The sequence below is a fragment of the Panthera pardus genome, unplaced genomic scaffold (genome assembly GCF_024362965.1).
Source record: "Panthera pardus isolate Hobbes unplaced genomic scaffold, ASM2436296v1 HiC_scaffold_8, whole genome shotgun sequence".
NCBI lineage: Eukaryota > Metazoa > Chordata > Mammalia > Carnivora > Felidae > Panthera > Panthera pardus.
In genome coordinates this window covers 52,118,907-52,610,803 of record NW_026527013.1, presented here as the reverse complement: position 1 = coordinate 52,610,803, position 491,897 = coordinate 52,118,907, and the positions used below count along the sequence as shown (strand labels likewise).

Genomic DNA, 491,897 nt, shown 5'->3' with positions numbered 1-491,897 from the left:
CAAACACAAGTTGAATCTCACACTCCACCTGTCTGAGCTGTGTGAAGTCATCTGACCTCTGTGCCTGAATTTCCTGATCTGCAAAAGTTAATACCAACAATGCCTTTCTTAGGGTGTGTGTGTGTTTGTGTATGTGTGTGTGTACTTAATGAGAAAATGCTTATAAAGTACTTAGTACGTTGGAAGTGCTCAATGAACATTAGCATTTTTTAGCATTATCATACAATGTGTAGTTACACAATGTACATATGTGTGCATCTTCTTGTTTACTATCCATCTCACCACTCAAGTTTAAGAATGATATACACTGTATCATTCATTATAATAGCCACAGAGCTTAGCACAAGACCTAGCACATAGTAGGTGTTCAGTAAATACTTAGGGCAAAAGAGGGAGAAAGGGAGGAAGAAGAAAGGGGAAAGAAAATTAGTGGGCAAGGAGCCACAGAGATAGATCCACCTCTGTCATTTCACAGCCCTGGAGAAGCCCAACCACATGAGCTGTTACTAATGCCACCCACTGTGCTCTCCATCCATCCCTTGGAGCTCCTTCTGGGGCTCTCTCAGGAAGAACCTCCCCATCTGGTAGCCCTCAGCTTCTCCTTTCATTCTGGCTTACAACAGCTCCAGTCTCTCCCCACCTCCAACCCCCTAGAAAACCCTTCCTGCCTCCATCTTCCCACTTCAGGCCTCCTTCCTCCCCTCCCCCTCACTACCATGTTTCTTGAAAGAGTAAGTTTACATGCTGCTGGCCCTGTCTTCACCTCCCACTCATTGCTCAGCCCATAGCAATCTGGCGCCCACTCCCACCATTCCTCTGAAAGTGCTGTCTGTGAAGTCCCTCTTCTTTTGGCAGATCTTACAGTCCTTAGTCCGTCCCCATCCTGCCTGATCTCCAGGTAACTTTCTGCACCATTTCCCCCTCTTGCTGTCGTAAAATTCACACTTGCATGCTTTTCTTAACACTGCCTGCCTCAGCTGCTGTTTCTCTCCCTGCTTCTGTCCTCTTAAATCTCATCTCTCTCATGGCTTTAGCCGCCCAGTGAAATACTGATGGTTCCCACACCTCTGTCCCCATGCACTGTGCAGGGTATGTTCTAAAGCAAAGATCTTGCAGTGTTTGGGGTGAGAGTAAACTGAATTCAGGTAGATGTGGGGTCACATCCAGGCTGTACCCCTTATGAACTGTGTTATCGCTGTCCTCAGGCTGTCTCCTCTGCTAAGTGGGGTTGATACTAGTTCTGACCTCATGGGATGGGTGTGAGGGTTTGCAGGGTGAAAGCATTGAAAGCAATAGGTCTCTGTGAACAGTAGCTGTTATTTTTATTGTGACGATGATGGCGATGTCATTCCCTTGCTGAAAAATCCGCATTGGCTTTCCTTTTCCTACAGGATGAAATCAAATTGCTTATCTTGGCATTCAAAATTACCCCACAGTCTGTCCCAGCCTTTCCTTCTAAATTGATGCCTTTTCTATCCCACACTAAGACTCTATATGAGTACAGTAAAACCTTGGCTTGTGAGTAACCTGTTTTGCGAGTATTCCACAAGGTGAGCAAATGTTTCTAACATCCTAATAAATGAGCGTTAGCTTGCCAAACATCACATGATCACAACTGAACAATGATTCTTCTCTCTTTCTCTCTCTCTCTTTCTCTCTCTCTCTCTCTCTCTCTCTCTCTCTCTCTCTCTCTCTCTCTCCCTCTCTCCCTGCGGGATTGTGGGTGGTCGTCTCCCATGCTCAGATGCTCAGTCTCAGGCCACAGCCTTTGGCAGAAATCAATGATTTTTCAGAATGTTGGAAGGTGCCCACAACTGGCACTCGTGTATTTTTTGTCACTTCCAAGCACTTATGGACAGTCCTTACTTTTCCATACAAGAGTAAGCTTAGGAATGCTTTGCTTCATTCTCCCAGACTACCTGCAGATATAGACCCTTTCCTCTGCTGCTTTATTGACAGTTACATTAAATACAGTAAATAACAAGAGATTATTAATACTGCATGGTAGTCAACATCTGTGTAAGTGCATACAATGGCCCCCATGGAGAAAAAGGTTGAAAAGAAAGGCAGTAAGAATAAGGAGATGATTACAGTGGAAGTTAAGAAAGAAATCATCGAGAAGTACAAACAAGGTATGGGAGTGGCCAAAACTACAAGATTTTGTAAGAAGTCTATATATGCATCTTACCCACAGAGGAGGAGGGGAAAAAGGGGGAGGAACCCCTCACTTCAAATGAGATTAGGGAGAAGTGTAAAATGTGGGAAACAGTGAAAAACAGTGAAAAAGCACCACCCAAATAAGGCTGTAGCAGTGAGAGCAATGAATCTGTTTAGAAACAATGCAATGTTGCAGTTTCACAAAATCCTCAAAAGGAGACAAAAGCAAGTGTCATTGGATTGGTTCCCTGTTAAAGTTGCATGAAAAGGAAAAGATTCCATTGAGCCAATAGATAGCAATGATTCAGTTAGTGATACTGAAAGTTGTCCTGCACAATAACCCTCCTCTCTCTTGTCTCCCTCACACCAGCCACAAAGGTTTTCAAAGGTAAGTACAGGTTAATTTGCTTATTTTTCTTTATATTTTGTATTTTAGTTATTATTTTGTATTGTATTACAGTATTGTAATCATTTTTGTATGAATATTTTTGGGTTGTGGAACGAATCATCTGAGTTTCCATTATTTCTTAGGAGGAAATTCACTTTGATTACAAGTGTGTTTCTGGAACGAATTATGCTCACAAGCCAATGTTTTACTGTAATTGCATTTGTGGGGAGGATAGGAGGGTGAGGGCATGATGCACAGTACTGCACATAGAATGGGCAATAAAGGAAGGAATTCATGTTTGACCTTGACAGTCCTTGTACACAGTAAGCACAGAGTGCCTCAGAGTCCCCCTGTTAAATGAACAACTATAGCAAAATTTTGAGACACAGTCCAACCCTTATTGCAACATTAGGCTGTCACCCCAAAATCTCTATAAACCTCCTTTGAATCTAATTGCATTTCACTTTATAATGTTCCTTAGCATAATTAGCTCCAGGAATTGACTTCCTCTGAGAAGCTATGATTTTCTGAGACCTGCCTGGGGAGCAACCACTGAACAGCATGAGAGGGTGGGGGGTGGCCAGCCTCTGGCACAGACCTGGGCTCAGTTTTGCTGATGGATGCTCATGTGGCCTTGGGTAAGACCTCTTACCTCTGAGCTTTGGTGTCCTTGGTTTATCAAAATGATCTTGATTATCCTCATCTCCCAGGGTGGTCTTAGAGGTAAATTGAGACTACATGGAGAGAAGAATATTTTACATTACACTAATGTCCCAAACTTACCTCTCAGGGTTTTTGTAAAAAAATTTTTTAACATTTATACGTTTTTTTTTTAAGAGACAGTGTGAGCGGGGGAGGGACAGAGAGAGGGAGACACAGAATCGGAAGCAGGCTCCACACTCTGAGCTGTCAGCCCAGAGCCCGACGCGGGGCTTGAACCCACGAACAGTGAGATCATGACCTGAACCAAAGTCAGACACTTAGCTAAGCCATCCAGGCACCCCTCACCTCTCAGGTTTTAATGTTTCCATATGAAAGTTGACCAAATCAGTATTTTCCTCCTAGAATTTAGTAAATAAATGTTTAAAGTCTATCCCCATGCTTACATCAGAGCTCTGGAAAAGACTTATTCGTTTTCCTCTTTCCTTATACGGAAGAACCCACATCTTCCCTATCATTTTGGAGCCTCATCTCTGGGCCTTTTCCATTTTGTTATTTCTTGAGTGGCAGTGACCTGAAGGGCATACACCCAGGCCCCTGGGATGGATGTACTTAGATTGGAGCAAGATGGGAATATGGGCCATGGATCATCCCCAGAGCTGGTCCTGATGCAGTACAGCATAGTGGTTAGGAACAGGGGCTCTACAGTCACACTTCCTGGGTTCAAAGCCCAGGTCTCCCTACTCGGCACATTATTCTGAGCTTCAGTTTCCTTATCTGCAAAATGAGAGTACTAGTAGTATTTGCCTTTAGTTGATATGAAGATTAAATGGGTTGGTATTTGTAAAGCACTTAGATTGTGCCTGAATTAGACATTCCTGTTCAATAAATATATGGTCTTCAAAGAATAGAATTGCCATGACTTCCTTATTCCTTTTTGGGGGCAAGAATTCAAAGTTTTTCATCTTCCAGAAATTGCCATCCTGAAGGCTTATTTAAACTTCAGCATGGCTCATTCATTCATTCTCCAAATACTTATGTTCTTCAATTATCTTCAGATACTTCAGATACTTGAGGTCGTGAGGGTGCAAAACTAGATAGAAAGCCTGCCCTGGCAGTATGCTGAAGCCAGCTCATACTAGCTCATGAAAGCCAATTATTAAGTTTTCAGGGATTTTGGGAGCTGAAATTGGGAGTTGGAAGTCTGCTATAGTGGTTGTACTTACACCACAGGAAACTACAAAGGCTATAAATCAGCCCCGCACCCACTTAGCAAGTGCACCAGCCCACCATTGTGGAATAGTGGAGGAGGCAGATCCTAGTTCAGGAATCGCAGAAATTAATAGAAGTTGGAAATTCTGGTTTACACCATAAAAGGGAGCCTTGCGGATCTCGAAGAGCTTGTCACTGAGAGACTGACCTTGTCAAGGAGATCAGGGAGGACTCCCTGAGCAAGTGACAGATGAGCTGAAGCCTGAAGGGACAGAAGCAATGAAGTGAATGAGGAGGGGTTGGGGGTCCTGAAAGACGATCACTGAGGCTGAGGCTGTAGCAGAGAGTGTGGATCAAGATGTGCCTGAAGGGGAAACTTTTTTGAGCAGTGAGTGACATTAGCATATTTGCATTGTAAAGAGATTACTGTGAAAAGTGGTTTATGGAGTAGGGTGAGTGCTATGAAGAGACTACTGTAATAGTCCAGGCAAGAGATGATGCAGCAGCTTACACGAGGGAGGTGGCAGTGGAGAGGAAGAGAGGAAGATAGAGTTGAGCGATATTTGTGGGGGGGTTGGGTGGTAAAACCCACAGAACTTGACCTGGGGCTGCATATGGAGGATGAAGAAAAGGAAGATAGGTCTGCCTGGTTAGTAGAACTCTGGCACTCCACCTTGGAGGGGATGGCCCTGCTCCAGTTTGTGTAGATACACCCACTCTGTCTTGCTCAGGGAGTGATAAGCCACAACCACTGAACCAGTGCACTGTCCTCAATTGTGTGAACAGCTGCAGGACCTAAACACCACATGGTTCCTCTCAAAGGAAGGAAGCTAAAAAGGCATTAGGCACCAGAAAGAACTTCCTACAAATCATCCAGTCTAAAGAATCTGTCCTAGAAGGTAGTAAACTCCTCGCATTAGAGACGCTGCCATGAAAGCTAGATTGGCACACAGAACTTATGGACAGGCTGTCCCAATCACAAGAGTCTCTGAGAACACAGTTTTCTGCAAAAACGTTGCCTCACTACCACCACTATAACAGGATTGCATTAACAATACCAATTTCTCACCCTTCCCTGTATCCATGCCATTTGCCATGTAACTCTGCAGGACCCTCCCAGCACTGGAGTTCAGTCATCTGACTTGCTCTGATCACTAGAATGAGGAAGAAGTGATGAGGTGCCAGTTCTAAGCCTTGAGTGACCGTAAATGTTTCTGTTTGGCTTCTGCCATTACCCTGTGAAGGATGTTCTGGGTCAGTCCATAGGTGAGGAGGAAAACAGGATATGGAGCAGAATTGCCCTGGCCTAAGTGCCTCAAGGCAAGCCCAGACTAAAGTAGAGACCTCAGGGACTACGGAGGTATGAGCAAACCCAGCCCAGCCCACCTCCCACCTCCTGACTTAGGAACTGTAATAATCAATGTCTGTTACATTTAGCCATGGAGTATCAGTGGGCTTTATACACTTTTGTTCATGTCCTTCCCCTTCTCCCTTTTGCTTATCAGGCACAACTCATTCTCTTAAGCCCATTGTAATGCTCATCTTCTTCATGAATTCTAAAATTATTTCTTCACCCTCTAAATTCTTAGGACTGCTTGATCACCGTACCTTCCAGGGTGAAGCATCATTTTGCAGCCTTTATACCACCAGACTGAGGAACTGCCCTCACCAGGTTGCTGTGGTAACATTCTTATTTTAATGCTTTCACTGCTGGTTCAGGGCAAGATCTTTACTCTTAGGGCCAGAATTAAGATGGACAGGTGACCCTGCCTGGGAACACCTCCCTCCCCTTGCCTCTTAGCTACCTCCCTGCCTGAGCCTTCACTCATCTGCTTATCTTCTGCCACAATCCCTAAAATGGACTTCTTTTTTTTTAACGTTTTTACATGTTTTATTTTATTTTTATTTTTTAATTTTTTTAATGTTTATTTATTTTTGAGACAGAGAGAGACAGAGCATGAACGGGGGAAGGTCAGAGAGAGGGAGACACGGAATCTGAAACAGGCTCCAGGCTCTGAGCTGTCAGCACAGAGCCCGACACGGGGCTCGAACTCACGGACTGTGAGATCATGACCTGAGCCGAAGTCGGCCGCTCAACCGACTCAGCCACCCAGGCGCCCCTATTTTATTTTATTTTTTTGAGAGACAGAGCACAAGCGGGGCGGGGGGGGGGGGGAGCAGACAGAGAGGCACAGAATCCGAAGGAGGCTCCAGGCTTTGAGCTGCCAGCACAGAGCCTGACATGGAGCTCACACCCACGAACCGTGAGATCATGGCCTGAGTCGAAGTTGGAAGCTTAACTGACTGAGCCACCTGGGTGCCCCTAGGACAGCCTTCTTTTGAAAGAAGGAAATACTGTTAAGACCTACCTGACTTCCCACTGAAATGTTTGGATGACCAAACTCAAGGAGACAATAATTGTATCTGTACACTACAGTAAATCGACGACTGGTCCTAAGTGTTCACTTGCCTGTAATTGTGTTCTATGTCCTCACTCTTGCTGTGGCCCCATGGTGGGCAGAGCGTGCTTCCCCATCTCTTGACTATGTGGTTCATGTTGGCCAAGCAGAGGTTTGAAATGTACTTGTGTAATTGCACTTTCCCTCTTACCTGCTGACATTACCATGAAAAAAAAAATGTATCTCTTGTAGCTGCTGCCCTTTTAGCCTGATCCCCAAAAGGGGACAGTGGAGCAGAGAAACTCCAGCCAGACCTCAGATCCACAGCCTAAAGCAGAGCTGCCCCAGCCCATCCACAGTCAAGAGGAGTGCAGAATAAATGCACTGAGATTCTGAGGTTGTTACACAGAAAAAGCTGACTGATAACACTTTCACAGGCTATGCGAGGGCCCTCATGCACCCCGTCTGTTACACTGCACAAAACTAGTGTGGGGTAGGGATGGTAAGTGCTTCATTCTGCACAGCATGAAGCTGAAGCTTAGAGATGTTGAGCAACTTGTCCAGAATCACATGGTCAAGTCAGAATTCAGTTCTTGGACGTATCCTCTGTGACCTACCAGGCCCGACTGTAGTCCTCTCCTGGCCGCTGGTTTTACCCACGTGAACTGTCTTTCCCTGTTTGATCTCAGTGGAAAAATGAGAGAACAAAGGAGGAAGTGTATATCTTTTCCTCATCTGAGCCCAAGAACATTTGTTTAAAACTTAATTATTCTATCCTGGATGCCAACCTGGGAAACAAATCCCCCATCTGGGCCCTGTTGCTATAAGAGAATGCTTTCCAAGTTCCACACACTGATTTTACATTTGGACTCTTAGCTGTTGTCCTTCTGGGATTGGGCAGCATCTGTGTGTGTGAACACACATCGTTCCTTGTGTTCTGATTTTCCTTGTGTTTATATCTAATGATCTCCTGGAAATCCTGGCTCAGATGTCTAAAGCCAGTGGCATGTCACAGATATTTACATTTGCCTACAGCTACAGCTCCTAGGACCACTGCATCTGGCCACACAGACTCTGAGTGCTCAACTCTGGGGACCCCATTTACATCGTTACTTTGGAATTGTGCGATATGGTGGCCCTGGTCCTCTTATGACAGATGTCAACACTGACCTCAAGTTACCCAACTGGTAAAATGCTGTGCTCTCCACTGGCCCCAGCTATACCGTGCCTTGTAACTATACAGCAAAGTGGTTCAACTATCTCCTAGAGAGAATCATAGACTACGAAGTGAATGACTATTAAAGATACATGCAACCCCAAGTCATAGCTCTCTGGTTCAGAGTTTCTCTGGTAACAATGACACCCCAAGCATTGTTTCTGCCACTTTCTTTATTGCAACTCACTATAAAAAAATTTAACATGGGGAACTTTTAAAGAAATTTTCCTGGTGCCCTAACATCCTCATCGCAGATAGAGCCCCACAATTATTCTTAAAACCAACAGCTGTGATTGGAGGTCTTCTTTGTGCCAAGCAATGTACTAAGTGCTGGTGATGACTCAGAAATGGTCTTGGCCTTTCAGTGAGATAACAAACAATAATCCAGTATGGCAGGCACTAGTATAGAGATCCATGCAAGATCTTAAGGAAGCACAGAGGAAAGGACACCTCTCCTCCTTCAGGGTTGCATAAACTTCAGGGAGGAGGTAAAATTTGCATTAATCCCTTAAGATATGACTGGGAGTGCAGGTGGGGAAAGGAGAGGAAGCTATGTCAGGCAGAGGCACCGTGGAAGCAAAGGCATGGAATTATGGAGATGCCTGGTGGGCTTGGGGGATGCCACCTACCTAGAACAGCCTTGCCTAACAGAGCAGCCACCAGCCGCATGTAGTTACCAAATGATTAAATATGGCTGGTCTTAACTGCAATGTGTTAAAACACATTCTGTATTTCAAAGACTTAGTATAAAAAAAGAAGAATGTAAAATAGTTAATATTTTCAATATTGACTACATGTTGAAATTATAATGTCTTGGTTTATACTGGGTACAATGTTGTGATTTATAAGAAATATATATTTAGTCATTAAGATAACCAAAATACATTTTTATACATATTTGGTCTTCCATGATTCCTAGTTCACAGATCCCCAAATGCTTAGAATTTCCTAAGTGGAAAAGATCAACGGAACCATCTTTTGTCCCAATATTTGATCTCTCATTCTCAGTTCCTGAAATCACTTGAGGGCCATTAAGTTGAAATGAGTATGTTGTTATTTATAATAACTTCCTTTCCACCACGGCTGGGTTTATGGTAATGAGGTGATTTATAGAGGCTGGTTACTAGTGGAACCAACCATGAATAGAGGATTGCAACTTTCAGTCCTGTCCCCTGGCCTCCAGGAAGGGAAGGAGAGATGGAGGTTGAGTCAGTCACCAGTGGCCAATGATTTAATCAGTTGTTTCTATGTAATGAAACCTCAGTAAAAACCCAGAAGGACAGGGTTCATATCACTTCTGGAGTAGTGAACACATGGAAATCTGGGGAGATTGGTGCACTAGGACAGAGCATGGAAATTCCACACCCCTTCCTCATGCCTTACCCCAGGCATCTATTCCATCTGGCTGTTCCTGAGTTATATCCTTTTATAATAAATTAGTAGTATAGTAAGTAAGCTGTTTTTCTGAGATCTGTGAGCCAGTATTGCGAAGCGATTCAACCCAAGGAGGGCATCATGGGAAACTTTGATTTATAGCTTGTCAGCCAAAACCACAGGTGACAGCCTGGACTTGTGATTATGCCAGAAGTCGAGGGGTGGGCAGTCTTGTGGGACTGAGCCCTTAACCCGGGGAATCTGATTTCTGACGCAATCTCTGGTAGATAGTGTCAGAACTGAGAACTGAGAACCCAACTGAGAATTGCTTGCTGGCAGTGGGGTGGGGGTGGGGGAATCCCACAAACATTGGATAGTGATCAGAATCATTTATTGGGTTAAATAAAATATACTCAAAATTAATTTCATCCTTTTTTCTTATACTTTTTAAACATGGCTACTAAAAAAATTAAATTGCTTATGTGACTTATATTTCTATCAGACAGCATTAGTCTAGAAAAGCTAGGGCAGTGAAGACAATAAATTAAGAACTGAGCCTTTAATTCATCTGTGGGCTTAAAATGAACCTCTAGACACACTCAACTTGCCACACAAATCATAGTACCAGCCACTCACTACTAGGTGGCACCCAGCCTCTTCACACTCTTATGTTCTCTGCCCAGCCTCTGAAGCATCTGTGCTTCTGATTCTGCTGTGTGGACCAATGTGATGGCCACACTTTTTAGAGTGGCAGCCAAAGCATTTAGTGTCTCAGCTTTTCAAGGCCATGGCTGTCCAGTTGAGATATAATGTTAGAAAAAGTTGATCCATGCTGCAAACCCAATCCAAGTCCCAACCAAGTAAGTTCTCAGGGGGCTATTTGAGGTCTCCAATCAAAGCTATTGCCAAATCCAAACCAGACAGTTTCCTGCCCGAGGCTGGGTATTCAGCCATGACTTAGCGATCAGGCACCCCCCAGTGGGCCATTTGCTTCTCATCAAGCCATGAGTTACAATATGCTCTGCCCATTTCTAACTGCCCATCTGTTTTCCTCTTTGGAGGATGGCGAGGGGACAGGTGTCTGTCACTGCCCCAAGCAGATCTTTCTCAACTGTGTTCTTGCAGATTTCCTTACTCAGCCCACACCACTAATAGTTTGTAGCTTATATTAGCATCATCTCCAAATTACATTTGAGCAAACCAGGTTGGAAGAGATTGAATGGCCCACACAGCTTGTAAGTGGAGTTGCCAGGGCTTGGATTTGGGTCTCCTGCCTCCAAAGTCATCTTTCATTGTCCAGCCTAGCCTCAGCCTTAATGTGTTATTCAACCTCCCATGTTCTAGTCATAAAGCTCTGTGTTACTTAAGAGAGTGGTGGCTGCTGTAACAGATAAACTCTCAAAGCTCAGTGCTTGCCCACGTTTGAAGTTTATTCTCAGTAATGCAAAGCCCTACACAAGTGTTTGGCAGGCAGCCTTCCATGCAGGGATGTAGGGATGTAGGTTCTACACACATTGTAGCTGTTTTATGGTCAACATGGGGTTCCCAAGGTCTTTGCTAGGCACCTTCATGGCTGCCATGGAAAGATGGAATGCAGTTGATGTCATATTGGAGGATGCAAGGGGCAGACACTACATCAGGCAGCAATTACATTCTCCTCATACAGACACCCCAGATGGCAGTGTCTTAAAGAGAGGAGGCATGCCCCTTCTTCCCTCCTTTTTTCACCTTGCGTCTTAGGACATAGATGTGGTGGCAAACCCTCTTGAATCATGGGGAGAAACACCCTAGGGATGGCAGAGTGCAAGAAAGGAGACTGGATCTCTGAGGGACTGAATGGAGCAGAGTCACATTGCCAGTCCTGCACTGTCCACGTCCAGACTGTATGTGGGAGAATTGAATTTCCATCTTGTTTAAGCCACTGTTGTTTGCGCACCTGTTTTATGCAACTGAACCTGTGTCCCAAATACAGGATCCTACTCTTTTTGTCCACAACAGTACTCTGGCAAATGGCGGCCGGAAGAAGAATGAGTCAGCCCAAAGCTCCAACCCTCAGCACAGAAGCTTAGTTGGGTGGGCAGCAGAGGGAGTAACTACCTTTGAGCACATGACAACAGCTTAAAATTGTGAAATATGCATAATATAAAATTTACTATTTCAGATGTAATTAACTATACAGTTCATTGGCATTATGTACATTCACATCATTGTACAATCTTCACCGCCATCCAGAAGTTTTCCATCTTCCAAAACTGAAATTATGTATCCATTCAACACTAATTCCCCTTTTCCCCTGCCCCAGACCCTGGCAACCACCAATCTATTTTCTGTCTAACTTTACTACTCTGGGTACCTCATATAAGTGGAATTGTATGATATTTGTCTGTTTGTGACTGGCTTATTTCAGGTAGCATGATATTTGTAAGGTTCATCTGTTGTAGTGTGTCAGAAGTTTTTTCCTTTTTGAGGCTAAATAAGATTCCACTGTATGTATAGACCACATTTTGTTGATCCATTCATCCTTCAGTGGACACTTGGGTTGCTTCTCCCTCTTAGCTACCATGAATAGTACTGCTATGAACAGATGGTGTGCAAATATCTGTTTGGGAAAAAAATAAAAATATCTCTGTGGAAAGAGGAAGAGAAAGTAGAGAGGGTATGCTCATATCTTAACCTCATGAGCCTGGAGTGGCATGTAATTTTTCAGCTCACACTTCATTGGCAAGAACTGGTCACAGGGTGTAATAGTTATCTATTACTGAATAAGAAATTACCCTAAAACTTAGTGCCTTACAATGATGAGCATTTACTATCTATGGTTTCTGTGGTTCAGGAAATAAGGAGAGACACCACTGAGTAGTTGTGTCAGGGCTTCTCAGGAGACAGCAGTCAAGAAATGGGCTGTGGCTGCAGTCATCAGAAGGCTTGAGTGGCATGGAAGGACCTGCTTCCAAGATGGTGCACCCACATGGCTATTGGCAAGAGGCCTCAGTTCTTTGCCAAGTAGATCTCTTCATAGAGCTGCTTGAATGACCTCAGAACATGACAGATCACTTTCCCCGGAGTAAGTGATCCAAGAAAGCCAAGGTAGAAGCTGTAGTATCTTTTATGACCGAGGCTCAGAAACTATACACCATCATTTCTTTGATATCCTATTGGTTATACAGGTCAATCCTATTCAGTGCGAGAGGAGACTACCCAGGGATGTGATCAGCAGGAGGAGAGGTCATTAGAGACTGTCTTAAAGTCAGGCCACCACTGATACTCTTGCATCTGGGAAATGTGGTTCCTGTCCAGGCAGCCATTTTCTAGCAATAACTTTGTATGCAGAAGGGGTAATATTTGGTGGACAGCTGGTCATCTTGGCCATAGACCTCTCTCCAGGAGTTTCAGAGGTGCCTCTGACTACCTCTGTGACCTGGTGCACAGTCTCCCCTTCTGTACAATGAGCTTGTTCTTTCCTGTTAGCTAGAAACTAGCTCTGATACCCCTGTCTTGGCTTCCAGCCCAAGTAAAGTCTATGGATGCTCATTGGTGCAGGACAGACCCAAGTCTCAGAGAGACACATGAGGGGAGAGGCATCATCAGAAAAGTAGGGGTGGGGGCTTAATTCAAAGCCTGGGAGCCCAGGAACATGACAGATAAGAGTACTAGTTTTAAAGTCAGCAGTCTGTGTTCAAAATCTTCCAAAAACTTTTTGTCCTTGGTTGAGCAGTTTCACCTCTTGAAGTCCAGTTTTCTGTACAACAGGAAAAAAATCACCATTGACTTTATAGGGCTATTAGGATTACTGATCTAATCCAGTGTTTCCCAAACTTGTATTCACTACATCTGTTTTCTTGATGCTTTTTTTCATATTTGTATGCTGTCTGTAGTATGTAAAATTTTCTTTATATATACTTACAACTTTATTGATCTATAATTCACATAATATAATTTTCCCATTTAAGGCATACAGCTCGATGATTTTGTCATATTCACATAGTTGTGCAAACATCACCATAGTTTTTGAACACCCCAATTTTCACCAACCCAAAAAGAAACCCTGTACCTTTTAACAGTCACTACCCATTTTTCCCATAACCCACCCCTTCCCCAGCCTAAGAAGCCTCCAATCTACCTGCTGTCTCTATGGATTTTACCCACTAAGGACATTTTGTGTAAATGGAATTATAAAATATGTGGCCTTTTGTGTTAGCCTCTTTCACTTTCACTTAGAGTAATGTTTTCAAAATTCATCCACACTATAGCATGCATCAGTACTTTATTTTTCTGGCTGAATAATGTTCCACTGCATGGATATACTACACCATATTTGTCCATTCATCAGTTTGATAGGCATTTGGGTTGTTTTGAACTTTTGGTTGTTATGACTAATGCCATGAACATTCATGTACAAGATTTACATGGACATATGTTTTCAATTCTCTTGGGTCTATATTTAAGAGTAGAATTCCTGCATCATATGGCAAGTCTATGGTTAGCCTTTTGAGGAACTGCTTGCGTATTCTATCAAGAGATAGCACCATTTGTCATTCCCACCAACACTGTATCAGGGTCCCAGTTTCTCCACATTCTCACCAGCACTTGCTGTTGTTATTATTATTATAGCCATTCTAATTGGCGTGAAGTGGTATCTCAGTGTGGTTTTTTTTTTCTCATTGTGGTTTTTATTTGCTTTTCCTTTCTATTGATTCATTTTGTTTGTATTTAAAGGAGACTTTGTATTGCTATCCTAAGTGGAAAGACAGTATTGTTTACCACCAGTAGAAGGTAACCCATTAATGATATAACTGTTAAAGTGACACTTGTCTGCGTGTCACATGCTGTAATTGATGTTTGCCACATTTGGGGAAACACCGAGAGTATCTAGATAAGGGTCTTATTCATGCTTTATAAATGATAAGCTGTCATTTTTGTCATTTCTCATTATTACTGTTGTTTGTGAGGCATAACCAAGGGATTAGAAGGAGTTTGCTATGTTTGTTTATTTGTTTGCTTTTCAGAAAGAGGGTAGAGCAGGATTCAGAGAGCACAAAAAAAAAGGTCCTTATTAAAGAATCTAGCTAGTGGGAGGGAGCAGCCTTAGAAACTGAAAACAACCAGTAGTTCAATGGTAAGAATTTGTAAAGTAGGGTTAAGTATAACACTTGAGATCCACATGCTATGCTTTCCCTTTTGTCTTCTTCCAGATCCTTCGGAAAACTCCTTCCCCAACTCTTTTTTAGTTTTATCTAAAAATATTTATCAAGCATCAATATATGTCAAGTTCTGTTTCTAGATACCAGGGGTACAGCGGCCAAGAAATTAGACAAAGTCCCTCTTTTCAAGGAGCTTTTTTTTTTCTTGAAAACTTTGTTTTTGTTTCAGTTTCAAAGGTTTTTTTTAACTTATTTTGAGAGGGAGAGAGAGAGAGAAAGCTAGAGGGAGAGAGACTCTGCCAGTGAGGAGTCTGATGCAGGGCTCAAACTCATGATCATGATCTGAGATCATGAATGTGAGATGATGACCTGAGCTGAAGTCCAACGCTCAACTGACTGAGCCACCCACGTGCCCCATAAAGGAGCTTTTTTGTATTCTTTGTTCTACAGAGAAAAATGAAAAGGGTAACAGGGTCAGGGAAGGGGTCTCCTTTTGGTAGAGTGGTTGAAGAAAGCTGGTCTGAAATGGTAGCATTCTAGCCCAAGACTTGAGAAGGAGCCAGTCCTGTGGCATCTCAAGAAAAGTGTTTGGGTGGCTTTGGTGGGGGCTGTCATTCATGTTGCTAGGTCTGCCTCTGGACTCATTGGCTGGTGCAAGAATGAGCATGTGATCCAAAAGAGTTAATCAGAGTCTTCCCTGGGATTGATGTATAAGTATGTGGAGAAACTAGTTGCATAGTGATTTCTTTGTGACCTTGAGCAAGTCCCTTCCCTTCTTTGAGCCTCATTTTACTCATCTGTGAAACAGAGAGCTTAAAACACATGTCACCTTAGACTCAGCCACCTCTAATTGACAGCTTTTCAAAACAAAGCATCACAGCACTGGCTTCTTTGGGGGGGGGGTCTGTCCTCCCTCCCCCCTTCTCAGACACCCTGAATAACAGTCTTACTGACTGAAGCTGGCTCCTATTTGAAAAGTCTGCCTAACAAGAATTTTATCTTGTAGAGGTTTGATTGATAAGATCCATCTACAGCCTTTGTATTTGTTTCACAACTAGAGTGTGGGAAGAAGGACCTGGGCTCAAAACCTAGTTCTGTCTCTTACTAGTTGGGTGAACCTGAATCAGAATTGTAACCTTTCTGAATCTCAGTTTCTTCATCTAAAAAGTGAGTATAAGAATAGTATTTACCTCATAGGGTCCATTTGAGAAGAAAGTGAGCTGTCACATGCACCTCTTACTCCCAGAGCTTGTGGTTTGTGGATGAATATCCACCTTCCCCCCGGACTGTAAGCATCATGGGAGCATGAACTGAAACTGCTTTTACATGCAAGTTAGCTGTTGTTATTATTATTATTGTTAAGGTCATTATTGAATTTTGTCTTTTTAAATAGCTACACCAATCTCTTACTAAGATTGTAAAAAGGCCTGGGCTATGATAGGACTTTTTTAGTCTCCAGTGAATGTGTTAGCTTAGGATACATGGAAATAGCAAAAAGAAAAGAGGTCAGATATCTACGTAGCACCTCCAGTATGCCAATCAGTGTCCAAGGAGCCTTCACATCAAGTGCCCATTGACCCCTCACCATAATCCCATGAAGTGGGTGTGACTGTTATTCCCATGGTGAAAATAAGAAATTGGAAGCCCAGAAAGGTTAAGAGACTCATCCAAGGTCACGCAGCTAACAAGTGACTCAGATGAAATTCAGACCAGCCTGGGTCCAGAGGCCAACTTCTTCCTACGTCTTCAAGATGTAATTTTTCACAGGTTATAGGAAGAATCTGTACTTAGGAGTAAAGGAGGTGGGTGTTCTCTGGCAATTTAGAAAGAAAAGAGAGATGCTGCATGTAAACTGAGACAGAGCTTTTGTGCAGAGAGGATGATCTTGGGCTAAAAACAGGAGGTATCTACTTGTGTGACCCATAGTGACCAGAACCCAAGTACTGCTTGTTGAATGTCACTGTGTGCTATGCCCAATGCTTAGCCATACAAGCATTCCCTCACAACAGTACCAGGTGATGGGGATGTTAAAAGCCAGACCTTACAGATGGGTAAACTGAGGCTCTCAGAGGGAAAGGTATTTAGTACAGGTCACACAGCTAGTAAGGAGCAGAATGTGTTTGAATGCCCATCTGCCTAGTTCCAAAGCCCATGCTGTTTGACAAAACCAAACAAAATGAAGTAAATGCTGCCTTTTCTAGTGCAGGATCTTCAAGGGTAAATCAACAGACAAAAAACAGTGGACAGCAAAAGAGTTCCCCAAATCAGTGGGGTGTTTTCTTGCACCCCTCCTCACACTCAGACACACTCCAGCCTACCTTTCCCAGGCCTTTTGTTACCTTTCCCATTCTGTGTCCCTGGGGCCCTGGGGATCTTTGAAGACGATGATGGGATTCCTTCAGATTTTTATCATTTCAATGATAAAGTTAAAATAGCTTAAAATTATAGTTTCCTATACTAGGAATATAGAAAAAAACTGATGCAGCATTTGCTTCTATTGAAGGTAGACTGACTATTTTCAAAGACGCTTTTTTTTTTAAAGTTTATTTATTTGGAAGAGAGAGAGAGAGCGAGCGCACAGGGTAGAGGCAGAGAAGGGGAGACAGAGAATCCCAAGCAGGCTCTGTGCCATCAGCACAAACAGAGCCCGATGTGGGGCTCGAACTCATAAACTGTGAGATCATGACCTGAGCTGAAATTAAGGGTCGGACACTCAACCAACTGAGCCACCCAAGTGCCCCTCAAAGAAGCTTTTTTTATTTTTTTCCTAGCAGGAGAGAGAAGAAAGCTGAAGACCAAAGTCAGGACCTCTGGATGTGATAGCTAATTTAAAGACAGTTAAATGACCAACACAGGTCTGTTATGCTAATATCATCACCCTGCAGCCTGTGGTTTTCTGGGAAGTGGGTGGGAAGTCCTGATTTATTTCATTTGCTGATTTCCCATGTCATTTTCCCCTTCCTCCAAGGAGCCCTCTATGACTGACGACTCCAACCAAATTCTCTTTCCAGCACCCTGTAAGGCTCCATCACAGCACTTTCCACATAGTAAATCAACCTTTTTTTTTTTTAAAGTATGACGTACAAAACAAATGCATATAAGCCGTAATTATACAGCTGGGTGAATTTTCACAGGGTGAGCCACCATAACTAACACCCAGATCGAGTAATGGAACAAGGCCAGCACCAGAAGTCCCTCATGCTCCCTCGCAATCACTATTGCTCCTAAGAAGAGCTACTGCCCTAACTTTCAACACTATAGATTAATCTTTGCTGCTTATGAACGTTATAGAAATGGAATCCTACTGTAGGTACTCTTGGGTCTGGCTGCCTCTTCTACTCAGCATTACTGAGGGGATGGGAAGAGCTTCATCCATGTGGTTATAGTTTGTTTGTTCCTGTGGTGTTAATATACTGCAATTTATTCCACATTTGATGGACATTCTAGTTGTTTCCACTTTGGGCTATTAGGAATGGTGCTGCTGTGAACATTTTTGTATATGTCTTTTGATGAACTTATGCACACATTCTTGTTGGTTATATTTCTAAGAAGTAGAAATGCTGGATCTTAGGGTGTGTGTACTTCAATTTAGTAGATCCTGTCAAAGAGTTTTCAAAATGGTTACACAATTAACCCTTTTACCAGCAAAGTATGAGAGTCATTTTTGTTCCACAATCTTGCAAACACTTATTATTCTCTACCTTTATAATTTTAACCATCCTAATGGCTATGCAATGATGGGTTTTTAATTAGCATTTTTTCATTTCTTTGATGAGTAATTATATTTAGCACTTTCCACATGTCTTTTGACCATTCAGATGTCTTCCTTTGTGAAATGCCTGTTCAGGTTGTTTGCCCATTTTTCCATTGGATTTTCTGCTCCCCCTTTTTTGAGAGAGAGAGACAGACAGACAGACAGACACAGACAGAGACAGAGACAGTACACATGGGAGAGAGGCAGAGAGAAAGGGAGACAGAGAATCCCAAGCAGACCCCACACTGTCAGCACAGAGCCTGAGGTCAAGCTCAAACTCAACGAAACTGTGAGATCATGAGTTAGATGCTTAACTGATTGAGCCATCGAGGTGCCCCGGATTTTCTGCCTATTTTATTTACTTGTAGGAGTTCCTATTAAATTATGATACACTGGGCCTCCTGGGTGGCTCAGTTGCTTAAACATCCAACTTGGGCTCAGGTCATGATCTCACCATTTGTGGGTTTGACCCCCTCATCAGGCCCTGTGCTGACAGCCTGGAGCCTGGTGCCTACTTCGGATTCTGTGTCTCCCTCTCTCTCTGCCCTTCCCCTGCTCACACTCTGTCTCTATCTCTGTCTCTCTCTCTCTCTCAAAAATAAATAAACATTTAGAAAAATTCTGATAGAAGTATTGTCAGATATATATATTAAATGCATTCTCCCACCTGTGGCTTTTGTTTTTAATAACTTTGATGTTGTATGCTTTTGCTTTCAGATTAAGAAATTTTTGCATGCTTAGTGGAATATAGATATTTTCTTAGGTTTCCTTCTAAAAGTTGTATGGCTTTACTTTTCACATTGAAATCTGTAATCCATCTGGAATTTGTTTTTGTATATGACAGGAGCTAGGAGGCAAGATTTTTTCTCTTATGGTTATCTAACTGCTCTGGCAGCATTTATTGAAAAGATATCTTTTTCTCCACTGAATTTCAGTTGACACTGTTATTTTAACATATATGTGTGGATCTTTTCTGGACCCTCTATTTTGTTCTATGGGTCTATTTGTCCTTGTGCCAGTACCACACTGTCCTAATTATTATAGTTTTTCCTAAGGCTTGAAATCTTCAACTTTGTCTGATTATCTAAGATTGCCCTAGCTATCCTAGATCCTTACATTTCCATATACTGTACATCTTAAAAATAAGCTCTCAATTTCCAGTAAAAAACCAATTGGGGGTTTTGATTGGGATTGTATTGAATCTATAGATCACATGGAGGAGAATTAACATCTTGACAGTAATGAGTCTTCCTATCATGAACATGGAATCTCTCTCCATTTATTTAGATCTCCTTTCATTACTTTCAATCACGTTTTGTAATTTTCAACGTAGAGGTCTTACACATCTTTTGTTAGATGCATGCTTAGATATTTTACATTTTTGATGATCTTGTACATGGTATTTTTAAAACTCCATTTTCCCATTTCTTGTGCTATTATATGAAAATACAATAGAGTACAATTGATTTTTCTAGTTTTATTGCAGTATAATTGAAGTACAGTAAGCTGTACCTGTTTAAAGTGTACAATTAATATGTTTTAACATACATATACACTATGAAACTATCACCACAATCAAGATAATGAAGACATCCGTCACTCCCCAAACTTTCCTCATAACAACTTTATACAACATTTTTTTCTACCCCCGTCTGTCACTATACAACCAATCTGCTTTCTGTCAGTGTATATCAGTTTTCATATTCTAGATTTTTTTTATACAAATGGAAATTCATTCAATATTTACTTTGGAAAGGGTATGAGTTCTTTTCACTAAGATAATTATCTTGAGATTCAGTCAAGTTGCTACATGTATCAATAGTTGGTTCCTTTTTTGTTGCTGAATATTCATTATATGGATATAACACAGTTTATCCGTTCACCAGTTGATGGATAGTTGAGCTATTACTAGTTTTGTGCTATTATAAATAAGGCAGCTGTGAACATTTGTGTATAAGTCTTTCTATGGACATTTACTTTCAGTTCTCATGTCTTGAGTAAAACCCAAGCACAAAATGGCTGAGTCAGATAGTAGGGGTATATTTAATTTTTAAGCAACTATAGTCTCATTTACAGAGTGACTATACCATTTTATGTTCGCAACAGCAGACAATGAAAATTCCAAATGCTTCACTAACACTTGGAGTGATCAGTCTTTTCAATTTTAGCCACTCAGAGTGGTTGCAAAGTGGTATATCATTGTGGTTTTGGTTTACATTTCCCTAATGACTAATATTGCTGAGCATGTTTTCATGCACTTGTTTACTATTTTCTTTGGTGAAATGACAGTTAAAATCTCTTAACATTTTTTTTATTGTACTCTTTGTCTTACTATTGAGTTGTAAAATTTTTAAAATATATTTCACACACAGATCCTTTGTTGAATATTTGTTTTGATATTATTTTCTCCCAATTTGTGGCATGCCTTTTTATTTTTCTAACAGTATCTGTTAAAAATGAAAGTTTAATTATGGGAAACCAATTAACTAATTTTTTTTGTTATAGCTTATGCTTTTTGTGTCCTATTTAATAATTTTTTAGTCAAAGCTAAGATCACTAGAGTTTCCTCTCGGAAGTATATAGCAATTCAGGTCTTCCTAAAGAAGGAAGAAATGTCTCCTTCTTACATCTAAGGAGCTGGAAAAAGAACAACAAATAAAGCCCGAAACCAGCAAAGGGGAAATAATAAGGATTAGATCAGAAATCAATGTGATCAAAATTAAAAAAAACAACAGTAGAACAGATCAATGAAACGAGGAGCTGATTTTTTTAAAGAATTCACAAAATTGACAAACACCTACTTAGATTTATCAAAAAGAAAATGGAAAGAACCCAAATAAATAAAATCATGAATGAAAGAGGAGAGATCACAACCAACACTGCAGAAATGCAAACAGTAATAAGAGAATATTATGAGCAATTATATGCCAACAAATTGGGCAATGTGGAAGACATGGACAAATTCCTAGAAACATATAAACTACCAAAACTGAAATAGGAAGAAATAGAAAATTTGAACAGACCCATAACCAGTAAAGAAATTAAATCAGTAATCAGAAACACACCAACAAACAGAAGTCCAGGGCCAGAAGGCTTCCTGGGGGAATTCTACCAAACATTTAAAGAAGAGTTAATACCTATTCTTTTGAAACTGTCCCAAAAAATAGAAATGGAAGGAAAACTTCCAAACTCATTTTATGAGGCCAGATTTACCTTGATTCCAAAACCAAAGACCGTACTAAAAAGGAGAATTACAGACTAATTTCTCTGATGAGAATGGATGCAGAAATTCTCAATGAGATGCTAACAAACTGAATCCAACAATACATTAAAAGAATTATTCACCACAATCAAATGGGATTTATTCCTGGGCTACAGGGCTGGTTCAGTATCCACAAATCAACGTGATATACCACATTTATAAAAGAAAGAATGAGAGCCACAAGACCCTCTCAGTAGATGCAGAAAAAGCATTTGACAAAATACAGCATCCTCTCTTGATTAAAAAAAACCCTCAAGAAAGTAGGGATAGAAAGAACATACCTCAACATCATGAAGACCATGTATTGCTAATATCATCCTCAATGGGGAAAAACTGAGAGCTTTCCCCCTAAGGTCAGGAACATGATAGGGATGGTATTGGAAATCCTAGCCTCAGCAATCAGACAACAAAAAGAAATAAAAGGCATACAGATTGACGAGGAAGAAACTTCCTTCCTTAAACTTCCACTCTTCACCAACAATGTGGTGAATACTTTCACCACCAGTACTTTACATGGAAAACCTGAAAGACTCCACCAAAACTTATAGAACTGATACATGAATTCAGCAAAGTTGCAGAATGTAAAATCAATGTACAGAAATCTGTTGCATTTCTATATACCAATAATGAAGCAGCAGAAAGAGAAATCAAGGAATCAATCCCATTTACAATTGCACCAAAAACCACAAGATACCTAGGAATAAACCTAACCAAAGAGGTAAACGATCTGTATAGTGAAAACTATAGAACACTTATGAAAGACATTGAAGAAGATACAAAGAAATAGAAAAACAGGGGCGCCTGGGTGGCGCAGTCGGTTAAGCGTCCGACTTCAGCCAGGTCACGATCTCGCGGTCCGTGAGTTCAAGCCCCGCGTCGGGCTCTGGGCTGATGGCTCGGAGCCTGGAGCCTGTTTCCGATTCTGTGTCTCCCTCTCTCTCTGCCCCTCCCCCGTTCATGCTCTGTCTCTCTCTGTCCCAAAAATAAATAAAAAACGTTGAAAAAAAAAAATTAAAAAAAAAAAAAAAAAAAAAGAAATAGAAAAACATTCTATTCCATGCTCATGCATTAGAAGAGCAACTATTGTTAAAATGTCTATACTACCCAAAGCAATTTACACATTCAGTGCAATACCTATCAAAACAATGCTAGCTTTCTTCACAGAGCTAGAACTATTCAAAAATTTGTATGGAACCAGAAAAGACCCCACATAGCCAAAGTAATGTTGAAAAAGAAAACCAAAGCTGGAGACATCATAATTATGGACTTCAACCCATATTACAAAGCTATAATCATCAAGACAGTATAGTACTGGCACAAAAACAGACACATAGATCAATAGAACAGGATAGAAAACCCGGAAGTGGACCCACAAATATATGGCCAACTAATCTTTGACAAAGAAGGAAAGAATATCTAATTGGAAAAAAAGTCTCTTCACCAAATGGTGCTGGGAAAAGAGTGACATGCAGAATGAACCTGGACAACTTTCTTACACCATACTCAAAAATAAATTCAAAATGGATGAAAGACCTAAATGTAAGACAAGAAACCATCAAAATCCTAGAGGAGAACACAGGTAGCAACCTCTTTGACCTTGGCCGTAGCAACTTCTTAGTAGACATGTCTCTGGCAGCAAGGGAAACAAAAGCAAACATGAACTATTGGGACCTCATCAAGATAAAAACCTTCTGCACAGCAAAGGAAACAATCAACAAAACTCAAAGGCGACCGATGGAATGGGAAAAGATATTTGCAAATGACATATCAGATAAAGGGTTAGTATCCAAAATCTATAAAGAACTTATCAAATTCAACACCCAAAAATCAAATAATCCAGTGAAGAAATGGGAAGAAGGCAGGAATAGACACTGTTCCAAAGAAGATATCCAAATGGCTAACAGACACATGAAAAGATGCTCAACATCACTCATCATCAGGGAAATACAAATTAAAACCACAATGAGATACCACCTCACACCTGTCAGAATGGCTAAAACCAACAACTCAGGCAACAACAGATATTGGTGACGATGTGGGGAAAGGGGAACCCTTTTGCACTGTTGGTGGGAATGCAAACTGGTGCAGCCACTCTGAAAAACAGCACGGAGGTTCCTCAAAAAAATTAAAAATAGAAGTACCCTATGACCCAGCAGTTGCACTTCTTGGTATTTATCCAAAGGATACAAAAATGTTGATTCGAAGGGGCATATGCATCTCAATGTTCATAGCAACCCTATCAACAATAGCCAAAGTATGGAATGAGCCCAAATGTCCATTAACGGATGAATGGATAAAGAAGATGTGGTATATATGTACAATGGAATACTACTTGGCAACCAAAAAGAATGAAATCTTGCCATTTGCAACAATGTGGATGGAATTAGTGTGTATTATGCCAAGTATCAGATGATTTCACTCTATGTGGAATTAAGAAACATAGATGAACATAGGGGAAGGGAAGGGAAAGTAAGATAAGAACAGAGTGAGGCAAACCATTAGAAATTCTTATTTTTTTTTAATTTTTTAATTTTTTTTTTATTTTTGAGAGAGACAGAGTGTGAGCAGAGGAGGGGCGAAGAGAGAGGGAGACACAGAATCTGAAGCAGGCTCCAGGCTCTGAGCTGTCAGCACACAGCCTGACACAGGGCTCAAACTCACAAACTGTGAGATCATGACCTGAGCCAAAGTTGGACACTTAACCGACTGAACCACCCAGGGACCCAAGGAGACTCTTAAATACAGAGAACTGAGGTTTGCTAGAGGGGAGGGGAGGTGGGGGATGGGCTAAATGGGTGATGGGCATTAAGGAGGTCACTTGTTGGAATGAGCACTTGGTGTTATATCTAAGTGATGAATCACTAAATTCTAAAAACCTAAAATTCTCCTAAAACCAGTAATACACTATATGCTAACTAACCTGAATTTAAATAAATTTTTGAAAAGATCACTAAGGTTTCCTCTCATTATTTCTGCTGGAAATTTTATAGTTTAAGCTTTACATTTAGATCCATGATTCAGGGGTGCCTGGGTGGCTCAGTGGGTTAAGTGTCTAACTTCAGCTCAGGTCATGATCTCACAGCTCGTGGGCCCAAGCCCCATGTTGGGCTCTGTGCTGACAGCTCAGAGCCTGGAGCCTGCTTTGGATTCTGTGTTTCTCTCTCTCTCTCTGCCTCTCCCCCACTTATGCTCTGTCTACCCTTTGGCTAAGAAATAAATAAACATTAAAAAAATTTTAGATGCATGATTCATTTTGAGTTATGGTGTGATTTGATAATGATCTAGTTCATTTTTTACTTTCAAATATTCAACAGTTTCAGAACCATTTGTTGAGAAGATTATCCTTTCCCCATTGGACTCTCTTGGCACCTTTGTTGAAAATCAATTGACAATGTATATGTGGGTCTATTTGTGGACTTTTCATTCTCTTTCACTGACATTGTATCTTTGTACTGATACCACACAGCCTTGATTATAAAATTGCTTTATAATAAATCTTGAATCCAAGATTTTTTAAGTCCTTTAAATTTATTCTTGTTTTTCAAAATCGTTTTGGGTATTCTAGGTCCTTTGCATGTCTATACAAATTTTAAAATCAGTTTTTCAATTTCTACTAAAGAAAACAAAACAAAACAAAAAAACCTGCTGGGATTTTGATTCAGATTGATTGAATCTAAAGATCATTGGCATCTTAATACTGATTTTGCTAATTGACAAATGTGGTATATTTATTTCTCCATCTATTTAAGCTTTCTTTCATTTCTATTAGCAGTGTTTATTATTTTTGATATATAAGTCTTGTGTATCCTTTATTCAAAGCTGTATTTCATATTTTTGATGCTGTTATTAATAGTCTTTTTAAAAATATCAATTCTCAATTGTTTCTTGCTGGTATATAGAAATACAAGTAATTTTTATATGCTAACTTCATATGCAAGCTTACTTATTACAGTATTCTTTAGGATTTTCTATAAAGACTATAATGTTACCTGTAAGTATAGTTTTATTTTTTTTCTTTCCAAACTGCATGCCTCTTGTTTCTTTTTCTTGCCTAGTGCAAGAAACCTGGATGGAACCTTCAGTAGAATATAACATAGAAATGGTAAGAATGAACATCTCAGCCTCTCTCCTGATCTTTGTGGGGAATGTATTCAGTCTTTCATCACTAGGTTTGATGATGTTAGCTACAGGTTTCTATAGATCACCTTTGCCAGGTTGAGGACATTCCCCTTCATTCCTAGTTTCTGTCATAAATAGTTGTTGGATTCCGTCATGTGCTTCTTTCTCTTCCTTCTCTCCTCCTCCTCCTCCTCCTCCTCCTCCTCCTCCTCCTCCTCCTCCTCCTCCTTTTTTGGCATGTATTGAGAAGATCACATGTGGGGTTTTTTTTCTCTTCTTTTTTGGTCCATGGTCCATAAGAATGGTGAATTATATTGATATTAAATGTAAAATTAACCTTATGTTCTTGGGGTGAACTTTACATGGTCCTGATCCTTTTTATATTATAATTATGATTTACTAAAGTTTTATATTTTGTATCTATGTTCATGAAAGAGATTGGTGTGTAGTTTTGTTTTTGTTTTTGTTTTTTTCTTCTAATGTCGTCTGGTTTTGCTATCAGGTTAATGCTGGCCTTGTAGAATTTGTTGAGAAATGATCTCTCCTCTTCACTTTTCCAGAAGACTTTGCATAGAATTGATTTTTTCTTTCTTCAGTGTTTCATTGAATTTACCAATGAAGCTCTGTGCCTAGAATTTGCTTTGTGAGAAGCACAAAAATAAGTTCCTTAGTAGATATATTTAGGATATATACTTATTCTTGAGTGAGCTCTGGAAATTTGTGTCTTTCAGGAAATTTGTCCATTTCATTTAAATTTGTTGGCATAGATTTATACATAATATTCCCTATTAATCTTTATGTCCCTCCTCTCATTTCTGAAGTTGGCAATTTATGTCATCTCATTTTTTTCTGACAAATCTGCCTAGTATTCATTTTAATGATTCTATTAAATAAGTAGATTTTTATTTTATGTTTCTATTTCATTGGTTTAATTTTTTTCTTCCTAATTTTTTCTGTTTATTTGAGGTTTAAACTGCTGTTTTTATTCTAGTTTCTTAGAATAAATTTGAGTAAAAAGTTAGAAACTTAAGTCATTGATTTGAAATTCTTCTTTTCTAATGTAAGCATATATTACTATAAAATTCCATGTAAATACAATTATAGCTGCGTCTCACAAATTGTGATATATTGTGTTTTTATTTTTATTCAGTTTGAAGATTTTTTAAATTCCCTGGTAATTTCTTCTTTGGTCCACAAGTTAATTAGTAGTGTGCTATTTAGTTTCCTATATTTGGGGATTTTCCAGATCTTTCTATTACTGACTTCTAATTTAACCCTATTGTAGTTCAAGAACATAATTTATGTTATTTAAATCCTTTTAAATTTATTGATATTTTTAATTGATCCTGTATCTTGACAACTTCATTTATTAGTTTCAATTTTTTGAATTGAGCAAGGTTGTGAGCAAGATAATTGACATTCTTATCTTGTTACCAACCATAGGGAGAAAGAATGCAGTTTTTCATCATTAAAATCTGTGCATATATTGTACGTACTCATTTTTTGTTTAAAGAAGTTCATTTTTATTCCCAATGCCGAGAGATTTTTATCATGAATAGGTGTTGATTTTATCAACTGTTTCTTAAAAATCTTTTGAGACAGGATTTTTCCATTAGTGTGGTGAAATGTATTGATTGATATTTTAATATTAAGCCACGCTAGCATTTTTCAAATAAACTTGACTCAGTCATTATATATTATCCTTTTTTTTTTTTCAACGTTTTTTATTTATTTTTGGGACAGAGAGAGACAGAGCATGAACGGGGGAGGGGCAGAGAGAGAGGGAGACACAGAATCGGAAACAGGCTCCAGGCTCCGAGCCATCAGCCCAGAGCCCGACGCGGGGCTCGAACTCACGGACCGCGAGATCGTGACCTGGCTGAAGTCGGACGCTTAACCGACTGCGCCACCCAGGCGCCCCTATCCTTTTTTTTAAAAAACATATCACTGTATTCAATTTTCTAATACTTTAAATAGGATTTTCACATCTCTATTTTGACTAATATTGGACTATAATGTTCTTTTCTTGTAATAACCTTATTTAGTTTTGGTATCAGGGCTGTATTGGTCTCAAAAAGTTAGGGAAAGTTTCCTCTTTATTTTGAGGATAAGATGATGTAATATTGGTCTTTACAATGTGTAGAAAGAGTTGTATTTTTTTTCTTTAAGAATATAGGATTGGGGTGCATGGGTGGCTCAGTCGGTTAAGCTTTCAGTTTTGGCTCAGCTCAGAGTCTCGTAGTTCATGGGTTCGAGCCCTGCGTCTGGCTCTGTGCAGACAGCTGAGAGCCTGGAACCTGCTTCAGAATCTGTATCTCCCTCTCTGTCTACACCTCCCCCACTTGTGCTCTGTCTTTCTCTATCAAAGATAAATAAACATTTTTTAAAAAGAATATAAGACCATTCAGATTTACTCTCTCTTGTCGTTTTAATGTTGGTAAATTGTGTTTTTCTTATCACAGGCCTATTAATTTGCACATGTAGAGCATGTGGTACTCATGTGCCCACATCAGTGGCACCATGAGACAAACAATAGATGAGAAATTGTAAGGCCAAACTAGTTGCCCTTGCCCAGGTGGCATACAGGGACACAGGCCTGCAGTTATCGAGATGGCCACTAGGGGAGGTAGTGATTAGTGCAGATTCTGGGCAAAGCACCCAGTGTGTGTAACTGAGATCTTGTGGGCATGTGTACACACAGAGAAGGCTTAGGTCTTTATCGGAAAAATAACAGATATTATTCAACTACTGTAAAATAGAAGATCTTGATATCAGATTTAGAATAAGGTAGGGAGAAGTACAAATATCTAGATCCAAGTTGCACATTTTCTTATACTAAACTTCAATTGGTTTCTAATGTTCCATATGTTGAGGTTGGTCCTTGGTGTGACATTGGGAAGACACAGGGGCTTTCCGGGCCATCTGGGTCCCCAGCGCAACTTGGTTTTCTGTGTGGGGACGTCAGATTGATTATCTTAAAAGCCTAAACTATTCACTTGCTGTTAACAGATAGAATGAGGGAATTGCGTTTTAGAAACTATTTCATCCTGAGAACTTCCTATGCTAACTACCTTTCCTGCTTCATTTCCTCTCACATTCAAATACAAGGGCTCATCTTTCCACTTGAGGAAAAAGCTGAATTCTTGTATGACATAATCCAAGGAAGGTTTCTTAAAACCTGGAATCATATCTCCAAATTCCTCACACCACGTCCTTCGTGACCCTTTTCCTTTTTGTTCGGGAGAGAGAGATCCCAAGCATCTAAATCCCCACCTTCTCCCTTCCTCCCACTTTTCAAGTTCAGACTCACTATCGTGGAAAATGCAAAAACAAATTACTTGTTAAGACTCTATTAGCAAGCCACTGCCCCCTCAGGCCTAGCATTTTGCGTTTTTTGTCCTCTGAATATTTAAAAACCCATTTTAAAAACATTTGGATAAATGAGTTTTTAACCCAAGTTTGAACAATGAGTCTTCTTACATGATTACAGATTCTTGGGAACAGAATTGCTCTGAAGCCAGTGGGCAGTGCAAAACAGGCTCCTCTTCTGAGCCAGCTCATTTATTTGCTTGGGACAGCGAATGCTCTAATCACAACATATTTGGTTTCCTTTGTAATACTGGAATTCCTTAAGTGTCCTTGGATACTTTCCAACCCCCCAAATATTAGTCATGCCGCTTGATGCTCAAACAAATCCTAAAGTCGACACTCTCGAACACATCCCTTCCTATTTGCATGGAAATTAGATTTTAAAAACATCAAAATGAAAACAAGTTTCATAGACCGTGTCCACAAAATGCCTCTCTATCGGTAAGTAGACTGTAAACTTTACTTCCAAATGGTGGCTTTCAATGCCATTAGTTTAGGATGCTTGAGAAGCTGAACGGGAATTGCAATCTGGAGCACTTCATTGTCAATGGGGAACTTTTCCCTTAGTGGCAGCTTCACTGTTTTTGGCTTTGCTTAGGTCTGAATTAAAGCACCTTCAGATTTTTCACTTGGTGCTTTTGTTATACAGTAAACAGATTAAATCATTTTATGGTCTCCTGTCTGTACGATATCACATTGATTTTCAAAAATCAAAAGATAAAAAAAAAACCACTAACCATTTTTGACAATGGATAGAAAAATCCATTGCTTCCAGTGTGGGCATTAGGAATGACCATATCTCATAATTCCATCCTGTCATTTTTATTAACTATTTAACATTTTATTGAGCATCTCACATTTATCACATGCTAGCGATCTAAATATGATAGTGCTCGTGCTGGTAGGGAGAGACATATATTTGAATAGAGAGGAATGTGTGATATAATGAAAGCAAAGAATGACTGTTAGATCTATGGGAAAGTGGATAACTTTCTGGAGAAGTAAGGGAAGGCTTCACAGCAGAGGTGGCATTTGAGAAGTGCTTTGGACGTGGAGCAGTGTCCTAGCTGGAAGTCAATATAGGGCATGTGGAAAGACAGTTTGGGTCAGATTTATGAAGATCTCCACATGCCTGACCAAGACTAGTCCCTATCTTCCTCGTGTGTATATGGAAACATTTATCAATTCTTTGGTTTATTCAACTATCTGAGCACTTGGTTCCTGGATGCTGATGGTGCCAGTGGTGTGCTGGGATCTCCTGTGGGCTTCTTCAGGTCCACCAGGCACCTTTCTGTGCACTGCTCTGTCCACCAGGAAGCTGACCCACGCTGATCACATCAGCAGGCACATCTGACCTCTGGGTACTGGTTAGAGGTAGCAAATCAGAGGCATTAGCAAGAGACCAGAGGGTGAAAGGAGAGAGAGAGAACAGGGTACTGATTGCCCCAGCTCCCTCTCTGTGGGACTAGCCATGGCCAAATCTCCCAGGACACAGCTGCCATCCGCCTACCCTCTCCAGATAGCTCTGTTGGGGTCAAGGAAATTGCTCCCTCTTCTTGACCCTCAGGCCTCAGCTGGCAAGAGCTCCCCACTGTTACTTGTCTTGGGCACTGCACTATCTTTGTTGTTCTACTTAAACTCTGCCAATACCTTTCTAAGCAGTTCCTTTATTAAGCTGTCCTCAGTCACCCAGCTGGGTGTGTGGGCCATCTGTCTCCTCCCAGGACCATGACTCAAAAATGGCAAAAGAAGTCCCAGCTCATTTGAAGTTTATCATCGAGTCCTCTTGAACTTATGTAAGCAGGAGAATGGCCAGATAGGATGTTTACATTTTGAAAAATTACCTGGATGTCAGTGAAGAGAAAGATTTCAATGGCAGAAATGGCCATGGGGCACCTGGGTGTCTCAGCTGGTTAAGATCCAACTTCAGTTCAGGTCGTGATCTCACAGTTCGTGAGTTCGAGCCCCACGCCTGGAGCTTGCTTCAGGTTCTGTGTCTCCCTCTCTCTCTGCCCCTCCCCCGCTCATGCTTTGTCTCTGTCTCAAAAATAAATAAAATGTTTTTAAAAAAAAGTATAAAAACAACAAAAAAAGAAATGGCCATGAGGGAAGGAACTGTTGCTGCTGTCCTGACAACAGTTGCAGGTGGCCCGTATCTGGGAAGGACAGGGAGGTAGAAGGGTTGGGCAATGAAAGAGCCACCTGGAAAACCTTATAGGTTTGGCAGTTCCTGGTGAGTGACAAGGAATGGTCAAAGGTAGTGCTTATATCCTGGATGGGATAACTGGGAGGATGTTCTGTTCCTGAGCTGGGGAATCCAGGAGAAAACGGTTGATTGGAAGGGGAGAATAATTCGATGACTTTGGTGTTGACCATGTTAGCTGTGTATTGCTGGTGCAATATCCAGGTGGATGTGCCCAGTGGCTCTTGATATGTGGGTTTGAGTTTGTGGGAGAGGTCAGTGTGGGAAGTACGGTTGTGAACACCATCAGAGTCTAGGTGGGCGTGAAGTCAAGGAAGCAGGTAAGACCACCAAGAGTGAACATGTTGAGTGAACACCGCAGAGGACCTTCAAGAGACCCTGTGGAGTTACGATATGCAAACAGCAGCTCAGCACTGATGCAAGGGCCTGACACTCCCTACACTCAGTAGTGGGTCCTCTCAGCCCCCGGGCAGCAGTTGGGGCCTCACAGCACCCATGTGTCTAGGGAAAACTACTGAATCGATCTTTGGTGACTCAGGTTTGCCAAGTATCCCAGGCCCTTTGTCCTGCTGCCCATGGAGATCCATAAGGAAGAGCCAAGACCTTTAATCTGGGTCTGAATACCCCCAGATGTATTCTGAAAATGTGGCTAAGAATCATGAAATCCCTCAGTGACCAAAAAGAATGAAATCTTGCCATTTGCCACAACATGGATGGAACTAGAGTGTATCATGCTAAGCAAAATAAGTCAGGGAAAGACAAATATATGATTTCACTCATGTGGAATTTAAGAAACACAACAGATGAACATAGAGGAAGGGAAGGAAAATAAGATAAAAACAGAGATGGAGACAAACCATAAGAGGAACTTAAATACAGAGAACAAACTGAGGGTTGCTGGAGGAGAAGTGGGGGTGACAGGCCAAATGGGTGATGGGTATTAAGGAGGGCACTTGTTGGTATGAGCACTGGGTGTTATATGTAAGTGATGAATCAATGGGTTCTACTCTGAAACCAATATTATGCTGTATGTTAACTAACTTGAATTTAAATAAATTTTAAAAATAAAAATTTTTTTTAAATGTTTCAAATGAAATCCCTGGTATGTTTTGGTAATGTGGCCAGGGTCACCCATCTGATACATGGACACCTTTCCACACCCTCTGACACAGGTGCCTGTGTGCCGCCACAGCTGGCTCACTCACGCCTGCATCTGATTCCAGCTGGTGATGAGGCAGAAGTCACTGTGGGCAGGTAATGATCAAGTATAAGAGGAAGAAGCATCCACAGGAAACAGAAAGCCAGAGGCTTTGAACACGAGCCTTTTAGACATAAAGTGAAAAGAGACTTGAACTTTGAATGATCTAAGTAATGGCTTTGGCATTTTGATGTGCACAATCGCCTCCTCCTCTCTGTAAATCCCTGTACGTGTTCATTCTCACTCACTGACTGGTCTGTAGGGAAGGATCAACATACACGAAAAAGAGCAGAGGAATTTAAGTTATAGTTGTACAACGCTGAGCTTAGAAAGCTTAGAAGAATGGAAACAAATACAAAAGACACGTGGGGAAAAGAGGTGAGGGAGAAGAGGAGGGGAGGGCAGTGGCCTGGACACAGCAGAACAGAAAACAGAGAGAATGTCAGTCATTTCAGGGCAGAAGTTTCTAGTTCTCTCTACATTATGCAAAAGGTGGCATGGAGGGGTTGGCACCTACCCTACTGGCTGGTTAACTGAGTGATGGAGTCAGGAAAGCGTAAAATGAACAATTCACATTTGGAGGCAACAGGAGTACATGGGCAGCCCTGAGAAATGCCATGATATGTCTGATGGAGCATGGCTTCTGTCTTGACTCTGCACCCCTGATTCCTCCCAGGAGAAGAAGCTCCTTGAGACCATACTCATTTGTGCTCCTTGATGCAAATATCATCTCTGGAGACAACCCTATAGCAGGGTTGGCTGGCTTGGTTTTAGGAGAGTGGAGGTTACTGGGGAGTTTACCCCATCTGCTACGTTTTCCAGATGGGGAAACTGAGGCACTGATTGGGACAGAAGCTGTCAGAAGGCACCTCTGCCACCTCCAGCCTTTGCTCACCTGCTGTCTTGGTACTCTTGAATTTGCAGACTCAGCCCCCGCTGCTTTCCTGAGCCAATCCTGGCCCATAGAGGTGTATATGTGATAGGGGAAGAAGGCACTAACTAGGAGTTCTCTCCCCACTGGCACTTGGAAGTTGCACTTTATCTAGGTCTGGAGTCTGAGAGCAGCACCCCCAATTGTGAAGGACTCCCATTTCTCACACCCACCCTTCTCCATGGATTCATCTATGAGTAGAAAGGCAGAAAGTTGATCTAACTTCATTTGGCAACTCTCAGTGAGAAGGACTTAGAGACTTCCAGGGGACCATTCTGTAATAGATTAGTTATGTCTGCCAGAGACACAGCCTGTAGAGCAGTGGGATGCATGCCACTTCTTAAGCCACATCTATTGCCTGCTAGACTTCAAGTATCATTGCAACCTGGTTTCTCCTGCTCCGCTTACAAAGTTGGGCTCCCTCTGACATAAATGCCTATGGCAACCAACCCCAAGTGAGATATGCCCACTGTCCCCTGCTGCCCATCCACCTTGGACTGGGTTCGTTTGTCCAGTCTCCACTTCTACCTGATCCCAGCACCCTGCTTGAGAGAGTTAAGTGGACAATGCATATTGAGTATTTGGCAGTGTCCACACATGGTAGGTATTCCATAAGTTACTAATAATTTTCTTAAATTCCAACTGTCTTCCTTAATAAATAATAGTTGAGTGCTACTATGTATCAGGTGTTTTCTCCCATTTAATCCTCCTGACTTCCCTGGAAAAACAGGTATTACTATCACAGTTCCCATTTCACATGTAAGGAAATGGAGGCTAAACAGGTGAAATCACCTGGTCAAGGTCAGATAACTTGCAAGTGATGAGCCAGGGATTCAGCCCCAGTCTTGTCCAGCCTCCAATACACAGGCTAAGGATTTTCTATGCTAACACTGATAGGTGTCAGCCTGCATTTCTTGCTCACAGAACATTGAGGCACCTTCCGGGAATCCTTGTGCAGTTCTAGTAGGGCAAAGTCATGGGCTCATGACCAGCATCCCTTCCCACTCCGTGAAACTCTCTGAACCTCTGGCCACAAATCTGGGACCTGAAGAGCTGGCTGTAAGTGCTGTTGGTGCACCAGCCCCCAGCTGCTTTTTCATATCCAGCAGGGAAATTACACTTAATTGCCTTTTAATGCATTTCGGTGAGCATTCATTCTGGTGAATGTCAGTCTTCTATGGAACTTCTTGAAGTAGGGGAGAAAAGACCTTAGTGGTGTGCTTTCAAGGGCTAACTCCCTGGGACTGGGATCTTCACATGGAGGGCACTTCTCGCCTCAGAGGGTGCTTCCATGGCCACCTGGCACCTGGGCCATATGGGTGCTGGCTTGGCTGCCCTGCTCTGCCTTAAGGTGAATTGCTGTGTGCTCTTGGCTTCCTCCTCCACTTCCTGCTGAGTTGATGGATGCAAGTGAAGCAGTCGGGACTTGGAGAGGGCAGAAGAGCAGAGGGACAGTGGCTGGGGTACCCCAGGCATCCTTCATCCCTTTGTCCTCCATCTTGGAGGATATGGTTACTTCCCTCCCCTCCCACATCATAGAGTCATCCCTGGCCCTCCACTTCCTGCACACACAGCCACAGAATCACCCCAATTTCTAAGCTAATCCTGGCCAAGGCAGGAAATACACCAGCAGTCCTGGCACCAACATCCAGTCTCTCCCCACAATTTCAGGCCCCAGGGTAATACCCAGGGAACAAATACTTTTGATTCCCTACCCATACCCTGTCTGCATGTTAGCAGTACCTACTGTGGGGGAATCAGTGAATAAAAACCCCTGTTGGAATAGCTTTGGGGCATGTTCTACTCTGTGTCCCAGGGTCCCCAGCAAGACCAGACTGAGTTACCCACAGGGGTCATGCACTTGATAAGCCATTCCTCCCCTACTGGTATTTCCTCAGATCACCTTCCAAATAAGCAATGTTTGCTTGAACACTTGCCTTGAGTCTGCTTCTGGGAGAGCCAAGCCAAAACACCCTCATACACATTCCCAGAATCCCCTGGTTGCCCCTCAGCTCAGAGATGAGCTCCCCAGAAGATATGTGCTAACACAGCCCAGCAAGGTTGACCTTCCTCTCTCCCTATCCTCTCTTTCTAACTTGTTGTACCCCCATCACCTTCAGGACTAGGGTCTGGCTCCAAGATGGGGCTATAAATATTGACCATCACCTGGGTTCCCTCCATTCTGTTCCATATGTCCCAGGGACAGCAATTTTCAGCATATACTAGGACTCTTGAATCTGCTTTGACCATGTGGCTGGTGCACCTGCAGTGTCTGAGTCAGGTCTTTACTCTTTCCTTCCCAGGGGTTGGAAGACCTGGCTTAGACAGGAGGAGAAACAATGCCGCAGACAGAGGCAGGACTCCTCAGCGGAAAGACGTGAAGGTTAGGATTCAGACATGTGCTCAGATCTCAGCACTGCCATAGACAAACTGCTCTGCCTTGAGTGAGTTCATCTCTCTGAGATTCAGCATCTTTATCCTTGAATGAGAGGTGACAGTGATGTCTAACTGTCCTCCATAGCTTGTGATGCTCTTCCATCATAGTAGAGTTGAGTAGCGGCTGCCAGACAGGGATGGCATTTCTCAGCACTCCTTGCACTTAGGTGACTAGTTCTCACCACTGGAATGTCAGTGGAAGGTTTGTGTGTCACTTCCAAGCCAGTGGGGTTAAGAAGGAGGTGTATCTCCTCCACCATCTCTTTCAACTTCCTCCTAGATACAGAAGACTCCAGAGTTCTAATCCTGGATCCCTGAGTCACCACATGGAGTAAAGCTGCCTTCCAAGCAGACACACCAGCACTGGAGCATGTGAGCAAAAAAGTATTTGTTAAGTTACTGAATTGTAAGGGTTTATTTGTTACAGCAGCTGGCAGTCCCCAAACCAATACTTTCTTTCTGCATGTTGTCAAGATAACACAGATAACGGGTACTATAATGAGCTCTTACTATGTGCCAAGCACTGCTCTTCGCATGCATTGTCTTATCACATCCTCAAAGCAGCCACATGATCCACATCTTGTATCTGAGGAAGCTATGGCATGGAGAGATGAAATTACATGACCAAGGTTACACAGCTAGGAAATGCTATGTCTGACTATCAATTTAGTTTTTTTTCACTAGGCTAAACTGCCTTCTGTATATGGACAGTATTAACACAGTGCCTGCCACAGAGTGAGTGTTACCTAAATAGGTACTGTCTGTGTTAATCATGCCAAGCAAAAGGCCAGGGCCTCCTGACATTTATATGGAGCCTCTGTCTAAATGAAGCAAGGCCCCACCTCTCTGGGCAGATGAACTAGACAAGGGCACCCCCTCTGGTGAGGAACACAGACTACGCTTTCAGCCTCACTTGAGCCCTCCACCAAACATACTTGCTGAGGACATAGCCTGCATACCTAAACATTGACTCCCTAGAATCACTGCTCCCCAGAGATGCCCCTGAGTGATTCCTCAACTGGACCCCTTGCTGGTGGATGGCCTGAAATTAAACCTGATGTCCCAGATTTCCTGAGGCTAAGCATGCCCTCACAGCCCTTCCCTGCAGCCAGCAGCCCCTCAGTGGACCCCTGGTCCCCTCGAAGAGGCCTCCCTGAGGCCCCCTGGGACAGCTTCTTGGCCCTTGGCTTTGGCCCAGCCTCCAGCGGGGCTTTTTCTGGCCAGGAGGGTAATAGATTTCTGTCTCTTTTTTGAGGGCCTTTTGTGTGCCCTCAAACCCAGAGCCAAATGCTCCCCTCCAAAAAAAATAAAGCCGTGTTTCTAGCCCCTGCGTGAGGAGACTTTTATTGCTGGAAGACCCTGGGGGAGCGCTGGCCCAAGGTTTTATTTATGTTAATTGCCCACCCCTCTTCCCGGCCCCTCTGTTCACAAAGCTCCCTTGTGGGACACCAGTGAAGCATCTAATGTGTAGTATATATCGAGGCAAGGGCAACTGCCCTGCATTTCCTGGCCCGTGATTTATGAGGTGAGGCCGGGCTTGCCTCCCTCCTTCCTGCCCTGACCCTGCCTTGTCCAGGAGATACAGCCTAGAATTCTCTCTGATGGGGTTCAGGATTGGGTACCCTGCCACACCACTCCAGGAACCTACTGTGTTTCTTCCATTTGCCCATCAGAGGCTCAAGGAAACCATTATTCCAACTTTATAGGGAAACTGAGGCATGGTTAGGTAGGTACACATGGGTCCCAATTTGGGCAGTTTGGGCCAGCAGAAATTACCTCAACTAGCTTCTCATACCTCTACTAATGAGAATCTTCAGGGAGGTGTTTAAAAACATTGTTTCAGGGGCTCCTGGGCGGCTCATTTGGTTGAGCACCCGACATCAGCTCAGGTCATGATCTCATGGCTCATGGGTTCAAGCCCCATGTCAGGCTCTGTGCTGACAGCTCAGAGCCTAGAGTCTTCTTCGGATTCTGTGTCCCTCTGTCACTGTGCCCCTCCCTCACTCATGCTCTGTCTCTCTTTCTCTCAAGAATACATAAAAAACATTAAATTTTTTTTTTAATTTAATGAAAAACATTGATTCATGGGGCACCTGTGTGGCTCAGTCAGTTAAATATCCAACTCTTGATTTCAGTTCAGGTCATGATCCCAGGGTCATGGCATTGAGCCCCACATTGGGCTCCACACTGAGCATGAAGCCTGCTTGAGATTCTGTCTCTCTGCTTGTCCTTCTGCCCCTCTCCTCCACTCACATTCTCTCTCTCTCTAAAAAATAAATAAATAATGTAAAAAGTACTGATTCAATAGAGGACCAACTTTAGTTAGTTAGTTAGTTAGTTAGTTAGTTAGTTAGTTAGTAGGTTCTATGTCCAACATGGGACTTGAACTCACAATCCTGGGACAGAGACAGATGCTCTAATGAACTGAACCAGCCAGCCACCCTAAGGGCCAACTTTGATAAGCATTGGAGAATTGTTCAGGGATGATGTGGGAGCATACAGAAGCCCCAGCCCCAACCTGAACATGAATTCCATCTTGAAATTTCAAGGATGGTGCCTGGGTGTTTTGCTTTCAATGAGGTCTGAGAAACTCCCAAATATTAAAGGTGAAAGGAATGATGAAATCAGCATAGCCCAGATTTCCCATTTTTCACATGAGTATATTGAGGCTCTGAGGGAAGTGGGGTCTTGACCAAGGTATCACTTCAGGGAGGCTGGGGCTTTCTCTGAGGATGGGAGGAGGGAAGGGGTGTGAGGATCCTAGGTGCCTGCAAGAGGTGAGAGAAAGCAGAGGAAGCATATCACCAGCATGGTTGGGGATGGACTTGAATTCTCAGACCTCTGGGAAGCTGGAACTGGTGCCTGAGTCCAGGTACTTTGTCCCTTACCACTCAGTCTTGGAAGACCCTCCCCACTTTCTCCAGATGGGGAAGAGGCCTGCTTCCAGCCTCATCAGGACGTGGCATTTGTAGGCTTGTTTTGAAGCTCGTCAGGCCCCTAGGTAGGTGTCTAGGCTGTCCTAGAGGAGCAAGCTGCAACTTCCCTTAGGCTGTGTGGACAGAGCCCAGTCTGCCTGTCCCCTGACCCTGCAGGCCTACATGGGGACTGCTTTCACGGGTGCCTGCATGGATGTTTGTGTGAATTAAACAGACATAGATGAATGGAAGGGGAACGATGTGCAATTAACGAAAGATGGTGCTTGATTTAGAATTTCCTTTCCTTTCAAGTTTCAGAACTTTTGGTCCAGTGTGAACAGGCAGCTGTGACCCGACAGAGAAATGCTGGACTTGGAGCCAGCCTAAGGGCTCACATCTCAGTTCTGGCACATGGCCATGAGGCCTTGTGCATGCCATCTGCCTTCTCTCCACCTTGACTTTCCTCATCTGTAAAGTCAGGGTCATCCTCTCGTTCACAGCCCGTTGGGAGCGGGACACGAGCTTCTGGACTGTTACACATTTTAGGTGCTGGGTAAATACTTGTTAAATACGAACATAAAAGGCGACACGGAAAATTTGCAGAGCAGACCCTCTCAAGAAGCCTGTCCATACAGAGATTCTGCACAGCAAGCTTTTTTTTTTTTTTTTTTTTTTTAGACATCTGTGTTAACAGATATGGCTATTTCTTTCAGTGTTTCCAAAAGGGGTGGGAATGTAGTCGGGTAAATGTTTTCCAGGAAAGAATATGGATTTGTGAATATGGGGAAGTACCTTCCCCAAGGGTTTTCCCTTAATGTTTACTTAAGTATAACAGGTATACAGAAAAATGCACAAATCGTATGTCATTAGCTCCATGGGTTTCACGGACTGACAACATCCACGAAACTAGCATCCAGATTAAGAAGCTTCTAGTATCAGCATCTCAGGAGCCCCTTTTGTACCCTTCTTAGTCACTTCCCATGCATAACCACTACCCTGACTCCTACCAGGATGCTTTGGAACGTTATAGGAACAGAGTCCTACAGTATGTAGTGTTTTGTGTTTGGCTTCTTTCCTTCAGTGTTTTATCGGTGAGATCCGTCCATATGCTTCCAACATATGTGAGCTTCGGGTGCTCTTGATCCTTGCTGACACCTGTGTTGTCAGTCTTGTGTTTTCGCCACCCTGGTGGGTGTGTAGAGGCATTTCATTGAAGTGTTCATTTGCTTTTCCCTGTGGTGTTAACTTGCCTTTCCCTGATCAGTGATAAGGTTGCGCCTCCTTACATATATACATACTGACCCTTTGGACATTCTCTTTGTAAAGTGACTGTTCAAGTCTTTTACTCACCTGTCTACTGGGCAAGCTGGCATCTTATTGATTTATAGGAGCCCTTTATGTATTCTGGGTACTCTTCAGTTTTTAGGGATTTTCAGAGGGCTTCCCACCTCTCGGCCAGACATTTCACCCTGAGTACTTTGGTTGCTCTAGTCTTCATGGAAGCCCACAGAATGTGAGCATTTGAGAGACTTACCCCTGACAGCTCTCAGGAACAGCTTAATGCTACTGTGTTCCTCTTCAGAGTGCAGGGTGGCTTGTCTGTACAGAGTGAAGCTGGAGAACTTTATCTCTGTCTCCCTCCCACCTCCACCTTCCTCTGTGCCTCTCCTTCACTTTTTGGTAGCCCACCACCTAGCTGAGAAAAGATAAATTACTTCTCTGGTGACTGTTGACCTGGGGGCCACATTCCTTTTGGTTTTTGGATAGAGAGGAGGGCTGGAGGTGGGGAACTTGGCCTTACAGAGTGGCTAGGGCTTTCTGACCACCTCTCATTGTGCCTGAGATTCCACCATTCATGCTTTAATCCAACATGACAGCAACTAGTTACAACATAAGGGTCTATTTCAGTGTTTTAACAACAGGTTTAGGTGCCTCCGTACATGCCCATCAAGTACCAGCCATGCTCATTGCTGAATCCTGACTAGGTCTGTGGTGCCAGGCTGATTCTCATCTCAGCCTCACCCTTGCCTGGTTCCAGAAGGAATAGCCCCCAGTGACTCCTCTGACCTACTTCCATCCCATAACAGTACCCTTTAGATCTCAAACCTGATGCCAATCACACATTCCTATTCACAAGTCAGTAGGCTCAGATTCCACTTTGCTAAGCTCCATCGTAGAGCACTGTGGGAGGCTAGAAAGAATAAAGTTTTAATGGTGTGATTACAGGTACTATGTTAGGTGTTTGGGGGAAATGTTTTCACAGGGGGGCCAAACCTAGAGAAACCAACTGGCTTAAGTGAACCAGTAAAAGGATGAGTGCCATTCTGTTCTTGGACATCTTTTCAGAGAGTGGATATACATTGCTCTCTGCTGTCTAATTGTCCCCAGAGCAGGAAACCAAAAGGTCTTGTGGAAATTATTGCCTTGACATTTTGACTGAGCCATCTCCCCTCCAGGTGGGTGACCCAGAGCCTATTTGTTTGGGGCAGAGACAAAAATAGCATTCACTGGTTTTAAAGTCATGTCCCCCAAAGCATTTCCTTCTGCACATCCAAGTTTTGAAAGGATATTTTTAAAAGGTTAGGCATCTCCTCCAGGAAAGGCATTTTGTTGTCTTGCTTTAACTAAGAATGTGCTTAAAGCTTCCAATTGACCCTGCCAGCCTGAGCAGAAGGAAGATTTCCTCTGCAAGGGTCAATATGAGGGTAACACCTGAAACACTTTTAAACAAGATTTTTTTTTTCTTAACGAGATACATTCTCAAGAGGAAAAATTTAAATAATATAGAATATCTGAATACTCATCCGAAATTTTCAGCACTTTATGGCAAGAACAAGTATGTTACTAGAACCATTTTTATGGGTGCATCAGTCAGCATAAGCTAAGTTATGCCATAATAACAAGTAACCTCAAGACCTCAGTGACTTATAACCACAAAGATTTATTTCTTGCTCAAGCTCCTTGTCCACTAGGGATTGTCTGTGTTTCCATTTCATGTCTCTTTCACTGTAGGACCCAGGCTGACAGAGCAACCCCTATCTGAGACGCTGCCGTCTCACAGTAAAAGTTAAACAGAGCACTCAGTGTCATCAGGCAATGGCTCTTACAGCTTCTGCCCAGAAGGGACACGTGTCACTTCCTCTCACATTTCATTGACCAGAGCAAGTCACCTGGTCAAGCCAGAGGTCAGTGTAAAGACAACAAATATTTTGATCAGTTACACAACCTTTCATGATGGATAAAGGTCAGAATGTTCTTCCGCCTCCACAGACCCTTTATTCCCATGACTCCGTGGACCACTTCACCCTACAGAATGTTCTGTCCCCAGCATGTCCTAGAGTGTGCCCCACAGAATGCTATTCCCCTGATGTCAATAAGTGTCAAGAGACAAAGGAATTCTATGATTAAATAGGTTTGGGACACTTTGGGTTGAACAGGAGTCTTCACTGCAGAGGCTTGCAGAACCTTTAAGAGAACATGCATTGTCAGTTTTGAAGGAGATAGTCAATTGGGCCTACTGCCTGGTCCTTCTAGGTTAGCATTCCTAAGTTTGGCAGCACATCAGAATCACCTGGGGGAGCTCTGAAGAAATCTTAATGCCCAGGCTCTAGCTGCCCTAGACCAATTGCTAAAGCATCTGTTGGCTGGGATACTCAGGGTGGGGTATTTCGTAAAGCTCCCCTGGTGATTCCAGTGGCAGCCAAGTTTGGGAACCCCTTCTAGGGGGATGATAAATCTTAGAAACTGGCCCTCCACAGTCTCAATCCAGCAGCAACACTCAGAAGGTACTAGGGTTGATTTGTAGCAATTTCTTGCACCTACTGAGTAGACTATCTTTAGCTAGAATGTTTAGGACAGTCCAGATGGACCAGAGGTATGTAATGACCTCAAAGAACCTGATGATTCAAGGTTCAGATACTAGCAGAAGCCTCCTCCCAGGCAAGTGATAACAGGGAGACTTGATATTTATGTGGGAGTCTTAGCAGTGCTGAGGCCTGAGCACCCTCCCCCCACGGGGGCACATGGTGGAACATCATCAGATTTGTCTCTGAACTGCACACCAAACAGGTCCATTTCTATGACCTTTGCCTTTAAGGAAACAGACTCTTTAACAATGTCAATGGTGTCTCTCTGTTAATCTTCCTCCATCCTCTGGGACCCACACAATAATGTGCATGTTCCCAGACTTATCTGGGCACTGGTGTTCCATGGACCCCCACACCCTACAGAATAAGCTTGTCCTAAGGTGTGTAAGGAGAACTTAAGATCCCAGTTACAGAGACGTTCTTCTGTCCCTTGAATTATGTGTCCTTGGTGTTCTCCCCTGCAGGGATGAGATGTCCACTTCCAAGAGGCTCCTGTTAACTAATGCCTCCTTGGTTTGGATGACTTTTTTGCTGAGCCCTGCTATTGCCGGGGACTTCTTGTTGAACAGAAGAGCATTTGATACTAAAAACACCTTATCTACCATCTGGGGTGCTCTCCCCAGTGCATGAAGAAATCCTGAAAGATCAGTTGAAAAACAAAAGGTGAGTCTCTGAATAATTTGTGCTCAGATTCCTCTCATCACTGGTCTTTCAGATGGAGTCAGGAAAAGAGTAGGGAAGGGGCTTGTGGAGAAACCACTGCAACTGTATTCTGCATCAGATTTCAACCCCGTTCATCCTGGGTGGGGCAGTTAAATGTGTAACCACTGAATCCCTTGGTAACTCATGGTGCCAGAGCCATACCCTTGCACCTTGGACATCCCCCTTCCCCACATAGGTTATTGCCCAAACTGTAGGGTAAAGAAGTAATCTACTCCCATCTGTTTCCCCAGCCACCCTGTGGTTCCCCAAGCCTGGGCTGGTGTTCACCCACCTATTTTTCCTCATGATCCAGCACAATGCCCTGGCATAGTACATGCTCAATAAATGTTGTACAAGAGAGTGCAAAAATGGCTCTCATCTTAAAGGACCCCTAATGATCTCAAGGCTTAAGCCACTCATGTCTGTTCCACGGTTAAATTCAGATAAACCTCAAGGAAGCAGAACTAGCTTTTAGATTCCTTTGACATCCTTGATGGGGACTGTCAGTGCAGGTTCAAAGCTTAGCGGCTTTACTGTAGCTGCAGAGGAAATAGATAATTAAGGCCTATGTTTTGGGTTACAAAATGGAATTGGTTCCATTTACGCCTCTCGGTGGAAGAGAGAAATATTTCCATCATCTCAATTTATAAAAAGCAATCTTAAGGCCAAGAAGAGATAAGTGGAGTAATTTCAGAAACCCTCAATTTGGGCAGTTACTTAAATCCCACAAGTCTGAAATCGCTGCACACGAACTCTTCTGCAAGCACTGCAGTTCCCTGGGCTGGCTGGTCCTCAGAGAGATTAATGGGGCAGGTTGAGAGAGCTGTAGCCATGAGGACTGGCACAGGGACAAGGAAGGGATGGGTAAGAGCTGATGGTGGTGGCAACCTTGAATGGCAGGCTGAGTCTGGACTTCGTCTCCTGAGCCAAGATTTTCGTGTGTGTAAGGAATATGTGGAACCGTGTTGAAAACCCATCTGCCTGTGCCTTCCCCCCTCTTCACAAGATTCTTGTTCAGTAGCTGTGGAGTAGGGAGCTACTCAGGCAAGCAAATTTGAGCAGGCAAGTGACATCATAGTCACCCCAGCCACCTGGGTTTTCTAGTCACTGTAGCAGACACCGTCATGGATGTGCTGCTCTGGCCTCTTGCCCTGACCTCTGTGGTGCACACCTGCCTGACTTCCACCTCCCAGCCCTGTAGCCCTTTCCTAAGGGCTCTCACTCTGGCCACATAGCCACTCTTCCCTCACCAACAGCCGGCCAAAAAGAAAAAAATAACCAGGGGAATTAATGCCTCCTGGAGCAGCTCTGAACTGAATGCTGAAGGGAAGGGGGTATAAATATCCCAGCTCCCTCATCCCTCAGGCAGGATAGCTTGGAGATGTGTGTTCTACACTGTTTTCCAGAGAGCCCTAGCATGACTCTGCTCCAGCTGCCCACGGGAGTCACTTGCTTGATGACATATTCTCAATTGGCGTCCTTCCTCTCTGGTCTCACTTCTCCCTATCCAGCTGTGTTTCCAGGGATCACCTCCCCATACACTGGAACCCTGTCTCGGGCTCTGCTTCTGGAAGAACCCAAACCACAGCAGTCACTGAGAGCTGTAGGACCTTGGACAAGTGGCTTAAACCCCCAGAGTCCAGGTTTCCTTATCTGTGAAATGTGGAAAATGTTACCTAAGCGGGGGGCAGGTGTCACACACAGGAGGCCTGAGAACTAGATGTGACCTGCAAGTAGGTTTTATCTGGTCTCCTGGTGATTTTATTTATTTATTTTTTTTTTATTTTTTTATTTATTTTTTTTTTTAATTTTTTTTTTCAACGTGTTTTATTTATTTTTGGGACAGAGAGAGACAGAGCATGAACGGGGGAGGGGCAGAGAGAGAGGGAGACACAGAATCAGAAACAGGCTCCGAGCCATCAGCCCAGAGCCTGACGCGGGGCTCGAACTCACGGACCGTGAGATCGTGACCTGGCTGAAGTCGGACGCTTAACCGACTGCGCCACCCAGGCGCCCCTGGTCTCCTGGTGATTTTAAAATAAGTTATTATGGAGTCTATGTCACGCATTCCCAAGAAAATATATAATGTATATATAAGGCATGAAGAATCATGTAAAAACATCTGTGTATCCACCTCCCAGCTCAAGAAATAGCTGAGACTACTGAGCCTGCCCCGCCCCCGGGCTCCCCTCCCCAGCCTACTGCTGCCACCCCTGAGAGGTCACTGTTATGCTGAATTTTGTATTCATCATCTCCATGTTTTATATGCGGTTTTACTTTAGATGTAAATGATATATTGTTTAGTTTTGCATTTTTACAAATTCAGAAGATTTTCATCAAAATCCAGATTTCCAACTTCCTTTATTTTTTTTTTCAGTTTTTTTCTTTATTCTGAGAGAGAGCGTGGGAGGGGCAGACAGAAAGGGAGAGAGAGAGAGAGAGAGAGAGAGAGAGAGAGAGAATCCCAAGTAGGCTCCGCTCTGTCAGTGCAGAGCCCAAAGCAGGGCTCAAACTCACGCATCGCAAGATCATAACCTGAGCTGAAGCCAAGAGTCAGATGCTTAATGGACTGAGCCACCCAGGGACCCCCCAACTTCCTTTAGAAACAGAAGATCTGGCCAAGCTGGACCCACTTTCCCACATGGGAACGATTTCTGGCACTGACTCCTTGGGGACCATCATCTCTGTTATCCCACCTCTGGGCTATGGCATTCCTTCATGTTACCTGCCTATTGTTCTCTGTAGACATGTGAGCTGGCAAATTCTCATTGTGCGAACCTTTGCAGTGAAATAGCTCATAGGACACCCTTTGCAGAGAGCCTGGCACATAATGAGCGCCAGATGAAGTGACTCCTTATCGCCGTCAATATCAATGACAGCTGAGGAGGCAGCAGCTCAGCATTCTTATCTTGAGGCTGATGAAGTGACATGATGCGGCCAAGGCCACCTCTGCAGACAGAGGTAGGATCAGGACTGCAGCCAGCACCGGGACATTGGCAGGAGGATGTGCAAATCACTGGGCCTCCAGGGAATGGCTGGACCACGCTGACCCCCACCCCACCCAGGCCACATGTGCACACCAGCTGAGCCCCACCCAAGCCGCCCCCACCCAGGCCCACCTGCCTCTTACAGAAGTCCCACTTTGAAATCAAAGGCTGGGGCAGGTGGGGGAGGCCTTTGAACACCGGTTCGCATTTCAGCCTCTCAGAGGAGTGGCAAAGACACGCATCAGAGTTCTGTCTTCAGGAGCAGGCCCGTCCATCTGTCTGGGCATGGAGGTGGACATTGGGGCCTGTGAATTGTGGCCAACGGATGGAGCTTTGTTTGCCTCGCTGAGTCCCCAGACCAGGGGCCGGCCGGAGTGAGGGCTCTTTCCTGAGGGGCTGGACTTTCCCACAGGAACAAAGTAGGGCTTGTTAGCTGGGCATGAATCTTGGCGTGGGGCGGCCCGGGCCAGGCTCAGCGCTGCCAGGCGGCGGCTCAGCGATATCAGGCAAATTCCGCCTTCCCCACAGCTGGGGCTGACAGCAGGAAGCCCCAGGGAGGCTCCAAACAAAGGCAGAAAAATGGGCCACGTTTATTCATTCACTGACCAGCCTGGGCCTGGCTGGCCCACGAGCCCTGTCTCCATGGTGACGGGCGGCCTTCAGCGCTCCCAGTTGGCTCCTCCGTGACCACCGCCCCTCTGTTCCTGCACACCCCCATCACACAGGGACACAGCATCCTGTGGTTGCCTCGGTACGACTTTGCTCCATGGTGTCTGGAGGAACATGAGCTAGCCCAAACAAGAATCAAGGGCTTGTAAACAGGAGGAAGCCTTGTGTTGAGTTCTGAAAGCCAGACGCATGGCCAGTTTTAGGTGAGGGGGTGAAGGCAACGGGCGCAGGTCTACACACTGGCTAAGCACCTGCTGTGTGCTGGGTGAGGGGACACATACATCTAGCCAATTCAGCTTGTCCTCTCCAGTTTCATTTTAATACAGCTTGCAAAAGCAGAGGTCTGTTTGAGCCCACTGAGCGGGACACTACTTCTGCCCCAGGGGAGGGGGTGTCAGACAGGGAGGCTTCCCAGGGTAATGATCATGACATTGGGTCTTGAAGGATGCATAGGAGTTTGCCAAGCAGGGAGGTAAAGGGCATTCCAACCAGAAGAGTCAGCTTGAGCAAAGGTCCTGAGGCCTGAAAGCATGTGGTGTGATTGGAAAGTAATGGAGAGTCTTTTTTAAGTGAAGAAGGGACATAGCTGGAAACGAGGCAGAAATGGGGGTGGGATGACCACGTGATGTAACTCAGAGAAGCAAGGTCATCTGCTCCCCAGTAACTGCCCAGAATAGGCCTCCAGGACCTACTCTGAGTTTTGAATTTCTTGGGTGGGGGAGGGGACATGAGTTAGTGCATCTCCGACACTTCACAGTTCACAGAACCCTTTCACACACATGCATTGTCTTATCTAGTCCTACAGCCACTGGGCTGGAGGGAATCTGCACATGAAGAAACTGAGACCCAGAGAGGCACCATAGGTCTCTGAGCCATGAAGTGGCCTGGCTGAAAGTCAGGGGCCTGAGTCTGATGCCCACACTCCGCTCATTCTTCCTTGCCTCCCTCTACAGGGAGGTTGTGAAGGCACATGCTTCTGGAAAGGCATTTGTAGTCCAGTAATATCAGTGCCCCCTCAGTGGGCACTGAGATCATGGCGAAAGGCTGGGACACCAAAGGACAAGTAAATAATCATGGTTGCTCCCCGGTCAGTGCTCTTGACTTCTAGAACAATTGCAAAGGGGCACCTGGGTGGCTCAGTCGGTTAAGTGTCCAACATCAGCTTAGGTCATGATCTCACGGTCGTGAGTTCAAGCCCCGCGTTGGGCTCTGTGCTGACAGCTCAGAGCCTGGAGCCTGTTTTGCATTCTGTGTCTCCTTCTCTCTGCCCCTCCCTCACTTGCCCTCTGTCTCTGTCTCTCTGTCTCAAAAATAAATTTAAAAATTTTTACAAATTAGAACAATTGCAAAGAAAAAACCAACAAATTTCCTTCCCAGCACTATCTCAAGCTGGTCCAGGGAGGAGCTAGAAACCTCTGAGAATGGATGGATCTAAATCCCAGGAAAATTTAGAATCTGGAACATGGTGGACATTCCAGGGCCTGGCAATAGGGACAAGAGAGGATGTCCATGATCAATGACCCAGGAAACACTTTGTCTCTCACAGGCCTACTCCATGTCTTTGGCCCTGGGTATCCCAGATTGAACCAGTGGGCCAGGCCTGTGGGGTTAATCTGGGACCTGATGCAGGCAGGAGATGGGCTGGAGGACAGGAGGCAGGGGACATTAGGACACCGTCATGTTGCTATGGGCATGATGTCATATAGTCTTCACGATAGCCCCCCGAGTGGGGAGATAGTAGGATCGTGATGTCCATGTTATAGGTGAGGACCCTGAGGGTCAGAGAGGCAGGGACTCACCTGAGTCACGTAACTATGGAGCAGCAGAGTTCATACCAGCACCTTTGCTTTTTACACGGTCCCAGGCACCTGCTGGTGGTGAGCAGTTTGCTCACCATGACTGGTTTCCTGGTCCACTTTATCCCCGCCTGGCCAGGCCTCAGTGTCCCTGACCTTCACTTGGAGAAAGGGCCTCTTCTCCACCTCTGTGGGTCCTGGTGTTTATACCTACTTGCTGTTTCTGTGCAACTCTGTGTGTTGCCCTCCGTGCACCTGACTTTTGCCAACTTGACCTTCCTTTCCAGTTCTTTCTGCTCTTTGGAGTGTGATGTTGTTGATCCTGAAATCTGGCCTGAGTCCAATTCACCTGGTCATACTGCTCAGAGAGGGAGGAGAAGGAGGAGAAGGAAGGAAAAGGAGAAGGAGAAGGAGAAGAAGGAGAAGGAGAAGAAGGAAGAAGGGGAAGGAGAAGGAAGAAGGAAGAAGGAGAAGGAGAAGGAGAAGGAGAAGGAGAAGGAGAAGGAGAAGGAGAAGGAAAGGAAAAGGATGGAGGGAGGGAGGAAGGAAGGAAGAAAAGGCCATGTGGGATGAGCACCCAAAGCCTCCTGAATGGAGGCTGCATATTGGCCTCTCCCAGAGTGGTTTTGGCTTTGGGCTAAACAAGAAGAAATGATAGTGACGATACCTCTCAACCATTTAGGACACAAATGGCAAACACACAGCATAGGTGCCCTCGGAAGACATAGCTAAGTGACCACGCCACTCTTTCTGGCTTGGCCTCAGCTTCAGAATCCTTCTCAACACAGCAGCCAGGCAGCTACTACCAAGCAGAGCGACACCCGCATTTGTTTTCCCCAGTCTATCACTTTGTGATCTCTGAAGAGCTTGCCCACTTCTGAGCCTCCTTTTTGCCCCATGAATCAGAGCAGGTGTAGCTGTCTTCATTTTACAGATGAGGAGGCGGCCAGAGTGACCTCCTCTGCAGCACACGGCAACTTAATATCAGAACTATGGGTGACAACGGAGGGAATCTGGGCTTTCACTCTACTCAGGACCTGTTTACAAGTCCCAGTGTGATCAAGGTGGTGGTGTTTGAGTGGATTTCTCTTTCCTTCCTTTTTCTTTTCCCTGGAATCCCACCCAGTCCTATCTTTCACTGCTTTGGCCAGGGAATGAGTCTCCTGATGTCATCCAAAGATATTAGTCATCGCTAAATCTGGCCATTGCCCTGAAGCACCCAGCCTACTGGACTTCCTGAAGCACGCGTGACCACTGCTACTGCAAATTTGCTCTGACAGCCGCTGAGAAGGAGAGGCAGGCAATTTTTGTACAGCTCTCCTGGGCCAGAGGGAGCTGCTCAGGGAAGCTCCCTGGGCTGGGGGGCTGGGGCACCTTGAGAGCAATGAAAGCAGCCTAGGGGGTGGATGCACGGCCCCTCAGCTGACTGTCGATTCTGGGTCATGGGCATTGATGACTCAGGCTCCCTGACCTTGCACATTTGTCGGCTGCTGAACTGAATGAAGCCTCATTCTCAGAGCCTCTACTGGGTATCTCACTCTTGTTCTCTTTTGACCCTCCTTGGTATCTCCATGCTGAGTGACTGTCAACTATCTACCACCTACCTACCTAGATCCCTATCACCTGCTTGCAGGTAGCTGTGTTTTTCTATTCACCTGCTGGGACATCCACCAGGCACCTCCTCTTTGCTGCCCGCCTTGCACCTGGGTGGGAAGGTCTCACCTGTTTCCACCCCACTTACCAGGCTTGTCTTCTTCTCCATCACCTACAGATAGGTACCTCCCCAGACACACCTGCCTTGCTCTTGCTAGATGGCATGGGGAAACCTTCAGCCTCCCTTCTCTCCCAGGTACCATGAGCTCTTTAAACACAAACTCACCTACACCTTTGTTGACTTAGCTCTGTTCCAGAAATTGCCACCTTTGCAGTAACAAATACCTATATTAGCTACCAGGTGAAGTGACAAGTACTTGTCATGCATTCACCCATCTCAGTCACTGGAGGCTGTCTTTTTTATTCTGTATCAGGCTCCAGTGAGCACATGTGGCTTGTAATTTTATAGACGTGGCTCACATTCTCCTTCCTCCACCTCAGCAATTGTACTAATGACACAAGTCCTTGTTTACTGAGCACCTACTCTGTGCCAGGCACCGTGCTAGGAGCTTTACCTGCATGGGCTCACAGAATCTTTGCTATGTTCTTACAAGAGAGGTATGATGCTCCTCTGTTTCTCAGATGGGGAAACAGAGATTCAGGAATGGAGGTCACTTTGCCCTGGGTCACCCAGCCAGTAAGTGGCAGAGCTCTGTCTAGAAGACAGGATTGTCTTTCCTCCAGAGCCGATGCCTACCTTGGTACGCTGCCCTTCCAACCAATGAGGGACAGGTTAATGACATCTACCATCCAAAATGCTTGAAACTTTGTTGGATGGTCCTGTCATGGTCCTGTCCTCAAAGAATTGATACTCTATTTGGGGGAACAAAAGCACTCACATTGGCAGCCAATATTTATTGAAATATCATTATCAGGAAAAATGGCAGAGAGGTTTCACTTCACCTGTCAGAGCTGATCATTTGGTGATGTTGGCTTGAGTACTGCATGGGACAGACGTGGATTCAGCTGGGGAAAGTTCAGTGGTCAGTTATTAATGTCTGGGGCACAGCAGTGGGTAGTTAAGGTATGTGTGCCACAAATTTCATTTCTCCAGATTTGCACACAGTGGAAAACATGGGGGTTTCTAATGAGTTCCTTTAATTGTGTAAAGCAGATGGTAGAGGAAAGAGAAAGAAATGCATAATTGGAAAAGGCTGCCTGAAGGAGGTATGCTAGGAGCTATTTAGCGTCACGGCACCCCCTGGGGTCTGAGCTATCATCTGGGCCAGGTTGTATTTACTCAGAAGCGGTAAAAACACGGATTCTTCCCCATGCCTTGGTTCCCTTCTTTAAAAGAGTTAATTCTGTCAAATTAAGATGTAGAAGGTCCTGTCTGACTCCAGTGTTCCTAGTAATATATGTCCTAGGGTGGAACACTTTACAGCTCTCAGGCTTCTCTCTTATTCATCAGCTCATTTGTATTTCACAACAGGCTCATGATGCAGCCATTGTAAAGATGGAAAAATTGAGGCCAGAGAGCTTGGGTGTACTCCTTACCCAGGTCTGCAGAGAAATTACCTGAACCTAGTTTTCCTAACTCCAGTCATTCTCCATTCTGAAAACATATGTATATATTTCCAAATAATTAGGGAATGTTAATTATGTTTAAATGTTCCTCAGGTTATTACGTTTAAATGTTCCTCAGGTAATGTTAAGCCTAAGTGAGACCAGTGCTAATAAGTTTTTATGACTGATTCAGAGGAGGAAATAGAGGCTCAGAGAAGTTAAGCAACTTGCCCAAAGTCACACAGCCAGAAAATAGTGGAGAATTCCATGCCAGGAAGGCTGACTCTATAACCCATGTGTTTATCATGGTCCAGGTGCTCTCCTATACTACTTAATTTAATGCTTTCAGCAACTTTATTCTTTAAAACACTGAGGAAACCAGTCCAGAAAGGTTAATCAGCCCAAGATTGCAGAACTCGTCAAAAGCAGCTAATAATGTCTCTATCTTGATTAGATTTAGGTGCAAAAGTGTGTGCATTTGTCAAAACCCATGCAGTGGTTCACTTAAGATCTGTGCATTTCACTCTATATTGACTGTACCTTAAAAAAAGCTGAAGTCTAGTCATGATTTAGAGCATAGGTATAGGGGTGTTTACAACTGTCTAGGAAATGCATGAAAAGTAGGACTGGTGGCTAGAGGGATCATAAATAGATATGGGATAACGGTGGTTGGTCTATGGGTATTCACTGTAAAGTCCTTTCAACTTTCCTGCATGTTTGAAATTTTTCATAATAAATGTATGTAGGAAGGCAGTAACTCCCATTAGACTGTGAGCTCAGTAAGAACGGGGATCTTTGCCTGTTTTGTGACTACTGAGTGTCCAGCACCTAGAATCATGCCTGGCATGAAGCAGGTTTTCAATAAATATTGGCTACATGAGAAATGATAGTATAGTGTCTAGTCTCTCGCTTTAACTCTTAAACTAGGCACTTACCTAGAGAGGATTGGATGATGTCTGTGAACCAGGGCGGGAGGCGGGGGAGGCAGAATGTTGGGCAGTGTAGGGTGGATGGGCATGGTGGGGAGAGGTCTCCAGGTTTCCTGTATGTGAGCCCACCCTTCTGGGAGCAACAGTAGGAGCCCCATACCCAGGAATCATTGTTGCCAGAATGTTGTATGGGCTTGTGCTGCCCTCATGTGGCAAAGTCGAGTATTGCACTTGGGTTGGAAGGGCCTCTGCCCCTTGTGCCTACTGGGTGGTACTCAGGAGGGCTCAGATGGTGCTAGGGCAATGCCTGGTCCAAAGGGGCTGCGTCTCTGGACCTGGGGCCACTTCTTGGCATTTTCTGTAGCAGCTTATGGTTCTCCAAGTGGGGGTGTGGATCTCCCATGACCTCACTGCCATCCTGAAATTTGTATTAGTAATTGATCTGAATTAGGTACCCATCTGCTAAGACTCTTCCATGGTCTGCCTAATTTGATCATTGCATTGACCCTGCCAGGAAGATGGCATGATGGCTCAGAGAGATCGAGACCACACAATAAGTTGAGGACAGGGAAACTGCCGCAAATATGGCAAAGAAGACACTACCCTTGGTGGGACTTAGAGAACCCTAGCTCTGGAAGGCTGGCGATGAGTTGGGCAAGTTTGAAAAAACCCCAGTACTCACATGCACACCTTGAGCCCTGTTCCTGTCAGTGAGGCACCATGGGTGGCATTCTCCTGCCCCTTCCACACCCTGCTGGACCCCACTGTGTGATGCTGGTAATGCTGTGTGATGTCTCTCTGAGTCCTGCCTCAATTGTCAAATGGGGATAATAATGTCCTTACCTTGTAGGGCTGTCATACACATAACTGAATACAAATAAATCACAGTGTCAGGCAGACAGTACATGCTCAGAAATTACTCCCCCAAGACTATTACATCCACATGGGCAGGGATTGTGTCTGTTATGTTTATTCCTGGGACCCCAGCATGTTTGGAGGGGTCAGTCCTCAAAGATTAGCAAGATAAGAGTTAGGAGTATGGTCTTTGCAGTTGGAGACCTGAGTCCAAGTCCTGGCACTGCCTCTTCAGTCCAAGTGACCCTGACAAGATAACCTAAGATTCTGTTTCCTTATCTGTAAAATGGGGATGAACACCTACTCTACAGGATGGTACAGACAAATGGGCTAATGTGAATAAAGCACCTGGCATAGTTCGTGGTACCTAGCCAATGCCCAAATAAATGATAGCTTGTAGTCGTATGATTCTAAGATGGGTGTTCAATGTTAGCTGCCATTGTTCTGAGGAATAGCAACAATAATCCCTTGGTTGTACTAATTTTCCCTTCAAAACTGCACCATCTGCAGCTATAACCTGACCTCGTCTCAGTTCACGTGTTGGGTGGAAGAATAAGGTCAGTGATGGGGGTGCCCTCCTGCTCCCATGAACTCAAATGACCCTGAATCAACAGCACAAGGTCACCCAGTCATCGGGGTGATGATTAATTTTATGCATCAGCTTGACTGGATCACCAGGTTCCCAGATTAAACTTTTTTGGGGGGGATATACTGGGTATGCCATGAGGGTGCTTCTAGAAGAGCACCAGAGCACAGAGCGCCTTTTGAACCAGCAGACTCAGTAAAGCAGATTGCCTTCCCCAGTGTGGTGGGCTTTGTCCAATCTGTTGAGGGCTTGCACAGAACAAAGGAGGAATTTGTCCCTTTTTTTTTTCTTCACAGCATAAGCTGGGACATTTCATATCACCTGATGTTCCCTGGCCCTCAGACTGAGATGTATGTCATTGGCTCCCTGGGCTCTCAGGCCTTTGGACTCAGGCTGAATCGCGCCACTGGCTTTGCTGGGTCTTTAGCTTGCAGATAGCAGACTGTGGGACTTCTCAGCCTCCATAATCTCAAGAGCCAGTTTTGAAGTATCTACTGCATCCTGAATGAGGACACAAAGAGAAGGGTAGTATTCAACCCAAAAGGAACATTCATCTGCAAGGCTGGAATTTCTGACCCCACAGATGTGGGGATAGGAGACCACATTTTTATGCCTCTCATAACATATACTGGGGATAAAACCCAGTACCAGACACACAAAAGAATGTCCTACAAGCCCCAGGAGAGGAGTAATGATGACTTTACTTTAAGACATGGTTCTCTGTTTCAGAGTCTGAAGTGGTTCAGCCTCTCTGTCCTTGTCCACAGTTCTGGGTTACAGAAGCTGCGTATTTGCTGTTGACCCTGAGTGAGGTTTTTTCTTTCTCCAAGCTATATTGTGATTTTTGCTTCTGAGAGTTGGCATCAGGATCCAGCTATGTTATTGCTATGGTCACCAGAACCTCTCAACCTTTCCTGCATTTATAGCTGATTAGCTGCACAATGATGAGCCCCATAAGGGACTAAGCTTTAGCCAGACCATAACCACAGACAGTTTTGGACAGAGTGGGGGCCCATAAGTTGTCCAACCAGCAAGGAGCTGGGACAACCACAATGACTGTTACTCATAGAAAGTTAACCATTTGTTGGTTTTTAAGTAGCTCCTTGATTGTAGGCTTTCTGATGGGAAAAAAAGGAAAAGCAAGATAAAGAGCAAAGAACTTCAGAGCCTAGAGCCTTTGTGAACAACTGGTTGGGGACCATTAGATGGGGATACCTGCCGGAAGCCCAAAGGAGAGGAGGAGTTGTAGTCCGACAGTCCCCAAACTTGTCACACACCTGCTTCCCCTTCAGAATATGAGGCATCACCTCAGGGTGACGTTGGGTAGTTCATTTCATTTCTCTGGGGATCGGTTTTCTCACCTATAGTATGGGCACAGTAGGAGACCAATGGTCTCTAGAATCAGATCCACACAGGACCCAGAAGTCAGCAGCAAGGGAGGTGAGTGGGTGATGCAGTGGGATCTGGAATCTCAGAGGGCGATCAGTGATAGCCACTTTCAGCTCCAAGATTCCATTTTTCAGTGTCTGCATGTCCCAGGGAGTGCAAGGCTCCAGTCCCTTAATGCTCAGAAGGAGATTGGGGACAGGAGATGGCCAGGCCAGGTTTGCTGGGCATGCTGAGCAAGCTCGTCTCCAACCCGCAGACTCGGCGCTCTCCAGGGTCCTGACCTGGCCCTGGCTTTCCTTCTCTGTCCTGGATGCTGGCTCCAAAGTCCAGGTTCCTGGTAGCAGGATCCAGGGCTCAAGGGCAGCTTTGGCATGGCACCCTGCAACACATTCAAAACCTATCAGCTTTACAACTGATTTCTGAAAATGGGTTTTACATTCCCCCCTGCTAACAATGTTTTAAAATGGCTTATTGAACCACATAAGTCTAGAACTTTTTGCTTTTTATTCTTTGATCACATTTGTCTGTCAAGTCACATATTCTCTCTTATTTCTCTCACCTTTCTTTGTATTAAAGAAGATTTTACTTTTAAGTAATCACTGCACCCAACGTGGGGCTCAAACTTTCAACCCTGAGATTAAGAGTCACATGCTCTTCTGACTGAGCCAGCCAGGTGCCGTTTCACCTTTCTTTTTTCCTTATTTCTCCTCTCTCATTTTCTCTGTCTTTTCCTCTCTTCTCAGAATGAGTGTCCTCTTCCTCCAGGAGGGGAAGGATTCTACTCATCTTCTTAAGAAATGATACTCAATGACTTCATTTTATTCACAATCTGGATTTGAATTTAAGTAACTCTGAAGTTCTCCAGACTACAAAATCCTTATGTCTTCATAAGCTGCCATGTTGTAAGAGCATGTTCTTGCCCTTTGGGGCTGAAATCTATGATTGGGAATGGCTTGGCCCCATTTCCTAAACCATGCCCAAATCAGAGCACAAGAACTTGGTTGCAACATCCATTCATCCAGGGAATATGTATTGCATCCCTGGTGTGTGACCCACACTGCTGTAGGTGCAAGAAATGCATCCATGAAAGAGACAGACACAAGTCCCTGCTCTCAAGGAGCTGACATGCTCATGGGGGAGATGATATAACCACAGTGTAGGAGGGCACCTTTCCTGTTGCTAGACAAAGCTGAGAAATCATGTAGAAAAAACACACATCCTTCTTCGGAACCAAGAATAAGATATTCCCAAACATCCAAAGTGGTCTCAAAGGGTGTTGCTCTTGGGTGCGGTTTCAGGTATTTATCCTGGTGGGTGCAAGCATCAGGGGTGTGGGCCTCCTTATTAGAGGAAAGGGCAGTGACAGGTCCACAGGAGAGAAAGCAACAGGGAAGAGTTTATTTCCCTCAAGTCCCTTACTTGTTCCAGGTGTCAGAGAATTGGGAAGAAGGAGGGGCCAAGATTTGGGTAAGGAGGGAGGAGGTCTGAGGTTACTAGGGCTTTCAAGGGGTGAGCTCTGGGTCAAATTAAGCTCCATTTGAAGGTAGATCGGCTCTTTCCCCCAAATTCACATCTTCCTAAAGCCCTAGATAACAAGATGTCTGAAAAGGGTTCTGAATGTTCCTACTGCTAATGCTCATGGCCTCTTCCCAAAGCACACTCCCAGTCACTTTGTATGTAGTTGTGAAATTGTTCAAGCCTTTGGGAAGGCCACTGGCCTCTAAGGATTAGACCTGCATGTTTTGATCTAAGAATAGCAATTCTGGAAATTAATCCAATGAAATAATTCAAAACTAGGGAAAATGCTATTTTAAGGGGAAAAGCATATTTATAGCAATGGCAATTAATACTGTGAAAGACCAAAAACAATACAAATGTCCTATAGATGGGTTAATTGAATCATGGTATGTTAATTTGGTGGGATATTAAATTTATCACAAAAATGATAAGCCTAGGGCTCCCAACAGATACAAATGTCAGAAGTCCTCCAGATCAACTGTTTGAGCGGTGAGGAGTCTGACTTCCAGAGAGCAGAAGTGACTTCTCTGAGATTGCACACAAGTCCAGAAGCAAGCTAGGAGTAGCCTCAGGGCTGCCTTGCAGTCTGGCTGCCTTAACACCTTTCCAGAATCTTCCAAAGGAAGACTTATCCCTCACTTGGAAAATGAGTTTGAGTTTTTGGGGAACACAGTCAGGACATTAAGTGCCACGAAACCAGGGACATTCCATGCCTTTGAGTGACACTGAGAATGTCAGCGCATCTCCACAGCCTTCTGGTCCTGAGCACTCCATGCGAAGGCCTCAGTGGGGAGCTTTGGGCCGTTTTTTTTTTTTTTTTTTTTTAACCTCTCAGCTTTATTGAGGCTACTTGACAACTGAAATTGTATATTAAAAGTGTATACTGTGTTTTTTGTTAAAATGTATAATGCTTTGATTTAGTATCCATATATGTTGTGAAATGATCACAAGTTAACTAACCTATCCATGATCTCACGTCGATATGAGGGTGTGCGTGTGAATGTGTAAGATCTCTCTGAGCAAATGTCAAGTGTGCAGCACAGCATGATTAACTATAGTCACCATGCTGTAGAGCTCCCAGGTCTCTAACATCTCTCTGACACTTGCTGATGTCTCTTTTCACAAAGAGCAGAGATGGCTGGGGAGGTTCTGGCCCAGAACCCCCAGCAGGTGACAGTCTCTGTCTAGAATTAATCACTTTGTTTTTGTGTTCATTTTTACAGCTGCATTCTAATTATGGCTAGTCACACTGGTTTCCTATTTCTGGTAACATTATAAGATTTCTTTAAAAATAAAAAGGTGGTGCTTTTAAAGGACGATACTGAATGAAAGGGGATAAAGGGGGTGTACAGATGTGGCAAACAGTGGGCAGTGGGATCAGAGTGGAGGATTCCACCACCCTGAGGTGCTTTGCAGCAGAAACATTTATCAGCATGTGCAAGGAATGATTAGGGGAGAAAAAGGGATCCAAAACTGTATGTGCACATTGATAGCAGTTATGTTAAGGATGATGAGGAAAGAAAAAATAAAGTGATACACTAAATTTTAGGCAAGGAAAGGTTTTTGTTTTGTTTCATTTGTTTTAAAAATAGAGGTTTGGACATGTTTGTAGACTGCGGGGAAATATTTGATAAAGAGGTGTACATTTAATTCATACACTCATTTATTCTATAGTATGTATTAAGCACATACTTTTGCCAGGAAACATACTAGGTACAGTAGATACAGTGAACATAAACAGAAAAGGGTCCTGCATTCAGGGGTTTGTATCCTAATGGGAAAAGATGGCAACAAATAAAAAAATAAATATATTATGTGTCTGGCGATAGAAAATCATGAGAAAACATAAGGCAGGGAAATGGAGATAGAGAGTAATGGAGAGGGGTGGGATGTTATCTTTTAGTGCACGTTCAGAGGAAGCTTTACTGGTGAGGGATATTTGAATAAGTCCGACCTGAAGTGAGAGAGTAAACTGTGGGAGTAAACTCTTCTGGGATAAGAGTGGTCTCAGTGGAAGAAATAGTAAGTGCAAAGGCCCTGAGGTAGGTGCGCTTGAGGAACACCTAGGTGTGGTTGAGGTGGAGTTAGTCGGAGGAGAGAAGCAGGAGAAGACTCAGAGATCAAGTGGGGCTGGGTGGGACAATGTAAGCACTTAGGCTTTTATGCAGAGTGAAATAGGATCTACTAGAGGGCTTGGAGCAAAGACGTGTTGATATCCGACTTGCATTTTATGTGCGCAACCTTCCACACTGAATTGAGAAAAGACTGCAGGGGTAGGGCAAGAGAAATAGGGGAGGAGGCTATTGTAGCAGTCCAGGCTAGAGATCTCAGTGGCTCAGCTGGGGGGGGGGGGGTGGTTGTTGTATATAAGCACCAAATCAACAATAACATGAATGGTAATTACTGGGGTAATTAATGGTAAGGCAAGAGGCTACAAAAGGCAGAAGGGAGGAAGATCAGGAGGACTGGGGAGTGAGAAGTGGGGAGTGAGCCTGGAAAGGGTGGGAGGATAGTCCTTCCTCTGGGGAAGAAGGAGACGCAGATCATTGAGGAGCAGAGACATGTGGGGGAGGAGCTAAGAGAAGGTGAGGAAGGGCAGGAGCCTTTTCCCTGAAAACAGGACCCAGGGCTTATTGCAAAAAATGGCAGAGAAGGGGAGATGCTCAGGCAGAAGGAGAGCCGACCTTCCCTATTGTAAGCCTTGTGAGGTGCCCTGCTAGGTTCATCTCTGTCTACTGAAGCCCCAGTAATGGACCTGGCTCAACGTGGGCACCCACCCAATGTTTGAGGGAATAAATGGATGAAATGGATGGAAGGAAGGATTGGTAGATAGGAGGATGGGAGAATAATATGCTAGAACAGGAGCCAGAACTCCTAGTTCAAAGTTACTTTAAAATAAAAGTGTGGATGAAAGAGTAAAAAAGTTTTGAACAGTGAGTTGGGGAATAACAGATTTGAATCAGATTTGAGTTGATGAAGCCAATTTATAGGTCAAAGTTTCCTTGGAGGATCAGAATGAGAGCAGAAAGAGTTAGTATTCTGAAGGGATGTTTTAATCAAGCTGCCTAGCCTGATAGATATACTTCTTTATCCAGTGCGAGGCTGCGAAATTGCATCATTCCTGGAGTTAGGGAATCTGGGTTCAAGTGAAGCAGCTGTTCCCCTTAAGTAGGTACAGAGCTTGGTCTGACAGAACTTGGTCCCCTGGGGGAATATGAGCTGGAGAGACAGGTTGTCAGGTGCCCAGCCAAACAGAGCTGCACCCCAGTCTTGGGTAGAATCGGTTTTAAACATAAATTGAGTCCTATGACATACAACCTTTGTCTCCCCTATATTCAAGCTTATTTCTTCCATTTCTCACTTCTCTAAGGTGCTCCTAGGAAACCAAGCTAATTTGATAGGCTAATTCATACTAGAATGTTAATGGTTATTGAGAAAATTGGGCATTCCACTATCTTCCACCAATTAATAGGCATTGAAACTAGGATTCATAGAGGGAAAGTAACTTGATCAACCGAGAGTAGACAATAGGCTCGTGGGGAACTGTTTAGAGATAATGCCTGTACTGAGTCTGGAAGGTACAGTAGGTGTTAATAAATGAAAGAGAAGAGAATCCTAGGCAGTGGGAATAGCATGAATGAAGGCATGGAAATAGAGGGCTCTTCAAGCTGTTCTGGAGGCATGGGGCAGGATGAGGCTTGGAGAAAGATGAGGCTGGAGAGGTGAGATGTACCAAGTCACACAAGGAATTTGGATTTGATCTTGTAAGCAGTGGGAAGCTCCTGACAAATTTGGAGCCAATCATATTAGAAGCAGTAAAATATAGTGGTTAAGAGCTTGGACTCTGGAGCCAGACTGTGGGTTCAAATCTTGTCTGTGACACTCATCGGCTATGTGATCTTGGGCAAGTTACTTCACCTCCCAGGACCTCAGTTCCCCGTCTGTAAAATTGTACCTCCCTCGTAAAGCTTGCTGTGAAGACAGTAAGTGTTGTATAAATGCTAAGAACCATGCCTAGCACATACTGAGTACTGTGTGTTTCTATGCCGATAGCCTTTACTTCCTCCTCCGCCTCCTTCTCTTCCTCCTTCTTATCATCATCATCATCATCATCATCATCATCATCATCATCATCCTATTAGGTTTTAGAAAGACTCTTCTAATCTTTTGGGGCTAATGTTTCTAATGTTTTGGGGGGTAGATAGGAGCAGGGTCAGACTGCAAATAGGAAGACCAGGTGCTGTAATTGAAGTAGGGTGGAGCAGACTATAGCTTGAAGGACAAATCCAGCCTGCGCCTGTTTTTGTAAATAAAGTTTTATTGGAACACGGTGGTGCACACTTACTGACATACTGGCTGTTGTTGCTTTCACTCGATAGCAGTAGAATTGAGTAGTTGCAGCAAAGATGATCTGGTCCTCAAAGCTGAAAATATTCACTCTCTCGCCCTTTACAGAAAAAGTTGCAGACCCCTCAGGCCAGGAGGCAGTTCAACTTTGGAGCAGGGGACATGCTTTTGTTTTCCTTCAGCCATCTTTGGAAGGGACTGCCCACCCCTTCTAGGTTCAAAAGACACCTGGCTCTGTGTTTCCCAGCAGAGGCATCACGAACAGATGGGCAAGGTATTTCCATTCTTTCACAACTCAATTTCCTCTCCGGTTAGTTTGTACTGCTTTATTGTTATTTTGCAAATTAATTCTTGCATCTTCAAATCTGTAAAGGAAAAAAATATTGAGAGCAGCCCATGACCTTTCTGGCAGTTTTCAATTTCTTTCCTCTTCATTTTTAGCTTTCATTACCCCCAGGATAGCATCTAATTATTTCTTGAATAATCACGTCTCTTGGGCTCGGAGGAAATTTGAGAAGTTTGCTCCCTATTATGTCTTCCAAATTAGTTTCTCTTCAATTTTGGTGCACTTTCTTTTGTCTTTTCATCTTGGTTCAGCCAAAAATAGTTTCTCAAATTGAGTGCTAAATTCTTCGGGATTTCGTTCACTTCAATTAACTTTCCTCAGGACTCTCTTTGGTTTTATAAATGAGGTCTCTGCTCATCAGGATCTTGGTCCTAGGCCACTGGGCTGCCTTTTCATGCCAGCCTCGCCTCTTGTCTTCATCCTTTGTGAGCGATGGGGGCTGGGAGGGGTATGGGGAAGGATGAGGGCAAGTGTAGAAAGAGGCAGAGAGTCTAATGTGTCTCGACTTTGGTGTTTACAAGCTGAGGGATATTGGGCAAGTTGACCTTAGTTTTCCTCTCTGTAAAATGGGGGGAGATGCTGACTGCATTGAAGAGCATAGTGATGAGAGGTATCAGTATTTTAATGATGGATGTTGGAGAGCAGGCAGGCTGGTGGGGGATAACAATCCTTTCTTGCTATTTATGGGCCTTTAGGAGAGTTACCCACAGTAAAGACCACTCTGAGAGTCTCACAATCCAACAACCAAGCCCTTGGCATCAGCTTCACTTACAGGAGAAATTCAGAAAGCAAATGATGATACTTAAAATTGTAGTAATATTGTCTGTATAGTGAAATGATTTTCAGTGTACAGATTGCATGCACACCCACTATGTTATTTCTTGGCTCCTGGAACCCTGTGGAGTAAGCCTGAACCTAGGCATCAACCTGTTTTACACATGTGGAAACTGTAGCCCAGAGAAATGAAGTGAATTGCCCAAGGTCACACAGCTAACCAGGGGTAGAGTCCTTTACAACGCTGAATCTTATCTTTTTCTTGGCACAGGCTTTCTCCTTCCTTTGTTAGTTTTTTTTTAGGGTTTAAGTGTAGAGCATTGTCTCTTAAGGATCCTTTTGATGGGTGTATATTCCAATTTCCAGACAGTCCAAAAGCCTGGAGTGGCCCAACCTGAAGTATGGTTCTGCATGCATGAACCCCACTGGACCTGAGGTCCCAATCCAGCCTGAGCTGCTGGAGGCCAGGAGCTGCGTCATCTGGACACCCCCAGCTCCCAGTACATGCTGGCCCCTCTCCAGCGGCTCAGAGCACACACAGTGAGCTCCACACGTGACATCAGGGACACTGGGTATCAGTCTTAATTCTTCCACTTTCTAGCTGGGTGGTCTTGGACGAGTCCCCAAACCCCTGGGGGCATCAGTCTCCTCATCTTATAAATGGGGGTAATGCCCATTCCATAGGTTGGTGACAGGGTTCAAAGAAGAGAACATGGGAACATACCTGCAACTGTATTTGTCATTTCCCAGGTGCTCATAAAAATCGGGGGTCCTGTTGCCCTCTTGCCTTGCCCCTCCTCCTGCCTGAACTTCCACCATGAAAGCCTTACTGCCTATCATTCTTTTGGGATCCATTCATCATTTGGGACCCATCCACCTTTGGGTTTCATGAGATTAAGTTTTTACAAACTAAGAGGATGAGTGGCCGTGGATGGGAGCAGGACCCCATGAAGGGAGAGAAAGGAGAGAGTAGGAGATATGATTTCCTCCACAAATTCATGTTGGATGAGCCCTCTTCTCCCGCCTCTTTAAAATAGAGAAATATTGGGGCGCCTGGTGGCTCAGTTCATTAAGTGTTTGACTCTTGATTTTGGCTCAGGTCATGATCTCACAGTTCGTGGGATCGAGCTCCGTGTCGGGCTCTGGGCTGACAGCTTGGAGCCGGCTCGGGATCCTTCTCTCCTTCTCTGTCCCTCCCCTGCTCACTCACTCTCTCTCAGAATAAATAAATAAACTTTAAAAAAATTTTTTTAATTTAAAAAATGATTTTTCTCAAGGAAGTATCTGTAGGATTTAAACTGATGACCCAAAGGATCTTATAAGACCAGGAAGCCTCTATGGCATCAAGGCTCAGAAGCACAGGCTGGGTCAGGAGACCTGAGTTCAAATCCTGTCTCTGCTTCATCCTGGCTTTGTGGCTAGGGATTAATTACCTCTCCTCTCTGTGCCTCAGTTCTCTCCTCTATAAAGTGGGAATGATAGCTCCTAGGCCCGGGGGAATGTGAGGATTAATCAGTGCTGGGCACAGAGTAGTCAACACTACATAGAATAAAATAAGAATAAAAATAAAAACACAATAAAACACTTAAGATTTGATTATAATATGGAAATATAATAATAAAATATATGCTATATAAATGAGCAGTTGTATATAATCCTTCTGTTTAATCCAAATGTCTCTGAATGGACCCTGAGTGGTAAAGACAGACCAGGCAGGAAGTTGTTATACAGCTGTTTTCGCTGTCTGATAAAGCATCTACACTCTCCCTCTGCCACCCCGTCCTCACAATTATCACTTTCAGTGGGTGCCTGATATTCCCTTGACTCTCCTGCCCAACAGCCAATCTGGATGCTCATTTTGTTGTTATCAATGACTCCAGCTGTATTCAAACTTCTTGGCACCTGCAGGATGTCCTTCCTGGGGTCTCAAGTCCCTCTGTTGACCTGCAAGTTGATGATTGAAGAATCAGGTGGGAGGAAGAATTCTCAGGGGAGGGGAGAGAGTGGTGGCCTTGCATTATCACAGAATCCCAAAGGCCACTGAGGTTCCTAGGAGTCAGGCCCAGGCTAAGGGACCCTGGGGTGGAGCCAGGAGAGGCATCCGCTCTGCCTGGCCGCTGTGGTGGCACCTAGCAGCACTGGGTGGCAGGCTTGTCCTGCTTTTAAGGACACCAGTGTCCCCACAGTGCACAAGTGGAGGGGAGCGCTGTCCCTCCTCTGCTCATGCCCTTCTCTGACCCCCAAGTTCTCCCCCACCTCTGTGCTCACACCTTCTTCATTCCTAAAAATGTCTTGGAATTGTGACAGCCCTCATCATGCAGCAGGCACAGGGCTCAGTAAGCATTTCCTCTATTTAATCTCATGTTGTATTTGCCACTAGTCCCAGGTACACATAGTGTGCCCACTTCACAGGAGAGCAGACTGAGGCCCAGAAAAGTCAGGGCACTTGCCCACCCAGCATGGGGGGAACCCAGGTCTGGTTCCAGAGCTTGCTTCCATGTCTGTCAGAATTTCCCAACTGGGTCATTCACCTTGTTCACTAGCCTTGGCTCCAAGCCTCAAGGATTAAATCCACTGCCAAAGGGTCATGTTTTGCATTTCTTGAATATATTCAAAGGGACTGGAATTTGGTATCATCATTTATTTGCTTGAATGCCTCTTTCCACCAGTCTGTGTGAGGCAGGAGTCACATCCGATTCACCTTTGGGTCTCAAGCATCTGACTCACATCTGAGTCACCTCTTGGAGCCACACACAGATCTGGTGCTCCATAAATGCTCCTAGGAGTCAACACTTGAGTCCTGCTTCTGCCAGTGCTTTGAGGAAGGAAATTATGAAAAGGGAGTCACAGCACTTTCTGGAGGCAAGTGGACACTCTCCTCCTGGAGCTCAATTCTGAGAGATGGTGATGGGTCCACTCATATGTCCACGTTGCCTCATGCACACCATGCCATTCAAGGCTGGGATCACTGTCCCCCTCTCCCAGATGAGGAAACTGAGGCAGGTGCACACATGTATGGGAGGTGAGGAGAGAACCGGCAGCCATCCACTCTTGACCAGGCTGTTGATGTGGGTCTGGTTACCTCTGCCCATGGTTTCCTAGCTTTGTGTCTGGTACAAATCCCAAGCCCTGGTCAAGCCATTCCAACCCATTTCATCTTGGTCTTATCTTCTCTGCCTCCCAGGAAGATGCTCATGTCTGTCATTCTGGCAGGCCCTGCACTGTTTCTTCTTGGTTCTAATTTTTGTGTTTTCATTGGGATACCCTGGCACCTCCTTCCAGCCTCTAGCTGAATGCCGTTGCCCCACAAAGCTCCTGACCTCACACTTGGCTTGAAGTGCAGACATCCCAGCCACTCTCTCTTGCCTGCCTCGTAGGAGCAGTGGCTGGGCCCTGAGCGGCCGTAACAGTGAAGATGCCCATGATTTTCCTCTGCACACCTGTCGCTCCAGGATGCTTCTAACCAGTGAGCATCCTTCTCCCCCGAGACTTCTGCCAGCTATTCTGCCAGCCTGTGACCCCCAGCCCTGGCCTCTGCTGACACCCCATATCCATGTCTGGCATTTTCGCCATAGACATCTTTGCTGCAAGCATCTTCGCCTTAGAAACAATCGGCTGTGAGGCAATTTCGCAGTAAGGATAAAACAGTGAAAAGTAAAAGAGGAACATTAGAAAGGATAATGAATGAAGTGAAACATGAAAAAAAATTAATAAAATTATTTCTTTCTTCCTTTGTTAAGAGAGGTATCAGTTTTCCAAAAACTGGGATGCATATGTGTAACCGATACGCCATCATTTTCTAGTAGGGGAGCCTGGGTGGCTCAGTCGGTTGGGAGTCTGACTTCAGCTCAGGTCATGATCTCATGGTTCATGAGTTCGAGCCCCGCATTGGGCTCTGTACTGACAATTCAGAGCCTGGAGTCTGCTTCGGATTCTGTGTCTCCCTCTCTCTCTGCCCCTCCCCTGCTCACACAGTCTCTCTCTCTCTCAAAAAGAAATAAACATTAAAAAAAAATTTTAATAAAAAATGAAAATAAATAAATAACACAGTAAGCAATCTAGCTTTACACTGTCTTATTTCCCATTCCCCAGTAAGTTTGATCCCTATATTTTCCATATATACTTGTCATCCACTATCTTAAGGCCACCCCAGCTACTCGCCTCTGTATAGATGATTATGAGGGCTAGCTAAGATTTATACGATATCAAAATGGAAACTTTGTCAGTGGAGAAATGAATCCAAGCTGTCACCCAGATATTTTATTTTTTACGGCAAAGTTGTCTTATGGCCAATTAGTTTTGTGGCAAAAACGCTTATGGGAAAGATGTCTACAGCTAAGATATGTTGGACGAAACTATCTGGAACTCCCCCCAAACCCCATTTCTTGTGCCAGTCTTACCCAAGCTCATCCCTGCAGGGCAGCCCATAAATCACGTGTGTGGGGCTTGGAAAGGTGTGGGGGCAGCCCATCCTGACCAGCCTTTGTCCTCAGTCTCTAAGAGCTCCTTCCCCACTCTGGGGGACTAGGGTTTTACTCTAGGTCTACTCTGAGGTCTCCGTAGGGCCCAGCCTTGGCCCTCATTCTCCCTCTAGAGGCACCTCCAGGTCCCATGCAACAGTCACCCCATGCTGCGTGAGCTCTGAATTCTGACCCCCCCACCTGCACTCCATCAGCATGAGCCTGGGCCTTCCTGGGAGCCTTCTCACTGGCATCAAGCCCGACCTGAGCTGCCAGCAGGTAACCTCCCATCCACGGGCCTGGAGTCACACAGACGTCGTTCCTGGCCAGGTCCCCCTGCCACTCTGTGACCTTGAGTAAGAAATCTCTCTTAGCTGAGTCATTAGCACGTAAAAAGAGGTCCAGTCACAATATTCCTGTTATATCACTTTCCTATACTCTTTTCTCCCCCCCTAAAAAAATGACATAATTTATATTATATATAATTGGGGCACCTGGGTGTCTCAGTCAGTTGAGTGTCTGACTTCAGCTCAGGTCATGATCTCTCTGTTTCCGAGTTCAAGCTGCACATCAGGCTCTGTGCTGACAGCTCAAAACCTGGAGCCTATTTCAGATTCTGTCTCTCTTTCTCTCTCTCTGCCTCTCCCCTGCTCAGGCTCTGTCTCTCTCTCTCTCTCTCAAAACTAAATAAACACTATATATACATATGTATGTGTGTATATGTATATACACACATATATATGTATATATACATATGTATGTGTATATACATATATATGTGTGTATATACATATATATGTGTGTATATACATATATATGTGTATGTGTGTATATACATATATATATGTATATACATATATATGTATATGTATATATATATGTATATACATATATATGTATATATGTATATATATATGTATATACATATATATGTGTGTATACGTATATAAGGGGCTCCTGAATGACTCAGTCAGTTAAGCGTCCAACTTCAGCTCAGGTCATGATGTCACAGTTTGTGGGTTCACACCCTTCATTGGGCTCTGTACTGACAGCCGGCAGCCTAGAGCCTGCTTCCTGTGTCTCCCTCTCTCTCTGCCCCTCCCCCGTTCACACTCTGTCTCTCTCTCAAGAATAATAAAAACGTTTTAAAAAATTAAATAAAAATAAAAATAATAAAATATATAATTAAAATTATGTTTCTTTAAAAAAAATAAAGGAAAATTGACACATGCACATTAACACAAAACTTTTGCCTCTAATTTCAGGGAATTCATGATCTCCCTGAAGCCGAGAGACAGACGTAAGGTAGGAGCTGGGGGCTTTTCCCAAGGCAAAGATGTCCAGGATAAATTGTTAAACAGAGATGTGGATGGTGTGCATGATCTGCAACCACTGGTGTAAAAAAAGGGGGGCAAGAAATAAAAATATGTATTTGCATTTTTATATCTGCCTAAAGAAAACCCTGGAGGCATACATAAGAAAATAAGAGTTTACTTGGGGTGGGGTTAGGGAAGGGGAAGTGGAAGAGTAGGGACAGAAAGTTAGACATTTCACTGCATACCTTTTGTGCTGTTTAATTTGGAGCCATTTATATATATATATATATATATATATATATATATATATATATATATATATATATATCAGCCACTTAAAAGTTATCTTGAGGGTACCTGGGTGGCTCAGTCGGTTAAGGGGCCAACTTTGGTTCAGGTCATGATCTCGAAGTCCATGAGTTTGAACTCCGTATCAGGCTCTGTGCTGACAGCTCGGAGTCTGGAGCCTGCTTCAGATTCTGTGCCTCCCTCTCTCTCTGCCCCTCCCTCGCTCACACTCTGTGTGCATCTCTCTGTCTCTCAAAATAATAAATAAACATTAAAAAAATTTGTTTAAGTTATCTTACAACAAAAGCAGAGACGTGAATAAACAACTCCTGTCTTAAAATGAAAAAAAAAAAAGAGGGTCAGCAATCCTACTTTGCAGGATGGGTGAGAGGATAAAAGTGAAAGCATCCAGCTAATATGCATGGCTCCATCAGTGGTAGCATTCATGCATGCATTCATTCATTCATTCATTCAGTATTTATTGAGTGTCTCCTCTGAGCCCAGCATGGGGAATTCAAGGTGGGTAAAGACTGAACCATGCCCTTGCCTTTGTGATCCTTACATTCTAGTGGAAGAAACCTACAACAGCTAGACATACAGCAAGTATAGATTGTGAGGGTAATGGCTAGTGTTATGAAGAAATGTAGCAGGGTGTGGGAAGAGGGATGGGGGACTGTCTGGGAAGGTGATGTCTGCACAGAGACCTGAGTCATGTGAGGAGCCAGCCCTCTGGAGGAGGAAACTGCCTTTGAAAGCCCTGGGACAGGACCATGCCTGGGGGGGCAGCGCAGAGGCCGAGATGCCTCAGATAGAGCAAAGGGGACAGTCGGGGGATGGAGTCAGCAAGGTTGAGGGGGCTGGACTGAGAAGGAATGCTCATTCTCCAGGTACAGTGGGGGCCAGTGGGAGGTGGGGAGCAGGTTGTAACGTCATGTGATTCACACTTTCCAAGGCTGCCATTGAGGACCAAGAGCCTGTTACGGGCCTTGCTGGCGTCAGAGACGACTCCACCCAGACACAGACGTCCCCAGACACAGACGTCACCTGGGAAGACTTGCACCTCCTCTGCCAGGTATGCTCCTGGAAGGGGAAATTGCCAGGTGGTGAGGGGATACCACACAAGCTCCCAGGGCGTCCTGCACCCTGCTACTGTCCTGGGAGGCCTGGTCTGCCACTGGCCCCAAAGCTCCCCTGGTCCAGACCCCCTGCCAAGTCCCCGGGAAGCCAGCCAGGCCATGCAGGTCCCCCGGAGCAGGAGGAAGGCTAAAGTCCCAGTGCCCAGTCAATGGCAGACCTCCAGATGGAGATCCTAGCATAACTTGGTTTCAGAGAGGAGACTGGTGATGGGGGAGGAGGTGAGAAGGGGGAGGGGGAGGAGGAAGGTGAGCAAAGGTAGGAGGAGGGCAGGAGGGGCGGGGAGTGGAGGAGGAGAGTATCAGTGCAACTGATTTACTGGAACAAAATTTCAAATTCTATGCACCACTCACCCTTGGGGGAAACTATGTCAGAACGCTTCTGGACCCATCAGTATTAGACGCCCACAAGTTTTAGGAGTTGGAAACCAAGTCATTTTAGAAAAAAAAAAAAAAACAAAACCCTGTCCTAGTTCTGTAATTGGCTCCCAAGGCTCTGCTCAAGGATTATTAAAATACTGACACAAAATCTCTGAGAGAAATTGCTCCGGGCCCTATATTTACCATTTGCGTCGGTAAGACAAGCAGAGGCCTTTCCATGGAGTGTCAGCTATGGTACTTTTCAAGGTCGATAATTAACTTTATTAAGGAAGAGTCATATTCGCAAAGGGAGTAGGCACCGAGACTCAGGTATCCCTTGGATAACAAAAACTTGCTGAACAGAATTCCCAGGGCGAGGGATGTCATGGGTCTGACTTACACCCTTTCTGTGAACAGTGGTTCCTAAGGCGAGGTCTGTGGACCCTCCTCCCTTTCCAGAGCGCATGGAGAGGCTGTAGGAGATCCATGATCTGCCTGAAACTATAGATAACATTCTGGCTTTTGAGCTGCTGTGCATTTTTCTAGGTCAATGGTTCTCCTGGGGTGACACTACCCATTACTCACCAGGGGAGCAGCGTCTTCACCTGGAACATGTGAGCAATGCAGATTCTCAGGTCCACCCCAGGCCCACTGAATCACACCTCCGGGGACTAGAGCCCAGTCATTTGGGTTTTCATGAGCCCTCCAGAGGATTCTAATGCACACTCCAGTTTGACGCTGAAACTGTGCTCTGTGGTAGAACACAATGGCTGAGTCACGCCTTGAGAGTCATGCTGACCTGGGTTCAAATCCCATTTCTGCCGTTGAGTATCTGTGTCAGCCTGGGCAAGACACTTAGCCTCCCTAAGCTTCTATTCCCCCATCCATAAAATGGAGAAAATAACCTTGGGATAGGAATTTTAATGCATCCATGATGACAGGTTCATGGTCTTCATCAAATAAGAGTCATGACAATTATAATAATGTCGTTGAGGAGAGGAGTGGTGTGAACAGAAGTGTGAATTAGAAAGACAACTCTATAGGATGGTTTGAACACCTGAGGAGCTAGAGGGAATGTCACCAGTGATTATTGTCATAGCCACAGTGGCAGCAGTGAGAGGGGTGAGTGGATGGGTGAGAGGGTCATCAGGGGCCAAGTGGACAGGGCTTGCAAATGAATTGATTCACTCAGCAAAGATTTACTGAATACCTGCAATGTTCCAGGCCCTATTCTGGACCCCTGAGTCCCTGCTCTCATGGAGCTCATGTACTTGGAAATAAAGTCAGTGAGGAAGCAAATGAATGCATGAGGATTTCAGAGCATGGTCAATGCCACAAAGAAGCAGAACAGACAGAGTGATATACATAGGTAGGGTGGTCAGAGCTGGTGACACTGAGCAGAGACTTGGATGACGAGTGAGAGCTGGCCAGGAGAAGATTCCAGAGGATGATCATGTGGGCAGAGGGAAGAGCCAGCACAAAGGCCTGGAGACAGGGATGAGTGTGGTGTGTTGGAGGAACTGGAGAATGCATCTGAGGGTGCCAGGACCTGTGGTTCTCACCTCTCTGAGACTCCACTCCTTCACGAAGGGCCGATGTGAGGAGCTGATGATATCATGACTATAACCAAATCTGGCACATATAACAGGCCCTAGGAGAATGTTCACTAATTGCCCTGAAATGGGCAGCTCATTATCCCCCATGGTATCACATGAGGATTCTAGACATGTATCAAAATCAAAATCAGTTTGAGCATTGGAAATAAAAAGTTCTGATGGCTTTAGACCAATTATCAGGTGTCAAAACAGGAGTCAGTTTCCTTCAAGCAACAGATATGGATTGAATGTATGGATTGAAAGATGAGGAACTTGGTGGGTACAGAAGAGTATAGATGTCCCCACCCCTGGTACAGGTACAGGCCCTGCTGTTTACCAGCTTTGTGGTTTACTCCAGTCTCTTGTGTAGGGAGGTGAGATCCCCAACAGTAGCTGAGCATGATAGTACCAAGTCAAGCCCCTAGAACATGCCAGGTGATGGGATCCAGAGCCAACATGTGATAAAAGTGGGGAACAGCCAGGAGAGTGGGCAATATGGGTGCAGACTGCGGGAAGCTGTAGACTCAGTGACTGGAAGGAGATTGGTGAGATTCCCTCCATGACTTCTCTGGGCCTCATCTGTAAAATGGAAATAATTTCAGTACCTATGGGATAGTTGTGAAGACTACATGATGTAATGTTGTACAGTTCCGAGCACAGTTCCTGGAGCAAACTAAGGCTCAGTAAATGATAGCTGCTATTATTAATATTGATATCAATGTTAATATCAGCAGGGGAAGTTGTGCCTCAGGGCTTCCCAGAGGAACTCACTGAGCCCTGATGCCTCTGTGGCTAGGCGTAGGACCTTGGGAGTGCAGTCCACTGTCAGCCAGGCTTAGAAAGACTCAGAAGCCCCAGAGGAGAGGATAGCAAGTTTTGGAGAACTCTGGGCTGGTGGCAGCCGGGAGCAGAAAGGGCTCAACTGTAGTCACCTCCCCCTAGAAACCTTCCCATATTGTTTTAAGGGCTCCCAGAGCCTCCCTTGTGCTTGCATTTGGGGGGCACAGATCATGTTGTGGTATGGTAGTCTGTCCCTCCATCAGACAGAGATCTTTGATGTTAAGGCCCGGGGATGATCCATTTTTGTACTTCCTGCAGTTACCTGCAGTTACCTGCAGGGTAGTTGTTGCTTGCACGAAAAAAATGGAAAAACAAATAAAATAAAAAATGAATGCCTGAATGAATGGGAGTAAAGGGACTGGCTGACCCAAGGAGGAGTAAATGGTGATGGTGAGTATAGATACATCTCTGTCCCCTGGCAGGACCTTGCCTTGAAGTGGCTGCACTTCTTTCCTTGGACACAACGGGGTGCCATTACTACAAAACCTGGCTGGCGAGGCTGAAGGAATCCTGGTAAAAACTAAAGTGATGCTTAAGTCAGGAGGGATCTGGGCCTTCTAGGGTGCAGATCAGCCTCCCTCAGACCTGAGTCGTGGGTTGCTAACAGTGAAAGCTTACGCTAGAGGCGCTTAGTTCTGCATTGCTGCAAGCGTGCAAGCAGAGGCTGGCCTCCAGCCTAGTGTCTGTAATCACCAGCAGGTCTTTGCCCAAGATTTGGAGGGTTCATCAACACCTTAGTGAGAGGAGAAAAGAAAGCTTTTGACTCTTCTTAGAAAGCTCTGTCCCCTCCTCCTTTCCACAGGTGAACACCTTTTTTAGGTAACAACTGAGGTTTCCCAAAAAAAGACTCTATGTCTTTTCTTAAAAAAAAAATCATTTCAAATTTACAGAAAGTCTCAACAGTAGGATCAAGAGCTTTTCTTTCCTGAACCTTTTGAAATTAAGCTGCTAATGTGAACCCTATCACCTCCAAATATTTTGTGCATGTTTCTTACAAACATGTGGTGAGGATATTCTCTGCCTCACCACAAGCACCTGCGTTGGGAAATCTCATCAGTACATTATAAACATCTAATCCTCAGACTGCATTCAAGTTCCCCAGTTACCCCTATTGACGTCCTGGTAACAGAGGATCCAGTCCAGGATCGAGTCTCTTTCATTTTTAGTCTCTTTCTTTCTAGAACAGCTCCTTAGTCTTCCCGAGACCACATGACCTTAACACTTTCGAAGATTACAGGCCAGATATGTTAGAAAATATCTCTCAACTTCTCTTGGTTGCTATTTCTCATTATTGGTTCAGGTTGCCCATTTTAGGAGTATCACAGAAGGGAGGCATCCTTCTCATGGCATCCTGTTAGGTAGCACACAATTTCTATTCATCCCGTTTCTCAGGTTAACTTTGATACTTGATTAAGGCAGTGTCTGTTGGATTTCACCATGGTAAGGTTCCTTTGTTCCCCTTTGTCACCAAGAAGTGTTTTGTGAGGGATGTACCTTAGAATTAGGTGAATATTCCATTCCCCATCAAACTCTCAGCCACTGATTTTAGGACTTATTCATGATTCTTGCCCAAATCAATTATTACAGAGACAGTTGCCAAATGGTGACTTTCTGATTCCATCATTCCTTCTAAATTCATCAGTTGGCAATCCAACTGGAAAAGCTTTCTCCTCTTTTATTCGCTCATTTATGCACTGACTCAGTATAGACTCATAGATCTCCATTTTATTTAATGGGCTATAATGCATTACCGTGATTATTTTGGTCTTCAAATTGTCCCAGATTGGGCCAGTGGGAGCTCCTTCAAGCTGGCTCCTGTGTCTTTTTGGGATGCCCCAGCATTCTTTGAACACTTCCTTACTTTCTGGCACAAGATATTGTAGGCTCCTCTCGTATTATGAGTTTATTGTCCTGCAGAGAGGCATTTTGCAAACTCTGTTGCCCTAACTCCACAGCTGTGAGAAGACTCACCAGGCAGGAGTTAAGTAAGGAACTGGAATCTGCAGTCAAGCTGGTCCGGGTTTGGAGTCACTTACTAGCAGTGTTTTCTTGGGCAAGTCGGTCATGCAACCCTTGTAAGCCTTTCCTCCTTGGCTGCAACACGATCACAAGGGTTCTACTGTCTCACAGTGGAAGATATGAGGGAAATCTCTCCTAAAGGTGGGTGGCCACCTCCTGGAGCTCACTCGGCTGCTGCTGCCGTAGCACTCCCCCAGCACCACCATGTGGCCAGTAGCCTGGGAATTGCTGAGGGGATTCCTGGATCTGCCACAGAGAGTAGAGGGCCAAGGGAGAGACCCCAACTCTCAGGGAAGTTGAGCTTCCCTGTGGTATGAGTTTACCTGTCCAAGGTGCCCCTTCATTCCTTCCAACAGGACTTGAAATTTATTGCTTCTTCCAACCTTATCAGTGGGGAAAGATGGACGTCTGTAGGAGTGAGGCACACATGAAGTTGGGGTTTTGTGAGAGGGAGGCCTCACATCTTAGAGATGCACAGCAAAGGGAGTGTGTTCTCTGAAATCCCAGCTGTAGGTGAAGTGCCTGGCATGCAGGAAGTGCCCAATAATTGAGAAGTGCTACTCTGCTTCTGTTCTTCAGATGGGTAAGTGAGTTTGGGAAGTGCTGCATTCCAGAGTGCTCTCAGAGTCCTAATGCAGGTCAGAATAGTACAGATCCTGGTAATGCACGCTTGCATTTTGCTTCCAGAAGGAGGGAGCTGAGCTTTCCTTATCTCTGACCTCTCCACGGTGCCATCGGTCAACTCAGGGCTTGTCCCAAATGCCAAATGGATCAGCATTTGTCCTCCAACCCGGATCTCCTTACTCACTAACTGTTCCTCCTCCTTAGTTCCCCGTTTTTATGCTATGGATATGTCTCCCAGTCCCTCTGGCTCAGATTCCTCCTATCTGCCCCTATCTCCTCCACCTTCTGCCTTTCCACCCTGCCTCTGTGGTCCACCAAACACGTCATGTGTCTCTGCGTCTGCAGTGGCCTAGGCCTCCATCACCCCTTGCCTCCCTGGGTCTCTGTCTCCAGGCTGCAACGCCACCCCACACACATTCCACATGTTGCATTCCAAACCCTGCAGTGAATCTTTTGCCTTGCCCAGGTCCGTGCCAGCTCCCAGCTGGGCATTCAAGGCTTATAGCCTTCCAGCCTGGTGGGGCAGTCCCGTCCCCAGGTAGAACCAAGGAATTTACATTTTCTCCAGCACGCCCCAGGGCATCTTGCTTCACTGCAGGATATTTATACAGCCACCCCAGCTTTCTTTAGATTAGTATTTGGAGAGTAGATCCTTTTCTATTCTTTCCCTTTAACCCAATTCATATCTTGATATTTAGAGTGGTTTATTGCAGACAGCATGTAATCAGGTCTTGCCTTTTGATCCAATCTGACAACATCTGCCTTTTAACCAGGGTGTTTTTGCTATTTAAATATTGTGTGATTATTGATATGCTTGGGTTTAAATCTACCACATTGCTGTTTGCTTTCTACTTGTCCTATAGTCTTTATTCATTTTGCGCCTCCCGACCTGGAACCAATCAAGCATTTTTTTATGATTCTATTTTACCTTCCCTGTTCCCTTATTATATACCCAGTTTTGGAGCAGTTGTTTTAGGGTTTATGTACTACGTCTTTAATTTATCACTGTCTGTGTTCAAGTGCACCACTATGCGCCAAATGTAAGAACCTACAAGAAATACTTCCTTTTATCGCTCTTGGCTTTTGTCCAACTGATGTCATGCATTTGACTTTCACTTATGTTATGAACCCCACAATAAATTACTATGTTTGCTTTAAACAGTTAATTATCTCTTAACGAGGCTTTAAAAAGTATTCATTCATCCATTCAAGTCTCATTTCTAGCATTGCTCATTCCATTTTATAGATCCATATTTTCCATCTGATTATAATTTCCCTTCTGGCCTTTACTATTTCTGGAGGTGCTTGTGTTGGAGTCTTTCAGCTTTTGTTTATTTCACCTTTGCTTTGTTTTTTTAAATAACAGCTTCATTAAGATATCATTTACATATAAAGTTCACTCTTTTAAAATGTATACTAGAACCATCAACACTAATTTTCTCACCTCAAAAAGAAACCTTATACCTGTTTACACTCTGTCTTCATTTTCTTCCTCTCCTCACTTTATACAAATACTATTATATATCCTGTCTGCCTATCCTGGACATTTCATGTAATTAGAAACATGTGGCATTTTATGTCTGATTTCTTTTACTTACGGTGTTTTTGAGGAGCATCCATGTTGTAGCGTGTGTCAGTAGTTCATTCCTTTTTATGGCCAAATAACGTTCCATTATATGGATATTCCCCATTTTGTTCATCTGTTCATCAGTTGATGAAGACCTGGGTTGTTTTCACTCTTGGCTAGTACAAATAAATTCTTCTATGAACACTTATGCACAAGTTTTTGTGTAGAATTTTGTTTCCATCCTTTTGTGTATATCCTTAGGAGTGGAATCACTGGGTCATATGATAACTATATTTACCCTTTAAAGGAACTGCCCAATTATTTTCCACAGTAGCTGCATCATTTTACAAACTTACCAGAAATATATTAGGGCTTCAATTACCCCTTTGTTGTTTGTTTTCCTTCATATTTAAAAGATGTGTTTACTATGTACCTAGTAGAATCTAGGCTGACAAATTTTTGTCAGTACTTTAAAAGTATTGTCCCACTTCCTTCTAGCTTTCATTGTTTCTGGTGAAAGTCTGTAGTAAGAAAGCAAAAGTTATTCTTTCCTTTCCTGTGTTTCTCTATACTTGATGTGTGCTTTCTCTCTGGTTCCCTGTAAGCTTCTTTTTCACCAGTTTTGAAAAGTCTGCTTGTGGTGGTGGTGGTGTGTAATGCTTCCTGTGTTTGAGGTTGCTGGAGCATCCTGGATCTGTGGATTAGTAGATTTCATCAACATTTTTAAATATATGGCCATTACTTCTTAGGACATTGTTTTGTTTCCCCACCCAAACAAAACCTCTTTTTTCCCCTCTCCTTTGTGGTCTCCCATTACATGAATATTAGGCCTCTTGTTTCACAGTGCTCATGAATGCTCTTGTCCATTTTCTCTTCCTGTTTTCATTCTTAATCCCTGTGTTTAATTTTGGATAGTTTCTATTGCCCTTTATAAAGTTTATTAATATTTTCTTCTGCTAAAACTAACTTTATGTTAATATCATTCATATCTAGACATTCTACTTTTTTTTTAGTTTTTTTTTAAATGTTTATTTATTTTTGAGACAGAGAGAGACAGAGCATGAACGGGGGAGGGTCAGAGAGAGAGGGAGACACAGAATCTGAAGCAGACTCCAGGCTCTGAGCTGTCAGCACAGAGCCCGACGCGGGGCTCAAACTCATGGACCGTGAGGTCATGACCTGAGCCGAAGTCGGACGCTTAACCGACTGAGCCACCCAGGCGCCCCTAGACATTCTACTTTTAATCTCTGTTTGCTCTGGGACTTTTTATGTCTTCCATATCTCTCCTTTGCATATGCCTATGCATGCTTTCACTTTCTCATACATATATTTTTAAAAGAGCTGTTTTAATGTCATTCTACTAATTTTATTTCTGCATAACTTCTGGATATGTTTTAATTTAATGAGTTTTCTTTGCATGCCTAGTAATTTTTTTTTAAATTTATTGTGTATTGAATGTTGGGTGATGGATTTCTTCTGTTTTCTTTAAATACTTTTGAACTTTGTTCTGAGATTCAGTTAAGTTACTAGGAAACAGTTTCATACTTTTGAGGCTGGATTTTAAGCTTTTTTTATGCAGGAACAGAATACCCTTTAGTCTGGACCTATTTTGGCCCCACTACCAAGGAGATAGGCTTCTGGGAGTCATACCTGATGCCTGTGTGTTAGAAGGTCTTCCAACTCTGGTTGGTGTGAATATGAGCCATTATAGACCCTCTGTGCATTTGGGAATTGGGAATTATTCTTTCCACTCCTTCCCAAGCCTCAGGTGGTTTACTCACATGCATGTGCTGATCACTACTTGGCTTAAGATTTGAGTGGAACTTTCTAAAGCTCTCCAGGGCTCTCTCTCCTGTAGCATTATACTCTCTGTACTCTGCTTTGCAAACTCTAGCCTCCTTGAGCTCTATGAATTCTCAATTCTGCTTACTCTACTTAAATAGACCAGCAGTCTCTCTGTGGGTTCATTTTTCTCTGTTCTGTGGCTTGGAAACTCATCAGTAAGTAAGCTGAGGCATCATAGGGCTCCCGTCCTTTGTCTACATTTTCTCAGGAATTGTGAAACAGTGCTCCTGTTGTCCAGTAACTGAAAACCATTATTTCCTATGATTTTGTCTGCTTTTATTTTTAGTTGGTGAAGGTGGTCTTAGTGTAAGTATGAGTGTTTGTGTAAATGTATTCCCCATTACTCCATTGTGGCCAGAAGTAGAAGCCCCTATTATTTGTTATTAAGTCTTTGCCAATTTTCTCAGTTTAACTGATATCTCATTGTTTTAAATGTTTAACTTGTTTCCTTACTACCAAGGTTAAGATTTTTTTTTCAAGAATATACAAAGCCATTTGTAATGCCTCTTTTATTAGTTTTTTACATCCCCTTTGCTGGTTTTTCTAGTGGGGAAGTTTTAGTGTTTTTTTATTGATTTTTATTTACTCTTTATATGTAGAGCTATTACCCTTTCTCAATTTGTCACAGGTAGTTTTTCATTTTTCACTCTTTAAAATGAATAACTTTATTGTGACATTCATACAGAGAAGCACACAAGTCATGAGTACATTGCTTGATGATTGCCACAATGAACACACACCTCTGTGATCACCACTGAGGTCCATAATTAGAGCCTTCCCAGTATCCCAGAAACCTCCCCCTCTGCCCCTGCTATTCAAGATACCCGCCTTCTCTCCCAAAGACTATCAGTATTCTGACTTCAAATGATATCAGTTAAAGTTGCCTGTTTGAACTTTATATGAGTAGAATCATATGGGACATGTCCTTTTATGTCCAACTCCTTTCATTGAACATCATGATTGTAGAATTTGTCCATGTTGCTGCATTTAGTAGTAACATGTTCCTGTTCAACATTGCATTAATATACCACTATTTATTATCTATCCTACTATTGATGGGAATGTAGGGTGTTTGTTTGTTTGTTTGTTTTTGGCTATTTTAAATAATATTGCTTTATCTTTCATAGTTAGATTTAATATCTAACTGGAATTGATTTTTTGCATATAGAGTGAGGTAGGGATTGGACTCATACCACACCCCCCCAATATGATTATTGAGCTCTATCCCTTCCACTGGTCTATTTGCCTATTTGTGTTTTAATATGCTGTCTCAATTACTGCAAGTTTATAATATATCTTGACATCTAGTAGTGTACATGTTCTATTTTTCTTTCCACTTGTTACCGTTAGTTATTGCCTATCATGGATTGACTTGAGCCCTGCTTAAACTAAATTTTTGCTCCTTGGTCAGTCCACCATAGACACAAGGTCAGTTTCTCCTCTGGTAACATAAATCATGCCTAGAGTTCTCTGCTACAGAAGTCCCCCCAGTGCTGACACATGGAATCTAACTTACCCTCCCCACATTCATCTGTTTCTGGGACTGAGACTGTGGAGTCCGATAGTACTGAGTTCAAATCCTGCCCTGCTACTAACTGGGAGACCTGGGGCAAGTTGCTTCTCTTTCTGGGCCTTTGTTTCCTCATCTATAAAATGGGGGGTCATAACACCTAACTCATAGGGTTATTGTGAGGATTAAATGAGATTATGTAAATGCTTAACATATGCAATAATCAGTAGTTATCATCCTTACCATTATTGCCCCATAATTCCTCCTAGTTTGTTAACAAGAGGGCCAGACTCCAAATTGGCCATCTTGCTGCATTAACACTGATCATGTGGCCCCCTCTGAGAACTGGACTTCAGCCTTCTTCTTGGGCCAAGACCTTTCTATCCTACTCCCCAAACACCTCCTATTGCCCAGCCCTTGCCCCCAGAGACTCATTCCATCTCTTCTCCCATATACTGTTGTGGGGGTTAGCTCTGGACAAGCTTTCAAGAATGGAGGCAGGGGCGACTGGGGTAGCTCAGTTGATTAAGCATCTGTCTCTTGATTTTGGCTCAGGTTATGATCTCATGGTTCGTGAGATCCAGCTCCACATGAGGCTCTGCACTGACAGCATGGAGCCTGCTTTGGATTCTCTCTCTGCCCCTTCCCTGCTTGTGCCTTCTCTCTCTTTCTCTTTCTTTCTCTCAAAATAAAATACATACATACATACATACACACATACACACACGCATACATACATACATACATACATACATACATAGAATGGAAGCAAATACCACTTCACGGAGAGACTTTCCCTGCCCCTACCCATAACCCATGACTATTTTTCTCTCTTCTTGCTTTATTTTTCTTTGTAATGCTTGGTACCTCCTGTTAGATCACATACTTACTTGTTTTCTGTCTTTTCCACCTGAATGTAACCTCAGTGGGGGGTTAGAGACTTGTTTTGCCATAACAATGTCTCCAGCACCTAAAACAGTGGCTGTCACACAGTAGGTACTCGATAAATATTAGTGGGTTGGATGGATGAATCCTGTATCTGAATGCCCACTCTAATGCTGAGACCAAATCTCCCCTTTTGCCAACAGTATTCATCCATTGATTCAGTAGATATTTGCTGAAAATCTACAATGTGTCTGGCTCTTGGCATGTGTTACGGATTGAATTGTGTCCCTCCTAACCCCCAATATCTCAGAATATGAATAGGATTCCCTTATTTGGAAATACGGTCATTCCAGATGTAAGTAGTTAAGATGAGGTCATACTAAAGTAGGGTAGGACCTTAATCCAATATGACTAGTATCCTTGTAAGAAGAAAAGAGACACAGAAACATACACACAAGGGGGGAAATGTCATGTGACTGCGAAGGTAGACACTGAAATATTGTGGCTGCCAGCCATGGAATGCCAAGGATTGCTGGAAAATGATCAGAAGCTAGGAAAAGGCAAGGAAGGATTCTCCCCTGCAGGCTTCAGAGGAAGCATGGCCTTACCAACACCTTGATTTTTGGACTTCTGTCCTCCAGAACTGAGAGACAATAAATTTGTTTTAAGCCATCCAGTTTGTGGCACTTTATACTTAGTTTGGAAACTAACACAGCATTCCTCTGCCGATTTGCCTGATGGGACATGAAATCCTTATCCCAGCCTGGAGTTCCCCATCAGTATTCTTGATTTTCAGTGACAGACACCAGGAAAGCATTCAACAGAAGAGGTTAGCAGGCAGTGTATGGAATCTCCTGGAAGACTGGAGAGGGGGTTTTGGAGAGTGGGCTGGGATCCAGGAAGGAGGACATGAGAAATAACCCAAATCCAACCATAGGACCTACTGGATATGTGGTAGGCAGATTCTACAATGGTTCCCAGTGGTCCCCCCCCCCCCTCAGTATTCAAGTCCTTGTGTAATCCCTTTTTGAGTGTGTGCTGGGCTTAGTGACTCGCTTCTAATGAATACAATACTATAAAAAGTGATGGGGCATATTCATTCTTCTATTGGATTACAAAAAGGCTGTGACTTCTGTCTTGCTCACACTCTCTTGCTCTCTCACTTGCTTGTTCTGCGGGGAAGGGGCCAGGAGGTTGAGATCTGCCCTGTGGAGAGGCCCACATGGCAAAGGACTGAGGGAGGCCTCTGGCCAACAGCCAGTGAGGAACCAAATCCTTCCAGCAAGCACATGAGTGACCTTGGAAGCTGACATTTCCTTGGTTGGTACCTCAGCTGGAGCCTTATCAGAGACCCTGAGCCAGAGGACTCAGCTAAGCAGTGCCTGGATCCATGACCCACAGAAACTGTGAGATCAGAAATGTTCTTTTAAGCTACACAATTTTTGGTGTAATTTTTTACACAGCATTAGGTAATGACTAATACAGGGTGCAACCACTGGGGGATGCCCTGGTCACTAGATCTATGATTTATGCTTCCCTCTTACTCCTTCTAGATGAATCACCCATCATCCCTGCTTCTTTAGTCTCTCACTCCAGCTATAAAAAACTCCTAGGCATTTGATTGGTAACATTTAGGTCATTGCTGAAAAGAAAGGATACAGGTGCTGCATGGACAAAAAGAAAAAAATCAGTCTTATTAGGTTTCCTGCTTGTATCCTTATGGTGATCCTGACTTCTCAGCACTTACTAATTCATTATCTATGTCACTGAGTCATTAAAGTCTTATCCACCAGACTGCAGGCTCCTGGAAGGCAAAACCTGGCTTGTTACTCATTCATCTCTACCTAACACATGGCCTGACACATAGTACGTGCTCATTGAATGCTTAGTGAATGAATGAATGAATGAGTGAATGAATGAATGCCTGGTACAACTCGCTCAGTTTATGCACATTGTCTTCTTGGCATGGAGCACTATTTCTCAAATTTTTCTTATCATAAGGATCAGTTGGGATGCTTCTGAAAAATCCAGAATTACAGTCTCTATCACAGGTCTGAGATGAGGCCCAGGAAGTTGTACTTTAACAAACTATGCAGCTTATTTGGGGAACCTGGAGCTATAACATCATTTGTCTGTAAGACCGTGTCCCCCTCAGCCCAGCCTACCACAAGCTAAAACCCATCTGGATATTTCGCAGTCATCTTCTCTGACACAAATGACCCTGTTTCTTTCCTCTTTGGAAGACGTCCTGGTCTCCCTCTCTTGTCATCTGTAGAGCCCTTTTTGCTTGCTTTCTACTTTCTTCATGACCATTAAACATTGTTCCTGCCATGAATACTGAGGAACTATTATGTGAAATGGTATATGGCCATCTCAGAGACAATTCTGCTTCCCCCAGCAGACTTTTGTTAATGTTTAGAAACATTTTTTTAAAATTTATTTTGAGAGAAAGATAGAGAGTGAGCAGAAGAGGGGCAGAGAGAGAGAGAGAGAGAGAGACAGAATCTCAAGCAGGCTCTGCGATGTCAGCACAGAACCCAACACAGGGCTTGAACCCACAAAACTGTGAGATCATGACCTGAGCCAAAATCAAGAGTCAGATGCTTGAATGACTGAGACACTCAGGTGCTCCTAATGTCTGTAAATATTTTTATTTGCACAACCTGGGAGCATGCTACTGATATCTAGTGGATAGAGGCCAGGGATGCTGCTGAAATCGTGTAATGCACAGGCCAGTCTCCACAACAAAGAATTGGACATCTCCAACTGTCAAAAGCACCAGAGTTGAGAAATACTGTGCTATAGAAATGCATGGCAGGAGATCCTCAACTGGCGTTGGGGGTGACATCAGGGAAGGCTCCCTTAAAGAAGTAACATTGGAAGATTGGCTAAAATCAACAATTCAGGCAACACCAGATGTTGGTGAGAATGCAGAGAAAGAGCATCTCTTTTGCACTGCTGGTGGGAATGCAAACTGGTGCAGCCACTCTGGAAAACAGTATGGAGGTTCCTCAAAAAATTAAAAGTAGAACTGCCCTATGACCCAGCAAATGCACCACTAGATATTTATCCAAACGATACAAAAATGCTGATTCAAATGGGTACATGCACCCCAATGTTTACAGCAGTGCTATTGACAATAGCCAAAGTATGGAAAGAGCCCAAATGTCCATTGATGGATGAATGGATAAAGAAGATGTGGTATACACACACACACACACACACACACACACACACACACACACACACTGGAGTATTACTCAGCAATCAAAAGAATGAAATCTTGCCATTTGCAACTATGTGGATGGAACTGGAGGGTATTATGCTAAGTGAAATTAGTCAGAGAAAGACAAATATATGACTTCACTCATGAGGACTTTAAGATACAAAACAGATGAACATAAAGGAAGGGAAGTAAAAATAATATAAAAACAAGGAGGGAACAAAAACATAAGAGACTCTTTTTTAAATTTTTTAAAATATTCATTTTTGAGAGAGAAAGAGAGACAGAGCCCAAGACATTGAGGGGCAGAGAGAGGGAGACACAGAATCGGAAGCAGGCTCCAGGCTCTGAGCTGTCAGCACAGAGCCTGACGCGGGGCTTGAACCCACGAACCATGAGATCATGACCTGAGCCAAAGTTGGACACTTAACCAACTGAGCCACCCAGGTGCCCCAAGAGACTCTTCAATACAGAGAACAAACTGAGGGTTGCTGGAGGGGTTATGGGAAGAAGGATGGGCTAAATGCGTAAGGGGCATTAAGGAAGACACTTGTTGGGGTGAGCACTGGGTGTCATACATAGGGGATGAATCACTGGAATCTACTCCTGAGATCATTATTGCACTATATGCTAACTTGGATGTAAATAAATAAATAAATAAATAAATAAATAAATAAATAGAAGTGACATTGGAAACCTCAAGGACAAAGGATCCAGGTAGTGTGTATGTGTGTGCAAAGGGGGCTTTGGGTTGGAATGGGGTAGAAGGGTGTTTCTGGCAGAGAATAGCACTGCAGAAGAGAGAACACAGGGCCCCTGAGGTCCGGAGGAAAGCTCATTGTTCCTGGATAAAGAGAGTAGTGGGGGTTGGGGAGGACCCACAAGATTGCACGTGTGAATCACATGCTGCAAGGAGAAGTGACCACTCCTAAAGTTCAGTGGTCCAGGCCCCTAAGCTGAGCACTTCACATGCACTACCTCATTGAATCCTCACTGTAACCCTCTAAAATGTTTGTGGTTTCACCCTTTTACAGATGATTCAGGGGAGTGACAAGCCAAAGGTCACAATGCGTTTGTTGCCACAGAGCCTGGCACCAAACACATGTAGTTCAGGCACCAAGGAGATGACCAAGTTGTTTGTTTAGGGAGTGAATGAATGAGTGGGTGAGTAAACCAGGCACAACTCTGGGAGTCCTGGAGCAGAGCTGGGTTAAACACAAATGGTGCATGGGGCCTGCAGAAATGAAGCATGACCACCATGTCATTTAGTCAAGGCAGGAAAATGTCCTGGTACCCATGTATGATCCACCCTCTCGGCCCTGATCGTCTTGGTTTCTCTTGCTCCTTCTTCCCTGTCCTTGATGCAGACCCCATTCCAGAGGCCACCTTCATCATCAGCTCCCTCTCCCATCACCTCATCACAGAAGGACATGAAATTGGTCAGGCACAATCTGCTTTTCAAAGGTTACGTGTTGCTATGGATCACCTGTGGATTTATCTAGTGACCTACATTGTACCTTCTCACAGCATGCTTTTGGGATCCATGGCTATCCAGGAGGAGTTCACAGAAGTGTGGGTTCCCAGACCCCACTCCATACTCTGAAGGCTGCATACAGGAAAAATCTGGAGATTTTTGTTCTCTTTGAACAATCTGGAGTCTGTAGGTTGTCAGTCTCTTCAGATGACTTTTAGGCAGGCTGATGTGTGAGAGACAGCTCCAGGAACCACCCTCACAGTCCGAATTTCAGCGTGCAGCCTGCATCACCCTGGAGGACCTGCCTGTAGATGGCTACATTTGCTGAGGCCCAACTGTGTGCGAGACTCTGAGCTAAGCCCTTTTTCCATTCATGGCTGGCTCAGGGATCCACATGATGCACCAGTACTCTTCCCCTAATTTTACCGATGAGGAAACCGAGGCCAAATTCCCTAGCTAGAGCTGGCTTTCCTCCATCCAAGCAGCCTGATCTGTGGTTTAGAAAATATGACCTTATTAAATACAGGTGCTAAAATCTGTTTGTGGCTTGGAGGAAGTAATTTGCTTAAGCTCACCTTGCCAGGTTGTGAAATAGCTTTTTCTTTCTTCTCCTTCTCCTTCTCCTCCTCCTCCTCCTCCTCCTCCTCCTCCTCCTCCTCCTCCTCCTTCGTTTCTTTTGTTTTTTGCTGAGTCATTTACTTAAGAGAAAGGCCCCTAGAGTTTATTGGAATAAGCTGGGGAGATGCAATGTGAATCTCAGTTCCAAGGGAGGAATGAAAAGAAATCAGAGAGCAGGGAGGCCAGAAAAACCCGATGAGGAGCCAGGACAGGGACCCAGGATAGTGGTTGGCATCTTGGGCAAGGGGTACCAGTTCTCTGAGACCTCCAGGCAAAGCCAAGCAATGGCACTAAACTTATCTGTAGACACTGGATGTTTGCTTAGCTACAAAGAATGAGCCTGCTGGATGGGTCCAAGACCCAGGAATGCCTCCAGAGATCTGTGTCTGGGTCCCATCAGCCCATGTGTTGAGAAGGGAGCTTCAGGGTGATATTGAGGGCTTTGGGCTGAGGATCCAGAGATCTGAGTGTGACTTTGTTTTTGGTCTCTTTGCTATGTGACCTTGAGTCAATATCTGTCCCTCACTGAGCCTCAGTGTTACCTGGATGATGCTGGGTTTGAACCAATTGCCCTCTAACGGTCTTCTGCTTCTAGACTGTAAATTCTTTTTTTTTAATAAATTTTATTTTAAGTTTATTTATTATGAGAAAGAGAGAGTATGAGGAGGGGAGAGGGGCATAGGTGGGGGAAAGAGAGAGAGAGAGAGAGAGAGAGAGAGAGAGAGAGAGAGAGAATCCCAAGCAGGCTCCACACCCAGTGCATAGCCTGACATGAGGCTTGATCCCATGACCATAAAATCACAACCTGGGCTGATATCAAGAGTTGGATGCTCAACAAACTGAGCCACCCAGGCACCCCTAGACTGTAAATATTTAGCCTCAGAGCCTGACACAGAGTAGATGCTCAATAAATATGCCTAGAATAAATGAATTTGCTTTTATACAATATTTCTCTTCTTCCTCTGCTGGAATCAAGGTCAGCTCAGTGGTCAGCTCCTTCTGCCCACTCATTACCTACAGGTGTAGACATCAGCTCTGGTCAAGTGCTTTCTCTGGACCCTGTCTATAGCCGGTTTGACCCTCTATCCTCCAGCCCACACCCTCTGGTGGAGTGCCCCAGCTTCTCCCCTGCCCCTTCTTCCCTTCTACTACCTGCAGTCCTGTCCCTTCCAATCTAGTCACTGCAGTACAGCCAGGGGCTCTTCAACTGGAACCAGCACTTCCCTCCTCCCAAACCCCAGTTGCCCATTGCTTGCCTACAGACATGTCCCCCATGCACCCCAGACCAACTTCCAGCCCAGGCCCTACCATTCTCTCTAAAGCCAGGCCCTGAGGGATTTCACAGCTCACCTGGAGGAAGTTGGGAAGAACAGGGTAAGGCCCATGTTCTGTGGGCCTATGTCTCCTATAGCTCATGACACCACAGCATGGAGAAGAGTAGATGGACTGGTCCCTGAATACGTGTAATGTGCATCAGTGGCCCCACCATAGATGTAGGAAACATTACCCAGTGCTAAGCTGACCCATGGTGAGGGCAATGGGGGCAGGTGCAGGGAGGGCCTTTGTTGAGCCTTTTTGTAGCCAAACCAAAGACAATAACATAGATTTACAGGAAGAGTAGCCAATAGGGAGCTACCCCTCTGCTTGTTGTGCTGTTCTGTTGACAGGCTATGTGACTGTGTGTGTCACTCAGCCTCTGAACCTCGATGTCCTTCTCTGCAAACAGGGCTGGTGCAGCTCACCCCTCTCAGGGTTGCTGGGAGATTGCACAAGACAATGGGTGTGAAGGTGCATTGTGAACTCAGAGTGCTTTGCACATACTAGGTACTATTATTGACCATTACCAAGGAGGGCTGGCCCCCATCCAGAATTTGCAGTCTCCGAATCCTTCCACTTCTAGCTGTTCCCAATAATGGCCTGCCCAAAGAGGCTGGCTGCATTTCTGATTTTGGCTCCGAAGAAAACATTGATCTGGGGTGTGCTTTGCGAGGATGGATGAGTGGACACCCAACCACTCTCCAAACTGAATCTCAGCATCTAAATGATTAATGCATTCAGGCTGCAAATAGTACCTTACATCCCAGTGCCTCTGGGATGCTTGGGAAAAAATACGGCCTCCTCAGCACTTTGGAACCTGTGGCCACAGCCAAGATGTGGTCTTATTTGCTATATTTAGGGCTGGGAGCTCCTTTGTGTAAACAGGATACTGCAGCGTTTGGGGGCAAGGTTTGTCTTCTCCTCTATTCAGATGGGTTGGGGTTTAGTTTCCTTTTTGGGAAGGAAAGAAAAGTGGAAAGAAGCCTGGGTTAGAAATTAAGAGATGTAGGCATGGGTCTTGACATTCTCTCCAACTGTTTGCATGACTTCTGCAAGTTTTGACTTCCCACTTGTAAAATGGAGACATCAATCCTACCATGGAAAAGCTCTCTGGGAGCCAAGAAACAAGCACTAGGTAGGCTACCATCAGGTGGGTTTGTTGGTAGACTATACATCAGATAAAAACTGCCTGGGGCCATCTATAAGCTCTTAGGCTCAGAGATGGGGCATAAATAGGATGTCAGTTAGTTCTGAGCCCATCCTTGCCCCTCAGCCCATGGCAGCTGACTTTAGGCAACTGAGTCTCAGAGATGCTCTCTTTCCTCCCTTCATCCTTTAGTACTGGAGACCAGTCTGGCACATAGTAGTCTTCCAGAAAAATGGTCATTGGATGCATGAGAACACATTTGCACCAACAGAGACTGGATTCTCCACCCAACCCCACAAGGAAAATGTTCCAGATGGAAACATCCCAAATAAACTGCATCTTGCCTGTAGGTGACCACTGCCCTGTGACCCCCACAAGGGCAGGTACAACGGTGTGGAGTACATGTCATTTACTCAATGTAGACATCAGCTTCTAAGCTGCCTCCCCATGGCTGCGTTCACGGAGACGTTCATGGTAGTGGGCACTACGTGAAATAGAGTCAAGCATGCAGACAAGCATATGAGCCTTAGCCACATCAAGGGCTGCAGTTCTCACCTTGAAATCTTGGAACAACCCCACCCCTGCCTTCAGACTTCACTTTGGTTTCTCTCTCTAGTCTGGCTCACTGTTGATCTAGAAATGACATGCATCCCCTTGGCTTGCAATCTGCTGGCCAGAGCTAGCCATGCACCCCCAAGTCAGTGGTGGAGAAGGGGGGACACTGGCAATGCATGGGAGCATGTGAACTATTTGGAGCATCCTCACTGCCAAGCTTTGACCAGGAGATGGCCCTTTATGATCCAGCTCGGGCCTACCCAGCAGGTGTACGTACCAGGGACTATCAGAGGGGCTTTTCCAGCGTTTTCCATCATGCTCTCCTTCTAACACCACAGAGAGGTAGAAATTACTAACTCCAGTTAGCAGAGGAGGAAACTGAGCCTTAATGTGGTCAGCTGCTTGCCCAGGTTCACGAGGCCACCAAGTAGCAAAGCCAGGACTCAAACACAGGTTTATTTTTTTTAATTCCAACCCCAGTGCTTTCCCCCACTGTGATGCCTTATGAGCACGAATGGTCCAGGGACTTCAAGACAAAGAAGAGGCGATGAGAATGTGTAAGAACACGGGTGAGGATAGAAAGGCGTAGAGGGTCAGAAAGCCTGGCAGGGGCCAGAGGAATACATGCACTGCCTTCTTTGAATGGTATCACTGAGGAAGGAAGCCCTGGACTGGGAAAAAATTGCTACTTTTTTGATGACAGGTAAAGAAAAGAGATAACTTACAAATGCGGCTCGATTTATTGGCTGCCTCCCACAAAAGTCCCTGGGACATCCAAGAGAGTTGTGTAGATTTTACCTCATCTTTGAGAAATGAGGACTGTCTCTTCATGATCTCAGGTTATTTTTGAAGCGAACATTTCCCTCATCCCACAGAGGACTAATCATTATTCAGAGTCTGTTATGGGTTTTCTGTTTTGTTTTGTTTTGTTTTGGGTGTGTGGGTTTTTTTGTTGTTTGGTGTTTTTGTTTTTGCCATTAACTTCTTTTGGATCTAGTTGAATCCTAGAGGAGATAATAAATATATATAGGAGGAAGCAAAACAGAGAGAAGCAACCCCAATTTTCAACAAACTACCTTTCACACATGGATTCAGGTCTTCATCTGCTCTTAGCAAACCTGTGAGAGGCTCTGTTACGAATACAATCACCACAGTTTGAAGAGGCAGAGCGGTGGGGTTGGGGAAGGGACAGTTGGGTTTTGTTCAGGGGAGCCCTGTGGTCTTGATCAAACCCTCTCATACGGTGCTACCCTTGGCCGACAACTACTGGTCCCAGGCCTGTCTGAAAGCCTGGGGAGACAGCTTCATTCGGCAGCTCTGCTGAGTAACTGTGGAAGGCCATTCGATCGCTGGGTAGCATGGGGAACGTCCACCTGCCCACAGACTCCACATCCACCTTCCTAGCTTTACCACCTACACGCCCTCATTCTGCCCCATTTGTCTTCCCTGGGACAATCTGAAGGGGTGCGTGTTTTATTAGATTTCTCACTCAGGCATAAAAAGTAGGTCACTGATTTGTTTCACAGAACCCAAAGCCTTGAACGTCAAGACTTTTCAGGTTGTATTACATCAGGTCGTAGGTGGCAGCCACTGCCAGGGAGGTGCGAAAACCTGAAGGACAGGATTGTGTTCCTGGGGCCACAGATGTGGCCTCTGCATTCATGAGCGCTGGCTGCAGGGAGGGGCACGGAGCTGCAGAAGCTCCCCCAGAAATGAATCTCTGTCACTCTGATCGTGTCACGGCTGCTTAAGCTCACCTGCAGCTCCCTATCACCTTCAGGATGGAATCTGACCACCCTTAAGTGGCTTCTGAGGCCTGCAGTGTCCTGACCTCTCCTGAAGTGGAATGCCACTTCCTCTCCTATGAAACAAACTCCCCACCTCCCACCAGAATGCCGCATGGGTTCTAGGCATCTTTGTTCCTGCTGCCAGGCGGGCCTTTCCTCCCGGTCCCACTCATGGCAACACACAGACCCCTGGGTAACTCCCTCTTGTCACCTAAGACTGACTCTCAGAAGCCTCTCGAGCCATTCCTGGACTAAGATGAGGGTATTTGCTCAGTCCTAGCATGTTTCCCCTCAGCTGGGCCAGTGAGCTCTGGATGGAGAGGGGAGGGTCTCATTCATCTGTGTCTCTTTCCACCCAGCATGGAGCGTGGTCCCACAAGCAAAGAGATGAATGATCCAGGAGCCCTTCGTGTGTGTGGAAAAGCCTTCTAAAGTCCCCCATGTTAGCTAACATCTCAGATTCCATAACACAAGTTGGTAGAAATACAGGATTTGGTTCCCGGCAATGCTCACGCTGAGGAGACTCGGTTGAGTTCCGCAGCCAACAGAAAGACACCCATGTTGGGCACAAAGTACGACAAGAGGGCCAAGAGGAGAGGCCATCAGGATTCTTTCTCTTCTCATTTACTTCCCTTGAAAGGATACAGCGCCCCTAACGGGAAAATACTAGAACAAGACAAAACATGAAACTGTTTTCAGCCTCTGTCTTTTCTTCTCACTCTCCACATTTATACATGACTTTAGGCAGTCATAATCCAGATGTTGGCAGATTTTGCATTTCCCCTTCTGATGAGAAGACTTTTGTGGGGCCCAGCGTCAGGCTCAGTCCTGGATGGACAGACTGGGGGTATTTCAGTCTGCTAGCCCCTTTTCTGAGCCCCATGTTTTATCGGATGCTAGTGCAAGTGACCCCACTGCAAGTGCCACCCACTCCTTCTCCTCTCTCCACCCCACCCCTAGCCTTCTCAGCACCACCACCACACCTGCCTCTGTGCCTAAGCAGGAGGGACTTGGCATGTATGGAGCACACTGAGTACTTTACACACAAGAGCCTGTTTCGTGCTTGCAACAGCCCAGCAAGGAAGCACAATTTCCCCTCTCCTACTGATGTGGAAACTGAGGCTCAGAGTGAGGCAGCTTGTCCACCAGCCACACCTTCTGGCTCTGAGGCCTAGGATCTTGGCTAGTCCTGAATCAGTGGAGCCACGTTCTGGCTCCAGTCACCTGCCCGATACTCCAGTTCTTGCCCAACAAGCACAGTGCTGCCCAGTCAGGACCCAGGTCTCCAGCTCAGAGGTAGGGATGGGCCCTACATGCAACGTATGTATTTCCTGAGAGCACGCGGAGAATCTTGGCTGAGAGCAGGCAAGACAGCCGCCACTTACAGGCTGTGACCCCGGGCAAGTCTCCCCATCCCTCTGTGTCTCAGTTTCTGCCTCTGTAAAATGGGATCTAGCTCACAGGGCTGTTGTGAAGAATGAATGAGCTGATAAAAGCAAACCACTTAAAACGGCGCTCGGCAGGTGACGAATGCGATGTAACTGCCATTATTATTATTAAGCATTATAACCGTCTCTGACTGGCACAAGTTATTTCTAGGTAGAATGTGCTACCGCACTGGGCTCTCTACTACATCTTTTTATTAGGGAATTGAGGTCTCCCACGTCATGGGATTTCCTGATAACATTTATGGCAGCCCTATTTTGTGTCAAGCCTTTTAAATCCATTACCTCTACTAACAACTACCCTGTAAAATAGGTATTCTTACCACCAGTTTTCAGATGAGAAAAGTGAACTTCAGACTCCCGGCTGGCCAGAGGCAGAGCCAGGAATCAAACGCAGGTCAATCTGGCACCAGAAGCCCTGTTCTCTTTCACCTCTGTGTTTTCACTAGAAGATACGGGGCTCACCCTGGTCTCTCCTCCCTCAGAGTTCTTTCTGCTGGGAGTTTGATGCTCACTTTGATGGTGCACGACCCTCTTGACCAAGAAGCAGCGGCTTTGGGTGGATGGTGTGGCCTGGATTTTATAGCTCTTCACCGATGTTGACTGTGAGAGGCTGGGAAGACAGGGACACTGTCCCCTGGGTCTTTCCTGGCTGGAGCCTGTGTCCTTAGCAGAGGTGCTGGTCCTTAGCAGAGGATGGCCCCAGCATTCCTGCTCAGGTCTCTGGAGAGTTCTCTTGGGGAAGCTGGAGGTGAGAAGCTTTCTCCATCCTTCCCTCCTTCTACCTTCTTCATTCATCACCAAATATTCTTTGAGCCCTACTTGTTACAGAGCCAGGCCCTATAATAAGGGAGTAGCAAATGCAAAGGTCCTGAGGTAGGAGGGAGTTTGTTGTGCTGGGTAACAGAGGGGAGGTTAGCATAAGTGGAGATGGCTGAAGATGGAGAAGTAGGAGAAGATGAGTATGGAGAAGTGGGCAGTGGCCAGACTTTGGTGGTCTCCTCTGCTCCATGAGGAACTGAGGTTCTATTCTAAATGTAAATACGCTTGGTTGTCCTGAGGCTAAGAGGCTGTGTGTGAGCTTATTAGCGGCTCTGCCTGCACCGGCTCCGCACACCCCAGGATCCCTCCCTTCGTGTTCTCCCCACCCCCTTAGGTCCTCAGCTAGAACTGCAGGTCATCTTCAACTCTTCCCTCACCCTCACAGTCTCTCATCTTATCCACCTCCCCTTCTAGAAGTTTCTTTAACTCAATCCTTCTGATCCAAGCCCAAGGGGTCCAGGTCCCCCCCTCTGTATGACATGTAGCCAGGCCCCTCCAATGTCTGCAATCTCCACTGCTGCCTTGGAATCCATCCTTCACAAACTCCCTCAAATTCAAATCAGACTGTGTCCCTCCTCACCTGCAAAACATTTTATGGCTCCCCAGGACCTGTGCTATCCAATATGGTAGCCACTCACCACAGGTGGCTATTTAGATGTAAGATAATGAAAGTTAAATTAAACTTAAAATGCACTTCCTCAGTCACATGAGACACATCTCAAGTGTTCAGTAGCCCCGTGTGCCTCCCATGTTGGGCAACACAGGTATAGAATATTTCCCTCACCACTGAAAGTTCCATTGGATAGTGTTGGACTTCATGAGATAAAACCCAAACTCGTTAGCCTGGTATTTGAGGCCTTAAACAATCTGGCCCCAGCTGGCCTGTCCCAGTTCATTTCCCATCAGCGTTTCTCATGCACACTTAGCTCCAGCCAAATCATATAGCTCTATGATTCCCATTCATGCCTGTGTTCATGTCTTGTGTATTCTTCTAGGGATTATACAAACACATGCAAATACATGTGGTGTGTGTGTGTATGTGTGTGTGTGTGAGAGAGAGAGAGAGAGAGAGAGAGAGAGAGAGAGAGAGAGAGAGAGAATATGTGTATACATGGGGCATGTCTATTTTCTTATTTCTTTTCTTTCTTATACAAAAAGTAGAGTACTAAGGTTTCTTTTGGGGATGATGAAAATGTTACAAAGTTTAGATTATGGTGACGGTTGCACAACTCTGTAAATATACCAAAAGCCTTTGAACTGTCACAGATGAGCATTATGGTAGGTAAATTATAATCTCAAAAACTCCTTTTTTAAAAAGGTAGAGTGCTACATATACAGATACAGACTGCTTTGCGCCTTGGTTTTCTGTTTTTCATTTCATGACATAGCCTGGAGCTCTTTCTCAATCACTGTACCTAGAGCTTCCTCATTCCTTATACAATTGCAGAATATTCCACTGTGTAAATGTCCATCATTATTTACTGTGGCTCCAAGCTGATAGGCACTTGGGGTCATTCTGGCCCTTTGCTATCCTGGACAGTGCTAAAGGAATAATATGTTCCATGTGTGGGCTGGTATATCTGTAGAACAAACTTCTACACATGGCATTGCTGGGTCAGAGAATAGCTGCATTTGTAATTTTGACAGATATTGCAAATCTCTCCCCATAGAGCTGTATTGATTTACAACTCCCACTAGCAATGTATGAGAGAGAGGACCTGTTTTCCCCAGGCTTCACCAGCAGACTTTTGAATGGTTTGTCAGCGCAGTTTTAAATTACATTTCTCTTATGAGTGAGATTGAGCAGCTTTTTATATATTTAAGAGCCTTTTGGGTTTATTTTGTGGGGAACTGCCTGTTTGTGCCATTTTTATTATGCTGCTGGCCTTTTCCATCTTGATTTACAGAAACTCTTAATACACTGCAGCAATTAACTTTTGCCTGTGATAAAAGATATTCTTTTCTCCAATTTGTCATTGGCCTCTTGTGATTTTGCTTATTTTTTTTTCTCACATAGAAATGTAAATTATTTTTTTTTATCTTGTTAAGTTCAACAACCTTATCTTTCCTGGCTTTTGGATTTTGAGTGATAGAAAGACCTTACCTACTCCAAGGTTTTAAAGGAATTTGCCCAAGTTTTATTTTGATACTTCATGGTTTCGTGACTTTGCTATCATATTACAATTTTGATCCAATTGATCTGTTTGGTGTATGGTGTGGCGTAAGGACTCAGCCACATCTTTTTCCAAGTGACTACCCATTTATCTTAACGCCATTTATTAATACATTCATTCATAACCCCACTGATTTGAGATGTTGCCTTTATCATATACCAACTTCCTGTGTGCATTTGAGTCTATTTCTGGACTTTCTACTCTGTTCCATTGGTATGCCCATCTTTCCATGTGCCAGTACCACACTGGTTTAATGATTAAGGTTTTATGGTTTAAATCCAATTTAAATCCACCTGCTCCATGATGCTTTCCAAGATATCCTTAAACAAATAGGACCTCTCTTCCCCTCTGCTCTTAATGCACCCTATGCCTCTGACCCCCAACAGACCACAAGCTCCTTAAAAACAGGGCTTTGCCCGCTATGACTGTTGACCCAAAGTGCCTGGGTTGGGGCCTGGCATGGGGCAAACCACCAACACCTACATTCATCCCTCTCGTCACAGTGATAGCCTTCAAGGTCACAGGACTGTGGTTTCTTACGCATCACGTTTTGCCTTGTTTGAAAATCAAGACCCAACTTCCATGCCTCCAGCCTTTTGGCGTTTCTCCAGGAGTCCTCCTGATGTCTCAGGACCTGGGCTGGTGGCTCTGCAGTGAACTTGAGTGTCTTTTTAGGAATGGACGCTCCTCTTCAGACCCTGGACACTCAAGAGGCTTCAGGGGCTGGCCTCTCCTCTCCTCTTTTGTCTTCGAGTTCCATTGACTCAGCTCGTCCACGTCCAGTGGGAGGTTCCCTCTCTTTGTGGAGAGAAAGTGGAGTTGGAGAACCATTATTCCTTCTTCTGTCAACATAACAAGAAGGGCACTTTGCTCTGCTTTTGGTGTCTACTCTGCACTGAAAACCCTGCACTGGAAATAAAGCCTTTTCTGCTGACCCCTGAGATATTTTTGCAAGTCTGGGCCAGTTCGTGGCTATCAGCTCTTTTGAAACATCAGGCCACTTTAAGGACTGCCCAGTATTTGGCAAACATTTCTGGAACCTAGCCTTTATACTAGACCCTGTGCCAGGTGCCAGGGGCACAGAAATGGCTTCCATCTGTCCTTAGAGAACTAACTGCATTTCCAGTAGGGCATCTGGACAGACACAGGAAAAAATAACAGCATGGCACTTAATGTAGCAGGGTGTGCACTGGGTGGTCTTTCTGGGCCCCAGCTCTCTCTTCTGGTGCAGATGTCAGCATCGAGTGGCATTTTCTCAAAGCTGGCTTGGTTGGAATCTGTCTGGTCTACCTCATCCCCGCCTTGTACTCATGACAACAATGAATCTCAGAAGAGTGACAATACCACAGATCCCTGGGAAGCCAGACTCAGGGCTGAGAATTGGAGCCTGGAGCCTGGTTCTCCAGCTTTCCACCCACCTCACTGTCCTCTCTCTCTACCTCACTCCCAACCAAACTAGCTCCATGGCCAGTCACAATAAACCATCCCCCCCAACCCAATCTCTTAATTCCCTCTATTTCCCACCACCCTCACTGCTGCAAGCGGGCCCCAAGCGGGAATCATCTCTCATCCAACTCACTGTAGTGCCCCCTCACTGCCTTCCCCTGTGGAGCACAGAGAAACCAATGGGTCTTACCAAAATTCCATTCTGATCAGGCATTTTGCTTAATAACTCTGTAAATATACTAAGTAACTCTGTAAGTATACCTATGGCTTTTCTAATTGCTTACACTTTTTGTTTTAAAATAATGTAGGTTTGAGTGCAATTGCAAGAAATAGCAGAGAGGCCCTGTGTACCTTTTGAAACCCAGTTTCCCCCACTGGCAACATCTTGAATTATTGTACCCTGTTGCTTTTAAGATAAAGATAGAGATTGTTATGCCGGTTTGGCCCTGGAGTCAGTGAGATCTGGGTTCAAATTTCAGCTCCACCACTGACCGAGTAAATTTGGCAAGCTCTTTTGCCTCTCTGGAAAACTGTTTTGCCTCAGGTTCTTTGGGTGTAAAATTTATAATAAAGGCACTCACTTCCAAGAGCTGCTTGAGGCTTAATGAGATAAAACTTATGAAGGGCTTAAAACAGAGGCTGTATTGATTGGTACTCAATAAATGGTAGAATAGCATGGAATGTTCTGGCCTCGAACTACCTTTTCTTGCCCACAATACCCCTGTTCTCTCTATTCCAGCTACATTTACCTTCTTTCTGAGTCTCCCTTTTGTCCTGCTTCTTCCTCACCCCAGGACCTTTGCACATGCTTTTCCTACTTTCCTGAGTATTTCTCATCCCTGAATATTGTTAATTCTACTTTGGTCTTCAGCCCAAGCATTCCTTCATCAGAGAAGCCTTAGTGACCATACAGACCTTCTCATGTCCCTTCTCTCACAGTGCTGTGTGTGTTTGATTTTCCCTTATGGGTACTTATTTCAGGATGTAAATATACAACAGTTTGTGTTTTACTGATTATTATTCTCCTCTACTAAACTATGAGTCTATGAAAGTCAAGATAATGTTTGTTTTGCCCATCAAAATATCCCCTAGTAGAGGGTCAGGCACTGAGGAGGGACCAATAATTATTTCTCAAGCGAATCAATGAATAAACAGCAGGGGTGGGTAGGCACAGATGGTGATGAGGATGGTGGTGAAGATTTTATTAGCAAAGATTCATTGAATGTTTATTGTGTGCCATGCAATATGCTCAACACTTGTGTGAATCGTCTCATTTAATTCACTAACATTTAAGATAACTTCAATTGTCCTCTATCCAGCTTTTTCTCTTTAGCTTTTTGTCACTTCCTGATATTATATATTTATTTAGTATCCTAGCTCCCCACTAATGTAAACTTCACAAGGTCAGAAATTTAGTCTTACCCACTTCTGTGTCCATAGAACCTAGTTCAGTGCCTGGTACATAGTAAGTGTCCAGTAAGTGTTTGTGGAATGACTGAATGATCACAACAAATGTATGAGGTAGGTGTAGTTATTATTCCCACCTCATTTAAAAAAAAACTTTTTATGTTTATTCATTTTTGAGAGACAGAGCACAAGCAGGGAAGGGACAGAGAGTGGGGGAGACACAGAATCCAAAGCAGGCTCCAGGCTCTGAGCTGCCAGCACAGAGCCCGACGTGGGGCTTGAACCCACAAACCATGAGATCACGACCTGAGCTGAAGTCAGACGCCCAACCAGTTGAGCTACCCAGGCACCCTGATCCCACCTCATTTTAAACAAGGGGAAACAGAGGCTTGCAGAAATTAAGTGCCTCTCCCAGATAAAGGCCACACAGCCAAGCCATGAACCTGAGCCCTCTGACTGCAGAGACCATAAGTTTAACTGTGAGGCTCTCCGGGTTTGGGTTCCCCTCAAAACAGACCCTGCGACCAGGATTCAAGCCTAGGTAATTTATGTGGGAGGTGATTCCAGGAAGGGACAGTAGGGGAGATGGAAGCAAAGCGGAGAAGGGAAGGGAAGGAGGCCAACAATTGTGCATCATCAAACAGCTTACCACTGTGCCAACTGGAGCTGATTTGCACTGGGTCATCTGGGAGCAGGTATAGACCGGCAGGCTCAGCCTCATCCTGCCTGAGTGGTGAGGCGGCTGGAGGGCTCCCGCACCAACTCCCACCAGTCACTCACTGAGGGCTGCTCACAGTGGGTATTAGAGTCCAGCAGACCTGGCTTGCCCCACATGTGGGCTGAAGCTCCCCAAGTCAGACAGAAGTTCTCAGGCAAAGAGTCGCACATGGTTGACAAGAGAACACAGTGGGACATTACCAGCACCTTTTCTGGGCGCCATTTAGAGTCTCACCATCAAAAGGTTGCTGTATTTTCTCCAAAGATGACATTTAAAGACCACATATTTCGGGAGAAAAGCCTTTCCTCCTCCCTCCCCCAGGCTCAGCAGCTCTCCTCCCCCACACCCTCTTCTTCTCACTTCTTATGGGCCTAACAGCCTTTGGGGTCTAGTTTAGATCCCATCCCTCATCCGGACTGGGGGAGGCCAAGAATGCCTCCTTGGTGCACCTTCCCACCCAGCAGAGGGGCTCAGCATGGCTCTATGGGGAAGGTTGTCCATATGAGGACTGCAGGCTGATCTTCATGGTGACCCTCTTCTACCCTCCTGACTCCCATAGAACTCCAACTGCTTTATCATAGTCCACACCCGTGCCTGAAAACTCTCCTCCTCCCTCCCAGTGTGGTCTGCCTTCTGGACGAGACAGGGCTTCCTGCCTCCGATGGCATTAGCTTTTCCAGCAGCCTCTTCTGGCATATATTAAACCCATACTCACTTTCAATATCCAGGGGTCCCCTTCAAATCCATGACTTACAAGTCAGACAGAGATTCCCCTATCTGTATGGGAGGGGGTCACCTCTTCGGATCCCCAATGTCAGAGAAGGCTCTTGGTCTGTGTTCAATTTCATCTTGATAAACACAGTCCTGCGGAGGAATCAGTCTTGTCCCTCGTGGCCAGGCTGGTCTCATGTCGAGCCCAAGGGTCATTTGCTTTCATGGAGAAGTGGAGTTGAACACATTCCCTTATTTCTGTCTCTCCTCCCTCCATCTTAAAGAGGGACTCTGTGCCTACCTTCTCTTACTACAGAATTCAGCCAAAATCTTCCAGTTTTGCTTTCCTGAGCATTTGGGTTCAGTGCAAACCTGAGCTTGTGTGGGCCTGTCCCCTTACCTGATCCCCTTCCCATCCCACCAGCCCCTCTTGACGAAAAGGATTTGTACACATTCATCTTTGAATCCTGCACATCGTGCAAGGGCCTGGTTCATGTAGGTACACACATGACAAATAAAGGATGACTCCTGGGGCACCTGGGTGGCTCAGTCAGGCATCTGACCCTTGGTTTCAGCTTAGGCCATGATCTCACGGTTTCATGAGTTCTAGCCCCATGTAGAGCTCTGCACTGGAAGCACAGAGCCTGCTTGGAACTCTCTCTGTCTCCCCCTCTCTCTGCCCCTCCCCCACTCGTGCTGTCTCTGTCTCTTTCAAATAATAAATAAATAAACTTAAAAAAAACTTCATAAAAAAAATGAAAGGATGACTCCTCACCAGGGGACCCAAGACCTTCTAGGGCTGTGTGGTCATGTTCCTTCCTGCCTCTGTTGTCTCTTTCTCACACTCCTTTGCTCCTGCTCCCTCATTGTCTTAGAGAAATCCTTCTGGGCACGGAGAAGGGTCTGACTGCCTGACTGTTCCTCTCTCTAGGTCAGTGTCTTGTCTGATCTGTGCCTTCCCTCCCTCCACTACAAAATGGAGATAAGAGAATGAGCTGGTGTCTGCTTCCCCAGAAGCAGAGTCTGAGATGGGCATTCTTGTGCATGGAATTTATTAAGGGAGTAGTCTCAAGAGAAACCTGTAGGGGAAGGCAGGAGGCAGGACTCCAGAGAAGTCTACCCTCAGCCTGATCCCAGGGGGACCCCTGGAGGGTGAATTGCACCCTACAGGTTGTTGCCACCTAGTGATTCCCATCAGGCAAGGATGACGTCCTCCACAGAAGGGTGTAGGCGTGCAGAGCCAACACCCACAGAGCTAGGCACTGGGTGCACCTGCCAGGTAGAGGTCAGGGTGGAGCTTTAATAGCATCTGCTAACAAACACCTGTCTTATACAACTGTTGGGAGTATGAAATCAGTGTACCCGAAATGCTAAGAATAGTAACCGATACTTAATAGAGTTTGGCTACTCTTTCTGCCGTTTTTATTCTTGCTTCAGCCCCCAGCTCAAATCCCACTTTGCTTCCTGGAGAATTCATTGTCCGTCCCCCAGGCTGCCTTGGCACTTGGTGGCTTTTCCTTCTTATTTAAGTTTTAAAACAGCACAAGCAAAATGATGGGATCTTTGTTTCCGTAAAAGATTCTAACAGAGCCTGAAATATATAGGGTAGAATGTTCTCCTCTATGCCCCACGTCTCCCAGAGGGAATCCCTGTTAAATCTTCACTGGTAGCACTTTGTGCCTCAAGTGTGCCGCCCTGCCTTGTATTTGAGGGGTTGGGTTTTCGTGGCTGCATTTAGAGTCCTTTAACAGAAGGGACCTGCTGTGATATCTCTCCGCCCCCCCCCCCCCCTCCTTGGGGGCATTCTGACTCTGGAGACTTGAGTCAGCCCCAGGAATCTCTTTACAGATTCTGGTAACAAGTTCTCCAGGTACGTGAGGTCAGAATCTAGCTCCGAGGTTGTTTCAAAGGTGGTTTCCATCTGAGGACCATCTCTCTCGTTGGCTTATTTAGATGTCTCCTTCTTGCTTAGTAGGATTATCGTATGCATTTAATAACTTTGGGACTAAAATAGTACCACATGGTCACTGTGCGGAATTGGACAATGGAGTCAGCTTTAATCCCATCCACCAAAGCCCCTTTGAGGGATTTTCACGGGGCCCTGGGATCCCACAGTCATTCCCAGTTCTGCTCTTGGCCGTTTTTGGCCTCTGCCTCCCTAACAGGCCAACCAGGACTCGTGCTTCTTTCTGGTCTTGTTAGGAATTCAGAGATGACACATGCTCACTGCCTTGCCAAGTGCCAGTCACCTCATCTGTTCTTACTTGTCCGGCAGAGGGAAGCAGCCATTTCTCTCGTTATTTGCTGCCAGTTCCGTCTCTTGAGAAGTCTTCAAGTTTTCAGTCTGTCAGAGCCCTATTTTTAGTGGAGTGGGACTTCTCCCGGGTGTCCAGATTGCTGAAACTCTCTCACAAGCAGATGCTCCTCTGCGTTGTCGTTGGAACCTCCCGTGTCCTCACTTCTCACGTGCTCATCACCTCACACAAGCTCTACCACATCTGAGTAATTCCCCACCCTCTCCCGGCCCAAGGAGACTGAGGCTCAGCGAGGACAGATGGTCGGTCTGAGTTCCCACGTGCCGTAGGGGCAGACCAGGCCCTCCCCAATGGTTCCAATCCCAGTGACTCACTTGACCCCTCCCATCATGCCCACTGCAGTGAGGTGCTCCTTCCACTCCATTCCTAATGACCCTTTGTACCCTCTGAGGTGGACATGACCACATTCTGCCAGAGAGAGGAGAGGGGGGAGTGTATGTCTGTGTGTAAATAACATTGATCTACTTCCTGCTAACCCAGAGGTCATAAACTGCCAGCTTTGCAGCCAAAAACCTACCACAACTATATTGTGTTCAGTCCTCCCAAAGTTTTCAATTTTTTAAAAATTAGTTGATGATATTTAAAGATCAAGTGTGTCCACATAAAAATCCAGATGTCCAGCTTCTCTTGAAGACAAAAACAAAAACAAAAACAAAAAAACAGAAAACTGGCAGTCTGGGCTTATATCCCTGCTTGGCCACAGTCAGATGGAGCGGAGTAGTGGCTATGCCCAGGTAAATAGGTAGGTGCCACAGTCCCCACCACTCCTTATTGCATCCCCAAACGGCCATTGTTAGCTATTTGCCACTTCACATACATTGTTGCTCTTTCTTATTGGTAAATTCCAGGAGAGAGAGCCACAAGACAGAACCAGCCCACCTCAATCAGTATTGCCTGGTCCTTAGAGGCATTTGAGTTTACAATCTTTGCTGTCCCTCCAATCCCTACCAAATCACCCTTGTAAATCCCAGAGCCTTAGCATACAATAGGTGCTCAAGAGTAACTATAGCTACCATTTGTTGAGTGTTTATACTGGGGTAGGCTGTGGAATTCTTCACCCTTTTAGCAGATATACCAACAGGCTCAGAGAGGTTGAGGGCCTGCCCAAGGTCACACAACTGGTGAGTTTTGTCACTAGGACTTTTGTGATGTCACTCGCTTTTGCAGAGTTGCCTCATGTTTTGTGGCTTTTCACACCCTTTCCTTTTGACTTTTCAACTTGCCTCCTGGTTTCTGAAGGTTTCACACAAGAGATCTTGACTAATGCTAAGCTTTGACACCATGACTGGGCAGAAACTGACTGAGAGAAGCAAAAGGTATTTTCATGGAAGGAACTGAAGAGAGACATAGACATGATATAGTGCTAAGCATGTATCAAGGATAGACACTATGAACTAAGGTGGCAAAGGTTTGGAAGGGCACTTGGGAGCTATGGAAGGTTTTAGAGCAGGAGCAGACATGACGCATGTCTGGTTCCATGAAGGCTAGTGCAGCAGCAGGATGGAGGTAGAGAGGATGCCAGCTGTGAGAATCCAGAAGAGAGGTGCTGGGAGTCCTTCAACAGAGACCAGAGAGCAGATTCCAGGGAGACTGCAGAGGCCCCATGAGTGAAGATTTGGTGATGGGGACACATGGAGCTAGCCATCTGGGGGTGTGGCAGTGTCACCCACTGGGATGGGGAAGGTGGGAGGAGATATGTCTTGGGGGGGGCATCCGTGGGGAGATGCCCTCTGGGCAACCTAGAGACTGGACAGGGCTGTAGCAGGAGATACAGACGCTGCCTGCCAAGCCAAGTGAGAGCCGTGAGAATGGAGTGCTCTGAGCCAAGAGCCTGGAGATACCTCCTCTCACACCTGTCAGATTTCCTTCTGGTCACTGGCCTCCAAGACCCCCTCTCTTCTATCTCTGCCTAAGCCCCCAAGACTAAATATCCTTTGCCCCATCCTAGGGTTGCAGAGCACAGACCACGGTAAATTCTGGCTCTGTGAGTGGTGGCAACATCCCAGCCATTCCCTGAAAGCAGGTGCTGCAGACATCCAGAGCCCAGGGTCTCCCCAGCCCTGCCTCCACATTCACCAAGCCGAGGCCTGGGGAAGGGGGGGGGGGGTATCACCTTGGTCAGGCCCTCCCTGCCCCCCACCCCCATGGGAGCCCATCTTCTCTCTTCCTGTGAGCAGTGCATTTGGCTTTTTATAAAGCCAATAAATAAATAAGCAAGCGGGCATGATTAATTGATGGCATGGAGGAGACCAAGGCGCTGGAGTCAGGTGGCCAAGCTTCCTGGTGGAGCTAGGCTTTTCAGCGACCTGGGGCCCGAGCCAAGGAGGGGAAGCCTGCTTTGAGGAGGTGCTTTCTGTGTGTGCCTGGGGTTTTCGCCTTTCTCCTCAGGCAGGGCCTCTTTCTGCTCTCCTCCAGGCCCTAGGCCTGACAGACTGGAGGCTAGGGCCCAACAGGTGCCCCTGCCCTACCCCAGTCCTTTCTCGAGGTCTGAATACCCTCCAGCTAAACTCCCTAGGATTGGTCCAGCCAGCCCCCTCCCCCTAAGCTAGGTCTCCCCACAGCCCACACCATATCTCAATTCACCCCAAAATGTATGACCCCAACCACAGGGGAGGTCTGGGACATCCCGACCACGGGGGCTGGGGAGGGGGAGGGTAGGAGGGGGTCCCTCCCAGGGCCAAGTTAAAGGCGGGGATGGGGGTGGAGTAAGGGGCTGGTGGTGACAGAGGTACCTGTAGACCGCACCAGGGGAGACGCTGCAGACCCCCTCCCTCCCCCGGCCCACCGGCGTGTGTGCGTGCTGGAGGGCGCGGGCGGGACGGCGCGCTCCGGGTCCCGCGGGGCGCTTTCCGTGCGGAGTTTGGGGAGGGCCGAGGGGGAGCGCGCGGGGGAGGAGGGAGCGGGGAGGGGAGGGAGGAAGGGAGGGAGGCGGGCAGAGCGCAGTGCAGCGGTGGCAGAGGCGGCGGCGGAGGGAGGGAGGCAGGCGGGCGGCGGCGGCAGCGGGGCCGCGGGGCGAGGCAAGCGCGGGGCAGCAGCGGCAGAGGAGCCGCAGCCGCAGCGGGGCCGGGCCGGGCCGGGCGCGCACCAGTGGCGGCGGCAGCGGCAGCGGCAGCGGCGGCAGCAGCATCTCGCTCGCGGAGCCGGCGCAGGTGAGGCAGGGGCGGCCGGGCCCGGGGCTCTGGGCCTCCTCCCCTCTCCTTCGGTCTGTGTCTCGCTCCCAGCCGGCTTTCTTTCCATACGTGCTTGGCCCCGGGAACCCCTGGCGGGCCAGAGTCCGAGCTGAAGCCGAGCGCGTCCAGGGTCCCCTCGCTTCGCGGAGGCAGGCGCCTTGTCAGCAGTGACCTTGAGCGGGCACCGAGCGGCGGGCGGGGCGGGCCGGGGTGGGCGCCTGCGGACCCGGCGCCTGCGGGCGCTGGGAGGGGGCGCACCGTGCGCCTGCCGCGCGCAAACTTTCCGGGCTCGGAACAGCCCCGGAGCTGGGGGAGTCCAGAGCGCTAGAACCTCCCCCCCACCCCGTTCCTCCTACTCAGCTGGCTCTGACTTCTCCACCTGGCTTTCCCCCAGTATTGGGGGCCCCCTTTCTCCAGGCCCCATTTCCTGCAGGCTGGGGAAATGACCAGAGCTATGGACGTTGACCCTGGGCTGGGGGCTACTACCCTTCCCAAGGGCGGTTTCTATCCGAGCTTCTGAGAGCAGAAGTGCAAAAGGACCCTCCACCAGGCGCTGTCTGCAGCTCTCTCCTCGCGTTTTTCTGGCATCCCTCACCCTTCCCACAGCTCTTCTCCAAGCAGACGCGCGGCTGGTACCCCACCTGGTGACACGAGAGCTCCGAAGCCCCACACTCAGTTGGGCTCTCGGATCCGCCGCTTGATTTTTCAGCCCAGCTGCAAGGGCTCCTTCAGGAAATGGGTGGAGAAGGTATCCCCCAGCCAGGCTCCCATGGTGAATCAATATGTTCTTGGACACCTGGACTCAGCCAGGCTCCCTGGTCACCCCGAAACCCTGTGGTTTCAGAGGAGGAGATGTCCTGGAAATCGAGTATATCCTAGCCTCCTAGAACATTAGCCTTGGAAAAAGGAAGTGAGGCTCAGAGAGGGTGAGCCAGGCCCAAGGTCACACAGCCTGACTAGGGGGAACAGGAACTGGGCTTTCTTATATTGAGTTGAGGAGGGATGGAGAGGACTGCTTTCTGGTTTCTACCCTCACCTGCCAAGGGATCTGAGCTCTGGGACACTGTCTTACTAGCTGTGTGACCTCTGGCAAGTCATTTCCCCACTCTGACTCACTTCCATGTGTAAAATGGGAGTAGCTTCTTCACAGGGATGTTCTCATGGCTGAGTTAATGCTCTTGAAGTTCTTATCATGTCTAGTGCGTAGTCTGTATCCAAATGTTTTTGGCTGCCAACATGTGAAATTTCCTTTCTGAGCCTAGAAGGGCAGAAAGCATTCCCATTCTCTTCCTTCTGCTCCTTGCACCTGGAATTACGTGTCTTCTCCCCTGTGGCTAGGTCAGCAGCTGGTAGGCAGCACCTGCTGGAAGCTTGAGCACCTGTACTTTATATACAGTGTCTGATGGAGGCAAGGGTCTCAGCACCCTCAAGAGCCTACTGGACTTACTGGTCAGGCTAACCAAGGTTGTGGTCTCCTGCTGGTACATGGGGGAAACCAATCCCCAGTTTCTAGCTGGAAAATGAAAACAGGGCCCTGCTGCAGCCCCAGGAAGAGACACCCCCTCTCCGAAGTGTGATGGGAAGGCGTCATATCCACCTCGTCCTCCATCTGACCCAATCTTCGCCCCTACCCCTGTGAGATGTCATTTGTTTCCCCAGGATGTGCGATTGGCAACAGATTGGAGGGAGTGTGTTCGTTTGTTCATTCATTCATTCATTCACTCACTCACTCACTCACTCACTCACCAAGCCTTGATTCATGCCTTCTCTGGGTCAGGAGGTGCTTGGAAATGCAGAGAAATCAGCCATATTAGCTCTTATGAACCTCCTGCCAGGTGCCAGGCACTTGCTAGGCATGGGAGACACATTCATTCATTTGATAAATTTGTATTAAGTACTTAATATGTGCTAAGCACTGTTCATGTGGCAGGGACACACTGGTAAATAAAATAGACCTGGTCCTAACTGTCATAGGTGGCCATGTGATTTGTCATCCAAACGGAAACACTTTTGAAAAGGGGAGAGGGCATTAATAATAATAGCTCCAGGACCACAGGCATAAACCAGGACTGACCAGCCGCATGGCCATTCTGTGACCCCATGTTTATACACTAGTGTTCAGAGAAAACAGTTAATATTTTTTGAGCTTGCTTTTTGCCAGTCTCCGTGCTAAGCACTTTCAGGTTATCATCTGATTTAATCCTCACAGTGCTGTGAGGCTGGTGTTACTGTGTGCATGCAGCTGGTTAGCATTGGAGCTGGGACCTCTTCTGCTACTAAACTGCTGGAGTACGCCACCTCCTCGGAGGTGGGTGAGCCCCAGGGCACCCTTTCCCCCTCTGAAAGAAGTGAACAGACAACTGTTAGGCAGGAGCACAAATGCTGGAATAGATGTGCCGTGGGGGCAGACGGAGGCCGAGATTCTGCCTGGAAATGTCAGAGGCAGCTTCCCAGAGGAGAGGACCTTTGAGCTGGACCTTGAAACATGAGTTAGGATTTTGACAGACTGTGCAAGTTGGGGGGGGAGGGCAGTCCAAGCCCAGGTCGCTCAGGCTCGGAGGTGTGGGGTGTGTGCACCGTTTGAGGCTACCACCCCAAAATAGGTCTGGATCCAACTGTGGCAGGACACTGAGTTAGGTCTGAAATGTGGCAGCCAGCGAAGATGAAGTCCAGGAGTGTCGTGCTGTGGCACACGATGAGCTCTGCATTTTAGATGGTTGCTCTGAAGATGTGACTCTTCTGGACGTGGGGAGCAGAGAGAATTTGCCATACTGGATTTCCCTTTGACAGGAAATTCCCATAACCCGATCTATACTGTAGATTGCCTGCAAGGTCAGGAAACTCGTTTTGTTACATAGAATCATTGCTGAAGAAATTTACCAGCTTCTGTAGCATTAAAAAGTTCTCAGCGAGCAAAGTGATGGTGGACAAGAGAAATATTAACCTACTTAAAGGAGGCGGTTTTTAGTCACATCATTTGCCAAAAAAGGAATATGCTTATTACAAGCTATAAGTTCAATCTTTTCTATTTGTTTAATCAAATCCAAAAAACTTCAACTTCCTCCGCTCTCCCTCGTTCTCCATGTCATTTCTGTCACCATATAAATCGGAGGGTAATAAAACACTATTTCTTTAGTAATGTCTTATTTCTTAGACTTTTCATTAATTCATACTGGCCTCCTTTCCTCCCTTCACAATGAAGCAGAATTATTAAAGCTTTATGGTTTCTAAAAATTTGAATCCATTAGTGGAGTACAAAAAAGGGGGGGGCTCAGTATTGAGGCTTTGAAATTGGAAAATCAGGCTAGAGAGATTTGAGAAGCAGAAGGGAACCGGATGCCAGGTTGGGAAGGAGGAAAGAACAGGGCCAGCTCCATGGGCACATGACTTATGCTGTCGCGCAGGGTCCTATGTTGAGAAGGGCCCTGCACTTGATTTAATGCTTTGGGGTCACCATATTGCAATTCTTAATAATTTTTGAACAGGGGCCCCACATTTAAAAACATTTTTTTAGGTTTATTTATTTATTTGGGGCAGAGAGAGAGGAAGCAGAATCTGAAGCAGGTTCCAGGCTTCATGCTGTCAGCACAGAGCCCAACATGGAGCCCAAATCACAAAATCGTGACCCAAGCCGAAGTCAGACGCTCAACCGACTGAGCCACCCAGGCACCCCTGTCCTTGTTTTTAAATACAAGTTTTATTATAGTTCAGGTACGTCGAAGCCAATAGATCAGAAGACAACTGCCATTGAAAAACAGCTCATCCCAGCTCCCAAGAGGAGGGACTACACCATGCCACAGGGGAAACAGCAGGTTTGGTCAGCAGGCAGAGGGGGTCGGGAGGAAGACATGGACAGGAGACTTCATTGTGGTTTCCCTGGGAGGGAATAGGCCAGGCAGGATAAACAGGTTTAGGTTTGGCTCTGGGGCATGAGGGCTGTCCCTAGTTGTCTAGTACATGGCCCTGGGATGATGAGGGCAGAGGAACAGTGTCCTAGAATGCCAGGGCTCCACACAAGGGGTGTTGAGGAGAATGGGAGGCTGCACGTGCTTTTCCTGCCCCTTCCTGCCTGTCCTCATCCCAGCACGTCATAGAACTTTAAAGCCAGGATACCCCTTGAGGATTTTCTGGGCCGACTCCTTGATTTTACAGAAAAAGTGAAAAAATAGGCCCAGAGAGGGAAAGTGGCTTCTTCAAGGTCACACAGCATATTAAAGGGCTGAACTAGACCTAGAATTCATGTCTCCTGCTACTTAAACCACTACTTGGTGTGTGTGTGTGTATGTGTGTGTGTGTGTGTGTTTGTGTTTGTTCTTTTCTAGAGCAGAGTTATGTATAAGGCAGATGCACCAGGCTATGAATACTTTAAGGTCTGAGTTCCTGTCTCATTTAATGTCATATCCCCAGTGTGTCTAGAACATAGTAGGTGCTCAATACATGATTATTATATCCGTTTCCTAGGATTGCCCTGACAAATTACCATAAACTGGGATGCTTAAAACCAACAGACATTTAGTCTCTCTCAGGTCTGGAGCCTAGTAGTCCAAAAGGAAGGCATTGGCAGGGCCGCACTCCATCTGAAACCGTAGGGAAGAATCCCTCCTCACCTCTTCCTAGCTTCTGATGGTCACCAGCCATCTTTGCTATTCCTTAGCTTATAGCTACATCACTCCAATTTCTGCCTCTGTCTTTACATGGCTGTCTTCCCTCTGTCTATGTGTCTATTTCCAAATCTTTCCATCCTTATAGGGACAGTGGTCATGTTGCAATAGGGCCCACCGTCATCAAGTATGACCTCATCTAAAGTTGATTACATCTGAAAAGACCCTATTTCTAAATAAGGTCACATTCACAGGTACCAGGGGTCAGGACCCCAACATGTCTCTTGGGAGGACACAATTCAATGCACAACAACAATGAACCAAGGAGGGAATGAATGGTTATGATTTCCAGTAAGAATGAGCTCCCCTTTTCCCCAAAGTTAACACGGGTACTGAGGAATCAAAAAGAGAAAACAACAGCAGCTGTTCAGTCCACATTGAGAGAGAAAACGATCCAAGTGCACACAAGAGCAGCTACTATTTGAGCCAGCCTGCTGAGCTTACACTCCTGGCTCCATCACTTTCTGATCGCATCTATGTGATCTTGGGTGAGTGCCTTCAGCAACCTCCATTTCCTCATATGCAAAGCAGAATACTAAGAGCACCCACCTGATGGGTACTTCCGTGAAGAATGACAAGAATGAAGACAAGTAAAGTTCTTGCAACAGCGCCTGGCACACAGTAGGCACTTTCCTGATGGCTGGCGGTGATCGCTACCATCATCGTCATCTTGTAATGTACAGAGCACTTTTCACAGATCTGTGTATCTTTCCATCTTCATAGCAAACCTATAATAAGGCTCGATAAATATCAGCTTCCTTTCGCCATGAGGTAGTTACTCATTGATGAAGGCACCTCTCAAACCCAGCCCCCGTGTTTCTAGTTCAAGCTGGCCTCACCACGTGGCGCCTGCTGGTGTGGAGATGTTTCTAACAGAACCTTCCTGGTGTCATGGGGCCAGGATGTCAGAGAGCAGTGATGTGTTAGGCCCTGGTGAGGGGGGAGGTGAGGGACGGGCGCAGTACCCAGAGGCCTCTATCCCAGTGTCTGTCACCCAACTGTGACTACACTTTCCAGAAGGTGGGGCTAACTGGGTCTTTTTTATTTTTTACTTTACATCCTCAGGTCCTGGCACATAGTAGATGGTTAATAAATGTGTGTTGGATGAATGGCTTTGTTATATAACACAGATAGTCACTGCTCCCCCACACCCAGCTGACAACAACGACAAAGGCCTGGGATGAGGGCATCTTGCCCAAGCAGTGACTACTGTCCACAAAAACTCACAGGTGGGCCGTCAGTGTGTGAGCAACTTGAAAAATATGCTTCTGATGCTGTGCGAAGAAACGACCTGTTGAGGTGAACATCCAGGGGTCATAACATAGCCCTGGGTGCATCAGGGGAGGAGGTGTAAAGAGGGTCCAACATGTACACGGGATATAAGAGGCACGGTGTGCAATAAACTGGCATCGGGCAGAGATGCCACCTCGAATGGACTCTCCCAAACGTTGTCATCAAGAGTAGATACGAACATGAAGCCAGGAGAGTGCTCTCTCAGCAAATCCGTGCAAAGGGCAACTGGCTGAATTCTGAAATAACTGAATGTTTGTATTGGCATTGATTCACAGTTGACTGTTTGTTCAGTAGTGTAACGATGGTTAAGAGTGCCCAGGAACAAATTCTGGACAGACCTCTTACTAGCTGTGTGACGTTTGGGCAAGTGGCTTAACTTCTCTGTGTCTTAGTTCCCCCAGCCAGAGAAGAAGGAAAAGAAAAGTAGTGCATAGGATTGTTTTAAGAATTAAGATTTATAGGGGTGCCTGGGTGACTCAGTCGGTTAAGTGTCTGACTCTTGATCTCGGCTCAGGTCACGATCTCACCGGTTCGTGAGTCAGAGCCCTGCACTGGGCTGCACATGCGAGGTGCAGAGCCTGCTGGGGATTCTCTCTACCCACCTCTTTCTCTGTCCTTCTCCGACTGGTGTCCTCTCTCTCTCTCTCAGAATAAATAAACTTAAAAAATTTTTTCAAAAGAATTAAGATTTTTAGAGTGTTTAGCAAAGAGCCTAGATCATAAATATCTCCCTCCCTTGCCCTCTTCATTTTCCCCCTCTTTTTCTGCTCCCTCTTCTTTTTCATAATTTGGCTAGTTAACAGTGAAAAAGAAATATTTCCATGTCTTTACTCTCTAGGCACATAAATTAAACTTCCTTGCCTGTTTTGATATTAGTTATAATTGTGTGTCTTGGTTTGGCCAATGAATTTTGGGAAGTAATGTGTGTCATTTCTGGATGGAAGCTCTACTAAGCAGCACACTGTTGGCCACTTTCCCTTTTTCATCCGTTGGCAATTGAGGCAGCATGGAGATGTAGTCTGATTCCTGAGTGAGAATGCTGCAGAGCAGAGCCCCAAGCCAACCCATAACGGGCACATGGCATCAGTGAGATTTGCATTTAGCCCTGGCACTTTGGGCTTTTTTGTTACTGCAGCATAACCTGGCCCATCCTGACTGCTACAGGTAGGGAATGAGTTGAAATAATCACTATTTGTTTAGAGATATTTTTGAGTCTTTTAATCCCTTCAAGTGTGATGCTAAATTTTTAGGGTTTGAAGGTGTTGTTGAATGGCGTATGTGGGCCTCTCCGATTTCACCCTGGCCTTATCTGTCTCCACGTGTGCTCTATGCTCTTCCTGACAAGTTCCCAGGATCCTTGCAATGGGCTGTGTGCTTGTACATCTCCAGGTCCTTGCTCATGCTCTGCCTAAAACAGGGCATCCCCCAGAACATCATGTCACTTGATAAGTGGCCGGGTGGAGTGTGACAAGTGCACGGGAGGAGAGGGAGACATCGGGCTTATTCTGCAAGGCATAGAAGGCAGCATTAGGACTAAGAGGGAGCTTCTTGTTCAGCATGAGAGAACTCTCGAGCCACTTGAGCACGGCCTGGAATAATAGTGAGCTCACCGCACTAGAAGATGTCCAAGCAGGGGTGCCATGGCGAAGGTTCCAGGTTAGCAGAAAACTCTAATCCTGTCACACATGACTTTAGGGGAGATTGCCCAAAGAAGGTGGATCTTAGCTTCAGTTCTCTCTGTTTTTTCCCCTTTCAAAATAAAAATAGCTCTGACCCCTGGATTGTAGACATGTTACATAATGATTATAGAAAATGCAAATGATACTGAAAAGCATAAAGAAGAAAGTAAAACATAAATAAAATTCCATTAAAAAGAGCTAGCCTCCATTAACATTTTGTCAAATGTCTTCCCAGACATTTCTCTACGAGTGATGAGTAAATAGTAGGGTTTTTTTGGGTACCTCTCAGTCAATAATAGAATAGGGACATCTTTTATAAGTGGCTCTGTCATCATTTATTTAATGGATCCCTTCCTGATGGGCACTCAGGCTGTGTCCAGAATTTTGCTATTATAGGGAGCACCGTGATGAACATTCTGGTGGGTGGACCCCTGGGCATACGTCCGGGCGTCTCCTGAGGATGAATTCCTGAATGGAGTCACTGATTTAGGCAAAACTGTTTGGAACGAAACAAGAGAAGAGGACTGTGGTGTGGTCAGAGATATCCTTGCTAGCTTAAGGGCAGCCGGCAAGGGGCTAAAGAAGAGATGAAAGGGAGATTGTAGCGGGGCCGGAAATGTGGAGGGAATGGGCAGGTTGAGAGGAGCCATTCCCCAGGCAAAGACCAAACACAGATGGCAGCTGTGATTTATGTAGGGCCGGACAATTACAAGCACTTTCACGCGCACAGTCCCATTCGAGCCTCCCCACCGCTTTTCGAGGAACGTCTCTGTCCCCATTTTACAGAGGAGCAAAGTGAGGCCCTCAGAGGCTGTAGCAAAGGAGGTGTTGTCCTCTTTTATAGTGTGTGGGCCCCTTCACAGCTCCAGATCTTTCCTTTGCACACTTCCTGGGCTAGCTCATGCCTCCAGACTTTGCAGATGCCAACTCGTCTGACTGGCCAACTCTTTCTCACCCTTGAAAAGGAAGACTGGTCAAATGTGACTTCTTTGTGAAACTTTTCCTGAGGGCGCCCCACCCACCCCACCCCAGAGCATTAACTATTGTGTATTAACTGTTGAACCAGGGAGTCAGCTTTTGGTTTCAGTGATTTGGGTTCCCTGACTCAACTGACAAACAGTAAGGCCCTTTCTTATCTCACATATTCAAAAGCTGTGCAGCTGGGTGATTCGTGGGCTCATCCATGCCAAACAAGCCTATTGTCCGACTTTCTCCTCTGCCATCATCCAACCAGGATGCTTGTCTGAAGCATCCCCTGCAAATGTCACAGTGCCTAGGAGACCAAAGACAGGGGCATCTCTGTGATTCTTTTATCAGGTAGGAATTCTTTCTCAGAAGCCCCCAGCTGACCTCTCGTGTGTCTCATTGGCTGGAATTTGGTCACATGACCATGCCTAAGCCAAGGGAATGGGACCAAAAGCTTAAAAGGGCTAGGACTCAGCTCTGAGTCAGCTGGGAGCACAGTCAGGGCTCTGCCAGCCAGGGAGGAGGAGGGAATAGCCATTGGGGAGGTGGTCCCCAGAGTCTGCCCAACGGTGTGCTCACTCTCCAGACTCCCCTGCTAGGCTAGGAGCTGTGACAGGACAGGGGATTGGGGTTATTCCTTCCTGTGTCCTAATGAATGAATGACAGGAATCAGTAGATGTTTCTGGAGACTCCATCAAACTGTGAGGTTTTAGGATTGTCTGTGCACCAACAGTGCCAACGCTTGGTCGACTCGGGGCATGGGTTCGGTATTTCGAAAAGTATAGGAATAGCTTTGCCCTCCAAGATACTGTGGAGTGGTTGTGGAGAAGACACTAGAACCTAAAACAGATGTGGACTTAGGGCCTGTACTCTGACATGGACTGGACATGCCGTGGGAGGTAAATGCCTTCATAGGTGCCCTGAGAAATAGGATGAGTCCCATTAGGGACCAGATACCATGAAGGGCAGAGGTGGGTAGTGGAGAAAAACACCTGTGGACCCAGAGAGTGGATGTGAGTGTGATGGATGTAAGGCAATGAAGGCACCAAGTAGGCCTTAAGGGAACTTATTCTTGAAGACCTACTATGTGTGGGACATTGTACTGGACTTACTTTGCCTTATCTTTCCTGTGCCTCTATGAAGTGGCTCGTTCTCACCCCATCTTGTAGCTGGGGAAGCTAAGGCTCGGAGGGGAAGGGTGCTCACCCAACAAAACAGAGCCAGGAAGCGGTGAAGTTTGCCTGAGAAAACAAATCCGTTCTGAAAAGCTGGCTCCCTCCTGCAGAGGGGCTGTGAGAACCAAAGGGAGCCCACCAAAGACCAGTGGGCAGTAGAGGGAATGGGAAAAGGGAGCCTGGCAACTGACCGGAGGGCCTAGAAAAGGCTTGGTGCAGTGAAAATGCAGGCAACCACCCCAACAGGAGAGGTATTTATAACAGGATGCAGGGCAGGCTTGAGGAGCCACAGTCTTGGCATTAAACCTGATAACAAATCTTTGATATGCCAATTAATATCTGTGACCTTGGGCAGGTCACCTCACCTCTCTATACCTCAATTTATCCATCTATAAAATGATGTGTGCACCCAGTGCCTGGCATATAATAAGAATGTAATAAATGGAGCTATTCTAATGATCAGTATTGTTGCTGTTGTTTAGAACTTGGCAGGTAAGTAACCAGAGTTAGAGGTGACTCCCGGTGTGGGGTTCCTGGGTTTTAGTTCTGTGTCGGTCACTACGTCCACATTTGATTTTGGCTTAATCTGTCTGATCGTCCTGGCTCTCCAGAGTTTTTTTTTTTTTTTTTAATGTTCATTTATTTTTGAGAGAGCATGTGTCCGGGAGGGTCAGAGAGAGGGAGACACAGAATCTGAAGCGGGCTCCCGGCTCCGAGCTATTAGCACAGAGCCTGACGTGGGGCTCGAACCCATGAGCTGTGAGATCATGACCTGAGCCAAAGCTGGACACCCGACTGACTGAGCCACCCAGGCGCTCCATCCAGGGTTCATCTGTAAACTAAGGATGTTGTGCTGGTTGATTTCTAGCCTCCTCCCTTATTCTAAACGCTGTACTTGCGTGAGGTGGAAGGGGGAGGCCGCAGTGACACGCGGGATCAGAACGGAGTGAGGCGGTGTCCCGGACTGACTTTGGACTAGAGAAGCAAAGGAAGGGAGGGGCAGAGGTTAGAAGGAAGGGCAAGGAGGAACCAGAGGCCAGGCAGTCAGGAAAGACGAGGCAGGTGTGCAAACCCTGGGCTGGGTGATTTGGAGGTGGGTGCAGAGGTGAACGGCTAAAACCAAACGAGGCAGAAGTGCATTGAGAACAGCTGCACCCAACACCCGCCTTCCTCGTGGGACAATCAGAGGGACGCGAATCAATCACAGCTCTTCCTGCTGCTTAATACCTGGGGGCAGGGCTTTGAAGAGTGTGTGTTCAAAGAGTAAGATTGAATTTCTCCAAAGTTTGCAGGAACACTGCAATTATGCCTGAGAACACGTCTGTGAAATCCCCTTGAAATCTATTTTTAGGCACAAGGTTTTATAACCAGAGGCAGAAATTGAGTGGAAGTGTGTGGGAGGCTGACCCTGGACAGTTTCCATGTTTGAGAAGAGGGGAAAGAGTATTTTTATCCGCAAACACCCTGTCTCATAGGGTGAGGCTGGGGAGGATGCTTCTTTGCCACTTTGGGTTTCTCACCCACTACCATGTGAAGACGGGAGCTGTCTTTGACAGAAGTTGTTAACATTCCTTACTCGGAGTGGGTGGCCGAGGGCCGCGGATTGAGTGGGGGAACTTGTCTGGGACTTTTGTATATTGGAACAGAGATATATGAGACTTAATTTGCCAGAGACGCCTTACCCATCGGGTGCGGTCGTCACAGAGCCCTGGGGGCTTTGTGCGGTGGAGACTCCTCTCTTGCATGGCCGTTTCAATTAGCTGTTCCTACATAACAAACTGCCCCACACTTGGTGTCTTAAAGCAGTAGATTCATACTATTGCTGGAAAATCTGCAGGACACCGGATGGTTCTTCTGGTCCTGTCTGTGCTTCCTCACACGTGTATGATCTGCCACTGGTTAGATAGGTGACTCTGTTGATCGTGGTAGGCTCTCTCACAAGTTGGGCTGTTGGCTGACTCTGGGCTGGCGTAGGGATAGCTCATCCCTCCTCCACGCGGTGCCTCATCATCCAGGAACTCTCCTGGGTCTGTTCATGTGGCTCACATGTGTCAGGGCTACAAGAGACAGAGAGCAGAAGCACTCAAGGACTCTTGAGATCTAAGCCCAGAATTGGCCCAGTCTCCCCTCTATCGCATTTTGTTGGCCAAAGCAAGTCACAAGGTCACCCCAAATTCAAGGAGTGGGGAAATAAGATGGCATCTCTTGAAGGCAGAGGCATCTTTTGATACAGACAGGCTTTTTTTTAAATGTTTATTTATTTGAGAGAGAGAGAGAGAGAGAGAGAGAGAGAGAAGGGTGTGAATGGGGGAGGAGCAGAGAGAGAGGGGGAGACACAGAATTAGAAGCAGGCTCCAAGCTCCATGATGTCAGCACAGAGCCCGATGCAGGGCTCCAACTCACGAACTGTGAGATCATGACCTGAACCGAAGTCAGACACTCAACCGACTGAGCCTAGGCACCCCCATACAGGCAGGCTTTTAATTGGGGCCCTTGATGCCCTCAATTTGCACAACCATTGGCATCAGTGTTGGCCTCCAGAGCTGTCACAGTGGGTGACCCTCCCTCCTAAAGTCTTCCTGGCACCCAGGATTCCCTCACTGTGCAAAGAGTTTTCCACAAGAGTCTTATCTATGGAATCAGAAAAATGTATGCCCCCCCACCCCCGCCAAACAAGGAGAGATCAATTTTTCACTTGTGAGACTAGCAGGAATTAAAATGTTTGATGTTGTGCAGTATTGGTGAGTACGTGGGAGAAATAGATGCCGTCGACACTGCTGAGCAGAGTTTCCGTGCCGCAGTCCACGGAGGGGACAATTCTGCAGTACCTCTTAGAATTAAAACTACGTGTAAGGGTTACATATGCGATAGTATGACCATGTCGTGGAATACTACTCAGCAGGAAGAGGGAATGAACTGTCGATACGCCCAACCACCTGGATGAACGTGAAGGAGTGAAAAAGCTTACATACCACATGATTCCATTTAGGTGACATTAGTGAAATGGCATGGAGACAGGGCACCGGTTAGAGGTTGTCAGGAGTTAGGGATGAGGAGAGCCGCACGTGGCCATAAAGAAGGGGAAGGAGAGGGTCTTATGGTGATGGTGCAGTTGGGTATCCTGGTGGCGATGGTGTTTACATAGCAGTACACGTCATAAAATTGCATGGAGCTACACGTGCACATATGCGCACGCATGCACACGAGTGCCTTTACAACTGGTGTGACCTGAACAAGCTCTGTGGGTTGTACCAGTACCCGTTTCTTGCTTTTGATATTGTGTAGGATGCTGACTTTGGGGGAGGCTGGGGTGACTGTGTCCTCCCTGTACATTTCCTTGCAATCTCCCGTGAATCTGCAATCATTTCCAAATAAAAAGTTAAAAATAAATACCCAGACACCCTGGCCTGGCAAATGCATACAATTACTAGTGTCTGTCAGAGAGATGTGGTCTTGTGCCCTGGGCGGCTTATGCAGATGGCCACTGGCACTGTTTGATATTGAAGCATCGCAAACAACCCAAATGTATTCTTTCACCTGATAATCATTTGTTGAGTGCCTACGATGTCAAGCACTATGCCAGGCTCTGGGGCTAGAACCATGAACAAAATAGAATGTGGGGTTCACATTCTAGTGTTGGTCCCACAACAGGAAGCTGAGTAAATAAACCATAGACTAGCTGCACTGAGGAATTACATGCAACAGAAGCGAAGAACCAAGGTAGATCCATGTCTCTGCCTACTAATAGGGTTCTATTCCCAGATCATATCACTGGGAAGAAAGAGCAAGAAGCAGAATCAAGCATTTATTTAAAAAAGCATAAAGAGGGGCACCTGGGTGGCTCAGTCAGTGAAGCGTCTGACTCTTGATTTCGGCTCAGGTCATGATCTCGCAGCTTCGTGGGTTCAATCCCTGCATCAGGCAGTGTTTGAGCCTGCTCAGGATTCTCTCTCTCTCGGTCCCTCTCCCACTTGCACTGTGTCTGCCTCTCTCAAAATAAATAAATAAACTTAAAAAAAATGGGGTGCCTGGTGGCTCAGTCAGTTAAGTGTCCGACTTCTGCTCAGGTCATAATCTCCCGGTTTGTGAGTTTGAGCCCCGCATTGGGCTCTGTGCTGACAGCTCAGAGCCTGGAGCCTGCTTCGGATTCTCTTGTCTCCTCCTCTCTGCCCCTCCCATGCTCATGCTCTGTTTCTCTTTGTCTCTCAATAATAAATAAATGTTAAAAAAATTTTTTTTTTAAATGAAGAACCACAGTCAAATAAATGCCAAGCTTTCATTCACTCACTTACTCTTTGTTGGTGGTTAAGCCAGCCCAGCTTTCTAGAGTGTAAGACCCATGAGGGCAGGGAGTTGTGGCTGTTTTATTCCATGCAGTTTCCCCACCCCAGCGCAGGCCTGGCCCTTGGGGGCACTTAGATATTTGTGGAAGGAAAGAGTGAACTGCACCCATTTATGGGTTGGCCAATGACAGCATGAGGTCCATCACAATGATGTGTTAACTTTACCATCATCCCCCCCCCCCAAGAGAGCTGGGTGGTGTTGATTGAATGCCTTTGACCTTGAGGATGCCACATGCTTTCCTTTAAACTTTGTCATCAAGAGCACATCCCCCCCCCCCCCCACCCCTGAGAAGCCAGTCATCAGGTCTTAGGTCTTATCTACACTGGTTATTGGATACAGAGTGATTTCACTTTTTTGTGGTTTGTGATACAGCATGTCAGGAGTGCCTGCCTGCATTGTCTCATTTAATCCTTCTATCAGTCCTGTTTGGGAAAAAATGGGTGCTCATGCAATTTCCCTCTGATCTCAGGCCCTAGCCCTTCAGGTAGGTTTTTAGGCACATCGTGATGGATTGTATAGAAGTAGAAGAGCCTGTTGTGGGACATATAGAAATTGCCTGGAACCCGCTGAGTACCTTGGGGGGCTGGTATGTGTTCTCTTTTCTTCCCCCCCTCCCCCCACTCAGCCCCTTAGGGAATCCACCATGTGTTCTGGGGTCCACGGGGAAGCTGCCTCTTTCTCAGATGTTGGAGCTTCTACAGCCCGCTGTGTCTCTTCATCTCAGTAACTGCCGCGTGTGACTTAGAACAGAACACAGAACAGACCCTTGGGAACTGTTTGCTGAGTTGATATGAGTTGAGATTTTTTAAAGGCAAGTGCTGAATTTCCAATCACAAGCAACACTTGTACAACACTTAGCTTTTAATGTAAGATAAAAGACTGTGTTCATCTTTAAAGCACATGAGAATTTCTGTGATAGGATAATCTAACCAGCAAGGACCACTAAGACTCAAAGTAGTTCATTCATTCACTCACTCATTCATTCACTCACTAAGTATGTTTGGAGGGCCTGGTTTGAGCCTGTGATTGGTTTGAACCTGGACATGTGGCTTTGACCCATCACCACCATCAGAATAAAGAAGCAGGCACGCGGTTTAGTGTTGCCCAGGAACCTGCATCCTAGGGGTCCACAGCCCACAAATTGCCGTGATGCCTTGCTGTCCCCATCAGACGACCACACACCATCCTTCCAAGTGCTAACCAAGATGACATAATGTGAAGATGCTCTTAGGGTCACCGAGGGAATCTTTTCAGACTCAGGGATTCCCCCTGGAACCTGGGCATCCAGAAGCTGTGATCATGACCTCGACATCTCCCCTCATCCATTTCCTGCCAGATCCTTGCAAACATTTATTACGCTGCTACAGAAAAGCCTGCAAGGCCAGTTGACTTGTCTGTAGCCAGTGAGCCTCAGCGCCCACAAAGCAGAAATTAATGAATGACGGTTGAGAGAGAGGCAAGGAATAGGACAGCAGCTATTTTGGGCTCCCTCTGCCAAAGCAGATCCTAATGCCTGCATCTGTGTGTTCACTCTGCCCGCCCTTGGAGCAGAAATCAAAATCACATTGGCTTGGATTTTGTTTGCTCGCCAACTCTAAGCTCCTCAAGTTTGTATGTCTTGTAAAAATATGCAGATTTTGAATTAATAAAAAGAAAATAGAGCTACTGTGAAAACTGATTCTCACTCTGTTTCTGACTTAGTATGATTCATCCAAACCTTTGCAGAGCCAGCCGACAGAATAGACTAAGGTCAGAAGGCCAGAGTTCAAGTCTTGCCTTTTCCACTTTCTCTCATCAGCCTCTCTAGACTTTTGTTTTCTCGACTATAAAGTAGAGATTGGATGGTAGCACTGTTGGGAACTAAGGGAGACACTGTATGGAAAAGTTCCCAACACCTGTGACCCCACCATTAATGGCAGACCCCTTATGTATAAAGAAAACCATTACCCCCCATTCTTCCTAGGAAGACTGTGATCTTGGGGTATCAAGGCTTGGATGTAAGCTGCTGTGTAATCCTAGGGAATTTAACATTTCTGAGTTCATGTACTTGAGGCATGGAAGGATGGAAAAACTCCATCTTTCTGCCTCAGTGTCCATGTCTGGGACAGAGGAATGGAAATATAATATTTATTGATTATCAGATTTTTGCTGAGCACTTCCCAGGTACAGTCACTAGGAAACCATGGGAGCCTCCTGGTGACTTCTGCTGCTGGCCTTTGGTGCTGGGCCTGTATCATGGACGTGGACTTGTGTTTAGTAAGTTTGTTTTCATACATAAACCTGAGCACTTGCCCTCCTGCTGTTGACTGTGTCAGGCTCTAGGAAAGGGACAGGTGTGGAGGACTAGGAGAAATCAATGTGAGCTGGATGCTAATAGGATAGGCTGTTGGGGCCTGAGGGCCCTACAGTGCTATCTTGGCTGTGCCCCCAGAGAACCACAGCTGGAGGTGGCCAAGGAGCCCAGGCCCTCTCCTGGCCAGATGGAGCTAATGGTCTGGTCCTCCCACAGCTGCTTGGGAATGTGTGGCCTGGAAACCAGCAAGGGGAGAGTAGCTTAACGTGGTGGCCCTGGGATTCCACCTTATGGTATTCATGTCCTAGAATGTTTTCCTTCATGACATGATCCATTGTGTGGTTATTTATGAATGGTCCTGTAATGTAGAGATATCCCTATTCTCGTTTTATGGAAGAGACCCTAAGGCTCCAGGAGCTAAGGAGCCTTCTAGAAATCAGAGAGCCAGCAAGTGGCTGTACCAGAACCCCCTGCCAAGGCCTGTGCTACCTCCATTCTTGTTTTAAAAGAAATATTCCCATGTTGACTTGAAAGCATCTGGGTAGGAGGAACTGGAAACCCAGAGTAAGCCTTCATGAAGTACCTTCCATGTGGATAAAAATTCAGTAAAGATTCAGTACATACTTGTTGAGCACCTATTACATATCACGCACTGTTCTAGGTATTTGGGACTCGCCAGTGAACAAAGAGTTACTCAATATGTGGTTATGGATTGAATTTTAAAAACTTGATTCAAAAGCTTTTCTAAAACTTGATTCAAAAGCTTTTTCTTCATTCATATCCAGGTGAGAATTATCAGACCATGACCTTTCCCATAATTAAGTTAAGGATTTTCTTCTAGGAGTAGATTCTGGTGTCCTTCTCTTTCTCTCTGTACACGTGGACCCTGTGTGCAAGTGGGCCATGGGCCCCATCAGAGCCACCTCTCTATCTCTGGGGATGGCTTTGAGAAATGTTGCATGCATCTACCTCACACAATCTAATCATCAAAAAGGAGAGACTGTAAAGTCACTTAACAAATTGAGTGACTAGAGCAAGTAACAAACTTCAGAAGCCCCAGTGACTGAAGAGTACCTTTTGAAGTTGAGATAAGATGATATATATTGTGTCTATTTATCTCTATCCATCTATCAATCCATTATATATCCATCCATCCATCCATCCATCCATTTCTGCATCCATCTACTAATCCACCCATCTATCCATCCATCCATCCATCCATCCATCCATCCATCCATCCATTTCTGCATCCATCTGCTAATCCATCCATCTATCCATCCATCCATCCATCCATCCATCCATCCATCCATCCATCCGCCCATCCATCTATCCATCCATCTGTCTGTGTATGCATCTGCCCATCATTCTTTTAGTCTATATTTGTATGATGGATTGCTCAGCAAGTGTCAGCTGTTAAGAGGATGACAGTACATTGTTTCACAGTAACAGTGGCTCACCCTGTGGATTGGATGTTGAGCCTCCTATTGATCTTAAAGGAATCTTGTTCAAGAACCAGGGGTGTACCCTCTTTTGTGTCAATCTCAGATAGTGAATAAAGTCATAGCTGAGACTTTAGTTCCCTCCCAGTCCCTTTTCTGCTTTGCCCTTTAAAATGAAGACTCATATTCTTTTGACATGAACATAATTGTTGAAGTTTGGCCCCAGAGCTTTGTGTGAGGACAGAATCCTTGGTATGTGGGGGGTGGAGGGTGGCAGAGATGGATTGATGTGTGGGGGTGGGTGGTTGGCCCCCCTCCATTCAGTTTTGATCTCTGCCTGGTCTCTGAGACTGGCCTTCCACTCTCTCTAGGATACTCTTCCTTCTGTTTGCCCTACCTTCACTGAGCACCTACTCTGTCGAGCATCTGGGTCCTGCCCACACAAAGCCCACCACTGGGTGGAGGATGTGCAGCAAATACCTTAACAGCAAGGCAGAGTGTGACAAATAAGGCAGGGCACTGATATCCACCAGGCTCTCTCCCTGTGCAGAATACCTCATCTTAGCAGTTTCCCAGCAACTGCATGAAGAGTGCTGGTCCGCAGCAGGTTCTCTGGTCTGAGGCAAGAAGGGGGACAGTGGGGAGCTTTCCATAAAGCTAAGGGGGAAAGGAGGCCTTTTGTCCTGAGATTGTAACTTTCCTACTCTTTCTGTGTTAAAATGGCTTTTTTTTTCTATGATGCTGAGGCCAGAAGGACATTTTTTAATGTTTGTATTTGGCAATACTAGATTGATTCACCTAATGGGTTTTTTTTTTCTTTGTTGGATTAGTTGGGTTTGCTTTTTGATTTTACTGGCCCAGGACCTCCATAAGTCTGGGAAATCTTATTTGTCACTGAGTTATCTTATTTGGGAAGGGTTTATATTATTTAACACAAATAAGAATTCTGTGAAATAGACATACTGTTCACACTGCACAGATGAGAAAATTAAAGTGCAAAGAAGTGGCTTCCCCTGAGTTCATAATAGCAAAGGCCAGGTTCAGTCCTAATTCTGGCACCCCAGCCCTGGACCACTCCAGGGGAAGCTCAGGGTAATGGATCCAGTAGAATCTATTGAGATATGCACTAGATAACTCAAGGTTTTGTTTCTGATCTCGATCTGCAGGAAGGCCCAAGTAACCCCTTTAGGTGAACAGTGCTAACCAATGAGCAGATAGCCTTGGATCTTCAAATCTGATGTTCACACATAGCCCAGTGTGGATCCCCTCTATTAGTCATGGACCTGCCCTCCTTCCCAGCCCCTCCTACCAGGTAATGGCAGCATGAGTACAGCCCAGGTGGCTTCCACCTCGGTACGATGAAGGGAAGGACTCTCATGACTCCTTCACTTTGCCTTTTTAAACTGAGGACCACACGGATGCTTTCTGGGCTGCATCCCCTTGTATCATCACTGTATTTCCACCCTCAGTCAAGCCAGGGTTTCCATCTTGATCATCTGACGCCCAGGTTAATGGTCTGTATTTTGGTGAGTAAGCACTTTGCAGATTTTGTAAAATGCCTTTGCTGGTTTGGCCGCTGCTGCTGGCTGTAGGCGGCCTGGCGAGGAATAAATCATGCTGACATGGAGGTCTGTTTGCCTTAATTTTGTCCCCCTCTGAGGGCGGAGTTTCTTTCTCTGGTGGTTCTCTTGGAGGACTCTGGTCATTCGGCACAAACCATCAGGGACAAATCTGTAGCTGAAGTGGAGTCAGACTGATTTCTGAACAAAATGTTTTCCCTTCTGATCTTGAACAGTAGGAATTTGAGGCAAAGGACATATAGGAAGGTGTTGAAAAGTAAGACATGCCCATTATTCTAAATTTGTGTGTTCAAGGCAACGTGCTGTTGATGGCTGATTCGCTAGTGGCATTTCACCTCTTGGGATTGGGGTGTCCTTCCCAGAGCCAGCCACTGGGGCCCTCTCTATGGCTGGAGCTCCGCGGAGAATGGCTGACATCTGGCACCAGTGACCAACTCTCATTGTTTTCTGGTACTTTCCATATCTTGTCTTCTGGATATTCCTGATAACTCAAGGCCAATGTGCACTGGCCTCCCTCACAATTGGAGAGACGGAGGCTGGGAAACTAAATAGGAAAAACACCTGATACCTTCCTCACAGGGGTCATGGTGAGAATTTAATGAGTATATGGGTATGTGATAGGAATAAATATGTGTGTGTATGTACACATATATCAGAACAAGTGCTTGACAACTAAGAAGTATTCAACAAATATTGGCAATTGACCATCATTAAGATTTCTTTTTTTTTTGTTAATTTTTTTAATGTTTATTTTTCAGAGAGAGACAGGGCGAGTGGGGGAAGGGCCAAGAAAGAGAGGGAGACACAGAATCTGAAACAGGCTGCAGGCTCTGAGCTGTCAGCACAGAGACTGATGTGGGGCTCGAACTCTGGAACGGCGAGATCATGACCTAGGCCAAAGTCGGTCTCTTAACTGACTGAGCCACCCAGGCGCCCCCATTATTAAGACTTCTAAGGGCACATAACTAATAACTGGCAGGTGTCTTGAGTCCCAGTGACCCTTTTAATTCTCATCATTTTGTGACCTAATTCTTTGTTTTTTTACTAAGACTGAAAAGTCTGACTGGAGTGAATTTCCTCTAAAGCTGTTCCCAGAAGACTCTAAAACTAAAGAAAACAGTGTTGGCTTGAAATGCCATTGGAAAAGCATCTTCTATTTCATTCATTTTGGAACTGAGGCACTGAGAGCAATCTTTAGCCCACCAAGATAACAGAAGTCAAAAATCCTTGAATACTTGGGATGCACCACATACTGTGCTAAGCATTTTATGAATTCCCCTATTTAATCCTCACAGCAGCACCTTGAAGGTTTTTGTATCGTTCCCATTTTATTTTGTTTATTTATTTTTTAAAGTGTTTGTTTATTTTTGAGAGAGAGAGACAGAGCATGAGCGAGGGAGGGGCAGAGAGGGAGACCGGAATACAAAGCAGGCTCCAGGCTCCGAGCTGTCAGCACAGAGTCCGACGTGGGGCCCGAACCCATGAACCGTGAGATCATGACCTGAGCCAAAAGTCAGACGCTCAACCAACCGAGCCACCCAGGTGCCCCATATCGTTCCCACTTTATATGTGAGGAGACTGGGGTGCAGAGGGGTTAATTATTAAACCAAGGCCACCAGTAAGAGGCAGGGCTGATTCTCCAAACCCACACTCTGTATTTGCTATGGCATATGTGTACTAGGAGCTCTGCCATGCAGAAGCCCTTTCTCTCTGCCACCACTCTGGGCCACGCACGATGAATGTCAGCCGCATCCTGGCTTCTCTGTGCGCTCTGTGCTTTCAGAAGACAGGGCTCCAGCCCTTTCAGCCATGCCTCTCCAATATTCCAGGCTTCTCTCTGGGCCTCATTCTCTCCAGCCGGAAAACGAATGTATTAGGTGACACTGGCACCACACATCACTCCCACCCCAATGTTCCAGAACTAGGAGCTCCCATGAATTGCACCTAACTTCCTTTGTTCTCAGTTTTATCTTTGAGAGGACAGAGAAACTACTGTTTAAGAAATGTTCTCAGGTGGGGTGCCTGGGTGGCTCAGTCGGTTGAGTGTCCGACTTTGGCTCGGGTCATGATATCATGGTTGGGAGTTCAAGCCTCAAATCAGGCTCTGTCCTGACAGCTCGGAGCCTGGAGCCTGCTTTGGATTCTGGGTCTGCCTCACTCTCTGCCCCTACCCCACTTGTGCCCTATCTCTTTCTGTCTCCCAAAAATTAATAAACATAAAAAAATTTAATAATTGCCCACTCAAAAAAATAGAACTGGTTCTATTTTGTTGAGACTCTTGTCACAGATACTCGTGGAGGTTCCAAGATACAGTCCCTGTTCCCACATGACTAACGTTGATTTGAGGAAACCATGTCGAGAGTTTGCCTGATCTCTTGGTCCTTTTCTGTGGAGAACGGTGTGTGCCAGACTGCCTTTGATCAGAGAGGCATTGACCTCTCTTTCTGCTTACACAGAGTTAAGTTCCCATCCCACATGGTTCAAATGGAGGCAACCACGAGCTTCTGGGTCATTGGGAATCAAAAGGGAAGAGAGGAAGCTGAGGGACACAGGCAGGCAGAAGGGACAGATTATGCATTTTACAATTTAGACACGAAAGGAGAATGAGTGGCTCATTAAAACAAAGTCACCCCTGCTCTAAATGGATCTGTTTGATTACAAGTTGTCCTTTGGTGTGTTTGGGTAGAAGGTCCGGATGTCCTATAAAAAGAAATTTAGTTTTAGAAATGGGAAGCCTTTGGGCACCTGGGTGGTTCAGCTGGTTAAGCATATGACTCTTGATCTCAGTTCAGGTCATGATCTCACGGTTCATGAGATCAGGCCCCAGGGCAGGTTCTGCGCTGACAGTGTGGTGCCTACGTGGGATTCTCTCTCTTTCCCTGCCCCTTTTCCGCTTGCGTGTGTGTGCTCATTCTCTCTCAAAATAAATAAATAAACTTAAAAAAACAAAAAAAAGAAATAAGAAGCCTCGTGTTGGGGCTTAGAAAACAAATCAGTGAAGAATAGAACTAGAAATTCTAGTTACCAAAGATTTGTCCGTCATACAGGTTCACACATAGGTCCCCACTGCTGCTACACATGTGTGCGTTCTTGTGTGTGTGTGCTCATGTACATGTCCACCATTAGACCACATGGTACCTTTGTACATGTGATGCCCCCTCTGAGCAGAAGCAGCCCCGGGGCACGCTGTTAGGTAAGCATATGGGGCTGGACGTAAACCCTATTTGTCTTCTTGGCTTCATGTGGCCCTGAACACAGGTGAATGTGGCCACACATGTGCACACACTGTCACTCTCCGTCGGGCAGGGAAGGATGCCTGTAGCTGAGGTCTGGCAGTCTCACAGTAAAGTGGAGACACCTCAGCTAGAGTCTCCCTGGGATACGCGGCAGTACTTGCTTTCCAAGAGTCATTTCTACAAAACCCACAGCTGTGCTCTGCTTGCTCAGCCACCTTCTTGAAGATAATCTGCTTTGTTCTGTGCCTCTTCACCACCCGTCTGGCCATGGCAAGCACACATCCTGGTTTGACTGCACAGTACAGATTTTAGTCCTTCCATTGGGTACCTGCTTTCACTGGAAAGCAAGTTTTGGTCTTTGCCATTTGTCAAGAATGTCGTTTGATCCTTGCAGCAACCCTGAGGATTAGATGGTAGGGAATTAATACACCCACTTTACAGATGAGAAGATAGGCTCTAAGAGAGAAACAGAAGCAGAACATCATGGGTGATCTGGATTTCGAGTCTGTCCGCTGGTCTTGAGTGATTCTTAGCGTCTGGTAAATTCCTTTGGAAGCGTGAACCTTCATGATCTCTCTTTCCCTGCTGACCTCAGCCCCCATGCTGACTGTCTTCCGGGATGAACTCACAACAGCAGAAACACAACCATCGTCTTGATTTTTGTCATTGTCCCAAGTAAAATAGCCATCGAGTCAACAGGGATCACTATTCAACCTGTTGCCACACACTTGATTAGCTTTCATTGCTAGTATGATCCCTGCTGTGGTTATGATTGTCACAAACTTGCTTCTAAGAGCTGGGCCTAGACCTGGACTCAGACATGTTGGATTCTTCTCTTTATAAACTGCCCCCAGAGCCCAGGTTCCATTGCCCCAAATATCCTAAGATGATAAATCTTAGTCCTTATCTTCATTTAGGCAGATAGCATAGCAGCGCCAGGCCCAATGTAGGTAGTAAATAGATCATTGTTGCGTGAGACAATTAATTGATGAATCCTTTGAGGGTGGTATTTAATAGAAGTCTTTCAGTTGCCAGTGGCCAAATCGTTAACACAAATTAGTTTAGGCTAAAAATGAATGTATTGACTCACATAACTGCAAAGCACAGGGGTGAGGGCATCAGGCACAGCTGAATCCAGAGGTTCAAATCATACATATAATGAGGGCTCAGTTTTCCTTTCCTCTCTCAGCTCCACTTCCCGTGTTGGCTTCATTCTCAAGGGGTTCTCTCCTCGTGGTAGATCAGATGGCCACCAGCAGTTCTGGGCTGATGTGGTTTTTACAGTCAGTTCACAAACTTATATAAAGAACAGTCTTCTCCCTCCCCTGTACAGAAAGCAAATCTCATGCATGGACTAGGATTGGTCCAGCTTAGGTCATGTGCCTTCCCCTTAGACCAACCGCTGCGGACAGAAGGATGGGCTGCCCTGATTCTCCAGGGGAGGCATAGTGATTGACAGCTTCACCTAAACCCAAAGGGACCGGGAAGAGACCCTTCTGTGATGGCGATTGGGACTTGGCAGACAGTTGATGCTCACTGCAAGGTCAGCGAGGTTTTGAAAAGGGCAAAATGTCAGTGGGACAGTCTAATAGAGATCACAAGTCGAGTGATAAGGCTTTGGGTCAAAATGAGAAATGAAGGAGGGAGACATTTTCTTGGATGATTCACCACCAACCTTGAAAGGGGTGTTGGCAGAGATGTTCTCAGTGGTAGCAGCCCAGAAGGAACCAGCCCCGTGCTCCTCCTGGGGACTACTTTGATGGGCAGAGAATTTGGGGGTTGGAGTTCATATTATCCAGTCACAGCGTCCCTTCACCCCTCTTTTACATGAAGAAGTAGGCAGAGACATGCAGTCAGCAAAACTCCTCTTTAACTAACTCTGACACTCATTCTCATCTTCCCAGGAGGTTTTCTACTGTTAATAATTCAGTAGTGCTATCTCACCTTGAGTTCCCAGCCTCAACCTCTTTCTCTGACTCATCCTAGGGATTACAAAAGGTGGTTAAGAGCATATACCCTGTGGCCACACGAACCTGGATTCTAAACCCAGGCCTACCCTTTGTGGATCAGCTTCTCTGAGCCTCAGTTTCGCATCTATAAAATGGACCCAATGATAGTACCTTCCTGGCAAGGATATTGTGAAGGTCATGCGAGATAATGGAGGTGAAGTGCACACAGCAGGGTCTCACTGGGCATGCATATGATCATACATTTTGTACCCCCATCTTTTAGGATTATCAGGTTCCACAGACAGAGCTTATGTGTCCACAGCACTTAGCAATTTACAGTCTATACAGTCTATGAACTGTGAACACACAAAGAACGGGTCTGTCTCCCCATTCCAATCCTCATTTCAGCTGCAAGGCTGCTTCCTGCCAGGTGCCCCGTGGTTGTCCTGGCAGAAGACAGTGGGCTCACAAACTGACCCATGAAGCCTTCTACCCTCAGTCCTTCTTTAACCAGGCCAGACTAGATATGGAAGATTCTGGAATTTCTTGTGTTTCTCTTGGGTTTATTTACCTAAAAACCCCACCTGGCCCTGCTTCTGCCCTACTTAGAAGTCCCTATACTGAGAGTCCACAGGGACACTCCCCGCCCCGTCCAGGTCTGTCCTCTTTTTTAAAAAAATTTTTTAACATTTATTCCTTTTTGAGAGACAGAGAGAGATAGAGTGCAAGTGGGGGAGGGGCAGAGAGAGAGGGAGATACAGAATCCAAAGCAGGCTCCAGGCTCCTAGCTGTCAGCACGGAGCCCGATGTGGGGCTCGAACTCATGAACCGTGAGATCATGACCTGAGCCAAAGTCGGACACCTAACCAACTGAGCCACTTAGGCATCCCCCAAGTCTGTCCTCTTTACGAACTTTCGTGCAGCTGCTCTGTCTTCCCAGAAAGCTCTCAGGGTTAGAATATTAATTTAAAAGGTACTTACTAAGCATTTCCCATGGTGCTTTGTAAACACTACATCTATGACTTAATCACCACAACAACCCTGCTAGGTAGGTACTGTTGTTATCATCATTTTATAGGCAAAGAAACTGAGGCACAGAGAGGTTAAATAACTTACCTGAGGTCACACAGCCAGTTCGTGAGGAAGTTGGAATTTGAACCCAAGTCTGTCTGCCCCAAAACACATGTTCTTGGCCAGTATCTGTTTCTGAACTTGTCTGATTCGTATGTCCTGTCTTATGTTTTAATTTTGGGGTCCTCCCTACCTTCTGAGGTAACACATACATTTATGTGGGACTCTGCTCAGAACTTGCCGTCAGATGGACAGCAACAAGGAATTCAGAGCTGGTGGTAAGAGGCAGATGGAAAGTCCTTTATGGCTGACTTTTTAAGGCAGAGATGGGAACGTCATACTCCTTAGATCCCTTTCTGTCAGTCTCTGTTCATTTTAGAATCAGTGTGGCTTGTGAAAGGACAGAGAATCTGGATGTAGAGTCCTGGTGAACTCCAACTCATTCCTCATAACCCAGCTCCAATGCCTCCTCCTCGGGGAGGCATTTCTGATCACCTTACAGTGCCAATTATCCATTAATCTAATACACACTTTTTGAGCACCTACTGTGTGCCTGGAGATCATAAGTTCTCCATACTAACCTGCAAACTCTCACAGGCAGGGACCAGATTAACAGAAGAGTTAAGTTTGCAGGCTCTGAAGCCAGACTCTGTTTGAATCCTGGTTCCTCCATTTACTAGCAGTATGACTTGGGGCAAATTCCTTAACCTTGATAAGCCTCAGCTTCCTCCTCTGTTAAGTTAGCATAAAAATAGCACCTGCCTCTCAGGGCGTGGTTGTAAAGATGATGCGAATTAATATGTCTAAGTATGGTAGGTGCCTAATAATTGTTGCCAGGTAGCAGGTGCTTAATAACTGTTGCAGTTGTTATTCAGGCTGTTTTTGTATTTATATCTTGAGGACCAAGCAGTGTGCCTGCACCCAGCAGGTGCCCGATGAATATTTGTGTGAACAGGACAGTGAGTGAGTGAGTTGAACACTTCACTGTTTTGCATGTGAATCTCCCTGCATGTGAAATAGGGAGACTCATGCTTGCCTCTCAACCTGTGAGGATTAGTGGGGGTGTATGAGACATGACAGGACCTGGGAAATGGGGAAATGTTGCTGCACACAGTGGAGAGATTGCCATCACATTGGCTGTAGGGACACATGACCTGGGGCTGGGTCTCTGGGCCCCCAGCATGCGACCCAGCCTGGGAACCTGGCCACTCAGGGAAGGCTGGGGCCACTAGGAATTGGCTGATTGGGACATACCACCTTCAGGAGGTCAGCCTCGGACAAGTTCTGAGAGTACTCTCTGCTTTCCAGGAAACTTGTATATCCCAAGGAGCTCTGTTGAGGAAGAATATGTGAAAAACAGTTTCTGCTACTCAGTGAGAAGGGATTAGCATACTCACAATGGTCCTCGCATTTGAGGGGCACAGAGTGAGACTTTCTGAAAGGCCTGTCACTCCAGTCATAGCCTCTGACCAGCAGGTTGAGGATGGATTATGGTCCTCACTTTCTGGATAAGAACACTAAGGTATCAAGAGGTGGACAGTCTGTGCAAGGTTGCACCACTAGTGAATGCCAGAGCTGGGACTCATAGCCATGTACCCCAGGAAATCTGACCTGGGCCCTGCAAGGAATGAGGGTAACTTTAAGGATCATTAAAAGGGGAAATCCTACGGAGACAGCTCCACTGGTCTGTGATGACCCTTACAACCCGATCCATCACTCTCCTGAGCCTGCAACAGGAGGAAACTGAGGTCAGTCCATGTGGTACTCCATTTCAGATGGCAAAGTGGAGGCCCCCGAGAGGGTCAGTGATCTCCCTCAGGACCACAGAGCAAGTTGGTGGCTGGAGATGGGATGTCTCTGCTGCCAGAGGGTTTTCAAGGTTTTATTTTGAAGATGCAGGTGAGGATTTAGCAGAGGATAACCTAACCAGTACCATTCATTCATTCATTCATTCACTCATTCATTCAACTAATGGTTACTGTGCACCTGCTGTGTGTCAGGAACTCCTCTAGATGCTGGGCTCCAGCAGGGAACAAACCAAATATCCCTCATGGAGCTGACATTCTACTAATAATCTTTTTTTTTTAATTTTTTAATCTTTATTTTATTTTTGAGAGAGAGAGAGCACGAGCAGGGGTGGGGCAGAGAGAGAGGGAGACACAGAATGTGAAACAGGCTCCAGGCTCTGAGCTGTCAGCACAGACCCCAAAACGGGGCTCGAACTCATGAACTGTGAGATCATGACCAGAGCCGAAGTCAGATACTTAACCGACTGAACCACCCAGGCGCCCCTCTACTAATATTCTTGTACCATGTCCTCACCACCAGCTTATTAATATAATTGAACCCTCCTGCTTGCTTATTCCACGCACATCCCCACCACCCTGGAGGTACCCCAACCCCAAATTTAAGGTTGATTATCCCCAGGCATCTTTTTATACTTCTAGGACAGATACATGTTTTTAAATTTTATGGAAATGGCATCCTACTGTACATATATTTCTGCGACTTGCTATTGTTTGAGGATGTATTCATCTTAAAACAGGAGACTGTAGTTCATCTTTTACTGCTGTATAGTGTTCCACTGAAGGGCTCTAGGACAATTTCTTTCTTCTTCTGCTCTTTCACAATGACAAAGCTACAGTGGACATTTCTGTATATAACTCCTTGTACAGATGGACAAGAGTGTCTCTCCCCTTCAAGTTTCAGCTGTAGCCTTGTCCTCTCCCAATTATCCCCCAATTGGACAGGAGCTGGAAGCCAAAAAGCATATATGCTCCTTTTATTTACTTAAGTAAGTTATTGGTTACCAAGCATCCATCATACAAGACCTGGGACAGCTGTGATGAGGGTGACAGGATGTGGGTGGCCTCCCCCATGAGGGTACCCTGCCAGCTCCTTCAGGTCTATTCAGGGATCCCAGGATGGGGTGGGGAACTTCATGGGAGAGCAGTGCTGAACAGACCTCCTTAGAAATGCTGTGAGTCCTGACATTAAGAAGAAAGTAAAGAGAATCAAATAGTTGAGCATACACATGTGTGTGTGTGTATGTGTGAAATGGTACATGTATTATTTCATAAATACTCTCATGACATAGTATGTTGTATTTCTGTTGCCCTATAATAAATTATCACAAGCTTAGTAGCTTGAACCAACACGCATATATTATCTCACAGTTTCATGGGGCAAGAATTCAGAGTAGGCTTAGCTGGGTCCTCTGCTCAGGGTCTCACAAAGTTGCAATCCAGGCTGGTGTAGTGGTCTCCTCTGTGGCTCAGGGCCCTCCACCAATATCCTGTGGTTGTTGGCAGAACTCATTTTCTTGCAGCTATAAAATTTTATTTCTCCAAAGACAGTAAGAGAGAGACTCCAGACCCCCTTGTTGTGAAGGACCACCCAATTAGGTCAGGCCCACGCAGGATAATTTCCATTCAGCTTCATTTAAAGGCAACTGATTAGGAACCTTAATTACACCTGCACAACTCCTTTACCTTTGTTACATAGCCTAGTTTGACCACAGGAGGGCTGCTATCCCATCATATCCACAGGCCCTGCCCACATTCAAGGGGAAGGAACTATTCAGGGTATGTACATGAAGGGATGGGAGTCCAGGGGGCTCTTTAGAATTCTACCTCCCACAAGATGGTAGTGTTATTATCAACATTTTAATTCAGCAAAGTGAATTGATTAACCCTGGTTACGCAGCAAGCAGGCAGGTGGAGCTGAGATTCAAATTCCAGTCCACCTTTGGGAATGCAGTTTCTCTCTGTGCCTCCGGGAGCTCTGGACACTTTTCTAAGAAGGGAGAAGGGATCCCCGCCCCCCACCAGGCCTCACAGACATGTGCTCTCTTGGGTACGTCCCCCAGGCCCCTGCGAGGGAAAAGGCCATTGCCTCCACTAGACCTGAACTCACAGAAGCCAGGGCCAGCCCCTTAGTCTCCAAGGTAGTCCCAGCAGACAGCAGGGGCTCAGCGGATGTGTGCTTGCTGCAGGCCACATGTATCTTCTTTCCTTTTCTTCCTCCAAGCTGCCACCTCTGGGGATTGCTGAGCACATCTCATTTTCTAAGGAGCACAGGGTTTATGGTGCAGAATTTCATCTCACAGTTTGGCAAGGATTGGATGCTCTGGTTAACTTAGGTATATACCCATCCAGAATTACACTTTAATGGTTTCTTTCCTTATTATAAAAGCAATACATATTCATTTTTGCATAAAAAATGTCAATGAGCAAGGTAATAGTCAAAAACATTTTAAGTGCCCAGAATCCCAGCCCCTAATGAGAACCTCTACTGTGAGCACATTCATTCATAGCCTAGTAGTCAGGAGCTCCAGATGGGGCCACACTGCCTGGATTTTAATTCTGGCTTCCCCATTACCAGCCATGTGACCTTGGGCAGGTTATTTAACCTCCCTGAGTCTCAGTTTTCTCATCTGTAAAGTGGGCATGTCAAGAGTACTTGTTTCATAAGGCTGTGGGAGGAGAAAATGGGACAACACATGGAAGGTACTTAGAACAGGGCCCGGCACACCAGTTTTATGTAATTGTTAGTCACCAACATTGTTTTGATAAAAAAAAAAATAGGATCATATCTAACATACTATCTTTTTAAAAAAAATACATTGTCAAACTGGCTTACATACAACATCCAGTGCTCATCCCAACAAATGCCCTCCTCAATGCCCATCACCCATTTTCCCCTCTCCCCCACCCCCAACAGCCCTCAGTTTGTTCTCTGTGTTTAAGAGCCCCTTATGGTTTGCCTCCCTCCCTCTCTCTAACATACCATCTTATAACCTTTCTTCACATCACATATCTTTCCTTGCCAATAAATACGATGTCATCCACAATGTAATTTAAAATGGCTGAAACACCTTCCACCTAAATACAAAATAAGGTATTTAGGCAATCCTTTATTTTGGACCTAGACATCTTTCATGCTTTATGATAACTAAAACTGAAGGGAACTGCCCTGCTGCTAGGTCTTTGTGCACATCCTTACTTTTCTTTCCTGTAGAATGGCTTTCTAGAAGTGGGATCCATGGGCCAAAGGCCATTCAGTTCTTTGGAGAAGTTCCTGAGCCCTTCCACTGAGTACCAGGTATATGGAGTCGAATTGACCTCCAGAGACACTTTGTCGCAGATTTACTCCTCTCCAGGAGTGTGTGCGTGGTTCTATCCCCTGTGCTGCCATCCTGTTGCACAGGGGATTGGTGTTTAAATTTGCTGCCTGAAGGTGAGCAAGGCGCTGTTGCCCACGGGGAGCACAGTGGTGACCATATGGGTGTGACAGCTGCTTGCATCAGCCATCTGCCACTGTCTCACTCAGCAGAGGGTCTGAGGCTAGACCACTGGGGGTGGTCAAGGGCTCCAGAGGGCTGTGTGGCACCCCATCCCTGGCAGTAGAAGTGGCCAGGACCCACAAGGGGGTGCTGGCCTAGGTCCAGGGGAAAAACAGGATCCAGAGAGCAGGGCCTGATTTCCTCCTTTTCCCCCTCCTTTCTCCCCATGCCCCCTCACCTGCCTTCTTTACCTCTGTCCTTCCTTTCTTCTTTCTTCATTGAACTTAGAAAGTGCCAGATCCTATGCTAAGTGTTGAATAAGCCATAAAAATGAAACACACACAGTCTCTGTCCTCATGGAACTAATGGAAGAGATGACTAGAAAATGGATAAAATTCACAAAAACAGCTTGGCAAATTGTGATCAGGGTTATGAAGGGGATGTCTGCGTTGCTATGGGAGAGAATGACCAGAAACTGACATTCACTGTAGTTATGAGGGAAGCTCTCTCTGAGGAAGTGGCATTTACACCTAGTCCTGAAAGATGAGCACATGATCACAAGGCAAAGAGTGGGGAAAGGGCATTTCAAGCAGAGAGCTCGCATGTGCAAAGGCCCTGAGGTGAGAACTGAAAGGAGGCCTGTGTGCTTAGAGGGCGGGCACCAGGTGCTGGTGAATGAAGAGAGAGGCAGGGCAGACCACCACAGTCTTGCAGTTCTGAACAGCATATCCAGAGGCTGATGGGATGGATGGCCCAGCTCAGAGTCAAGGCCAAGATTTGCTTTGGGGAAAGTCAGTGTTTGTGAGAGTAGGCGAGGGCCAGATTATCAGGAATCCTGGACTGTGCCTGGACCTCTGGCATTATTTGCTGCTGGACTGATGAGCAAGGAGGTACCTGGTGAGTGGCAGGCCAGGCCAGCTTAGAAGGCCAGTGCCAGACCCTCCAATTTGTTCTTATTGCTGAAAACATATAGGGCCTGATAGACTCTTCATTCCTATGAAAATAATAAATCAATCATCATAAATGCTGTGAACCACAGATATATGTAGTAACACTGCTGAATCTCACAAAGACAACATTGAGTGCAAGGAGGCAGCCCCCAAAGGGAACCTGCTGAATGATCCCATTCATGTGAAGGTCAAGAACAGGCAGAACTAATCTGTGATGACAGAACTTGCAGGGGACTGGGAGGGGCGTGAAGGGGGCTCCCAGGAGGCTGGTCATTTCTGTGTTTTGACCCAGGGGCTGGAAACAGAGCATTCGGTTTGTGAAAACGCAATCTCTGGTCACTCATCTGTATATCTGTGAGACTCCAATCAACTATTTACTACAACCAAATCCTACTTCCCTCCCTATTACCAGCCTAGAATGGTTAATATAAAGCTGGATCATGAGAAACACTAACACAAATCCAAAGTAAGGTACCTCTCCTAAATATCAATATTGCAAGAAAGAAAACGTCTGGAGAACTGTTCTAAATTAAAACAGACTAAAGCAACATGACAACTAAACATAATGCATGATCCTGGGTACAAAAAGTAGTTGTAAAAACATGGGAGACACTGGGGAAATTTGAACACGGACTGTGGATTAGATGTGTGGTGTCAATGTTGAATTTCCTGGGTGGGACGATGGGGTAGTGCTTGTGTAGGAGGATGTCTTTGCTCTTAGGAGATTCTCACTCAGGCACTTAACATTGAAATGGACCCATGTCTCAGTAAAGGGGAAGGGAGGGACTTAGGGAGGAAAGCAGCTCAAATGGGGTAAAATGTTAACAATTAGTGAATATAAGTGACCAATAGGTGAACACACACATTCAACTATTCTTGCAGTAAGTTTTTCAAAGTAAAAACTTTAGAAATAAAGAAAAAACACCATTTTCTATTTTTAAAAAAGAAAAAAAAAACCCTACTGCTTATTCAAGCTGTATTTGTGTGTCCCTTGTCTGTTAAGCATTAATATGCATTATATATAATCTCATGAGTCAGGTCTTTATAAGTCATAAAAGTCCAACCAAATAATTGAAGTGGATATTTATTGGTCCATGTATCTTAGCAATCCAGGTGTCTCTAGTTTCAGGTCAGGCTTGATCAAGGACCTAAAATATGTGACCCACTTTCCCTCTTCTTTTCTGCTCTGCTTCTTCTGATTTGCCTACATTTTAAGACACATTCTCCCCCGCTGAGCATTCTCCCCCACTGAACACTAGATGGCTGCCAGGACAATCTGATCCGGGGAGAGGGTAAATTCTCCAAAGGGAGGAGGGAGAGGATGCTGGAAAGCCCTCCTCTCCCCCAAGTGGTTTCCACACTTGCACGTAATCCAGGAGGCAAATGGTCTTCCCCCTTGTGTTTATCAGGAACCCATGAGTCAGAGAAGCTATGCAATTTGTCCAAGTCTTACCACAAGGACACGAAAGCTGGAATTTGAACCTGGATCTGTCTGCCCCAAAGCCTATGTTTGCCTCTATTTTATATAACCAACTCTCACGTTACACAAAGTCTGGGAAGAGGACAGGGAAAAGAACACCTGAGCCCCACCCTGACACCATAACTTTTGTATGTTCTCTCCCAGTCTTTCTGCATCTCCAAAGGCTCTCTTTTCTTCTTTCGTCTTTCCTTTCCTCTCTCCTCTTTTCAAGAAAAGCACATTGAAATTAGATGTCGATATGAGAGCCTCTGAAGACCCCTAAGCTACCCGGATACACTCCATGTGGGAGCACCTCAGGTCAAGTGTTCCAGCTGGAAATGTGAGGTTAACCCTTTCCAGTGCAGGGTTCAGGATCTGTCCTCACTGATACGGTTTTTGGGGTGTTGGGGTTTCGTGGGGTCCAGAGCTGACAGCCAAGAAAGAATTCTTGAAGACGTCTATCGTGCAAAAAAGGTGATTTTATTAAAGATTGGGGACAGGACAGTGCAGAAAGAGCTGCACTGGGGTTGTGATGGGATAACTGGTTATATACCACTGTCTTGTGGAAGGTAAAGTCAAAGGGAAGTTTCCAAGGAGACTTTCATATGCTAAAGACTCACATTACTGGAGACCTAGCTATTGTCACGCTAAGGTTGTTTTTCTCTCTAGCAAAACATTAACATTAAGACAGTAGGGAGTTCCTAGGGAAACTTTACTCTGCCTGCCTCAAGTACTTGTCAATGGGCTGTGGGTTATAAAGTAATTTAATTTACCTGCCATTTCCTTTTTGCCTTCGTTCCCCATATCACTAAGGAGGGGTGATGTTGGGGCTCCAGGAAACTGAGTCTATAGGTTTCTGGAGATTAGGTTATTGATAAGATTGCCTTTTTCTTATAATTTACTAAGATATTTGTAAACTGATGGAGACTCCTGTCCTGCATGACCGTGATCTCTGTAAGTTAACCATTTGTTTTCTTTCATTTGTTCTTGGGCAGTCAGGGCAGTGTCCTTGTCGCACACATCCCGCCTGGGGGTGGGGGCGGTGTGCTAGCTTGTGCTTTGCCCCTTAGCCTGCCTCACACTCCCTCATCACTCACCATTTGGCAAATGGTCTGTTCAGGTAATTGGCGTGTACTTAGAAAAGAAAAGCATTGGTGATAGAACTGATGGGGGGCCCTGCATGTTCCCACTCACGGGTACCTGCAATCCCAACATAGCTTAACCCTCACAACATCCCTAAGAGTGGACATTATGACCCGTATTTTTCAGAGGCGGAAACTGACTCTCAGGAGAAAAGACCAGCCTGGGCCACCATCTAGCATGTGGCACAGGCAGGAGCCCAGCCACACCCTGTGATAGCTTTGTGCATCTTGGCCTTGAACTTCTACTAGGCCTTGTCTGAATCATCCTGGGAGCGTCCTTGCCCCTTGGCTGAGAACCCTGGGGACTGCAGGGTAGTGAGAACCCTGGGGACTGTGGGTTGTAAGAGCTTGAATCTGAGGTCACTCTGTTGGAGAAAGCCCTCCAACTTTGCTTCAGCCCAGGCACTTTCTGTCAAGGGGCAGGATCCCTGCTAATAAAAACAAGTGTCAGTTTTCAGTGCTTTCTATAAATCTGTTAGTGACCTTTAATAAAAATTTATGACCCTAATCATCCTGTTCTGCACACCCTGGTCATATCGTCACTCACTGGCCAGGTAATCTGCAAACCTTTAAAATTTAGTGACTGTGCCTGGGCCGGCGCCAGGGGTCCCGCTCCAAGTGATGGGAATGGCATGAATAATGATTAATCCAAACCACTTTGTGTTGAATGCAAAGCTGTTTTCTTGACTCAGGCCATTGGGCCAGGAATCCTAGAAAGTGCAGGAACTGGAAGACACCTGGGCGTTCCAGAGAGCCTGTTAAAGCAGTTGTTAACCAAACTTAGCTCCACCTGCCTGACCTTCCCCCACACCTCCCCCCCAACCCCCGCCACCTTTTTCTTCCTCCACAACATCAGAGCAAAATGCCAAAAATAAACCGTGCCCCATACATATCCAGCTATTGTGGACAAAACCCAAGGGCCTCTCCTGAAGCTGTGAGTTTGTAGATACTTTACTTACAGGGTTAGAAACTCGAGCGCCGGGAGGTTGGGAAAGCTGGGGGTGACCTGGGTTTTCAGAGGCTTGTTTGTTCGAGCTTCTCTCCGCAGAAACCCTAGCTTATGATTTAACCAGTGGGGGCTTAGGATCTCAAAGGATTGCCGAAAGGTTGCAGGCCCAAAACACCCTATCAGATGTTTGCTTGGCTGTCGCGTTGTGTAAAATCAGACTCTCTGACAGGCAAATACAGACATTTGGACAAATAGTACAGTGTATCTTGGGGTCCCCTGCCCCTAGTGCATACAACGGAGTCCCAACGACTTTGCCTTTTCTCCATGACTTGGGGTTCATGGGAATAGTGCTCCGTGGGGACTTCAGGGGGATGTGTTATCCTACCGGGAAGGGGCTCCTGTCAGGCCACTAGCGTCCTTGAATGTCCCATTAGCTAAGCAGACCAGTGTGTTCCTCCCCTCATCTTACACTAGGCAGCTCTGGAGCTTTACCATCACTTTTCCTAGTTTGAGGAAGGGACATTGGTAAATCACGCGGACACCCACCCCAAGATTTTCCTTTTTTTTTTTTTTTTTTTTTTTTTTTGCAGAGGAGGGAGCAGGGATTCTGGAATCCCAGACTGTCCAAACAGATAGACCTGGAGACTGCTAGATCCTTCCTGCCCAACGTGCAGGCCCTAGTCAGCAGCATTGGCCTCACCTGGGGATTTCCCTAAATACACACTCTCAGACGGTCTTCCTGGGACTTGGCCTAGCCCATACTGTATTTTAGAAACTGAGGCACTGAGAGGGCAAGTCAGTGTCTGAACTGAAGCCAACCCTCGAGACCCCTGGCTTTCTGCCTGTCTCCTGCCTGTATCATCTCCTTTATTTCAAGCCTGCATTCCGAATGTGCTTCCTGCCTGGAGAACAGGAGGTGTCCTGAATTCTTTTTTTTTTTTTTTTATTTAACTTTATTTTTTATTTTTTAAAATTTACATCCAAATTAGTATATAGTGAAGCAGTGATTTCAGTAGACTCCTTAATGCCCCTTCCCCATTTAGCCCATCCCCCTCCCACAACCCCTCCAGCAACCCTCAGTTTGTTCTCCATATTTATGAGTCTCTTTTGTTTTGTCCCCCTCCCTGTTTTTATATTGTTTTTGTTTCCCTTCCCTTATGTTCATCTGTTTTGTCTCTGAAAGTCCTCATATGAGTGAAGTCATAGGGTATTTGTCTTTCTCTGACTAATTTCACTTAGCATAATACCCTCCAGTTCCATCCACATAGTTGCAAATGGCAGGATTTCATTCTTTTTGATTGTCGAGTAATACTCCATTGTATGTGTGTGTGTGTGTGTGTGTGTGTGTGTGTGTGTGTGTATATATATATGCCACATCTTCTTTATCCAGTCATCCGCCAATGGACATTTGGGCTCTTTCCATACTTTGGCTATTGTCGACAGTGCTGCTAGAAACATGGGGGTGCATGTGTCCCTTCGAAACAGCACGCCTGTATCCGTGGATACAGGCCTAGTCGTGCAAAGAGGTATCCTGAATTCTTAAGGTGTCTTTAGGTCAGGCCAGCCTGCAAGTCACACTTGCTGCCCAGAGGGTAACTCTATTCAGATGAGAAATGACCCCATTTGAACCTAAAACATTCTGGGATCTCAGAATCAAAAGAGACCTTACAGAATATCTGAGAATTCCTTCCCACCCAATGCAGAAAACCCTTTACAGCCTCCTTGCATCAGGGCCAGCCAGCTCTGCTTGAATGCCTATAGTGACGGGGAAGTCACTACCCCATAGAGCACCAGCTCCGTTGCTGGAAAACCCCATTTTTGTGTTCATTTCCAGTATTAGAGTTAGTCCTTCCCTGTTGCAGCTTCTACTCACCAATCTTCTGTTCCCTCTCCAGGTCAGCTTCCCCCGTTTTGTTATTTTTACTTTGGGTAAAATGATTTTTAGATGCCTCTCCCTCCTTGCAACCCCCAACTGCCATCTCAGCCATTATCTTCAGAGTGACCACTGCCTGTCAATATTCCTCTTCAAGGGAGTCAGATACCGCCCTTCATTCCCATTGGCCTAGTCCAAAAAGAGGGACACCTTCACCTCCCTTGATCAGACACTCTACCTCTTTTAATACATCCTAACTTTTGCTTGGCTTTTTTAAGCATCCACATTGTACTGTTGATTCCTATTAACCCTGTCAAATGTGCCTCCCAAATCTTTCTCACATAAACTACCAAGCAAATCTCCACTGACTTATAATTAATTTTCTGAGTCCAGATGCCTGCCTTTCATCTATCCTTGAATATCATTCTCTCTGCCTGGTCCAGTGTTTCTGCCTGCTGGGATAATTTTGGCTCTGGAGTCTTTTACCTTGTGAATTACTCATCCCTCCCAGCTGGGCTGACCTCAGCCAACCCTCAAGAATTTATTGAACATGTACTGAGCATTCAGGGTCCAAGTTGAAGGATAAAAGTGTAATAGGGTTATAAAATGAGGACTTATGTGGAGGGCAGAGAGGGGCATGCAAACCAAAGCCAACATTGGAAGCTCAATCTGTGAGGGAGCAGTTGTCCAGGAAGGTCTGTGGATCACCCACATTACCCTTGCCCAGGTTCTTGTCGAAATACGGGTGCCTGTGTGGTTCAGTCTGTTAAGCATCTGACTCTTGCTTTTGGCTCAAGTCATGATGGTTGCATGGGTTGGAGCCCCGCATGGGGCTCTGCAGGGCTCTGTGCTGACAGTGCACAGTCTGCTTAGGGTTCTCTGTCTCTCTCTGTCTCTGCCCCACCCCCCACTCATGCTGTCTCCCTCTCTCTCAACATAAATAATAAAATTTTTTTAAAAATACAGGCACCCAGACCCACTCAACTCCTGGACCCAGAGTCTGGGGGGAGGGACATGGCCCCTTATTTGTGACTTCCCCAGGTAACTGACACAAACCAGGCCAGAAGGGCCTGTCTGCCCACAGGCCATGTCTCCCACCCTGGCCTCCTCAGGAAAATCCTGCAGCATCTCCATTTTGTAATTCCAAAGATGTGGTCCTGGGTCCAAAATGCCATCTGTGTCCTGCCTGAGGTCCCAAACTCAGTCCCCTTTTGAACAAGAAAAGCATTTGACAAGTAGGCGTCAGGTTCTGGTGACGACAGTGGCTTCTCTCCACCCCTGCACCATTCTGAAAAGGGGTCCCTGCCTCCCATTATATTCTTAGTATCTCAGTAGTTGGGTGTTTGCCTCCTGGGCTGAATTTTGCATTTACAAGCCGTGTGACTTGGGGCAGTTAAGACTTGGGTTCTTGAACTTCTCCATTTGTAAAGGGGGGATAAAACAGTATGCTTCTCCTCAGGTTGCCAGGAGCAGTCAGGATTCAACATGATCCAATTGAGTGCCTACTATATGCCACCTACTGTGTGCTGTGCTCTGTGCTAGGGGCTGAAGATAGGGTCAGAGGCAAGCTGATGGGGAACCCTACCCCAAGGGAGGGTAAATTCTCCTAGAGAGGGATAGCAAACAAAATTGAGTGTTTTAGATGGTGAAACATGTCATAGAGAAAAAATGAAACAGGACAGAGGGATCAGGAGTTTGGTGTGGAAATGGGGGTGCAGTTTTAAATAGGAAATTGGGAAGGTGACTTTTGAGCAAAGACTTGAAGGAGGTGAGAGAGGGAATCACAAGAATAACTGAAAAAGAGCCTTGGAGGAATGCAACAGCCAGTGCAAAGCCCCTGAGGCATGCCTGGAGGCCTGAGGGTCAGTTTAAAGTGATCTGACTCAATATTATATTAATATCCTTACTAGTATTGATAATCTTAGTAGAGCCATAGAATTTCACTTCTGAAACGTGGCAATTAGGGGCATTAATCAGGATTAGTCTGGATTTGAATCCCACCTGTACAAATCTTATCCTGTGTGATCATGGCCAAGTCACTTAACCTCTCTGAACTTCCACCCAGTGGTGGTAACAATGAGACCTATAGTTTAAGTTTCTCAAGGAGATCAAATGCATAGAAGCATGGAGATAATGCTAAAGTGTAGACACTAGTGAGAGCCCTGAGCCCCCTGCATCACCTCGTAGGTTGAGAAGCCACATCCCAGTGCTTCTGCCTGTGTGCCAGAGGTCACGTGGCACCAGGAAGCTGGAAGCTGGATTGCAGGGGGAGGAGGCCTAGCAGCCACCAAGAGGGCCTGTGAGCTCCCCACCCCTGCCCACTCCCACACTTTCTATCCTAGCTCAGCTCTTTCTTTTTAAAAATGAAACAGCAGTCCTTGATTTTGAAAATAGATCACTCAGAGCTCTCCTCCCTCTAATTAGCTTGTCTGAGTTGTTTATTTTGCATAGTGAGGGAGGGAGCTCGGAATTCACCCTGAGGACTGGAGAGAGTCAGTCCTGAGCCTATGGAGATTTTGGCCACCCGTCATAATCTGCCTGTACCTGCATCTTGTTCTTTCCAGTTGTAGCTGCTGTTCACACCACATTGGATCCGGACTGGAAGGATTGGGGTTTGAATTGGGGCACACGATAACTTAGCAAGGGGTCTCCCTCTCCTAACCTCATCCCAGCATCTGTAGAATGGGGTCACCAGTGAAGGTGCCCAGCTGAGCTCTGGGGTTCTGGGGATCAGGGGACATGGGACCTTTGAAAGTTCTTGGGCAGTGCAACCGGGCAGAACGTGCAGGTAGGGGGGCCCTTGGGTGGGACTTTCTGATGGGGAATGCAGCTCGGGTTACATGCTAAGAGCAGGAAACCCAGAAAGCCCACGCCCTAAGCCACCTTTCCCCTGGTGCCTTGCTTCTGGGGTGTTAATGCTAAGAAACACCAGCCTCTGGGGCCCATCTGGGTTCCCCCCCTCCCCGTCTGCCAGCTTCCAGAGATGTCTGAGAATCACTTGAGGGTATTGGGGTATCTGAGAGCATGGACAGTCTGAATTAGATCAACACAAACTCCCTCCTACCACTGACCTTAAGCCAGTGATTTTACCTCTCTGTGTCAGTTTCCTCATCCATAAAATGGGGGAGAATATCTTAACTCCTCTGGCCATTGCGAGGACTTCTGGACCGTGCCCAGCAAGGAGTAGTGTTGGTAGGGACCAACTCTGGGATGGTCCTGCCTGGTCCCTTCATATTCCAAATGGGCAGACTAAGGCCCAGGAGAGGAAAGGGTCCACTCGAGGGTACACAGCCTGCAAGTGGCCAGGCTGGTGCTCCCAGGGCTCTGGTGCTCCATCTTGCCAGAGCCCCATGGAGGGTGGAAACCTTGCCTGGATCCTCACAGGAGTTTAAAGGGGTGGAAGAAACAGTCCCTGTTGCTTGGTAACCCCACTGAAGTGGGAAGCCCAGAAAACATCAGGTGGTGAAATTTTAAAGCTCAAAGCATAGTGCAGGCAGAACTTCGTGGTCCCGGAGGGGAGAGACCCTCTTCTCCCTTCCAGCTATGCCTACCAGCCTCCAGAGAAAAGTGGGTGTGAGGGCAGGGGCCTGCGCCCCTCAGCCATACTTGGGTTCTTCTTCAGGGCAACAAGGTTAAGCATGTGCAGGGGTCCCGCAGACCAGGGAAGGAGTGGGAGAAAGATGGCCAGGGGCTTGCCAGGGAACCGAGCCCCATCCATCCACCCATTCACTCCTCTGGGTTTCCACCAGAGCATCTCTGGGCATGCGGAGAGGACAGGAGACCATCTGATCTGCCCAGAGCTCCTCCATCTGAGAAGGGCAGAGGTGCATGTGGAAGTTCCTAACCAACAGGACACCATCGAGACCGTGAGCCAGTGGGATACCAGCAGCGGCCTGAAGGCACTTCCTGCAAGAGAGAAGCATTGGGCAGGCCCCGGAGCATGGTGGGATTTGGCAAGGAGGAGGGGGCAGGCTTTGGCTACTGAATGGCATCCCCATGCAAATCAGCATCTCTAGGGAGGACAGGGACAGTGTGGTAGAGAAGAATAAGAGAAAGACTGTGCATTCAGAGGAGCAAGGGTGTGTGTTCAGCTTGGCCGTGGGTGTTTGTGTATTTGCCCCAGACTGCAAGAGTCACTCCCCCCAACCCTTTGGTTGTCTCTTTCACTCACTGCCAAGTCCTTGCTTTTAGAAGCAGCGTTGGCAGGTAGGCGGAGAGGGAATCTCTGACCCACCAAGCCCCTTGGGCACTTCTAAGTATCTCTGGGGCCCCAGCCCAAGCAGCCAGGGATGCAGTGTGCCATGGGAAAGCTCTAAGTGGGTGAATTGGATTCTATCCCTGCTCTGCCAAAGACTTCTCAAAACCAAAAGCAGGTCCTTAAATATCTGACTTTTGCTTGCTTTCTTGATGAAATGGGTTGTGGAGGGCTATTCAAGAGACTCTTGGAAGTTTCTTCCATCCAGAGGAACTCCCCTCTAGATTTTCTTGAGGAGTACAGAAGCAGAGGCCTTCCTGGGCAGGTTCAGGGGGCAGTCCTTGGTCTGTTCTTCCTTCTGTGATTGCTTTCTTTCTGTTGCCTGATTTGACACGTGCTAGCCCTGTGCTGGGGACGGGTAGGACCCCTGAAGCAAGAGGCGACACCATGCCTGTCTTTCTTTTAGGAGCTTAAGATGTCAGGAAGGGATGTGGAACCTAAATTTTTGTCATGTCATCTGCGCAATCTCCAAAGCAGTTTCAGCCATATGTTCTCACATGTCTTTGCTTTCATTTGCTTACCCAGGAAATGTTTATTGAAGGCCATGTACCAGGCCAGGCACCATGGATGTGCTGGAGATACAAGGATGAACAAAACCAGATGAGGTCCCTTCCAGGCTGGCTAGGAGACAGATGTTAATCAGGGTATATATGTAAGGTTGCATCTGTGGTGAGAAACATAAACATGCCATGTGTGGAGCTGTGGGTGGATGATGGGGGCTAGGGATACAGCCTGAGCAGCATGGTAAGGGAGGGCTTCCCTGAAGAAGTGATGTTGCAGGTTGCAGGGTAGGGAGGGGTTAGCCAGGCTAAGGGGAGAATGGAGAGACAGAGAGGTCCACCTGTGCAAAGGGCCTGTGACCTGAACTCTGAGAGGGAGGAGGGAGCCATGCAGGCAGAGATGGGTGGGGCCAGGCCTGGGCGTGGCAGGCCCTGCATACAATTTGTTCTTCATCCCCAGTGCAGAGAGGAGTATCATGGCTGTTTGCAGTTGGGGATCTGGTTATGATGTGACACAGACCGATTTGTGTTCCCAGAAGCTTGGATGGCAAAGGGCTGGGGTTCACAGGGAGGTCCAGGGAGGAACCACCATGTTGTTCTGGGCTAGAGGCTCAGCTGAGGGCAGCAGCAGTGACTGGAATGGGGAGGCATGGCTGGTCTAGAGAGCAACTTGGCCTGAGAAAGACAGGTGATGGAGTGAATGGGGGAGGAGTGTATGGATAGCTCCCGGCTTGTGGTTTAGACATCTGGGCAGTAGCTCATGCATTTTTTTTGGAGATGGGGGAGACTAGAAGAAGGCCAGATTTGGGGGAGTTGGAGGGAAGAGATTTTCTTTTTCCCCAAATTAGGCAAGCGTGGCCTTCTCCATTTCCTTCCCTTTTCAAGGCACCTGAGAGATCAGATACCTTTGCTCTTATGTTTCCAACAATCTTTTATCATCTCTCTTACCTCCGAGAAAGAGAAAATTAAAAATATGCCCAGCAGACCCAGGTCCGAGGCTCACAAAAGAGTTTTGGTGAAATAGGATTAGTCCCTAAGTCCTCGCAAAGCTCGTGGCAGGCGGAGGGGGAGGTCTAACCTGCGGGGAAGCCGAATCCCATGACCAAGGAGACCTTCAGAGGTGCCCTTGGGTGACGCCCAGTTGTCGCTCGACACAGATGTTTCAGGAAAGGAGCTCCGGCCTTCATGAGTAAGTAGCTTGACTGCTCTGGAGGTGGGGGCTGGGCAAGAGGGGCTTTGCTTTGGGGGAAGGGGGACCCCAGAAGCTGCTCTGTTGATAAAGACAAATCAAGTGCTCATGGCCACAGGGCCCTGCAGGGGCTTCAGAGAAGAGGAAATGAGATCATCCCAGCAGAAGCCTGCCAGGGAGGCGACAGATCCCAAGGTCCCAGCTCCAGAGTAAAGCTGCTCGAAGTTCAAAGCCCCTGGGCTGCTCCCCAGCTCTGGGAACTTGTCTGCCTTTCCTAGGGTCCAGTTTCCTCACCTGTGACACAGGACTGATGCTGTTGCTGACCTTTCAGGGTAGATGTGAGCAGTCAACCTTGTAAAATGTTCACCATCTAGCCTGGCTTATGGGCTCTGGGGTGGGTTGGTATCTTCGTAAAATAATATCAGTGACCAAGTCATTCCCTCACTCAGTCGTGCCTAAGTGGACAAAGACAGAGGGGGCTTGTTCCGTCCCCAGAGAACCTAAAGTCTCCTAAATAAGATGGTTGTAGCTTAGCCTCTACTCCCCCAGGGCAGCGGGGGAGTGGGGTGGTGGAGGGGCGGTGGGGAGGGTATGATCCTTGCAATATCCCAAGCAGGCGGGTGGTGTGGTGGACACAACTCCTTCTGGGTCTGCGCTCCCCTCCCCCAGCTGGGGTGTGCTCTTGCCTCAAATGCCTGCACCTGCAGCTCTTCCTTAGCAGCCTACCCTCTGGTTCCTGGGGCATCTTCCCAACACCTGCAGAGAACCAGAAATGCCTGGGGGTTATGTCCCTTCCAGTGTGGGGACCCTTAGGCAGTTGCCAGTGGGTGTGGGAGGGTGAAAGCCCCACTCCCTGGCTCCCTGCGCTCCCTGGCTCCCTGCGGTGAGGTGTGACAGCCCCAAAGCTGCCCTAGAGAGTTCTGCCTGAGGCCACACCCTTGCTTACTCTCATCCTGTCCCTGTGCTGCTTCTGCCATTCCTTACAACTCCTCCCCTTTATACATCACTCACACAGGAATCCTCTTGGGGTCTGCAGGAAGTGTGACTGTTTTCCCATTTTCCAGATGAGCCACTTTCTCAGGTGTCCCCTAACCAGTGGTGGCTGAGCCTGGCCTTGGGCCAAAAGCCCAGGTTTTTTCCACCCTGCAGCATGTGATAAGGGCTTAAGCAGAGAGATATCAATTTCCAAAAGAGGCCAGAGGAATGAGCAGCAGATTATCATGCGTGAGCATGAGAACAGATGGTGCATGCATGGCAGACCCCAAGCAGCCAGTGGACACACAGATAGGATTTTTCAGATGGAGATGGTGGGAAGGGTACTGTAGGAAAAGGGAACAGCATGTGCAAAGGCACGGGGGTGTAAAAAACACTGCTTGCTGGGGAAGCACTTGTGCCCCCTCCTTCCAGCCTCCCTTCCTGACTGCCTCCCTGCTTCCACCCCACGCTCCTCCAATCTATTCTCCAAACCCAAGCAGCCAGAGTTGTCTTTTTAAAATGTGAATCTGATCATGTCTCACTGAGCCTCCTGCAAAAACAAACCAAAAACCTTCGGTGACTTCCTCTTTCACTTGATAAAAAGCTGAAGATCTTTCCATGTCCAACCCTTGCGAGCCCCTGCCTTTGTTTCCTGCCCTGCCCCTTTTACTCTCTCCAGCCAGTTTGGGCAACTCTGGTCTATGCACACTGTAAACTTATTCCTGCCTTGGGGCCTTTGTACATGCTGGGCTCCTTGTTGGAGAAAGAAAACTTCTTCCCCCATATCTTCATAGGGCTGGCTTCTTCTTGTCCTTGATGTCTCAGTTTATACTGTGCCTGAGAGAAGTCACATCGCAGCACATTGCCATATTAATTCCATCACAACATTTACAACAGTTTCAGTCACCAGGCTTGTTTAATTGTTTTCTTGTCTGTTTCACATTTCTCCACTGGAATATCAGCTGTGTGAGGGCAGGGATCTTGTCTCTCTCTACCCTTTAGCCCAAGTGCCTCTAGCAGTGCCTGGCTCATAGTAGGTGCTCAAGAATATGTGCTGCATTTGACTGGTGTGTGTGGGCGGATCAGAGACTGGGGAGGGACCAGGCTGAAAAGTGAAAGGCCTTGAGTGCCAAGGTAAGGCATCTGGACATCATCCTTTGAGTAATAAGGAGCTACCAGTTAAGGTCACTGCCTCAGCCAGTTCCAGGGGGAGAGGAAGGAAAGAGAGAGCATTTCCAGGGTCACGTGGGATGCCCAGAGCTAGATAGATTGACTTCCAATCCTAAAATGATCCGGCCACTTCTCCCTGTGTTCCATTCATGATCCCATCCTGTTTTAGAAGAGTGCAAAAGAGAAATGATGGACGGAAGTTGGCCCAGACCCATTGAGAGCAGCAGCTCCCCTCAGGTTAGAACCTCCATCTCTTTGCTCACTGGGCACTGCCTTCCTCCTCAACCCTCCCCAGCCCCTCCTCCCACCCCCATTGCCTACGAAATAAGTCAGATGCCTTCTTCAAGTTTCTCCAGAAACTTTGACCCATCCCCAAAGACACCACTGGGCAACTAAAAGCTTATTTTTTTTGCACTCCTCAATCAAGGTTTTGTTTTCCCTGTCCTTCAGATGTGTCTCCAAGAGGAAAAATGTTTTGTCCTTTCGTGCCACTGGCTTGTAAAGAGTTGAAGCGAATTATTAAATATACCAATTAATCATAACTCCAGCATCGACAAAGAAGGAGATGGTGTGAGAGTTGGATAGATTTTTAAATCAGGTTTCCACAGTTTATTGTGGGGGAGGAGGCTTTCTCCTGTTACTCCCGAAAGCATGTATTGAGGCAGGTTGTCTAAAAGGAAGGAAGGAAAGAAGGAACTTGTTTCGATAAGAAGAAATAACAAGAGAATCACTTCTGCAAGGATTAGGTGGTGGTGGGAGGGGACGCTGAGAGGACCATGTGGGCAGGTGGCTCTGGAGATACAAGGGAACATGGTTGGGTTCTTCTCTAACTGTCACGTGCAGATGAATCACTGGGATGCTGGTACACTGCAGAATCAGATGGGCCCCGAGGACTTGCAATTCTAGGGACTCCCAGGACATACCGAGGCTGTGGTCCATGGACCGCACTTTGAATAGCAAGGGTCTAGCAGACTGGATAGATGGAGTAGTTGCAAGCAGGTTAGAGTCTTCTGTCGTGTGTGGGAATTTGAAAAACAGAGTTCCTTTGCCCTACCTTTGGGGATCCTCACTGAGCAGGTCTGAGGAGGGGCCCGAGAATCTGCATTTCTGACAAGCTCCCAGGCGGTGCAAGTGCTCGTACTGAGTGGCCCACACTTCGTTCCTACAGAGGAAGGCGGGGTGGTGGTAGAGGGGTGTTGAGGCCAGACTTTCCTGAAGGCTTCAAACCCTAAAGGAGAGTGGAGGGGGGAAAGGAGAATAGAGGTGAGCTAAGAATGATGGGTGTGGTTGACCTGGAGTGAAGCTGGGCACCCAGGTACCCAACCTGGGCATATCCACCGACTGCCTTTATTCTTCAATGTATCCTGACCTATGGGCAAGATTTGTGATGATTTGTGAGGCGTTTGGACTTTACTATAGTTCCAGATTATAAGAAAGCTAAAAGGGCAGCATTTTAAAACTGGGCAGGTCCTCTAAGCCTGCCCAGGCCCACGGGCTCCCTGATGACAGCTCCTGGATTGGAGGCATGGTGACGCAGAGGCCACATCACCAGTCACTATGGGGACATTTCTCTAAGTGTAGTTGGCAGACAGCTTGATCAGATTCTCTTGGGAGTTAGGAAAATGCAGATTCTCCTGAATCTCCAGGGAACCCCTGAGGCTGCATTATTTTGCCAGCTCCCCAGGGGATTTTAATACACTGAGGACCACTCCTTCCAAAATACAACACAGTACATGATTTGGGGCTCTCATTTTACCGCTTTCCCAGTGGAACATTCACCCTATATGGCACAAGATGAGTGTATGTAGAGGGAGTAGAATCTGTGGATTCTCTTCTCTCCACCTTTGCCCATGCTGGCGTTCCTTTTTCTACCTTCTCTTCCTGGTAGGTTCCCTCCCTCTTTTAGGGCCTGCCTCCTCTGGAACTTTTTTCTACAATTTTTAAATTTAAACTCCAGTTAACATACAGTGTAATATTAGTTTCAGGTATAGAATTTAGTGATTCATCACTTACATATAACATCCAGTGCTCATCACAACAAGTGCCCTCCTTAATACCCATCTCTTATTTAACCCACCCCCCACCCACCTCCCAACATCAACCCTCAGTTTGTTCTCTGCAGTTAAGTCTGCTTTCTGGTTTGCCTCCTTTCTCACCCCCACAATGTTCATCTGTTTTATTTCTTAAATTCCACATATGATTGAAATCCTATGATATTTGTCTCTCTCTGACTGGTTTCACTTAGCATAATACTTTCTAGCTCCATCCACCTCATTGCAAATAGCAAGATTTCATTCTTTTTTGATGGCTGAGTAACATTCCATTGTGTGTATGTATACCACATCTTCCTTATCCATTCCTCAGTTGGTGGACATTTGGGCTCTTTCCATAATTTGACTATTGATAATGCTGCTATAAACATCAGGGTGCATATATCCCTTCGACTCAGTGTTTTTTTTATCCTTTGGGTAAATACCCAGTAGTGCAATTGCTGGATTGTAGGTAGATCTATTTTTAACTTTTTGAGGAACCTCCACACAGTTTTCCAGAGTGGATGCACCAGTTTGCTTTCCCACCAACAGTGTAGGAGGGTTCCCCTTTCTCCACATCCTTGCCAACACGTGTTGTTTCCTGGCTTGTTAATTTTAGCCTTTTTTTTTAGAGAGAGAGAGAGAGAGAGGGAAGAGATGTAAGTGGGGGAGAGGGGCAGAAGGAGACAGAGAGAGAGAGAGAGAGAGAGAGAGAGAGAGAGGAGGGGGGGGGAGGGAGAATCCCAAGCAGGCTCCCTGCTCAGCATGGATGCAGGGCTCAATTCCATGACCCTGGGGTCACAACCTGAGCCACAATCAAGAGTCACACACTCAACTGACTGAGCCATCCAGGTGCCCCTAATTTTAGCCATTCTGACAGGTGTGAGGTGATAGCTCATTGTGGTTTTGATTTGTATTTCCCTGATGATGAGTGATGTCGAGCATCTTTTCATGTGTCTATTGGCCATCTGGATGTCTTCTTTGGAAAAATGTCTATTCATGTCTTCTGCCCATTTTTTAACTGAATTATTTGTTTTTTAGGTGTTGAGTTTTATACATTCTTCATATAATTTGGATACTAACCCTTTATCAGCTGTGTCATTTACAAATATCTTCTCCTGTAGGCTGTCTTTTAGTTTCATTGATGGTTTCCTTGGCTGTGCAGAAGCTTTTTATCTTGATGAACTAATAATTTATTTTTGTTTCCCTTGCCTCAGGGGACATATATAGTAAGAAGTTGCTAAATACTAAAAGTATTCTAGTAAGGACTTTGGAGTCAGTCTGCCTGGGTTTAAATCCTGGGTCAACCCACAGTATCTGTGTGACCTTGGGGAAGTATCTTAACCTCTCTTGTGCTCTAGTGTTCTCACCTTTAAAATAGAGGTAATAATAATGCCTGCTACAGAGGGTTTGTGTGAGGAATAAAGAGCTAATAAATGCAGAATGCCTAACATTTCAGGCTGCATGTAAGGTTTCTCTAATAGTGGGGTTGTTGCTGTCTAGGGACCTTAAGGAAGGGGATGACTCCTCATTCCACCTAAAATAATCAAAAAGGCCTCACCTCACAGAAGGGAAGATATTGGGGGTAGACGTGCAGGATGACCAAAACTGTTTTGAGAAAGGAGAGGAAAAGTATTCTAGGAATAGGGAAAAGCCTAGCCTCTGCTTCTATAAGGGCCTAGAAGCAAGAGAGGAAATGATGCAGGATGCTGTATGAAGCTAGGTCATGGAGCTGTGGTGAGAAGTCAGCTGGGGTGGGGGTGGGGGGCTTTCTGAGCCTCAGTTTCCTCATCTGAAAGGTGAAGATAGTAACAGCATAGCATATGCTCTTCTGGGGAAACAGTGGGGATTCAATTAAATAGTAATAGGAGCTCAGCATGCAAAGCTTAGTAAAGTTTAGCAGAATATTCTGGAAACTGCATTGGGAGCAGACTTGAAGACAAGTTGAACAAATCACACAGGGAGCCTGTGAGTAGGGTTACATTATAGCCCCACCTCCAAATGGGTCACTCAACTCAGGAACCTTCCTACCTCCATCCTGCCCTGCTCCAGAAAGCAAAGTCACCCACAGCCAATGAAAATTGGGCACTTTTAAGTCTTGAAAGTTCCAAGGATGGGTTGATGGTCAGCAGCAGTGTGATACTAGTCACTGCATGGCCTTCCCACCTTGTCCCAACTGCTTTGGGGCACACCCACTGAATGGCAGTCAGTGGTGGCCTGTCACTACCCCACGTGTGAATCGTACTAGCCACTGCTCTGAGTGCTTACCCTAGAAATAGCCAGTAGAGGAAACCGCCTTTTTATTTTTGCTTTGATTTTTTTTTGTATTGTGAAAATACCCATAACATAAAGTTTACCATTGTAACCATTTTACGTATGCAGTTCAGTGGCATTAAGCACATTCACATTGTTGTACAGCCACTACCATCCGTCTGCAGAACTTTTTTATCCTCCCAAACTGGGACTCTGTCCCTATTACACGATAACTTCCTCCCCACCCCAGCCCTTGGCACCCACCATCCTTTTTGTTTCTGTGAGTCTGCCTACTGTAGGGACCTCATGTAAGTGGAATCATATAGTATTTGTGTTTTTGTGACTGACTTATTTTATGTAGCACAACGGCCTCAGGGTTTGTCTATATTGTAGCCTATGTCAGAAGTTCCTTCTTTTCTAAGGCTGAATAATATTCTACTTTGAGTAGAGACCAGACCACATTTTGTTTATCCATTCATCCATTGCCCAACACTTGGGTTGTCTCAACTTTTGGCTTTTGTGAGTAATACTTCTGTGAACATGGGTGGAGAAGAATCTGTCTGTGTCCCTGCTTTCAATTCTTTTGTGTATATACCCAGGAGTGGGATGGCTGGAACACATGATATTCCACTTTTATTTTTTTGAGGAACTTCCATACTGTTTTCCATAACGAATGTACCGAGGACACTGCCTTTTGCTGTATGTCTCCAAGTACTCATGCAGCCAAGATCTCCTTGGATTCAGGTCATGCTGTAACATCAGTGCATGGTGTTATAATGACACTTAAGTGACTAAGTTAAAGCCACAGTCTCGTTTGTTAAAATGAACATACCAGAATGGGACAAGTCCTCTTTGTGAGTTAAAAAGATCTTACTTACCTTAGAGCCTCCTCTCGTGTCTGACTCCTAGAGGGCACTGCCCATCACTTATTTTCCCAGATATAGTTATGAATGGGTTATGGATTTCATCTGGAAATGATGTAAATCTGCCTTCCCCCCTGTGTAGTATGTGGGGTCATTAGTCTTCAGAGAATGATTCGCATCAGCCAGGACACATCCAGGGCTGGAGTGGACACAAGAAGGCCCTTTAATTTATTTATGATTGAGAAACAGCCCCATTCTCTGGACCACAATATTCTCTCCTTGAAACCCCAGGCTCCATGGGAAACCAAATCAGAATAGAAGGCCATTGTATTGATGTACCACGGAACTACCATCATCCTGGCCAGAAATGTGGAACTGTCCTGGTTTATCAGATTGCATGGCCATCATAAGATGGCACCAAATTGAAGTAGAGGAGTGACAGTGAAGGAGTGTGGAATGTCATAAAGCTAAAAGACTCTGTGTCCCAATGGGTAAGGGCTGGCCAGAAGATTACAACAGTTGATACTAGCTAAATCTATCACCACCTTCAACCACCCACTACCCACCAATCCATCCATCCATCCATCCATCCATCCATCTATCTCTCCATCAGTCCATCCAACTATCCATCCATCCATCTGTAAGCTGAGGTCTGAAGATGAACAGGAGTTAACTAGTCTAATAAGACAGAAGAATGCCCCAAGCTGGGAGGAACAGCATGTGTAAAGGGCCTGCAGTAGGAGGGAGTCTGTCAGCCAGTTAGAGCTGGATCAGAGAGATGCACAGGAGCATCACACAAGGTGAAGCTGGAGGGGTGAGCAGGGGCTGGACCATATGGGTGTATGGAACACCACAGGAAGTTCTGCTTATACCACTAATATTTAATAGAACGTTCTGTGATGATAGAAACAGTCTATAACTGTGCTGTCCAATATAATAGCCATTAGCCACATGTGACTTCTGAGCACTTGAAATGTGGCTAGTATGACTAAGGAACTGAACTTCTGTTTTTATTTCATTTTAATTACATTTAAATGGCCACATGTGGCTAGTGGCTGCTGCATGGAACCATGCAGGTCTGTATCCTAAAACAGTAGGAGGCCGCATGAAGAGTTTTAGCAAGGGTTGAATCAACATGATTGCAGTGGTCTCTAGCTGCTGTGTGAGGAATAGACTGGGAAAAAGAAGGAAGGCTGTGGAAATACCCGACAATGAGGCTTCTACAGTATCCCAGAGAAGAAAGTGGCCACCTAGACTAGGGAGTGAGTGTGTGATGGAGAGAAGTGAAGAGGTCTGGGAGAGACCGGGGATGGAAAATCAACAGGACTTGGTGATGCAGGAGATGTCAGTGACTTGGAAGCAAAAGTGTTGGGATAACCTCCAGGGTCTCCAACAAACACAGTAGGACAAAGAGTGGAGCTTTTTCTGAGACAGGGACCCCTTAAGGAGGGCCAGATTGGGAAGGGGTCCTGAGTTGTGGTTGAGTCACACTGAGCATGAGTGGTTATTGAATTGTGTAAGAGGAAATGCCATTTGGGAGGTCAGAGCTCAGACAAAAAGCATGGGTTGGAGATAGATATTTATGAGCCATTTGTGAATGGGTAGAAATTGAGGCCATGAGTACTGACAGGACAGGATCAGGGAAGAGAAGATCTACATCCAGGCCTTGAAGGCCTTCAACTCTGATGCTGAGTGGAGGAAGGAGCATCTGTAGAGTTATGGAGAGGGCATGGCCAGAGATGTTGGAGGAATCCCAGGACGGTATTGGTCATGGACGCCAAGGGAAGAGACTGGTTCCAGTTGGAGAGGTGGGGAGTGGGGTCAAGACCTGGAGAGAAGTCAAGCGGGCTGAGGACAGAACCACATCCATCAGACATGTGGGTATGGAAATCAGTGGTGACCCAGTCAAGGGTAATGAGCTGTGGACAGCCAGTGTATGCCTCTGTGCCCTCCTTCTGCACACCCATGTCTGCCCAACACGTCACTTCTTTGGCTGCTAATAACCTCTACTGAGATGCAGTCAGGCTCTGCAGACTTGGGAACCAATTGAAGGTGACTGGTGATTTTACAGTAAGGCTCTCAGCCAGAATCTGGTAGCACTTTTCCCATATTTTTGAGGGCATCATACAGTAGCTCCCAAGTTCTGGAAGCATCATTGACTGCTACTGTCACAAAGAAAGAAGGTTCTTTGTGTCTGGTTAGTTATAAATGCAGTTGGTTCTGCCCCACCGTCTCCTTGATTTAGCTTAATTAATATGCATTTCCACCATCCTCATTTACATCTAAAGCCTGAATGACTGAGAACTTCCTTCTGAGCTCCACATCTGGCCTCCTCTGTCTTGTCCTGCATAGATGCAGTTGGCCTCATTTTCCCCAGTCATTTCTGTGATTGTTAGCACACTTAGATTGGGAGAGATGGAATCCAACTGTGGTTGCCATATGCTAAAATAGAGACATCGGCATGCTGCAAGGAACCCATTCATTCATTCATTCATTCACTCACTTGCTCACTCAATCATTCAGGGTTCCAGCTATGTACCAGTAACTTTTCTGGATATGGGAGACAGTCAGTAAACAAACAAGTAAAGTTATGTAGTGGTAAGTGCTATGAAGGCACAGAAATCCGGGAAGGAGGATTGGGAGTATAAGGGAAAGGGTGGCAGTTTTCAAACAGGTCAGTCCAGGAAAGCCTCACCTAGGAGGTGACATTTGAACAAAGAGGTTTCTCCTTTATTCCTGCGGATGGCTGAGGCTTCGAGTGAGCTGGGTCTCTGGAGAGAGCAGTGTGGCTGGAACAGCAGGAGTGTGGTGAGTGATGGCAGAATGGCAATGGGGGGTTAGACCATGCAGGGTCATTGCAAGGACTTTCATTCTGAAGGCAGTGGGGAGTCATTGCAGGGTTTCCAGCCAAGGTATTATGTATTGTGACTTGGGTTGAACAGGATCATTCCTGTTAGGAGGAGGCCTAGGGCAGAAACAGGGAGACTATTGATGCTGTAACCCAGGACAGAGATGATGCTAGTGGTGGAGATGGTCAGATTCTGGCTATAGGACGGGAGTCCAGTATGACCTCAAGGTTTTGAGTTTGAGAAATGGAAGGATGGAGTTGTTAAGAGAGAAGGAGGAGATCATGGGAAAAGTAGGGGGAGGAATATCAGGAGTTTGGTTTTGTATATATTAAACTTGAGATGCCTGTTAGAAATCTAAGAGGAGAAATACAAGAGAAAAAATGTGGATCAGGCAGGTGGATACAACGGTCCAGGCTGGAGATAAAATTAGGGAGTCACCAGTATAGAAAAACTCTGAACATGGGATGAAATCATCTAGGGAGTCAATGTAGGTATAGAAGAGGACTAAGAACCCTGGAAGATTCTCCGAGTCTTTCCTTTTTTGTTCTTACCATCAACTGTTCTTTATTGTCCTTCATTACACCTGGCCACCAACAACTGCTGAGTTTACCAGCCCTCAGTTTGAGGCACGGGAAGAGACAAACAAACTTGTCTTTCTTTTAGTTGCTAACATTTTAGGGAAGGAATCTGATTGGTCTAGTTGGGTCAGGTACCTCCTCCTGAACTAATCAGTTTTGTCAGGGGGCTGGGCCATGGTATACTTACCTGGCTACTCCCTCAGTAACTATGTGGGTAGAGTGAAGTGAGCCACAGTTCCCTGAAGTAGGTGGGCATACTGGGCAGGTGCAAATCCAAATATGGTTTATAAACACTGATTTAAGGGCACACAGGTGACTTTTTCCTGAGAGAAGACTGGCCAGCCAGACATGGACCGCGAAATGTCTCCTCTCTATAGATCATCATCAGCCCCTTCCTCAATTTCTCAGTTGGTCCAGACTTGCTGGAGAAGCTGATTTATGATCAACTACTGCTCAGACTACCACTGTTGTCACCCTCTCAGCACCTCCCAACACCTCAGTCAGCCCAGTAGGCAGCATGTTGATTTCCTTGCTGATTTGCTGACAAGACTATTTTCAACCTTCTCCTCCCAAATTAGACTCCCAAGTGCTCTCATCTCTGCAGCCAAATGCAACCCCTGGCCAGTCCTTCACTTTTGCATGATAGGCCACCTTTTCAGGAATACAGCATGGAGGAAACTAGAGAGCAGCCTGGAGTTGGGCAATGAGGACCATGGTGTGTGAACTTCATCTTCTTCCCTTTACACTTCTCTTCCCTCTTTTCCTCTCTTCTCAGACATGAGCAGGCTTCCTCTACTGAGGAAAAACTACTCCTTCCTTTTATGCTTTCACTGTTCAAGGATTATCTTTTAGCCTCTCCTTCCTTCTCCAGCCCAAGTTTCCAGAAGAGCTCTACATTGGCTGCCCAACTCCTTGCCCCCCATCGTCAGAAACCCTAGCAGGGCCCCCATCCCATTGTGGACAGACCCACAGGGCCCTTTTTGTGTCCAAATTCCCCCACTTCCCCACAGCAGCTGTGACAACATGGTTGGGGCAGTCCCTCTGCCCCTCCTCTTCTCCAGGGATCTCTGCCCCTAGCTTTTGTGGTGGCCAGTTTTGAGCCTAGATGACTGGGGGAGAGAGAAGAAACAGAATAAACCAAAGCAGAGATAAGGACTGTTGAGATTCCGTCAGCTGTGTCACATTTTCCCATCCACCCCAGGCTGCTATCTGACACTCACTTTCCTCTGCCCCAGACTTAGCTACCCAAGCCCCCTGAGCACACGGCTCGCTCCCGCAATCCCTGTTTTCTCTTTTTCCTGACCCACCTCCCTGCCACTTCTCACCCTATGGAAACCCTCCTGCGGCTTGACACAACTCAGATTCCCCTTTCTCTGCAGTCCTTCCCTTCCCAAATCCTGGAACTGCTGGAAGACGCTGCCCACATTCATTCTCACTCCTGTCGCCCCCACCGTGTTCCATGCACTGAAGTCCCACCGCTTTGCTGAATCACAGCATCATAGAATGTTCTTTGTAGTCCGTCATTCACCTGGCAATTAATCACATCCTGCTGTGCCCTGTCTCTGATGCTGTTGATTTGCAGGGTGCTTCACGCCTTGTATTATTATGTAACTCCCCACGTGTTGTCTCTTCAACCTGAATTCAGTTCCGGTGGGGGTGGGGGGAGTAGGCAGGGGTGCCTTATGTGTCTTTGAATCCTCCAAAGCTCTTAGCAGAGTGGCTCACACAGGAGATGCTCAATAAATACGTGATGATTGATGGGCTTGCTGTTGATTTTTCTCCAGCCCATCCTTTATGCTGCTGTCAGAAAAATCTTTCTCAAGGATTGTTCTCATTACATAACTCATCTGGCTCCCTCCATTTAGTGTGCCAGCATTATTGAGTGTTTGCTGGGTGGGTGGCACTGGGTAGGGATTTTGGGGGTGAAGGAGGAGTGAATAAAACAGCTGATACAGGCCCCACGGGTCTGACATGCTCAGGAAATGAGCACAAGTGTAAGGCATATACGGGATGAAGCAATGAATGGAGGAGCCATGAAGGCCACAGGAAGTCAGAGAGGGGGGTGTCCTCTTAAGCTCTAATCACCGAGGCTGACTTTGGGAGGCACAAGGACTTGAGCTGGGTGTCTCGGATGGGGAGGTTTGGGACAGGGAGGGATGAAGGAATTCTTGGCAAGGAGAATTTGAGGAGGGATGTGACAGCTGCTATGCCTAGGTGTCCTCTCAGGCATCCCCAGGACAGCGTGAGAAGGTCAGAAACCAGTGTAATTTGCAAAAACCTAGGAGTCTTTATTGATTTCAGGAGGGTCAGCGATGCCCCTGAATGGGCAATTTGCCCAGTTTATAAATGCAAACTCTCATAAACAGTCACATAGTCAGAACACCCTCAGCATCCCATTTGGTGTCCCATCTCCTGATGGTTCAGCTCCCCTCCTGCCACCAAAGCAGACCTTGGCCCCTGATAAGCCATGGCATCCAAATCCAGAGAGGCAAAAGTGTGGGCTTTTCTCTGGGGAGAGCGGTCTGCTGGGCCGCTTGGTTGCCGGGGATAAGACAGACTCTACCAAGCAGCCCTGAGCACGGCTGCTGGCAACAACATCTTTGCAACAGGGATCCTGCTGGGGGGTCAGATGGGTCTTCCCGGGTTCAGCGGGGCCACGTCGGAGATCTCTGAGTACCATGATACGCAGGCCTTGTGTGTTGGAGACGGGAGAGCAACACCTCGCAGCTCTCCCTTTGACTGTATTCTAATTACCTGAGGAGACTTTCAGATGTTCCAGGATGAAAGGAGACCCAGGCTACCACCCCAGCAGGAACTAGCTGCTGATGAAGGAGAAATGGGGACTGGTGGGGACGTGTTGACCATGTTTCCAGGCATCACCAGAGGCAGTGTGAGAGGAGATAAATGCAAACCCCATTCCCAGACCTTGTTTCTCACGCCTGTCTCCACGATGGCCTCTTTTTCTTTTTGTGGTGGGTGTAATTTCAAATTGCAGAAATGATAAAAAAAAAACCCTCATCTGATTTTATTTGCAAATTGTTTACATTTTCCTCAGTTGTCCTGTGTGTTTGCTCGCCTGTATGTATGTCTTCTGAGCAAGTGGCAAACCTCCTCACGCTTCACTTCTGATGACTTCAGTATGTATTTCCTAAGAAGGACATTCTCATATAACCATAGTGCAGTTACACACTCTATAACATTAATGCTGGTGTAATACCTTTCATTGAGATGAAATTCACATAACATAAAATCAACCATTGTAAAGTGAATAATTCAGTGGCATCTGGTCTATCAAAATATCATACAACCACCACCTCTAATTCAAAAACATTTTCACTACCTCAAAAGTAAACCCTATGCCCATTAGTTTCTCCCCATGCCTCACCTGCCTCCAGCCCCTGGTACCCGCTAGTCTGTGTTCTGTCTCTATAGATTTATCTATTCTGGATATTTCTTTTTGATAGGATCATACAATATGTGACCATTTGTGTCTGGCTTCTTTCACTTCGCATAATGTCTTCAAGGTCATCCACACTAGTTTGTAGAAGAACTTCATTCTTTTTTATGGCTGAATAATACTCTGTTGTATGGATATACCACATTTCGTTTCTTCATCCAGTGATGGACATCTGGGCTGTTTTTACCTTTTGGCTACTGTGAATAGAGATTCTATGAATGTATGTGGATATATATTTGTTTGACTACATGTTTTCAGTTTTATCAGGCATATGCCCAGCAGTGGAATTGTTCATTTTGATTACCTGGGCAAGGTGTTCAATTTACTTGCTGTATCCTTACTATTTTATCCCCAACCAGTGGGAAAACACTTGAAGACCATGTAAATATCTTGCGTCTCCACAAAGTCTCCCCTAGACTTAGCATCCGTTGGTAATCCTTGCCTGAATCATTCTTTACTGCGATGGTTGCCAAATGCTGGTTTTGCAACTCATTCACTCTCTCTGCATTTACCAGGTGGACTACGGCAGGCTAGCCAGGGTTCCCTCTCCCCAGGGATTCACTGATTTATCCATTTTTTAATTTTCTTTCATTTTTAATGTTTATTTTCGAGAGAGAGGGGAGAAAATGCACTCATGCACGAGCAGGAGAGGGGCAGAGAGAGAGGGGGCAGAGGATCTGAAGCAGGCTCCATGCTGACAGCAGTGAACCCAATGCAGGGCTGGAAGCCACCAACTGCGAGATCATGACCTGAGCTGAAGTCAGACACTCAACTGACTGGGCCGTCTAGGTGCCCCTATCCATTTTTTTCTATGTAAATTCATGAATTTCTGTTCCCCCCCACCAAAGGCTTATAATTGCTTACTGTCTTTAATTCTTTTTTAAAATATTTACTTATTTATGAGAGAGAGGGAGACAGAGCACGGGCAGGGGAGGGGCATAGAGAGAGGGAGACACAGATTTGAAGCAGGCCCCAGTCTCTGAGCTGTCAGCACAGAGCCCAACGCGGGGCTTGAACCTGTGAACCGCAAAATCATGACCTTAGCTGAAGTGGGATGCTTAACCGACTGAGCCACCCCGGGGCCCCTGTCTAATTTTTTTGCTTAAATCATCCCAGAATTGGCCCATGGGAGCCCCTGCAAGCTGGTGTTTGTATCCTTATGACACGCCTTCATCTTTGTTTTGTTCTTATTTGGGGGGGGGGGTGTACGTACCTCCTTAACGTTCTAGCATAACAAGATATTCCTCCTGGTCTATCTTGAACCTATCCTTTCCAGCCCTACAGTCAGCTATTTCCCTAAGGATCTATGGTTCCTGTGAGAACAAGGTCTGAGTACAGGACTCCTTAGTGCACAAGGGTGGGGGGAAAGCTGTGGGGGGACGAGCTGCTTCCCCACCTCACTCTGGTGCTGCAGGGGTCTTCTGCAGTGTGAAGCACCCATCCACCATGGCAAATACTCAAAACAGATTAACCGCAAGCATTACCTCATGCTGCGTCTCTTTTTAGCTAAATCTCTGTGCATACCTGTGATTATTTCCAGAGAAGTGGGCCTACTGGGTCATGAAAAATCATGTGTTCTCTAAACATAGAAACAGATTATTTCAATGATATGTGTTCAGCGATCTCTACTGAGTTTTATGTAGGTTGGACTCTCTGTTGTGCGTGTATGTGTGTGCGTGCCTGCATACACATGCATGCATCCACGGACGTGGTGACTGCTTTTGTTTTAAAAGGTGAGAATGTAAAGTTATCTGTTTACTGCTCTATCTCTCCCAGGAGATTTTAGGCTCCTTGAGACCAGTGGCTGTGCCTGTGTTATTTGCCACCCAGTACCCAATGGTGCCTGGCACATGCCTGACATTCTGTAAATGACCATTAAGTGAATATTGATAGCCAAGTATAGCTCCCATATGTGGAGTACTTACAAATGCTGGGCATTGTTCAACATGCTATACATGAATTAATACTCCTGTAATCCTCACAATGGCTTTATTGTTGTATCCCCCATTTTACAGACGAGGAAAGAGAGGCTCAGGGAGGTTGAGCACCTTGGCCAAGCTCACATATCCAGGAAATGAAAAAGCTAGATTTTTTTCCCAGGCAGTCTGGCTCCAGAATCCGTGTTGTTATCTACAACAGCATACTCTGGGGTGGATGGATGGATGGATGGATGGATGGATGGATGGATGGATGGTTGGATGGATGGATATGTGTGTGGATGGGTGGATGAGTGGATGAATATGTGGGTAGTCAATGGGTGGATGGATGGATATGTGGGATGATGGATGATGAATGAATGGATGGGTGGATGGATGGATGAGTGGATGAATGTGTGGGTGGGTGGATTGATAGATGGGATGGATGGACAGGTGAGTCAACCAGACACGGTATCTCATCCATTCCTCTCCTCTTTTTGACCTAGCTTCTTATGGGAATATCTCCATTCCCTCCTTCCTGCTTCATTGGAACCCACTGCCTTTCACAGTGTGTCTCCAGGAGTTATTCCCTCAGATGCATTCCCAGTTAGAGCTGAGCAGTGAGAGAGACGGAGAGACAGAGAACGAGTATACAACTGCCATCCTTGTTCTAGACCACAGGTCACCAAGTGGTAGCTTAAGGGCCCAATCTGACCCCTGGAAATGTTCTGTGTGATCCAGTGAGCATTAAAACAAAACAAACAAACAAACAAACAAGGATTTACTATTTAAAGATCAAGGGAGTTACCTTGAATTTTGATTTCCAGCTTCTCTTTAAGAAAAATCAGAAGATTTGGGAACTCGAGGGGCACCTGGGTGGCTCAGTCACTTGAGCATCCAACTCTTGATTTTGGCTCAGGTCATGATCTCACAGTTTGTGGGATCAAGCCCCGTGTTGGACTCCATGCTCACAGTGTGGAGCATAGTTGGGATTCTCTTTCTTCCTGTCTCTCTGCCCCTCTCCTACTTGCACGCGCACTCTCTCTCTCTCTCAAAATAAATAAATAAGCATTTTTTAAAAAGAAGAAGATTTGGAAACTTGGGCCTTCATATGTGCCAGGCCAGTCTGGGCTGGGCTGAGAATCAGCTGTCTATGTGATATAAGACTTGAGATTCTCCATTTGCTGTGGTCCCCACTCGTCTCTGCTCATTCATCATCTACTTGGTCCCTGGAGGGCCTGAGTTTGCAATCCCTGATCAAGCACTGCCCCTCTAGTCAACTGGTCCAAGGTGAGATTTGCTTTCTTGGCCTGCAGCATCCTACCCTTGACTCTTTTGGGCAAACAGCTGTCTAGAAAAGTGATATTGCCCTACCTTCTACATGTACACCTGCCTCATGGATCCTGCTTTGTTTCTGTGTGTTTCCTTTCATTCATTTGAGGTCCCAAGGTTGTTAGTTGCCTTGAGTTCAGTTGAGATTCCAAGGTTGCTACTTAGCCTAGGGTTTTCCTGATCCTCCCTGCTGCGGTTCATACATCCTCATTGTGGTCAGGAAGCCATTGAGGGGTGAGCTAAGGACATCCAAACCTTACCCTTCTCTTTCTTGATTACAAGTTGCCCTTCTCCATCGCTGAAGCCTCCAGGAATCCTGAGGAGGGTCACTGATGACCCCTCCCGCCCTCTGGCCTTCCCACAGTTCCTCAGATCCCAGACAGCCACTGGGAGATCATGTCACAGGACCCTCACTTCCCTAGGATGTCCCTGTAAAGAAACTAACTGGTCCCAGACCAGCACCACACCCTGGCTGACTCCTGTGCCCTCCTCCATGGTGCCTGCAGCCTGAGCATGATTCTCTGTGACAGAGAAGACAGAAGTCAGTTTGAGAGGAGTTGCTACACTGTATTCTCCTCCCCTTGGGCCACCTGTGTCTTTGTCCTGACCTCTGGCATAATTCCTGAATCATTCTCCATCTTCAGAGCAAGTCCTGTAGGGTGAAAGGGTGCCTTAGATAGATGAGGATCAAATCCTGCTGCCTTGCTATGTGGATAAGTGACTCGCCCCTCAGACCTCTATCTCCTCATCTGTACTAGAGGGACAAGGGCATTGCCAGTGTGCTGACTCCTCTCCATTTGCCCCTCCACCAGAGAGGCCAACCATCCCTGTCTGCCTGAGATGGAAGGGTTTCTAAGGACACGAGATTTTCGGTACTAAGACACAGACGGTCCCTAGGAAGACTGGGATGGTTGGTCACCCTCCAGCTCTGCCCAGACCCACTCTCTGCAGATTTCCTCTGTGTCCTGGGAGGCTGATCCCACAGTTTGTACTCCTGAGCTCCCCTGCCCTCCAGCTTTAGCTTGGGTTCAGCCAGTGGGAGGAAAGAAAGGACTGGGTATTTCCTCACTCCTGCTTTGAGGTCTCCACCATGGCTCCAGGTGTCATACTCTTCCTTGTCCTTTCAGGACAAGGTGGGATAGCAACCCCCAAACCAAATGCCAGCCTCTGACATCCTTCCTGGGACCCTGTCCATACCTTGTAAGTATTCCCTGTATTACAGTCTCTCACTTGAGGGGTGCCTGGGTGGTTCAGTCGGTTGAGTATCTGACTTTGGCTCAAGTCGTGATCTCACAGTTCATGAATTCGAGCCCTGTGTCGGGCTCTGTGCTGACGGGCGGAGCCTGGAGCCCACTTCGAGTTCTGTGTCTCCCTCTCTGTCTGCCCCTCCCCTGCTCATGCTCTGTCTGTCTGTCTCTCTCAAAAACAAATAAACATTAAAAAAAATTTAAGTCTCTCATTTGAGCCATCTGGGGTCAGTTTTGCTGGGTGTGTGGTCACAAATTATATACCATGTCTGAAGGACCCAGCTCAGTGGCTGGCTATGTGAGTGCATGTGATCTGTTTACTGTTATCATCATGCTAGTTTCTAGATGTTGCTTTTTTTAACCTGGGTGTGTTAGAAGGTGTTCTAGACTTGTGGGTAGAAAAGTCTCAGTGTGGATCCCGACTCTTAATTACTGAGAGGATGGCCTTGGCAAATCCCTTCATCGCCCGAGCTTCAGTTTCCTCATCCGTGAAATGAGGTTAATAACCGTGACCCCTGCTGTGGCTGTTGGCTGCTGGGTGTTTTGGATCTGTGCCTGGTGTCCAGAGAAGTGGTCAGCGGTGTGAGACCCTTCCTGGGGACTTTACTGCCCTATAAGCAAGGTGAAGACCCGTCTTTGACCCCCAGAGATATACATCTGGATGAGGAAATGCTGCTTCTCTGTCGTTGCTTGTTCCCAAGTAAGCGGTGATGACAAATATAACACAGGTTACTTTTGGAACTTTCTGTCTTGGCCTCTGGGCCTGCCAGGAACCCCTTCGCTCATCCCTTCCATCCGGTGGGTGGAAGTGTGGCTTCCCATGAGTGAAGCAGGGATGCCACAGCACTTCTTTCCTTCCCCTTGGCAGTAGTTGAAGCCGAATTGCAAAAGTTAAGCACTGCCAGTGTGTCTCCCAGGGAGGCGTGGGGAGGACAAGGGGCGCAGGACGTAACACCGCACCCCTTCTTGAGTCAAATGGCCTTGATGTGGCTGGTAGGTATGATGATTGGATAGTACACACTTAGAACCCTAAAATTTCTTCCAGCTCTGAGATTCTGGGTCTTTGGTGTTCCCTACCAGAACACCCAGTGGCCTGTTACATTAGTTTCTGTTTGTAGTGCCCCCTGCCTTGTATCGTTACTTGATCACTTTGGTTGCAAGCTGTACAAATTCAGGTCTACCTTGCACATTTTAAAAAGGGAATATATAGGTTCTCATAACTAAACTTGTAACAGCTTCAGGCACAGCTGGATCCAGGAACACCAACTCTGCCTCTACCTGTCAGCTATGGTTTCTTTGTATCTCTTCACGACATTTAAAGATGCCCCCAGCAGATCAAAGCTTATGTAGCACCAGCTCGGAGACCCCAAAGGAAGCAAGTGCCCTTGGCTCAGTAGCTCCAGCAAAAGTCCTGAAATTAGGTTTTGTTGAGCCTGACCAAGCAAGCTTGGGTCATGTGATCATTCCTAACCAATCACAATGGCCAGGGGTGTGTGCTGATCTGATTAACTGGGTCTGGTGCCTAACCTGGCATGAGAGGGGGACAGGCCCTCCAAAGCCACAGGGCATATTAAGAGGTTGGACCCGATGACTCCAAAATCATTCTGTCTAATATGCGAGGCTTCTGTAGTTCTTATGTGTTCCCTTCTTGGGCAGCATAGTACTGTCATCAACAGCTAGACCACTTGAGTTCAAGGGCTGGTTGCCCCAGTTTCTGGCAGTGTGAACTTGAGCAAGTTACTCAACTTTCCTGAGATGTAGTTTTCTCATCTGCAAAATTAGAATAAAAATGGTGTCTACCTTGGAGGCATGCTGTAAAGATTACAGTGTTTGCAAAGTGCTGAGAATAGGGTCTGGCAGGTAGTAAAGTCTCTATGGGTGTGCTTAGTGCTGGGGATTCCAAGATAAACCAACCAGACCTGTGCCTGGCCCTTACAGAGCATATAGTCTGAGGCTGGCTGGGTTTCTTCTAATCAACACATACTGGTTGAGACTTACTATGAGAGATGAAATGAATGAATGATTATAATACAGACTGGTAAGTGTGAGAGCCCAGAGGGTTACCTAATTTGGGCTTCCAGAATTGAGGATTAGCAGATGAATTTGGAAGTGGAAGGGTATACCTGGCAGAGGGAATAGCAAATACAAAAGCCTGGAGATAAGAGTGGATATACTGCCTTGGAGAAGTAGAAATGTAAGCATGGCTAGAGGCTGCATTTAAGGTTGGGTGGGGAGTTAGGGGTGGGAATGGCATGAGGAACAGCCATGGTGAGGCTGAAGAGGGCGGTAGGTGACACCTTGCCCTGCCAGGGTCTTGCAGGCTTTCATGGAAATCTGAGCTTCAGCTTAGGGGTTGTGCAGACACACTGAAGAAATTTTTATTTTGTTTAATTTTTAAAAATTATTTTCAACAGCTTTGGTGAGGTATAACTGAGGTATGATAAGCTGTGCATATTTAAGTATACAATTTGATAAATTTTGTCGTGTGTATATTCCAATGAAACCATCACCTCTATCATTAATGAATATATCCATCATTCCCAGAGGTTTCCTTGTGTCTTTTTGTTGCCCCCTCCCTGTGACCATTCCCAACTCCTCCATCCCCAGTGAACTACTAATCTGCTTTCTGTCACCATAAATTATTAACTTACATTTTCCAGAAGCTTATATAAATGGAATGGTACAATTTGTACTTTTTTTTGGTGAGGGGTCTGGCTTCATTCACTCAACATAATTATTTTAATGTTCTTCCGGATTGTAGCATATAATGATATTTCTTTCTTTTTTTTGTTTGCAGTGAAATAGTATTCCTTTGTAGGAATATATCTCAGTTTGTTATCTGTTCACCTAGAGATGAGCAATTGGGTTGCTTCCACTTTGGGAATATTACAGATAACTCTGCAGTGAACATTCATGTGCAAATCTTTGTGTGGACATCTATTTTCCTTTCTCCTGGGTAAATACTTAAGAATGTCATGGCTGGATGATATCATAGGAGTATAATAAACTTTTTTAAGAAACTGCGAAACTGTTTCCCAAAGTGGGGGTACCATTTTACGTTCCCACCAGCAGGTTATGAGAATTCCAGTTGTGTCTCATCCTCACTGACACTTGGTGTTGTCACACTTTTGCTTTTGTTATTCTAATACTTGGGTAGTGGTAACTCCTTGTTTTAATTTGCATTTCCCTCATGACCAGCAATGTTGAATGTCTTTCCAAATATTTATTTCCCATCTGTATATCTTCTCTGGTGAAGTGTCTGTTCATACCTTTCCTCCATTTTGTACTGTGTTGTTTTCTTACTTCAGAGAGTTCCTTAAATTTTCTGGATACTTCTCTTTGATCAAGTATATAATTTGCAAATGTTTTCTCTGAGTCTACGACTTGACTTTTCATTTTCTTAGCAGTGTTTTTGAAAGAGCAGAAATTTAAGCTTTGATGAGGTCCAGTTTATCAACTTGTTCTCGCACGGATAGTGCTTTTGGCAGTGTGTGTAAGAAATAATTGCTTCAATCGTTGCCTACAGTTGCAGAATGTTGTCCTGTTTCTGTTCCTTGTTCCATCACTTATTGAGAGAGAGGTACTGAAATCTCCAACTATGCTGTGAATTTGTCTATTTCTCCTAGTATTTACATCAGGCTTTGCTTTGTGTATTTTAAGCTCTCTTCTTAGGGGCTTAATCATTTACAAGTGTTATGTCTTCTTGATGAATTGACTTCTTTATCATTGTGAAAGGACGTTCTTTTTTCCCTGCTAATATTCTTTGCTCTGAAATCTACTTTGTCTGATATTTATGTAGCTACTCCAGTCTTTGAGTACTGTTAGTGTGGTATATCTTTTTTCCTTTTTTTCCCCTTGTTTTTTTTTTTTTTTTTGCTTTTGACATATTTGTGACTTTATGTTGAAGTGCATTTCTTACAGGCAGAATACAATTGTATCTTGCTTTTTAATCCAGTGTGACAATCTGCCTTATAATTGAGGGGCTTAGACCACTTACATTTATTGAGATCATGGGTACATTTGCTTTAAATCTGTCATCTTGCTGTTTGTTCTGTTTCCTTTTTCTTCTTTTTCTGCTCTCTTTCAGTTTGATGGAAAGTCTTTGATTCTGTATTACTTCCTTTGTTAGTTTTAGCTCTCATTATTTGTTTTGTTAATTTAGTGGTGACTTTAGGATTTATAGAATAGATCTTTAACTTAGGCCAGTCTGTCTTCAAGTGATATCACATTACATGTCGTATGCCTTATAATAGTGTACTTCTATACTCCACCCCTGGACCTTTGTACTTCTTGTCATGCACTTTACTTTTGTGTATATTAAAAAGACCACACTTTTATTATTTTTTATTTAAACAATCAATATCTTTTTTAAAGTTTTGAATAATTTTTAAAAATTTATATATTTGCCTATGTACTTCCCATTTACAATGCTATTTATTCATGGTGAAGATCTGTATTCCCATCTGGTATCATTTTCCTTCTGTCTGAAAGACTTTCTTTAACATTTCTTATAGTACAACTCTGCTGATAATGAATTCTTTTGGATTTTATACGTCTGGAAATGTCTTTATTTTGCCTTTGTTTTTTGAAAGATATTTTTGCTCATAGGTTTTCTTTCTGTAGTTTAAAGATATCGCCCCCACTGTGTTCTCATTTACATTGTTTCCAATGAGAAATCTGTCATCTTATCTCTGTTTCTCCATATATGATGTATCCTTGTTTTTTGTTTTTTGGGGTTTTTTTGTTTTTTGTTTTTTGTTTTTGCTGGCTGCTTTGAAGATTTTCTCTTTATCACTTGTTTTCAGAAATTTTATTTTGGTGAACCTTCGTATAGTTTTCTTTATGTTTCTTGTGCTCAAGATTCTTTGGGATTGCTGACGGTAGGTTTTCATCAAATGTTGGAAATGTTTCAGCCATTAGTTGATCAAACGCTTCTGCTTTTTCTCCTCTTCTTTGAGGATTCCAGTTACAAGTGTGTGAGGCCATGTAATCTGTCCCACAGCACACTGATGCTCTGTTCAGTTTTTTATTCTCTCTTCTTATTGTGTTCCATTTCAGATAGTTTCTATTGCTGTCTTCAGGTTCACTCGCCCTTCCTTTCACCCTGTCTGATCTGCTGTTGGCTTCAGTCAGTGTCTTGTTCATTTCACACACTGTATTTCATTTTCATCTCTAGAGGATGACGAATGCCTTTTTAGTATCTCATTTCTATTTGACTTATCTCTATTTGAACATATGGAATCCAGTTATGATAACTGTTACCGTGTCCTCATCTACCCATTCCAACATCTGGGTCAGTTTCAGTTGATTGATCTTGTCACTGTGATTAAAATTTCCTACTTTTTGCATGCCTGATCATTTTTTTATTGGATTCCAGACACTGCCTTTTACCTTGTTGGGTGCTAGATACTGTATCCCTATCAATGTTCTTGAGCTTTGTTTGAGATGCAGTTAAGCTACTTGGAAGCAATTTGATCAGGGTTCTTGCTTTGCTTATTTGTTAGATGAGACTGGAACAGTGCTCATTTCAAACCCACTTACCCCTACTGAGGTGAGACACTTTTAGGTGCTTGACTCAATGACTCCTGAGAGTTCACAGTCTGACTGGTGGCAACAGGCACTATTCCCAGAACTGCCTGAGAGCAAGGACTTACTCCTCTTATCCTTCCAGATGATTTTTTTCCTGGCCTCTTCACACCCAGGCCAGGTCAGTACACAGCTGAATACTGGAGGGGGTCTTCTCCCAATCTCCAGAGATCTCGCTCTATACCTCTCTCATCTCTCTGGTCCTCTGTCCTGAACTCTCACCTCTGTCTCCTCAGTTCTAGGAGCCCACTGGTTTCTACCTGGGTTCCCCCTCCCGGTCTGTGGCTGGAAACCTCTCAGGCCCTGGACTCAGTTCTTATTTGCCACCTCTCAGTTATCACTGACCATTGTTGTCTGATGTCCAATTGCAAAAGAGTTCGTTTTGTATGTTTTGCCCTTTTTTAGGTTTTCTGCAAGTACAAGAGTAACCTGGTCTCTGTTACTCCCTCTTGGCTCCAAATGGAAGTTCCTTGAGCAGTTTAAATCAGGAGAGCAATAGACGAGCCTCACCTTTTAGAACAATCCCTGTTTCTAGAAGTTTTTTCCTAACCTCTGGGGTCTTAGGCCTGTCTGCCTGAGTGAGCTCATTCTCCCCACCTCCTGCAGCCCCAAAAGGTGGTGTGGGTCTGAAGCCAGCCCTTCACGACCAACCGTGTACATTTCCTGGGAAGTGGCCCAGTGCCCCCCGCTGTCACCTCACATTTTTGTCTGCAGGTCCCTGGTGCTCAGAGGCAGGGAGCGTTTGGGTGAATGAAGCAACTTGTCACTGTGTTGGCAAGAGCAGGGGAGTTGATGCCAGGACAGCATCCAAGGGCCACTGGAAGAGAAATTAGCCTTGGCATTAGAGCAGCACTTCTGCACCAGGCTCGTCCACATCCTGACCCCCATGGGGTCAGCAGGTCGAGGACATTTATCCCTTTCTTAGGGGCCGGAGTTGTTGCCACATGCTAAGTGGCATAGTTTGTGTCTCTGAGCACTAACTCAGGTTTTGAGGCCCAGGGTGGCTCTGAGGGGTCCTCTGGTCTTACCCTTGTCCCCAGCACCTCCAGCATGGAAGGCCTGGGAGTGACTCAGACCCACCGCCACAGCCTCCTTGCAGGCGGGAATCTCTTTGAGCTGAGGCCGGAGAGCACTCAGTGAAACACTCCCCAGGGGACCATTTGCAGAGGCCTGCCTTGCCTGGTCGGTGCAAAGCTGGCAGGGATCAATGAGGATGACCGAGAGGACACCATACTCGTCAGAGAAAAGCAGGGCTTTATGGAAGGATGCCTGTGGATGCTGTGTTGTCATTGCATGCAAAATGCTACCTGGGAGGAGCCGGTGGAATTTTCCACCAAGGCCAAATCACAGGCTGTGCTAGACAGCAGCCTCTGATTCTTGTCTGTCCCTGCAATCCCAAATGCTCAGAACACTGGAGAGTTTAGGGGGAAGGAATAGGGTGGCCTCCAGAGTCTCAGGACATGGCAAGCGATGGCACGTGAGTACAGTGGAGAAACTTCACCACTGTATACACCTAAGAGCCAGAAAGTTGTTGTGTCTTGTGTCCTCAAGATGTCACTGATGAAGGGAGGGGGACACATGTGGCTCTTAGAGCTGCTTCCTGATTACTTGGCCTACAGCACTAACCACCAAATCTCTAAACCACGGCCTCCAAACTGGAGGTCTTCAGGCTAATCCTGTGGATGCATGTCTAATTTTGTGTATGTTGCCTTATCCTGCCGGCTGTCTTAAATGGGAATTAGTTACTGAAATCCCCAAATTGGGAGATATCGTGGAAAAATCTGGATTTCCAACTTCTCTTGAAAATGTAGAAGCCCAGGCAGCCCTGCGTTGAGCGGTGACCGCTCTCTAAGCCCACACCACCCCCGACGGCCCCCACCACACCCTCTTGCCTCCCACATGATAGGTAGGTACCCACTGATTTCTGTGAACACTCAACTCACGAACCTGGGAGTGTTTGGAAGCCCTATCCTCCATCAGATAGGGTTTGTCCCCCTCTAGTTTCCATGCAAGGGGTCATCTCCCTTTCCTTTGTGACAACCTCAAGCTGAGTGAGCTCAAGTGTCTTCCTGAGAGATCCAGCTCAAACCTCCAAGCCTCCTGACAAAGGACCCCGACTGCACAGACAGTGAGGCTTCTCTACCAAACCTGCCCCTTGAGAGAGGGATCTGAAGCTCATTGCCAGGAAGAGTGAAGCAGTTTTTATCCTGGCAGAGCACAAAGCCTCACACAGAAGGCGTGGAGCTCTAGGTCCTAGGAGGTGCACAAGGGAGGTACTTGGTTGGGGCAGGGTGGGGCGGGGGGGGGCGGGCAAGCGTCCTTCTGGGTGAACTGGCTGGCCTGACATGGGGTCAGGTGGCAGACAGCAATCGTGTACTCCTCCTTGAAGAGAACAGGCCATCTCACTGGAGGCAGGGGGATGACTCAGATGGCCTGTGCTGGGTTTTGTCAGCCCTCAAAGACCATGATTAGAGGCTGCACAAGGGATGTTTTATATTTTCTTAATGTAGCAATGATCCCCAAAGACATTTTTCCTCAAAGCCACGGAGAGAAGGTCCTGGGACTCTTTGGCATTGGGAGATCATTAAACTTGGTTGGGGTCAGGGGCCAGCATGGTGCATCTATATAGGAGGCCATGAAAGGTATACTTCTTGAGTGGAGGAGTGGGCCACCCCTGGTGATGTCTTCCAGGCTGAATTGGACAGAGCCCTGGTAGGATCACCTTGGGATACAGTGCTATGGCGGATAATGAAATCGTGGAAGCCAGGGTATTGCCATGCAGCCATCACCACCAGCTAACCCCTCGTTGGCTATAAGCAGGTCACATGGCCTCAGCTGCCTTGAGCATCAAGAGGGAGCATTTCACCTGCAGGTAACAGAATACATAAAGAAGTACTAAAGTAGTAAATCCTAGTAGTGGAAGTTCCCCAGGTTTATTCAGTAGGATTCAGTGCCCTCTTATTGTGTCAGCCTCGGGCCTGCAAAATGGCTGCCATTGCTTCAAGCCTTACCTCCTCCCAGGGAAGCAACCAAAGATAGGAAGAAGGGGGCAAGGAAGAAGGGTTCTCCTGTGTGTCTCTTTGGACTGGAGACGGAAACCTTGTCTGAGTTCTCTCTAGCAGAAGTCTTAAAGAATGGATCAAAGGGTACCCTTAGGTGGGAGAGAGTGTGGGAAAGCGAGTGTCAGACATTTCCTGTCTCTGCTACATCTTGGCAGCATAAAGAAGAGGAGGAGAAGGGTTGTCGGGTGGACAATAAATGGGCTGCTCTGCCATAACTATAAAATGGAGGCTAGATGAGAATCTCATGGGGCTGTGGCAGATGCCCAGGAATACACAGTGCCTAAGCTTTGTTGCTTAGGGTTATTATTTCAGAAAGTGCTGGGATATTCAGAAAGTGCTGGATAAGGTTAAGTTAGTCCACCTCCCCTGGCAGGTTTCCAGTTTTTCTTGCCCACCCAGTGGCCCCTATGAAGAGCCAATGCTTCCATGTTATGTCCTCCCTTCATTACAATCCCCATCCCCATATCTTACCCTCAGGAAAGAAGGCATTTGATTTGAACAAATTCCTGCTCAAGTGTTAAGGCTGATAGGTCCCAGTCGTGGTCCATGTCTATGAGCACACAAGGGCTTATCGACCTCAAAGAATGAATCACCAGGATTAGGTTTCCAGAGGGTGGGATTTAGAAAAGAAAAATATAGTGGCGCCTGGGTGGCACAGTTGGTTAAGCATTTGACTTCAGCTCAGGTCATGATCTCGCAGTTCGTGGGTTTGAGCCCCGTGTTGGGTTCTGTGCTGACAGGTTGGAGCCTGGAGCCTGCTTCGGATTCTGTGTCTCCATCTTTCTCTGCCCCTCCCCCTGCTCGCGGTCTGTCTCTCTTTCTTTCAAAAATACATAAAAACATATAACAAATTTTTTAAATAAAAAAAGAAAAGAAAAATATTTTGCTTCTGGGGAGGGGTGGAAAACACAGAATAGAGGGAACTCTATCCTCTGTTATTCCATTATTGCATATGATGCACACAGGTATGTTAATTCACTGCAGTCTCACGGCGACCCTATAAGACAGTGATTAGGATGCCCATTTTATAGATGAGGAGAGAGAAGCATAGAGAGGCCATGTCATTTTACCAGGGTCACACATCTAAGAAGTGGCAGAGTAAGGATTCCAACGGCAGGCCTGTATTGTTCAGGGCCCCTGGTCCTCCCCAGACCCTGCATAACCTGATCTTTTATCATCTTCATTTCCTTTCAGCCAGGGCCTCCCAGCGCCCAGGCAGAAATCACACAAAGATACCACTCCCTGCATCTGAATGCCCTTATTTTCCCCAGGAGCCTGAGCTCCAAGGGGGGCAAGGGGAGGGCAGGCCTCATGGCAGTGCTGTGCCCTCCAGCCAGCCAGCATGCGGGGAGGAGAGCAGGAGGGAGGTCCCGGAAGCAGAGGTGAGTGGCAGGTCTATTGGGACAGTGAGTGGGCAGCTCATTGTCTCTGGGCTGTCACAGCACAAGGGCCCAGTGACATTGGGGGGACCAAGCCAAGACCTCAATGTCCTAGACTTTGCAGGGCCTTGTCACCTGAGCCATCTGCAGGGTGCCTGGCAGAACATTTTCTTTAGATGCAAAAAGAGGAATCCGGAGAGAGGAAGGGACCCATCAATGCCCAGTGTCCCTATGTGGCAGGGCCAGAGCTCAAAGCCAGGCCCTCCTGACTCATTCCAGCTTACCACAGTCTTGGAGTATTTCATCAGAAATGTATGAGGCACCTGCCACGTGCCAGGCCCTGGGGTAACCAGGGTGAGCAAGGCATGGTCCCTATTCTCACTGGGCCTCAGAACAATGATAGCTTAATGTGGAGGGACACTCTTGAAACCAGTGCACATTAGTGCTTAAAGGACGCACAGGGAATATTGACAAAACCAGAGGTGGCAAACTCAAATATCCCCGGGGTCAGGGGTCAGGCGGATCCCATGCTGTGTGAAGATAGAGGTAACAGTGGGGAGTGGGACTGTGGCCCCTCTAAGGGAACAGTCACATTCAATGCCATCCAATAATTTGCCTTGTAGGAGTGTGGGATCCAGGAGCCAGGTATCCCCATTTTTTAAGAAAGTCCAGAAATCTGCACTTACATATATTTTTTTCTAATTTCTAAAGGTCTCCTTAAGCCAAACAAAAGATTATCTGCAGATCGGATTCTGTCAGGCTGCTACCCACTGCTCTTGAGGCACAGAGAAGGAAAGGATTTTCCCGAGATCTCACAGCGAGAGAGTGGCCGAGCCAGGCCTCAAACCTGAGTCCTCCAGATCCAAGCTGGGGACCTTGTGGGTCTGCTTCCCACTAACTTCAAAGTCCATTTTCTCTTCTGGATGTGGGATGATATTTTAGTCTGGGGGGAAAAAGCCACTTAGAGTGAAAAATACAGCCCTCTTGAAACTGTTCCTGTAAGAAACAAGCTGGGAATTGACAGCAAGTGCTATTAAAGCTCCTGGCACCTTCCAAAGAGTGGTCTGCAATTTTAATCCTGAAGTGTTTGACACGGAGCCATTTCTGTTCCTTGTTGCTCAGGATGCAGGGGACCCAGTGCTTTCCTTTTAAAAGGCAGAGCACATCATTCATGGTGTACAGAGCCCCGCTTCTGTTCTGGACTGCCAGGCTTTATGCAGAGCCACCCTTGGTATGGGAGTGGGGTCTAACCCACTGTGTCTACAGCAGCCCCTTGGCAAAGACCTTCTCTCCCAAAGCCTGGACCTCTGTGAGTCCATCTCAGTTAACAGGACCTTGGGTGCCACTGATTCAACCAGAGGCAGAGTGATTAACAACACGGGCCTTAGGGCTAGATGGAACCAGATTTGAATCCTGGCTCTGCCCCTTATCAGCTGTGTGACCTTGGGCAAGTCGCTTCACCTCCCTGAGCTTCAGAAGGCCTCATCTATAAAATGGGTTAATAATATTTACAAGCAGAGTTGTGGTACAACTCTGTTCCGATCTGAGGTTCCTGTAGGTAGGAAAGTTGGTGCTGTCTCTTGGTTATTAATAGTAATGTTAATTACAACAAGTCAACATGTGGTTCAACTGAGGTAAGAAACAGAAAATTCTGGGTAATAACAAATTTGGCAAATGCTTTTCCCTTTTGATTTCTGCCTAGGTTAATTTTTAAAAATTTTAACGAGTATTTATATATAGCGTTTACTAAGTGGCAAACTCTGTGCTAAGTGCTTTACAAATATTGACTCATTTAATCCTTGCAACCACTCTGGAAGGCAGATACTGTTTTCCACACTTACAGATGAGGAAACTGAGACATAGAGAGAGTTACTTGCACTAGGATATATGTCTGACAAATGGCAAGGCCGGGCTGCAAAACCAATCCCTGTGGCCGAGGAGCTGTGCATGTAACCACTTCCTCCCCTCCTTTTAAGCTTTCGTCCTTCTGAAACACATTTTCCCATTTGCAGCGATCGGCCCAAAGGAAGAAATCCTCCTTTCGCTGTCTGAAGACGTAGTTGAAAGACTCTGTCATTGGGAGACAAACAGCCTGGGATCCAATCCCCACTGTCTCCTGCCCAGCTGTGGGACACTGGCCAGTAATTCCCCCCTCCCCTGGGTCTCACTGTCCTCATCTCTAAACTGGGCTACTATCACCACCTACCTCTCAGTTAGAGGGAAGTAGAATCAGCCATGGATGTAAAAGTGCTTTATAAAGTCTTAAATGCCCTGTTTGGGGCTTGGGGAAATTAAATAGTCAGGATCATTAAGCTGGTTTTCCCTGAAAAAACATCCAGCACTTAAAGTGTTGTCTTCCACTGTCTATGAGGATCCAGGAGACTCACAGTGAAACCAGCAGGCAAACAGCATCCCCCCATCCATGTCCTGCCCTGGCTGGTGGTCATTCCATCCCAAGGGGGGGGCTTTCCCTCTGGGCCTGGACTCTTTGTCCAGGATTCAGGTGTGTTTACAATGAGATGCTAAGAGGTACAGCCTTCCCTCAACGCACAGCATCCATACCCGTGTGGGTTGTAAGAGGATTTCTGCCTGTCGTTGCTTGGCAATATTTTGTTTAAATGAACTTATGCCAGGGATTAATATAGTTTGTGAATTTAACTGCTTGCTTGGCAGGAAGGGGAAAATGCACAGAGTTTTAAGAAATCTGGTGTGAAAATGGTTTTTAGAATGCGGGTGTGCAGTTGAAGCTTCGGGGTGTAGGGCGTGGAGCTGGATCCCAGAGGAAGGGCCCCTGGTTTTCATCCCTGCTGGGCTACTTCCCAACTGCGGGACCCTCTACCTGCCTCCAAAGCTGTCTATCTCCTCTGACAAATAGCAGCCCCTGCCACGGGGGTCGGGATGGGGGGCGGCGAGAGGGTGTCTGTGGCAAGACCACACAATGCCTGGCTTGCAGCTCTCACTCAGCAAATGAAGAGTCAGCCCCTGAAAGCAGGCTCCCACCTCCTGTCCCTGCACCCAGAGGGGTGGGGGCACAGAGCCTGTGGGAATCTTCAATGAAAATGTGTCGAGGAGTCAACAAGTGAATGGTAAATACAGCCAATCCTCATTCTTCACAGATTGCATATTACTTATTAAATTTGCCTACCTACTCAAATGTATTTGTAACCCCCAAATCAGTCCTCGGGGTGCTTTTGCAGTCCCTTGCAGGTACGTTCAGAGCAGTGAAAATCTTGAGTCCCCCAGTGCGCAGATCCCCAGCTGAGGCTGAACCAGGTGTCACTCTGCCTTCTTGTTTGAGCTCCTGTATGTAAACAACTATGCTTTCTTGCCATCTACGTGGTGCCCTGTTTTTCGCCTTTTTGCACTTTCTGTTGTTGATTTCACTGCTTAAAAAGGGCCCCCGAGTGCAGGGCTGAAGTGCTGTCTAGTGTTCCTGAGCCCGGAAAGCTGAGGTGTGTCTTGGGGAGAAAATGCATGTGTTAGATCTTCATTCAGGCATGAGTTACAGTGCTATCGGCCATGAATTTAATGTTAACGAATTTGTGGTGGATATTAAATAAGGTGTCTTTATACAGAAACACTCCTAAAACAAAGTTATGTATTGATTGGTTGGTAAAAATACTGTGAATAGAGGCTCTCAGAAATCTCACCCTGTATTTTCCCTGGGAGCAGTGGTTTACTACTCACGAATTCAGTGTTGGTGGAGACGTTATAGAACGTGACTACTGCTAATAGTAAGAATCAACTATATAGCAATGTTTACTGTGAGTCTTAACTGCTTTTGTTCTTTGAAAGAGAGTCAGGAAGGAAGTTGGAGCTTGGAGTTCTCCCACCTTGACAGTGGTTGTGAGGACCAAATAAGATAAAGGCTGTGAACTGTAAAGTCTGTGTGTAGGCATTGTAAATGGCATCACCTTGACTATTGCATGGACATCAGCAATGTTGTCCTGCACCAAGGCCTCTGGGGAGGGCCCGCCTTGGTCCGTGGGGCTGAGATTAAGTTTTAGTGTCTTGAGAGACCCCGTCGAAAGGGGACAGGGGAAGTCCTAGTAGACCTCACAGGCACACTCCCCCGCATGTTAATTATTTGCCAAAGCTTAGATGTTCCTGGCTGCCGTCCACTCTTTGGCCAGCACCCAGCCTGGGACACCATTGTCTCTTGCCTGGACAGCACATGGGTGCCTCACTGCTGTCAGCCTCCCCTCTGAGGTCCCTTTATCCATTGTCCACATTGCAGTGGCCAGGCCTCACACTCTTCCATTTTATGCCCTTAATGGCTTCCCAGGCCGTTAAGCCCAGGGATGGCTTCCCATCCCTGCTGTGGCCTCTGAGTCTCTGGGTGGTCAGGCCCCTATCCACATCTCCAGCTTTATCTGATCCCATGCTGCCCCATGCTTTCTGCTCCAACCACATTGGCTTCCTCTCTGATCCTTGAACACACTGCACCCCTCCTGCTAGAGGGCCTTTGCACTTGCCAAAACTCCCTCCCTGTCCCTGTTAGCCACTCCCCCACCTCCAACGCCTGTACTTGCTCACGGCCTGTGTGTCCTCTAGGTCTCAGCTCAAGTCACTTCCCTGATGACTCTGACCTGGGACAAAGTGGTCTCCGTGACATAGCACCCTCCACCAGCACACTTTCCCCTTCACAGAATTTATCTCAGTGACGCTTCACATTTATTTGAGTGACCACTTAGTAAGTGATCGTCTCCCCATCTCCTCCCCCAGACTTTAAACTCTACACGGTGAGACACTGGGGCTGCCTTAGCTCACCACTGAGTCTCCAGAGCAGAGGAGAGGGACTGGCATATTGTAGATGTTCAATAAGCTTAGTAAGGGAGCAAACATCCATTCCCATGTTGCCCAGGGGGACAAATCCTACTGGACAAGATCCAGGCTCTTCCTTGCAGTTCACAGAGTAGAAGGACAGAACTCCCATCTGTGGAGCCCAACCATCCAACAAACTGGAGAGCTAAGATGTCCCCATACTGGAAGAAAATGATGATAAGGTTCAGAGAGGTGGGAGAAGTGGCTCCAGCTTGCATAGCTAAGAAGGGTCATGGACAGGATTTACACCCAGGTCTGGCTGACCCAGGAGCCTATGGTCTGAGCGTCTCCCTCCAGCCCTTCCCTTGTCTTCTCACCTTTGGGTTGTACACATCCTGCCCATGACAGTTTTAATTAAATGTGAAGGGAGGGGAGACGTCCGTTAGAGGACTGAAGACTTGACCTCGTGTCACCCGCCTTTCTGATGCTTTCTCTTTGAATACACTGGTTTCTAAGGCAGAGACAGATGGAACACACTGGTTTCAAATGCATTGGGGATTCTGTTCATGGGGGGTTCTTGGTTTTCTGGGTGCCTTCAGCACATCACTTTGCAGAAAGGTGCTCGCCTCTTTTTTTTAAAATTTTTTTTTAACGTGTATTTATTTTTGAGACAGAGAGACAGAGCATGAACAGGGGAGGGTCAGAGAGAGAGGGAGACACAGAATCTGAAACGGGCTCCAGGCTCTGAGCTGTCAGCACAGAGCCTGACGCGGGGCTCGAACTCACGGACCGTGAGATCATGACCTGAGCCAAAGTCGGACGCTTAACCGACTGAGCCACCCAGGTGCCCCGAAGGGTGCTCACCTCTTAAGGAAGCCAAGTCCAGTTGATGGATTTGGTGCCTGTGGGCACATTGGACGTGGCTGGGGATGCTTTGGCCTCTGGTAGGCCCTGGAGGGTACACAGGTTGCTGAGATAGTGGGACCCACTGGATTCACCGCCTTTATTTTACACATGGGGAAACTAAGGCCCAGGAGAGGGAGGGAATTCCTCCAAGGTCAGAGAGTGAGTTTCAAAAGCAAAATGAGAAGCTGAGGCTCTGGCCTCCCTGGGCAGTGTTGCTCACCTTTGCCTTGAGGTCAGGAAATGCAGACAAGAAATATTTCTTTCTCTTCCAGTCTGTCATGGTATCTGAAGTTTCACTGTTAATTCTTTTGTCTTAGAGAAATTTTTGCAAGTTCTCGAATAGAATGAAAATACCCTTGGATGGGTGGAAGAGGGGACAGATACCCTAAGTCATCTGCCAAATAGTTTAGTCATTCATGTCTTCATCCATCCACCTATTCCATTGTCTCTCCATGTGTGTTTCCATCTATCCACTTACCTGTCCCTCCTCCCATCCATCCACCCAACCCATCCCCTTCTCTTTCCATCTATATCTCCATGTATCCATTTATCTGTCTTTTCACTCACCCATTCTCCCATCTACCTACCCATTCATCCATCCAAAAATTATTTATTTGAGAGAGAGAGAGAGAGAGAGAGAGAGAGAGAGAGAGAGAGAGAGACAGGGAGACACAGAAACCAAAGCAGAGTCCAGGCTCTTGAGCCATCAACACAGAGCCTGATGCGGGGCTCGAACTCACGAACCACAAGATCATGACCTGCACCGACGTCGGACGCTTAACCAACTGAGCCATCCAGGTGCCCCTCATCCATCCCTTTTATCAGATTTTCATTGAACACCAATTCTGTCACCGGCTCCTTGGAATAAAAAGATGAGAAGTCTCAGTTCTGGCCTCTGCAGATCCCCAGTACCCTGGAGGCATCAGATCTGTAAGGCCACATTTCCCCTGCAATGTGAGGGCAGCCCTGAGGGAGGTGTTCACAGCTTGGCTTTACAAAGAAGAGATGACCAAGCAGAAAGAGGCTGGAGACCCTGACCCTGAGTGCATCATCCCACAAGTATGTCCTCGGGTAAGGCCCCTCCCATCTGGACTCAGCATATGCATCTGTGATGTGGGCAGGTTGGACTAGATGAGTGTTTCCCAGACTCAGTCATTCATATACCTCCCTCTACACCTGTAGATGAGATCAATTGTACTAAAAAGTACTTAACGTTTTTATTCAAATGAGCTTTTTTTTTTTTTTGCCCAAAATACATTTTAGAATGAAGCCTTATTGCTACCATAAATGGAAAAAAAAATGGTAACAGCTGTCATAAATAGAAAGTAACCGTAAAAATACTTGAAAAAGGAAGGCAAACTGCTAATGTTGTTAAATTCTAAATAGACATTGTTTCTCAGCAATGGAGGCCAGCTCTCCTTTGTTGTTAGAGAACTTAGCAAGTTCTAAAGAGGGTGTTAAAGGTCAGCAAGGTCTAAACAGAGATTCTCCCCTTGGAATGGCTTCCTTGCAGTGTGCTTTAGTATCACAGGATGGCATGGCATTGAGGGTAGGGGCCACTTCTGTCCCAAAGCAGGAAACTCTGCCTGGGAAGCATCAGGCCAGGTGCTATCTTGGCCGCTGTCTTCTGAGGCCTCCCTCTATGCCCCGGACCTGCCCTCTCCTGAGAACTCACACCTCCCCCACAACCCTTCCAGAAGCCAAGGGTCAGGAAGCCATGAGCCGGATTCTGTAACTCAAACCGGGTGGTATCTGCTTCAAATCCTGACCAAGGAAGGAAACCAATATGGAAATCTGAAGCTGTCCCATCCCAGAGCTTGGCGGGCGTCAGGTGCTGCCTGTCATTCAGAGAGGGCCCTGACCCATTCTAATCTTACCTTTGGCCACCAGACTCTTCCACCACTTCTCCGTTACCCCTCCTCCTTAACCCAGGGTCCCCAAAGCCCGTGACAATGTAGAGTCCCCAGTGTGTGGCCTTTGTGAATTCCCCTGTGGCATTAACATGTATGATCAGAAAATAGTGTCACTCAGTTCTGCCGAGACCTGAAGCGCCCAAATAAATCTTCTCACACTTGGAAGGCAGGTGGCCTGGTGGATGACCCAGGAGACCCAGGTTCTGGTTGTGTTGTGCTCTGACGGTTCCCTGCACGTCGTCACCTGAGTTTCCAGATGCTCCTGAGCCTCCTCCAGCAATACTGACATCAAGGGTATTATTTACTTGAAAAAATGTTCCATTTTGGATTCAGATTTCAGAAGGATATTTGAAATCTTAAAGCTGCTGCCAGCTCCGTTGAGGGACACAGAAAAGCCCACTTTCTCATCTGGCCTTGGCTCCAGCCTGGAGCCATGGCAGGGAGGGGTCATCTTTGCACCAACCAGCCCCACCCCCAGATCTGAAAGGCCAAGCCAGTTGCCCAGAATGGGGAAAAACACAGCACCAGGCTTTGCCTTAGAAGTGCTTTCTCTTGGGGCGCCTGGGTGGCTCAGTCAGTGGAGCGCCCGATTTCAGCTCAGGTTGTGATCTCACAGTTTGTGGTTCGAGCTCCGAGTCAGGCTCTGTGCTGACAGCTCGCAGCCTGGAGCCTGCTTCGGATTCTGTGTCTCCCTTTCTCTCCACCTCTGCTTGTGCTCTTTCTCTCTAAAATAAATAAATATTTTTTTAAAAGGGCTTTTTCACTCTAGTTCATAGTTATGGTCTCTCGTGCATTACATTCATTCATTCACTCATTGAAGGAATGGTGTTTGACTGACAAGCACAGTCAGGAGAGCCCTGTGGGTTGTGTCCCTCTTGCTGCATGCCAGGGCCATACCACTTGTTAAACATTTTAAACCTCACCCCTGTATTCAAAAATATTTATTGAGCACACACTGTGTGCTTCAGGCACTGAGTTTAACAAGCTCTGGGATGGTTCCTCGCTCAAAAGCTCATGGCAGATTCACATCCGTTACTGCAGTGCAAGAAATCTAGACAGCACCTGCCGTGGGAGTTAGAGAAGGGTGCCTGCACGCCTCGGCCAGAAATGAAGCAGAGACATCCTGGAAAAGTTACTCAGTGGGTGAAATTCCACACTCCAGATTCTTCTTGAATCCCTGAACGGCAGAACACCAAGGTATCCCTGAGAGATCTTTCAGGCCAGCATTCCCAAAGTGGGTGCTGTGGAATGCTAGCTGTGTGAGATGTGAATAGACATCACTCAAGAAAAGGTTCAGATAAAGTTAGTTTGGGAAATGCTGGGTCAAGCAAAATGAAACTGGTTTCTATGTTGCAGGACTTTACAGAACCTTGATGTATTATTCCCTGCTTTGTGACATCTGTAAGGAAGGTGAGGGCGATAGTATGAAACAAGGGGACGCTGTTTTAGGGAGCCTTTCAAAAGTCTAATGCTCCCCAGTGCTCCCTCTGGGCGATTCTACTCCAACTCCCTTATTGACGGATAAGGAAACTGAGGCCCAGAGAGTGGCTGGCACTTGGCTAATGTCTCACAGGGAGCAGGGGGTTGATCTGGGACTAGAATCCAGGGCTCCTCTCTTGTAAGCAGGCTATTCAGGGCATGTGGTTTGGGCCTAGGGTGCTAATGGCATGTGAAATCACGTGCACTGAAGCAATCCTAGGAAGATTACTGGGGGAGGCAGGACATGAGCTGGAAAGTCTAGGGACTCTGGGAGCCAATGACCTGTGACTTTATTGACTAAACAGTAGTATCACTGAGAACCAGATACATCCTAATTAGTGCCCAGTTTGCATAGCGAGAATTTCAGGCTGGGGAAGGCTTCCCACCCGAGATTAGTCGCTGAATTCACAAAAGATGGAAGCACTTGGAAGTGTATTTTCCAGGTCCCCTCTTCCAAGAAGCCTCCCCTGGTTGCCACCCCCGAGTCAAAATGATCCCTCCCCTGGAATTCTCACTCCATATGTTTCGAAGAAACATTTTACCCTTACTCCGTTCTTTCTGGCCAAGTTTCAGTTTTAGCCAGTGTAAGATCTAGTTTATAAGCAGTTTGAGAGCAGAGCTGGGGGGAGGTTAGCATTTTTCAAGAACTCCCTGTGTACTAGACACAGTGCTCCATGTTTTCCCTGCATCCTCCATTTTACCTTCACCGACGCACCTCCCCCACAGTAGTGGTTTCTATCCCCATTTTACAGAGGAGCAGACTGAGGCTTCCGGAGGTTGAAGTGACTTACTCAGGAAAATGGGCCAGTAAATGGTGATGCAGAGACTTGAATGTGGGCCCTTATTTCCCTTTCTTGTCTGCTTGCGGACTTGGGCTGAACCAAGCCGTAGATAATCCCACAGGCATGCTGCTGTCCTGGGGCAGTGACCTGAAGCCTGGTCTGTTTTGTCTCTACAAGGCTGGAGTTGAGGCCCCACCTAGCAACCATGCTCCAAGCTTGGCCCTGTCTCAACTTGTTGACTGTAAGAGGATCCAGGGTGTGAATTGGGGTCACCTGCAATTTAGAAGGACAGTAGTCCTAGACTGACAGCTGCCATGGTCTTCAGGCTCCCATACCCACTGCTCCTGTGCCCAGACACACCCCAGGCTGTCTGGAGTCCGTGTCTCTCACTCCCCCTCATGTCACACCAGAACTTTCCATGATGGGCGGGGAGGGAAGCTCTGGTTTTCCCACCAATCACTCTCCATCTCTGCCATTCACCTCTGTTTATGGACAGAAAAAACTTGGACCCAGGGTTCATAGCTGTTGTCAGTACAGATGAAATTTTAACAGTGTTGACACAGAAGAACCACTCTCCCTGCAGTTCTGGTTTGGGCCAGGGGCTGGGGTCGGTCTCCTTTCTTCCGTAATTAAAAATTCACCAGCAGGGACAGATTGCTCATCAATCTTTCATCTCAACAGTCTCTGTTGGAGAAGACAGGGGCACCACTGATGAGGCGCGATTGGCTGCCTGCAGCTCCAGACCTTGCTACCATGTGCATGGGTTCAGGGCCTTTGGTGGGAAGCAGGTGAGGCCAGCTGAGCCTGGGGAAGCCCCTTGAACATCACCAGAAGGTACTGCGTGTGACAGGTGGCTAATTCTGAGCTTTCTACCTCCTATGACCTAAAGGCATTAGGGAGAGGCCACAGAGGGTCAGAAAAACGTATGCAACAAAATGATCAGGAGGCATCTAAATAACCACATGGCTAGTCTTCTCCAATTAAAACGATGGGACATAGGGACTCGAGAGTTGCTAAGAGTAGATCTTAAATGTTCTCACCGCAAAAAAAAGAGACGGTAATTATAGGACCCAATATAGGATATACATATATATGCATATATGCATTACTTAGACCTATGCTGGTAATCATTTTGGAATATAGAAGTGCATCAAATCAATATGTTGCAACTTACACGATGTCATAGGTCAGTTATATCTCAATAAAACCGGAAATCTATATACGATATATCTTCCATGTTTTAGTTAAGTAGGAAAAGTTAATAGAAGCTCTCCAGTTTAAAAAACAACAAAAACAAACAAAACTTTAATGGGATAATGGGTGTGAGGACCTCAGCACAGAGAAAGCATCCAAGTCCCGACTCTCATTATTATCATTGTTGTCAATGCCGTTGCCTCTGCTGCAGAACTGACCTGCTGTGCTGGTTTTAGGCATGCTAGGTAACTTCTCTGGGACTCAACTTCCTCATCTCTACCATGTGGATTCTAACAGTACGTGCCTCCAGTAGCTGGGGTGAGGAGTAAACGAACTGGGGATCCTTCAGTGTTGTAAAATCGCTATTGAGCAAACACAGCCCGACATCAGTCTCCTGACGTGGCTGAGCCCTCGTGTATCCCAAGCCAAGGGGAAGGGATAGAATGGTGGCCGAACAGAACACTGCCTCTGCCATTTTGTGTCTGTGTGGTCTGTGCAGGACCACCCACCTCTTGGCCTCAATTTCTCCATCTGTGTACTACAAAGCAGGTATGAGAGCAGGTGATTTCCTGGGTCAGTTCTGGTTCTGGGTTCCATGAAACCCTGCACGTGGCTGCCTCTTGTCCGGCTCAGGTTTTTCCCAGAAAAGTTTTGGGGAGAGGAGCTCTCAGGTGGCCACTTTGTCTCCATGACTGTTCTGCATCAGCATTCATGCCTGTGGGTTCCCTGCAGCTCTGCTCCCGGATCTCTGTGAACTCTGGGCTGGGCTGTCTTTCCAGGAAGGGGACAGCCTGGCTTCACAGTGAGAGGAATTTGAAGGGTGCCTAGTGGAAAAGAACAGGCAGAGGTTGCAAGAGGGGCTCGGGGCATGGGCTGGATTCCATGTGCTGGGGCGTGGTGGGGCAGGGCTCACTCCACGTGAGCAGAGAGATGCCAACTAAGAGTGGTTAAGGTGGCACCGAGCTCCTGACACCTGGTAGGACCTGCTTATCCTTGCCTCGGGGCCTAGAGGATGTGGGTTCTGGGGATGAACAGGGTACAGGAAGGCAGGGCCACTGTGCTATACACCTACCACTTGCCCCTTGAGACCACCCTCTACCCTCTCCCTGCTGCCCTGTGCCCTGGGAGAGGACCTGTAGTCATCAGTGCACTTCCTCCTCTCTCTGGCTTCCTGTTGGCTTTGGCCAATGGGGAGCTCCAGCAGGATATACAGTGAGGGTGAGGGGAGAGATGTTAGGTTATTTAATATTCAGCTGTTTCCCTCAGGGTCCCCTTGGGCTGGCCACATGCCTTGACTCCAGGTGCCAACTCCTTTCGGGGGTCTTCTCTGTGCCTGGGTCTGGAATCTGTTACCTCTTCCCACGCCCTGGGGGTGGTAGCAGCAGAATCCCCACTTCTGCTCCCCCCCAGGGAAACCACACCACTCCTGCACACCCTTTTGTGACGAGGTCCTTTTTAAACCCTTAGGAGCATGCCTGATTCGGCCCCCCAGAACCGCAGAGCAAGGGCACTAGAAAGGAATGCAGGAGAGGAGGCAGCAGCCCCCGCCCCCACCCAAACTGTGTCTGGAGTCTGATGCCATCTTCCTTTTTTTTTTTTTTTTTAAATGCTTATTTATGTTACAGAGAGACAGAGACAGAGTGCAAGCAGGGGAGGGGCAGAGAGAGGGAGACACAGAATCTAAAGCAGGCTCCAGGTTCTGAGCTGTCAGCACAGAGCCAGAGGAGGGGTTTGAACCCACGGACTATGAGATCATGACCTGAGCCGAAGTCTATGCGGAACGGACTGAGCCACCCAGGCACCCCTAGCTCCATCCTCTTATTCTTGATTTCTCCAAGGGGCCAACCTGGATTTCTCCCTCTGTACTTCTAGTCTGTCTGGAGCAAGAGAAGCGAAGGCAGGGGAGGGAGCCCAGGCAGGCCTGAAAAGGGAGCACACCTGGGCTGTTCGGGTCCTGGTGGCAGATCCCACAGCAGGGACGTCACAGTTGAGCACTCACAGGGGCCAGACAGGTTGGGATTGGGGAGCATTTGTGGCCTGAGCTGGCAGCCCTTGTGGCTGCAGCCCATCGCTGGCCTGCTGGCAGATGGCCCAGAGGTACAGCTGTCCCCAGAGGGTCAGAAAGCCGGACTTTTGCTTGAAATCCCTCAGTTTCTAAATACTGGGATCAGTTCAAATATTAAATTTTAAACAGCCAGATCTGAATCTGGCCACCAGTTTATGACCTGGAAAATACAGGCCCCTCTGACAGACCTTTCTGATCTCAATCTCCTTTGCTTGTAGGTTTCCCACACCCGGAGTGCAGACTGAGAGCAGCCCAGGAAAGAGGTGAGTGTGAGAGCCAAGACCCCTGGTTCACCTGGAAGGACTCAGAAGCCCCACTCTCACCTGGGCACATACTTCAGCACCATCAGTGGCCGGGTTTAGAAATACGTGGTTTGTGAACCATGCGTCTATACCACCTTCATCCTCCGTACCCCTCTTGTCCTGTGTGCCCCAGCCTTCCTAACCTTCCTCCCAGCATCTAAGCTCTCAGCAGCCACTCCAAAAAACCTATGGGTAGCAGTGGAGGAAGAGGGAAGCCAGAAGCAGAGCTGAAGCTGCAGTTTGGGCCTATTTCCTAAATGTGACTTCCCTGCTCCCCAGTCCCCCCCAAAGCCTGGATGTGGCCCTTTTACGTTAGTGTGATATTTTACCAAAATAGAGGTGCGCTTGGATTAGTAAATGTTCTTTTGCGATAAAAAGCAATACTCATGTGTGGGTTACAGGGCCGTTGTATCAGTCATTCACACTTTAGTATCTTTTAATGCCATCTGATTACTTTTTGATTACTCTCTTGCTGGGGTCAGCGACACTGAGAGGTTGTCTGATTTGGGAATGGAGGAGGAGCACTGCACAGAGGGCCCTGGCCCAGCCTGGGTACAGGGCCTGACGAGGACATTTCTGGTAACTTAGTGACTGTGTGAAGCTGGCTATGGCCCTGGCAGTACTTTGTTTGGCCCCTGTCCTTGAGTGGGTGAGGCCTCTGGAGGCTAGTCTGTCAACCTTATCACCATGATGTCCCTGGGAAATCATGCCCCCCAACTCCAAACCACCTGCGTATAAACATTTGAAGACACAGCCCCTTGTTTGGGGGACTGTCTGGGACCAGCCAGGCTGATCCACTACCGATGGCCTGGGGCTGCTACCCTCAGTGATCTCAGAGAAATCATCCTTCCTCGGGGGTGGCTGTGTGTGGAGCCCCCTTCATTCCTAGATGGAATCAGCAGTTGCCCCAGGGTGTGTAATTGGATAGAGCCTTCCGCATCCAACCCCCCTTCCGCCCCCCTGGTCACGCTGCCCAAATCGCCACCATCTGTGTCACTCTCTGGGAGAGGATGAGGAAGAAGCTTTGAAAGCTTCCATCAAAATGTTAACTGAGGGTTCGTGGTGGTTATATCCACATTGCAAGGTTAAATGCAATTCAAGTTTTCCGTTTTTTCCGTTGTACATATCAAGCACCTGCTACTTTGATTTATTTCACCCCCGAATGCTCTCTGGGGGGGGTCTAGTGACCCATGGGTGCTTGCGTCCATTGTAGCAATTATCTGACCACATTAGCTCCGGCAGGTAGCTGGGCCTTGGGGGAAGGGACGTGGGACACGTAAGTTTTGATGGGGAAGCGAAAAGTGGCGCTGGAGAAGGATTAAGGAGCTGTCAGAGGTGAACGTGGCCTCCTTCTCTGGTTCTGCTGTGCTCGTGAGCTAGAGAGGCAATCACCATCGTTGTTCGAAAACAAGGTTGACCTGGTTTGTTCCCTCCATTAAAGCACCCCCTCTCCCCTTTCTTGCTAAGTAACCAGGCTCTCACTTGAAGGGCAACTTCACTGAAGCCAGGGATGGATGTCCTGCTCTTGCACTGACTATGGCCCCATAACCGAGGTTTTCTTTATTTCTTTCTTTCTGTCTTTTTTTTCTTTTTAAGATGTCTAAAATTACAACACAGACTCTGGGGAGCCTTTCATATGTGTGGTCAGAAATTGATACATTCCCTAAAGTGGCATAAGCTCCTAGAAAATTTTAAGAATTTTTAAAAGTTTCCTCTTTCGGAATGTAAGTAACCAGTAATTCCCCTTCTGGGAAACGTACCCTGAGGAAGTAGCCTGTGTACGTAGATTTATCCACACGGATGTTTATCATAGTATTATTTATGTTTGTTAAAAAACAGAAAACAACGTGAATGTCCAGCAGCGGGAGGTTGGGGGAGCCCGTTTTGGTACAGGCAGATGGGTAGTGGATGAGTCTGGCCAGCCACTGAATACGGTTTGAGATGAATTTTTCATAACGTAGGAGAAAATGGTCTTATTTCAGTGTTAAGTGAAAAGGCAATTTGCCAAAATTTAACTACGTTAAAAAAAAATGGGTAGAAAGAAACAAGCAGAGTAGCAGAGAGAGGAAGATTAGAGAAACAGATACCAAAGTGTGGGGGAGTAACAGGTGACCTATTTCCTTCTTTGTGCTTTTCTGCATTTCTTCCCATAGTGGAATGTTCACTATTTATCACAGAGAGTAGTCACAATTAGGAGAGAAATTCTCCCCACCCCACTCCACCCTGTGTATGTGTGTGTATGTATATATTTTGCTAGTCTGCTGTATAGGAAAGATTGTTATATTGGGGCTTTTCATTCTAAAGTGTTCTTTTTCTTAACACATTTTTTTTAACCCAAACCTGTGTCACATGGTATGCTTCCATCTCTCAAACTGTGGTTCTTAGAGAGCTTTTTTGGGGGCTGTATTAGTTTGCTAAGATGGGCATAACAAAATACCCCAGACAGGGTGGCTTAGACAATGGAAATGAATTTGCTCACAGTTGTAGAGGCCAGAAGTCTGAGATCAAGGTGTCCTCAGGTTTGTTTTCTTCTGAGGTCCCTCTTCTTGGCTAGATGGCTGCCTTTTCCCTGGGTCCTCATGTCATCGTACTAGGTGTTGTCTGTGTCCTAATCTTGCCTTCTTAAAAGGACACTAGTCTGTTGGATTAGGACCCACCCTCATGACCTCATTTTGCTGTAATTACCTTCTTGCAGACACTACTATGTCCAAACATAGTCCATTCTGAGATACTGAGGGTTAGGTCTGCAACACATGAATTTAGGGGTCACATCTCAGCCCATAACAGGGGAAGCCTATTCTCAGTGACTGTGGCCACTATTTTGCAGAGCACTAAGCTTGAAGCTGGAGTGGGAACAGGGATATAGATGGAGAAGACATCGTCTCTGCCTTTAAGAGGCCCCTAGGGAGGCGTGATGCAGGTACCAAATGCAACCAGTACACGTGGGTAACACCTCACCTCTCCAACAGCACCCAGAAGCAAAAGTATGACCATTCCTGGTTGTGGCCTGCCACCAGAGAGTGGCTGTTCAAGGTCAAGGCAAAAGAAAGAGTTCAGCGTGCAAAAAAAGATAATTTTATTAAGACGCTCTCAAGCATGTCTGCTGCAGTAAGAACCAGTGAGTTAGGTGTGAACAATTAAATCATTCAAAACTCAAAATTTAAGAACAGTTTTTCCTAGCATCACCTCAAAGTTGAAACTGGTGTATCAAATCAATGGTGGAGAAAAGGAATAGGTGAGCCAGTGGGGTGTGGAAGGTTGTGGTTGTTGAGTTTAGCAGAAGCAGAGATGATCAGACCGGAGAGTAGTGTGAGAACTGGGGAGAGGCTGAAGCAGGCATCTAATGGCAGGCACCTTGGATTTAAGGGGAGGGTAGGAGGGAACTACAGCAGGCTCTTGAGCAAAGGTGGAGCAGATTGAGAACAGAAGCTAAGAGAGACTGTAACAGAAAATCTATTTAGATGGCCTTTGCAGAGGTGCTGGGATGAGGGTCTAGATGTAAGTTCTGGAAGTGGAGCTGCAGAGGAAGATTTAGGAGATGGTCACACTATTTCATTTTTCTGGGTCTCTTCCAAAGTCCTTCCCTCTGCTTCATCCCCAGCCTGGCAAACTCCTAAGCATCCTTTAAGACCCCATTCAAGGAGCCCCTCTACCCTGAAGCTTTTCTTAACCTCCCAGGAAGACCCTCCTTCTCTTGACCTCAGCCCCACTTTAAAGCACTGACATAGCCTGTCGTGGGGATCTCTCTGCATATTCTGCTGTTTGTTGCCTGGCCTCACTGGGCCTCACTCAGCAAGTGTGGGTAGAGTAAGATTGATGATATAGTCAGTGGCTAGATATAAGCTGCATAGGTAGTTGGAGCATAACAGATTTAAAAATGATTCCAAAGTGAGTCTGTAAAATTTTACAAATTAGCAAGTTCCTGTTACGAGTGTGGCACTGGTGAGAGAGGAATGAGCAATGCAGACTCGGTCCCTACCCTCACAGAGCTTACAGCCTAAGGGGGGTAACAGAATAATAATTATAATGTGATGAAGGCAATGAAACCCTCAGCCTGCTGGGAGAGCCCAGTGGTGGGGGCTGCGTGGTGGAATCAAGGTGGGCTTCCTTGAGGAGGGGCTTATTTGAGGTGAAATTCGGAGGATATGTGAGGATGCATCTATTTGCACAGGTCATAGATGTTAGATGATGGGCCAAGAAGAAGGTGAGGAAAAGAGACCCCAAATAGGGGAAGTGGTATTCCTGCCAAGGCACAGCCTATGGAAAGATCCTGCAGGGAGTGAGAAGCATTGGAAACACAGAAGCTGAGCATTGCAAGAACACAGAGAGCAAGGGAGGTGGCTGGTGAGATAAGAGGTGGAGGCAGGAGGATAGCATCAGGGGGCCACCATTGTTGAGAGAGTTTGGATTTTAGTCTGTGAACATGAGGAATCCACCGGAGGCTTCTAGTCAGGGCGTAACACAAACAGATTCGTGATTTTAAAAGATGACCCTGGCTGCTGCTCTGCAGTGATTGGATGGTTGGGAGCAGGAGGGGGACCAGTGGGAGGCTCCTGTCCAGGCAGGAAATGGGGTAACCTTGACTTGATGGTGGCCATGGGTGATGAGAAGTAGGCAGAGGAGAATGGCTCTCACAATGTGGACAGAAAGAGAGAGAGAGTCAAGGATGACTCCAGGTGTGGATTTAGGCAAGGGCAGAGCATAGGACATCTGCACGAGTATTTGGGGGTGCTTTTGCCAGATGCTCACCCGATGCTGAGCTCTAACAGTCCAACCGCCAGCCCCTCGAAGAAGTTCTCACAGTGACACCAGCAGGTTGGATGGCAGGGAGGGTAGGACCCCAAGGTCCAAAGAGGCGAAGAGGCTGCCTATCTGAGGCCCAGTGTCCAGATTGGGACCCAGGACGGTGCCCAGCACCCTGGAGTTGTTGAGCATATGGCTGATTAAGGAAACATGACCCACAAAGCACAAAAAGTTGGTTTACCATTTTCCTCTGACTCAGCAAAATCTCTTCTCTCGGCACCTTTCCTGGGAGACTGAAAATCTGCCTTTATTCCTAGCCATCCACTTGGTACTGACCCTTTATTTCTTGCCCAAATGTCCTGGGACTTCCTCCTGCCCTGATAGATGTTGACACAGGAGTAAACTAAATAACATCTGATGGGTCTTCTCCCAGCTGCCTCTCATGTGACTCTCACAGTGACACCAGGGAATGGGCCAGGAGGTGTCTGGAGTCTCCCCATTCTACAGATAACAAAACTGAGGCTCAGGGAGAGGATGCCACCTGCCCGAAGTCACACAAGTCAGAATTGGGAGAAATAAAACTAAAACCCAAATTAGGAGATTCCGCATTCAATACATTTTTCTCAATTGCGTTTTTTTGTTTTGTTTTGTTTTGTTTTGTTTTGTTTTGTTTTTTGTCTTCAATCTCTCGGTAACTTTTGAAGTAAATGACCTGGCACATTTTGCTTTCAGAGCATCTGTTTGTTGCCTGCTAACAAAACATTTTTTTCTTTGGCTCAAACTGTTTGAACTCTACAGCCCTGTTGTGATTCCTTCCACATCTATGTAAATAAATCTTTTTAACAGCCAGCTGCAAAGCAGAAGATTCTGAGACACTGGGTCATCCGTTTGAGATCTTTTCCAGAGGCTGGCGAGCTAAAGTGGTGGGAGGTGAGGTCTGGGAGGCTGGTGAGGGGCTAGATCATGAGGACTTTGGGATGGGGCATGTGAAATTGTGAGCGGGGGAATGAGGGGGGCTGACTTGTGTATTAACAGAAACCCCTTGACTGCTTTGTGGAGGGTAGACGTGCACGGGGGAGGAGTAGAACCCAGGAGACCGGGGAAGAGGCTGTTGTGGTGATTCAGGGGAGAGACAATGGTGCCAAACCCGGATGGTGGCAGCAGAAGTGGGGAGAAGTGGCCCTGTTGAATAGATGACCCCTGGGGTGTGTTTTGACACCAGCTGCGGTGGCGAAATTCAGATCTGGCCCTAACCGCCCAGAGTTAACACGGACCCCACGAGTTAAAGGACACAGTTCCCGACAAGACTGCCCCAGCTTTGGATGTGAGCTGCACATGGGGTGTGCAAGCTGTCACATTTCTGCTGGGCTGCCCACAAGTCTGAAGGGTTCCTATAGCCCCCTTCGTCTTGATAATTCACTAGAATGACTCACAGGACTCGGGAAAGCACACTACTGACAGCTACAGTTTTATTATAAAGGAGGAGCCAAATGAAAAGACACATCGGTGAGGTCTGGCAGGGTCCCACCAGAGACGTGTCTGCCCTCCTGGCACCTTGGTTGTTGACCAACCAGGAAGCCTCACTGAGTTCCAGTCTCCAGAGTTTTTTTGGTTTTTGTTTTTCCGCATTTTAGAGAGAGAACGGGAGCGAAGGAGAGGGGCAGAGTGGGAGAGACAGAGAATCTTAAGCAGGCTTCACTCTCAGTGTGGAGCCCAACACGGGCTCAATCCCATGACCCTGGGATCATGACCTGAGCAGAAATCAAGCGTGGGATGCTCAACTGGCTGAGCCACCCAGGCGCCCCCAGAGTTTATATTAGGATTTCATTATGTTGGCATGAGTGAACTGAAGTCAGTCTCCATCCTCCCTCCCCTAGAGGTGGAGCTGGCTCAAAATCCTGATCCCCTCATGCCATAGTTGGTGTTTCTGGTGACCAGCCCCCACCCTGATTCAGCTTATTAGCATAAACTCAGGTGTAGTCCCAGGGGCTCATGAACGACAAGACATACCTCTGTCACTAGGGAAGTTCTCCGGATTTAGAGTCTCCCTCCCAGGAACCGGGGTCAAAAGTCAGTCATATTCATTACTATAAACAGGGTTGACACTGGTGTCCTTTACTAAGACTAGCAGAAGACTGGAGGCCAGGGGTGGGGACTGGGGAGAAGTAGGTTTGGTTGGGGGAAATGAAGGCTAACGTTTTGCACACGTTGACTTTAAGATGTTCGTTAGACGTCCAGGTAGAGGTGTGGAGTAGGCAGTTGGAACTATGAGTTTGGAGGTTAGGGAGAGATCAGTATATAGATCATATTTGAAGCCCCGGGACTGGATGGAATAACTCAGGGAGTGAGTGTAGTTGGGGAGGAAAAAAAGGAGCTGAAAAAAAGGAAAAAAAGGCAAGGCCTGCAACAGTTAGTGGCTGGGGAGGGGCAGGAGAAGTGGCGAGTGCTGGGTCCCCGGGCGGGTGTCTCACAAGGAGGGGTGATAAAGTCAGTGCTAAATGCAGTAAGTCAAGGAAGAGGAGGACCAAGAAATGGCCACGGGACTGGACAAGATGGGGACCGCAGTGACCTTGAGCTGAGTGGCTGCAGAGGAGGAGAGGTGACAGTAGCCGCCTGGGTGGGACGATGGTGGGAATGGTTGGTGAGGAAGTGCAGACAGAGAGCAGGGACCCCCGAGGGGCTGTGGGGCCTGTAAGGGTTAAGATGGGAGCTGTCACTGCACAGCTGGCAGCCAGAGGGGAGTGGTCCAGCACTGTCTGTACCTAGTTCCGGGCCAGGAGCTGGAGGCATCATTTGGCAGTTCAGAGTGTGGCCGGAGAGAAGAGATGGGAGTCACTACCCACACAGTAGAACAGAGTGAGAGAAGTGGGATGTAGGATAACAGAGATGTAGAGCCAGGAGAAATCACTCCTTTTTGAGGGCGATCAGGGCGGGCATAGCAACAAGGTATTTTTGTTGAGTGCCTGCCTACCCTGTCCTGGGAACATGCCAAGCCCTCGAAATGAATTCTCTTATCTAATTCCCACAGTGCTGGTACTGTCCCTATTTTACAGATAAAGGAAACTGAGGTTTATAGAGGCGGAGTCACTTATCCAAGGTCACACTCTTAGGAATTGCCAGATATAGAAGTTAATGCAGATTATAAAGGATTTTTACAGGTAAAGGTAAAAAAGGGGAGCAAGGGGATAGGCTGAAATGAGAACTCAGAGATAAAAAAGCCTATGTGAGTTTGGGGGGCCCTGGCAGAGTCATTTGGAACAAGAGTGGGACAGGTCCAGGGGCACCTGGGTGGCTTAGTGAGTTAAGCATCCGACTTCAGCTCAGGTCATGATCTCACTGCTCATGAGTTTGAGCCCCACGTCAGGCTCTGTGTTGACAGCTCAGAGCCTGGAGCCTGCTTCAGATTCTGTCTCTGTTTCTCTCTCTCTCTCTCTGCCCCTCCCCTGCTTGCATACTGTCTGTCTGTCTGTCTCTCTTTCAAATATAAATAAACATTAAAACAAAACCAAAAAAAGAGTGGGCAGGTCCTGAGTCACATCTGAGTCACTCAGGAGAGGGACCCAGTCCCTCTCTAGAATGCCATTCTGCTCAGGTCCCCGGCAGTTTGCCTTCCGGCAGGCTCCTAACCCCTCAGGCTGCCTTCATCCAGTAAGGGGAGGGTAACACATCCCTGCCTGGGTCAGGGCACAGATATGAAGGCTGGCAGGCCGAGGCAAGGGAGAGCCTGGGAGGAGAAGGGAGTGGGGGCTGTGAGCCGAGAGGCAGGTGTGGATCCTACACACCCCTGCCTGCCCCTCGGCCACCAGCTCCACCCCTACCATATCCTCACTCAGGGTAGGAAGGAGCCTGCCTCTGCTGGCAGTTCTCATCATCCCTGTCTGTAGAACAGGAGCAGCGGGCCCTGCCCACCCCTGCCAGGGTGCATAATCATGACTTAAAATATCGTTTGTGGAGAAAGCACTTAGCAGAAACGCCCAGGATAAACCAGGTGTCATCAGCATCATTCAGGAGTGATCGGGAACCACTAGTTCTAACAGACAGATGGATGAATAAGGAGAATGCCTTCTGAGGTGGGATTTGGCAGCTGTTTGATTCTAAGATGTCTCAGGTGTGCCGAGGCATGCCTGTGAGCCCGTGGGTGCTCCCACCTGTGAAATGGGCACAGCCTGGCTGATTTGGGCTGCATGCCACCTGCTAACAAGGACAGCAGAGGAAGGCCAGCCCAGTGGGATGCACTTCTAATACCTTTTGTGGTCACCAGGCGAGCTTTCCTCCTGGTCCCTCTGGCAGCGTGCATGGCTCTGCCAGGCAGACAAAGAAACTTGGCAGGGCCCTCCCCGTGCCTCCCATTTCACAGAGAAGTAGATGGAAACCCAGAGGGATGGGGCCAAGGTTCCCTCCAGCACGTGTTGACACTTGCTCCCTCAATCTTTGTATGAGCCATGGAAGGGGAGGGACAGAGACAAGGAAGGAGACTGGAGAGAATAAGCAAAAAGAGGAGACGGGGAAGGAAAAAGACCTAAGGTGGAGGAGGGAGGCTCACCTTTGTATTCGAGAAGAATATTAGGAATCCCAGTTCATCAGACACTTGGAGAGCGAGTGAGGCCGAGAACATTCTTCATTTGGAAACCGTCAACCCAGTCACTTTATCTGGACGTCCGTGATCCCACTATTTCACTCTCTTCATACAGCCAAAGTGTTGGCGGTTCAGTCTCCAGTTGCATGGGGAGAAGCATCTAAAAGGAAAAAAGCACTTAATGATACCTGCCAGAGGACATGATGTTCTGCCACACCCATGCATGATTTGGGAAGGAGCTTGTAAATGTGGGTTTGAAAATGCTTGGGATCTAGGGTCAGGCGACAAATGAGGCCAGGGCATGCCTGGCCCCCTCCTGCTTTCAGGCATCCACACTGGGCAGGCACCACCAGTTCTTGAAAAGCCAGTGCCTGCTCCACTCTCCCAGGGGGCTCCATGCTGCCTTCCAGAAACCCTGACTTGTGTGCCTTCTGGGCTGGCTCCTGGCTGTGGGTCATATTTCACAGCTTTCTGGAACTTCCTTACCTAGTTCTTGGTGTCTTCCATGAGCCCCTTGGGAGATTTGAAGGAGGGGACAGTTAGAGAGCCAATCTTGTGTCCTGAGCAGCCACCAGGTACAGAATGCCATGCCAGAAGCTTTGTGTAGGTTTTTTAACTTGAGATTTATACCACTTCTGAAAAGCGTGGGCATCACTGTCTCTGTTTCACATGCAGGCATCCTGAGGCTCAGAGAGGTGAAGTAGCATGCCCTGGATGGCCCAGCCAACAAGCGGAGGGGAGCAGATTGGGAAGCTGGGTCCACAGGACCCTAAGTCTGGGTCTAGATTCTGCCTGCTGCTGCCTGATATGCACATCCTACTCCCAGGATGGGTCTCTGAGGCTGGTGCTGATACTGATCCTGACTTTGTCTCTGGACTGGCTTGGCGATTCCTTTCTCCTTCCCCTCCATCATTTTTGCAAGCCCCAAGGCCCACTGTCCTCAAATGCAGTTCACGTCAGACCCCATTTAGGGAATCCCTTGACTCAAATTCTGGAAGAGCCCCCAGCGTCCTGGAAATGCTCCCAAATTGGCCCCTTCCAAGAATAAGTAAAGGGGATGGGCCACTCTAGGAGTTCAGAGGACCGAACTGATTGGTCAGGGCCGGAAGGAAGGCTCATGCCCTTTGGTTTTGAAGAATGTGATCATCAGAACTCCAATGCCAGAGCCTGGAATAGTGTGTTAGGAAAAAAAAAAAAAAAGATAAAAGAGAGATATAAGAAGGAAAAAAAGGGGACATGGAGAAGCAAAGGAACCAGGAATGGTTACAGAGAGTAGACTGAGTCACAGGTTTTTCCTGAGCTGCGATGAGCCCAGTGGGAATGTGAAACTTCACGGTATGGTAGGGGTTGAACGAGAGGGAGCTCGGGTCGTTGAAGAGTGACCCGGTAGTATGGGTCACTCAGTGTCAGGTCACACAGCCCACTCCCCCACCAGTGGACCGAAGGCACTGCAGTGTCCCAGTGAGGTTCACCTCGTCATCACTGTGTCGTCATCATCAGAAGGCGCTGAAAGTACAAGTGAGAGCCACTGCACATTGTGTTGTGAGTTTTATACCCATTCCTGGTAAAACCAAAACCCTGATAGGCAAAAGAGTTAGCTCTTACAGGGTTAACCTTCAGGAACTTGGAACCCCCCCTGCTACCCCTTCCCTCACACAGACCATCAGAGGGCCTTCCTCTCCCCCATCCACTGGCATTCCTATATTGGCAAATGGTTTGCCGTCTGGCCCCCACCGATGGCCCTTTGTTAGATGTTTTTCTTTAATTTTCTATTTCTTTTTCTGCATACTTGCAAAGCTCCCAGCTTCAGCCAGGCTCACCGAGACTTGTAGTAGCAGGACTGATCGATGCCGGGAGGCTCCTTGCGGCTGCCAGAGCCGCAGTCCTGGGTGGGGGCGGCCGCAGGCTCTGCAGCATCGGCTCTGTCCGCCTCTGCTGCTGGCAGCCAGAGCTCCACACGGCTCCTCACCCCGCAGCCCACTCCGGGCTGGAGCCCCGGAGCCCCGGGCACAGGAAAGTCCCGCTACTCCTGTGCAGCCAGCCCAGGACACGCTTGGAAGGGTAGGTAAGTGAGGGTCTGCAAGTGCCATGGACCCACAGAGGCTGGGCAGGAGCCACGGGCTCTGGGCCTCCTAGAAGAACGAGGCTGATAAAGCTGTTGCTCCTGAGATTGAAGGAGGAAACAGCTCAAGAGCCTGTTCTTGGTGATTCTGTGAAGCAGCAGGGGGACTTGGCTCTGCTCACCCTTCAGGTGGCCCAGAATTCTGGGGAAGGAAGGTTGCTATTGGCTCATATCCAAAACAAGGCAGTTTGTAGGACTTCCCCGAAGGACTTTAGCTCCTTCCTTCATTCTTTGCCAGAGGTTTTCTGAGGCCCAAGTATATGCCAGGCTCCCTTCTGGGCACCAGGGGGTTTATGGAGGGCTAGAATGAGGCCTTTACCCGGAAGTACCCCTAGTCTTGCCAGGAGGATGCTTCCTTAAAGAACTGTAATGTCACGTGTTGTGTGATAGGAGAGGGTCTTCCAGGGGCAGGGAGAGGTCACTCAGGCCTCAGGGTGCCAGAGGAGGGGCCATTTGGTTTGGGCGTTGAAGGATGAGTAGGAGTTCTTCGGAGGACAAAAGGCAGCCAAGATATTATGAGTGACTGAAAAAAGTTTGGACATCCAACAAGGTAATAGTTTATAGTGACAGGCTCAGCAGGCCTGAGCAGGGGCTGCAGAAAATGAGCAGAAAAGACTGACAATGGCCACATCATGAAAAGCCTCAAATGCCTGGTGAGGGAGTTTGGACTTGATCCTATAGGCAGATGAGAGGCACTGAAGATTTTAAAACAATGGTGTGATGTGGTCAGTTTTGCATCTGAGAAAACTGAGTCTGGCTACAATGTGGATGGGGTGAAGAGGGACCCAGGGAGTATCCTCCCCACACACACACACACCAAAAAAGAAAACTGTGACCTTAAACTCTTGGAGGCCAGTGCTTTAGACCAAGGTAGTGGGGTTAGGAAGTGGAGAACCAGGGAGAGCTCTGCTCTTTCCTGAGTTCCAGTGGCAAGGCTGGGTGGGACACCAACTGTGAGGGCAAAGAAAGAGTCTGGGATGATTTGGGAGTGGGCCGTGGAGACTGGATGGGTGTTGGGGGCTTCTGGATGAGAGAGGGGAGGAGGGAAGAGGAGCAGGTGCAGATGGGAAGGGAGGAGAGGTAATGAGCTTGAATGTGGCCATGGTGAGCTAGTGATGCTAGAGGGCTATCGCTGCAATACGGTGTCACCCTGGAGGCGCCCTCAATCCCATGTCCCAGCAGGCTCCATGGTAAAACCTTGGGAGCTGCTGAGTCAAAGCCAGATGTATCACCTGCACACCGTCCAGATTCCTAGCCCTTCCAATGTGGTCACTGAACTTGTGGTATCAGCCAGCAGTGAGACAGGAAGATCTTATCCTGCCCCTACTGAATCCTTTGAAGCTTGGGACTAAATGATACTGGGTGCAAGAATGAAAGAGGGGTGCCATGTCTTTACTGAGGGCAGGTTTTCCAAATATTAAATGGGAGTGCTGCTGGGGAGGTTGGTAGTGGAGAGCCTAAACTTGAAATTGGACATAACAGAATGACTTCGTGTCCTGGCTAGGTGCCGGGAGATCCTAGGCATGGTATCAGAGGGGAAGGGGAAGGGGAGACCCCAGGCTGGCTAATTGAGCATTGCCTTGGCCCCCCACTGACCCTTCTCCTGGGAGTCCAGGAATCCTTCTTGGTTTTGGAAAAGACCTTTGGTTAGGAGAAAGAAAAACTTTAGAGAGATCTTGTTTCTAAGTTGGGAGGCCCAATGCTGGAGGTCTGGGTGTGCCCAGCCTGGTGGGGGAGCCCCAGGTCAGAATTACCAAGAGAGACAACTCCATTGTGTTGGACTCTGTGCTGTGCTTTCCCTTGCCCAGACATAATCAGTCTTCACCCAAGGGGATCAGAGAGGTAAAGGAGCTGGCCGGTGTCATAAGGCACAAGGCAGAACTGGGTTCCTGCCAAACCTGGCCAACTCAGATGCAGGCTTTCTCTTCCCCCTCCACCAACCACCGTGCTGATGGTGCCCCTTGGTCTCTGGGTGAAGCTGAGAAAGATGGGACACTTGAAAACAGTATGAGACTCATCACAAGATTACCAAATTAAGTCTTTTTTTTTTTTAAACATACAGTGATTGGAGGGGCACCTGGGTGGCTCGGTTGTGTCCAACTTCAGCTCAGATCATCATCTCGTGGTCTGTGAGTTCGAGCCCCGCGTTGGGCTCTGTGCTGGCAGCTCAGAGCCTGGAGCCTGCTTCTGATTCTGTGTCTCCCTCTCTCTCTGCCCCTCCCCTGCTCACGCTCTGTCTCTCGCAAAATAAATAAACATTAAAAAAAGTAAAACATAGGGGCGCCTGGGTGGCTCAGTCTGTTGGGCAGCCGACTAAAGCTTGGGTCATGATCTCACGGTCTGTGGGTGCAATCCCTGCATCAGGCTCAGCGCTGGCAGCTCAGAGCCTGGAGCCTGCTTCCGATTCTGTGTCTCCCTCTCTCTCTGCCCCTTCCCTGCTTGCTCTCTGTCTCTCTCTCTCTCAAAAATAATAAACCTTAAAAAAAAATTTTTAAATCAATAAAAAAAAAGTAAAACATACAGTGATTGGGAACAGCAGAGGGATGTGTGCGTGTGAGTGTGTGTAGACTCATTCATCACACTTAGATTTATGGAGAACCTACTATATGCCAGGCCCTGGGGATACAGCAGTGACCCAGGCAGACATGATCCAGGCTCTCAGGGCATCGTGAGTAGGCATGTGAGAAAGGGTCTCACATGTAAGCAGATATACAAATATGTATGCATGCATTAAGGATCTCAACCAGTGTTGTAAGGATGCATGCATTTGCCTCAACAGACACAGATACATGCCCCCAGGGCTCACACTCATGCATTTGCACAGCCCCATGCACACGCATTCACCCACAGGCATTAACCAAGGAGAAGCAACTGGGCCTTCAGCCTGATATGATAGCCAGGAGAATTTGAAGTGCAGCCTGTCTTACTTCACCCTAGAGTCCAGCCCAGGACCTCAATCCAGGCTCCTGTCTCTACCCCATCTGCTAGCCAGGAGCTGAGCTCCCAGAATGGGATGGTGCATAGCACAGCTTTGCGCAAGGGACTCTGCTGAGAGTTGCCACCACCATCGATCAACCACAGACCTGGGCACTTGGTATACACTGTCTCTTTGTACATTTACTCCGGCTCTAGATGGGGGTGCAATTATTACCCCCACTTTATAGGTAAGGGAAGTGAGGCTCAGAGAGATGGGGCCTCTTGCCTGGGGTCTCAGGCAGCTCATGCATGGCAGAGCCCAGACTTGAACTCTGAACTCATTTGGAAACAGCATCCCAGTGCTGGTGCTGCTCAGGGTGACCCTGATGCCGGGCCCACCTTGGATGGTGGAGTCCTTAGGTCTTCCTGATCCTTCCTGACAAGCTGAGACCTCCTAGGACATGGGGTACTTCTTTCCTGATGGCCCAGGCCTGGTGCCCAGAACCATAGTCCAGGTTCCCCTCAGCCTGGCCTCTCTGGGCAGTGACTTGTCAGGTGACAAGAACGACTTTGAGCCTAATGGGGGCAAGGAGACACTGCTCAGGATGGTGAATAGGCTGACTTTGCAGTCAGAACCTCTGCCCCACTGCAGGCTTGGTCTCCCCATTCGTAAAATGGGGATAATAATGGTCCCCCACGTTGGGTTCTGTTCAGTGTTGAATGGGATAACACATATAAAATGCTTAGGTCAGAGCCCAGCACACAGGCTAGTACTGTTGTTTTGTTATTCTTAGCATGTGTCCATCCACCCATCGACAGTTTTTTATGGGCCTATTTAGTGAGGGAGTGTCTTGTGCTCTAGAGATAGGGAGCAGCAGGCTCACGTTCCAGTGGGAGAGACGGAAGTATTAATAAGAGTACTTTGGTGCAAGAGATACTGGGAAGGAGATCCGTACAGGGTGCAGTGGGGGCACAGAAGGCTAAAGTGCATTCTCTCAAGAAGCAAGGGGAGTGCTGAAGTGGAGTCTCAAGGGCGGGGGTGTTTTTCCATCAGGGGGAGAAAGGGCATTCGAGGAGGAGGGATAAGCAGGCCAAAGGTCAGGACAAGAATAGTCAGATGCACTGGAGAAACTGTACATAGACCAGGAGGAGCAGGTTCTAATATCCACAGAGCCCAGGCACGTGATCTAAGTGAGAGAAGCAGGCCGGGGTAAGACAATACAGAGTGGCGGGGACTGTGGCCAACTGGAAGGTGTTTGATGGCTCTAAAGGGGAAGTAGGACTCGGCTTCAGGCAATTGTCGCTGTGAAGGAAAGCTGGCTCGGTGTTGTCAGGTGTCCTGAGTTTTTAAGAGAAGCCAGGCATCCAAGTTTTTGTGTGAAATCTCCTGACTTCCAAATATTGGTCTGGCACCTGGGGAAGCCAAACAAAATACACCTGGGGGCTGCCAGCTTACAGCCTCTGGTTTAGACTCTCACGGAGGGGTAGAGGGTGGCATAAGAGGAGACGATGCTCCATGCTGGCAGGCCTATGTCTGACAAGGGGCCAGGGCCCAGCGCACACGCAGGACCCAGTCGACACTTGTTCTGCATTTGAGTCAGGGAATGTGGACGTTATCTGAAAAGTTAGGGTAGACTGAGGTTTGGGGCAGCAGACTGAAAGTGATGGCAAGTGTGTTTTATGGCCATCACTCCATCGGCCACGTGGAGGCAGAGAGGTAGGACAGGATGCTTAACAGGGCTCCAGGGAGGAGGTCGTGGTGGCTGGAGCCAAGACTGTGAGGAGAAGGAGCGCTAGGATTCAAGAGGAATCTCATGTCTGCAGACCGGAGAGGCTAGGAGACGGGGGACCAGGGTGCCTGCCAGCTCCCTGGCCCACAGGGATGACTCAATGGCTGCTTCTCACCGAGGTGGGGAATCTGGGAGAAGTGTGTGGGGGCAGAGGGAGGAGGGCCGATGAGTCTGGTTTGGGCCCTGTTAAGTTTAGATGCCCGTGGGACACCCAGGGGAAGATATGCCGTTTGGCCAAACACACAGCTCTCAAGAGAGGGAGGGCTGAAGATGCAGAGCTACACCCCCACCCAGATCTCACCCACTTTCCAGAGGCCTTTAAGATCTTTGTTCTCTGTTGGTTGCTCTTGGATCTGAGAGTTGAGAAGTTTATTTCTAGGGTGCTGGTTTGTGTTTTGTACCTAGAAAGGCCGAAGAAGAAGGTGCATTGGTACTTAATGCCAGAACAAAAATCTGGGAACACATCAGCTCTGATCAATTTTCCCCCCACCTCCCCCGCTTCTGTGGCAGCAGAGGGGAGTGGGGTGGGCAGAGAACACACAGGTTACCCAGGCCCCGTAGGTCCTACCTAATAAAATCTCATTCCCAGGAGCCAGTCTCTGAGCTAATAGCTCTGCAATTCTGAACTCTTGCAAGGGGATTGTACCTGCACTCAAGAGAAGAAAAAGGATTTGCTAAGCAGATTGATGGTTGAACAAGCCCACTTAAGAGAGAAGGCTTTTAGCAACATCATTTGCATTGCGACAATGAGTGTACAAATTATAAATGACTGCTAATCTATTTTTAAAGCGGTTTTAAGACTTCTCATCTTGCTGTCAAGAGTGTCACTGAATATACCAAGGACATCCACAGCAACACTGTGCTCCTTTTGAAAAGAAACGGTTCTGTTCGAGAACTCACCTTTGTCGAGCGTCTGCCAAATACAAATGACAGGCACTGTGCTGGGCATTTCAGAGGCGTTGGATCATTGAGGCCTCCCAGCAGTCCTCAGAGGGGTGGCCTTGTTATTTCTTGCAGAGGAAAGGAAGCCAGGCCCAGAGGAGGTGAGGCACTGGTGCAGACTTGCTCAGCGTGTGAGCACGGAGTCTCCCGGGACGACCATCCACTCTGAGTTCTTTCTAATACACCTCACGGTGAATTCTCACTGACTCCAGTTTCTGTCCCTGAACCAGAACAAGGATGGGGAGAATGGGGCTTCCCAGGGTTTGGCAAGAGGGAGAGCTGAGAAGTCCAGGCAAGGAAGAGGTCCAGTTCAGAGCCAAGAGAAATGACACAGGCCCAGAAAGGGAGGAGGTGGGAGGCTACCGGGGCTGGTAGCGGGGGTGGCCTGGTGCAGATCCCCACTTTGCCATGAACTCCCCTTGAGCGAGTCTTTTCCCCTCTCCAGGCCTCAGTGTGCCCATCTGCGAAGGGTGGCGTTCATCCTCTATGTCAGGGTTCCCAGCTGCAGCCGTTCACGTTCCACGTCACCATTTTCCCCGCATCTGAACACCGCATGCACTGTCAGCCACTTGCTCTTGCCTTTGTCAGTTCACCCTTGTACTCCAGGACATTATTTTAAAGATTAACGGCATCATGCACTTAAATGGAATAGAATACCACCTGTCACACATAGAAGCGAGCCATCAAAATAAATACAAAGAAAACGTAATAATGTGGTGAAATTCTACTCAAGCTGTTGCGGCTTGAGGTCTGTTTATGCTCTCTCTCCCCACCTGTCACTCCTGCCTGCCTCCCTCTCTCTTGGTCTCTATTTCTGCCTTTGTTAGAAGGGAACAGGTTCTGCAAGTGCCAGGGGGCTGGGTGTCTTGGGTGCCCAAGACACACGGCCCGGAGCTAAGAATTTCCTCCTTGAGCTAAGTGGCAGGAGTGAGAAGGAGCCTGAACTGCTTTGCCACACAGTGAGGCGGCATCACTCAGTGCCTCCTGAAGTGAGCCCTCGGGTCCTCGGAGTCCGGGGTGGTGCTCTGCAGAAAGCCAGGCCAGAAGTCGTGTTCTAACCCTTCTGACAATGGCAAGTCTCCGCTTGAGAAGCACACAGAGGGAAGAGAAAGAGGGCGGGGAGTGGGTGGGACTCCAGGAGAGCCACGCTTTCTGTGACCAGGAGGTAAGCATGGTTCCATGCTTTCTCCCTTCTATGCAGGTGCAGGGGAAGAGGGGGGCTCCAAGGGGGGCTTCAATGCAGCGTTCCTCCTGCCCTCTGTGGAGAGTGCTCGAGCCTTGGCTTCTTTCTCTGCTTGGTGAGACCCCTCAAGTTTGCCCTCGGTCACCTTCAGGGTACAGCAGCCCCTAATCCCTGTAATCCCATATTAATGAATTTGCGTGCCTAGGAACAGGCTTAGTTGGGAGAAATGAAGAAAATGAAGCAAACTCCTCTCCCTTGCTGGGAGGCTGCAGGGGAATGGTGGATTGCTCCTAACAGGGTCAGAAAGTAGACTAAGTCCCACATCAACCCTGAGCTCCAGTCAGCCTCCGTTGGGGCTCTGCCCAAGTCCTGGGGTTATGGGTCCCCACTGTGGCCCTCCCCGCTGCCCCGTGCAAGTTTGTGTGGTATGTGCATGCTCATGTGTGTCCCCTTGTCTTTGAGGGGCCTCCCCTACTTAGCTTTGCTCAGTAGGCTTTAATGCGGGGAGGGGTGAGCCGGGGGGGGGGGGGGACAGAGAACATTAGGCTGAAAGGACCTTAGGGACCTTCTGGTTTATCGTTGCCCCACAATTAAGAGTGCGAATTATGACCTCTTTCATTTTACAGATGAGGAAACTGAGGCCCAGAGAAGGGAGGTCTGACTGCCTGTCTAGAGCAGAGCCATACCAGATCCAGGCTTTCTGACTCTGGGTCTGGTCATCTCTCCCAGCAGTCTTCCTGCTCTCAGGGGGCTGATGAGTGAGTGGCTTCAGAGCATGCCCCCGGACCAGCCAGGTGGGCATTCCCATTATGGGCCTTGGGCTCAGGGTTCGACCTAACTAGACTCCTACCTGTGCCAATTCTGTGTTCCAGGAGTGCCTTTGCTCATACTGGACTCCAATCACAGTCTCTGGGGGCACTTTTCCCCCTTTCTGCCTAGAGATTGTGCCTACTTCCCCTGCACTTGCTAGGCTTGACACACAAAGTCTCCTCCCTCTTCAGAGATTCTGGAACCATCCCCCCTGGGCCAACCAGCAAGGCAGTGCAAGCTCCCAACGCCCCTGAGGGGACTGCCCCCTGAGGGTACCCTCACTGTGTGCATCAGGACCTCCTCTTTCAGAGCAGCTGGGTTTTGCAGGATCAGAACGTATACAGGTCTTGGGGTCTGGGGGTGCCCTTGGCTGCAGGATGGGGCTCCTACCGGATGATGAGCCACAGCTGCAAACCCAGCCTCTCTCCCAGGGACATCTCAGTCTTGCCTTGCCCCTTCACTGCGTCCTCTGCCTGACCTCTTACCTGTTTTCCATGGTCAGCCCCCTTTGTTCCACCCTCCGTCATCCCAGGCCCTCCCCCACCTTGCAGGGAGGAAAAGGTTGGTTTTCTGTGATCAAGGTGAGCAGTCCCCAGGCACCCCCAGGACTGGCCTTCAGGCTCTAGGAGCCCTCATCCATGCTGTAGGCAGAGTTGGGCTGGGCTGGGCCAGGGGCAGGGAGAGGGGTACAGATCCTGCTGATTGAAGAGCCACAGCACCAACTCGTCTGCAGTTTGAAACCAGAGGCTTGTGAGTAAAGCCGTAGCCGACGCCACTGATGCCACCAAGCCTGTTCCCACCATGAAAGGGCCTTTTGTTTTACCCCTTGATTCCTGGGTGAGCAGTGATTCCATTTTAATTAAATACACAGCGGTTGGGGTTGAGCAAGCTGCCAAAGCCCTCTGTTCCAGGGCCCAGGGGGAGCAGAATGGGGAGGCTGGGGGCGTGCACCCCGCCAGAAAATGGTGAGCAGGGGGTAGGTGGAGAGCCCAGGGCAGGTAGTTGCATGCCTGTCAGCAGCTGGCTAATGTTCAGTGCAGAGGAATCCACCCTGCAGGACGCCAGAACTCCTTGGGCATCTGGTTAACAGCACCTTCAGGGACACGCTTGGAAAATTAAACCCAAGGGCAGGAGGAAGATATTTTCTGATTTTACACAGGCCCAGTGGGGGCTCAGGGAGGAGCTGGTGGAGGGCTGTGCTGGGTGGCAGCCTTTCCACCCTCACCGGCCCCAGCCTCTCTGCTCTCTGATACCATCTTCTATGCCTGCCACAGGCTGGTTTCCTGCCCAGAAACAGTCCACTGATCAGCAAACAGCACGGACAAAACTCTGAATTGAGAGGCCTGCAGGAAACTCAGCCTGTGTTACCCATCCCACCTTTCCCTTGATCCATCATCAAAGATCAGATGTCTCCTCCTCCGAGAAGCCCTCCAGGATCTGGGATATCCCCTACCACCCCGCACTCCGTGTTACCCATCACTCTAAAACCATCTTGTTTATTTGAATTCTTGCATATTGGCTATCTCTCCCATGTAGAACATAAACTCTATGAGGACCGGGGCTTTGTTTTATTCACTCAGTGCCTGGCACAGATCTTGTACTCACTAATGTTTGAATGAATACACTTAGTAAAACCTGGGGACAAAGACTTCACCTAAAAAGCAGGATGCAATTGCAAAAATATAAAAATCCATTGTGAACACTTTGATTTGGGGGATCAGTCAGCAGAGGTTCCCTGAGCCCCTGTCCCACTCTATGCCAGTCCTCGGGCTGGGTAGTACTGGGGGTATAGGGATGAAGCCAACACCATACCCACCTTCAGGGGGCTCTTAGTTCAGGGGAAGAGAGACACAACATCACAGTTCAGTGGGATAAGATTGTAATGGAGGGTCAGAGGGTGTCCAGGCAAGGGAATGGTAGGGCTTTCTGGAGGAGGGGACAGCCAAGGAGGATGAGCGAGGGTGTACCCAGGAGAGAAGAGCCCACAGTCAAAAGGTAGAGTACCCAGGTGAAGCCAATTCTGAGAACCCTTGGTGAGAAATGGTGGAGTCTTGGGTCTGGAGGATAGGTGGAGATCTGTCTCTGAGGGGCTACAAATGCCACACCCAAGATCCAGACTTTGTCTGGAAGGCAGTAGGGAGCCATTGAAGGTAATTCAGTAGGGGCAGGATGCCAGAAGAGCTGTGTTTTAGGAAGATTCCTCCAGCAGCAGCTCAGAGGGTAGACCAAGGCCCCAGAGGATTTGGGGCCTGCCTCTGCTCCCCTTGGAGATATGGAATATGATCTCAGGCACCGGCCCCTCTCTGAGGACAATAGTTAGTGCAGGCCTCTGCAGAGGGCCCAGCAGTAACACAGGGGCAGGTGGGATCACTTACCTGATATAAGATATGCTTTCCTCTGAAGGGGATAAACTTCGTCCTGGATTAGTGGCTGAGAGAGCAGGTACCATATCAGCGTACCCTGGGTATGCTCTCCAGGCCTGGGACTACAGGTCATCACTCCTGCTTGGTCCCTTCTAGAGCTAAGAAACTGCCCAGGAAATGCTGTCCCCTTGGTTAAAAGCATGTTGTGCAATCAGTCAATACACACTCATTTAGTGCAGACCCAGGTTTTTTGTTTGTTTGCTTGCTTGTTGACTTTATTCTGTTCAACCACAGATCCTCCCAGAGTATGGGTAGGTGGGGGGAACTGCATGGGCAAAGGTTCAGAGGTAAGAACGAGTTGAGATGAAGTTGAAGAGGAAGCTAAGGATCTTTTATGTTAAATCCCTGTTACCTCAGGGTAGAGTTCTTGTTTTCCTAGGAGGGTGAACAATTGGGAAATGTAAAAACCACATTTCTTTGTGTTTACCCATTTATGTCTTTCAAAAACATAAAGCCTGTGATATCAGGCTAAGTGCTTTACATATGTCCTCTCTTAATCTTCATAATAATCCATGAAATTAAGGACTGTAATTACCTCCATTTCACAGGTGAGTAAGCTGAGGTAGAGAGAGGGCAAGTCACTTACTCAAGGTCACACAGTTTGGGAGCAGAGTGACTGAGTTTTGAACCCAGGGGCTCTGACCCCACAAATCCTGTTTTTAACCACCGTGGTAGTATTCTATCCTTCACATACCTCTGCAGCTAGCTTAGTTCACCCCAGATCGTACTCAGTTCACGTCTTTGTGAGGCCTTTCGAGAGCATGCATCTCAGAGGATCTTTTCCTTTTCCTGAATGCCAGTGAGGCCTATGCATTCTGAAGAGTCTCCTTGGCCAGTGGTCTTACCATTTATCTATCCCTGACATCTGCCTTTCAACAGAAGCTGCAGTGTCCAGCCCCCTTCCCCAGTAGCCCAGCCTGGAGTCTAATCCAAGGTCATGTTCTAATTCTTCCCTTCCTAATTATGTGGCATTCACTGTCTGCAAGTTCTTTTCCTATGTAATCCTTATCATGTCCTTCTGAGGGTTGGTGGCTCAAGGACCATTTCATGGAGGAGATGAACTCAAAGACTTAAGGACCTTGGCCATAGTAAAAATTGCAGCAGCTAAAATGTATGTAGGGTCTACTTATAGGCAGTAGATACTGGTATTGTTGTTCCCTTTTAGCAGATGGGTAAACTGAGGCACTGAGCTCAGGAGTAAACTGATCCGAGGTCACAGCTAGCGAGAAATGGAACCAAGATTCAAACCCAGGAAGTCTGGCTCTAGAACCCACACTCTGAACCATTGCATTCAGCTGCCACACAGGTGTCTAATGGGGAGGTTAGAAACACTTGGTAAATATTTGGGGATGATTTAATTGCTCATTACTGACTCTTCTTTTAGTTCCATTGGTGGCTTCTTCTTTCTTCCCTTCTCAACCTAGGTTTTATGATTTCCCTGCCACAATAGAATTCTGTACACTGAAGGGGCTGGTTTTTAGTCACCTGAGAGAACGTGTGTGTGTGTGTGTGTGTGTGTGTGTGTGTGTGTGTGTGTGTGTGTGTGTAGCGCGCGTGCTACAGGCTGGATTGCTGAGATTCCTTGTACAGAGCATGTCTGCAAGTGCAGCATAGCTCTCTGTGACTCCCTTCCGTCTCCTTCATTTGGGGAGGAAGCCTTTCTTGATGGACTCTTTTGCCTATCTCTGGGATGCTGCTGCCAGCTGACTATAGAGTTTTCATCTTTTTTTTTTTTAATTTTTTTTTTAACGTTTTATTTTATTTTTGAGACAGAGAGAGAGCATGAACGGGGGAGGAGCAGAGAGAGAGGGAAACACAGAATCTGAAACAGGCTCCAGCCTCTGAGCTGTCAGCACAGAGCCCGACTCGGGGCTCGAACTCACAGACCGTGAGATCATGACCTGAGCTGAAGTCGGAAGCTTAACCGACCAAGCCACCCAGGCGCCCCTAGAGTTTTCATCTTAAGGGACAAAGAGACATGGCCCTTCAGAATTATTTGAGCCTTCTTTAGGAAACTCCGGTTTTCATTTGAAACTAAGCCATGGAAGAGTGAAAGACAAGGAATTCCTAGTCCTGCAGGACTTGTTTCCCCCCCTCTGAAGAAATAGAGGCTCTTTTGACTACTACAGTGACTCTTACCATTCTAAAGTGACAGCCTCTCCCTCTACAACTGTGATATGTGGCTTGTTCATTAAAAAAAAAAAAATTAAGAACTGTTTTCAAAGCCTTGGCATCTCCCTTGAGATAATTTAGAGACACAGTGTAGACCTGCATAATCTAAATCTGTGGTCACTGCATGAGATCAATGAGGAAGTCTGTTCATCTGGCAGACATTTATTAGGTGTCTATACTGTGCATGATGCTGGTGATATGGTGATGTTCAGTCACACAGAGTCCTTGCCCACATGGAACTTAGGTGCTATGCAGGAGAGAAAGACAGTGCACTAATAAACCAAGTCAGTCATTTCCAATGGTAGTGACTTCCAGTAGGAGTATGGCACAAGGTGATGTAAGAGAGTGATGAGAGGCTACTTAGCTCAGGTAGTCAGGGAGGGCCTCTCTGAAGAGGGGGCCTTTGAGCTGAGAGTTGAGTGACAAGCAACCAACTATGTAAAGATCTGAGGGGAGAGCATCCCAGGCACAGAGGTACAGTCAGTGCAAAGCACCAAGTTGGGAATGAGCTTGGTAAGTTCAGGGAATAGCAAGTCCGTGGACAACAGAGGGAGTCAAGGTAAGAGAGCTGGGTAGAGGCCAGTTCATGTAGACACTTGGAGACCATGGAAAGAGTTTGGATTTTATTCTATTAATAGACTGATTTTTTGTCGATTAACAAATTGATGTTTGAATCCAGGAAAGGTGATAGATTATGGTCAAGTTTACTGTTTTGTTGTCAAAACATAATTTTTAAGCATCAGATAAATGCCATTTTGATGAAAGTAATAATATCCTTACTGTAAGTTACGGGGTCTCTTTAAAAGAGTCGTGGCAATCTGGTATAATGATCACAGGGTTCAAGTTTCAGCTCTGAGATTTCCCCTGCTGTCTGACCTTGGGCAGCTCATCTACTATTTCTGAGCCTCTGTTTCCTTATCTGCACAGTGAGGTAATATTTGACTCACAGGGCTGTTGTGAAGATGGAAAGTGATAATGCCACACACACAAAAAAGTATTTTATAAATTGCCAGGTGGTATGCACAGGAAACTGTATTATTCCACTGAGAACTCACCACTTAGGCACCCCTTTTTAATTAGGACCTTAGATTGCACCTAAGGGGGAAAAAATGCCCACTAGAGACCTGACCGGGGGTGGGGAGGAGGAAGATACCTAAACTGATTATCTAACACCTACCTCATGCCCTGAGGACCTCTAGCAGCCCTTCTTTCAAAGGTCCCCAGGCACCTGACAGCACCCTTTACCTTTAAAGACCCACTTAAAGCAGAAAATGCCAGCCTTGCAATGGCCTCCCTGTTGGGGTGGGAGGGACCTTTCCGGGGCGGGCCTATGAAAGCGTTGAAGTGCACCTAGGTCAGCCTTCCTGGAGCCAATCAGCATGGAGGTGTTTGGAGCTCTCCAAGGTCCTGACCAGCGGGGACTCCCAGAATGTTGCAGTCACTTCAGTAGAGCTCTCCAGTTGCATTGTTTTAGAATTGGACTGTGGTTACCACATCTGGACCAAGAACAAGTACCTGGAAAAATAACCACATTTGGGATCAGGCAGACCTGGATTAAAGCCCCCAACCAGCTGGTGACCTTAACTACTAAAACCTCCATTTCCTCATCTGTAAAATGGAAATAGTGATGCCTGTTTCTTATTGACTGTGTGAGTTAATGTGCTAAAGCACTGAAAGAACCTAATACAATGCCACACAGATACAGATGATCATTAATAAGTGTTTCTCTGCCCAGGTCAGAACTTTGGTTGTGAGAATAGGGACTCTGGGGTCCCTCAGACCTAGTTTAAACCCTAACTCTTTTTCCTCCTGGCTGTGTGAGTGACTAAGCCTCTCTAAGTTTCAATTTATTCACCTGTGAAATGGGACTAATCCTGCGTATTTAATAGGGTCTAATAGCTAGAATAATAGCTAGTAAGCACTAAATGAAGACTTGTGGATTTATACTGAAATTTTAGGTGACCTTCCTTTCCTCTTCTTTTTAAAATAGAATTGAATTTGAAATCCATCTCTAACCTGACAGCACGTTTATGATGTTGTCCTGAACCCCATTAAAAGGGGTCAGGCAGTAAATGAAAGCAAATGGTCGTGTGACAGTGTGAAATGAAATGAAATTTGACCTGTGTTTAAGTTGATCAGATATAACCACTATGGGAGCACCATAACTTTTAGGCAGAGTCTAAGGTACGTGAACAAGAAGTTTCATGGTTGCGATCCCAAGAGAAAGACCTGTTCTTGGAAGGAACAGAGCCCTTGGGGTGTAAGAGGGAAGATGTCCATGAGGTTTTTGCTAAATTTTTCATACTCACAGGGAAAGAAGAACAAAAGTGTGTGCCTCTGAGTACCTGAAACTTTTCCAACAGAAAAGCACAAAGAGAGGGGTGGACAGAGAGTCCCTGTGGAACAGAGAGAAAATTTAAAGTACATGGATATGAGAGTCACCCAAGCTTGACTTCCACTGCCTGTTCTACCACCTAGCTGGGTGGCTTTATTTATGTTTAATTTTTAATTATGGAGAATTTCAAACTTATCAAAAATAGAACTGTCTGGTAAACACCTGTATACTCATCACCCAGCTTCAATAATTACCATCCATTGATTAGTCTTGTATCATCTCTCCCCTATCCATTTCCCTTCCTCCTGTGTTGTAATGAAGGAAATCAGCAGGATGGCAGTAAGTTTTCACCTCTCTGAGCCTAGTTTCTTCATCTGTAAATCAGGGATGATAGTAGCATCAAAAGCACAGGGTGTCTGGAAAGATGAAGAAAGAAGGAAAATCATGACAGTGGTTGTTCTAAGTGTCTGAGTTTCCCCTTCTTCCCAGCCTCCCACCTGGTTAAGCAGGTGGGCTTCAGATTCACTTCTCTGCATTGGGGTTTTCTGATCTTCCTCCTACTAAAATTTGACCTCTGCATGCACTCATCTTCTGGAATTTGGCCCCCATTATTCTAGCAGCCCTTTACCTTTGGGAGTTGAGGTTGCCCCTAAAATCCTTTGGTCTACCCAGATGCAAAGCTGATTAAAATGCCATAGATTTGAAGAAAAATTGGGTTTCTAGCACACTAGTTAAATGGCCTTCACCAGTGCAAGCTTAACCTTATTTATCTGGAATAGTACCAAGTTCATGTCATGAAGTACTTTGCAAAATTTAAGCTGTGAGGGCAGTTGCAATGCCTGATACTCTGCTATCCATCCCCTTCAGAGTAAGCATTGTAGAAGGAGATTGTAGCCATCAAGGAAAACAGAGAAATGTTTCAAGAGGATAAAGCTGAGATCAAAAGAGGGTATGTTTTTAAGACAGCAGAGCACAGCTTGCTTGAAGCTGATGGGAATGATCAGTAGAGAGGGAACAAAAGGGAAGATTGAGTGGAACAGGGGTACCCACTGGAATGAGTCTTGTATGAGGCTTCACTGCCAGTGGACCCCTGGTCACAGAGGTCTTGGGGACCTGCAGGTATGTTTGAATCTTCTCCTGAAATTGGTGTGGCCATCAGAGAGGTTTGAGCAGGGGAAGTAACATGGTCATGCCAGCTGTGTGGAGGATGGATTGGTGAGGGCAGGACTGCTTCAGGAGACCCATTGAGAGGGTTTGGGGAATATTCGGTAAGGACCGAGTATTTGGTAAGGGCCACTGTATCTGCTCCTCACTGCATCCCCAGTACCTGGCATATCCTGAGGATTGAGTTATACATTCATGGATGGAGCATGTGCTCAGATAAACAATATGTGGACCAGGATTTGTAAACTCACATGCTGATAGGAACCAAGCAGTTTGTATAAATAAGGTAAGAGGGACAGATGTGATACAACATGGAGTGGTGGGGACTGTGGCAATCTAGAGGCACATGCCCTCTCTAAAAATCTCAACAGCTACTCAGCCCCAGCCCACTGCTGCCCAGCAGACCCAACGTTGCCAGAATTATCAAGAGGATCCAGAAGCTTAGATTTTTATGTGAACTCACCCAGTCTTAAACCAGAGTGATCCAAAAGAAATACAATTCATGCCACAAAGGGAATTTTACATTTTCTAATAGCCACATTAAGAGAAATAAGATGAAACAGGTAAAATTGATTTTAATGATATATTTTAGTTAACCAAATACATCTAAAATAGTACTTCAACATGTAACTGATACAAAAAAATAAGAAATTTTATATTTTCTTTTTTTCATGCTGAGTCTTTGAAATCTGGTGTGTGTTTTCCACTTACAGCACACCTGAGGCAGGACTAGTCACATTTCAAGTGCTTAGCATCCGTATTGGCTCCAGCTACCTTCTTGGACAGTACAACTTAAACATTGGCTCTGATTTTTTTTAAATAGTGAGGGTCAAACAGAAGATGGCTCTAGTCCTCAGTGACCGTCTTGTGGGCCCTGGAATAGAGTAACTTGCCTGCAGCTCCAGTCAGTCCTCCTAGTTGGCATTCCTGTACCCAGGCCTGGTTGGCACCTCCCCCATTCTCCCATCCTGGCTGAGCTGTCTGCCAAGGAGCGACACCAGGGATAATGAGGTGCTTTTGGGCTTTCAGCAGGAAGCTCATCTTGCCTGGTGTTACCACTCCACATCTTATGAAGTGTGGGGACCAGGGGGTGGGAGCCCCAAAGCTAAGCCTTCATGTCAGCAAACATGGACAGCTGGTCATTGAAACCTGGTCCTCAGTCCCTAAGTCTCAGGCATGTGCACAGGTGCCCACGCTTCAGACTTTCTTTCCTGAGGCCAAAGTTGTGAGCACAGCTGCCCCTCCCTCAGCTTCAGCTATTTCAACTGGGGAGGAGGGATGCATCGGGGCTTTGGCAGGAGAACCCTTTGCTCCTATGGCCCTGGGCAGCTCTGAAGGAAGTCCCACAGTAATGACGGGGCAGAGTGGATCCAATAACAGCTCTGCCCTCCCTCTCTACCTTGGGGTAGAAAAGGTTGGGCTGTTAGGGAGAGGTGAGGACCCATCAGTCCTGGGTAATCCAGAGAATGAAGGAATGGTACAGGGGGTGGTCTTAGAACATCAGGCCAAGAACATTCTAGAAGGGTTTTTTTTTTGTCTTTTTAAAAATTAAGGTATACTTTTTATACAGTAAAATTCATCCTTTTTAGTATAAAATTCTGTGAGTTTGGACAAATGCATACAGTCATGTAACCATCACTCTATTTTTTTTTCTTTTTCTTTTTTTTTTTAAATGTTTATTTATTTCTGAGAGAGAGAGTGAGACAAAGCGTGAGTGGGGGAGGGCCAGAGAGAGGGAGACACAGAATCGGAAGCAGGCTCCAGGCTCCGAGCTGTCAGCACAGAGCCTGATGCAGGGCTCGAACTCACGGACTGCGAGATCATGACCTGAGCCGAAGTCGGACGCCCAACCGACTGAGCCACCCAGGCGCCCCCATGTAACCATCACTCTAGTCAAAGTATAGAGCAATTCCATCACCCCCAAAATTTCCCCTTGTCACTTGGTAGTCAACCCTCACCCCACTGCAAGTCCTCAGCAACCATTCATCTATTGATTTGCCTTTTCCATTTCACCATCTGGATGGAATCAAAAAGTACAAACCCTGTGCATCTGGCTTTTTTCACTGCCCATCATGCATTTGAGATTCTGTCACATGTATCAGTAGTTCCTTCCATTTCATTGCTGAGTAGTATTCCATAGCCAGGATGCTCCAGAGGTCACTTCTCCAGTTATTCAATCATCTATTGAGAAGCATTAGGTTTCTTTTCAGTTTTTGGAACTATGAATAAAGCTACCTTATTCTTATATGAACATGAGTTTTTATTTCTCCTGGGTAAATACCTAAGAGTGAGATTGCTGAGGTGTATGATAGACTTACGTGTAATTTTATAGGGCAATGCCCAGCTCTTTTTCTGAGTGGGTGTCCCAGTTTTCATTCCCACCAGCAATGGATGAGAGCCCCAGTTGTCCCACATCCTCACCGGCACCTGATATGCTGTCATTGTACCTCTCCTCTACTCTAGCATGCCTCTCTTGGCAATCACTCCTGACCCCATATGCCTCCTTTGATGGTCTGTAAGCCCCCAAGGGGCCGTGCCCTAGTCATTTCTATACCTTCAGGCCTAGGACATACCCAACCAAAGAGCAAGGCAGCAAGTATTTGAGCTCCTGCTGCAAGCAAGGCCGACTCTCTTGCTGACCCCCGAAGGACTTCTTGTCTTCCTTAGATGCCAGTGTCTTCTCTGGACTACTCTTCTCATCCCCCAGAGAGGAAGCTGCTTACAAATGGGGGTGGCCAGAGGTCAGAGGACTGAGCCAGATTTGTACAGCTCTGCCAGCTGCACCCAAAAAGGGAGCCCATCCTGACCATCCCAACCCCTAGATCCTGACATCATCTCAAAGCCACAGGCACACCACCCCCAGGTCTGTGGGGTTTGTTCCCTCCTTCCTGCCCCAATTCATTACCAGAAATCAGGATCTGGGAAATGCTACTGACTCCCAAATCCTCCTAATGTCAGTATATAGGCCTACGAGGCATTGTTGGCCATGGAAATCTCTTGGGGAATCCAGCTGGACTTGAAATCTAACAGGAGAGGTTACTTATAGCCGGGTCTACTTCTAGTTCTTTTCTTCTTAACAGTAATTTCCAATCACTTAACGTCTCTGAGTTTCACTTTATTTCTCTGTAAAAATGGGCATAAAAAGTATCTCTACCTCTTAAGACTGTGGTAGAGATATAGTGAAATACCATTCGTGGCTCACTCAGCAGGGAAGCCCTGACGGAGGTGCTCAGGGAGTGCTGGGGAGAGCAGTTTTCATGAAGCACCTTTCTCCCTCGGCCTCCATCTCAGTTGAGTCTCACCATGGCCCTGAGGTAATGGTGCCCAAATCCCCTTAGAACATTCACACCAGAGGGTTACCAGCTTCACCTTCTCCCAGCTTTAGTTTCCACATCTGTAGAATGGGAATGTTGAGCAAAATGGTCTCCACACTAGCCCTCTCTACTCGAAATATCTTTCCCTTCCAGCTTCCATTTGCCCCTTACTTTTGGTAGCTAAGGGTATGAGCAGGTACAGGGAGATGATTTGGGGGTTTGACACCTGATATGGCCAAGAGGTATGTGGCTCAAGATCTTTTCCTCCAGAAATCCATGGCAATGCTGGTGGCAGTTAGCCTGGATGAGACAAGCCAGAGTTAGGTAGAGCAGGCTCCCTTGGATTCTTAGCTCTGACTTCGAATCAAAGTGAAGTATACAACCTCAGTACCTGACAGTAGTGATGGCAGGTATGAATTGTGGAACAGGGAGCCATTAGAAATGTGTCTAGGAATGTGGAAATGGGTTCACAAATAGTAGTGAGCAGTAACTCCTGGGCATCCAAGGCAAGGGACAGTGTGATCATCTGTACACATCTGGCTTCCCTTCTAGACCAGCAGGTCTCAGTGGGGTGATTTTTTCCCATCCCTCTCCACCTGGTTAGGGGTTAGGGTTAGGGTTACTATATCTGGAGACATTTACCATGTCTGGAGACACTACTGATTGTCATGACTGGGGAGGAGCTACTGGCATCTAGTGGATAGAGGCCAATGTACATGGCAACCCCCACAGCAGGGAATTATGCAGCCCAAACTGTCCATAGTGCCATGGTTGAGAATCCTGCCCTGATCCAGGATTTCATAGGAGCCCAGTGCCTGTCACTGTGCCTGGAATACAGCAAACATGCACCATGTCATTTTTGATTAAATGAGTCTGTAAAAAAATGCATTTGTACTATGGGTAAGTAAGTCTGACAGAGAATATTCCTAAATGTACCAGTGGCATGGTTGGATTACTGAAGATGCTTATTTTCCTTTGTTTATCTGTATTTTTAAAGTTCCCCACTATGGATTTGTATTGCTTACATAATAAAAACTTTTTTTAGGGAAGGAAAAAGAGAATAATGGCAGGAAGACATAAAAAGCATACTGGATAAATACAGTAATTAAGTGCATTCATTCATTTAAGCAATATCTCTTGACCCCTCAGTAAATGCTGGGCATGGTTCTAGGCACTGGAAACAGAACAGTGGGGGGGAAAATAGATTAAGTTGCCCTCTTGGGGCTTACTTTGTAGCAGAAAGGGACAAAAGAGGACTAAACAAATATAATATCTGTAATACAACAAAACAGCTGGTGGTGAGAAGTGCCAAGAAGAAGCTAAAGCAGGGTCAGGACTTTGTGTGATGAAGAATAAATCAGTGGAGACCTCACAGACAGGTGACTTCTGAGTAGGGACTTGAGAGGCTGGGAGCAGGACGTGACAAATGGAGCATATGTGGATGTCGTGTGTGTTTAAGGCGGAGAAATGCACCACCCTGCTCTAGAAGTTCTCCGTCAAGCTTTTGAGAAATGGCAAGAATTCTTATTTTGGAAGTGCAATCCATCAAAATGCTTCCTCTGACACCTCTGAGAAGAGGCCGAAGGCGGGATTCTGGCCAGTGCCCGCCTCTGAGAAGGCCGGGAAGGATGCACAGGCAGTTAAAGACTGGACCTTCAAGAAGAGGAAAAGGTTCTCTCAAGGAGCCTCATGGCTTCTCTTTCTACAGAGGCAGCCTTGGGTTCAATTCCAACCAATTGCCAGCCATGTGTACTTGAGAATGTTGCTTAAACTCTCTGTGCCTCAGCTTTCTCATCTGCAAAATGGTCACAATAACGCCTGTCCCACTGGGGTGATGGAGACCCAGCTGAGATGATATTAGGAAAGCTCTGGCATAGACCCTGGCACAGAGGTACTAAAAGTGTGCCCTTCCTCCCTCGTCTTCCCTGTTCTTGGCATCCTTCTCTTGTTCAAGTTAATAACTGAGTTAAGGGACCCCACGTTACAGGAAAAGAAAAGGAAGGAAAATGAAGTCTCCAATACCGCTTTTTTCAATAGTGGCAGCATAAGAACATAACTGGGCAAAAGTGATAACATCGTGGTTTTAATCAGAAGCAAACAAATTTGTCTTCTCTAAAAATATCTTTGACTATTAAAATTGACCACTAAGGGGATAACACCATGGGAGGAGGAAACAACCTGAGCAAAGGTACTGAGTGAGTCAGTAAGTCGGCAGGTGTTTATTGAGTCCCTGCTATTTTCTGGGCATAGTTCTAGATGTCAGAGATGGTCCAGTAAACTGAACAGAGAGGATGGAGGGTCTCTGTGCTCATGAAGCTTATGCTCTTGTGGCAGGACAGAAACAGGCATTAAACATATAAACAAAGAAGCTAGTTTTAAGGTCATTGCAAAGCAGTGATGTGATAGAAAGTGAATGGGAGGCAGCATTAGGTGAGGTGTAAGGGAAGGCTTGAGTTGGATTGGAATCATGGGGGGGATGTAGGTACGTGTCTGGGGAAAACACGTTCTGGGTAGAGGAGACAGCAAGTGCAAAGGCCTTGAGACAGGAGCAGACTTGCATGTTGGTGAAACAAAAAGAAGGCAGGTATAGAGCGTGATTGAGGAGAACAGACAGAGAAGAAGCTGGAGAGGCCGGCAGAGCCAGATCATGCAGGGTCTTGCAAGCCAGAGAACGGAGCCTGCACTGGATTCTAGTTTCAGTGCACACCGTCGAAAGGGATTTGAGCAGGGAAGTGACCTGATCCGGTCTGTGCTTTGCACACACCCGTTCTGGCTGCTCCGTGGGAACCAAGCTACAGCCAGTGGGTGTACAAGGGGGAGAGAATTGCAACAGACAGTGGTGGCTTGGACCTGAGTGCAGCCGGGGAGGAGGTGGAAAGGCTCAGATTTGGGATAAATTTGGAGATAGCACCAGTAGGGTTTGCCAAGGGATTGGATGCAAGGGCTGAGGGAACAAGAGCAATCAAGGATGGCTCCCTGATTTCTTTCCCAAGCAATTGGGAAGGTGGTGGCCATTTGCCAAGGTGGAGAGCTCAAGGGAGAAGGATTGGTGGGGTGGAATCAGGCCGCCCTTAGGATGTCTGTTAGAGATCACAGCCGTGGCACTGAGTAGGCAGGTGGATATGTGTGCCTGGAATCAGGGATGAGGGCTGGGAAATGGTGGAATAGAAAGATTAGAGCCTTAAGATTGCCCAGAATGAAAAGTAATTAATAAGGAGTTAAGGTGGGACGTTCAGGGAATACAGCCTCTGGGAGATGTGGTTGTGAAGACATTATGTGAATATTAGCCATAAGCAGAATGCCCCTTTCTGCCTGGAGAGAGTGGCTCACTTGGCTCCGAACAGTTTTTCAGGACCTCTGGGTCCAAAAGGGCCCTTGCGTGTCAGGATGCTCTAGAGAATTCCAGGATATCACTTGGAGAGCCCCCAAGGTTGTATTTGGACACCTGTGGGCTATGTCATCACCAACAGAAGAGGAACAAGAAAGATCTCTAGACAAAACTCTGGATTCAAACCTCACGGCCTTGGAATTCAAACCTCAAGGGATGAGCTGGACTCCATGACCCTCTTCCCTGCTTTGCCACACCTCCTCCTACCATCAGACTCTGTGGGTGGAAATGCCACAGCAGCCTCCTTGATGCCTGTGGGTCCCCACCTTCCCCATCCCCTCAGGCTGGCCTGTGCCTCCCTCCTGCTGGTGGCGTGCCTCTCTCTGGGTCTTCTCACTGTTTCTTCTCACCTCCTTCTGCCCGGCCAGCTCCTACTCTTTCCTCCAGATCAAGCTTGAGGTTCCCTTTCTAGCAAGTCCCTTGCCTAAGAACCAGCATCCGGCCAGACTCTCTGCGGCAGGGAGGCAGTGGCTGTGTCTGTCTTGTTTGCTGTGATGTTCTCAGGGCCTGGCAAGTAGCGGGCACTCGGCCATTGATTGCTCTCCTATATCCTGTGGAGCTGTCCTCAGGACCCTGGACACTGCTGCTCTGTTGGGTGTCCAGTATGTGCCGAGATATTGCTGGTGACCAAGGCTTGGTGACCCTCATAGCTCCGCGACACAACACTACTTTCACATTCATGCCTGCCTCTCAGAGTGGAAGAGAGGGCACTATTTGGAGGCAAAATACCCACGTAAGTCTGAACACCACCAGATAACAAATCCTGCTCATCTTGCAACTTCCTCAGGCCTCAGTTTCCCTATCTGTAAATTGGGAATTATTGATCCCCTTAAAGGAGAGAGGGAATGAGATCACAATTTGCAAAGCTGCCTGATGTTGTTTCTGAAACCTGTTTAAAACAACTTGTAACTTCTGTAGTCAGCCACCTGAAATAAGAAGTGCCTGAATGCAGTATGCGGACTTGGCAGGGAACGTAAGACCCCAGCACTCTCTCACTGCAAAGAACCAAAATATGCTGAGGTTGGGGGGAAATGGGGCTTCGGTCAAGGATTCAGCTTCTCCTTTATGAGGCACTGTTTGGATATGTTGCAGAGTGGCAAACATGCCTTAAGCATTTTCTTGGCGGTTGAGGAGGTGCTGAAAGAAATAATTCATCAGTGGGCCGGTTCTCCACTATTGGTTGTTCCTTAAACACTAGACACAGACATTTTGCTGCAACTCCAAGTATCGATCAAAATGCAATCCCTCCCAGCCACGGAACTTGGGAGAGACAGGGCCGAGATATCCATCCAGCCTCCTTGCAGGGGCTCTAAGGCATGGTCTGACACCACACACTCCTTTTGCCCGGCAGTCCAGCAGACGGAGGTGCCAAGAAGAAATGCACAAGAACCGTTTGAAAGAAAGAAAAGGCAGCAAGCATGCACTTGCAGATTTGCTGGAGATTGAGGGTCATTGAGGCAAAGCTGGTGATTGTGACTATTCATTAGACATTTATGACATGCCTACTGTGTGCCAGCCTCAGTGCCAGGACAGAACGGCAAGGTTGAACAATCCAAGGGCCACCCTTCATATAAAAAGCAGTATGTGAATGGCACTGACTAGAGTTGGGCGGGGCTTCCCATTGCTCCCCGAGTGCCTGTGCCCACCCTATGCCGGCTACCCATCACCTCTTCCTGGGGGTTCTGGAGGGGGCCTCTGCATGGGTCTCTGTGTCATGTATGGTCTGGCCCTACCACTGCATCTCAGCCAGTCAACATTACCCATTCCGCTCCAGTCTTCTGTCAGGTCTAAAATCACCGGGTTCCACCATGCCATTAGGACTTCACACATGCTATTTCTTCTGCCTCCAACACTCTTCCCCGGATCTTCCAGGACTAACTCCTCATTCCGTGCTCAGCTCAAAAGTCACCACCTGGGAAGCCCTTCCTACCTGAACATCCTCACCGCCCCCCGCCCTCCACCCCCGCCACACACACAGGAGTCCCATTTTCTTGTTTATTTTCTCAAAAGCACATGTAACTCTCTGGAACAATCTCATTGGCTTGTTTGTTCATTTCCACGTTCGTTATCACTCCAATGGAATATGAGCCCTGGAACTGAGGCCCCAACCCTATGTCCACAGTGCAGCAGGTGTCCCTGTGTGTTGAATGAAAGAAGACACAGCACCTCTCCCTCTGAGAACCCCCAGTCTAGAGGGGAGCAGACCAACAGTTATCAACTTCAAGGTTGATCAACGACCTGCAAAATCCCTTTCCAGCTCAGCCACAGATGCCCATAGCAGCCCCTGCAACAACTCTGGCCGGTACTCCTCCCCAAAGCCCTGGCCCCAAAGAAAACAGTGACCCCAAAACTAAGGATTTCTCCCTGGACCTGGTTGCCCCACACAATACTGCTTTGGAACAGGGAAGGTATTTTTAAATGTTCTTGCAAGTGCCCAAGTGTGTCTTGTTAAAAATAAGGTTTATGTTCATTGAAATGCCGTTCAGGTTCGCCATTCTGTGGCAGTGTTTAAATTAACCACATTGTGCACCGAGTGAATTCCGAACAGCATGTGAATCATTCGGGGCGAAAAAGTTAGGAGTTGATATTTGCTGAAGTTGGATCTTATTTGTGCTCTGTATTTACCTAACAAACGCTTCTCTAGCGCTTACTTCGTGCTGGGCACTGTTCGATGTGCTTCGCAAATATCAGTGCCTTTTAGCCCTCACACAAGCCCATAGCATTCCCGGTTTTACAGTTGAGGAAATCAAGGCATGGATTTAAATCACTTGCACAAGTTCGTATGGTTTGTGCCCTGGAGGGAGTTTTTTGCCAACGTTTTGGCCACAGGGAAAACCTCGCTGATAATCCACTCTGCCAAAAACCACCCAGCTCTCGTCTGTGTCCTTTTTAGGAAATTAGGAATTCCTTGTATTGCCTAGGTAAGGAGTTTCCTGCAGCACTGCCCTTCTCCTGTCTGTGCATTTGGCAGCCTTTGAGGCCCTGCAAATAAATTGCCCTTCAGCATCCTTTTAAGAATGTCCTCCTGTGGTTCCCTGTTAACCCAGCTTTAAGCCAGCCTTCCCCAGCTGGCTCGTGCCCCTGCCTTGTCCCAGTTATCTGGTCCACCCTTCCGGATTTCCTTCATGTACTCTTCCAGATTTCTCACCTCCCCCCATCCGGCTAAACTCCTCTCCCTAAATGACTCAGCTCAGATTCCGCCTCTTCCAAGAGCCTTCTGGGCTCCTCTGGCCCCATTTACCCTCATCTACAGAACTTCTCTTGTGCTTATAGAATCTACTTGCAACTTTCAAGCCAGTTTCACTGTGTTTGTCTTGTGTTTGCAGTTAGAGTCTGTTCCTGGAATATAGGACATTGGTGGACTCAAATCCCCTGTCTACTGGTTACATGACCTTGGGCAAGTCCTTTGGTGTCTGTGCCTTGGTTTCCACCTCCACAAAATGGGCATAACAGTGGTTCCCAAGTTCCTATTGGGTTGTTTTTTAAAAAATTGTTTTAAATGTTTATTACTTATTTTTGAGAGAGACAGACAGAGACAGAGTGCTAGCAGGGGAGGGGCAGAGAGAGAGGGAGACACAGAATCTGAAGTAGGCTTCAGGTTCCGAGCTGACAGCACAGAGCCCGACGCGGGGCCATCATGACTTGAGAGGAAGTTGGATGCTTAACCAACTGAGTCACTCAGGCGCCCCTATAGGGTTGTTCTGAAGACATAACAAAATAATATGTGTAAAATCTCATAGTCTACACTTAATCTATGGCAGAGGTCAGCAATCTTCGGTTAAAGAGCCAGATAAGAGGTATTTTAGGCTTTGAGGGTCAGATGATTTCTGTTGTAGCTTTCCAACTCTGCTGTTGTAGTGTGTAAACAGCCATAGGCAATATGTAAATAAGTGCAAATAAAACTTTATTTACAAAATAGATGGCAGCCCTATTGGACCCACAGGCCTTAGTGTGCAGATGCCTGGTCAGTGGAGCAGTCTTTATTATGCTTATCTCTGAAATGCTGTAAAGGGGCAGAAAACAGAAAGTTCTCACTTCCCTCCCAGGCATAAATGTTTTGGGGGAAAGCAAGGCAGACAGGAGGGGGAAGGTGTTGGGTGGGGGAGATGCTGTGGATAGGGATAAAGCCCAAAGATAAGAATACAGAGGGTTGGGGCGCCTGGGTGGCGCAGTCGGTTAAGCGTCCGACTTCAGCCAGGTCACGATCTCGCGGTCCGTGAGTTCGAGCCCTGCGTCAGGCTCTGGGCTGATGGCTCGGAGCCTGGAGCCTGTTTCCGATTCTGTGTCTCCCTCTCTCTCTGCCCCTCCCCCGTTCATGCTCTGTCTCTCTCTGTCCCAAAAATAAATAAATTAAAAAAAAAAAAAAGAAAAGAATACAGAGGGTTGGGGGTGGAGGCTCCGTATGCAGGGATATCATGGGAGGGGCCAGATCAGGCTTACCTTGAATGCCACACTCATTCAGGGATTCACTGATTCCTTGTAACAAGTATTTACAGAGCACCTACTCTGTGCCACGCCGGTGCTGTGTGCTGAGGCCACAAGGAGAGCAAGGTACACCGAACCCCCTGCCCTCCCAGATGGCAGTGGAGGAGGGAAGCTGAGGCCCAGAGAGGCTAAGTGACTTCTCGAGGGCCACGTCGCTGATAAGTGTTCTTTGGTTTTCAGTGCTGCAGTGAGCCGACCACAGTTTGGGGTCACTCTGACCTGGTCCCACACCCTTGCCCACCAGCCCTTTCATCTTTGTGAGGCTCAGTTTCCCTGACTGTAACAGAAGGCCCACGATCCATGCTCCCCATTGATGTAGGATGGTTGGGACCTCGGCCCATCCTTGCTGTTAAAGCCCCGGGATTGTATCTTCCTGAGTCCCTGGGGCGTCTCTGTGACCGGGCTTCCCAGAACTGCTGCCTGACAGGGGGTGTTTGTTAGTGACTTTGTCACACTAACTAGTGACTTGTGCTGTTTGTGGAAGGGGACGGAGTGGGACAGCACTTTGGGACAGAATTTCTGGGTCTTCTGAGAAAGTCCCTGAGTGAAGGAAAGCTGTACAGACCACCCCCTCTTTGCCCCTCACGCAGCAGACCCCATTCCAGAGAACTTTCTTTATTCCCATTTTACAGAGCAAGAAACCAAGGCCTTGAGAGAATGAGACATACCCCCCACTAGACTTTGACTAATCCACAGCTGACGGAGAACCCACTAGGAGCTGGAAACATTCTCTTCTTTATTCTCAGAACAGCCCTGTGAGGTGGGGATGACCCTTCCCATCTGTCACGTGTGCTCATTCTCCTTCTCTCACTGAGACAGGAATTGCAGAGTAAAATCAATCTCAAGCATACGGCCAGATGAATTTCTACTCTGTTTATACCTGTGTGACTAATAACACCCAGATCCAGTTACGGCACACTGCCAGCTCTCCAGGGGGCTCCCTCAGGCTGCTTTCCAGGGGATCCTTCCTCACCCACTGGAGGCAACCACTGCTTTGACTTTTATCACCGTGGATAGGTTCTGCCTACTCTTGAACCTCATACCATGAGAAGTAAATAGTACGTTTTCGCTTGAATCTGGCTTCTTTCACTCAGCGTGTCTGTGAGATTCCTTTATGTTGTTGTAGGCATCAATGGGCCATTCTTTTTCGGTGCTGCTTAGTATTCCATCATATGAACCCATCACAAGTTGTTCATCTGTTCCCCTGTGAGGGCAGCTATTATGAATATTTAAGCTATTATAAATCGAGTCTCTGAATATTCATGACCTGTCTTTGGGTGGACATACATTTTCATTTCTCTTATTCGGAGTGGGATTGTTGGGCCATGGGGTATGTGTATTGTTTTCCCAGAAACTGTCAAAACATTTTCCCAAATGGCTGTCTCACCTCATGTTCTCACCAGCAGTGTATGAGAGTTCTTGTTGTTCCACACCCCCCATCAAACCTTTCATACAGTCCTTTTTATTTTACCACTTTGGTAGGTATATAATCATACCCATTTCATGGAAGCAGAAACTGAGGCTCAGAGATGCTGGGTCCTTTGCCCCAGACCATATAGCTTATTGATATTAGAGCAGAGACTCGGGCTCTGTGAGATTCTGAGACTGATGTGGTCAGAGTTCCAGGCAGGGAACTCAGGACAGAATCAGAATGGAAGAGGTGCTTTTAAATGTTTCAGAACATGAAGTGAATGGTTGAAAACCAGAACACTCATCAGTGGCAGTGACAGGCCAAGCCGGTGTTCATCCCCCTGTGGCACGCTGCCTTGGGTCCCCTCCAGCATCCCCAGGGAGAGCCCGGGCTCCCTGGTAACCCTGATCTTCCCAGATACACTGCCAGGAACACATCCCTATGAGCTTGCCAGGAAAGACTGTTCTTTTGTGAGCTGGCAGGACACAGTCTACATTCTGCAGCCCAGGGCTCTCTCGGAGTCCCCATCTCAGGGGCTGTGCTGTCCCCAAAGGCACCGATTGTTCCTCCCGGGAAAACAACCCATTCTGAGGTCGGGAGATTAATGAGGACGCCAGGGCTGCTGGAGACTCTTACTCAGCTCTGGCCCAGCCTTGGGTTTCTAGAGCCCCGTGTTCCCCTGGGTGTGCCTTGGGAATTAAGGCGGGGGCCTGGGACACCAAAAACCCTCTTCTCAACCAGCTCTGCTACTGTCTTGCTGGGTGATATCAGGGAAGCTGCCTTCCCTCTCTGAGCCCCTGTCAATGGGCATGAAATGGAGATACTGCTAAGAATCTAGGGAAGCTGGGCTGATGTGTCTGGGGCTCAAAGGCCTCTCTCAGTATCTCCTGGAATAATTTGGCAAGCTTGGCCACATTTTAGGGACCACCCAGCCCAGTGCTTCTCAAGTTCTGGACCCTCCCCCCAGTCCGTGTGTTTCCCTAAGTCACATTTTTAAAAACTTACACCTATCCTAACCAGGAACATAAAGGAACCACTGGCTTGAAGTGCCGTGCATATATTTTGCCAAGCAAATAATAAAATGAACACATTAGCTACTGACGTAAAGATGACCTCCCGTTACAGCAGCCTCCTGGCCAGCTCTTCAAATAGACTCCTGCCCTTTAAATAACCATCTGGTTGAACTCTACTAAGGTGAAATGTGTCCGGGAGCACAGGTGCCCGTGAGGAGGAGGACTGTAGGGCTACAGCAGGACTCCTCAGGCCCCGCCATTCCTCTGGTTCCGAGTCCATTGGCTCAAGGAAGTGAGCACGGGGTCTTACGCAGTCTGGAGACCAGGTTTGAGACTTCACTCTGCCAGCTGACTGTAGGGCCCGGGGCAGAGCCTCAGCTTTCTCATCTGTGAAATGAGCATGTTAGCAGTCCTCAGGGTACAGAGCCCTGGTTCAGGGAAAATTAAACAACCCACAGGAAGGGCTTATTAAGTGATCACGTGTGCCTTATGGATGAGAGAAGGTTTAAGAATTTCCTACCTTGTTAGGAACCAAGCACATGGGGTCTAGAGTGTCCAGACCTTGAACTGTTTCCAGAGTTAGATTCTCCATCAAATAATCAGCCCTCCTCTACGTCATCCTAGAAGGCTGTTGATTTGGGCAAAATTCCCTGACAGGAGCTGCAGAAAGCCAGAGCCTCCCACCCAATTCCTCTAGAGGAAGGAGTGTTACAGTTCGGCCAGCCGGCGGCCCAGAGGAAGTTCTCCCTCTCAAGTGCAGCACTCAAAACAAGGACCCTGTGTAAATCTTTCCCACCCTGCCTACCCCAGGCTGGTTCTGGCCTGCACATCTTCCTGAGTCAGCCTCTATGTACCACTGGCTTACTCAAGAACTTTCCCTAACTCCCCGACACCTCTTGGCTTCTAAACAGACCCTTCACCACAGACACAAAGCCCCAAAATACTTTCCCCCCTCCCTGCTCCCTCTAGAGACCCTCACATCCTGACCTGAGAAACTTGCTGTCTCCAGAACATTCCCTGAGCTTGCCCATCTCCAGGTCTGCTCCTGATGACCACTTGTCCCTCTGGGTGGACCGTGCCTTTTCTTTCAGTTTCCACTAAGGCCTGCCTCTGTCGTGCCTGACATCCCTATCTCCACATCCCCCATAGCCACAGGGACACGTTCTTTTTTATCTCTGACTTTTACGTATGCATATATACCCCTTGTCCTCAGCTCTGATCTGCACTTACCACTTGCGTAGGGTGTGTGGGGGGAGGGGGTGGAGGGAACAGTCCCAGCTCCTGGCATTGGAACCACACTCAGTGCTTTTCCCAAACACCTCTTATGGTCATTGTCTCATTTCTGCCCCTTTGCCTCTGTTTTCTCATCTGCAGAATGGATATAACAGCAGGGCCCACAGGCTCAGCCCTTTCCCACTTTCCCCCAGGTACACCCTCTGCCAAGCAATTGTGGATTGTGGTTCGGATGGCTTTTTTTCTGGTGATGGAGCCTGAGTCAGGGGGCAGGGTGGAACCTATCCCTTACTCCAGCCCTCCCCACTCAGGGATTCCCCAGGGGGGACAAGCTATACTGTGACCCTAGTCACGGAGCAGTCAGGAGCTGGTGGCTTCACCAAGGAGTCGGAAATGCTCTTGTTTAGTCAGAGGCCTTGCGGACGCGAGGCAGGCCTGGGAGGCAAGTCAGCCAACCCCATGTGAGCTGGTGATAGGAGCTGTTCCCACCGTGCGCCCTACAAGCCCCCCCCCCCCCCCGACCCCAGATCTCCCACACCCACACATCCTCCCCTGGCCCCCCAACTGTCCCACCCCCTGAGTGATCTGTCCCCCCTTCGCATCCTGCTGAGACCTGTTTATTCTTTGAAAATTAATATTGTAAGTGTCATCAGCTTCCTTACATTCATGACCTAATTTAATCTTAAAAACATGATGCAAAGTAGATAGTATTTTTAAATATCTTTTGTCCACGTTATGCAAGTTGTATAGGTATAGTGAAAACCAAAGAGAAATTAGAAAGTTAGAGACAAGGAAAAATAAGAAAATACCACTCACCCAAAATATCGCACCCTTTCTCACTTGAGAAACTGAGGCTCAGGCACACAGAACGACTCATTTAATGTCACACAGCTGGCAAGTCCCAGAGCTGGGGTTCGGAATGGGTCTCTCTGATTGTTTTCTATGATCCCACACTGCCCTAATTTCAAACTACTTGTCTAAAAGATTAAAAAAATTTTTTTTAACGTTTATTTTTTATTTTTGAGACAGAGAGAGATAGAGCATGAACGGGGGAGGGTCAGAGAGAGACGGAGACACAAAATCCGAAGCAGGCTCCAGGCTCTGAGCTGTCAGCACAGAGCCCGATGCGGGGCTCAAACCCACGAACCGTGAGATCATGACCTGAGCCGAAGTCGGACACCCAACTGACCGAGCCACCCAGGCGCCCCTAAAAGATTTAAAAAGTGATAATTCAACGTTATAGAAAGTTCTCAGGGTAGAAGGAGAAAATATCACTACAGTCCTATTTTGTATTCTCTTCTGCCCCTCCCTTTTTTTTTGCATTCTGCTATGACACAGATATGATTATGAAGCATGATCAATTTTATATGATTATTTTGATTCACCCTGATATTTATTTTGATCCATAACATGGGGATGATAGTGCCGCCCACCCCCCTTCTGCCTCCACCTCCCCATACTGTGAAGCCTCCTTCACCAGCAACGGCACAGTTCCAGTCAGGAATGTGGTCACCTCAAGTCAGAAGAGCTAGTGCTTACCAAGTGTGTGCTCTGTGCCAGGCACTGTGCTAAGTTTTTCACACATTCTCTCCTCTCCTCTCGGGGACCTGATGCTGTTACCTTGGCCCTTTCACAGGAGGGGCAGGCACTTGCCAGACCCCAGGAGATCCTGAATCCGGACAGTCTGGCTCCAGAGCCCCACACCCTCAGCCCCCTCACTGGGTGTGTGAGAGTGAGAGCTGAGATGGCAGTGCTGCCCGGGGTATCAGGACGTCTGCCCAGAAATGGCGCAGACAAGCTGGGCCCTTCCATAGCATCCAGCAGGGCCTGGGGGGAGGAAGAGCTGGTGCCCAGATGGCTGGCACCCACCGGCTCAGGGAGCCAGGGTGGTCTGATGTGCTGGGCGAAAATTTGCCGAAGGCACAGCTGGGGGTGAGGGCAGTGCTAGAGGCCCACCCTAGAAGGAAGGATGAAGGACGAGTCAATAGAAAGAAAGGTCGATATGGGCAAAGCCCCTTGCCTACTTGCTCTGAGAATGCCTGCATCCAGGCAGAGGACTGGGCGATTCTGCCCTAGGGAAACTCACTGGCTCCCAAAGAAACACCCATAGATATTGCTATGTTGGGGCCTCCCATTGCACAGCCCATCTCAGCCACCTTCCATGAAGCCTACCCTTCACTGATCACCCCCACAGAGCTCCCAGTCAGCTGCATAGTGCTTCTCCCCTAAACGGAAATAGACCTCCAGGCTCACTCAGCAGGTGTCTGAAGGAAACAGAGACCAAAACGGGAGGAAAACACTGAGAGAAAATAGAGATGATACAGGAAGCAGAAGATGACTTCCCAAAGCCAGTGTAATTAACATCTCAGAGAAAGAAGTTACTGCATCATGAAATGGAGAAGCAATAAAAGGGCTATTGGTGGGGTGCCTGGGCGTCTCAGTCGGTTGAGCGTTTGACTTTGGCTCGGGTCATGATCTCCTGGTTCACGAGTTTGAGCCCTCCATCCGGCTCTGCGTTGACAGCTCGGAGCTTGAAGCCTGCTTCGGATTCTGTGTCTCCCTCTCTCTCTGCCCCTCCCCCACTCATACACACTCTCTCTCTCTCTCTCTCTCTCTCTCTCTCTGTCTCTCAAAAAATAAATAAGCATTAAAAAAAAATTTTTTTTAAACTGGCTATTGGGAGAAAAAAAGAGAACTCTTGGAAACGAATGTTTTAAAGTTGCAGAAATGAATATTTCAGTAGAACTTGTAATGGGGGTAAACAGGCAGGATCTGGCTGCTGAACAGGTGTTTGGGGAAGTGCTGGTAAAAGAATAGAAGAGGCTTCTGGGTTTGAGGAAGTAGGGCTGGGCAGAGCCCATATTTGCTGAGCTGGCAACTCAAGGAGGAAAAGCAGGTTATGGGAGGTCAGTAATGGATTCATTTTACATAAGTTGGGCTGTAGGGAAACCCACCAGCAAAGAAGCACAGGGTTTCCACCCAGTGGGAGGAAGTGGTGATTCTCAGAGTTTGGAGTCTGGCACCTCATAGGACATCAGCCAGCTTTTTTCAAAGCAAAACCCCCAACCCAGCCTCTAAAATGCTTGTTGACAATACAGAGTCCCAGGCCTGACAGATCAAAGCCCGGGGGCAGGATTGTGCATTTCAACAAGCTCCCTGGAGTCCGATGCAGACCAGAGTTTGAAAGCTGCTGATCTCAGGAGTGGGTGATAGACAGTGATCCAGGGAAGAAATAGAGAAGTCAGGATAAAGGGAGCCAAGAGGAAATAGAGGTAGGTTTAAACCCAGGAGGGCACTCCTGTGTTATGCTCTGCCATCCTGGAGCGTTGAAATTATCACTCATTTCAAAATAGCAACAGCTCTTTGGTATTCAGCAGCAAAATCACTGATTCAGGAAGCAATTAACATAGACATTCAATCAATTATTCATTGCATCACTAATGTGTAGCAGTAATCAAATTGGCCTTTTAATATGTATTTTTCTTTTAATTAACCCTGTCCAAAACTGGAATAAAGATCCCATGAAGAAATGTATTCAGCTTAATTTAAAAAAGGAGGAGAAGGGAGGGAAAACCATTTTATCTCATCATCGTGTCAAAGGAAACTGCAAGCAGGAATTGCTTTGTGTGCTGGTTGATGTCTTGCTCACGTGGTTTGAGATGCACCAGGAATCCCCAAATCCTGTCTGCAGGTGCCTATTAGTGATTAGATGAAGCCTGTGTGTGACAGAATAGAAAGAGCACTGGGCTAGGAGTCAAGAAACCTAGCTTCAGTTTTAGATCTGCCACAAAGTTACTGAGTGACCTTGAGGTAGCCTCTCTCTGAGCCTCAGTTTCTCCCAACAAAGGGAGACTCTTTGCTCGACAATCTTCTAGCTCTAACATTATTCTCCTTATGTCACCACTGCAAACACTGTTTGGCATATTAGTAGGAATGAGTTTGTGCCCCTTCTTTTAGGAAATGAGGCTCGAGGCACCAGGCATAGTCACTTCAGAGCCATTCACCTGGGGGACTTAACTGATCACTTCTTGCAGTGTTGTTGGATAGCAGTTGCACCACAAACTTCCCGCTGCCTTCTAGTCATTGCTAACATTTCTCAAGCACTGCCTGTGTGCCTGACACTGTTTTCTTAGTGTTTTTTTTTAATGTGGTAAAATATACAATACATCAAATTTACCATTTTAACCATGTTTAAGTGTAAAGTTTGGTGACATTAAGTGTGTTCACACTGTTACACAACCATCACTACCACCCATCTGCAGAAGTTTTTCATCTTCCCAAACTGAATTTTTTTTTTTAGTAGGCTCTATGTCAGTGCATATCCCAATGCTGGGCTTGAACTCACCACCCTGAGGTCATTACCTGAGCTGAGATCAAGAGTTGGACATTTAACCAATGGAGCTACCCAGGCACACCCCAAACTGAAACACTTAGCTAGAGTTTTTTGGTGGATTATTTTCATTGAATCCCCCCTGTGATTCTATGAAATAGTCTGTTACCATCTTTGTGTATCAGTTAACTTTGGCCATGATAATGCTGTGTAACAAAAAACCCCCCCCAAAACCCACAGTACTTCAGCCAGATACAGTAAGAAGCACTTCTTTAAATCAGGAGTCTGCAGGTCGGCCAGGGGTTGGCTGATCCAGGCTGGCTCTGTTTGTCTCTGAGCCTCTGCTGGGAGCCAGCAAACTTGTCAAGGGGAATGTTCTCATGGCCACGGCAGAGGCACACCTTGCACTATTGGCCAAAGCAAGTCACATGGCCAAATGCAAAGCCAGGGGCAGGGAAACTGACTGCACTCCTTGAATGGGAGTAACTGCAAAGTCACTTAGGAAAAGGCTACATGCAGGGCAAGCTCAGGAATGAGGGCCAATTGTATGATCTTCCATGACTCCATTGTAGTGATAACTAATCCCCACTTCACAGGATTGTTTAAGGATGAGCAGGGAGGCCATGCAAAGTCATACAGACACTGCTGGGTGCAGGGGTGGAGCCCCACAACACTCATTTCCTTTAGGTAAGGGTTAATCCAGGGCTTAAATAAAGGTGCCCCCACCACCACCATGACAGTGATTTCAGCTTTCTTCAACAGTTCACAACTCCATCCAGAGCTTTTAACATGGCATTCAGTGCTTCTGGGAGCTAAGCTTGAATGGCCCGGCCAAACTCATCTGGCTCCCCCCACTTCCTAGCCCCCACCTCTTGCCAGACTGTTGGCCACACACTTCTGTCCATTCCTTTGCTCATGTGGACTTGGGTGGAAACCACCCAGGCTTCTGTGTCAAGGCGAGGCCCCCTCCACCATGCAGTCTGCCACTAGAAACTCTAGGCAGAGAGCATTGTGTGGCACAGCAGGCTTTCACAGCCCGGGGGGCCTGAGGCCACAGGTCACCTGCCCCACCCCCTGGTATCCAGTCTGTGGCCACTGGGCAGCCCTCCTGCCCTTGGGCAAGGGCCTTCCCCAGCTTCTCCCCATCTCAGAGGGTCTGGAGAACCCTAGGATATGGGCTAAGTCAGTCTCGGGAAGAGTCCCCACCTTTTCACATAGGGTAACCACGACATGTGGAATTTCCAAAACACCTACCTCCCTTTCCTCAACCCCCAGAGTTTCAGACTGGGCTCTTCGAGTAACTTACACATGGAGAAATTTCTCTCTTCATTTAGGACCCAGGATCGATGAAAAGAATGAAGTAGGCCAGCTCACTGACCCAGAATTTTATATTTAAACCCAGCTTTCTGTGTGTACTTCAGTAATGATAGTGAGAATTATCTTCATTAAGGACCAGGGAGCAGAGGGAACTCAGGTGGGCACAGTGGGCCTCTCTTGCATGGTGAAGGAAGGAGTCTTTCAGGCATGGGTCAAGATGGTGAGATTTGAGGGTCTGAGAAGTCATAGAGAAAGCAGTCTGTCCTTGAAGGGGGCAGAAAGCCTTTGACTCTCAGCCAATGAAGCATTGGGCTGGGCTCCAACAGGGGCTGACCTGTGCTGACTCATTGTTCAACATGCCAGGGGGGTTCCATGTAATTCTCTCCACCAAGAAGACAGTCTCTGTGTTCACGTAATTGTGGCCAGAGAACATGAGGAATCTACCTTCTTAATCTTCCTTAATTATGGGGGGGGGGGGGGGCGGGGAATGAGTTGGGTAGTTGACAACCATTTCATTGTTTCAGGTGGGACCACTAGGCCCTCCTGTAGCTCCAGTCCAGCCTGCTGGGAATACGTTGATTTCTTAAAATCACAAACAGTGGACAGAGTCAACCTCATGTCTAGGCAGAGGGGGTGGTCATCTTAATGATGTGACTTGAAGGATGGCAGGAAGCTCCCCTTGCTGAAAATCCCTCCCACTCACCCAATGGCTGCTGCCTACAGTTTCACCATTGTGAAACTTGTATCATCAGTTCCAAAACATAAGATTTTAATTAGCTTTGGAATCTGGCTAGTTCAATGTCCTGGATGAAAGTGCTCTTTGAGGATACCTGAACAGGCCCCTTATTTTAGAGTAAAATTAGTGGCAAACAGCGTTAGGGTTCAAGGGATGAGATTCTCAGTCCAACACTAAATTCTCAACATTAACATGTTTCCAGCTTTGCTGTGCATCTCAGTCTCCTAAGGATTAAAACGAACATTCTGGGTCAGTGGGTTTGGGGTGTAGCCTGCATTTCTGACATTTATTCAGTGTCAGATGCTCTCTCATTCAATCTTCATGACAATCCTGGGAGGAATGTTAGTATCCCCATTTTACAGGTGAGAAAATTGAGGCTCAGAGAGTTAGGTAATGCGGCATGCAGAATAACAGCCTCCCAAAGATGTCAGTATTCTGATGCTTGGAACCTGTCAATATGTTACAGATACGGACACAGATATTTTGCAGATGTGATTAAGGTTAAGGAATTTGAGATGGGATGATTAGCCTGGATTATCTAGGTGGACCCAATCTAATCACAGAGTAGAGAAACTTTCCTAGCTGTGGTCAGAGCTGTGATGAAGGAAAGAGGTTCAGAGAGATGTGACATATGCTGGCTTTGAAGATTGAGCAAGGGGGAATGATCCAAGGAATGCAGACTGCCTCTAGAATCTGGAAAAGGCAAGAAAATTGACTCACTCCTAGTGTCTCCAGAGAACAAGGCAGTCCTGCCGACGCCTTGATTTGAGCCCAGTGAGACCTGAGTTAGAATTTGAACCTACGCGATGATGAGATAACACATTCGTGTTGTTCAAAGCCATTAAGTTTGGGGCAGTTTGCTATGATAGCAACAAGGGGGAAAAAATGCAGATTTTGGTGCCCAAAATGGACTGTTGCCTTAACAAATAATGTGAAGTGGCTTTGAAACTGGGCAGTGGGCAGAGGCTGGAAGAATTTTGAGAAGTATGATAGAAAAACCCTAGATCTCCTTGAATATGCTATTGGTAGAAGTGCTTATGAACAACTTGTTTGTAGTGACTCGGAAGAAATTAACATCATGAACAAACTGTGAGGGGAGATGGGGCTTTAAGGGCACTGCCTGTGGGGGGTGCCTGGCTGGCTCAGTTGGAAGAGCATGCAACTCTTGATCTCAGGGTTGTGAGTTTGAGCCCCACATGGGGTGCAGATTACTAAAATAAATAAAAAGACTTTTTAAAGAGCACTGCTGGTGAGAGCTCAGGAGAAAATGAAGACCATGTTATCAGAAACTAGAAGGAAAGGGATCTTTGTTGTGTAGGGACAGGAATTGTGGCACGATTGTGTCCTGCAGTTTATATGGAAAATGGATCCTGTAAATGATGAATGTGGATATTTAGCTGAGATTTCCAAGCAACATGTTGAAGGTATGGCCTATAAGGATCTTCCTGCTGCTTATAGAAAAATATGAGCAGAAAGAGAGAAGCTTGGGGGAAGAACTGTTGCAAAAAAAGGAAGCAGGACTTGATGATTGGGTATTTCTCTGCCTCTCTCACTTAGAAAGAATGCTGAAATTAAGAACTTTGCTGTCAGGAGATCATGCTCTAGAGAAAAGGCTGAGTGTGCAGCTCTACAACTTTCTGCTAATACCTTAGAAAGATCAAAAGTTCAAAGTATTCAGTCACAGAAAAGGCTCTTTGAAGAGATTATGGGTGTGAGTCACAGATGCCCTCAGTCAAACCCCAGAGTATCTCAGAAACTTAAAGGTGTGTTTGCTCAGCCACCTCAGCAAATGCCAAAAATTAAGGGATTACCTTGGACAGGTATGTGGATGAGGCTCTTATCTAATGCAGTGAGTCCCCATGACATAATAGGAGACCCGCAGGGTTCTTGAGAGTGTCATACCAGCGAAACACTGCCAGCTTGGCCTGAAAGACAATATGAAATGAAACTAGGCTGCCGGATCCCAAAAATCCTATGGACAGGACATGGGCTGGTAAAACCACTCATCAGCAAACACCTGCTACCTTTCATGAGAAAGGGGTGGTGGAGGGGAGGACTAAAAGGGTGGAGTTGCAAAGCCCTGAGCTACAGAGGATTATTCCCAGACATTGAGACCTGATGGACTTTGCCTGGCTGGATTTCAAAATTGCTTAGAACCAGCGACTCTTTTTTCCATCGATTTCTTTTGTGTTGAACAGGAATATCTATAACTGTTATGTTATGTCTGTCTCATCATCATATTTAGGGAACAGATAGCTTGTTTCTTGAGGGGAATTGTGCCCCAGGATGGATTAGACCCAGACCCCCACCCCAATTTATGTGATTTAGCTGATGACATTTGGGACTTTGGAGCTGATGAGATTACACTGAGATTTTGAACTTCAAGTTGATGCGGTCACAGGATGAGAATTTGGGGCACCACGAGATGGAGTGAATATATTTTGCATGAGGGATGGACATGAATCTCAGTGGACCTCAAGACAACCTGTTATAGACAAAATAATGGTCCCCAAATCTGCATCCTATTCCCTGGAACCTGTGCCTATATTACCTTACATGGCAAAAGAGACTTTGCAGATGTGATTAAGGTTAAGGAACTTGAAGTGGGGTGGTTATTCTGAATTACCCACGCAGCCCAGTCTAATCACGAGTCCCTGAAATGTCGAGAACCTTCCTTGGCTGTGTCAGAGAGAGCTGCATGACAGAAGGCGGGTCAGAGAGAGGTGATGTTTGCTAGTTTCAAAGATGGAGGAAGAGGCATTGGCCAGGAATGCAGATCACCTCTAGAAGGTGGAGAAAGCAAAGAAACATATTCTCCCCTGGATCCTCCAGGGAAGAACATGACCTGACAACACCTTGATTTAGCCCAGTGAGACCCATGTTGGAATTCTGACCTACAGAACTGTAAGATGGTAAATTTGCATTGTTTTAAAGCCACTGTATGTGTGGTAATTTGTTACGGCAGCAATAGAAAACTAACACAACAACTTTCCTAAAGTGGCACAATTTGTATAGAGAGGGTACTGAACTTGGGTCCCTTTGAGCCCTGTGTTTCTGTTCTTTCCCCCATAATGAGCTACCTCTTGGTGGAAATTCTCATTCTACAGGGCCTCTTAATTGTAAATGCCCCTGGGCAAGTAACCCAACAACATGCTGGAACTGCCTGGATTTTAGACTGCAAACAACAGAGATTGACCCTGGATGATTTGGGCAGAAAATTAATTAAAAGCACCTTTGCATGAACTCTCAGCAAGGACAGGGAACCAGGCTTAGGGCTGCCTGACCAGGATTAAGGCCCCAAGAGCTTCAGGGGAACCAACCTGGGAAAGACCCCACTCCCGATGTTGCTGCCTGTGTTTCATTAGCTCCCAACGCCAAGTCTGGGGTGCTGCGTCTGGTCATGTGCCTGACCCTGCACAGTAAAGGTGGTGGGGAGGCCAGTTACATGACTTCTCAGCTCCTTGAGTGGGAAGGTGGGCTCTCAGTCCTCAGTCACAAGGTGGGCAGCCACTCAAATACAGGAAGCAGTTTAGACACCTGGCCAAAGTAAATGACAGGTGTCCCTGGACAATGTGACGGACCAGGCTGGATTTTCAACATTCTTCCTGTGGTCCAGATAAGCCATAAAATGCCCCCCAGTAGGCCATCAGGTTAGCTTTCCAGTTTCATTCTCTCTCTTTCTCCTGGAAATTCTCCCAAGTCCTTTGGCCAACCAAGTGTCCTGATCTATGTTTGTAAAATAGGGTCAATAGGTAGAGACAACCCCAGGGGATATAAAGCGCTGTCTGTACTCTGAACCCTACCAGCCTGAAGTTTTGCTAACCCTTGGGAGGACCCTTTCACTTCTTGGGCCTCACCTCCTTCACTGTCATCCAGAGACCTGAGCTCCTTCTAGCTCAGACTCAGACACTCCCCCAAGGCTCTAAATGACTCAGCTTAATAGTTTTCCTTGAATTCACTCACTTCCATCAGTTAACTATCATCCACAGCTTTGTCAGAAGGAATGCTATCCAGGGGGTGCCTGCGTGGCTCAGTCGGTTAAGCATCTGATTCTTGGTTTCAGCTCAGGTCATGATCTCTCGGTTCATGAGTTTGAGGCCTGCGTAGGGCTCCGTGCTAACAGTGTAGAGTCTGCTTGGGATTCTCTCTCTCTGTCTCTCTCTCTGCCTCCCCACCTGCTCATGCAGTCTCTCTTCCCCCTCCCCAAAATAAATAAACAAAATTATAAATAAATAAATAAAAAGTTAAAGAGGAATAATATCCAGGACTTGACTACCTAGTCAAGATTTATTTTGTAGTTACATTATTTTTTTTCTGGCACATAAAAATAATTCATAATCACTAAAATAAGAAAAACCGTTTGTCAGGGTACCCTCTCAAAGCATCTGTATCACTCTATGGGAAGGGAAAGGAGTCAAGTCCCATTTCTTTCACCTCCTTACATGGGACCCAGGACAAGCCACTTCCTCTCTCCAGGCATCCGTCTCCCGGTCTGCAAAATAGGGTGTGTTCTTCCAAGTAGGATGTGAGTGACGAATGGAACCAATGAAAATATCACCTGTGCAACTAGGACAGTGCCTTGCACATAGTAGGTTCTCAATAATGAGTAGTTTTTGTTTTCATAATTGTCACCTTTGTCACGGTGGGTGGGGTGTGGGCTTTGGAGCCACATAAGGATTTGCCACCTGGCTCTGATACTCCCCAGAGTGTGAGCTTGGGTAACTCACATAACCTCTCTGAGCCGGAGTTTCTCATCTGAAGAAGGAAGATGGTGAAGCCTCATCACAGAGGTAGCGGGACGCAACAGGAGGCTCAGCCGAGATGGGAAGGGCTCTGCAAACAGGGGCAGCTCTGGTTATATTTGGCCTTATTGCTTTTTCTTGTTGATGGTAAATCTCTGTCCTTTTTTCCCCACCCCCAATGATGGTCAGCTGGTAGGTTTTTAGTTTCTTGTCTATTGTTCACACAAAAATGAGGCAGAGAAAATGGAAAACCAAGGCTATGTATCTGCATTCTGAAGAGCGGGAGGCATGCAAATGGAAAGAGATTGTTTTGGGGGTTGGAAAGAATGGCCAAGGTTGGGAATGTGTTCCGAGAATCATTTGAGCAGCTCTTAGGGGATGTTGCCTGACCTTATCAGGGAAGTCACGCATGATTCTCAGACCAAACAGGTGGCGATGGCTCCCTGAGGCCTTGCTTCCAAAAGGACATTTTCTGAAGCAGTGGGAGCCAAAAATAGCCAGTTGTAAACTGATTGTTCAACCGTCAGAATTGAGGTGTGGGAGGCCAACTTCCCCTCAGTTCTAGCCATCTGAACCTGTGTCTCTTTAGATCTTGGAACATTTAGGGTTTCTCTGAGCTTTATGCTCAGGAAGTTTTTCTTTCTTTGAATGTCAGGTGTGTGGATTTTCACACCATGAACCACCCTTACCTCCTGATTGTGTCAGAGGCCTAAAAAGCCAGGCCTGCTTTGAATATCTCCTAGACATACACACTTTTGGAGTGTGAGCAAAGGAAGGGTGGGAACAGGATGGCTTAGCTCCGGTGTCATGGGCCAGGAAAACACCCACCACCCTTCCCAGTCTCCCGTCTATGGACTGCACACCCTTCCCAGTCTCCCGTCTATGGTCTGCACAGAGGCAAGAGGGCTACCCTTCATTCAGTAGCAGCCCCACACCTGCTCCATCAGGGCCTCGCCTGAGCCTCTGGCCCCACCCCCTTTAAAGGGCCAAGCCCACCCTCCTTCATTCTCCGTTGACCCCCTGAGGGGCACAGCCTGGCCCCAGCAACAGGGGACCTCTTCATCTTTCCTTCTATTCACCTGGGGAGCAGGGGTCATTTTTGGAGTTGGACAAACAGGAGATATTGTCTTAGCCCTTCTCAGAAGAATGCTAATGCTGCCTCCTTCACCCAATCTACCCCCTCCTCACTGACCCTACAGGTACAGACTGACGGCTCATCAATCCTTACCATGAACCCAGTAATCATTCATTCATTCCCTTAATACCTAGTATGTACTGGGAATGAAACAGTCCTGCTGCAGGGTGGGCCCAGTCTGATCATTGTTTTCTTTAAAAATTTTTTTGGTGTTTATTCATTTTTGAGAGAGAGACAGAACACGAGCAGGGGAAGGGCAGGGAGAGAGGAAGATGCAGAATCCAAAGCAGGCTCCAGGCTCTGAGCTGTCAGCACAGAGCCCAACATGGGGCTCGAACCCACAAATGGTGAGATCATGACCTGAGCCAAAGTTGGACGTTTAACCAACTGAGCCACCCAGGCACCTCTGATTATTGTTTTCTGCCATCACAGTCCCATTCCCCCAGCCCAGCACGTATTCATCATATTCATAATAATAACAATAATATATGTGGCGCCTGGGTGGTTCAGTCGGTTGGGCGTCCGACTTCGGCTCAGGTCATGATCTCACGGTCCGTGAGTTCGAGCCCCGCATCGGGCTCTGGGCTGACAGCTCAGAGCCTGGAGCCTGTTTCAGATTCTGTGTCTCCCTCTCTCTCTGACCCTCCCCTGCTCATGCTCTGTCTCTCTCTGTCTCAAAAATAAATAAATGTTAAAAAAAATTAAAAAAAAAATAACAATAATATAGCTAACATTTTGGGGGGGCTTCCTCTGGCCAAAGCACATGTGCAAAGCACTTTGCATACATTTTCTTGTGAAAACCTCACAGCTATCTTATAAAGCAGCCCCTGTTATCATCTCCATTTTACGGATGAGGAAACAGGCCCAGAGAAGTCATGCATCTAGCCCAAGGCCACATAGCTGATGAGTGGGGCTATTGAAAATTGCAAAGCTAAGCTAGTGGATTGCTGGACCTTCTCCCACCTCTATGCCTCTTCTGTCAGCATGAGTAAAAATAGGATTACCAAATGCATGTTAACACAGGAAATATTATTCGGATTTGGTGATTCTAGAAACTGAGGCTCAGAGAGGACAATTGACTTCCCTGAGGTCACCCAGCTGAGACTGGCTGCAGGACTTTCGGTTGCAAATCTACGTTTGCTGCAACACATTTGGATAAATTCCAAAAGGGCATTTTGTCCTTCAGTGGACTTTGATTGGCTACAGCTAAGATGAGGGCTTGTAGGTTGCAGAATATGCCCTGGGTCCCCAGCCCTGTCAGACTCTGGCTGGGAGGAGGGACTGGCACCAGAATGAATCAGCTGTGGAAGGAGGGGGCTCGGTCTGGCTGTGAGTGGAGGGAGTGGGTCTGGGTTGTTACAATGGCTGAGGGCCACTGGCATTTATGGGTGAGGATCAGGGGTGTTCTAGACGGTGAACATCAAAGACTTGTCCTGAGTCTGACACAGTGTTGAATGCCTTAGTGGACATTGTGTCAAAGAAAATCCTGTTTGTTCATGTCTAAGCCAGAACTTCCCTCTGGGTTACATATTGGCACTTAATATATACTGGAATTTCTAGGAAGGAAACTACCAAGTAAATCAAGGGAACACTGTACTTCATTTTGTTCATAACTTCACCAAGAACTGTCCTCTTTTACAAACTCGGGGCCAGCAACCCATGGTATTTGAGATATTGATAGAGCAGCCCTGACTTTCTTAGCAACTGTCACATTTCTAGTGATTCAGTGTCTATCTATGAATGTATTTATTTAGCCCTCACTTCAACATGTAAAAAAAAGAAAAGAATTGACAGTATTCAGCCGAACATTGTCTTCTCTTCCAAATTTTTCATCCCAAGTAGGACCCATCATCTGACTGCTTCATTATGTCTTCAAGTGTCATCATGCCCAGGCGTTGCGACGTGGAAATGTCCATTGTGTTGTTAGGGATGAATTTCCTTTCATTTCTCCTCTGTATTGCAGTTGGAACATTATAGACCGAATTACATGTATTGATCGGTTATGTTATCTGTGAATTCGCCTTCCAGGTAGTAAGAGTGATACTGGATAAGGTGGAGCCAAGAACCACAGGCACAGTGGACAGAAATGGTGTTGTGCATGCTTCCCTGCCCCTAATTATCTGGGATATAAGATGTAAGCATGAACATTTGCTCTTACTCCAGGCCTCTGAAGTCATCTGTGTATCTTGTTTCTCCCACTGAACTAGCAAGTGAACAGTAGGTGTTGACAGAAAATGAACGAGGGGCATTTGAGTGGACAGACACGTGGGCAGATGGATGGATGGGCAGGTGGGTGCACAGAGGGAAAGGCGAGAGGTTGGATAGACTTGGTAGGTGGACAAACAGATGAGTGGGTGGGTGGGTGGATGGATGGATGTATAAGAATGTAAGTGGACAAATGGGTGGGTAAATGGGTGAGTAGGTGCACAGACAGGCATGGTGAGCAGATGAACTGACAGGTGGACAGACACATTGAGTGGGTGGCCACAGATGGATGGATGAATGAACAGATGGGAAGATGTGTGTGGGTAGGTGGACAGGTCAATGAGTGGTTAGGTGGAAGGATGGATAGATGAAATGAGGGAAGGTGGAAGATGAGGCACAGAGAGGTTTACTCACTTGGCCAAGGTCACAGAGCTAGTCTGTAAGATTGGAACGCAGGCAGTCTGACTCCAGAACCCATTCTCTGAATCCCTACATTACATTTGATGAAGTAATTTGCCCACATCACCAACTAGGAATAGGTGATGCCAAGATTTGAACCCCGGTCTGTCTAAATCATTACTACTCCATTGGGCTAAAGATTGGAGAACATCAAGGGCCAGTTGTGAACCTGGAACCACAGGAACCTGGACCTCATCCTCAGGCAACCAGGGGGCTGACAAAGGGTTTTGTTTAAGTCTGGCAATTACACCATCAGTTCTGACTTTAGAAAGACAGTTTATCCAGAAATATAGTGGCCAGGTGTTAGGGAAGCCCGCCCATCAGGAGGCTGGTGTGGTGTCAGTCAATGAGGAGTTGGGCCAGAGATGCAGCTGAGAAGGCAGAGAAACAAAAATCGATTCAGGAGGCTTCCAGAATTTGAGTTGTCAGGTCCTAGTGACTATAAGACGAGGAACAGCAGATATCACAGAGGTCTGTGTGACCTTGAACACAGTCACTTCCCTTTCCTGAACCTTGCCTCCTGCATCAAATATATCAGGGCAATTAATTAGGGCAATAAAGGCTAGGCTGCTGTAACAAATAGAACCTCAGATACTGTGGCTTAATCAAGCTAGAGCATTTTTCTAGAGTAACACTTGGCTGTTCTAGCCTGACATAGATTCCCTATTCCACAAGGTCACTCACTGGCCCAGGTTCCCTTCCTTTTATTTCTCTGCCACCACTTAGGATGTTGCTGTCAACTGCATGGGCAGTCATATCACATTCTGGCTCACAGGGAAGGGGACCAGGTGGAAGACACACACCCAGATGTTTTAAGTCAAGGTTTAGAAGTGAACACATTATTTCCACTCATATGCTACTCGATGAGGATTAGGTCATGTGGTGCCATCCTACTGCAGGGGAGGCTAAGAAGTGGAGTCCATCTGAGAAGCCATGTGCCCAGCCACATCTCAATTACTCTGGGAAAAGAGGAAAATGACTTTGGGAGGACAACAGGAAACCTATCACATCTGGGAATTGTTGGGATGCAGAGTCATCACTGGGACAAAATGAGATAATGTTCAAGGAGCACCTGGCACACGCCTGGCATGAGGTAGAAGCTTGGAAATGGTAGGCATCATCACCATTGCTCTTAATGGATGTGCAAATGGAACAGCAAGGCACTCCCAGAACTATGAGTGTCTGGCCACAAAATCAGTACATGATGACAGAGATCAGAGACATGTTGAGGCTGTTTCAAAATGGAAAGTCTGTCATGCCAGAATGTGGGTGGGGCAGGGTTAGGAGAGGGAATATTTTAGGAGAAGAGGGGGACAGGCTCAGCCTAGACTGAAGGTTGAGTGAAAGGCGGAAGGATGTTGGCAAGACATGCCCCCCCCCCCATTTCAGAGGAGGGAGGGAGAGGCTGTTGGCCTAAGAGTCTACTCGTGGAGCCAACTTAGCGTAAGTGTGGTCATGGAGGTGCTGGAAGCCACTCCAGGTGCTTCTGACAGAGGGAATTTAATGCAGGGAATTGGCTGCATGGTGATAGAAGAACTAAAGCCACTTAAAGAGCACACAATCCAGGAATTAGCAACAGCAGAAAGTGGCTGCCACCCATGGGTGTTATTAATCAGCCCTCAAGAGTTTTGCTAGCATGAACCTGTTCCAAATGGACAAATCCACCTGGCCCTAGCTGGCAGGGTCAAGATTGCAAGCTTTGGAGCTGGGCTGGACCCAGAATGGAGATCTGGCTGTATCCTTGGTACCTCCTCTCACCAGCGTTTGGGGGAAGTTTCCAGAGTGGCAGCCCATGGAAACATATTCCACGTGGGGTTTCTTAGAACTACTGCTTATCCCTCTCTACCGATTCCTGCCTTTCCCCCTGCCCCTGCCTTCCTATATTTCCCATGTCCAGGAGATAGAACAGATTGGCCTCCATTTGTCTGAAGGACCAACTTGGTCAGACATGTGGGTTTGTTTGCTGTGCCTTCCATGCATGGAACCAAGCTTCACGGGTGGAGGTGAAAGCATTAGCAGACCATTAGCAAGTGGACTTCCATGGGGATCATTTCATAATATATAAAAATATCAAATCACTGTGAGGTACACCTGAACTGAACAGGATGTTATATGTCAATTATATTTCAATTTAAAAAAATAAGACTTACTAGTGACCTCTCGAACCTACCCTATCAATAAAATCTCTTCGTTATTCTTTTTTTAAAAAGTGTAAGCAGACTTGGCTCTAAACTTGGCTCCACTACTTAGGAGCTGTGTGTCCTTGAACACGTTGCTTCGCCTCTCTGAGCTTCACTTTCCTCGTTTGCGAAATGAGAATGCTAATACTACCCTTGGAGAATTGTTTGCAGGGATTAAGTGAAATAATCATACCAAGGTAGCCGACACAGTAGCCTCATTTTTCTTGTTCGTTGTTGTTATTTATGATCTCTGCTTACAGTGATGCCAATGTCAGTGTAAGGAAAAGATTTCCAAACAGTCTGAGCCAGTCAATGTGGAGAGGCCGCCTTCATAGGTGGTGAGCTCCCTGCTAAAAAAGGTATGCAAGACAAAGCCTGATAATCCTTTGTCAGGGTCCAGAAACCCCCTGGAGACAGAGAAGTGTTGGCTTTGCCTATGAGGTCCCTGCCACCCCTGTATTTCCTGCATCCTGTCAGGACAAACTGGGGGCCTCTCAGGTTCAAGGAGGTTTTAATTCTCATACTTGACGAGGTCAACCCCAAGCCAGCAGTGCCTGGCCATCTCGCCTATAAGGGTAGAAGGAGGGAAGGCCACATGAGTTCGCCACCCAAACAGTGAGGGTCCGAGTGGCTCCATGGTGACGTGATTGGATTATTGATTTATCAGGGTGTCGCGTGGAGTAGCGGTTAGAACTTCAGATCCTGGGGTCAGGCAAAACTGAGCCTTAGTCTCGATGTAGCCACCGCTAAGCAGTTGACCTTGCAAAACTTACCTGACCTCTCCAGATTCAGCGTCCCGATCTGTAAAGTGGTGGATGACAGTGTCTTTCTCATGGGTTGGTGTGAGATTTGGAGGAGGTATTTCTTGTCTCCACGTGGAGCTATAGCCAACACTCAGTATGAGGTGCTGTACCGTTACTACTCTCACAATCAAAAGAAAAGAGAAAAGAAAAGGAAAAGAAAGGATTTGTGTCAGGCTGTTTGTTTGCACACTGCAACAAGATTGAAGAGGAAGGAACTAGAGAATCAGAAGATAATGTTCGGAGGATAAAATGAAAGCGGGGAAGTTAGTTCACAGCGTGTATGCCTCGTATTCGGCTTTGAGTTTCCCAGAAGCCAAAGCAGAGGGAAACCAGATTCATTATGCGTACGGACATGATTGCAACCATACCTAATGCAAAAACAATCATATTCATTATAGAATGAATGGGTGGGTATTCCATAATTTATTTAGTTAACCTGCGTTGATGGGCATTTCTAGTTTTTCTCTATGAGAGTGTTACAGTGAATATCCTAGTACCCACGTGTTTGGCTGATTCTTGAATATTTACCCAACACTGGTACCAATTCAGTGACCATGCTGAAGCCCAGACCTTCCTGCTCTTCCTGAAGGGAAAAGGCAGATTGGATGGGATCGTGGTCCTGAGAAGAGATTAGAACTAGTGATTGATAAGAGCTGGTGGGGGGAGAGGGCAAGAGGTGATCTAGGGCACCAGATATCCAGCCATCGTTGCCTGCTGAGCCTTCCCTCCTTCCCCAAGGGCCAGAAGGAGAGGTCCTATGGACTGGGAAGGGAAAATGGGGCAGCACTCCCACCGCAGTGGGGGCAGCTCATCATAAGATCATGTGACATATGAGAGGAGAACAACAACTCACTCAGCCACCCACACACAGGCTCATGCCTAACCCTTCATCCACGCCAAACTACTCACCGTCCTCGTCATATCAGCATGCCTCCGCTCCTGCTGTCCCCCCGGCCTGGAACGCCCTCTCGTCGGTGCTGGCCCCTGGTAAACATCCCAAGATGTGGCTCAAGCGATCTTTCTTCTGTAAAGGCTTTTGTCCCCGCTGCACAGCACTCAAGAGTGTTATAGTTTGTTCCAGGACAGAGTGCTAGGACTGTTTACGTGTTGGTGAACCTCACCCACCCCCGCACCCCACCCCCCAGGTTCTGAGTTCCCTAGGAATGGGGATGTTGTTTTGTTGAGCCCTTCATGAACACATGTTCTAGAAATGAACAAGGATGTATGTAGCTTTTGTGTGAGATGCTCCTGGAGATGCAGGATGGCTTGGCAGTTAAATGCAGCAACTTTATAGTCAGAAAGGGCTCGTATTGTGACTCGGCCACTTGCCAGCTGTGTGACTTCAGGCAAGTCACTTCACCTCTCTGAGCCTCAGCTTCTTCATCTGTAAAATGGGGACAGTAATACTACTACCTGACATGTTCCGATCATGTGCCAGACACTGCAGAAATTTGCTCATTTAAACGTCAGGAGACCCCCAGGGAGTTAATCACTATAATCCTATACGGCACTTAGCATGTAAGTCATGAAAGGCAGCCTCTGCCATGCCCTGCTCTGGCCAGGCACTGTAGACCAGTTGACTTCTGTCTGTCACTCCTTCAGACTATCGGTTGAGCAGCGACTGCATGCTGGCTACGGTGTTAGGCTCTGTGAATATAACTATACACAGGACAAATGCTCTCTGCTCCAGGAACTCTCACCCTGGTGAGGGAGACAAGAATCAAATCATCACCCCAATAACTGCACAATTTCCATCTCAGGAAAGCTCTATGTAGAAGGTGTGTACAGGATGCTGCGTGAGCACCATGGGACCTCGTTGATCAGACGGATTTGTCAGGAAGAAAGCAGGCGCAAGTGGTCTAGGCAGAGGGAGCAGTATGTGCAAAGGTCCTCAGGTGGGAGTCAGTCTTGTGCACTGGGGACAGTGAAGGAAGGCCAGTGTGACTGGAGCCTAGAGAACAGGAAATGGTGCTGTGAGGAAAGAGGGTAGGCACCGACAAGACCTGTGGAGTTTGGAGAGCCAGGGAAAGATTGAAGCTTCCTGTGAAAGGCTCTAGCTTCCAGAAGACCCTTCTGCTTCAGAGTGGACTGTAGGGGGCAAGGGTGGGAGCCGGGAGACCAGGTGGAAGGTACTGCATTTGTCCAGACACACAGTGGGCTGAGTGGGAGAGGCTGAGGGCTGGCAGGCAGCTGGCTGCCCCCAGCTATGGAAGCCATAGCCTGAGATGGGGAAGACTGGAGGAGAAGCAGGCTGGAGAGAAGGACGGGACTCAGTTGGGGCCGTGGGACGTTTGAGGTGCTTTGCAGCTGTGAAGTCCTGGCCCTCAGAAGGGCCGGCCACAGGGAGGTTCCTGTGGTTTTCCAGACGCCTCGGAGAGAGCGCCTCGATGAGACATCCAGGCTGTCATTTCCTCTCTTGAACTCCCGCCACACTGCATCCCTGCCTCCAGGGCCAGTCCAGGCTAGCATCACCATTGCCAGAGCTGTGAGCATTCCCACCACACAGCGCCCCGCTCCTAAGGCTCCCCCATCCGGCTCTGCCGGTGACACCTCGTTATAAAGGGCGTCCACCCCATAGTGGTTTTCCCTGGTTTGTTCGAAAGCCCAGCTGCTGCCTTTGAGTTGCTCCCATCTCATTATCCCCGGAGTTTCTACTTCTTTTTGTGAAAATTTAATTGCCTGCTAGATTTGAAAGGGCCTAGACCAGCTGTTCAGGTTTGGGAAGTCAGAGTCAAATGCGCCCTGATCAAAGGCTGCAAGAGGCCGCCGCCGTTCTCACCAGCAGCCCCTTAAAATCGGAGCCACTTTACTCCTCCCGAAATGGAAACCAAATCGCTCCGCGCGGACACTTGAAAGGAAGATTGTTAAGCAATTCCCAGCATTTGAACTGCCTGCTGCATCTTTAAATCATTTTGCTTTGGAAATGGAATACCCAGGGCTCGTCCTGAGCTCCCCATGGGGGAATACGCACAGGGATGCCATTTGCGGGCCTTGCGCCTCCTTGAAGTTTCTTCCAAATCAAGCCCAGGATGAATCTTTGAGAAGCCAGTGCGTTCTACAGATTCTCTGCAAGCCGCCACCCTGCCCCACCCCACCACCAGCTCTTCTCAGAGATCAGGATTGGAAGTCAGAGGACCCGGATGCAAGCCCCAGCATCAGGGGCTGGGTGACCTTGAGCGTGTCTGTCTGCGCCCTGGATGTGCTCATCTGTACAATGGGCTAGTCACCTCACCATCTACCTCCCTAGGATTTTGAGAGGGGAAGTGCTTTGTAAACAAAAGCAGCACACCCCTCGGTGGCTACTGTTGTTTGGTCTATTACGCAGGCATTTGAAAACAAAAGAGCAACCTGGAGAAGTAGGCAGTGTTTCTCAGGCAAAGAAAGCATTTCTAAAATGTTGGAAAACAAATTAGTGTTTGAAGGGCAGGGATAACGGGTGTGAAGTTACCTTGAGAGCCGCATGGTGTAAAAATAGCAGAGTAGGTGAGGGAGCAGCTGGCCTCACTCCTGGAGGCTGCTGGGCCACCTTCTGTTACTGTCCTCTCTTGTTCTCTCCTCACCTCCCCTCACCTCTCCTGCCTTCCTTTTCTCCCCTTTCTGTTCTTCCACGGTCTCCTCTCAGCCATCTTTTTTTTTTTCTTATACACTGGTTTTTTAAAAAGGTACCATTTTAACCATTTTTTAAGAGTACAGTTCAGTAGTGTTTAGTGTATTTGCACTGCTGTGCAACAGATCTCTAGAACTTTTGCATCGTGCAAAACAGAAACTCTATACCCATGAAACAGTAATTCTCCCTCCCTGCTCCCCTCATCCATCTTTCTCCTTTGTTTTTTTCTGGGTTCCATTTTCCGTTTTTTGTTCTAAGAAGGTTATGAGCTATATAAGTCCAGAGTCTTTCTGTTGGAGGTGATTCAGACTGGCTTAAGGCCCCAAAGGAATTTAGTGGCTTGAGTAACTGAAAAGCCCTAAGGTAACAGGCTTCAGGTACAGCTGGATCCAGAGGCTAGAACAATAACATCAGAACGTATTCTCCTCTCCCCATCTCTCAGTTCTCCCTGTGCTGGCTGGCTTCATCCTCAGGCATCCTCTCCTGGTGTGGTGGGAAAGGTGGCCCCCAGCAGCTTCAGACTTCCATCCTACCAGCTCAGCCACCCAGCAGAAAGAGAGCACTCCCTTCCCTGTAGTCTTCGCAGAAGTCTCAAGGCTGATTCTTAATGGTACGAAGGTCACGTGCACATCCATGGGCCAGTCACTGCATGGGAACCGCAAAGCTTTGTTAGGTCAAGGTTGGGATGCATACCCACCCGGGAGCCCCAGGTGAGGTCAGCCCCATCAAAACTCCCCAGTCTGAGAGTGGGGGATGAGCGGTTCCCCAAAGGCATTCCAGGCTGCTCTGATGCAAAGGAGGAGGCACAGATGCCAGCAGAGGCCCCACGGGCATCATTGCACCAGGCAGCACTATATTTGCTGGGCAGCTTACTAGGGCCCTGTCTCTCCTACTTCTGCATATGATGGACGTGTCCTCATATTACTGCCCCACCACATTGCCTTCTTAGTACTATCTTCGGCCAGGATGCAGCCCCACAGCCACCCAGCTTTGGGACGTGCCTGGCCTTGCCCCTAGACCTTCTGGCCCCCCTTCCTCCCCAACCACTTGGTCCAGCCACCACCATGACCCACCTCCCGATTCTTAGCAGGAAGATGCAGAAACAGCATCAGCCTCACACAGATCTGGGTTTGAATTCCCGCTCTGCCACTGAGATAAATGATGGCAGGAGAGGGGCGCCTGGGTGGCTCAGTCAGAGCATCTGCCTCTTGATTTGGGCTCAGGCCATAATCTCACAGTTTCATGGGTTCAAGCCCCACATTGGGCTCTGTGTTGACCGCATAGAACCTGCTTGGGATTTTCTCTCTGCTTCTCTCTCTGCTCCTCTCCCACTCGTGTTCTCTCTGTCTCTCTCAGAGTAAATAAAAAAGCTTTAAAAAAATGATGGCAGGAGGAAGGATGAAAACAGAATAATGGTGTAGAATGTTCACCTCTGAGACTGTGCCGGTTCAGCCACTTCTGACCACTCTCCCTGCCCTGAACACAGCCCTCACTGACTGTGCCCTGCAGTCCCCACCTCAATGCCCAGTCTGTTTCTCCCCCATCCCTGTGAGGCCAGCTCCAGTGCCCTGTCCTCTGGGAATGCCGTCTCCCCCTCCCACCCAGTATCTCCCTGCAGCTGGTCTCCCCTGGAGCCCCTCCCTACCTGGGCTCACTCCGCCACCCGCCTCCATCAGCCCTCCTATAGAAGGTTCTCCTGCCTCCTTCATTGTGCTGCCAAGGCATGACCTCCTCGGGGAATGCAGCCTCGTCCAGCAGCCCAGATGCTGCAAAGGCGGTGAGAGACCGGAGTGAGATCCAGCAACCGGTTTGACTTTTCTGACATATTTTTATAAATCTTCAAAAGTTCACACTTCCCCAGCATGTGCCTGCCCTCCTGCATCTTCATTTTCCTCCTCTGATGGTGACATTCCTGGGCCCCTGGAACTGGACCTGTGTTCCAGAGCCCACAGTGGCCACCCTGGGGCCTATGCCCCATGCTCACCTCTATGTCTCAGGGGTCCAGGCTGGGAGGCCACACGAACTGTTTTAAATTTTTTTTTATGTTTATTTATGTTTGGGGGGGGGAGGGCAGAGAGAAAAGGAGACACAGAATCTGAAAATCTGAAGCAGGCTCCAGGCTCTGAGCTGTCAGCCCAGAGCCCAATGTGGGGCTCAAACTCATGGACCACGAGATCATGACCTGAGCCAAAGTCGGACGCTCAACTGATTGAGCCACCCAGGCACCCCACACATACTGCTTTAAATGCCGGGCCAGGGAAGGAAGGAGGGAGGTCACCACTCATGCCCCCGCCAACACACACACAAGCACCCAAAGGCTGATTCATGTGGAAGGGCAGGAGTTGGAGAGCATGAGTACTACCCCTAGCCTGATGTCCTGGGAGAAAAAGTAAGAGCTGAAATATCACACAGTCCTGGGATCCAGTCCTGACTTCACCATCTACCCACTCTGACCATAGGCAAAGCACTTCACCTCTCTGAGCCTTGGTTTTGTGCATCTGCAAAATGGAGACAATTGCACCCACCCTGGAAGGTTGCTGTGAGCATTCAGTGACGCAATACGTGGAAGAGGCTCAATGAATATGAGTCTCCTAGAATAAAGTAGGAAAGAATAAATAAATAGGCATCAACAAATATTTTTTAATGAAATAATATAAATAACATAATAGCATTTCAGTTCTGCATGTGTTTTCCGAGCACACACTCCATGGCCTCCTTGCTATGTCTCAGACACACAAGCACCCTCCCCTCTTCAGGGATTTGCCCTGTCTGTTCCCTCTCCAGGAATGCTCTTCCCCACACATCGGCCAAAATAGAGTCTCTCCTGTCACTGCCTGCCCCTTGCTCTGCCTTTTTGCAGCTTCCTCACAGCCCTCCCGATACATCCTATTTTTGTTTGTGTAGATGGTTCAGCATCTGTCTCCCCAGCCCCTGGAAAGGCAGCTCACGGGGGCAGGGGCCTCATTCCCTTCTGTTCTCCTGGTGCTAGAGGAGAGCCTGGCACATAGTAGGGGCTTGGTAAAGATTTGAGGTCTGTCAAAGAGATGAATCAGACACATCCCTGCCCCGGGGTCCTTTGTTTTGCCATCTGAGAAAATAGCGACTATTTTAATGAAAGTATCTGCCGTTTGCCACACACACACACACCCCCTGTGCCACCACTGCCCTAAGCCCTTCTCACACGGCCTCTCATGTGCTGCTCCCAAAAACCCCACAGTGGAGGAGCTGTCATTATTCCCACTGAGCAGAGGCGCCGAAGCTAGAAGAGGGGTGACTGGGCCAGAATCATGCAGGCTGGGCCAGGCTAGGCCTGTCTGCTGTCACGGCTTGGGCCCTAAACGTGCAAACCTGGGTGCCGCAGACAAGCCGGAAGCCTAGCCCAAAAAGCAGAATGTGACCTTGCCCACTGGGGTCAGGGAGACTGCCCGGAGGAGGGGACATGTGATGTAGGAGCCTTCGGGTAAAGGGGGGTGGGGAGCAGCACTCAGGCATGGAGGCCGTGGTCCATTCCAAAAGCATTTGTCCAGCGCTCAGCAGAGATAACACACTTCTGGGAATGAGGCTCTTGAATTCAGAAGGAACAGAAGGCACGAGAGCCTCGGGCGACCCAGGGCAGGGCCTGGGTCTGACTGACAGAAGGGAAGGAGTAAGCCTTGAGTACCTACTGTGTGCCAGACATGGTGCCCCAGGCTTCCCCTTTGTTGCTTCATATTGTATTCCCACCATTTGATGCAGAGGGCTGTGCCCATTTTCCGGTGAGGAAACTGAGGCTCCAAAGCCATGGGCTGAGTTCTAGCTCCAGACCACCTTGTTTCATGGTGGGACATAGCAGGAGAATGCCTCCTGCCTATCACAAAGTGGGCCACTGGCTTGCTCTGGCCAAGAAAGACAGTGGGGCATGGTTTGGGGCCCAGGGTCCAGATCAGGCTGGTCAGTGGCAGATCAGCAGAGGGCTAGCCCGGAAGACCCCACCCCTCTGCAGACAGTCTCAGTGGTCTTGGGGAGGTCTGACCCTCACTGGAGCTCTCTGTCACCATCTGTGTCACATGCTTTGTGACCCTGAGCAATTTGCTGCATTTCTCTGGGCCTCTGGTTTCCTTAAATCCCAGGAACTAAACGATCCCCAGGGCCCCCCTTCTGGCTCAGACCTTTCAGATTTCTAACTCTGGTGCCTTTTTTCCCCTCTTGCTGCTATCACAAATCACCGCAAACCGAGTGGCTTAAAATTCACCAGCTAACAGTTCTCTAGGTCAGAAGTCGGTGCAAGTCAACTGGGCTTAAATCAAGGCAGGCGTTTGTTCCTTTCTGGAGGCTCTTGTGGAGAATTTGACTCCTTCTCTCTTCCAGACTCTTGAGGTTACCATGCTCCTTACGGGCCCTGTCTCCATCTTCAAGCTGGCACTGACTTTCTCACATTGATTGCATCACTGGCATGGTGACCCTTCTGCCTCCCTTGCCCACTTTTAAGGACCCTTGTGATTACACGCCCCACCCCCGCCCAGATCCTCCAGGGTCATCTCCTGTCTCATGGTCAGCTGATGAACAAGCTTCACATTTCGCCTTTGCCATGGAACCTGACATGGATGTCTTTGGGTGGCCATTGTTCTGCCCACCACCCGGGGAAGGCAAGACATTTTAGGGAGGCTTTGGGCAAGCTGTTTCTTCTCGAACCTCAGCTTCCTATACTTTGAAGTGGGGCTGATCGTTATGATCCCCACGCTGTACGGCTGCTTTGAAGACAAACTGAGATATGTGTGTTCAAGTGGATTACAGCGGGTCAGGCACTGTACATGGGGTTGATTCTTTATTCCTGGGGTGTTTCTGTCGCTAGTAGCTGTCAGCTGACAGTTCTCACTGGGTGCTCAGGCCTTCCTGTGCTTTGCTCTGAAAGGCCACAACCTCCCCCCATGCCCTATCCCGAGAAAACAAACGTGGGTCTGTCAAGCGCTCCTGCCTTATAATCTCTGGCTTCTTTTCACAGAACCCCAGGGGCCCCTGGGATTTGGGAGTTTGGCAATGTCACTCAAGGATGCCTATTGAGTACTGAACAATAGCCCCTCATGAGGTCATACGGCCGCTTAGCAACCGCTCAGGCCCTTAGTAACCAGCCCAGAAGTGTTGATATTTACCCAACAGAAACTTTATATCTATAACGCCCAATTCCTTCCAGAGAGCTGCAGGCTCGCTCCACCCACTCATAGCTGCAGTTCTGGCTCGTGTAAAAGCAGGTCTGTGGGAAGCAGGGAGGGAGCCTGGGGCTCTGTCCCAGCTCCATGCCTCTCTCCAGACTCAGTTTCCCCCGTAATACGGGGATCAGACTAGATGATCAGCAAATAGGGTGAGTGTGGGCCCTGGTGGGTCCAGAACAGTCCTGACTTATTGTGACTATTAAAAGTGTCCTTTTCATTCTCATAAGTGTCCCCGCCACGTCTAGTCCTTGATTCTACTTCTCTTCCCCACCTCCCTCTTCCCCTGTCCTGAATTAATCCTGCATAGATCAGCCAAGATTTTCAAGGACTCTTTCTATGCCAGGCCTGGAGCTGGAGAAACTGAGGCAAACCAGACACGATCCCCTGCCCTGGGGAGCTTCCAGTCCAGGGAAGAGTGCCACATAAGCACTCAGCAGATCTAGGATTGAATCCAGAACCTTGTACGTCTCAGCCTCACTTTGCTCTCCCCATGAAGCTATTTTAGTAAATAACAACACTCTTTAGTATTCGGGTGGCATCTTGTAGTTTCTAAAGCCTTTCCCTTCTGTTACCTCACTTAACCCTGCCATCATCAGAAAGGGTGAGTTCTCAGATCTCCCCATTACATGGATGAGGAGCTGGAGGCTGGAGGTCATAGACAGCGGGGATTAAGACAGCGACCAGCTGGATGCCCTTGGGAGGCAACTTTGCCTCCGCCTTCTCCCCTGTGAAATAGAAACGTTAGCACTTGTTTCATAAAACCGTTGTGAAAAGGAAATGAGACAGCATATACAAAGTCCTTTCCAAAATGGCAGCTGCCAGGTCCCTGGTCGTCCAGGGGCTAGACTTCGGTGCTTTCACCACTGCGAACCAGTTAGTGGGTTCTGGGGGCACCTGGGTGGCTCAGTCAGTTGAGCATCTGACTCCATCTCTGCTTAGGTCCTGATCTTGCAGTTTACGGGATCGAGCCCTGAGTCAGGCTCTGCGCTGACAGTGTAGAGCCTGCTTGGGATTCTCTCTCTCTCTCTCTCTCTCTCTCTCTCTCTCCCTCTCCCTCTCCCTCTCCCTCTCTCTGTCCCTCCCTGGCTTGCACACATACATGTGTGTGTGTGCATGTGTGCATGTGCATGCTCTCGCTTTCAAAATAAATAAATAAACACTTACAAAAAATAAAAATAAAAATGGCAGCTGCCAAAAATGAGCTCCTCCTCCCTGAGCTGTACTCTCCACAGCAGCCGCATTTCCAGAATATTTGTCTGCTTCTCACATGACCAAAGACAACAGTTTGGGGGTCTTATGACACATTTCAGAACACCGAAAACAGGTCTTGTTGGAATCCCAGCTCTGCCTCGGGCAGCTGTGTGACCTGCCTCTAGCCTCTGTTTCTTCATCTATAAAATGGGCGTAAGAATAGGTAGTACTGAGGATGGAGTGAAGCACACAGCGCATGAAAGTTTGGTAGAAGGCCTAGCACGTAGCCTCAAAAACGAGAAGTTGGGTATCGCTTTCCCGATGTTAAGTGTTTGAGGAATCTCGGAACCTGTGGGCGAGGGGCAGCTCCTACAAGGTGGGGTTTGCGCCCTACCCCCACCCCAGGAGCCTGTGTCAGGACATGCTTTAGGCTTTCTGCTTCCAGCCACGTTGACCGTGAGGGAGCTCAGCTGATGAAAGCCACTCTGGGGCACACCACTCACCTTGCAAGAGGAGAAGGGGCCCCTTTCCCCCCTTTCTTTACAGAGCAGCTCCATGGGGGCAAATCTGTCAGATTCCCTGGTGATGCCTAAGTGGTTCCCCACCCACGCCCCTTGCCATTGCCGTGAGTCAGTGAGTCACCACCCGGCAGTGAGGTGGCGGCCTGGGCCTGCTGTGGGAAGGGTGTTCCCTCTCCCGCTGCTGAAATGCTACCATAGGATTGCTCCAGAAAACCAAAACAAGGCCCCATGATAAGCATGCTACCCGCCTTATGCAACATTTGACATTGTTCTAAAGCAATGTTAATGTTTCTAACTTCCATTTGCTGAGGGCCCGAGGGAGCTGGCCTAGCCCAGACCTCCTGCCCTGCTTCCAGCAGCCCAGGCCGAAGCTAGTGTCCCTAATTTACAAGTGGGGAAACTAAGATGTGCCTGAGGCCACATGGCTAGGACACTCCCAGCCCTCAAAACTCTGCCCCCTGCCCCCCCCCCCCAACACACACTGGCCATCCTAGTTAGCTTTTGGAACCAGAGAAAGAGCAAAACAGATAAATACACGTTTTATGCTTTTTCAAATGAAATGTAATTGTGGGAAATAATGTCCCATTGCTGGGCTGGAATTTTGAACTCTTGATTTCTGACCAAAAGAAAGAAAAATCTATTTCTGAATATAAGTTCACTTAAAACAGAAGTGTGCTCGCTCTGTCTCTCTCTCTCTCTCTCACAAATAAATAAACATTTTGGGGCGCCTGGGTGGCTCAGCTGAGCAGCCGACTTCCGCTCAAGTCATGATCTCACAGCTCATGAGTTTGAGCCCCCCATCGGGCTCTGCCGACAGCTCAGAGCCTGGAGCCTGCTTCGGATTCTGTGTCTCCCTCTCTCTCTGCCCCTCCCGCACTCACACTCTGTCTCTGTGTCTCTTTCTCTCAAAAATAAATAAACATTAAATTTTTTTTAATTTTTAAATTAAAAATAAATAAATACACATTTTAAAAAATAAGAAAAAAGGGGGGACAGCCTGGGTGGCTCAGTTAGGCGTCTGATTTGAGCGCAGGTCGTGATCTTACAGTTTGTGACTTCGAGCCCCGCATGGGGCTCTGTGATGACGGTTTGGAACCTGGAACCTGTTTCAGATTCTGTGTCTCCCTCTCTCTGCCCCTCCCCCGCTCACACTCTGTCTTTCTCTTGCTCTCTCCCCCTCAAAAATAGATAAACACCTAAAATTTTTTTTAATAAAATGGAAACTACTAAAACAGAAGTGTGTTTATGGGGAAATATTTCTTTATACGAAACTTCATATTGCCAAAGCTGGGCTCGCGGAGTAGGTGGTATCTGAGTATTCAAGAAAGAGATGTTGTATTGAGGATTGTATTTTCCAAGTAGCAGCAACAGTGATTCCATATCCTCATCTAAGCTGTTGAAGTTGGCACTTTTGCCCCGTCTATAGTGTGCTTATGGTATGTAAGCTCCTCTGCCTTGCCTGGTCCTGAAACCACACTACCTGCTTCACTGCGGGCTCTGTCCTCCCAAACTTTCCCTACCAAGTTCACTAATTGTACTTCCATCAGCCACTCGACTTACTGTCCTGTGAGCTAATTAGGAATCCAGCTCAGTGCTAGGAGGGAGAGGAGGAGTAGAAAATATTTGCATAGTCATTGGGTGATTTTGCATGGCAGCTGCCTTTGGTTGGAATCTGCTCAATGAAACACTTTGCTCTTTTACCTAGGCCAGAGGGAAATAAATGTAAAAGAAAGCATCCACGTGCATTGCCACCTACCTCAGTTCTGTGTGCACCTTAAACTTGCTTGGCCTGAGTCGAGAAAAGCCAGACTGTCCCTTTCAGCCAAAGGACCAGCAGGGTGAGCCATATCCTGCCAATCGCCTGGCCAGATTGGGGGTTATGCTCTGCTCAGCATCAGGTCTTGGCCCCGGTGCATAACTGCTTCCTTCTCTTCCAGGGAAACTGCAAATTTTTTCCCTTCGTCTGCACCATGACCTCACCTAGCGTGGATTTCCTACTATTTAAAACTCGTCTGCAACTAGTTCTGTGGACTTTGGGGTGACATTGATCCTTGCTGTAATCAGAAGAATATGTGATGTTGATCAGGCAGCCTGGGTTCCTGGGATTGATACCTAAGTCCTTTTTTTTTTTAATGCTTATTTATTTATTTTGAGAGAGACAGAGCATGAGCCGCAGAGGGGCACAGAGAGGGGGAGAGAGAGAATCCCAAGCAGGCTTCGCACCGACAGCACAGAGCCTGATGCGAGGCTCAAACCCACAAACTGTGAGATAATGACCTGAGCTGGAGTCACTTGCTTAACCGACCAAGCCACCCAGGTGCCCCAGGATACCTTAAGTCTTGACAGGGTTCCTAAAAAATGAGTGTCTGTATATCAGAACCTGTATTCTGGCTGACTTTAAACTAGAGCACTGAGAATGTGTCCTTCTGGAAGGGAGAAGTTTTTAACCCCAAAAGAAGAAAGATCTGTACCTCAGATCTGTACCAGGTCTTTAAAAAAAATCACAGAGAAGCGTGCTTTCTGAAAACAAACAAAAATTCAATGTATAGAATTAGGATCCAGTGTATTTCTGTGTTAAAAAAAAAAGACTCAAAGGAAAAAATAAATATATTGTTATATAGTTCATCTTGAGGTGAATGAAAAGAAAAACAGTGGTCTGCAGTGAGGTAAAATGCTCTAAGCACAACTTATTCTTCAGTATTCTCATTCTTCAGGAAACTGTCTTGTCACATTTCTGCTATTTACTTAGCTTCTAATTCTCAGGAAAAGTATGTCTTATCTGCTTCCCTTTGAAATAAATATTTATTGCTTTCATATTGTTCTCCACTTTTCAGTTGCTCTTTCTAGTGAGATTTTAGAGACTCTGAGGTTTTGTGTGTGTGTGTGTGTGTGTGTGTGTGTGTGTGTGTGGCTAGCCAGCCACAAAAGGCTCCCTTGGGCTGAACTCTGAAGACCTATCTTGCAATAGAAGTCATTGTTATTATGGATTCCTTGGGGCTCTTAACAGAATGTGATCACATAACATCATATTTAAAATCCCATGGGATTTGAAGTCAGACCAACCACTTACTTGCTATGTGGCCTTGAGCAGGTGACTTGTGAGCCATATGGCTTACTCCCCTCAACTCCAGCATCACCAGGCAAGGTTAGGTGCCCCTCCTCATGCTCCTCTAACCTTGTGCTGCACTTTGTTCACCACACTGAACTATACTCTTCGTTTGTCTATCTCGCCATCTTCCCTAGGCCCTGAAAGCTCCCTGGGGTCAGAGTCTTATCATCTCTTTGTCCCAGTGCCCAGCACAGAGCCCAACAAGGACCAGAAGGCATAGGGTTTGGGAGGGTGAGAAGAAGAAAGGGAGGGAAAGGGGAAGGAAAAGTAAGGGGAAATGCAAACTTTAAACTTCTCTGCAACCACTGGCTGGCCTAAGTGATAAGACATGCTAAAAATGACAGTACTCACTGCCACGTCACTTCCCAGTTTTCAGCTCTGACTTCACCATCATCTTGTAACTAATACATAGTGAGAACTTACTCATATGTATGAGCCTCTTTACCCTTCCCAAAGCCTGTGTCATAGGCACCATTTGACATACAACAAAGCAGAGGTCAGGAGAGGATGAATTACTCACCTACATCACAGAGCTGGCACATGGTTAAAGCCTGGATTTGAGCCCAGGTCCCCAAGATCCCAGAGACAGTGCATGTAACCAGTGCACTCTAAGCATCCAGTTCAGAGCTTGAGAAGTCGTTGGTTTCAATAAGGAGTCTTTGAGTGAATAAATGAGTGAGTGAGTTAATGTTCCTCCATGCCCACTCTCTCATTAGACTCTCAGTCTCACTCATAGTTCTTTCTTCCTGGCATAAGTGATGATCAAAACAAACCATCAGAGGTTAAAAAGTCCTAGGTTCAGATCTGGACTGTTTGTGTCATCCTGGGAAAATTAATTCCCTCTGAGCATTGGCTTTCCTTCCATCAAAATGGAAACAGTATGAGTGCCTTTCGTTTCAGATGTGGTTCTCCAAGAAGCAGACCATGGGACAATGACTGAAGTGCCAGTAATTTATTTGGGAGGCACAGGAATGCTAGCAGGGGAGTGGGAAGCGAGACAGGAAAGGGAAGGTGGTGTTTTCAAGCGAGTTAATGATCACTATGGGCACCTGGGGACTCTAGGAGCCAGCGTAGAGCCCACACCTCACGGTCTTCCTGCCCCAGAAGCAAGGGAGACAGGGCAGTTACACACCAACTTCCAACTCCCAATAGTCATTGGCTGAGGGCCACTGGGGTTCTTCTCTAGAACTTGTAGGTGTTCTGCTGACCAGAGAAGGCCCTCAGGCAAATAGATGCAGATGCTAGGGGGGAAATTGCACCACGGTGGACAGACCTGGGGACTACCAGCCAGGCAACAGCAGTATCTCTGCCCTCTTAGTGTCACTGTGAGGAGAAAGTGGGATTATGTAGGGTTTGGAGAACAGACCCTGGCACATATTCAGCACTTGATGAGTGCCAGCCTCAAGAGGCCTTTTCCCAGCATCCTGTGTGTGATACAAAACAGATGCCTCAGGAATATGTGCCTTAAAACCTCACCACCAATCTACAAGGGGTGGCATGGTCCTACTGAGTGTCAGGCACTGGGGTATGGCAGTGAGCTTAGCCGGCAGGGTCCTGGCCATCAAACATTGAGGGCGCCTCCTGCCTGACAGAAGGTGAGTAAGAAATGACAGATGCAGGGCGCCTGGGCAGTTCAGTGGGTTAAGTGGCTGACTTCAGCCGAGGTCATGATCTCACGGTTTGTGAGTTCGAGCCCCACGTCAGCCTCTGTGCTGACAGCTCAGAGCCTGGAGCCTGCTTCGGATTCTGTGTCCCCCTCTCTCTCTGTTCCTCCCCTGCTTGCACTCTGTCTTCTCTCTCAAACCTAAATAAAAATTTAAAAATTTTTTTAAAAAGAAAATATTTATAAAAAAAGAAAGAAAGAAAGAAATGACAGATGCATTTCCAGTAATGATTAGGGCAGTGACTAGAGCAGTGAGGGCCCTAGGATAGCTGCCTCACCCAGCTCCCTCATCCCAGGGCACATAGCTGAGGGGGGCAATGCCAAGACTAGATTCCACATCCAGCGATCTTGCCAACTGCCTTTGAAGTGAGTGACACACATGTGGAAGGTGCCGGGCAAACCCTCCAGCTGGGATGCCCAGTGATTATTCTTGTAGCACAGGACACATAGTCATCAAATGTCTAAACTGAAAATTTTCCTGGGTGGAGCGTGTCTCCCACCTTTGGAACAGGATGATTTTGCCTTACAAGGGGAAAGGTCTATGCCTGCAGCTTCCCTGGGGACTAAACTTCAGATGTATGAGAATGAGAATGAGGATCTGTCCTCCCTGGCACAAGCCAGCTGTATGGTCTTAGGTTACTCCCTCTCCGATCCTGTTTCCCCCTCTGTAAAATGGGAACTATAAACAAAATAATGGGCATGAGAGTGCTTTGGGTGGTGTAAGCTGCCTATGTCTTACATGGAGGGGCATATTGTTATCACTGTGTTGATGTTGTCAGGACTGATGTGATCTTGGGCCAGCCAAGAGAAAGATTCCTCTTTCTAGGAATCCCTCTCCTTCCCATGGGCTGTTGTCAGCCCCAAAGGACCAGGAATGTGAAGAAACCACCCCCCCATCCCTGAGACCTACAGCCATAGCATATGACCTTGTCAGGTCTGGAAAGAATCATAGGTTCTAACTCCTTTTAGTGAGGAAACTAAGGGCTGGAGAGAGGAGAAGACTTGCCCAAGGCCACCCACCTCAGTGGCAGTCAGCTTTGGCCCAGGGATGCTGACTCATAGCCCACAGCTCTCCCCAACCATCTGCTAGGAAGTGTGCCTACTGCAGCCCCTCCATTCCCCACCCACCCTGAGCCCCTGTCCCCTTCCTGTGCCTGTGTGATTGACCAGCCCCCAGCCAGGGAAACCCAGGAGGAGCAGGGCCTCTCACTGCTCAGTTCTCGGCTGCAGGAGCATTCCCTCAATGCAGCAAGTCAACATTTCTGCCTCTGAATTGGTGTGGCAGATGGCACAGCAGAACTGAGCCTCGATTTATTTTTGACTCAAAGAGGACATCACACAAGTGCATAGCAGTAGCTGATGGGGGCAGCAGGTCTGGAGCATGAAGCAGCAGAACCTACTTACTGTGGGACCCACGCCGCCTGGGTTCGAATCCTGGCTTAGTCACCTTTAGCTGTGTACCCTTGGATATGTGGTCTTGACCTCTGAGAGCCTCAGTCTCCCCGTTTGCAAAATGGGGCAAAGAGGTCAATAGGTCATGCCTCATCAATCTGACAGAGAGGTGGCTTCATAATGGGAGGAGATGCAGACGTGGTGGGGCACTTTAGGAGCTGGTTTCTATCTCTGGAAAGGGAAAGTGGGAGAAGGGAGGAGTCCCTGGCAGGTCCCAAGTTGGGGTCTGGAGAGGAGCTCTCCAAGGGCCCGTCCCTCCATGCCACCACATAGGGGCTAGTGGCCTCAGCTGTGTGGAGAGGATGGCAGTTAGACCAGAGCCACACAAAGCCCAGAGAACCGGCCACTTCCTCTATTCCTAGTGGGTGACCCTAGAAAGAGGGGCCAGGTGGGGTGTGCCCAGGGAAGGAGGGATTGTGCTGAGGTGGGCAAGGGGGCACACTGAGAGTGACTTCAGTCAGGAGGCTGGAAGCTGGGAAGACAGATGTGGTGAGGAATGTCTGAGGCCTCTTTCCTCCTCTTGCTCCCTGGTGGATTCAGGCTGGAAAGGGCTTATCAGGCACTAAACTCCAGCCTCAGGGGACAGTTGGATAATCATTTGAAGGGAAGGGTTGGTGAGGGTGCTGGGGGGTGGGCAAGCTGGTCTTCTTGCATTAATATGCTGTGTGCTAGCATGTTTCCCTACATGCATGCTTACTATAGATGAAAGGGAAATAGAGACATTTTATAGAAGAACCAAAACACTTGGCCCCACCAATGTTGACATTTGGGGAATACTCTATCTCTTATTATTATGTCTTTCAATGCTATATCTTTTTTTCTATCCTATAAACAATATATTCCTCATTGGGGTCACGAAAATTAAGATCCTAATTTGTTTCAGCTCTATATATTTTTCACTCGAGGTTATTCAGAAAATTTCCTAGGTCATTAAAAATTGTTTGAAAACATGATATTCCATCCTGTGATGGTGGCTCAGTAATTTACTTAGCAAATCCCCTGCAAGTAGACATTAATATTGGGCCCAAGTTATTGCTATGATTTAAAAAGAAAAACGCTGTGATGAACATCTTTTTTTTCAATTAATTTCTTTAAATTCAAGTTAATTAACAATAGTTTAGTATTGGTTTCAGGAGTATAATCTAGTGATTCATCACTTACATATAACACCCAGTGCTCATCCCAACAAGTGTCCTCCTTAATGCCCATCACCCATTTAGCCCTTCCCCCACCCACTTCCCCTCGGCAACCCTCAGTTTATTCTCTGTATTTAAAGTCTCTTATGATTTGTCTCCCTCACTGTTTTTATCTTATTTTTCCTTCCCTTTCCCTTTGTTCATCTGTTGTATTTCTTAAATCCCACATATGAGTGAAATCATATGATATTTGTCTTTCTCTGCCTTATTTTGCTTAGTATAATATATTCTAGTTCCATCCACGTTGTTGCAAATGGCAAAATTTCATTCCTTTTGATCGCTGAGTAGTATTCCATTGTGTGTGTGTGTGTGTGTGTGTGTGTGTGTGTGTGTGTGTATTCACATCACATCTTCTTTATCCAGTCATCAGTTGTTGGCATTTGGGCTCTTTCCATAGTTTGGCTATTGTTATTTTTTAATTTTTTATTTATTTATTTTTGAGACAGAGAGAGACAGAGCATGAATGGGGGAGGGGCAGAGAGTGAGGGAGACACAGAATCGGAAGCAGGCTCCAGGCTCTGAGCCATCAGCCCAGAGCCTGACGCAGGGCTCAAACCCATGGACCGCGAGATCGTGACCTGAGGTGAAGTTGGACGCTTAACCGACTGAGCCACCCAGGCGCCCCCATAGTTTGGCTGTTGTTGATAGCGCTGCTATAAACATTGGGGTGCATGTGCCCCTTCAAATCAGCATTTTTGTATCCTTTGGATAAATACTTAGTAGTGCAATTGCTGGGCCATGGAGTAGCTCTATTTTTAATTTTTTGAGGAACCTCCATACTGTTTTCCAGAGTGGCTACACCAGTATGCATTCCCATCAGCAGTGCAAAAGGATTCCCCTTTTTCCGCGTCCTTGCCAATGTCTGTTGTTGCTTGGATTGTTAATTTTAACCATTCTGACAGGTGTGAGGTGGTATCTCATTGTGGTTTTGAATTGTATTTCCTTGATGGTGAGTGATATTGAGCATCTTTTCATGTGTCTGTTAGTGTGATGAACATCTTTGTGACTGAAATGTTTGCATTTTTAGTTATTTCCATTAGAATAGGTTCCTAAGAAGCAAAATTACCAGATCAGAAACTTAACATTTCCTCCTTTTTTATGTCCTTTAAAATTATATTTGATACATGCAAAAGAACTTATTTGCATATATTCATTTAATAATACAAGGTATAGCATGGACCCACCACCCAACCCAAGAACTAGAATGTCACCAGTAATTTGCCTATTCCTGGATGAGTGTCCCGATCCCAACCCCATGCCTCCCCCAGAAGAAATGATCATCCTGTATTTATCATTTCCTTGCCTTTCTTCCTCCATAGACCTTTTTTTTAGAGCAGTTTTAGGTTCACAGCAAAATTGAGCAGAAAATACAGAGAATCCCCATGCTTTTTCTTTTCAAACATTTTTATCTCATATGTGTATGCTCACAACACCTATTGTTTAGTTTTGCTTTTGTTTTTAGTTCTTTTAGATGGCATCACACAGTATGTAACCTTCTGAGACTTGCTTCTTTCTGGCAACATTCATGTCTCTTAGACTCATCAGTGTGCAGCTGGAGTTCATGCATTCTTATTGCTGTATAATATTCCCTGGCATGAAGGTATCACCATCTGTTGATTCACTCTCCTGCCAGTGGACATGTGGGTTGTTTCCTGGGTTCAGCTCTTGCAAACAACGTTGCTGGGAATATTCTTGGCCATGGTGCTATTCACCTAGAAAAGGAACATGGTGGAAAAACACATTTGGGAGAGGGATGGAGTCAAGAGTGGGGCATGCATAAGCTGGACAGGTCATCGCTGATTTGATGTTGAAGGAGGGCGGCAAAGAAGAACATCTCATGGGTTTGGCTGAACTAGAATGTGCCATTTCTTGAGCTTAGTTGCCACACTCAGCAATCTTGCACTCATGAACATAAGCAGGACCCTCTCCCATGCCTGCCATCAAGGAGGCAAAAGCACCATTTGTGAAGAGAGAAGTTTTCTGGGTGCCCTTAAATCTGAGCATCCCTAAGTGCCAGAGATCTACCTCTCATGGTACCTAAGAGGATACTAGGTGGGTTGAAATAACAGCCCATCACCTGATGGGAAAATTCAGTTCTCCATCAGTCTTCCAGGTCACATCAAGACAAAAGATTCTATTTGGAACTAGTATATCCCCACCTAAACATTGGCTAAACTGTGACCAGAGAGACTCTGGGCTCGGGGCCTTCGGGCAACAGTTGGTTCCACTAAACATAAGGACATCCTGTGCATTTCTTTCCTCTGGTCAATTGTTATTTGTGGGGAATGGCACTGATTTTCCACTGATGACAGTGACAAAAGTTTTCTTTTTTTGTTATTAATGTTTTTTTATTTATTTTTGATAGAGAGAGAGTGCAAGTGGGGGAAGGGCAGAGAAAGAGGGGGACAGAGGATCCAAAGCAGACTCTGTGCTGACAGTAGTGAGCTTGATGTGGGGCTCAAACCCATGAACCATGAGATCATGACCTGAGTCGAAGTTTGTTGCTCACCTGACTGAGCCACCCAGGCACTCCTGACAAAAGTTTCTTTTTAAAATAAATGTGTTTGAGTTTTAATCAAGAAACTCATGAAGAAAAAAAAAAACTCCTAAGATTAATTAAAGGACAGATAGGAACCATCTTGACAGTCATATTCAACTGATGCAGGTTTGGGAAATGCTGACCTCAGTCAGCCATTCTCAAACTTTCTGTTTCAGGACCTTTACACTCAAAAATGATTGAGATCCTCAATGAGTTTTGCCATTTACCATGTCAGAAGTGAAACTAAGTGAAACTAAGATTTTAATACTTACTTATTAATGCATTTTAAAAGAACAGTAATAAGCTCATTATGATAACATATACAACATATTTTGTGAAAAAAACTGTATTTTCCAAAACAAAAAAAAATTAGTGAGAAGAGTAATGTTGTTTTATATTTTTGCAAATCCCTTTAATGACTTAATTGAAGACAGCTGGATTCTCATCTGCTTCTGCATTCAGTCTGTTTTCATGTGATGTTTCAGTTAATGTATATGAAGAAATTCCAGCCTCACAGAGATAGGCTTTTGGGAAAAGGAAGGGTATTTTAATAGCCTTTTCAGATAACTGTAAATATTCTTCTTTGATACTACACCCAAACTTCACAAGTGATAGTGTATTCATTTGCTAGGGCTGCTATAACAAAATACCACAGACTGAGGAGCTTAAACAGCAGGAATGTATTTTCTTACAGTTCTGGAAGCCAGAAGTCCAAGATCAAGGCATCAGTAGGGTTGGGTGTCTTTGCAGGACTGTCTCCTCAGACTCTTCTCTCTGTGTCCTCACATGGTCTTTCCTCCATACGCACACATCCCTGGTGTCTCTTTGTGTGTCCACATTTGCTCTACTTATAAGAACACCTTTCATATTCCAGTAGGGCCCACCCTAATGGCCTCATTTTAATTTAATTGACTCTTTAAAAGCCCTGTCTCCAAATACAGTCATATTCCGAGGTCCTAGGGGTGTTAGGACTGCACCATATGAATTCTGAAGAGACCATAACTAATAGCATCTTAAAAATTAGTTGCCACGAAGAATCTAAAGCCATGTTAATGAACTTATCCACCTTCACATTGAAATCCATTTTTTTCCCTCTCATATGGTGATGAATGTTTACCCATTCCTGCTTTTGTAACGTTATGCATTGGTATTCAGAAAATATTGGCTCGTTGAGTTATGCAGATCTTTCAAATATTTGCACATTTTGTTATAAAATATTTCCTAAAAATCGCATTTGTTATTCTACTCCTGACCTCATCAGAAACATCTTTGTCTTTGGGAAGCTGTCAGGCTTATGATGACAGAGACAGTTTTCCAAAATTCCAGTGTTTGCTCTGAAAGCTCAAACGTCATCATTGGCAACAAGTTACTGTCCGTTGTTGTCCTTGAAGTGATAGGCTCACTTTGTTCATTTTTGAGAAAATGTCTGCCAAGTACTCAAGTCTGAATAACCAACATTTGTCAGTTCTTTTATGCAAAAACGGCATTTCATGAAAACGGAGGCTAATTCAGCTTGCAACTCAAACAATCACACAAGAGCTTTGCCTCTAATACCTGTTACACTTCACGGTACAGCAGTAATGCTCAATGAATGCTTTGCCTTTTCTGCTCCCAATGATGAATAAAACTCATCATGATTACTGCTTCACCCAAGACGTTCCCAAGTGAACCTGGCATTCTTCACCACAACTGTGTGGTGATGAAGAATACAGTGACTGCTGGGACAATCTGGTTTGTCTCCCTCGATTCACCATTGCTTTTGCAGCAGCAGTGGAAATATCAACACAGTGAAGGTGGCAATAATATCCCACTGTTATTAGGGAAATGGTTTTGACTTTTCAGACCCTCTGCAATGGTCTTGGGACCCTCTCGGAGGCATGTGGGCCACACTCTGAGAACTGCACCCTAGACAAAAATGCAGAGAATATTTGGGGCCAGATAGTGCAGAGCCTCAAAAATGACCTGAGTGCCAAAGTCATGAAGAGCTGGATATGATCCCAGCTCTGCCAGTGTGGAACTAAACGGCCTTGGGTAAGTCACCACCCTCTGGAAGCCAGAGACTTCACACATGAAGAGTGGTAGGTGCTTCCTGCCCCCAACCCCAGGGTTGGGGAGGGGAGGAAATAAGGCCCAGATGTGAGAGCCTCTTGTAAATGGTAAAGCATAGGCCAGGCAGGAGGAACCAGCAGCAGTGGGGAATAAGGCAAAGTTATGTACTTTCACATCCTGGCTTAAGCCACTTATGATTGACAACACTGCCTGGATCCCTGTATTCCCCTGAAGAGACCTAAGAAGGCTAGGCCTAGTGGCCCTGAAAGAGATGCCCAACTGGATCAGTGTCTTTGGGGTTCTGCTCTAAGTTACCCACCACCACATCTACGAGTTTGAAAGGAAAAGGCCTCCTAAAAGCCCAGAGCTCCTCTTGTCTCCTACCAGACAGATAGATACTCACCTGAGTCAACTAGAAATCTAGAACCCCATGGGAAGTATCAAGCATGTCAGGAATTCTGATGTGATCTGCTTATCAGTGTTAAGAAGATAGAGGTGATTCTTGAAAACTCAAGCAAACTGAGAAGCACTTGTTGAGAGGGTTTCAGGTGGGATTCTGCCTCCAGGAAGATAGAATTTTCTTTTTCCTATTTGTCTCACTTAATGCAACTAAAATCCCTGGACATTATATATAAAACAAACACTAGAAAACTATGGGGAGAGGAAGTTAAGATGGCAGAGCAGCATGGAGACACTCAGCTTGTCTCATCCCTGAAACGCAGCTAGATCAGCATCAAATCATTTTGCAGAACTAGGAAATTGAGGATTAAAACAACAATCTGCATAACTTGAGCCACAGAACTCAGCAGGTACACAGTCTGGAGAGGTGAACTGGGGGAGAGAAAAGCTGTGGAGGGTAGGGAGCTGGTTTTGTGGAAAGAAGACAGAGGGGGAGAGTGCAGGACAACACTCCCCCGAAAGTAGCTGGAGAGAGAGAGAACAAATGAAACACTTGTAGGGGACTGAACAAGAAATCTGTTCTCCAAAACCACTGACAGAAAGAAAGGAGAGGGTTTCAATGCCACCAGGACTCTATAAACAGTGGAGCACAAAGTCTGAAGTTCTGGAGTTCAGTGCCTGGCGGTGCTCTGGTGGGGAAGTAGGGTGAATCTCCAAGAACAGGCAGAGGGGTCTGAGGGGTCCATGTGCACATGGAGAGAAGCAGTTCCCCTGCTTGGAGTGCCTTTGGTAGAGGCCATACAGCCTCCCAACAGGCAAAGGTCCTAGCGAACCCTGGAGAGCAGCCACAATTTGCTGGTATTGGGAGAAAGTCACCAGAGTACAGTGAAACCTGTATATTGTGATTCATAATCTCTGAACCTCTGCCACTGTTTGATCAAATGAACGTTTTCTGGGGCAAGCTGGCACCCGCCCATTGCTCAGCAAGACCCCCCCCCCCGCCCCACATAATCAGTGTGGGCCAAGCTGTGGGGGTCTCTGAAATCTGGGGATTTGAAACACAAACCCATCTGAGATAAAACTTTGAAAGGTGTCCCCTGGCAGGCAGACGGCTTAGACATGGACAGGATAGCAGTGGGGAATGGATGGAGGTCTGAGACAAAGGAAGGGTACTTGATTGCGGGTTGGTGAGAGTGTGAAGTTCCTGTGCCAAAGACTAGAGAGCTGGGTGAAGCCATTTCCACCTCTCCTGTGTACATGCATGCTCGCTGATCCACTCCAGTAAGCAAAGCTGTGCCATATAGTAGATAATGGAGCCACTACACCAAGCCCCGCCCCACTGCACCCTCCAAGCGTATCAGCTAGCACAAGTCACTCCACCTGCTTTGTGTACAGACTTTAGAGTAGTTCATATTTTCAGTTCTAGGGGAAATTGGATGTAACTTCCTTCGGGTTTCATTCTGTTTGCTGTTTCATTTATTAGTTCATTCTGTTGCTTCTGTTTTTGTTTAAATTGTTTATTTCCCCTGTATTTTCTTTTCCTTGGATATAGAAAAAGAAATTTTTATTTGTATTTTTTTAATTTTAATTTTTTTCTTATTTTTACTTTATTTTTATTTTTAAAAATTTTTTATTCTATTTCATTTTATTTAACTCATTTTATTCTGTTTTATAGTATATATTTTTTTAATTTTTAAATTTTTTCCTACATTTTTTTCTTTTCTTTCTTTTCTTTCCCTTTTTTCTCCATTCTGTCAAGCTTCTTTCAACAAGCAGACCAAAACACACCTAGGATCTAGGTTCTTTTATTTGATTTTTTTTATTTTTAATTTTAATTTTTTATTTTATTAATTGTTTTCTTCCTCCAAAATGATAAAATAAAGGAATTAACCCCAAATAAATATCAGGAAGCAATGACAGCCAGGGGCTTAATCAACACAGATATAAGCAAGATGTCTGAACTAGAATTTAGAACCTTGGTAATAAGAATACTAGCTGGGGTTGAAAAAAAGGCCTAGAATCCCTTTCTGTGGAGATAAAAGAAGTAAAATATAGACAGAACGAAATTAAAAATGCTATAACTGAGATGCAATCTCAAATGGTGCCACAATAGCAAGGATGGATGAAGCAGAGCAGCGAATCAGTGATATAGAAGATGAAATTATGGAGAATAATGAAGAAAAAAAAAAGAGGGAAACAAAGGCAAAAGAGCATGATACAGGTCTTAGAGATCTCAGTGGCTTATTAAAAATGAATAACATCTGAATCATAGGAGTCCCAAAACATGCAGAGAGAGAAAAGGGGGCAGAAGGTTTATGTGAGAAAATTATAGTGGAAAACTTTCCTAATCTGGGGAAGGACACAGACATCAAAATCCAAGAAGCACAGAGAACTCCCATTAGATTCAATAAAAACCGACCACCACCAAGGAATATCATAGTCAGATTCACAAAACACACAGACAAGGAAAGAATTGTGGAAGCAGCAAGGGGAAAAAAATTCCTTAACCTGTAAGGGAAAAAATATAAGGTTTGCCGTAGACCTATCCACAGAAACTTGGCAGGCCAGAAAGGAGTGGCAGGATATGTTCAACATGCTGAATCAGAAAAATATGCAGCTAAGAATTCTTTATCCAGCAAGGCTGTCTTTCAAAATAGGAGAAACAAAGAGTTTCCCAGACAAACAAAAACTAAAGGACTTCATGATCACTAAACCAGTCCTGCAAGAAATTTTAAGGGGGGTCCGTTGGAGAAATGATGAATCAGTACAAAAAAGATCAAAAGCAACAAGGATTAGAAAGGACCAGAAAACATCACCATAAACACCAACTCTACAGGCAGCACAAAGGCACTAAATTCATATCTTTCAGTACTCACTCTAAATGTCAATGGACTAACTGCTCCAATCAAAAGATACAGGGTATCCGAATGGATAAGAAAACAAGACCCATCTATATGCTGCTTGCAAGAGACCCATTTTAGACCTAAAGACACCTTCAGATTGAAAGTAAGGGGATGGAGAACCATCTATCTATCATGCTAATGGTCATCAAGTATGGCTAGCTGGAGTAGCCATACTTATATCAGACAAACTAGATTTTAAAATAAAGAGTGTAACAAGAGATGAAGAAGGGCATTATATCATAATTAAGGGGGTCTGTCCACAAAAAAGACCTAACAATTGTAAATATTTACACCTCCAATATGGAAGCACCCAAATATATAAATCAATCACAAATATAAAGAAACTCATTGATAATAATACCACAATAGTAGGGAACTTCAACACCCCACTCACAGCAATGGACAGATCATCTAAGCAGAAAATCAACAAGGAATCAATGACTTCGAGTGACACACTGGACTGGATGGATTTAACAGGTATATTCAGAACATTTCATCCTAAAGCAGCAGAATACATTCTTCTTGAGTGCACATGGAACATTATCCAGAATAGATCACATACTGGGACACAAATCAGCCCTCAACAAGTACAGAAAGATTGAGATCATACCTTGCATATTTTCAGACCACAATACTATGAAACTCGAAATCAGCCACAAGAAAAAATTTAGAAAGACCATAAGCACTTGGAGATTAAAGAACATCCTACTAAAGAATGAATGGGTTAACCAAGAAATTAAAGAGGAAATTGAAAAGTACATGAAAACCAATGAAAATGAAAACACCAGAGCACAAAACCTCTGGGATGCAGCAAAGGCGGTCATAAGAAGGAAGAATATAACAATCCAGGCCTTCCTAAAGAAGGAAGAAAGGTCTCAAATACACAACCTCACCTTACACCTAAAAGGGTTGGGAAAAAAACAGCAAATAAAGCTAAAACCAGCAGAAGTGAAATAATAAAGATTAGAGCAAAAACCAATGATATTAATTTAAAAAAAAACAGATCAGTGAAACCAGGAGCTGGTTCTTTGAAAGAATTAACAAAATTGATAAATCTCTAACCAGATTGATAAGACAGAAAAAGGAAAGGATCCAAATAAATAAAATCAAGAATGAAAGGGGAGAGATTACAATCAATACCACAGAAATGCAAACAATAGTAAGAGACTATAATGAGCAATACATGCCAACAAATTGGGCAATCTGGATGAAATGGACAAATTCCTAGAAACATATAAACTACTAAAACTGAAACAGGAAGAAATAGATAATTTGAACAGACCCACTACCAGTGAAGAAATTAAATCAGTAATCAAAAACCTCCCCAAAAACAAGAGTCTGGGGCTAGATGGCTTTTCAGGGAAATTCTACCAGATATTTAAAGAAGAGTTAGCACCTATTCTTTTGAATCTGTTCCAAAAAAATAGAAATGGAAAGAAAACTTCCAAACTCATTCTACAAGGCCAGCATTACCTTGATTCCAAAACCAGACAAAGACCCCAGAAAAAAGAGAACTGCAGACCAATTTCCCTGATGAACATGGATTCAAAATTTCTCAAAAAGATATTAGCAAACCAGATCTAACAATACATTAAAAGAATTATTCACCATGATCACATGGGATTTATTCCTGGGATGCAGGGCTTGTTCAATATCTGCAAATCAATCAACGTGATACATCACGGTAATAAAATAAAGCATAAGAACCACATGATCCTCTCAATAGATGCAGAAAAGGCCTTTGAGAAAATAAACCCAAGAATGTAGGAAAAGAAGGATCATTTCTCAAGATCATAAAGGCCATATATAAAAGATCCTCCACTAATATCATCCTCAATGGGGAAAAACTGAGAGCTTTCCCTCTAAGGTCAGGAACATGACAAAGATGTCCACTCTCACCACTCTTATTCAACATAGTTTTGGAAGTCCTAGCCTCAGCCACTAGACAACCCAAAGAAATAAAAGGCATCGAAATTGGCAGGGAGGAAGTCAAACTTTTCACCCTTCACAGATGACATGATACTCTGTGTGGAAAACCCAAAAGACTCCACCAAAAACCTGCTAGAACTGATCCATGAATTCAGCAAACTCGCATGATATAAAGTCAATGTACAGATATCCATTTCATTTCTATACATCAATAATGAAGCAGCAGAAAGAGAAATCAAGAATCTATCCCAGTTACAGTTGCACCAAAAACCATAAAATACCTAGGAATAAACCTAACCAAAGAAGTGAAAAATCTATATGCTGAAAACTATAGAAAGTTTATGAAAGAAATTGAAGAAGACACACAAAAAAATGGAAAAGCATCCTATGTTCATGGATAAGAAGAACAAATATTGTTAAAATGTCAGTACTACCCAAAACAATCTACCTTTTCAATCCCTATCAAAATAGCACTAGCATTCTTCACAGAGTTAGGACAAACAATCCTAAAATGTGTAGGAAACCAGAAAACACCCTGAATAGCCAAAGCAATCCTTAAAAAGAAAACCAAACTAGAGGCATCACAGTCCTGGACTTCAAGCTGTATTACAAAGCTGTAATCATTAAGACAGTATGGGACTGGCACAAAAACAGACACATAGATCATTGGAACAGAATAGAGAACCCAGAAATAGACCCATAAACATGGCCAACTAATCTTTGACAAAGCAGGAAAGAATGTCCAATGGAAAAAAGACAGTCTCTTCAGTAAATGGTGTTGGGAAAATTTGACAGTGACATGCAGAGGAATGAACTTGGACCACTTTCTTACACCATACAGAAAAATGGACTCAAAATAGATAAAAGACCTAAACATAAGAAAGGAAGCCATCAAAATCCTAGAGGAGAAAACCGGCAACAACCTCCTTGACTCTGACTGCAGCAACTTTTTACTTGACACGTCTCCAGAGGCAAAGGAAACAAAAGCAAAAATGAACTATTGGGACCTCATCAGTATAAAAAGTTCTGCTCATCAAAGAAGCAATCAGCAAAACTAAAAGGCAACCGACAGAATGGGAGAAGATATTTGCAAATGATATATCAGATAAAGGGTCAGTATCCAAAATCTGTAAAGAACTTATCCACATCAACACCCAAAAAACAAATAATCCAGTGTAGAAATGGGCAAAAGACATGAATAGACAGTTTCCAAAGAAGATGTACAGATGGCTAACAGACACATGAAAAGATGCCCAACATCACTCATCATTAGGGAAATACAAATGAAAACCACAATGAGATACCACCTCACAACTGTGAGGCTAAAATTAACAACTCAGGCAACAACAGATGTTGGTGAGGATGTGGAGAAAGAAGACCCCTTTTGCACTGCTGAGGGGAAAGCAAACTGTGCAGCCACTCTGGAAAACAGTATGGAGGTTCCTCAAAAAATTAACAATAGAACTGCCCTATGACCCAGGAATTGCACTACTAGGTTTTTATCCAAAGGATACAGAAGTGCTGTTTTGAAGGGGCACATGCACCCCAGTGTTTATAGCAGCATTATCAACAATAGTCAAAGTATGAAAAGAGCCCAAATGTCTTTTGACTGATGAATGGATAAAGATGTGGGGTGTGTGTGTGTGTGTGTGTGTGTACAATGGAATATATTTACATATATTCCATTATATAATATATATGTTATATATATATATATATATATATATATATATATATATGTAATAGAATATTACTCAGCCATCAAAAAGAATGAAATCTTGCCATTTGCAACAATGTGGATGGAACTAGAGTGTATTATGGTAAGCGAAATAAGTCAGAGAAAGACAAATATATAATTTCACTCATATGTGGAATTAAAGATACAAAACAGATGAACATAAGGGAAGGGAAGCAAAAATAATACAAAAACAGAGACAAACCATAAGAGACTCTTAAATACAGAGAACAAACTGCGGGTTGCTGGAGGGGTGTTGGGTGGGGGGATGGGCTAAATGGGGGAGGGGGATTAAGGAGGACACTTGTTGGGATGAGCACTGGGTGTTATATGTAAGTGATAAATCACTAAATTCTATTCTTGAAATCATTATTACACTATATGGTAGCTAACTTGGATTTAAATTTTTAAAAAAGATGAAAAATAAAATAAAACTTTCCATAAGTTAAAAAAGAAAAGAGAAAACTCTGAAAGACAGAGAAAGGACAAGCCTGCAAGGGACCTGAGGACCCAAGAAACAACACAATAGTGAGTTTGTAGTGGTGGTGGTTTTTCCTCATATATCACAGCGTTGGAGAAAGAAGCCAGAGATGAGAAAATGCCAATAGGTAGTTGAGGGGTAGGGGAAAGCCTGTTATCTCTAGCTAAAGAACAAGGAAGGGGACAGCCTAGCAAAACTGACACTTTTAGACAAAAACTGCTGTACTCCAGCCAAACACCATAGAAAACATTTATGGCCCTACATGCACCAGCAGTGATCCTGTGGGGAGACTAGACTTTTAACTTCACCAGATTATGAGGCAACCCCAAGTCCCACACTGGGTGGTGTCAGAGAATGCCAAGTAGGGAGCCAGGGCTTTTTTTCCCCACTAGGTGGTAATAAGACCTCACCTTCAGCCCCCAGGGTACCAGTGGAGACCACACTGGGAACAGTAACAAGTCATTCCTACTCCTCCTAGCCAGGGAAGTATCAGTCGGGGCCTAATTGGGAGCTGTCATTCCCAAACCCCCTTCTTTTGCTGGTGCTGTGTCATGGAAGCCTGCTGAAACAAAGGTTTAAATAAGATCCAGGGCCCATAACCTCATATCCCAAATCCCCACATTTCAATTAAAATTCCCCAATGCCAGGAACTAATTCATTCATTCTTAAACTGAATGAAAAAAGGCAATCAGTAGATGCCAACATTGAGATGGCAAAAATGTTGGAATTATCTGACCAAGATTTTAAAGTAACCATCATAAAAAATGCTTCAAGGAACAGTTATGAACACACTTGAAACTGATGAGAAAAAAAAAAAGAAAAAGAAAGTCCTGGCAAAGAAATAGAAGACTTAGAGAAGAGCCAAATGGAAATATTAGAACAGAAAAATATGATAACTGAAATTAAAAGAAAAAAAAACCTCAATGGGTGTGCTTAACAGCAGACTAAAGGGGAAAAAGGAAGGAATTGTTGAACTGGAATATAGAACAAAAGAAACTGTCTATCTGAATAGCATATTAAACTTAAAAAAATAAAGCCAGGGAGCCTGGGTGGCTCAGTTGGTTAAGCGTCTGACTTTGGCTCAGATCATGACCTCACGGCTTGTGGGTTTGAGCCCCGCATCAGGCTCTGTGCTGACAGCTCAGAGCCTGGAGCCTGCTTCAGATTCTATCTCCCTCTCTCTTTCTGCCCCGCCCCTGCTCATGCTCTGTCTCTCTGTCTCTCAAAAATAAATAAACATTTAAAAAAAGAAAAATAAAGCCTGAGAGACCTGTGGGACTGTAACAAAAGTTCTAATGTTTATGTCATTGAACTCCTAGGAGATGAGAAAAGGAGTGGGGCTGAAAAAGTACGTGAAGAAAAAAATGGCTGGCAACTCCCCAGATCTGGTAAAAACAAAACAAAACAAAACAAAACAAAAATGTCATAAACTTACTGACTCATGAAGCTAAGAAAACTCCAAAGAAGATAAACCCAAAGAAATGCACATCAAGACTCAAAATAGTAAACTTTTGAAAACTCAAAAAAAAAAAAAACAAAAACAAACGTGAAAGCAATGGAAGGAAAATGACAACTCACTGATAGTGGGGAAACAATTTGAAGGACAGTGGATTTCTCATTAGAAACCCTAGAGGCCAGAAGGAAGTGGTACAACAGTTTTCAAATGCTGAAAGGAAAGAACTGTCAACTGAGAACCCTATTACCAGGAAAACTATCCCTCAGACATGAAGGGGAATCGAGATCTCAGATGAAAGGAAACTGAGAATTTGTTGCCAGAAGATCAGCCCTAAAATAACAGAAAGGAGTTCTCCAGACAGAAAGGAAACCATTTTTTAGAAAGGAATCTTAGAACACCCGGAAGGAAAAAAGAATATGGTAAGCAAAAATATTGCTAAATGCAATACACATTCTTTCTACTCTTGAGCTTTCTAAATTATGTTTGGTGGTCAAAGCAAAAACTACAACACTTTTAGATGTGGTTGTGTTTGTAGAAAGACAGACAGAAAACAAAAAATAAAAGGATAGATTAAAATTTAACATATCAATAATTACATTAAATTATTAATGTAATAGACCTAATAGTTGCATGGGAGAATTTTACCAAATGTTTAAAAAATTAACACCAATTCTACGCAATGTCTTCCAGTAAATAGAAGCAGAGGGAACACTTTCAGTTCAATGTATGAGGCTAGTATTACCCTGATATCAAAACCAGACAACAGCATAAAAAAATGAAAACTACAAGCCAACCTCCCTCATGAATACAGATGTGAAAAATCCTTCACAAAACATTAGCAATGAGAATTCAGTAATATATAAAAATAATTATGCTTCAGGACCAACTAGGGTTTATTCAAGAATGCAAGGTTGCTTTAACATTTAAAAATCAGCTAATATAATCCACCATGTTAATGGGCTGAAGAAGAAAAATCACATGATCATATGCATCAATGCAGGAAGCATTTGATAAAATTCATTACTCATTCATGATATAATGCTTAGAAAAATATGAATAGAGAACTTCCTCAACTTGATGAAGAATACTGACAAAAACCTACAGTTAACATTATACTTAATGATGAAAGACTGAATGCTATCTCCTAAAACTGGGAACAAAACAAGGATGTCAGCTCTCACCACTTGCCTTCAAATAGTGCCGGGCAGTCTAGTCAGTGCAGTAAGACAAGACAAGAAAAGGCATGCAGATTGGAAAGGAAGAAACAAAATTGTCCCTATGTAGAGATAACGTCATTGTCTACATTAAAAAACTCCAAAGGAATCTACCAAAGCAAGGAGGCAAACAAAACAAAACAAAAACCCTGCTGGAACTAATAACCAAGTTCAGGAAGGTCACAGAATACAAAATAAACATACCAAAACATTGTTGTATGTCTGTATACTAGGAAAGAACATGTGGGCACCAAAATTAAAAATACAAGGCCGTTCATAATCACACACAAAAAATATAGGTGGAAATTTAACAAAATATGCACTAGACTTATATTCTGAAGACTACAAGATACTGATGAGAAAAATCAAAGAAGATCTAAATGAATGAAGTGGCCCTAGTATGTTCATGGATCGGAAGACTCAAGATAATAAAGATGTCAATTCTGTGCAGTTCCTATCAAAATCCCAGCAAAATTTTTGTAAATGTGAAAAAGATTCTAAAAATTATGTGGAAGGGCAAGGGAGCTAGAACAGCTGAAGCTGTTTTGAAAAAGAAGAATAAAATGAGAAGAATCATCCTACTTTATTTCGAGACTTATCTAGAAACGAAGGCTGTGTGGTGTTGACAGAAGGATGACACATGGATTAATGGAATGGAACAGAGGATCCAGAAATAGACCCACACAACTGACTAATATTTGACAAAGGTACAAAAGCAATTCAATGAAAGAAAGGTAATAACCTTTTCAACAAATAATGCTGAAGCAAATTGGACATCCATAGGCAAACAAGAGCAACAACAAAAAATCTGCCTAAGTCTCACATGTTACACAAAAATTGGCTCAAATGGATCATAGACTTAAACAAAATCTAAACCTGCAAAACTTTTCGAAGAAAAGTTAGGAAAATAATTCACGTTAGACTTAATCCCAAAAATATCCATAAAAAATAAAAAGTAGATACAGTGATCAAAAAGAATGAAATCTTGCCATTTGCAACATTGTGGATGGAACTAGAATGTATTATGCTAAGCGAAATAAGTCTATCAGAGAAAGACAAATATTTGATTTCACTTATATGTGAATTTTAAGAAAAACAGGTAAACATAGGGGAAGGGAAAGAAAAATAAAATAATATAAAAACAGAGAGGGAGGCAAACCATAAGAGACTCTTAAATATAGAGAACAGGGGCGCCTGGGTGGCTCAGTTTGTTAAGCGGCCAACTTCGGCTCAGGTCATGATCTCACAGTCCGTGGGTTCGAGCCCCACGTCGGGCTCTGTGCTGACAGCTCAGAGCCTGGAGCCTGTTTCAGATTCTGTGTCTCCCTCTCTCTGACCCTCTCCCGTTCATGCTCGGTCTCTCTCTGTCTCAAAAATAAATAAACGTTAAAAAAATTTAAAAAAAAATAATAAATAAATAAATATAGAGAACAAACTGAGGGTTGCTGGAGGGGAGGTGGGAAGGATGATGGGCTAAATGTGCAATAGGCATTAAGGAGGGCACTTGTTGGGATGAGCACTGGGTGTTATATGTAAGTGATGAAACACTAAATTCTATTCCTGAAACTAGTACTACACTATATGTTAACTAACTTGAATCGAAATTAAATACATAGGTAGATGATAGATAAGATAGATAAAGAGATAAAGTTATCTTTACCAAAATTAAAAGCTTTTGTACTACAAAACACTTTGTCAAGAGGAAGAAAAACAAGCTACAAGCTGGGAGAAAGTATTTGCAAACCATGGAATCTGACAAAGTACTAGTAGCTGACATAAATTTTAAAACTCTCAAAATTCCACTGTTAAACATATGTAACAATCCAACCCCCAAAATGGGCAAAAGTCACAAAGGGACATTTCTCCAAAGATGTGTAGATAGATGGCAAATACACACATGAAAAGATGTTCAACATCATTAGCCAATAAAGAAATACAAGTTAAAACCACAATGAGATATTTTACACCTATCAGAATGGCAAAAATAAAAAATCATACCAAATGCTGAGCAGGATGCAGAAAAATTAGATCATTCATAAGTGGGTGAGAATATCAATTGGTACATAGCCATTCTTGAAAAACAGTTTGGACGTTTCTTTTATTTTTTAAGTTTATTTATTTATTTTGGATGGGGGGAAGGCTGGGCAGAGAGGAAGAGAGAATCCCAAGCAGGCTCCACACGCACACTGTCAGTGCAAAGCCTGGCACAGGGCTCGGCTCAGTCTCACAGTGAAATTATGACCTGAGCCAAAACCAAGAGTCAGATGCTTCATCAACTCAGCAACCCAGGGTCCCTTGGGCATTTCTTTTAAAAATTTTTTTAACGTTTTTATTTATTTTTGAGACAGAGAGAGACAGAACATGAACGGGAGAGGGTCAGAGAGAGGGAGACACAGAATCTGAAACAGACTCCAGGCTCTGAGCTGTCAGCACAGAGCCCAATGTGGTGCTCGAACTCACGGACCACGAGATCATGACCTGAGCCGAAGTCGGCCGCTTAACCGACTGAGCCACCCAGGAGCCCCTGGGCATTTCTTTTAAACACACATGTGTCCACACACACACACACACACACACACACAACTAAATATGCAACTACCCCACAACCCAATTGCACTCTTGGGCATTTATCCCAAATAAATGAAAATTTATGTTCACACAAAAACCCTGTACACAAATGTTTATGGTAGCTTTACTCATTATAGCCAAAAACTGGTAATAACCCAGATCTCCTTTAGTAGATGAATGGATAAACTGTGGTCCATCCACATCATGGAATTCTACTCAGCAATAAAAAGGAGTGAACTATTGATAGGCACAACAACCTGAGGAATCTCCAGAGAATTAGGCTGCATGAAGAAAGCCGATCTCCAAAGGTCACATATTGTGTGATTCCATTTATAGAACATCATTGAAAGATCAATATTATAGAGATGAGAACAGAATCATGATTTCTAGGAGTTAGGGATGAAGGCAGGGAGGGAACGGATGTGACTATAAAAGAGGGGCCCGAGGAAGCCATGCTGGTAGAACAGATGTGTATCTAGATTGTGGTGGGGCTTACATAAAACTACAAAGTGATACTATTGCATAGACCTACACACACACACACACACACACACACACACACACACACACACACACACAAGTACATGTAACCTTGGTGAAATTTGAATGAGCTCCAGGGACTGTACTAATGTCACGTGCCTCGTTTTGCCAGAGCACTAAGCGTGAGATGTTGACTCAGGTCAGCTGGGGGAAGGTGCATGAGAGCTCATCGTGGTACAAGATGCTAACACTGGGGTCAGCCAGAGGAAGGTTCCCTGGACCTCCCTGTGCTATGAGATGCTAGCACTGGGGTCAGCTGGGGGAATGAGCACTGGACCTCCCTATACATTTCTTTAAAGCTTGCTTTGAATGGACAGTTACCTCAAAATAGAAAGTTACAAATGAATAAATGGATAGATAGGTACAGAAAGGGAACCTGATACAGGAGAGACATTTAGCTCTCTTCTGCTATTTATTAAACACATATACAAGTGAAGGCATTTACACATATTATACTTCCGTTACCTCTCAAAACTCCTGAATAATAGGTATTAGTATTTCTGTCCTGCAGATGGAGAAGCAGAATCAGACTCTTGCTCCAAGGCCTCTGTGCACACCCCTGCCCACTCTGTCCCACTCCTGCCCTTGAAGGCCACACCAGCCAGCAGATGAAATACCCCATCTGACACCCTGCTGGTAATGGACTTGCTCCCCTAAGAGGGCCTGAGGCCTGGGAGGTCTTGACGGGGAAGTCAGGGGGTGGGTCCCCATATGGCGAGGTCAGCTCCTGAGAGGTATTTGGGGAATTGAGCCACTCCTGCTTCTCCTCTGTCTCCGTCTACCCCTGACTCAGGCCCTCACCCAGTGCTGGCACCTAGGTCCCACTCCACTGCACTGTTCCCTTCCTGTTCTTTCCTGACTGGCTCCCCATCAGGTCACCCACCCCTAACCAATGCCATCTCCCCTTTTCCAGAGCTGAACTTCATCACCCAGTCCCCAGAGCCAGCAAGACATGGGCCCCATTTCCCGAATCTTGGCGCCTTTCATTTAACCAGAAGACGCAGAGGGGTAAGTTGGAGATGGGTTTGGCTTTGGGGTGGGAGTGGGATAGATGTGGAAGAAGGCACTGTTGGGGGCTGCTAAATGGAGGGTCAGCTGAGCAAGAAAGCAGAGTTTGATGGCAGCTCCCTTCCCTTTGCAACCTCAGAGAAGACACATGAATTATTTATGCACCATTGTTTTGGTTTGGGAAAACTGCCCCACATCCCTTTTGCATTTAAATAGGGATTATGGCCTAGAAGTTGGAGAAGGAAGGCAGCATCACTTGTCATTGTGAGCTGAGTCTCACCCTTATATGTAAAATGGGGGACAATGGCAGCATCTCCCTCTTGTGAATTCCAAGCAAAGATGACCCATGTAAGGTGCTTAGCAGAGTTGCTGGAACCTAGTAGGTGCTCAATAAATGCTTGCAGAATGGACAGACACACTAGGTGCCTAATGTGTGTTCGTTAAATGGGGCGGCCCTCTCTCTGGTGTCACAATCCCACTCAACCTTCTGGGGCCAGCCCATCTGGCAGTTCTGTAAGATTTCCCCTGCTCCTCACTGGGAAGCATGTCTTTCTCTGTATTCCTGAAGCCCATTCTTTGGGGCTCTGTTATTGCCTTGCTCAGTCCACCTTGCATTAATACACCTGTGAACCTCAAAGCCCAGGCCTGCACCCTCCACCCCCCCATGTCAGGAACCAGAGTTCATGCAGCTCATCTTTCGGCATCAGACCCAACTTACCTTCAGAAAGACTGTCCTCTGAGCCAGAGCTGAGTCAGCATCTCACCTGACCTTCCCATGCGGTGTTGTTAGTCCTTTCACAGATGGGAAGACTGACCCAGAGAGAAGTAACCTCCCAGACAGGAGCAGGGGGAACCAGGATGCGCCTCCAAGATTCTGCGCTCAATGCCTACTACCCCACTCTGCCTGGGCTGAGGGAGAGGAATACCTCTGGACAGAACTGGGGAGGGAGCAGACAGGCAGACTGGCCACGCACCTCTGTCCCCCGCCTCACTGATCACCCAGGCTTCTGGCTTTGCTGAAGTTTTGTTTCTCGCCCCAGCACTTCGGGGCTAACCAGATTGTTTCCAAACATGTTACATAATTGCTCACATATTTATTTATGCCATCTCTTGAATATTAAACGATCGATAATATGGAACAGAAACATGGGTGTTTAAACCCAGCAGCTTTTGACAAGCGTGGGTGGGGAAGGAGGTTGAAGAGAGCCATCTCTGAGCCATTTATGGGAGGAGAAGGTGACATTCCCCGCCCCGCCCCTCTTCATTTCCCAAGATGACTTGAAAGGCTTCCCAGGCCCATGGTTGACAATTGCCTAGCAGAGTTTTCACTGTGGGGTTTAGCCGCTTTTATTACATAATGAAAAAGATGCATTATCATTTCCTAAAGGATGCCTAAAGCCAGAGCCTGACCACCTGTTTGCTTATTCTTGAGTGTTTATTGAGCACCCTTTGTGTGCAGTCACTGTTAGGCTTTTATTCACCCCAGGGTGCCTTCAAGAGTGAAACAAACAAGACCCCTGTCCTCATGGTACTGACACTCCAGTGGACAGGTGACCAAATAAATAGCATCAGAACATAACAAGCATTGTGAACAGAACAAAGCAGGTGGCAGGGTGGCATTGGCCGGCAGTCCCCTGAGGAGGGGACATTTGACTGGAGGTCTCCATGGAGAAAGCAGCCAGCCATGCAGAGGTCCGGGGTTGGGGAATAGTGAGGAGGACAGCAGGCTGGAGGGGTCTGCATGGAGTAGTGACAAAGCTATTGGAGGGTTCTAGTGATGTGGTGCATGTTTGGGAAACATTCCTCTGCAGCTGGGAGAGGGCTTGGGGGGTTGGGGTGCTGGGTCTGAATGGGGGATGGGCAAGGAGAATACAGGGAAGACAGAGGTGGGGCTGCCCTGGCCCCGAACCTGACCTTCCAGCCTCCAGAGGGGATCTGTCCAGGATGATTGTGAGTTTCTCCCAGGGCAGCTATGGAGGCTTGGCCTGACCCAACAGGAATCCCAATAACTCTGACATCAGTGACAACAGTATGTAGGATTTACTCAGCACCTAGAGGGAACCAGCCCCTTATCCTCACCATCAACCTGTGACATATGTACTTTTATTATCCCCATGTTACAGAAAAAGATACCAAGGCACAGAGTGGTTAAGTAAAATGCCCGTAGTCGTCCAGTGAGTAAGTAGCAAGGTAGGGATTTGAACCTAGTCAGTCTGACTCCACACATGAGGCCTTCAATCCATGTTGGCGGAATGAATTAATAACGGTAATAGCAATCACTTTTTATAATAAGGTAGGCACGACCACTATCCCCATTTTACAAAATGAGAAACTAAAGGACAGAGTGTTGTATCACTTACCCTAGCTGGGATTCGAACCTGGGAGGTCTGGCAGAATTTCCATGTCAGAGCAATGTATGAGGCTATTGTCACTAACCCCAGTTTACAAAGCAACTCATGCCTCCTTCAGATGTGGACAGTAATTCCCATCTGCTGGCAGTGCTGAGGGCAGGGGGGAGGGGACAACACATGGGAAAGTGCCCCCCGTAAGAGGAGAAAACCTATGCAAATGAGGGCTCGAGAGTACTTGAGGATTTTTCAACACCTTATCCTTGTAGGGAGTTGGGACATTTCCTTCCATCCTGTTTTCCTCAAGGAGAGAATGGAGACAAACCTGGGCCCTCCCGTGGCCAGACTGCCCCAGGGTCTGAAATACAGGCCACAGATAAAAAAAAAATGCACCCAAACCTCTAAAAGCAGCTTGTGAACTCTGGGAAGCTCTTTCCACACTGGTTCTGTCCGGGGAGGTGACATGGCTCCTGGCTGCCTGGCCCCCCTCCACTAGTTTCAGGTCCCAGCAATGCAATCTTGGGCAAGTTGTTGACATACTCTCCCACCTCAGTTTTATATTCTTTAAAATGGGAGCAAGAAGGGGCGCCTGGGTGGCTCAGTCAGTTAAGCATCCAACTTCAACTCAGGTCATGATCTCATGGTTTGTGAGTTTGAGCCCTGCATTGGGCTCTGTGCTGACAGCTCAGATCCGGGAGCTTCTTCAGATTCTGTGTCTGTCTCTCTCTCTCTCTCTCTCTCTCTCTCTCTCTCTCTCTGCCCCTCCCCCGCTCGCACTCTGTGTCTCTCTCTCAAAAATAAATAAACATTAAAAAAAAAATAATTTAAAATGGGAGTAAGAAGCCATATTGGAAACATTAAATGGGGGAGGAAATCTGAAGTGTCCAGCACTGCTTGGGATATTAACAGTGCTCAGCAGGTTTCTGTTCTCCTGGTGGTCCCCAGTGAGAACAGGTGCCTCAAATGGTGAGGACCCCAGGCCCCTTTCTTCTGGGACCATGTCAGGATCTCAACTGCACAAGCCCTGGGAACAGAAAGTTTGCTCTCTGTAGTAGTTTACCAGGGCTGCCACAACAACCCCAGTTTGCACCACAAACTGAGTAGCTTAAAGACACAGATACTTATTGTCTCACATTCTGGAAGCTGGAAGCCTGACACCAACGTGTCAGCTGGGTTGATTCCTTCCAAGCCCCATGAAGGAGGATCTGTTCCTAGCTCCTGGTGGTTTACTGGCAATCTTTGGCATTCCTTGGCTTGTGGGTGCATTACCCTGATCCTCCCCCCACCTTTCGTATCATCTTCTATGCTTTTGTGTGCTTCCAGATTTCTCCTGTTGATAAGGACACCAGTCATGTTGGATCAGAGCCCACCCTAATGACCTCATCTTAACTTGCTTGCCTCCATAAAGATCCTGTTTCCAAATAAGGTCACGTTCACAGTTACTGGGAGTTAGAACTCCAAAGTACCTCTGAGAGGAAAGGCCCAATTCAACCCATAACGCTATCATCATTGTTTGAAGTGGATTCTGGAAGGGCCGTCAGTGCATTCATGACATTTCTTAAATAGACTCAAAGAATATTTTACATCGTTTTCCAAAAGGGCAACATCCTTCTCAAAATCACTGACTCCTCAGCTTGCAGGAGCTTCCCATTAACTCTTGGCCTTAACAAACCTTAGCGTGGGTCTCTTGGGCCAGCCATCATCTAACATGAAGAGCAAGCAGACTTGAACCCAAGCTTTCTGTCAGCTCTGACTGTGCTGAACTCAGGGAACTCGGGAAGCCAGAGTCCTAGCCTTCGAGGCGGTCCCAGGGGAGGGCCACGGGACAGGCAGGCATGCAGCTGGCTACTATTATTGGACAGGTACATGCCGGGGGCCAGAGGGCCTTTCCTAGCAATGATCTTCAGCAGGGAGGGAAAAGGCTTCTTTCCCAGACTGTTTCTTGTCTTTGTCTCCTTGAAGGGAAAATGCCCTTCCTGAGTGCTCTGAGAGCACCAAGAAACCCCACTAGCTCTTGGTGCAATCAGATAACTAATCAGTCACTCACTTTTCATTCTGGGATGAGACCCGCTCCTGAGTCTGTGTTACACAGGAAGTCCCAAGTGCAGAGGCACCCAAGCCCGCCACCCCGTGGCATCCCCAGCTCGCCCAGGGTCCCTGAAGAGGTCAGAGGTCAGTGGTAGACCCCCCACCCTCTTCTTGACAGATCCTCATCTTTAAAATCAGCTCTCCCACCCCAAATATCGCTTGAATGGAGAGCCGACAATCTACATTTCTGATGCCACAGTGACAACTGGGGAGGATGTGCTCTGATCTGGTTGGAGTGGGCCCGACGGGGCACAAGCATGCCTCGGTGTTGGGTTTAAATCCCAATGCCGCCAGTCCAAGCTCTGTGATTCTAGGCAAATCTTGCCACGTTTCCAGTCTCAGTTCCCTCATGTGCAAAGGGCGGGGGGGGGGGGGGGGGGGGGGAGGTGAGTTCCTACCACACAAGTGAGGGATGTCTGGAAAGGACCTCATGTGGTGCTGGGCAACCAGCCAGCATTCTCCGGCTTCTGTCTTCGGGCCTCAGCTTCCTCCCCTGCAGACAAGGTGTGGGATCAGGTGGGTTCTGGCCACAGCTCATATGGCTCTTGAGAGCAGTCTCCAGGGAGCCCAGCGACCGGCTGGGCAGAGAGAGCCTCCCATGCCCACAGGCCTGCTCTGCCAGGAGCTCACCGTGTGACCTGGTACGACTGCCTCCTGCCCTGCATAGGCCTAGTGGTTCCGGGTGACAGTGGTGAGGTGTCAGGAGCCTCTGACTTAGTGCAGCCATCCAGAGGTCTGAGTTTGTGCCTCACCGGGTGCCATAAATTCTCTTCTTACCCTACACATCTGGAAGTCTCTGAGACCCACCCAGGGTTGCAGAGCCTGGAGCTGAGGCTGCCAAATCAGATGCTCCCCGCCCCATGTCCGGGTAACCAAGGCCTCTCCGACGCACTGGAGGCAAAAGCATCTTCACAGGGACAGCCGTCAATGCTTAGCACAGGCCATGTCTCCTAGTTGGCCCCCGCCGATGCCTGTCAAGATGACTGTATTAATGGATCAGCTCACCCAGACTGCAGAGGGCAGGGCCTGGGGCCGGAGGCAGTGGGGGGAGGTAAATGTCCCAGAGACACTGTACTTCCAGAGAGGAGCTGAGTAGAAGTGCTTCACGGAAACCACCAGAGCACTAGTGGCGGGCTTGTGGGCACCCGTGGTCAGGAAGGCTGGGGATGGGCTGCGCTCAAGTCTGTCTTCCCGTGTACTTCCTGTTGCAGGGTAGGGTCTGCCCCCAGGCCTTGTCATGATGCTGCTGGGGTTTGCAGTGTCTCTGGGGGGTGTCCTGCGTATTGAACTGCACCCAAGTGAGGATGAAACAAAAACATTTATAGGGGGTAGAGTGGGCGCGTGGTGTGGTGGAGAGGGCACAAACTCTGGGTTCAAATTGGGTCCTGCTGGGCAAGTGGCCTCCCTTCTTTGGTCCTCGATTGGCTCTCCTGGAAATAAACCAGCAGCCACATTGCAGGGGTGGTTGGGAGGATGGAAGGTGCCCTTGCAGGCCACATGCCCATTCCACCAGCTGGTCGTAAGGCAGGACTTGCCCCCTCTTCCTGGGCCCCTAGCATCATGTGGATAGGCCAGGTGTCCAACCTCCAATGGCAAGAGCAGAAGCCTCTGGGCCTCCTCTACATGCCCTCCTCTGGGCTGTTCCCTTCACTTGGTCTTTCTTCTGTGGGTACTGGCAGTTGTGCTGGCAGAAGCCCTGTGCTCAGACTTGGAGAGACCAGATGGGGCCACTCATTGATGGACCTCAGTTTTCCCCATCCATACACTGGCACAGCATCCCTTGCCTCAGGGGCTGCTTTGAGAGTTACTAAGGCAACCAATACACAAGGGCCTGAGAGGTAATTGCTCAAAACTGTTTCTGAATCCAATGGGATCAAAGGCTACTGGGGTCCCAGGTGTCACTGAGCTCCCTCAAGCCCGGGTCTCAGGTTTGGCCTGCCTGAGTCAGTAGGAGAAGTGAGAAGGGGTCTGCCTTCCCTCCACTGGGCCAAGAATAAATAAAATACGTTGGATCTTATTGTTAGAAGGAACTGAGGAACTCTTCAGCAACTTCACCCAATGATAGAAGCTTTCCCCTGAATCCTTGACTAGTAACTTTTAAATTTTTTCCTGGTTCCTTCCAGGGACAGGGGCCTCACTCCCTGTTATGTGGCAAAGAGCAGAGATGGCACACAGTTCATGCACTTCATGGTCAGGCATTTTATGCATTAAAAACCCCAGCACTCCTCACTCGGGGCATTGTTACTCTTCCTTTAGAAACAGTTGTAATGACAAGAGTCACCAGGAAGACCCTGCTCAAGTTTCACCTCCCCCAGAACTACCCGCAGTGTAACTCAGCCCCCACGAAAACGAATCACTCCATCTTCCGGTCCCTGCCACTCTTCTGATACGCCTCTGTGGTTGAACCCATCACATGTGTTTTATTTGGTTGTTTTGTTACCTCTCTCCCACTAGACCCTAAATGCCCCACAGCAGGAGTGGAGCGGTGGAAGGAGTTTGCTGGGGTCTTAGACTCAAATAGGTCTGATTTTCATGCCCTATTTCCTTCTAGCCTTATGATCCAGAGGAGGTGATCTAACCCTCTCTGAGCACATGGATCAATGTCAACGTCTGTGTGACCCTCTCCCTCCCTGAGCACAGAGCGGAAGTCCTGCTTCTCTCTGTATCCCTAGCACCCCCCCCCACCCGCCACACACACACACATAGTAGGTGCTCAGAACTTATTGAGTAAAGGAAGTGCAAGGAAGCCGCTGGGTGGGGTAAATTATGAGGTCACAGGGGAGGGAGTTTGAGACTGGAAGCAAACGCACTGCCATCGTGGAGAGCTCACAGCATTGAAGCCAAGAGCAGAGACAAGCCACTCAGAAAAATAAGACCCTCAAGCTTAAAACTTGCAGTGGTCTGGGGCTACTTAGTGAAGGGGCAGCAGAGGTAAACACGCTTGGGAGAGCCTCACATCCCCACCCAGGGATCACTCCATAAGAACCGCCGTCCCTGTGGTCCCTGCACTGGCGTAGTCAGTATTCATCGGTACCTGTGTGATTTAAACTGTATTTTAAGAAATAAAAATCTGGAAAGGAAAGGAAGATGCTACCTTGACTAAATAATATGTTTGCAGCATAGATGTTCTAGTATTTGTCAAACAGGAACTGTTGTGATTAGCACACTATCCATTCACTTAAAAGTGAAAAACAAAATAGGGGTGAGTTCCTCACACCTGAAAAGTTTAAAATAAAACAGAACGTCAACACACAAAGGGGAAGGTTGTAAAAGCCGGGAAACCACTCTGTGGGAAGTGCTCTCTCTCCAGTCACGTTGCTCTGCCAGACGGGAAACAATGCACGGTTTCTTCCTGTGCTCTGTAAACAGAGAGAAAAGGATGGGCATGTTCTAAGGGAACAAGCAAGGGGTGTCGTGGGGCCGAGAGACAAGGTGGGTGGGGGACTCTGTCACCTCTCTTCCCTTTAGTCCAGAGAGGCTTCCTGGAGGAGGCGAGATCCGGGGTGTTTGGCCCAGGCCCTCCCCACCTCTCCCTGCCAGGCCTGTCCCCAGCGTTCACACTCACATGGCCCATTTCATTGGAAGCCTCCGTTCTTGGGTCCGGCCAGGTGGACACATGGTGGCTGCCCTTTCCTCATGGTCCCAGGGCCACTCTCTACCAGCCAGTCGTACAGGGAGTCCTCAGAACAAAAGGACTTCCAGGTAACCAGGACTGGAGCAGCCAGAGTGCCACTGATAGGATCAGAAGCCTCAAGTGAACGTGGCCCAGAAGGAAGCCGGGGGCACAGAAACACCCACCATCCATGCTGCCTTTGGCAGAGGCTACTATTTTGCCAAGCACACAGCACTGTGGAGGCCAGCCATGCTTCCCTGCCCCTCCCCACCTCCCCCTCCCCGCTCACTGCTCCCAAGGCCAGAAAGCTAGGCAGCCCCACTGGCACCTGGACTGGATCCGGTGGCCACCTCGCAGGGTGTAGCCACTCTGCGGTGGTTGTCCGTGCTGAAGCCGAGAGGTCGGAGTGGGGGGTTGTGTCTGTGGCCTGGGACTCATCGGGGACACCGGGGGATTCGCCACCATCTCCAGCTCAGGTATGGGAGAATGGGTTCACGGGGCACTGCTCAAGGGCCTGGGTCTCCAGTGCAGGGGGAGCTGCTGAGATGGAAACAGCTTCGTCATGTAAGAGGGAGTACTTGTAAACCTTTGAGCCCTGGGCTAGGAGGCAGGTTGGAGGGTGAGGCCTGGTCTGGACAAGCCCTGTGCAGACTGACAAGGAGCCCCCCGTGGGGGACAGTCTCTGGCCTCACTCAGCTCTGCAGGCCCCCCTCCTCCGGAGGGCTGCTAAAGCATAGAAGAGCATGAGCTCCAGAGCCACATGGCCCAGGTTCAAACCCTGAAACCTGTGTGACTGCACGCTTACCTCTGCCTCTCTGTGCCTCAGTTTCCCACCCTGTAAATGGAGGTGGTGCCAATGGTCCCTATTCCATAAGGCCGTTGCTAAGGTCAGATGAGACCATAGAGACCTTAGCATAGGTAAGTGCTCTGGAGCTCAGAGCATCGTCCCTGCCCCCTGCTGCTCCCCAGACCCGGGACCAGCCTTCAGAGCTGCAGGGTCAGTGCTGGAAGGAAAGTCAGGAGACCCATTAGGCTGCTTGCTCATCTCATAGGTGTAGCCACAAAGGAGATGACCTAGACCCAGGGTTTGAATCCTGTGTCTGCAGACTTTGTAGCTGGGAAGTCTTAGGTCCTTGACCCTCTGAGCCCCATTTTTTCCATATGTGAAATGGAGACAATTACAGGACCGACTTCATGGGATACTTACAAGCATGAAATTATGCTGCACACATAAAGGGCTTATTCTCTACCTCATACTTAAATTGGGAGCCATTATCACCACCATCACTGCCACCATTATCACTATTGTTGTTACTATAATAATAATAACAATAACAATAATAATAACTATTGTGTCTGTGGCCTGGGACTCATCAGGGACACAATTATTATTATTGTTATTATTATTATTATTGGAAAAGGAGGCTCAGAGAGGGAAGGGGACTTACCAGCAGTCATACAGAAAGTCAGAGAGCAAGACAAGACCCAGCCCTGGCCTCCCAACCTCCAGCCCCTGATTTCTGCTCACCTCACCATCTCAGAGGTGGCCATCTCAGAGGGCCAACCCTCTTTAGTCACCTCTCAGCACATCTTACCAGGAGCTTAGTTTGCAAGAGGTCACTCAAATGCATCTGAGAACCTGCCTTCCCTGACCTCATTGCTTCCAGACACAGATCTGGGGGTGCCCCGCAGCAAAAGCTGGCACCCCCTGAGAGGCTAGGTCAGCAGAGAGCCAGGCAGGAGGTTACCTTCTCCCCATGATTTCCACAGCATCCCTCCAAAAGCCCGCCAGCTTCCCCACTGTCCCCAGAATCTTTGGCCAGGGGATGCTTGAGGGGGACAGGATGAAGCTTTGGGGGGCAGATGTCTGAAAACTGCAGAACTTCTTATACCCCAAGGTGCTCCATAAGAAAGGGAAGAATTGGGACTCCAACTTCCAGCAAAGTCTCCTTGGACCTTGGGGACAGGTTTGGGAATCATCCTCAGTCATCTCAGTTCCATTAGCAGATGGACCACCTCTGGTGGGACACTTGTCCCTGTCTCTTTCACCTTCTGCCCATCAGAGTTTGGGTCTTCCCTGGCAGGGAGGAACAGAGACATAAGAGGAGGCATGGACACAGAGGAAGGAAAGGATGGGGTTTGCTTTAAGGGGAAAGATTAGTTATGTACACATTTTAATAATGTAAATACTACCCAAGCAATAATAATAATTGTTCCTATTTCTTGAATACTTACTATGCACCAGGCACTGTGCTAAGAACTTTATATACATTATCTCTCTAATCTTCACTACAGCCTTATCTGGTAGAAAATATCATTGTACCCATTTTACAGATGAGTAAACTAGCAGAGGCTTATTTATATACCTTGTGGTGATTACAGATGCCATGGAGATGATACAAAGGAATGAGCACTTCTGAGAAGAGTGTAATAGGGAGTGCTGGAGACTGGCAAGTTGGAGAGGGTCACTCAGGTTTTCTTTCTTTCTTTCTTTGTTTCTTTCTTTTTTTTTTTTTTTTTTTTTTTTTGGAGGCATGACATACATACATTGAAGTGGTAAAGTATGCTAATCTTAAATGTATCACTTGGTGATTTTTACATATATATTTATACATGTGTTACCATTACCCAAATCAAAACATGGAATAATTCTAGTATGCCAAAACATGCCTTCTGAGGCATTCTAATTTAATTATTATTTATTTTTTTTAATTCTGCAAAACTATCACAGCTAAGAGGAACCTAAGGAGACATGATGACCAAATATAATGTGGGATCCTGGAGGGGGAAAAAAAGGGGTTGTAGATAAAAACTAAGGAAATTTGAATCAATTATGTACTTTAGTTAATATTAACATATCAATATTTATTCATTAATTGTGAAAATGTACCATACTAGTATAAGCTCTTAATACTAGGACAACTACCTGGTAGTTGTAAATTTGTAAAATAAAAGTGTTCTTTTATTTTAGCCATTTTTTATTTGTAAATATAAAAGTGTTCTAAAACAAAAAGTTTACTTAAAAAAAAAATCACTCAGCAGATCCTCAAGCAAAATATGTTTGTAGGCTGGATCTGGCCTCTAAGCTGCCAGTTGGCAACATCCAGTGCTATAATGTCCCCATTTTACAGGTGGGGAAACCGAGGCCCAGAAAGGGGAAGCTCCCTGTGCAGGGCCCCCGTAGCATGTCAGTGGCAGAGCCAGAACCCAAAGATCAGTCAGTACTCCAGCTGTAGAATAGGGTCTGTGAATCTCTGAGTGCCTTGCTGAGGCCTTGCCCTACAAGAAGCTGCCAGGGGCCAGCCGGCTTCCCTCTGCTGCTTCCTCTTAAGCTCTCCAGGGCTGTCAGTTGGAAACCAGTTCTCCCACTGGCCTCAACTCCAGAGGGAGTGGTCATGGGCAGTTCCTGTTCTGGGAGCAGGATGTCACCTGCCCACCCCAGCCAACCTCGATGCACCATATAGGTGTCCCCCATACCCAGCACAGGATCTGAGTTGAGTGTTGGATGGATAGGTGAGTGAAGAAATGGCGGGAAGAAGTAAGTGGCAAGGGTGGGTTCTTAGAGGTGTGTGGAGGGAGATAAAGGGGGCCAGGAGCACAGATTTTGCAGTCAGATTGGCTGGGTTGAACCCTGGTTCTGCTGCTTCCAGCCACATGACCTTGGACAAGTCAACCTCTCTGTGCCTCAATTTCTTCAACTTAAAATGGGGATAAGAGCAGTACCCGTGAGGGAGGGAAGTAATAAATATAGGAGAGGAGGGAAGAGAAATAGCGGAGGGGGGTGATGACTTAGTTTTCATATCGGGACATGGAAACTTAGACGAAGCCATACACTAACCCAGAAAAGGTGGCCACTAACCCAGAAAAGGTGGGTGAGTGGCATTATACAGCAGGTAGAGCACAGATTTGGGAACCAGTCTGCCAGGGTTCAAACTCCAAGTCTGTCACTTACTGGCCATGTAGCCTTAGGCAAGTGAGTTAACATCTTTGTGCCTCTGTCCTCATCTGTAAAATGGGTGTGGTAATTATCATACTTACTCCACGAGGTTTTATGAGAATGAAGTAATTCATTGGTGTGTGTATAGCACTTAGGACTATACCTGGCATGTTTAAAATAACCCCTGGCATATAAGGAGTGTTTATTAAATAGAAGAAAGGTCGTATGCCAAAAGCCCAGTCTCTTCCCTGGAAGGGCCCCAACTTTCAGGAGAGATTCAACAGGCATTGTTAACTCACCTGCTGAATCCAGGTTAGAACCTGCCTTAATGAAGTCACATGGGGAGAGGGCTGAAGTGGTGACCAGCTGCCCATCTCTGTGGCCTCACCTACCTCCAGCCAACCCCAGGATAGGCAGCACTTTTTTTGAGCAATATTTTAAGAGAAGCCAGAAATCTGGATTCTTATGCACAGTTTCCCAATTTTTAAACATTGGCACTTAGTTCAAATTTATTTTAAGCTCTTAGCAAAACAAACAAATTTATTTTAAGCTGGCTGCTCTCCCAAGTGGCTGGTTTGCAGCCTCTACCCCAGTCCAGTCCTGCCAGTTTGCTTTCTTTTACTTTTCTCCTGCATTTTAGAGGAAAGGAAACTGAGGCCCAGAGAGAAATGCTTGAACCTGTTGTGTCTGACCACTTAGTGCAGTCAACAGGCAACATGCTGGTTTCCCTCTCCTGGCTGCAAGCCACAGGGTTCCCCAGGTAATCAATCAGACTTTGGACCAGGTGAGGGAAGAGAGCTAAAAGGGGAATTTTCTCCAGGCCAGGGTTCTTTTAGTAGCATATTTGAAATCTGATGTTTGTTAATTAAATACCATTTGCACCATGCATCAGGGGTGTAGCTGAGTGTGAAGCAAGAGCCACCCCCACTTCCAAAGCCATAGCAGAGACTTACAATGTATAAAGCTCCAGCTTCACTCTCGGCCCTGGCTTAGCAGGTAAGGGCCTGGGATTCCCGGGGGTTCCTGAATCTTACCATTTGCCACTCTGTGGTGACTAAGGGAGGAGCTCTGTTGTAAAGAAGTCACTACGTGATAGCTAGAGGGCTTGAGGAAGAAAAAGAGGGGAGTCATGTTCTGGAGAGAAGTTTTAGAGGAGTATTTTTGGGGAAGAGAGTTAATTTACAGGCTTGTCACACTCTGAACTTGAGTTATCTTTTCTTTCTTACTGAAAAAGTTCTCTTTGGCTCCCATGTATTTAAACAGACTGTACCGCCATTTCCTCATCTGTAAAATGGGGATAAATATTGTACTCACTTCCTGCAGCTGGTGATGAGGGTGAAATGAGACAGCATGTGCAGAGGATTAAACAATAAAAATCAGCCATTGTTATCATTGTCAGCAGCGGCCAGCCTGCCTGTGTCTACAGGAGTAGCCTGAGAACCTTTCACTTTTGGCCTTTCTTTACTCGGTCTGCATGATTGTGATCTTTGCTTTGTGTGGAGAGTTAACGCATCTAGTAGCTGTGGAGGAGTTCTTGTGGGTCCGGTTCTGTGCTTGACTCTTCCACCTATTTTCTCTTCCTTAACCTTCAGAGTAACTCTGGGAAGCCAACACCATCATCATCTTTGCAGATGAAGAACCTGAGGCTCTGGGAGGGAACATGACTTATCCAAGGTCACCCCCAGGTAGGGACGCAACCTTGAGCGAGTCCCATTACCATCCTGAGCCTCCAGCTTCCTCATTTGTAAAGGAGGTTCAGGACACCCATCTCAGTGCTGCTGTGGGGATCTATGAGGTAATACTTGGGAAGTGCACTGTCAGCTGTAAACCCCAGCCAAAGGGACAGCATCAATGTGAGTCTTGCAGAGGCCTGCTCCCATTTGGGGCTCAGTGCATTTTGGCAGTAGGAGCCATGAAGGAAAGTTATTTCGAGTGTCTTTTTTCTTGGGTGCTGTCCAAAATGTATCTCCTCCCTCCAGCTAACAAGTGCAAAGCCGGTTTCAGCAGAGGCTCTGCTCAAAGCAAGTCACTTCCAGTGGAATGACCTGGAAGATAGAAAGGAAATGGGCATGATGGTCACAGGGGAGACAGGATCACAGAGAAAGCCTCAGGCTGTGGAGGCAGACAGATATGTGATCAAATCCTGGCTCTTCCACTTCCTAGCTGTGTGACTCTGAGCCAGCTAGTTAACCTCTCTGAGCCTCACATAGAGAATTGTTATGATGAAGGGAATAAGCAAAGCAGCTGAGAAGCAAAGCATGGGTATCCCACAAACAACCAGTGAGACTAGTTCCCAAGTCCGAGGCTGGGGCTGCAGACATTGCTGGGGGTAGAGAATAGGATAGAAACCAGTCAAGGGTTCAGGGAGAAGGGGTCCAGGGTAGAAGGGTCAGCTGCTGAACTGGGGAAGGGAAGACTTTTCAAGTAAGGCTTAGCAGTACACGTACACTGGAAAGGAAGACTGGTCACATAGGGCTTAGCAGTACACGTACACGGGACCATGAGCCCCTAGAGGACAGGCATTCTGTCCTTTTCATCTCGGTGGCCTGGCTCATAGCAGGTACACAGAATACATTTAAAAACCTGAATTTAACGTCTACTTTCCTTTCTGCCCCCTGCCTACCCATTTAGTCCTCCTTTTCTTTTAATCTCCAACCCCACCAGCACACCTCTGTAAAGTGTGAAAGAACACAGACTCTGGTATCTGACAGACTTAGATTCAAGTCCAAACTCTGCGCATTCTGGCTGGGTGGCATTGGGCAAGTAACCTCCCAATGTTTGCTATAAATGGGCTAATACTGCCTCCCTAGCAGAGTTATTGTAGGAGTTAGAGATGATGTGTGTGAAAGCACGTAGCATGGTCCCTGACACATAGTAGGCATTCTGAAGGTGGTGTCAGGAAGTGCGCTTGCTCCTTACCTGCGTGGCCCATGGCTACCTCCGACTTCTCTGCTCACACACAGACCAAATTCCCTAAGGCACTCACAATTTGTCTTTATATCCCAGACAACACAAGCACCCGGGCTATAAACATCTATACAGTATTACCTCTTTTCCCACTGTCACTTTACATGATTTCCACACTGCTCCTATATTGACTGGCCATGGTAGGGCTAACGATGTCCCCAAAACACCTCAAAAAAGAGTATCCACGGGCAGCTCAGTGATCAAGAACAAACTGTCCTCAAGGATTAAAACACCCATCCATAATCACTAAACCATCCCCTGGCTGTGGGTTTATTAGTGTCTCTGAAAGTTCTCAGGTTGAAAGTTTATGAATGAAAGGCTTCCTGGTCCCAGGTCCCAGGTCTTATTCTTGAAGATGGCCTGTAAATTCGGCACCATTGCTGGACTGCTTATTTATGGGTGTTTCTCTGGAAACACAGAGGTGCGACTGAATCCCCGAAAGGTGGGACTGGCTCTGCTTCCCTGTGAAAACATCTGCGGACAGGTGCAGAGCTTGGAAGGAAACCCACTAAGCTCGGGCCTGTAGGGGCTGGGGGTCCATAGAGAGACCCCAAATGGGGTCTGCCCATTTGGGATGTGTGTGCCCTTGAAGTCCAGCTGGCAAGGGGCTCGGGCCAGAGCTTGCCTATGTCTGGCTAATGACCCCTTACCTACATGAGGTGCAGGCCCTGTTTCAGGAGCCTCCTCCTCAGAACTGAGAGCGGGGTTCGCCCTGCTACTAGCTGGGAAAATGCTGCTTTAATGCCTGACACTATTGGAGGAGCTCCACAGCACCTGCAAGGGCCCTGGAGAGCTTATCTGCAGCAATTCAGCCTCAGTGCCCGGCTCCGAAGCCGTGGTGATATGTCGCCTGCAGAAGTCACATAGTTTGGTCCAATACAAGTCAAAATGTCAAGGCACAGTCTCTAAGCTCGCGCTTTTGCCCCTGCCCAGCCCCCTTCTCTCACTCTGCATTTATTTAGGATGTCTCTCTACCCACCTGCCATGGGGAGCAGATGGTTCTCCCATCCTCCATTACCTGGCAGGACTGGGAGTCTGAGCTTCAAACTAGCCCCTACCCCACCCCACCCCCACCCCTTATTGCCTGCTCCCGTGCTGGCTCCCACACCCAGCCTCTCCCTCCGGGCCCCTGAGCTAATTACAGGCTTCCCTAAATCATTGGAAGGAAAAGCTAATTAAATCAGGGTCGGCCATCAATTTTCTGGCTAAGGACAGGCAGCCCGACACCTTTCTTCCACTCCAGGATCCTGAAACCACGACTTGAAGTTTTATTTGAGTTTGAGAACAGGGTTTTATCTCTTAGGACTGATTTTAGGAAGAGCAGCAAGATGGGACATTTCCTCAACTGCTCCTTTGCACCATGCAGAGTAAACCCCTGAGAGTATTAGCTCTCCTGTCCCTCTTGGAATCCCTGTTGGCTACTATAAACACTTGTGGGACTCATTCAACCTAAAACCTGTAGGTGAATAAAATTTATTGTATGTTTTCCCCCTTTGAGAGGCAAGGGCCAAAGAAGTCAGAAGTGGGTGGGGCTGGAGGCGTGGCAAGGCCCTTCCTGCTTTGTTCCCTCATGAGCCCTGTCCTCACCAACTTCCTCGGAGGGGGAAATGCCTGAGGCCATTATGTGGCTGCCCTAGCCACTTACTTTATTGCAGACAGGGGTGATGTGCTTAACTAAGTAAGGAGATCCCAAAGGCAGGGAACAAATGGGGGGCAAGTCCACTGTATGGATGAGGACCCACTCTCTGAGCCAAGTCTGAAGTCCACTCTGAATCCCAGCTAGCTGTGTAGCCTCAGACAGGTTACCTAACTTTTCTGTGCCTCAGTTTCCTCCCCTGCGACACGGGCATGATAATAATAGTCTGTCCCTCATAGGGTTGTTATGAGAATTAAATGGGTTGGTATGTGTCCGGAGCTTAGAATATGGCCCAGTCTATAATGGGCAGTCCACAAGCATTAGTCATTCCTGGTATTTCAGAACCAGGATCTCACTGACTCCTCACCACAGCCAGCCCAACCTGGTGGTCTGATGCCTCTCATCTTACGGATGAGGTATGCGGAGGAGAAGCTACTTGGCCGCTGTCACTCAGAATGAAACCCTTACTCCACTCTTCTCTCAAAGAAGAGAGTCTGACAATGTCTGTCAGGACAAGCAAGACTCAGGGCAGGGCGGGGGTGGCTAAGAAGGCCCAGGCCTCCCTCAGAGGCTCAAGTGGAGTCGGGAGGTGGCTATAAATATGAGAGGCGAGGGGCTTTCTAACTAGGCCAGGAATGTGTGTTAGTCATTGAGGTCAGAGCGGGCCGCAGAAGCTCTTGGCTGGGAAAGGAGTATATCCAGGACTGAGCTCTCCCGGGCTCAGGGGAAGCCAGAGAGCTGAGGCCGAGAAGGAGGCGATGAGCAGTGCTCAGCTAGGGGCATGCTGGTACCCCAAGATGTGGCCATAGGGGTGGGGGCCCACCCCCAGGAATGTCCTCCTGCCCCTTCTCATCGCTGAGAAGTCCTACCGCAACCCAGATCAGATCAGCCACCTACAACCACCCGCAGGCTGAGGCCAAGCTGTGTTTCCCAAAGGGCACACTCAGGCCACCATTCTGGGGAGTGAACAAGTGCGTCCTTTCTATTTTAATAGCCGTGCACTTATTTTAACATGCTAGGAGAAAAATACAACTGGCAAAGCAAATCCATGATCTCGTGGCTGTATATGCTTAAGATAATACCAAGTAGGTGTATACTTTTTTTTAAGAGAGAGTTGATTTTTTTTTTAAATATATACTCATGGAATTGGCAACCACCATTACTAAGTTCTGGGGGATTCTGGCCCACGGGCAAAATGCTAATTTCCTTGCTGTGGGGTTCTAGTTGCCTTCTGTGTCTCCCACCCCACTCCCCAGCCCCACCTTTCCAGCATCCCTGCCCTTGCGCCTGACCCCTGCCCCACTCTTGCTGTGCCCACCGCCTGGAATGCTTTTCCCCTTCACCTTTCCACTGGCAACGACCAAGTAAAGTGAGCTCCTCACTGGTGCCTCCATGGGGCCATACGGAGGCATCCTCCTCCAGACTGCCCCAGGCCCTCGTCCCTCCACTGCCACTCCCCACACTGCATGAGAGTCATCATAGCTGGGACCATGGCTCCCTCGGTAATGGGGAAAGTGAGCTCTGGGTGTGTCAGTCTTCCTGACTGCTGTTCCCAGCTCAGTACCTGGTGCCAAGCACATGCCCAGACGGCAGACACCCGGTCACTTTCTGGAGCCATCACTGCCTGGTGTCAGCTGGCACTCATGCAACCTCACCTTTGGGGCTCTGTCCCCTCCCTCCTCTGTCAGATAGGGATGCCAAGTTTCCTTGCCCCGGGTGGGTGTGTAGAGTCAGTGAGTTTACTCCACCTAAAGGATGTGCCTGGCACATCATCAGCACCCTACAAATACTGGCTCTGATCACAGGAATCCTCAATGCTATTATCATTAACAGGGGCCGGTAGATATTCAGTGAGTCCACAGTGGTGCAGAGTGGAGGGCAGGGAGATCAGACTAGAGCACCTCTGCATTTAGGATCAGGAGAACGTTCTCAGCACCTACCTTCTCCACCCCTCTCATTTTGAATACAGGGAAACTGAGGCCCATGTCACACCCCTGGAACCAGGGCCTGGGACTCCCGCCCTTTAATCTACAGTTGTTCCCCCATGTCCTCCCCAGGCTGGTGGAAGAGGTGACTGTCCAGGACTCACCCTCCCAGAGAGACAGGCAGACCTCCCTGAGCTTCCCCCATGTCCTTGGCATGGGCCAGTGAGACCTGGTGAAGAATTCCAGGGGCTGTGGCCAGCAGGAGAGTTCTCACTTCCCCAAGTCAGTGAATCAAAAGCTTCATTCTTTGTAGATTCCTCCAATAGGTAGGAGCAGACATGACCTTTGTCATTTGTTATTTTTAGCCGCGCAGGCAAGGAATGATAAAAACCTGTATGAGAGCTGACTATAAATAACACGGCTGTGGCATTCAACACACGCACATGCACATGCACACACACATATCTAAAACCTGGAGATCTAAACAAGCATTGCCCTTCAAAGTAGAATAACAGCGTTAGCATGGCACTTCACAGTCAGTGAGCCCATTTCACAAAAGCTATTGCTTGGGATCATCACGCAGTTCCCTGGGGGAGACATTTTTATTGTCCCCATTCTTCAGATGAGAAAATAAGGAATGAGACTGGCCAGTGAAGCCAGTGGCTCAGCGCCTGACTGATGGTGGGGCCCTGACATCTATCACTGTCCCTGTTGTAGAGTCTCTGGGAGGGAAGCAGCTTGCCCAAGGCTTTGGGGAAAAAGGAGCAGGACCACCTCGGGTCACCTGTCCCCAGATTCAGCAGTCTGCTGGCTGCTAGCAGCCTTATGGGACTGGAGGAAGAAGAGGGGTAGATGTGGACAGATCACAGAAATAGGCACTGGGCATTGTGGACCCCTCGGGATGGGAGTTTGAGTGAGGAAGTGGTGGCTGGGGTGATGGTGGTTAAGAGGAGGTAGGTTGGGGGGCGTCTGGGTGGCCCAGTCAGTCGAGTGTCCGTCCAACTTTAGCTCAGGTCATGATCTCGTGGTTTGTGAGTCCAAGCGCCACATCAGGCTCTGCACTGACAGTGCAGAGCCTGCTTGGGATTCTCTCTCTGTCTCTCTCTGTCTCTGTCTCTCTGTCTCTCTCTCAAATAAACTGTAAAACAAAAGAGAGGAGGTGGGTTAGGAAGGGCTCAGCCCTGAGAGCGGCCAAGGGGAGAGGAAGAGAGAAGGTAATTGGCCAGGCTCACCTCGTCTGACACTGAAATCCCTTTGGGCTGGGTGGCCATCCTTGGCAAGCCCATGGCAGGGGGGTAGGAGAGAAGTCCCAAGAGCAGGTTACCTGTGCTGGGATGGGCAAGGGCAGCTGGAGGGGCAGGTCAAAGGACACCAGAGCAGAAAGGGGTCCCCAGAACTGCAAGGCAATGGACTCCAGGCAACGGTATTGAGCTCCTGCCCAGGGCTCAGTGGTGTGCTGGTGAACATTTAATGACCAGCTCTCAGGGAGGTGGGCGCCCTGCTTTGTGGTGTTTACCAGTTTCCATGGTATAAATGCTCCCACCCTGGCAGATTACAGCTACACCCGTGACATCACTTACACATGCTATCAGCTCTCAGGAGCCAGCGCAACTCCAGAACACCGTCGGGCAAGACTGCCACATGCCAAGCCACCTAGGCTAGGACGCCTATGTCCTGCTTACTAAGGGAACAGAGGAGGGGCATGTGAGTCATTTTAAGCTGCTATTAGTTGTGCATGTAATACACGACAGGCCAAGTATTTTACATGCAGTATTTCAATACCCAGTACAGTCCTCTGAGGTAGACGTTATCTCTAGCTTGCTGATGAAGAAGTAGAGGCTCAGAGAGGTGAAGCGACTTGCCCAAGGTAACACAGCCAGTGAGTAGCAGCGCCCGAATATGGATCCAGGTGTGTGTAACTTCCGTGCCCACACCCCAGCCCTGTACCACCCAGCCTCCAGCCAGAGAGGTTCTGGAACCTAAGTTGGGGCTGGATTTTCAGACAGAGGTTCATAGGTGGGTTCCTCTGTGGGGCCAGAGCTGAGAGGCCTGACCAGGTCCCAGAGGAAATGGTCACCCACCCTTAGGAGAAGTCCCGAAAGGTTTGAGGCAACGCCCACAGGGGAACAGCACAGAGCCGGAGCACCACCTTCCCCTCACACCCCTGGCACCCCACAGGGATCTCCAAACCCTTGCTCCTTCCTTCTCTCTTTTGCAACTGAGTGTCCTCCTACAAAGTCCTGCTCCAAGAAGCAGTCCCCATACCACCAGGCATGTAGTAGGTGTTAAATTAATGCTGAAGGAATGAACCAATGATATCTTCATATTCTCTCTCATTTTATTGGAAGACTGAATCAATTATATTATTATTCCCACTTCACAGATATAGAAACTGAGGTTTTTAAAAATTTTTTTGTATTTATTTTTGAGGGGGGTGCAGGGAGAGAGAGAATGAGCAGGGGAGGGGCAGAGGGAGAGGGAGACACGGAATCCGAAGCAGGCTCCAGGCTCTGAGCTATCAGCACAGAGCCCAGTATGGGGCTCAACCTCACAAACTATGAGATCAAGACCTGAGCCGAAGTTGGATGCTCAACCGACCAAGCCACCCAGGCACTCCTAGACACAGAGGTTCTAACTGACCAAGTGACAAGCTCAAGGCCATGCAGTAGTAAGTGGCAGAGCTGGGGTTCCATCCCATATCTCTGTGACCCCTAAGCACTCTGCTGTACTGTGCAGTATACCCCAGAAAGAAATAGCACCTTATATCTGACAATTCCTTACAGTTTGTCAAGACCCTTCCATTTCCTTCTTGTACCTCATTGTTGCAAATTGGCCTGTGGGTGTGAGGGCAGGGAGGCTGGGGTACAGGAAGGAGGGCCCAAGAGAGCAGGTCACCTCTCTGGCCCATGGCAATTAGCCTCACCCCAGGGGCAACATGTCCATGGCCTTGCAGTGAGAGAGTTGGCCAGCCTTAAGGACAGTCCTGTCCACAGAGGGCCTGTGGAGTGGGCCATCCAGGCCTAGAAATCCCCACTGATGCAGGGTCTCCTTGGAAGGTGACCATGGCCCCTGTGCAGGTGTTCTTTGGAGCCATATTTTATAAAGATAGATTCTGAGCAAGGTGGTGCTACAAGGTGATGGGGGGGCATTTCTTATAGGGTTAAAGGGCTTCTTTGGAGCCACCACTCGCCTCCCAGCCCTGGCTTTGCTGCATTGTGCCCAAGACAGGTGGCTGCCCCTATCTGGGACTCAGGATCCATTTCTATAAAATGGAAGGATAGGGATGATGGGGGGGCGGGGGGGGAGGGCATGGTAGCACCTCCTGGCGCCAGTGGACCATGATTCCACATACACCAGCTTTGTAGGCAGATCCCAAAGGGGATTTCCTCTGGGGAGAAAGTGGGACACCCCCATGGGATACCTTTGAAGTCTGCTGAGGCTGCATCAGCATTGCCTGTGTTCCAAGGGCAGACAAGCTCATCTGCCTATTCTCCCTCCTCAGGCCCAGCACCACATCCCACTTCTACCCTGCTCCCTTTGGCCGCTTGCTGGACACCCTGGCCGGGCCCAAGCATTCCCCATACTTAAAGCAGGGTAGGGAAGAAGGTCTGTGTTCAGGTCCCAACACCCTTGCCGGCTGGACCGCTTCATTCTAGTTACATGGCCCCTCTGCCTCCGTTTCATCATCTGTAAAATGGGGCTGATAATAAGTAGTAATTAAATGAGCCACAACATGAAAAGTTCTTAGAACAAACAGTACCTGGCACGTAGCAATTGTCCAGGCAATGCTACCTCTCAGTACTACTATTTGTAACATGTATGAATAGCATCTCTTCTGCCCAGCTGCTCTCAAGTGGAGCTGCCCTTATGGCAATCTAACATCCTGGAGGGAGCACTGGATTGAGAGTCCTGAATCCACAGCTCTCACATCAGTCACCCCGACAGTCAGGGGCAGGCGTCCCTTTACCTCTCCTAGCCTCCATTTCCCCTTCTGTCAGGTGGCTCCCCTCATTCCCCAGCGCACTTGAGAGTCCTAAATGTCTATTGAATGTTCTTAAACTCACAGCCATGACTCTGTGCCAACAGGACCCCTTTCTGTCTTGCGGATGTATCCCTGCCTCAGAGTCTGCCCCATCATGGTTTGTTGAATGAATGTGTTACCTGTGGAAGGTGCAATGTACTGTGGTGCAGCTGTCTAACAATACGGAATTCTATCATGTGGCAGGTGCCTTGCCAAGGGCTTCATGTTCCTCGTTTTGTTTAATTCTTAAAATCCGTCTAAGGTTCCTCCTACTCCAGGGATAAGGACAGAAATCTGGAGGGTGGTCTACAAGTCCCCCACTCCTCTCCTGCCCCTTGCTCACACTCTTCCCCTCTAGGCATTCAGGCCCCCTTTCAAGTTCCTTGAAAATTGCCAAGCTCTATCTAGCCTCAGGGCCTTTGCACATGCCATTCCCTTTGCGAGGAACACCACCTCTCCTTTTGCCTAGAGAACTCCTGCTCAGACTCCAGACCTCAGCTCAGTGACTCCCCACTTGGGGAAACCTTCTGCAACTCCCCCCTCTACTCCCACCAGGGGTGACCAGGTCTTCCTGCTGAATGTGCTCATGGCCTCTGCCCCTTCATCTTGTACCCTTTTGTCAATTTACATTGGTTTGTGGATTCATCTCGCATCTGTCTCTAAATTCTCTTGAGAGTAGACACCATGACTTTCCTGCTCTATCCTCAGCACCGAGCATAGAACCTGGAAAGTAGTAGACATCAGTGGATATTTGCTCAACAAATGAGCAGACAGAGAAGCAGGAAACTGATGACACCATGCCTAGTTTACAGGTGAGAAGCCTGAGGCCAGAGAGATCAAGAGACTTGCCCCAAATCACACAGCCCATCAGAGTGGAGCAGGATTTGAGCTAGTCCATGGGGCTCTGGCTACTAATCTCTCTGGACCCACCCCTCTCCCATGTTGGGGTGCGGTGGAGGACAGAACCAGAGGCGCTCCCAGAGGGAGGGGGCTTCAGTGACAGGATAAGGGCTTCAGTCCCCCTCAGAGCCCTGCTCCTTAGAAACCTCATAAGGTTATGAGCCCATAACCTCACTTCTCCTCTGTGAGCCTTCCGGGAAAGATCTGTGTTCTAATTCTGGCTCCAGCTATGTGACCCTGGGCTTGTCACCTCCACTCCCCAGATCTCAGTTTCCTCGTCAGTAAAATGTGGAGTGATGCTCTCCACATAGCAGGCTAATGGTGTGTGCATAGATATGTGCATTAGCACACGGGAAAGCTCTCAGCGGAGATAGCTGACATGTTCCCTGCGGCCTCCAACCTATTCTGATGACACACTAGCAGCCAGAATGGGTGCGTTTCGGTCCCTAACTCCTTACTGGTTACAATCCCAACAGTGTCCACTTGTCCAGCAGTCAGTGCGTGGGTCTCTCAGCTGCAGTATTCTCTATTGTCGCACCTCAGCTCCCGTCCTCTCTGGGAATCCTCTCTCCCTGCTGGGCCCCACCACCTCCTCAGGAGGAGAACCTCCAGAGAGATGGCAGGCTGTGGGGCAGACTGCTAGGTTTGAATGCTTGGTCCTGTGCCACACAGCTGTGCTCCCCCAAGCAAGCCACTCGCCCTGCCTGGGCTTATTCTTCACCTGTAAATTGAAGGTTGATAACACTAAATTCTCCTGGGTAGCAATGAGGAGTAAATGACAGCTCTTGTGTTAAGTGCCTGGCACATAGTAGGCACTTAGCAAATGACAGATTCCCTTTTCTCTTCTCTTGACAGTCCTAGCTCCATCATCCCTACTCCTTCTGTTTCCTCTTTCCTTCTCCTCTTCTTTCCCCAGGGAGTCAGCCTTCTGGCAGGAGTGAAAACACACACACACACACACACACACACACAAATGTCAACTAGGAACCCCAGCACAGTACCTCACATTCTGTGAGAGCTAAATAAATATTTTTAGACCGAATAATCCTGAAGAAATGAATTACTAATGGTAAAATGTCAGGCTATAGGTGGCTGGGAGGGAGCATTGAGGGATAGGGCCTCCTTGGGTGTTCAATTCACCTTGAGTTCAGCCCTGGGTTCAAGCATCCTATTCCCAGTTGAGACCTCACTGAGGAACGTCAGAGTGAAGTTCAGGTCCTCCTTTGTCCTTCACAAGGTGGGCATGCAGAGAGAGCCCCATTCATTGACAGGCTCAGGAAATAGCAACTCTTAACCCAGGACCTCCAGCAAGTGCAAAGAATATTTGCAGAGCTACAGAGAGATGCAAATACCAGTTCAAAACCACCAGGGGAATTTCTTTTTCATTCAACAAACCTGCACTCATCAGTTCAATCAATATTTATTGAGGTTCTGTGCCCAGTGCTGAGGATACAAGCAAATGAGATCCCCAGGATCCCCAAGGATTTCCCCCAACCTGATGGGCATGACATAAAAAGGTTAATAGCAACAAACTCTTGTTGGGGGTTGGAGATGATGGAGGGGAAATCAGGGAAGGCTTCAGAGAGGAGGGGTTGCTGGAGCTGAAGCTTGAAGCATGAATAGGAGTTCTCCAGGCAGAAAAGTGGGAAGGGAAGGCATCCCAGGCAGAGCTGATGGTGTATGCAAAGACACAGAGGCATGGAAATGCAAGAGTGTGTTTGGAGAGCAGGAGAGGCCTAGTGTGGGGGAAAACGGATAGAGGATAATGGGGAGGGTCTGGAATAGTCATGTGCCTCTCATGAGCCCCTCATGAGCCTTGGAAGGACTTTGGGTTTTATGCTAAGGGCACAGGGAAGCCAAAGAGGGTTTAGAGGAGTTGAGAAGCTCTCTGAGGTGCGGGGATGGGTAAGCAGGGGAAGGATAGCAGGAGAAGGAGGAGGGAGACCAAGGTGAGGAGGCAGGATGGACAGATGGGAGTGGGCAGTGTGTTTGCATGTGCATTAACCAAAGGGATAGCATGGATGAGACCATGTTCCCCAGGCCTGGAAAAGGCAACCTCCCCCAGGGAGCCCTCCCATAATAGTTCTTGATTCCCCAGGCTCTGTGTTCTTGCAGGAGAGAAAGTACCAACTCTCTAACTGGCCACTGTTCCTAACATCTGGCCTCAAAGAGGGGCAGCAAGGTCAGTCATCACCACACACCTTCCCTGCCCCACTGAAAGGCTAGGGGAGGCCTTCCGGGCTCTGGTTTTCCTGACCTGTGGGAAATTAAGTCCTGTGGTTCCCTGGATACAAGTTCACACCCACCTCCTTTGGGGTCCTTGGGCTTAGCGCGAGGACTCACGCAGTCCTGGTTTCAAGCCTCATTTCCCAAACTCACTGTATGACCTTCAGCAACATCATTTCACCTCGCTCTACCTCACTTTCCTCATCGGTAAAATGGGGATGAAAAATAGGACCTACCTCCCAGGATGTTGTGGAGGTCATACCATGAGCCGTATGGTAGGATGCTGATATGAATGGTGCCTCAAGTTAGAAGTCAGGCTGAACCCTTCTTACTGAGGGAGCATGAACCAGTGGGGGGAGCCAGGCACTGGGGGCCTGGGTTTGTGGGTCAGAAGTCTGCACTGGATTGGCAGGTTCTTAGAGGCCAGCCCTGCCCATGCTCTACGGGGGAGGGATCTGAGCCATCATCCAACAGGATGAAGGGTTAGAAGAGACCCCCCACACACACACCGCCACAACATTTCCCAGGGGCCTTCTGGAGAATCTCGCCCTCTGTGTTTATTCTGTGCTTATTCTATTAATAACAACTGCCATTTTCCGTTAGCCTGCAACCCAGGCAAATAGGTATTATTATTCCCATTTTACAGATGAGAAAACTCAGGGAAGTTGAGTCCTTGGCCCAAATACTGCCAGTAAGTGAAAGAGCAGGGATTTGAATCCAGATCTGAGTGACCACCAAACCAGGATCGGGTTGGCTGAGGAAGTTTTGGACCTCTGTGGGATGGGTATAGGGCCCCAAGGTGGGTGAGAGACTTGGGAAAAGCCAGGCCACATAGTCCCCAGACACACATTCTATGGCCCCTCAAGGTCATGGTCCTAGGAGAGCGTGAGTCATATGCCTTAGAGTAAATTTAGTCAGGGACAGAGGGAACGGTCTCAAACTCAAGTGGGTCCAATCTGGGCTCAAATCTTGACCTTGGCCCTCACTGGCTCTGTAACTCCTAAGCAAGCCACTTGAGGTCTCTGAGCCTCCATTTTTCCCTCCTATAAAATGGGAAGAAGCCCAGTCTCTCCTGAGGTGATGTGTGAAGGCCAGACAAGGCAGCGATGTGAGGGGCCTTTGGAAATAGCTTCTCATCCTCCAAGAGCTCCGGCCAGCAGCTCTTTGTGACAACAGTTAACCTGCCCCAGGACCCCTGTCGAGGCGTCAAAAGACCCTGAGTTGGACGAGGCAAGGGTAGATGTGGTCCTCATTCCTACTTCCCTTCAAGAGGGGGAGGCAAAAGAGAATCTGTCTCCCAGAAAGGACACAGCTGGCGTCTGATTGCATTTGATTCTGCCTCCCTGAGACCCGTCTGGACCTACCTCATCTGTCTCCTTTATGCAAACTGCCTTCATCAGACTGGACCTCATCCCTACCCTTATCCCTGGGTAGACTGACCCTCTACTTCCCCTACTCTCTGGCTCTAGGATTTCTCCCCCGAGACATGGTCTGGACAACTAAAGACTGTTTGAAAATCAGACTGGGCTGGCTCTCCCCTCAGCCCTGCTCTATTTCTCATACCTTCCCCCAACCCTAACCCTCAATCCTTGTTCACCATAAGCCAAATCATGCTGGAGGCAGAAGCTATCAGTAATCCTCCTGGCCAGCCTCCTGCCTCTCTCCCCCTCTTCCCCGTGGGCGACCCTGCCTTGTAGTTTCTAACCTTCCCGGAGTTGCAACACTGGCACCATTGTTAGTCAGATTTCACAACACCTCTGCCTGCCCAGTACCCCCTGCCCCCCAGCATATCCTGGAAAGACAGGCCAGATGCCCTAGGTGTGCCTGCTGCCTAGGGGAGGCACAGGGAGCAGGGCAGGGGACGAATGTCTGTGGCTAGGTGACCTTGGGCAAGCCATTTACGTCCTTTTCTTGAGGCCTCAGTTTGCTCAGCCGTAAAATGGGAGAAATGGTTAGGAGCCCGTGAAGGTCCTTCTGGTTCTGACATGTGATAAATCAAAATCACACAGTACTGGATTCATTTAAGCCTTTATTGTGGCACCTACCACATGCCAGGAGCTGGGGCTCTGGAGACATAGCTGAAGTGGTCACAGCTCAGTGAGGGAGACAGATGTGTAGACCATCACAATGCCGTGTGCTCAGAGCCAGGCCAGACTCATGAATTGGTTCTTTGGGTGGAATCAGGAAGGACTATCTGAGGAAGCAGCATTTGAGCTGGACTTTGAAGGATGAATAGGAGTTCATGGTCGAAACATACTGAAAAACCTTCAGACTCTGCGGGTCGACATTTGGGCTGCCTCGGAAGTTAGGGGGCAGCCTGTAATTGGGGTACAGACACAGAGGCTGAAGCACAACAAGGCCTGAAATACCAAGGAGATGGGAGCTTAACCAGATGTCCATTCTAGTCTTAGGTTCTGGGAACAAAAATCCACGAGCTCCTGAGAGTTTGGTGTTGGCTGGTGAGGGCCCAGTGCATCCTAAACAGGGGCCAGCGCGCAGGCAGGACTCAGGACTTTCAAGAGGATGAGTGTTGGGGCTCCCACCCGGCCCACACCTTGCTGGCCTTCACAGATAGGGAGCCATGGGCCTGGCATCCTCAGGCTTAGGTCACAGGTTTGATTTACCCCCTCCTGGCTTGAGAGACCTTACCCTGGCTACCACACACAAATTTCTCATTGTAATTCAGGTGCTCACAGCAGTCATTATCGTGGTAGGATCAAACGACTCACTGTTTTGCAGTGGGCTTTGCAAACTGTAAAGTGTGCTGGACGCCGAAAGGATTATTGCTGTGGCAGTGGTGGCTCGTAACTGGCCCCTTGTGGGGCTGTTTGTTTTGTAATCAGGAAAAGTGGTTTCCCCCCCCCCCCCACCTCTGCCCACCAATGATGTCGCAGAAATAACGGTGGGATTCCTGGCACAGACACATTTACTCCAACCAGACGTGAGCTGCAATGAGCCTTTCACCCTCTGCCCCTTTACTGCCCACCCTCACCCCGGCCATCTCAGAACACTCTTATTTCGCCCTGTGTAGGAGGAGAGAGGCTGCCCCTAGGCCCTGGGGAAGGGGTGGGGGACTCCTGGCTTGGCCTCTCCTAAGGTGGGATCTGACTGAGAGGTCTACCTGGAGGGGGACCAGTGGAGCCCCTCATCTGTGCCCCGAAGAAGGAGCCAACATGGGAGCTCCCTGTCCCGGGCCACTGGTGGGGGCAAGAGCTTCTCTGAGCTGTGTCCTAGGTGGAACCCCAGCCAAGTGTCTTCCCTGCCTGGCCCAGGAGCAGAATGGGACCCCTTGGTGGGGTTAGGGAAATAAAGAGCAAGGAGTATCAGCACGGCCCTGCTGACAGAGGCCCTGCCGCTGGCACTCGCTCCCAGCTCTCTGCCTCCCTCGGCCCCTCTGCCCGGCCAGGTTCTGATTTTGGTGCAGTGCAGACTTTCAGCTTAACGAGACAAATTGATATTCTGTGCCAGCCCAGGGATGGAGAGGCAGCTCGGGACGCTCAGGCTCGGGCGGGCAGCTCAGAACTGGGCAGGGGGTGGGGACAGGGGAAGGAGGCAGCTTCAATCTGGAGCTGCCTTCCAGGGCCACCCCCAGCCCTGACCCTCCTCCAGTATGCGCCCCCTCCACGCTGACAGGTGCCCTGAGACAGTGGTCCTGAAGGTCCTCCCACTTTCCGTGCCGTCCTCCCAAGCAGGGCACCCCTCCTCTAAAGGGGTAGGGCAGTGGAAAGGGAGGCCTCAGAATCCAAGAGAAGCCCCTTCACCTACTGTGACCTCCTAACCTTGATCTTGGGTCTGTCCTCCCACCAGTCTGGATTTAAAGGGGCAGCAGGTCTGAACTTAAACGGGTAGCAGATGAGGCGGGAAGAAGTGAGCGGTTGGCTGGGGGGGTGGAGATTGCATTCCTGCAGACTCCTTATTGGGGGTCCCTGGAGTCTCTGGACATGGCCAGCCAACCCCAGTATGGTCAGTCCCCCAACTCATCACAAATGTCCCTGTAGATGAAGTGGATACAGGAGATGTGTTTGTAGACACCCCTGCCGGTGTGCACCTGTGAGCAGAGAAACGGCCTAGCCTCTTGAAGGGGTCTTCTGCCAGCCCTGCAGCCCCCAGGCAGGTGGGAGTACCCATAGGTAGGGCTACAGGGCTGCTGGGGTGGCGTTTAGATGGCAGCGGGGAGCTCAGTACCGGCTCTGCTATGTTGGACCTGCAGCCACAGATGTGTTTAGTCTCTGTGGAGTCCATTGCTCTCCCCCTATGTGACCTTTGCCCCCCTTTGGTCTGGGGGTGCCCTGACCAAAAAGAGGGGGACACCAGAGCCCCTGCATAGCCGAAGGAGTCCCTCAGAAAGTAGGGGGTGACCTGGGGCCATTTGAGCAAAATCTTTCCCTCTCCCCTTTTACGGTCTCCCGATGACCACCATCAGTCGCAGGACGCCCTCCACTCGGGCTCAGCCCCGACAGTACCCTCACCATGCCCTTGACATTCCCTCCTACTTTGGGGGAGCAGGCATATTCCTGGGACTCTGCCAGCTTCAGTTCCTCATGATCCCACGGGAGGAATTAAAACCGCAAACAACACCGTGGTGGTTCGGTCCACACACCCCCGCCCCCACTCTCCTCCCCCAGTCCCCCCACCAGAACAAGCCCTCCCCGCGTCCCTCCCTCCGTCCTCCGTCCTCCGCCCCCTCCCCCAGCCTCCGGCAGCTCAGCGGCAGGGGCGGCCTCTGCCTCCCCCGAGATTGCATTTTGCCAGCGAGATGCTCTCCTAGAAGCCGGCGCCGGCGCCTCCGCCCCCCCCCCCCCGCCCCCCCACCTGCTCGGGCAGGATGGTACAGTCTGCAGAGGGACCCGGGCACGCTGGCTGGGCTCAGCCGCGGCACCAGCTGCCGCACCGCGATTACGGGGCTGCCCGCCTGGAAACCGTGCCGGATTTGTGGTGATTTTCGTAGCCAAGTAAGTACCGGCATCCCCCAGCATGAGAAAATAAAAAATAAAAAGCGCCCCACTCCGTTCTCCCCTTCCTCCCTCACCCATTTTATTTTGTTTCATTTCATTTGATTTTTTTCAGTGCTGATGGTGGTGGCGGCAGTGGCGGGGGGGGGGGGGGTGGTTGGTGGGAGCCCGGCTTGTTTATCTGGCAGCAGCTGAGGCTGCATTGGGAGCCGCCGCCGAGGGAGACACTAGCGTGAGGGTCCGTGTGCTGGGGGATAGGACGGTGGTGCTGGGGACTTGAGCAGGGGGCCTTGGACAAGCAGATGCCCAGGGTCTCAGGTAGATGCCGGCAGCCTCTGCTCAGCAAATGCCCCCGATGGATGTTATGCAAGGGCCGGCAAGCCGGTAGCAGGGGGCAAGGTTCTCTCCCCTCTGAGCTTGTCCCAGGGAGAGGCAGAGGACTAGAGGGTGCCTCCTGGCCGGCCCCCACTGGGTTGCAAGAAAGAGGCAGAGGGAGACTCCCACAGAGGGTCCTTCTGGCAGGGTGGGCTGCAGTGTGCCAGGACCACCAGGTCAGGCCAGCTAAGGCATGTGGTGGCAGGGATGAGTCCCCAGGTCCCCAAGATGGTCAGGAGGGGGGCACGAGTGGGGTGGCCAGGCCATTTTGCAGCAGTCATGCTGGGTGGTGGAGTTGGCACTTTCAGCCCGGATGCCCAGTTCCTCGGCCAGTCTGGGTGGCCTCTGGCTGAGAGCTAGGTACCTGGGGCTCCTCCCTGCCCCCTGAAGGGTCAAGACTGAGGAAATCCATCAGGGGGGTCTCTGCACTCCCCATGGGTGAGCTGCGCAGCCACCCTTTGTAGCCAAGGGGTCACTCCATGCATGGCTGTCCTCTGGTCACCTAGGTTGTATGGAGAGGGGTCTCTGGGGCTGGCCTGCCCTAGTCAGGCAAGTGCCCCAGGGGTCTTGGGGCCCCCACACAGAGGCCCAGCCAGGCTCGACCTTCAGAAGGGTAAGCGAGTGGGCAGGCTCAGCCACCAGAGGGTCTTGGCGTGACGCTGAGCGCCCCTCGCCCAGCACAGAATGGGTTCCCCTCCTTGCCTGCATTGCTCTCCAAATCGCTGGGAGGAGGCAGAGCTGACGTTTGGGGCATTTCCAGGAGCTGCAGGCGCCATCCGGAGAAATTCTCCTTTGACGTGTGCAGTAGGAGGGGGCTTGGAGCGCAGGCCTCAGGGGCCTCCGCCTGTTAACTTCGTTGAAGGAGCAGTGGCAGGGAGGGGGCTAAGACGGCTCTGAGGGAACCCTGCAGGGGGAGTTCAGGAAAGATGCAAATGGCCCATATTATTTAGCTACCTTTGTACCCCCCGTCCCATTCTCATCAGGGCATGTACACAGCCACAGATACACTTATACAAATACAGGACACATAGTAGTGTATTGTATGTGTTCAAATCATATACACATACAGAGTTCCTGTGCCCATAGATACACTTCAGCACATGTGAATACAGCTCAAATCCCTGGATACCACCTGCTCACCTGCAAACCACAGCATGCACATGAATGCATCATGCACACACACACACACACACACACACACACACACACACCTGTGAATGCAGCATACCCACACATGCACGTAGCTCTAACACAGGAATGCAGGAGGCTGCATGTGGGCTAACTGGCCTGCACGTGGTGCCCTGCAGCAGCCACAAATGTGGCATGTGGCCATGTGAGGGCTGGCCCCCATGTGAAAATGACAAGAACATATTTGTGGTATCCCACAGGCCATTTCTGCATGCCCGTCCATGCATTAGCAGGCGCACAGCATGCTGGAATGTGCCCACGGGGGAGTGTAGGTTGCATATGTACAAAGACAGCCCAGGCACACAGACGCGGCACCTCTGCGGATGCTTCATGCACACATCCACCCCTCAGCTTTCAGACATCTGCCCTGGGAGTGAAGGTGCCTCTGTGGGCACTGGGGAGAGGCTTACCCCTCAGGGGACTACCTGTGAGGACACAGGGACACCAGCCAGGCGAGGGCCAGCCCAGATTCCCAGGGAGCTCTGATTGGAGTCAGGTTATTGATGTTCTGTGGAGAAGGCTGCCCAGAGTTGGAAAGGGGACAGAGGAGGGGGCAGGAGCAGCTGCTGCCCACAGCCCAGACCACCAGGAGTCTGGACCAGTCCCACCACCCCACTTCTCTGGCACCAGGAAACCTGCACACTGGAGGGAGTCTCTCAGAGCTCGGGTCCAGGACACTGCCAACAGCCCCCAAGTTCTCTCCAGACCACAGATCACAAAAGCTGCCTGTGGCTGATGCTGTAGAGAGACTGAAATGCTCTTCTCCCCTTGGCCCCTCTTCCTTTCTCCCCACCTAGCTTAGATATGGGTTGGAAGACTTGGGTACATAATAGTAAGCCAGCTAGCATTCACTGAGCTAATTGTTCTGCATCCATCGCTTCAGGGGTGGGGGGGCCTCCCATGACCACATTATTCCCATGCCATAGATGAGAAGCTGCACAGAGAAGTAGAGACACTTATCCAAGGCCACACAGCTGGAACATGGCAGAGACAGGGTGGAAGCCAGGCCATTGGCTTCCCTGCCTGCCGTCTTGGACCCTCCCCTCCCTTCTTTCATGAGGCCAGCCTCAACTTAGGGTGCCAACATCTTGGGAACCAACAGTCCAAGAACTTGGGATTTGGGGATGAGACTCCAGGAAAGGGTCCAGAGAGTCTCCTGAGGGCAAAAGCAGAGCCCTCCCCAGGCACATGTGGCCCTGTCCTAGACAGCTCTGCCACCTTTTACCTGGTGGAACTGATGGCACTAGAAAGCCAATGCAGATGTGTGCATTCTAAAGTTACCTGGCCTGGACCTGTTCATAACAGGGAAACTGAGGCCCAGCCAGGGGAAAGGATTTGTCCAAGGTCACACTGTGCTTTTTGGAGAGTAGGGTATCTTGCCAGCCTCCGTCAGGTCCCAGGTGTGAAGCAGCAGGGGCCTGTTTGGTTCCTGGTTTTCCCCAGCTGTTTGACTGCAAGTTAAAATGATGAGTGCATCGGGCCCAGCCTCTACTTCCGACCAGCTGTATGACCTTGGGGAAGCTACTTTGTCCCTCTGCACCTCAGTCTCCTCTTCTGTGACCAGGGCATGCCTGTTCTTGCCCTGCCTTCCCCCACAGTGATCTGAGAACCGCGAGCACCCTAGACAGCTGTGCACAGAGGTGGCATTGGCATCAGAGCCTGGAGCCTGAGCCGGCGAGCACCTTCCTGCTGCAGTTGGCCAAAGTCAGGAGGGGAAGGAAGGAAGGGAAATCTCTAGGCCGATGGGTCTCTGGCATATTAATGAACCTAGAGAATCACCTGGTAGAGGACAAATTTCCAGGTCCCCCCGCCCAGTGATTCAGGAGGTCCCGGGAGGTGTGTTTTCACAGGTGTCCCTGGGTTCTTAACTCTGTAGCTGTGTACCCAGTGGAGCGAGGTGGCTGAGTGGATTTGGGGGAGCTCAGAGGCTATCACAGCTGGGAGTAACTGGAGCATCATGCTATTCACCTGCTCCTGTCACATCCAGAGAAACTGAGGTCACCTGGCAGTTTGGTGGCAAAATGAGACTGAGACTCAGATCTCCAGCCCTCCAGTCCCCTGTCCTGCCCCCAGCCTCTGGCTGCACCCTGCACCCCTAAATCAGGCCCTTCTCACATGGCAAACAGGGCCATCTTTCTTAGCAGTGTGGCTGGGAGGGGTGCACCTAAGAGGCTCCCTGAGTCTTGGGTTTGAGTCGCCATGATGCCTCTCCCCAGCTCTATGGCAGTGAGGGAATTGGCTTGTCCTCTGTAAACCTCAATGTTCCCCTCTCTAGAAGGGCTGTTGGGAAGATTCTGAGTGATGTGTGTGAAGCAGCTGGCACATCATAGGTGCAGGGTGAAGGTTGGGGACTTGGGGGACCCTGAGGTGCACAGTGTAGTTTCTCTCGACCTCCCCCCTTAGCTCCCAAGAGGCTGCAGGAGAACTGTCTGGGGTGCAAGTTCCAGATGCCACATGCAAACACACTTTGTGGGGGTGGATGAGCCCCTTCCCCAACCTCCCCTGTAACACACAGAACAGTGTGGGAGACAGGGGTGGGTCTCTTATGTGGAATCTGGGCACCCCAGCCCACCCTGCCATCTCCAAGGCCAGAACATTAAACATGCAATAATCCATTTCTCCCTCTGAGCAGGAGCCCCAAACAAGAAACTATTTAGGGAGGATGTCCCCGTGGACAGAGACAGACAGTGGTGATAGTTGATGGGAAAGATGGCAAGGCTCTAGAGTTCAAGGCAGTAGGGTGGAGCCTCAGTTCACCCATCTGTGACCTCTCAGGCTGTTGTTGCAAGGGGCAAGTGGGGAAAGTACTGGACATTGAGTGGCAGGCTCAGGGTGTGGCCAGTATTTGTGGCTCAGTGAGTGGAAGTTGTCGAGATCGAGAATCAGACTAAGTTGTGAGCTCGAAACCTACTTCGGGCATTTAAGAATTTGACCCTTGAGTCAGTTGCTTTACCTCTTCGGGCCCTGGCCTTTGGTCTGTAAAATGGGAACAGGTGCCCACTTCGGAGGGCTGCTGCATGATGACGATACAAAATAGGGGACGCTCTCAGCAACCCCTGAGAACCTACTGTGTGCCAGGGGATGTGCTGAGGGCTTCACCCTGGTCTCCAGTGGGGAGCCCCGCATTGGAGGGAGGGAGTGTTTTTAAGGCCTTAGACGCATTCCAGGAAAGCCCTCCAGGGGAGTAGAGAGCAAGATGGCCCGGCCTGATGGAGGCAGAGGGAGGAGGCCAGGGCTGCAGTCCCTGAGGCTACAGAGGTCCCCACGTGTCGGGGAGGAGGCCTGGGTCTGAGGGTCAGGAGAGTCGAGTTCCAGGAGTTCCAGGCCCAGCTCGGTCAGGGATGGATGACCTTGGGCAAGTCGTGTCAGTCCCCAGGTCTCACGGTTTCCCCTTGAAAGAGGGGGCAGCAATCCTGCCTGCCTCGTGTCCTCTGTGAGGGTAGAGTCTCCTGCCAGCTGGCCCTTGGGCTGAAGGGCCTGAGACACTGCAAGGCTGAGGTTTAACTGCAGCAGCATTTATAACAGCTCTGTTTCCTGTGGCCGCCACAGCAAATGGCCACGACCCGAGTGGCCTGAAACAACAGAAATTTAGCGTCCCCCGGTTCTGGAGGCTGGACGTCTGGCATCAAGGCGTCACAGGGCTGCTTTCTGCTGGAGGCCTTGAGGGAGCTGGCACACTGCGCCTCATCCCCAGCTTCCGGTGCTCGCCAGCGACCCTTGGAGCTCAGTGGCTCGTGGCTGTATCACTGCAATCTCTGTCTTCATTGTCACATCACCTTCTCTGTTGTGTCTCTGTGTCCTCTCTTCTGTTTGTGAAGACACCAGTCACTGGATACAGGGCCCATCCATCCAGGATGGTTTCATCTCGAGATCTTTAAATACATCTGCAAAGACCCTATTTCCAAATAGGGCCACATACTGAAGTTCCCGGTGGACGTGAAACTTGGGAGGGAGACTTCGGCCCGCTACAATTGTTACCATTTTACTAGTTCACTATTAGCAAGTCCTTTGCACAGTGTCTCATTGCTTCCTCACAAGCACCCCTTCTACAGATAAAGAAACCGAGGTCTGGGGGGGGGGGGGGGGGTTAGAATGTGCCTGAGTCACATAGCAAGCGAGGGGCACAGCTGGGATTTGAACCCAGGTCTCTGGTGCTCTTTCTCCTTGCCATCTTTTTTAGAGCTGGCTAGCGGCTGCTTCTACCCAGGAACCCGTGAGCCAGGAATTCTAGCCAGTCCTGAGCTGATCCAGGACCTGGGGGGGGGGGGGGGGGGGTGGTTCTTGAGCCCCAGAAAGGAGAGCTGGAGGTGGGCAGGGGAGCTTGGAGGTATCGGGGGGGGCTATGCTAGGCCCAGGAGACCTGCACAGCAGAGGGTCGAGAGCCCACAGTGCCTTCTTCTCTCTGCCACTCAATGCTCTTATAGACCTCGTGGCTCTCATTGGGAGAATGGGGAGAGCGACACCAAACCTGTGGGGTAACTGCCAAGCTCTAAAATGCTAACCATTGATAGTCATCACTGATAGCTAAAATGTATCCTCCAGCACTTTCCAAATGTTTGTTCGTTTCACGTGTGGGAGGGTAATTGCTTATTCCAAGCCTCATCCTGATAAGCAGCTCTACTGTTGAATAGCTGCATGTGGTTGAACTAGTGGTTGAACTTGACCTCAGTTTACCTCTCCATAAAAGTACCCACCTTCCCAGATGTCCTGAGAGGCAGAAGGGATTCAGGTGAAGTACCTGGCCTGGGGTTATGGTCCGGTCCACTGAAGCCTGGGAGGAAATAGAGATACAATAGTGTTATCGTACTGTTACCTATAGTGTAAGGATTTGGGGAAGTGATGCAAACGGAGCCCTTGGCTCAGAGATCAGTACTGAAATGGCCTTCCCTGGTGCCATGGGAAAGACTCGAATTTCAATCCTAATGCCAGTGTTTACTGCTGTGACCTTGAGCCAGTATCTTTGCCCCATTGAGCTTGGGAGCTTGGCACCCTGAGATGTAAAGGGGATTTGAAGAGACCCACCTAACAAGATAGTGTGTGTGACATGATAGATAGAAAACTGTCACAAATGGGGTTCCGATCATGCCAGACACTCAGAAACGTTGAGCTTCTGTCCTGCTTCTGGAGAAAGGCCCCCGGAGGACTTCGTTAAAGATGGCCTCAGAAGAGGCAAGTCCTAGTCCCAGGAGAGGTGGATTTAATTTTTGCAGAGACCCCGGGAAGTCGTGCTATAGTGGAGTGGGCGGTTGGAAGAGGCTATGGGAAGAAGCCAAGAACAGACAACCCCGTTTGGGGTCCAAGAGCCATATAGCTTCGAAGGAAGGAAGCAGGTCTCTCTGGGGCTCCCATGCCCACCCCGAGGGCAGTTTTCTATAAAGTTGTGGTGCTCTCCACATTGGCTTGGGCTGCTCCACTGGGTCATGTCTGGCCACCCAGGGACTGCTTTGCAGGGGCCATGGGGACTGTCATCCAAAGGAGCTCACTCTAGCCTGGCTGCCTCAGACCCCTGCTTAGTTGGCCTGGGGCAACAGCTCAAGGCTGGCAAGGGAAGGTGAGCTGTCATGTTTTTCCATCAAGGCTGTAGAGCTGTGGGGGGTGGGGGGCCGGGTTCCTTGGGAAGTCATTTGGAGGTGTCTTCCTGTCTGCCTGAGGCCTTTGCACTGGGTGAGGGCCAAAACCTCATCCAGAGCAAGGGGGGCTGGGCTTCAGGTGACCGAGTCTCCTCAGCGTTCTGACCTGTGCCCAAGGGCAGGGTGCACGTCCCACGTGGGCTGAATTAGCAGTGATGTAGCATGGTGATTCAGGACCAAGTCTGGGCTGAGCCTGGTGACATCCAACCCGAGGCCTGGGCGCTGAGCCTTGGTTCCCTCGGTTGTAAAATGGGGACAGTAATAGTGCCCACCTTACAGGGTTGTTGTGAATAAAGCTGCACCATGTGGACTCCCAGATGCACATTTTGACACCTCTGAAAGAGGGGTGCCTGTTACAACTTGTGGCATGTCACAGTGAACCAGTCATGTCTTTTCCTTTCCTCAGTATATACAAAGTAGCAATACGTCTTACGATAGAGTCCATGAAATATGGTAAATAAGATAAAACCCAGAGAGAACTTAGAACCACCAAGCTGTTGGGAAGAAGTCAGTCCCCTGCCTGCCTCCTCACCTCAATCACAGCGGGACCTTAGGCATTTCCTTGCATCCCCCAGGAGCCTTTGTTTCCTCTTCCTCCCAAGGCTGTTGTAAGAAGTCGGCAAGCTTATGTGTGAATCGTATGCCCAGCAGGGCGCCCCTATACAGTAGGTGCCTAATAATTGGTAGCCCAAAACAAACCACAAAGACTGTAGTATAAATAACAGACTCTGGGATTCCCATTCCTGTTCTACTCTTTCCTTGCTGTGTGACCTCATGCAAGTGTCTTAACTTCTCTGTGCCTTGGTCCCGCCATCTATAAAATGGGAATAACAAAAGTCTCCAATTCCTAGGATTGCTAGGAGAAGGAAATAAAATTAAAGTGCTTTAGGGCAATGCTTGGCAGAAGTGTAGGCAGTTATTATTTGATGAACTCCTAATGAGTCTCTTCGAGTTCAATAAATGGCAGCTAAAATAGACACTGGGCTCAATAAAATAATAACAATACAGACTGCACTCGTCTTATAGATGGGGCAGCTGAGGCCAAGATGCATGTGGGTATGCCCAAGGTCACACAGCTGACTCTCCCCAGTGTCCAGGCCCCAGCCCAATATTGCCTTCTTGCCCACATCAGTCCAGGGCTCTGATTCTTACGGAGAAGGGGGTCCTTGCCTTCTCCATAAGAGAGGGGAGATTTCTAGAAGCTGCAGCCGGATGCAGCATCCTCTGGGTTGGAGCTCTCTCCGGAAGTGATTTCCTTCTTCCTTCACATTTCTGCTTGTTCACCCCAGTACAGGGGAGGGGGCTGAGCTGGGCCATGCCCAAGGTCAGCAGAGCCTGCCAGCCACCCTGCATGCCTACCAGCCAGCACTTCCTGGCCTCCAAGTGCTTTCTCAGTGGCTACTGCAGAGTTGACACAGCAAAACTCCCTCCTGGAGAGAGCAGAAGCCCTGGCTGGCCAACTGGTCCAGCCACTGGGCAGAGCCAGGGCCACAGAATGAACTGGAATGGGAGTGGGGAAGGAGGCACCTGGGTGCAGCCTAACTTGACAGACACCCCAAGTGACCTTGGACCCATCACAGCCCGTCTCTGGGCCCCCATTTCCATCTTTAAAACAAGGACAGTGGGGCTAGATGTGCCTCCTAGGACTTTAAATGTCTAAGATTCAAAATTGTCCAGGCATTGCTGCTAGTCAAGGTCATGAGGAAGGGACAGGGCTAGAGGGAGGGAGCTCAAGGCTGTGCATGTGCACATCCATGTGGCTCTGGGGTGGAGGTCCCTAGGAGCAAGCCTGGGACGGCAGCAGCCCCTGTTGACTCCAAGGCAGTTTTGCAGAGAAGGTATAACAGCCTGGCAGCTGGGTTACCAGTGCCGCAGGCTGGTGAGGGGGACCCAGGTGGGGCACCGACAGTGTCCATGCTGACGTGTGTATTTGCAATGCAAAGGTTGCTGAGAACCAGTCTCTTTTAGCAACTATCTGAAGGCAGGAGATCAAGAGCTCTTTAGGCCACTTCTAAATTTATCAACTTACATGACTCACTTCAGATTAAAATGAGGCCTTTCTCCCCATCCCACCTCCAGCCAGTTTCAAGTTTCCAAGCTCAGAGGATCTTGAAAAGGGAAGAGAATGTAAATCGATAAAACCAATATTGGCTGAGTACCTGGTATGTGCCAGGCCGTGTGTCGAGCTCCGTGCCAAGCCCAGAGATGAATCCGCTCCAGAGCCAGCTCTCAGTGGGGAGCCGATGCAGCCCCAGGTGGAAGGTGGTAGCCGGTGGCTGATAGCGGATGCCCAGCTTGGGGGCTGGACCGTGAGTAACTCCTCTGTCCCAGACTTTGCCTCACCACCCACAAGGCCTCAGTTTTCTCATTTATAAAATGGAGCCAGTATAGGAAGAAGTCTGGGCTCGTGGCCACCCCTATGCTCACGTGTGGCTGAGCATTAGGGTCTAGGGCTGTTTCTGTGTGTTTCTCTGCCCTCTCAGTGGCCTCATTCTTCCCTGATGGCCTCAAGAGAACGGAATTCCAACAGCTTCCCTTAACCCTGGGACCTCCAAAGGGAAGGGAACCTCTCTGAACTCCAGAGACCAACCTCTACAATGGGACTGCAGCTAGAAATGAATGCAAATGCCATGTTGGAAAGTGGCCAACAAGCCTTCACACCGAGCTCCCCCGAGCCTCACTGCGGCCTTCAGGGTAACCTGGCATAATAATATCAGCTGTTAAGCAAGCACTGTCTGTGCTAGGCTCTCTGCAAGCACGCCTTCCTTTACCCTTCGCAAGTGTGACGGACCCATTTGGAGAGGAGGAGACTGGGTCTCGGAGAAGTGTGGTGGTTTAGGCAGGCTCCCAGGCCTCAGGGGAGGCCCAGCCCCTCATCATCCTGCTATGCCCTTTGGGTTCAAGGGGAAACTGAGGCCCAGAGCAAAGTTGCCTGAGGTTGCTGCAAGTCCAGTAGCCCAGGACTCTGTCCTGCTATCAGCTGCCACCCCTCAAATTTCATATACCTCCCAACCGTCCAGGAGAAAGGGTGAGGCCTTGGGACAGACCCCAAGCCGGGAACAGGGTCATGCATACCCGGCCCATGTCCCAACACAGCTGTGCACAGTAGGCTGACGCCTCGGCAAACACAGGCCTGGGTCCCAGGAATCAGTCACATCCTTGCTCTTCCTCCCCATTCCCTAAACGACACCCCAGTAACCCTTATAGGACTGGAGCCACACCGGTCTACACTGCGGGAAGAAAAGTCTTACATTCCTTAAGCCCCTCCTCGACACTACTGGGGGGAACCGTAACTCAGAGCCCAACTTTGCCACTGACAAATTGTGTTCTGTGGGTGGTTACTATTCCTTTCAGAGCCTCAGTGTTTTCACCTGCGCAGTGGGGGAGATGGCTGTTTCCCTTGTGGAGATTATGTAAGGTATGAGTGAAAGACCCTGCCCAGTGGCTGCCCCGTGCCTGGCGATTATCATGCCAGTTAGCGACACACAGTTCTCATGTCCATCCTGTGAAGGTGGCATTCTCTCCTCACTCTACAGAGGGGGACACAGCTCCCTCAGTGAGGTTCAGGGATTTGCTTCTGGTCACTGGCTTAGCAGCGGTGCTGTGAGCAGGAGCTGGTCAGTTTATGTACGTTGAGGGACTTACTGCTGTGTTTTTAGGGCTTCAGAAGGCAGCCAAGGGCACTGTCCAGAGAGGGTTTTCTCTGTCAAGGAGACAAAACTCCAGAATGCAAAACTGTGGGGTCTTACAGGGAGAAGACAGCACGGGGCAGTGGTTAAGAGCAGACTCTGGAGCCTGGAAGCCTGGACTTGATTCCCAGCCCCAGTGCGTCCTAGCTGTGCGACCTTGAGCAAGTGATCTATCCGCCCTCTCTATGCCTCAGTCACCTCCCCTGTAAATGGGAGTAAATAATTGTACCTGCTTCATAGGGTTCTTATGCAGATTAAATAATGTAGTAAGTGTAAGAAGCTTAGAACACTGCCTGACACTCCTAATAGGAAGCTCTATGAAGTATATTGTTATTAGTAGTATTATTACTGGTATTATTACTCATAGAATCAAAATGGGAAGAGGAGTATGCACTATCCTTCACCCTCGCTGCCCGAATCTTGCCCTCCCTCCTTCATGGCCACCGGGGAGGGGGGGGGGGCTTCTCAGAATGTCCATCTGGCCGCCACTCTCCAGTCTAGGCCTCCAGTGTCCCCATTGCCAAGCAAGTAAAGCCCAGGCTCCTCAGCATCTATTCAGTGCACCTGTGATTTATCCCCCAACAACCCTTCCAGCATCTTCCTCCACACTTTGCCTTCCTACCACTTCTCCTTTAGCAGTTAATTACTTCAGCCACTAAGTCAGGCAGGAATTTAGCTGTTCAATACACATTGACCTTCTCCCTCACCTCCAAGCCTTTGCCCAAGCTGTGCCCACCCCTGGAGCACCCTGGAGCCATCCTTCTGACCCCACTGAAATGCCTCCTTATTCAGGAAGACCTTCCTGGCTGTCCTGTTATTGTAAGCTTCCAGGCACCAGACCCTGGACCTCTGGACACATGCCCTAGCCAATGAGTTTTGTTTGTGTTTATTTTTGTGGGGTTTTTTTTTGGGGGGGGGGTTCATTAAAACATTGCTGAATAAACACTTGTTGAATGAATGAAAGGGTGACCTTCTTCACTGGTTCCCCCATATCCTCTCTTGTACTCCCCCCCCCCATCATCTGTTCTGCTTAAGTGGCCAGATGGACCCTTTTAACAATATGAATCAGACTGTGGTACTCCCTGCTTGAAACTACAGTCTTCCCCATGATGCACAGGATAAAACCCAGGCTCTTTCCATAGCCTACAAGCCTCTCAGTGCCCGCCACTCATCCCAACCCTCTTTTCCTCACTCACTCTTCTCTAGCTTACTGTCTTCCTTTCCATTCCTCAAACTCACCAGCCTCTTTCCTGTCTCAGGGCCTTTGCACATGCTGTTTCCTTATCTAGAATGTTTTTTCTCCTCCTCCTTTTATGATAGGTTCCTTCTCATCAAGCAAAGGACATTTCCCCATTGAGGCCATCCCTCATCTAGGGCTCCCCCTGTCATGCCAATTGGTTTTTAACAAGCATTTATCACATTGACACTCTTTTTTGTAGTTATTCCTTTGTTTCTTGTCTGCCTCCCCTCTAGACAATCAGCTCCTTCAGGACAGGAAGCCTGTCTGCCTCATTGACTGTTGTATTCAAGGGCCTAGCACTGGGGGGAGGCTGTCTTTCTCTTGCAGCTGTGAAGGAGAAAACAGTGTCCTTCCTCAACTTTACTCTTGACCTAGTGGAAATGATTGCAGGAGGTTGTCCAGAAACCCCACACTCAACCCACCTGCTTCTAATGAGCTTCTCTTTGCCCCAGGGGAGGGAGGGAAGTGGAGAGAGTAGGAGACAGTGAGTGAGGGCTGCTGCCTTAAGTGAGGCAGATGTGATCCGTGGTCTCCTGCCCTTTACATTCTGACTGGGCAGAGGGCGGTGAAGGCCAGACGAGTCTGTAAATCCTGTAACACAGTGCAAGGCAGAATAAAGCAGAGGAAGATCTGGGAGGAAGAGCTCTCAGCTCTCCTGTTCTCTGGGAAGTTGGGCTTTGTCTGTTGTTTGTGGTCCACTGTGGACTTTCGAGCTTGAAGAGCCCTTAATGATGGGTTTGGGGGCCAGATCTTAATAAAGGGAAATCTCTGCTGATTAGACCCACACAGGCTGAGCTCTGGAAAGAGCGTGCCTGGTGCTTACCTGCCCTCCCCCACGTAAGCCCCCAGCGGGGCACCCAGAGCTGCCAATTACTGTGTCCCCAGCCCATGAGGTGGCCAGAAAAGAAACCAGGCAGCTACCACTTGGAAAACCCTATTTTCTTTGTTTAAACTGCAGTCACTTGAATTACAAAACTAATGGCATGCTTGTTGAAGCAAATAGAATGATACAGAAGGTCCATTGCTAAAGGACTCCTTTTCCTCTCCCCACATCCCACGGTCCATACCCTGTTTTGTCAACTTGGGGATGCACATTTTTCCCACGAGTTCGTGACCCCAAGTCCAGGATGCATCTTGCAGCTGATGGCACATCGGAGTTTCATTGGAAGTACATTTTCTTTCTTGGTGGTATGCAAAATCCTGGTGCAACCTGCAATTCAACTTGGAATCATCAAAATCTGGCAACTTGCTATTACTTTCTCCTGTCTCTTCTTTCACTCACTGGCAGGTGTAAGTCCGGAGGGGTTTTGTGTCTTTTCTGTGGTATCTTTTTACTCATACCTGTGACTTTACCCTGTGCCTGGATGCACGTTGGCCATCATCCTAGCAGCTCAGCAGTCTTTGAATGAGAGGCAGCAGAGGCTTGTGCAGAGGGCGAGGGCCTGAGAGCTGCCAGCTCTGCCATTTCCCAGCTGTGGTGTGCCCTCTCTGTGCCCTCATTACCACAGTCGGGGGCCAGCATGCGTGCACCGTCTGGGACGAGGTGTCAGCACTTCCCTCCTTCCCTCTTCTCCCTCAGAGTGGATGGCATAGCAAAGCAGGGCACATCACCACCCCCTCCTCAACCAAGCAGCTGAGACCCAGAGGAGGGAGGCAGGGAGTCTGGCTCACATAAAAAAGGTTGGGTGCAAAAGGTCGGCTAAAATAGGCCACGCGCAAACCAGGGCAGGAGGTGAAGTCAGAAAACAGGCCCAAAGGTCAGGAGAGAACACACACCAAAGGGCAGAAAACATGAACCTGGAAAGATGCTTCCTTCACCCCCAAAACAAAGAAGATGCATTTTAAAATATTCAGCTGAAGCAAACAGAAGCTTCTTAGGAAGGAGACAGGCACAGGGAGGCCAAGGGGATCTGCTGTCCCCCAGGCCCAGCCTCTACTAGGTGTGGGTCCAGCACACTCGAGGAGGCCCCGGGCAGCCAGATGTACCTGCTGGTCAGAGGCCCCTGGGCTTCTTCCCTGTGCCAGCTTCCGAACCAGAATGCCCTTGACTGACATGCGCACAGGTACTGTTCCAAGTGCTTTGTGGGACTTGTTTAATACCACATGCCTCTGGCAGGCGTTCTCCCCGTTCTACACGTTAGGCAGCTGAGGCTGTGAGACATACAGTGACCTGCCCGAGGGCACCCAGCCAGCATCCTGACTCCAAAGCCCTCAGCCTAACCATGATGACAGTCACCTCACTGTCCCAGAGTACTGGGTCTGGCATGGAGGCCAGTTACCACAGACCAGTGTGCTATCAGTCGGGCTAGGTAAGGCGGCCAGGATACCCGAGCCTGGAGGAGATGCCACCCGCCAGCCCTTGGTTGGGCTATCAGGGAACAACCTCAAGGGGTCCTGACACGGCAGCCAAGTGGAAGCATAAATAAGAGCTAGCTGACTGGAAGGAAGGTAGGAAGTGGAAAGGGTGCTCCAGGCAAAGGCGCAGCTTGAGTGGGGGCGGAAGCCACCACCAGCCGCCCAGAGCAGAAGGTGCCAGGCGGGGGCGGTGAGCGCTCGGCCGGAGAGGTGGCCGGGCCAAGCCAAGGGCAGTGGGCTGAACACTTCTAAGCTGGGGAGTAATGTGACCAGGCTGGCCCATTTGGAAGATCCCATGGCCCTAGTGGGGATAAGGGGTTTGAGGATGAGGCCTGAGGCTGGTCAGGCATCCAGGTGAGCAAGCACAGAATGGAGCCGTGGGTTGCCACGAGGTAGGTGACAGTCGGCAAGCTGACGGGGCTTTGGGACTGGGGGAGAGGGGCAGCGAGGGAGACATGCTAAGTCCCAGCTGGTGTGGGGGCCCTTTAGAAGGGCCCAGAGATGGTGAGAGGAGAAACAGGTTGGGGAGAACCTACGAACCCGATCCCGGGCAGGGGCTTGCAAATCTGTTTAATGGGATGATTATGGACAGACACTTGGGAACCACTGACTGAAGGAATGTGAAAGTCCTTCGTAGAAAGAAAATAACCACCCATGCCTAAGGAGTGGGGGATTCATTCACTCCACAAACAGCAGCTGAGGGCCTACTGTGCTCCAGGCATCAAAGACATCACGCTGAGTACAGTAAGCTGGTTCACTGCCTCATGGCCTTGCAATCAAGGGGGTGGAGATCTATGATAAGTGAAGGCATAAGTGGGTGGCATGTCAAGGAATATGGAGAAAAATAAGTCCAAGGAAGGAAGATGAAGCCCGTTGTTTCAAAGAGGGGTTCAGGTCTGGCCTCCCTGGGAAGGGAGCATTTGAGCAGAGACCTGAGGGAGACACGAGGCTATCTGGGGAAGAGGGTTCTAGGCAGAAGGAGCAGCCAGCGAAAAGGTCCTGAGGTGGATGTGTGCTCACTTGGTTCAAGGAATGATGAGAAGGCCAGTGGCCGGGGGGGAGGGGGCGGGGGATGAGCGGGGGGGGGGATGTTAGGAGAGGAGTTCGGGGAGGTAAGAGGGTGGGGAGTACAGATCATGAAGGGCCTTGTGGTCCATTGTAGGGACTTTGGCTTCTCCTGGGAGAATGGCAGGAGCCACGGGAGGATTCTGAACAGAAGAGGGTCTTGGTTTTTCTCTGGCTGTGTGTGGAGAACAGATGGGGTGTGCAGGATGAGAGGCAGGGAGACCAGGGAGGAGGCTCCCGCAGTGAGCCTGGCAACAAGGTGGTGGTTTGGGCCAGGGCAGAGACTGTGGCTGTGGTAAGAAGTGATCGCACTATTCATGTTTTGAAGGTAGAGCAGACAGGATTTGCAGGTGGATATTTGGTAAGATAATTTCATTACAAAAGTGAAGAGCTGGGTTGACCCCAGCACCTAGCACATTGTCTGGAACCTGGGAAGCACCCAGTGAATATTGCATGAAAGGATGGGTGGGCAGATGGCTGGAGGGATGGATGAAAGCAGGGAGGCAGGGAGGCAGGGAGAGAGGAAAGTAGGCAGTCCTTGAATGCCAGACTACAGAATCCAAACGTTTTCCCAGAGGCTGTAGGAGCCATTACAGGTTCTTGAGCAGGGGCATGAGAGGATGTGAGTACTATTGGAGGTACTCTCAGAGAGTGACATTGGACAGGTTTCGACACCGTGTCCAAGCTGGTGATGCCCATGGACGCTCGTGGCCAATCTCCTCTGTTTTCTGCTGTCCAACCGAACCCTCATTCATTTATTCATTTATAAGCATTCAGTGAGCACTTACTCTGAGCTGAGGGCACTGGATATGGCGTGAATGAACCAGACGAGTCTTTGCCCACAAGACACAATTCTTCACTCCCTTTAGGCTACAGAACCAGAGACAGAATGCAGGTTATTCCCAAGGGCTCGGTGGCATACCAGCTTCATGCTGAGAAGGAAGGGATTGCCCCATTCCCTTTCTAGTGACCTGGTCTTTCTACAGCCTCGGGTAAGCCTTACAACTTAGGGACCCTAATTAGGGTCTTGGGACCCTAATGACCCCTAGTGTCCCCTTCCTAGCACAGGGTTTTCTTGTTTGGGATTCTTGATCTTTGGTTTCATTTGGAGATTAACTTTGTGTGTGTGTCTCTGTGTGTGTGTGTGTGTGTGTGTGTGTGTGTGTGTGTGTGTATGCACACACATGTGCTCAGGGGGAAAGCTGTACTGGGAATGGGTAAGGAAACAGGGCCAGCATGCACTTAAGGCCCACTGTGTTTCAGGTTCATTATATATCTATTTGTTCACTTAACAAATATTTCTTGAACTCTCGCTACTTGCCAGGTACCATGTGAGGTAGTGGGGAAGAGGTCTTACTAATAAATAAAGTAAGTAATTCCATGCAGTGGTGATTGTTTCAAGGAAAAAAATTAACAGGAGAGTCAAAGGGGCTGCCTGGGACAGCTCGTGTAGGATGGTCAGGGAGAGCCTCACTGAGGAGATGACATTTGAGATGATGTGCCACCATCCGGGGGAAGAACAATCCCAGCAAAGGAATCAACATGTGCAAAGGGCCCTGAGTGGAAAAGAGCGAGGCTTGTTCTGCTGCTTGGATTTGACCTTGACATTCAAGGGTCTTAAGTTGGGGTGAGACACATATACAGACCCCTCTGGCTACCGTGTGGAAAGGGAATGTCATTTCATTCAACCCTTGCACAATTCTGGGTAATTGGTGATGAAATTCCCATTTTCCAGGTAAAGAAACTGAGTTGCATAGCTAATAAGTGGCAGAGTAGGGTTTGAATCCACTTCTGTGTGACCAAATGGGCACCCACAGAAGGATCTTGGACCAGACAGTGATGTGGTGTGAGTGGGATTGAAGGATGCCGACGTGGTCCCTCAGGTTTGGCTCCTGCCCTGAGTGTCTCCATGAGCCTACGGCAGACCATCCCCTCATCTAACTCACTACCCCTAGGCTGTAGGTTCCAGAGGCACTGGCTTATTCAGTGATGCCCTAGACCAGCATCCACTCAAGGCCATTGTGAGGTGGGTACTGGGAGCATGGATTTCACAGGATGTTGCCAGAAGCTTCTGCAAAAGCCTTCCTCTGCCATTGACACTCAGCACTCTCTCAGAGTGACCCTCCCTGGCTCCCAGGCCCTAGGAGCTGAGTCCTGGCCAAGGGGTCAGCCAGAGCATCAGGACTTTGGGCCAGAGTAGGGAAGCCCCTGCCAAGCCACACAGAAGGCCAGGACAGCCAGTGCTTAGCCCCGGCCTTCATGACTCTCTGTGGAGGTGAGCAGGAAGGACGGACAAGGTTCTCCCTCACCCCACTCTCCCCCTACCACCTACCCCTGTCTCTGGAGAAAATTTGGAGACAGGTAATCATCTCCATCACCTACATTTTCTTCTAATTTTTCTTGTCACTCCACTGCTCCCCTCCTGTGCCCTCGCCCAGTGCAGAGCTCAGGGGGACAGGTCCTAGCTGTGTCGCTCCCAGCCAGGTAACCTTACTCCTCTGAACCTCAGTTTCAATGGCTGTAAAATAAGGTAATAAACCTTCCTGGGCAGGACCTGTGAGGAAGCCACAAGAAGCCTTTAAACTTGGTGCTCGGCATACAACCAATGCCCGGCCGAAAAAGCAGATGCCACTCTCATGATGACAGTGGCTCCCCAGCCTCCTAAATCCTCCCTCACCTCTTGCCCCCGCCACACTTCCCTCCTCTCACACCCCCTCCAACCCATCACACCGAGGCCTCACCCAGTCCCTTTCACGGATGGGGTCCCGCTCAAGTCAGGCCTACCCAGGGTCTGTTTCAGAACAGGCTCTGTGCCCAAGACGTCTACCTCGTTCTCCTCTCACCCTCATGGCAACAGTGCAAGGAGTATGGCCTCATCCCCATTTTATGGGTGAGGCAACCGAGGCTCAGAGCTGTGAAGGAATCTGCACAGAAAGTGAGAAGCTGGGGCTCAAACTCAGGTCTTTGTAGGCAGTCGCCTCTTTTCCTGATCTGCAGGGGATTCTTCTCGGACTGTTGGGTGTGGCCATACTTTTGTGGCCTCCAGTGTGTCAGGGGCTTTTCCGGTATCTGGAGGAGAGATGTTAGGTGAAGGGAGAGGTGTTGCACTGGGTCAGCGCCCCAGTTCTGCCGTCGCTGGGGAGCAAGGGGCCTGGGGGCCCTGCGGGGCATTCAGCAGGACAGGGTCAGAGCTGGGAAGAGCAGAGGCCAGCCTGGCTGGTGAGTGAAGACAGAGCCTGGACTAGGGCAGCCTGGGGACAGACAGTGAGAAAGTAACCAAGGTAGGAGCCCTGGTGAGCACTGGAGAGTTTGGAATGCCACAGAGATGCCCAAAGCCAGCGGCAGTGGGAAGGTTGTGGGGATGAAGGTGGGGGAGGTGCTGGGAGCATCCCAGGACCCTCACCTGTATGCAGGTCCTTCAGGCTGACCCCCTTACCCCCGTATAGAGTCAGCTGAAGGCTCTGCATGCCCGTGGGAGGGGCTGGGCAGTGAGGAGGCTCCCTGTTCAGCCCCCAGCTAGCACCTTCCAGAACCTGCAGGATGTTCAGTTCATTTACTCCCTCCCAGGAAGCCTCGGGTCCCTTTAGATGCCTCTAGAGTTCTCTGGGACTCTATTTCTCTGTACCCTTTCTGGCTTCAGCCCCTGAAACTCAGGAGACCCAAAGTCAGAGCCAGCACTCATCGATGCTTCGACCTTAGCATCCTGCCAATTGCCTTCTTTCACAAGGGAAAAGCTGGGCTCAGAGAAGTCTAGGAACTGCTCGAGGTCACACAGTGGGCAAGTGGCAGAGAAATGGACTCCAGGCTGTGACTTCCTCCCAAAGGAGCACCTCCCTTGTTCTTTCACACTTCCCTCCAGAAGAGAAAAGGGTCCTCATTTCCCCTTATCCATGGGCCTCTGGGTGTCCAGCTCTAATCTGGGGGCTAATGCTGGTGCACTGACCGCTGAGCCCTTGTGTAGGTGGCTCCAGCATCCTTCTGGGCTGCAGTGGGCAGTTCCTTTTTGAAGTTTTTCCAGGGAAGCATTTGGAGGCCAGCCAGTCGGTCTCTTCCACCTGCCTGGAAATTTCCGACAATGGAATTATTAAAACCTCCCGTGGCCCTTCTCCCACCCCACTTCGTTACAAGAAACAGCCCCTTGGTGGCCAAGCAGGGGACACAGCAGCTGGGATCCCAGAATGAAACATGCAGAGAATTCCCCAGTGAGAGACTCCCAAGCGGATTGCTAATCGGACCCAGGGGATCCTGGTTTGGAATCCAGGCGGTCTCTCAGGAAGGGATCTCCAGCTGTGCGGGGCCAGGAGCCAGGACTGCCGCAAGAGCCCAGGATTTCCTCCTGCCGCTTAGTGCTTGGTGTGGTGTTGGCAATGCGGGCAGGGCCTTCAACATCGTTGATGCTCAGTAGATTGGTCAGTTGGTGGGCAGGTGCACAGGTAGGTTGCTAGGAAGGAAGGAAAGGAAGGAGGGAGGGGGAGGGGAGTCTGGTCCCATTAAGAGACCTCTGTGCTGTGTGCATGATCTTGGTCGGTCACTTCACTCCTGTGCTGTCCAGCTCCCTCATCTGTAAAGTGGAGACAAGTGGTTTGCACTAATGCAGTGAGGTTCCTGGCTCAATGAATATCAGCGACTTTGGTCGTCTCCATCACCACCCTCACCAGCAAGATGAGGTAAAGCAGAGAACAGGTGAGCTTGGGAAACAGCCCTGAACCATCTGTGGGAATCCCCTTATGAGCTGTGTCACCCTGGGCAAGTGACTTCACCTCTCTGGGCCTCAGTTTCCCCATCCATGAAATGGGGATGAAAAAGAGCACCTGTCCCAAGGGTTGGTTGTAGGGATTGAGTGAGAGGTAGATTGGCCTGAGGGAAGGAAGCGTTGCTGCCCCCAGTGCTCCTCCCTTGTTCTGAGCAGGAGAGGCAGGGCACGGGGTAGTGGCAAGGCAGGGATGGCAGACACAGCCCTTTCCCTAGACTCAGGAGGGAAGAGTGTTTTCATTTAGGCCCTGTAGGTGGGCGGAATACAGGCTTTCTCCAGTTCAGCCCTAGGAATGAGGGTGGGCTGAGAAGGCAGCTGGGATTGACAAGACGTCAGGGACACCAGGAGCTGGCAGAGCCCTGGGTCTGTGCAACTCAGGGGAAGTGGCTGCCACACTCTGGGGTTCCAGCCCCTGGACCACCCACTCTCCCTCTCCCCTGACCACCACTCTGGCCGGGAACAGGCTGGCCTAGAGCCAGTTTTTCCCATCTGAGTGGAGAAAAGTGAGGGGTGGGGCTTCTCTGAGCCCCGCTGTGGTTGTTAGGTGACAGGCTGAGGGTCCGCTGGCATGAGCAGAGGAGCTGTAACTGGGAGGTGCACACTGCAGACCAGTGAAGAGCTGGACTTGGGCAGCTGACAGAGCTGCATTCTAGCCCTGCTTCCCCAGCTGTGTTGTGTGGGCAGGCCCCTATCTGCAAAATGGGGGTCCCAATAGGGCTCACGTCCCAGGCCAGCTATGAGGGTGGGATAAAACAGTGTACATAAATACTGGATGGCACTGTCCGGCCCAGGGCCTGCAGTCGTTGACCCACTCAACTGTATATTGAACATCTACCATGTGCCGGCACTGGTCTGGGCAGTGGGATTTTATGGTAAATAAATAAGGCAGTCTAGGGTGATCAACTTGTTCTGGTTTGCCTGGGACATGCCTGGTTTCAGCACCAAAAGTCCTGCGTCCCAAAAAAGCCCTCAGTCTCAGGCAAACCAGGACAGCTGGTCACCCTAACACAATCCACTAAAGTTTAGTGGAGGGAGATGGACAATAAGTGGATATATAATATGTGTGGTTAAAGTATTATTTTAAAAATAATGTAGGGTAGAGGGTGATGAAGCTTGTTATTTTTAAGGAGGTAGTCAGGGCAGGCTTCCCTGAGGAGGTGACATTTGAGCAGGGACCTCAAGAGGTTAGAAAATGAGACATTTAGGTATCTGGGGAAAGAGCACTCCCAGTAAAGGGAACAGCATGGACGAAAGCCCTGAGGTGGGAGCTGGAATGTTGGAGGAACAGAAAAAGGGATAGGGTGGGGTGAGGAAGGGTTGGCCAGTTGAATTAATTGGAAGCAAGTAATATAAATGCCAATTCAAGTTTGCTTAAGAAAAAAAGACGCATGGGGTGCCTGAGTGGCTCAGCAGGTTGAGCATCCAACTTCAACTCAGGTCATGATCTTGTGGTTCATGAGTTGGAGCCCCGCATCAGTATAGAGCCAGCTTTGGATCCTCTGTCCCCCTCTCTCTCTCTGCCCCTCCCCCACTCGTGTTTTCTCTCTCTCTCTCTCTCTCTCTCTCTCTTTCTCCCCCCTTCTCTGTCTCCTTTCTCCCCCCCCCCAAAAAATAAAATTCTTAAATTTTTTAAAGAAAAAAGATGCATTAGCTAACTTAACAGGAAACAAATAGGGTAGATGGCTTCAGGAGTGGTTGTATCTTGGTGCTCAGATGAGATCTTTCCATTTCTCAGCTCAGCCTGCGTCTGTGTTATCTTCATTCTCAGGAAGGTTACAGCTCCTGTACCCATCAGTAACTGCAGCAAAAAAGAGAGGCTCTGTTATGAGGCATAACAGTTTGGAGCAGACTGAGGTCTAATGTAGCTGGAGCAGGAGGTGTGTGAGGTAAAGAGGAAGGAGAGGAGGCAAGAGGATCAGCAGGGCCAGAGCAGATGGGCCTGGTCTTAGAGATCTCAGTGAGGACTTTGGGCCTAGTTCTGCATGTGCTGGAAGCCATTGGAAGGCTTTAAGTAGGGAAGTGATATGATCTAGTTTATGTTTTAGGGATATCGGTGTGGTTGCTGTGTGGAGAATGCGTTGTGGGAACAGGGGGGGCAGCAGCGGGATCCAGGAGGAGGCTGGTGCAATCACTCAGGTGGGCACCAATGGTGGCAGTAGAGGTGGAAAGAAGAGGATGGAATTGAAACGCACTTAGGAGAAAGCCTGTACCAAGCTTGGGGTCTAGGTGGGAGTAGGAGCATTGGTAAGAACTTGGTAAGGGAACTGGGGTATGGGATGGAGCTCTGTGCCAGAGACAAGGCAAGAGCCAGTCCCTGGAATTGGGGCCTCTTTCCCCAGGTGACACGAGCCCCCTAGGCTGGAGGCCTGGGATCTTTGAATCCCCTCCCAGTTCCGGACCACCTGGGCCCAGAGAGCCTGGAACCTGCAGGTGGGGTCTAGATGGCCCCAGCTATGAGGATTGGAGGGTTGAGAGGGCAGGGAGCCCAGCCAGTAGACAGAAGGAGACCCACCATTGAGGGAGTTTTGTACTCAGCCACGGGCACTGCCCCTTCCTCCAGTCCTGGGCCCAGGGCAGGCTAAGATCCCCTGAAAGAAACATCAAGGCTGTGTCCAAGTTCCTCAGGACCTACTCTGGCCTTCACCTCGTGCCTAAGGGAAGCTCATGGTCTCCCCTGCCCCCTAGGGAGACTGGCTCAAGTCATATTCAAGCAAAGAATTGCTGAGCCTAGGCTTTTCAGAGATAGTAGGCTTACATTGGGGTTACCCACCTTCTGACCCACCAGACTGGATTAAGTCTTTGGCCACTTCTAGAATGGGTCTACTTTTGGATGTCTAAGCAGATGAGCCATGAGCATTTTTCTGAGGCTCCTGTCCTACCCAGGTTTCAGGTATGGTCAGATCCAGGTGTAGCTGATTTAAGCCTCCTAGGGCATGTGCCTGGGGCAGTTTTCAAAGACTACATGCTTCAGAAGGGACTTGAGTATCCATGTACCATTCTAGGGATGTGCCCTTGCCCAGATATGGCAGCTAATGAAGAGAAAGCTGAGGCACATAGAACCCAGGAGAGTTTGGTTGTATCTGGGAGTATGGCTGGGTTCAAGCTCATCTATGGAGAATGTGTTTGGGGTTCAGCACTTTGACACACACAATCTCTTCTAATATGACAATCCTGCAGGGCAATGTTATTACCCCACTTTACAGATGAGGAAACAGGCTGAGAAAGGGCCTGCATGGTGTTTGTCATATAATAAGTTTGAGAAAATCTGAAATTGGCAGAAAGTGAGTGTCACCCCTTACCCCCTGGTGATCATACACTGAACATCATAGCTTCCCACTTTGGGAAGAACCTTTATAGCAAAGAATATCAATCTTTTCACTATATGAACCCACCATCCCCCCCTTTCCTCCCTTCCTTCCTTCTTTCCTTTTGTCCTTCCTTCCTTTCTTCTTTCCTTCTTTCCCTCCCCAACTATAACTCACTATGTATTAGTAAGGCCACTGTGCTAGGCCTTAGCAATACAATAGTGATTAAAATCCAGACACAGATCCTGCCCTCAGTGATTTAGTGTCAGACATTAATCCAACAGTCACACACAAATACATATAAAACAAAACCATGATGAATGTGACAACAGAGAGTGTATAGAAGGTGAATGAGGGAAGGGATTAAGCTGAGAATAGGAGGATAAGTAGGAGTTGCCTAGGTGATGATGGAGAGGGAACAGAACAGATGAAGGCCTAGTGGGGAGAGTGAGCAGTATGGCTGGAGCACAGAGAGTGAGGAGAGTGGGGTGTTGGGTGGGGCTGGTGGAGCCCGGGCAGGCCATCGAAGGCTTTGAAGGTCACATTAAAGAGTTTTGTCTTTATTCTAAGAGCAAGATGGGTGGGGGGTGGGGAGTACATTGTGATATTATTGGAATTGCTTTCCCAAGGAAGCCAATTAGGGGGTTATTGTGGCCATCCAGACAAGAGATGAGAAAAACTTGGACAAGGGCAAGAGATGTGAAGATGTGGGGAGATGAGCAGTTTTAAGGAATGTAAAAAGAGCAAAATCAACAGGACTCCGATGATGGAGAGGAAAGTGACAGGAGTGAGTCATTTTCTGAGCTGTCCACGTAGAGAGAAGATAAGGCCTTTTAAAGTGACAGTTAAGTTAACCCCAGAGGAAAATGAGGTGGGGTGGGGAAATGTGAGGGTTGGGTTTTAGACATGTTATGTTTGAACCCCTACCTCACACCACACACAGTCAATTTGAGGTAGAAGAAAACAGAGGGGAAAGCCTCATGACATTGGATTTGGCATTGATTTCTTAGATATGATGAAAAAAGCACAGGCAACAAAAGAAAGAAATAGATAAATTGGACTTCATCAAACTTAAAAACTTTTGTACATCAAAGGATGCTATCAACAGAGTGAAAAGACAACCCAGGGAATGGGAGAAACTACCTGCAAATCATATATCCAATAAGGGATTAATATCCAGAATATATAAAGAACCCCTACAATTCAAGCAAAAAGAAACAAACAATCCAACTTGAAAATGGGCAACGGACTTGAATAAACATTTCTCCAAAGATATATAAAGGGCCAATAAGCACATGAAAAGATGCTCAATATAACTAATCATCAGGGAAATGCAAATCAAAACCACAGTGAAATTCCACCTCACACCCATTACAATGGCTATTACAAAAAACAAAAACCAGAAAATAACAAGTATTGGCAAAGATGTGGAGAAATTGGGACCCTTGTGTGCTGTTGGTGGGAAAGTAAAATGGTGCAGCTGCTGTGGAAAATCGTGTGATGGTTTCTCCCAAAAAATGAAACAGAATTACCGTATGACCCAGCAATTCCACTTCTGGGTATAGAACCAAAAGAACCAAAGGCAGGGGCTCAAACAGGTGTTTGTACACCCTTGTCCATAGCAGTGTGATTCACAGTAGCCAAAGAAGGGAAGCAACTCTAGTATCTATCAATGAATGGGGATAGATAAACAAAACGTGATGTATCCATACAATGGAATATCATTCAGCTTTAAAAAGGAAGGAAATTCTGACACATGGATGACAACATTGTCTGAAGACATTGTGTGTAATGACGGGTGTAATAAGCCCGTCACAAAAGGACACATACATACTGTAGGATTCCACTTATATGAGATGCCTAGAGATGTCAAACTCAGAAACCGAAAGTAGGATGGTGGGTGCCAGGGGCTGGTTGTGGGGGGGAATGGGAAGTTAGTGTTTGATGGGGATCGAGTTTCAGTTTAGGAAGATGACAAAGTTCTGGAGATGAATGGTGATGATGGCTTCACAACAATGTGAATATGCCTAATGGCAATGGGTTGTATGGTGGTTAAAATGGTAAATGTGTCAAAATGGTTAAAATGGTAAATTTTATGTTCCATAGATTTAATGACAATAAAAAGCAAAGTAGATGAAAAAATTAAATTCAGATGACTCCTAGATCAGAACGTAAAAGCTATAGCTATAAAGCTTCTAGAAGAAAATATGGGAGAACATCTTTCACCACCTAGAAGTAAGAAATGATTTTTCAGAGAAAGTATAAAAAACACTTATCATTAAAAAAAAAACTAACTAACAAGTTGAACTTGAGATCTATTGCATACAACGTGCGGGGACATCCAGGTAGAGGGGCTACGTGGGAAGATGATGTCTGTCATTCGTGATGGAGCCTAGACTGGAGGAACCACCTGTGAGGCTCCTGCTGTCAGCTGATATTCCAAGCTACGATGTGTACATTATGGGCCTGCCGTGGAGTCACCTACTTTATGATCCACGAGGCTAGACTAAGTCACTTTGGGCCACTTCTGGAATGAGTCTAGCTGTGGATTGTCCAAGCAGATAAGCCCTGAGCATTTAAGCCCTGAGCATTTTTCCAAGGTACCTGCCCTGAGTAGCATCTCACTGGGGTGTAACTTAGACCATCTGTCTACTTCTCTGGCCAGACTTGGGGTGCACTATGGTAACAGCTCTCTGCCTAGCTCTGTCGCCTTCACTCCTGTCCCCGGGACTAATGGGGGAGTCAGATGAAATCTAATTTCCTCTCAACTGGAGGCTGATCAGTTATGGTTGTAGGAACTTGCCGTCTGGAAAAAAGAGCTTTGCATTTTGCTTGGGAGAGCACATCCCCTGAGTTCTTTCTTCTTAGCTGTACTGGCATGGCAGGGAGTTGATCACTACAGGATTCTGAGCCACTGAACCATAGGAAAGCTGTGGAGTGAGAGGTGATTTTCAAGGGACCTTGCTTTACTGAGGGTTTCCAAGCAAGGGGTTCCAGCCTTGAACCTCGCTCTCTGTAATCATCCCCAAGCCACTGTGTTTCCTGGCCCCACCACCTCGGTGCTGTTTCTACACAGCATTCGTTGAAAAGCAGGGAGTTGGCTTGGTCCTGCTAGACAGTGATTCTGAGTCTTTGTGGAGCAGAGGGGTCCGGGACGCCTTGGAGCAGCTGGTGAAAATGACAGGCTTCCTTCATAGAAAACTGTCAATCTATACAAACCTTTACAAAGGACCTTTACACACGGACCTCAGCTAAAGACAGCTTGGTTGGAGCTCCCTGTAATGGCGCTGAGGCCACCCAAAGTGCTTTTCTGCTTTGCCCTCTGGTGATCTTCTAGGGGAAATAGGATTGTGCCAGTTTTGCAGATGGAAAAACTGAGGCTCGCAGGGGTAGCCCAGGAGGCCTGCCTTGTCCAGAGGGAAGTAACTGGGCCTGTGAGCTTGGAATTTGCAAACTCACCTTCTTCTGTAGAGTCAGGAGTCCCCTCTCTCAGCTTCTCTGAGAAGGGGTTATGAAATAGTCAGGGGTGGGTGGGAAGCTCTGTCCCTCGAGGGCAGAGCTTTTGTATGAATCATCTTTAATTACCCAGAGATCAGCCCAAGGTCCCAGATTCAACCAACTGTATGACAAGTAAGAATGTGTGCACGGGGCATGGCAGACTGGAGGGGACTTTGGCTTCGAAGGAAGAAATGTTCACAGTCATCAGCTCTGTCCATCCTAGCACTATGATCTGGACCTCTCTGAGCCTCAGTTTCCCTGTTTGCAAAATGGCACCATGCTCAGTGTTTCACAGAGACTGTCACACATCATCTTCCCCAAAGCCTAGGCAGGCACATGTACATATCCCCATCTCACAGATGGAGAAACTGAGGCCCAGAGCAAATCAGTGACCCACCCAAGGGCACGTAGCCAGGAGCAGAGCTGGAATCAGAGTGCAGGTCTGCCTAACCTCAGTCTGTGTCCTTGACCAAATGCAGAGTGCCCAACACCCAGTAGGTGCTTCATAGATGGATAAGCTTCCCCTCCTCAGTCCCTCCAGGCAGAGGGGGCTTTCTGAAAGAGCATGCAGGTGGTGACATCAAGCATAAACAAGAATAAAAGGGACTGGGGAGGGTGCGGGAGCTTTGACATGACCCCTCCAGGTCAGGTCCCCCACTCCCCGGTGAACTCTTTGATTTCCTACACAGTAAAGTCTCTTGTTATGAGCTTGGGCCAGTTATCTGCTTTTGTCTTTTTACTTTTTTCTTTTGTCGCAGTGGCAGGTGGGAGGCCCAGCAAATGCCCAGTGTGGCCACCCCGCATTCTCATGCCCATGCGCCTCCTCCCTCCGTTAACGTTCCTTCCCGCGTCTGTTCAGAGTAGCAGCCCAGGCTCAAACTAGAAGTAATTAAGTCTGTCATCTCAGCCCACCCCAGCTCTGATGATGCATTTCAGACTAGCGGGTGACACAGGGACAGACGCCGAGTGCAGGAGGGCTCACCATGCGCCACGGGCATGCTGGGCCCAGGACACGCAAGTGGACCAGCCACCTCCCGCAGGGATCTCCCAGGAAGACAGTGACAGCGTGGGGTCTCCAGAAGGCCACAGAAGCACAGATGGTATTGCAAAGTCTGCCTAGGAAGTTAGAGAAAGCTTCAGAAGAGCAAGGCTTGGAATTAGCCTCTGCCCATAGGAGGACACTTTGGGCAGGGCACCTGCCTGCGCAAATGTCCGAAGGCACGGAACCTCACAAAGGTGTCTATTATGATTGGAAGGAAGGGGCCGGAGGACATGAGACTGGAGAAGTAGGCAGAGCCTGCGTGTCAGGCTACAGATTTTGAACCCTGTCCTGAGGACAGCAGGAAGCCACCCAATCAGGCCTGCTAGGGTAGCTGCATTCTCTGTCTCTACTTGACCTCTAAACTGGGGCCTCAACTCTGAGCCTCTTCCCTGCTCTCTCTCTCTCTCTCTCTCTCTCTCTCTCTCGATGATCTCACTCTATCCTATGGCTTTAAATACCATCCTTAAGCTGCTGATTCCCATATTTATATCTTTAGCCAAAGCCTCTTCTGCACCTCCAACTCGTCATCCAACTGGCCACTTGGCATCTCTACTTGGATTTCTCACAAGCCTCTCAAAGTTAACAAGTCCAAAACGGGATTCTTGATCATGTCCACCCACCCCCCTAAAACCCGCCCCCTCCCAGACTTCCCATCCCAGGAAGTGGCACCACCATCCACCCTCCTGCTAAAGGCAGAGCCTTCACCATCCACACCTTACCCCCTGAGCCCTGGCCCCCGGCTCACTCTCTTGGTTCTACTTCCTAACTCCCACCTGCCCACACCTCCTTAACACCACTGCCACCCCATCCCTGCCTGCCTGGGTGACGCAGTAACCACTTTTCTCCCACCCTCCCTCTCACCCCCTGACAGTTCATCCTCCAGTGGTTGATGGATCTTTAAACAACTCTGTGCTAGTCTTCCACCTAAAATTCTTTCGAGATGTCCCTCTGCACCTGAAGCAAAAATCCACATTCCTCACTGTGGCTTCAGAGGTTTGCACAGTCTGGCCACTGCCCACCTCTGAGCTCACTGTCCCTCAGTCAAGCCCCAGCCATGCTGGCCCTCTTTGGATCATTAAAACCACACCCAACCCCTTTCTACCTCCAGGCATTTGTCTGTCCTGTTCCTCCTGCCTGGAACACACTGACCCCAGCTCTCTGGCAAAATGAGTCCCCAGGCGGCTGGTCATAATGCCTTATTCTCTTCATAGCATTTTGCATGATCTGTCTTCCCCAACAGGAGCAAGCTCACTGTGCCTGGCACACAATAAGTACTTCCTAAATAATTGTTGAGTGAATAAACCTGAGGACAGCAGAAGGGCCCCTAGAAGCAGGAGATCACAGGAGGGAGAATGAGACCTGACAGGTCAACAGAAGGTCACATAGAGGACAGGAACCAGCACAGGTGGGATGTTCGGATTTCATCTGAGAGGCACTGGGGAGCCACAGAAAGTTCTTCAACAGAGTCCAGGAAGTGGAAGCAATCCTTAGAGCTTAGAGCTGGGGAGGCTATATGTCTAGTGGTCACAGGAGTGGGTTCTGGAATCAGACTGCTTTGGGTCTTGGTTCACCAACTCCCCAGCTGAGACCTTGGGCAAACCACTTAGCCTCTCTGAGGCTCCGTGTGCTCCTTTGTAAAATGGGGCCTGCTAACGAAGCCTACACTTAGGGGTACTGAGATGTGAAACGAGCTGGTGCATGGAAAGTTCTCAGGGCGTCCCAAGTGCTCAATAAACATTGGCCGACACTGCTACTTGGGGGTTGTGGATGCTACTTATTAAGACTGAGTGGCAGGCATCCCACGTGGTACCAGGAAACTAGCCCTCCTGCTCCTGAAGCTCACAGTCTGATGGGACAGATGGGCAGGTATGGCTCGGCCGGCGGTTCCCGAAGATGAGTACTGAAAACTGAAGTAAGCCAAGCCCTGTGTGAGCAGAAAATTAAATCTGGGAGAGTCGGGGAAGGCCTCTCAGAAGAAGTGACATTGGATTTTGGGGAGACAGTTTCCTTGAGAGAATATTTTGAGTCAGCATCTACTGGCCCAGGAACAAGGGAGGAGGGAGGTGTGTTCTAGCTGCTCAGCTCCCAAAATAACCCGGATCCGAGGGCGGACAGCCCAGCAAACCCCAAGAGCTGCCACCATGCCTTTCCTGGCCAGGTTCCGGTGACCTTGGAGCAGTCCTTGCCCTGCCCTGTGCCCCCAGGTGGCAAGAGGGGGTGGAGTCAGGATGCCCAAGCCAGAGCTCCCGCCCTGGCCGAGAGGGCTGGGCGGCCAGCACAGGCACCGGTATAGGCCCTCTCTCCTCCTGCTCACGGGCCACTGAGCTACCCCGTGAGACGGAGTCATGTTTGCATTTTGGCTTCTGGACCGGTGGCATGACCTCCACGGCCAAAGAGAACATGCTCTGGAGCTTTGTCCCTCCCCTCTTCCTGTGCCTCTCCGTCTGGGCTTCTAATTGCATGTTTCACTCTCAGTGCCTTTACTCCGCTTCCTCTGGCTCTTTGTCCCTCCATCTCCCCCTCCCTCATTCCTCATCTCTCCCACTCTCCATCCGTCTCCTCCCTCTTTCTATCTACCTCCTTCCCTCTCTTCTCTCTCTCCCTGCTCCACCTCCTTTCCTCCCCTTCTCCCTCCCACCCCTGGGCTCTCAAGTTCCCCTCTGTCTGACAGCTTCTTGTTCTCCCCTTTCTCTTTCCCTCCCCTTTCCCCTTTCCCCTCTCTTCTCCCTCCACAGAAAAGCACTCCAGAACAGCCTCTCTCTGCCCCTGTAAGACCAGAGCCCAGGCTCCAGCACCCCCTCCCCCTAACACATACAGGCCCGGCCTGTCCCAGAACACAGGGATGATGGCAGGATTGGCCAGAGGGGTAGATGCTGAAACTAATGCAGGTAGTGGGGGACAAGGGCATGGGTAGTTCCTGTCCTTCCCCCCCCCCCCAGACCTTTCCTCACCCCTGTGTCAGAGCTGGGGGTCAGGAGGAAGTCCCTGAGCAGTTTCCTGCCCTCTGTGCAGCTGCTGGGCTTCCCGGGCGGTCAGACAGCAGGTCGGGTCATTGGGCCCATTCAGCAGAATTATAAATAGCAGCTTGTGCCCAGCCTGGCCCACAGAGAAACCTCGGCCGCCGCCGCAGGGCACCCCCGGCCCCCTGTCCTCCACCCCTCCAGCCATTCCTCTGAGGCAAAGCCTGCCCCTCCCCTGTGCTGCCAGCGGGTCCCCAGGTCAGTATCCGATGTGCTGTCGCCATGGTAACCTGCATGTCCCCAGCAGGCTCAGGTTGCGGGAGGTGGGGGTGTGGGCAATCCAGGAAGAGGTCCAGTGGCCTGGAATCAAAGGTCACTGCTCTGTGCTGGGGCTTGGTGGCTCTCTTGGGGGCTGGGGGTGGGGTCCTGTCACCCAGAAATCTCACCTTGCTGGGGGACATGGGGCAGAGAAGTCTGATTCTGGGAGGCCTGGCCGAGGGGCACTGCCAGTTAACTGGGCACAGCAGGTCAGCCCAGGACTTAAAGCCAGAGAGATGTGGATTCAAATCCTGCATCCCCACCTACTGTTTAGGTCACCTGGGGACCACCACTTAACCCCTGAGTTCAGCATCCTCACCTCAGGGTTGAGCCAGGAGGGGTAATACTCCTCCCCTCTTGGGGGATGCTGAAGAGATCAAAGCCTACCAGCTGCGAGGCAGGTCCTTCAGTCCATACCCTTTTTGTCCCTAGGGACAGTGCGGAGTCAGGGTGAATCTTACAGACTTCAGAGTTACACTGACCTGGGTTCCTATCCAACCTCTGCCATTCACCAGCTGGACGATCTGAAGTAGGTTGCACGATCTCTCTGAGCCTCAATTTCCCCATCTATAAAATGGGCGTGAAAATAACATCTACACCTCGCTGTGTTGTTTTGAGGATGAGTGGGGCCATTGTGGGAGGGGCTGTTGGCACAGTGCTGGGCACAAAGCCAGCACCCTACACGTGGCGGCTCTACCTGCCATCACTTTCTGAACTGTTATTTCTGTTCCAACCTTCCTGGCCAAGATGACCCTTGCTTCTTCACCAACACTGGTCACATCGGGCAACTCCCCTTCCCTCCCAGGTCTGTCTCCCCATCTGCAAAATGACAGCGGGACCACTCAGACCTTGTCCACGTCTGAGATTGGTGTATCTTGAGTAGCCCTACCGGGCTGGGCTGTATCTATTATTATTTACTGACGCCCTCACCCGAGCCCTATCCTCCACTCCCGAAACTTGAGCTGCATGGTTGCCTGGCAACCAAGGTGCCAGCTCAGGAGGCTTGGGTGTCAGGGTGTCCGGCTGCAGCCCCCTCCCCGAAGGCCGGGGGCCCATCACTGGGCAGCCAGGGAGTGGGAGGACCCAGGGCAGGGGCTCTTGCCTGGGCCAGTCCAGAAGGGACCTCCTCTTCTTCTCAGACCTGCCCAGGCCCAGCCTGTCTCAGAGCCCACTCTTTCAGAGTAAAGGGGCCCATTGGCCTGGGATATTTTTATAGGTGGGGCACGTGGTCAGGCACAGAGAGAAATCGGAGCCTCCTCGCGCTGCTAACTGATATGGCAGCTGTCATTGTCACCCTCTTCCTGGAAGCCTGCAGCCCAAGTTTGCCCAAAAGCCTGGAGAATTCTCCTACCCTCTCTTAGCACAGTCGTTGGGAGGCCTGATGCCACCTCCTGAAGGTCCCAGGGCTCTTTACATGGCCACACTTAGCAAATAATATCACCCTTATGTTTACTTGGACGATGTCCTGTATGACCTCTCCCGTGTTTTCATTCATTCACCCAACAAGTATTTTATTGAGCATTCATCCCAGCTCCACTGTGTCCTGCTTGAGTGACCTCAGGCAATTTAACTTCTCTTTGCCTCTATTTTCTATTCTGCAAAATGGGTATAACAAGGATATCTGTACAGAGTTGTGGTGTGGATCCAATGAGATGACATATACAAATGTGCTGATGCTTAGCCTAGAGCTTGGCACAGAAAAGGCCTTATTGTGATTGTTTTTATTAAATTGTTATAAAGCATAGGCACCGTACCACACAGGGAGAGAATAGGGCAGAGCTTTTTCAGAACAGGGCTGGGCCTGGCTCCCCTCTATCCAAGTTGCATCTCATAGGACCTGGCACATAGCAGACCTTCAGCAAAAGTTTGCCAAATGAGCAGAGGTGAGAAACGAACCGTTTCCCTTGGAACCCGTTGCTGCTTGGGGAACTGAGAGCTGAGACATTGACTTTAAACATGTTTTACAATTCCAGGTATTCCTTAGAATCTACTATGGCTGTTTCCTTCAAAATTACCAAAATAGTTTTGGAATTTCTTTGTAGCTTTTCAGCCTCAGCCCTGTGTTTGGGGTGGGGCTGGGGAAGGCAGGTGCAGGGGTAATCCCGGTGGACTTAAATAGCAGGGCAGACAACTGGTGGCAGCGTGGGGACTTGCCATTTACAGGAACCTGAGAATCAGCACCTCCTTGCGTGGTGCACCCTAGGTGCCTCACCTGCCTCACCACAGCCTCAGTCTCTTTGTCTTTAAAATGGACACCCTGCCCCCTCTGCCCCAGGGTCAGAGGCGAGATAAAAGGGGCCATACAGTGAAGAGCACCTTCCAGTAACAGTCCTTAGTTGCAATAGGATAGCCATGCTATCCATAGAAAAGGACTGGGCTGATGGCCCTGCCTCCCCAGGCCTTCCACCCCACAGCAAAACCATGTTGGGTGGCCGCCAGCCCTCTGGCCTGGGGGCCATTTCTAACAGCAGGTGATGTGGCCAGGCTGCCGGGTCCAGGATTTCACTCTTGACTTCTTCCAAACACAGGAAAGGTCTGCCATCTGCTTCCCACCCCTCACACCCAGCCTGCCAGGTCAGCCAAAGCCCCCGCCTCGCACCTGTCAGCAATGTAGGGGAGAAGAATCCCACTGGGGTTTCCTTAGTGGATGCTAAAGATGGCAAAATCCTGGGAGCCTCCTCCCAGCCCCCAGCCCACTTGGATGCCAGGCACTATTCCTCCACCTTGGATAGGAGGGCCATGGTGGCTTTGTCAGAACCCCCAGCACACTACATTTCACTCCTCTGATGTCCCCATCACAGGACAGCTCTATTTGTGCTGGCTGTGGGTCTGGAAATCTGTTGCATGCCAACATCAAGAACACAGCCTTGCCACTCAGACGTTCATGTGACCTTGGCCAGTCAGCCCACCTTCTGAACCTCAGTTTCCACATCTGTGAAATGGAGAAAATAAGAGCATCCACCTCAGAGGCTGTTATGGGTATGAGCAAGATCATACATGGGAAAATCTGAATATAAGGAGTGACCTTGGTAGTAATAAAACTTAGCTGCTCATAGGACTATTCTTTTTTTTTTTTTTTTCAACGTTTTTTATTTATTTTTGGGACAGAGAGAGACAGAGCATGAACGGGGGAGGGGCAGAGAGAGAGGGAGACACAGAATCGGAAACAGGCTCCAGGCTCTGAGCCATCAGCCCAGAGCCTGACGCGGGGCTCGAACTCACGGACCGCGAGATCGTGACCTGGCTGAAGTCGGACGCTTAACCGACTGCGCCACCCAGGCGCCCCTCATAGGACTATTCTTATTACTGTTACAACTACTCAGATGTGGCTGCTACTGTGGCCACATCCCTGCTGGAAGTGTTACCTTGTTTCCTAATTCAGTCACAGCTTCCCTCCTTCCTGGAGGCCAATGCTGAGTACACAGTAGGTACTCAATGCCTGCTTTCTACCTTTGTATTCAAGCACAAGCATTTGTTGAAGTAGATGAGTCCATGACCCAGGCAATCTTATTCTCTCTTAGTTCCTGGGGTCAAACTATAGGTTCCTAGAGCCACTCAATAAGCTTCTCTTAGGCACCAGTTGTGTCTGTCAGGTGCACTGGGGACCTGGCGATGGAGGACACCGTCCCCTGCCCTCTAGGACATGAATGGTCAAGCCCCATGGAGGGATCAGTTGACTCTGACTTAGAGGGTGGGGTCAGCATAGGGTTCACAGAGGAGAAGCCCCCTGGGCTAGGCCCTGCAAGGTGAATAGGAGTCCACCAGGCAGAGAAGCAAGAAGGGAGGGAAAAGCTTGTGCTGAGGCATGGCCAGTGGTCCACAAGGCATCTCTGAGTTGCTTTTTTATTATTTAAACAAGAAATTTTCCCCTTATAGATGTCTCAGTGCCCAGAGGGTGACTCTGGCTGATCCATGGGCAAATCCGTGCCCATCAGGGTTGGGTGTTAAGAGCTACAGAGGCCTTCTTCTCTGGGCCTGATCTAGTGTCCAAGACTTAGCGTGAGTCAGCGTGTGAAGGTCTCTTAGAAGCCATCTAGTCTGACCTCCTCATTTTACAGATGGAGAGACTGAGACCCAAAGAGGGAAGACAGTTGAGCAAGGGCAACTAATGGCAGATCTCCTAGCCGGGCTTGCCCAAGACTTATCCACCCATGCTGGGGATGACCAGCCCTGGAATTACGCGTTCTTGTAGGGTCCTGAGCCCACAGACTGCCCTCTGGAAATGTCGTTCTCTGTAGGACCGGCCATTTTTGAAATGAATTTTTGAAACCTTAGTTTCCTACTTGTGAAATGGAAATAATCAAAGCGTTCTTTTGAACTTCAAACTGAAAAGCACTTTATGAACACTCTTATAAAATGCTATTTTGTCACCACTGTCGTTTTGTTCAGCGTGAACCCTAACGGCCGCATTCCCTAAGAGCTGAAGTCATCTGTGGCATGCTTTGGGGACCATGATTTTCAGGGCCACCCTGTAGACAACCCAAGAGACAGTGACGAGGCATCTGGTACAGGTTGGCTTTCTATTCTGTTCTGGAGCCTTAGGGGGTACCCTCTCTCAGTACCCACCCATCTCTCAAACTAGGAGACCTAAGATAGTCTCAAGAAAGTAATAAAACTCTTTGCTATGTCCCATCGCTTCACACAAAACCCCTATACACACACAGTCTAGAGTCTTATTTCTTAAATACGTACATTTTTTTGCACACCTCAACACATACCCTGCTCAGATATGCTCAAGCAGGCTCATACACATTCTCGGTGCAACCACACATGTGCTCCACCCTGCTCTGACACATACAGACACACATTTGTACACGCATGCCTGATTGCACAGCCATGTACACATTCTGGATGTGTGCATGCTCACACACACACATCTATGCACTCATTGTCATGAACTTTCAGTGAAGAAGAGGGAGCAGGGTTATTTTGCATGAGTCAGAAAATGCCCATTAACTATAAAACTAAAAATAGTTGGCAAGAAGAAGCATTTAGGTCAACCTAAAGAACTTTGAACCACTAGCATTGGCACAGATTATCATGGAATGAGGGAGTGAACCCCCTGTCAGGAGAGGCATGCAGGCACAGGTGGGACTTGATATAGGTGCTATGAAGGGACTTGAGCATTAGGGACTTTGACCCCTGAGGTCCTGCTGGTCTCTGGAGTAGCATAAGCTCAGGGAATCAGAGCCTCTTGCTTTTCTGTCGGGCTTTGCAAATAATGGTGCCCCTTTGGTGCTCTCTGCTCTGGGGTGGTCTTCCAGGGGACCTCTGTAGTACAAGACAGGGTAGTCAGTGACCAGGACCATATAAGCCTGATGTCATGGGGTATCAGCCACTAGAGATGCACACACTGGAGGCCCCCAATCCTGGCACCAATTTCATGTGAGGGCGGATCCTGAAAAGGGAAAGATGGCAGCTCTGACCTTGTCAGTCCCTTGTAACAAGGAGTCCAGGGTAGCAGAAGCCCTGATTTGGGCATTGCAAAGCAGGGGTGTCAGGGACTGAAATATCTAGAGGAGTAAGGAGTGAGTAAGGAGGGCTGGAGAAAGACCCCTTGACTTGGAGTTGTGCCAGACTTGAACATAGGTTCTGATTGCATCTGAAACCTAAAACCCACCTCCCCTGGATTATACCCCACACAGAGGCCTCAGAGACTGTACAACATGAGGCCTAGAATCCAGGCCTGGATCAGTCCCCTGTGGGTCCCCCTCTTCTTCAAGGAGATACCCAGAGTCATTGAGAACCCCAGGAGATAAAGGAAGAGCAGAAGTGGCTGGGGAAGGACTTTTGAAAGACAGAATAAGGTGATAGAAGGCCTAGGCCATGCCTCACTAGAGGAGAGGGAAGCAGGCAGAGCACTCCCACCCGCAGCCCCTATAAATTGCCCCATCATCAGACATGGGAAAAAGAGAGAGGGCTTCAAGCCTAGAAACACAGAGGGAAGAGAGCCTTTGCAGGCCATTGTGGGGCATCTGTTGGATGTTGATAACTTTGGGTCCAAGGATTGGGATCTCCTGGGACCCATGGAAGCTCTTGTCCTTTGAGCTCTTTAACTTTCAGACAATACTTGAACCTCCTTGAGAAGCTAGAGGGGATGGGCCAGGGGTCAAGTGAGAGGAGGCTCAGGGCTGGTTCTTAGCAAAAAATGGAGAAACTTTGGGGCATCTTTTAGACCGCCCAGGCCAGCTCTCAGGATTGAAGAAGAGACTGGTACTCAGGGAAAATCATGCCCAAGGATGAAGGTGAGACACATCCTTGGAGCATCCTGGGAATCAAGGGGATGGCTCAGGAGGGTGAGACCTTAGGCCTGAGCCCAGATATGCCAGCACCTGTTCTGTTGCCTTGGGTGGTACCTTTCACCCCCGGGCCTCCATTTCCCCATGTGGAAATCATTATCATTCCAGCTGATTGTGTGCCCCTTGCTGGCCTGGCTCTGGGCTGAGCCCGGTGCCCTGTGCCCTGCATGAACTCCCATAATCTTCCCAACAATCCTGTAAGATTGGGGGGGGGGGGGCGGGGGGGGATTATCATGTCCATTTTAGAGATGTAGCAACTGAGGCCAGACAGCTGCCTTGGTTAATCCACGGTCACTGAGTGAGGGCATAGTGAGGGTTCTAACCCAGATCTCTCTGACTCTAAGTCCCAAAGAGGTTCTGACCCTACAAAGTTGAGTCAAATGAAAAGTGGCTTAAGAATCCATAGAAGGAAGGAGATCTGGGGGGACAGAGGAAATTCCCAAGAGGACATGGCACTAGGGGTTGTAGATCTAGGGATTCGGATATGGGGTAGAAGGCAACAGGCGAGAAAGAGAGGGATCCCAGATAGGGATAGGGCTCCAGGCTCCAGGCTCCAGATAGGGATCCCAGCCATGCAACATGTGCAGGTAGGGCTGCTAGGGCAGCTGCAATGATGGGGGTAGAGGAAAGCCAAGCTGTACACACCTGCCATGGCCTTGCTTACTCTCATTTCAGGGCTCAGAGCGTCATCAGTAGGCCCATGGTTCTGTGCAGCTTCGGTGAGGCTGGGGTCCCCTGGGCCTGTTTCCCCCGGGAGGCTGCATTTGCATCTGTCCCCGTGCAGATGGTTGGTGAGTGCAGCCAGCAGCCCCCACCCTCACCCGCACCCCCTTCTGTCGCTGGGACTAGGCTGCTCAGGGAGCGTGGTGCAGCGTTATTTTTAGAAGTGGCACCATCTGTTCAAGGTGCCAGGCGGATTCTGTTCATCTCTGCAGTGTCCAGGACAGCCACACCAAATCAGGGGTAGAGCCGCAGAGCTGGCCGGCTGGGACGGTCACTAATCAGCATGCCGGCCTGCTGGATGCAGGAGCCAAAGAGATTCTACAGGCCCTCAGGGTGTGGGATTCTGGAATCTGGGATCTGGGACTGCCAGTGGGATAGTTATGGAGTCAGAGCAGCCAACACAGAGGACAAGTTCAGCATAGAGGGTTGTCCTGTGCCCCCACACACCCGCATAGTCCCTGAGCCTAAGCCTAGGACTACCTCCTGGCAGATTCTGAGTGCCCTGCCCTTATCCCTGACCTCCAGCTTTGTATAGAGAATGGAGAAGAGGCAGGAGGAGAAAAGAACAATAGTCAGACTACAAGGATCCTCTGTGAGACCTAATACTGGTGTGGCAGAAACCACGGGCTTGACCAGTGTGATCCAGAAGTACTAGAACCTCTCCTCACTGGAACCCAAACACTTCAATGTGTCTCACTGCCTGAGCCACCACTACCCAGAGCTTCTGAGTCATCACAGGAAGGAAATTAGGCTGTTGCTTACGAGCAGGGGCTCTGACGGCAGACTGCCTGAGTTCAAATCCAACAGTTCTGTGACCCTCAGCAACCTCCTCAACCTGGCAAAGCCTCTTTTGCTCATCTGTACAATGGGACGCCAGTAACTTCTGCCTCATAGGGTTTAGCTGTGAATATGCCAATTTGATGCCTGTAAGGCTGTGGCATCCTGCCTGGATGCATTCAGCATCAGCTCTGTCTACCATCTGGCTGACCAGCTTCCACTTTTCAAATGCAGGCCACACTCTAAGATTCATTGTCCCCATTGGCTTTCCTTAGTCAGATTGATTTCTCAGCAGTGGAACCAGCATTGGTGGAGGGTGGTCCTGTGCTGGGGGCTGGTGTGGCCCTGTTCTCAGAGAGTTTGTGGTCTAGCGAGGGAGGCAAGCTGGCAAAACCCACCCCAAGACTGAGAATAGAGGGTACAAATCAAGGAATGATCTGCACATGATAGGCTGGCAATGGAAGGGTGGGCTGAAATTTGAAGCAGAAGAAAACTTCACAAAGAAGTTGGCATAGAGGCTGTGCCCTGGAGAGGAGGGTTTGGATTAATGGAAGAGTGAGGGCAGACAATCCTGGATAGAGGGGACAGTGTATGCAAAAGGTGGGAGGCAGGAGCATGCATTCATTGTTCAGGAAATGCAAGGAGTCCACTTAGCTCAAGCCAGTCAGGCAGAATCCTGGATGCCATGGTCATGAATATGTTTTTCTTAAATAGGTACCAGGTGCCAGAAATGGTTTTTAATCTAGAGAGTAATATGCTCAAATGCAAGAGGCAACATCTTGTGTTGGTTTTAGAGCCAGACAGGTCCCAGTTCTACTCCTAGTTCTGCCACTCCTTAGCTGTGTGATCTTAGGCATGTTGTTATTTCACCTCTCTGTCCTTTGGTTTCTCATCTATAGAATAGGCCTAATAATGTCTACCTCTGGGATTATTGTGGGTTATATACATTCAGAGCCTAACACAACTCCTGACATATGGAAGCCATTCAGTAAATGAGAGTCACCACCAGCATTATTTGGGGGAAAGTGAAGGAGGAGGAGTGAGAGGTCATTTGGGAGGCTGTGGGTGAGGACACTGAACTAGTATCAGGAGTCCTGATGGTAAGGAAGAGGAAGGAGCCTGAGCCCTTACCCCACTGCTCTCTGGATCTGTGCACCTGGTTTGTTACAAGTCAAGGGTGACCCTGATAGTCAACTCTGGGACCTGGGGGATGCTTTAGTTGTCATAAGTGACTCAAGTCACAGAAGGACGAGGACATTGGGGGAATATGAAGACCTGAATGACCTTTAAAAGAGACATTTGTCAGTCATAGAAGGTTGGTTCTAGAGCTTGAGAGAAAGGGCAGGGTGTAAATGTAGGTTTGGGAACCACTTATGTTAGGATGAAAGTTGATACTAGGTGGGTGGTATTGCCCAGAGAGAGTGGGTCTTTAAGAGGGTTAAGAGCAGAAACAGGAAAAGGTTACAACTGGCCCAAAACAGAGATGCCATGCAGATCCCTGGACAGAATTGGTCAGAGAAGCCACAGGAGAGTGGGGAAAATGGTTGGGAGTCATCAGCATAGCAAGGGTGTGAATACTGAAAAGGGCCTTGGAGTCAGCCAGTGGGAGTCATCCTCAGAAGCCACTTGGGACCTGGTCAACAGGGAGTAGCATTTGGAAGGGCAGAGACAGGGACCAGAGGTGATTTTGAGCCAGAGGCTGGGTCACAAGAACAGGGCAGGATTCTAGAACCCAAAACTGGGGGGATGTTGGCTACAAGAGGAAGAGAGCTGAAAGAGGGGCTGGAATGGGAACCCCTAAAGCACTAGGGCAATGGTTCTTTTGCTTGTTTAAAAGTCCCAGCCCCCACCACTGGACTGACTCATCTTTACAGACTTAGGGCTAGGTATCTATATTTCAAGTAGCCCCCAAGTGATGCCAACACAGGTGGCCCTGAGGGAACTGCACCTTGAGCAGACATGTTCTGAAGTCCCCAAGTTCCACCTAGAGAAGCTTTTATGAGGAGAGGAAGGAAGGGAAACCTTGACTGTGGGAGAGGCAACTCCTTCTCTCAGCTGCTCCTCTGGATTCCTGGCTTTTTGGTTCACTTCCTGCAGTTCTGAGGCCAAGTCAGTGGCCTGACACAACTCTTTAGCTTTCTACCAGGGAGACTCCAAGGGGGATAACCTGGACTGAGGCAAAGAAGGCAGTGAGTGCACAGTCACAAAACTGGGGCAGCTCTTCTTCAGCCTAGAAGTCTGGCCACAGTAGTGAGACATAGAATCTAAAAAAACACCCCCCCACACGCACCCATACACACACCAGTCCCTGCAAGTGCTTGCATCAGTCTGACTCCCCTCTCAGTCTGACCCCCCTCCTCCTTTGAATCCAGGAGTCCTACTTTCTTTTTTCTTCACCCTTCTCCATTAGTTGTTTCCTGGCCTTTGTATTCTCAGGCCACATAGAATGACTTTCCTCCTAGCCTTAGCTTCTTTATACTCCGGACCCCAAAGGACCCACTCAACTATTCAAAAGTAATCTCCAAACTTAGACTTATCCTCTGGCACATCTGTTAATGAATAACACACTCTGCAGAAGAAAAAATTTAACAAACTCAGCCAGACTGAGATGCTACCACTGAAATATGTTCCAGTAGGAACCAGAGGTAGAAGACCATGCACAATGCAAAAGCATGGATAACTAATGATGATATTTCTGGCATCAGTGACAGATAGCACTGATGAGCCAAGCTGGGTCTTTTGCATATGCACTTAAATGCCCCCCAAGTGGCCCTTTGCGTAGTGTCATTTTATTGGCTCAGGCCTGCTCACTGGGACACCCCATTGCCTGAGAATCTGGCTTTGTGCATTAGCACCAAATCACTGGGGTCCCCTCCCCTCACCTGCTCACAGAGCTCATGGAAAAAACCCTGTGCCCTCCCCTCTCCACCCACACCCAAAAACCTCAGGTTCTCCAACCCCACATCCTGTTGGTCAGCACTACAGTCCTGGATAGCTCCTAGAGGCACATTTAACCCTTTGCTCTGTGTCAGCACCATAGCACATGGATAGCTCCTTGGCTCCTGGTCCTTAAAGTCCACCCAAATCCCCAGTCAGCACCATTGCCTCAGGGACAGCTCCCAGTGGAGCTAGTTCTTCAGTGCCTGCTTCTTTGTCCTCCCCTGGGGGGGCTGTCAGTCAGCATCATGACTGCATGGACAACACTCACTCCCAGCCTCTGCTGGTCAGCCTGCAGGAGAGAGAGGGCCTGCGGTTATCAGGTTTCCTGACCTCAGCCACCCAGTCTCTCCCCAGCACCCACCTCTATCCATCCGTCAGCACTTCGTCAACAGAGACAGTTCCCTGGGCCCCAGTGCTCCATAGTCAGAGGTGAAGCCTGAAGACTCATCAACCAGCCAGTGATCTGTTGTGTGTCGCCAGAGCACTAAACAAGCAAAACCCTATGCTTCCCTATAGGAAACCAGAGAAAAAGGCAGGAGCCTGGTCTGGTGGTGAGAGGAATGTGAGTGAGCCTGGGAGGTGGGGGACCTATGTCTATGTGTGTACGTTTGACAGCTGGGTCTGCCACCCCCTCATCAATCACCTTACACCAATAACTACAGTCTCTTTTTCTGTTTTCTCCTCTGTAAAATGGAAGTGTCAGCAGCCCCTGTGTCATGATTGTTGTGAAGGACTAAGTGAGATAAGAAACAAAGTGCATAGAACAGTGCTTGGCACATAGTATGTATGATCTAAGTGTTGCTGTTGTCATCATTTTTTGTCCTTTCTTCAGCCTCTGCTTGTAATCCATCAGAACAGAGCAGGGGGTGGGAGAGAAGGAGGGAGATGAAGACAGGAGAGGACAGTGTCACTATTGCCAGTTAGGATCTGGAGGCTGGAGGCATTCAGGGCTGCAAAAAGGGCCTTAAGGCATTCAATGTATCTGTAGGGAGCGTTGAGCAGGGTAAGAGATGAGGCTGGGGAGGTGGCCAAAGCATTTGGCTGAAACCAGAGAACACTGTTCAAAGCAGCTGGTCTACCCCGGGCAGAGCCACCATCCTCAACCTTCTCACTGATGTCCCCTCTTGCAGCCCAAAGTGAAGTCCCACCCAGTGCTTTACTGCCTCAGCTAGGCTTTCTTGCCTCCATCTACAGTTGACGTTACTGTTTTAGCTTCATCAGGAAACTCTCAGACTTTCCTTAAAGGGAAGAATTCTAAACAAGGAGCACATAAAGTGTACAAATCCTGAAAGGCGGGCACTGCTGTGCAGATGCCCAAGGTGGGGCAGGAGATGTCAGAGGTAGCAGATGAATTCAGATCCACTTGTGATTCCCAGGTTGTAGGACTTTTCTGTTTCCTTTTGCCTCCACCCAAGCAGGACTTGGCCTACAACTGAGTGGCCAGGTCAAGTAGGACATACTGGGGACAGTGGGACAGCCGGGAGACCCAGTCAAGTGTGTGTGCCCTGAGAAGCAAGTCTCAGGTGATGGAAGAATCCTCAAGGATGGCACTAAAATGGCCCTTTGAGACTGAGCATCTGTCCAACTGACCCACTTACTTTACAGAAAAGGAAGCTTAGGTACAGGGGAGAAAACACTAGTCCAAGGCCATACTGTGAAAGGGTGAAAGATAATGGGACACAGAGGCTTTGGACCTGACCAGGCAAATTTAAACTATGCCAGATTCTATCCATATAGACTTGGTCATTTGTAACATCTCTGAGCCCCAGATTTCTCACCTGTAAGGTAGGGGCATTAACACCACATAGCCCATGGAAGTATTTGCTAGCAATCACTGTTAATAGTAATGCTCGAGCCAAGATCTGGACCCAGAAGATATGGTTCCCAGGCAAGTGCCATTTGGGTTATATCATCCCAAAACCTGAAGCAAATGTGTACAGGAATCACTTGACTCAGCCTACAGATCTTGACCATGGGGTTACTGGGGCTCTATGTGGCAAAGTGAGCAGATTTTAAATGGCAGGAAGGAGGGTCTGAGCACCTCCCTTGCTCTCCTCAGAATCCCAGTGCCCAGGGCAGGGTCTGAGATGCGCCTCCTCACATTTTTTTGGTGGGTAGATGGAAAATTGGAGAGATGGACACATGGACAGACAGCTGAAGAATGGATGGACGGATGGAAGGATGGATGGATGGGTGGGTGGATGAGTGAGTACATGGGGCACCTATAGGACCAGAAACTGAGTTTTTCCTACCACCTAACATTGGCAGCTCCTCTGGAGAACAGGGGACAGTAGAAGGAGTTGACCCTGGTGGGCAGCTAAGGGCTGGACTGACCCTCCCTCAGGCCAGACAGGAGGGCAAAAAGCTATGCAAGAAAACCCAGGTCCCTAACAGCCCACCCCCTGGCCCTGATTCTGCCATCTGTGCCTTCAAGGCTGATGCGTGGCTGTTTCTGTGGGATTTTTTTTTTTTTTTTTTTTAGATTTTCCTTTTCTGGTTAACAGGATAGGAGTTTTCTAAAAATAGCACTAAATTTGCTTCTGAGGTATTCATTTTCAATTCCCTTCCTCTTTCTTCATTCTGTCTCCCCAACTGTGAGAATTCCAAGCTGAAATTGTCATTGTCAACTTTGATGCACATGCGCACACGCGCGCGCACACACACACACACACACACACACACACACACACCATGGGGCTTGCACACTCAGATGGGAGTGGGTACAGACATTTCTGTCTCACATTCACAGACACGCACTCATGCTGAGTAGACCTGCACACAGCAAGCCTTGTCCTTCAGGGTCACTGACACTAAGCACATGTCTGCTGACACACCACAGGGACCCTCTAACACACACACATACCTACACACACACACACACACACACACACACACACACAAAGTCACTTCCAGGCTCAGCCTGATACTGGCATTTTCACACTCCTTTTGACTCAGGTGTGTCCCCAGACTATGTACTGGCTGTGCTGAACATCCACCGTAACACACTGACACTGACCCTGCGAACTCACAGTGACATGCACACCCACATTCACATAGTCACTCCAGACCCATCAGGCTCTCTCCTTCTCATACACATGCACACACATAAAGGATATTTCCCTCTCCCAGAGGGACTATGACTCTCCAGGTGAGGTTGAAGGAGAAGCAGTTGTCCCTTTGTCTCCAGCTGTCTGGCTGAGTTAACCCATTTCCCTGGGTCAGCACCAAGGAGGAGGGTTCCCATCACCAGGGCATGGGAGGCACTCCTGAAAGGCCACAATTTGCATCCAGGAGAGGAAAGAAAATGTCCTGCCCCAAAGGAACTAGTTAGCTGGGACCAGAGCAGAGGGGAGGCAAAGCTTGCATGTTGTGCTATACAAACTAGGACCCTCCCCATCCTTCAGAGCAGTGCCAGTGGTATTGTGGTACAGTTGGTCTGAGTTCTGAGCTAAGGACAGTAGCATGGGGGACAACGTGGGTGAGCAGAGGACAGAGGCAGGACGTAAGTTCAACTGATATTGTAAGAACAGTCACCATTTACCAAGTTCTTCCTCCGTGCCTGGAATTGGGCTAAGCTCTATCTTGATAAGTCCTCACACAACCCTATGAAGTAAGCTGTCCAGTTGGTTCTGTGTAAGGAGGAGGAAATTGAGGCACAGGGAGGAGTTAAGAGCCTTGCCCAAGCCACAAAGCTGTCAAATGGGCAGCACCAGGCCTCACTGCCCAAGATCTCCAAATGGGACCTGGGTTCCTCACATCTGCCATTGGAACTACTGACAACTCAAAGGAAAAAGGAACTTTAAAAATACTTATTAAGGTGGCATTTAAATTCAGCATGTCTTAAAACAGAAGGGTTCTGCATCCGAAAGTTATTTTTAGTACATATTTCATTTGTAATTGTCCCAGCTATCATCCTTCAGTTAGGATTTAAAAAGCTGTTGGTTTGGGGTTTTGGTGGGTTTTTTTTAATCCTTCCTTCAAAAGATAGATTACTTCTTTGTTAAATTAACTCCAAAAAAAAAAAAAAAAAAAACATTGCTCCTTCCTCTGCCAGCATCCCTCCTGGCAGAGACTTTTATTAAGGCGCCCCTAACCTATTCTTGAGTCATTGAAATGTAACAATACAGTCATTTAAATGCTAATAAGATGAAACTGAAATGCATAAATCTAATATTATCAGAACATTCCCCTGGATTCTGAAGGGCCTGCTGCATCAGAGCCTGAAGGAACCCCAGAGAACATGTCCAATTCCTTCACTGTCCACATGGGGAAACTGAGGCCAGAAAGAAAAGGGGCTTGGTCAGGGTCACACAGCTAGAGCTTAGAAAACTGAGAGGGACTTTTCAATGGGCCTCTGACCCCAGTTGGCTCTGTGACCCCTGATGGGTTGCTGAAGCTCTCTGGACCCTGGCTATATGGCTTGCTCAGGCCAATGTCTCAGTCAGCTCAGACTGCTATAACAAAATACCATAGACTGAGTAGCTTAAACAACATAAATGTGTTTCTCACATGTTTGGAGGCGGGGAAGTCCAAGATTAAGGTGCTGGCAGATTCAGTTCCTAATGAGAGCCCTCTTCCTGGCTTGCAGATGGCCGTCTTCACACTGTGTGCTCACATGGCCGAAAAAGATTATTTCTCTCATGTCTCTTCATAAGAGCACTAATTCCATTCATGAGGGCTCCACCCTCATGACCTAAGCACTTCCCAAAGGCTCCACCTCCTAATACCGTCACATCGGGGATTCAGATTTCAACACATGAACTTGAGGGGCACATTGAGTCCATAGCAGCCTGTGTGCCCGTTGCTTAGGGCAGAGGTGACTGCACCATGTTGAGTGCTGGCTGCAAATGAATCTCATCACAACAATGAGAAAGCTGCACTTGCCAAGAAGGGGGTGCAGAGGGGTCAGGCAGAGGCACAGAAGCCAGTGTTGTAGAGTGTCTGTTCCAGGCCAGGAGCCACACCAAGAGCCCACACACAGGTGTATCAGTCATTCCCACAGCAACCTGCAAGACAGGTAGGTCAACTCCACTTGGCAGATGGGGCCCAGGGAGGCTAGGTGACTTCTCCAAAGTCACACAGCTCATTTAATCCCTCAGCCATAGAGTGGTAGCTCATGTGGTATTTGAGTGAGGCAGTAAGAAAATCCGAGTCTGGTGGGCTTTAACTAAGGAGACAGCTGCCTGCTCTAGTTTTAGCCTCACACCCGTGCCTTATTATAACAAAGAGACACTGGGGAGTGGAGGATAGGGGATGTATCTCAAAGAAAAAAATGCAACTACTGATTCTGACATCTTTTCAGACCTCCAGCAAACCTGCAACATATATGGAAAGGAATCCCTACTCCATTTTATAGATGAGGAAACTAAGGTATGAGGACCTATCTAAAGTCATACCTCCCAAAGACAGATGACCCAAGGGCTGATCCATTCATTCACCAAGCATTTATAGAGTGCCTTCTGAATGCCGGGCACCATACTAGGTACAAAACAGACATGGCTACTGTTCACACAGAGCTCTCAGGCTCCCAAGAAAGGGACACAGCTAAGTAGGCCTGAACAATAAAGTGTGAAGTGCAGTATGATACGAGAGGTGTCCAGAGTTGGGAGCATTTACACACTCCTGGGTGGTCAGGGAAGGCTTCCAAGGAAAGCGCACTGTGCTGAGCAGAACAAGCCATTGCCTGGGTGGGGAAGGCCCAGATACTGGAGAGTGCTCTATGACAGATATAGGGCAAGTATGGAGTTTTCAGTGAATTCTATACAAGCTAGCATGTCTTCAGTTCCGTCTGCCAGAAGATCATTTGTGCGGCATCATATAGATGCTTCTGTGCCCGTGGACTTCACATTCTCAAATCAAGCAAATCCCACAGTCAGATCCAGTACCGAGGTGAGCTCTACAAGTTAGGACAAACCAAGATGCCCAGAACAACGGTTGTCTCATACATGCACCCATGAGATGCAGGAGTAGGGGACAAGTGGTGGGGGAAAAGCCATATCAGAAGAGGTAGCTGCAATGGGAAATCTCAAAGAAGGAAGTTCGTTTTGTTTTGTTCTGTTTTTATTCAAAGAAGGAAGTTTAAGATCTTTTACCTACAGAGGCAGATTTCTGATTTTTAACTAATTTTGTTATCCCAGAATTGCCTCCCTCCATATGTACAGGTCCCTTCCTGCACCTTTTACTATGTCTCTCCCAACCCGTTAGTAATAGACAGCTGTGTATTTGAGTTTCTTCTCTGTTCATCTTTTGGCTTAAGTCCTGCTTTACCTGCATGGGAAAAAAAAATATTCCTTACTCATAATGAGAGGAAAAATCTTTCCTGATACCCTGGGCCAGATCAGATCTTCCTGCTCTAGATATCTACAACAACTATCACTCCCCATCATGGGAAACCAATCATGTTATAGAAGTCACTCATTTAATTGTCTCTCATCCCCAATGTCAGTTTCTGGAGGGTGGGAACTCTGTCTGGATTGTCCAGTGCCCGGCACAGAGTAGATGCCTGAAATACAATTATTGAATGGATGGATGGATGGGTGGATGGATGGATGGATGGATGGGTGGGTGGATAGGTAGATGGGTAAATACATGGTTGAAGATCATTGTTCATCTTAACACAATAGTTAAAATCACCAGTAGCCCATTAACTCGTGCCTACTATTGTCATTGTAAATATAATTACTCCTAACGATTCTCGTAGCTCATGCTGCCAGGGATGTAATTATCAGTGCCTGTAAGGCACCCTGCAGGTAGCAGGGGGATAGATAGAAAACAGCACCTCGGGTTTAGAAAATCCCTTGCGGCTTGCAAAGCACTTTCTTGTTCACATACGGCACTTTATTTATGCATCGTAAGAACCCCATGAGAACCCCATGAGAGAGATTCACAAGAGGAGGCAGCATAGTATCCTGATTAAGGGTGTGCCTCTGGATCCAGACTGCCTGAGTTCAAATCCCAACTCTGGCACTTACCAGCTCTGTGACCTTGGGCAAGTTGCTTCACCTCTCTTGACCTCAGTTCCTTCGTGTGTTGTATGGGAATAGTCTTATTGGTTCGGTTGTAATATTTTATTTTTCAGGAAATAACTCATTTAAGCCTCATAGTACCTATAAGGTAGATATTATTATTCCCCTTTCCTTTTTTTTTAGATGATATTAAATTCATTTGATTCCCATTCTACTAGGAGGTGGAGGAGCTAGAATTTGAACCCAGAGACTGTAGTTCTTAGTTCTCCTGCAGCTAACCTCTATGGCATGTCCACACACAGGCATCCTTGGGCCCTTCCTTAGCCGCTCTTCGTAAGGATACACCTTTGGGGTCAAACCCAACTCATGGTTTCTGGGAGTGGTACATGCTCAGATGGCCAAGGACTATAAGTGCTCCTACAGGACTGGGGGTGGGAGCCCCAAGCACACTCTTTCTTTGGTGTCTTTTGTCTCTGCTAAAGACATCAGGACCATTTTATATTTCATTCTATAAGATACTTGCTGCTCCCAGGATAAAAATAAGGCTTCCTACTGCACCCTTGAATACAGCTGCCCTCCTGTAAGGCATGGAAAGTTTCTCCAGTGGCTCCAGCACCCTATGACCCATAGCTGGGAAGCCCCACAACCCAGATGGAAACACGACAAATTTGAATGTGGTTTATAATTAGTTCCCAATAAATTGGGAGGTAGAGGAGTCAATAATTATTATTTTGCAAATGAGGAAACAGAACCTTGGGAAAATGAAAGGACTCGCCCAGGGTCCCATAGCCAGTATTTGAGAGGACTTGGATTTGAACCCGTCTTGCTCTGACTGTGGAACCTGTCTTGTTCACTGCCATCAGGCACTGTTCACCCATCAGCCTCTGCTCTTCAGAATAAGGAGGGAGCGCCCCCTAGGGGAAGGGGAAGAAGCACCAGGCTGGGAGTCCAGAGACCATCCCACCTCTGGACTGCCTCCCTCTGTGTGACTCTGCACAAGTTCCTTTCCATCTCTGAGCTTCCAGTTCCTTACTGAGAAAATGAAATTGAGTCTAAAATGCCTCCAACACTAAAATTTTGTGCAAGAGGAAAGGATGGTGAAGCAAAGAAATGGGACAGGGGACAAGGGGAAAGAATTGGGGCTAGGTCAGGGGCTCAATCCCATCTTCCTCTCCCCACCCCTCCCCCTTACCGTCCTGGACCTAGGATGGCCAGGTGTCTATGCCTACTGGGTGGGGCCAGTCCCCATGCCAGGCCCAGCCAAGCTCAGCAGAGGCCCTTTGTCACCCAACGCTTGCTGGGGGCCTTGGACACCGGTATTGGGTGTCGGGGTGGATTGGATTCTCTCCTGGCAGCCCTGCAGATACGGCACTTCTGCAAGGGTGGACAGGCAGGCCAGCAGGGAGAAAAGTCCGTGCTCTCTTCTCCCGGGCTCCCCGAAGGACGTCGTGGCTGCTGTCCGTGGTGCTGAACTGTGCCCCCCTACCCCCCAGGTGAGGGCTCCATGCACCCCAGCTCATCCTTGGGGCCAAGCGGGGTCCTCAGTGACATCCTGGTGAATATGCATGAGCTGACTCCTCTGGCCAGACCAAGGGCCTTGATGAATGTGGTTGGGGGCTACAGGTGAAAGTGGGAGGCTTTCTCCCATTCCCATGCCTGGGAAACCAAAGGGGGGATAACAGTGTATCAGCAGATGTAGGTGGCATGGATGAAGGAAGCATATATGCTGGGGGACCTGGGGGCTCTGTACTTGGGGGATGGATGGGGTTATGCTCCGGATCGTGAGAGCGTGGTGTGTGTGCGTAAACAAGACTGTGAGCACAGGTATTTTTGAGGAAGGGAGTGGGAATATTAAGATGTATTTCTAGAAGCATGACTGCATGTGACAGTGTTTATGGTGCCAAGGGGGGTGTCCATCAGGGTATGTGTGAAGTGGGACTCATGTGTTGGTATATGTGTATGGCAGGGGGATGGGACCTAAAAGCAGGCAGGTTAGGTGTACAGAGCACCCTGAGCTGTATAGGTCAGAGGGTGTGTATACACCAGGGTGCATGTCATGAAGTCAGTGTGTTAAATAGCAGAGTGGATGATTAGGGGGTTAGGGTATGTTACGAGGTTGCACTAGGCTGTGGTTTGGGGGTGGTATATTGTGGAGTGCCCAAGTGGGCACAGTATATTTGGGTTTACAGTGTTTGCTGCTGTGCTATGGGGTATGGTATGAAACACCCACGTTAGGGTATGTATATATGTAGTGGTTGTTATTTGGGGTGGTTTGTGTGTGTACAAGCACGTGCAGGCTGGGCCTTCCTAAGCACCTGTCCCATGAAGCCTTCAGTGCCTGACCCTTGTCACCACTCTGTGCTTGCCCCCACAGGAGCCACCACCCCTGACCATGTAGATGCCAGCTCCAGGGAGCAGCATGGGCCCCACTGAATGGAGACTCCTGGGTCTACAGCCCTGAGCCCCTCCGGCCCCTGGACGTTGCCCCGTGCCCAGGGACACCCCTTGGAGCTCACCACCGCTGTCGCCAGCCCACCTCGGCCGCCCCCTCCCCCTGGGACCCAAAGTCGGCCACCGGGAGCCACAGTCATCCAGTGAGGTTGTGCTAAGGACAGGCACACGGAGCCATCGCCCAGCAGCCTCTTGTCCAGCGCTGACTCTCGGGCCCACCCTGAGCAGGGACTGGGGCAAACATGGGTGACATGACCAACAGCGATTTTTACTCCAAAAACCAAAGAAATGAGTCGAGCCATGGGGGCGAGTTCGGGTGCACAATGGAGGAGCTCCGCTCCCTCATGGAGCTACGGGGCACCGAGGCTGTGGTCAAGATCAAGGAGACTTATGGGGACACTGAAGCCATCTGCCGGCGCCTCAAGACTTCACCTGTGGAAGGTAGGTGTGGAAGACTTGAACACAGTGCTTGGATTTGGGATCTAGACACCCAATCCCTGGCCTCCCTTCCCCAGACCCCAGGAACTGCCTCATCTGGGTTTAAGCATGGGACCACAGCATTGCTACTGTGCATTCAAATCCAGCTCCATAACCCACGTCACTGGCCTGGGTTGTGTCCAGCTGTCCCAAATCCAAACTCTGATGGTGGCTCCCTAGGTGTCTGGGGCAGCCATAGGCCGTGGAGCTGCTGGAAGACAGGGAAGGCAGGAAGATGGGCCGTCACAGGAAAGGTGAAAGATACCCATATGTGTCTTGCCCTGGAGATGGGTGTGGGGCTTTTGTGTAACTGAGAAAATGAACAGGCCTAGGATCTTGGGAGAGAGAGGGTTTCAGCTTCTGGGTGCTCCTCTGAAGGGGACCAAAGCCAGGTCACCCGCTGTGAGGCAGAAGGAAGAGAAACCAGCCCAGCCTGAGCACCAGAGCATAGAGTGTGGGTCACCATTCCCGCTATCACTTTCCCCTTGCCATGAGGGAGAAGAATTCCCTGCATAAACCCCAAAGATATGGGTGTGAGGCACCTCCACAGCACTCCCCATGCAAAGAGGCTACAATGAGCCTCAGTTTCTTCCTGTGGAAAATGGAACCGATGGCTACCTCACAGTGCCTACTAGAAGCCTGAGCATACAGTAGGTGCTCAATAAGTGGCAGCCATTATTATTCTAAAAAGTGGATGATAATCTCTCCCCCAAGCACAGATCACAAGCTGGAAGACAGCATTTGAATTCTTTTCTTTTTTTAAATTTTTTTTTTAACGTTTATTTATTTTTGAGACAGAGACAGAGCATGAATGGGGGAAGGTCAGAGAGAGAGGGAGACACAGAATCTGAAACAGGCTCCAGGCTCTGAGCCATCAGCACAGAGCCTGACGCGGGGCTTGAACTCAGGAACCGCAAGATCATGACCTGAGCCGAAGTCGGATGCTTAACCGACTGAGCCACCCAGGTGCCCCAGCATTTGAATTCTTATCCCCATGTGAGAGATGAGAAATCCAAGGCCGAAAGGTCCCTCCTGTCCTGTCTCCTGACTCCAGTCCCCATGCCCTGGGCACTGCTGGGTACCAACCCTCAACGCATTTCCTATAGAGGCTGCTTAGGGATCCAGCTGCTCACCTAAGCAGAAGTTTAGAAACACCTTGCTCTCTTGGTGTTGTTTGGTTTTGTTTGAGGGTGGGGAGGAGAATAGTAGCCCAGGGCTTGAGAATGGCTATATGTGCCCCAAGACAGGAGGGAGTCCTGCCTGGGGGCTCCTGGGCCTCATGTGAACCCTAGTCTGTGGCAGAATGATCCGTGCTCATCTCCGCCATCAGGTTGGCACACTAGCCTTCCGGGAGGCAGGGTTGCCCTGGTCATCTTTGTCTTTTCTATGGGACGAGGAGATTCTCTTGAGTTGGAAAATCTTAAGTGTCTCTGGGCCTCCAACCTTGTGAAGAACCTAATGAAATTGTAGTCCTTTTTCCCAGAAAAAAAACAAAAAAACAAAAAACACCCACATACTACAGACATGGCTCACGCTATCAGCACATTCGCAGAGCCCCTCCAAGCAAAGCCATGGACCTTGGCATACGAGACAAACCTTGGTGTTAAGAACCCCACCCTCCCCTCCCCCCTGACAGGCTCTTGGACCCTGGGAAATTGAACGGCCTGCGGCCAAGCTCCAGCACCGTCCGGGGCCATTACCATTTGGTTTACTGTGTCCCCCACTGCGTCCTGCTGGGAAAGCAGGAGCACACCAAAGGGCAGGGATCCTGTCCTGCTCCTCTCCACCCATCTAGTTCCCAGTCTGGTACCTGGCACAGACAAGGTTGGATAACTTCCCAGTAAAACCCTGAGACGTGGCCACTGAGTCCCCAGCCCACAGGGAGCAGCTCATATGGCTGAGCAGCCAAAACAGCACATAATTCAGCCCAAGTGTAGCGTGGACCCCAGAGCTCAGAGGAGAGGCAAGGTGGGTGGGCTGTGAAGGTCAAGGAAGGCTTCCTGTAGGAGGAGGCATTGGAACTTGGCTATGGAGAAAAGAGAAGGAAAAGCATGTAGCATGGCATAAAACAGCATTTCTTAGGTGGAATCCCGCAGAATGCCAGTGTACTTGCAAAAAGGTAGGTGTTATGTGGGAATAAAGGAGACCCGGTTTTCTCATCTTCTCGGAACATTGCTCTGCTGCCTGTCAGCTGTGTGTGTTTGGGGCCTTTTGTCTGACCTCGCTCGGTCTTGGCTTCCGAATTTTTCATGAGGACCCAATGAGATCTCTGATGGGAAAGATCCCTGAGAAGGAGGAAAGGCCGCTGCAGGACTAACCAGAGCCTCTGCTGTGTTGGTCCCTAGAAGGATCTCCCAAGTGCAGGTAGAGCTGGAAGAGGTTTGGGGAGAGGCAAAAGAGCAGAATGCTATTGACCTCAGACTTGGGTGACCTGGGTTCAAATCCCAGCCCTGCCATTTACCAGATTTGGGATTCTGGGCAAGGTATCCACCACTCTGTGCCTCGGTTTCCTTGGTTGTAAAATGGGATCATAATAGTGACTGTCTCATAGGGTGGTGAGGGCAAAGTGCAGTGGCTGAGAACAATGCCTGGTGCATGGATAGTGCTACGTGTTAGGATTCAGCCCCAGAGACTAACCACCTCCATTTCCGCATTGGTAAAATGGGTTGTGAACGTTGAATGAGATTAGGCCGAGTGCCTGGTCTCTAAGTGCTTTATAAGTGTCAGCTCCTGTTGCTGTTGTTTTCATTATGGTTATCATTAGTCTGGAAGAAGCATGTTCTCTGGAAAAGGTGGAACCTGACCCTCATGGAATGCTGGCCAATGTCCGTGAACGGTGTGACTACTTTTTCCCAGGCCCTTCTGTGTTCTCATTGCACGTGTTCCTAGAAGCATGCGTGGCTATCCCATTTTGTGGATGAGAAGTCTGAGGGCTCGAGGTCACCACCACAGTTCCCATCAGAGCAGACTTTGGACACAGCTCTCTTGGACACTATCCCCAGAGGTGCCTTCACACCTGAGCCAAGCGTGTGCACCTGGGAACAGTCCTCTAAAGACGCCTTCTGTGCGATGAGGGCCTGAGTAGTTGGGGGCCACCTTTTCTCTCGTGTTCAGCATTTGTCCTGCCCTGTTTAGCCCTCTTCTGACTTCGAGAAATGCTTGCTTGGCCTCCAGCCCTAACCCCCAGCTTAAAAGCCATGTGGTCTGGGGCTGTGCCAGGCCTGGACGGGGACTCAGGTTGGCCATTCCCGACACCCCCTGTGCCCCTGGTCTGCTCACGTCAGCAAGGAGCCGGCCTCTGAGTCACTCTACAGGAAACTGCTCCAGGCCGTGCATAAATTAGCCTTCCCCTTCACATCCAGCTAATTTTAGGCAAAAAGATCTCTGCAAGTGATAGAGGGAGGTTGACACCAGCAGAATTCAACTCCCACCCGGGGTACCACCTACTGCCAGCACAGGCAAGGGACTCAGTTCCCATGACCTGACAGTGTTGGACTTTCCCCCTGAAGTCCTGACTCTGGTGACAACTCTGGGGTAAACGGGCTCCCTATGAGGGTCTCTCTCCCTGAAATGAGTTCTCTTTCTTTCCTCTTCCACTGTTGGTTCTGTTCCACTCTGGTGATGCCCTTCCCTCCTTACCCTCCACTGCTTCCTTTCCTTCCATACCCTTCCAGCATAGGACAATAGAGCCCAAGGCCCAGCTTCAAATTCTGACAGGCTTACTCTTCAAGGGACACTTATCTTCAAGAGACATACCGGAAGAATTCAATTAACTTCCCCCAGCAAGCCTCCATTGCCTTATCTGTGAAATGGGAATAATAACACTACCTACCTCACAGGATGTGAATATTAGATAATCCACATGAAGGGCTTAGTGTGGCATATAGCATATCCTAGACACTTCCAAAATAACGTTCATTGTCATTATTATTATAATCAAATATTTCTTACAACAACAACATGCATGGGCCATATCCTCATGAAAAATGGGGCGATTAAATAAGACGGTACTGAGCAAAGAGTAAAAGTGCTACCAGAGAAGGCTTCCCAGAGTAGGCTACTTTGTGATGAGTCTGGAAAGATGGGTGATGAGTGGCCTGTGAGCCCCCAGAGGCAGGAGCTGTTTGTCATTCTCCACTGTGTCCCCAGCACTTGGTACAACACCTGGGGGATTGAACACATATTCACCGAAAGAAGGGAAGGAGATGGGCACTGAGGTGGCTTGGTCAGTTGAGTGTCTTGACACTGGATTTTGGCTCAGATCATGATCTCACAGTCGTGAGATCAAGCCCCACGTGGGCTCCGCACTGAGCACAGAGTCTGCTTAAGATTCTCTCTCTCTCTTCCTCTGCCCCCTCCCCTGCTTGCACGCTTTCTCTTCCTCTCTCCCTCTCTTCCTCTCTCTCTCCATCGTTCTCTCTCTCCATCGTTCTCTCTCTCCCTCTCTCTCTCCCTCTCTCTCTCCCTCTCTCTCTCCCTCTCTCTCTCCCTCTCTCTCTCCCTCTCTCTCTCCCTCTCTCTCCCTCTATCTCCCTCTATCTCTTTAAAATAAAATAAAAAATAAGAAGAAGGGAGGGAGACAGAAGAGGTTGGGGATACCCCTGGTGCGGGGTGGAATGGACAGAGGGGAGGCTGTAGCCAGGGGACAGGACACAGGACACACGACACACTGTGTCACCCATGGAACTGGCTTCAGTTCCCTAAGCTCAGAGTGGCATTGCCCTGAGCTGCTGGGCAGGAACACCCCTTGTCCTTCACTTCCTAACACCTGCACCTCGGGCTGTCAGAAAAGACAGCTCAGACAGGTCCCTCTGGGTGCCCCCTGCATTGTGTGTTTCCTGGTGGGGGAGAGAAGGGGACAAAGAAGGTGGGGCAGCAGCAGGGTGGGGTGGGAACTGGATACTGGAGTGTTGTGAAACAGAACCTCCGGTTAATTTTGTATGAATCCTGCGGCCTGCCCAAGTGGAGGAGAGAGTGGGGCTGAGGGAGGAGAGGAGAGCGGATCATGGGGACGGTGCCTCATGTTGCATAAACACAGTGTTAAACCAGAACATCCGCGGACCCGGCAGGGCCCGTGTCATCATCCACAGAGCTGCCACCAGCTGGGCACGGGGGAGGGTGTGAAGGCCACGTGTGTCTTAAATGTCTCTGGGTCCCAGGCAGTGGGGATCGTCTGTGTATCATTGTGACACTCTATTTCTCCATGTTCTCCATCTCCCATGCATCACGGGGGCCCGGAGAGGTTGATAGGGAAACCGAGGCAGCCACAGATTCAGCAGTGTGCCAGGCAGGGTGAGGCTGGGCACCGCTCAGACATGGGGTCCATGTGGGGAATTCACTGCCTGGCCCGAGATGTGCAAGAATGCCTCTCAACCGGGGTCTTCAGGTGAAGTGGCCCATGTTCCGTTGTGGAACCCAGGACTCTCAGGGGTGAGGTCTGGAGGAGAAAAGCTCATCCAAGTATATAAGAAGCTGAGGAAGTGGGGCACCTGGGTGGCTCAGTCGGTTGAGTCTGACTCTTGACTTCAGCAGGGTCGTGAGATCAAGCCCCGCATCGGGCTGTGCAGTGAACTTAAGATTCTTTCTCTTCCTCTGCCCCTCCCCACCCCCACCCCCCGCACACACATACATGCTCTCTCTGTCTCTCTCTAAAACGGAAAAAAAAAAGGCTGAGGAAATGCAGTTGCCTTCTCAGATACTTGCATGGGTGGAGGAGGGGAAGCTGCGTAGGGGGTGCTCTGGCCTCCCCTCTGTCACCAAGCAGGATCCTGACCTCGGGAGCAAGACACTCACACTCTCTGGACCTGAAATGGGAATTGTGCCACGTTTGGAGACAGTGAGTTGAAAATACTTTCAAAGTTTTCTTCCAAAGAATCATCTTCCCGTATTCCCTGAGTATTTCTACCCATTAGGATATATTTGATAGAAACCCATCTTAAACTGGCTTATGCAAACACGGGATTTTCTGGCCTGTGCCAAATGAAAGGTGCAGAGACCATCTAGCATCAGGCAAGGCTGGATCCAGGACCCTCAGTGCTGCAGGAGGGCTTTGTCCCTCCCTCTCCTGCTCTCCTTCACCTCCATTGCCTTCCGTGTTGGTTTCATTCTCGGACAGGCCCTCACACTGTTAGCTTCAGGCTAACACCCCCCCCATCCTGGCCCCCCCAGCAGCCAGAGGCATCTCTTTCCTCATGGTCTCCTCCCCTGGGTCCCAGAACAGATTCTCATTTGGCCACCTGGAGTCACATGGCCATTCTTGACCCAATCCCTGCGGCCAGGGGAAGGAAGAGGCGGATAGGTCAGATCCGGGTCACATGCTCGCCCCAGAGGGATGCAGGTCAGTCCATCCAGACCACATGGAGATTGTGGGAGGGAGAGGGAGATAGAGGCACAGGCCACACATGCTTGTGGGCCTACTGTATGGAAGGCCCCACTGTGTGCGGGGAGGGTGTAGGCATGCTCTGTGCCCTGGAGGAGAGCTTGGCCTGGATGAGGAGAAAGGGTGGAACTGAGGAAGCAGCTGAGCAGTAAAGGAGCGTTTGGGTCACAGCCAAACCACAGCACTGTTAACATTTACACCAGTGTGGCGGGCATAAGCTGGGACCGTCCACAAGAAGTAGGTATATGACTCGTGTCCCAGCAGTGAAGTGGCCAAGTAGGGGTCACGGTCAAATCCCAGCTGCACTTCTTCTCCAGCTGTGGAGCACTGGACCAGTTATCTACCTCTCTGTGCCTCAGTTTCCACATCTGTAACATGGGATGATAACAGTGCCTCTTTCATAGGGTTCCTATGAGGATCCAAGTAATATGCACGAAATGCTTGGTGCCTGGCATGCAGCAGGTGCTATGTCGGGGTCAGCTGTTATTATTCTATGCTGAGGATTCTGTGTGTGACTGTAGGGGCAGATTGGGTTTAAGTTAGCAGAGAAGACAAGGCAGCTTATCTGGGCAGATCAGTGGGCCCAAGCAACGCCAGGGGAATCTGTGAGTTTAAAAAAAAAAAGCCCCATATCTGATTGGCAATGCTTACACCCCCCCCCCCACCACCATCACCAGGAAAAATACATCCCTTAAAAGCACTAGCTTTCTGTGAAAGTCTGATGAATCACGTGTGGATGCTTTCCAGAATGCCACCCTCACATCTTTCTGAATCATCAATAAGATAACCCCACATGTTGATTGAGACACACTATCCATTCTCCCAGGCGGAGGCAGCGGAATGTGTGCTAGGCCAACAGTTCTGCAGGCCTGGGCGCGGCCGGAAGAGAACAGGACAGGTAGCAAAAGCCCTGACCTGCCGCTGACCGAAGAGCTTCTGGGTGGATCCCAGCAGGACTGGATGAACTTCGTTTTCCACAGACAATGCTGAGTGGCCTCGTGGGTGCTTTGCACAGTCAGGCACCCACAGGGGAGTGGAGGCTCTAAGCAGTTGTGCGGAGCGTTTATGGGTGCGTGTCATGCTGTACAGACCCACTGTGGAAAACGCAAGTCCCAGAACTACCCAGCAGCTGTAACTTGCTGTGTGCAAACTCCTCAGGGCCAGGCTCTTCCACTGGGTTGCCTTGTGTGGTCCTCACAACAGCCCCTTGAGTGGGAAACAAGCACTTGGAGAGACAGGGGGCCCTGATTCTTTCTCTGAAGAGATCTTTGCTCTGCAGAATAAATATGCACCAAACACTAAGTGCCTGCTCAGGAATGCAAAGAGCACAGGCTTTGAGGCCTGACTCCACCACCCTGGAGGACTTTGAGCGAGTCATTCCATCCCTGTGAGCCTCGAGATCCCCATTTGTTAAGGGCATGATCATAGTGCCCACCTCCCAGAACCGGTGGATACAGGTGCTCAGTGACTGTCCCACTGCTTCCCCTGCTTCAGGCATGCCAGGCAGAGATGTAGGCTGACACACATTCACTTGCTGACCACGTATGTATTGTGCACTTACTGTGTGCAGGCTTGAGCCACACTCCTCTTCTCCAGGCTCCTCAGGAGCGGTGTTTGTGTGATGTGGCTGTACACAGGACAGGTGGGGCAGCCAAGACAGGGACAGCCTTCCAAGACATTCCCTCTCCATCCAAGCATCCAGGGCAAGGAGAGAAGGATGTCAGACAGGAGACAACTCCAAGGTCACAGAGGCAGTCAAGAACCAGTAGGAGAGGGCAGCCAGGGGCAGGGGCCCGGGCCTCAGTCCAGGAGGAGGAAAGGAGGGAGGAGCCCCTCCTGACCCCCTCTCCCTCCAGAGCTCCCTAAAGACTTCCGGGAAAGGGGGTATGCAGAGCTGGGTTGTAAACTTCCCTGCCCTGAAGACCCTCCCCGTCTAGCTATGATACCAGTGACAGCTGTGACACTAGGGATGCATTAACACATATCGAGTGCTTTCAGACCAGGCTCTCCGCGGAGGATCCCTGGCACTACCTCATTTCATCCTCTCAGACAGGAATTGTTCATATCCCCAGCTTACAGATGAGGAAATTGAGGCTGAGAACAACACTAGTCAAAGGGGCCCAGCCAGGATTGGTACCCAGGCAGGCTGGCTCCTGAACATGCACACATAATCCTTCAGCTATTGCCTTCTGCTGACAAAAATAACTCTGCAGCCAGAGGGAGTGTGCTGAAGGTCAAAGGAGGAGGCGATCGGATCCATGCCTGATGGGGGACAAATACAGGAGAGGCTTTCTCGGGAGCTAGGTCTCAAAGGACGGGAATGAGCTGAATATGCAGAGGTGGAAAGGAAAGCACCCTCTTAGTGAAAGGGAACAGCATGAGCAAAGGCCCTGAGGTGAGCCCTGGGACGTTCACGGGAAGAAATGGGGAATGCATTGTGCTTGGAGCCTAGGGGACATCTCAAAGGGCAGAGAACTCCGGCCCACAGACCGGGGATTGATTTTTGTAGACTGTGACTTTTAGTTGGTTGGTTCATGCTATGTGTGCAGACTCAGCTTGGGTAATAGGTATTTAACTTGTCTGTGCTGTCCGTGAGAGTGTGAAAAATGGGGATGGGGTTGGGAGAGGGTCAGAGTACAGCTCCTCTTCATGGGCCAGAAGAGCCAAAGAACTTGCTGAATGCAGGAGAACTGAAGTTTGGAAAGGCGTTTCTCATACCGGGTTCTCTGGGGTTCCACAGAGGCACCCCAGGGTACAAGGAGATAAGTGGGTGAAGCTCTGGGCTTCCTGCCCTACCATGTACCAGAGCAGCTCCTTTTTTATCTGCTTTGCATGGTGAAGCATCTGGTAAGATTTTTTTTTTAACAAAGAGTTTTAAAAAAAGAAAAGAAAAAAATTTGAAAACTTTTGATGAAATTAGAAAAAGGCAGTAAACTAGAGTATCTAAAAGCCTGAGTTGGGGGCCAGGTTATATAAGTTCTCAGCGCCTTGGTTTTTATATCTGTAGAATTGGCAGGTGGTAAACAGCTCCAGGGCCCATACTGGTCTGTGAATTCAACGAGAAAACGCACAGGGAGTGCCTGGCCCACAGTGGGGCCTCAGGGAAGGTTTGTCCGTCCTCTTGTGTTGGGTCCCCAGGGGGTGCAGGGAAAGGACATTCAGCCCCCCAACCTGTATTAGAAGAGACACTGAGCCAGGAAGATGCAGGGGGGACCATCCTGACTTTGGTCCTTATTAACTGGGACCATCTCAAGCCCGCCCACCCTCACCCTGCAATTCTGTGCCTCATTCTCCCCATCTGGAAAATAAAGAGTGTGGGTCTGGTTGTCTCTGAGGCTCCTCCAGGCTCAGACATTCTAGAATTCTAAACACGCTGCCTCGCACCCCCAGTAGTACAGACATCAGACTGGACAGAGGGTGGCTGACTCACAGCCAGACCCAGTTCCCTCTTCCCTCTGGGAGACTGTGGCCTCAAATCCTGGGGGCATGCCTGAGGCTCCACCCCAAACCTTCCACAGCCTTGCCCATGGCCCCTCACCCTAGCCCCAGCCCAGCAGCCCTTCCCTAGAAGGCGGCTTCTACACACACTGACTTCCAAAGGCCCCGTGGGCATTTCTCTGGCCCCCAGAAATGTTCTGTTTCTGATGACTTTGCCTCCCTGAATCGTGATCTCATCTGCCAAATGGGCCGAGGGGTGAGAGATGTTCAGTAACTCCAGGCTGGACCATCTCTAGTGTTAGGGCAACATCAGTGTTCCCCCCAGCCTGGGTCCCACGAAGCTTAAGAGAGCTGAAGCAGCCTCTCCCTGCAGACCCGCCTGTCATACGAGAGGCTCCAACAGGGCAGGTAAGTTATCTATACAGGCCCCCCTCCCTGCACAATGATTATCTTACTCCTCCTGGCGCAATCCAGGCCCCTGCTGTGGTTTCAGACCCAGAGTTATTTATAGTCAGTGGAAATTAGTGCCTCGGCTGATGGTTCCCTAGTACCCCCCTGCCAGCATCAGCCTCCACCCCAAAGGGAGGCCCCCTGGAAATTTCCGTGGTCCCAGGGACTATTTCTGAGCAGCAAAGACTGCTTTTTCTGCAGGATAGCTTTGGACAAGAAGCCATGGAGGTGAGAGGCAGAAGTGAGCCCTTCTCACTGAAGAATCTAGGAAGGTTTTATAGAGGAAGCAGTATTTGAACAAGATGTTGAGAGATAGGCAGGGTTTGCGATAGGGAAGGGCACTCCAGGTAGAGGGAACAGTGCAGTCAAAAGCACAGAAGCAAAGAAGGGTGTGTAAAAAGAAGAGCCATACATTCTGTTTGGCTGGAGCTTGGGGGAAGGTAACTGAGAGTAACTGAGCATTATATCTTCCAGACACTATTCCAAGAGCTTTACATACATTATTACCCCCATTTAATACTCCCCAAACCCTATGAGGTAGGCATTAGGATTATCCCCATTTTTACAAACGAGGAAAAGGAGACACAGAGAAGTTAAATCACTTGCCCACGGTCACACAGCTAATGGGTGCAAGAACTGGGATCCAGATGCCGGCAGGCAACCCCAGAGCCCATGCTAGGAACCTCTGTGAAGGGATCTGAATGTTGAGCTAAAGGTTTGGGCTTAAGTGAAGAGATAGGAGGGAGCCCCTGAGGTTTCTTGAGCAGAGGAGCAGTGTGGTCAAGACAGTTGGTCTGGCAGCCCTGATCTTAGTTGTAATGGGGAGATACCCCAAGGGATAGAGCCAGAGCAGAGTGGGGGACAGGCATCCAAGAGAGAGGTGACAGAGTTCGACCTGGCCAGGGTGGTGGTGATGGAGAGGAAGGAGCACCAAGCAGAAGGTCTCAGCCTGTGGTAGGTGGTCAAGGAAGAGAATGGTGTCAGTGCAGACTCAGCTTTCTGGACAGCAACTGGCTGCTCGTGGAGGAGACTAGCAAACAGGAGTGGAGCAAGGTTCAGGGTGAGACAAAAGGTTTGTGTTGGGCATTATGCACTCTCGGGGCCTGGGGGATAGAACAGCAGGCATGGAACCCTGCAGAGAGGCTAGGCCCGGAGATGACAGAGAAGTCCTGTCTCTGCTCCCAAGTCCCTCAAGGGGGGAAGTAAGCCACAGGAAGGCAGAGATGTGGGCCTGTGGTGTTCGCTGCTCTATCCTAGCACCTAGAACAGTGCCTAGCATGGAGTATACCCAATAAGCATGCAGGAATGAGTTCAGCTGGGGCACTCACCAAGCATGGGTCCTTAGGGAGCACCAGCTACCCAAGGGAGCGGGCAAAGCAGGAAATATGCGAGAGATATAAGGAGGGTCACCTGCAGGTAGGGTGTGATCAGGGTGTCTGACACTGGAAAGGCAGTCAGTTAGACATAGAGGTTGCCAGGAGAGGTTCAAGGAGGACAATAAAAGAGCAACAGCCTTGAGGGCAGGCTGCCGGATGAGGTCTTGGGAAACATCTGCTGGACAGAACAGCAAAATAGAGCATTCCCTGGGGCTGTCCCCCATTGCCCATACCAGCTCAACTGGGTAAGAGCAGAAAGAACAAGGGCCTGAGGGACTCAGGCACCCATAGAACCACAGGTCTGGAACAGCTCTCGGGGACCAGCCAGCAATCCCGGGGTGCACATGGGAACACTGAGGCCCAGGAAGGAAGGGACCTGTCCGAGCACATAGCTCCAGGGACTGGGGAGCCCTGAGTCATCCCTACATGTGGTGAAGGGGACAGAGTCCCTCCCCTCTGCCCCCAATGCATCCACCCTTCCCCCCAGGCCCCGCCTCTCTCATCCATCCGTGCAGTTTCTGTGTTTGTTCCCAGAGGCCACATAACAAAGGACCACAGATCAGGAGGGAGCTTAAACAACAGAAATATGTTGTATCACAGTTCCGGAGGCTGGAGGTCTAAGGTCAAGGTGTCTGTCAACAGGCTTGTTTCCTTCCAAGGGCTGTGAGGGAAGGATCTGTTCAGGGCCTCTCTCCTTGCCTTGTGGATGGCCATCTCCTCCCTGTGTCTTAACACTGGCTTCCCATGAGTCTCTGTGTCCAGCTTTCCTCTGTATTTAAGACACCAGTCATACATGATTAGCCCCCCCTCCCCAACAACCTCATATGAACTTAGTAACTAGTCACCCCTGCAATGACCCTGTCTCCAAACATGATCACATTCTGAGGTGCTGGAGCTTATGGTTGTGGAGGGACACAATTCAACCCAGAACATTCTGCGCTCAAAGACAGTTTCTCTCCTGTAAAGTGGGGACATAAATGGGAACAGACAAGGACTGTGGTGCGGGCAGACAAGCTCACTGCTCTGTGGGCACCTATGTTCTCCAAGAGCCTGTCACACGCTGGGCATTAGGAAATAGTGATGCGGCCTAAGCGTTAAACAACAGACGCCCTACATCTGATTCCCCACTGTGACACTTACTTACTAGCTGTGTTGTGCCAAGCAAATGACTTCACCTCTCAGAACCTGTTTACTCATCTGTGAATTAGTACTTATTCGTGGGCCCCTGTGAGGAATAAATGATCAGGTGCGTGTAAGAACATACAGCACAGAGCAGGAAGCCTGCAGGGGATGAAAACCATTATTATTCTTGTCATTACCGATGTCATCATTCACATAGGTTTCTGAGGCCCAGAAAGGGAAAAATCCTGCCCAGGATCACACAGCCATCTGGCACAAAACCAAATGAGAACTCATGTCTCCTGACCCATAGTCCCAGCTTTTTAAACCACATCTCTGTAGGATATTTTTTTAAAAGGTGGAGGGTGGGGGTGGTGCCCGGGTGGCTCAGTCGGTTTAGCATCCAACTTCAACTCAGGTCATGATCTCACGGTTCGTAAATTCAAGCCCCGCATCAGGTTCTGTGCTGACAGCTCAGAGCCTGGAGCCTGCTTCAGATTCTGTGTCTCCCTCTCTTTCTCTGCCCCTTCCCTGCTCACTCTCTCTCTCTCTCTCTCACTCTGTCTCTCAAAAATAAACATTAAAAAAATTTGTTTAAAGGGGCGTAATTCACAAATGCCCAGTATTAGGAGAGCACATAAGCCTATTATCAGCTTCTCCATGTGTCTCGTGGAACACTACAGAAAATGGTAGTAACGGAGAACATAACGCAGAATGAATGAGGCTCTTGAAATAGGTGATAGGAAAAAGGTGGGGTTTACCACTGACCATGGCAGCAGCTTCACAAAAACAGATGCAAGGGGAAAGAGGCATAAAGGAAGTATCCCGAAGGTCCCGGTGCTGGGGTTAAGGGGTGAGATGAAGGGCGATGGTTTTTCTCTCAGGGTCACTCTGCATTTGTGAGGATGTTGTTCTAAAACGGGTCAGCCGAGGCATGCTGGGTGTAAGCAACAGAAACTGCCTGAGCACATGAGGAAGATCCCTGATCAGAATGCTCTAAGTTGGAGCTAGGTCTGAAAACCCCGGCTCAGCTTTCTGGAGGGAAATTGGGATGTGTCTGGATCTGTGGCAGGACTGACAGAACCAATGTCCCTTTGGGTCATGGGGGGTAGGGAAAAGTCCACTCCAGCTGTGTGGGTCCCCACGATCCTCAGGATTCCAAGCAGTGCTTTGTTGGAAAATGTATAACACGCAGCTGTCTGGGTAGCCAAGGAGTCCTTGTTCGTAGTGTGTGCTGATTTCTGTGGTGCAAATAGTCCCACCACGTCCCCAACACGATGGCATTGAAAGCAGAGTTGGGAAGAGACATATGCCGCAGCACAGTGTTATATCCTTTTTCTACCATCGGGCGCAATGGGCTCTCTATGCAAGACACAGATCCTAGTGACATTTGGTAAAATAATCAGGAAGGGATGAGTGTGAGATATTGTTACCCTTTGAATATAATTTATATAAATTTTAAGTATAATCATTTAATTCCAGTGATGGCTGCACTAACCAGTTCACAAAATTATCTGAAAACGTAGCAATGGGCTGTTACAAGCAGAAGTGAGCTGGCTGTGCTGCATCACGGATTCCAAGTCCACGGAGAGAGCATGTGAGTGGCCTGGCTTGGTCACGTGCCCACCTCCAGGCCAGGAAGGGGGAGGAGCATTTTGATTGACAGCCACCAAGACTCCTCCCAGTGCACCTAATTTCCCAAAGGAAGGAAGAAGCCACTGGACAGCCAAAACCCAACACCTGCTTTTGTTTCTCTTTTGATAATTTCTTTTCTTTTCTTTTCTTTTTTCTTTTCTTTTCTTTTCTTTTCTTTTCTTTTCTTTTTAATATAATTTGTTGTCAAGTTGGCTAACATACAGTGTATACAGTGTGCTCTTGGTTTTGGAGGTGGATTCCCGTGATTCATCGCTTACCTACAACACCCAGTGCTCATCCCAACAGGTGCCCTCCTCAATGCCCATCACCCACTTTCCCCTCTCCCCCACCCCCCATCAACCCTCAGTTTGTTCTCTGTATTTAAAATGTTAAAAAAAATTTTTATTTTCAAGTAATTTCAACACCCAACATGGGACTTGAACTCACAACCCTGAGATCAATAGTCACATACTCTACCGACTAAGCCAGCCAGGCACCCCGGTAATTTCTTTAAGTTGTATTTTTTTCTCTTATGATATCCTCTTAATTTTTTTTTATTCATCATTGCTTGAAGTCCCAGAGTCCCTAAAAATAATCCAAAGCTTAATCCTGAGACTAGCAAACCAAAGGACCCAGCCAGGAGGGACAGTTACAGGGGCTCAGAGCAGCCACATCCGGGCCACATCTCCACCCCAGCCCAGCCTCCCCACCTTCTCCTGGGAGGGAGGTACATGAACTAAATCTCCTGTCACATGCCTGAGAGCCCACCCTTAGAGATTCTCCCAAGAGGACACAGACATCCCTAGTGGAAGAGTGTCATAGGGCAGAGTCTTGACAAGTACCCCTAAGGGTAGGGAAAAGTGAACAGAGACCCTCAGGGGTTTGGAGTAGCCCAGATAAGAGACAAGTACCCCTGAGGGCTTAGACCTGATATCAAAACCAGGCCGAGTGGACATCCTAAACATAGTGAATCCATGATTTAGCAGGGAGCCCCACCGACCCTCCAGGAAGATGGGAGTTCTCTCTTGTGGCCACATGTGCCTGGCTCATGGCCACAGATGTCCAATGTGAAGAACCAGATCCCCACACCAGAAGCTCTTCTGGGGCTGCCCTCTTATTAGGGACCACCTGGTGGCCAGCAGAAGGCTCAACCTAAGGCAGGCCAGGAAGTCAATTTAGACTGCCCAGTCCTCCGGTGATAGCCAAGTCAGCCATCGTCTTGTCCCAAGCACTATCCCAAAATGCCACTGTTTTCCCCATTCTGCAGATGAGGAAACTTGAGAAGCAGAAGGGGTGACTCACTTGTCCAAGCCACACCCCTGTGGGAATAAAACTCTGGGCCTGGATGAGGCCACACTTCATTCTCTTAATGGGCTGTTAAAAGGGGATGAGGGGGCATCCCCAGGGCTCCATGCTCCCCGCAGGGTGGTGCTGGGACTTTGCCAGAAGCCTGGGAGTTTTTAGCTGCTCCCAAACACAGTGGAGCTCAGGCCCAAATATGAGAGAGAGAGGCCAGGGTGGGGGCCAGGCAGATGCCTGATCTGCCTATGAACTTGATCATGGTTTCCAGGTCTCACTCACCTGACTCTTTCTGGCCAGCAACATTCTCAAGGGCCTCCAGGTCTGGGAGTAATGGGCTATAAAAGATGAGCCCAAATTCTAGGCCCAGGGGCTGGAGGCTGTTTGGCAAGTCCTGGACAGGTACACCAACTGAGGATCCAATGTCAGCGGCTCCGCTCACTCCTGTGTGACCACGGGTGAATTATAGTCCCTCTCTGAGCCTCAGTTTCTTTATCTGAAGAGTGAGTTTAGATATGCCTACCTACAGGGTTACCAGAAAAGTTAAATGAAAATAATGTATGTATAAGCCCCTCCCTTTTCTATCCTCTCCCCCTCCAAGTTATTCTCCCTATCATGGCCAGAATAGACTTAAAAATGAATCTACTTGTACCACCATTTACTCAAAACACAATGATCCCCACTGCTCTTAGAATAAAATATAAATTCGGGGCGCCTGTGTGGCTCAGTCGGTTAAGCGTCCGACTTTGGCTCAGGTCATGATCTCACAGTCTGAGTTCGAGCCCTGCGTCGGGTTCTGTGCTGACAGCTTGGAGCCTGGAGCCCGCTTTGGATTCTCTGTCTCCCTCTCTCTCTGCCCCTCCCCTGCTCACACTCTATCTCTCTGTCTCTCTCTCTCTCTCTCTCTCTCAAAAGTAAATAAACATTTAAAAAATTAAAAAAGAGGGGCGCCTGGGTGGCTCAGTCAGTTAAGCATCCGACTTTGGCTCAGGTCATGATCTCACAGTCCATGGGTTCGAGCCCCGTGTCGGGCTCTGTGCTGAGAGCTCAAAGCCTGGAGCCTGTTTCAGATTCTGTGTCTCCCTCTTTCTCTGACCCTCCCCTGTTCATGCTCTCTCTCTGTCTCAAAAATAAATAAATGTTTAAAAAAAATTTTTTTAATTAAAAAAGAAAAAAAGAATAAAATTTAAAATCACTGTGGCCTTCAGGCCTGGCATGATCCAGCTGCCACCCTGTTGCAGAGTCCTCAAACACAGGCTTCCAGGCCTACAGGAGACCAGAGTCCCTAGAGCTTCCTTTAAAACTACACAGCTTGCACCTCCATTGGTGCCATATTAGGATTCCAGAATAAATTAAAGATAACTGAAAGTAAATTATAATAATTATAATGTTGAGACTATAGATGCCCTACCACTTACTACTCCCCACCAAATTTCACACATCCTCTGGTGGGGTCTGCACCATCCTCTGGCCAAGAATCACTGCATTCATTTAATTCATCTATCCTTTGAAGAAGCCTTTATTGAGCATCTGCTTGTTTGCTAGGTGCTGTCCTAGGTTCTGGGGATACCTCAGTGAACAAAGATACCTACCCTCACAAAGCTTATAGGAGTCCAGCAAAAAATACAGGAAACTAATAAATGAACAAGAAAATGTATCAGGTGGATAAGGACTTTGAGGGCAACCATGGGAAGGGGCAGCTTAGACAGGCAGTGGGGGAGGGCTTCCCTATGGAAGTGATATTTAACCTGAGCCTCAATGACGTGCTGGATCCCCAAGAATTGCTTTCCCTGGTTCACTGAGGGTGAGTTCTGGTGGGGCTACTGCTTTTTCAGTGTTTTCAGATCCCCTATGTCCATTTCCTGGGCTCTGCCAGGTACTCTGCTAGGCACGACAAGCTTTTGTGATCTCTTTCTATATCGTAGATGCCATAGGAGAAAAGAATTTTCCGCCTCCTGTTTTAAAGAAACTGAGGCTCATAGAGGGCTTGCACAGGATCACACAGTGGTGGGTCACAGAGTTGGGATTTGTCTTTGAATCCACTAACTTTCCCACTCCTCCTTTTCCCCCACCTCTTTCCTTGCTGGGATGTATTTGGAGAAATCACAGGGTCAGAAAGGGCCCCCTAGTTTGTTAAACCTGGGGCTCTCAGCTGGGAGAGAACCAACTTCCAAGAGGTCACTGAGTGCTCAGTGAGAAAACAGGGTTCCAAAACTGCCCCAATCACAGAGGAATAAGCATGTGGAGAAAATCCTGGGCACGCCCCCTGCAGGGGGAAAAAAAAAAATCCCTGCAGAGGGAAACTGTAGAACACTATCAGTAGCTTTGTAAATGACCATAGTTTGGCTTACCTCCTAAAGGGCGAAATCATTTTTCTTCCACTTGAGAGAGGCAGCCATAGCATAGGTGGTGGGTAGGCAGGCAACCTCCTAGACGTTTGGATTTTATGCTTCCTGAGGGCAAGGGCAGTTTCGTTTGTCTCCGAATCCCCAAGTACCTAACAGGGATTCTAAGTAAATGAAAACGTGAATGGTGATTACATGTGCGTGTGCATATTATGTGCGGGCTGAAGGCTCCTCAGTCCACCTTTCCCCCAACCGGAACCCATCGCCCAGCTCAGCAGGGAGACCACAGAAATATCAGAGACTAACCCTGGCCAAAGCCACCAGCAATCCACCACCTCCCTGTCCCAGCCCTGGCCCGACTCCCCTGCATTCCCTGTCTCTGATGTGGAAAGGTGTGGGCCTTTCATCCCCACCCAGAGGTTGGGTCAGGGGGAATGTACCGGCCAGGGAGGGGCTGGGATCTGACTGGCAGAGAAGCAGTTCCTGCCGCCCCCTTGCCAGCCTCAAGGACGCATGAGCTGACACGAAGCCGCCAGCATCCTCTTGAAGTCCTGGGAGATCTAATTACCCAGACAAGCAGACAGTGTTGAACAAGTGAGCACTGGGGTTTGGAATAATCAGTTTTTTGGCTGCTGCAGTTAATGTGAGGCCAGGCTGCAAAACTGTCCCTCTGATGTTCTGATGACGGACCCATGAGACGGCTGACTGTTTGATCTGGAACTGCCAGCTTTTTTGTCACCCCCAAAGGCTTACCTAAATTGTCCTAACAATTACCATCTCAGGGAGTCAGCCGTGCTGTAATGAAAAAAGTACAGCCGCAACATGGGAGGCTGAGGGAGATCCTGCTGGAGACCAGGGTGGGTCTCATCCCTGGGGTTTAATCCTGAGCCTGGGATGTGGCTGGGGGGACTTGCCCTTTAAATACCACATCTCATTTCCGTAGTACCACCATTTTACAGATGAGGAAACTGAGGCACAGTGTGCTCAAGGTTACTCAGCAACAAGTTGGTGGATGACATCTGAACCCAGGCCTACGTGGCCCTAACCCCTGCCCTTTCAGTGTGTTCATATGCCCTCAGATCGTAGATATTTTTTCCCCTCTCCCTATTTTGTGTATTAAAATTTCAGAGCCTCTTGGGATACCTGGTGCTACTTCTGTCCTAAGTTTTATCCCTGAAAAGTGCTAGGCATGATGATTTCCTACTAGCATGCTTTTCGGTTTACAGGTATTTTTATTTTTTGCTATACATCCCTAGGAAGGAATTTCCTCCAGTAGATGTGGGGCCAAGCAGCAGGGGGTTAAGGGTGTCAGCTCACTCAGCTTTGCAGAGAAGAAAAGCCTAAAGTGAGATAAAGGTCGCAAAGGCTTGTGCACACCCGCTAAGAACCAGGCACTGGCAAAGCCCTCCATCTGGTTATGCATTGATTCAACACATGTTTCTTGAGCACTTACTATGTGCTAGATGGCGTTTTAGGTCCTGGAGATAGACACAGCAGTGGACAAAATAATGAATGTCGCTGCCTTTATGGGGCTCACATTCCAGTGTGGGCGACTAGCAGAAAGCCAAATAAATAGCAAAATCCCTGAGATTGTCCCTTGTAACAAGTGCCCTGTAGGAAATAAGCAAGGGGCTGAAGTTGGGAGTAACAGTGGATCCTCTGATCCTGGGAGCAGGAGGCAGAGAACACTTAGAAAATGAAAGGGAGGCTGCATGTAGGAGGCCTGGGGGTGGGGGGCTGGGGGGGGGGAAGTGGCAGGGGCAAAGGCTGGAGGTGGGACCTGAGGGGACATTTGGCAAGAGGTGAAGCCAGGGGAGTGAGCAGAGTTTGCCTGTGAGCTGTGGGAGGTGTGTGAGATTTCTTCTCAAGTGAGGCAGCCACCAGGGCTGAGAAGAGGGAGTGGCATGGCTCTCGTGTTATTCTCACTGGGGCCCTGAAGGCAGGGACTAAATCCTCACTCTGGCAGGTGAGGAGAGGCTCACCTGATGAGGAGGTGATGAGGCCACTTTTTGAACCCAGATCTAGGTAAGGGCCTCTGTGTTGTCCTACCCAGCCCATGGCCGGAGCCCCAGCCCCAGGGCACAGGGCCCTCCCCACCACATGCCTTGGTGCTCTGTTCTGTTCATTTTGGTTATGTTGCTCAGCCTCAGGCTGAACAGAACTCACTGGAATGTGATTTGAGGGTTAATCAGGAACATTTTGTTTCCCCATAAAATTGCAAGCTGTTGCCAAGATGTATGTTCCTGTTGCTAGGCAATCAAGCGTGACCTGTGAGCAGTGGGGGCCATGATTCTGCCTGGGCAGAAGTGACTGGGCCACCCACCCTCCCCTTTCCACAGCCCTCTAAGGCTCAACCCCCCTGGACAGGACCCCAGGGACTCACAATCAGTAGACAAAATACAAGGTAGACACAAGCAGGAGAGGGTGACAATTCCAAACACTGAATGGGTTCAGCCCAAAAGGATAAATAAAGAGAAGGGCCTTTTTCCAAAATGTAGGGAAAGATCTTTGTGACCATAGTAGTGGCCAGCAATTTTACCAGGTCCCAAACCCTGTCCTAAACCCATCAACATATATGAGGAAAGTTCTATCATAATCCCCATTTTAAAGATAGGAAAACTGAGGCATCTAGGGGTTAACATACCCAACCTGTAAGTGGCAGGGCCGTGCAGTCTGGCCCCAAGCCCAGCATCAAAGCAAATGGATGGATGGCCCATCTGAGAGGTCAGATTGGGGTTGAAGAGGAGAAATAGAACACATGAGAGATTTAGTCAAAAGCTGGAAGTGATTCAATTCCAACTGTTAGTGGGGCCCTACTGTGTGCTGGACAATTTGCCTTATACAGAAATGACGCAAAAGCATCAGTTGGTGGAAAGGGAGTAGAAGCAGGTAGACCCAGACAGGCCATCATTCTGTGCCCCAGAGTGTGGCAGGTGCTGAGAGAGAAGAAGAACCCTAGGAAGAATGGCTTTGAGTCAGATCCCAAAGGAGAGATGAAAGAAATGGTCTGGAAAAGGAACCAGAGGTTGAAAGAGAGGCATTTCAAGTGTCATTTTATTACCTTGGATTGGAGTTAATTTTTTAGGTGTCTGTTTCCACCCCAGACTGTGAGCTCCTCAAAGCAGAGATCATGCGTAGTTTATCTTTGTGTCCTTGGGAGACAACACATGTCTGACATTTTCCATGACAGTAATCACAAAATGTCTATTTAACAAATACATGAACAAAGAGGAAAGGAAAGGGGAATGAATGAATGAATGAATGAACGAATGAACAAACGAACGAATGCGATTGGTCTTAACTCTCAAACAAGAGATATTAGATACTGTTTATTGAGCATTTAGATCCATTGCAAGTTCCAGTGTGGAGAGTGGGCACTTATGGGAGATCAGAGCAGCATATGTTGTGGGTCAGAGGCAATGGGGCTGGAAGGACAGAGACTCCCTAAGGTGCCATTGCAGCAGTAGCCAGGCGAGAGATTCTGGAAGCCCAGATTCAGATGATGATCTCAAGACTGAAGAAGAAAGGCCAAATCTAGAAATGCCAAAGAGGCTGTCAATATGACCAGAAAGAGGAATAGATTTGAAGGAAACGATAAGATTGGTCTTAGACTTGCTGACTTGGAAACATGGACGAAACAACCAGGGGCTACCTTGTGGGTCCCATAAAAATCCTGGCCCAAGGATCAAAAGAGAGCAGACAAGATGAGAGACATAGCAAATACCTGAAACACAACTAATTCTCCACTTTCTGAACCCACATCTGTGGCAGATCCATCACCCATCAATCCCAATGCTCAGACTCCTCAAGCACAACTCCAAGTAGACCCTACTAATCAATAACAGTCGACTTGCAAAAGGAAATTTATTTGTTGCCCCTGCATGAGAAGCAACCAGGGGAGCCTTCAGAATGGGCCGCTCTCTGACAGCCAGAATAAAAGAGGGAGGGAGGCAATGAAGGGGCAGAGGTAGGAGCAGTGAGCCTTGGAAGTTAAGGTCAGGGTGTAAACCACTTGAGATAAAGGTCAGAACCATGAAATTTTCCCTCTGTGTGTCTTTAAACTCTTTTTTAAAGAAAGATTTTAAAGAGTTTAAACACTTAAACTCCTTAAGAGGTTTTTTTTTTCATGTTTATTTATTTTTGAGAGACAGAGTAGAACAGGGGAGGGGCAGAGAAAAAGAGACACAAAATCCAAAGCAGGCTTCAGGCTCCAAGCTGTCAGCACCGAGCTCAACGTGGGGCTTGAGCTCACAAACTGTGAGATCATGACCTGAGCCAAAGTCAGACGCTTAACGGACTGAGCCACACAGGTGCTCTAAAAGTTTTTTTTTTTAAGAACTCTTTTGGGGTCACCTGGGTGGCTCAGTCAGTTGAGTGTCAGGCTTCAGCTCAGGTCATGATCTCATGGTTTGTGAGTTCAAGCCCCATGTCGGGCTCCTCACTGGCAGTGCAGAGGAGGCTGCTTGGGATTCTCTCCCTCTCTCGGTCTGTCTCTCAAAATAAATAAATAATAAATAAACTTTCAAAAAATAAATAAATAAAGAGAACTCTTTTTAAGCAAAAGCACCCAGCTCTTAATATTCATTCATTCCAATTTAGTGAAAAAGTATTTATTTTTATGAATAATATTCTGAGGGCACATTCAGAATATCACTAACTTTCCTGATAAGCCTAACTGTTCTCAACTGATTTTAGTTTCATTGTTTGCTGAAGACTTTAAGGAGGATGTTTTTCTTATACTGTGAGATCTGTAGCCTCCAGCCATTCATTCTGCCACACTTGTTTATTGAGCACCTACTGTGTGCTGGAACTCTGTGCCAGGTATCAAGCCAGTCTCAACCAGCCTCCTCATGCAGTTCACAGTCTGGCACACTGGGGCAAGAGCTGGCCTTAGAGCTGTCTGTGGCTTCACCAGTGGCCAGGCTCGACAACCTTTCTTCCTCTACAAACTGTCAGTTTTACAACTAGAGAAAGAGAGAGAAATGTTCTCAGTCTCCTTCCAGTCACCACGTAAGCATCACAGCTGGCATTTCAGTGTCCCTGCCTTCAACCTGGCAAGAACAGGGACATGGCTGGTTGGCAGAGTAACTGTCTCTTCTCTCCCAGAAGAGAGTGGACTTGCCTCCCAACAGAAATGTCACTGAGGGGTTGACCAGAGACCCGTGGGTCCTTAGGCATCACAGGAACCGGATTCCTGAAGCCAGACACATGCATCCTGTCTAATGCTTAGAGTTAGTAAAACTTCAGAAACAGTTTGCTGAAGGGAGCACACTGTGTCCCAAAACAACGGCCTTCTAAGTAGAGAATGTAACAGGTTTCTAGGTAGGGAGGGGAGTAGCCAGCTTCCTGCTGGACAGATGGGAGGTATCTAATACATGAAATGGAAGAGGCGCTGAGCCTTCTCTGTCACATGGGCAGCAATGGAGGTGGCCTTGGTCAAATTATTGGAGAGATCCACAAAACGTCTAAGTTACAAAAGAACATCCACCAGCGTGCAGTTAACTCTCAAGATAGACACGGGTTGCGAATGCTTACCGTTCCCAGAAGGGACACGTACACACCCGCCAGAGTCATGGAGCGGCGAGAGCAGGGGGCCTCGGTGTCTCAAGACTTGGGTTCTGGTCCCAGCTATGCCACCAATGGCTCGGGTTCCTCCTCCATAAAGGACGAGGCTATTGGCCTTATGTAGTTGAAACTGAAGTCCAACTGGTGACTTGAGGGAATATTTATTAAGTGCCCACTCTATGCCAAGCGCTCTGTGCCATGCATGGCCTCACATAATCTTCTCATCGGCCTCTAGAGTCTCCAGGGTTCTCCCATTTTATAACCCAAGAGGTCCAGAGAAGGTGAGTGACTCACCTCAGGTCACACAGCCTTAAAGGGAGTACAGCTGGAATCACGGGTAATCGTTGGATGCTGTAACCACACAGTTCAAAGCCCAGAGGATCAAGATGAAATGCACGTCCCACTTGCTCTCTAAAGATTCTGAGATGGCATTTGGTAAGCAGTACCCAGTCAGGCCTCCAGGTGGGTGTCCACCTGCCATTTCTGCTCAGCTGTGTATGACCACTGTTTGGTGGGGGTACTGGTACCAGGGAGGAGCACTGTCACGATTGATCGAATGCATGAGGCCAAACACTACAGCAGTTCAGAAGAGAACGCAAGCCAGCTTCCCTGGGTTCAAGTCCAGCCCTGCCCGTACTAGTTGTGTGTAAAAGGAGTTGTTAACCGTACCCCCCCCCAACAAGGAGTCACTTCGAGGATCAAATGGACTTATACGTGGCAGAGCTGTGAGCACAGAACCCGGCACGGGGGAACCGTGAAGTGTTGTCGGTGGTGATCGTGAGGGTGAATGATTGGACCAAAGGGGTTCGTATCCACGTGGTGACTGAGCACAGCCAACAGCCCTCCCTCCCTCCACAAGCACGTGGCGTCTCCTGTGTCCAGCCACAGCCAAGGACACAAAATGACACAACACAGGACTTGCCTTTGAGGAGCTCGAAATGAAGTAATCAGAAGGGTCAGTTGAAATGCCATTTGATAACCTCTGTGGAGATAGGAGGCAGCAGCATGGGGCCATCAGGTCGGATTGGGGCTGCTGGGGGTGGGGGGGCTTCCCGAAAAAGGTGCTGAGAGCCACCCCAGAAGGATGAGAGCCAGAAGGGCAGCCAGGCTGGTGAACGGCCAGGCAGAGAGCGAGCGGGCACACGGAAGGCAGAGGGAGGGGAAAAGAAGCTCGCCACCAGAGTGACATCATCGGCAGGGCGCCCCACACCCTGGGTGGGACCCTCTCTGTGTGTGCCACGCACACAGTGCACCCTCATCCCTGGGCAGCTCCATCCACGAGGTGAGCGGCCACAGGGCTGACCCAGCAGCCTAAAAAGGTCCCTCATTAAAGGTTAATAGCTTCGTGAATGAGTGATACGGTTACAAGAGAAGTGTGCAGGAGGACCTGGGAATTTGTGAGCGGCCAGGGCCCATACAGAGCTGATCCAAGCCCCTGGGCGGAAGGGTCCAGGGAGGTCACAGCCAGTGATTGGAGGAAGGTCAACCCGGGAAGCTGGCCCCCAGGGCTGTGTTGCACCCTTGCTCACACAAGTCTCACTTACCGACCTGTCTCCTTCTTCAGGGCTCCCCCCAAAGCAGAGCGCGAGTCGAGGCTGGGGTGCAGGTGGTATATTTGGGAGTGATCCCAAGAGGGAGTGGGGAGGGGAGGGGGTACAACAGGGAAGAGAAGAATGCCAGTATAAGATATGTTACCGGCCGGTTACAGCTTTCACAGAGGTACCCTCAGCTTTCTGGGGTCCTCGTGGGTTTTCTGATTTGCTTCATAACTGTCACACCACCATCTTTCTCCTCCCCTCTCCATCTCTGTTCCCCCACCCCCGAATTCTTTCATCCTGAGGGAGCATCTATTTCTAGGAGTTGCCTCCTAGTCCTCAAAGAAGCTGCTTTTTTTTTTTTTTTTTTTTTTTTAGCAACAGAGAGAAGCTGCTGTCACAGATATGAAGGCCTCTACCTGCCTTGGCATATGTCTGATACTAGATCTCACTGACATTTTTTCCCCAGCAGCCACTTCAGCCCCCTACGTGGGAAGTGTGAGGGATGCCCCAGCGTGAGGCTTGGCCTGGGTGTTTCCCCAGCAAGTCCCTTTGCAGGGGCTGGCTGTGGGCTTCTCCATCCCTCCCATCAGCAACAAGGACGGAGGAGGCCGCTGAGGTCATTGCAGTGTGGCCTTGGCCATATTGGGGGTGACTTGAGAAGACCCTAGTCTCTCCCCTGCCCCTCAGATCTCAGCATGAAAATGTCCCAGAGCAGGAATTGCCTTGGAGTTACACACTGTCCCCTCCTTACCTCCTTTCTCCCCATGCAATTGTCTAGGAGAGGCCCCATGTTTATTGAATTGAGTGTCTGTCTATCTAGTGTGTATCAGACCAAGACAGATGTACTCACTGTCTGCATGGATCTTAGAGTCAACAGGGAGTCAAACATTAAGAAAAACGAGTTACATTACTAATTATTAAAATCATGATAAAAATAAAAGGGATTTCTGGAGAGCTCTGAGACCATTCAAAAGAGAACATTCTCTCTGGGGGCAGGGAGAGGGACAGGTTCAGCCAAAGGAAGTGCTGAGTTAGGTGCAAAGGGGGAAAGAGCATTCCAGGAAAGGGAGGGAACACCAGGTGCAAAGGCCCTGAGGCAGAAAAGCATTTGTGTTCAAACCGCAGAAAAGAGGCTAGAGTCACCGGAGCACAGTGGTCAGAGGGGGCAGTGAGTTTGCAGAAGAAAGTGAAGGCCACCACTTGGGGCGCCTGGGTGGCTCAGTTGGTTAAGCAGCCAACTTCAGCTCAGGTCATGATCTCGCGGTCCGTGAGTTCAAGCCCCGCGTCGGGCTCTGTGCTGACAGCTCAGAGCCTGGAGCCTGTTTCAGATTCTGTGTCTCCCTCTCTCTGACCCTCCCCCGTTCATGCTCTGTCTCTCTCTGTCTCAAAAATAAATAAACGTTAAAAAAAAAAAACTTAAAAGAAAGTGAAGGCCACCACTGTACAGGGAGTGGAAGCCACTGGGGGATTTTAAGCAAGGGCCTGACGCTAACACCATATATTCCATACTTTTGAAATATCCCTCTGGCTGTTGGGCGAAGAATATTAGAGTGGGAACAGAGAGACCAGCGAGGTGGCTACCAAAGCCCCCCCAGGGTGAGCAGTGATGGTGGCCTGGGCCAACGTGCAGGCAGTAGAGGAGAGTGGGCAGATCTGAGACAACCGTTTCTTTGGGTGGGGGAGGTTTTCTGGGTGGTGTAATAGGGTTGGGGGCAAGAGGGGACCCTGATGGGAGACGAGGACAGGACTCGGGGGAAAGAAGCGATGATGGCCATTGTACACGGAGCACCTCCTATGTGTGTGGCATGTCGCACCTGCCCCCCCATTTTAATCTGCACAACCAGGCTCTGGGCCAGACACCACAGCCCCTGCAACAGACGAGGTGAAGCGACTCACTCAGCAACACCCAGGTAGTAAGTCATGAAGCCAAGGTTTTAATCCCAGAGTATTTGTCCCCAAGCCCACTCTCTCCAAAGGTTATATGGAGACAAACCTATATTTTCTTGTAGTACATATTCGTTGCCTCTTTAAATTAAATTTGAATTATTCAAATAAAACATGAGCACCTTCTCCTGCTTAAAAATATTTCAGTCAAAAATAGGGTCCCCTTGACCACTATGATTGTACAGTCAATCCGAGCACCTTCTCCTCCTCCACAGAGGTCCCACCTCCATGAGTTTGGAGCAGATCTTTATAGGCCCGTTTGCTACACATTTTCATATATACGTACCCACAGGAAATAGAAGCTGTTGTTCTGTTGAGTTGTCTGTTTTACATATATGGAATCAAACTACATGTTCCTCCGTAACTTGCTTTTTTTCCACTCCCCAGTTTGTCTTGGAGAGCCTTCTCTGGGAGTACATAGACATGCATCTCATTTCTTTTAAATGTTTTTTAACGTTTATTTATTATTGAGAGAGAGAGAGAGAAAGAGAGAGAGAGAGAGAGAGAGAGAGAGAGAGAGAGAGCATGAGAGGGGGGAGGAGCAGAGAGAGTAGGAGACACAGAATCCAAAGCAGGCTCTGGGCTCCAAGCTGTCAGCACAGAGCCCGACACGGAGCTCGAACTCACAGACCTCGAGATCATGACCTGAGCCGAAGTCGGACATTTAACCAACTGAGCCATCCAAGCGTCCCCGCATCTCATTTCTTTTAACTGTTGCATAGTACTATTTTATGGTACACTATGTACCACAGTGTATTCAGCCCGCTCGCCTTCCAAAGACAGAAAGGCGTTTTTCTATAAATTTTGTAGCTTTTGAAGGGCTTGCAGATTTTTTTTCCCTTTCAAAATATGAGACTTTTATTTACGTTAATGGAAGAATCCAGACCTCACTGACAACACAAATATTTGGCAACGCCCAGCCTGGTGACTAAGTTCTCCCATTTTCCTTCAGGTGCTTGGCATCCTGGAAGCTACCCCTTGTCCATTGCCAAGTCTCTGTTGATAGCAAAAGGCTGTCTCAAGAGCAGCAGGAGAATGGTAAAGTTCTTGGCTTTGATTTCAGTGCCAGGTCCTGAAGCCTGGCACAGTGTGGAAAGGGTACAGCTATGGAGCCTTAAAGATCCAGATTCAAATCCCAGCTTTAGCTCTGTGTCGCTGGGCAAGTTACTTGACATCTCTGAGCCTTGGTTTGTCCATCCATCTAATGCGTAGAACTCATAGAATGGCCAGGAGAATTAAATGCAAGGCACGTGGATAGAGGGATGATCACATAACTGCACATACGTGCACATTTGGCCCCCTCTGTCTGCGGTCCCAGTGTAGTGGAGGGATGGGGGTGTGAGGAGCCTCCTGCCTCCCCAAAGGGGTCAGTGAGAAGGCATATATACTCTGCCCCTCTGGCGATGTCATGTGGGGGTGGCATTTGAGTTCAGAGGCAAGAAAGGTCTATCTTGGCCGGGTTCTGGGCATCAGCTGTTTGCCAGGCACTTCCCACATCTCTCCTCCTTTCATCTTAACCCCAGCGGACAGAGCAAGATTGCCCCTCAGCTCCAATTTGCAGATGAGGAAACTGAGGCTCACAGAGGGGATGCCATTTGCTCAAGGCCTCAGTAAGTGGTCAAGACCGGCACTCTGCGCCTTGGTACGTCCCCACCAGGGAGGCTGCAGGCAGCAGCTGTGCAGAGCGCCCTCTCCTGGGGGGATAGAGAAGCTCCTCTCATGAGCTCTCCCGTGTCTACGTTCAGCCACCAAGACCCTGTCACAGAAGAGAAAAATGGCTTTTCTGGCCTCCATTTTTCCAAGGGAATGAGATAAAAGCTTCTCAGAGGTCACCTCGGGACAGTCTGAATCACATCCCTTAAATGAGATTGACACACAGAGAGAATATGAAATGGCCATCGTTTGGGGGTGTGCAATAAAGCTCACTGTTCATTTGAGCGAGACTAGCGTCCCCTCCCTTGGTGAAAAGGGCCTCCACCAGGAATCAGGAGCCCAGCTGCAGTGCCACAGCTGAATCACCCTGTGTCTGGGCTGGGTCACTTTCCCGGCTCTGGGTCTTCGTTTCCCTCATCCTCAGATGGGAGGGCAGGACTGGTGGCCACAGGACTTGTCCTGCTCCAACAGTGGAGAAGCCAGGAGAGGGGACTGGGGGAGCCTCAGGGGTAAGGTTACCAGATTTAGCAAAGAAAAATACAGGCCTTCCGGTTCAATTTGAATTTCAGGTAAACAAAAAATAATTCATGCTTTTATTAGTCGTATGTCCCAAATATTGTATGAGATATAACTTTTCCTAAAAAAAGTTATTTGCTGTTTATCTGAAATTCAGATTTAACTGGGTTCCTGTATTTCATCTGGCAACCCTATTCAAGGCCCCAGCTCCCCTGGACCCCTCATGCTTGGTAATTGCTATTTTCACAGCTTCAAGATGAGCCCCTGGCCACCCGCCTCCCAACCAGATCGCCACCACCCACTCCCACGCTCCCCCATACCCCTGCCCTGCCCAGATGGAGATTCTGGAACCATGCGTGGAGAGGTGTTACAGGTGTAAGGATTCCTACCATAGACTAAGGGTGGAAACTTGGCCTGACACGGGGAAAAGGTAACTGGTGGATTTAAATCAGTGGAGAAGTTCGTGTCCGCATGTGGGTCAAGGTGGCTTAGAGGGACACAGCGTCTGGGGTGCCCACAAGCCCTGGTGCCCTTCCATGCCATGTCCACGTGTATGCACGTGAGCCAATGGACGTCGCATCCACATGCTACGGAGAAAGCGGCCAGTGCTGTGGCCGTGCGCGTTCACACCAGCTGTCAGCTTTGTGTGTGAGCTCCTGCCTCCACATCGCCACCCGTAACATTAGAGACCCTGGATCCATGGACGACCCCACCTGGGGCCATGATATTTCAGAGACACAGCCCTCCTCCTGCGCCTATCCGTTGGGAATCACTAACACCATGATGTGATCGTGAACTCCAGGCACCTGCCCGCTGTGCACACTGGAATAAAGCCATCAAATCTCCTCTCTACTTACGGCGACTGGCCAGACACATGCAGGTGCAGACCGTAAGGATGCCCATGGCACGGGCTGTTTTTCTGCAGAGGGGTTGAGCCCAGGTGTGTTAAGCGGCTCTTATGGGTGGCACAGGCTGTCGCTCGTGTGTGCAGGGGCCTCGGGGCGGCCCCAGCATTCACATCCCCATGTCGGGTCGCCAGAGAAGCAGGAGAGGGAAGGAAGTTTCCTAAGGGCCAACTCTCCCAGGCACGAACAGCCTCCTCTAGGGTGTGCTGGAATCGGAATCTAGAAGATAGTGGCAGCGAAGAAGGGTCTGTCGGCCTTTGACCCCAGGGCCAAAACCAGCACAGGAGGGATGTCCAAGTAAGTGTGTTAGTGAATGTCCCGGGTGACAAATGGTTTCAGGGAAGGAAAGAAGAATGGATTGCTCTTGCTGGGTAAATCAAGGAAGGCTTTCAGAAGGTGGTAGTGAATTTTCATCTGGGTCTCAGAAGACTGACTAGCTCAACAGGGGGGAGGGGTGGGCCTTCTGGGTCAGGAGCCAAATGAACATAGACACAGCAGACAAACACCAGCAAATGCCAGACATGTTTCAGAGCTTGGCAGCAGAGAGGGATAAACATAGCAAGACCGAGAGTGAGGTGGGAGAAGTCCTTTGGGACAACCTCAGAGAGCCCACCAGCACAGGAGTTGGTCACAGTTGTGAATGGGGAGCCATGGAAGATTGTAGAGCAGGGCAGGACCTCTGTCAGCTCGACCTTCAGCTGCCTGATCTCCTCTTCTGGTCTCCTTTCTCTCCTCACCTTGTTCCTAGTTTTTCTCTAGGCTCCTTCAGCCACCAGCAGGAGACAGAAGGTCTGACTGTGGCCTCCATGACCCCCTTGGCTTCAACTCTGGGTCTGTCAGCTTCTCAAAGCACAACACTCATTCCCTCCTCTGCCACCTCAAGGCAGGTTGTGAGCTTGACATGCGTGTGCAGCCTTCAGGGAGAGAGACCAGCCGTGGGGGAGCAGGCACCTGCTGCTGAAGGAAGGGAAAGATCGACAAGGCTGGTCCAGGCTCTATCCCCCACCTGCTGTGTAAGCCGCTCAAGCCACTGCCCGCTCAGAACCTCGGCAGAAACCAGGGTGGTCGGTGAGGCTCGAGGGCAGTGCCATTCCCAAAGCACCTAGCACGTTAGCTACGTCCTCTCCACCCTCTGCCCCTTCTTCAGCCTGTCCCCGCAGGAAGGCTGTTACCGCACACATGCCTGGACCCCACTCCCAAGCGGTCAAGTCAGTAGGTCTGGGCTGGCGTCAGAATTTGCATTTCTAACGTGTTTCTAGCTGCGGGTCTGGGAACCAGTAAGTCCTTCACCCAGCACATCGAAGGCCCAGGCCACACCCCAGTCCATTTCAATCAGAATCTCTAGGTTTGAGGCTCAGACATTAATATTTTTCAGAGCCCCTTAGTGATGCCAACATACAACCAAGTTTGGAGCTAGTGGCTTGGGGGTGGCTGAAATAACAGCAGCAACAGTAGCAAGCCTACTGCTTATGAAGCCTTTACCCCGAGCCAGGCCCCTGTCCAACCTAACACATCCAGTGTGTTCCCTCCCCACAGTGACTCTGTGAGATGAGTGCTGTCCTCATCCCCAAGTTACACACCAGGAAACCAAGGCCCAGACCGGGGAGGTCACCTGCCCAAGGTCACGGAGCTCAGAAGTAGCCTTGGGCAAAGCTCAAACTCCGGTCTTTCCTACCGTTTCACCATTTTGTCTTGAGCATTGTGAAGTCCCAAACATCTCAGCAGTGATGTCTTTGTAAGCGGCCCACTCTCCCTGGCCTCTGACAGGGTGGGAGCATGTGGACGCCCCCTCCTACGTGAAGCTCCAGGCCACTCATGTGCACACGGACACAGCCACACCCTCGAGTGCACGCATACCTGCACAGACAGCCTCTCTCACATACTAAGTCACACACCTGCCTTCTGGGTACATTTCCCAGTTTGCACTGTCTTCCCTTTTTTTAAATGCACGCAAGAGCCATGAAGCCCCCTTTGGCCTTCCTGGGGAAGCATTCACAATTTGTTTCATCTGAAATTTACTAAGCACCCCACAGCTGACAGATCAGGCCTGTGTGAGCCAGTGACTTATGTCAGCTTAATCAGGTTAAGATCGCTGTGGGGCATTTGTTCTGGGCAGACGCAGCCCACCCCTAACTAGATCAGGCTGGAGGAGGGCACGTGTGACCCCTGGACTCTGTGGCAAGGGGCCTGACTCAGTCGCCATCCCAGCAGAAGGACTCTGTGCCTCAGTGTACATTCCTGCATAATGGGGTGACCCCAATAGAGGAGGAAGAATGTCACAGTTCACAAAGCACTGTCAGAGCCTGGTTCTGTTTCATCCTCAAGTGAAACAACTGAGGGCCCCCAGAGAGGGTAAGTAACACACAGCAAGTGAAGAGGCATCCAAACCAAGTCTCGGGACCTAGGTAGGGGTGTGGCGTGGCTGCAGTGGTGGGTCTCAGACAGTCTCAGACAGCAGCCATGCTGACAGAAACATCCAGGAGGCACATTCCAGGCCGAGAGTGACGGTAATGCTGATAGTGTGGTAGTTAGTAGTAACAACTGCATCTATGATTTATGAGGGCCAATATATGCCAAGCACTGGCATCTGGGGGGGCAGTTTGTTTTTGCACTAACGCTGAGCAGCAGATGGAGAGTTACTTTCTCCTTGAAATCATTTGCTCAGACAGCAGGCAGGTTCACTCAGCCAGGCAATGCCCCCCAAATATCAACCAAATTCAGTGGCAGCATTCATTATGGCTACCTTCCTGGGGTTGAAAAAGTTCTCTGGCATCCCTCTGCGGGGAACAAGGATGCTCAGCCTTGTGGGGGTCTCAGAGCAGGGAAGAAGAGGTCAGAGGTCATCCAGATGGCTTGCCAACTCTCACCCTGAGCCCCTCCCAATGGCCAAAGCCCCCTACTTTTCACAGAGCCCAGCTGGTTGGCATGAGGAGTTTCACGTCAGTGTCCCCCACACAGGAAAAGCAGAGCCCAGCCCCCAATTACCAGGGCCAAAAGTAAGTCATATGTGACATGCCCCCATTCCTTCATCTTGCCCCTTCCTTCTGACCTCTGAATCCCTGCACCTGTGCCTACCTCAACACTCCCTTTTTTCCTACTTGATTACGCATGTCCTACAAGCAGAGCAGCTTGTAAAAGTTTGTCTCATACAGACAGATTTTTAATGACTTTCGTGAGGAAATTCAGACAAAGGGAAGAAAGGAGAAGTAAGATGATGATTTACAGGCACAACAGGTACCACTGAGTCCTCCATGCAGCTCTAAGAAGTGAACTGTAAATTCAGTGCTGAGCTAACAGGCAGGCAAGGGAAAGAGGGCAACAAGATGAGTTCCGCTATCCATTAGATAGCCCCGCCCCGGCACTCCAAGGCCTGCTCAATGAGGACCCCGTGTGGCACCAAAAAGATGTGTCCTCTCCCTTGGAGACCATCTGCCCCCTCTCCTGAGGGGCAAACGGGAGATGCTTCAGCCACATTGGCCTTTCCCAAGCCCTTTGGGGTTTCTTCTGCCTTCGCCAACCCTCTTACCCTACCCAGACCCTTTCACCTGATTAGCCCCCACTCTTTCTTCTGAGCTCACCCAATTACACTTCCTCCAGGAAACCCTTCCTGGCACCAGAGTCCCCAACATGTAAAGCAATGTTTGGCTTATAGTAGGTGCTCAATAAATATTTGTCGATTAATTAAATAAGCAAGTGGAAGATTGGATACACGCCATCTAATAGGATCCTAACTACTTTCTATACCTTCAGAGGGGCCGGGGGGGAATTCAGGCCTCTTTAGAGAAAAGACTCCTGAGTCGCTGGGGGCCTGGCATCTAGTGACAGGACACCATGGCGGGTTGTCCAGCCTCTGGGTGAGTTTCCCTTTCCTTCCTCCCTAGACATCCATCCACTTCAGCCCACCGGTGACAAAGTCCTTCCCTCTAAGGAAACCAGGATCCCTTCCTGCACTCACTCTTCCTGGTCCCCAGCTCTGTGCTAGGTCCAGGCGATGCAAAGACTTCCTCTGCTCCTGGAAGAACTTAAGCTGGTTCTCACTGTCCCCCTGAGCTTTCCTTAACAGGAAACATGTCTGCCAGCCAAGATGAGGCCAATGTTTGGGTCAGAGAGCTCTCATCCACAGGTTCCAGCTCCCTGAGGTCCACGCACACATCCTTGCTGAGCTAGACATCCGGATTTTTATGTGGAAGTACCTGAGTTTTTAATGCTAGCAACAAATTATCATTTATTTTATTTTATTTATTTTTGAGAGAGAGAGAGAGAGAGAGCACACACGTGCAAGCAGGGGAGGGGCAGAGAGAGAGAAAGAGAGAAAGTCCCAAGCAGGCTCCACACTGTCAGCCTGGAGCCCAATGCGGGGCTCAGTCCCACAAATCATGAGATCATGACCTGAGTGGAAACCAAGAGTCAGATGCTCAATCGACTGAGTCACCCAGGCGCCCCTATCACTTTTTTAACACTGTGCAAGTGTGCAGCTGACCAAACAAGACCTCTCTCATGGCCTGAGGCTGCCATTTGCGGCACTCAGGGCTGGGCCTGAAAGAGCTAAGGAGAGAGAAAGGCAATCCACATAGAGGAATGAGGATTAGCAGGGGCACGGGCTTAGAGGCTGGGAACAAATCCAGTTGTGTCCAGGACAGCGGGATAGAAATGAAGCTTGGCACAAAGGTTATTCTAATATCCAATGATAGCAAACAGCCATTGCAGCAAATAATTGCTGTACAACCCAAGCTTCCCATGCTCTGTGTTTGGCTTTCTCCTATTACGTGATTAATAGAACACACAAATTCCGATTCCAATAGAAGAATTTGTACAAGTGATGGAGGCTTTTTACTGTGAAGGCACAATTGCTACGCCCGTACAATTTTGCACACATTCTTCTCTGCATGGCTCACCACAGTCTACGAGTTACTTTGCTCCCATTTTATTGATGAGGACACTGAGTCCCCTAGGGATGAGATAAATGGCCCAAGTTCATCCACAAACCTGACTCCTCACTCTGTCCTCTGCCTCTTGTGCAAAAAGAGAAATTCACATTAGAAACCCACAACCCCACACAGCTTCTGACATCAATGCCCAGGCACTGTGTTTCTGAATTTTCAAGGCCTTGTTGGCTTTGTCCAGCGATACTTGACACAGAATGTTAATTTTTAATATGCTAAATGGTGAGATGCTCTTTAATCTAAATTGAATCTCCAGCACCATTCATCTCTCACATCACCTTCTGTTGTTTCTGCTCCCCAAAATAGGCATGTTCATTTTCAGCCAGAAGGCAGGGAAACTATGAGATTCCACTCCTGGGGAAAACATGATAGGTGGATTAGACAGTGGGAGGTCCCACCTGTATGTCCTCAAAACCACTGTCTTTGGATACAAGGTATCAGAGCCACCAGCCCCTATCCTTCCGTCAAGCCAATCCTTCATGTCACCTATGGGGAAACTGAGGCCCCGAGAGGATAAGTGGCTTGTCTGCAGTCATATAGCCCTTCTGCTGTTCCTGTCCTCACACTGACCATCTTACTGATCTCCTCCCCATCTTACTGAAATGCCACCTGTCCAAAGTCTTCCTCCTCCGGCAGGCCATAATTATCACACACACCACCTAAAACTGAGCGACACTAACCAATACCCTCACCCAGTGCCAGGCACAGCACCGGGCACCTTATGCGAGACATCCTGCCAAAGGCCCGCCCAACCCTGTGAAGTAGGCCCTGCTGTTACTCACGTTTTACAGATGAGGAAACTGAGGCACTGAGAGGCGACGCCTCTTGCCGAAAGTCACTCAGACCTGGCATCTGAACCTATAACATCTGAGTTCAAGCCCATCTGAGTTCCTGGGGCTGGGTATCCCCATCTCCAGCTCAGCCCACCTTCTTCCCCTAAGAGGAAGAGGGTGAGCAAGATGTCATGGCCACCATCTGTCATCTCAGTCACCCTATGTGAGCACCTCAACACCCAAGGTTCCCATCTTGGGTTTATATACTAGGGTGTTTGTTGTGTGGAAACTGCCTAGAGATTTCTAAATGGGACTGGCCCTACAGAACACACAAATATTTTTATTCTGTGAGCTGTTATTTCTAAAAAACAGAGGAGACCTCAGAACCTGCAGGGAGCAGAGCAGGGCAGGGTGTAGTGCTGGGGAAGGGCGGAAGCCCGGGAAAGATGAGGAAGAGACAGGGAGGCTGTTCTACTCTGGCGCCTCCCTGCTCCTCCCCTCTCCCCAGTCCATAGCCTTGGGGGTTTCACACCAGCAACCCCAGGGCTGAATCTAGCTCACAGATACATCGTATTTCATCCTGGGCTATTTTTAATGGGAAGATTTTACGTCAAATTTCAGGTGTCCAGCTTCCCTTGGAAGACTGACAGATCTACCTCATTGGTTCCACATTCTCCCACAAGAGCTAAGACATAATTTCCCCCTTTAAAATGACTGAGATTCTTCATGTTGCCCCAGTCCCCACTACTCCCTGTTGCCCCCACCCACCTACTTCACTCATTCACAAAAGCTGCTCAGCCCCATGGCTCTGCAGATTTGCAACCCCCTGCCCTGTGCTCTGTCCCAGGACCCAAGATCTCAAAGCCAGTCCCATGAATCCCCAGATGAAAGAACCCCTGAGCTATGACCAGACTCCCAGAACTGGGGAATACCCACATTTTCAACTGGTCACACTCCAGAACGTTTGAATCACAGACCCTCAGAAGATTCAAAGACTCACTCTCTGTGAATCAATCAGGACAGGCCTAGGAGATAGACTGGCCCCAGTTTTGCTAAGCTTCTTCTTAGTGAAGCCCTTATATTATACCAAACCTACGAAGAGTTGTGAATAGACCCCAGCAGGACGACTTCAGGAACCTTGGAACCTGTGGGATCCTTAGGACCCACCCATCCTACTGAACTCTCCTATTATCAAGACTGAGGCTTGGAAAAAGGAACTGACTGGTCAAAGCCCAGCAAACTGCCATAACAGGCCAGTATTGACTGGTCATAGCCCTTTCCCTCCGAGGCCCCACCACTATCCCCAGTTCTCCTTTCTTCCCTTTACCAAATCCCACTCCCAGGAAAAAGCCTGAAACTCATTCACACCATGGTGTTCAGAACTGATGATGGCTTCCCTGTCCCAGGGAATCTAAAGGAATTGGAGTTTTTATTTCAAGGAATAAAGCCCAAGTGGAATGATTTCAAATGTTAACTATGGGTAGAATTGGACAATTCTTGTCCACACCTTGGAGCGAATGAGTTTGGGAGAGGACTTGCAGACAGGCAAATGGAGCAGGGAGGAGGGACGTGGAAGGCACACCCGACCAAACATGTGGCAGGAGGTATACACAAGCCACGCCAGCAGAGGACTGGCCTGATTTGGTTGGGAGGGGGCCAGGTAGTGAAAATGTGGCCGCAAGCATGGCTTGGGGGTCCGATCAAGAGGCCAGAGAGCCAAGCTGAGAAGCATGGACTTTATTCTGGAGGTAGTGCAGAGCCTCCAAAGATTGCTGAGCAGGGAGTAAGGATCGGATTGGTGAGGCAGGGAAAATTGTCTGGAAGTGAAGAAACAGTGGGTTGGAAGCGGGCCGCTATGTCCCGGCCCTGCATGATGAGGACTGCACTTCACCCCCATGGTCCATGAGACAGGCCACTAGCCTCCACTGAGTGTATGCCACACCCCAGGCACCGCTTGACCACGTCTTGTGTGTCCCCTGGGAAGTCAGCACTTCCGGCAGGGTGCTCTGTTTGTGTCTCTCACTGCTCTGTCCCAGTGTCTGGAACAGTGCTGGACACATAGTAGGTGCTCAACAAACACTGACCTAACGAATTCTGTCCTGAGATGCTCACAACCACTCATGGGCTACGTACAGTCGTCATCCCCGTCACAGAGGAGGACACTGAGGCTCAGAGCTGGAGGCACAGGCTGGGATTCACACCCAAGGCAGGGGTCTCCAAGTGTGTGCTCGATGAAGAGATTGGGAGGAAATGCAAAGCAGGCACACGGGTGTGGTGGGGGGTGGGCCTGGTGGTGTGTATGTGCTTTCTGTCCCCCCCATAACAAATGGCTACAGACTGGGTGGCTTTGGGCAAGAGCAATTTATTCTCTCACAGTTCTGGAGACCAGAAGTCTGGAAATCAGGTGTCGGCAGGGCCATGCGGCCTCCAAAGGCTCTAGGGGACATTCCCATCCTTGCTTCTTTGGGCGTCTTCGTGGCTCCGGCGTTCCTTGGCTAGTGGCTGCATCCTGCCATCTCTGCCTCCATCTTCGCATGGCCTGTGCCCTCTGGGTCTGTGTCTTCTCCCTCCGTCACGTATGAGGACACTTAACACTGGGTTTAGGCCAAGATCCTTAACTATATCAGCAGAGACCGTTTTCCTTATTTCCAAATAAGGTCACCTTCATAGTTTCCATGGATTAGGATGCGGAAGTATCATTTTGTGGGGGACCACTCTTCACCCCACTTCATGGTGTCTCTGGCATTTCACAGGAGCCCACTCTGGGCCTGGCGCGAGTGCTGGGTGCCTGGCTGGTGCCTGCAAGTTTTCTGCTTTGTTTCCACCACCCCACCCCCACCCCCCGCTCTGTGCTTCCCCATGGGGCCAGCCCCATTCAGGATGATTCCCGGGAAGCTGAGTGTCTCTCCCAGGCCAACCTTCCTGCACTCTGTCCACAGGTTTGCCGGGCACCGCTCCAGATCTGGAAAAGAGAAAGCAGATTTTTGGGCAAAACTTTATACCTCCAAAGAAGCCAAAAACCTTCCTGCAGCTGGTGTGGGAGGCACTGCAAGATGTGACACTGATCATCCTGGAAATCGCGGCCATCATCTCCCTGGGGCTGTCCTTTTACCACCCGCCTGGAGAGAACAATGAAGGTAAGACCCCAGCGCCCCACCCTGTACCAAACGTGCACCTGCGGGTACCCGGGACTCAGCCACGGCTCCTCCAGGTGAGGAAATTGAGGCCCAGGGGACAGGGCCCCACCCACAGCCCCCGGTCCCCAGTTTTTCCATGTGCAAGATGCAAGGATTGCACCAACAGTGGAAGAAACTACAGTGAGCATTTATTGAGCACTTACAGTGTGCCGAGCTCTGAGCTCGGATGTCATCTTCCTAAATCCCCATGAGGTAAGGGCCATGATTAGGTGCATTTTAAAGATGAGGAAAACAAGGAACAGATATGGGCATTAACTCACTCGAGGTCACCGAGTGGGTGCTGGACCTGCTACCACCATGGGTGTGACGGCCCCAGGCTTCCTCCTCCCAGTTTCCCTCGTAGGTCTCATCCTTCATGCGTGCGAGAGACTCAGTATCCACGCTATTCCTCCTCTTTCACATTCCTATCCCAGAGTTGGTTCACTATCACCCACACACTTGTGAGGCTGACGCCGAACATGTTTTCCCACGTGAGGAGTCCTGGTCTTGAGAGGGCCTCCCAAAATCTGTCCCTGAGTTCTGACTGGGGACACTGCTCCGTTGACGGAGGAAGCACCACCCACTCATCCAGGGAGGGTTGTGGAGCAGACCTTCTCTTGTCAAAGTCAGAACTTAGGACTCCTAATGGAGAACTTCAACTTTCCCTCATCTTTTCATTCCAGAAAGTGAGCACCTGCTAACAGCTAGTGCTTTATCAACTCAATGACTCTTTCCTTTATGATGACACAGTCTTTCAAACCTATGTCACATTACAGATAGATAGATAGATAGATAGATAGATAGACAGACAGACACATACTATGGGATCACGTAAGATATATTGTTTTGTTAGATTTTTACAATCTGATTTTTCATTAGTAGGATGTTATAAACACTTGTTATTATTTATGATTCGACATTTTCCTAGTGAATGTGCTACATCAACAGATAATCCTACTATGTTCATTGCTTCAAGCAAGGAAATAAAAAGTGAATAGCTTATAAGAAATAACCATTATGGGCCTCATTTCCCAGATGAGGAGGTGGTCTCTGAAATTCCTTGAACACCTGTCCCCTCACCCCATCCAAAGCCAGAGTTGCCCAAGTCTATTAGTTGCCCAAGTCTAATGACCGAGTCTCTTAGGCCAACTACCTCAATTTTATGCATAATATTACTAAGTTGCTTTTTATCCTGTGTGACTCTTCCCAGAAGGGGTTTAAAGACACAAGAAGGGCACATCTCACAAGATGAAGTTGAACAGAAAAGACAGGAAAGGAATGGAAGCAAATAAACCAACCATATTTCCTGCCATGACTGAGATTTAAATTTGACTTTAAGCTTCCTGGATGCCAAGGCAGAAAGGGAATTAGGATGACTTTCTTAGCTCAGGCTATCAACAAGGCAGGAAAACAGTTTCTTTGGTTGGTAGCGTGTCCCCTGACAGTGAATTCTGGGATGAACTTTCACATAGGGCCTTATAAGAGATGCATATCGGGCAACAATCTTTGCAGGAGTTTCACAGAAAATGTAGAAGGCTACACATGGCTACTTGATTGAATAAGCCTTGAACTCAGCTAAAGGTGCAACACACAACCATAATAATAATGATCATTCTTCTAACTATTTGTGTAGCCGGCGCTAGTTGGGAGCATTTACAGTAGAAGTTCATTTGATCTTCACAAGAACCCTGTGGGTAGGTGCTGTTATCATCCGGGAGCCAAGGCCCTGAGATAGTAAATGACTCTCTAGGTCACACTCTAGGAAGCAGCAGAAGCATGACTCAGACCCAGACGTTCTGGCTTCCGAGCCCACGCTCTATCACTCAGCTGCATTTCCTCAGGAAGGGACAGGACTGAGTCAATGCCCCCCAGGTAAATGGCTTCCTGTGACCCAGTTTAGTGCAAGATAGAGAAGTCAGAGGGCAGATGGTAGAGGGGGGTCCCGTGAGAGCACGGATTAACTCCAAGTGCATGCCAGGAGGAGCCTTCCCACACACAGCCCTCCAAACAGAGGGCTGCCCTTCCCTTCTAGAGACATGGAAACCAAGGCCCAGAGAGGGGAAGAACCTACCCAAGGTCACACAGCTTGTTAGGCAGTAAGGCTCGACTTTCAATCCAGGTCTTCTAGTTCTTTCCACTGCCCCTCCCTACCTCTAGCTGAGACACTAGCTCAGGCCAGACCTGGGTGGATGAGGGCAGCCACTGCACATATCCCAGCACCAGAGAGTGAAGTTCCTGCACTCTGTGGCTATACGTTCTCCCCAATGCCCAGGCTCTGGCCTGAGCTCTGAGTTCTGGACCTTTCATGTTGCCAGGCCCACCGCCCTGCCAAGTCAGACTCAAGCTTCATCAGCCGTGTCCAGAATGATGCTGGTGATGGGTTTACAAACCGTAGAGCCTTGCGGCACCCACCACACTTTCCTGTTTGCTTCCTTGGCTCAGAGTCCTCCAGATACTTGGGGGAGGTCACACAGCATGTTCATGACAGAGCTGGGATTGGCACACCAGTGTTCCCAACTCCCTGTTCCTGACAGCTCCCCTAGTGTCAGAGTGCCAGCAGAGTGACAGGCACATAGTAGGTGTTTAGAAAACGTTTGTGTCTCTTCTAGTTTCGAGGGCCCATATTTGATCCCGGGCCCTGGTAACCTTCTAGCAAGTCATTTTCCCATTTTACTGATGGACAAGAAGAGTAGGCCCAGAGAGGCCAAGAAGTTCCCTGAGGTCACACAGACAAAAGCCGAACCTTACAAAGCCTCAGGTCCAGGGAGAGCAGCTGCGGGCTGCTCAGAACCTGTTCCTGCCCCAGCCCAAGGGGCCCCAGAGGAGACCTCAGCAGGGTCTGCCCAGTGCCCCCCTTCTTTCCATTTCCCCATCTCTTTTCCCTGATTGCATCTGGGGCAGCAGGAGTTGTTCCCAGGGTCCAGCAGTTCCTGGTAGCTGAAGGCCTAACCCAGCAATCCACAGCCCCACTCTGGCCCACCCAAGGCACAGAGTGACCATCAGACAGTTCTCAGAAGGAAGGAAAAACAAATGGGCTTTGGCCAGTAGAGTGCCCTCAAGGACCCAAAGGGCTCCTTGGTATGGAACCAGCAAAGGCAACAGGCAGGGTTGGGAGTCAAGGGAACAGAGTGTGAACCCTGCTCAGCTACCACCCCCTTGGCTTCCAGAAGCCAGTCCAGGGAGAGTAGCTCATGAAAAGGAGACCATTTATCTTGTACCCAACAGATGCCAGGCCCTTACTAGGCCCTGGGGTCACAAAGTCATCCCACATTACAGCTGTCCAAACGGAGACTCAGACAGACCAAGTCACTTACCCAAGGTCACACAGCAGAGCCAGGATTCAAAGTCAGTCTTTACAATTCCAGACCCCAAAGGCTTTCCATGGTCCTTGGTTATCTCTGAGTGTCCTAAATGCTGCAGTGACTTCTGTCATCTGTAAATGGGGGGGGGGGGGGGGGGGGCGGGGGGGGGAACCAATGAAATACACAACAGGGAAAGAGTAGTCTTCCCATTTACAAAGCACGTAGCAGAGGCAGAGAGTAATAAAAGTCCCATAAAGCAAAGAACTGGGGCTCTGTATCTCAAGTCACTCCCCTAAAGCCCAAAAGAGCACATTTCCATGGATTGGGTTTCTGTTTAGAAAGGTTCACCTGTGTTTCCCAGGCTTTGGGGCTTCTGGTGTCATTCATGATGGTGGAGGGGTGCCCTTGTTTGCCTCCCCCGGTCATCGCAGCTGAACTCCAGCTGGATGCCTCCATAGCTTGGGGCCCCAGGCTCCATCCAAGGCTGGCTGTGAACTTGAATGCATTTAGGCACTCTGCACACCGGATGACAAAAAACAGCAGCTTTCACTCTTTGTTGGCTATGTGCTCAGGAGGGTGAGTGCTTTACGTAAAGGCTCTCCCTCTGTCCTCTCAGCCACCTTCGAGGGAGTGTCTGTCACCACCCCCATTTTACAAATGAGAAAACTGAGGCACAGTGGTTAAGTAGCCCGGTCATAGGCACCCAGCAGTGACTGAATCAAAGCTGGGATTCAAGCTCAAGGCTGGCCCAATGGCAGTTACTTTAGCATGATTATGATTATCATCAGCACTAAAGGCTGGTCCAGTTAAGCAGTTTAAGATTATTGCAAAAGTCTGAAATTTCAAAAGAAAAAAAGAGTGACATCGAGGACCTTGTGCAGTGATATGGTTGTTTACTAGTCTGCAGAGTGTGACTCGTTTGGTGAAAGCTGTGGAATTTTCTAGTGATACATACTGCTGGGCCACATGATTCTGTACCGTCCCAAGCTTAGGCCCACCAGCTAGCCTTGACCTCCACCCCTCCAGGGGCTGGAAAACATTCCCTGGTACCACTTGGCCTTCTGGTCATGTTGCTTCTGACCCTCTGGCTTCCCAGAAGCTCCTGCTGGGATCTCTCAAAACTGTTCTCTCTTCCTTGGGGCTGAAGTGGACTTCCAGACAGTTAGCCAAGGGTCTTTGGCAACGTGAGGCCAGCACATGGCAGAGGAGGCCACTGGGCTCAGGGACAGTAGGCAGACCAGACCCAGATTCCAGGCCTGGATTCAAACTCCAGATCTGTTGTATGACCCCAGGTGAGTTGCCAGCCCTCTCTGAACCACTTCTCTTGGTCAGCTTGAGAACTAAAGTGAATGCTTGGCACAAGTCACTTGTGACTGGTCCAGTCCCCTGCCCTGCCACCACGAAAGGGAAGCTCTCTGAGTTTTCCGGGGATGGATAGTCTGATGCTACTCGGGTCATTTTCCATAGAAAGGGCAGTTCACCACCTCCTGGTGGGGAAAAGGGGCTGGGCTAGTCCTGGCTGTCACACCTACCTTGGCTGTTCCCTCACCTCTCTGAGCCTTAGTTTCCTCATCTGTAAATGGAGGTAACTCTCCCTCTCTGGGTCCTTTGGGGGACACAGGAGGCAGGGTGCATGGAGGGGCTTGGAAAGACCCTAGGACCTAGTACTGCATGGGCAGGGCCTGAGGCTTTTGTATCAGATAGGCCTGCTTTTTTCTTCTTTGGTTCACATGGTGGGCCTGGCAGGCCTCAAGCAGTTTGGGGAACCAGACTGGGATGTTCAACAGTGCAAGAGTGTATGGGATGCACAGTCACTGTAGGACAGATGAGCAGCCTACAGCCTAGAGGGTGGCATCAAATCCAACCAGAGATGCAAAAGGGCTGTGTGCTAAGCTCTAGGTGGGGCTTTTACCTTCCTCTCCTGGAACCTAGAAAGAGGTCTCCGTGACTCCAGTTTTGCAGAGGAGGACACTGCAGCACAGAGAGGACGGTGAGTTACCCAGGATCACGGAGGGGCAGTGGCAGAATTAGAACCAGCTCGTTGGAGGTCGGGCCCGGCACCGTGGTTCCTGCCCTCCAGCCTGCTGTCTGCAGACCTGCCTCACAGTTGCTGGAAGAATGGAAAGAAAGCACATCAGCCAAACTGCGCTCCAGACCCTGATCAATACTGACTGCCTTCGTCCTGTTACATCCTCACTTTTTCTCTTTCTTCATGAATCAGACCTGCTGGGTCTGTGCTGGAGCCACCATGGACCTTACCTCACTGAAGTTCAGCCCTCACAATAGGTCCCCCAGATAAAGAATATCCGTCCCTTTTTACAGATCTGAAAACTGAGGTTCAAAGAGATCATTTGTCCAAGATCCCACCCCTAGAACCAACACAGGAAACCGAAGGGCTCACCACCCAGACACATTGGATAAATTGGATCGTGTTCATCTAATTATCAACGTTTTTTACTTGGGGAGCTGGGATTTAAATCCAGGCCCGTGAGGCCCCTCCTGCCTGGCTGACCCCACCCTGCCTGCTTCCTTCTGCCCTCTGCAGGATGTGCGACGGCCCAGGGAGGGGCAGAGGATGAAGGGGAGGCGGAGGCGGGCTGGATCGAGGGGGCGGCCATCCTCCTCTCTGTCATCTGTGTGGTCCTGGTCACGGCCTTCAATGACTGGAGCAAAGAGAAGCAGTTCCGGGGCCTGCAGAGCCGCATTGAGCAGGAGCAGAAGTTCACCGTGGTTCGGGCTGGCCAGGTGGTCCAGATCCCTGTGGCCGAGATTGTGGTTGGGGACATCGCCCAGGTCAAATATGGTAAGCGTCCCAGCCACAGAGCCAGGTGCTAGAGCTAGAGTCTGGGCAGAGGCGGGACAGGACAGGCAGACCCAAAGAGGCTGGCCCAGGGAAGGGGGTTGGTTCCTGAAAGCTAATCCCAAGGTAGGATGTCTTCTGAGATCCTTTGGGAGGTAGAAGGCTACTTCTTGGAGGAGGTAGGATTCCAGAATCCATTGAAAGTCAGAAATGGCAGATACATGACACATGTGCTACCACTCTCAAAACCTCCACCTGTAACAGACATTACTAATCAATCACAATTCAAAGCCTAGATACAGAAGCCTTCTCAACATAATGCTCCAAGGACCACTGACACTCAGAATGGGTTTATGAGACGAAATCCCTTTCCCATCTATAATTGGGCTGTTGATGGATGGTTGTTGGGCTATAGAGGGTGTTGTAGGGAGTGGACGTGGATGGGCCTGTGATACTACCGTGGAGAGAGTGGTCAGGCTGGCTGGTGCCAAAGGGGGTATAGGTGAGATATGTCCTGGGTAAGCAGAGGCAGACGATGGGGAAGAGATTGGAGTTCCCTCTTCACTCCACCTTAGGAGGCTTGGTTTCCTCTGATAAAGTGACCTGTCATAGGGTCTCCTCAGCCTAGCCAAGACAGACTAGTCCCTCCTAGAAGAATTTCCCAAACCGTAGTTGAGACCAGAGAATGAATCATTGAGAAAACTGGACCCCAAATCCACACCAGGCCAAGAGAAGCACTTTATAAACAGAAGTACAAGCCCACTTGAGCTAGGATTGTTCTTGGGCCCAGCCTCAGCCCTCCAGGCCTTGTGCCATTCACCTTGGCTCCAGTCTTCAGCTGCCTATTGGCCTGTGATGAGTGCCATCTTGGTTCTAACACCCTGGGAGCTCTAGGCAGCTGGTCCCCAATGGTGAACTTGACCTTGCAAACACACCTTCAAAGGAATGTTCCTAGACCCTCCAGCCACCTGAGACCCTGCTAACTCGATTGCCCTTCCTACCACCAGGTGACCTTCTCCCTGCTGACGGCCTCTTCATCCAGGGCAATGACCTCAAAATCGACGAAAGCTCCCTGACGGGAGAGTCTGACCAGGTGCGCAAGTCCGTGGACAAGGACCCCATGCTGCTGTCAGGTGAGATGTGGCCCAACGGTGGGTCACTCCCATTGCCAGTTCCTGCCTCTATGCTGTGGGGGGCACCTGTGTCCCCTTCATGAGGCTGGAAGTTCTCAAAGACTTTGTTCCTTGGCTTCAGATCTCCAGCCAGCTCAGCCCCAAATGACAACTCCCTCCCTTTCCCCCCAACAACCGTACTTTGAGCCTACTGTGTACTTAGCACTGCTCCAGGCCCTGGGGATAGTGCAGTAAAGAAAATCGACAGACAATCCCTGCCTTCATAGAACTTACTTTCTATGTTCTACTTACTTTGGTCTTCTGAAAAGTCAAACGCCAGAGGCTGTTCTTATCAGGGATAGGGAAGGATCGATCAGGTGACAGTTATGTTGAATACCTACCATGTGCCAGACACTGGGCTGGGTACTTGGGATACAGCAATGAATGAGGCTGACAAGTCCCCTCCCCTGAGAAGCTTGTGGTGCAGTGAGAAGCCCCAGACATTGTGAAAACTCCAGGAGGTGGTGGGTCTATGATGAAAATAAAGCAGAGCGATGGAAGGCAGGTGGCTGCGGAGGGCGGGGGGGCCATGTTTGAGGTGAGGTGTGAACGATGAGAGAGAGCTGGCCTAGTAACTATTTGTGGGGAACGTATACGAGGGAACAACAAGTGTAAAGGTCCTGACGCAGGAGGAAATTGAGTAAAATGGATGGGGTGGAGGGCCTCAATGCCACCTCTCGAAGAGTTAGTTTGGAAATGTTCTAAGTATGATGAGGGTCATCTGGAATAGTTTTAAGCAGTGAACTAGACACATTGCATTTGTAAAATCTCATTCTGGCTGCTGCAGGGGGCAAGAGAGGAGGTAGAGAGACCTTGCAGAGGTGAGGCACCTGCTGGATGAGACACTCCCTTCGAGGGGACACACAAAGGGTCTCATTGCTCAGCGCGGCTCAGGAAACATCCTCTGAGAAGCTGCCCTGGGCCAGGCCCCCACAATGATTCTGAGCCTCCTCCTGACCATAAGAGCCTCCAGCCTGTAGACTGCAAACAGCTCATTCCACAGTAGAGGAGTGAGAAGATGCGAGAAAGCCAGAAAAGGGACAGAACCACTTAAATTGGAATTGAGCTGGGTTTTAAAGGGTGAGTAGGAGCTCGCCAAGCAGAATTATAGAGGAAGGCCTCAGAGCAGAAGCAAATGTGTGCAGAGACACAGAAGTCTGAAGGAATATGGGATGTCCTAGAGATACGTAGGGATACGCAGAGGACAATCAGCATGTCTGCAGGGTAGGATGAGAGAAAGGAGTGAGAATCGGAGCTGGGGCATTTATTTATCCAGAACATACGTAACCAACATTTGTTAGGTAGCTCCTGTTTGCCGGTGGTTGGTGGGACAAGTAAGGTCCCTACCTTCCTGGAGCTTAAAATCTAGTAAAAAGAAACAGACAATAAAGGAACAAGCAAGCAAATATGTAAGATAATTTCAAATATTCAGATGACATTATACCACTGTAATGAGATAGAGGCTCTGAGAAAGGGGACAGGAATCTTTTTGGTCAGAGAAGGCCTGTCTGAGGAGGTTTCTTGTGAGCTGAAACCAGCACAATGAGAAGAAATAACACTCCAGGTAGAGGGACAGGAAGTGCAAAGGCTCTGGGGACTAGGAGATCATATAAAGCCTTGAACTCCTTCTTGGAACTTAGGGCCACATCAGGGTTCATGTCACTGAGGCTCTGGTTCTGACCTCTGAGATAAAGTGGTTGACGGAGAGGCAATCATCCTTGGGAGAAGTGGCCTGGTGGGTCATCTGGATCAGCAGAAGTCAAGTGGAGGCACTAGGCCTGAATGGATGGGTGTTGAAGGTTCCAGACAGTTTGAAGAAGGGAGAGGAGGGGTAGTTACCTCACAGGAGGCTAAGGAGATAAAATGTTCAGAATCACTGACTTGGTGCATCACAGACCAGCCAAGGAGATGGGCACAAGTACAGGGAGACTCTGGAAAAGACACAGACAGGGCAGAGATGGGATGGGAAGTCAGCTAGCCAGCCCAAGTCGAACCAACTGTTTGGGCCTTTACCTATACATCTAGCTGGAAGCCCAGGTAAATAGTATAGGCCCTGGGCCTCCAGATGTCACGAGACAGCAGCCAAGGTGTCTTGGGATGCCCCTGTGGGCAAGATACAGCAGGATGTGCTAGGGGCCAGGAGATTTGGGTGGGTTTGTGCTGATTGATGGGTTGCTGGTAGTCCAGTGGGAGGTTTCTGGGCTTCTCTGGAGCTCTATCCTGTTTCAGCATGGAAAGTATGCCTGTCAACTTTGCAGAGACCATGCATGAAGTGCAGGGGGATGGCAAAAAGAAAGCAAGAGTCAGGACCCACCAAGAATGCCAGAGCGCAGGGTGAGCTTGACTGTGAACTGTAGTGCTGACATTCTGAAACATATCTGCATGGGGCTGGGACGGCCGAATGATTCACGCAGGCTCACGGGGAATGGGGGGGTGAGAAGAGGGTATAGGCAACCCTACAGAAAGCAGTCTACAGAAAGAGAAATTCTGTAACGAAACCATTCTAGGACAAAAGAGGCTGCCTGGCAGGTAGTGAGTTCCTGGTCACGGTTTGTGTGTAAGCAGGCCTGGACAGGCTGTGGGGTGTTGGGGGTGTTGTGGAGTGGACCCAAGCACCGAATGGGCACTGCATTCAATGCCCTCCCAGGCCTGAGAGTCACAGATTCATCACACCCATCCTCACCTTGTACCTCTGCTACAGGTGCACCTTGCTTTGTTCCCTCTGCCCTGCCCCTGCTGAGGTTGCTCCCCACTCTTAGATGGCCCTCTCCCTTCCTTGTTACACATTTAACTCCTGTTCATCTGCTCAGGCTCCACCCCCTCCAAGAAGCCTTCTCTACCCACCACTGCCCGTGGGCAGTCACCCCCATACAGCATGGCACTCACACACATTTCAGCCCATGACACCCACACTGTGCTTGGCCCTTTCGAGCACAGCCCTGTCATGTTGACCGAGTCTCTCACTGTGCAAACCATCTCAGATAAGGTAAAGAGTAAAATTCTTCCAGTTCTGCCTCCCAAAGAGATCTAATGATGTCACTCTTATGGGCCCCTTCCATCCTTGGCCGTATGCAGATAAACACACACCATCACCATTTGGATGCCCTTCTTCGTGGATCCTCTCTCCCAGACAGGTCCAGCAGCCAGGAACCCTGGCGTGAGGCTACCAGGAGGTCATGCCCCGCCCATCCATGGGTCCACATGGCGTGGGGGCTCAAGCACTGTCTGCCAGAGAGAGGAAAAAGGCTGGGGCTCTTGTAGAAAAAGCTGGGTGGGGCTGGACTGAGCCAGATCTGGGCTTTGGAATGAACTCACTGTGTGGCCTTGGGCCATGTCGCTCCACTTCTCTTGATCCATGAGGACAGTAGGGATGTTCTGGTGTGTGATGTAGGCAAAGCCCCTGCCTAGCCCAGTGCTAGCTGAGGGATGCCCACAACGGGTTGGTTCCCTTCCCTATTCCTCAGATGGAGCCTGGACTTGGGAGTGAAACACGTCTGGGTTCAAATCCCCACTGCTCTCATTTGCTAGGAGCCCCTGGACAAGCTTCTTACCCTTTCGGAACCTCCATTTCCTTGCTTATAAAATGGGTTGACCCCAGCTCACGAGTCTTCTTTCATCTTGACTATCTCCCCCTTCCTCCTCTCTGAGATCTGCCCCATCCAGCTCCTCCCCACCTTCAGCCTGCATGAGCCTGCCTCCTCCAGGGGATTTTCCTCGATTGTTCTGAACTCTGGAGAACTGCCATTTGGATGCTCGTTTTTGTGCATGGACAGACACCTTGGACACCTTCCCTGTGCCGGAAGGCCTTGTTGGGCCTTCCAGTTGAATGACCCCTGGGGAAGACAGGGACCTGGCTGGGGCACCTGCAGGGTCCTCATGGTAGCTCAGAAACCCCCCTCATGGCATCTGGCACAGTGGTTCAACCTAGAGGAAGGCAAGGAACTCTCTGCTGCTGGGTCACTTGGCCCAGCCGTGCCCAGCCTGTGACCCTGGACAGGTCTGTCCACCTCCCTGAGCCCCAATGTTGGGAGACCAGCTCTGTGCAGTGGAGGAGTTGGTCAAAGGCCCTTCCCCTCCCCCCCGCCCCCTGCCTACCCCACAGGGCTGTTGTGGGGACCACATGCATGGATGGACGGGACTATCCTTTGCAAATGGTACAGGCGTGAGGTGCTGTGTGGTGGGGAGCAAGGACAGCGTTTGGAGGCAGAACACCCAGGTCCCAGACCTCTGTCAGCTCCACCTATGACCTCTGCCCCGCAGGTCCTCAGCCTCTCCATCTGACAAATGGGGACAGACCTGCCTTCAGAAAGACTCAGATGTCCCCAGTGTTCAGGCACAAAGAAAATCCAATAACGGCCTGGAGCTCGTCTCCCAAGATGGACAGGTAGACACAGGCCCGTGACTGAGGTGTCTTTGGGCCAGGCACGGTAGAATGCTTACGGGGCGCGAGCTCCCACCTCCATGGGGTCGGGCAGGGAGAGCGTGGGTGCCACACCAAGAGCATGACTACTTCTGGCTGCTGCCTGCAGAAGCACCCTGGCCCCAGTGTGACTGCAGCGTCCTCTGTACAAGGGGAACCAGAAATCCAGCTTTCGTGTATGATCTCACAGTGTTCAACTGTTGGCAAGAAATTCCCATTTTTTAAAAGCCTGTGTGTGTGATCAAGCAACATATGGGTGAGCCCTGGAGTAAAAACTCTGACCTGGGCCTTTTTTTTTTTTTTTTTTTTTTTTTTTTTTTGTTTGTTTGTTTTAGTTTTGTACTTTAAGATAATTTCCAACTTTCAGGAAAGTGGCAATACTGGTACAAAGAACACCTGAACGCCCTTCCTTCTGATTCAGCTGATGTTACCATTTTTGCCCCATTTGTTCTCAGGAGGCTCATCCTGTCTTGTGGTCGTGATGGCCCTTTGGCCCCTTCACACTTTATGTGTATCTCCTTTTTTAAATTTTTACCATTTATTTATTTTTGAGAGACAGAGAGAGACAGAGTGCAAATAGGAGGGGGGCAGAGAGAGAGGGAGACACAGAATCCAAAGCGGGCTCCAGGCTCTGAGCTGTCGGCACAGAGCCCGACGCGGGGCTCGAACCCATGAACTGTGAGGTCATGACCTAGCTGAAGTCGGACGCTCAACCGACTGAGCCACACAGGCACCCCACTTCATGTGTCTCTCCTAAGGAAAGGATATTTTCACACATAACCACAGCACAGCTAGCAATTCAGGAAACCCAACATTGATGTAATACCGTTAACTAATATTCTGTACGTATTCGTGTCCATCAACGGTCCCCACGGCATCCTCCTGGCTGGGACCCTGTGTAGGCCCTGTGAGGCGTCTAGATGTCCAGCCCCTTCCGCCTCCTTTGACACAACAGCTTCCGTTCATGGAACCCCGTGGTCTCTCATGCCCCCAGGTCATGAATCCCTGTGAGAGCCCCTTGGAAGCAGCGAAATAAATGAGAAATAAATACCTAGACTTGTGATTCGGCAGCCTTCCTGGAGATTCGCTGATCCCTAGAGAACTGTGGTCTCGTCTGGATTTACACCTGGGGAAACTGAGGCCCAGAGCAGGAGTGTAAAGCGCCACAGAAGGCAGGGCCAGAACGAGACCCCAGCCCTCCAGCCTCCTAGCCCCAAGCTCTTCCCGTAGCCTCTATGCACAAGCCCACCTCTGAGGACACTGTGACTTTATGACCCAGCAGCAAGGCCTGTTTGAGATGTCTATCGTAAATTCCATTGGGAAACCAGCGACCAGGCGCCATCTATGTGGCCGGGAAAGGGGCAGGAGCCAGGGGGCCGGGGCAGGGGGGGTGTCCCCAAAAGCAGCAGGGCCCAGCTCCAGCCAGGCCCATTGGCTCAGCCCCCTGCACGACCCCCCACCCACCTCCACCACCCCTGGAGCCAGAGCGTTAACAGCACGAAGTTGCCCAGGACATCGGCAGACCTTCTCAGGCCTGCTGCCCCACCCTGCCTGCCAAGCAGAAGGCCAGGCACGGAGAGCCAGACCTGCCGCCATTGCCGCCGCCTCCAGGGAGCCTAGGACGACACCGTGACTGCAGGAAGTCCCAGTCTGCTGCTCGGCCCGCGCTCTCTCCATTACACTACCCTGCCTCTTCTCCATGAGAGGCAGCGGGGTGTAGTGGATAGAGCACGGGTTCAAGTCCCGGCTCCACCGCTCACAGCTGTGTGACCCTGGGCCACCACTCCACCTCGCTGAGCCAGAGAGGCCATGGGGAGGGGAGGGGCTTGGGGTTGTACTTGCACCAAAACCTACCTCACAGGGCTGTTGTGAGGAGGACAGTCTTGTGGGCGCTGAAATGCTTTGCAAACTGTCTAGTGCTCTGCAGGCATGTGTTATTACTGTTATTAACTGCGTTGATAACAATAATGATGAAGGAACTGCTCCTGGGCTGGGAACCGCATTGGCTTTGCTCGGAGCCTGTGCCTGGAGGCAGATGATAATTCCCAGAAAGGCCAGAAATGGCCTTTATCCTTTCTTCATATCTCTACCCCCAGAAAGAGACCTTTTAGGAGGTAAGACCTCTCTCCTCTCCTGTCCAGAAAGAGGCCTGGGAAGTCAGAGCCAGAAGAGCGAGGAGCCCTAGGTTTGAGCCCCCAGCTGTGCCCCATGTACCCATGTACCTCATGTACCCATGCCCTCATGTACCCATGAGGTACACCGTGCAACCTCAGTCAGTCATTTGCCCTCTCTGGGCGCAGAAGCCCCACTCTGTACAACTAGGCCCCTCCAGCTCTGCCACCAGAGGCTCAGTGCACCCCACTTGCCATTACATAAGGCTTCGGGACCGAGACAGCTGACATCTGGACGAGGCACAGTGGGGGCCATCTCCTGCTGCCCAGAGCCAGTCTGAAGCAGAGATGGCCTTTGAGCCAGCAGTTGGGAATGTTCTGGCCCACCCTCTGCTGCCTGTGTGGGGAGGAGATAAAGGTTCAGGTGGGACGGGACAGGCCATCTGGTTGGTGGAACACCCAGCATTCCCTGGGCCTGAGCTCCTTCTGTCGTGGACAGACGGCCGCTGGGTGGCTGACACAGTTTCCCCTCCATTCTCCTGACTCCCACTTCACTACAGGCCTTCCCAGCGAGGTGGAAAGAACTGGCATGACACCCTCAGTCCACCCTGGCCCTCTCCCCCTAGGCTGAATGCGGGGATGACCTCTCCAGGCTGCTTCCCTGTCTGTAGAAATGGGGTGATGATGGCCGCTCACAGGGTGATTATGACAGCCAAGTGGAAAAAGCAGCTCAGACAGTATTTGCACAAGGGACTGCTCACTAAATACTAATTGTCTCCCTCCCTGCCCTGGAAATGCTTCCAGCGGCTCCCCCCTTGAACACCCAGCAGAGACCCAGCTCTGCAGCCCTCTCTCCACTCAGGCCATTACACCGTCCAGCTTCTCTCTTGCTCCTCCTCTCACGACCCTGAGCGGCTATCGTGCTATCCCACCTCTCCATCTTTGCCTGGGCTGTGCCCGCCCCCGCCCCCTGCCAGCCCACCGGGCCCTAGGTCTCTCTTGTCTTGCGTCGTTATTGATCTGTGTTCCTGTCTGCCCCCCTCACCCCAGCTGGACTGTGAGCTCCTGGAGGGCAGGGACCTCCCTTTGGGCCCTGCTGGCGTTGTACCACATCTGTCCATCAAGTAAATGAGCATGGTGTGCACAGAAAGTGTCACACGTAGTCGGTCTGTCTGCACGAGCCTCTACTGGCCCATCCAAACCAAGATCCCAACTCCCAAGATAACAGCCTTTTAATGGAGGCTGCCCTACGCCACCCAGGAGTGGCCCTTGTCTCTCTGGGACCCTGGGTGCCCAGACTTCATCACTCGGAGGTGATGACCTAACATAGACCACCCATTTTACAAAGGACAGACCGAGGCCCAGAGGGGAGAGGGCTGGCCTCAGGTCACACAGGAAATCAGAAGTAGACACCAGACCAGTTCCCAGGTCCCACCCTCCCCTCAGCTCACGGCTCTCTCAATTTACCCACCCCCCATGTTTGTGTATTCCAAGGGGCTCTGTGAGACCTACAGGAGGTGGAGGCTGCAAGATGATGGCAGAGGACCACAGACAGTGAGGTCCTGGTGCAAGGCTCTGCCGGGACCCCCAAACCTGAAGGGTTCTCACCTCCACCTCTCCCCAGAGACCCTGCCGTTTTCCTGTGGAAGATTTGGTCAACCTTGACCCATATGCCCGAGGCTCCACCACAGCTGCGGCCCTTGGGGTTAAACATTGCCCTTTGTGGGGTAATCTGGGGCTGGGGTGTGATAGCTGAAGGGGGTGACCTGGTCCATTCAACTCCTCCTCTAGTAGGAGGGTGCAGCCAGCCCCTGGGAGGGGAGATGGACGGCCCAGTGCGGCGTGGGGATGAGTGCTAGGCAGGGATAAATCTGACCCTTTGCAAAACCATAAGGACAGTGTACGAAGGGTGTGGAGATTTTCCATAAATGTAACATGTACCCACCACAGAAAATGCACAGCAAGGAGACAGCAGTAAAAAGGGGCTGGAGTTTCCAACTATGAGCTGGGATCTGCTAAGAGGAGACTCACAGTCCGAACCTACAGCAAGTAGTTCGCAGCCTATGGGGGAGCCAGGCCTGGAAACATCCCCAGGGGAAACTGCAGGGGGTGGGGCAATCCAGAGGAGAGAGAAAAAGTCCCCTTGTGGGGATCAGGGAAGGCCACCTAAGAGGGACATTTGTCCCAAGCCAAGAGGAGGAGGTTTTGGACCAGAGGAGGGAGAATGCCACTTGGGGGGTGGTAACTGGGTGAGCAAAGGTGGGAGGCTGAACACAAATTTCCAGTCAGCTGCCCGCTCGCAGGGCAGAGGCCACAGGGCAGAATCGGAGGTCAAGGGTGTGGAGCAGGCTGGGGTCTCATCCAAAGCCTGCTGAGAGGTATTTGGATTTTGGAGATGATGTCAGGGGTGTCTGGGCTGGGAGACAGTGGTTAGAGCCGTGGCGGGGGGGACCGCTGGGGCACAGGGGGAGGGAGGACCAGGGCAGGGGCGGCTGATGCCCCCCAGCACTCTTGGCCCATCTAATGCTGAGGCCTGGAGGCCCACCCTGAGGCTCATCTGAGGCTGAGCAGGCATGTGCTGCGCCTTCACCCCGTGTCCCCATATCCTGTGTCCTGTGTGGTGCCCCCTTGGCTTCCTCCTCCCTCCTCCCTACCTCCTGAGGCACAGCTACCAGCTCCCTACTGTGATGGGAGTGATTAGATTAAAAGGTGATTTGGGGTCTGATTATCTTGGGTGGAAATTGGCCCCCTATGTGTTTTTCCATCCTGCTTAGGGCTGGGGAGGTGGGGAGCGGCATCCTCATTACCAACGAGGCAGAGAAACTTCCTCAGAATACATTTGAGACCAGGGTGTGAGGGCCTGGCTTCCTGGGGTGGGCACTGGTAGGTGACAGAGAGGATAGGCTCAAGAGAGAGGGGAGAGTTCAAATCCCAGCTCTGCCCCCACCAGCCAGTGACTCTGGGCAAGCCACTTCTCCCTTAGCCTCAGTTTCCTCCTCTGTAAACTGAGGGCGGGTGTGAACTCTAATGAGATAATGGTGTGTGAAAGGTTTGACTCGATGCCCGGCCCACGGTAGGTGTCCTACAGAGGTCAGCACTGGCCACTGCCCCTGCCATCTGTGCTCTGAATCAGTGCACTGTACTCCTCACCTTGAAGAATCTGGTGACCCCACCCCCCACATGACCTCTCCAGGCCCCAGGCTCCTCATCTGTCTAATATTGCTGCTGTCAAACTGTCCCCCGCCCACCCCACACAAGCTGAGCCAGTACGCAAGAAATCTTGTCAGCAAGTTACTGTAATTACCAGGGTCCTGTCAGTGGGCCCTGGTGTTCCCAGTTAGTGCCTCTTGGGCAAGTAGATGGGCTCCAGAGTCGGCCTGGGCTGCTTGGCCTCTAGTCAGTGTCTGAGCTCATCCTGTGGTCCCCACTGTGCCCTGCCCAGAGATGAAAGAGTGTTGTCCTTCTGCCCTTAGAATGAACAAGGAGCCAGCTGACCATGTGGGTTCTGCTACACCTCACCAGGCGGCATGCCCCTTCTGGGAGCCTTCATACCTTGGTTCACCCATGCACGGTCAGACAGACTGACCTTTACCCACCATGAAGAAACTCACTGGAGAGTGTCCATCTGTCTGCCTGTAAAGCACTTTGAGATCATGAGATCTTAGAGGGCCAGAGGCTAGAACACACATATACACACATGCGCACACATACGCCTATATACACATGGGTGCACACACATGCACACCAGCACATGCACACACACAATCTCAGGATATCGCTCAGGTCCTAGAACAGAAAAGAAGGAGTGGGTGAAACCTTTTGAAAGGTGAAAATAGATTCCTTTCTTGAGGAAAATGTTGTAAGGTAGATGTTTCTTGAGTTTGCTGACCTAACCTTCAGGTCTAAAGCAAACCAGAAAACAGAAAGCTGCTAGAGACAAGTCACCCCGAAAACAGGGAGAAGTGGCCAGCAGTCTGGAAGAAAAAGAAGGAAAAAGTCTAAAATGCAGAACTGAGTTCAAGAAGCAATTCATCAGGGCCTTTTAGCATCTGGGTCGGTGTCTGTGGCCATTGGGCTCAGCCCCTGTCTGGTTCTTACTGTGCGGCCTGTGGATGGCCTGAAATGCTCCAGCCAGGCTGGGACGCTCACCTCTCTGTCGGAGAAGGAAATACATGCTGCATTGAAGAGAGCTTTCTACCCTGGGTAGTAAGGATTTATATTTAAAAAAAATACAGGTGCCCAAAAGTCCAAACTTCACTTACCTAGGTTCTTTACTAAATAGAGGGACCACTGGCAGGACGGAAGGTGCCTCCTCATGTGTTCCTTGGAGCCTTCTGCATGTGACCCCACACAGGCCATGCAGGTTAACTCTTTCTGTGAGTGACCTGTCTGTCTGTGAAAGCTCCTGGGACACAGTGATGTGTCCCCAGCACCAGCCTGAGGATAGAGGGCTGGCTTCACTGTATCTCCTCTGTCAGAACCAGGCTGCCGTAGTGGCCATCCCCTCCCCAGGCTGGGTCCCAGCTGCCCTCCCTGGACTCCCCTTGTTTCCCCAGTGAGGTCACAGCCAGCTTCAGTGGGTTTGTTTGGTTTTTTTCCCCCAATTTTTCTATCATGGCAAAATACACATGACGTGAAATTTACCATTTTAACCCCTCTCAAGTATACAGGTCAGTGGCATTACATCCATTCACACTGTTGTGCACCCATTACCACCATCCATCTCCAGACCTCTTCATATTGCAAAACTGAACCTCTAGAGCCATTGAATGGGAACACCGCCCCCACCATAAGTTCCCCACTCTAGCCCCTGGCAACCACAATTCCACTGTCTCTGTCTCTGTGAATTTGAGTGCTCTATGGAGCTGCTGTACTGGAATCCACCATAGACGTCCTTCTGTGACTGGTGTATTTCACTGAGCATAATGTCCTCAAGGCTCATGCCTGTATCAGAATTTCCTTCCCTTTTAAGGCCAAATAATACTCCATTGTATGTATATAGCACACTTTTCAGCAGATTTACCTTTGCATTTAATCCTCACTCTGGTACAGAGTCCCCCGAATGAACCTTGGACAGGCTGCCCTCTGATCCTGCACGGTGGAGGGGCCTGTGCAAAGCGCAGCTGACACAGAAACCCCAAAGATGAATAAAAGTGGAGCCACTCTGACCAGAGGCCTCCCTCACCCCCCACAGCCAGCCCTCCTGCCCCTCAAAAGAATTCCAGGGCCCTTTAAACCAGTTTGAGGGGCACCTGGGTGGCTCAGTCAGTTAAGTGTCTGACTCTTGATTTCGGCTCAAGTCAGGATCTCACGGTTCGTGAAATCAAGCCCTGCACGGAGCCTTTTGGGGACGCTCTCTCTTCCTCTCTCTCTCTGCCCCCCCCCCTCTCAAAAATAAACAAAGAAACTTTAAAAAAAATTTTAAAGTCCAGTTTGGAAATCTTAAAATTCTACAAAAGGGGTTCTTAACCTTTCTTTCACCGAGGAGCCTGGGGAAGTCTGGTGTCCTCAGAGATGCCACCCCTAGTCGGAATAAAGCTTTAAAATGCATAAAATAAAATACATTGGATCACAAAGGAAGCCAATGATATTGAAATAATTAAAATAATAAAAAATGTGTGTGATAGAGTAACGTATGTGCTTCTTTGTCAGCACACTAATGACAAGATCCAGCGGTCAGTCTGATAGCTGCCTTACTTGTAAAATCAGGATGAGCATGAATGACTGCAACAGCTATAAAGTCACATGACAAAGAACCTGTCATATTTGTAATACATGTAATGGCGTCGCGGGCGACTAACACTCCTGGGGTCGGTAGCCTATGTCATGGTGAAAATGCTAACTTTCAGTTAGACGGTTGTGAACACCAAGATGTCATTGTCTTCTCATGCAAGTTCACAGAGCCCTGAGTTCTTTCCCAGATCTTTGGGAGGGAGTGGACCCCATTTTAAGCAGTCCTGTCTAGTCCTGTCTAGGACAGAGTGGGGAGGTGGCTCTCTAAGAGAAGGTAGTAGGTGGTAGACGTAGCAGGGTTTGAGTCCCAGGCCCGTGACAGCTCTGTCCCAAGGGCATAGTTTGAACCCTAATCATGGGCGGCACCCCAGGACCTTGGCAGACAGAGCCAGGAGCTTTCTGGGACCCAGTTCCTTCCACTCCTCTGGGGAGGGGGCTTGGGCCCATGCAACGGTAACTTGGCTTTCGTCCCCCTCCCCAGGGACCCACGTGATGGAGGGCTCTGGACGGATGGTAGTGACCGCAGTGGGTGTGAATTCTCAGACTGGCATCATCTTTACCCTGCTGGGGGCTGGCGGTGAGGAGGAAGAGAAGAAAGACAAGAAAGGTAAGCGCAACCCCCTCACAGACCAGGAGAGGAGCTCTTCAGGTCACTTTTTTTTTTTTTTTTTTTTTTTTTTTTTGTCGTTTATTCATTCACTCAACAAAATAGTTATTGAGTGACTTTTATGTCCATGCCCTGTGCCAACAGCTGTCTCCTGCATCCTTGAGGCCCTGCTTGGGCCAGGAGGGTTCTGTCTGTTCCATCTCCAGGGTCTTGTCCCAGTCTCTGTCTGTCTGGTCATGTCATGGAGTACCCTCCCGTCAGGCCAGGCCCAGGGCACTGAACACTTTGTTGAGTCTCCAGCCTTGAGCGTGACCTGGTCCCATCATCAGCCCTGATACGGAGTCGAAAGCCCCACCTGCACTCACTCCTGCCATTAGTCTCAACTCCACAGAGCAGGGCTGCAAACCCACCCAGCACTGACTCAGCCCAGATGTGGGCAGAAGAGATTCCGGGGAATGTGGCCAAACTCATGGTTTCCTCCCCTATCCCCCCAGAGCTGGCACCTTGCCTGGGTTCTAGCTCCTCTGCCACTTTGGAAACAAGATTCCTACTCCCTGGGCTCCCCCTCGGTGCAGCGAGCCGGTAGCCTGGCTACAAGTGCCTCTCAGAGCAGAGGGAGGGATGCACGGAAGACCCTAGAAGCCCAGGCCCAAATCCAAAGGCCCAGGCCTCTGGCCCTTGCACAGCCAGCTCCTTACCCAACACCTAAAGTCAGTCTCAGGAACAGACCCCTCTCACATCTTCAGTCTTTTGTCCTATCTCCTTCCCCAAGCTCCAGAGGAGGGTCCACAACACCCACACCATCTGGGGTCCAGGGGAAGAAGATAAGAATGCTCTCCTTGAATTTTAGGGACAGGCCTGCTACCTCCAGCTCTCCATGGCCGACCAGGCCCAGAGCCTGGGTCACAACCAAAGGTTGCTTGTTCCTAAGGGTAATACCTTATATTTTCTAGAAGGGTCTCCCTAAGATTATGGCAGCCCCAGCAACATGAATAGTGGAGCTAAGCTGTGATCTGAGAAATCCAGAGGTGGGAGAGAACCTGTCTCAGGAGACAGCTGAGGTTGAAGCTGAGGACACAGTCCTTGTCAAGAGCCCCAGAGGGTGTCAGGACAGTGTTCTCACAGTGACGTAGAAGCTGTGGCCAGCTCTGGCCCCAGGGTGCAGACGGTGGGGCAGATATAGGCAGTGGGCGGGGTATGGCAGGATGACACAGGCTTTGCCCCTTTTCTTGGCCTCCCTGGGTCCTGGGTGAGGGGCAGAAGCACCCAGAAGCTCCCACAGGCCAGACCAGTGTTCTCAAAGATTTCAGTAGGAAGATGGGCCTCTCCCGCCCGGAAGCACAGGTCAGAGCCCTTTACTGAACACACACCTATGGCCCAGTGAGATGGGGGTGTCAGTGTAGAAGGAAGAAGTGGGGTGTGGGAGGACAGGGCAGAGGAATATACAGGGCAGCCCCACCTCTCAAGCCCCTGTGAGCAGCACGGCCAGGGCTGGGCCCCCTCTGCATTCCCATTTCATCACCTCCACCAGGGTCATTGCTTAGAGCCTGCCAACCCCGGGCCCCCATTTCAGGATGAGCACAGGCGTGCAGCCGGGTGTGTGTGTGGGTGCGTGTGGGTGTGTGTGTGCGCGCGTGCGCACAGATGAGGCTGGATGTGCTTCTCCTTCATTAACGTGTCTCAAAAATCATCACACAGGTGTGAAGAAGGGGGATGGCCTTCAGCTACCAGGTACAGTAAGACACCCCTCAGGGTAGATGGGGCTTTTAGAAATAGCAGCAGCCTTCGAGCACTGAGCCCTGGCCCCAAGCCACCAGCACACAGCTGGAGGAGGCTCCCTGACCCACCAGACCCTCCACTGTGCCCCCACGCGATGCCAGCCTCACGGCAGGAACCGGCGCCTCACTCTGCCCGTTTGCCCTTCCGGACCCTCACCCCGCCAGCCCATGCACATGGTGCCACCACAGGGCCCGCAGCCCCACACACTGGCATGTAGTGCCCCGCTCACCACCCTGTGACCCCACAGCCCTGCTCTCCTGTGCACACCCCACAGAGCCTGTCCCAGCTCCCCTCACCACTCAGCATGTGCCCCCCGCCCACTAGTGTCACTTCCCTCTCCTGCCCACTCAACCCATTTCCCCACGCCTAGAAAGAACAACCAGAGTGGATTTGAGCATCTCATGTCATTTGTAATTTCTAAACTAAGGGAAACTTGCTAGTACTTTCTCTGTCTCAGGCACAACGTGTGACATGCTTGGTATCACCTATTAAATGATGGGGCATCTCGTAGGGGGGGTAACCAAGGCGATCTTTTGAGTGCTGGTTAGGAAGGAGGAGGTGGCCGCAGGCAGTGGCCTGAGTCAAGGGCTTGAATCCTGAGTCACCACCACGGCTGTTCCATGTTCCACTGGGACGCAGTGATGGCAGTCATAGCAGATACCCAATCAGAATGCCCACACTGCACCCATTACTGAAGGTTTGGAAATGACTCCTGGCCATGGGTCCCTCTGGCCCTGACGGGCAGCCAGATGCCCTCTCATAGAAGCTCCTGTGACGGGGACTTGCCCGATTGGCATGGCCAAGGGGTGCATCCTACCCAACCACATTGATCATCTGCCATGTTTTATTTCAAAGACCCTCCATGTCTGAGTTTTTTACCCTGATTTTTACGGCATCTCTATGGGAACATTTCACCCCCGCCCCCAAATTTGAGTTTCTTGATTTCCAACGGAGATTTTTTTTTTTTAAAGAATATAGTCATGTTACCTCCCGCAAGTTGGTTCATGTCTTTATTGTTGTTGCTGTTCTGCATTGTTGCTTTTCTCCATTGTGACACACTGCATTTTCCATCCCTCCCACCCCCACAGCGGCCGATGGTGCAGCAGGCTCAAATGCTGTAGATAGTGCAAATACCAGCCTAGTCAATGGTACGTCTTCGATGGCGAGCGCTCGGTCTCGGTTGGATGGGCGTCTCTCTCCCCCACCCCCAACTCTGGGCTTGCCTCTCCCTGTTCTGGACCGCACAGATCTTGGATGTGCATGGGCAGCTCTGGGACAATCGTCCTCTCACGTGGGGCAGGCGCTTAAGAGAGAAGCCACCACCGGGGAATCCGCTCCGCACCCACTTGCGGCTGCCAAAATGGCACTGGCTCCTGGTGGGCCCTCAACCCCCAGTGGAGCCCAGAAGAGGGACATAACGTTGGCTTCAGATTTGACTCCCAAGAAGCAGCATCCCACCCGGCGTGGCCCTCTCCTAAGTACATTCCTGGCCCCAGCTTGGGGAAGAAGGCCTGGGGTCAGGACCTGGGCTGAAGCTGGCATCTGGGTCCCTAGTGAAGTCTCCAGTCCTTGGCTCGAAAATTCCCTCGAGGCAGGGGGGACCCAGGCCGGGGTTCAGCCCCTTGGCCCCACCCCATAGCATGGCTGAGCCACAGATAAACATTTCTTCCTCTTCTCTTTCACGGAGTGAACGGGCAGGGGGCTCGCTTGGGCTCGGGCCTGGTTCTGTCCCTCGGACGTGGACTGGTGTTTCCTGCTGTTGCCTGTGCTGGAGCATTTGTCCTGAGTCTCTGCATTCTTATGGGCCCCTCGGGGGTGAGGGGTGGTGGGGGGGGGCTGCCACTGTACATGGGGTCTGCATTTTAACCTCGTTACCCACAGGCATGAAGGAATTGTATTCACTGGCCTCCAAGCCTTTAGAGGGTTTCTTATTTCTATACCCTCCCATCTTCAGAGTGAAGAGGCTTCCGTTTGCTCAGAAAGCTCCCCTGTCCCCAAATTAGGTAGCATGATAGTCACCCAGACTAAGAGCTGTAGGGCTTGATCATAAAACTGTTGCCCGAGAGAATCGAAGAGAAAGGAAAAGTCTTACAGCATCACTGTGTACGAGGCACTGGGCTGTGGGTTTCTCATTCATTATATCATTTACTCCTCACCACTCCTGGACGACATGGAGACCCTATCCTACCTCATACTCCCATCCCCTGCCGCAGACCTCTGGCTGAGCCACCTGCATTCAAAATGACCAATGATGGAAGCACCTAGTGGATGTCAGGGGCCAAGCAAGACACTTCGGCGAGCCGCGCCTTGCCAAGAAGGGCTAATTCGGGTGTAGGTCTATTTCAAGCATAGGAGGAGAAAGGAGAACAGCTTGGGGTGTGGGAGGTGTCATGCGTCATGGAGGAGTGGCGAGGGGTGACAGGGAGAACCGATATAGGCAAACCCGGGGGGGGGGGCGGGGGGGAGAAGGAAACAGGAGGTGGTATTCTGCTTCCCCCAGAGCAGTGAGCCTCCTGGGCTCGTTGAACATATAGACTACATCCAGTCTGGTCGGTCCCAAAAAAAGGCAGCTTCACTTCCAAACTGTAGCAGAAACTCGCAAGTATCCTGAGGAAAATTACAGGAAAGATGGGGAACTTGACCACCCACTGTAAACCAGGCACTTTGCAAACATTTCATGCTCGTGGCCTCATTTGGTCCTCATGATAACCCTATGATACAGAGTTTATTGTCCCCACTTTAAAGATGGGGAGACTGAGGCTCAGGGAGATCAAGACACTAGCCCAAGATCACAGAACTAGAGAGCGGCAGGGCTGGCATTTGAACCCAGGCCTGCAGGCTCTAAAGTGTGTGCTCCTCTTCCTAATCCAGGATTTCCTGAAGGAGTATGTCTTATAAACTTCATAGGGATAGTTATCGGTCCTATCTCCAAAAAAAGGATCCTGTGGTCAAAGATGGTTAAGAACCGTGGGACAGAATTGGTCTCTTCCTCACTGCAGGACTTCTCAGAACCTTGAATAGGCTGGCATATAGTGGAAAGTTAGCCATGGAGGGCTTCCCGGGCTGATTTGGCTGCAGGACTTTTCCTGGCTGAATCTTATGAGATTGGTGTGGCTCCATAATATACTTTGGGAAATAGTACTCTACGCCGTTGCTACTCAAAATGTGGTCAGAGGACCTGAAGCCTGGACATCTCCTAGGAGCCTATTAGAAATGCAGAATCTCAGGCCCCACCCCAGACCCACTGAATGAGAATCTGCATTCTAATAAGCTCTCCAGGCTCTAGGCCAGCGTGCATTAAAGGTTGAGAAGCACTAGGCTGAGCCTTGGTCAATGAGAGAATTAACTGTTCCTTTCCCTCCCTCCTCTGAGCCAAGTCAGGATGATTTGGACATGGAAAACACACCCAGCTGGCAGTAATCCCCCTGACTCCACCCCCCCATCCCCCTCCCAACTGAAAGTGGGTGTATTCCATTAATCTTGGAGGCATTACGCTTGTTATTGTTATTTTATTATTTCTTTTACATTTATTAATATATCACTATTTAATATATCACTTTTAATCATAATTAGTAAATAATCACTCTGGACCCCAGACATTTACAGGACACTTTGTGGTGCTTTTCATGAGCGTCATCTTGGTTCAAATGGTCACATTTCACAGAGGAAGAAACGGAGGCACAGGCGAGAGGGGACATCCCCCAGTTCACCTAGTTAGTGGTCAGTCTCCCCAAAGCTTGTTTATCAGGCCGTCTTCCCGTGAACCCTCCACACATGTGTTTTTCACACCCATGTCCCTGGCAATGCATGAAGAGAACAGACCTAGTTGTCAAAGCTGCATCTGGCATCTGATGCAGAAAGGCCTCCAAGTCTCCACCCCAGGTCCCCATCCCAGCTCCCCTGAAACACAGCCCACCCTCCAGGTTGTGTGTGGAGCCAGACCTAGCTGCCCCACCATAGTTCCCGGGATAGTCAAGCACCAGTTTGGCTGAGGAGAAGCAAGTCCCTTGCTTCTGCGAAACCAGGCCATCTGCACCAAAGCACCCCCAGAACACCTCTCCCTTCCTCGAACATATGCATTGGTGATTATTTTTCAAGCCACGTGATCACTATGGAAATAAAAGAGGAAATTGCTAGCTTGGTTAATGGGCACACACATGGGCTGTTGCATCTGATAATATGCAATGCAAATAAAGGCCCCTTTGTGTCTTCTAAAATCAAGTATCAAAGAGGAGTCCTCCAGTGCCCTTTAGCCCAGTTAGTAAAATTATTTTTGAAAATAAAAATAATTGTTGTAGTTCATTCCTGTTTGCTCTAAAAAGGCTTTTCCTGTTTTGTTTTTAATCCAGCAAAAAGAGCTTTATAATTGAGCTACAGGGCCCTTCTCTTTCAACCCCAGGGTGGGTCACTGACCCTTTGCTGTGCGAGGCAGTGGGAACAGCCCTGCATTTCCCTTGCAGAGATAGCAGGGGGCTGGGATCCAGGAAAGCCACTTCTCCCCTCGGAGTCACTTACAACATGGCATGGTGATGCTGATGACAGTTTTATGGAACCAATAAGGCAGCGTTATGATCAGGATGTTCCAGAAATGAGGGCTACCTCTGAACCTCCTTTGGCCTCAGTCTCCTCATCTGTAAAATGAGACTGATGAGAATCCTTCCTATCCCACCTGCAGGGCATTGGGAAGATTGACAGGAGATGACACTCGCAAAACTCAAAGTGCTAAATGGGCAAGTGGTTATTACTAAGGCAACCATCAGGTGCTCTGGGAGCTGAATGTTGCATCCCATTTTACAGAGGTGGAAGCTGAGACTGGGAGAGGTAAAGCTGCACAGCTAATTGGTGTCAAAACAGGGGCTTCGGGAGCCCCATCCCACCAAGGCCGCCTTGATGCCCCTCCTCTGGGCTCAGAGGGGCTGAGGGATTGCTGCTTTCTCTGAAATTGGAGGTGGAAACATAGACGCACTTTGGGGCCAGCTCTCCGTTTACCCCCTGGGACCCGGGCAGGCCATCTGCCTCTCTGAGCCTCAGTTTCTCATCCGTAAATGGGTGCACTACAGGAGTGCCCTTGTAGGGATGTGGTGAGGATTATATGAAATCACGGGGGTTATAGATGCGCCTGGCACATGGTGGGTTCTCACAGAACGTGAGCTGTGAGAATCACCTTTGCAGCAAATGGCCAAGGGTGTCTGACCTACTGAGACTCCTCCTGAGGTGGCAAGGCGCATGGGCAGAGCTCTGAGTGAGCTCAGTGGACAAGCCCAGGGGACAGGAGGAAACCCCTTTTCCTCAGTGCCAGCAGTGAGGGCAGGTATCTCAGCTGCCAACTAGTGACCACCAGTACCTGCCATGCTGCAAACCCAGCCCCCAAGCCTCTGGCTAAGACTGGGGAGGGGGCCTCCCAGGCAGCCCCGATTAGGTGATGAGCAGCCCCAGATTCGGCCCTTTCCCCAGCCCTGGCACGCAGGGCCGGGGCAGGGGTGCACCCCAGGGAACCCACCAGCCCAACTTCCCTGTCTACTGGGGCCCAAGCTGGTCAACTGCAGAATAAAGAGCACACACCTAAGTGGAGGGGAGGGGCCAGCAGTGTCCCCTTGAGAGACAGGGCACTCCCACTGGGCCCCCTGGATTCACTCAGGGCACCTCAGAGCCCACCACTGGGGAGCCCTTGCCCAGCCTTTGCATGCATTACCCTCAATAGGGCTGGGCAGGGGGTTGTCCATGCTGTGCCTTCACACTCCTCCAGGTGGAAAAAGGAGAAAGTAGAACTTTACGTACATCCCTCCTGAAGCCAGAAAGTAAGGAGCACATTGACCAAACTCCTCCCTTTTCTAGAATCTCTCTCGTCTCTCTCTCTCTCTCTCTCTCTCTCTCGCTCGCTCTCTCTCTCGCTCTTGCTCTCTCGCTCTCTCTCCCTGTCTCTCTCTCATTTCCTTTGCCTCCTCTCAGTTCACAAAAGGCACCAGCCAAATTAATCACTGGGGACCTGAGAACCCCTCTGATTCCTGCCAGCCTACTGTGGTCCCTTTTACCCTCAAAGGCTGTCATTTAATCTGTAAGATGCTCAGGGCCAAAATAATTCCCACCGAAGCTCTCTCTCCAAGCCCCTGAGAATCAAGACAGACCCTGCAGTCAATGTGGTGGCCAGGTTTGCTCTTGTCTCGGGGCGTCCCCAGCATCCCTATATGGAGGGACGGAGTCGGCTCGGCGCTTCCTCCTTCTATGACATGAATGTCCGTGGCCCTGTTGCGTCTTCGTGATGATCAACGTGTGTTGTCTGTTCTCTGTTGTCTGTTAAAATTCTTTGTCGTGTAGGTAAAATGCAGGATGGCAATGTGGACGCCAGCCAGAGCAAAGGTAACCCTTTTGTATTAACCGGCTTCTGTGGTCCCCGCAGCCCCTCCCCACTGGCTCTGAGAGCCAAGCCAGACGCAGACATGTCCGCACCTACAGGTGCCTGACGTCTTTGGGGGGCATAGCTGTGATTCATGTATTTCCAGGCCAAATGGAGACGTCACCGGTGAGGACAGGGGACACCTGTGAGCCAGCTCTTCCCCAGCCTTTGAGCTATGCTGCCCATTTAGCTGAAGACTTGTACCTGGTTCTTTGAGATCCTTAGGGGCTAAGGGATAGGTCCCCAGGCCCACCAGTCAGTCCACCACTGAAGGAGGAGGAGGCTCGTCACCCACGGACAGGGACACTCTCTTTTATCTTTTACGCCCCCTATGTCCCTTCTGTCTGGTGACTATTTAATATCCCAGCAACATATTCAAGAACCGACCAGGGAAGTCCAAGCCTACCTGCCTTGTCTGAATGTGGGGAAAGGTGAGGGGCCATTTGGGAAGGGTCTGTGGGCTTATTCAGGCCCAGAGGGGACCCCAGCCTCCTCCTGCTGGGAATCCAAGGTGGAACTGTGTCACTCCCTGGTTGCACTTGGATTCCAGCTCCAAGGCAACCACTGGCCCTGGGACCAGAGTCTCCACCTGGAAGAGGCAGACGCCACATCGCAGGGTTTCTGTGCCAGCCACACAGGGGTCCAGGCAGCAGAGTGCATGAATGCCTCACCACACTCCCCTGGGCAGGCAGGGTGGGTGCCAATATCCCCACCCAGCAGGCTGACCTCGGTGCGTGCATGTCTGTGTGTGTGTGTGCGTGTGTGTGCGTGTGTGTGCGTGCGTGCTCTGCCCCCTGCAGCCAAACAGCAGGACGGGGCAGCCGCCATGGAGATGCAGCCCCTCAAGAGTGCCGAGGGCGGCGATGCCGACGACAAAAAAAAGGCCAACATGCACAAGAAGGAGAAGTCTGTGCTGCAGGGAAAGCTCACCAAGCTGGCTGTGCAGATAGGCAAGGCAGGTAAGTGTGCAGCCACAGTGGATGGGGCAAGGGGGAACGTGGGGTGCACAGTGGGACCCAAAGCTGGCTCTCAAGTACTTCATCTGCAAAGTGGCGGCTTGCATGAGATGGCCCTGAGACCCACCCTTTTCTACCACAGCAACCAGCCCGAGTCCTGAGACGATAGACGCTCAAGTAATAGGTTGGAGTACGGGAGGGCAGGGATGGATTAGGGCTCTATATTAGCCACCCCGGCTGCAGGGCAGAGGAAAGATGGGAGAGGTTGAGGGCAGTGACAGAAGCCCAGGGAGAAGCCTCTTGTCTGAGCCTCAGTGCAAGCTCAGCTTCCCAACTGAGCTGGTGGCTCCAGGTGATGGCTGGTGGTGGCCCCTCTGGCCCGGGAAGCTGAGCCCAGCTGTAAGGCGTGCCCTGCCCGGCTGACACGGCCCGGGCCTCTCCGCCCGCATGAGGACACAGCAAACGCCAAGGCCTCCCCACCTGGCTGTCTCTTGGCTCTAATTATAGGCACCACTGCGTGGAGAAGGGGGGCAAATTACAGGCTTGACTGTCTATATTTAAATTCGGGCCTGGTGATAGCTCCCGGCTGCTGGGAGCTTGGCTTCCCGCCCCTGCGACTGTCAGATGGGGGTAGAGCCGGCCCTGAAGTTCCACAGCTGGAGGTGGGGGCGGGCGAGCGATGGGCCCAGGGATTTCCTCCATTCTCGGCCTGGAGAAGACTCCACAAAAACAGGCAGCAGCCCTGGGGGGCAGGGAACAGAGAGATGAGGAGAAGGAGGAGGAGGAGGATAACCCCATGGCCTTCAGAGCCCTTGCTCATCTCCCTCCTTCTCCTCAGCCTTGCCGAGAATGCAGTTCAGAGTCTAGGTTCACACCCCACCTCTCCTTCTCTCTTGGGCTGAATTCCCTGAAGCACAGCCTGACGTGGCTAGGAGCAGGATTTTTAGGGGTGAGGGTGTGCTCACGTGAAACCTCTAAAGGGTAAGAGACTTGACAGGGCCAGGGGGAAAGCCAGATACTTTCTGGAGAAATCCCAGTCTCTACCTACCTCTGCAGGGTCTGTCCCAAGTCATGCCAAGGGGACTGGGCTGTTGGACCCCCACCTCAGCCATTGGATATTGGCCATCACATTGGGGTGGGGTGCCCTCCCAGGCACTTCCTGACAAAGAGACGGTGATCACCGAAACGCGAGCTTCCTCTGGCAGCGGCCGCAGGTGTGCACAGCCTCAGGGGCACCTGCCTGGCACCAACAGCAGGTGGAGGCCGCACACACCCAAGTGGCAAGGGGATCCCAGGGGATCCGGGCAGGTAGGCACCTGCCTCTACTAATTCTGCAGCGCTTCTCTGGCCTGTGGCCTTGAACAAGTCACTTCCCCTCACTGAGCCACAGTCTCCTCATCCAAAAAAGGGCCCCCTGCTCTTTCCTCTGTCTGGAACACTCTTCCTGCAGGTCACACCATCTGCCTGATCCTTCTCATCATTCCCCATCTTCTCAAGTATCACCTCCTCCAGGAAGTCTTCCCTGGACGCCGTCGCTAAAGTAGTCACTCCCATGCCAGCCCATGTTTTGTTTTTAAGCTTTATTGAGACACAACATATATACAAAAAATTGCTCACAGGGGCGCCTGGTGGCTTAGTCGGTTGAGTGTCTGACTTCGGCTCAGGTCATGATCTCGCAGTCTGTGAGTTCAAGCCCCACATCGGGCTCTGTGCTGACAGCTCAGAGCCTGGAGCCTGCTTCAGATTCTGTGTCTCCCTCTCTCTCTGACCCTCCCCCGCTCATGCTCTGTCTCTCTCTCTCTCTGTCAAAAATAAATAAAACATTAAAAAAAAATTTTTTTTAAATTGCTCACATTTAATGTACATCTTGATGAGTTTGGACACACGCATACACCCGTGATGCCATCCCCACAAACAAGGTACGAAGCCTATCCACCACCTCCTCCTAAACGTCCTTGTGTTCTTTCATGAGTTTTCCTGTTTTCTGTTCTGGGGGTAAGAACACTTAACAGGAGACCCATCCTCTTGCCCAATTTTGAAGTGCACAATACTGTACTGGTAACCGTAGGCACTGTAGCGTAAAGCAGAGCTCTAGAACTTATATATGTTGCATAACTGAAACTCTGTACCCACTGAAAAACAACGCTCCCCTTCCGCCCTCCCCACAGCCCCTGGCAATCACCCTTCTACTCTCTGCTTCCATCAGTTTGACTATTTATTTTCCTCATGTAAGTCCTTCTGTGTCTGCCTTCTCTCGTTCAGCGTGATGTCTGCTAGGTCCATCCATGTTGTCGCAAATGGCAAGGTTCCCTTCTTTTTTAAGGCTGAGTCACATACCGTTGTGTGTGTGCCCCACGTTTTCTTTATCCACTTGTCTGTCGATGGACATTTGGGTCGTTTTCTCATTTTCTGCCCATGTCACTTTCCGTCTTGTCATCCTGAAGTTTTTCGTCACAGCATTATCCCTATCTGAATTATCTTGTTCATGAGCTTGTTTCCGGTCTGCCTCCCCCTCTGGAGTCTCGGCTCCCCAAGGGCAGGGACTCTGTCCTCTCTATTGCTGTGTCCCTGGTTCCTGAAGTAGGAACTACTAGGTGTCTGGGTGAATGAGTAAATACATGGTACCAACTGCACATCATTATTGTGTGAGAGTACTATGCAGGCAGTTCTAACTTACTCACATGGTCTCTCGGCACACATTTCTTGAGCCCCTGCAAGGTGTCGGGCAGGCACCGTGCTACGCACTTTACGCGCACTAATCGTATTTGATACTTATAAAACATGAGATAAACGTGCATCCCCGTTGCACAGAGGAGGAGACTGAGGCTCTGTGAGGATCAAGAACTTGCCTTAGGCCACAAAGTGAGTAAGTGGCAGAGCTGAGATGTGAGCTAGGGTCTGCCTGGCCCCAGAGCCCTTCTGGCCAAGGGTTTGGTCTACATCTCACTTCCCAGGCCCACACCCCCAGGAAAGCCCCTGAACAGGTCTTCCCCTACCCGTGTTACAGGACTGGTGATGTCAGCCATCACAGTGATCATCCTGGTGCTCTACTTCACCGTGGACACCTTCGTGGTCAACAAGAAGCCGTGGTTACCCGAGTGCACGCCCGTCTACGTGCAGTACTTTGTCAAGTTCTTCATCATCGGTGTGACGGTGCTGGTGGTGGCCGTGCCCGAGGGGCTCCCTCTGGCCGTCACCATCTCACTGGCCTACTCTGTGAAGGTGAGAAGGAGGGGACCAGATGGATGCAGTTGGCTGCCCCCTCCACCAGGGGCTCTGTGGGAGTGGCCCGTGGGGCAAGTGCTGGGGCTGAGAGAAGCGCTGAGAAGGAGGGAGGGGGCACGCTGGAAGGTGGGAGAGAACACGGATGCAGGAACCCAAAGCTTGCACACCCTCAGGGAGGCCCGGGGCCTGTGGCCACAACCAGAGGGCCACACCCTGGCTGCAGGGACAGCCGTCATTCACCCCAGCCAAGTGTCGCCTTGCAGAGAAGCCCCTTTGTTGCCAAATCTTCACAATTTTCCAGAGAAGCCAGAAACGTGGACTTAATATGAACTCTCTTGGTTTTTAAACGTTGACAATCAACTCAACTTAACAAAAAAAACAAAAAAGCACAAAGAGCAGACGTCACCGTGTAGGCTCAAACCCATCCCCAAACCACCAAATGTAAGTAGAAGTCTGTAGTACTTCTATGACTAATCTCAGAGGGTACTCCCTAACTTTGGGAAGAGATAAACCTAAAACCAAAAGATATCTGATGTAAGGAAGCCCCCTCCTCTCAAGGGACGGGCAGAAAATGGAAGAGGGTTTAAAAGCAGTTTAATGAGGGTGCCTATGTGGCTCAGTTAGGTGAGCATCTGACTCTTCATTTTGGCTCAGATCATGATCTCACAGTTTGTGGACATCGAGCCCTGCATCAGGCTCTGCACTGATAGTGTGGAGCCTGCTTGGGATTCCCTCTCTCTCTCTCTCTCTCTGCCCCTCCCCTGCTTGCTCCCACTTTCACATGTGGGCATAACAAACTTTAAAAAAAAAAAAAGTTTAATGAAGAGGGGTAGGCCCAAGAAGGCTGACTATGAAAACTTGCGTCTTGGGGGGTGTTCCTAGTGCCCCCCAGATGGCAGAGACCCCCGCCCCCTGCTTCCAGGCAATGACCATCCACAGAGCCTGAACACTGAGCTGAGCATCTCCACGGGCACTTTGAGCCTGGTTCACATGGCGGGCTCATTTTCTTCCCTTGGCCCCATGGTTTTCCCACCTTGCGCTCCTGGTTCCCAGGGCCCGGATGCCAGGACATCCCCGTGAGGACAGAGGCCAGGGCGTGTTTATAAACAAGGCATTCTCTCCGAGATGTTGGCAGAGCTGGTGGAGGGCACAGCGAGCGTCAGTTTCCAAGTTGGAATTTGGACCGGGCTCACCGATGTAATTTCATACAGAAAAGAGATCTCCAGGCAGGTGCCAGAAAGTGGCAGCTCTGTGTAAAGGATACGGCCCTTATCGTCTCCTTGTTTTAGGGTTCTTGAAGAAACTCCATCCCACAAACCAAAGCCCAAACAGGTCACAACACGATGCTGCTTGGGGACCTGGGGCCCAGAGATGGAGACTCCCACACACACAGCCATGAGTTGGGACCCCCATGGCCACCCAGCTGAGCTCAGGGTGTCTTTGAAAGTCACACAGGGTTAGTTTGGGGGGATTATGTACTGACATCTTTAGACCTCTGCACCATCTACAGTTTGTATCTCTGGCACCTGGTGCCTTCAGCTGTCTTAGGTCACTTGATAGACTTAGTACAGCACCCCAACCAGTCCCTTGATAAACTTGATACAGTCACTTGATAAACTTAGTACAGCACCCCAACCCAGGAGAGGCAAACTGTCCCCTCTCTGAGCCTGGCATACCCCCCTGGGAGCCGCCATCAAAACACTAGAGATGACACTTAGATCAGCGCTGGCCAATAGAGATATAATATGAGCCACGTGTGTGATTTTAAATTTCCTTGTAGTCACGTTAAAAAGAAAAAGTAAAACGAAACAAGTGACATTAATTTTAATAATATAATTTACTTTACCTAACATGTCCAAATTATTATCAATCCCACATGTAATATAAAAATCACTAGTCACATATTTTACATTTCTTTTTTCATGATAAGTCTTCAAAATCCAACATGTGTTTTACACGTACCACATGTTTCATGTCAGACCAGCCACATTTCTAGTGCTCGGTAGCCACCTATGTATTCTGAAGCCCAACAGACGAACCCTCTTCCGAGAGTGCAGGTGGTCAGAGGCCTGATGGAATGATCCAGGCTGTGAGGTTCAACAGAGCTGGGTTCCTGTCCCAACTTTAACCCTCACATTAGGTGTGTGATCCTGGTCAAATCACTCGGCCGTGACTTTTTTCAGTTGCCGAAATGGTTGACAACAATCCTTGTAGTAAAGTCAGACCAGAAAGTGAGGAGGAACTTTGCAGACTGTAAGTCTGTAAGTTGATCATCCATTAAATGTACATTAAGTGTGTTATAAGAGAAAATGGCAATAGCACAGATCTCTAACCGATACCCATTTTGCAGTGACGTGAACTAGTGTTAAAATTATTCTCCTGGCGCTTCTTTTTACCCTTCTTACAAAGAGCTATAATGGACAAGAAGAAAGGAAATCAGATTCCTAGGAACAGGCTGGAACTGTGCCTGATTCCGCCTCTAGCAACTTTTCATGTCCCTCCTTGGCAGATAGGGTCCCTGTGTCGGGAGGGCCTGCACTGAGTGGCAGTTCCTGGAGAGTGGCTTTATTTGCATGACTTGCTTGAGAACCTGAAAGAAGCTATAGGAGTGGAGCTGGAAAGACAGAGAGGAAGACGAATACAAGAAAATTAATAATAATACACATGGTAGGATTTCATTTTTGCTATAAATTTGAAAAGAAAAGATGTTGATACATAAACTGTGTCAGTTCTGGGTGATGGCATTATGGCTGGTTTTTCTTTTCCATATATCTATGTTGAAAAGAAATCTGTGATTTTTATTATACAAGTTATAATCTGTATTGAATGCAGAAAATAGAGTCTATAGAATTTTTTTTAGAATCTATAGATTTTTGGGGTGGCTCAGTCGGTTAAGTGTCTTACTTCGGCTCAGGTCATGATCTCACGGTTCATGGGTTCGAGCTCTGCGTCGGGCTCTGTGCTGATGGCTGGGAGCCTGGAGCCTGCTTAGGATTCTGTGTCTCCCTCTGTCACTGCCCCTCCCCTGCTCTTGCTCTGTCTCTCTGTCTCTCTCTCTCAAAAATGAATAAACATTAAAAAAATTTTTTTAAAGAAGAATCTATAGATTTTTAAAAGAAGGCAATAAAAATCTCCTATAATTCTACCACCCAGAAATAATGACATTAATATTTTGATATTTTTCCAGATATTGTTCTATGTCTATAAACACACATATCTATCCTAAATTTATTTATTTTTGGTGGAACCAAATGAAAACCAGGTGCCAGCAAAAGATGGTACATTTGAAAAAAAAAACCCATAACCAGATAAGGAATGGTTCTTTCTGTCAGGGCGTAAGAGAAAAATATTTGAGGTAACCAGAAAGGACCCAACCTTAATTTCTCATCCTTCTCCTTTATTTTTTTTCTGTAAGGAATACAGATTATTTCCATCATTCAAATTAACAAAGTCAATTCATCAAATCTTCTAAATGGTTCAAATCAAAGTAAAGGAAAAGGCTGCACACACACGAGGAGTTCAGATGTCAACGTTTCAGTGAATGCCCTTTGCGTCTGTGGGAGGCAAAGGGGCAGATAGCAGAGGCAGAGCCTCATTTACTGCGTGTTTCCCCCATGCCCTCAGCTCTCTGGCCCCCCAGCTCCCTCTCCTTACTGCCGCCCTCTCACTCGCCCCTTTCCCCCAGAAAATGATGAAAGACAACAACCTGGTACGCCACCTGGATGCCTGCGAGACCATGGGCAATGCCACCGCCATCTGCTCAGACAAGACAGGCACACTGACCACCAATCGCATGACAGTCGTGCAGGCCTACGTGGGCGATGTCCACTACAAGGAGATCCCCGACCCCAGCTCCATCAACACCAAGACCATGGAGCTGCTCGTCAACGCCATTGCCATCAACAGCGCCTACACCACCAAGATTCTGGTGAGTGGTGCAGCCTCCTCTGGGGGAAGCAACAACGTCCGTGGGGCGAGGCGCAAGTTCTGGGCAGATGGAGCAACGTGACTCGTATTTTTGAATCCTGCTGGTGTCTTTTGGGATGGTCGTGGAGTAAGCAACTTGTTTCCGTTTGATTTAGCAATGGTGTTTATATGACAGAAAAATAGTGTGTTAATTGTGTTTTTTAGATCCCATCATTGTCCCCCTTACCAGAAAACTTCCACACTTTTTATTAGCAGGCTTTTGCTACATCACTACGGTAGGCTCCCCGTATCTGTAGTCTCAGTTACCTCCAGTCAGCCTCGGTCCCGTAGCAGATAACCCTTTGCTAACGATACGTCAGAAGGTCAGTAGCAGCCTAATGTCATGTCACATACCTGTATCATTCACCTCACTGCATCTCAGCACGTAGGCACTCCACTGTCTCACCTCACCACAAGAAGAAGGGTGAGTACAGTACAGTAAGATATCTAGAGAGAGATCCCATTCACATATACCTCCAGTATATGGTTCTAACTGTTCTATTTTATTATCAGTTATGAATCAGGTGTTATTCTCTTACTGTGTCTAATTTATGAAGTAAACTTTATCATGGATATGTGTATCGAGGAAAAAAACATAGTATACATGGGGCTTGGTACTATCCGCAGCTTTGGGCATCCCCTGGAGGTCTTGGAACGTGTCCCCCAAGAATAAGTGGGGGACTGCTGTACTCCAAAACTTAGTGGCTCAAAATCAAACTGTGTATTTAGCGCTCGATTGTGAGCTGGCAATTCAGGCTGGGCTCAGCGGGGTGGTCCTTCTGCTCTCAGCAGGACTCCCTCACACGTCTGCATCTGCGGTGGCTCAGGGGACAGCCCTGCTGATCTCGGCAGCACCGCAGGCTGGTCTAGGATGGCCTCAGCTGGGATGGTTCACCTGGGCTCTGTGCGCTCCCGCCTCCTCCGGCAGGCTGGTCTAGGTGTGTTCATGTGGTCATTTTGCCACATCCTGTTGGCCAACACAAGCCAAGAGGCCTGCCCAGACCCGGGGAACGGGGAGGCTGACTCCATCTCTTGCCAGGAGGAACTGCCAAGTCACATTGCAAAGGGCACGGATTTAGAGAGGAACTAATTGTGGCCATTTTCACAATCCACCACCGATGACGTTGTTGTTAGTAACTTCTATTAGGTAGCAGCATCACAAGCTTTGATAAGAAAAACTATCATATTCCTGTCTCAGCTAAGCTGCATAGACTCATCATGCTGTAATCCCTTTTTGGTTTAGAAGCACAGATGGCTTTTTTTTTTTTTTTTTTTGTAATTAACCAGCATTCAGATGAAGAGAAGCACAGACTTGTCCATCTGGAGGTCAGTCAGCCTCCAGATGTGTAGGGCATTTCTGCAGTGTGAGCCTCTGGGTGAGCGGCTGGGCTTTTTTGCTTACCCTCCAAATGTGCCCTAGTCCTGACCTCTCCCTTCTGCCCCTGAGCCAGCTCAAAGCATCACCATCAGGTTGGATTGTGGGAGCCGCCAGAAGCTTTATCCAAACGGGGAGGAGAGTGTGACTCAGCAGCAGCGAGGGGCTGAGGGCTGGTGGGAGAGGGGGAGGAGGCAACTTCTGCCTCTAGACACCGGCCAGTCCAGGGCTAAGCAGCCACCCACATCACCCTAGAGCTGCAGGCTGCGGGAGGCAGCACAGAGGAAAGGAGAAAGTAGGTCGGGAGGATGCAGGCAGATGGGCGATAGAGAACCCCGTGTGTGATGCCAGAAATGACCGTGTTTTGTCTTCTTCCCACCCCACCCCCACCCCAACCCCAATGTGGGAATCAAGGGAGATCAGCAATGTTCTATTCTGTTTCCCAGGCCTCCCTAAAATCACTGAGATGCTGTTCATGACCTTGTCCTGGAGATGTGGCAGAGAGGGGAGCAGAGCAATTCCCAGAGCAGGCTTCGGGCGAGGGGGTGGCCGCGTGGGCAGAGCCCTGCGAGGTGGGCTTGGATGGAGATGTGTGTTATGCAATCACCATAAAAGGGAGTTCTGGGATCTGCCAGGAAGGCTGATGAAACATCTCAATTAGGCAGTGTTTCATAGCACTGGCAGCAAAGTTAAATTCTCATTTTCAATGTTGGTTGTGTCTAGGTGGCTTAAAGGACAGGGGTCAGTCAGTCTACCTGGGGAGGTGAACTGCTGAGACTAAAGAGAGTTCAGGGACCCCAGAACTGGAATCTTTGGTTTGTAATCAGGCTAAATCACTTACTTCTTACTTAGGCACCAGTGTCTCCTGATGTGCCTTGAACCCCAGCATCCTAGGACCCCTGTGCCTCTCTTTCTGGGTCTTTTCTGAAAGACCCCTGGCCACATGGTTCTCCTTGCTGGGGGCTGATGACCACTGGTATAGAAGGGATAGCAGAGTCCCCTGGTATGACAGGGTAGTGGTTAAGGCTCATACTCTGGAGCCAGGCAGCCTGGGTTCAAATTCCTCTCCAGCTATATGAATGTCAACAAGTTACTTAACCTCTCTCTGCCTCAGTTTCTTGGGGGAAATGATAGGATTATTGTGAGGATGAAATGAGTTAGTAAGTGACAAGTGCTTAGCACAATGCCTGGCTCGTATTCAGCACTAAGTATGGTTAGTGTTGTCATTAAATTGCCCATTGAATAAAATCACCCATGGAAAGAGGATTCCGTTTGTAGCAATGCAGAGGCTAACCAATAAACAGACAGCGGAAGCATTAGGACTACAGAGGAAAGGGTCCTACCCAAAGTCACATAGCGAAGTATGGCAAAGCCAACTTACAGACACTCCAAAGCCAGCTGTTGAGTAGAGTGTCCAGACCAGGCTCTTGGTCACTGAAACCAATCCTGCAGCATCTTTAGTACAGGGTGATCTCAAAGAAGGAAGGCCCGGGGTCCAGGCAGTCATATTCAGAACCAGGGCCTGCCAGCCATGTGGGGCAAAGGGTGTCTAAGGGACTGTCCTTCTAGGCCCAGAGGAATCCTGAGAAGAGTAAGGATTTGCTCGGTCCAGAGTAGATGTCCAACCACCCTCTAAACCAGGCTGGGAAATCTAGACGTATGGGTGGATGAATATGTGGGCAGTGGATGGGTGAATGTGAATTAATAAGATGCTCAGAACAGGACTATCTCTGTGTTCTACTTTCCTGTTCTTGTGGCAGCAAGAGGTAGGGTTTGGCCCCATCTCTGCCCCATGGTCAATAGCAGTGCTCTCTGGGTCCCTCCAGCATACTGAGCTGATCTCTTCTGCAGCTGCCCTCTGCTCTCTGGTCTTCATTGATCCGGAGACCTCCCAATTAGTTAGCACCTTTCATTCTTAAAACACACACACACACACACACACACACACACACACACACACACACACAAACCTACTTGAGTATTTGCAAGGGTAGTTTGTGTGGGTGTCATCTACATGGGTTTGCATACCTTAGAGACATACTGGTCCAGCCCCCTTACTTTATCTGAGGCCCAGAAATAGAAAGGGACTTGTGCCAAGTCACCCTGTGGAATCCAGACTTCTGGACACCCAGTCCAAGAAGTAATGAGGTTTGGCTCTGAAGTCCAACAAACCAAGGTTCAAACCTCAGCTCCAGCACTTACCACCCATGTGACCCTGAGCAAGTTACTTGACCTCTTTGAGCTTCTGTTTTCCAATCTGCAAATCTATAAAGTGAGTACATAATTAATTCTAACTGGTAACATTCACTTAGCCAGGCTTGATGCTAAGTGCATACCCCATTCTGCCTCGTATAACAACCCCATGAAGTAGGTGACATCACATCTCTAATTCATAGCTCAGATCCTGAAGCTGGGAGAAGTTAAAAATCATGCTTGGAGTTCCAGAGCAGATAAGAGGCTGAGCCAAGATTAGAACCCCGTCCAAGCTGGAGCCTGTGCAGCTCACCACCCCTTCCCACCCAACTCACGCAGCCGCACCTTTGCCTTGAGGCAGCTTCAGGGCTCCCGTGAAGATCAGATGAGAAAATATATGTGAGGCTCCCAGCACAGTGCTTGACATGTAGCAAGTGCTCAGTCCACATGTTATTACTCTCACTACTTCTGTTATTATTTCTGAGCCTTATCCTCTGTCGTTTATTTTGCCAGCCACTATCTTCCTTGACCCTCCATATCCCTTCAGGGGAATAAAGGCAAATATGACCATTCCCATCTTGCAGCTAAAAACACTGAGCTGCAGAGACATCAAGTAACCTGCCCAGCATTGCTCCTGACCACCAAGTGGCAGAGTGGGGCCCAGAGAATTCTGGGGGAGTTTACCAAGTGGGCAAGGGGGCAAGGACATTGCAGACAGGGACACAGCCCTGCAAAGGCCCAGGGACCCTAAGATGCATGGCTCATTCACGTGATCTGTGGCCTGTGCATTTCTCTGGGGCTAGAATGATGATAGTTGAGGCTGGAGGGCAGGGGGCGGGGACAGCTAGGTGGCATCAGATAAGCCCTTGAAAGGATGCTGCTCGTGATACTTAGAAAAACCACCCCAGGCAGAGGTGGAGAGTGGTGTGAGGGCCACGGCTAGTGTCAGGGAGGCCAGGAAAAGTGGTCTAGAAGGGCCCTCCCAGCGGGCCAGCTTCAACCCCATAGCCCCATCCCTGTGAGGATGGCAAAGCTTTCTTCTTTCCTGTCTTATTTCTAACCATTAGGAACTAAACTTGCCCTCTGAGAGAAGCTATGTGAATCATCCTTTAGTGAGAAATTGCTTCCCTGCCTCAGAAATCCTGGCACACCCTCAGACTTCCTTTGTTGTCTCTGACTCTTTGAACATCAGGACTTCTACTAGCTTCTTTCCATCACCCTGAAGCTTCTCAGAACCACAGCTTAGTGTTAAGAGAGAAATACCTCCTTCCTCAGACTTTGGAGGCCTTCTTGTGCTTTCTTAGGAAAACATTCTCCTTTTCCAACCGTGTGTCCTCTGTGTGCTGAAACTGCCAAGCGGACCTTAATTTTGTATTTTATGAGACCTCTTTGAAAGTAGGTTGACAGTGCAGTTAACATTTGAATTATTAAGCTGAGGATGGAGACTTGTGGAGCTGAATTGTTGGAAGTTTATGGCGTATTTCTGAAAACATAAACTATTGAGACAAAAACAAATCTCCCTGGAGCCCCTGAAGTGGTTCTGGAGGAAAGAGCAAAAAGGGTTTTCCTGGCAGGATGGTTTGCCCAAATAGGTAAGCCAAACTTCACCAAATGAGAAACCCCGGGTCGTCAACATACCCCATGCTGAGATGCCCCTCACCCCAGAGAGCCCCAGTAACCCTCAAAGGCAGGAAGGAGCTGCTTCACTGTATTTCCCATAAATCTTAGAACCTGGGCACTTAGAGAGGGGGAGGGAGTGCTCCAGGAAGCAGAGAGCCAACCCTTGAACTCAGAACTCCTGGCTGCAAAGCCAGGGCTCAACTGAATGTTCCAATGAGTCTCAGAGTCCCCAAGTCAAGCCATACTCTGCGACTGGACTCTGGCCAAGCCAGGCGTGCCAAAAGCGTGGACGACTGTGGAGGCGACTTTGCAGGGCATTAAGATGGGGAGGTGGGGTGGGCTGTGATTCTGTGAAATGGCAGGGGCCTGTATGCTGAATTTGACACCTGTTTTGGTTGTTTTCTTTTGTTTTTTTTTTTTGCGAACACCATCTCTGGGAGAAGAGTTCAAAGCAAATAACTCCAAATGGGGAATTTGGATTTTTAACAGAGCTGTTAATCCCTACATCCCATGCTGTCACCCTGCGTGAGTGCATGCACACACACACACACACACACACACACACACAATTGCACTTGCATGCCCTATACACATACCACACACATATAACTGCACATACCACACACAACTGCACACACACCACACATACACACACAAAAAAACTACACTTGCACACCATGCACACATAGCACACACATACAACTACACACACACCACATGCATACACTGCACTTACACGCTGTGCACACCCCATACATACACGTACACCTGCACTCACACACCATGCACAAACACACACACCACACACACACACACAACTGTACACACACACACACACACACACACACACATACACACAATACACTGCTAAGCCTGGGAAGGTTTCCGTGTCAACCTGTCCTGGACACTCACACTGACCTGCCTTCTCAGCCTCTAGGGAAGATCCCGCAGCCCTGCGCCTCACGTTCCTCAGGAGGCCTAGCACCGAGAAGCTCCTGGGGAGGCCGGCCTTCAGACGACGATTCTGGAGGCCAGAGTTCCGCCCCCTCCGGCCTCCCATTGGCAGCACCCTACACACACAAGCATGGGATTATTCATTTATTCATTCCACAGATATTTATTGACTACCCCGAAGTGGGAGGTAAAGATAAGCAAGACAGACATGTCCCCCCGCCATCCCCTTGGACTCTAAAGCCATCAGCAGCAAGTTCCCAGTCAACTAAAGATCTCCAGGGCCAGTGGAGACGGGCGGGGCTGTGGGGAGACCATGTGCTGTGGGCTCAGAGCCAAGAACACTGGGGTCAAATCCTGGCTGGGCCGCTTCGTAGCAGTGTGACCTTGCCTCGTGTGCACAGCTGTGAAATGGGAATGCTAGTAGCTGGCCTCCCAGGGATCTGGGAAGGTACAACCAGATAGTGCGTGTGACAAGCCCATTACAGGACAGGGCAGAGTCACCATGCAAACTGTGGCCGCTGATGCTGCTGTTGAGTGGGCTAGTGGTTCGTCTGGGCCTTAGGGAGGCTCCCCACCAGTGCCTGTCCTTGAGGGGTGAGGAAGAGCGGGTTAGGCCACCAGAGGCAGCTGCTCAGCGGAAAGTCGTTCCCGAACACGCTCCAAATCATCATATTGCAGATGCTATAGTTTACTATGCTACGGTTGTCAGGTTTTTGGGGGGGACTTTTTAGAGGTTTTTTAGTGGTTAAATACACATCACATCAAATGAATCAGATTAATTGTTTTTAAGTGCACAGTCCCACGGCGTTAAGTACATTCACACTGTTGTGCAACCATCACCACCATCCATCCCAAAACTTTTCATCTGCCCACACTGAAACTCTGTCTCCATCAAACGCTAACTCCCCATTCCCCCCACAACCAGCCCCTGGCACCCACCATCCTACTTTCTGTTTTGGTGAATCTGACTCTTCTGGGTACCTAATACAGTTGGAATTATACAGCATCTGTCCTTTTGTGACTGGCTTGTTTCACTTATAATGTCCTCGGGGTTTATCCATGTTGTCACATGTGTCAGAATTTCCTTCCACTTTACGGCTGGATAATATTCCGTTGCATGGAGAGACCCCACTTTGTTTATCGTTCATTTGTCGATAGACACTTGGATTGCTCCCGCCTCTTGGCTTTTGCGAGTAATGCTGCTATGCACGCGGACATGCAAATCTCTTTTCCGGCTCCTGCTTCCAATTCTTTTGGGTATATATCCAGAAGTGAAGTGCTGGATAGTATGGTAATTCCATCGTTTAATTTTTTGAGGATCCACTATCCTGTTTTTCTCATGGCAGCAACACCGTGTTACCTTCCCACCCACAGTACGCAGGGTTGCAGTTTCTTCACACCCTCACCAACAGTTGTTGTTTTCTGTTTTGTTTTTTTACAATAGCCACCCTGGTGAGTGTGGGGTGGTACATGCCAGCTATGCTTTTTTAATCTCATTTGTGCGGATGTTATTTGTAACTTGTAGCTCTTTAAGTCATCATTCCTTGCCCTTGCTTCTGTTCACCCCCCAGCATCCCAAAACAGGGACATGAATTGTCCTCTCAAAATTATGCCTTGTGGCTGCACCCAGCATTCCCAGAGGGCTCAGGACCACACTGGGGAATGTGCTGGATGAAGCTCTTGCCCTGGGAGCCAGGAAGCTTGGGGACAGCCCCAGGCCTGCCCCTCCGCAGGTCTGTGATCAAGAGCAAGTCACTTCCACGTGGGCCTGCTTCCTGTCTGTTAAAATGGAAACAATACTGATGCCTTAACTCCCTTATAGAATTGGAGCCCTGGAGATAAAAACCTCCTGGAAAGTCTACAGCAATAGCAAAATCTCTGGGTTTGTCAAGACTTAAAAAAAAAAAAAAAAAGTCAAAAGAAAAAAAGGGATGGGCCTCTGCTTCTTAGTAATGCACGTGGGCGATGTCAGAGCTCAAGTTCATGGAAACAAATTGAATTACGTAGGAGGCAGCTCTGCCATTTGCAACCATGGATTGTTTGAAATCCTTTTAGAGGAAAATTAAAATATCTCACAGAGGGTAATAAAATGCCGGGTATTTTGAAGGCATAACTGCTCAGCTCTCTTGGGCAAAGAAGTAATTAGGCATTTTTATTTAAGCCCTCCGAGCCGTCATTTTCTTTCATTGGTGGAGAGGGGAGAAAAACTGTTGTGGAAAATACATAAAACTCTGGAGGTCACCAGAAGATTAATTATCAAAATGTAGAAAACATTAAAAGTAAGTAAATAAATATATCATTTTTAAAGCACAACATAATACCACGCTGCAGAGACAAAGGGAAGTGCTTCAAATTTATTTTCACAAACATCAGAAATGGGAAGCTGTACCAAAGGTTCCTTTGTTTCCAGATCAAATCCCACGAAAGAGCCCAGGAGTGGGGAGCCTTCCAAGGCCCATGGTGCTGGAGACATAGTTCTGCTTGGCGTGGGAGCAGGGAGGGCGTTCTGAGCCTTGTTCCCGCCCAGAGCCCTCAACCACCGCTGAGGACTGTGCCTCCACCTTGTTGCAGCATCCCTCACCATGATCCACTTGAAGAAAAGGGTTGCAAATGGTTGATTTTTCTCTCAGCTAGAGATCATCTGCTCTAGTCTCTCCATTTTACAGACAGAGAAACTGAGGACAAGAGCTTAAGGCTCTGTCCTTCCTATGAATCCCTAAGTCTCAAGACCACCGCATTATCAATGCCAGTGACTCCACAGCACTTGGGTGGGCTCCCTAGGCCTGAGCCCTAACTGTGGAAGGGGGAGTTGGCCAGGGCTATGTCCCGTCGCCGTCCTGTCCCCTGCACAAGTGGTCCATGCCAGCATCTCCCAGACCCCACCTTCTCCTGTCTGTGAAGATTGTTCGAGCAATATGACAAGGGGCTGGGGCTGAGGATACAGAGTTCCTGGACAACGCTGGTTTGAGACCCATGCAAAGCCACTAATGGCGGTGGCGGGAGGGGGGGGGTACGGTTGGCACAGGCATTTCATAGGTAGATATTCGTCTTCTAAATCTCTCTAGGGTTTCAGTTTATCTGTGGTGCCTTTTACCACTCCCAAGCCACCTCCACCTAAGATGCTGCATAGTAATTTTATGCAAGGAAAATGAGCAGTGCATGCACGTGGGTGTGGGTGCAGGTGGATGTGAGTTCACCTCCCATTCCCTCCGGCTAATCCCACCATTAGCCCACGTGGTGGTTTCTTGTTCTTTCCTATTAACCTCTCCCACCATTCTGATCTGCATGGAGCCATCCCGCCAACAATGAGTAAGTGCCCACTGTGTGCTGGGCTTTATGCTGGTCCTGAGAACCCTGCAGAGAAACGAATCTGATAACTCATTTATTCAGGGGGAGACAGACCCATGAAGCAATTGTCAAAGACACTGTGATATTTGAGCTGGCCCTTAAAAAGCAAGGAGGAGGGGTGCCTGGGTGGCTGGCTCAGTTGGTTAAGTGCCTGATATCAGCTCAGGTCATGACCTTGAGGTTCGTGAGTTTCGAGCCCCACATCAGGTTCTGCGCTGATGGTGCGGAGCTTGCTTGGGATTCTCTCTCTCTTCCTCTCCCCCACTTGTGTTTTCTCTCTCTGTATCAAAAATAAATAAATAAATTTAAAGTAAAAAGGGAATGGAGGAGTTTGCCTTGCAGGGGAGGGGGAAGGAACAGCAGAGGCAAAGGCACAGAGGCATGAAACAGCTTGTGTTCAGCCAGCCACACAAGGAAGTGAGAGGTGCTGGGGGAGAGGTGAGTGATGATTTCACTGAGACCCCAGGGTGGGAGTTTGTGTTCATGCAGCCCAGCACCTGGCAGAGGGCCAGCACCCAGCCGGTGCTAAAGAGTGTGTGTCAGATCAGTGAGTAGAAAGAAGGAAAAGCGGAAGGGACTAGGAGAAGGGAAAAGTAAACTGTGCCTTAGTCATAGAAGGGAATCAATAGAACAGTCAAAAAAAAGAACAAATCAGAACCATAAACACAGGTGCCTCTCAAAGTGCAATTACATGAGCAAACAACTTTTAGAAGAATGTCTACAGTCTCCTTACACACACATACATGCAGTAGGTTAGGCTACATGTAATTGACCATTTTGACTTACAACATAGCAGTTTCAGGGGCGCCTGGGTGGCTCAGTCAGTTAAGCATCAGACTTCAGCTTGGGTCATGATCTCGCGGTTTGTGGGTTTGAGCCCCGCGTCGGGCTCTGTGCTAACAGCTCAGCCTGGAGCCTGCTTTGGATTCTGTGTCTCCCTCCCTCTCTGCCTCTCTCTCTCTCTCAAAACCAAATAAACATCAAAAAAATTAAAAAAAAAAAAAAGGGACAAGCTGTTGACACACACGTAACTTGCCTGGACCTCAAGGAGATTATACTGAGTGAAAAGAAGCCAGTCTTCAAAAGTTACACATACAGTATGGTTGCATTTACAGAACAGGCTTGAAATGACAAAATGATAAAGACAGGGAACAGACTAGTGACTGCCAGGGCTGGGGGTGGGGGGGAAGGGAGGTGACTGCAGCTCTAAAAAGGGTGTCACAGGGATCAGATCCTTGTCATGAACTGTGTGTATCTTCATGTATCTTCCTGCTGGCGGTCGTGGGAATCCACACTCAATGCCGTTGCATAGAACTAAACACACACACGTGAGTGCATGTAAAACCGGTGAAGTCTGAGTGAGGTGGGTCTGATTGTATCGGTGTCAGTGTCTTGCTGTGACATTGTACTGTAGTCATACACAGGTGAGCACTAGAGGAAACTGAAGGAAGAGTGTATTTCTTATTGCATGTGAATCTAGAACTATCTCAAAATTAAAAAAAATTTTTAATAAATAAATGAAAATAAACATTTAAAACACACACAGGGTAATAATAATGCCACATTTGACACAGAGGTTCTTTCTGGGAGGAGGGGAGGATTCTGCAGACTGGGAAGGATACACAGGGGGATTCACCTGTATCTGTCATGTTTTCCTTCTCAAAAAGGGAAAATCTGAAGCTAATATGGCCTATTTCTCAGGTTCTACAAAGCTGAATGGTGGGTACACCAGTGTTTCTTTAATTATTCTCTATCCTGCTTTTATGTTTGAAACAGTTCGTGATTTATATATTTTTTAAGTTTATTCATTTATTACTTCTGAGAGAGAGAGGGAGCACACAAGCAGGGGAGGGGCAGAGAGAGAGGGAGACACAGAATCCATAGCAGGCTGCAGGCTCTGAGCCTTCAGCGCAGAGCCTGACTTGGGACTCGAACTCTCGAATGGTAAGATCATGACCTGAGCTGAAGTAGAACACTTACTTGACTGAACCACCCAGGTGCCCCGAAAGAGTTCGTGATTTTTTTTTGAAAAATTTTTTTAATGTTTATTTATTACTGAGAGACAGAGAGACACAGAGCGTGAGCAGAGGAGCGGTAGAGAGAGGAGACACAGAATCTGAAGCAACTCCCGGCTCTGAGCTGTCAGCACAGAGCCCGACGCGGGGCTCAAACTCACAAACCGTGAGATCATGACCTGAGCCGAAGTCGGTCGCCTAACCAACTGAGCCACCCTGGTGCCCCTGAGTTCATGATTTTTAAAACACAGATCCTGCTTAACTCCTTTCATCCAGAGCCAGGATTGGGTCTTGGATGGAGAGGGCTGAGGGTGTGGGTGGTGGGAAGGGGGCACACAGGGCTCTCTGAGAAGGGGAGGGGGTGGCTCGGCCCCAGGGCCTCAGCAGCAACCCCCTGTGAGCCACCTGGGCCTCTCTCTCTGCAGCCCCCGGAGAAGGAGGGTGCCCTGCCTCGGCAGGTGGGCAACAAGACAGAGTGCGGCCTGCTGGGCTTCGTGCTGGACCTGAAGCAGGATTATGAGCCCGTGCGCACCCAGATGCCAGAGGAGAAGCTGTACAAGGTGTACACCTTCAACTCTGTGCGCAAGTCCATGAGCACAGTCATCAAGCTGCCGGACGAGAGCTTCCGCATGTACAGCAAGGGTGCTTCTGAGATCGTGCTCAAGAAGTAAGCCGCGCGTGGTCGGGGAGGGGTGTGGGGAGCCGGGGACCACCAAGTCATGAAGCACGGGCTGTCCTACAGGCTGGGCCGAAGGGCCATCTGGCACTCAGAGGTGTGGGGAGGGCCCTGCCCAATGTCCCACGGCAGGACCACCTCCAGGGTTCCTCGCCCACTGCTTTTCTCCCCGTTTCCTCTTATAAATGTCTGCAGAGAGCCCTCCCCATCCTCCTCCCTACATCACTGGATCATCAGGAAGGGCTCCCCATCATCAGTGTTAAATCTCCCTCATTTTACTTCCTTTAGCATAAAGTGATTTTCATCGTGACCTAGTCTACTCTAGCTCCACGCTGGAATCACCCCAGGGAGCTTTAAAAAAATATATAAGAAAAAATAGGGCGCCTGGGTGGCTTAGTCAGTTGGGTGTCTGACTTCGGCTCAGGTCATGATCTCACGGGCTGTGGGTTCGAGCTCCCCGTCAGGCTCTGTGCTGACAGCTCCAGAGCCTGGAGCCTGCTTCAGATTCTGTGTCTCCCTCTATCTCTGCCCCTCCCCCGCTCAAGCTCTGTCTCTGTCTCTCTCAAAAATAAATAAACATTAAATAAATAAATAAATAAATAAATAAATAAATAAATAAATAAATAAATAGAAAAAACATTGATTCCTGAACTCACCCCAGACAAACTGAGTTGGGGTGAACCTCTGGGGCAGGGCTCACACACAGGTATTTATTTATTCAGTGTTTCTCCAAACCATTGTAATGTGCAAGCAAGGTCCAGAACCACTAGCATAACTAAGTTTCCTCCCCTTCGAAAATCACTTTAGTTGTGGAACAATTTTTTCAGATGAAATCTTGTGAATATAAAACAGATCAAAGTAGATGTGCTCTTGCTGAATGGACTGGGGCAAATATTATAAGAAGGCTGCCTGATTTCTTTTTGGCTGGTCTTGATTTCATCCCTCCCTGGGGCCCAGGGGCCTGGACCAGCCCTGAAGCATTATGGGAGTTGAACTGGATGGACACTAGTTGACCAACCACGGCCAGCTGAGCATCACTGGGGAGGGGGAGGTGAGCTCAAGCTGGTCAGAGGGAGGATCCTTGGGCCCTCAGCTGGACCTTACCCATCTCCCTCCCATCTGCCCCCAGGTGCTGCAAAATCCTCAACGGGGCAGGGGAGCCCCGGGTCTTCCGGCCCCGCGACCGGGATGAGATGGTGAAGAAGGTGATCGAGCCCATGGCCTGTGATGGGCTCCGCACCATCTGTGTGGCCTACCGTGACTTCCCCAGCAGCCCGGAGCCTGACTGGGACAATGAGAATGACATCCTCAACGACCTAACCTGTATCTGTGTGGTGGGCATCGAAGACCCCGTGCGGCCCGAGGTAGGCACCCTACCAGCAGGCTTGGAGAGGCTGGGAATCCAGCCTGCTGCCAACCTGACATAAGTTGCCTCACCTTTTGGAGCCTCGGTTTCCCTATAGCGTCCACAGGTTTTTTCTGCACATACTCCTAAACGTTCGGACTCATGAGACCAACGTAGGCCACGTTTGGCATTGGTCTGCTCAGGACCCGTGGCAGCGCCCACAGCCGACTGCTGGGGATAGTCCCGGAGCCATCCACCCAAGCACCCAGAAACCTTCCCTTGCCCCCAAAGGACAAGCATGGGGGCTGCCCTGCCTTAGAAGCCTCTTGCCCCACAGGAGCCAGGATCTCCCATCTGAACAGTGAGAGAGTAGGACATTCCCAAGTGAGAGACACATAGCAGGGTTGCTGGTGGCACTGCTTAAAAGTATAAAAGCTCTGACCTGTTGACTCAGCATCTCCCAGTGGGGGTGGGGATGGCTTTTGATCTATTTGGTTTTTAGGCCGGGTGATTGATACACACAGAGCCAAATTCAAACGGTTCCATAGCACAGAAGGGGTGAAGCAGCCTCCCATGCCACCCCCAGTCCCCTGGTCTCTGCCTCACAGTTTCTTGGGTGACCTTCGCGGAGTGTCTATGCCCACAGTTTTTGGCAAGCTCTCCCAGGCCACCGTGAGGCTGGTCGGAAGCCTCAGGCTGGACCACCTCTAGGGTCGTACAAACATTTTCAGATTTGTTGGGCAGCTGCCCCTGGAGCACAAACCCTGCCTCCCTCAGTTTTCCCATCTGTCAAGGGGACAAATCACGTTGCCTTCCTCCCTCAAGAAGCGAGACAACGGAACAGATCGAAACAGACTTGCCCGTCACCCCCCAGACAACACATAGGATGCTCCCTCGGGTACACTTTCCGAGGCTGATCGAAGCCGCTGCAGATAAAGCCATCAGAAGAGCAGCAGTCTGGGATTTGCCGGGTTATCTGGGGGTGTTTGGAGCCCTTGAAGTCACAGACAACGGGTGTCACCAGAAACAACAGATGTTTAAAAGCCTTTATTTAATGAAAACAGGAAGCGCCCATTTCCTGGCTGTTTTTCCTCAGTGAGAAAAATCTTGGATAATTTTAGCAAAGGAAGGGATTTTTTTTTTTTTTTTGAAATTTTACAGCTACTTTATCTATGTGGAAAGTCTATTTCAACCAGATTAGTGCCCTTGTGGCTTGAGTCTTCATCATCTCTGGATCCTCAGTGGCCAGAACAGTTAGATGTTCAGTAGCTATTTGCCAAACAGATGAATGAATAAATACAAGGAAATGCTGGTGCAGTTTAAGGAAGCACCCCATTGGGTTGGAGGAACCCAGAGTGGCTTCATGAGGAGAAGGCAACTCACCTGAAAGAGAAGAAACTTTTGACACACAGGTTAAGGGAGAGAGGGTGTTCCAGACAGAGGGAACAGCGTGGACAAACGCAGAGAGGTGTCCAGGAAGGGATGCTAAGTGTTTGGAGTCTAGTGAATACCCCACTTTGGAGGCTAGGAAGAGGAGCCTGGAGCGACATTGTGAAGGGTCTCATGTCCCCATCCAAATCCGTTCACCAGGTCAGGCTTTGAGGGATGTAAGCAGAGAGACTGTTCGTGATGACCCACATTTACGAAGCACCTACCCTGTGCCATGCCCCTCGGTCAGCAGTCCCTGCCCCCCAGAGCCCACAGCCTAATGAAATGCCTGGTAAAAAGGCAAGAGTAGTAGACCCAAAGCACATGAGAGCCTCAAGCCAGACCGAAGCGCAACACAGACGTCCAGGTACACGGGCCGCCGCCCAGAAAGGAGGTGGAGTATCTCAAGGAGGTCGGAGATGCCCTGGGGTGTTTCTGGAATCCCCCCACATTCTAGGCAGGTCACAGACCTCTAAGGCACCTGGCCCAGAAATCATGGTGAAGCGTCCACACTATCCCACTGCCCCAAACAAATGGCCGCCCCTCCAAGTCCCCGACACCAGCTATGCCCCACCCCCACCGCATCTACATCCACACCCTCTGCACCCCTCCCCCTCTCCCAGAGCAGGAAGAACAAGCAAGGAAGACCATGGTCAGGTGTGTTGCCAGGCTCCCCACCGCCACCACCAGCATGGCTGGCTCCATGCGTGGTACTGTTTACCCCTGTCATGGCATCGTCCAGCCTCGCTGAGGGGTGTAGACTATCATCCCCATTTTACAGATGAGGATGCCAACGCTCAGGGGGAACCCCAGGGCAAAGCCCAGCCCAGCCTTTTGGTCCCTGAGCCCTCTCTCCAAGAGGGAGAGAAGCCTCCACCATACAGAGGAAAGCGCGGGGGCCATAAAAATGAGCTGCCTCTTTTTTCTCCCTGAGCCAGCTTGTTTTGGGGAGCCCCAGAGGGTGAGGATTCCATGCAGGCAGATTGCAGCTCCCGAGACAGCCTAAAAAGTATTAGTCTTTCTAAAACACAGTGCCAGTCACCTCATCACTAGTTCAGAACTTACCACGGTTCCCAGGCCTGAAGGAGCAAGCCCCTGATTCCAGCACCTTCTGACCTCGAGCCTTTCTCCAGCTTCATGGCCACCGGCTCCTGCCCCACAGCCTCAGCCCCTCCAGATCACCTGCCACACCTTCCTCCAGCACCCTTCCCACCTTCTGTGCCAGTGTCTCTCATGGGACAGAACCCTGTGGCCTGGGCCACAATGAAGTGGTCACCTGTGTAGCCCCAGCCAGGGCACAGTGCCAGGCACCAGAGCCTCAGTTAGTGTTAGCTGAACAGAAGCAACTCGAACGTCCCCTCCTCCAGGAAGCTTTCTCGGATTTCTCCTCTGCATCTACTTCCTTCTGAAGTACTGGCACCCTTCTCCTTGCTCCCAGAGCCCGTTGTACGGAGATCTTTACCAAAGACCCTGCCTCCTACAAGGGTACAGCTCTGACCCAGAGCAACTGCTTTCTCATCTGAAAAAAAGAACGATTCTGTGAAAGGATATGATAGACTTGTTCCACTGTGGAGCGTTCAGCCTGGGAGGGAGTGAGCACCCTGTCACCAGAGACCTACAAGCAGAAGCTGGCTGGCCATCTGTTGGGATGCCTAGCAGGAGAGCTAGGCAACGAGGAGAGAGTCAGAGTCATGACCTGAAGTCCCTTCCAACTCCAAGACTTCAAGCGTCTTTAAACCAAACAAAACCTAAACTATTCCTTTGAGGGCAGGAGCCAGATCAGGTGGATGTCCCCGAAAGAGCAGTGGCTCTTTCCGTTCCTCTGAACAGGAGACAGCAGGGGGCTGCAGCCCGGGTTACAGCCATTTTGAGGACATCGATCAATTATGTAAGCAGGATGTTGGACACTCCACATCCCCACTCCCTCTGGCTCTGTAAAAAGAGGTCACGGTTGCCTATGTGAGCAGCAGCTATGGCACGAGGCAGAGGCCTTGCTCATGTGCCCCCTGCCCAGCCCCAAGTGGGCTCTTCCTCAGGCCCTGGAAATGCAGCCAGAGGAGACCCGTGGTCAGCTTACCCTACTCCAGCCCTTGTGACAGGGAGATCACTACCTCTCACCACAGACCTGGTCTCTTATACGATTCTGGTAGCTGGAGGGTGCATTCTCCTGACCTTGGCCGGGACCCTGCCTCTTCATGATGTTCGTTCCCTGCTCTACCACAAGATGGCCATGCTCAGGAGTCTTGATTTTCTCTATAAGCAGCTGGGAGGGAGTGACACCCCAGGCTGAACTCTAGGCAGGTCATTGGAGGTCAGGTAGGGGAGCGACGGAAGACGGGCGAAGCCAGAGGCAGGGAGACTGGGGAGGGGCTGGGCAGTGGCCCCCACTTGGAATGGTGGCTCTCTGTGCTGAGGGAATAGCAGATGCTGTGGACGGGGGTGGACAGAGGCTAGATATTTTCAAGATCAATCCTTGTTTCTAAAATTCCTGAGGGCGGGAAGGGGACCAGCAGGCAGGAGCTGTCCACAGTCAGGTTTTGAAACAATGTTCTGACTCTTTGTATTAGTTGCCATGATGCAATAGCACAGACTGGGTGGCTCAGACAACAGAACTGGATTCTCTCACGGTTCTGGAGGCTGGAAGTCCAAGATCAAGTGTTGGCAGGGTTGATCTCTTCTGAGGGCCATGAGGGAGAATCTGCTTCATGCCTCCCCCAGCCCCAGCTCGTGGGGGTTTGCTGGCAATCTTTACTGGTCCTTGGCAGCAACACCCCAATCTCTGCCTTTCTCTTTATATGACATTCTCTGCGTGTGTGTCTGGGTCCAAATTTCCCCTCTTCATAAAAACTCCAGTCACACTGACTGAGGGCCACCCTACCGGCCTCAACTTAATTACCTCTATAAACACCCAATCTCCAAGTAAGGTCATATTCACAGGCACTGGGGGTTAAGACTTTAACATATCTTTTTTTTCTTAATGTTTATTTATTTTTGAGAGAGAGGGAGAGAGAGAGAGAGAGAGAGAGAGGAGCGGGGAGGGGCAGAGAGAGAGGGAGACACAGAATCCGAAGCAGGCTCCAGGCTCTGAGCTGTCAGCACAGAGCCTGACACGGGGCTCAAACCCATGGGCTGTGAGATCATGACCTGAGCCGAAGTGGGACACTTAACCAACTGAGCCACCCAGGTGCCCCAAGACTTTAACATATCTTTTTGGAGCAGCCACAGTAATCAAATAATCACCAGACCCTCTCAGCAGCGACTTTGCAGAGCAGGGATGGGAGTGACCTCCCAGACACTATGGGTACGAGATGAGGGGGAGACAGACTCCCTGAATCCAAGCCTGAGATTCTAAAGTGCTTTGGTCTTTTGATACAACCGGACTTTCTGCCCTTGACGTGTCCTCTTCCACTCAGAGACTTTGTGCAGCAAATAGCAAATATTACCTTATTATTTTATCATTTGTCACTGCCCATGGGTAAGAATCACTTGTTCAGTTGATCTGTGTTGTGTGTAAAGGGCTGTGGCAGCTCCAGGCTGGTTTCTGCATCCTAATTGCTGGGCAGATAAATCCACAACTCTGTACAGGGGCAGGGACTGGGGGGATGGGGAGAGAGGGAAGGGTGCTGCCACCTGCTGATTGGCTGGGTCTACTCTGGCCTGATTGGCCCAGACATCAGTCTATCATTGCAGTCAGGGCAGGAGGCAGTCCTTACTCTCTCTGGGGAATGTCCTGTTTTACAGGAAGCATAATCATTTGTATGTATCCTAAGCCAGTGTCACATTCCGTAAATAAAATGCTCCCAAGTGCAGTATCCCCCCAACCCCCCCCCCAAAAAAAATCTAAAAATACACAAACATACTTGTCACTGAATTTGCAGGAACTGTGCATGTGGATAAAGCTGTGCATGTGGATAAAGCACATTCTCATGCAATAGTAGAGTATTCTACTCCCGCCTGGGGCCAGATCTGAGAGGGTGTTATTGGGGTCTTTCTCAAATTCCTTGCCCAAGTCAGGATAGCCAGTGGTTTCATCTCAGGACAGACTATCATGGTGATAGGTGGTAGCTGCCTGAGGCTCTACTGAGAATTCTGAGACCACATCAGGGTTTAATCACAAGATTCTGTGATCAATTAACAATGCCTGCCATGGGCACAGGAAAGGAGGAGATGGCCCATATTCCATGCATGCTATCGGTATCTCATGGTCATCCAGGCTCCTTATGATAGGGCTGCCTGTGAGCAGGGCTCACTCTGGAATCCACGGGGCAGTGAGGGCCTGCCCCAGGTGGTGCTCACTCCCATGGCTCCTGCCCTCCTGCCAGGTCCCAGAAGCCATCCGCAAGTGCCAGCGAGCGGGCATCACAGTCCGCATGGTCACCGGTGACAATATCAACACGGCCCGGGCCATCGCCATCAAGTGTGGCATCATCCATCCTGGGGAGGACTTTCTGTGCCTGGAGGGCAAGGAGTTTAACCGGAGGATCCGCAACGAGAAGGGGGAGGTACGTACCCAGCACAAAGAGTCCACAGAGGGATGAGCTAGGATGGGAGACTGGGAGGCATGGGGGCTGCGTGACTGTGCAGAAGCCAGCCAGCGTGCCACTAAGAGCCCAGTGACTTTGGGTGAGTCCCCTCCCTTGTCTAGGCCTCAGCTTCTCTCTCAGACCCCCCATCCCTCTCCAGATTGAACAAGAGCGAATTGATAAGATCTGGCCAAAGCTACGGGTGCTGGCTCGCTCCTCCCCCACGGACAAGCATACCCTCGTCAAAGGTAAGACTTGGGGGAGGCAGTTCTGAGGACAGAACCCCCTCTTCTCCTGGTGCCTGCAGCTTCTTTCCAGGACAGAGGGGCTTTTGCATGGGGCCCCCCACACCCGGCAAAACCCTTGTCTCTCCCCATTGCAGCCCTGGGAGGCCCTCTAAGGGCCACAGTGAGATGGGGAGGTTGTGAATCTTCTCTCTGGGTGCCACTCTTCTAGGAAGCAATGAGACTGGGCATGTGTAGGTCCAAACCTCTTGGCCTGAGGGCCAAGGGGGGCCCAGAGATGTGTTGTATTTGGCTGGTACAGTGCCTTTGTTTATGTTGAATTTGGATGGCTTTATACAAACTCTCCTCTCACTTTTTTTTAAAAGAGCCCTTTTTTTGAGGGGGGGGAGCACAAGTGAGCAAGAGGCAGAGAGAGGGAGGGAGAGAGAGAAAGAGAGAGAGAGAAGCAGGGCTTACCCAAAGTGGGGCTTGTGGGTTTGTTTGTTTTTTTTTTACCATAAGTGGGGCTCATTCTCACCCAATGCAGGGCTCGAAATCACAAACTATGAGATCATGACCTGAACTGAAGTCAGATGCTTAACTGTCTGAGCTACCCAGGCACCCTCCCCTCACATTTGAAGCAGTCCTCACCACTCCTTGTCATCTGACATTCAGCGCACTTCACTTATTTGTGTTCTCAGTCTGGCCCCAGAGTTGTGAGTTTGAGACCCTTGGTCTGCCTGCTCTCTGAGGACCCCAACCAACAACTGTAACCAGGACCCCAGGGGTGGTTTATCCCGGGAATAGCAACCTGAGAAATGAGGCCAAAAGCTAACATCTTTCTCCTTCCTTGTCTCCTTCTGGATACAGGGCATACAATTTGCTGAGCTCATGCAGGTGGCCAGGTTCTGGGCACTTTTACAGTCATGCCTTCCTGGCTTCCCATCCTGGCTCTGCCACTGACCTGTTCTATAGCCTTGGGCAAGTCCCTCCTCTTCTGGGACTCAATTTTCCCATCTTTAAAATGGCCATAGAAGGGCAGATTTCTGGCTGAGGTCATCCCTAGGGCATCTCAGATTCTCCTCCCAAAATACTACCCAAGGACATTAATGGAGGCAGATGTGGCCCAGGGACAGAAACATAGAACCTCAGAACCACAGATACCAGAGCAGGAGGCCCCTCACCCCATCCCCATTTATTTTTCAATCACTCCTTCATTTACTTATTCATTCTCTTGATAAATGTTTATTGAGGATCTACTAAGTGCAAGGTCCTGCTCTTGGTAGACATGGTCCTTCCCTTTTGGAATTCACGGTCCAGATTCCATCCAGCAGACATTAAATAGCTTTCCTCCCATAGACCTGGAGGCTGCATTGGTGGAAGAGAAGGGTGGGACTGTCTGTTGGCCTCTCACTCAGGCTGGGGATGGGTGTCCCCTAACAGGCTGTCAAGGTGGGTTGAGACTCCAGGAGAAAGGGCCTGTGTTTCAGGCAGGGAAGAGGACTGCACTGTGAAAGCCCAGAAGATTTCCAGACACTTTGAAGGAGTGGAAAGAAGCTGACCTGACCAGGCAGGGACCTCAAGAGAGAGAGAGGAGCCAGTGAAGGGGGTGCCGGTGTCAGATCGCGTAGGGCCTTGAACGCCAGGCTGCTGACCTGAGCTGTTAGCCCAGGGTTGGGAGCCTTTGGGAGGGCCTTGAGGGGAAAGCATTGTTTTAGAAAGTTCACTCCCCGCTTGTGGGGAGAATAGCCTGGAAGCAGAGGGACCACCGAAGCTGTCCATCTGTGAGAGGTGATGCCAGGACCAGGGTGGTGACAGCACAGGTGGAGCTGGAAGGCAACGGGTCAGAGACCTGCTTGGGTGGCAGAAGGATATGGGCCCAGCAGCTGTTCGGATGTAGTGGAGGTCTGACAGAGGGGAGGGGTCCCATATTCCCTCTGTCTGTACCTGTTTGAGAGCCGGCAATGTGTCAGCATGGCCCCTGGGTTTTGGATGGGCAGCTGGATGTGAGGAGTCACAAGGGACACGTTTGAGAGCAGAGTGTCATGTGCAGTTTAGGGCTGGCTGAGCTGGAGGCCCTGTGACATCCAAGTGGGGCGTCCAGAAGACAGCTGGCCATCCATGCAGTCAGGACTCAGGAGAAAGATTAAGGCACAGGTGGAGCGTGCCAAGTGGGGAGAGCCAACTGAACCCAGGAATCTCCCATGTGAGCGATGGGCAGAGGCCGAGAGACCGAGAAGAGGCCGCCAGAGTGGTAGGAGGACAGCCAGGAGCGGTGGGGTCTAGGAAGACAAGGAAGGGAGCCTGCTGAGGAGGAAGGTACAGTCCATGGCATGAATGGCACTGAGAGGTCCAGAGAGACAGAACAGGGGTGTGGCCACAGGAGATGGCCACAGGAAGGCCCTTTGTGACCACACACGGTGGGGACATGTTAGTGGGGTGGTGGGGCCATGCCAGCGCTAGAGGTGGAGGAATGGGGTGTGAGAGGAGGTGTCCTCCCAGCTCCCCCTCTATTGGGACCAGTGGGAGGGCTGGGGCAAAGCTGGTACCAGCCTGAGGGGCCACAGAGGAAAACTTGGCCCCCTTCCTGCTCTAGAGGAGCATGTAGGCAGGCTGAGGGAACCAACGGGAACAAAGTCCTCAAATGCCCAGTAGACAGAGACTGGAGGCCGAGTCTTGGGGGGCGACTCAGGGACAGCCACCAGCTGGGGGGAGCAGCCCAGGATGACTCCCGGAGCACGTGGCCTTGGAGCTGGGCCTTGAAGAGGGTGGAACTTGGATATTTGCAAAGAGCTGGGGGAGTGTTGGGAGGCTACGAAGTCTCCCAAGTCAAGAATCCATTCCCTCATTCCATAGGCTGCTGCTGTTTGCCAGGCACAGGAAGGGGGAGACACATATGGGAGCTACAGTGATCTGATTAGGGCAGGCGAGGGTCCTCAGGGAGTCACAAAGGTTTCCCGGGGGAAGTGGCTTCTGAGCTGAGACCACAGGTGGGTGACAGCACAGCTGCTGAGGGAACAGCCCATGTAGACAGGGGCAAGGAAGCCAGCTTTGCAGACCGAGAGCCATTCCTATGGCTGGAGCACAGATTGGGGGCGGCCTGAGGCGAGAGAAGAGGAGATTGGAGAAGGGGGCAAGGCCTGACCACAGGGAACTTCAAATTTTCAGAGGGAGCTAAGAACATGGATGTCACCCCGAGGCCAGGGTGGGCAGTGAGAGAATGACTCTCAGTTGGAGGGAGGGGACAGGTCTGTCCCAGGGCTTAGAGAGAGCCCCTGGCACTGCTGTGCAGATTGGAGGGGCAGCCTGGGGTTAGGGAGAGGGCAGGGGGATGCTGGTGGCAGAGGGAACAGGGCAGAGAGAAGTGGAATAGTTCACCTGGGATCTCGGAGCACAATCTGCAAGCCTTGGCCATGGATGTGAGGTGCGGGACGAGAGAGAGACATGTCAAGAGTGACATTCAAATTTCTGTCCTGTCCGTGGACATGTCCTCTCAAACTCCACGTGGACCCCATGATGACATCTTTCACCCACTCTTCTCCACTAGCCCCAGCTCAGTGACGGAGCCACGTGTCACCTATTTATTCTCTTTCTGAATATTTTATATTTTATTGAGGGTGAATGTCTGGAGAGAGGTCAAGGCCAGAATGGTGGGTCAGGGGTCATCAGCAAATGGCCCAGCCCAGGCCTCCTCAGTAAGTGAGTGACTGGATGGCCCAGGGAGAAGGTGGTAGGACCCCAGCCTCTGGAGAACAGAGGAGCTCCTGGAACACAGGCAGACGGGGAGATGTTCTGGCTGGAGTGGCCACCGAGCCAAGGGCTGCAGAGAGTGCAGAGTGTGCTGGAAAGGCAGTGAGGGCCCAGACCGCAGAGGGCCGCAAGCCCGCAGGGGGCTAAGGTGCCCGACATGCCCTGCAGGTGCTGGCAGCTGTGGGCAAGCCTGGAGCTGGGAAGAGCCAGGATGGGGGGCAGGGAGGGGCATGGCTGGGGCCAAAGAGGAAGCTGTGCCCAGCCCAGGGCCCTCCCAACAATCAGGCTGGTCCTGGCTGCCCTGGCCCCGTGGAGCGTCTATCCCAGGGCCCAGATTACACTCCTGCCCCACCCCACAGGTATCATCGACAGCACACACACGGAGCAGCGACAGGTGGTGGCCGTGACAGGGGATGGCACCAACGACGGGCCTGCGCTCAAGAAGGCTGACGTGGGCTTCGCCATGGTAGGGGCAGCTCACAGCGGGCCCAGGGTGGTGCCTGGTAGGAGCTCATAGGCAGGGGGTGTGGGCAGCACGGCCTCCAGCTGACTGTGCGGGACCCCCAGTTCACACTCAGCTCACCCACCATGCACCTCATGTGCCCAGTGCTCTCAGGGCTGTCTGGCCCCCCCGCCACGGTCTTCCTGGAAGGGTAGAGGGAGGCTCCCTGCAATGGGTGTGGAGGGGGAGGCGTTGGTGGTGGGGATGGGCCAGGGAGAGGCTTCCTGAAGGCAGAGAGCTGGCCTCAGGGGGCTGGGTCTGTGAGAAGTACAGGCACACACACCCCACGTGGTCCCGGCCATGCAGTTGGGAGTATGCATGTGAGGGATGTTGTAGGACTGAGGATGTGTAGGGGAGGAGGATGGTGCTGCTTGAACTGCTCACCATCCCCCCAGCTGCCCCACCCAGGCTCCTGTCCATGTCCCCACAGGGCATCGCAGGCACGGATGTGGCCAAGGAGGCCTCGGACATCATCCTGACGGATGACAACTTCAGCAGCATCGTCAAGGCAGTGATGTGGGGCCGCAACGTCTATGATAGCATCTCCAAATTCCTGCAATTCCAACTAACAGTCAACGTAGTGGCTGTGATTGTGGCCTTCACAGGCGCCTGCATCACGCAGGTGGGTCCTCCAGGGGGGCGGGCAGGGCGGGGCATGCCAAAGCCTGGGGGAGCCCCTGCCAAGGGCCAGGAGCTGCATCGCAGACCTCAGGTGCAGGCACCAGCCCGAGGAAATGAGGCTCAGCAAGGTCGGGGGCTGGCCCAAGGTCATCTGGCAAATGAGAGATGTCAAGCCTCACCCCCATGACGACCCAAGCCAGGCACAGGCCCGGTCCTTGCTCCAGGAGGCAGTAGAGATCATCCCTGAAGGAAGGCAGAGCCCCCAAAGGGCCAGAGGGAGGCAGGACGGGGCAGGACCCAAGGGGTATCGGCAACCGGCTGGAGACAAGGAACCGGCAGGGTCCTGGGGGCCTCAGTTCTGGCAGGAGTGTGACAGGAGAGGCCTGTTTGCCTGGGGCCCTGAGGACAGGTGGGTGCTCTTGGTCATGGAGAGGCAGCTGTCCATCAGGATCACTATCTGGGTCAGGGGCAGCCCCATCCCCTGAGCTTCGGGGAAGCCAGCCAGCAGGCCTGCATGTCTACAGCCTCACTGTTTCCTCCCCCAGCCCCATGAGGTGGGAACTGTGATGATGCCCATTTTACAGAGGCAGAAACTGAGGCTCAGAGGATGGACCAGTCAGGAACCTGCCATTGTTCCCACAGCCTCCTTCCTTCCCCTAGGGACTGACCAGCCTGGCCTGGGGAGGAGAGGGCTGGTATTCGAAGGCCTTCTGCCAATCACATGGGCAGACAAGCTCCTGCCCACAGACAGGAGCCCCCAGAGGTCCGGAAGGTAGCACTGCCCTGAAGAGCTTGTGGCTTCAGGAATGCTGCTCCCCTCTGTTGCATTCTGAGCCCCTGGGGCTGCATGTGGCAGCACCCAGTACCCTATCCTGAGAATGTGAGCTGGGAGGTGGCTGGTGGGTCCCTTCTGCCCAAAGGGCCCTCTCCTGCTCTGTGGGCGAGAGACTCCCTCTAGTGGTGGCTTAGGGAACACTCCCGCAGCACAGCAGCTCCTGCAAGGCTTCTTGGAGACCCACTGACACCAGCTGGGGAAACAGGTTCAGGGTGGACTATCCGTTTGCCTGAGGTCTTAGACTAAGTTGGCAGCAGGGCCATGTAGGCCTTGGTGGAGATGTGGGGGGGCCCTGACCCTGAAGCACTTGTAAACAGAGAAGGCTAGTGAGCAGGAAGAAGCCACAGGGCCTGGGGAACTTGGCTGGGCCAGGGCAGAGGTGGGAGAGGTGGCTTGGAGGAAGGGCTATGATGAGTATCTAGGAGAAGTGAGTGAGTGTATGGGGTGCAGGCAGAGTGGGCCTTGGGGGATGCACTGAGAAATGACAGGGGCGTGACGAACAGCTCAGTTTAGGCTATTAGGTTTACAGAATCTGTGGGCTTCCTGAATGGAGGTGTTCCCCCAGTAGATGAGGCTCATACCAGAGGGGGAAGTCTGGGGTGGAGAGTGGGGAGAGGTGGGCACCAAAATGAAAGCCAGGGGGACAGGTGTGGAGAGGAGAGCAGGGCTGAAGAAGAGGCCATGGGAGACACGGATTTAAAAGGCAGGGAAAGGGGCACCTGGGTGGCTTGGTTGGTTAAGCATCCGACTTCAGCTCAGGTCGTGATCTCACAGCTCATGAGTTTGAGCCCCAAATTGGGGCTATCACGGAGAACCCTGCTTCAGATCCTCTGTCTCCCTTGCTCTCTGCCCCTCCCCTACCTGTGTGTGTGTGTGTGCACGTGCTCTCTCTCTCTCTCTCTCCCCTCTCTCTCTCTCTCTCAAAAATAAACAAATATTTAAAAAATAAGAAAATAAAAGGCAGGGGAAGAAGAGCCTGAAGGAGATGGAGAAGGAACACAGAGAGGAAGAGGAGGGCCAGACGAGTGGGGTCGGGCTCCAGGAGGAGGCAGTGGCCAAACCAGGAGATGAGGCTGCAAAATGTGTCTCTAGATTGGTGACAAGGAGACCTTGGCTGGTGACCTTGGAGAAGGGGATTTGGGGAGCACAGAGAGGCCAAAGTCTGGCTCCTAAAGACATGTCAGCCGGGTGTGCGAGGGAGGAGGGGACAGTCGATCGGCTCCTCCAGGCAGTGCACCCCGCGCAATATGATTGTGCACAGAGTGGTACCACTATAGGACCCCAGTCTCAGCCAGAGAGAGGCGTGCAAGGATCCACACCAGAATGTGGATGGCGGCAGCCTGTAAGTGACAAGACCACTGATGAGTTTTAGCTTCTTCTGTTATTCCTTACTTGCCCAAATGTTCCACCACCAAATGTGTTATTTCTGGAATCACAGAGGCACACAATAATTGCTTAAAGTGGGATGATGAGGTAAAAAGGAACTGGGTGGTAGTGAAGAGAGGACAGGGGTCATGGGCACTGGTTGTGGGATAGCAGAGACCAGAGCCATTGACAGCTGAGCGGAAAGCAGCAATGGGGAGGGCAGAGGGAGGGTGAGGACATGGGATTTGTGCCGGAGACGGGATCTTGGCCTTAGCCAGGAAAGATGTGTCCACAGGGAGTGAAGGGAAGGAAGGCAGATGGTGGGGGTGTAGGTAGGTTTCCCAGAAGGCAGAGAGCTGCTCACCATTGTGCCCAGAGGACTCTATTTTCTCTTTGGAAGAGAACACAGGTACGCAGGTCTAGGCTGTTCTCCGGGGAAGGGAAAGCCTATCAAACCTGCTGGGTGCCTGCTTAGGAGCCCAGCGGGCAGGCCAGCCTAGGGCAGACCCACTGGGCAGAGCTGACTCAAGATGCCACCAAGACGCTGCTGAGACCCATACCCGGCACTTCGTAGCGGCAGGTGGGGCTGACCTCCCCCGTGACAGCCTTCCCCACCACTGCCATCTCCAGGACTCCCCTCTGAAGGCCGTGCAGATGCTCTGGGTAAACCTCATCATGGACACGTTCGCCTCGCTGGCCCTGGCCACTGAGCCGCCCACCGAGACCCTGCTTCTGAGGAAGCCATACGGCCGTAACAAGCCCCTCATCTCTCGGACCATGATGAAGAACATCCTGGGCCATGCCGTCTACCAGCTCACCCTCATCTTCACCCTGCTTTTTGTTGGTGAGTCCCCCACCGGCCCACCTGGGACACGGTGGCCCAGACACAGCATTCTGGATTCACATCTGCCTTCTCATTTGCCAGGGAGGTAACAGAGGCCCAGGGAGGTGAAGTTAGTTGCTCAAGGTCACAGAGCAATTCCTGGGCAGAGCCAGGCCCCGTCTCAGGTCTGGCCCACCCCAAAGCCAGGGCTTTGCCACTGATGACGGCTCCAGAAACTGAATACACACCGTGCAAGGCGGCACACAAGTGCTGATTTATGCTCCTCTCACCTGCCCCATAGGAGCCCAGGGCTCTGGCCTCTCCTCTGACCCATCCCTGCACCTTATCCTCGCCCCTGAAGGCATCCTCACTGAGACTTCCCTGAGGAGGTGCCGCATGCCTGCCTAGCCACCAGCTATTTCCACAGCATTCTCATCTAGGCTGCTTCATTTAGGTTTTCCAGCCACTCAGTGGGGCCGGCACCTGTGCCACCACCATACATTACAGTGAGTGCCCTGAGGCACACAAAGGTGAGGTAACTTTGCCTGGGGGACGCAGCCCAACTCAGAAGCCTGGGTAAAGACCAGGCCTCATTTCCTTGGGTGCTTCAGAGATGATGCGGGCCAAGCCTACCCCTGGGTCACAGAAAGGCCCAGAGTGGGGAAGGGGCTGGTCCACAGTCACACAGGGAGTGGGGGCCAGCTGGGAGTCCCCAGCCGGGGCAGGGCCCCTCCACGTGAGGAGCTGGGCTTTCCATGCCCATAATGAGCACTTACCTGCTAAGTCCAGGGCACAGGTGTGGGTAGTGCATGGACCCTACTCCTCAAGGGGAAGTCCTCTTGTGTAAATTTTGAAAGCAATGTGTTGGCAGGACTATCGTAAAGGTTATGTGTAGAGTCTTTGAAGAAGCCACATGAATGAAAAACTAGGAGAGAAGGTTGCCAGGTGGGGGAGGGGAGAAGAGGGCAGGTTCCCGGTCTAATTGCTGGCTTCCCCCACTTGAGCACCTACCCTCAGTGGTCTTGGATTCAGCTCAACACCTCACACTCTGAAAATTCCACAAGCTCTCCCAGCACCTGCTTACGCAGCTTTGCAAAGGGATATAGAATGACATCAGGCCTGCCACCTGTGGCTGTCCACACAGCAGCCGGGGGGGGGGGGGGGGGGTTTGACTCTCCCCCATCACGTGACAGCTCAGGTACAAGAGAAGGAGGCCACATAGGCAGAGCCGGCCTGGCCTAGGAGTCCCAACCTCCAGGTAGCACTCGATGTTTCCTGTAAGAGCCCCAGGGGTCTCCAGAGGCCTCAGCAAGGGACACATTCAGTTACAAGAAGTAGCCCTTTCAGGGGAGCCCAAGGCCACAGGCTCCACCAGGGATTCCTGGTTCACGCCCAGTCCTCCCAGTCCCCGATGAGTTTGCCAGCTGGAGGTCACTTTCTATAAGCAGTGTCAGCTCACAACACAGCTGGCATTCCACCTTTATCAGATCTCCACAGAAAAGCGAAGTAAAGTTCACCCAAGGTCTTTCCCCCTAGAGAAGAAAGGGTTCTGTTATTCCTCCACTCACACTCAGGACCACACAACAGCACAAGCCCACTCTGCCCCCTGATATCCAGAGCACCGCCTCTGACCTGCATGACCCACCTGGCTGTGTAGGAGAGGCCCCCACGCGGGGCCAGCGTCTTCCCCAGCCGTGGCCCTCAGCCCAGTTCCCTCCCTCTCGGCTTGGCAGGCGAGAAGATGTTCCAGATCGACAGTGGGAGGAACGCACCCCTGCACTCACCACCCTCGGAGCACTACACCATCATCTTCAACACCTTCGTCATGATGCAGCTCTTCAACGAGATCAACGCCCGCAAGATCCATGGCGAGCGCAATGTCTTTGATGGCATCTTCCGGAACCCGATTTTCTGCACCATCGTGCTGGGCACCTTTGCCATCCAGGTAGCCAGGCCCCACCCTCACCTGGGCTGGGGTGGGCAGTGGACAGGCGGGGCCCCTTGGCAGTGCCCTGAGAGCCCAGACCCCTGAGTTGGCCCCTGATGGCCTATCTCTCTCTCTCTCTCTCTCTCTCTCTCTCTCTTTCTCTCTCTGTCCCTGTGCTCCCCTTTGACCTCCAGATAGTGATCGTGCAGTTTGGGGGGAAGCCGTTCAGCTGCTCTCCGCTGCAGCTGGACCAGTGGATGTGGTGCATATTCATCGGGTTGGGAGAGCTCGTCTGGGGTCAGGTACGTTCTGGATGGGTTCTCAGCAGAGGGAGAGAAAGAGCACTGGACAGGGAATCCGGGAGCCCCAGGAATAAGTCCTGACTGCCCTGGGCTCGCTGTCTGGCCCTAGGCAAGGTCCTCCCCATCTCTGGACATGTGAGCGATGGGGTTTGGCCCCAGGTCCCAAATACTGGTCTTTGGGGTACCACCACTATAATTTTTGCTATAGATCTATATACCTCTGATCCTACTATTTGCTTGATGGTTTCCCTCAATCCAATCAGTTATTTTAATTGAAATTATTTCAAAAGGCAACTTTATGTTGTTAACAGGATTAGAAAATCGCCATCATCTGTCATACACAGAAGCTAACCAAAAAAATAATAATGCAATGAGAACTATGTTATTAAACTCTAACTAGATCCTGAAGCCAGCTTGTTGTCTAAAGGGGTCCAAGCAGAGACTCCTTCAGAGGGCTCCAAGGAAACAGAAGAGGGGTGAACGCTCCCTTGTCTCAGAGCTATTCAGTGCTGTGTCTGAGATCCTCCCCAGCTTTAGGGAACCATGGGCTGAATGCTCTGTGGGGGCCCTTCCAGCCGTGACCCAGAACATTCTCCCTACTTTTGCCCAAGTCCTAAGCATGTGTGCGTGTGTGCATGTGTACATGCATACACACACACGCTCACACACACGTGCACACACTCCTTCAGAGCACGTCTGCTTGCAGACAGACCAGGATGCAGTGCTTGGGAGAAGTACCTGGAACTGGATCTGGGCCAAGGGGGCCTTATTCCCAAGGTGCTCCGTCATCCAGGTACTGGGAGCCCCAGGTTGCCTGAGACATTGTTCTTGATTTCAAGCTGTTCCAGGCTGGAGTGGGAAGTTGCAGTAGCAGAAATTAGATAGAAGATAAAGAAGAAAATTTAGTTTCATCCAAAAAGGTCCTTCTTGCAACTTTGGAGCTTCTTTGGGAAGTTGATAAACTAGATTTGACTTTGCAATCCCATTCCTTGGGCACCCTCACAGCCAGGCCATCTTTATCCTCCTAGAGCCCACACCCTCAGGGAGCTCTTGGCTTCTGGGAGAGCAGGCTCCTGACGCCTGAGGATTATGCCGGTGGGCAATGCTGAAACCTCCAGAGAACCTGTGAGACTGAGTGTCCAGGCCAGCCTCTGTTTGTCCCTACAGGATAGGAAAGGGGCCTCTAATCTCTGTCACCTCAGCCTCCCCATAAGGTCTGTCTTTCAGGTCTCAGCCCCACGGACAAGCCCTTTGGAGGACGATTAAGGATAAAAGCATATCCCCTTCCCATATTGCCTTCCCTTTCTGGGAAGGCAACCATTCCAAGTCCTAGGACTGGCTGCCCCCAAGGTACCCGTGCCCTGGGCCCCTATTGCCCACACTCAGGTTCCACAGGACCAAATGATCAGGAGGAATGAGCCCAGGGACCTGAGGGCCAGCCATGAGCCAGGCTCATGCACAGCAACTTAGATACACCACCCTGCTTAATCCTCCAACTCTGAGAATTACCCCCAGCTTTACAGATGGGAAAGGCAGAGCTCAGAGACATTAAGTGACTTACCCAAGGTCATGTGGCCTGTAAGGCCTGGGGCATATTCAAAGTCACATCTGTCCAACTCCTGAAGGCCAAGATTTTCCTCTGAATGAGTGAGTGACTTAAAAAGCAAATCAATAAGCAATTATACAAGACGGAATTGAGGAACAGGTAGGATGAGTTAAGGAGCGAGCTGAGCATGAGTAGGTAAGTGGGGAGGAGAGGGGGGTGGGGTGGCAGGGCGGAAGGAGGCCACCTGTGGGACGACCCCCATCACCCTGCCGCTGGACCCCCTGCAGGTCATCGCCACCATCCCGACCAGCAGGCTCAAGTTCCTCAAGGAGGCGGGGAGGCTCACGCAGAAGGAGGAGATCCCAGAGGAGGAGCTGAATGAGGACGTGGAGGAGATAGACCACGCTGAGAGGGAGCTGCGGCGGGGCCAGATCCTGTGGTTCCGAGGCCTGAATCGGATCCAGACCCAGGTACGGGAGGCTCCCAGGGCGGGTGGGTGACGGAGACGGGCGTGCTCCATGCCACCCCACAGGCACTCAGAGACCGGACTCCGGCCTGCTCTCCCATCTCACCAGCCGTGTTCCCTACACACACGCTCCCGTGGCTGCTGAAGAAGCTGCGGCCTCCCCAGGAATGTTCCGCCTCGCCCCGCAGACCAGCGAGGGGTCAGACTGGGGGTCACACCCACCATGGGTTTCGAGGGGGGATGCCCCAAAGCGGGGAGGGGGCCTGAGTGCTGAGGTGAGTGAGGGGCTCCGGTCGGGGTCGCGGGGCGGCCACCGGGAGGGGCAGTGCAAGGGTGGGCACCAGTCCATGTAAGGGCAGAGCCAACCCCACATTCTCCCGGGCCTGGGGGTCAGCCTGGGAGGTCCTGGCGTCTCTACACGTGCTTACATGTCCTCCACCTGGGCCTTCAGACACTGCCCTCCGCCAGGGTGTTGACGCCACTCTGGGAAGCAAAGTTTGGTCTTCCCCACACATACACAGACACACACGTGCACACCAAGGACACACAAGCCAAGCACACGCGTGGGACGGATTCCTTCCCCAGGACGGAGACACGTGCCACAAATGTGTAGGCCCCACACACTCCTGCACAGCCCTCTGCCTAGGCTGGAGCTGTAGTTCACACTGTGCGTTCACAGCCCTGCGGGATGAGGGACACGGGGGACTAGGAAACTAAGAGAGGGTGGGTCCCTTGCCCCCCCATCACTCTGGGAAGTACTGCCCAGCCCCTACCTCGATCCGCCAGGCCTAGGCAACAAACAGAAGATCACCTGGGCTGCTTCACACCCCACAGGGCACCCCCAAACATCCTCTCATTGGCCTCCACAGCCCTGAGAGGTAGGTATGCCCCCCTAGTTTTAGGGGTGACCAAGGTTCAGGAGACAGCACTCTCTGAGAGCCGGGGTCGGGGTGGGACAGGTTTCAGACCAAGAGCCTCCTGACACAGCCTGGGTTCTCCCCCACGACAAGGACCCCAGCACACGGCCCCCTTGGCCAGCCCTCCCCGGGACTCTGGGGCCTACAGATGGGCCTGGAGCTGAGCAGACATCTTGCAGAGGCTTTGAGTGTGTCTGGTAGTCTTTGTTTGACTTTAAGTGACGTTGTCGTTGTCACCGTGGCTGCGGCTGTTCTCGTGGCGTTGCGCCTGTCAGTCGTGTAGCTGTGTGTCCGTTCTTCTCGCAACTTGTCTCGTTCTCTCCTCCGTTGCAGATTGAAGTAGTCAATACTTTCAAGAGCGGGGCCTCCTTTCAGGGGGCCCTGCGGAGACAGTCCTCCGTCACCAGCCAGAGCCAGGACGTAGCCAATCTCTCTAGCCCTAGTCGCGTGTCGTTGTCCAATGCTCTTTCCTCTCCGACCAGCCTTCCTCCTGCTGCAGCTGGGCGTGAGTGTGAATCCTTACTGCCTCGGGCGCCACCGACGCCAGTGCTGGGCGGGCAGGGGCCGGGGCACCAAGGACACGGGGGGCAGCCAGTCATGGCGAGGCCCAGGGGGCTGAGGGACCAGAGCCATAGAGAAGGGTCCCAGTTGGTCAGGAGAGCATTGCCAGTCATGGGGTGGCAGTCATTTGGTGGGCCAGGGTTGGCTGGGGTCAGGGTCAGGGATTTAACCACTCAGCTAAGGGGTCGTGAAGGTTGAAAGTGGCCAAAAAGGTCTGGGTCAGTCAAAGGATCAGCATCTGGAGGGGAGTTTCCCGTGATCAAATGTCCCAGCACCACAGGGTCACAGCAGCCAAGGGACAGCAGTCAGCGGGGAGGGCAAAGCTTCAGTCTAGGATCAGTCTAGAATCATACTCAGTCAGGAAAAGCCTAGCCCATGAGGGCAAAGTCAGAGTTGGCCAAGCAGTTAGAGTCTTATAGTCAGGTAGGTAGGGGGTTACCAGGGGTCAAGGCCCTGAGGGGTCACAGTCAAGTCACAGTGGGGTGCAGCCAAGAGAGGGGTCACTATAGGTCAGAGATCCTAGTCGGTGAGGGCTCCCAGGCCATCAAGGAGATCACAGCCTGGTAGTTCAGAACCTCTGCCTTCTCTCCTTGTACATCTGAGGACATCCACTGCTTTACACACACTTTTCCCTGCACACTGAGAGTCTGACCCCTTTCTAGAAAGGACAGAGCTCCTGACCCATTCAGCTTGACCTCAGGTACAAAACGGTGGGCCCAGGCTCACGTCTTGGCTGGGTGCCAGGAGGCCCTGAAGAACCTGGTCTAACCCGTGGCTTCTGGCCCTTCCTCATCTCAGGGATAGCAGGGTACTCTGACCTCCTCCATCTTCTCCCTCCTGCCAAGCTCACCTCCTCCTTTTAAGTGGAGACTTCTGACCTGGGTCTCTCATTTCTGGCCTGTCGAGATCTTTCTGAACCACCCCTCCCCCATGGCTTCAGGCCCCAGGGAGAATAAGAAGGGTCTATTTGCCACCTGCCTCCTTTACCTTGTCTCCAGTCAGCCTCTCCCAAACCATAAGGGAACCTCTGGTTCTCGTCTTCTCAGATTGCCACAGTGTGTCTGTTCTAGCCCAGCTTTTGACGAGGAACAGACTCTAGGCTTCATCTCTCCATATTTTGTAAAGTGCCTGTTCCCCCATCCAAACACAGTACACCCACCACACACATCCCCTTCCACTGGGTGGGAAAGGACTTGCATGCAGGGTGGGACCTGGGCCATCTGAGCCCTCTGGTGGGAGACACAAGCCACAGAGAGACTGCTGATGGCATATGCTCATGTCCCATGACTGTTCAATGGATGCAGCCCTGCCAGGTAGACAGGATAAGGGGGCGGGGGGGGTGCGGAAAGGGGAACAAAAGCCCTTCACTCATTGTGAAGCACTCATTGTGCTAATGTTCACTCATTAGCACAAAATCCCAGCAATGGGGAGGTGAAGCCAAAGTGAAATGGAGAGCTATTTGAGCAGATGGTGTCCAAGTCGCATGTCTGTGACTATCACTAGGAAGTCACTGCCAGGCTTTCTCAGGGCAGGAAACACTTTGGTCCCCTCCTCCTCCCCTTTACAGCAGAGAGCCTCACCCAGCTGACCTACTCCTGCGTCCACATAGCTCTGGCCTTGCTCAGCACTCACTACCACCTTTCTTGAAGACCAATGACCAAGTGTTCTGGTCTAGGGGCACCTCGCTGGCTCAGTGGATAGAGCATATGACTCTTGATCTTGGTTCAAGTGTAGAGATCACTTAAAAAAAAAAAAAAAAAAAAGTTCCGGTCTGGAGAGTCACTGGCTGAAAAATCCATTTCTTTTGGCTCCTGCCACCCCTCCTGGTGACTCCTGCAGCCCCCTGGCTGGGTCTGGCTGCCAGCCAGTTTGGCTTCTGAGTGCTCACTCAGCTGTTTGTCCATCCCGGGTTAGTCTCTTTCTTGAGGCATGGTGCTTCACCCTGGCCACAGCCAGAGACCACCTGGCATTTCTGGGTACCCATGCAGCCTTTGGAAGTCTTCCTGTGGCATAGCCCCTCACCTTAGCTCTTATAGTCTAGGGAAAGAGCTTGGTCATCTCAAACCTGGGTAATATCATTCTCACCTTTTCCTGTGCCATTTATAAAACCATAAGGCCAGCCAAGGAACAATCAGCTCTCAACACTTCTTCAGAGAAACACCCATTTTTGCCCGCCTCTCCAAGGACCCAACAGGAATGGTCAAGCGTGACTCCCTCATCCAATTGCCATCTTGTCTCCTTAAGCATTTTGTATTCCTACCCTCTATTGGAGACTCCAGACTGTAATTCAGCATGCTTTATGGGAGCCTGACCATCCCCCCTAGCCAAGGGTACTGGTTCCAAAAGAGATCACGACCTCTGTGGTTTCAACACACACATTTTGGTCAATACAGTCACAATGTGAACTCTAAATAAATAGTCCCAGTTCCTCCTTCTCCTGAACAGTCGTTATAACAATGACATACCCTCTGGTCTCCAAGGACTCTGAGGGCCCTCTAGCTACTGGCCAGGGTCCCTTCAAAAGCCAAAGGCTTTCTTCCCACAGGGAGGTGTGAAGCCAGTAGCCACAGTTAAGAGAAGGGGTCCCAAATTGTGTGGGATGGAAAGGTAGGCTGCCTCCCACCTCCTCTGAGGAGGGTCTTCCTCCTGGGGATTCTCCAGCAGAGGAGGATAGCCATATGCATTCTGAGTTCAAAATACCTGGAGTCTGTATATTCTAGAAGGAGTCAAACCACTGTTTCCTGGGTTATCAAGAGTTAAGCACCAAGGCCAGGGACCCCTGTCCCTGGGATGGACTTCTGACTCATGACCTTGGGGTGAGGAGCCCCCCCACCACATCACACATCGCTCCCCAGGCACCACTGTGGGACAGAGGGTGCCAGGCAGACAGGTGCATGCAGACGTGACAGGCAGGTCAGGCTGGCATCCGGAATGTTTGTGTGGGAACTCTCGTCCGCTCTCGTGCTTTCCTCTTCTGACTCACTCAAAAATGAGAGGTTTTTTCCCCCAGAAACTTAAAGGCACACGCCTATAAGGCCTTATACTTGAGCCTCACTCAGCGTTTTCCAAAGCTGTTCCCATATTCTTCACTTCACATATGCCTCGCAAATGAATAGGAGGAAGGAGTTTCTTCAATATATCCATTTAACTGAGAAAGACACTGAGGCTCAGAGAAGTGGACTGACTTGACCAAGATCACCCAAGTGAGTGGCAAGAGGCCTGACTCCAAATTCCCTCATTTTTCCCACCAGTGCACACCACTTTCCAGACAAGCGCATAGACCTGGAGCCTGCAGAGGTGGAATTTTCATTCCAGAACCAGTGCCCATGCCCATAGTCTCATACAGTGGAAAGGAGCCAATCCTCTGGGATTTAGAAGGCCAAGAAAGCTGTCTCTCTGCTTGAATTTCTACCAGCCTGGCAGGGACTGGGGAGAAGGGCACCTCCCCGCTGGTGATCCAGGACAAAATTAACATTCAGCTCTGACCCAGGGCCAAGCTACACTCATCTGCACCCATCTCAAACCACTTTTGTATTTAGCGAGTGTGTGGCAGGCTCCGTGTTGGTCAGTGAAGGTCCTACTCCTTCAAACCAACCAAGCCAAGAACTGCAGGGTCCTTACCCAGAACCGGCCACTTTCTGGCCACTACCAGAGCGGGCATCTTCTATTGCCACTTCCCCGTCACATTCCTGATTCTGAGGACTGCTAGGAGCAAGGAGTTTGCATCTCTTAAGGGGAGAAATGAAGAAGGAAAGAAAAGAAAACTGTATCTCTCATTAGCGTTTTGGTAACTGACTTAGTGCAATCTTGGGTTGGCGAGAAAATGGCTTGCTTCTGGGGTGGGGCCTAGACCTCTCCACTGTCTGAATATTCCATGTGTTTGTTTCCCTAGAGGGCTAGAGAACCCTGGATACAGAGTTCAGCAAGAGAGAGTGAAATTAAAAGAGGTTGTGAGTCTTTAACCTTGAGCCTGAAATGAATGTGAATCAATCCCAGACTCTTGGCTTCCCTGAAGCCGGGTAAACATTCGAGTATGTCGAACCCGTCCCAGCCCGGGGCCTACGCATTTCCTCAGAGCCCTCCAACACGGGCATGGGTGTCCTACTCCCTTTGTGCCGATGAAACCAAAATGTCTAAAATCCCACAGGCCCGGTCCTCACCCCTCTCCCCTCCCCCCATGCCCAAATGCGGCTCACGCCCAAAAATCTCACTTTAGGGTAGGCAGGGAAGGGAGGCGGAAGAGCTTTTTTTCTTCCCGTATTTTTTTTTTTTTTTCCATTTCAGCCGCGGAGTGAACCGAAGTGGAGACTTGAGATGGCCGTGGTGGGGTGTCCCGAAAAGTCTTGTCCCCACAGTCTTGTCCAGAGCAGTTCATTCTCTCTGTTGTCTCCATGCCAGGGGGAGGGCAAGGGGCCTGCATCTCATTGTGTGTCGTCCCCTCTGCATTTTCAGTCACATGACAGGGTCCTGCCACCATCCCTCCTCCTCCACCAGGTGCCCCAGCCAGCATCTTATTGCAGTTCAGCCTCAGAACACACTGGGCACTAGGCTGGGCAGTTACAGTGATTATTATTCCCATTTTACAGATAAGAAAACTGAGGCCCACAACACCTTTTTCATTGTTTTCACTGAATCAAGGGTGTAGTGGCCTGCTCATCAGGAGATCAGAATATTTAATAATCTCTGCAGAGCCACGAATGGGGAATCCAGGGAGAAAGAATCCTCGGAGCAGTGAAATGCCTGTCAGAGGGCCAGCACTAATGCATGGCATCTGCAGGCACCTGCTACCTCTTATTTAAAGCATGATTCCAACAAGGAGGCTCCCATGCAGTCCCCAGCCCCAGCACATAAGAAGGAAAAGTGACAGAGATGCTTTTGAGAAAACAAGGAAAAATCAGAACTACTAATGATGGCTGACAACAAAAGAAACTTAACAAACAAAATCAAAACTGTGGGGTCTTACACAAGACTGAAAAGGATTCCTGACCAACTTGAAGTTAAACCCTTCTCTGTACACACTAAATAGATACACATATTATGTGCTTTAGAAACACTTCCCTCTGAAATAGTAAAATAGACCCTGAGCTATGACACTTAAAACCACCAGCCACAGTCACCCAGAAAACTCACTTCCATGGCCCACGCTTTCCCCACCTGTGTCCCACCAGCAAGATACCCCTGGGTTCAGCTGAGAGTTCCACAGATCCTGGGACCGCAAGGGCCTCCCCACAAGGACCCCAGCGGTCCTCTGCCTCCCGCGGGTCTGTGGTGTGAAGGCAGCCACTGCTCTCAGCTCCACGGCCACCTCGGCTGAGGCTCTGCTCCTTGGAGACACTGAGGCTGCCTTGTATTCCCCTGCCACTGCCTCCACTCTGAGTTGGGGCTAAGAATAGAGGAGAAAGTACCTTTTTATCCCAAGTTCCATCTGCCCCTGGAGATGACAGGCATGGCTTCCCCCTCCCAAGAGTCTGGAGAAGGGACCCCTCTCTTCAACACAGGGATCCTGTTCCTCTGCACTCTGTGAGACAGGACAGGGGACGACCAGTGAGGCAATGTGGTCACTTGCCCATGGTCAAGGCACCAAAAGTGCCAGAGCCAGGACTCAGGCTCAAGTCTTCCTGACTCTGAGTCCAGTGCTCTTTCCACCAACCTGGAAGACTCAAGATCCAACCCCCTTTCGTGGTTCAGAGAACCATGGCTTCCAACGAAGTCACAGAAGGTGAAAGAACATGCTGTTTTGTGGCTCAGGTCCACACCCCCTAGAATCCCACCCAGGGCTGGGTTTGGCCATCTGATTCTGGCTTCCTTTTTTGGGGTTTTTGTGTTTTCAAAGCACAAGTAAATCAAATACCCCAGGAAATGAGGGACCCCAAAGCCAACTCCAATGACTGGCCAGGGCTTTGAGTCTATACTCGAGTGTTTACCTCCCAAATGCATGAAGGAAAGAAACGTTGGGTACAAAGACCTCCGTTCACATTGTCCAGGCTTCCAAGTGTAGCCGTGTGTCTGTCTGTGTGTGCTGTGTGGTTCCTGACCCCTCACCGTGGCATGCTCCTGCCCATGAATGTCATCAGTCTGCCGGCTCCTTCGTGCTTTCTGGCTGCCTCTGCTCTGCACCCCAGAAAGCCCTGAGTTGGCTTTGGTTTGCTTTGCTGCCTTTGGTTTGATGTTCCTGTTCTCTGGCCCTCGTGTGTCTTCTCCCATCCCGGCTCATCCAACTGTCTCCCCCTTTCTGTTCCTTTTCCGTTTGTGACGTTATCTGTTCCATGTTGTATGGTTTCTTAACTGTGTGTGGTTTTTTTGGAGATTAATTTTCTAAAAATAGCCTCTCCTCCTTCCTCCTTTATTCCCACCTGGTCCCGCACCCCTTCTGCATGGTTGAACTTCTGCTCTAAAGTTAACAAGGCTCAGTCTCTCACTAGGTCTGGGTGGCCGCCGGAGTGGACTATGCTTCCTTTAACCACTGTTTCCCACCATCTCTGTGATGGGGCTTGATTCCTCCTGTCCTCATGCTGTAGTTCTGACCAAAACCAAAGCAGTTTTTAAAACCTCTCGGATGCATATAACCTGAGCCCCTCTTCCATTCTTCCCCCTCCTCCCATGCTCATAACACCCAGCGACTGTGGATTCCAGCCGCCTGCTGTGCCCTGACCCCTCCCCCCAACCCCTCCTCCGAGCCCCCCCCCAGCTTGGCTACTGGGCCCCCCACCCAGGGCAGTGCTTCTCACCCCTATGTTTCCCTTGCAGATTCGCGTCGTGAAGGCGTTCCGTAGCTCTCTCTATGAAGGTCTAGAAAAGCCTGAGTCTCGAACCTCCATCCATAATTTCATGGCTCACCCCGAATTCCGGATCGAAGATTCACAGCCCCACATCCCCCTCATTGACGACACCGACCTGGAAGAAGATGCCGCACTCAAGCAGAACTCGAGCCCGCCGTCATCGCTCAACAAGAACAACAGCGCCATCGACAGCGGGATCAATCTGACGACTGACACAAGCAAATCAGCTACCTCTTCAAGTCCAGGGAGCCCCATCCACAGCCTGGAGACGTCGCTTTAGCTGAGGACCCCGCCGCCACCCACCCCCGGGCCCCACCCATCCAGGCACCCAGCTCACCCAAGCAGCAACGAGCAACAACAGGAAACCAAATACTGGCGAGAAAACCAACATTTCCACCCAAAAGACCCTTTTTCTGGCTGCGATGCTGTTTGAACTCTTTTTCACTTTGAGGCAAGGGGCGGGATCTCCTTGGGGAGGGGGGGCTTGCGGGAGTGAGTGATTTTCCCAGAACAAGCCCTTCCCAGCTCCCGCCCGAACATGGACCAGCCATGCACCCGCCAGGCCACCACATCCCCTGCATGAATGTACTGTGCACTTCCAGTCCTCCCCTTGTTTGGTTTGGGGGGGGTCGGGGAGGGTTTTTTGTTTGTTTTCTTAGGCGGGAACTGACAACAGACTCTTTTCTGAGACTATTTATCCAATCGACTGGTCTGTGAGTTTTTGAAATGCTTGCGCAGCATGGTCTCAGTTGCATAGGTTAATTTAACAACTTTTTGAAACTGCAGAGCTTAACTCACCTAGTAAATTTGCACCAATGGAACCGAAGAACTTCATAGACACTCACAAGGTTATATCCATTTCTTTGTATCTATATCAACGTATACTTCTGCAAGACTGTATACGTCCATATAGATAGGTATACACACACACACACACACACACACACACACAGATATATAAAGTTTTTTTGCCGGCATGTTGCCTTGTTTCCGCTTAAATGCTCTATTTTAACTTATTTATGTCCTAAAACAAGAATGTAATTTGTTTACAAACCTGTAGATAACGTCTTTGGCTATTTGTACGGTTTAAGAACACTGGTGGCTGAGATGCTATAAAGACAGCTCAGCCCAACAGACACTTCCCTGGATTGCATCCTTGATGTTTTACAATAGCCATGCTCTGATTTTTGCCTGCTGTTTCCGTTCAATTATGTCACTACCGCGGGAGGCTCAGGCAGACGCCAAATGCTACTGAGTGTCCATCCGGAGTGGGTTAACACCGTGCTCGTGCTCCGTAGACACAGGGAGAGGAGGAGAGAAGCCTTCCTAGGTTTGCAGCACTAACGGCCGGCCCGGCCCGAGGAGGATGATGGGGTCCGCCAAGCTCTGGTTGAAGACTTTTCTCTCGATGAAACTCGCTTGAGTTTACTAAGAGCATTTCAAAAAAAAAGGTTCTCTTTGGCACTGTCTGTACAGAGATTGAGGTAGTGTTGCAATATTATAAATGCTACTGTGTTGATTTTTTTTTTTAGTAATTTAGAGGTTTATTTACTTATAAATTGCAGCATATAAGCTGTTGGCATACTGGATGAGGATCATTAAGGCCTGCTGCTTTTATTTTTATTTTTATTTTTGAAGAAGAGTAGCCTTTTTCTCTGCACTATTTAGATCCGAACGAACCTTATGATGTGTATATTGAGATGTATTCAGTGTGATTTTTAAACCAAATTGTCTTCCTGTAGTCGCAATATATACTGTAGCCTTTTGACAGCAAGTCTCGCTTTCCCAGACAGAAAGCCATTCTGAAACCCTACAGTATCACAGGTGAGAAAAGGTGGTTATTTTCCCCCCAAGACAATAACAGCACTAGTAATCCCACTTAATGAGAGCTTATTTAATTGTACGTCAGCCTCTTAACTGCTAAGCACTTTGTGGGTATCAGCTTTTTTCATAAAAGAACTTTTGTATTTAATACAAAGTTTGCTTTGAGACTTTTCAGCATACAATCTTTTTCCATAAACTTGTACAGTGCAAAAGACATTTTGAATACCATGATCGATGACGTCCCATGCTTCGAGGAAAACCAAACACTTTTCCACCTCGCTTGCAAAATTCATTCCTCATACTGACCTTTCCCACAGTTGTTCTGTGTCAGCTCAGCCCTTCCCTTCTCCAGGCCCAGAGAATTCTTCCACAAACAAGATGAGAGCCACTCGGGAAAAGAGCCATAGTCAGCTGGGAGGGCCTACGTCTGGGTGGCTGTGAAGAAACCTGAGGGTTTGGGATCCCAAGTCAGCCCATCCCACCTGGCAAAACCTTCCTGGAAGGAGGACCTTCCGTGTGCGAGAGCATCACCTGATTGTCGTGAAGGAATATCTCTGAATGTACCCAGCAGAGGAAACTGCATCCCCAAAGGGGTGACCAGCCCTCAGATATGCTTACTGGATTCCAATACAAACACCACAAAAAGCCAGCCCACTGCTCGCCTGCCGAGAAAGTAGAGACCCGCACATGTAAAACATGGAGCAGCCTTGGAACACGGTGTTTTTTTGTAGCTTCCTTTCTCAAGGTTTTCCATCTCCCCACCTTCTTTGTTCCAATCTTGTGTCCATGACCTCATTCCACGACACCAGGAAAGCTGTGCTTGCACACCCATGCTCCCTGTTTATTTGGAGCCAGGACACAGGGAAAAACAGGAGGGGTTTCTCTGAGTGGAGCCTAGCTTGGAGAACAGGGAGCAGCGGAAGTAACGGAGAACACCCGACATTAGCGTTGGTCTTTTCTTGTCAGGAATGATGGATGCTCACACAGACACACACACACACACAGAGGAAATGATTGGTTTGTCCAAACTCACTGTAGTACATAAAGCTTGCACTCTGCGTCCTATATCTAGCAGCATGGGGTACGTTTGGCAGTCCACCCCATTAGGGGGTAAATAATTTATGACCATTCATCTGTTTTTATGAATTTTTTTATCTAGACAATAACTGTAAATAAAGAACTCACCGTCTCTGTTCATTTAATACTATGCAATGGTTATGCTTCGATCGCTGACTCTTCTTACTGCCGCAGTGTGATTCTGAAATGTCTGTGGTTTTAAAAAAAAAGGGAAAAAAACAAAATCAAACAGAACACAGTAAATATATATTCTGTAATGTATATTTTTTTCTAGTTTGGGACTGCACCATCCACGTAGCTTCTTTTCTGTCCTCTGGACAAGGGCTCCAGGAGAAGGTAGCAGATTCATTCTGAAGTCTAAGTTCAGCAATTTGTCTCTCCCAAACAGATGAGAGAAGAGCGAGGGGCCCAGTGAGTGACCCCTGATGCTGGGGAATCACCCACTTTTGAAGGTGGGCAGGGAGGAAATGTCTCCTCCCTGCCACACAGGCAGCACTTTCCCTAACTCAGAAGCAGCCTCGATTGCTCCCACCACCTCACCTCACCCTGGCCCCTTCCTCCTTTGTCCCAACTGGAGCACAGAGTTGACAAGAGGGAGGGTGCCCTGCTTTTGAGACCAGACCAGTGGCAACAATGGTACTGGGCCGAGGACTCTGGACCTGTCTCAGCCTGGGTGGCTTACCCCTGGAGTAGCCACTCTTCACAGCCATGTTGAAATGCCCCCCCACCCCCACCCCGTACCACCTACTGATGGTGTATATAGATGTGGGCCTATTTCTGGAATTTCTCTTCTGTTCCCTTATCTGGGTGTCTCATCTGGCACCAGCCATACAGTTTTACTTACTGTCGCTTTATATGTTTAATCATGTGATAGGATAAATACCCTTCTCTCTCTCTTTTTTAAAACAAAACTTGCTGGTTACTGTCTCACAGCTGTTCTTTTAAGTAAACTTTAAAATGTTGCCAAGTCTTCTTCCAGCCCCAGCCCTTCCCCCACCCCATATACTAGGCCCTGTCATTCTACGTGCAAACATCTTCCTGCCATTGTAAGCACTGTTCACTCAGGGTCGCTAAATAGAGTGTCTCAAAGGAGAAACAAAAGGAGTGTCCTAAATCTTGGGGGGAGGCCGGATGTTCCCCCCAACAACATCTCATCTATACCCTAAGCAAGGGTGTCAACAGGAGAGGCCACCAAGTCCCCTCCCAATCTCAGTTTGGGACCCAAAGTCACCCCCCCTTGGTTGTGCTGGGGTGGACCCTCCACCTGCCCCAGTCCAGAAGAGAAAGAAGGCTCTCTCCCAGACCTGGAGCTACCTGATGTATGGCCCAGTTGTTTGTATTTCTTATCCTCCTCCTGGAGACACATTTATTCCCATCCCCCTTTCCTGAACTGCTTTTTTTTTTGGGGGGGGGGGGGGTGGGGAGGGAGTTCACTTCCTGTTCTTTGTCCAAAGTTTTCTCAGTGGTTGTATGATAGGTCCTCTGGGATGCAGCCATTTCTTTCCTGGACCTTCACGCCACCCTTACCCTCTGCCCATTCTTGCTCTACTTACAGGAGGCTGTCAGCTAGGTGCACTGTGACGTGCCTCCTACCCAAAACTCTCTCCCTAGTGTCCGAGATCCCATCAGAAGATGGGAGGGGTGCATTTCTTGAAGGCTTTGGGTCTTCTAGAGCCAAGGCCTAAATCAAACAACAGCAGAAAAATCCCCAGGTCTTGTCCAAGTTCTGAAGCAAGCTCTTCTGATTGTGATGTAGAGATCCTACTCACCCAAGTACAGGGAAAGGGATCCCAGGACCTGGGCATCAGCCATCACCCCCTCCACCAAACACAAGACCTTTGAGGCTGCTCTGGGACCTTCTCAGCCCCCGAAGTCTGTTTTGTAACGCCTGTGGTGCTCTCCCTCCGGACCTTTCCTCTCGGGGGTCGCCACACTTTGCTAACTCTTGTGTGCACATATTTTATAACAGAGTAGCGAGGAAATGGTGCCGTTCCAGCTTCCACGAGCTGCCCGGGCTCCGGGGGGCTCTGGGGCAATTGGGGCTGGGAAGTGACTGTGCTCTTATTGTACACTCTTTATTTCTCTGTATCTCTGGCTTGTGCTCTTTGTAATTAATGGGATTTGTCTGCCTTTTCAACACTATACTGAGCAATAACAATAAATGCACACGTGGAAACACAGACACGGTACACATCACAAGGCCTTTTTCCGCAGGACAGCTGGGTCTTCGTCCTCTGTGGATTTGAACTCGCGAAAACTGAGTCTCTGGGAGGGAAAGGCACTTTGCCCAAGGGTGCATAGCTCAGTGGGTGTCTCTCTCCTTCCATCAGGCCACACCTTTCAAACATCCACCATTTGAGGGAGATAAGTTTAACCTGCCTTTCATGAAGAACAGTGAGCAGTCCCAAAAAGAAAGACTTTGGGGGAAGAGGCCTCAGGAGAAGGAGGAAGAGATTTGGGGACAGAGGGTCTGGGAGGTAGGGGCACAAATGGGGGAAAGCTAAGAATGGCCTGATTTGAGGCCAGTCCAGGATCAACTGGAGGGAGGTGACAGGAGGTATGGACAGAGGATGTAGGTGGCATCCCTTACTGGGGATGGGGGAGGCAGAAGGGAGCCTGGCACCCTAAGAATCTGAACTGTGCAAACCTCTGCTAAGCATTAGCAGAAAACAAGAATGTGCCCAGACCAAGAGATGGTCTCAATGTTGGTCCAAAGGTTGAGGGTTGCACATGCACACCTCCCCCCACCAACACACACACACACACACACACACACACACACACTAAAGGCCAGCCTTTCTCAGGGAGAACTGATCTCCAGATCAAGCACCATGAGCCCATTCAACTTCCAAACAGTTTCACATCCCAGGGTCCATTTACTCCCAACATCAACCTTCAGCGTAGGTATTATAATTTCCACCTAACAGAAGAGAAGACAGCACCTCAGAGAGAGTGCTTCTCCCACCTAGAAAGGAGAAGATACACAAGTGATCCAAGTGGTCATGATGCCAGAATTGGCACTCAAAACTTCTATATTACAGTGTGCTTCAGTCCTACCAGCAAATACCTTAATGAATAAGAAACAATTGCATTGCTTGTCCCAAATCCACAATCTCTCCAGCTTCAATGCCTACACCAGGGAATTCCTTTAATAACAACTATATTATTTGTATTATATCAAAAATGTCATTGTCCCCATTTTCCACTCGAGAAAAACAAGGCTCAG

At 48.6% G+C, this 491,897-nt stretch overlaps 1 protein-coding gene, 1 long non-coding RNA gene and 1 other non-coding gene across 19 annotated transcripts; 1 reads left to right on the top strand and 2 right to left on the bottom strand.

Moving 5' to 3' along the window:
- Nucleotides 1-105,203: 105,203 nt before the first annotated feature.
- On the top strand, nt 105,204-488,801 carry ATP2B2 (ATPase plasma membrane Ca2+ transporting 2). Of its 16 annotated transcripts, XM_053898123.1 has the most exons (27): nt 105,204-105,407; nt 190,734-190,778; nt 287,399-287,493; nt 369,603-370,120; nt 408,974-409,171; nt 415,058-415,315; nt 416,320-416,445; nt 429,230-429,355; nt 431,054-431,086; nt 432,223-432,282; nt 437,450-437,491; nt 438,329-438,487; nt 441,492-441,706; nt 445,395-445,637; nt 457,606-457,847; nt 458,986-459,220; nt 464,952-465,131; nt 465,313-465,400; nt 469,486-469,592; nt 470,059-470,250; nt 473,080-473,293; nt 475,006-475,217; nt 475,394-475,501; nt 477,335-477,517; nt 478,764-478,935; nt 482,884-482,938; nt 485,739-485,842. In XM_053898123.1, the coding sequence occupies exons 4-26, from the start codon at nt 369,922-369,924 to the stop codon at nt 482,889-482,891; spliced, it is 3,600 nt and encodes a 1,199-aa protein (XP_053754098.1). In that variant the 5' UTR covers nt 105,204-105,407; nt 190,734-190,778; nt 287,399-287,493; nt 369,603-369,921; the 3' UTR covers nt 482,892-482,938; nt 485,739-485,842. The 16 variants fall into 16 exon arrangements, with proteins under 16 accessions (XP_053754098.1, XP_053754097.1, XP_053754101.1 ...); XM_053898122.1 differs by lacking the exon at nt 482,884-482,938; XM_053898115.1 differs by lacking the exons at nt 478,764-478,935; nt 482,884-482,938 and adding an exon at nt 301,072-301,164 and having other exon boundaries at nt 105,206-105,407; nt 485,739-488,801.
- On the bottom strand, nt 294,965-306,346 carry LOC109254362 (uncharacterized). Of its 2 annotated transcripts, none has more exons than XR_002074772.2 (3): nt 306,172-306,346; nt 295,871-296,082; nt 294,965-295,288 (listed from the first exon to the last, which is right to left on the bottom strand). It is a non-coding gene; the product is annotated as an uncharacterized LOC109254362 (long non-coding RNA). The 2 variants fall into 2 exon arrangements; XR_002074771.2 differs by having other exon boundaries at nt 295,871-296,079.
- Nucleotides 384,976-385,048, bottom strand: TRNAN-AUU (transfer RNA asparagine (anticodon AUU)). The gene has a single exon. It is a non-coding gene; the product is annotated as a tRNA-Asn (tRNA).
- Nucleotides 488,802-491,897: the final 3,096 nt, after the last annotated feature.

Coding starts and splice junctions, on each gene's coding strand:
- ATP2B2 (XM_019428155.2), top strand. CDS start 369,922: ATGGGTGACATGACCAACAGCGATTTTTACTCCAAAAACCAAAGAAAT. Junction 415,316..416,319: donor CATCGCCCAGGTCAAATATG/GTAAGCGTCCCA, acceptor TCCTACCACCAG/GTGACCTTCTCCCTGCTGAC. Junction 429,356..431,053: donor AGAGAAGAAAGACAAGAAAG/GTAAGCGCAACC, acceptor ATCATCACACAG/GTGTGAAGAAGGGGGATGGC.